Consider the following 576,716-nt stretch of genomic DNA (forward strand, 5'->3'; position numbering starts at 1 on the left):
CCCACATGCTGCGGAGCGGCTGGGCCCATGAGCCACAACTACTGAGCCTGCGCGTCTGGAGCCTGTGCTCCACAACAAGAGAGGCCGCGATAGTGAGAGGCCCGCGCACCGCGATGAAGAGTGGCCTCCGCTTGCCACAACTAGAGAAAGCCCGAGCACAGAAACGAAGACCCAACATAGCAAAAATAAATAAATAAATTAAAATGGTAAAATTGAAATAAAGACTGTGGTTTAGTTAAGGGTATTGTACCAGTGTTGAGCCCTTAGTTTTTTTTGGTGTTTTGGGGTTTTTTTTGCGGTATGCGGGCCTCCCACTGCTGTGGCCTCTCCCGTTGCGGAGCACAGGCTCTGGACGCACAGGCCCAGCGGCCATGGCTCACGGGCCCAGCCGCTCCGCGGCATGTGGGATCCTCCCGGACCGGGGCACGAACCCGTGTCCCCCGCATCGGCAGGCATACTCCCAACCACTGCGCTACCAGGGAAGCCCGAGTCCTTAGTTTTGATCATTGTACTGTGCTTATGCAGGATGTCAACATTAGAAGAAGCTGGTTAAGGGATATGGAGGTCTCTGGAATATTGTTACCGCTTTTCTGTAAAGTAAAAATTAAGGGGCTTCCCTGGTGGCACAGTGGTTAAGAATCCACCTGCCAATGCAGGGGACACGGTCCGGGAAGATCCCACATGCCGCGGAGCAACTAAGCCTGTGTGCCACAACTACTGAAGCCTGCGGACCTAGAGCCCATGCTCCGCAACAAGAGAAGCCCACGCACCACAACGAAGAGCAGCCCCCCCGCCTGCTCACCGCAACTAGAGAAAGCTCACACACAGCAACAAAGACCCAACGCAGCCATAAATTAATTAATTAATTAATTAATTTAAAAAATTAGTCCAAATAAAGTTTTTAAAATTATGGGAGAAAATTTGAATTTGAGAATATTATTTTTGTCAATTTTTTCTGCAAATTGGGAGAAGGCAGTTATTCCATTTAAGTTAAGAATGTTTTATCTTTTCTTGAAACTCACCAGAAGCAACATAGTTTGGAAAACACAGGCGGGGGTTGGGGGAAGCAACCTGAGATCTCAGCTTGCAAAACCCCTTAAGTGATTTTAATCCACAATTTTAATCCACACCCTCAGCAAGAACCACTGGAGAAGTACACTCTAAGGTATCTTTCCAATCCCTTTGTCTTGTCCACTTGGCAAATTCCTGTTCATCCTTAAAGGTCTAAGTCAGAAATCACCTCCTCCATGAAACCCTCCTTGCCAGGAAGACAACCAACTAGAATTCTGGAGACGCTGTTCCCAGATGAGGTGAATTTACACTGTAACCCAAAAGAAGCCAACTGTCTCAATGGTAGACCATAGTGGATGTCATGAGTCATGACCCAAATGCCCCCTGCAGGTCCAAGGCAGGCACCCGCCCCCAGCTAATGGGAGTGTCAGCTGCTGAGGATTCATAGCTGAGTCTCCCTGGGTTTGCTCTTGGCTTAAGGGAATTGCCTGGCCAAAGTCACTCTCCCTTCCCCCAAGGCAGCTGGTATATAATGTCTAGTCAACTGTGGAGTAGAAAGGCCAGGTTCCCTTTGCCCCAGTTCAACACAGCTTTGCAGGACTGACTGTGAGATCTCTGTAGCATCACAGTTCAACTCCTCCCTCTGCCCTCTTGTGCTGTCCTGGACCCCTCAAAGGTAAGATCCCAAGAGCACTTCCCTAATCAGCCACCTGCACAAAAAATTCTGTTTCAAAGTTCATTATCTGGGGAATCCATCCTAAGACAATCACAGCTGCCAATACCTTGGAATTATCCAATTTATTTAAAGAAATGTATCCTTCATTTTGCTGTGCAAATACATATACCCACAGGATAATTTATTGCAGCATGTTTGCAATAGCAACATATTATAAACAAAGTCCATCAACAGCGAACTGTAAATCATGGCTGTGGTGGAATAATATACAGCTGTACAAAAGAATAAGGAAGCACTTTATGTCATGATATGACCAATCTTCAATTTATAAATTGAAGTAAAAAAGCAAGGTATAGAAGAATGTGTAGAGTATGCCATCATTTTGTTTAAAAAACAAAAAGAAAATATATATGTACATGTTTATACATTCATAGAATATTTCTGGAAGGATTTAGAAGAAACTAGAAACATTAGTTGACTCTGGGAAGGACATTTGAGTGGCTGGAGGAAAGGGTGGAAATAACGTTTTGAGGTTTTTTTTTTTTAATCCCATAGCTTTTTTGAACCTTTTGAATTTTGAACCACATGAACACCTTATTCAAAACTAAATAGATGAGGAACTTCCCTGGCGGCGCAGGGTTCAGAATCCACCTGCCAGTGCAGGGAACACAGGTTCAAGCCCTGGTCCAGGAGGATCCCACATGCCGCGGAGTAACAAAGCCCATGTGCCACAACAAATGAATCTGTGCTCTAGAGCCCACGAACCATAACTACTGAGCCCGCATGCCACAACTACTGAAGCCCAAGCGCCAAGAGGCTGTGCTCCGCAACAAGAGAAACCACCACAATGAGAAGCCCGTGAACTGCAACAAAGAGTATCCCCCGATTGCCGCAACTAGAGAAAGCCCGCGCACAGCAATGAAGACCCAACACAGCTGAAAATAAATAAATAAATTTGTTTAAAAAAAAAAAAACTAAATAGATGAAAGTAAAGCAAAAGAAAATAAATGTTGAGGACTGAAAAGAGACCTTGGGCTTGGAGAACAGTAACTATGGAGGGTCCTCAGGAAAGAGGTTTCAACATAGTCATGGAAATAGAGTCTTCCTCAGTGCTCTGATCCCACCTTCACAAGTGGATCTTAGGCAAAGAAAGCCCCTTCACCGGCTGGCAGCGGCAACCTAGAACCTTAATCAGATTTCTCTCCTTTCAGCATCTGATCTGAGAAATACTAAAGAATCAAGTAGGAGCGGAAGAGGGAAGCCAAAAAGATGCACAGAATGGCACAGGGGGCTTGTTAGGATCCAAGTGAGCCAAAACCAGCTATGGGAGATAAAGAAAAGATGCACAGGGAATTCCCAGGCTGTCCAGTGGTTAGGGATCCACGCTTCCACTGCAGGGGTACAGGTTCAATCCCTGGTCCGGGAACTAAGATCCCACAAGCCGAGCAGCGTGGCAAAAAAAAAAAAAAAAAAAAAAAAAAAAGATGCACAAAGCAGCAGGGGATTGTGAGGAACAATTCCTGAAGGATGAAAACATCAAAAACAGAGAAAGTAGCTGAATCACAATAATGGTGATTACACGAGGCTAAGGGCCGAGGTCCATGAACTGTGCTCTTAAGGTTGCCAGACCTTGGAATTCCCTGGTGGTCCAGTGGTTAGGACTCCACCCTTTCCCTGCCAAGGGCCTGGATTCAATCCCTGGTCGGGGAGCTAAGACCCCACTAGTCCTGGGGTGTGGCAAAAAAAAACCAATAAAAGGTTGCCAGAACTGTCTTAGACAGGAGGGTGACAAAGTGCGGTCTTCAGACCAGCAGCCTCAGCGTCACCTGAGAACTTGTTACAAATGCACGTTCTCTGACCCTGCTCCAGTCCGACTGAATCAAAAACTCTGGAGGTGGGGCCCAGCAATCTGTGTTTTCACGAGCCTTCCAGATGATTCTGATGTACCTTAGAACCACTGCCGTAGACCTTAGAACCTCAGGTCCAGCTGTACTAGGTCTCCTCTGTGTGGATGATTCCTGCCTGTGTGTGTCTTTACAACAAACCCCACTGCTAAAGCTAGCATAAGCTCTCTAGCAGAAGATATTGTTTCCTGCACCAAAAGTGCCTAATACAACCTTACCCCACTGGGCAAGCTAACTCCTACTCTTATTTGGAGACTCTGCTCAAGGGCCACCTCCTCCAAGAAGCCTTCCTTGCAGATCTCTCCCAGCCTAAGTTAAGTGTCGCTCCGCTATGCTCCCGTAGCCACCCCCTAACCTGTGGCATGACACTTATCACCATGTCCTGTACTCAAGGACCTATTTGTACATTTCCCATTAGGGTGGGACTATGTCTTCATTGTATCTCCAGCCTGGATACTCAATTAATATTAGTTCTTAATAGCTATAATTATTAAGCACTCAATAAATAAATGTATATATGGAATGATTGTTATTTTCCATGGATTACAGCAGCTTCCTTAAACAGTGCCTGACTCCTCACTTGTGAGGTTTACCAGAAGGGCAAGCTTGCTGAGCCAAGTGATAATTGTTACTAATGGGCTGTGACAACCCAAGCTGAATTAACCCTTTGTTTCTATGCAGGAAATTCCAAGTAGTTGGCAGATAATCACTGGGCAGAAGCAACAGAACAGGCCAGGAGGTGTGCCCTGCTGACTGGGTCTGTGTTTGAGGTGCAGATAAAAGGTCCCTTCTTTCAAGGATCCTGTCTAACAGGGAGGCAGACACATAACAGATCATTTTAACACGAACTATCAGTTCTACAAAGATGATACAACAATAAGATAATCAAGGGAAAGGAAGAGGAAAGAAAATAAGAAAGTACTCAGAATATATGCATGACATATATGAGTGAGCTAACACTATGAGTGGATAAATGAGGGAAAATAGGCATAGCTGTTTCTGTCCTCATTTCTATAACTGGTCACAAGGCTATAGTGGGTATTTATGACTTTCTTCTCCCACTACCCCGTTCCACGTTCCTTCTGTCCTCAGCCATTATCTTAACCGCTTCCATTCTTTACTTGGTGAGGCGGCCCAAACCTTCATTCCTGAAAAGTCTGAATCTTCACTGGGCTTGCCTTTCTTAGTGGCTGTATTTTTACATTAGCTTCTATTACTGGAAGTCCTAAGAGACACCCCAGAGAACGCCCAGAGTCCCAGACATAGTCCTCTTTGCCCCAACTGAGTGGCAGTAACCGAATTTCCCCAGGTAATTGGGGTCAGTCACGCCTGCAGTACTTCACAAGCAAGTGGCACTCTCATCTTCCAATTCAATGGAACCATTATGGAGTTTCCCATTGGAACCATTCCTCTCTTAGGAACTAAGACCTCCAAACCATCAGATCCCAAAGGTGCAAGAACCACAGACAAAAATTCCGTGAATGGGTCAAGTATAATAATTAGGGGAGCCACTGATTCCTAGACCCTATGTTCCATATGTGGGAAAAGCAGCACCATGTTTTGGTCACTGATTCAAAGCATATTCTACATCCTGTAAGCCAAAACCTCAGCATTTCAGGTTGTTAAGCCCAATCAGCGCTGTATCTAAGTCTTCTATTCTATCACTCAGGCCAAAAGGGGCCACAGGGTAAGAACTGATTTCCATGGGCTTGAGCCCATTGTTAGTTGTTGAAATCAGTTTCTTGGTCAGAAGTAATGTTGTTTGGATACATTATGTGTATAAAGCATTCTATAAATTCATAGATGGTGACAGTGCTACGTATCAAGACTGGAGAAGGCAAATCCATATTCAGAATACTATCTATTCCAGTGGGAACGAAACATTATCCCCTTCCGAATGAAAGAGACCCATTGTAATCAATCTGCCACCATGTGGCTGGCTGACCTGACCTCCCCAGGGAAAACTGCTCCATTGGGGGCTTAGCTGATCTCGGGTGGCCTTGGCCTGCAACAGCTTGAAGTAGGGTTTCAGTTCCCAGCCAGCGATTGAGGTCGGGTGGTGGCAGTGAGAGCACCAAATCCTAGCCACTAGACCAGTGGTCAGTGACAAGGCCCTGGCCCTACAGCTTTGCAGAAAAAGAATTCCCACAAAGATGGAAAGTAGTGAAACAAGTAAAGTATTTATTAGGAGAAAAATAGAGTACAGTGCGTGTGGATAAACACACAGGTGGACTCAGAGAGAGAGTCGCGCCCTCATGGTAGTTTGAATCACTTTTACGGGACATTTCTTCCGGGTTTCCTTTGGCCAGTCATTTTGATTTGCCGGGTTCAAAGCCTGTACTTGGTATATCTCAGACCTTCCCATGTGTGTGCACAAATCTCTTAGCCAAGATGGATTCTACTGAAGAGGGCTATGGGTAGTTAGCATCGCTTAGCATCACTCCCCGACCCTTTTTTAAAAATTTATTTATTTGTTTGCGCCAGGTCTTAGTTGTGGCTCGATGGCTCCTTAGTTGCAGCTCGTGAACTCTTAGTTGTGGCATGCATGTGAGATCTAGTTCCCTGACGAGGAATTGAACCCGGGGCCCCTGCATTGGGAGCGCGGAGTCTTTTTTTTTTTTTTAATTTTTGAATTTTATTTTATTTATTTTTTATACAGCGGGTTCTTATTAGTCATCAATTTTATACACATCAGTGTATACATGTCAATCCCAATTGCCCAATTCATCACACCACCATCCCCACCTCCCTGCGGCGTCCCCCACTTGGTGTCCATACGTTTGCTCTCTACATCTGTGTCTCAACTTCTGCCCTGCAAACTGGTTCATCTGTACCATTTTTCTAGGTTCCACATACATGCATTAATATACGGTATTTGTTTTTCTCTTTCTGACTTCACTCTGCATGACAGTCTCTAGATCCATCCACATCTCAACAGATGACTCAATTTCTTTCCTTTTTATGGCTGAGTAATATTCCATGGTATATATGTACCACCACTTCTTTATCCATTCGTCTGTCAATGGGCATTTAGGTTGGGGAGCATGGAGTCTTAACCACTGCGCCACCAGGGAAGTCCCAGCATTACTCCCCTTTTGACCTCCAAGGAGCCTTTCTGCACCTATGTAGTCAGGGAGGTCTCCTGACTTCGAGAATGGGAAATATGTGGTCTCTTGTCTTCTATCTGGGCAGGGCCCAGCCTCTGCTATTCATCTCGGAGTATCTGTCCACAGGAGCGAATTCCAATCATTTGCCCCGGGGGCCCATCTACCTCCTGCCTCATAGCAATGGCCCCTGCTGTTGGCAGGTTAGGCTCTCAGTAAGAGCAGTATCCATATTAGTTTTGGTGAAGGGAAGACCTTCTCAGGAGTCTGAGCACCAACTTAGCAGAGTCTGTTCTCCAATCATGAGGTCCCAGAAGGATCTGGGAAACGCCCCTTTCTCAGAAGCCTCCATGGGGCCCCTCCTCCGATATTCTAATCCCGATACCTCAACCTCTTCTGCTTGTCTCCCATCCCCACCTGCTTTCTGTGGTTACAATCTCTGTATTACTTCCGTGTTCCATTTTTGCTCTTTCAGCCAATGGCCAGTGAACCATGGAAAAAAGGAAGAAGCCAGGGTGCTCATCCCCCTCCCTCTCTGTCTCTGGCAGCTTCTCCAGGGGAGGCATGTGTCCACCATGGCTCCAACTGCTATCTGTCAGAGCCCCTGTCGTTCCAGTCTCCCTTGGGAGATCCTGGCCCCCGGCTGTGATAATACTACTTCCTCCCTTCGACCGTCTGACCTCTGTTGTCAGGATGCGCTTCCTCCTTCCGTTGCTTCTCTGGATGCCTCATCAGCCCTTATTTGGCACCTCAGCTCCTCCATCACCTGTGTAACCAAGACCCAGCATTAAATTCCTCCTGTTTCACAGACTCAAGTGGTTTCTCTTAAGCCCTAATTAATATAGTTATATTTGATTGATTTGAATTTTGAAGGCACATTCATAAATTCATTACACCGCCACCTTTGTTTGCCTGGAAAAATCTTATTTCATACCTCAAGTTTCAGCTTGAAAATTCTTTCCTTTCTAAAGACTTTCTTGTCTCCCACTTCCTCCCACCTCATCTCACCCTTGCCCCCGAATTCATTGCTCTGCCCCTGGACTCTCTCAGCACTTGGATTCTATCACTGGTTCCCTATTACTGTTCCCGTGTCTGTCTTTGACTAGGTTGGGGATTTCTTGATGGCAGAAACTAAATTTTATGCACCTATTTATACGTTTGAAAGATGATAGGTATGTAATAAACGTTTACAGAATGAACAAGGAAGTAACAGTAACCTCCTCTACTTAAAACAAGAGCAAGGGGCTTGGGGGAGGGATGAAAGAGGAGCTTTCATTTGATGAGGTCAGAGTTTCCTTTTGGGAAGATGAAAAAGTTCTCGAGACGGAAGGTGGTGATGATTGTACAACAATGTGAACGTACTTAATGCCACTGAACTGCACACTGAAAAATGGTTAAAATCATAAATTTTATACCGTGTCTATTTTATCACAATTTTAAAAACTAAACTAACAACTAAAATACCCTTTATTCTCACCTATAAGATAAAGTGCTGGGCTTCCCTGGTGGCGCAGTGGTTGGGAGTCCGCCTGCCGATGCAGGGGACACGGGTTCGTGTCCCGGTCCGGGAAGATCCCACATGCCGTGGAGCGGCTGGGCCCGTGAGCCATGGCTGCTGAGCCTGCGTGTCCGGAGCCTGTGCTCCGCAACGGGAGAGGCCGCAACAGTGAGAGGCCCGCGTATTGCAAAAAAAAAACAGATAAAGTGCTGCACCCTATTTTTGAGATCAACCTCGAGGATCAGCACCTTGGGAATATTCCCACAAGGAAGGAAGCAAGTCCATGGAATTTCACTGCAGCCTTACTTACAACAGTGACAGCAAGGGGGAAAGAGGGACAACTCAAATGTCCAGTAGGAAAATGGGTAAATACATTGTACCATACTATGAAATACTGTATAACATTGAAAATGAATCAATGAGAACTTTATTGATCAACACAGATCAATCTTAAGTGAAAAACAAAGGCTGCAAATTTTATCTACAGTATGATTTAGTAAATCTTAAAAAGAAACAAAACAATATAACTTATTGTTTTTGGCCACATTCATATACGTAGGAAAAATATAAAAACATGCCACTTCAGGTGAGTGATTAACCTGAAAGGAGAGAGCAAGAAGGGATGAGAGTCTCAGCCTTTAATATTTTATTTCCTGCAAAAGGAGAGAATTCTGAAGCAAGTAGGCAAAATACCACATGTTTGTTCAAGTGAGCGGGATATATGGAGGTCAATTCAATTTCTCTGTACTTTGCTGTATTCTTGAAATATGTCATAATTTAAGAATCTAAAATTAAATTAAGTTGATAAAATAAAAGTCAGATTCCTTTGTGATACATCCTTTGACTAACCGAATCCCTAATACACAACAATTTGCAAACCCAGGCATGTGTCTACTTACTGAAGCACCAGGCAGTGCCAGAAGATTTCAGTAAGAGGAAATAATTGCAATAGGATGATTTTGGCAACAAAAACCTCACACGACACCGCATGAGGTGCACATGCATGGGGGGGCACACACACACACACACACACAGACAAAACAACCAGCTGTAGAGCGCTAAATGAAAAATCTAGAGTGCCCACAGTAGGACAACAACAGAGTAGAAATGGAATGTCCTCTCTTTTTTATTAAGAAAAGAGCCAATTAGGTCACTGCTTAAAAGCAAAATTTCTGCTAATGACAGCCAGTGCAAGTAAGCCTGTTACCCAGAGGCTGGTAACAATGCAGGAAGAGCAGTGAAGAATGCTGATTTCTCATCATCTGGCCTAAGAGGGAGAGCCAGGCTCTCAAGGAGGGTGAGCCAGGAAGCGGGGGAGCCGGTGGCCACCTGCCCAAGATTCCAGCAACTCACAGAGGGAATTTTGCCAAGGCCTCTAGTGCACGGAATCCTTAAAAAGCTTCCAGACCAACTGCTCACCTACTGCAGAAATCTCTTTTACAGCACCCCGTCAAACCTCTGCTTAAACACTTCCAGAGTTGGGGCCCCACTCTTTTTTGAGGCAGCCGATTCCATTATTGGACCATTTTGGTTGTTGGAAGAGTCTTATAGTTTTGAACAGAAATAATCAGAACTAAAGCAGGAGGAATGATGGTACAATCACAGTGTGTAGAGTGTGTATGGGTTATCTGTGTGTGTGTGTGGTGGGGCGTGGTTCGGGAGCTCACACACCAAAATATTAAATGTTAACACTCTTGGGGAATTCCCTGGTGGTCCAGTGGTTAGGACTCCACGCTTTCATTGCTATGGCCTGGGTTCAATCCCTGGTCGGGGAACTAAGATCCCACAAGCCATGCCACGTGGCCAAAATAAAATATTACAAAATATTAACACTCTGATTAAACTCTCCAAGCATTGGAATTACTTGGTGATTTTTATTTTATTTATTTATTTGTCTGTATTTTCTAAAATGAACAAGTTTCAGTTTGGTAAAGTGGGAAGAGATAATATTTTCAGTTTGGTGGGGAGCTCCAGTTCTCACCGAGGTGAAATAAGCCCTTTCCTGTCTTGTGTCCATTGGTCCCAGTTCTCTTGGATCTACTCTCGGGGAGGAAAATGGATCCAGGCTGGGCCAGCTGGAAAGAGGTCAGGTCAAAACTTGCAGTGTGGCTGGTTCACACTGGACCCATGCCACCCAGTCTGAAGAGAATGAAGCTTTCCGGAAGCACCTTCCAGAAATGCAATGATTTTAAAGTTAGTCCAGCTAAAGACAGGTTAATGGAGGAACGTTTTGGTCTGAGCACTCCTGGAGAAGAAGATAATAATGCCTGGCCTGGGCTTCCCTGGTGGCCCAGTGGTTGAGAGTCCGCCTGCCGATGCAGGGGACACGGGTTCGTGCCCCGGTCCGGGAAGATCCCACATGCTGCGGAGCGGCTGGGCCCGTGAGCCATGGCCGCTGAGCCTGTGCGTCCGGAGCCTGTGCTCCGCAACGGGAGAGGCCGCAACAGTGAGAGGCCCGCGTACTGCAAAAAAATAAAATAAAATAAAAAAATAAATAAAAAAAATAATGCCTGGCCTTCGTACAGCACGTTGAGAGAAAACGTTTCTCCAGCATCGTCTTAATTGACCCTAACCTGGAATACCCTCCTCTCCTACCACCGCAACCAACACATATTGTATCCAAAATATTGTGTGTCTATGCATATGTCCACTTTCCCGGGATGAAGGGCCCAAGCTTTCGTCAGATTCTCCAAGGAGTTTGTTTACCCCAGAAGATTTAGGACCACGGGGATGATGGATGGAACCCAGAGCTAGTTTTCCAGAGGACCAGCTCTGATTCCTCATCCTTTATAAGAAGAGTTGGGCTCACGATTTCTGCAACCTTTTCCAGCTCCGACTTCACACCGTCCGGTCCCTTGGGAGCCGGAACTTATTCCCAGAGCCTGGAGGTAACCCCATCTTCACTGTCTATCAGGGCCTCCCACGGGACCGCTTTGGAGCAACAAGGACGTCTGCCTGCCTGGTGACAGGATCTGCAGCCAACAAAACCCTCTGTCAGGCAGGAGGATTGTGCAGCCTGTCTGGCTGCAATTTATTCTGCTCTGTCACTTTGACTTCAGCCAAGTGCCAGGAGAAATTTGAATCTGAATGCTGCTGCCTCTGAAATAAGCTTAGAAAAATATCCAGGCTCTCTTCAACAGAGAGCAAGCCTGGCTGAATCCGAAGAGCCCCGTTTGGGGTGGGATAAAGACACACAGGCAGACACTGTCCAATTGAGCCGAGTCTCAGGAAACCAGACGGAAATTAACTTCTTACTGGAGGGAGAGCTTGAGCCTGCAGGAGAGGCAGTGGCTTTACTTAGAAAGGTTGATGAAAGCAGGATGTGACCTGGAGGGATGGGTTTATGTCAGAAAACCTTTACTGAGCTCACCTGAAGGATGCACTGGAGAAATCACGGGGGTTAGTAGGGAAAGGGCTACTTCAAATGTAAGGACATGTAAGGGTATTTGTTGCAACATGGTTTGCAATAGCAGCAGATGGAGACAACCTACATGTGCATCTCTAGGAGACCAGGTAAATGCACTGTGGAATACTATCTGGCCATTAAAAAGAATGCTGTAGGTCAATGCAGGCTGGTATAGAAAAACTACTACTTTTCTTGTTAAGTGAAGAAAAAAAAACAAGGGATAGCCTGTGAGGTGTGTACAGAACGTAACTCTTTATGGGAATATGCTTCTATACTTATATAATATCTCTGAAAGAATTTCCAAGAAACAGGTTAAGAGTGGAAAGCAGACTCACTCTTTACTAGATACTTTTCTAGACCTTTCAAATTGTTTACCACGTGCCTGTATCCCTGCTTGAAAATATAAATAAATAAATAAATTTTAAAAGGATAAAAAAAGAAGCAGCAGCAGCCACTTCCCTTCAAAATCAGCTCTGCCGTGGAATTATCATCCCTTCCCAGGAGTAGTGGTTAATTTTGTGTGTCAGCTGGCTGGGCCAAGGTACCCAGAGACTTGGTTATTCTAGATGTTTCTGTGAAGGTATTTTTTAGATGAGATTAGCATTTAAATCAGTAGACTTTGGGACTTCTCCAGTCGTCCAGTGGCTAAGACTCTGTGCTCCCAATGCAGGGGGCCCGGGTTTGATCCCTGGTCAGGGAACTAGATTCTACGTGCCACAACTGAAGATCCTGCATGCCACAACTAAGACCCAGTGCGGCCAAATAAATAAATAAATATTTTTAAAATAAATAAACAAATCAGTAGACTTTGAGTAAAACAGGTGACCTTCCATAATGTGGGTGGGCCTCATCCAAACAGGTGAAGACCCTAAGAGGAAAAAAAAGACTGAGGTCCCTGGAAGAAGAGTCAATTCTGCCAACAGATTGCCTTTGGACTCAAACTGCAACTTTTCCCTAGGTCACCAGGCTGTCGGTCCATGCAGCAGATTTTGAACTTGTCAGCTTTCACAATCACGTGAGCCAATTCTTTAAAATAAACCTCTCTCTCTCTCCCCATATACATATATATATATATATATATATACACATTCATATACATGTATATATATATACACATATATGTGTGTGTATATATATATATATCTGCAGGCTCCGTATCCATGGATTCAACTAACCACAGATCAAAAATATTTGAGGGACTTCCCTGGCAGTTCAGTGGTTAAGACTCTGCGGTTCTGATGCAGGGGCCACAGATTCAATCCCTGGTTGGGGAATAAGATCCCACATGCCGAACGGCACAGTCAAAAGATTAAAAAAAAAATTTTTTTTGAAAAAGAAAAATCCAAAAGAGTTCCAAAAAGCAAAAACTGAAATTTGCCATGTGTCAGCAACTACTTACATAACATTTATATTTAATTTACCACTATTTACATAGAATTTATTTTGGGTTTTTTGAAAATTTTTATTGGAGTATAATTGATCTACAATGTTGTGTTAGTTTCAGGTGTACAGCATATACTTTGTATTAGGTGTTATAAGTAATCTAGAGATGACTTAAAGTATACAGGAGGATATGTGTAGGTTGTATGCAAATACCACATCATTTTGTATAAGGGACCTGAGCATCCTCCAATTTTGGTATCCACAGGGTTCCTGGAACCAATCCCATGTGGATACTGAGGGACCACTGTATGGTAGGTTCTGTTTCTCTGGAGGACCCTGACTTGAGGGTCTGAGGGGATCTCTGAGCCCAGACTCCTGGAAAGGCAGAGGTGAGGGGACCTTTGTTGCCTGCTGGGGAAAGGGCCAGTGTGAGAATCACTTGGTGGGGGATGGCCACTGACCTCACTCTAGGAGGAAGGTAGCCTAGCCCGTCCTCCACCAGCATGTGGGGCAAACCCTGCTGTGATCCTCCCACGGACACTTTGGATACTCCCTGAGTATTAGCTGATTGGTTCCTTTGTGTCCTCCTGGGCCTTCCTCACGATGTGGTTTTCTTTTCTTTTTCCCGCCCCACTTGCCAAGTCTTTTCTCTTCCACTTCTTCTTTGTGAGCAAGGTTACACCAACAAGGCAATAATAAAGATGTTGCCAGGTTGCCGTTTCCTCCCCACTGTGATCCGATTTGCCTCAGTTCAGTTTCTGGTTTTGGCCTCTGAGGCCAGCAAATTCTGCTGAGCGGAAAAGACAGTCAATCAGCCAGTTACTTTGTCTCAGAAGAACCAAGAAATAAGTTTAACCATTTCCCCCCAGCTTTTGTTGTTTGACCAAATAAGACAAGGCCATTCAAGTCAAGATGATTGAAAATGACATGTATAGATATTCTCTTTTTTTCTCCTTTCCCAACTCATGACACGCTGCGTTATTCATTCCAACTGTGTTATTCAGTCTTCATTCCACCATGAAAGGGGGCATAAAATGATCTCAAACTTAAGGTCCTTGCATTGGGTGGTCCCTTTAAAATAAGTCTCCTTCCATGGATCCCAGCTTCAATTAGGCAGTCAATCCACAAAGACTAAACCAGTTATGATTAAGGCATCACATTAGGCATTGAAAGGATTCAGAGGAGCAGAAAAAGAGCTTATGTACCAGAGGAGTAGATAAAGCACACACATAAATAGATCATAAATTAGCTAAGCAGTATAGGGCTAAATAAATGACAAACAAGATCAGTCACTGTGGGCGAGAAGGCTCTGAAGGCTCTGGCCTGGGCACCGATGATGGACAGAAGTCAAGAAGTAATCCTGTTCTAACTTCCATGATGTCATTTAATCCCTACAGCTGCCCAGCAGGGGAGGTGGTTCCAGCAGGCCTTCCCACCGTCCAGGTGGGTTCAGTTTGAGTAAATAAATATTTCCTGCCACATATCAGGAATGAATGTTCAAAGAAGCCAAGAGCTTTGAGCAATATTGCCCCACACATCAGTGGTAGAATCAGGGCTGGAGCAAGATTCCCCAGCACCCTCCTTGGTGCTCTGTTGACCAAATAAGAAAAATAGACAAGGCTGTCCAAGCAAGAGAGGGCATCAACAGACACAAAGGCCCAGAGACAAGGGGAGCGTGAACAAGCCAGGCTGGCTGGCACAGGGGGAGGGAAGCAGAGAAAGTGGGGGTCCATTGCCATTCCGCCTGGGGCACACACACACGCACACTCCCTGTTTTCCTCAAATTATACTTCTGCCTGAGAGAGTATGAACAAGCAAAGAATTAATCATGCACCAGCTGAATCAGGATTCAAAAGGATAGCTTCGACCGATAGGCCCTTGCCTGCCCTAGGAATCCAGCTACAAATCCTTTCAGCAGGATTAACATGATATAAAGGCTTCCACACCTGGGTCTTTCCGACTTTCTGTCAGAAACTCACAGAGGAAGTAGTAGCAATTCTATTCAACAAAATAAATAAATAAACTAAAAGAGCTTTATTATCTATGCAAGATTATGCATATTGTCCCCAAACTGATAAACTTTGGCACAATTACAGTTACACACAAAAGAATTATCAGCGAGACAAGGAAGTTGCACAAGGGGCAGTAAATAGTGGGGTGAGGTGTTTACTTCAGCTCATTGGTCTGGAGCTTCCAAATGGACAAGACTCTGCCATCAGGTGACCAGCTTGGATACACTGTAACTGGAAACTGTTACAACCCCAGCTGATGTGGGCAGGAAAGTACTGAGTGTGACCCACCAAGAGACATGGACGGTGGCCTCCACTTTCTCTCCCCTGGTGGGTTCGTCTCCTTATCTGCACAGTCAGGATAATAAAACTCAAAGAAAAGTTTCCATGAAGCACTCAGAGGGCACTTCCACGTGGGAACAACCACTGACATCATCCTGACTTTTACTCCCAGGCAGACTGTCAGTGCAGACGGGGGACCCATCTGGGGGCCTCTTCAGCAGAACTTCAGTCCTGGATGGGTTCACAAGCAGAGTGAAGCTTAACTTCCTCCAGGATATGTCCTCCACCTGGCTGCTGGACTCTGCAGCTTCCACCTTTGATAACCTCTGAGAAATACAGACTCTCTACTTCTGAGATCTTAAACCCTCCCCAGCAGATCCCCATCCAGTGGTGGAATCCCCTCCGGTGCCCTGGACAGGGTTCATCCTGCCACGGATGCTGGCTGGACCCAGGTGATGAAGGGAACAGGCCACTTCAGAAGGTAGCCTGCTCATTCTATTTAGGTCACTGTAAATGTTAGAAGTCCTTTATTAGAGGTTAAATCTATCCCTGATAATGCCCAGTATTGATTTTAGTTCTATCTATGCCCTCATCCATGTGGTGACCCAAGTTCCAGAAGACTGTCAGTATGAATCTCACCTCTGAGTCTTCTCTGATCCGGGCCAAACACCCCCAAGTTACCTTAGTGTAAAACAATGAGTATGAGCTTTAAATCTGACAGGACATGTTTGGAATCCCTTCTCTCCTACTTTTTACCTGAGCGCCCTTGGGCAAGTTACCTAATATGCTAATCTTCCTTTTCCTCACTTGTATAATGAGAATAGAAATGTCCTCTTCAGAGATGGTAGAGCAGACAGACTCTAAGATGGTCCCTATGATACCCACCCCCGGTCTCGAGCCCTTGTGTAATCTCCTCTTCCAAGTATGGGCAAGACTTGTGACAAGCTTTCAACCCATAGAATACAGCAAAGGTGACAGGATATCACTGCCATCATTATGTTACATAAGATTCTAACATCCATTTTGCTAACAGACACGATCCTTGTTGGCTTTGGTGAAGTAAGCAACCATGTTGGTTAGGTCCACATGGCAAGGACCTGGCAGCCTCTGGCCAACAACTAACTAGGACGTGATGATGGCCTCTGGCTAATAGCCAAGGGGAAGTTGAGGCCCTCAGTCTGACAGCCAATAAAGACCTGAATCTTGGACTGATCTTGGACCATGTGTCTTGGAAGCAGATCCTTTCCCAGTCAAGCCTTCAGATGAGAACCAAACCGTTGAGTGCAATCTTGCAGAGAATATAACCTTGCCCGGACTGCTGACAAACAGAAACTGTAAGATAACACATATGTGTTGTTTTAAGTCACTAAGTCTGTGGTTATGCAGCACTAGAAAATGAGTATGCTGAGATAATGCAAGCAAAATTCTCAGCCAATGCTTGGCAAATGATAAGTAACTTCAGTCGTTGGTAGTTTTTTTTTTTTCATCTTACTGCTCCTCATATGACATTTCAGCAGCACCTTGATCCACTGGTCTACTCTCCTCAGAGCTTTTCCGGTTTGTCACTAATCTTCAAAACCTATTTGTGACTGAGAACCCTTCTGTTAAAGAACTGCTTTTCCAGATCACTATTAAAATGCACCTGTGTTACTACCTGGCATGGGCCCTTTAGGAAAACAGTATTATCTTCACATGCGTGAGCTGCCGCCCTGGGAAGCAAACACAGGGCTCCAAGGGAAAGGTCACAGGTTTGCTTTTGATGGGCAAAGGTGGTTTGGAGCAGGGAGCAGTACCTGAGAAAGTTAAGTATGGAAACAGCCCTGACTTGGAGGCCTTCAGAGAAGAATGGCATCTAAATAGGTAGCAGAAGGCAGAGGACTAAAGAAAGGGAGGCCAACTTACCCCATGGACCCTGTTTAAGGAAGCAGCATCAGGACCTTAACATCCCAAGCTACAGCACCTGGAGGGCTCAGTAATGGTGACATCATCATCATCCCCAGAACTCATGGCTCCTGCGCTGTGCTCAGCCTACTTAGACCCTGGCTGTATTACTGCTTGTATCCCAGGGTGTTTCCCTTAATTAGGTCTGAGCCAGCCGAAGGGGTTTAGAGACAGGGACCACATCGTTTTTATCTTCAAATCTTCCTCATCTAGCACGTTACTCACACACTGTAGGTGCTAATTCAATTTTAATGAACTGAACTAAGTGGGGAAGAAAGCTGGTAACTAGTGTTTGCAGAACTTTGCTGGGAAAAGGGGGAAGAAAAGGGCAGTAAAAAGGAGTTGAGGGAGGAGAAAGAGGAGTTGGAGGTGTCTAAAGGCAGAGTGGGAGCCCCAGGGATGCTGAGAGTGGGAGCCCTGGGAAGGAATGGGGGAGGTGGAGGGACTGTGAATCAAGGAAGCAGGCGGAGGGTCTCCTGGAGGGCTCGTGGAGTAGGAGACAAAGCCATCCTCCACGAAACAGAAACAAATGCACGGACATAGAGAACAGACTTGTGGTTGCCAAGTGGCGGGGTTGGGGGTGTGCGGGGGGCGGGCATCTGGCTGTGGACTGGGAGTTTGGGATGAGCAGATGCAAACGATTGTATATAGAATAGGTGAACAACAAGGTCCTGTTGTATAGCACAGGGAACTACATTCCATATCCTGTGATAAACCATAATGGACAAGAAAAAAAAAATAAAGTAGAAATGAACGATTGAAAAAAAAAAAAAAGGAAGCCTTCCTCCAGGAGTGAGGGGGCATCTGGGGCCCAGGAGCGATGGACTCGCTGCAGTGACAATGGCTTCCACGGTTCCCAGAACAGCAGCACCATCTAGGCACAGCCACTGATGTTTGTCAGAACTATGTCTCAATTTTTTTTATCCCCCCCAAAAATGTGGCCACTAGAGAAATCACCCCCTGAAGGCAGGTGGGAATGAAAGGGCATTCGGCAGCCAGGGGCCAACAGCCCCTTTTCCCCAAAAGAAATAAATAAAAACCTTTCCATGTTGATTGTATTTGCACTTAATTGTATTTGCATTAAGAAATTCAAGAAGAATACCCAAGAAGTAATAAACTGATGGTTACTCATGGGTTGAGGTGTAGGAGGATGAGACAGATGGGGAAAGGGAGAGAAGTGACACTTCTTATTGATTGCCTTTTAATATTGTTTTGATTTTTGAACCAGATGAACGTATTCCGTTGTTTTTTTTTTAATTTAAAAAAGACAAAACTTGAAAATTTTGTCTAGAGAATTTCAAATGGACAAAAGAAAAGAAGTTCCTTCAGAAACAAAGAGAGGGGAGCAATAGTTGCAACCTTTATCTAGTTGCCTTACAAAACTGGGAGGGTCACAAGGCAAAAGATGGTAGGCCAGGGGCTTCCCTGGTGGCACAGTGGTTGAGAGCCCGCCTGCCGATGCAGGGGACACGGGTTCGTGCCCCGTTCCGGGAAGATCCCACATGCCGCGGAGCGGCTGGGCCCGTGAGCCATGGCCGCTGAGCCTGTGCGTCTGGAGCCTGTGCTCCGCAACGGGAGAGGCCACAACAGTGAGAGGCCCGTGTACTGCAAAAAAAAAAAAAAAAAAAAAAAAAGGGAAAAGATGGTAGGCCAATATTTTTTTATTAGAGCAATCGGGTAAGTTGGGGATCACTTGCACAGAAAGCAACAGAGGAATGCCTCTTCGTCTGTGTAATGAGAAGGTTGGACTAAAAGACCTCCAGACGCCTCCAGCTCTCATGCTCTCCTGGCCTTTGATTCACTGTCTTACTTGGTTTGGTGTCAAAGGTAGGGCACTGCTTCTCCCCACTACAAGCCAACATTTGTGGGGCTGAGTTTGAATCATTCTCAGTCTCCTAGCCTCCCCCTCCTGCCCTATTCACAATCTCACCTTTGAAAAGCTTGAGAGTCAGCCCAGGTTGGAGGAAATACATAGTTCATTACATCAAAGTAGTATTTACACTTCAAGGTAAACAGAACTTTCTGTGCACACCCTTTGCCCACAAAAAGTGTTACGGGAAAAAGCTTTAACTCAACGCTGAACTGGCGCCATCTAGTGGCCCATGGTGTCACTCAGCTACAACAGAACCGTGGCCTTCAACAGACGATTCTGTGAGCAGTATTAGAGTTTCTTTCCAGGCTAGCCCTTGGCAAAATTGTGAAATCCAAGGCAAATTTTCCCATACTTCCAGCTTCCCCTTTCCGAACTCTCCCCCATGACAGGCAGGTGTAATGGAGAGAGAGCAAACGTGGGGGTCAGGACAACCTAACTCTATGCTCAATTTGTCCTGTGCTGCCTGCTGATTAGCTGTAAGATCCGGGGCAAGTGACCGAACTCCCCCGAGCCTCCGGTCCCATCCTCTGTGAAATGCGGGTAGTTCAATCTTCCTTACAAAGTCGCTGTGGGGAATAAATGTGACAAAGCGTACGTAGCACTCAACATACAGTAGATGTACCCTAGTTCCATCAGTTCCATTAGTTAGTTCCATTCTCAAATACATCATTATTTTTTTTTTATTTTTGGGGGCACTACGAAGCATGCAGGACCCTAGTTCCCCAGCCAGAGATCGAACCCGTGCCCCCTGCAGTGGAAGCACAGAGTCTTAACCACTGGACCGCCAGCAAAGTCCTGAGTACATCGTTATTTTAAAAATAGGAGTGGGGCTTCCCTGGTGGTGCAGTGGTTGAGAATCTGCCTGCTAATGCGGGGAACACAGGTTCGAGCCCTGGTCTGGGAGGATCCCACATGCCGCGGAGCAACTAGGCCTAGGAGCCACAACTACTGAGCCTGCGCGTCTGGAGCCTGTGCTCCGCAACAAGAGAGGCCGCGATAGTGAGAGGCCCACGCACCACAATGAAGAGTGGCCCCCGCTTGCCACAACTAGAGAAAGCCCTCGCACAGAAACGAAGACACAACACAGCAAAAATAAATTAATTAATTAATAAACTCCTACCCCCAACATCTTCTTTAAAAAAAAAAAAAAAAAAAAAGGAGTGAAAGGGGAATTCCCTGGCGGTCCAGTGATGATTAGGACTCGGCGCTTTTACTGCCAAGCCAGGTTCGACCCCTGGTCAGGAAACTAAGATCCTACAAGCCATGCAGCATGGCCAAAAAAGAAAGAAAAATAAAATAAGAATGAAGAGATAAATATTGAGCTCTGGTCCCTGGAAGTATTCAAATAGACGGTGGATAATTTTCTGTTTGGATGTCAGCAGGAAACAATTCCATGCAGAGTTCACCAGAAGAGGCCTTAAAGGAACTCAAGGGATGGGGACAAAGTTAAGGGAACTTACAAGAGACACTGAGGCACCCAGAGAGTAGCAACCACAGAAGGATGTTTCCATACTCTGGACTGACTGGACAAAGAGGTGTTGAAATGGAGCTCAGAGAGATCTGAGCTCGGGAGGACGGGCAATCTGACAGGGGCTGCAGACTTAAAGGGATGCAGCCACCCCAGAACCTGGTGCTAAGGCAGCAAGGGAGGTAGGAAGAAATAGTCTAGCGTTTCTCCCTGACCTTCCAGCTCCTACCTATGCTCACCATGGGCCACTCTCAACCAGAAGTCAGCTGGCAGGGAGGCCTGGGTCATAGTCGTCGGGCTCAGCTTCACGGGACACAGACATTAGAGAATGGTTCTGGAGGAGGCACCCAGAGGATGACCAGTGCAGGATGTCATAGAGGAAATCCCTGCCTGGGGACAAGAATCAGATTAGGTGATGTCCAAGAATAAATTCTAAGGACAAGTGTTAGGGGAACCACTTACCGAAACCGCCCTCCCTGGCCAGGCAAGATAGTAACCCCTTGCATGACTTACCTCTTACAACAGAAGGAACTAACGAGAACTAACAGAACGCGGGACTAACAAGCTACCACCAACTGGAAGAATTCAGGAAAGGTCGAAAGGAGAGAGGAGATGCCAGTCCATATGTCCTACCAACCTCCCAGAATCCTCCTCGTTGAAATCCATCTTGGCTGAGAGATGCGTGCGCCACCAGGAAGGACCCTGAGTCAGAATGACTGGCCAGAGACAACCTGGAAATTAACCCCATCAACATAAAACCCAAGACTGCGAGCCACGTGGCAGAGCAGTTCTCCTGGGTTCCCTTACACTGCTGCTCTCCACCCGGGCTCCCTTTCCCAATAAAGTCTCTTGCTTCGTCTGCACATGTGTTACCTTGGACACTTCATTTCCGAGTGTTAGACAAGAGCCCTGGAAGGTGTCCCCCTTCCTGCAACAGAAGGAGAGAGAATGTAGGAATTAGCCAGTATTACTGAATATCTAACCTTGTGCTATTCACTGTGTCTTTTATCTTTCTCTTATAACTTTCCTAGCAACCCAGTACAACTGGTTTGTTATCTCTTTATTTTTTTTTTTACAAATGAAAGAGCAAAGCTCAGCAAAACCAAGTAACTTGCATTGAGACACCGACTGGGAAGAAGTGGAATTCCATTCCAGTTACTGGATGTCAGTATCCCTCTACACGATCCCCCTCCCCCCAGTGCTAGCTCTGGGTGGTTGGGGAAAGACCAACCAGGAGGTAGGGAGGAGCTGGCAGTAGCACGCCATCCTAAGAGGCAAAGAAAAGGACTCCACCCTCGGTGTAAGGGATTACATTTTCCTTATTGTCATGTAAAGACTCCCCCTTTCCTGGCAAAGAAGGCCAATTTCTAAGGGAAGCTCAAACAGCATTGTATGGGAGGCTCAGACTGAGGAGAGCCAGTAAATCCTGCCAAGGGATTAAGGCTTTCTTCCCCTGGCGCTCCTGGAGGCCCAGGAGCCAACTATCTGAAGAATATTCTACGAAGGGGCAGGGAGGTGGATGGTAAAGCTAAAAGACAGAATATTGAATATTCACTCATCTGAAAATCCCCAAAGACATTCTTTTCTGAGAAGATGGTCAGACTAATTCATATTGGCCAACTGACTGAACGGCCAGGCAGATAAACCTTTTCCTAAGAGATTTATAGCCTCAACTGAAAACAGTTATTTGGACAAACTGTCAAATTCCTGCAGGGCCCACTTGACATCTGTGTTTGTCAGGTCAGCTAGGAGAACGGCTATGACTTTGAGAGGCTAAGGATTTGTTGTTTCCTGCTGCTCCCTGGAGATCTACACAGCAAATGAAGCCCCAGGGGTTGCCATCAAAGAGAATCCAATAGAAGAAGGTCCCAGGGGAGCCGTGTTTCAGTCGTGTTTGAGGAGTCCAAAGGCGTTTGCTATTGCATTCCCACTTTCTTCGCCCTTGCCAAACTTGTATTACCTCATCAGCTACAGCTTTTCTGGTATTTCCTAGAATTTTCCAGAATTTAATCCGAGGTTGTTGGCCTCACCAATCCACCTAGTGCCTCAGAGCCAGAATAATCCTCCTCAACATTGCTTTCATTAGGTTCATCTTGATGAATGCAGGCAGCAGTGGGCTGAGAAAATGGGACTGTGAACCAGGCACCAGAGAGCATTGCAAAAGCTGGAGGAAAGCTTGATAGCCAACCAAGAGACGGATGGTCCAGAGGCAGGATGGGGAAGCCAGGCCAGCCACAGTGAGCTGAGGGTCACCAGGAAAGGTGGAGGTCCCTGGTAAGCAGTCAGGGAGGCAGGGATGTGCAGAACTGGCAGACAGGATTCTAGAAAAAAACACAGGCATTGTTACCAAGGCTGTTGACCCAAAATCATACCCCTGTCCCTTCCTCGAATGGAAACCAATTACTCTTATCTAAGTTGCAGGAGGATGCTGCAAAGAGAAAAAACAGGAACTGGTTAGAACCAACTAGACCCAAGATGGAGGAAGGTTTTGACTTCCAGTGGACATTGAGCCTCACTATACGCTCACTGTAATCCATTAACATGCTAAATGACACACCCACCAGCACCAAGACAGTTGATGATTGCCATGACAACAACTGGAAAAGCCCATACAAGGACTGAAAAGGAGGGTTACATCGGTTCCAGGTCCAAACCACACACCTGTTCTCAGATAACTCATGAATATTCCTCCCACTCTTTCCAATTCCCTGCCTTTTACCTCGATCTTCCTATGTATTTGGTGTTACCTCCCGAATTGGGTTGAGAAATTGATTTGCGAACTGGGTTCCCGCTTCTCCATTCTTTGGCCATTGAATAAAGCTTGTGCTGTTCAGTCTCAGCATCGGTTCATTATCGGCTGCATGAATTCAACTGGAAAAAGAACCTGGCTGAAGAAAACTGCCTCCCCCAAGGTCACACCCCCTTCCTGGGCAGCCTACATCAGTGACTGACCAGTGGACTTACAGAGGCCCAGCCCCTTCAGCCAACTTGGGACAACATCCAGCTCCAGAGCTCCTCTGGTTGGGAGTGGGGTGCTGGTTGAATCTTTCACTGGAGACCGCATCAGAGCCTGATTTGGCCCTCAGGACCAATCCTGCTTCTTAACCCTCCTTTCCATATTATTAAATCCATGAGCACTTGTTCATCTCTGTCTCAGACGCTGCTTCCTGGGGAGCCCAGCCTGCATATCCTCCTCCACCCATCACGAAGTTCCAAGCACTAGCGAACGTAGAGCATCCAGCCACAATGCCGGTGTGATAAATGCCAGACCCTTCTCCCAGCCCAGCTCAGTTGACCCAGTATATAGTCAGCCAAATTCTTAAAGGCTACTGTAAGCATTTATTCAACCAGTATGTGCGTGATGTCCCTTCTATGCCGCCAAACGTCCACTATGCAATAGAAAGCGGTCGCCAACGTTACTTAAGACCTGCACAGCTCTTCCGGGTGCGAATCCTGTGTTGTTTTGTGACATTGCTTGCATTGCCTTTACTTCTTTATAAAATGTATCTGTGTCTTGCTCTCTACCTAAGTAGAATACCGCTTAGCATTTACTATGCATGGACAGTGCATAGCCCACCCTGTACATGTAATGGCTTCTTAGTTGAATGCATTAGTGACTGAGTGACAAAAGAAGAAAGAAATTGTATGAGTTTTGTTGTTTAAGCCACCCAGTCTGTGGTATTTTGTTATGGCAGCCCTAGCAAACTAATACACCCATGGTTACTTAAGAGAATTGAAACATCATACAAATGAAGAATAATACTGAATATATTACATATATAATATATAGAGAGACACATATCATATGTGTATAACTATGGATTTTCATAAACTGCACCAGCTTGCAGGCAAGAAACTGTGAAACCAGTACCCAGGTTAAGAAATAGGACATCGTCAGCTCCCAGAAGCCACGTTTTACCTACTATCCAGTTATCCTGTTCCCCTCCGAGGGCAACCACTATCCTGACTTCATACAGAAAAGATTAGTTTTTGTCTTTTATATAAATGAAATCTTAGAAATATGATCAGTCTTCAAGGTGTGACTGCTTTCACCCAACTCTGTTTGTGAGCACATAAGTGATCTTAGCGACTATTGTGCTGTTTACTGTTATAACTTAAAAAGTATTTTCTGTATCCTAAAACAGTGTCCTCCACTAAGATGGGGTGCTAACACTACTGCTGGAAAAGTATGCCAAAATACCAGTAGCTTTACAGCAGAATTTAGATGTGATGAAATGTTAGGGAAAAGCTTTTATTTAAAAAGCAGTCCATAATATGCCATGCTATTAATTTAAGAAATCCTTCTCTGAAACATAGTAATTTTTTATTTAACAAGTACTTAATAGCACTTCCTGTGTACCACGCACCATTCTAAGTGCTCTATAAATATTAACTCAATCCTCATAACAACCCTATGTGGTAGCTTCTATTATCATTGTTCCCATTTTACAGTTATCTGTAAACATATCTTTCCAGATATCTTTCCAGTTATCTGGAAAGATAAGATAAGGAAACTGAGACACAGGTAACTTAAGTAACGTTTTCCAGGTCAGGCAGCTAGTGAATGGCAGTCCTCGAAAAAGAGAGAGAAGATGGGATTTGAAACTAAGAAGTCTGGCTCCAGTGTCTATGCTCTTAAGCACTATGCTATAAAATATTAGAGATAATGCTGAAAAAAATAAGTAGACTGTTATGACAGTTGCATATTTAGATGTATTAGGAATACATTCCTTCTTATTTTATGTTCATTGCTATGGAAAATTAGTCTTGCATTATGAGATGCCTTCAGGAATTCATCTGTTGCAAAAAAAAAAAAAAATTCTACCACCTTCTACAGCCAGATTCTCCTCATAGAGGCTCTACTCACTCCCGTTGCTGAAACTGTGCACCTCAGATTGGAACTTGAACCCATGTGCTGGGACTCGAACCTGGCCAAAACCCAGTCTTCCAACTGAGATCACACACCTGGTTTCAGGACTTAATGAAGCTCAGGTTCTTGACATCTTATCGCAGAAAGAATTCAGTGAGAGACAAAGTGATAGGTAAGAAGTGGATTTATTTAGAGAGAAATACACTCCACAGAGAGCGTGGGCCATCTCAGAAGGTGAGAAAGGCACCAGGGTATGGCATTGTCAGTTTTTATAGGAGCGGGTAATTTCATAGGCTAATGAGTGGGAGGAGTATTCCAGCTATTTGGGGAAGGGGCGGGGATTACCAGGAATTGGGCCACCGCCCACTTTTTGATCCTTGTGGTCAGCCTTGGAACTATGGTGGCACCTTAGGGTTTGTCATTTAGCTTGCTGATGTGTTACAGTGAGTGTATACTGAGGCTCAAGGTCTAGTGGAAGTCAACTTGTCTGCCATCTTGGACCCATTTGGTTCTAATCAGTTTGTGTCATGTCCTCAGGCTATGTCATTCTTTCAAAGGTTGTGCCCTGCCCCCTTCCCTCCTGTTTCATTCCCACCATCATTGCCGTATCCCTCTCCAGATTTTATTATTATCCACTTTCTAGGAAGACCCTTGAACCCCTCCAGGGTCTGACTCTGGAACCCACATAAGTAGGGCACATGCTCGCTGAGATCTCCAAAACCATTGAGAGAATGGTTTAAGGACACCTACTTCACAAGGTTTGTGAGAAGACCCTCAAGATTTTCTCAATGAGAAAACCTACGAGAAATGCTTCAAACTGTGCCTGGCTCATAGTAAGTGCTGCTTAACTTCAAACATGTTTCTTCCTATTACCTTCCCCCACCATATCTACCAAACTATCTGCATCTACTCCACAAGCAATTCAATAAAGACATTTTTTTTTCAACAAATGGTGCTAGGAATTGGATACCCATGTGTAAAAAGGTGAATGTATTTTTTTTTAATTAATTTATTTATTTTTGGCTGCACTGGGTCTTCGTTGCTGTGCACAGGCTTTCTCTGGTTGCATTGAGCAGGGGCTACTCTTTGTTGCAGTGCATGGGCTTCTCACTGCAATGGTTTCTCTCGCTGCGGAGCACGAGCTCTAGGCGTGGGGGCTTCGGTAGTTGTGGCTCATGGGCTCTAGAGCATAGGCTCAGTAGTTGTGGCGCACTGGCTTAGTTGCTCCACATCATGTGGAATCTTCCTGGACCAGAGATTGAACTCATGTCCCCTGCATTGGCAGGCAGATTCTTAACCACTGTGCCACCAGGGAAGTCCCTAAAAAGGTGAATTTAGACCCTCACCTCAAACAAAATTGAGTTACCAAAACTAAATCAACGTAAATTTAAGAAGTACAAATATAAAACTTCTAGAAGAAAAACAGGAAAAAAATCATTACTTTGGGATGAGAAAAGATTTCTTAACTACAATACCAAAATCACAATTCATAAAAGAAAGAAAGAATACATTGGACTTCATCCAAAGTTAAAACTTTTTTTTTTGGCCATGCCCTGCGGCATGTGGGATCGTAGTTCCCCAGCCAGGGATCGAACCTGTGCCCCCTGCAGTGGAAGCATGGGGTCCTAACCACTGGACCACCAGGGAATTTCCCAAATTTAAAACTTTTGCACTTTATTAAACATTATTAAGAAAATAAAAGACAAGTCAGAACCTGGGAGAAAATATTTGCAAAGCTGATAAAGAACTTGTATCCAAGGGAATTCCCTGGCAGTCCAGTGGTTAGGACACCAGGTTAGGACACATTAGCCTATGAAATTACGCACCCCTATAGAAACTGACAACCCCATACCTTAGGGCTGCTCTTGCTTTCTGAGATGACCCACACTATGTCTGTGGAGTGTGTTTCTCTCTAAATAAATCCACTTCTTACCTATCACCTTGTCTCTCACTGAACTCTTTCTGTGATGACACATCAAGAACTTGAGCTTCATTAAGTCCTGAAACCAGGTGTGTGATCTCAGTTGTAAGGCTGTGGGGTTTGGCCAGATTCGAGCTCTGCACGTGAGTTCAAGTCCCAATCTGAGGTGCACAGTTTCACAAGGAACATCGCACCTGTTGCAACTAAGACCTGACTCAGCCAAATAAATAAACAAATAAACACTTTGAAAATGAATAAATAAATTTAAACGGCTGAAAGATTTAAACAGATACTTCAGAGAGTTGTATGGTACATGAAAAGATGTTCAACTTCATTAGACTCTACAGAAATACAAATTAAAACCACATGAAGATACTACTACACAGCCATTACAATGACTATAATTAAAAATACAGACAACACCAAGTTTGGGCAAAGATGTGGAGAAACTGGGATCGTCATACATTGCTGGCGGGAATGCCAAAAGGTACAGCCACCCTGGAAAATAGTTTGTCAGTTTCTTAAAAAGTTAAACATAGAGACAGCCGCATCCACCAGAGGGCAGACAGCCAAAGCAAAAAGAACCACAATTCTGCAGACTGTGGAAGGAAAACCACATTCACAGAAAGATAGACAAAATGAAAAGGCAAAGGACTTTGTACCAGATGAAGAAGCAAGAAAAAAACCCAGAAAAACAACTAAATGAAGTGGAGGTAGGCAACCTTCCAGAAAAAGAATTCAAAATAATGAGAGTGAAGATAATCCAGGACCTCGGAAAAAATGGAGGCAAAGACAGAGAAGATGCAAGAAATGTTTAACAAAGACCTAGAAGAATTAAAGAACAAACACCTAGAAGAATTAAAGAACAAACGGAGATGAACAACACAATAACAGAAATGAAAAATACACTAGAAGGAATCAATAGCAGAATAACAGAGGCAGAAGAAGGGATAAGTGACCTGGAAGACAGAATGGTGGAATTCACTGATGCAGAACAGAATAAAGAAAAAAGAATGAAAAGAAATGAAGGCAGCCTAAGAGACCTCTGGGACAACATTAAACACAAAAACATTCACATTATAGGGGTCCCAGAAGGAGAAGAGAGAGAGAAATGACCCAAGAAAATATTTGAAGAGATTATAGTCAAAAACTTCCCTAACATGGGAAAGGAAACAGCCACCCAAATCCAGGAAGAGCAGAGTCCGGGGCAGGATAAACCCAAGAGACACAAGCCAAGACACATAGTAATCAAATTGACAAAAATTAAAGACAAAGAAAAATTATTGAAAGCAAAAAGGGAAAAATGACAAATAACATACAAGGGAACTCCCATAAGGTTAACAGTTGATTTCTCAGCAGAAACTCTACAAGCCAGAAGGGAGTGACATGATATATTTAAAGTGATGAAAGGGAGAAACCTACAACAAATATTACTCTACCTGGCAAGGATCTCATTCAGATTCAACAGAGAAGTCGAAAGCTTTACAGACAAGCAAAAGCTAAGAGAATTCAGTACCACCAAACCAGCTCTACAACAAATGCTAAAGGAACTTCTCTAGGTGGGAAACACAAGAAAAGAAAAAGACCTACAAAAACAAACCCAAAATAATTAAGAAAATGGTAATAGGAACATACATATCAATAATTACCTTAAACATGAATGGATTAAATGCTCCAATCAAAAGACACAGGCTCACTGAAAGGATACAAAAACAAGACTCATATATATGCTGTCTACAAGAAACCCACTTCAGACCTAGGTACACATACAGACTGAAAGTGAGGGGATGGAGAAAGATATTCCATGCAAATGGAAATCAAAAGAAAGCTGGAGTGGCAATTCTCATATCAGACAAGATAGACTTTAAAATAAAGAATATTATAAGAGACAAGGAAGGACACTACATAATGATCAAGGGATCAATCCAAGAAGATATAACAATTATAAATATATATGCACCCAACATACGAGCACCTCAATACATAAGGGAACTGCTACCAGCTATAAAAGAGGAAATCGACAATAACACAATAATAGTGGGGGACTTTAACACCTCACTTACACCAATGGACAGATCACCCACACAGAAAATTAATAAGGAAACAGAAGCTTTAAATGACACAAAAGACCAGATAGATTTAATTGATATTTGTAGGACATTCCAACCGAAAGCAGCAGATTACACTTTCTTCTCAAGTGCACATGGAACACTCTCCAGGATAGATCACATACTGAGTCACAAACCAAGTGTCAGTGAACTTAAGAAAATTAAAATCATATCAAGCATCTTTTCCAACCACAACGCTATGAAATTAGAAATCAATTACAGGGGAAAAAAATGTAAAAAGCACAAACACCTGGAGGCTAAACAATACATTACTAAATAACCAAGAGATCACTGAAGAAATCAAAGAGGAAATCAAAAAATACCTAGAGACAAATTACAATGAAAACACAACGATCCAAAACCTATGGGTTGCAACAAAAGCAGTTCTAACAGGGAAGTTTATAGCAATACAAGCCTACCTCAAGAAACAAGAAACATCTCAAATAAACAACCTAACATTACACCTAAAGGAATGAGAGAAAGAAGAACAAACAAAACCCAAAGTTAGTAGAAGGAAAGAAATCATAAAGATGAAAGCAGAAATAAATGAAGTAGAAATAAAGAAAACAGTAGCAAAGATCAATAAAACTAAAAGCTGGTTCTTTGAGAAGATAAACAAAATTGATAAACCTTTAGCCAGACTCATCAAGAAAAAGAGGGAGAGGACTCAAATCAATAAAATTAGAAATGAAAAAGAAGAAGTTACAACAGACACCACAGAAATACAAAACATCATAAGAGACTACTGCAGGCAGCTCTGTGCCAATAAAATGGACAACCTGGAAAAATGGACAAATTCTTAGAAAGGTATAACTTCCAAGACTGAACCAGGAAGAAATAGAAAATATGAACAGACGAATCACAAATAATGAAATTGAAACTGTGATTAAAAATCTACCAAGAAACAGAAGTCCAGGACCAGATGGCTTCACAGGTGAATTCTTTCAAACATTTAAAGAAGAGCTAACACTCATCCTTCTCAAACTCTTCCAAAAAATTGCAGAGGAAGGAACACTCTCAAACTCATTCTATGAGGTCACCATCACCCTAATACCAAAACCAAAGGTACTACAAGAAAAGAAAATTACAGACTAATATCACTGATGAATATAGATGCAAAAATCCTCAACAGAATACTAGCAAACAGAATCCAACAGCACATTAAAAGGATCATACACCATGATCAAGTGGGATTTATTGGAGGGATGTAAGGATTCTTCAATATACGCAAATCAATCAATGTGATACACCACATTAACAAACTGAAGAATAAAAACCATATGATCGTCTCAATAGATGCAGAAAAAGCTTTTGACAAAATTCAACACCAATTTATGAAAAAAAACCCTCCAGAAAACAAGCATAGAGGGAACCTACCTCAACATAATAAAGGCTATATATGACAAACCCACAGCCAACATCATTCTCAATGGTGGAAAACTGAAAGCATTTCCTCTAAGATCGGGAACAAGACATGAAGTCCACTCTCACCACTATTATTCAACATAGTTTAGGAAGTCCTAGCCACAGCAGAGAAGAAAAAGAAATAAAAGGAATACAATTGGAAAAGAAGAAGTAAAAGTGTCACTGTTTGCTGATGACATGATACTATACATAGAAAATCCTAAAGATGCCACCAGAAAACTACTAGAGCTAAGCAATGAATTTGGTAAAGTTGCAGGATACAAAATTAATGCACAGAAATCTCTTGCATTCCTATACACTAACAACAAAAATCAGAAAGAGAAATTGAGGAAACAGTCCCATTTACCATTGCAACAAAAAGAATAAAATATCTAGGAATAAACCTACCTAAGGAGGTAAAAGACCTCTACTCAGAAAACTATAAGACACTGATGAAAGAAATCAAAGATGATACAAACAGATGGAGAGATATACCATGTTCTTGGATTGGAAGAATCAATATTGTGAAAATGACTATACTACCCAAAGCAATCTACAGATTCAGCGCAATCCCTATCAAATTACCAGAGGCATTTTTTACAGAACTAGAACAAAAAAATCTTAAAATTTGTTTGGAGACACAAAAGACCCCAAATAGCCAAAGCAGTCTTGAGGGAAAAAAACGGAGCTGGGGGAATCAGACTCCCTGACCTCAGACTATAATACAAAGCTACAGTAAAATATGGTACTGGCACAAAAACAGAAATATAGATCAATGGAACAGGATAGAAAGCCCAGGGATAAACTCACACACCTATGGTCAACTAATCTATGACAAAGGAGGCAAGAATACACAATGGAGAAAAGACAGTCTCTTCAATAAGTGGTGCTGGGAAACTGGACAGCTACATGTAAAAGGATGAAATTAGAAGACTCCCTAACACCATACAGAAAAATAAACTCAAAATGGATTCGAGACCTAAATGTAAGACCAGACACTAAAACTTTAGAGGAGAACATAGGAAGGACACTCTGACATAAATCACAGCAAGATCTTTTTTGACCCACCTCCTAGAGTAATGGAAATAAAACCAAAAATAAACAAATGGAACCTAATGAAACTTAAAAGCCTTTTGCAAAGCAAAGGAAACTACAAACAAGACAAAAAGACAAACCCCAGAATGGGAGAAAATATTTGCAGATGAAGCAACGGACAAAGGATTAATCTCCAAAATATACAGGTAGCTCATGCAGCTCAATATTAAAAAAAAAAAACCCAATCAAAAACTGGGCAGAAGACCTAAATATACATTTCTCCAAAGAAGACATACAGATGGCCAAGAGGCACATGACAAGTTGCTCAACATCACTAATTATTAGAGAAATGCAAATCAAAACTGCAGTGAGGTATCACCTCACATCAGTCAGAATGGGCATCATCAGAAAATCTACAAACAACAAATGTTGGAGAGGGTGTGGAGAAAAGGGAACCCTCTTGCACTGTTAGTGGGAATGTAAATGGATACAGCCACTATGGAGAACAGTATGGAGGTTCCTTAAAAAACTAAAAATAGATTTACCATATGACCCAGCAATCCCACTACTGGGCATATACTCAAAGAAAACCATAATTCAAAAAGACACATGCACCTCATTGTTCATTGCAGCCTATTTACAATAGCCAGGACATGGAAGCAACCTAAATGCCCATCGACAGACGAATGGATAAAGATGTGGTACATATATACCGTGGAATCTTAGCCATAAAAAGGAACGAAATTGGGTCATTTGTAGAGACATGGATGGATCTAGAGAGTGTCATACAGAGTGAAGTAAGTCAGAAAGAGAAAAACAAATATCATATATTAACGTATATATGTGGAACCTAGAAAAATGGTACAGTTGAACCAGTTTGCAGGGCAGAAATGGAGACACAGATGTAGAGAACAAACATATGGACACCAAGGGGGAAAGTGTCAGGGGGGAGGGGATGAATTGGGAGATTGGGATTGACATGTATACACTAATACGTATAAAATGGATAACTAATAAGAACCTGCTTTATAGGGCTTCCCTGGTGGCGCAGTGGTTGAGAGTCCGCCTGCCGATGCAGGGGACGCGGGTTTGTGCCCCGGTCCGGGAAGATCCCACATGCCGCGGAGCAGCTAGGCCCGTGACCCATGGCCGCTGAGCCTGTGCGTCCGGAGCCGGTGCTCCGCAACGGGAGAGGCCACAACAGTGAGAGGTCCGCGTACCGCAAAAAAAAAAAAAAAAAAAAAAGAAAAGTCTGTGTGTTTGAAAAAAAAAAAGATAAATTTAACATGTAACCAGGCAATTCCACTCCTAGGTAACTATCCAAGACAAGAGAAAACATATGTCCATACAAAAACCTGTACTCAAAAGTTTGCAACAGGTTCATTCATCAGAGCCAAAAACATGAAACAACAGAAATGTCCATCTACTGCTGAACTGGTAAACAAATTGTGAGATAGCTGTACAATGGAATTCTATTCAACAATAAAGGAATGACTTACTGATACATGCAATAATCTAAATGAATCTCAAAAGCATCGTGCTAAATGAAAGAAGCCAGACATAAAATACTACATACTGTAGGATTCACATGGCATTCTGGAAAAGGCAAAACTACAGCGACAGAAAGTAGAGCAGTAGTCGTTAGGTTGCATGGGTGGGAGAAGGAGATTGGTTCCAAAGAAATGTTAAAAAACAAAGCCTAACCGAGTAAATTTGAAGAGTTCATTGGCTTTATTAAGTGATTCATTTAATAAATCATTTAATTAGTTGTCAGCATCCCAACTAGCAAGTAGAAAGGTGCTCTGAGGAGCTGTACAAAGTGGAAGGTTTTTCAAGGCAGAGAGGGTGGGACAAGGAAGTAAAAAACAAAAGAAAGGATTATTTCAGGCAAGATCACCTGCCATTGGGGGAAGGGCAGGGTTCTATCTTGTAGATTACCTCACTAGTGTTAATCAGGAAATTCCAGACTGGAATTTTATATTCCACTCCTGGAAGAATCTGAAACTACAATTAGGTTACAGACTAAGCTTTGGTGTGCTGACCTGGGAGTCACTTAGCACGAGTGACTCCATTTTGGGCCTACTACCTTTTTTTTAAACAGAGACATAAGGGAATTTTCAGGGGTGATGGAAGTGTTCTAGATCATGATTGTGGTGGTAGTTATATGACCACGTATATCTGTCAAAACTTAATAAATTGTATGCTTAAAATTGGGGGAATTTTATTGTATATAAAGTATACCTCAATAAAGCTGATTTGTAAAAATCTAAATCAGCCATTTCTGGTAGTTGCTTTGGGAACGAGCTCAATTTTCTAAAAGTCAATAAATAAAGGAGAAAATTAAGTTTTATCCTGCCTATCCTGTGTGAAATATATTTCAAATAGTGGAAACAGGGAAAATTCTTTTTTTACACAAGTCCAATTAAAAAATGCTAATGGGGATTCCCTGGCAGTCCAGTGGTTAGGACTCCACACTTTCACTGCCCAGATCAGGGTTCATTCCCTGTCAGGGAACTACTAAGATCTCTCAAGCCGCGAGGCACAGCCGAAAAAAAAAAGCTAATTAGGGGGAAAAATCACCACTTTTTAACATCTGATTAAATAATGCATCTAGGCAATGAATTTCAAGAGCTGCTAAAGCCATTAGGTAAAGAGCTGATGTGGGGGACTTCCCAGGGACTTCCCTGGCGGCACAGTGGTTAAGAATCTGCCTGCCAATGCAGGGGACACAGGTTCGAGCCCTGGTCCAGGAAGATCCCACATGCCGCGGAGCAATTGAGCCCACGCGCCACACCTGCTGAGCCTGCGCTCTAGAGCTCTAGAGCCTGCGAGCCACAACTACTGAAGCCCGCGCGCCTAGAGCTGGTGCTCCACAAGAGAAACCACCGAAACCACCACAATAAGAAGTCCGCACACCGCAAGGAAGAGTAGCGCCTGCTCGCTACAGCTAGAGAAAGCCTGCGTGCAGCAACGAAGACCCAAGGCAGCCAAAAATTAATTAATTAATTAATTTAAAATGCTGATGTGGGATTTTCTAATGAAGGGATCAGACTGACATCTCCTGAACTCACTTACCCATCTTAATACGGGTAAAAATGAGACAATCATGACATTTTGTCTATCCTGATGTGATGTAATGATAAATACATAGTACCACTTATGAAGTTTTCTTGCCCCCCAAATGGAACGGAATCTGATCAAGCTTCAAGGTATAATTCCAGGAAAATTGAAAGACAGAGGAAAATGTTCAATGATACCATGAGGATGTAATTAGCCAAAATCTAAAGTGTGGGAAATTCTATAAGGCAAGTGATCTAGTCTTTGCAACAAGTAAGTGGAATGGGGTGGAGAGTGGGGAGATTACAAAGAGAATATGAAAAAGAGAAATAGTTATAGATTAAAAGTGATTTGGGAGATATATCTCACAACCATAATATTTGGATCTTGTCTGGGTCCTGATCTGAACGAACTGTAAAAGCCTTTCTGAGACAGAGGAAGTTGATCACAAAGTAGGGTCTGAGGTGTATTAAGAAATTATTGTTGTTGTTTTAGGTATGATAATGGTATAACGGTTATAAGAAGAGGAAGAAGATGAAGAAGAAGGAGAAGGAGGAGAAGAGGGGGAAGAGGAGAGAGGAAGGGGGAAGGGGGAGGGAAGGGGGAGAGAAGGGGCAGGGGAGGGGAAGGAGATTCTTAACCACTAGAGATACATACTGATGTACATACAAATGAAAGAATATATTTGGGATTTAAATACTGTAAGAAAAGGGAGAGGAAGTGGTGAAAGTTGGGTAGGGAGGAAGAAATACATAAAACAAGAAAGACAAAATATTGATTACCATTGAAGTTTTTTTTTTTTTGCAGTATACGGGCCTCTCACTGTTGTGGCCTCTCCCATTGTGGAGCACAGGCTCCGGACACACAGGCTCAGGGGCCACGGCTCACGGGCCCAGCTGCTCCGCAGCATGTGGGATCCTCCCGGACCGGGGCACGAACCCGTGTCCCCTGCATCGGCAGGCAGACCCTCAACCACTGCGCCACCAGGGGAGCCCAGCCATTGAAGTTTAATGTGAGTACCTGCAGGCTCGCTCTATTGCTCTCCCTCTACCTTTGTGTGTTTTGAAATTTTATAAATTAAAACTTCTTTAAGCTTTTAATCGGACCAAATAGAATACTTACTTTATTATTCCTTGCTCCTCCGCCAGGCACAGCATTTTGTACCTCCTGCAGCTCAGGCCAAAATCTAGGAGCCGTCCTTGATGACTAGCTTTCCCTCACTTGCCACATCCAATCCATTAGCAACTTCCATTGACTCAGCTTCCAAAAGATCCCCTGAATCTGATTCCTCTTCACCATCTCCACTGTGGCCAGCCTAGTCTAAGCTGTCATTAGCTCTTGCGAGAACCTCTGCCTCCCTCTCCGTGATCTCACCATTGCCCTTCACACTCTACTCTCCACAGAGCTCTCAGAGTCATTTATTTAAAGCATAAATCTTATCACGTCCCTTCCCTGCTGAAAGCCCTTCAGTGGTTTTCTGTGACAATTAAAACAGATTCCAAGTACCAAGTCAGGACCCATGTACCCTGACCAGCCCCCCTGAAGTGGCCCCTGCCAACCTCTTGTTCTCTGAGAGGATTAGGGGTATCCTGCCACTACTCAAATGGCATTATTCTGCTCCAGACTGTGGTGTCCTCTGAGGTTGGCAGGAAGGATCCTCTTCTGGCCCATCTCCAAACTCTACTGCTCCTCAGAAACACTGCCCCACCTGCTTATGAATGAAATACTTCCTTTAGCTATTCATGTTCCTCCATTCAATCCAATACACAATACCTCTGGGAGGTGTCATTCATAAAGCTAGTTTTCCTTTGTTATACAGACATACCTGTTTTATTGTGCTTCACTTTATTGCCCTTCCCAGATTTTAAGGTTTTTACAAATTGAAGGTTTGTGGCAACCGTGCCTGGAGCAGACCTCAGCGCCATTTTTCCAATAGCATTTGCTCACTTTGTGTCTCGTTTTGGTAATTCTGTCAATAATTCCAACTTTTTCATGATTATTATATGTGTTATGGTGATCTGTGCTCTTCAATGTTACTATTGTAATTATTTTGGGGTGCCATGAGCTACGCCCATATAAGACAGCAAAATTAATCAATAAATGTGTGGGCTCTGACGGCTCCACTGCCCAGCCATTCTCCCACCTCTCTCCCTCTTCTGGGACCTCTCTATTCCCTGAGACACAACAATATTGAGATGAGGCCAACTAATAACTCAACAAAGGCCTCCAGGGAATTCCCTGATGGTCCAGTGGTTAGGATGCCACGCTTTCACTGCCAAGGGCACAGGTTCAATTCCTCATTGGGGAACTAAGATCCCACAAGCTGCAAGGCACAGCCAAAAATTAAAAAATAAAAAAAAAAATTTTAATTAAAAAAATAGCAAAGTCCTATAAGTATTCAAGTGAAAGGAAGAGTCACACATTCCTCACTTTAAATCAAAAGCTAGAAATGATGAAGCTTTGTGAGGAAAGTATGCCGAAAACCAAGACAAGTCAAAAGCTAAGCCTCTTGCCTCAAGCAGTTGGCCAAGTTATGGGGTGGAGGGGGGTTGCGGCGCAGGTTCTTGAAGGAAATTAGAAGTGCTACTCAGTAAGCACACAATAATAAGAAAGTGAAACAGCCTTATTGCTGGTATGGAGAAAGTTTCAGTGCTCTGGATAGTTGACAGAAGACCAAACCAGCCACAATATCACATAAGTCAAAACTTAATCCAGAACAAAGCTCTAACTCTCTTCAATTCTGTGAAGGCTGAGAGAGGTGAGGAAGCAGAAGAAAAGTTATCCAGAGGATCTAGCTAAGATAACAAATGAATGTGGCTATACTAAACAACAGACTTTCAGGGTAGATGAAACAGGCTTCTGTTGGAAGTAGATGTCATCTTGGAATATCATAGCTAGAGAGGAGAAGTCAATGCCTGGCTTCAAAGCTTCAAAGGACAGAATGACACTTGTTAGGGGCTAATGGAGCTGGTGATATGAAGTTAAGCCAATGTTCATTTGCCATTCTGAAAATCCTAGGACCCTTAGGAATTATGCTAAATCTACTCAGCCTGTGCTCTATAAATGGAACAACAAAGCCTGGATGACAGCACATCTGTTTACAACATGGTTTACTGAGTATTTTAAGCCCACTGTTGAGACATACTGCTCAGAAAAAAAGATTTCTTTTGAAATATTACTGCTCATTGGCAATGTACCTGGTCACCCAAGAGCTCTGATGAAAATGTACAAGAAAATTGATGTTGTTTTCATGCCTGCTAACACAACATCCATTCTGCAGCCCGTGGATCAAGGGGTAATTTTGGCTTTGAAGTCTCATCATTTGAGAAATACATTTCGTAAGGCTATAGCTGCCATAGATAGTGATTCCTCTGATGATCTGGGCAAAGCCAATTGAAAACCTTCTGTAAAGAATTCACCATTCTAGTTGCCATTGAGAACATTCACAGGAGTTTGGAAGAAGTTGATTCCAGGCAAGGTACAAAAGTACCAACTTTTACAGCTTACAATCAGGAAATCACGTGAGTTTTACCAAAATCTCTTGAATTCATCCACCACTCTCTATTCTCTTTGTAAAAATATTAAACTGAACCTGATCAGTTCAAGCCACCACCGTCTTTTGCCAGCCTCTGATCTTGCCCCTGAGGCATCCCAAATGTCTCCCTGTGGAGTGATTTTTTCAAAAGTGAATCTGATCAAGTCGCCTCACCCATTCCCCCAAGGGTCTAAACACTTTGAAAATTCCCTCATTGACCTTAAGGTAAACTTCAAACTCCTTGGCAAACAAATAGGTTCCTTCCAGATCAGGTTTGCCACTCCACCTTACCTCGCCCCACCCACACCCAAAAAGAATCCAAACAATTGCCGTTCCCATAGCAGAATTTTCTTGCTGGTAATAATAGTTATTTTTCTCTTTCTGTATTGCCATGGCCAGCTAGCTCCTCCTGGTCATTCATGGTGCAGCTGCCATGTCATCTACTCAGGGGAGGCTTTCCTACTCCAAGTGCTCACCCTACTTTAGCAAGTTCACACTGTATTCTAATTGGCTGTTCACCTCCTAGTTCCCTATCTCTCTGTCCTTACCCTCATTCTAAGACTGTGGGTTCCTTGATGGCCGAGACTCTCCTAGTACCTCTTAGAGCATAGCATCTAGCACAGCGGCAGGCACATAAGTGTTTGATGAATATTCACTGAATGGATGAATGAACAAATCAATTGATTGCTAAGGATTACCCCTGTCTGCAGTACACTATTGTTTTAATAATTAAAATTTCTGCACAATACATATAATAAGATTAAAATAAAGAATTAAAAACAGATTGAAGGAAATATATGTATATCAAATACAATTTAAAGAGTTCATTTAAGTTTTCTAGGAAAATCACAGAGGCCGTAAAAGGAAGACCTAAATCTAACAGCAGTCACACCACCAGTGACTGTAAAGGAATAACCAGACAGATGACCTTGGTGAGGAAGAAAATGTCCCTTGGCATTTTTGTTTTCAAGGAACAGATATCCTTTCCCATATGAAGATCTACAAGTTGCAGTGGGGAAACCAGACCCCATTCTTGAACAAGACCCTTCTGATATTACATCCTTCACAAGGGTTGCTTTACAATTGATTGGGTGATGGTCTTAAACTGAGAATTTTCTGATTAGCATAATTACATCCCATCCTTTGCATCTTCCTAATTGTCCCTTTACAAATCATTTTCATATAATCACATAACCAAACCTAACAAATGTTGACGAATAAATGTCTTGTCTATACCTAATAATAGGTGGTCTTGTCCTAGAACTACAAACCTTTTCTTTAAAACTTTTTATTTTATATTGGAATATAGCTGATTAACAATATTGTGTTAGTTTCAGGTGTATAGCAAAGTGATTCAGTTATATATATACATGTATCTATTCTTTTTCAAGTTATTTTCCCATTTAGGTTGCTACATAATATTGAGCAGAGCCCCCTGTGCTATACAGTAAGTAGGTCCTTGTTGGTTATCCCTTTTTTTTTTTCAATATTTATTTTATTTTGGTTGAGCTGGGTCTTAGTTGCGGCATGCGGGATCTTCACTGCAGCTTATGGACTTCTTAGTTGCGGCAAGCGTGTGGGATCCAGCTCCCCAACCAGGGATCGAACCCGGGCCCCCGGCATTGGGAGCGTGGAGTCTTAACCACTGTGCCACCAGGGAAGTCGTGGTTATCCATTTTAAATAGAGCAGTGTGTACATGTCAATCCCAAACTCCCTAACTATCCTTCCCCCCACCCCGCACCTTTCTCCCTGGTAACCATAAGTTCGTTCTCTAAGTCTCTGAGTCTGTTTCTGAACAACCTGTTTTTAATTGATTGATATTTAGAATCCATAACTTTATTTCTGGAAGCAAAAAAGAAGAATTTTGAGACGGTCCCTAAAGGGGTAATTCGTTTTCAGATCTTGTCAAACATATTCCACACTCCCTTTCTCCTCCGCCCTCCCCCACCTCTCCAAATCTCGTTCCTTTGGCTGGGAATCTCGCGAGATGTTGAGTTCTCATGAATTCTCCCGTGAACCACCGCTCTTCCTTTTCCGGTCAGCGGCCTGAGGTAAGTGTTTCTTTGGCGAGTCTTCCGAGTGGGGAATCCTCTGGTTATCGCTGCCATCCTGGCCTTGGCGGGGCCAATTTCGAGACCCTCGGGAGGAGGACTCTCGCGGCTACTGATTTCTCTCTGGGAGCGGCGTTCTGTGCGGGGAGACGTGTCGGAGTACCCCGCTTGGCGCCCCGGTGCTCTCAGGCCTCAGCGGGGCGCGATGGTTGGGAAGGGGGTTGTCCGGGCGTACAGGCAGGCTGTGGTGGTTCCCGACTCCGGAGGCCCAGTGTTTTCGCGCTGAGTGGTGGCTGCTAACGCAGCGCATTTGTGGCCGCATCGAGAGAAATTTGGGGGGGGATAAAGTCAAGTAGGGTCGAGGCTTTTATTCAGTGGCTGAACGTTAAATGTTTCGAGTTCAGCGGCGCTTAAAGCGGGTAATTGAAAGTGTGGAAAAAAGACTGGATTACGTGTGAAGTTGCGTGAGTAAAGGAGGTTTCTGTAGGGGGAGCCTGTAGAGAGTTGTAGTGGGTCGAGTTAACTCGTCTGAAGGATCCAGGCTTGGATTGAAACAGGCTGTGTTTTCTTCCAGAGGGTAAAAGGAATGATGTCCTTGTCACTAGTGTCAGCACTGCTGTAGTCACTGGTAGTTCCACACGGGAAGAAACAGTGGATAGAAGGATGGCTGCGATGATGGCATTTCTTAGGACACCTTTGGATTAATCATGAAAACAGCTACTCTCTGAGCAGCTGCGGGCAGCGTTTAGTACATAAACCGTGTAAGTTACTGTAAATAATGTTGACAGAATTATACTTGCTCGTTTCCAGGTGACCTCTAAAAATGGTTCGCTATTCACTTGACCCAGAAAATCCCACAAAATGTAAGTGAACACGAAACATTTTTTATTTTGGAGTAAGAGGCAACAAGATGCCCAGAATTAACCAAAACTTTTCTTTCTGGTATTTTTTTAGCATGCAAGTCGAGAGGTTCAAATCTTCGTGTTCACTTTAAGGTATGTGAATCATAGTTATGCTCTAAAAGAGTTGTTTCACGAGTTCTAGTGAGTATTTTTTAACCATTCTAAAAAGGTAGCTGCGGTGATGCATTTCTTAGGACACCTTTGGATTTACCGTGAAAATCAATAGATTTTGAGCAGCCACCTTTTGGTCCGTGATCATCAGTATATAATGAGTACTTTGATTTAGGATTTGTGGAATTGGGTAAAACTACCAGAGAACTGCTTGAGAACCTAGTGTGCATATCAAGATATGGGACACGTAATTGTAGTTCATAAGATGATGGAGAACGTATTAAAGTGAGTAAACATGCTTAGGGTTCACTTGTTTCCACCTTCAAACCAAACCTCCTTCGGCTCATAATCACAGATTTTTATTCTTCATTGTATCAGCTCACGTCCTAATAAATGGAAAGGTTTTGGCTGTTGATAAATGTTGACGTGTTGAAAATGTTAGAATTTAATGTTTAAAATTTGTGATTTTTAAAAAAATACATGGTTAACTCACAGCTTATATTATTTATACTTAGAACACTCGTGAAACAGCCCAGGCCATTAAGGGTATGCATATCCGAAAAGCCACTAAGTATCTGAAGGATGTCACTTTAAAGAAGCAGTGTGTGCCATTCCGTCGCTACAATGGTGGAGTTGGTAGGTGTGCCCAGGTGAGAATTCATAGTTGTCATTTAAAAAGACAAACTGTTAGAGAAGGTGATTGGAGGGAGTAAGAATGGCCATGATCTGCCTTTAATCAGGCTCTTTCTGGTTGCTGTGATGACAATCTTAGGACACCTTTGGATTAACCATGAAAAAAACCATTTTCTGAGCAACCTTGGTGTTGGTTAAAATAAACTCATCTTGTAACATTGATTTAAATTGGGGGAAGTGACGAATGGGCTCTATGGTTTTGTTTGTTTTTTAGGCCAAACAGTGGGGCTGGACGCAGGGTCGGTGGCCCAAAAAGAGTGCTGAATTTTTACTGCACATGCTCAAAAATGCAGAGAGTAATGCTGAACTTAAGGTACCCAAACCATAAATATCTTTATACATGTAACTTGGATTGTTATTCAGTTAAAGTTGCTGTTGTCCAGATTTATTTCCTTGATTGTCTTGCTTTCTCAAGTAGCTAAATTCTCCATTAAAAGAATTCTCTTAAATCTCTACCTCCAGTTTCCAACAGACCAAAATTTTTGTCTGTAAAGCATTTCAGGAGCATGGTCTGCAGTTACTTCAAGCTTAAGTCTATAGAATTTCCCCCCCTATAATCCCAGTACATGCAAAAGAAACGCTTTTTTTCCCTTGAGTATTTTACCAAGGGTTTGTAAACTTTCTTGTGCCATGGACCTTTTTTACGCTATGGTTTGTGAATCCCTTCACAGGATATTTTAAAATATAATAAAATATGTACTATTCCAAAGGAACTGTGATTGCCGTAGTAATGATTAATGTGGTTTGTTGCCTACATTCATAGTTGAGAGGCATTAAATTTCAGTTAGAAGTTAAAACAACTATGTTTAACTGAACAAAACCTGTGTCAACAAAACAGGTTTATCCATTTGAGGAATTATCCATTACCCTTTTGCATTTTGAAAATTGGGTCAGAACTGGAATTAATGTGGGTCTGTTCAGCTGTAGCCCTTCTAGCTGCTAAGCCTTGCTGTCAAAATCCTGTTTATCATCAAGGCTTAGAAATAGACATAGACGCTACCAGATCCTGTAACTCCACTCCTTTATGAATGCCACTTACAAACTTGGTGCATTTAGCACGGAGTTTTGGTAGTTAGATTTAAGGAAGGACACTTAGAATAAAGGTTAAAAAAAACTGCTTGAACAAATATGCTATTTAAAGTCCTAAGGATTGCCTTTCAAATTATTTTTTTTCAGGCAGGAACTTGAATGATGCAGTTTGTGGTATTAAGATAAAGATGTTACCTGATTTTGTTCCAGGGCTTAGATGTAGATTCTCTGGTCATTGAGCACATCCAGGTGAACAAAGCCCCCAAGATGCGGCGCAGGACTTATAGAGCTCATGGTCGGATCAACCCATACATGAGCTCTCCGTGCCACATTGAGATGATCCTTACTGAAAAAGAACAGATTGTTCCTAAACCAGAAGAGGAGGTTGCCCAGAAGAAAAAGGTCAATTACTTAGTCTCTGTTTATTTGGTGTGTTAGATTTGTGGTTGCTGTGATGACTAACTTAGGACACCTTTGGAATAACCATGAAAGAAGACTATTCTGAGCAACCAGCAACCTCTTCTAACCATTTTATTTTGGCTTTCATGGGTCTCATTAGTTTCTTGATTAACAGTGAATAGTAACTTTGTATTGTTCAGTATGTTAAAACCATGTGATTATCTGCTTATGTCCCCACCTAGATGTCCATAGCCAGTTCAAATGCAACATGTCCAAAACTGGGCTCTCCTCCCTACCCCCCAATAAGCTTGTTTTCAGTATGTTTAAGCCTGAAACCTGGGAGTGATTCTTCACACCTAATGGTGTGATCCACCTAATGGATTTGTCTTCTATTGATTTTATCATTAAATATTATCCTCCATCCTTGCTGCCACTTAGTTCTAACCAGCTGGGCACCCTGGCTGCCGTCTTGATTATCTCCTGCTTACTACTGTGATGTCCTCCTGGCTGCCCTTCTCCCCATACCACTTCTCTACGCCAAAGGACTCATGTTTTTCCCTTTATGTTGAAATTTCCAATTACTCTTTCATTGAGATACAATCTTCTGGAATCTTAATAGTGCATTTTTCTTTTCCCCAGATATCCCAGAAGAAATTGAAGAAACAAAAACTTATGGCCCGGGAATAAATGTTGCAAAAAATAAATGCAAATGAAAGTAAAAGCAGAGTGTTGGTTGTCTTAATTAGTAAATCTGTTTCAAGTGTCATCACAAAATGGATCAAATGAGTTTTCATAAAACATGCTGTTTTGCATCTTTTGGTGCTTTGCGTAAAATGGAATTAGAACATGGGGAAATTTCTGAATCTCTTTTCCACCCACTTTATTGAGGTTTAACACACTGTACAGTCTTCAGTAGCATTTAGTATATTCATTTATGCATCCGTCAGCACAGTGAGTTTTAGAGTTTTTCATGATCCCAAAGAGGAACCTTGGTAGTGGTTGTCTGTCACCTCCCCCCAATCCAGTGCTGGGTGACTACTTGCCTATTTCTGACTGTAGATTTGCCTATTCTGGACAATTCATATAAATGAAATCACAGTGTGACCTTCCTCACTGGCTTTGACTTGCTTGACTTAGCATGATTTTTTCAGGGTTGTAGCATGTACCTGTGGTTCATCATATCATTTGGGGCTTTTTTTCTTTTAGCTGTTAGTGTTGCTGTGAACTATAAAAGTTCCTGTGTGGGCATATTTTCCTTTCACTTGGGTGTATACCAAGAGTGGAATTCCAGGGTCATAAGGTAATTTTAATGAACACTGGCGGAACTGCAGGACTCCTAAAGCAGTTCCGTTTACAGTGCGACCGGCAGTGGTTCGAATTTCTTCATCGCTTAGATTTCGCCGATTATAGCTGTCCTAGTGGGAGGAAAGTTGTATGCCCATTTCTTGTAAAAATACCCGCTCAAAGGTGACGATGTTAATTTTCCCTGCTCTTCAATTTAAGACCCTTGTAGCAGGGTGAGTAGCTTAGCCTCAACTGCGTTCGAAAACATCCTAGCCATCACCGCAAGCTTCCCTGTTGGTGGTGAGTCACCGGTACAGGCGCTTATCCTCTCCTGGGTCCGCGTCGTACATCTTGTTCCAGTGACCGGGCAACTGGGGAGCAACAGCGCTTCCGCCTCGCCCGCAAGCTCTAAGCTGATTGCCGGGGCTGCGCCGGAAGCTGCCGCCGTCCCCTCAGGGCGTCACCGTTACGTCGGGTGCGTCATCAGGCTGACGCAGGCGCTCCTTTGTCGGTCCCTCTTGCCGTGCCCTTAGGGTTGGCTGCGGCACGTCACCCCGCGAGCCTCCCTCCGGAAGCCTGGACACCGTCACTGGGGCTTGGTGGCCGCGGGTGAGCGGGGCTGGGTGGGTCCGGGCAGCGGCCGGGGCTTCGGGGTTCTCCTGCCCTCAAGGTACACCAGCACCCCTGCCCTGTGCCTCCCCCTGCGTCGGTCTCCACCCCTTCCTGCCTCCGTCCGCCTCTCTTTGCTTCAGGATCCGCTCTCTGGCCTGCCTTGTCGGTATCACTTTTTTATCGTCGTCGCCACCATTCGCTCGTACTCTCCCCTGTCTTTCAGTCCTTGCCTTTGACTTAGCCTCTCCCGGTCTCTTTTGTCTCCAGTGAAGTGATCCGCCGACCGGTCACTTAGAGGAAGTGGCGTAACCCCGCCACAGCTGCTCTTGTTCTCATAGAGCCTCCGCCTTTTTCTGTTCCATTGTATTGGACTAAGTCGAATGCAAGAAATTCCTCTCCTCCACGTTTCAATCCATCTTTCTCGCTGTGTTGTATATTCGAGAATTGGCTTGGAGAGAGTAAATAAAATCATGATTTTATCAATTTATCATAGTCACCTTCTAGACCTTTCTAAGCCATAATTATAACAAAAGTAATTAGTACTAATTGTTCTTGAGAATTCATTTAAAGCACAATTTCAAGTAGGTAAAAACCTGAATCTTTATGATGGAGGGATTGCCTGTCATCGTATTAGCTTAGTGCTCGGTAGCATTGCCAGTTGTTTTGAAGGGTTTTAGTTGCGTTTGAAAGTTTGGTAGAAAGGGGAATAACATGATGATCGTGTTTGGGGGAGAGAAAATGCAAGAGCACTGAGCTAGGAAACCAGAATTAGGAATTCTGGTTTTAGCCAGTTCTAGTTACTTGTTACCTGCAGTGTGGACTTTGGACAGGTTGCAACTTTTGGATGTGTTTGGGATTTGTTTTGTTTTGTTTCTTATGGTAGCAACATTTACGTAGTACTTAATATATGCAGACACTGTTCTGAGCTTTGTATTCCTATTAATGTATCTCATCCACACTACATCCCTGTGAGATCGGTACTATTATTGTCCTCTTTTTACGCATGGGAGAATTAAGGCACCGTCTGGTTAAATAATTTGCCCAGGAACGCTATCTAGAAAATGGTGAAAGCAGGGCTCAAATCCAGGCAGCTGCCAGCCATCCTGTTTGATTATCATGCTATGGTACCTAAACCAGTAAGAAGTCTTTTCAGTTCAGATTCTAAATGTCTAGTAGCCAAAAATTATGATTTCTTGAAAAATGCTGAAAAAGACTCTTGCTCGTTTGGCTTATTTTGATTGATTCTTTAAAATTTTGGAACAAAATATTTTGGCAAATTCTAAAATTATTTTAATTTGTCTAGGGGACTGTTTTAAAGACTCCAGTTATGAATCCCTTATAAAAGAGTTGGTCATTCCCTGATACACATTTACTTTTTTATTTGTTTACAGCTCTTGTAATTCATTTCAAAGCCACATTCAGATTGGATTATGTATACCACTCTTCACTTGTGTTGTGAATCATTTTAAATTGCCTGAGCGTAGCAGTACTTACTCATTTACCACTAAATACTACTTAGCTTACAATATTTTGAAAACAAGTTTAACATGCTGAATTATTAGCCTTATGCACTGTTCTGAAGTTTCTTAGTTTTTAAAGCCTTTGCTAAGGGATTAAAAATTCTTGTAAATTTAAGAGGTCTTCGGTTTAATTGTGTATTATGGAAGTAGTATTGGCTCTTTCAAGAAATTGCTGATCTTGAGAAATTCCAAGTTGACTTCTAATTATCAAGGAAATTTAGGTGTTAATTTTTGGAAATGGACAATTGACTTATACCAATAATACTAAATAAAACTTTTATTACTCAATACCCCTTTATTGCCATTAAAAAGAAAAAGCAAATCTGTCAAGGGAGAGTTGTTGGCTGGGAAAGGCCAGCCAGTATGCAGCCTAGAGGTCTTCCAAAGTGATATCTTAGTGAGTTCCATATTACAAGATTTGCCCTTAGCATTGTTCAGTCCCTGGAGATGATTAGGCCCTGGGAGTTAATTCACACTAAACTGGCGTATGTCAAAATTACCAAATTCCTTAATGTTTTTGTGCCTCCTTTTCTTTATCCGTAAATGGAAATGCCAGGGTACCCAACCTCACTGGGTGTTTTGAAGATTAAATGAGTTGATACATGTAAAGGGCTTAACTGCCTAGCACCCTGCAAATGATGGTGTCATTCCTTTATCATCAAATCTGTGGTTGTGGAGCAGTGATTGGAGAGGTTTGGAGGCAGGTACCTCACTATTATTTTCAGGTCTACCATCTGTTATTCTTTTACCTTGTAGATAGCAGCATTTTTATTTAATAGACTTGCTTTAAGCTAATACCTGTAGTGTGATTTAAGTTTTTCCTTCAGTGTAGAAATAGTCTTTTCATATATCTTAATCTAGGTAAATTCCTTCAGTCATTACTCTATGATGATCTAATTTGTTCGTCCTTCTTGTTTATCAGCAGTTCAGGATCTCAAGCCTGGGACAATGGTGTGCATTCCCTGCATTGTCATTCCAGTTCTGCTCTGGGTCTACAAAAAGTTCCTGGAACCATATATATACCCTCTGATTTCCCCCTTTGTTAGTCGTGTGTGGCCTAGGAAAGCTATACAAGAATCCAATGATAAAAACAAAGGCAAAATAGACTGTAAGGTAAGAACATTAAAATGCCTTGAATAAGGGGGCGTGGGGATGCAGGATGAAATACTTGGCTTTTGGAAAGGCAAGTTCTTCCAACCAGAAGCTTCATTAATGTGTCTAAATTCCCTTCTTTTTTAAAATAGGGGTTTTGGATTTTTATTTGTAATTAACGTTTGCTTTAAACTAAGGTTCTAAACTAGTCCTCTGATTGATACATTTGCTTCTTGCTTTATGGCCAAGATAATAACCAGTATTTCCTGAGTGGTAAGAGTAATGGTAAATAGTTAATAAATAACAAGAGATGATTCTAAAATAAGCCAAGTTTCACTGACTGATAACTTTGATAAGAGATTTAATTGGTAGGATCATAGAGGGTTTTTTTTTTAACAAAATGGAGTTTTTTTTTAAATGAGTATTTAGACAACTCTGTTGTCTTTAGTGTTGGTGATTATTAAATACAACTTTGTGTTCAATTGCACAAATTTAGCCATCCTGCACATTTCTAGAAGTAGTTTTTTCATTCTGAAGTTGTCTGTTTTTAAAGAGAATATGTCTTAAAATGTATGTCTGTTTGTTGTAATAATATCTAAAGTGGTTTTTCATTTTAGGGTGCAGATATAAATGGATCACCAACAAGAGGACCAACAGAAATCTCGGATAAAAAGAAAGACTAATGTGATGGTCCCAAAGGATCTCATTGTTTTAACAATGGATCTGATAGTATGAAGCACCTTCTTTGTACTTGTCTCTGATCTTTTTCCCTGAAACCAGAATTTGGGTTAGATAGTTTAGATATTTACCTGACACTAATCAGGAAATACCTGGTATTTGTATTTCAAATGTAGCTAGTTATATTTAATGACCTCATTCCTGAGTTCCTTTTTCATTAAAGTAGCTTTCATTTCTTTTATTGCATTTTTAAAAATATGAATAAAGAAAAGGTTCGTGCCAGTAGACACTGTTACTAAATCAGTCCCTAAAAATCCTTGGGCCTCTAGCTTTTATTCAGGCTCTTCAAATTTGAGGAGTATAATTTTACTGTGAAAGAGTGCAGTGAGACTGTGCAGTGAATTGAAAGGTAGTTTTTGGAGATGATAATGACTTGAAACATAAAGATGTAATTACTGTCTCACTCAATGGAGCAGCTTATCTATGAGAGTAGTAATTACTGTTTATTGCTCTGAGGAAGATAGGAAAGACAGGGAAATGGGGTAACCTCTCTGAAAAATGGAACATCTTTTACGTAAATGGCTAATGTATATTATAAAATTCTAATTCTTGTCGCATTCCTTCTGTTCCTACAAATGTATTAAATATTCAGTTTAGCTTGTTGTTCTTTTTTCTTTTAAAATATAAATACTTAAAAGTAAGATTTTTTAACCACATCAGAAGTCAGGATTGTAATAATGTGATGGCATCCGGATAGTTATGGGGCAGCGATATTTTTTTTGTTCTTCTTTTTTTTTTTAAAGTTTAGATTGTATCAGTTATTTTGTTCCATAATAAGACACCAAAATTCGTGGTTTTCAGCAACAGTGACGTGACTGCACAGTTGTTTGCTGGTCTGGGCCTCTCCACATGATCTTTCATCCCCAGGCCTCTTCATTTTAGTGTAAGGATCTATAAATATTCAAAGACGATGAGACATATCTTCATAGAATATTTATTTTCACTGAAGCAAGGAGAAGTTAGAAAGGACTCCCTGCCTTGGGTCCCCAGGGAAGTGCTGGGTCCTAACTGAGGCTCTGTTAAGCTGTGTCTGGTCAAGTCATTGATCCACCTTGGACTTCCTTTGATATAAATGTGTTTCATCTTTTCTGCCCCAGCCTACCTGAAGGATAAGATAAATTCTCACTAGCAACTAAATCCAGTTGATTAGTTTGTTTTTTAAGGTATTAAAAACTATATTATGAAAATAGCAGATGTTCATAGTAGAACAATGCAAGGGCAGGTTAAATGAAAAGTTAATGTTCTTTCTCTACTCTCATTCCTTTGTTCTAACTCCACAGATGTAACCACTATTAGCTTTTTGTATAGTCTTCTAGCAACTTCCTTAAAATATATCATTTTTTAAAAATCAAATAAGGTCTATAATGTCCTTACTCCCATAGTCCCCAAGGGCTTTACTCATTTAGCTGTTGCTTTTGTTTAGGATTTATCTTCATATTTTAAGTGATACATGTGTGCTGCAGTTTTTGGAGCTATCAACTTTAAACATTATTGACTTCCTGCCATGGTTGAGATACAGCTGTTTTACACTGTAGTCCCTCTGCTTCTCCCACACATCCTCCAGATATGTTCTGTAAATTTTGGTTAAGTCATTGATCAGTGTGTATATCATTATGCATACTCCAGACGTTTTCCATTTGCCCCTCCAAATCTCTGCTCCCTCACCCTACTCTTCTGCTCAAGAAAGCTGTATGGACTACATCAACAGGCTTCCTATGACCTCTGGGATCTGTTGGTTTGGCCAGTGGTATCTGCAGCAGGAGATGGGAGGGAGGGAAGGAAAGAGTGAGGTCAGGGTATTTATTCCCTTGGCTCCTTCCCTTCAAGGTCTCTTCAGGTCAGATGTGTTCCTCAGCGAGAAGTCACTGTACCTCATGGTGACCAACTCCACATGACCCCTTTCAGTTTCCACTAATGTCTCCCTTTCCTTGTCTTTTTGGGCCTAGGGTTGATGGCATCTGTTACTACTGGCTTTGGGTCACTGCTTTATCTTGAGCGTACCATCTGCTTCTTGCTGGACACTGATAGGATGAGCAGGTGACTGCTGCTCACTGCATAGATTGTGCGTGTAGTGCGATTGAGTTTCCCTTCACTTAGAGCATCGCTTGCCTGCAGTTACTCATTACCTTTTTCTCCCTGTACACTTCCCCTATTGACTAGTTGTTGCCCAGGCCCGAGGCACAGTGGCAGTCCTTGGGACTTTTCTTCACCACTCCTGTGTTGGATCTCTTGTTCCCTGGATCCCATATCTTCCTCTGTTGGTTTACTCCTTCATTTTTCCTGTAGCATACCAGTTTTTCTAATTCAGTACTCTTAAAAAGTTGAGATGGATAATTTTGAAAAGTGATCCCCCAGATCACTCCAGTTCATTTAAGCCTACCTTCCTGAGAATCACCGGTCTAAGGCCTTTTCTGCTTCTAGCAGTCTCCCACTAGAGCACTGGTTCCCAATCTTGTATTTTCACATACTAGTAAAAATATATTTTTTAAAAAGTTGAGGGGGCTGCTACACCGTTACCAACTTTTTATTTTGCCAAGCGGGAATATATTAAAAGGCTGTGACTTATTATCACCATTATTTCATAAAGGAAGATATTTTGACACCAAAAGAGTGAAGAGGAACATGGGAATAAAGGATAATAGTAGCCCATTAGTGTGAATACGTTTATAAAAGATATATTTGTTTTCGTGAGAAATTCACAATTTTCTCCATATTTTTTTTTTTGTCAAAAGCTTTTTCTGCATCTCTTGAGATGATCATATGGTTTTTATTCTTCAATTTGTTAATATGGTATATCACATTGATTGTGTATATTGAAGAATCCTTGCATCCCTGGGATAAATCCCACTTGATCATGGTGTATGATCCTTTTAATGTGTTGTTAGATTCTGTTTGCTAGTATTTTGTTGAGGATTTTTGCATCTATATTCATCAGTGATATTGTTCTTTAATTTTCTTTTTTTGTAGTATCTTTGGTTTTGGTATCAGGGTGATGGTGGCCTCATAGAATGAGTTTGGGAGTGTTCCTTCCTCTGCAATTTTTGGGAAGAGTTTGAAAAGGATGGCTGTTAGCTCTTCTCTAAATGTTTGGAAAGAATTCACCTGTGAAGCCATGTGGTCCTGGACTTTTGTTTGTTGGGAGATTTTTAATCACAGTTTCAATTTCATTGCTTGTGATTGGTCTGTTCATATTTTCTATTTCTTCCTGGTTCAGTCTTGGACGATTATACCTTTCTAAGAATTTGTCCATTTCTTCCAGGTTATCCATTTTATTGGCATAGAGTTGCTTACAGTATTCGCTTAGGATGCTTTGTATTTCTGCAGTGTCTGTTGTAACTTCTCCTTTTTCATTTCTAGTTTTACTGATTTGAGTCCTCTCCGTCTTTTTCTTGATGAGTCTGGCTAATGGTTTATCAATTTTGTTTCTCTTCTGAAAGAACCAGCTTTTAGTTTTATTGATCTTTGCTATTGTTTTCTTTCTTTCTATTTCATTTATTTTTGCTCTGATCTTTATGACTTCTTTCCTTCTGCTAACTTTGGGTTTTGTTTGTACTTTCTCTGGTTCCTTTAGGTGTAAGGTTAGATTGTTTATTTGAGATGTTTCTTGTTTCTTGAGGTAGGCTTGTATAGCTATAAACTGCCCTCTTAGAACTGCTTTTGCTGCATTGCATAGGTTTTGGATCATCATGTTTTCATTGTCATTTGTCTCTAGGTATTTTTTGATTTCCTCTTTGATTTCTTCAATGATCTCTTGGTTATTTAGTAACGTATTGTTCAGCCTCCGTGTGTTTGTATTTTTTATATTTTTCTACCTGTAATTCACTTCTAGTCTCATAGCGTTGTGGTCAGAAAAGATGCTTGATATGATTTCAATTTTCTTAAATTTACTGAGGCTTGATTTGTGACCCAAGATGTGATCTGTCCTGGAGAATGTTCCATGCGCACTTGAGAAGAAAGTGTAATCTGCTGTTTTTGGATGGAATGTCCTATAAATATCACTTTATCGGGTCTCTTGTGTCATTTAAAGCTTCTGTTTCCTTATTTATTTTCATTTTGGATGATCTGTCCATTGGTGTAAGTGAGGTGTTAAAGTCTCCCACTATTGTGTTACTGTCCATTTCCTCTTTTATAGCTGTTAGCAGTTGCCTTATGTATTGAGGTGCTCCTGTGTTGGGTGCATATATATTTATAATTGTTACATCTTCTTCTTGGATTGATCCCTTGATCATTATGTAGTGTCCTTCCTTGTCTCTTGTAACATTCTTTATTTTAAAGTCTGTTTGATGTGAGTATTGCTACTCCAGCTTTCTTTTGATTTCCATTTGCATGGAATATCTTTTTCTATCCCCTCACTTCCAGTCTGAATGTGTCCCTAGGTCTGAAGTGGGTCTCTTGTAGACAGCATATAGATGGGTCTTGTTTTTGTATCCATTCAGCAAGCCTGTGTGTTTTGGTTGGAGCATTTAAACCATTCACATTTAAGGTAATTATGTATAGGTATGTTCCTATGACCATTTTCTTAATTGTTTTGGGTTTGTTTTTATAGGTCCTTTTCTTCTCTTATGTTTCCCACTTAGAGAAGTTCCTTTAGCATTTGTTGTAGAGCTGGTTTGGTGGTGCTGAATTCTCTTAGCTTTTGCTTGTCTGTAAAGCTTTTGATTTCTCCATCGAATCTGAATGAGATCCTTGCCAGGTAGAGTCATCTTGGTTGTAGTTTCTTCTCCTTCATCACTTTAAGTATAGCATGCCACTCCCTTCTGGCTTGTAGAGTTTCTGCTGAGAAATCAGCTGTTAACCTTATGGGAGTTCCCCTGTGTGCTATTTGTCGTTTTTCCCTTGCTGCTTTTAATAATTTTTCTTTGTCTTTAATTTTTGCTGATTTGATTACTATGTGTGTTTCTCCTTGGGTTTATCCTGTATGGGACTCTCTCTGCTTCCTGGACTTGGGTGGCTCTTCCCTTTCCCATGTTAGGGAAGTTTTCGACTATAATCTCTTCAGATATTTTCTCGGGTCCTTTCTCTCTCTCTTCTCCTTCTGGGATCCCTATAATGTGAATGTTGTTGTGTTTAATGTTGTCCCAGAGGTCTCTTTGGCTGTCTTCATTTCTTTTCATTCTTTTTTCTTTATTCTGTTCTGCAGCAGTGAATTCCACCATTCTGTCTTCCAGGTCACTTATCCTTTCTTCTGCCTCATTTATTCTATTGATTCCTTCTAGTGTAGTTTTCATTTCAGTTATTGTATTGTTCATCTCTGTTTGTTCTTTAATTCTTCTAGGTCTTTGTTAAACATTTCTTGCATCTTCTCGATCTTTGCCTCCATTCTTTTTCTGAGGTCCTGGATCATCTTCACTATCATTATTCTGAATTCTTTTCTGGAAGGTTGCCAATCTCTACTTCATTTAGTTGTTTTTCTGGGGTTTTATCTTGTTCCTTCATCTGGTACATAGCCCTCTGCCTTTTCATCTTGTCTCTCTTTCTGTGAATGTGGTTTTTGTTCCACAGGCTGCAGGATTGTAGTTCTTGCTTCTCCATATTTTTCTTTTTATGGTTGGTGAAAACTTTTTTTTTAATAAATTTATTTATTTATTTTTGGCTGCATTGGGTCTTCTTTGCTGTGCGTCGAGCTTTCTCTAGTAGCGGTGAGCGGGGGCTACTCTTTGTTGCAGTGCGTGGGCTTCAGTAGTTGTGGCACATGGGCTCAGTAGTTGTGACTCACGGGCTTAGTTGCTCTGTGGCATGTGGGATCTTCCCGGATCCGGGATCAAACCCGTGTCTCCTGCACTGGCAGGCGGATTCTTAACCACTGTGCCACTAGGGAAGCCTGGTGGGTGAAAGCTTATCACCTATCCTTGGTCTGGACTTGGTAGCCACTGTTCCATACCACACAACTATTCTCTTGCCCCCAACCCCAAAAATCAATTCTGACATGTCAATCTATATTATGTATATGTTAAGAGTAGAGTCTAGGATTCCAAAGCTATACTCTTAAATTGTCTTAAAATATTGATCCCCTACAGAGCCATCACAGCTGCTGATACCTTGTAAGACCTTAGTGGGAATAACTGGGAAGAAATGGAGAGGAAGAGTGTGGACTAATCAGTGTGGACTTGTTTTCAGTGTTTGATTTTGATCACCTTTAGCATGAGTTTTTAACTTACCTAGTTTTCAGTAGCTTATTTTGCCCTAGTTAACTTTAACTGCATTTCCTGTCTCTGTGAGACGGGCTCATTTTCTCAGATAGTTCTCTGAGGCTCACCTGAAAGACTTGGGTTTTGTCTCATCTTTTTCATTACTAAGTGGCCTTCCTAGGAAACAGGTGAGTCAGCACTTCCCCAAAATGACCACGTCTGATGTGTTGATCTACTCAACAGGCTGATGGGATTGAAAAGAACTTTCACCCACTGATCCTAAGCCTCTTGAACTCTCTGAAGCTAAATGTCCTAGGTTCACTCATAATCAAAAGGAAAAAGACGAGGGAAGTTCCCTTGTGGTTTCCTCTCCATATAGCTACTGGCTAGTTCTTTCTGCAAAGCCATATTCATTAATATGGTAACAGTTCCTTAAGAAAGAAACAAAGTCTGTGGGTAGATGTATTTAAATGAAGTAAGAGGTTAAATTGAGAAGGTATGACTGTGAAGGGCAGTGTGTGGTGGAGTAGTTGCAGAGTATACTTAAAAACTCTAAATGTTGAGCTGGTACGGACCTTCAGATACACATAACCCCATCCTCTCATTTCTACTAAAATGGCTCAATGGCCAAAAAAAAAAAGTTAAAAGAGGTAGCCTAGATGCTGGAACAGGGCAGGTCTGCAGGACTGCCATGTACAGTTGTGCTATGTGCATTGCCCAGTTTCAGAGAGCACCATTCACACGGACGACAGTGTAAATGATGTCCCTAGATCTACACATTGCACATCCACAATCCTGCTCAGAGGTCCTGCTCCTGACATGTAAATCAGCAGATGAAGTTTCACACTTCCTTGGTGTATTCATTTTCTATTGTTGCATAAAAAATTACCACAAACTTAGTGGCTTAAAACAACACAAATTTATTATCCCACATTTTCTGTAGGTCAGCCATCCGGGTATGACATGGCTGGATTCTCCACTCAGGGTTTCACCAGGCTGAAACTAGGATGTTGAGGTTCTTGTCTGGGCTTCCGAGTTCACTGGTTGCCAGCAGAATTCATTCCCTTATGGCTGTAGGACTGAGGTTCCTACTTTCCTCTAGTCAGCCAGGGACTGCACTTAGCTCCTAGAAGCTAACTGTGGTTCCTGGGCATCTGGCCCCTATAGGCAGCTCACAACATGGATGTTCACTTTCTTCCAGGGCAGGCAGAGCACCTCTTTGACTTCTAAACTTCTGGGACCAGCAGAGAAAAGTCTCTGCTTTTAAAGGGCTCATGTGATTAAATCAGGTCCAAATAATTTCCCCAACTTAAGGTCAACTAATTTGGGATTAATTACATCTGCAAAATATCTTTACAGCAGCACCTAGTTTAGTATTTGATTGTTGTTTGGGAGAAGGTGTGCGTACATCAGGGGCCGGGAAGCAAGGGGGACCATCTGAGAAGTCTGCCTGCTGCACTTAGCCTCTTTCTTGACTGATGATTCTAGTCCTTCTATTCCTAGAGTCCACTTTGGATTTAAATCTCATGGTTTCCACCTATCAGTGTCCCCAGGATACACTGATTTTAAACTCTTCGGCATTTATAATTGTGAAATTTAAAGAGCTACTCGGCATAGTCTCATCTAATTTGATGATCAGAAATCATTTCAGAAGAGGGTAAGAGGAAAGCAGTTAGTGTATTTTACAGAAGAAGAAAGGCTCATAAACATATGGAGACACATGTTTCAGCAGGGAAATGCAAATTAAAACCACAATGAAACAACATAGGAATGGTTAAAATTAAACATCAAGAGTTGGGAGGATGAAGAACAGAAAGTGTTTGTATATACTGCTGGTGGGAGTGTCAACTGGTACAACTGCTTTGGAAAACAACTTGGCATTCTCCAGTAAAGTAGAACATGCACTTACACTATGCCATTCCATTCCTAGGGTCTAGATACCAGAGAAAACCCTGTATCTGTGTACCAGGAGATGTACAAGAATATCCTTAGAAGTGTTGTTTATGTAACAGCCCAAACCAAACAAAAAACCCACAAAAGTTCATGTAAAGTAGGAAGGATAAATAAATTGGTATATTAAAACCTTGTTATAATGCTTTAAGGAGAGTTCAAAGAATTCCATTATGTAAACTTTGGGGTAATATCATTTTGGGTTAATGAAATAATGGGGGCAAGCTTTTTTAGCTCACCTGATCAAGGGATCCAAAAGCCAGTCAGCAATTATTTTATGTCTAAATTCACAAAATATGTGTATACTGGAATACTATGTAGCAGTGAAAAATGAAAGAACCCACAAGTAATTACATTGCATGATGTATGAAGAGTGGTTACTTCTGGGGAATTGGAAAGAAGAACAAGTGAGCTTTCTAGGGTGCTGGAAATGTTGTCTATCTCCCTGTGATTGGTGGTTACACAGATATATATTGAGAAGATATACATAAGAGAAGATTTAGATACAAGCTTAACATTTGTCAGTTTGCTATAGGCAAGTGAATAAAAAAGTAAACATAAAAGTGAATTCTTCGATGTATGCATCCACATGGGTGAATCTCGAAAAAAAAATTTGAGAGGAAAAAAAGCCACAAAATAATATATGCTGAATGATTTTTATATAATTCAAAGATAGGCAAAATAAGCAGTATTACCAAAGTGGTAAAACAATTTCTAACAATCTAGAGAATAATTAGCATAGAAGTTAGGATGGTGGTTACCTCAGGGGAGAGAGATGCAGTTAAGGAGAAGCAGAGAGGGCTTTCTGGGATATTGCTACTGTGAATGAAAAATGTTGCCTGCCATATCAGTAAACAAGGGATGCTGCAGCCGTCAAGCCATCACATTACAGCAGCAACCCCCCCCACCCCCCCAACACTGAGCCCTAAAGGAACTCAGGGTGGAGACAGGATGCCTGCCACCAAGCCCTCAGCCACTGCAATCACACCCCAATGGTGCACTCTGAGGAGACTCAGGATGGAAAACACAGGATACTGGCCCCAGATAGCTGAGGTGCGTATCAAAGGAATGATTTCAATGAGCCCATACTTTTGCATCTCCCCATACAGAGAAAAGCGCTAAATTCATTAACTTGAGATGACTGGTTTTCTTTAATTAACAATAATCTTTTGACTACCTGTTTTTTGTTGCAAAAACTCCCATATATCCTGGCTCCTCCCTTCCCTCTTCGGAGCAGTCCCTCTGAGCTATCTGAGAGGCTTTCTTCTGGGTTTGGGTCCTCAGAGAGTCCACTGAATAAAACATAATTCTCTACTCTTAGGTTGTGCAATCTTTTTTAGTCGACACTACAATTTCTTAGTTGGGTAGTGGGTTTAACAATATTGTTCTTTAAGCTGTGTCCATTAAATATTTCCTCTCGTGGCATGTTTCACAATTTAAAAAACAGCAGCATGGATCACCTCCCCAAACCCTTTACTTACCAATGCATCTTTCCTAGAGTTTACTATTATTCTACAACTAATACATTGATGTATTCTTATTGTAAAATATTTTAAAAATACAGATAGTGGGACTTCCCTGGTGGTGCAGTGGTTAAGAATCCATCTGCCAATGCAGGGGACACGGGTTTGAGCCCTGGTCCAGGAAGATCCCACATGCTGTGGAGCAACTAAGCCCATGCACCACAACTACTGAGCCTGTGCTCTAGAGCCCGCGAGCCACAACTACTGAGCCCACGTCCTGTAACTACTGAAGCCTGCACACCTAGAGCCCGTGCTCCGCAACAAGAGAAGCCACCACAATGAGAAGCCTGCGCACCACAACGAAGAGTAACCCCACTCGCTGCAACTAGAGAAAGCCCGCACGCAGCAACGAAGACTCAATGCAGCCCCAAAAATATATATAGATAGATAGTATAAAAATCCCTCCTGACACCCCTCCTAGATTTTTTTTATGGTGCCTTATTTTTTTTTTCTTATTGTTGACTTTGAAGATAGACTTTAAACAATCTGAAGGAAAAGAAATTAACACGTGAACAATCTGGTTTTTTCTTCAGTTTTTAGTTGCACAGTTATTCACCTTAATTCATTAAAAATGTACTTGTTTTAAAGACCCTATAAATAGAGTGACCACCCACTAATGTGGGATATGAGTAAGTCGCCCCTCTCAGCGTGGTATATTTTCTTTAAAAAGCAGAATTTCTTATAGAAATTTTATTGATCACACAGTAGTTACAAGAATGTCAGATATAATGATGTATACAATCTAAACGTCAGGCTAATTAAGAACTTACATAATGTAAAAATATACATATTAAATGTTAGCCATGTGGACAGATGCATGCATCAGGAAGAGTAGTTGACTGGGGTTGAGGGCCCATATGCAGTAATATTGCTTTTTCTTCCTCAGTTACGATAAATAAGTGCCACTCGCAGATACAAGTTTTCCACACACATCTGAATGCACAAGGGTTAGTGGTGACCTGCTAATGTACAGTCTCGAGGGGGTCTGTGATCCTTCAGTGACAGCTCTCACAAAAACAGTACATAGTGAACCCCATGCGGGTAGTAGGAAGCACTGGTTATTTATTCTAGTTGGACTTTGAGAATGTTTCACGTTTGATATTAATATCTGTGAAGAACATGTTTCCTTCTGCTATTTTCAAAACTGACATGCACATGGAGTGGGGGAATTTTGATGACTGCTTGACCTAACAGTGATAACTGAAATACTCTTAAAAATGCTTTTTAATAACATATTTTAGTCACACACTTAACATAAAACGTGGATCATCTATAGCTTTAAGCCAAAAGGTAGAGAAAGTGTATGTCAATTTTAATGCTTTTAGTTTAGTGGTAGTTGTGACGTATGGGCTTAGGTGCTCCGCGGCATGTGGGATCTTCCCGGAACAGGGCTTGAACCCGTGTCCCCTGCATTGGCAGGCGGCTTCTTAACCACTGCGCCACCAGGGAAGTCCCTGTGCTGTTCTTATAATAAAAATTAAAATAATATATAAACATTGAGAATAGACGACAGACGACTAGGCTTAAAACAGATTGTTCAGACACAAGAGCAGTCACTGTCGCCACAGTCGGAGCCGTGGCAGCCACCGCCTGGAGCCGCCGGGACCCTCCACCTCGCCGCCCCCGCCCAGCCTGCCGCGCCATGCCGTCAGAGAAAACCTTCAAACAGCGCGGAACCTTCGAACAGAGAGTAGAAGATGTCCGACTTATCCGAGAGCAGCATCCTACCAAAATCCCGGTTGAATGATACGAAGGTAAGAAGCAACTTACGGTCCTGGATAAAACAAAGTTCCTGGTGCCTGATCACGTCAACATGAGTGAGCTCAAGATAATTAGAAGGCGCTTACAGCTCAACGCTAATACACCCAGGTATAACAACCCATTTTACTTAGCAAGATGATTTAACTCTATGGAAGTCATCATAGAGCTTCACACACTGGTGGTGTTGGCATAAAGACCTCTGAGATGACCTTTTCTAGTAAGCGTGGGCTCTGCAGCCAGACTGCCTGGATTCGAATCATTACTTGCTAGCTTTGTGTTGTTGGGAAGTTTAACTTCTTGGGACTGTAAAACCAGGACGATAAATAAGTACCTATTCTGGAGGGTCATAATGACCATTAAGTGAGTTATTATACCTGAAACTTTTACCACAGTGCCTGGTATGGGTAGGTGTCTTCAAAACATCATTAGCTAATATTAGTTTGTGACTCATCCTAGTTTGGCCCCAGCAGGAAGGAGACACTGACAACTGCACAGTAACCCCTCTAAGTCCTCCAGCAGTGAGGCAGTGGACAGCTCCTCTCAGGAACTGTGGTGGTCTGGCTGTCCAAACAGCTTTCTCGCAAGGCTTAGCCTCAGGGCTCCGGGTAAGGAAAGATGAACAGGGACTCTGTAGACTTAGTTGTATAGCTGGGCTCTCCTGCAGGCAGGAGGGATTTGAGAACTAACTGGGTAGCCTCTCACTCGGCCCGGCAGGCAACACTCTGGACCTGAGGAGTCACGGCCTCTGAGTATTCAACACTGTCTGCAGCAGTGTCTTACCTGACTGCTAAGGGCTGGCATTGCAGGGGATTCGTCATCACTGCATACAGTGAGGCCTTGGGGACTGCTCAGTCCAGTCATCTGCACAGCTTACTGGCTGTGTGTCCTTGTCTGAGTCCTCTCATGTCCCTAAGGCTCAGTTCCTCACCTCTAATATAAAGAAACTTGGATAATTGCCAATGTCCCTTCCCAGGTGCAATTTTATTCGACTATCTGTTCATCCAGCCTATGCTTGAACACGTAGTGATCAGAATCTCATTTTTCTTCCAGGTAGGCCATTTCATTAATAGTAAGCTTAATTTCACTTCACAACCTATTGTGAAATGTTTTCCAGGCCATTAGATAAATTTCTACATCAACTCTTTCTCACAGGATTGTTTGCAGATTTAAATAAAATAACAGTGCATAGGTCATAGCAAGCAATCCACAATGTGAATTGTTAATTATTAGTACTGATCTTATTGTCAAAAAGTTCTTGTATGGAGTGGAAATCTGCAACCTGTAACTTCAGATCTGTGGTCCTAATTTGGTTCCCTGGCACACACAAAATAAGTGGTCATGCCCCCTGCTCCATATTTATCTCAAGTCTTCTCTTTACCTAGCTGTGCATCCTCAGTTCTGTCAGCCATTCCACATCGAACATGAGACCTCTCACCATCCTGATTGCCCTTAATCTAGTTCTGGTTAATGTACAGTATATCCCTGTTAGGAGGGGCACCCAGGAGCTGGCAACTACATGTGAGTTGAGTACCATCTGGATTATGCAGGTGAATTAACATTTACAGAAAAAGGCACACTACATGCATTACTTAATTTAACTCTCACAGCAACTGTGAGATATGAGTGGGGTATTACTGTCTCCAGGAATAGAAAACTAGTCTCACAGAGGTTAAGTAGCTGCTATGGGCTGCATGTTTGTGTTCCCCCTAAGTTTATATATTGAAACCCTAACCCCAATGGGACAGTATTAGGAGGTGGGCCTTTTGGAGGTAATTAGGTTTAGGTAAGGTCATGAGGGTGGAGCCCCCAGGACAGGATTAGTGTCTTTTTTTCTTTTTCTTTTGGCCTCACCGTGCAGCATGCGGGATCTTTGTTTCCTGACCAGGGATCAAACCCGTGCCCCCTGCAGTGGAAACACAGAGTCTTAACCACTAGACCACCAGGGAAGTCCCAGGACTGGTGTCTTTACTAGGAGAGAAAGAGACTAGACCTCTCTCTCTCCACCATGTGAGGCTACAGTGACAAGAGCCATTGACAAACCAGGAAGCGTGTTCTCACCAGATACCAGATCTGCCAGTGCCTTAATCAACAGAGGTTGGACTTCCCAACCTCCAGAATTGTGAGAAATAAATGTCTGTTGTTTAAGCTACCCAGTGTATGGTATTCAGTTATAGGAGCTAACTAAGAACAGACTAGGATAGTCTCTTTCTCAAATCATTCAGCTCATAATTATGGAACCGGAATTCAAAGTCAAGTCTGACTCCAAAGTCTGCTCTTCTTTCTCAGAAAAGTTGGAAACATGAGCACTGTTCTTGGACAGGCTTGAAACAATAATCTAGAGATAGTTTTCATCCTGCTTGTGGAGAGGCCTTCTAATAGGCATAGGTCCTTTTTGGCCCTTTAGGTTCTAAGAAGAGTCAGCACCCTGTAGATGAAGACTTATTCACACACGAAGTCTGTATTCAACTTGCAACAGAGAAAAGCTGCATGCCAGACATTGTAAACCAGCAGTTATAAAAAAACTCAACTTAGAGGTTTAGAAAGACACCTGGCCTACCCATTTGGCTCCAGTTTATGCCCTGACCCTTCTTTTCCTCCTGTTTTGCTGGTTTCTTTTTTTTCTTTTCTTTCCTTTTTGGCTGCACCATGCAGCTTGCAGGATCTTAGTTCCCTGATCAGGGATTGAACCTGGGCCCACGGCAGTGAAAGCACCAAGTCCTAACCACTGTACCGCCAGGGAATTCCCTCCTCCTATTTTTAATGTTCCAATTTTTGTATTTCATGTGTTTTCAAGTCATTTTAAATATTTGGGGAAAGAAGAGTATAAACGAACTAACAAATGAATAATTAGCTCCAGCTCTTTCCCTTTTACTACATGATATCTGAACTGAGCTTTCTGGAATACAAGCAAGCTCGTTTAGCAGCCTGCCCTACTTACTGAACTTACAGTTATCTAATACCTTCTAGGATCCTTTTAATTTGAACCATAACTCACCCATTTTTTAAAAAGTTTTCAGTCTACAGCATTTAAAAATCTTTAATCATACTTTTTTTGAATAGGTGATATGTTTACGAGGTACAAAATTCACAAGGTACAAGAGTGCATACAGAGAAAGATTTCGTCCTCCCACCCTGGTTCCCAAGAACCCAGTTGCCCTCCTAAGAGGCAGTCAGATTTACCAATTTCTTCTTTATCCTTCCAGAGTTATTCTCTGAAGGCATAAGCAAATACACACATATGTATGTATTTACTTTCTCTTTTTTTAGACAAAAGTAACACACAATATGCTCTGCTTGGTTTTCTTTTTTCAATTAAAAGTATATCTTAGGACTTTCCTGGTGGCTCAGTGGTTAAGAATCTGCCTACCAATGCAGGGGACACGGGTTCAATCCCTGGTCCGGAAAGATCCCACATGCCGTGGAGCAACTAAGCCCGTGCGCCACAACTACTGAGCCTGTGTGCCACAACTACTGAGCCTGTGTGCTGCAACTATTGAAGCCCAAGCACCTACAGCCCATGCTCCACAACAAGAGAAGCCACCACAATGAGAAGCTCGCGCGCCACGGCAAAGAGTAGAGCCCACTCACTGCAACTAGAGAGAGCCCACGAACAGCAAGAGACTCAATGCAGCCAAAAAAAAAAAAAGTATATCTTAGAAAGAATAAGTGTATCTTGGGACTTCCCTGGCGGTCCAGTGGTTAAGACTCTGTGCTTCCAATGCAGGGGACATGGGTTTGATCCCTGGTCGGGATTAAGATCCCACATGCTGCACCGTGTGGCCAAAAAATGAAAAAAAAAAAAAAAAAGAATAAGTGTATCTTGAAGATCAATGGATATTAGGTTGTTTTCTGTCTTTCAACATTACAAAAAATACTGTATCAAAATACAGGAAGGAAAAATGGGCAAAATTGAAAGGAGAAATAGTTTACAATTATAGTTGGAGACTTTAATACACCTCTCTCAATAATAGAACCATCAGACAGAAGGTAAGTAAAGAGAGGACTTGAACAACACAGTAAGCCAACTGGCTCCAACAGACACACGCAGAAAACTTTACTCAACAACAGCAGAGTACACATTCTTCTCAAGTACACGTAGGTCATTCTCAAAAATAGAGCATATGTTAAGCCACAGATTAAGTCTCAAAAGATTTAAATGATAGATATCATATAAAGTGTCCTCTCTGACTACAATGGAAGTTAGAAATCAGTAGAAGAAGGAAAACTGGAAAATTCACAGATTTGTGGAAATTAAACAATAAACAAACAACCCAGTGGATCAAAGAAGAAATCACAAAGGAAATTAGGAAATATCTTGAGACAAATGAAAATAAAAACACAAAATAGCAAAACATATGGATTCAACTATACTTCAGTAAAAAATAAATTAAAAAAAACTTACAGGACACAGTGAAAGCAGTGCTAAAGGGGAAATTTATAGCTATAAATGTTTACATTAAAAAAGAAGAAAGATCTCAAATTAACAACTTAACTTTACAACTTAAGAAACTAAGGGATAAAAAAAAAAAAGAACAAACTAAACCCAAAACTAGCAGAGGGAAGGAAATAGTTAAGATTAAAGCAGAGATAAATGAGATAGAGTAGGAAAATGATAGAGAAAATCAACAAAACCAAAAGATGATTTTTTGAAAAGATCAACAAAATTGACAAATCTTTAGCTAGACTAAGAAAATGAGAGAGAAGAGTCAAATTACTAAAATCATAAATGAAAGTGGGGACATTACAACCTATGCTACAGAAATAAAAAAGATTATGAGAGAGTACTGTGAACAACTGTACACCAACAAAATGAATATCCTAGATGAAGTGGACAAATTCTTAGAAACACAAGACCTACAAAGACTGAATCATGAAGAGATAGATATCCTGAATAGACGTGTAACTAGTAAAGAGATTGAATCAGGAATCCAAAATCTCCCAACAAAGAAAAGCCCTGGACCTAATGGCTGCTTCACAGGTGAATTCTAGGGACTTCCCTGGTGGTCCAGTGGTTAAGACTCCACACTTCCAACGCAGGGGACACAAGTTCGATCCCTGGTCAGGGAACTAAGATCCCACATGCCACACTGCCAAAAAAAAAAAAAAAAAAAGAGAGAGGGAGAGAGACCTGAAACCTACAGATCAGTATCTCTAATGTATATAGATTCGAAAATTCTCAACAAAATACTAGCAAACCAAATTCAACAGCATATTAAAAGGACCAAGTGGGCTTTATTCCTGGAATGAAAGAATGGTTCAGCATACAGAAATTGCTCGATGTAATATACCACATTAACAGAATGAAGGGGAAAAAACTCCACGTGTTCATCTCGATCGATGCAGAGAAAGCATTTGACAAAATTCAATACCTTTTCATGATAAAACACTCAACAAACCAGAAATAGAAGGAAACTACCTTAACATAATAATACTATTCAGCCTTAAAAAGAAAAGAAATTCTGATATGTGCTGTAACATGGATGACCCTTGAGGACATCAAGCTAAGTGAAAAAGCCAGTCACCAAAAAGACAAGTACTCTATGTTTATAAATGAGGTATCTAAAGTAGTCAGAGTCATAGAGACAGAAAGTAGAATGGTGGTTGCATTGGTGGGGTTAGGGGCAGTGAGGAAAGGGGAGGTAGTGTTTAATGGGTGCAGAGTTTCAGTTGGGGAAGATGAAAAATTTCTGGAGATAGACGGTGGGGACAGTTAAACAACAGTGTAAATATACTTAGTACTACAAAAATGTACATTAAAAAACGGTTAAGATAGTAAATTTTGTTTGTATCTTACCACAATAAAAATGTTTTTTAAATTACCAAAAAAATTACTGTAGTAAATATCTTTGTATGTAAATTATTTCACTTGTGTGCTTTTTTTTTTTTTGGCCGCACTGCAGGGCATGCAGGATCTTAGGTCCCCGACTAGGGGATCAAACCTGTGCCCTCTGCAGTGGAAGCTCGGAGTCCTAATCACTGGACCGCCAAGGAATTCCCTTGTGTGTGAACTCATATTTGTAAAATAGATTTCTACAAGTGTATGTTGCAGTGTCAAAGGGTATGTGTTTTATAATTTTGAAAATATTGTCAAACTGTTGGTGATGCTGATGTACATGCCCTCCAGCAGTGTATGGGGCCTGGTCCCTACACCTTTGCCAACAGTGTCTCATCAAACTTTTTGATGTTCGCCAATCTGATTTGAGAAAATATTTCAGGGTAGCTTTCATTTGACTTTCTCCTGTTATGAGTTTTGGTGAGGTTTAAGAGCCATTAGTATTTGCTCTTTCTTTTTTTTTTTAATTTATTTTTTGGCCACACCATGAGGCATGTCCCAGACCAGGGATCGAACCTGCGCCCCCTGCAGTAGAAGTGCGGAGTCTTAACCACTGGACTGCCAGGGAAGTCGCAAGTACTTCCTTTTCAATTAACTGTTCCTATGTTGGGCAGTGGTATTTTGAACCCAAATGCAGAAACTTAGAGTTCATTTAAATGCCATTCAGCTCTTTTTTTGTTCACTATTATAGTTAATTGAAAGAATTTTGAATTCTAATTTTCCTACCCAGGCAACTGGCTCTCTTTATATTTTTGCCAGTCTGTGGATCTGGTCTCTGGCCACAATGCCTGATCTTCCAACTGGGATTTCCTGAATTCCAGGGACATCCGGAGACTCTTTTTGGCTGTAGAGTCTTAAAGTTCAATTCTAACCTATAGTCTCTCCTTCCACCATCACCTCTCTTTTACCATAAAAATTCAAGTTCACAACTAAATCACCATAAAACAACCATAAAAATCCATTCTCTTTGGACTTTCCTGTTTACGTTGTTTACATTAGAAGGTGAACTCTTGGAGGTCTGAGTAACCTAGGTGTATAACGGTCAGTAACTTAAAAAAAAACACAAACTGTTTTGTATTTTCTCAGGGGTAAAATGGAGACAATAATACTTTACTCACAGCATTGTGAAAATTAGGTCCAATTATGTATATATTTTGATATATTACATATATACACTTGTATATGTTTGAATACATGCACATATATTAGTTTTGTATATATATTGGATATATTCATGTATGCAAACTGTACAAATGCATAAAAATTGAAAAATAAAAGTTACATTTCCAGCCCAGTTCTTCAGACTTTTAAATAAATTGGAATTATGTTTTACATATTGTTTGTTAAACTTAATTTCATTTAACAACCTGTTGTGAAGGACTTTCCAAGTCATTAAATAACTTTCTATATCCTCTTTTTAAAGGCGCAGTATTCTGTTGGATGGATGTGCCATAATGCATTCAGCCAATCCCCTGTCATTGAACATTTAGTACTTTGGTGATAGTTTTTAGTCAAATACACATTTTGGCATACATGGGCAAAGTAGGGGAAGCAAGTGGTGGACTGCTTGGTGTATTAGTTTGCTAGCACAGCAGTAATATAAAAGCATAAATTGGGTGTCTTAAACAACAGAAATTTATTGTCTCACAGTTCAGGAGGCTAGAAGTCAGAGGTCAAGGTGTCTGCAGTGTTGCTTTCTTCTGAGGGCTGTGAGAGAGAATCCGTTACATGCCTCTCCCTTAGCGTCTGAGGGTTTACTGGCAATCTTTCGTGTTCCTTGGCTTGTAGATGCATAACTCTGATGTCTGCCCTCATCTTCACATGGCATTCTCCCTGTATATGTCTGTTTGTAAATTTCCCTCTTTTATAAGGGCACGTGTCATGTTGGATTAGGACCCATTCTAATGACTTCATTTTAATTTGATCGCCTCTATAAAGACCGTATCTCCAAATAAGGTCACATTCTAAGGTACTGGGAGTTAGAACTTCACTACATGCATTTTTTTTTTGATGGGGGAGAATAATTCAATCCATAATACCTGGTGAAATGGTTTATTATTTATTCAAAAAATGTTTACTACGTGCCTATGGGAGCCTTGGGCTATGCCAATAAACAAAATATCCCTTCTTTAGGGAATTCACATTCCACTAGCAAGGAGACAAATAAACAGATGACTATACAATGTGTGGAGGGGTGATTAAAAGCCCTGTAGGAAGATGAAGGAGGGGAAAGGATGGAGAGTGCTGGAGTCTGGGGACAGGAGGTGAGGGTGGGGAGGTGTTGCTATTTTATGCAGGGCGAACAAGGAAAGGCTTGATAATATCACATTTGACCAGAGTCTTGGAGGAGATAAGGAGAAGTGGTCTAAGTTAATTATAATTTGTTTTACTTATTTAATTGTCTTCTTCCACCAGAATGTAAGCTCCTTGAAAGCAATAAATGATACAGTTGATCTATAACATGCCAGTGCCTAGATCCACGTGCGGCATTTACAGGGCACGCAATAAAATATTCACTACTAAAAATAGGGAAAAGAGTGGTCCAAGCAGAGGGAACAGTAGGTACCTAAGGCCCTGAGCTGGGAGCGTGCTTGGAGCAGCTGCAAGGAGGACATTCCAATTAGGTCTGACAGTGAAATAGCCACAAGTGGAGATGAGATTATAGTGGTGGGATGGCTTTGGGATTGAGGCATATTGTAGGGCTTTGCAGGCCATTTTAATACCATTGGCGTTAATACTGAATGAAGTGAGAAGCCACTGGAAGTCTTTAAGCAGATGGGGGACATGGTCTGATTTATGGAGATGGAGGGAGGGAATTATGTTTAGAACCTCAGAGAAAATCAGAAACAATAATCTCATTCAGAGACTTGCAGTGTATTTCATTCTCTGGGTAAACCTAGTAAAATTTCCATTATTCCATAGCCGAGGCCATTTGATCGCATTGGGAACCATTTATTACTGAGGGGCCATGGTGGCATTTAGCACCTCTGGAATAATTTTTTGTTGATTTAGTTCAGTTCTACTTGTTTCTTTGTTTTAACCCTAAAGGAAATTTCAATTTTGCAGGTATAAATTTTATTATTAAGATGTTGAAAATACTGGCCCTGCTCATCCAGAAAATGGTTAATTTTTCACCATTTATTTCTTGAAAAGCTGTTTCCTTGGGGCTGGATACCAGGTTGTGCTGACTGTTCTTGTTCTTCGTGGCAATTTAACCCAGTTTTTAATTGTATAATGCCTGTTTCCTCTTCTAGACCTTCAGCTTCTTGAGGTCAGGCCCAGCTCTGAGGCACAGTGCACACAAAATTGCTAAGTAAATATTAGTGGAATAAGTGAATGAATGAACCAAATGGACATCCTAAATCAGAAGCACCAGTCCTTGTTTTAAGTACCTTGCTGGAAAGTCACTGAGCAGTGAGGAGGATGAGGCTACGCAGGACTGCAATTTCAGATACCAGACTGTTTCCAATGACTCACTTGACACTTCATTGCTTGAATGACTTTCCTATGGAACTCAACATGTTTCCAGATACAGCTGGTTTTTATAATAGTCTAACCAAAATGAGCTGGGAAGTGAAGTATAATTTTTTGTGCATTTTCTGGTTTACAGTTTCTTTCTAAGTAGCATGGATATTTGTACAGTCCCAGATTGGGAATGTGTTGGCAAGACAGGTAGCCATTTGGAAGTTTTGTTTTTAATTATACCTTTTTTTTGTTTTTTTGGCTGCGTTGGGTCTTCATTGCTGCGTGTGGGCTTTCTCTAGTTGTGAGTGGGGGCTACTCTTCATTGCGGTGCGCAGGTTTCTCATTGCGGTGGCTTCTCTTACTGTGGAGCACAGGCTCTAGGCACGCGGGTTTCAGTAGTTGCAGCACGCAGGCTCAGTGGTTGTGGCATGCAGGCCCTAGAGTGCGTGTGCTTCAGTAGTTGCGGAGTGTGGGCTCAGTAGTTATAGCTCGTGGGCTCCAGAGCACAGGCTCAGTAGTTGTGGCGCATGGGCTTAGTTGCTCTGCGGCATGTGGGATCTTCCTGGACCAGGGCTCAAACCCGTATCCCCTGCATTGGCAGACAGATTCTTAACCACTGAGCCACCAGGGAGGTCCCTACACATTTTAATTTTTGAATGTATTCGTTTTCCATTACTACTACAAAAAATTACCACATATTTAGTGGCTTAAAACAACACAAATTTATTGTCTTATAGCTCTGTGGGTGAGAGTCTGACTCAGTCTCACTGAGCTAAAATGAGGGTATCAGCAAGACTGTGTTCCTTTCTGAAGGCTCTAGCAGATAATGTTTCCAAAGCCAGTAATGCCTGGTTCTCACATTGAATCACTTGATCTTCTGCTAGAGCCATATTTATGACTGATGTTTTCTGCCTCCCTCTCACTTTTTACTTTTGTGGTTACATCGGGCCCACCCAGATAACTGGGGATAATCTCCCCATTTTAAGGTCATCTGATTAGTGACCTTAATGCCATCTGCAACCTTAATTCCCCTTTGCCATGTAAACTAATATATTCATAGGTCTTGGGGGATTAGGGTGTGGACATCTTCAGGGTGGCCATTATTCGGCCTGCCAGAGGGAATAATTTTAAATTTACAGAAGAGTTGCAAGGTACAGACAGTTCCCGAATATCCTCCTCCTAGTTTCCTTAAATGTTAATATCTTATATAACCATACACAATTGTCAAAACTAGGAAATTAACATTGGTACAATATCTTTAACTAAAGTCCAGACTTTATCTGGCTTTCATCAGTTTTCCCACTATTGCCTTTTGTGGTTCCAGGATCCAATCCAAGATACCCCATTGCATTTAGTGGGAGGGTGTTTATGGCCTTCTTGTTAGTGTTTCTGCAATAACCAGACACTGAAGTAGTCAAGTCAAAGTTGTCATGATACTTGTGCAGGCAGTATTGAAAGTTGCTGACCAAGGATAATACTTTTCACATTACATGTACAATAAGTAGTTTTCAAAGGACTGCTACTTCAACTAATGCATTACATATTGTTAAAACCATTCCTATTATTATTTTCTGATTTATGATGTTTTCTTAGCAACATTATGATATTTGCCTAGGAACACTGGTTTCTAGTGAAACTTTTTATTTCAAGCCATGCAAAAAATACAAAAGGTAGGGAATATTAAATTTCACAAATAGGATTGCCTCAAGGTAGAATAAGTTGCTTCTTGGTCTATCAAGAAAGTTCTGAAGAGATGCTCACAGTTTTTGCTAGGTCACTTTGGGGTAGGTAGACTGTGTGATTTTTGTATAGGCAAAATTAAAAAGTACTTTGAGGTTGATTTGGTGCCTGACTCTCTTTTCGCTATAGTAATTTAAAAATAAAATTATACATGTAATTCATATTTATTGCAGAAAAATTAGAAAACATGTAGGAAAAAACTATTTTTAATCATGCATGGGGACTTCCCTAGTGGCACAGTGGTTAAGAATCCACCTGCCAGTGCAGGGGACAAGGGTTCGAGCCCTGGTCCAGGAAGATCTCACATGCCACAGAGCAACTAAGCCTGTGTGCCACAGCTACTGAGCCTGCGCTCCAGAGCCCTCGAGCCACAACTACTGAGCCCGCGTGCTGCAACTACTGAAGCCCGTGTGCCTGGAGCCTGTGCTCCGCAACAAGAGAAGCCACCAAAATGAGAAGGCTGCGCTTTGCAACGAAGAGTGGCTCCGCTCACCACAGCTAGAGGAAGCCTGTGTGCAGCAACGAAGACCCAATGCAGACAAATATAAATAAATAAATTTATTTTAAAAACATGCATGACCTCATTTCCCAAAGATAATAATTGCTAATATTCCTTTAGCCTTTTTCCCCTTGGGCCATATATACATAAGTATTATAAATATAATTTATTTTTGAAAATGGGTAATACTGTACATACCATTTCCTCTCAATATATCATGAACACATATTCATAGCATTGTTTACAATGGCTGCATAGCCATAAACTATCTAATTTCAGAACATTTTTATCACCTCATTTTTAGCTAGGCTTCTCAGGTATCTTGTGTTTTAGTATATTTTCCTGTAATTATTCTGCAAGTTCAGGGAACTCGTTGGCAATAAAAGTTGGAAAAGTATATGTAAGACCTCTATAGTCCTTTTCAGAGTGTACTGGCACATACTGTTCATATTAAGGAAATAACAGTGATATCTATCTCATAGCGTTATTTGAAGAAATAAAGTAACAGTGAATAGCACATAGAAAACAACCCATAATGTGAGTTATTATTACTGACGTCGTTAATAGTCCTGTATGGTTAGTATCATCATGATTCCGTATATGTATTTTAGATGAGGAAACTGGCTGGAGAGGTGAAATAAGGACCCAAGGACGTCAATCTGGTAACCTCAGCTCATTTGACTTTAAATTCCATACTTTTGCCACTGCACCATATTGACACTCTTTCCTGTTGGACCTGTCCTTTCTGACAGTATTGCAGGCAATTCGAGATCTGCTATTCTGCCTCCATCAAACTTTATTTTCCTATTTCCCAATTCTTTAGAGTCCTACAAGGAACTGCCTGACTTTGGGGTGATTATTGTGCTGGAATGAACAGGAGCCTTAATGAAGTTAAGTTACCAGAACAAGTGCTGTAGGGTAAGCCAGGACTGCAGCACGAAGGTAAGATTTATCAGCTTCTCAGTTTTGCCACGCGGCTTTGCGGTTGCCCTGGAAGCGCAGGAGAGTGGAGAAACGCTGAACGCCGGAAGCACTTCATTTCCCAGAAGTCCGCGCGCCGCACGCCACGTGACCGCCGGCTAGAGCGCGCCGGGGCTTTCGGTACCCCGGGCGTTCTCCGTAGCTTCCCTCTTCTCTCCCCGCCCCTGGGCCTCCTCACTGACGCTGTCCGGGCGGGAGCCGAGCCGGAGTCGGAGTCGGAGCCGGAGCCGCAGAGACGTGGAAACATGGACGCCTGAGCCGGTGTGCGCCAACCCGGCTGCGGCGGCGACCGCGGTTTGTTCTGTCCCCTCTGCCACCCGTTCGTCCGTCCGTGAGCTGGAAGCGGATCTCTCCGCCGGCTGAGACAGGTGGGCTGTGGCGTCGCCCCTGGCAGCGCGGCCCTGGGAGCCGGGCGGGGCCCCCGCCCCTTGTCAGAGCGGGTTTGGGGACACCCTCCCCTCCCCCGGGCAGATGGGTCCCTTCTGCCAGCGGGGGACGGGGCCACGAGAGCTGCCCCCCACTTCCAGGATTCAGTGGCACTTAGAGCCGGGAAGTGAGGGGATGTGCTAATCAAGAGAGTGAGAGGGGCCTCAGTCCGAGTCTGGTGTTGGGAGTTGGTCGTGGCGGGGGGGATACCGAAGAGCAAGTCGATGCTTCGGAAGATGGGGTTGATGTGACAAGTGGGCGTGTGATGGGCAAGGTGAGCAATAATGTTGATTGTTTTTTTGACATACAAATTTTCATTGAGATGTAATTGACATACCACAAAATTCACCCTTTAAAAGTACAATTAAAGTATAACGCAGTGGTTTTTTGTTCTTTTTTTTAACTCAGTGTTTTTTAAAAGCATTTTCACAGGGTTGTGCAACTGTCTAATTTAAGAACATCTTTATCACCCAAAAAAGAAAACTATACCCATTAGAAGTCACTCCTTATTCTCCACTTCCTGGCAAGTAGCGATTGTGTTTTAACTGAAAGGCGAGAGGGTGGGAAGTTAGATCGGGTGTTTGTGAACAGTAGTGAGTTAATAAAGCTGATAGGATGAAAGTACTGAAATAGAAGGGATGGGATGATTGTAATAGGGCCAGCAAAGGGGTACACAGGATAGACTCGCTAGGGGGGCAGACTGAGCAGGATCCTTGAAAGCTGGAGGGAGAGATGTGTAGAGAGAAGGTGCTGAAAGATATGAAAACACCGGTGTGTGTGTGGAGGCAGTGGAGAGGAGTGTACCCTTTCAGAGGGACCCTGGCTTTGGGATGATGAATTGAGGGCTCGAGAGAGGAACTGGAGGTGGAAGGGAAGGGGATCTATAGTAATAGGTGAATGGTGGCTGCTGAGCATGGAAGTTATGAATAATGTAGATTTCTTGAATGGTTATCCTGCTTTGTATTGTTTATCTTAGATAATTTTCTCTGCAACTCAGAGACAGACTGGGCAAGTATAACTATTCCCATTCTGCAGGTGAAGAATCAACCTTTTAGCTGTTAGGTGACTTCCTGAAGCTCATTAGGTTAGTAAACAGGGCAGAATGAGTGGGAATGAAAGAATGGATGCACGTGGATTAAGTGGCAGAAAATTGAGATGGGTCAATGTTACAGGAAGGAGTTTCAACTATTAAATATATTAAGAAATCTATTTTATTATAAGTAGGTCGAGAACTTTGTTTTTGTAACTTTTAAATTTGGAAAAGCTCAACCCGGGATAATGTAATATACCCCCACGTACCCATTACGCGGCTCTAACAATCAGTAACTCAGGCTAATTTAGTTTCATCTATGGCCCTGAATTCCTATTCCCAACTCCATTTCATTTGTAAATATTTGAGTATATGTCTCTGGAAGATTGAGTCACTCTCTTTTTAATATACCCACAATATGATTGTCACACCTAAAAAATTAATAATAAGCTCTTTATATCTAGAAGGACTTATTTTTTAAAATGTGGTATCCATTTGATACTGAAGAAGCAGTGCAAACATTTTGATGTTTGACTTCCTGAAAAATACAGTTTGTTTCCTGATTTTTCCAGTTAATCCTGTTGTCCTGACTGTTCCATTTTCTTGGTTAATATGGTTCATCCTTCTGCAGAATGCTTGAAGAATTGTCACTTTGGCTATCTCTTTAATGGATGGAGTTTTGTGAGGGCAGGAGAAAAATAGAAGTGAAATATACCACAAAATGCACAAATAACTTATATCTCATACTGCTCTAAGTATTTGGGCAATTTGATTATGTTTCTCTCCAGATGATTTCACATATTGTTAGTTGTTTAATGTGTGTGTATTAGTTTTCTATGACTACTGCAACAAATCACCACAAATTTAATGGCTTAAAACAATACAGACTTATTCTTTAAAAGTTCTGTATTTTAGAAGTCCGAAATGGGTCTCACTGGGCTAAAATCAGTGTGTCAAGCCTGTGTTCCTTTTGGGAAGTTTCCAGGGGAGAATCTGTTTCCTTGCCTCTTCCAGCTTTTAGGGGCCGCCACATTCCTTGGCTTGTGACCCCCTTCCTCCATCTTCAAAACCAGCAGCATTGCATCTCTCTGGCTGTTCTGTAGTCCATCTGACCACAGCTGGAAAAGGTTCTCCACTTTTAAGGACCCATGTGATTAGATCAGGCACACCTGGGTAATTCAGGGTAATTTCCCTCAACTTAAGGTCCTTAACTTAATTACATCTGCAAAGTCCCTTTTGCCATGTAAAATAACCGAATCACAGGTTCCATAGATTAGGATGTGGACATCTTTGGGAATTGTTATTCTGCCTATCACAGTATGTTTTGGGATATTTTGTTGAGACTTAAGAAAATCAGTGATTTTGTTTGCTGCTGCAAATGCAGTGTGTCCTCTTTCACTTTGTAGATAATGGGAATAGTTAGTGCTGGAGAGGACTGTTCCATTTTCCTTTTAGTGACTGTAAACAAATATGTGGGAAATACCTGTGACATTTGTAGTATAGGCTTTGGAAAATGAGACCTTTAAAAGTGATTAAATATAAAAACAATGTAATAACGTGTAAAGTTTTTCTGTATTTTGTTTCGGTCTTTTTCATATTCATATTTATTTATTTATTTCATATCCATGTTTTTTAAGTATTGTTTACTTGTAATCAGAGTGTATGTAATGCTCAACTGCTACTTGAAGTCGCAGGACACTCTGGCAATGACGGTTTCCACGCCCAGAGTGAGAGGGCAGGGGCTCTGTGTCCCAGTGGGTGATGGAGGTACCTCCAATTCAACAGGAAGACTCAAAGGGAGAAAAAATTTTCAGGAAGAATGAGCTACTGTGAGAGTTGGGCTTGAATTCCCATCTAGAATTTTAGGTATGTGACTCAGCTGGGCGAGGTTGAGTGCTGTGGGCCTGCAAAGCAGAGCGGCAAGATGGCTGTTACTGCTCTTCCTCTCCCAGGATGGGGGAGAAGACTCTGAATCTTACAGGTGGATTTCAGGAAGTCCTGTAGTTGGTATCCTGCTTCCTGAGGGGGTTCCACTTTCCAGCTTAGCTCTCAAGGTCTTGACTGCCTTGGAGCGTGAAGGTCTGGTCTCTCTGATGGTGGTGTGTTTTAGCTTACGGCTTCCAGTAAACATAATGGGAATTGTTATATATCTGTGCCTATTTTTAAGCTTATTTTCCCTACTAAGATTCTTAGTTGAGCTTAATGCTTTGAACTTCTTAAAAACTGCTTGCAGTTTTAAATTATACTCATGTTTGTCTATTTGTAGACAAAGCAATCTAATAGGGCTGAAAACAACTTTACAGATAGCTCTTATTTACTGAAAAATGTTTTTTTTTTATTATTAAGAAAGTTTGGTCAGTACTTTTTGATGTCTTGTCTAGTTTTTGTTACATTCTTTAAAAATGCAGACACCAGGTGAGGGGTCGGGGGTCGGTGAAATGGGTGAAGGTGGTCAAAAGGTGCAAACTTCCAGTTATAAAATAAATAAGTCCTGGAATGTAATGTGCAACTTGGTGACTGTAGTTAATAATACTGTATTATATGTTTGAAAGTTGCTAAGAGTAGATCTTAAATGTTCCCATCACAAGAAAAAAAAATAACTGTGTGTGGTGCTGGATGTTAACTAGACTGTGGCAATCATTTTGCAATACAGTATATACATATATTGAATCATTGTGTTGTACACCTGAAATTAATATGTTACATGTGAATTATATCTCAATTAAAAAATGCAGACACCAAAAGTGGCTGTAACTCTCCAATAAGAATATTGGAAGAATTAACAACAATTTTTTTGTATGTCATATGACAGATAATAAGTTTTCTTTTTTAGATTGAGTCAATCACTGAATCTTTTTTTAAAAATATTTATTTATTTATTTATTTGACTGTGCCAGGTCTTAGTTGTGGTACTCGGGATCTTTGTTGTGGCATGCAGGCTCTTAGTTGCGGCATGCATGTGGGATCTAGCTCCCTGACAAGGGATCGAACCCAGGCGCCCTGCATTGGGAGCACGGAGTTTTAACCACTGGACCACCAGGGAAGTCCTGAAGTCAATCACTGAATCTTGACAATTATTCCTTCAAAATACCTTTTGCAACCCTCCACCTTACAATACTTTCAAAGCCTCCTGTGTCAGTTAAGATTAGGTTTGTCTTTGAGTAACATACCGTTGCTAGCTTGAACATGTTGTTAGTTTGTTTCTCATGTAAGAGAAGTCCAGAGGTAGACAATTCAGGGCTGGTATGGTGGCTCTGCTGTCATGAGGGACCCAGCCTCTTTTCCAGCTTCTTACTCTGTCATCTCTAGGATATGGCCCTTGATTTCTGGGTCCAGATAGTAATGTATGGCATGTAGTCAGATAAATGGTCTGGCACCCATAGGATAGTTCTGGACTAAGGTATTTTGAAATCATCAGTGTATTGGGGAAGAGTTCACTGGTCTAGAAGGCTGAGGGATGTATGCAATTTTATAGTTACAGTGGGCAAAGTAGAAGACATGCCCTTTAGTAAGTCTCCCTATCAGGCATCAGCTTGCTTTCTGGCTTTTTTTGCTTCCCTCCCTACTCTAGCCATGTTGAGCTTTTTTCAGTTCCTTGAAAGGACCCTGCCTGTTTTTCCTAATCCTAGGCCTACACACATGCTTTTCTCTTACTTTGAAAAGTTTCTTAACTCCACACCCAACCAGGCCAGTCCTTCAGGTCTTAGCTTTTTTTTTTTTTTTTTAATATTTATTTATTTGTTTGTGCCGGGTCTTAGTTGCAGCAGGAGGCCTCCTTAGTTGCAGCTCGCTGGCTCCTTAGTTGCAGTACGCAGGCTCCTTAGTTGCAGCACGCAGGCTCCTTAGTTGTGGCATGTGAACTCTTGGTTGCAGCATGCATGTGGGATCTAGTTCCCTGACCAGGGATCGAACCCGGGCCCCCTGCATTGGGAGGACGGAGTCTTACCCACTGCACCACCAGGGAAGTCCTAGGTCTTAGCTTTTATGGCATGACCTCTGGGAAGCTTTCACTGAGTCTTGAATAGTTGTCATATTATAACTTCATGTTGCTTTATTTGTGTCTCTTACTCAACTGTAAATAAATTCTATCCTTCACAGTTTTAACCCTGGCTCTTGGTATTGTGCTGGCCACATAGTGGGCCCTCAGGAAATATTGACGGAGTCGTTGTGCTTACATAACCAGTGTGATGGAGCTTGGGTATTGCTAGTTTGCTTTTTCAGCCTTGTACTATTCTTTGATATTAGCACATTGAGTTATATGAATCAATGATTGTGAAATAGTAAAGCACATTCTCTCCAATGTATTTAAAAGTTAATATTTCTACTTAAAGTAATACTTGCAAATTGTTAGAAAAGATAATAATTTATAATAATGTTATAGAAGATCAGCAGTACCCTGCCTTACCTGTCCTTTTTAGTCTGGTTCCCAGAGATAACTGCTTTTAACTGTGTTTATAAGTAATATGTCTAAATGGCTATTTTGTGATTTATCAATTTTAGGTAATACCTGTTGATGCCTGTTGTGGTAGATGAGCCTCTTCCTCCTCCTCCCCCTCTTCCAGCCCTTGTAGTATAGATACTTAAGAATTCTTGATTAATTCAGTGTTTACATTATCCTGACTGCATAAATATCAGTGCTGAGCTGAGTTTATCTTGCTTCCCCGCCCCCCCTCCCTATTTGCTTTATTTTTCTGTGAACATATTACTGATTTTTACCAAATACTTTGGAAGACCTGTGGGGATTGGGACCCAGGAAACCCATGCAAGATGTTACTCTGGCTGCTGCTGTTGCCGTGACAGTGAATTGTTTTTCATCCCCTCCCAGAGGCTTCATTGTCTTTGTTAATGAAGGTAAAGTACAGTCTCACACCTTCACAGTTCCCGACTTGACAGTGTCTTAACTTAATGCTCCTCTGTTTTGTTCGTGCTTTCTGTTTGGAACTCCTGTTACTAATCTATTAAGACCTTCTAAATGAATTTTTTTTTTTAACAGTACACAAAATGGCTTTTATTTCACATCCACTCATCTTTCAAGTAATTACACAGCTTCTATATTATCACACAAGACTGCCTATTGAATTTTTAAATCAGTTTTTAGTAGTTTCAAGTATCTTTTCTTGTTCTTTTTTTATTTTTTGCGGTACGTGGGCCTCTCACTGTTGTGGCCTCTCCTGTTGCGGAGCACAGGCTCCGGACGCGCAGGCTCAGCACTCATGGCTCACGGGCCCAGCTGCTCCATGGCATGTGGGATCCTCCCGGACCGGGGCACGAACCTGTGTCCCCTGCATCGGCAGGCGGACTCTCAACCACTGCACCACCGGGGAAGCCCTCTTTTCTTGTTCTTTGATTATTTCCTTGACATCTTGTTCTTGGTTCATGGGAACAATGTGGTATAGTGGTTAAGAGCATGGTTTCTGCACCCAGACTGCCTTAGCCTGAAACCTGGTCTGTCTCTTTCTAACTCTGTAGTCTTGGTCTTGGGCAAGTCGCTTAACCTTTCTTTGTCTCAGTTTATTCTTCTAGGCCAAGGGTTGGCAGACATTTTGTGTAAAGGCCAGATCATAAGAATTAGGCTTTGTGGGCCCAGAGGCAAAATGAAGAATATTTTGTAGGTACTTGCAAAACAAGGGAGAAAAAATTTCCTCAAGTTTTTTAATCGATGAAATTAAAAATACAATACTAATAATGGTTGAGAACTCTTTTTTTGGTAATAAAGGTTTGCTGATGAGAAGAATGAAATCTCTTTTGGGGGAGAAGGGATAACATTTTACTTAATTGGAGTTTAAAGTTACTGTTTCCTATCATCAAAATTGATCATAAATGTTCCTATTTAATGCTGATTTGTAATGAGATTTAATGTATTTCACCTTTGAATATATCTTTTTACATAGATAAGTATTGCCAAATACTGATATCAATCTATGAACATATGTTTTTTTTTTTTTTTTTGGCTGAACTGCACGGTTTGTGGGATCTTAGTTCCCTGACCAGGTATTGAACCCGGGTCCACGGCAGTGAAAGCCCGAGTCTTAACCACTGGACCACCAGGAAATTCCCCCAGTGGTTTTAATAGAGCGTATTTATTGCTTGGAAGACATCTGTAGAATTATGTTAGATTCATTTCTCATATTTACCCTTTAGCAAATCATTGCGTTACCAACTAATCACTTCCAATTGAGGACTACGTGGAACTCCTTGTTGCACAGTTAAATGGGTTTTGAAATGTGGAAAGTACTTTTGTACTTGTACTGACATCTGAAAAATGCTGTTGGAACTGTAGTTTGACTTTGGAAAATGTATCTACTGCATACTTGTGTGGGAGTGGAGGTCTTGAGTCTTATTTTGATTTTTGACAGCATCAAAAGTGTATAAAGGGGCTTCCCTGGTGGTGCAGTGGTTGAGAGTCTGCCTGCCGATGCAGGGGACATGGGTTCGTGCCCCGGTCCGGGAAGATCCCACATGCCGCGGTGCGGCTAGGCCCTTGAGCCATGGCCGCTGAGCCCGCGTGTCCGGAGCCTGTGCTCTGCAACGGGAGAGGCCACAACAGTGAGAGGCCCGTGTACCGCAAAAAAAAAAAAAGTGTATAAAGCAGCTTGACATTACCTGTGATTCAAATAATGTCAGTTGTCCTTGAAATGACTTTACTTCAGTATAGGTTTTACAGATTTTTAAGTGCTGTTGGCCTTCTAATTTTAGGTTGAATTCATTGAGAAATATTATCAAATGTGCAGGAAAAACTAATTTCCAAAGCCATTCAGTGTCCAGTAACAGTGGTTGAGGGGGTTCTTCTTGTTCAGGACAATTTCAGTCTCAACCCTGAGCTTGAAAAATTTAAATAAAACTATACCATTGCTGAGCCATTGTACTGTTGTGTGGTAGAACATATCAGGATATTCAGTTTTTATTTCTGAGAAAAATTTTATGGAACTGATAGTTAAGTTCATGAGAGTGGATGAAGTTGGCTGTTGACACTGCTGGTTCAATAACACATCATAGATTCAAATATTTTTATGCAGAGTACCTGCTGATAGATAGCATAATGAACACTGTAGGCTATAAGCACCTTGCATTTAAGTAATATTTATGTAATTTACTTAAAAATAGAAATAATAAATCCACATGTTAACATAAGTAACATATTTTTGTAAAAAAAGTATATTTTGCAAAGTAAAATAAAATTTTGTAAACACCTTGCATTTTCATAAGATTTGTAAACTTGTCCAGCTAAGCTTTTTTCTGCTCCACACATGTTTACCGCCATCTGTCATTATTCATCTTAGCAGATGCCACTTCAGGTTGTACTGAATTAGTATTTTCTCAACCAATTTGGAAAACATTCATGGCTGTAATTGTTCCTTACAGGCTGTTCTTGGAGCAGTTATTTTCACTGAGAGACAAGTCTTAAAGATGTTTTATTTTCTCTGGACACATTTCTTTGTCTGCTGTAATCAAACACAATTTAAATCATGATTGGTAAATGACTTTCCTTGCTTGGTTAACAAATGAGCCATTCAGAATCTTCCTCTGGTTGTAGCCTCATTTTCATTTTTTATTTTTGGGAAGACATTTGCTTGTGATGAAATGCCTTGTTTTAAATTTTCTAATTTTCTTGATTGTTGCTCTGATGAGTTGGGAGTGAGTGCTGTGTGGTAGCGCATGTCATGTTATTACCTTAGTTGGTAATGTCTACCTATCTTGTATTCTTCTGACATAGCTATGATGATATTACATGATAAACATAATACTTCGATATCTAAGTAGATAAAAAAAATCTACACTCCACTGTGACTTAAAAGTGTGACATCAGAGTCTACTTCGTTCTTTTTTTTTTTTTGGGCCACGCCTTGGGGCTTGCGGGATCTTAGTTCCCCGACCAGGTATCGAACCCAGGCCCCAGCAGTGGAAGCACAGAGTCCTAACCACTGGACCACCAGGGAAATTGCCCTTTGTTCTTGCTTTGATATGAGAGATATTTACTGGTAATTAAAAATGTCAAAGTATGGCAATATGCCTGACACTTGAAATGCTGTCATTGTCACATGTGTCCCTGAGATTTGTAGTGCACTGAGCAGCAGTATAAGGGGATGAACGCACCACATATAGTCTCTGTAGTAACTACTCAGCTCTGCTGTTGTATCACGAAAGCAGCTTTAGTGTGTAAACAAATGACCATGGCTGTGTTCTAATAAAACTTCACTTGTAGACACTGAAGTTTTAATTTCATAGGATTTCCACGTGTCACAAAATACTGATTTTTCTTGACCACTTAAAAATGTAAAAATCATTCTTCATGCAGCAGGCTGGATTTAGCCCTCGGGTCATAATTGCTAACCCAGTGCGGATTAAAAGACTCAATATGTGTCAAGCACTTTGAATAGGACCCAGGGACATAGTAGGCTGTATAAATGTTTGCAGTTGTTATTATTAGTTTTATTATCTCCCTGAGGATATTAGTTAAAATTTTTTCTTAGAATCACCTGTTTTCTGATTAATTTTTTTGGTTTCTTTATTTCACATTGGAGGCTTTCCTCACAAGTCTGATCATTTTTGGTGGACCACTCTTAATTTAAGATTGAGACTCCCAAAAAAAAAAAAAAAAAAAAAAAAAAGATTGAGACTCCCAGTATTGATTGAAAGCTCTGCATGTGAGTGGATTTTGCTGAGTGGTGAGCATTGCTGTAGATGGCAAGCCAGCTTTTTAAATGGGGGGAATCCCAAATGTCTGTATCTTTTCCATGGTTCCCCCTTCATTTTCTCTTGGGAAGAACCCTCCAGTCTCCTGCTTTGGAGGCTGGGAAACCCACTGTGTATCTGTGCAGCAGGCCAACTTCAACTTCATTCCCCTGTTTTTATCCTCTGCCTCATTACTCTCTGCAACCTTGGCTTCAGAGTCCAGAGTCTCTTCATTCAGATTTCTTCAGAGTGCACATACATGGTTTCCTACTCGGGGGGAAAGACTCGCAGACTTGAGCCCCCTGCCTTGCCCAGTCGTTCATGGTGCTTTTCTCCAGTTCTTTCACCTTCCCAGGGTTCCATGGGATGGATTGGCTGGCTTCTTGTTAGGGTCTCCTTTGGCAGGCAGATATGTTGCGGGCATCCTCAGCTCCGCCAGTTCAGTTACTAGCACTCTGTCACCTTTCCATCTTTCACACCTCCTTTGATCTTATACTTGTGGGCTTACATCTTTTTATTTTCATTGCTTTCATTTCACTGCCATGGAATACCCAACTGTACTTAATATAGCACTTGGAACATAGTAACCTTTTAGAGAATGTTCCATTACTTGGACTAATGGCACCTGTGGTGTTTTAACATGTCCTTTGGCCAGTGATCACTGCCCACTATTTCTCTGGACTCCTGTTTCAATGATGAGGTTTCACTTTAAAGTTTGTTGAGTACAAATGTGTGTGTGTGTATGTTTGTGTGTGTACACACACATATATACATTCAGGCGATTCTGGGATATAGTTTATGATTTATGGAGTCTCAACTTAAGTCAGGACAAAGTGCACTAGGGTGTTATTTGTATATTTTGAGGGTGTTAAGACAGAATTTGGTTATTATGGATTTTCAGATCCACTAATATTTACTTTCCAGCTAAGATACATTAAATCAGGAGACAGTGAATCAGTACATATAGAAGAGGAAGGAGATTTATTTTATGTATACATCAGATATTTCACAAATTAAATACAAAATATTGAGCATATCATTTCTTGTTCATAGTGTTCTTTTCACTCATGATAGTAAAATTGACTTGGAATAATTGATCTGAAGTGTTAAATAGCAGTATAAGTCAGACAGCAAAACAAGGCATTATTTGAAGGGTAGTTAAATTATAAATGAATGGTGAAGATAATGAGTGCTCTAGGACTGTAGAGAAAAAAGAGCGCTCACACTATGCTTAGTGAGTAGGGTTTCAGGTTCTGTGGGACAGGTGTGTGGCGGGGGAGGCAGGTGTGAACAGGAGCAGAGGAATGCTAGAGCATGCTAGGTGTTGAGAACGTGGCTTGCCTTACTTTGTTCTGGTACTTTTTTGCAAATTGAGGTTCACACACAATTTGTATCAAAATCGCTGAGAATGCTTTTTAGAAAATGCAGATGCCTGGGCTCTGGCCTGACATTCTGAATCTTTGAGGCGTAAGCATTTGCATTTTTATCCACATGCTCCACAGGTGTTTTTTATGTACCTTGAAGTTTGAGAACTACTGGTTTGGAGGACAGCTGGAAATAAAGTTGGAAAGCGAGCTTTCAGACTGTGGAGGGTCTTGAATGTCAATATATTTGGCTTTTCATGTAATGAAGAATCATTGAATATTTTTGAGCTGGTTAAGTAAAATGATGGAAGTGGTAACTTCACAAATATTAAAAATAGATTGTACTTGACCTTTTATTTGGCTAAACATGCCCTGTGCCAGGTCCTTTACTGAGTGCTTTGCATGTGTCATCTTGCTTCATCCTCAGAAAATATGAGTTGTAAGTAGTGTTGTTTTTCTCATTATGCAGTAGGGTTTGATAAGTGGTAAATGGAGATTCAGGCTGAGTTTACAGACTTAGCAGGGTCTGTCTCATACTAGAACCTTTGGTCTTTTTTTGTTTTAAATTTATTTAATTTATTTATTTTTGGCTGCACTGGGTCTTTGTTGCTGCACGCGGGCTTTATCTAGTTGCGGCAGACGGGGGCTACTCTTCGTTGAGGTGCGCGGTCTTCTCATTGTGGTGGCTTCTCTTGTTGTGGAGCTCGGGCTCTAGGCACGTGGGCTTCAGTAGTTGTGGCACGCAGGCTCAGTAGTTGTGGCTCGTGGACTCTAGAGCGCAGGCTCAGTAGTTGTGGCGCACGGGCTTAGTTGCTCCGCGGCATGTGGGATCTTCCCGGACCGGGCTCGAACCCGTGTCCCCTGCATTGGCAGGCGGATTCTTAACCACTGTGCCACCAAGGAAGCCCAGAACCTTTGGTCTTAATTTTGATGCTGGACTGAATTTCCTTTTTTTTTTTTTTAAGGATTAATGTAGTAGTGGAATGTGCAGGGTGAATCGAAGTGGAGAGATTAGGAGCAAAGAAATCAGGATACTGTTGCACTGAATCATGTGAGATTGTAGAAGCCTGGTCCAGCATGGAAGCAGTGGGAAGATAAAGAGATGGGCTTAAAAGTTGATATGTAGAATTGTGGGTATTGTAGAAGAACCCACAGGACTTGTTGATGTCATTGGGGAGTCACCCTAGTAAACTGGTAAAGACCAGGGACTCTGGAATTAGATTGCCTGGGTTCAAATCCTGGCTTTTCTACTTATTATCTCTGGGACCTCATGAATTTGGTAAGTTACTTAACCTGTCTGTGCCTTAGTTTCCTCATCTGTAAAATGAGAAAACTGTGCCTGCCTCTCAGAGTTGTTAAGGGGGACTAAATGAATCAGTGAGTTTAAAGCCTTTAGACCATGTAAATAAATCTGATAGCACTGTTGCATATGTGCTTCTTCTGCCTCAGATGCTCCTGGGTATTTCCATGGATGCTTGTAATAACTCCATTGTAATACTTACCAAATGTGTTATAATAATTTATTGACATGTTTGTCTCTCCAGGATTTGAGTCCATTAATGGCAGGGACCTGGTTTTATTCATTTTTGCATTTTCGGTAGCCATCATAACACCTACATTTACAGTAAGTGTGTAATAGGCATGTGTGGAATGTATGCTTGGGTATGTGAGTGAGGTAACTTGAGCCAAGAATGCTGATGACATTGATAGGAATAGTGACTTTTGGAAGGGTTGCTTGTTTTGGGGGACAAATGTTAAAATTCTATTTTAAAGTTTATGATGATAGTACGACATCAGTTGATATGTTCAATATGTAGAGATTTATGCTTGGATTTTGACTGAGAAGTCAAGGCAAAATATTAATTCTGGGGTCACTCACATAGAGTTTAAAGCACAAGCCAGAAGCACATTCAGAGCCTTCCTGAAGGAGAGCAGATAAAGAGAACATCCATTTATTTAAGTTTTTTTTTTTTTTTTTTTTTTTACTGTAAGTTACAACATGTTTCTGGTTTAAAAAAAAGTCAAGCAGTACAGAAGGACATAAAGTGAAAAGTCTCTTCCCTCCAGATTTCCATTCCCATTCTTCAGAGGTAACCAGTCTTGGATCATTGCTTATGTTTCCTTCCAGAAATTATCTAGGCGTATATAAGAATTTACATGTTTATTTAAACTGATGGGATTTTACTATATGAGCTGTTCTGTGTCTTTGTGTTTGTTTTCACTTGCAGTATTTGGGATATCTTTACATATTAACACATAAGATCTACCTCATTCTTTTCAGTGGCTACGTTGTATTCCATTATGTGCTTATTCCATACTGTAGTTAATCTCCAGATGATGATCATTTAGGTTATTTTGTGTATTTGCTATTCCAAATAGTGATTAACATCTGTATGTATAGAACTTGTCAACTTGTATGAGTTTACCTGTGAGATGAATTTCTAAAACCAAAATTGTTGGCACACTTAACATTTTGACAGGTGTTGCCAAATACCTACACACTAATGGTGGGGATGCCTGTCTCCTTATTACTCTCACAACTGCTATTAAGGTTTTTCTTAACCTTTGCTAATCAGATTGGTAAAAATGATACCTCACTGTTTTAATTAGCATATTTTATTCCTCATTTATACTGAAGATCTTTTCATATATTTATTAGTTATGGGACCTTGGCTATTTCAAAGTATTTTTTTTGAGTAATATCTCTTCAGCAGTGTGCTGTAGGTTACTTAGGGATAAGGAGGAATAATCTACCTTGGGAGATATGTCATATATATGACAAAACCATGACATTTAAAGGTAGTTTTCACATAATGGAAACTTTAGGTGAGTGGTGGGAAGGTGAGAGGGAAGACTGGTTTTGGGAGGGAGGGTGGAATCAGTTTTACACACATTAAGATTGAATTATTCACTACGTTGCCTTAAAGATAGGTCTTTTGAAAGGTACTGCTAAAAGCATCAGCAGTTGCACGCTGCTTATTTCTAGTATAGATTTATGTAAGGAACATTGTTATCCATGAAATTACTGGATATATATGTATAAATTTTTGCATGTTGCATATTATAATTAATATATATAATTATTTATGTTATATATATTATATTACCCTTAAGTTAAAAAAAAATTCCTGTTTTAGGCATATCGATAGTACTGGCATTCCAGTCAGAGGTTGGGACTAGGAGAGGTTTGAAAGTAATAATAATATCGTGGAAGGCACTGGTGAAACCAGGAGAGAGCCTCAGTTATTGAAACATTGAGAGAAAGCAGAGCTGAAAGCCAGGAAGTCTTCTGATGCACAGTGAGAGGGAAGAGCATTAGGACTATTAGGAGGTGGGGTGATTGGACACTGGGTTTTTCAAGTTCCATTTTATTGTGGTTTTCATTGGTAAGGGTCTTGGGAGTTCCAAATACATTGAGTGCAAGTAGTGTGTGTGTGTGTGTGTGTGTGTGTGTGTGTGTGTGTTTGAAATCCTTGGCATGAATTAGATGCAGAAGAGGTGCCATTGGGCCTCAGTTTTCTACTTTGCTTTCTGCGAGGGTGGGGAGCAGATGGAACTTTCTGGCAAGAGCACCTCAGTGGCTAGTTGTCTTTGCTTGGCTGAACTTGTTCCTCCTTGTCATTGCAGCTGCCGTGGGTGCTGCTTTCACCCTCTGTTCTCAGCAGATAGTACCCTGTTGTTGCTGCCTAATGGAGTGAGGGCAGGGGTGACTGGGCAGGGTGTCCTAGCCAGGTCTGTTGCCCCTGGGCTCTGGCCCTTTTCTGGCCAGCTGCCTCTGGACTGGGGTTGCTGTTCCACCCTTGGTGCCCTTAATGGAAGACTCTTGAGCCTGCCCTGTATGTCACTTTCCTTTTCAGTCCATCTCCAGCTGTTTTACATTTTATGGGGATTTCTGACAGCTTCGGGTTTCCTGTGAATTTTTCAGCATGGCTGTGTAATAATTGACAAAAATTTTTTGCATTATTTTAGGGTTAGGTGAGGAAAAGAGGGGAAGGAGGCATTGCATTTTGTGCTCAGTTGGCTGTCTTGGTTTTCCTTGTTAATATTCTGTTCAGTGTCTTCTTATAGCTGACAGACTTTATTCATATTGTTTTAGAAAGGTTTCATATTGGTCCTGGATTGAGCAGTTACTTTAGTACTTTGTGGTCTGTCCTAGCAGTTTTGAAAATAAAATTTATTTCCTATAAATCAATAGAAAATAGGCAAAGGATATGAAGAGGTGATGGCCTCATTCACAGTAATAGAAATGAAATGCAAATTAAAACCATATTGTAAACTATTTTCATGTGTCAATTGGCAAAGATCAAAAAGTTTGATTAAACAGTGGTGGCTGTGGTGTGGAGAAACAGGCATTGCTGAAGGGAGTGGAAGCTGGCAACCTCTAAAGAAGGCAGCTAGGCAGTGTAGGGGAGGAAAAATAATTTTCCGTCTACCCTTCTGAGCTCTTAACTGTGATAAAAGATCAACAGGAGAAAAATAGAAGTTTATTCACGTGTACCTCATGTATACATGGGAGATACCTAGGGAAAAATGAGTGGCTTAGAATTCAGTTTAATACCATCTTAAAAGGGAAAGGGGAAGGGGAACGTAGGCCTCTTAAGGGAGAGTAAATGGTTTTTAGAAAAGATGAATGGGCCTTAGAAGAATAGATGAGAGGTATGATAGTTTGTGACAAAGTTAGTCTCAGTGTTGTGTCAACTTCTAGGTGCTCTTGTGATAAGAGTCAGTATTCCCTGGTTGATGAAACTGCTTAATTTATAATTTATGATAATGGAGTTCCTTTTGGAGAATCTGTCTTTACGCAGATAAGGAGAGTTCAGAGAAGGCCTCACCCTGCATTTGGTATTTTTCAAGTGCCTACAGCTCAAAATAAAGTGGCAAAGTGGCAGATTTTGAGGTGACATATTCTGCTACTCTTCAGCAGTATCTACCAAAGTTAGAAATGCACATAATCTTTGATCCACCAATTCTGTTTCCCTGGATTCATTGTACCTATATACTGATACACGTGTGAAATATGTACTGGATACTTACTGGAGAACGATTTGTAATAGTGAAAGATCATAAGCTACTTAAATGTCCATCGATACGGGATTTATGGAATTAAAAACTGGAATGTTAGAGTTGTAAAAATAAATGAAGTGCTTTATATACATATATGTAATGATTTCTAGTATATATTAACTGGGAAATGCAAAGTAAAGAGGCATATATAGGGTGTTATGGTTTGTGTAAAAAGGAGAAAATATGTGTTTGTATATACATAGAAAATCTGTGGAATGATATCCAAGCAACTAGTAATATTTTCTCTGAGTTGAGAAACCAGATGGTTAGGAGTAGGGATGGGAGAGAGACTTTTTACTCTATACCCTTTGAACCCTTTGTATTTTGTACCAGGTGCATTACTGATTAAAAAAATAAAGTATAAATAAATCAAGTCTGACTTAAATTTTCATTAATAGACTCTGTGATGATAGTCTCATTGTTGCCTTATTTAGGAGAGGTGGGATGGAATTCTGTTCTTTTGAAAATTCAGCATTTATGGACCTTATTAAACTCCCAAAGTAAATTTTTCATTGATTGCTTTTAAGGCACCACAAGAAAAGTAAAATACTCGTTTGTTTAATTGAAAACAATTTGCTCTGGTTCTCATTTCTTTTTATCTGGTGCCATTTTTATTCTGTTAATTTTAATGAAGCAAAGAGAAAGGAAATTGAGTCCATGGCAGAGCCAAGGGAAACCATAATTAAAGTGCTTATTGCCAGTAAACTGGCACTCTCTTACCTAACGATTTTGATCCACACACTTAGGTGTTTATCCAATATACTGTTGTTAGGCCCACAATGCTAACCGCTAATTAGCATGGGTTCCCCCCGATAAACAGAGGACTTATAAACAAGTTGTGGCTGTCTTCTTTGTTCTTAAAAAATTTCTTTGAGGCATATCCAAGAATTGCAGGGATTATTAGACAAATAAAATAATTTGGAAGGTTCGATAAAAAGGAAATAGTTCTTTTAAGTAGGTCGTAGAGGGCAAAATCTGTTGTATCCTCCCAAGTTATGAAGTTAGTGTGGAATCCCCAAAGGACCATGACTTATTTTGCTTTTATTGAAAAAGTTCAGTTTTAAATAAGATTTATTTAGGGAAACTAAGTGAAAGAGCATTCCAGGACACCAAGTAAAATAAATGTGAGATCCTAATCATCTCATGTGATAATATAGGTGATGCATTAATTTCATATGTAAAAATAAACTTAGTGGTTGTGATAGAAAACAGCTGTTAGTCTGATTTGTTGGCACCTTTCTTGGACATATAGATTCGATTTTTGGGTTTGATTTTGTTTTTATTTTAAAAAACTTTATTTTGAAATAATTGTAGACTCATAAAAAGTTGCAAAAACAGTGTGGAGAAATTCCATGTACCTTTCACCCAGCTTTCCCTAAGGTTAATATAACTATAGTACATTATCAAAACCAGGAAACTGATATTGACAGCACAGAATGGACTGCAGACTATACTAGGATTTCTCCACTTTTTTCATGGACTCTTTTTTTTTTCTTTTGTGCATATAGTTCTGTGCAATTTTATCACATGTATAGATTCAGGTAACCACCACCACAATGAGGATTCAGAACTTTTCCAGTCCCACAAATGAACTTGCTCATCACCTGTATTCTGCATTTGTCCGAATCGTTCCTCATGGGGTCCTCTGATTTGCTTCTCTATCCCCAGCTTATTGGTTTTGGGCACTAAAAGCATTTTATAATTTCTCTTCTTTAAATTTAAGATGTGTATTATGGCCCAGAATGTGGTCTATCTTGGTGAATATTTAATGTGAGCTTGAGAAGAACGTATGTTCTGCTGTTGTTGGATGAAGCAGCTAAAGATGTCAGTTATATCCAGTTGATTGATGGTGGTGTTGACATCAGCTTTATCCTTACTGATTTTCTGCCTATTGGATCTGACCATTTGTGATAGTGGAGCGTGAAAGTCTCCAGCTATCATAGTGGATTCATTGTTTTCTCCTTGCAGTTCTATTGGTTTTTGCCTCACATATTTTGATGGTCTGTTGTTAGGTGGATACACAGTAAGTACTGTTATGTCTTCTTGGAGAACTGACTCCTTTATCATTATATAATGGCCTTTATCCCTGATAAGTTTCCTTGCTCTGAAGTTGACTGTGTCTAAAATTAATAAAACTCTTCCTGCTTTCTTTCTTTCTTTTTTTTTTTTTTTTTGGTACGCAGTCCTCTCAGTGTTGTGGCATCCCTCGTTGCGGAGCACAGGGTCCGGACGCGCAGGCTCAGCGGCCATGGCTCATGGGCCCAGCCGCTCCGTGGCAGGTGGGATCTTCCCAGACCGGGGCACGAACCCATATCCCCTGCATTGGCAGGCGGACTCTCAACCACTGCGCCACCAGGGAAGCCCCCTGCTTTCTTTTGATTAGTGTTAGCATGGTATATCTTTATCCACCTCTTTACTTTTTAAAAAAAAGATTTATTTATTATTTATTTATTTTTGGCTGTGTCGGGTCTTAGTTGCGGCATGCAGGATCTTCGTTGAGGCATGCGGGATCTTTGTGGTGTGCGGGTTCATCGTTGTGGCGAGCAGGGTTCTCTCCAGTTCTGGTGTGTGGGTTTTTCTCTCCTCTTGTTGTGGTGCGCAGGCTGCAGGGCACGTGGGCTCTGTAGTTTGCGGCACGCAGGCTCTAGTTGAGGTGTGTGAGCTCGGTAGTCGTGGCACACGGGCTTAGTTGCCCCGCAGCATGTGGTATCCTAGTTCCCTGACCAGGGATCGAACCCTCGTCCCCTGCATTGGAAGGCGGATTCTTAACCACTGGACCACCAGAGAAGTCCCTCTATCGCTTTCTTTAAAAAATAATTTGTTTTTGAGATGTGTCCATGTTGGTAATTGTAGCTCTAGTTAATTAATTTTCACTAGTGTATTATATCTCATTGCTAAGATATTAAAATTTTTAATTTTAAATAACTTAAAAGGTATAAAGTAGCTTTGGAATAGGGTATGACAAGTAAGGACTTTATATATTTCAGAATATTTCTTTATAGCATTTTCTAATTGGGCTCAATAATTACTTGAGACATTAAACTGAAATCTAGAGTTATGATTGACTGTTGGCTTGATATGAAGTCTGAGTTGGAGTCAGCTAGTGTTGGGGTCCCTGTCCCCATGATTAAGGAGGAGGAAAGTAGTGTGTGGCCTTGAGTTCAGGGGCAGGTGATAAGAAGCCAGATCAGTATTTCCCTCTCATATTCAGAAGGCCCAGCTGTCCATGTGCATTGGGGAAGCCTCATGTCCTTAGATAAGCAGCTCAAGCCAGTCCCAGAGTTCCAAAGGGAATGTGGAAGACGTGCTTCCAAATTCTGATCTTGGCTTCGATGTCTTTGTGGAATGAGGAGGGACGTAGGTGAGAAAGTAAGTCACTACTAATGTAAATTCTCTTGTAACCTGAGCTTCCTTTAGCCACCGAACCCATGTAGTTTCCTTTCATTGTGATGGTAATCTTTTTTTTTAAAAAAATTAATTAATTAATTTTTGGCTGCGTTGGGTCTTCGTTGCTGTGTGCGGGCATTCTCTAGTCGTGGTGAGCGGGGGCTATTCTTTGTTGTGGTGTGCAGTCTTCTCATTGCAGTGGCTTCTCTTGTTGCGAAGCACAGGCTCTAGGCGCGCGGGCTTCAGTAGTTGTGGCTCTCGGGCTCTAGAATGCAGGTTCAGTAGTTGTGGCGCATGGGCTTAGTTGCTCCGTGGCATGTGGGATCTTCCCGGACCAGGGCTTGAACCCGTGTCCCCTACATTGGCAGGTGGATTCTTAACCACTGCGCTACCAGGAAAGTCCCTGTGATGGTAATTTTAATTTAGTTTAATTTATTCTTCATTATTTTATTGTCAGTGAGAGACTTTTTCTGAACAAGTTGAGGTAAAACATGATCTTGAACTATGTTACGTGCAATTTGATGAAGACTGTGATTCATTTTGTAACTGATCTCTTAGTTTTCCCCTTCGTGACCAAGCACAACAAATAATGAAGACAGTAATAATTTATTTACACTCATTCCTTCCTTCAACATAATGCTGTTTAGAGAATGCCTGTTATATGCTAATGTAGACATCTAGAAAGATGAATAAGATAGTTCTTATTTAAAAAAAAAAAAACCCCAGCAAAACACAACAGCTCATGATTTAGGAGACTAAGAATGCCAGCAAGAAGTATATGTGCAATTACGGCAGGATGAGAGAGGCACTGTGTGTGGCTCCTTCGGAATTGGGAGCCCTTTCACTTTAATAAGTGTAGGTAGCACATGGTAACTACTTGAACAATTTTCTGCCCTTAGCACATTCAAGCCATCCAGTCTCTATTTCTTTAGCACCATTGTTTTAGACTATTTTTAAATAAGTTATCATTGTTATGAATTTGCTTTGAGACATTTTCTTGGGCAAAGGTATGCCCATTCTAAGATCTACAAGTATAGATTGGGATTTTGTGTTATGTTGGCTAAGACAGATTTTAGCCTCATTTTTCGCCTTGTATAACTTTGTATCTGATGTCTAATATATTTAAAAATAAAGAGAGGTATGATTTCTTTTACTAGGTTTAGAGTTTCTTACATTTAGGTCAAGGGTAAGAAAAGTATGATGATTACTTTGAACACGTTTGAAATTTCTTTTCATTCTTTATAGGTTGTCTTGTGGAAATGAAGGTTTAAGGACAAGTTATCTACCAGATTAAAAGATGGGATCGAATAGCAGCAGAATTGGTGATCTTCCTAAAAATGAGTACTTAAAAAAGTTATCAGGCACAGAATCTGTCTCTGAGAATGACCCGTTCTGGAATCAGCTACTGTCATTTTCTTTCCCTGCACCGACTAGCAGGTAAGAGTGTACTTGGAGATTGAAAATTTGTATCAAGGGCCACATAAGCTTGTGTGGTATGCTGATTTAAAAAAATTTTTTTTTATTTTAATGATCTGTCTGTCCCTCCATTTGTGGTATATGTACCAGTAGAAAATTCAAAAAGTATGAAAAGGAGGAAATAAGTTTTTCTTTTTCCTTTCCCCCACTCAGCCACCTCCCTTGCCCAGAGATAATTCCTGGTAGCAGTTTCTTTTGAATGCTTCCAGAGGTAGTAAAACCATATTATTTCATGTAGTTTTACAAAACTGTTTAAACACAAATGGTAGCATACTACACATACCTTTCTTTTTTGTTTTTGCTTGCTGTCCCTTGCTTTTTCCCCCCACAGTTAAGTAAAACATATGTATATGCGTATATGCAACTGCCTTATTCTTTTAAATGACTGCAGAGTGTGCATAGATTATATGAAATCGGTTTTTCATATATGGACATTTAGATTGTTTCTAATTTCTTGTTATAACAGATAATGCTGCATACATAATTTTTCAAGCATACAAATAAATCTCCAGTATAAATTCCTCAAAGTAGCATTTGCTGGGTCAAAGTATATGTGCATTTGTAATTTGCCAAACTGCTCCATGGAAGTTGTACCAATTAACACTCCTACGAGCAATGTATGAGAAGGTCTGCTTCCCCACCCCTTTGTCAGTTTAATGCATTTTTAGATTCTTTGGCCTTTGTCAATTTGGTAGGTGAAAACCAATATCTCATTTATTATAAAAACTGACAGACACATAATTATGTAGAGTGACTAGAATATTGAATTCCCATTACTCAGTATCTAGATTTTAAACATTTTTATTTATTTGTTTTTAACAGCTTTATTATGTAGACTGAATAATGGCCCCCTAAAGATACCTGTGTCCTAGTCCCTGGAATCTTTGAGTGTGATATGTTACAACATGTATCAATATTTCATTCCTTTTTATTTCTGAGTGAGATTCCTTTGTATGAATATACCATCTTTTCTTTACCCATTCATCAGTTAATAGCCATTTGGATTATTTCCATATTTACTTCATCTATTTTTTAGGGTTTTTTAAAGTAAATTAAAATGTGGACATTTTCTTCTATAACTGTAATGCCGTTATCACACCTTACAAAGTTAACAATAATTCCTCTTACCCAGTCCATTTTCAAATTTCCCTAGTCGTTTTGTAGTTCATTTGTTACAATTAGGAAATAAATAAGGTGTATACATTGCATTGCAATACATTGCAATAAGGTAGTTACATTTCTTCTGTCTTTAATCTCGAATGGAGGTATGTACTCCCCAACTCCTGCCACTGTTTTTTCCCCTATGCCGTTACTTTTTTTTTTTCTTTTAACAAACTGGGTCAGTTTTTCTGTAGAATGTTCCACCTTCTAGACCTACCTGATTGCTTCTCATATTTTGTTTTTTTATTTACTGTATTTTCTATAAATTGGACATCAGATTTAAAGGCTTGATAAAATTTGGGTTAAACATTTTTGGTAAGAGTATTTCATAAGTGATGCTAGGTACCTTATATTGTATTTCATTAGGTTACAGAAAATGTGTGGGTTTATATCAGTTATCATGCTAAGGCTGATCAGAGGTTTGAGTGTGTTTTAGCATCCATTGATGATTTTGGTCTGAATCACCTGTTTCATAAGAGATTCCAAAATGGTAGTATTTTTAATTTGGTCATTTCTTGTACATTTATTAACTGGAATTCTCCTGTGAAGGAGTGCTTTCATGAATTAGGATATATAAAACATTGTTTTTACTACATTATTAATAAGGGTAAACACTTAATTCTTTTCCTCTACTGATTTTCAGTAACGAAAATGGTGTAATAGTGATAACTAAGTCTGTATTTCCCCTTTCCCCTGACCCCAGGGTTGGAAGGGCTATCTCTCTTGAGTATGAATTTTAAAAATATATAAATATTGATATATGTAAATAAAATATATGTGTATGTATGTGTGTTGTGGTCCTTTAACAATCAAGGTTATGTTTATTTTTATATGTTTAAGGATTAAGGATTATTGGTATTTCCTTTTTGTGAATTGTTTATATATTTTGGCAATACATTTTAATTTCTGACTTTTGGATATAGTTGGATTGGACTTTACAAGGTTGGCTTAGTTTGCAGTTTTTGTGATAATGTGGATTAGTTGTATATTATGGGAAGTGGATACATACTACTGCTTCTGAGATCCTTGGAAAATTAAAGGTGGTTGTGGATTGGTGGGAGAGGTCAAACTGGAGATGAGCTGTAGCGTCAGCAAGTTTTGAAACCATTTCGTTAATCCTGAAGGAATTGTCATTGAGTATCACTGCTCATGTAGTAATAAGACTTAGAGAAAAAAGGGCATATAAAGAGAACATTATTTATTATCCAAAATAAATTTTCTTTTCACTTACGTAAACTGTAGTAAAATCTATATATGCTCTTCCAAAAGACATTAAAGAAGACTTAACTAAATGGTGATGTATACCATGTTTAAGGATTAAGAATTGTAAAAGTGTCAGTTGTTTCCAAATTGACCTGTAGATTGAAGGCAATTCCAATTAAAATTCCAACAGCTTTTTTGAGGGGGTGGGTGAGGAGATCTTGATAAGCGCATTCTAAAATTTGCATGGGAAAGAAAAAAAAACATAATAGCTAAAGTACTCTGAAGAAGGGAAGGAAGATGTGAGTGTGTGTGTGTGTACGTGTACTTGATTTATGCAGAGCTGGCAATTCAGAGCATTGGGGAAGGGATGAACTTCTCAAGAAATAGTGATGGGAATAATTTGTTAGCCATTTTTGTCTATTTCTTTCTAAGTTTTACATACTTGTGCTGGTGCCTTGCAGTTTGAATTATTATGACTTTATAGTTTGTTTTGCTAATTACTGCTTTTTCTCAAAGATCCTTTGCTGTTCTCATGTGTTTATTCTTTTTGATGTCATTTCTTTTTCTTAATTCATCCTAGTTTATAGAGAAAAGTATAAAGGAATCTTAGAAAGTATAAAAAGCTGTAAAGTGAGTAAACTGCACATTGTGGGGGCATGGGTGGCTATTCAGAATATCCAGAGAAGCTTTGTTTGTGGTGGTGCATATGCTTTTGGCACTTTTGTCACTTTTTTTGAGGCCCCCACCCCCCACCCCAGCTCCTCAGTCTGGTATTTGATGTGTGAACCTTGACATTGAGCAGGCCTTGAGGTAGAAGGTGCCACCACCTCATTGACAGTCAGGGATGGAATTACCTAGTTTATGAATTATTCAAGACTAAGAGGAATATCTTTAGGGAAGACTCTGAATCCAGACATTTCTGAGATTGCTCACTCCTGGAATTCCTTGGATCCTGTATGTGCTGTCTTCAAGTGCAGCCAAAAATTGATGGCTGCCAGTTTTTTTAGAAGCACTAAGTCCTTCAGGACTAATCTAATCCTTCCTTACTATAAACTGTTTTTTGGCAGTAGAATAACCAGATTTTGTTATAGTTTCCAAGCATGGTTGAAAAATCTTTAGATTCTTCAATAGTTTTTAACTTTTCACCTTACTAAAATTCCTTGTGAAGCAAAGGTCTGAAATAAAATCAAGGTTAATTCAAGAGTAGGGACTTCCCTGGTGGCTCAGTGGTTAAGAATCTGCCTGCCAGTGCAGGGCACATGGGTTCAAGCCCTGGTCCGGGAAGATCCACATGGTGTGGAGCAACTAAGCCTGTGTGCTACAGCTACTGAGCCTGCACTCGAGAGCCCGCGAGCCACAACTACTGAATCCTGCGTGCCTAGAGCCCGTGCTCCACAACAAGAGAAGCCCCCACTGGCTGCAGTTATAGAAAGCCTGTGCACAGCAACAAAGACCCAGCGCAGCCATAAATAAATAAATAGATAGATAAATAAATATTAATTCAAGAGTAAAGTTTAAGTAATATACTGTTTGTCTTAATAAAATGTTTAAAAATTACTTATATGACTGATTTCATACTAAATATAGCAGCAAAACCAAAAAACAAAACTGTGCTAAAGACAAAGATAGTAGAATCATCTATATCCACAATAAGTAGTTAAGGGATACATGAAACAAAAAGGTGTTAAATATGATGTCAAAACACTAAACTATGTATATATAGTTTATATGTATAGTTATATATAAATCTCATGGTAGCCACAAACCAAAAATCTATAATAGATGCACACGAAAAAAGAGAAAGGAATCCAAACATAACACTAAAGGTAGAAGAAAGGAACAAAAACTACAAAAACAACCAGAAAATGATTAACAAAATAGCAATAAGTACATACCTATCAATAATTACTTTAAATGTAAATAGACTAAATGATCCAGTCAAAAGACATAGAGTGGCTGAAGGGATACAAAAGCAAGACCCATCTATATGCTGCCTACAAGAGACTCATTTCAGATCTAAAGACACAGACTGAAAGTGAGAGGATGGAAAAGTTATCCCATGCAAATGGAAACAAAAAGAAAAGGGTAGCAGTACTTATATCAGACAAAATAGACTTTAAAACAAAGACTGTAACAAGAGACAAGGACGTTACGTAATGATCAAAGGATCAATACAACAAGAAGATATACAATTGTAAATATATATATGTGCCCAATATAGGAACACCTAAATACATAAAGCAGTTAAGAAACATAAAGGGAAAAATTGACAGGAACACAGCAATAGTGGGGGACTTTAACACCCCACTCACATCAATGGACAGATCATCCAGACAGAAAATCAGTAAGGGAACTCTGGTCCAAATGACATATTAGACCAGATGATATATGTTTATTATATATATTCCATCCCAAAGCATGAGAATACACCTTCAGGTCCACATGGGACATTCTCTAGGATAGATCCCATGCTAGGGCACAAAACAAGCCTCAGTAAATTTAAGAAAATTGAAATCATATCAAGCATATTTTCTAACCATGGCAATATGAGATTAGAGATCAGTTACAAGAAAAAAAAAAAACTGCAGAAAACCCCAAACGTGTGGAGGGTAAACAATATGCTACTAAACAACTGTTGGGTCACTGAAGATTTCAAAGAGGAAAGAAAAAACCTGGAGACAAATGAAAACAGAAACACGATCATCCAAAATCTATGGGGTGTAGCAAAAGCAGTTCTAAGAGGGAAGTTTATAGAGAGATACAGGCCTACCCCAGGAAACAAGAAAAATCTCAAACAATCTAACCTTATGCCTAAAGGAACTATAAAAAGAAGCAAAACCCAAGGTTAGTAGAAGGAAAGAAATAACAAAGACCAGAGCAGAAATAAATGAAGTAGAGGCTAGAAAAACAATAGAAAAGATCAATGAAACTAAGAGCTGATTCTTTGAAAAGATAAATAAAATGGATAAACCTTTAGCCAGAGTCATCAAGATAAAGAGAGGACCCATATAAATTAGAAATGAAAGGGCCGTTACAACTGACAGCACAGAAATACAAAGGATCATAAGAGATTACTATGAACAATTATATGCCAGTATAATGGACAACCTAGAAGAAACAGATTAATTCCTAGGGTGTACAGTCTTCCAAGACTGAATTAAGAGTAAATAGAAAATACGAGTAGACTAGTTACCAGTAATGAAATTGAATCAGTAATCCAAAACCTGCCAACAAACAAAAGTCCAGGACCAGATTGCGTCACAGGTGAATTCTACCAAACATTTAAGGAAGAAATAACACCTATCCTTCTCAAGCTATTCCAGAAAATTGCAGAGAAATGCTCCTGAACTCATTCTGTGAGACCAGTGTCACCCAGATACCAAAACCAGAAAAGACCACAAGAAAAAGGAAATTACAGGTCAATATCACTGATGCAAAAATTCTCAACAAAATATTAGCAAACTGAATTCAACAGTACATTAAAAGGATCATACACCATGATCAATTGGAATTCATCCCAGGGATGCAAGGATGATGGTTCAGTATCTGCAAATCAATATGATATACCACATTAACATATTGAAGACTAAATCATATGATCATCTCAGTAGATGCAGAAAAATTGACAAAATTCAACATCCATTTATGATAAAAACTCTCAACAAAGTGTAGGTATAGAGGGAACATAACTCAGCTTAATATATGACAAGCCCACATCTAACATCATACTCAATGGTGAAAAATTGAAAGCGTTTGCTATAAGATCAGGAACAAGAAAAGGATGTGCACTCTTGCCACTTTTATTCAACAGAGTATTGGAAGTCCTAGCCAGAGAAGTCATACAAGAAAAAGAAATAAAAGGAATCCAGATTGGAAAGGAAGAAGTAGAACTGTCACTGTTTGCAGACGACATGATACTATGTATAGAAAATTCTAAAGATACCACCAAAAAACTATTAGAACTAATAAATGAGTTCAGTAAAGCTGCAGGTTACAAAACTAATATACAGAAATCTGTTGTGTTTGAACTAACAATGAACTATCACATAGAATTTAAGAAAATAATCCTATTTACAATTGCATAAAAAAAAATACTTGGGAATAAATCTAAACAAGGAGGTAAAAGACCTATACTCAGAAAACTGTAAGACATTGATGAAAGAAATGGAAGACAACACAAACAAATGGAAAGGTATATCCTACTTACGGATTGGAAGAATTAATATTGTTAAAATGGCCATACTCCCAAAGGCAATCTATAGATTTAGTGCAATCCTTATCAAAATACCAATGGTGTTTTTCACGTAACTAGAGCAAATAATTCTAAAATTTGTATGGAAACACACAAGATCCTGAATAGCCAAAAAGATCTTGAGAAAGAAGAACAAAGCTGGAGATAACACACTCCCTGATTTCAAACTATACTACAAAGCTGCAGTCATCAAAATAGCATGGTACTGGCACAAAAACAGACACAGATCAATGGAACAGAATTGAGAGCCTAGAAATAAACCCACACACTTATGATCAATTAGTCTACAACAAAGAAGGCAAGAATATACAATGGAGAAAAGACAATCTCTTCAGTAAGTGGTGCTGGGAAAACTGGACAACTCCATGTAAAAGAATGAAATTAGAACATTCTTTAACACCATATACAAAAATAAACTCAAAATGGATTAAAGATTTAATGTAAGGCCTGAAACTATAAAACTCCTAGAAGATAACATGGGTAGCATATACTCTTTGACATTGCTCCTAGCAATATTTTTTGGATATGTCTCCTCAGTCGGGAAACAAAAGCACAAATAAACAAATGGGACTACATCAAACTAAAAAGCTTTTGCATAGCAATGGAAACTGTTGAAAAATGAAAAGGCAGTCAGTCTACTGAATGGAAGAAGATGTTTGCAAATGATATTATCAGATAAGGGTTTAATATCCAAAATGAACAAACAACTCATACAACTCAACATCAAAAAACAAATAACTGGATTAAAAAATGGGTAGAGAACCTGAATACACATTTTTCCAAAGAAGACATATAGATAGCCATCAGACACATGAAAGGATATTCAATACCACTAATCATCAGGGAAATGCAAATTAAAAGCACAACGCAAATTAAAACCACAATGAGATACCCCCTCACATCTGTCAGAATGGCTATCATCAAAAAGACAACAAATACGTGTTGGTGAGGATGTGGAGAAAAGGAAACCCTTGTGCCCCGTTGGCAGGAATGTATGTTGGTACGGTCACTATGGAAAACAGTATGGAGGTTCCTCAAAAAGTAAAAATAGAACTACCCATTTTCCTTCTGGGTATTTTTCCAAAGAAAGTGAAAACACTAGTTAGAAGAGATACATGCACCCCTATGTTCATTGCAGCATATTTACAACAGCCAAGGTATGGAAGAAACCAAAGTGTCTGTTGATTGCTGAACATACCAGAATTCATGTAGCCATTTACTTTTACCATTTGGATTGCTTCCAGTGTTTTCCTGTTACATATATTGAATAATACAGCAATAGCCTTATACGTAACCCATTACATATAATATGGCAGTAGCCTTATACGTATGGTAGAATTGACTTCTGTCCTGTGAGTAAAGTATGGCCAAATGACTTCCATTAATTTTTCCAGTTTGTGTTGGTAGAGCATGAGAAACAAGTATAATAGGTCAGGAACAGATTTTATGGAACACTGAAAGTGCTTCCCAACATATTTCTTGTTTTTTTTTGGTTTTTTGTTTGTTTGGAAACTGATAAGGCTGGTCAGATGTATGTGGTGGCCTGGAGGCTCTGAGGGTGCAGGGGTTCTGACCATGGGGGACTGAATGGGAAGATCACAGTCTGTCCACTTGCCCATTTTTGGCACACTGGTTAGAAAGCTGAGGATTAGAATTGATTCCTTGTGGGTTCTTGTTAAGTGGATTTGGTGAAAGCATTGTTTTAAGGAGTTTACTTTTGGGGTGGAGTGAGTGGTAGATTGGAAAGAGGAGGAAAGAGGAGAAACTCAGGAAAGGAAACCAGATGGGAGGCAGCTGCAGTGACATAACCACCATGTAATGAAGGTCTGAATTTCTTTGCCTGTACAGGAAATGGGAAGTCCTCCAGCCACTATTCGTTAAAAGCTCTTTTATTTTAAATTGATATTTGACTTGAGCATTAATACTTAATGAGCTTAGAATTCTAGATTTGAGAGCAGTGATGAGCAATGTAGTGACAGCTTGTGTGCTTACCAAGAATGAGAATCAGTTTGCCAAAAGGTGTGGTGATTTTGGGCAAAGTGTAGAGACTGGAGACAGTGGAACATGGTAGGAGGAGCATAGATTTTGGAGCCAGACTGACTTTGTCTTGCATCTCAGCTCTACTGCTTATTACCTCTGTGAGTTTAGTCAAGCTACTTAATTCTCACCGAGCCTGTTGATGCTTCTGTAAAACGGAAATAATATTACCTACCATGTATATAGATTTGTGGGGAGGATAAAACACCATAATGCACGTAAAGTGTCTGACTTTCCTCTTCTTTCAAGGAATAAATACCCATTAATTTAAAAAAGTGCAAGGGCTCTCTGTCTTGAGAGTTAGTCTAAAATATTTGAGGGTTGAAAATAAATAGCAGAAATTTAACCAATTTTCTGATGACTGCTTTATCCTCTGATTGAAAATTCTATGACTCTTTTGAATTAATTGTTCAGCTGTTTTAAAAATTAGGCCAAACACTGACTATAGTAATATTTGTCTCTGTGCAGACTCCATGTCCTTTATATAAAGGCTACTTTTTAGAAGCCTTTACTGCATAATGAGAATTGTATTATGTGTACTGAGCACTAGATGGTGCTCGAATAAGGCAAGAGGCAGCTTTTGGTACAGTCACACAATCACTAAACTCATTTTTCTCAGTTGCAACGTCATGTGTGTTCATCTTTAGTACCTTTAAATACAGAAAAGCTCAAGGAAGGTAAAAATGATAAACATAACACTAATCAGAAGTAACCTTTGTTAACTTTTTGGTGTATATCTTGTCAGTTCTGTCTCTCATTTAAAAACATTTGCATCATATTCCGCACATTTTTTCTTTAACTCACATATTCCTCATGTCATTGTGTTCATACAACATAATTTTAAATGGTTGTAGAATGTTCTGTCTTATAGATGTCCATAATTCATATCGTTGAACATTTTGCTTGTTTCTTATTTTTCCCGATTGTATATAAAAAACTATGCTGAAATTCCTTGTAGCCAAGTCTTTGTGCATATCCTTAACTATACAACTGGAGTGAGTTCTTGGTAGTTGATTTGCTGGTAAAATAGTCTTTTTTTTTTTCTTTTTAAATCACACAAATCTTTCATTGTATATAAGTTAGAAAATACAGAAACAAAAGGGAAAATTGGCCTGTATTATCATCGTATAGAGATAACCACTGTTGATATTTTGGTATATGTTTTTCCATACTTTTTTTTTAATGGACATTCCTAATAATAGACATGTGTATTTATGTCTCCCTCCCCCCATAAATATGTGATTGTACTGTATTACTGTTATGTAACTTATAAAAATTAATGTATTTGATATATTTCCTTTTTTGTAAATGTGAATATTTTAAGATGTATTTACCAAAAAATAGTTATTGAATGCCTCGCATTTGTTAGGCACTGTTTTTAAGGGCTGGAAACATTGTAGTGAACATGAGGGGCAAGATCCCTGCTCTTAAGCAGCTTATATTTTAGTGGAGGAATGGGCAATAAACAAGTAGAGAAATAAATACATAAAGTCATTTTTGAAAAATAAAGCAGAGCAAGGTCATGAAGAGTGATAGAATGGGAACAAATACCAGCGGGAAATTTCTTTAGCTAGAGGGTCTCTGGGGTAGCGGCATTTAAGCAGACATTAGTGAAATCAGGGAGTCCTGCGTGTCCTGGGGAAAGAGTATTCCACCAGGTAGAGGAAACAGGAAATGTAAAGGATTTGAAGCAGGAACAAGTTCTGCAAGTTAGAGAAATAGCAAAAAGGCCAGGGTGGCAGAACAGTGAGCAAGGAAACAAATTACATAGGGACTTTTGGCCATGGTAAAGATTTTTTATGATGTGCGGTGTTGCAGAGACGAGCATGCTTTAATGTTGGTATTTGGGGAATTTAGTCTGCTGTAATTTACTTACTCTCCTATAATATGGAAAGATTTTACTCAGTTTGTTTTATTGTGGTATAATTTACATAACATAAAATTATATCATTTTAACCACTTTTAAGTGTATAGTTCAGTGGCATTAAGTACGTTCCCAGTGTTTTACAGTTATCACGACTCTCATTTCCAGAAGTTTTTCATTATCTCAAACTGAAACTCTGTACCCATTAAACAGTAACTCCCTATTCCCTCCACTTTCCAGCCCATGGTAACCTCTACTCTACTTTCCGTCTCTATGAATTTGCCTATTCTAGGTACCCCATATAAATGGAATCGTTTAATATTTATCTTTTTGTGTCTGACCTGTTTCACTTAGCATAGTATTTTCAAGGTTCATCCATGTTGTAGCACATGTCAGAATTTCCTTCCTTTTTAGGCTGAAAAATATCCACTGTATGTATTTCCCACATCACATAATGTTTTTTAAACTTCAGTTTGTTGTACTTTCTTATAAATTCTTTTAAATAAATGCCTTTCATTTCTCTTCAGCATTGTTAGGTTCCAGTTACCACTCTGATTTTGTTTTCAGGGATCCTCCTTGCATTCTAAAGAATATGTTCGTTCTGCTAAGAGGCTTGGCTAATGTAAACAGCAGCGTTAATTTAGCAGCTATTTATTGAGCACTTACTGTGTGCCAGGTGCTGGGCTCATTCCTTAGACGCATTTCCTCATTTAGTTCTCACATCAAGTCTGTGGGGTTGGTACTGTTATTATTCCTGTATGTGAGAAAACAGGCCTGGGGAGGTATTCCAAGGTTACGTGGCTAGTAGCTGCCATGGACCAGATTCAGACCAGGTTTATGTAGCTCCAGAGATGAATTCTGTTGGTCATTATGCTACACAGTCTCCATTCGGAAGCATAGACCAATCAATGACTAAGTATCAAATAATGGCTAAAGAGATGCAACATTAAATTATACATGCTAATCTTTGAGAAAAGAATCACCAGATCTATATAGTCACATTTTAAAGCACTTTCAAAGTGAGGGCGATAATAACACATACTTTATGTTTGAGTGCCATTATTTACAATGTAAATGTAATAAATATATTATTTACAATTAACATAGGCAAGTTGATGGATAATCTGTCCTATGTTTTAACCTTGCTTTGTGTCTTCTATGTTTAAGGGGAGCTGCCAGAATAATCCTTCCTCAGAGTTTCTTTTTGTTTTTAAACATCTTTATTAGAGTATAATTGCTTTACAATGGTGTGTTAGTTTCTGCTTTACAACAAAGTGAATCAGCTCTACATATATATATATATATATATATATATATATATATATATATATATGTATATAATCTCCCCATATCTCCTCCCTCTTATGTCTCCCTCCCATCCTCCTAGAGGGGTGAACCCCTCTAGGTGGTCACAGAGCACCGAGCTGATCTCCCTGTGCTATGTGGCTGCTTCCCACTAGCTAGCTATTTTACATTTGGTAGTGTATATATGTCCAAGCCACTCTCTCACTTCATACCAGCTAACCCTTCTGCCTCCCTGTGTCCTCAAGTCCATTCTCTATGTCTGTGTCTTTATTCCTGTCCTGCCCCTAGGTTCTTCAGAACCACTTTTTTTTTAGATTGCATATATATGTGTTAGCATATGGTATTTGTTTTTCTCTTTCTGACTTACTCCATTCTGTATGACAGACGCTAGGTCCATCCACCTCACTACAAGTAACTCAATTTCATTTCTTTTTATGGCTGAGTAATATTCCATTGTATATATGTGCCACATCTTCTTTATCCATTCATCTATCGATGGACAGTTAGGTTGATTCCATGTCCTGGCTATTGTAAATACTGCTGTGATGAACACTGTGGTACATGACTGTTTTTGAATTATGGTTTTCTTAGGGTATATGCCCAGCAGTGGCATTGCTGGGTCATATGGTAGTTCTATTTTTAGTTTTTTAAGGAACCTCCATACTGTTCTCCATAGTGGCTGTACCAATTTACATTCCCACCAGCAGTGCAAGAGTGTTCCCTTTTCTCCACACCCTCTCCAGCATTTATTTTTTGTAGATTTTTTGATGATGGCCATTCTTGCAGAATCCTATTGCAGGATTCTTAACCACTGCACCACCAGGGAAGTCCTGTTGGAAGCTTTTTAATCACAGTCTCATTTTCAGTGTTTGTGATTGGTCTGTTTATATTTTCTATTTCTTCCTGGTTCAGGCTCAGAAGTTTGTGCTTTTCTAAGAATTTGTCCATTTCTTGCAGTTTGTCCATTTTATTGGCACATAGTTGCTTGTAGTAATCTCTTATGATCCTTTGTATTTCTGCAGTGGCATTTGTTACTTTCTCTTTTTCATTTCTAATTCTATTGATTTGAGTCTTCTCCCTTTTTTTCTTGATGAGTCTGGCTAATGGTTTATCAGTTTTGTTCATCTCAAAGAACCAGCTTTTAGTTTTATTGATCTTTGCTATTGTTTCCTTCATTTCTTTTTCATTTATTTCTCATCTGATCTTTATTGATTTCTTTCCTTCTGCTAACTTTGGGGTTTTTTTTTCTTCTTTCTCTAATTGCTTTAGGCGTAAGGTTAGGTTGTTTATTTGAGATGTTTCTTGTTTCTTGAGGTAGGATTGTATTGCTATAAACTCCCCTCTTAGAACTGCTTTTGCTGCATCCCATAGGTTTTGGGTCATTGTGTTTTCATTGTATTTGTTTTGAGGTACTTTTTGATTTCCTCTTTGATTTCTTCATTGATCTCTTGGTTATTTAGTAGTGTATTTAGCCTCCATGTGTTTGTATTTCTTACAAATTTTTTTCCTGTAATTGATATCTAGTCTCATAGCGTTGTGGTTGGAAAAGATACTTGATACAATTTCTATTTTCTTAAATTCACCAAAGCTTGATTTGTCACCCAAGGTATGATCTATCCTGGTGAGTGTTCCATGAACACTTGAGAAGAAAGTGTATTTTGTTGTCTTTGCATGGAGTGTCCTGTAAATATCAATTAAGTCCATCTTGTTTAATGTATCATTTAAAGCTTTTGTTTCCTTATTTATTTTAATTTTGGATGATCTGTCCATTGGTGAAAGTGGGGTGTTAAAGTCCCCTACTATGAATGTGTTACTGTCGATTTCCCCTTTTATGGCTGTTAGTATTTGCCTTATGTATTGAGGTGCTCCTGTGTTGGGTCCATAAATATTTACAGTTGTTATATCTTCTTCTTGGATTGATACCGTGATCATTATGTAGTGTGCTTCTTTGTCTCTTGTAATTGTCTTTATTTTAAAGTCTATTTTGTCTGATATGAGAATTGCTACTCCAGCTTTCTTTTGATTTCCATTTGCATGGAATATCTTTTTCCATTCCCTCACTTCCAGTCTGTATGTGTCCCTAGGTCTGAAGTGGGTCTCTTGTAGACAGCATATATACTGGTTTTTTTGTATCCATTCAGCCAGTCTGTGTCTTTTGGTTGGAGCATTTAATCCATTTACATTTAAGGTAGTTATCGATATGTATGTACCTATTACCATTTTCTTAATTGTTTTGGGTTTGTTATTGTAGGTCTTTTCCTTCTCTTGTGTTTCCTGCCTAGAGAAGTTCCTTTAGCATTTGTTGTAAAGCTGGTTTGGTGGTGCTGGATTCTCTTAGATTTTGCTTGTGTGTAAAGGTTTTAATTTCTCCATTGAATCTGAATGAGATCCTTGCTGGGTAGAGTAATCTTGGTTGTAGGTTTTTCCCTTTCATCACTTTAAATATGTCCTGCCACTCCCTTCTGGCTTGCAGAATTTCTGCTGAAAGATCAGCTGTTAAGCTTATGGGGATTGCCTTGTATTTTTCTTTTTTTTAAAAGAAATTTATTTAATTTATTTACTTTTGGCGGTGTTGTTTCTCTGTTGCTGTGCGTGGACTTTCTTTAGTTGCTGTGAGTGGGGGCCTCTTCATTGCAGTGTGCAGGCTTCTTATTGCAGTGGCTTCTCTTGTTGCAGAGCACGGGCTCTAGGCACACGGGCTTCAGTAGTTGTGGCTTGCAGGCTCTAGAGCGCAGGCTCAGTAGTTGTGGCACATGGGCTTAGTTGCTCTGTGGCATGTAGAATCTTCACGGACCAGGGCTCAAACCCGTGTCACCTGCATTGGCAGGCAGATTCTTAACCTCTCTGCCACCAGGGAGGCCCCACTTGTATGTTATTTGATGTTTTTCCCTTGCTGCTTTTAATATTTTTTCTTTGTATTTAGTTTTTGATAGTTTGATTAATATGTATCTTGGCTTGTTTCTCCTTGGATGTATCCTGTGTGGGACTCTGTGCTTTCTGGACTTGATTGACTATTTCCTTTTCCATATTAGGGAAGTTTTCAACTATAATCTCTTCAAATATTTTCTCAGTCCCTTTCTTTTTGTCTTCTTCTTCTGGGACCCGTATAATTCGAGTGTCGGTGCATTTAATGTTGTCCTAGAGGTCTCTGAGACTGTCCTCAATTCTTTTCATTCTTTTTTCTTTATTCTGCTCTGCAGTAGTTATTTCCTGTTTTAATTTAGTTATTTGGTTATTTCCATTTTAATAACTTTATTTTTTTTTCTGTCTTTTCTTTTTTTCTCCCTTTCTGCAGTAGTTATTTCCTATTTTATTTTAGTTATTTCCTATTTTACTATTTTATCTTCCAGGTTACTTATCTGTTCTTCTGCCTCAGTTATTCTGCTATTGATTCCTTTTAGAGAATTTTTAATTTCATTTATTGTGTTGTTCATCATTGCTTGTTTGCTCTTTAGTTCTTCTAGTTTCTTGTTAAATGTTTCTTGTATTTTCTCCATTCTATTTCCAAGATTTTGGATCAGCTTTACTATCATTATTCTGAATTCTTTTTCAGGTAGACTGCTTACTTCCTCTTCATTTGTTTGGTCTGGTGGGTTTTTACCTTGCTCCTTCATCTGCTGTGTGTTTCTTTATCTTCTCATTTTGCTTAATTTACTGTGTTTGGCATCTCCTTTTCACAGGCTGCAGGTTCATAGTTCCCTTTGTTTTTGGTGTCTGTCCCCAGTGGCTAAGGTTGGTTCAGTGGCTTGTGTAGGCTTCCTGGTGAAGGGGACTGGTGCCTGTGTTCTGATGGATGAGGCTGGATCTTGTCTTTCTGGTGGGTAGGACCATGTCTGGTGGTGTGTTTTGGGGTGTCTGTGACCTTATTATGATTTTAGGCAGCCTCTCTGCTAGTGGGTGGGGTTGTGTTCCTGTCTTGCTAGTTGTTTGGCATAGGGTGTCCAGCATTGTAGCTTGCTGGTTGTTGAGTGGCGCTGGGTCTTAGCATTGAGATGGAGATCTCTGGGATAGCTTTTGCTGTTTGATATTACATGGAGCTGTGAGGTCTCTTGTAGACCAGTGTCCTGAACTCAGCTCTCCCACCTCAGAGGCACAGGCCTGACACCCGGCCGGAGCATGAAGACACTGTCAGCCACATGGCTCAGCAGAAAAGGGAGAAAAAAAGAAAGAAAGACAGAAAAATAAAATAAAGTTATTAAAATGGAAAATTAAAAATTATTAAAAATAGAAAAATTAAAAAGTAATTAAAAAACAAAGAAGAGAGCGATGAAACCAAAAAACAATGATAACAAGTGCTAAAAAGTATATCAAAAAAATGGACAAACAGAACCCTAAGACAGATGGTAAAAGCAAAGGTATACAGACACAGTCACACAAAGAAGCATACACATACACACTCACAAAAAGCAAAAAGGAAAAAAATATATCTATCTACATATTAAAAAAAAAGTAAGAGAGCAACCAAATCAATGAACAAATCTACTAGTAATAATAAGCTCTAATTACTAAACTAAGATAAACATAAAACCAGAAACAAATTAGATGCAGAAAGCAAACCCCAAGTCTACAGTTGCTCCCAAAGTCCACCGTCTCAATTTTGGGATGATTCGTTGTCTATTCAGGTGTTCCACAGATGCAGGGTACATCACGTTGATTGTGGAGATTTAATCCACTGCTTCTGAGGTTGCTGGGAGGGATTTCCCTTTCTCTTCTTTATTTGCACAGCTCCCAGGGGCTCAGCTTTGCATTTGGCCCCACCTCTGCGCTTAGGTCGCCTGAGGGCGTCTGTTCTTCACCCGTACAGGACAGGGTTAAAGGAGCAGCTGATTAGGGGGCTCTTGCTCACTCAGGCTGGGGGGAGGGAGGGGTACGGAATGAGGGGTGAGCCTGTGGCGGCAGAGGCCAGCATGATGTTGCAACAGCCTGAGGTGCGCTGTGTGTTCTCCCGGGGAGGTTGTCCCTGGGTCACGCTCTCTTCCGTGGCTCCAAAGCTCCCCCCACCCAGCACCCCTGTCTCCGCCCGCGAAGGGGCTTTCCTAGTGTGTGGAAGCTTTTCCTCTTTCACAGCTCCCTCCCAGGGGTGCAGGTCCCGTCCCTATTCTTTGTCTCGGTTTTTTCTTTTGCCCTACCCAGGTACGTGGGGAGTTTCTTGCCTTTTGGGAGGTCTGAGGTCTTCTGCCAGCGTTCGGTATGTGTTCTGTAGGAGTTGTTCCACATGTGGTTGTATTTCTGATGTATTTGTGGGGAGGAAGGTGATCTCCACGTCTTACTCCTCTGCCATCTTGAAGGTCTCCCTCAGAGTTTCTTGATCTGTTTCCTGCTAAGAAACAGGAAAAGAAACTTTGATTGAATTAGGTCAGAAGTTTTTAACTGACAGAAAGAAGTGATTGTAAAATTTTTTTTTTGAATTTTTGATGCTTGTCTCTGCTGTTATATTTTTATTCTCTTTGGCACACTTTATATACAATTTTATTAGAACTTTTCAAGTTGAAACAACCTGCTCTGTCATTGAGGTGGGCCTGGGATAACTCCTAAACAGTTTTCTAAACTGTCTCTAATTCTTTCATCATATGCTTACTTGAATGGTGACCAAAATAGTGTACTAGGCCATTTTATTAAGGGAATAAATAATTTGAGACTTTTTTGGGCATCTTATTTTCTCAGATTGCGGGACCAAAAGAAGTTCAGCTTTTACATCTTGAGTAAAAACCTTTATTTCCCTATGTCTTATTTATACCTTTCTACGCAAAATTATTTTAGAAGGTGCTTGAGTTTGCCCAGGGTTGATTGTTCCCTTAAACTAAAAGCTTAAGTGGGGGAAAACATAACTAACATTGTTTAAAGCATTAAAATAAGGGAGAAAGTAAGTTTTGCTCCAAGTATACCTTTCTTTCCTTTTCTCACTGTGTTGGTTGGAATCTGAATTTTTAAGTCATTTTTTCTGTTGCTTTCTTGAGAAAATAAATGCAGTATGATCTTGCATGATAGTTGCTGAAATTTTTACGTTTTAATAGTTACAGTTTCTTCCATTTTGGAAGTTGAATGACAGCCTATAGGATTGTCTGTGAATCACATGAATATAAATACTTTTTGGTTCTACTTGGTGCATTAAAAATTGCTATAATAAATTTATATGCAATTTTTATCCTTTAACTTCTTCCTTTGAATAGCCTCTTTTAAAACATAAACGTTTCCACAGTTTAACCACCGAATGGGCTGATTCTTGTTGGTTTTGTGAATGATTTCCATAATTCTCTCTTTGCTAAGTAAGGGGGGAAATGTCTTTAGAAGTGCTTCTGTGCTTTTCTGCATGGTTACGTGTTGATTTTACTCATGTTGTGTCTTAAACTGACAAACATAATTTGTTAGAGAATGTATGTTGTGGGCTGAAAATGACACTATTAATATAAAACGTCAATTTTGAAATCATTTTATGGTGGAATTTTCAGTGAAAAAGACTTAAGAATTGGGCTTACCTGGTGGTGCAGTGGTTAAGAATCTGCCCGCCAATGCAGGGGACACGGGTTCGAGCCCTGGTCTGGGAAGATCCCACATGCTGCGGAGCAACTAAGCCCGTGCACCACAACTACTGAGCCTGTGCTCTAGAGCCCATGAGCCACAACTGCTGAGCCCATGCGCCACAACAGCTGAAGCCCGTGTGCCTAGAACCTGTGCTTTGCAACAAGAGAAGCCACTGCAATGAGAAGCCCGCGCACCACAATGAAGAGTAGCCCCCGCTCGCCGCAACTAAAAGAAAGCCCGCGCACAGCAATGAAGACCCAATGCAGCCAAAAATAAATAAATAAATAAATTAAAAAACAAAGTAGAATAAAACCAATCTAAATTACTGAAAGCTGTGAATTCGGCAATATGTAATTAAAAAATTTAGCTTTCTTACCAAACTATAGTTTATGATTTCATAGCAGTTACAAAAAAGTCATCTGTCACCTTACCACTTTCCTTATTAGACTTAATTTTTTCTGTTTTCTTCTAGTTCTTTATCATTCACATAATTTTTAAATGATTTAAATCGTAACAGATGTAATTTTTATAATAATACATCTATGATAACTTCTGTTAGGTATATATAGAAATTCCAGTTAGTGGTAATGTTCTAGATTGATATTATGTGGGTTTGCCTTAATAAAAAAGTAGCTAAATATTATTCATATTGTAAGAGTATTAAACTAGAAGTTTGACATATTTATTTTTCTATTGTGACCTGGGACAAATTACTTAGCTTCTCCATTTCTGTCACTTGTAGATTGAGGATACTCTTATTTCGTTAGTCAACTTCTCAGGGTTTTTAAAAGAAATCAAATGAAATAATCAAGGTGAGAGAACATTGAATAGTATATAGGCCTCTACAGATTACAAGTTATAGCTAATCAGCAAATTTATTTGCATATCAACAATTAATATGCTGAAGTCTTTGAATATATTTCTTCTGTAGAAGGTTAAACAGTTCTTTTCCTTAGTCTTCTCCCATGTTGAAATACTTTCTTTAAAGTATAACATAAAAGTTAGTTTCAACTCAATTTAGCCAAACAACCCCAAATTCTATGTTAGTGGAGTTCAAATTACTGAAAATCTGCTAAATGTTTACAATACTTAGTTGCAGTTTTGACTTTTGTTAAATAAATTATTTTTCTCTGTAGTGTAAACATTTTTTTAAAAATCTGAGTTTATGTGGGAACTTAAATTACTTCTACATTTGAGGATATGATAAGATTTTTTTTTTTTTTTAGGTTGCTCTACAACCATTTGGTAAGCTTCTTTTCTAAGATTATGTATTATTCAACCTCTTTTTTCTTTCTTTAATCCCGGAGGGCCAACACCATGGCCTGGCAGTTTCCATTGGTACCTCTTACGTTACTTAAAAATTTGTAGTGCAGACACATGAAGAAGAATGAGACAGATGGGTTGACAGAAAAGAAAAGAGAAAGTTGAAAAAGAAAATGTTGGATGGTAGAAACTGCCTAAAGGACCACAAATAATTCCTTCTGGGGCTGTATGTTGGCTCCATGGTTTAGGTCATGGGTCATCAATTAAGTTATCAGCCTAAGTATGCTGCTTCTGTGAACTCCCATGGTGAGTATTTTACTTGCCAACTGTAGCCTGTCTGACTCGTTACACCAGCTGACTAAAATACTGTAAATAACTCTTACATATATTTTTATGTGTGACAGTTACCAGGAATAGGTGTTAAGTTCATTAGATGACCCATTTTATATATTTATTTTGGTTGTGGACCCTTGTATTCTTGAACTACAGGCTTCATATGAAATTAGCTTTTTCCCCTACCAACAAATGTTCTTTCTTGTTTATTTGTCAGTTTTGGAAAACCACTTGCCATCTGACAGTGGTACTCTGTTGATGAATGAAGGGATGCGTGCTGTAACAGTGAGCTCTGGTCTTTTTATTTTCATACACGAACTAATGGCAGGGTCTCCCTGAGGTTGTGGTGGAGAGCAGATCTAACCATCAAGGCCAGGGTTGTTTTTCTTCTCTTCTGTCACCTCATGAATCATGGCTCATGACATCTGGACACATTTTCTGCATAAATGGGTGATATAGTTGATCATCTCTTTTTATAATGAAAAATATCCACAGTTTTTTACTTCATATTTGCTAATTTTTTTCTTTTTCTATCACAATTGAACATTTCTGTATCCTCTTCACTATACCATTCTTCAAGTTAAGGCCAGAGTTGTTTGTCATGTAAGAGGATTGTAACACAGAGTTTAAATCCAAAGAAGTTGTAAACTGTACAGTGGTTTCTTGATATGCCCCACCATCCATGTTAGTTGATACAAAAATTGTCTGCCTGGTACAGTGAAAGAATTTAGGTGGTGTTGAATAGAATTTGTTTTAAATTTACAGTGACATGATAATTTACCAGTTAGATGTCACATCCTTTATGAATTCCTCTCTATAAGCAATTTTAAAGGGAAAAAAAAATCTGTATTTGTCATGAAGGTTCTTATGCTTGCTTACTGTCAACACATGCTTATCTGAATATAAAAATCATTGGATTTGGTGTCAAAAGATCTGGGTTTGTAATTTTGCAGATTTAGGAATATGTATGGGTTAAGCCACAGTTATGCATTTTGGTTTATACATTTTGGTGGGAATGGTAATTGGTTAAATCTTTCTGGAATGTAATTTGCAGTATTCATCAGAACAGAAGTGTCACTGACCTAGCAATTCCACTTCTAGAGTTTATGTTAAGGAGATGATTGGACAAGTTCAGAGATGTATGTATGAAGACATTGATAGCAATGTTTATAACAGAAAATTGCTAACAATCCTAAGTGTCCAGATGAATGAACAAATAAAAATGGTGCATCTGCACACTGGAACAATATATAGTCATTAATAATGATTATGTGTTTATAGATATGGAAAAATCCACAGCATATTAAGTAGTTAAAGCCAGTTATAAAATCGTTCATATGGCATAATCTCGTTGAAGCAAAATTGTGTTATATAATATTAATTTTAAAAATGTGTGTATTTATATAATTCTCCTGTGTAAGTTTTTATACCTTTATTTTTATGTTTCTTTTTTTTAACTTGTTATTTTGAAATAATTATAGATTCACAGGACGTTGCACACACACACATGCACACACACACACACACACACACACACACACACACAAAGTAGTACAGGGGAGGTTCTTTGCATCCTTCCCTGTTTTCCCCAATGGTAACATGTTGCGTAACTCTAGTTCAGTACCAAAACCAGGAAATTGACACACAAAATTTATTGAGATTTCAGCAATTAGTTATACATGCACTCATTTGTGTGTACATGTATAGCTCTGTACAGTTTTATCACATGTGTAACCACCACCACAATCAAGATGCGTAACTGTTTCATACCAGCAAGGCTCCCTTGTGCTTTCCCTTCATAGCCACACCCATTCTTTCTATCTTCCGCATCTCTAAACCCTGGCAGCCAGTAATCAGTTTTCCATCTCTATAATTTTTTTATTTCAAGAAGGTTGTGTAAGTGGAATTATACAATATGTAACGTTTTGAGATTGGCTCTTTCATTCAGCATAGTGTCTTTGAGATCTATTCAGGTTGTTCTGTGTATCATAGTTCGTTCCTTTTTTTTTTGTTGAGTAGTATTCTGTGTTGTGTGTATACTATAGTTTGTTTCTGTTTAAAGACTTACTGAAGGACATTTGGATTGTTTCCAGTTTTGGGCTGTTATGAATAAAGCTGCTATGAACATTTGTGTACAGGTTTTTGTGTGAATATAAGTTTTCATTTCTTTGAGATAAATGCTCAAGAGTTCAATGACTGGGTTATATGGTAAATGCTTAGTTTTATACAAAACTGCCCAAACTGTTTTCCAGAGTGGCTGTATCACTTTACATTCTCACCAGTAATGTATGTGATAACCAGTTTCTCTGCATCCTTGCCAGCACTTGATGTCACTGTTTTTTATTTTAACAGTTCTGATTGGTGTGTAGTGTTTCCTCCTGGTGGTTTTTAGTACGGTTCATTTTTACAATAATAAATACAAATTATTTTCTTTTTTAAAAAAGAAAAATTACTTAGATATAAGTTTCTTTTCTGCCAGTTATTAAACGTTACTTAATACTGAGAAGTTTTGCTAGGTGAATAAGGAATATTGATTTCCTTTGTAATCCACTAGTGTTATACTTCTACTGTAGTAACATATTAATGGAAATAAAATCAAAGCAGATCATCTGCAGTTGTTTGACACAGCTGTTTTGATACTATTTCAAAATGTAAAACTACTTCAAAAATTACTAAATTATGCCTTATACCTCCCCTCTGCCCCATGGAGGGAAGAAAGGTGAAGACTGGCAAATTACTTATAAGATGTATTAAGGAATAAATATATGGAAAGTTTGACAGTTTAACACTTGTAGATTCATTTCATTTTGTTGTTGAGGGGTTAGGGAGCTCACATTTATTGAGCAGAGTGTTGAGCACTTTCCACATGTTGCTACGTAGTCCTTACAACTATCCTATCAGATGGTGGCATCCTTACACCATTTACATATGAGGAAACTGAGCCGCTCAAATTAAGTATCTTGGCTAAGTCATACCAATAGGAATGAGGAAGCTGGAACTTAAATATGTGGCTTTGGAATCTTTCCATTGTATGGGAGCATATGTTGTCTTCAGTAACGGGAATGGTTGGAAATCCACGCGAGCAGTACGCAGGAATGAGTTTGTTAATTGATGGTAATGGTTAAATCGAGAGGGTAGTACACTTGGAGTATAAGAATTGAAAGTGACCAGTCTGTGAATCTAGTGGGAACAGAATCATCTATATTATTTCTGTTACTGTTTCTTACTAGTGTTCCAATTTGGTATATTATTTTAGTGGAATTAAACTAGAATTTTTTTTTTCTTTTTTGACCACGCCATGCACCATGTGGCATCTTAGTTCCCTGACCAGGGATCACACCTGTGCTCCCTAAATTGGGAGGGCAGAGTCTTAACCACTGGACTGCCAGGGAAGTCCCTAAACTAGAATTTTTAAAGATTATGTAGTTGACTGTGTTCTGCTTTAGTAATAGTAGTTTATCCAAGTTTGCTGGCCCAACGGTTGGCAGCAGTGGTTAATTATTGTGGTGGTTGTATCTGGTTAGGCTTTATTATATGTACTACTAGAGGCATTATTATTGTTGTTGCTGTTCACATTGTCCTTTTGTTTTTTGCTAAAAATTTGAAGATGATTGAAGACATTTAACCATTGTACACCTGGGGCACCTCGCTGCTCTGTGAAGAGTTCTGTTAGTGTGTCTATATATATTATAATATTCCAGCTGGGTTGTTTTTTTTTTAAATATTTATTCATTTGGTTGCATTGGGTCTTAGTTGTGGCAGGCGGGCTCCTTAGTTGCAGCACGTGGGCTCCTTTGTTGCAGCAGGCTGTCTCCTTAGTTGTGGCTCCAGGGCTCCTTAGTTGCAGCATGCATGTGGGTTCTAGTTTCCTAACCAGGGATCACACCCGGGCCCTCTGCACTGGGAACGTGGAGTCTTATCCATTGCATCACCAGGGAAGTCCAGTTAGTGTATATTTTTGATTTTTTTTTAAATTTATTTTTGGCTGCATTGGGTCTTCGTTGCTGTGTGCGGACTTTCTCTAGTTCGGTGAGTGGGGGCTACTCTTCGTTGTAGTGTGCAGGCTTCTCATTGCGGTGGCTTCTCTTGTTGCAGAGCACAGGCTCTAGGCGTGTGGGCTTCAGTAGTTGCAGCAGTTGGGCTCAGTAGTTGTGGTGCACGGGCTTAGTTGCTCCGTGGCATGTGGGATCTTCCCGGACCAGGGATCAAACCCGTGTCCTCTGCATTGGCAGGTGGATTCTTATCCACTGTGCCACCAGGGATGTCCAGTTAGTGTATATTTTTGATTCTATGCTTATTGGCTTCCTATTTTATGTAGGATAAAATCCAAATTCCTTTAGATGGCATTAAGATTCTTCTCTCTTTTGCTCTATTTTACCTTGCAAGTCTTCTCTGCTACCTACACGTCCCAGTTACTTAACCTTGTCATGATGTATGTTGGCACACTCAGCAGAGGTGGCAGAGATGACATTGATTATTTGAGACATAACTTAGAAGTAATCCAGCTGTGTTATTGGTATTCATTGGGGAATTTTGTTGTGGAAACTGTCACTGGAGCATGTGGAGAGTGAGAGGTTGACGTTGATGTTCTCTCCCGAGGGAGAGTCTTTTCATGAAATCTAAATAAGGAAGGGAATAGACTTAGGATATAGCCCAGAAATGGCCACATAATGTTTAAGAACTTCCCTATAGTTGTGAAAATCTTGATAACCACTTCCTTGCCGAATTATCTTCAGGGAAGCCCAATGAAGGTTCTTAAAACTGGAAAAATCCCTTAGACCAGTTTCAAATTTTCCAGTGTGTGTGTGAGAGCTTCTTGGGCATGGCTCTCCAGTCCCATAGGTCTCATTGTCCATCGGGGTGTCACCCGCAAAACTGAGATTCCTGTTCTGTGAATCCATCTGTTTATGTTGTTGCTGGAATGATAGCAGCTCTGAGGAGGAGGAGCCTGGTCTGCTGTCACATATAAGGATTGCTTCAGACAGAGTCACACCGGGCCATTGGAGCAATATGATTGTTTATCTAGAGTTTAGTTCCTTTAGCAAATGTTTGATTAAGAGATGAGTTGTTTTAAGTATTTATCCCTAATCTCTCATTAATGACATTTTCCATATTGACCTGGTTGTGGAGTTTATGTATACAGGAAGTTTGAAGACCTCTGTGTGATATTAATTTATTTAATCTGTATTGGTATGAATATTTGCTGCCTTTTTGCCCCCCTTTTGTATGCCTCCAGTGCCCCAAATCTGCCTTCAGAAACAGCATTTGGTTTCTAATTGTAATTGTCTTGGAAACATTGTCATATTTTGCATTTCAGTTTTACTTTTATTTACTGCAAATGATGATTTGTAAGTTGCCTGCTACCAGAACATCTGAGTTCATTTGTTTAACTAAACAGTACTGTGCAAAAATGCCTATAAACACGCGGCAACAGTTACCAACCACCCCGGTTGCTTACCACCTCATTTTAGCTCTACATCAAGCACATGGGAAAGATTATTCTTAAAATGTTCCGAAAAGTTTAGAAAATTGGAGGATGGAGGGTTGGGAGGAAAGGAATTCTATTATAACAGTCAGTGTGTTGCTTTTGGCAGGGGTGTGCTTGGCTGATTTCCGTTGTAGAAATAACACTGCAACAAACAGAGCTTTATGAATCCTTCATTTAATAGGTAATTGCCATGTGTTCTTCTTTTGACTGAGCCACTGTACCAGGCGTGGTGGGGGAAGGCACGGATGAATGAGACATTTTCTCTGTTCTCACGGAGGTTATAATCTGGATACTCAAGATGCTTCTGATCGGCAGTGGTGATTGTTGAGGAAGTGTGGTAGCTGTGGTGCTGTTTCAGATCACGGCCATGTGTAGGGGACGCAGGCTTGAGGGGCCTCATTACAGAATGGTAGGTGCTGGCTGGCTAACCACAAGCCAGAGCTTCTAGCAGAGGTGGGATAGTTCCCAGCTTTTCCTGTCTCTTCATCCTTGAGTGACAAAGAAACCAGCCTGCTTCAAAAAGTTATATTATTTTACATTTAGAAACAAATAAGTGTCTTTAAAAATATTTTAATAAAAATTTAAACTTGGGGGCAGATGTTGCCTTGAAATCTGGGGAGTGTGAAGTGTTTCTTGAGGGACGGGGAAGGAATTTTGTCCTCTGGTAATGAAGTGTCTGACAAAGGCTTTCATTGATTCAGTGCATTTTTATTAAGTGCCTGATTTGTACCAGGCTGAGAATGCTGTGATGAGCAAGGAGCACACAGTCTAGGGGGGCCACAGACATAACTTGGCAGTCTTGCTACCGGCTGCTCAGTTTCATGATTGGGTGCTGTTGGGACAGAAAGCAGGCTTCTTACCTGGTCTTTGGTGATCAGAGGTGGTTTTCTAGAGGAAATGGTGTCCAAACCAACCTCACTAATACATGTTGGGATTAATTCTTTTTTTCAGACTAATATTGTATTCAAAAGAAATCAGAACCTGGTTTTTGTTTTTGTTTTGGGAACACTCAATACCTTTCTGTTGAGAATGAGTTGAGAAACTGAACTCCATACCCCAGCCATCTGGTATATTTTTCCAGGCTTGTAACTGATCGTTCTCCAGTGTTGATTAACTCTGCTTCCCAGAACCTTCCAGGCTCTCTGTGACTGCCACACCTTTGCGTACGCATTCCTTGTGTCTGGAAAGCCGTCCCTTTTTGTCTGCCCAACTGCCTTCTCTTCCTCCTTCAGGACAGACAGTCACTTCCTCCAGGATGTCTTCCTTGAGTGCTAAGAGGGTAGGTTGGGACAGGGCTGGGCTTGATCTGCGTACTTCCCCTGCACCAAATAGTCTGTCTGATTCTTCATTCCTCTGTGTAGCCTGGAGGCAGAGGCAGCATCTTTCACAGAGCCCAGCATGTCCTGGGCACCCAGGCAGTGTTTGTTGAACAAGCAAATTCCGAAGCTTTTGAAGATTGTAGCCACATGTATATAATTGAAGCTCTTGGTTCCAACTGGTTTTAAGAGAGTGTTATTGACTCAAAGTAGAAGCACCAGTGAAACAGACTTTATGCATGTGGTCTAGTTATTAGCCTCATAAAACTCTTTACAGTCTTTTGCATTTTATACGTCTTTACTTTTATTTTTTGCCCGAGTAACCCATAAACTGAGTAATTCATAGTTTTCACTTCTTGCCAACTACTGATGTATATTATTAAATCTGACCACAGTGATTTATTATAATAGAAGTCTTTTGGTTATTAACAAAAATCAGTTTGATTTAGCATATGTCAGGAAGAGGGGCTTATGTGATGAAGAGAAAGGGCTGTCTCATAGAATCCCAGATGAGAAACACAGCTAGGCTTCAGGAAGAACTGGTCCGAAGAATTACAAGGCCAGCAGGAATCCTGACCGTCCTTTTTGTTTATCTCTGCTGCTCAGTGGATAGAGGATGGCTTCCTATAACCCTCAGCATGGCAGGCCAGTTCAGCCATACGGAGAACCTGTCTTTACATCTCAATTCCAAATTCCCCAAGACTCTGGCATAGCTTTTGTTAGATGCCTATCTCTGAGCCATCAGCTATGGCCAGGGAGTGGGGGTCAGGCTGAACAAGCCCTGTCTGCTTCTGCTCACCCCTGAGGAGTAGGTGGGAAGGTAGAAGAAAGGGAGGGGGAGGACAGTAGACAGATCATATGAGGTGGGCAGACTCTCCAAAAATATCTAATACAGGGATAAAGACCAGGGACATGCAAACAGTTGACTATAGAATCATTTCTAGGTACTTTTGGCTAAAAATTTTTCAATCTTAGGAGAAACTTAAAGATTACTTTGGAAAGATATTTATCTTTTTGAATATGAATATAATTTGAGATTCTTAAGGTAATGGCATATTCACTGAAGTAATTAGTTTTAGCTTTGTGTATATGTACAGTACTTCTTATACATGATACTGTCTTCAATTGCTGGGAGACAAGTTCTAGAGTAGCTCTAATAGAAATAAAAGGTTAGATTGGAATGTATTTGAAGTTTTCTAGTAGCCATGTTAAAAATGTAAAATAAAAGAGGTGAAATTAATTTTAACAGTATGTTTTATTTAGCTCAGTATATCCCAAATATTATAATTTCATGAACATAAAGATTAATAATGAAGTATTTTCTATTTTTAAAAAAATCTTTGAAATCTGGTATGTATTTTGTATTACAGTTCATCTCAGTTGGGACTGGCCACTTTTCAGGTGGTCAGCCACTACATGTAAGCTAGTGGTTACCATATTGGACAGCATAGTTCTAGAAATAGCTAAAGTAATCCATTTTCTTTCATAGTTTCTCTAAAATTTTCTTGTCAAAAGCATTGGTGCTCATGGATTGTTTTTTTTAAAAAGTATGCTTCAGCAGCAACAGCAGAGAACCCTGGGAGGTAGGGGTTTTTAAACTAGCCCTTGAAAGAGTTGCCCATTTGGAGGATTTGCTATGTGCCATGTGTGTTGGCAGAAAACAACAAAATTTTTAAGCCAGTCACCAGGCTGTAAAGCTGGTTCTTGTTCTTCCGCTGATTCCTGGAATGTTACTTAAACTCCTTGGAAGCCTCAGTTTGCTTATCTATTGAAATAGGGTTTATAATTGTCCTGCTCATTAGAAGAGGTTCTCATGTGCTAATAAATTTGAAAGTGCTTTGAAAAACTTTTAAAGGGTTACATAGATGTAAAGCATTATTTTAATTTATTAACTGGGAAAAAAGCAATGCATTTTGGAATCAATAGTAGCTCATTTATTGAGGTTTTACTTTGTGCCAGGCACTGTTCTAAGTGCCTTATACATATTACATAACTTAATAACCACACCTTTTGAAACAGGTACTGTTTTTATCATCTCTGTTTTATGTATGAGAAAACTAAAAGAAGGTTAAACGATCCCTAGGTTATATAGCTAGTAACTAGTTGAATTGGAATTGGAATGCACTTTTTTCTCTAAATTGTGGCAAAACGCACACAACATAAGATTTATCATTTTAGCCATTTCTAAATGTTTACTTCTGTAGTATTAAGTAAATACATTCACATTGTTTTTTTTTTTAATTAATTAATTAATTTATTTTTGGCTGTGTTGGGTCTTCGCTGCTGCACGTGGGCTTTTCTCTAGTTGGGGCGAGCCGGGGCCACTCTTCACTGCGGTGCGCGGGCTTATCATTGCAGTGGCTTCTCTTGTTGCGGAGCACAGGCTCTAGGTGTGTGGGCTTCAGTAGTTGTGGGGTACAGGCTTAGTTGCTCCGCAGCATGTGGGATCTTCCTGGACCAGGGCTCGAACCCGTGTCCCCTGCATTGGCAGGTGAATTCTTAACCACTGCGCCACCAGGGAAGTCCTACATTCACATTGCTGTTTAACTATCTCCATCGTCCATCTCCAGAACTTTTTCATCTTCCCTAACTGAAACTCCATACTCATCACATACTAACTTGCTATCCCTGCCCCATCCCCCCACCTCCCTGTTCCCAACCACACCAATAGCAACCACTGTTCTACTTTGTCTCTTTGGATTTGACGTGGACTCATACAGTATTTGTCTTTTTGCAACTGGCTTATTTCACTTAGCATAATGTCTTCAAGGTTCATCCACGTTGTAGCGTGTGTCAGAACTTTTCGTTTTTAAGGCTGAGTAATATTCCATTGTATGTATGTACCACAATTTGTGCCATCATTCATCTGTTGATGGACACTGGTTGCTTCCACCTTTTGGCTATTGCGAGTAATGCTGCCATGAATGTGGGTGTACAAATATCAGTCCTTTTGGGTATATGTATACCCAGAAGTGGAATTGCTGGATCATATGATAATTCTCTTTTTGATATTTTGAAAAGTTGCCATACTGTTTTTCATAGCACTTGCTCCATTTTACACACCCATCAGCAATGCACGAGGGTCCCAGTTTCTCTACATCCCCTCCAACACTTTTTTCCCTTTTCCCTTCCCTCCCCTCCTCTCCCGTCCCCTCCTGTTCTTTTTTTTTAATAATACCATCCTAATGGTGTGAAGTAGTAGTCACTGTGGTTTTAATTCACATTTCCCTAATGACTAGTGATGTTGAACATCTTTTCATATACCTGTTGGCCGTTTTTATGTCTTTGGAGAAATGTCTATCTGAATCCTTTGCAGATTTTTTTTTTTTTTTTTTCTTTGCAGATTTTTAAACTGGGTTGTTTGGGGTTTTTTGTTGTTGTTGAATCAGAGTTTTTAAAAAATATATCCTGGATATTAGTGCCTTATCAGGTATGTGATTTGCAAACATTTTCTCCCATTCTGTTGGGTTGACTTTTCACTCTCTTGGTGGTATCCCTTGATGTGCAAAAGTTTTTAATTTTGGTTAAGTCCAATTTATTTATGTTTTCTTTTGATGCCTGTGTTTTTGGTGTCATATGTAAGAAATTACTGCTGGATCCACTGTCCTGTAGCTTCCCCAGTTTTTAAATCTAAGAGTTTTATGTCTTTCTCTCCTGTCTCTGTGTCAGTTTGCATTGGCTTCTGTTTTTCTGTATATTTATAAATTATTGAAGCTTATGTCTGTGTTTTCTCTCTTTTCTTGCCTTGTTTCTTTTTTGTTGTTGTTGAACTATTTGAAAGTATTATAGAAAAATAATGGCATTTTTCTAAATAACTGTAATCCTGTGATCAGTACTTCCTTGGAAATGGGCACATGAGGCCCCTGCCTTGTGCTCTGTGTTTGAGAATACCTTTCTCGAATTTTTCTAAGTCCCATCAGCCCCACCTCTCCTCCCTGCCTCAATACCTAAAAGGCAAGGCGCCCCAAGTGCTTTTCTTTAGGAGTCTCATGTTGAGAATTATAGTAAATTTTCTAATTACATTGAGAATAGAAGCTTTATTTAGCTGATATTATTGTTTACCACTGTACACCTTATTTTCCTTCTAAATTGTCTTTCTTGTCTTTATTTTTATGTATTCCTTTAACTGGTTAGTATGTACATAGTTAATGTTATAGTTATTAATTACCTTTTTTCTCATTTTCCAGTACCGAGTTGAAGCTCTTGGAGGAGGCAACCATTTCAGTCTGCAGGTCTTTAGGTAAGGAGGAAAAATGAATGTGTGTGTGTGTGTGTGTGTGTGTGTATGTGTGTGTGTGTAATGTGTATATATATGTATGTGTGTGGAGACAGTTATTTCAAAATTTCTGTTACAGATTTTGCTGGTGCAATGTGAATTGAATTAATGAAGTGATATATTTTTGTTGATGATGATAATTATAATTGTACTAATAATTATATTCTTGGTGCTTATTGATGCCTCTAGAGGTTCTCATTCAGTTAACAGCAGTGAGACACATGCTTGGTTTATTTGCAGTAGTGGTAATGGACTCCACTAAGCCATAGAGCTTATTCTTTTTACAAATTTTGAAATACTGAGAAAAACCCAAAATATTCTTTGTTTTGTAGTTGCATGTATAGTTCCTAGAGAATATGGATCATTCATCCTTTGTTTTGCCAACTGCACGTACTAAATATGCTGTTGCTGGCTGTGTTAACTAGAATAATTATCACTCATTAATAGGAAAATATATTAGGAATCTTCTCAAATTAGTAATAACAACTTGATATTATGGTAAAGTGCATGGGCTCTGGAATTATTTTATGGTCTTAATTATAGCTCTCTTATTACTAGCTGAGCTTTAATTTCCTCATCTAAATTGCAGGATTCTCATGGGAAGAAGTCAGATAACATATGAAACATCCAGTATAGTTCCTAGCATCTCGTCATTATTCATTATTTATGTCAACAAATGTTACCTTTTTTTGGACCTCATTTCTCAAATACTTTGCTTTCAAATTGGTAGCAATTGGAAAGAAATGTATGCTTTAAAAAATGTGAATGGTGATACTTACATTTCATTGTTGCTTTGAAAATTAGAGATAACGTATCTGTGAAACGACTGGTGGACAGGAGCTTAATAAGTGATGACGAGCTTGTTTTTAAATCAAGCTTATGGATGTGCTCCATGTAAGCTCTGTGGCTAACTCCCATATAAGTTACTCTGCCAAAAACAGTCTTTGATGAAATATTTTTGCTTTTAAAAACAAATTATGTTGGTAATGATAGAGGTGGTATTATAATAGTTGCCTTGAATTTTGTCTGCAGTTATAACCATAGATTTGAGGATTTTGCGCTAAACAGAGCTGACTATCAAAAACCTATATGACAGTTTGCTGAAAATTAATTTTATGTAACAGTGATATTAATGCAGTTATTATGATGATGGTTTTTAATGTGACCTTGGGGTTTTACAAAAATAACATTTTAAAATTGGGAGTAATAGTTACTTATTAATACAATGTGGAAAGCATACTAAAATGTAAAAAAGGCAGTAATTGCTCATATTCCACAACCCTGACATAGCTATTGGTAATATTTTGCCTTCTGTTATTTATTCTTTGGATATACATTTACATGCATATTAAATACACATACTCAATTATTTTAATCTGTGTTTTTCACTTGATATTATGTATCTAAGTGTGTCATTCTATATTTAAAACTACTTTGGAGAATAGCAAATATATATATATATATATATATATATATATACACACACACACACATTTAATTCCCCAAATTCTAACAATATAGTGGTATAGTTAAAATTAAAGTCTTCCCATATTAAACAGTGCAGGAAATCATTGCTAGTCTTTTGTGATAAGATCAAAATTTTATCAGTAATTCTGTGTGTATTGACTTATATGCACAATTTTATGTAAGTGCTATTATTTCTATGTTTTCATTTAGCAGTATTCAGGAACTTCTTTCCACGTTAATAGATATAAATGTAAATCAATTTTAAGGGCTATGTGGGTATGTAGCAATTCTCTCTTATTTTTCTTTTTTGGGTCTGAAAATGTTTTCATTTTTCCTTTGCTTTTGGAGGATATATTTGCTGGGTGTAGAATTCTAGGTTGGCATTAATTTCTTTCCATACTTTAAATATACCATTCTGTTATTTTTCTGGTTACTCTCATTTTTGTTGAGATTAAAACTGTCAAAAAAAAAAAGCTGTCAATGTTAGTGTTGTTCCTTTGAAAACAATGGAATTTTTTTCTTCTGGATGCTTTTAATTTTTTCTTTTTTTTTTAAAGAAGATGTTGGGGGTAGGAGTTTATTTATTTATTTATTTTTGCTGTGTTGGGTCTTCGTTTCTGTGCAAGGGCTTTCTCTAGTTGTGGCAAGCGGGGGCCACTCTTCATCGCGGTACGCGGGCCTCTCACTATCGCGGCCTCTCCTGTTGCGGAGCACAGGCTCCAGATGCGCAGGCTCAGTAGTTGTGGCTCACGGGCCCAGCCGCTCCGCGGCATGTGGGATCTTCCCAGACCAGGGCTCGAACCCGTGTCCCCTGCATTAGCAGGCAGATTCTCAACCACTGCGCCACCAGGGAAACCCTAAGTTTTTCTTTTTTGTCCTTTGGTTTTCAACATCTTAGAATATGCTGAGGAGTATTTTTCCTTCCTTCTCTCCTTCCTTCCTTTTTTCTCTCCTTCCTCCCTCCCTCCCTGCTTGAAGTTTGTAGAGCTTGTTAAATCTGTGGGTTGATGTCTTTCATCTGTTTTGGAAAATTCTCAGCCATTATCGATTTATACATTGTTACTGTCCTATTCTGTCTCTCCTCTCCTTCTAGGGTCTCTGTTATATTTGTGTTAAAATTTTCATTGTGTTGCATAGGCTTGTCAGGCTCTCTCTCTCTCTCTTTTTTTTTTTTGTATTTTATTTTCTTCTTTACTTTCTCTCTGACCTTCTGTAGGATATTTTTTTTATTAATGTCTTTAGTTTACTAATCTTTTTTCTGGTAAACACATCTATTGAGATTTTTAAAATAAAATTTTAATTTTAGAATAGCTTTAGATTTATAGAAAAGTTGCAAAGCTATGTGGAGAGTTACCATATAACCCTCTTCAGTTTCCTCTGTTGTCAACATCTTACATTAATATGGTACATTTGTTACACTAAGGAATCAACAGTGGTACATTACTATTAACTAAACTTGACCCTTTATTCAGATTTCACTAGTTTCCCCAAATGTCCTCTTGGAGTTTTTTCTGTTCCAGGATACTACATTACGTTTAGTCATTAAGTCTCCTTAACCTCCTCTTGTCTCAGATTTTCCTCAATTTTAATGACTTTAAGAGTTTTGAGGAATACTGGTAGAGTATTTCTAGAATGTCCCTCAGTTCGTTTGATGTTATTCTCATGGCTAGGTGGGGTTATGGGTTTGTAGGTGGAAGATCACAGAGGTGACATGCTGTTCTCAACACATCATATCAGGGATACATGCTATTAACATGAGTTTCACTGATGATGTTGACCTTGATTATGTGGCCAGGGTTGTTTTTGTCCATTTTCTCCACTGTAAAGTTGTGCCCCTGCCCTGCTGTTGCCTTCATTTTGAAGGAGAGTTTTTCTGGATACAGAATTCTTGGTTGGCATTTATTTTCTCATATCCCTTTGACTATATCATTCTGTTGCCTTCTGATAAGTCATTTTTTTGTTACTGCTGTCAAGATTTTGTCCTTGCCTTTACAAAATTTTAAAATTTATTCTTTATTCTGCTTGGGGTTTGTTGATGTTCTTGGATACGTAGATTGATGTTTTTCATCATTTTGGGGATGTTTGTGGCCATTATTTTTGTTGGGCTTTTTATATTATCTGTATTACTTTTTTCTATGAATCTGCACATGGGGTTCTCTGGGTCCAAACAGATTTCTTATTAAATATCTCACAGTGAATTTTAAGTGCATTTCCCCCACTTTTTCCTAGTTCTTACCTGCTAGAATAGTGCTATGAGAGCCAGGTCAGTTGTTTTATGTGAGGAGATGAGGTTTGCTCTTTGTTTGGCTTGTTTAAGTCTTACAAGTTGTTTTTTGGGACTTGTTGCCTCTGAATCTGTATAGCAAGGTATTGGGTGGGATGATTAACGTAAGTTTTCTGGTTGGAGTAGACAAAAGTACTTTCAGGCAGTTAGGCTTGCGAATGATCCATTGATTACCAAATAAAATTTTAGTCCAGTTGTATAAAATTTGTAGTTAGTTAAAGTGTTTCCTGTTTTTAGGGGAAAAGGACTATCCTTACTCAGCCTTTTCATGAGCTTGTATCTTTTTGTATTTTTTCATGGGTATTTTATTTTTAATTCTTTAAAAAATTTCCCACTCATACAGAGGCAGACAGAATAATATAATGACCTCCTATATGCTCATCTCCCAGTTTCAATCATTTTCAACTCATGGCCAGTCTTGTTTCATCTGTATCTCTCACCTATTTATTGAAATATGGATATGTACAGAAAAGTGCACAAGTAGAAAGTGTATACAAAACAAAAAGCGTATCCTCACATAAGTAATTTGACACAAACCTCAGGCATTATATTATTTCATTCATAGATATTGTGATACATATCTCATAATAACAATTTTTTAATGGAAAAATACCATTATCTACTAAAAACAATTTTTAATATCACAAAACATCCACTGACTGTTCAAATTTCTAATTGTCTCAGTTTGTTTGAATCAGGAGCCAAATAAGGGCCATACATTATTATTGGTTAATATGTCTTTACATTCTTTTCAGAGCTAGGTTCCTCCTGAATTTGTCTTGCCTTTTTTCCCCTCTCAATTTTCTTATTGAAGAAAGTGGGTAGTAGAGTTTCCCACAACGTCGATTTTGTCGATTGCATCCTTATGGATTGTTAGCATGTCTCTGTCTTTTATATTTATGGTATGTTGGTTATTGGATCTTGGAGATCGTGGGTATTTTAGTGAGATACTGGGAAAGGTTGTTTCAGGGGCTGGAAGCAAGGTCAACCTCTCACCCCAGGTGGAAATCCTCTTTGTAATACCCTTGTCTGAGTATTACCTGGAATTTGCTTGAACTCCTGTGGAGATGGAGAATCCCTTTTTCACAAAACCAGTTCAGTTAACAGATTGCTGCAAGTTCAAGCTCTAGAGTTAAATGAGTTAGTTTTCCATTACTGAAGTATTATCATTACTTGAATTTTTACAGATGAAGAAACTGAGGCATGGGGAGGTTAAGTAAGTTGCCAGGTGTCACACAGCTAGTCAGTGCTGGAGCTGGACTTTGAAAGTAGTCACGTTCTGTAGTCCAGTTCCATGTGCTTTTCTGCCTTCCTGTCAGACATCCCCTGTTCCTACTCTGGTCCTGAAGCGCCTTCAACTTCAATGTAGCGTTTGATTTTTGCCAATTAAGTTTGATCCTGTTAAATTCCACTGAGGTATTTTGGAATATTGAGTCTACCATTGAGTATTGTTTTTGAAACATCATTAAGTGTACTTAATTTTATAAATTTATTACCCCATCTACGTCTTGTCCAAAAGAGTACTTTGGAAACTTAGAATGTCATCCACATTAAGAGAGGGAGTTCCGTTTGTAAGTATCTTCTTAGTACCTGACACAGAGCTGGGCAGTAGCTCCATGAAGACATGCTGAATGAATGAAAAGGGTACACAAAACTTTAATTACATCAGTCTAGTGGTCTTGGTTGTTCTTTCTAACAACACAGGGTTTTTTGTTTGTTATTTTAATGGCTAACCATAAAATTCAAATGATTACTTATAAAGCCATTCAATAATGAAGGGGCTGTTGAATGAACACAAGATTGTGAAGTTGAGATTCGGAAATATGGTTGAAGTCCTGTCAGCCTCAGCATTTTGTTTCAGTATTTTGTTTTGATTAACAATAGCTATGAAATATTAATTCATACGGAGACACACTTGCACACATTAACTGGGGTTTTTTTTGTTTAGTTTGGTTTTTTTTTTTGGCTGTGTCGCGTCTTAGTTGTGGCACACGGGACCTTTGTTGAGGCATGCGGGATCTGTCGTTGCAGTGTGCGGGCTTCTCTCTAGTTGTGGCCTGCGGGTTTTCTCTCTCTAGTTGTGGCACGTGGGCATGGTTGCCCCACGGCATGTTGGATCTTAGTTCCCCGACCCGGGGTTGAATCCATGTCCCCTGCATTGGAAGGAGGATTCTTTACCACTGGACCACCAGGGAAGTCCCCTACATTAACTGGTTTTTAAAAAATCCGTTTGTCTTGAAATCTCAGGATAGTCTTTCATTAAGCTAAACCCAAAGCTTAAAAGTAGGCAATTTTTGATTCAGAGTGAAACTCTAACAATATCTAATCACGTGTCTATTCTGAATTATGGAATCTGGACAAAAACCTGCCCTAACTTAAAACACAGTTTGCCCCTTGCTACTCACAGTGGGGCTCTCCACCCAGCAGCAATGGACATCACCTGGGAGACTGTCACAGCTGCAGAATCTCAGGACTCAACTTCACACATGCAGAATCAGAATTTAAACTTTAATGAGAATGCCAAGTGATTTAAATGCACATTAAACGTTGAGAAGCGCTGTCAACTTCAGTAGTGTAGGGTGGCCGTGGGATTCTCTACTTCCAGCAAGCTCCCAGGTAATGCTATTGCTGCTGAACCACACTTGGATTAGCAAGGTGCTATACATTTTATCACAATGAGAAGATTATACAGTTACTTGCATCTACTCTCAAGCTGTGACAAGAACACATACCCAGCAGATAGACCTGGGTTAATTGGACAGTTACTGAGCGCTAAGCAGGTGGGCTGTAATGGTGTACTTATTCCTCTGTATATCTTTTCTTTACAGTTTTGGATTCTGAGATGAGGTGGCTGTTTTCTCCTACAGTTTCTATTATTTCCATTTGTAAATCATTTTTCGTTGTTTAGAATTAAGACCAAACAGCAATCTCTCTCTTTGCTAATTTCCCCAATTAGATTTGAAATTGACAATAAGGTTCATCCCTGAACAACTTCAGTCTGACATTTGGCTTTATAAATGTTATGATATGCTCATTTTGATTTCGGTTCTTAACTTTTAAAAACCTTTTCTTCTCTTGCAGTTGAAAACAATCCTCGAACAGGAAACCTTGGTGCACTAATTAAGGTCTTCCTGTCTAGAACCAAAGAACTAAAACTTTCAGCAGAATGTCAGAAGTAAGCTGGATGATTAAATCACACTCTCTCTATATTTAATTTATATTTAACAGTATGATTTTTCATTTATTGGTAGAAATAGGTTATGGTCTTGGAATTGTTCTCATTATTAAGGCAAAAAGTAAAAGAGGTTTTAATTTACTGTCCAGGTCATTGTAGTGAGATTATAAATTTTGGAATCTGATTTCAGCATTTTAGACAATCTTTAGAAATATATTCTTTAAGAAGATTAATTGTGTAATTATTATTAAAAAAAGGTAATTTTCTCCCATTTCCACTGCTGGTTGTATCTAATTTAAATACAATAAGTCCCCTACATACGAACCTTTAAATTGCAAACTTTCAAAGATGCGAAAGTGTGTTTGCATGTCCAATCACGTAAGTTAGTTCACGTATCTGGCGTACATTGTCACATGTGTGCGTGCTCTACAAGTGGTCGTGCTTTTGTGTACTTTACAGTACTGTATAGAGTACCGTAGTACAGTATCTTTATTTCAAGCCCAGGATGTCTGGAAGCAAGCGTAAAAGCAGCGGTGATGTAGCTGGTACTGCTAAGAAGTGCCAAGTGATAACGATGGAAACAAAAGTGAAAACAATTTTGAGAGTGGAGCAAGGCGTGTGAAAAGTATTATAAACCTATTACAGTACAGTACTATTTAGCCAAGTTTGTTAGTTGGGTACCTAGCCTAGCTTTGGTTGGACTTAGACAAACAAATTGGACTTATGAACATGCAGTCAGAATGGAACTCGTTTGTATGCAGGGGACTTACTGTAATGACTTAGTGTATTAATTCATTCCACATTTGTTTCCTTTATTTCTTTCATATTAGGTGAACGAAGGTTCAGATTAGATATTATGGTTTTATATTTATATAGTGGAAGATTCACCTTTTATCAACCCGAGCATTTTTTGAAACCATTTTTGGAGGGTAGTCTCTTAAAAGATTGCTCATTGCCCTGTTTCCAAATAATTTATATTGAATCCAATTAAAATTGTTGTGAGTCCATGATTATTAATACAAATAGCAGGTATTGTACTGTGCAGCTGGTGATGCCTCATTTAAAATTTTGGTTGTGGGGACTTCCCTGGCGATCCAGTGGTTAAGACTCCGAGCTTCCACTGCAGGGGGCATGGGTTCAATCTCTGGTCCGGGAATTAAGATCCCACATGCTGCAGGACGCAGCCAAAAAAAAAAAAAAAATTTTTTTTGGTTGTGTATTTGCATATATTCTCTTTATGTTACTATAGTTTTTATGTTTTCTATTTTTAGTTTTCTTTTCTTTGAATTGCCTGTGTATGGGGCAGCTATAAAGTTAAGAACAAAGAGCAGTCATGCCTAAAGGAAAAAAATTTTAAAGTTGACTCACTGTAAAATACACAGAATGAAATATGAGGTAAATTATAGTAGATATCGTTGGTCCAGTGTCATAAATCATGAGCCATAAAAAAAAAGGTATGGACATTGTTCTAATATTACAAACAAAATGGGCAACATGATTGAGAAATCAGTGGACTAGAATAAAGTGATTGTGCTCATGATTAAATACTGATTCTTGTGTAATTTTGCTCTTTCCTTTCTAGCCACATCTTCATTTGGCAGACACACAATGCTTTGTTTATTATTTGCTGTTTGCTGAAAGTGTTCATTTATGAGATGTCAGAAGAAGAGTTACAACTTCATTTTACTTATGAAGAAAAATCTCCTGGCAGTTACAGTAAGTATTGCCTTTGAAGATGTTCTGGGATAACGTGTGTAACATGTAAGGATAGAATTTGAAGAATTAGAAGTATAATTTTGAAAATTCTACTTTTCCTCATAATTTTTTTTTGGCCGCGCCATGTGGCACGTGGGATCTTAGCTCCCCGACCATGGATCGAACCCGTGAACCCGGCAGTGGAAGCATGGAGTCTTAACCGGTGGACCACCAAGGAAGTCCCAATTTTCATTTTTAAGTGACCTGACACCATCAGTCTTTCTTCCCCTATATTAATTTAAATGAGCCGAGGGCTTCCCTGGTGGCGCAGTGGTTGAGAGTCCACCTGCCGATGCAGGGGACATGGGTTCGTGCCCCGGTCCGGGAAGATCCCACATGCCGCGGAGCAGCTGGGCCCGTGAGCCATGGCCACTGAGCCTGTGCGTCTGGAGCCTGTGCTCCACAATGGGAGAGGCCACGACAGTGAGAGGCCCGCGTACCGCCAAAAAAAAAAAAAAAAAAAAAAATGAGCCGAGACACTTATAATTTTTTCTTTTTTCTCTTTTTTTAAATAAGGGTGCCGGTAAGATTGAGACTTTTCTTTATTTTGACTTCTATGTATATGGGAAATAAAAATAAAAATCACAAATATTCCTTTCAGGAAACAAATGTCAATTTAAATACCATTACTAGGCCAACACATTATTAAGGGAGACAACCAATCAGAATTACAGATTTTATAAATGTTAAAGGTTACTTTCATAGGACATAACAGTCTCTGAGTCTGGGTATCTCTGGGACTGTTTGATCAGAAATAATGTTTTTAAGTATAGTTTTATGATGCCAAAGTATATTGTCTTTTTCTGAAGATACAGGAAAAGTTTACTTTTTTCTCCTGATATTGCCGAAATTTTTTTTTTCCCCAGTAGTTAGGAGAGCCTATAGTTTTCAAGATCAACTGCTGGTGTTTCATTTCTTAGCATTAAAAGTTACAACTTGGAAAATAAAAGGGCGTAATGGGATTATTAACAATTCAAATACGGGGAATGCGGTTTTGCACCTACCCTTCCCCATTGCTTCTCTCTTCCTCAAGGCAAAGGCACTGTTGCTTCTGAGTTTCCTGGGTTCATTTTTCAAAACACACCTCTGCCTTCATCAGGCTTTCTCGCCCGCCTAGAGCTTTATACATTGAATATGTTTAATTTACTACCTTGATAATCAGCCTTCTATATTTGTTAAATATATACTGATGTTTAAATGGTTAGAGCTTTTAATCAGGACTGTATCTTGTATGTGTTAGTTTTGTTAATGCTAGGCTTTGTTTTTGTGGTACCAATAGTGCCAAAACATAGTTCTGTTTAGTGAGTTGCATTCCTTTCCAGGAAGTTCTGTCAGCAAGAATGGAGTGAATGTTTATCCCCGTTGGGCCTGAGAGCATAGTCCAACCAGCATCTGCAAACCCAATACTTTGTTTTGCATTATGTCACAAAAATTAAGCAAATATTGTGCTTTATTTAACACAATATCTTTTTTATTTTAATATAAAATCATTTTTTTTCCATTACTTACCGTTGAGCAAATTGATGCACTTGAGAGATACACTGTGCTTATTTGGGGGCCAAACGTCTTGCCACAGTACCCTCTCTGTACCTGCACTCCCCGCTCACATCCAGGCTTGAGAAGCATGGTTTTGTTGTACATCCCAGGTAGCCTCATGTAGAGGCAGGACAAAAACGACACTCTTCAACCATGGCCACTTTATCAAGATGGTCATCTCACTGAAAGAGCTGCCTGTGAGGTTTGGTAATTGGTGATTTTGTGTGCTGACAGACTGTCCTGTTCCTTTATCCGGTTGGCAATTCAGGATTTTATACATGCTCTTTTGTTCTTTTCATTTGCAGCTGAGCTGCTGTTTGTCCACCAGCTTAAGTCCAGTGAACATCTCCTTAAGGTTAAAGACTGCTGTTTTTGGCATGTGTAATTATTTTCATCGTAGCCTTAGGTTGTTAGTTTGAGATTTCTACTTCTTATCACTAGTATAAGTCCTTTTTTATATTTTCTGTCAACGTCTTTTTACAGTTTGTAAAAGTGTGATAAAATTAAATGATTGCACAGATACTGTTGAATGGTAAAAAATGGAACCTCACTCTGAAAACATCCATTTGTTAGCCAGTATATGAATATCTGACTTAGGTGTGTAAAAGACTGTTCAGGGATAGGTAAGATACAGTGGTAAGGGTTGTTTGAAGGTTGAATTGACAAAAGTAGAGGGCCATCTGCAAACAATTGAGCAAATCAACCAAGGCATTTTAGGATTGTTGGGTTACTACAGCATACTGAATTTTTTGTTTATCCCAACTCACTGTAATACTGCCATGATCAGATAGATATTGCTGCCATATTCAGTGAAGCCATCTTTACGAGGGTAGTATGACTCTTAGTCTGCTCTCAGTTTGTAATTGAAATTTGTGAGGATTTCATATTTGAACATTTTCCTGTAGGCTATGTATGATGTGGTAGTAGATTGTTTGCTAGAGAGAATTTGTATCGTTATGCAAACATAGCTCTTTCCACTATTCCATGCCTTCGAGAATAGTCGAGGGGACAAAGCCAGCCCTAGGCAAAACTGTGAAGTACTACAAAATTGTTTGCATTCCCTTTGCCTTCAATGCAAGTTTTCCTTTCCTCTGTCTTGGTATTATGTCCTATTTTTGCTGATATAATAACTGATACTTATTTTACATTTTTTATGCATAAAGCCAATCTTTTAAGTCCTTAGGGGCCTAAATCTGTTGCTGGCTTCTGCAGACACTTATGGTAGCTTGTTTCCTTATGTCTTTGATGGTGCTGACTGTGAGCTTTTATTTGTTTGATCTTAACCTGAGGCCCCAAATAAGGGTAGGATTTGCATTTGCTTCTAAAGGGATCCAGGGGCTGCGCCGTAGGCCACTTCAGTCTCCTTCAGCAGTTCTTGGCTTGATGTGGCTCTCAGGTTCAGCTTCCCAGTGGCAAGTCTGAAGACTTAGTCTCCCAGTAGCTGGCTTCATCCTCAGGGACACCCTGCCCTTAGAGTTTGCTTATTGTTCAGTGTTCTACTCTGGATTCAAGCCATGGTTTGTTTGCTTGTAGCGGCGGTTCTTTTTGGTTATGGTGCTGGGGTCCTTGTAGATTTCCTTTACTTCGTGGAAGCCCATCAGTGCACTAAAGAGTGTATTTTAACCAAGAACTCGTTGTTTTGTACAGGAGGGTCCTTTGGAGTAACTGCTCCACAATACTGCTGCCAGTTATAGTTTCTTTACAGATATTTTTAATTTTTTAAATGAGGGAAGATACCTTAGGAGATTGAGAGACTGAAGATAAAAGCAAAAAAAAAAAAAAAAAAAAAAAAAGATGGGCGAGAAGCAGTAAAAAGGTCCAGGGAAGTAAGAGGCACTAGGATCTGGAGCACAGAGAGGGAACACAGGTTTGCTCTGGAAGAACGTGCTGCCTGTGTCCCAGAAGGGGCAGGTGAGGAGGAGGGGGAGGAGGAAGGGCACCTGCCGAGAGCTGGGCGGAGCAAGACGTGTGGGCCTGAGGAGCTTGGGAACCAGTTAGCACAGCTTTGTGCAGAGTAGAAAGAGACTAGGCACGGGCTTCCCTGGTGGCGCAGTGGTTGAGAGTCCGCCTGCCGGTGCAGGGGACGCGGGTTCGTGCCCCAGTCCGGGAAGATCCCACATGCCACGGAGCGGCTGGGCCCATGAGCCATGGCCGCTGAGCCTGCGCGTCCGGAGCCTGTGCTCCGCAACGGGAGAGGTCACAACAGTGAGAGGCTTGCCTACTGCAAAAAGAAAAAAAAAGAGACTAGGCACTTGTCAAGTCCAGGTAAAAGGCTTGCTTGACTACGTTAATAGTTCAATATATATTTATTTTTAAAAATCATTGATTTTGTAGGACTTGCTCTCAAGCATAGTAGATTAAACATACATGATCATCTTTGCTTTCTTCTGAAACCCCGATGAAAGATCAGTAAAGGGATTTTTAATAAGTTATGAATTTATTAGGTTAAAGAGAAAGAGAGGGGGACACAATTTTTTTTTTTTTAAGTCTATTGAATTTGTTACAATACTGCTTCTGTTTTATGTTTTGTTTTTTTGGCCGTGAGGCATGTGGGATCTTAGCTCCCCAATCAGGGATCAAACCCGAACCCCTTGCGTTGGAAGGCAAAGTCTGAACCACTGGACCGCCAGGGAAGTCTCCACAATATTAGTAACATTTTGCAAGTTGGAAAACTGAGTAATGCTGAATTAAACTGACCAGTGAAAGCTGGGAGCTAAGTGCCTTCAGGGTTGGAGAACTTAGAGAAAAGCCAGTTCTTGCTGCAGAATCCTGGAGATGCTTAGGAATTGGAAGTGCCAGGTGTCTCTGAAGGCAGACAACCAGGGGGATTGATGGAAAGATATCTCCGCTGTCATGTACAGTCATGGGACCACCCCTTCCCCGGTTTAGTACTAAAATCTGCTCTCTGTAGAGGCTGGACCAATGGGGCCTCCCTTAGTGAGCTCTTGGGCACAGTGGAGGCAGTGGTGTACCGAGAATAGGGTTAAGAGAAAAGGCTGCAAAATGGAAGAGTGAGGCATCTTGACTTGGCTTCTGGAATGCTGGCACTGGGGTTTTACCCACCCCACTTTCTTTCCTGCCAGAAGACGAGCGGATACTCTTCTGGAGAAAATGAACCCAAAACAGGGAAAGACTTATAGAAACGGACATTTAGATGCCCCTCGATGAAGCAGCTCACAACCCACCTGTGGGAACCACCGCGTGGCAGGCTGTGCCATTTGTCTCCCTCTAGCTGGTAGATGGGGAGTCAGGGATCCCATACAGGTGAGAAAACTTATAATTTGTGAGAGACCAAAACAAACAGAAGAAAAAAATTACATGAGATGGAAATTTATGGGAAAAAAAATCCTTAATCACACCTCTTCAACACAACCAATTTCCTTTTTATTCCCCTCTGGCTTAAAACCTTTTCGAAACTGTTTGGAATTACCTTCCCAGTCCGTGGTGTATTTGTTTTACTAAATGCAGTGGAGGTAAATCTCTCTCCTTTGAAAGTAGCTTTGATTTTTTCTGACGGCCGAGGTGCTTTGGCTCCCATGATGGCAGGGCTTTACTGCTCTTTCCTCCGCCTGAGCTGGTCCCTAGGGCCTGGGGCCGCTGTCGCTCAACAGGTGAACCAGAAATTGTATTGTGGGGGGAGGTGAGTGATTTTGGTTTTATTTTTGTCTTAATATAAAACTTAATAGTTTAATCTCATTAGTTATAGATAAATAATGCAAAACCCCCCCAAAAAACTCCACGATAGTTGAACAATGTGACTCAGAGAAAAAAGAAAGTGCAGATTTATTCTTTTAAAATATTTAGCATATAAGATTTGTGATCTGACTTTGCAGAAGAATAAAGTGCTTCTAGGGACTCCTGACTTGTTCTTTGGTTATTTAATAGGTGATAGTGTGATTCGCGATATTTCTTTCTCTCCCCTTCTTTCTTTTATGTAATCAGTGGAACAAAATGAATTAAACTTTACTAATTGGCACATTTTATAATGAAACCTCATAGAGTATATTATCCTTGAGGGTAATTAGAAACATTTCTGTTCGACTGCAGTAATAGCAGTTGACCAAAATTATTGCAGATTTTATTGGAATGGTTGTGCGACACAGGTTTATAAATATTGTAATGCATGGAAATGTAGACCAGTTTTATTTTTAGAGAAGACTGAATCCATTTGCTTTTCCTTAATTAATTAATGGAGGCATATTTGATTTTGCTAATTAGAAGTTTAAATATGATTTTTAATATGTTAGAATAATCCCAGTATTAGCTTCACAGTTAAAATAGACAGTAACCTACACTCTGTCATGTTTTTTCTGAGTAGAAGTTTATAGTAAGTATAATCCAGCTATGTGTCTTCATCTTAAGGAAGTCTTTTGCTCTGAAATTTCAGGCACTCTTTGCAGTGTAGCTCTGTTAATTCTTAAGTTTTAAGTACCTGTATTAGCACTGTATTGGGCAGCATTGAGAAACTGACAGTTTGACTTTCTGAATGCAAGGAAAACAATGATTAGCTCTCTGTCTTTTAATATTCCTTTTAATAACTACGTGTAACCTGATTTAATTGACCCGTATGTTTCTTTTTTCTGGCTGCTGCTTTGTTTTCCGTCAGTGCTGTTTTTTCCCCTTCCTCGAATGAGTGCTTAAAAAATTTTTCTTTTCTCTCTCTCTTCCCCACCCCTCCTCCCCCCAACTCTGATGGAAGGCGTTTGGTTAAGACAGTATTTTATTATCTCTGGTTGTCTCCCTAAGGCCAAAATAAGAGAGTTGAATCTTAGTCCGTGATTCTGAATGGGTGCCGAGCAGAAAGCACTAACAGGGACTGGCCACAGCTTAGTTTCAGGTGTAGATTTATTAGAGCTGTGAGGGACCATAAATCTTGTCTTTCTTTCTCTTTCTTTGCAACTTTCTCTGCTGACGCTCATAGGGACCCGGGAAGTAGCATTTGGGCTTTAAAATGGGAGAACCTCAGGGATAGGGGTGGGATTTCAGTGACGTTGATCGGCAAACTATTCGTAATAAGAGTCTGTATTTATTAGTTGTTTGAGATTATTTGTAAATTGGATATTTAAGTCAAGAACTTGAGTATGTGTTGATGAATGTGTAGGCGAATGTGTAGGCTGTCAGCTTGACGTGTAAAGTAATATGTGGTATGTCCAATCTGTCCCCTAACGTGGCTCAGAGTACTCACTTCCCAGGGATTTGTATTTAGGGTCTTCAGTGAAACATGGATTGGTTGACTGGATTTTTTTCCGAGCTTGTAGAAACAGGTCTTTATAGAAGTAATTTGTAAGGTTTTTTTTTTTTTTTTTCTCCTTTGGAAGTCTGAATTTGGGTTAAATCTGAATTCTGCCACTTACTCTAAGTAAGCTAACCTCTCTGAGCCTTGATTTCCCATCTGTAAAGTGATGATGATCATACCTGCTCCTTAAGGGTTGTTGTTAAGATTAATGTGAGCTAGAGAGAATGGAATGCTCATGATTTAAAATATTAAAATGTTTAACTGGAGATATAGAGGCAATTTAAAACCCTTTAAGAGATTAAAAAAACAGCTCTAGGTTATAAAAGTTCACAACACAGTAAACACGCTGAATCTCTGCAAATTTCTTTACTCAAAGAACATCAATTTACTTTGTCATGAACCTGCAAATTTCAAGGACTTTTAAGATTCTCTTTCCTGTGAGAAATGCATGAATAATTTTTGGCAGGTGAGTTTTATATTTACTTGTTTTTATTGAAACTAAGGAAGATATTTGGCCTCACATGAAAGCTAAGTGTTATAAATGCCGCTTGGAAACTAATGCAATATGAGTGACTTGCTTAATGTAAAACCTGCTAAGCAGTCACTCTTCACTTGCTGTGAAATTATTTGCTTCTAGATTAGCCCCAGAAATAAGAATATAGTATTATGCAAGAATGTTTTTGCTTTAGTAAATGGAAGTTGTCAGAGATTTCACCTGGAATTTGCTTATTCTTGCCTTTAGTTTTGTTAGAACTTTGGCCTTGAAATGCTACTCTTTACTTGTATGGAATGGATTTATCATTATTTTCATTAGTATTGTATTACATTGATAACGAAGCTGTGTATGTACTCCTTAATTAACCAGCTGTAAACTTGGCTGAGGTCATGATGTGAATGGCACATGGAACCAAAGAGAGGATCCTTGTCGCCATTTTAAGATTTGAAAATTAGATGTGTTTACACCCCGGAAGGAAAAAAATCCAATCAAGCACCATCTGTGTGTCCTGAGTACTTGTTCCCTCACCTTCTGTAATTAAAACACTTGTGCTGGGGACTTCCCTGGTGGTCCAGTGGTTAAGAATCCGTCTTGCAATGCAGGGGACGCTGGTTCGATCCTTGATCAGGAACTAAAATTCCACATACTGCGGGATCTACTGAGTATGTAGAGCCCGCGTGCCGCAACTACTGAGCCTGCGCACCACAACTAGAGAGCCCATGTGCCACAACTACAGAGCCCTTGTGCTCTGGAGCCCGCGTGCCACAACTAGAGAGAAGCCCATGTGCCACAACTAGAGAAAAGCCTGCGCATCGCAACGAAAGATCCCACGTGCCACAGCTAAGACCTGACGCAGCCAAATAAATAAGTATTAAAAAAAACCCTTGTGCTGGCTGCTTGGCTGAACCAGGGGTATATTATTAAACTGGCTAATTTATTTGGTCTAAAATGTTCTTTAGGGAATCAGTGAGTGACTTTAAATGTTCTTGCTGGGTCTGGGTCACCACATTCTCTGGGGTAAGCCAAGGAATGACAGTTCAGCAAATAAGTATTATGTATTATATGCCAACAAACCAACTTGTTGGAACCGGTTGTTAACTCGTTTGGGTTATGTTGGACAGCTTTTTTTTTTTTTTTAAGATGTATTTATTATTTATTTATTTATTTTAGGCTGCGTCGGGTCTTAGTTGTGGCACGTGGGATCTTTTGTTGTTGCGGTGCGCGGGCTCTTTGTTGTGGTGTGCGGGCGTCTCTCTAGGGGTGGTGTGTGGGTTTTCTCTTCTCTAGTTGTGGCGCACACGTTCCAGAGCGTGAGGGCTCTGTAGTTTGCGGCACGTGGGCTCTAGTTGAGGTGTGAGAGCTCGGTAGTTGTGGCACACGGGCTTTAGTTGCCCGGCGGCATGTGGGATCTTAATTCCCTGACCAGGGATCAAACCCGTGTCCCCTGCATTGTAAGGTGATCCTGTTGGACAGCTTTGGCAGAGAGAGATTTAGTTATATCTTGTCCTGACTTTCTTCACTAGTTGAGCTGTAAGCCTACCACTTCTAGAATGAGATTTAATGTGGTTATTGAACTTGATTCTTGCTGTGTATTCTTTTGAGCATTGATTCGTGTCTTCAGCGTGAAAGAGTAATCTCTTCGAGCTTTGCACTGACCTCTCAGAGGGCTACTGTGCCAGTTCTATTTTTGGCGAGGCAGGAAGGAATTTCTTCATACTTTCTAATGATACCAGGTGAAACTGTGGTCTAGAAAAACAGAATTGCTAAACTTCGTTTTGAGATTCCAAGTGCTTTGATGTTTTGGAAGTAACCACTAGATTTGGACTTAGACGCCTGTGTTCACTTCGGTGAACACGTATTGAGTGTGTATCATGTGCCAAGTTCTTTGTCAGTCATCACCCTGAAGAAGGACAAAGTCTAATAGGGGCCAACTTTACATGTAGTCAGAAACTAAGTGCAACCAACATTTATAATAACAGACAGATGCACAAGGCATAGATGCTGTGTAGATGATTATTTTTATTCAGGGTGAGGCAAGAGAGTTGGATTTTATGGAGGAGATGAAGACTGAGGATGGTTCAGGTAGATAAAGTTGGGCTTTAAAAAAAAAAAACAAAATCAGGGTTTTTGGGCATTCCAGGAAGAGAGAATGTAATTGTAGGAGGCATGATACGGCAAGTATTAGGCAGCTTGGCACTGCAGGAATATAAATCACGAAGGGAGTAATGGTGGGAGATAAAGATAGAAAGGGATTCAGGGCTTGTATCTTGCAGGGTCTGACATACTGTAGTTTGGGGCTTTGAGTTTTTTCTGATGTGTAGTAATCAGCTTAAAGCAATTGACAAGATCTAAGCCAGGAGAATGAAAGGATGGAATTTAGTTAGCTCCCTCTGATAGCGATCTGGGGTTTGGATTGGAGAGGAGTAAAATTAGAGGTAGGAATACTAGTTAAGAAGGTTTAAAGAAGTTCCAGAGTGAGTTTTAATTTAGTAAATTTGTTTAAAATGATGACATAATGAACGAAAGAATGACAAGGAGTTAAGGAAAGAGGAAATATCAGAGGGGCAGACTGTGTAATTGAGAGGACCTAGAGACTGATTGGTTATAAAAAGATGAGTAGGAGAGAATCATCTGGGTTTGGGGCTTGGGTTACTGATGTAGTCACCAAAAAGGACAATAAAGAATAAAGAACTGGATTTGAAGTGTTGGGAAAGAGGAGTTCAGTTTTGAGTGTGTTGAGGCTGAGGTACCAGTGAAGTATCTAGGTGGAGGTGGCCGGGAGGTAAGTAGATATAAAAATATGACGTGCAGTGGAGAGGCTGAGAGGAAAACCATAGACTTAGGAATCACCAGCGTGTAAGTGATGGTTGATGAAGGGAGAACACAGGGAGTGAGACATGAAGAGAAGAAACCCGGTGGTGGAATTCTGGGGGAACATGTCAATGTTGAAAGGCATTCTGAGGTAGCAGATACTGGGAATGAATAGGAAAAGTAGTAGGTTAGAAAGAAGGCATAGGGACTGAGAGAAGAAAGAACTTCATGAAGGAGTAGGTGTCAGTAATGTCCAAAGCCAGGAGCCACATGAGATCCTGATTGGCTTTGGATGTTAGAAGGTCACTTGGCTTAGAGACGTTTGGGACAGAGGAGCATTTCTTTTTTTTTTTTTTTTTTTGCGGTACACGAGCCTCTCACTGTTGTGGCCTCTCCCGTTGCGGAGCACAGGCTCCGGACGCGCCGGCTCAGCGGCCATGACTCACGGGCCCAGCCGCTCCGCGGCATGTGGGATCTTCCCAGACCGGGGGCACGAACCCGCGTCCCCTGCATTGGCAGGCGGACTCTGAACCACTGCGCCACCAGGGAAGCCCCAGAGGAGCATTTCTATTGGAACAGTAATTTGTAACCTACCTTCGCTGCTTGCTTATTCTGTGACTTGGGAAAGCCATTTTGTCTTTGGCTCTTTGTAAAGAGGTGGTTGGCCTCTTAGCGGGTTTCATTCTGTGATTGGTGGGGCTCCATGGGTTCAGAGAAGGCACTTTGAGGCTCATCAAGGAGATCAAGGGTCAGGTCAGATATTCGTTGGGGGAGAAGGTGCAGATAGTCTAGTCCTGATTCAAACAGAGCGGCTGGAGCAGCTTGAATTTGTATCTGTTTTATCTATTTGACTTTAGTATCAGATTTTATTTGAAAAAACATAGTGCAGTATAAGAAACTTGAAAACTGCTTGCCTACAGAAGCCATAGTTAACCTTCAAGCATTAAAAGAGAGAGAATAAATAGCTGGTGATCAAAATTCCTCTACTAGGGCTTCCCTGGTGGCGCAATGGTTGAGAGTCCGCCTGCTGATGCAGGGGACACGGGTTCGTGCCCTGGTCCAGGAAGATCCCACATGCCGTGGAGCGGCTGGGCCCGTGAGCCATGGCCGCTGGGCCTGTGCGTCCGGAGCCTGTGCTCCGCAACGGGAGAGGCCACAGCAGTGAGAGGCCCGCGTACCACAAAAAAAAAAAAAAAAAAAAAAAAAAAATTCCTCTACTAGATGAAGATTATAATAGATGCTGACTTGCTTCATGACATAGATTTTATTCAGAGGTCAACATTAGTGTTCGAGTTTCTGTAATAATAATTATTCTTATTTTCATTAGGAATGAAAACTAAACTTCTAAATAACTGAATTCTAGGGACTTCCCTGGTGGTCTACTGGTTAAGACTCTGTGCTTCCACTGCAGGGGGCCCGGGTTCGATCCTGGGTTGGGGAGCTGCATGCCACATGGCGTGGCCAAAAAAAAAAAAAAACAAATTATGAGCTGAACAACCGAATTCTGTTTTACACTTTGTTCAAAAACGTTTTATGTATCTTACCAGGTTCTGACTCAGAAGATCTTTTGGAAGAATTGCTGTGCTGTTTGATGCAGTTAATCACTGATATTCCACTCTTGTAAGTTCTGGCTAAGCCAGGATTAGTTTTATCTTCTTTGTATATTGAAGATGGTAATTGATCATGTTGAAGAGTTTGTGGGTTGTGGTGTAGTACTTTCATGTATGCTTTTTATGTATGCCTCCGTGTACATCCATGGGCTTCTTCTGTCTCTCTTGCCTAATATTTAGACTCTGATGACCTGTCATCAACACAAGAATTTTATGTTGTTGAGGGGAAAATAAGCTCTTTAGCAATACTGAGCGTATGATAGGCACAGAATTAATCTCTGTAAACAAGGGTTTGAGAGGGAAACAGTTAAATCTAGTATATATGTGGTAGATGCAGGTAGTTTTCCACCCGTTATTTGTTCTCCCCTTCTTCCTTGCTTCCTGTTTTTATTGCTATATCTGGCCTTTTTTGGAGAGGTCAGATTTCCATTTCTAGCCTTTCTTGAAGCTATGTGTGGTCAGTGAGATGTGGGGGGGAAGTCCTCAAGTGAAACTTATGGGTGCAGCTCTTTAAGGGGACCTGACTCATCTAGGAGGCATACGTATATTTTTGTTTGTGAGAGCCCACTTTCCTGCTTTCTGGAATGTGGACAGGGTCTCTTTAGAGTTGTGTTGAACATCTTGGCACCAAGAGCTAAGAGACTCAGAGAAAATTCTGCTTTGATGTCATTGAGCTGCTGAACCAAAGTCATCAACTACTACACCTCCTCCCCCTACCCCATACCCCACCCTTGGAATTCTCATGTGAGAAAACTAGACCCTTATTTGTTTACACTGTTAGAACTAGATTTCTGTCACTACAGCTGAATGCAGTCTCTGTGTGATTCAAAATGTCTGTTACTTTTAAAGCAGTTACTCTCAACCTTTTTTTCTTAATTGCCTCTCTGAAGTCCTAATGAGATTTGAATACTCCAGATACACTGAATATCTGTGTATTGTGCTATGGCCTTTTTGAGGGCCACACATCATTATAATATCTATGAAGTTTTTCACCTCTTAAGAACCAATTTTCACCCTCTTGAGGGTGATCTCGACCCCCCCATCGAGAATGCATATTTTATTTTATTTATTTTTTAATTTTTGGCCACACTGCACAGCATGTGGGATCTGAGTTCCCCGACCAGGGATCAAACCCATGCCCCTTGCAGTGGAAGCTTGGAGTCCTAACCACTGGACCATCAGGGAATTCCCGAGAATGCATATTTTAAAGGAATTATTTTTTGAAATAAAAAAGTAGATTTTTAAGATTTATCATCACAGAATCTCAGTCTGTGTGGGGATATCGTTGGAAATGTGCCACTTGCCTGTGGCCCAAAAAGGAAAGACAGGTATTTGTGAGAAAACAGGCTCCTGGCCTCTGTTGTGCACAAGTGCAGCATCCAAAATTGTAATATAGATTTAGGAATGAGAGCCACCAAAGCCTGTTGTGACTTGGTCTGGTGACGTGCAGCCTGGAAGGTAGGGCTGAGACAACTGAGGAATCACTGACAGGGACGGGCACGGGAAAAGTGTCCCAGGCAAGTTGAACTCTTGTGACAGACACAGCTCTTTGCATGCCTGGTATCCTTTCTCCCCTTCCTCTCCGATATTTTTGGGGGCAGGGTGTGCCCAGCTTAGTTTTCAGGCACTTTGGGAACTAAATATGGCTCTGTGACACAGTTTGAGCCAATTACACGTAAGCAGAAGTCATGAACTTGCAGAGCATGTACCTTCAGCCCGTTGCCCTTGGCCCTTCTCTTCCTTCCTGGATGTGGAGGCAGTGTTTGGGACATGTTGAAACTATGAAGATGGGCGCCACACACGAAGAACAGTGTCCCAGCAGTGTGGGATACTGATAAAGTTATAGAACCATTACACCAACCCTAGATGGCTTATCTTTGGATTTCTCCTTATGTGAAAAGAGCAAACAGTTATTTTGGTTAAGCCACTGTGGCTATTAGCTTTCTGTTACTTATGGTCAGATGTGGGAAGGGGAACACGTATATTGCCTGCTATTTGCATATCACAGTATGTGTGGTGCTTCATGTGTTCCTGATTTAATTTTAAAAGTAGCACTACCTCTATTACATTTGTTGTTACCAAATACCAGCAATTTTGTATATATCCTGAATGAGTGCCTTTTGTTGTTGTTGTTGATAAAATGTCATGGTAAAGTTAAGGGGGATGGAAATGATAAATCCCTTTAGATAGTAAATAAGCTGTGAATACAGTAAATAGACCAGCCACTTAAACACTCTTGGGGAGGAAGCAGTGTTGTAATAAATCAAACATTTTAGTGTTTTATGTGTTTATACTTTTTAAATGAACTGAAAATGCACAGACAACCAGATGTCTTGTATTATGTACACTCAGCTTTAACCAGCTGCTGAAACAATTCTTATGATTTAATGTTCTTGGAACTCCATCCTACAAAAAGGTTTGTCTTGGTAACAGTTTCCATGTGAAACCAACCTACTCTTTAAATGTTTCATCTACTATAACCATAGTGCAGTGTTACCAATCAGCTTATAATTTAAGGAGGAATGTTAACCTGTGAAAACTGAGGATGGTCTAGACACACCTGACTATCATCAGTCTGGCTATAAACGTTGAAGTTTAACGTTGGCATGCCAGTGCTACATTAGCGGGTGAACAGCAAGAGGAAACTAATTTTAATCGCCATCGTGGGTAATGCAAAACTAGCTTAAACGTTTTGTTTGAGACTATGAAATCACTCTATTAATATTGAAAGCAAATGATTACCAAGAACAGAGGTAGATAGACATTTAGAAATCTATACATTTTAACTGATACTTCATCATTAAGAGAACAGGATCAACTGTGGGAGCTTAAACTCCCAGAATTTGTAGGAATTCATTTGTAATGAAAATGGACCTTTAAATAGTAAGTGGATACTGCTTCTCAGTTTGGATTTCTTGATAAAATATTAATTCTCTGAGGTGTTAGTCTTCAAAGACAGATTCAAATTACACACCTTCCAGGAATCCTTCCTTAACACCACACCTCTCAGCGTTTATATATGTATTTAAAAGAAAGATTAAGTCAGGCACCGTCTTGTGACTTGACATTTTGTAGTGTATATTGGGTTGATCCAGTAGAATTGAAATGTCTTCCAAAAGTAAAACCTTGTCTTTAATTGTTATACCTTCTTGATCTCAAGGAGTTGAATGAGAGAGGAATAAGGTACGATAAAGGTATGTCCCTCAAGACACTAATGGAGAGTGTAATGGAACATGGTCGGCAGGCCAGGGTTGAAAGCACACACTTAGAATTTGTGACACTGGTTTGCTTCTTTCAGTGTTACCGTGAGGGTTGAATGAGACCCCGTGATTCTTCCCAGTGATGGAGTTTAGGTGGGGCCCTAGCAGCATAAGCAGTTACCTTGTATGGGCCTAATACTTACATTTTGAGGACTGCTTATGATGCTTTTTTATTATGAAATAGAGTTTGAGAACTTGAACTGGATGTCTTTCCTTGTCTTTTTGTCTCTGTTCGTTGCTATTGTTTTTGTCAAAGCTATCACTCTTAGCTGTTTACAATGATGCCGTTGTCAAGAACAGGCCCTACTCCTTGCCTCTGTGCCCTCACTCTGGACACGTCCTGAGAGGTCTGCTTAGAGTGGGCCTTTCTGTGGGCTCCAGCCCCTTCCTCTGAGATCCATTTATGTGTCTTCTCCTTTATCAACCTGTGAACTCAGTAAGGAGGATTGGGACGGCTTAATTCTCAGCCTGGCCCTGGTGGGCAGATTTTTTAATTCTATAATTTAAGAAACTTTAGTTTTTTCATGTTATATATTGATAAAGATACCATATTCAAACTGGATTGCCTTCACCGCCTTTTCCAGGAGTGTGTGTATGTCTGTGTAGTGGGACTTTGCTGCTTCAGTGCAGGGGTATCTGATGTCATCTGCTGACCTTGTCCATGTTACTCATTCTGCTTCAATAACGCTGGTGTCCTTGCTAATTTGGAACATGCCAACCCACTGCTGTCTTCAAGGCCTTCGACCTTCCTTCTGCTGCCTTGCATATCTCTCTTCAGACATCTGCATGGCTCTTGTCCTGACCTCCTTCAAGCTTCCTTCTGCTCAAAGTTCTGCTTCTTAGAAACAGCCGCTCTGACTACCCTAAAATAGCACGCTTCTCATTTTCTGTCCATTTAAAAATATATATATTTATTTATTTATTTGGCTGTGCCTGGTCTTAGTTGCAGCATGCAGGATCCTTAGTTGCAGCATGTGGGATCTAGTTCCCTGACCAGGGAATGAACCTGGGCCCCTGCATTGGGAGTGTGGAGTCCTAGCCTTTGGACCAACAGGGAAGTCCCTTTCTGTTCTTTTATCATGCTTTATTTTTTTGTCCTAATACTTAATCACTGCTTTTAATTAATTAATTTATTCATTTTTGGCTGCATTGGGTCTTCGTTGCTGTGCGCGGGCTTTCTCTAGTTGCAGCGAGCAGGGGCTGCTCTTCGTTGCGGTGCGCGGACTTCTCATTGCAGTGGCTTCTCTTGTTGCAGAGCGGGCTCTAGGCGCGTGGGCTTCAGTAGTTGCAGTAGTTGGGCTCAGTAGTTGTGGCTTGTGGGCTCTAGAGTGCAGGTTCAGTAGTTGTGGCGCATGGGCTTAGTTGCTCTGTGGCATGTGGGATCTTCCCGGACCAGGGCTCGAACCCGTGTCCCCTGCACTGGCAGGCAGATTCTTAACCACTGTGCCACAAGGGAAGCTCGTATCACTCCTTTTCATATTACCTGTTATTTCTCAACGAAATTGGAATGAAAGCTACATGAAAACAAGGGCTCTTCCTGCGTTAACATTTGTTTTGCTCACTGCTGTCCCCTTAGTACTCAGGTTAGCCTGGCAAGTGGAAGACTCAAAAAATATTTGTTGAATGAGTAAATCCGTGGGAGCACAACCTATTCAATGTGCTTAAATATTTTGTTTGTTTCTCATCATCTGGTCTATATGGAAACACAGTAGTGTGCTAAGGCGTATTCCATTGCAGATATAGTGGCTCAAAGCCCCTTGCAGTTGGAACATTATATTATAAACACTAGGTATCTTATAGACCTTAGCAGTGGAAAGAGGCTACTAGAAACCGAAACACTGAGAAATTACATCTGACAATATTTAAGGAAATGGTATATTAATTAGCTATAAATGCTGACTAGTCTGGAGCCATTTAGTTTAGGGATGGACAGTCAGCATTGTATCTCAGTAGTCCCCCAGATGATCCCTTCACAATATAATAATTTCCTTTTCATTAAGTTCATCCACGAAAACATATGTTATGAATATACTAAACTATGTGTATTTACAGTACTGGGCCCTGGGCAAAGAAAGGCATGACTTTGGAAGAGCTTAGAGATGGATAGATGTGTAGAAAGATAGCCCAGTAAGAGGAACAACTGATACATGCTGCAGTCATTGGGAGCTGTAGTGATGAGCAGTGGCTAGGTCTTCAAGGAGGCAGAAAGGAGCTGCATAGGGACCTCTTGGATGCTTCTAATGTGTTTGGAGAATCACAAGTGTATTCGTTTGATTAGAGTGGAGGGTTTGTGGGAGACTAGGGATGGAGAAGCTATGTGGTTTGATGGAGTAAAGACTTGAATGTTAAAAGGACTAAATGTTTGATTAGGTTTAGGGTTCTCTTTATTAAGATATTAAAGAACATAATATATATATTTTAGAGCTAGTTCTCTGAAATCCATTTTGGATGTATTTGGGGAGGGATGAAACTGATTAAGAATCTTATTGGTAAAATTAACTTTACTGGATTTATGAAATGTAATAAAATACACATTTATTCGACCCATAGTTGTTGGTATTGGCTTAGATGTTATACTTTGGAAAATCTGAATATTGAAAACTTTTGGTGGCAATGGTGAAGTAGGTGGTTCAAGAACCTGAAGAGCCATAAACAGTTTCTTTATGAAGTCTGCAAGTTTTTGAGAGTGAAGGAACTGGAGAGACCCACGTTGGCAGTGAACGGCCTAACTGTTGGGAAAATGTCTTTGTATGGCCCTGCATGTTGATACCCAGACTCTTCTCAAATCCAGCCTCAGCAGAGTGGGTAGCTAAAACAAGTCAGCATTTAAGTTTTAGGTGCTGTAAAGTAAATACCTGGTGTAGCTTTCTGATTGAATTAGAAGTTTAAGACATTACAAGCACTGAATTAAAGATGATAGCATTTTCAAATACCAAAACAGAATTAAGTTCACAATAGCTTATTAGTTTGAAAATTGATTTCTGGTGCCTCTGGGAAAAAAATCCCGGTTAAAAAATTTTAATATGTAAGCCTTTACCAGGTTTATTGAAGAAATCTGACTGAGATATATCCAGTACCACAAATGTTGATATTATAAACTATGTGCTCAGATTGTTCATAATTGCATTATTGAGTGTTGCCAAGAAGTGTAGGAGACATTATGTATTAGGAAAAAACACCACTAATTCTGCATCCGGAAGGTAGTGTTTGAATCCTAGCATTACCACTCATCAGCATTGTCACTCCAGGCCTCAGTTTTCTCATTTTAAAATTGGGGTTCGTAGATCATAGACTGTCACTTGGAAAAGACATTTGAACACATCTGGTTCAGTTGTTTAATAGTTTAGGTGTGGAGATTGAAGTGCTTGGGTTTGGAGATCAACTCATGTAGCCATTGAAGGAACAGCCAGGCAAGTTGTTAGTTTAATACACCATGTCCTGAGCTGCAGTAGAGGGGCCTGCAGCTGAGAGGGAGCATCTCATCCTGGGATGAGGTGTGTCTAGCGCTCGCACTGCCTACTCTGTTGCTTAGGATTGCGTTGAAGACCAAAGTAATGCACTCGAAAATGCTTTTATAAATTTTAAAATGCTTTATGATTATAAAACTGTGTTGCTTTACACATACTAAGTACTTAAGAAAAACAATATGTTTGCTTCTGAGTCAATTTTCCTATTTTAAACTTCTCAGTAAAAAGTAATAGCACTTGGTCATTAACAAGTATAGTGGTCATAGGACGCAGCATGTCTGAGATTCAAAAGAACAAGGCTGAATAGTTTGTGTGGGAACCGAAGTAAGTTCCTGTTGGGTCAGGCTGCTTGGAGGAGCTTCTCTGACTGCTTTGGAGGACTGGTTCTAGGCTGGCATTAGGTGTGAGAGATTAGCAGCAGCTAAAGCAGAGTCCTGAATCCTGACTTTCATTTTGCCTGTGTTTGCATGTTTCCTTGTAAGTTGTGGACTATTTAGAGGCGTATAATCATTGAATTTTTTAGAACTAGAATTAAGCTTATTTTATACATTTTCATTTTATGTATAATGGCACTGAAGTAGAGAGAAAGGAAGTGACTTTCCTAAGGTCAGTTTGCAAGATTCTTAGGTAGCTCAGCCCTGAAAATGTTGAATCTCTGCCTTCAAAGAATTTCTGCTCTTAGGAAAGCAAGACTGGTACAGGATGCTTTTGTTAATTTCTTTTGCTGTTATTAATACACGTATAGCAAAATATGAATGAGGTGGTTTGATATTAATAACTACAACTTTTAATTCTACCAACAGTCAAACAATTGATTTTCTTTTCCTTTTTAATTTTTTGTGTTACTTATATAAGTTAATTCTTTACAGAGTGATTTCTTTTTTGGGCACAGTCCAGATTGCATTACCTTTGGATATTTCATGCTAGTCATTAATGCTGATGCAATTATTTTAAATTGTAACGTATGTATGCACATGGTTTGGGAAGACAATCAAATAGCACAAAGGGCTTATGATGAGAACAAATCTCCTCGTCCTATATCTCTTTGCTCTCCAGAGACAGTCATTTTTCGTTTTTGACTATTCTGGTGGTTTATATAAATCTTTACCCTTATCTTACCTTTATATGTATTTCTAAATAATATGACACTATTTCTTTTTTTTTTTTAATTAAAGGCTTTATTTTTCAGAGCAATTTTAGATTCACAGCAAAATTGGGCAGGAAGTACAGAGTATTCCCATACCCTTCCTCCCACACATAGCCTCCCCTGTTATCAACATTTCTCACCACAGTGGTACATTTGTTACAGTGGATGAACCTACATTGGTACATCATTATCGCCCAAGTCATAGTGTACATTAGGGTTCACTCTTGGTGTGTTGTACAGTCAGTGGGTTTTGACAAATGCATAATGACATGTATCCACCATTACAATATCATAAGTGTACTTTCACTGCCCTAAAAATCCTGTGTGTTCTGCCTGTTCATCCCTCCCACGCCCTTAACCCTTGGTCACCCCACTGATACTTTTACTGTTTCCATATTTTCACCTTCTCTAGAGTGTCATATAGTTGGAATCCTACAGTTTGTAGCTTTTTTAGATTGGCTTCGTTCACTTAGCAACATGCATTTAAGGTTCCTCTGTGTTCGTGGCTTAGTAGTTCATTTCTTTTTAGCACTGAATAATACTCCATTGTCTGGATGTAGTACATATACATACATTCACTTAATGCATATATACAGATATAGTCCTCATTTAAGTCTTAGAATTGGAGTTAAGTGTGACCATTTTAAAATTTGATAAAAATATAATAAATTTGGTAAAAACTTGTTCCCTAAAGGGAGTATATCATTTATAGTCCCACCAAAAACATTTAACAGAGCCTTGCCAATATTGTGTATTATAAAATTTTTCGTGTGCTAAAATGGAAATCATATTGTGATCTTTATATGCATTCACTCATTACAAATGAGGCTGAACATCTCTTCATATATTTAAAAGCCATTCATAACTTTCGATGAAAGTTTAGCAATCATTTCTAGTTCTTGAGAGCTCTTTCTCTCTGATTGTTCTTTATGAATGTTCTTTGTTTAAGCTGGCATAATTGCAGTTTGGACACCCACATAACAATTTTGGTATATTTGCTTTATTATTATGTATCCACCTTATCAATCCATCTTAACTTTTGATTTTTTAGAATGTTTTTAAAACCTCTTTTTGGTTGAGCTTTATTTCAAGAAGGTATGTGGCTATATTTTATACATTTGATGCACTGTTACATATATAGCATTAGTTCTTTGAGAAGCCGTAAAAACATGGAATGGATATTTGAATTTATTTGATCCACTCCATTAATTTTTATGTATGATGAAGCTGACAGATAAGGTGACTGATAAAGGTAACGAATGACAGTTCTGATACTAGAATGCAGATTTCTTGGTGCCTAACCTTCAGGCACTTTCTGTTCCATTGTTAATACTTTTATAAATGAGGAGTATTACCATGTCTTCGATTTTGTTGACTTTTAAAACTAGCCATTACTGCTGTTGACCGTATCTGTAATACACGGTACCACTTTGTAGTCTTTCCTCACATTTTACTTTTGGAATCTCCCTGTTGGCATGACATTGATATTTCTAATTTTTGGTCTTAATCCTTTGAACTTGTCAGTTGTTTTTGTTAAACTTACGTTCCATTTACAGTACTGTCAGTTTCTTATCCAATAGCAAGTCAAAGGAGGATGGTTTTTTTCTCCTGCATATTCGTTGACTTTGACCTTAGCCAACACTAACACCCATTTCATGAAGGCTTTTGTCTTTATCCAAGTGTTCCACTCTGCCCTAGCAGAGCACTGCAAGGTCATGGCGCCTTTGTTTTCTTCACATGAAATTAATAACTTGCTCCAACAGTAGTTTGTTCTAGGACATTTCCAGCCCAGATGGTGGAAAGTTCTTGTGATAATATGGCAGCCGAAGCAACATTTTGGCTTTTTAAAGTTGACTTTGTTTTGGCGATTGTGTGATGAAAATCTTCTGAAGATTATGCAAGGACATTAAACAAGAAAGATCTGTTGGCTTAAAACATTTTTCATCTTTTAAAAACCACCACACTCAGCATGGTAGAATTTTGGTTTCTTTCAAGTATTGGCCTGTCTTGGCTCTTTTCCTTGATTATTTGGCACTTAAGATAGCCCAATTAATGGATTTAAAATTTTGTTTCCACAGGAATAAAACGTTGCTTTGAATTCCTTTTTTTGAGCATCATAGAAAGTTACAGCAAGAATTGACATTAGAGGTCATCTTGCCCAATGTACTTATTTACAAATAAGAAAACTGAGACCCAGAGGAGTTATTTTTTGAAGTTAATAGAGTGAGTTTAATAGAGAACTTAGAAACGGATCCTAGGTTTTCTCACTTGGGGTCAGTGACTCTTTCAGCGTACCACAATATGATTTAGTTTTTGTTTATTCTTATTTCAGTGTCATCAGATTTTAATCAGTAAGTTTTGATTTTATAATTTATGATAATCCTCTGTTTTTAGTTCTTGATTAATTTCATTTTCAAACAGGTGATACATTTATGTTGTTCAGATACCAAACACGTAAAAGTGTACATGAACAATCTCCTGGCTGTCCTTGTTCCCCATCTCTCCAGCCTTCTCATTTGTCTCCCTAGTAGCCACTGTTCATTCTTAGTTTCATATGTATCCTTCCTGAAATTTTTCATGCATATATATTCAATTACGAATTTAGATTTTTATTTCCCCCTGTATTCATATAGAAGGTTGGAAATTATACATAGTGTTTTGAATTTTCCTCTTTTTCCACTTAGCAGTCTATCCTGGCAGTTCCTGTATACAAGCATTCAGAGAGCTTTCTCATTTTTGTCTTTTAAGTAACAACTTTATTGAGATATAATTCAAATACCCCAAAATTTACCCTTTCAAAGTATATATTTAAGTGGTTTTTAGTATATTCACAAAAGTTGTGAAACTATCACTGCTCTCTAATTCCAGAATTTCATTACCTCAAAGAGAACCCCTATACCCATTAGCAGTCATTTCCCATTTCCCCCTCCCTCCTGTCCCAGTAACCACTAATCTGCTTCCTGTCTCTATAGGTTTGCCCTTTACGGACATTTCATATAAATAGAATCATATGATGTGTGGCCTTTTGTATCTGGCTTCTTTTATTTAGTGTAATGTGTTCAAGGTTCATCCATGTTATAGCATGCCCCAGTACTTCATTCCTTTTTATTGCTGAAAACTATTCCATAGTATGTATATACCACATTTTGTTTATCCATTCATTCAGTTGATAAATATTGGGGTTGTTTCTACTTTCTGAATAGTGCTGCTGTGAGCATTCATGTACAAGATTTTGTGTGGACGTAGTTTTCAGTTCTCGGGTATGTGTCTAGGAGTAAAATTGCTAGGTCATATGATAACCCTGTATTTAACTTTTTGAGTAACTGCCAAACTTTTCCTCAGTGGTTCCCTCATTTTACATTCCCACCAGCCGTGTATGTGAGTTTTGATTTCTCTACATCCTTTCTCATTTGTTTCTAAAAGTTGCATTATATTCTGTTGTAGGTCAATATCAGTTTATATTTAATCATCCCCCTATTGAAAGACATTAGAATTGTGAACATTTTTTGCTAATATCCTGTGCTCATTCTCATTTTGGCACCTTTATTGTATCTATTTCTAGGACAAGTTTTACATTAGAAAGGTTAGTCCTTTGTGACATAAATTTAAAGTACATTTTTTTTCTAAGTTTGCTTTTTGACTTATTTGCTTTTAGTATATGTTTGTTTTTGCCATGATACATTTTTAAAAACTATTTTTGAGAATTTGAATTTATTGGGGCTTCCCTGGTGGCGCAGTGGTTGAGAATCTGCCTGCTAATGCAGGGGACACGGGTTCGAGCCCTGGTCTGGGAAGATCCCACATGCCGTGGAGCAACTAGGCCTGTGAGCCACAACTACTGAGCCTGCGCGTCTGGAGCCTATGCTCCGCAACAAGAGAGGCCGCAACAGTGAGAGGCCTGTGCACCGCGATGAAGAGTGGCCCCCGCTCGCCGCAACTAGAGAAAGCCCTTGCACAGAAACGAAGACCCAACACAGCCAAAAATAAATAAATAAATAAATAATAATTAAAAAAAGAAAGAATTTGAGTTTATCAATTTGTTACAGCTTTTAGGCCTTTCAGGCTTGTTGTTGTCTTTTTGGGCTCATCTCTTACTACTCTCTCCTTCTTGCAGATTTCATTCTAACCCCACTGACCTCTTTGCTGTTCTTTAAGTATGCTAGGTGTGTTCCTACCTCAGGGCCTTTGTGTGTGCTGGTCCCTCTCCCTGGAAGACTTTTCCCTTGCTTCCTTATTTCTTTCAAGTCTTTGTTCAAATGTGAACTTCTTGTTGAGTCTTCCTATTCAAAATTGTAACACACCCGTGATAGATGTCAAATTTTGGGGTACTGAAATATGAATTCACTTTTTAATGATTATAACAAATTAGGTGAGTGTTAGAATGCTGTTTGTTTTTTATGATGGAACAAAAATTTCTAGGTGTAAAACCTTTCAAATAGTGCTTAAATGCTTTTAATGCTAAATGCTTTTAATGAGACTGAATCTGTGACTCTGTGCCCTTTGCCAGTATTTAAACACTTAACTTATGTTTTTGGCAAGTGTGATGGTTAATTTTGTGTGACAGGTTGAGCTGAGGGATGTCCAGATGTCAAACATTATTTCATTTTTTCTGGATGTGGCTGTGAGTGTGTTTCTGGAAACAATTAGCGTTTGAATAGGTAGACTTTGTAAAAAAGATCATACTCACCAGTGTAGGTGAGCATCATCCAGTCCATTGAGGGCATGAATAGAACAAAAAGGTGGGGGAGGGGTGAATTTTTTCTCTTGCTTAATCTGAGACATCCATCTCCTCCTTCTGTCTTCCGGTATTGGCACTCCTGTTTCTTGGGCTTTCGCCCTCGGACCAGGGCTTTTCTGCTTCTCAGCACTTGGGTTTGGAACTACACCGCTGGCTTTCCTGGGCCTCCAGCTTGCAGATGGCAGATAATGCCACCTTGAGCCTCTGTAATTGTGGGAGCCAATCTCTTATAATAAATTACTTTCTATGTATATATTTCTTTATATCCTGTTGGTTCTCTTTCTCTGGAGAGCCCTAAATAATGCAGCAAGTGTGTCTAATTCATTGCTACAGTCTGAATGTTCATGTCCTCCCAAAACTCATATTTTAAAACCTAACCTCTAAGATGATGATGTTAGAAGGTATGGGGTCTTTGGGGGATGATTAGATCATAAGGGCAGAGCCCTAGTGAGTGGAATTAATGCACTTATAAAAGATACCCAAGAAAACTTCCTTGCTGCCTTCCATCATAGGATAGCATAGCAAAAAGGTGCTTAATCTCTGTGACCCAGAAGCCAGCTCTCATCAAATACTGAATTTGCAGGTATCTTGATCTGGCCTCTCAGCCTCCAGAACTGTGAGAAATAAATTTCTGTTGTTTATAAGTTACCCAGTCTGTATTAGTTTGTTATTACAGTCCAAAAGGAATGAGGCACTTAGATTGTTTTTCCTAGTTGCAAATCCTCTTTACTTTGATTGTTTACAGTGAAGTGAGAGAGAGAGGAATAATTAAGAAAACCTGGGACTTCCCTGGTGGCACAGTGGTTAAGAATCCGCCTGCGAAATGCAGGGGACACGGGTTCGAGCCCTGGTCTGGGAAGATCCCACAGGCTGCGGAGCAACTAAGCCCATGTGCCACAACTACTGCCTGTGCTCTAGAGCCCGTGAGCCACGACTACTGAGCCCATGTACTGCAACTGCTGAAGCCTGCGTGCCTAGAGCCTGTGCTGTGCAATAAGAGAAGCCCGCACACCGCAACGAAGAGTAACCCCTGCTCGCTGAAGCTAGAGAAAGCCCGCGCACAGCAGCAAAGACCCAATGCAGCCAAAAATAAATAAATAAACTTATTTAAAAAAAAAAAAACAGAAAAAGAAAACCTATGATCAGGATGGGATTAGAGATTATCCTCAGGCCATCTCTCCTGATTTTTTTTTTTTTTCAGGAAATTTCCTGGTGGAGACAGCCAATTTGAAGTAAATATTTCTCCCATTCATTTTCTTTATGCCCTTCCCATTTTGAAAATTTAAATTAAAAATAATAAAAATATTCAGCTATAATCTCATCTTCCAGGATTGCTTTTTATTTTTTGCATATTAACATCTGTATGTGTATTCACTCATATGATGCATACTATTCTGCTATCTTTGCTCAACATCACATCATGAAGCAAATATTTTTTCAATAAAGTGTATTTCAAAAGCAGATGGGATGACTTGTTTTATGAGGCCAGCATAACCCTGATACTAAAACCTAACAGTGGCGTTCCATAAAAAAAAATTACATACTGATATTTCTCATGAATACAGGAGAAAAAGCTTAAAAAAATTAGCAGATTTCATCCAGCAATATAAGAACAGGATAATACATTATAACCAAGTGGGGCATATCTTAGGAATACAATATTGTTAACACTTGAAAATCAGTATAATATGCCACATTGACAAAATAAATTAGAAAAGCCATATGATTGTCTCAGTAAATGTCAAAGAAGCATTTGACCAAATTCAACATCTATTCGTGGAAAAAAAAAAAACTCTCAGCAAACTAGGAATAGAAGGAAACATCTTCAACTAGGTTAAGGGCATCCATGAAGAACCTGTAGCTAACATTACACTTAATGATGAGAGACTAAAGGTTTACCTCATCTGTGATCAGGAACAAGCCAAGGATGTTTGGTCTTAGCATTTCTGTTTGCTACTGTATGAGGCCCTAGCCAGTTCAGTAAAGCAAAACAAAGAATAAAAGGCATAGAGATTAGAAAAGAAAAAGTAAAACTATATTTGCCAGCAACATGATTGTTTATGTAGGAGACCCTAAGGAATATACAAAAGCTACTTGAACTAAAAAGTGTGTTTAGCAAGGTTGCACATTGCAAGATGATTATACAGGAATCATATACTAGTAGCAAACAATTGGAAACTAAAACCTTAAAAATTCCAATTTAAAAATAATATGAAATACTTAGTAAATTCAACAAATATGTGTACAGCTTCTATATTAATAACTAGAAAACATTGCTCAGTGAAGTCAAAGAAGACCTAAATGTAGACATACATCATATCCATGAATTGGAAGAGTCAATATTGTTAAGATGTCAGTATTACCCAGATTGATCTACAGAGTCAATTCATCACATTTGTACCAGAGTATTTTTTGTTTGTTTTTTTTTTTCGTAGACATTGACAAGCTGATTCTAAAATATATATGGAAATGCAAAGAACCTAGAATACCTGAAGAAATAATTGAAAAGGAAGAACAAATGGAATACTTACACTATATCACTTCACAGTGTGCTGTAAAGCTACAGCTTTGAAGATAACATGGTACTGACCTAAGTATAGACAAATAAATCAGTGGATCAGTATAGGGGGCCAAGAAATAGATCTGTACTTCTCTGGTCAATTGTTTTTTGTTTGTTTGTTTGTTTTGTTTTGAGAAAAGAAGCAAAACAATTCAGTTGGGAAGGGAAAACTGTTTAAACTAATGGTGCTGGAAAAGCTGATTATATGGGAAAACAAAGCAAAACAAAAAAACTTTGACTCCTACTTTCACATATAACATAAAAATTAGAAAAATACACACAATCTTGTTTTCGGCAAAGATAACTTAGAAAACATACAGAAAGCAATAGCCAAAAAAACACAAACTGGATAAGTTAGACTACTTCAAAAGTAAGAATCTTGCCTCTTCAAGAGAGACGGTTCAGAAAAAGAATAGTCAAGCCACAGATGGGAGAAAATGTCTCCAAAACGTATAGCTGACAAAAGACTTTATTCTTGAATATATAAAGATGTTTTACAATTTAAAAATAATTAGGCAAATATCCCAATTAAAAATGGAAAAAAGATTTAAATTGATACTTCACTAAAAAGATATATGAATGGCCAATAAGCACATTGAGTTTTAGTGTGATTAGTCATCAGAAAATGCAAACTAAATGCTATAGTGAGCTATTACTACACACAACTAGAATAGCTAAAATTAAGAAGACTGATAGTACTGAATGTTGGTGAGAATGTGGAGCAACTGGTACTTTCAGAAACTGCTGTGGGTAAAGAAGCCAATCTGAAAAGGCTGCATACTGTATTATTCCCACTATACATTTTGGAAAAGGTAAAACTATGGAAACAGTAAAAAGATCAGTGGTTGCCAGGGTTTGGCAGGAGGAAGGGATGTATGGACAGAGCACAGAGGATTTTTAGGGCCATGAAACTGTTCTGTATGATACTATAATCAAGGATACATGTTACTACATTTGTCAAAATTTATAGCAATTATAGAAATTACACAGCAGTAGTGAACTCTAACGTATATTATGGGGTCTTTAGGTGATAATGATGTGTCAGTGTTGGTTCATTGTTTTTAACATATATGCTACTCTGGGGCAGGATATTGATGGTGGAGAAGGGTATACATATGTGGGGGCAAGGGTTATATGGAAATTCTCTATACCTTCAGTTTTGCTGAGAACCAGAAACTGCTTTGAAAAATAAAATCTATGTAAAAAATTGCTGTGGTGTATAAAATGGTACAAACAGTTTGGGAAAAGTTTTGACAGGTTCTTATGAAGTCAGATATCCACCTCTCTTCTCATCTAGCAATTTTACTTTCAGGTATTTACTGAAGAGGAATGAAAATATATGTTTGCAAATGACTTGTATGCAAATGTTTATAAATCTTTCTTCATAAACCTTCTCATAATAACCCCAATCTGAAAACAAATGCCTCTCAACATCATCATGTTGTCTCTCTATACTTTATTCTTGGTTATTTCTTATGACTTTATTTCCAAGTCACTAAATCTCTCTTCAGCTGAGTCTAATCTGCTGTTAAACCCATTCATTGAGGTTTTCTTTCTTTCTTTCTTATTTACTTATTTTTTTTAAATCAAGTTTTAAAATTTGGCTATTGCACTTTTCAGTTCCAGAATTTTTTTCTAGAACTTTTTAAAAAGAAATATCTGCTATATTTATATAGTTTACAGGTCCTTGAGAAATTTTTGATTTGAAAAATTTGGCTTTTATGCCATAGGTAGAGTAGGCGTAGTTGTATTTGGTAATTAATATTATTTTTGGGAGAGTTTTGTTTGTTTTAGGGGTGTATGGTGGTTCTTGTTCATGTAGTTTTATCTCTTTATGTGCCTATTTTTGATTGTTTGCTAGTTTTTGTATTTGTAAAGTTGTAGAAATAGTTTGATAGGATGATTTTATCTTTCTTCAGAGGGGATTGTCTGTTTCTGTTGGGTGCCTTGGATTCTTCTTAATTCCATTTCAGAATTTTTCTGGCCACCCAGGGAACTTAAAGCTGGGTTGTAGTCCATGAGATTGTTGATTTACTTCCTGCTCCCCCTTACTTCCAAGGTAAGGATCCCCTTGAGGATCTCTAGCCTGTGTGTGGAGTGGAGTACTAGGGCTTACTCCCTTGGCAGGCTTGGACTCCAGTTTTTGTGCCCTAGATTGTCAACCCTGTCAAAAGCACTGCTTGGATTCCCAGCCACCGCTTATGGATCAGGAAGCGTCCCAAGGCCAAAGCAATTCCAGATGTCAGGCTGACCTCTCTAGGTTTTCTTAGTGCCTTGAATCTTGGCCTTGTAATTCTTCAGTGTTTTACTAGCTCTTTGGTCCTTTTAGAAAGTGCCCTTCCAGACCCTCTGTCAGTGATTTTTGTTGACCTCATTGGGAATATTCTTCTGAATTTTCTGTCTGTCATTGCTGGAAATGGAAGTAGCCTCAATTCCTGTGATCTCTTTAAAAATTATGTGGTTGTGTAAGTTAATATATAAGCTGTGCTTTATTACATTTTTCATTTTCTAATATTGGTTGATTTTTTTTTTTGGTTCAGCAAATATTTTCTTGTGTGATGTAGACTATAGACTATGAAAAGCATAGTCCACAGTCTTGAGTGATGAATATGAGTCAGCCAAGCAGTTTGGGGGCAAGGGTAGAGGGAGCTGAAGCCCTCACACAGACTTGGGAGATGTGCGGGAAGAAGGTAACTAGGAAGATAATTGATGGATAGTTGCATTTTATCCATGTGTGTCTTTAAAACATATTTCTTAAATGGCTATTTCAGAGGTTTTCCTGTTTAGATCAGTTTTTTCCCCATAGGCAGAACCCAAATTTATATTCACAACTTATTTTGAAACTGACTTTAAAAATATCAGTCATTTTCTTTCTTTTTTTTTTTTAACTTTTATTTTTTAAAAAAATTTTATTAATTTACTTTTGCTGCGTTGGGTCTCCGTTGCTGCACATGGGCTTTCTCTAGCTACGGTGAGTGGGGTCTACTCTTCGTTGCAGTGCGCGGGCTTCTCATTGCAGTGGCTTCTCGTTGCGGAGCACGGGCTCTAGACGTGCGGGCTTCAGTAGCTGTAGCTTGCGGGCTCTAGAGCGCAGGCTCAGTAGCAGTGGTGCTCCAGCTTAGTTGCTCTGCAGCTTGTGGGATCTTCCCGGGCCAGGGCTTGAACCCATGTCCCCTGCATTGGCAGGCAGATTCTTAACCACTGCGCCACCAGGGAAGTCCAGTCATTTTCAATACCATTTATAATAGAAAATATTATAAGGGCATGTTGAGTAATTACATGTTGAGGGCATGTTGAGTAATTACTTTTGCTGTTGCTACTAGTTCTGTAACTGTAGCCCCAGGAGTCTAGTGAATTTTCTTTTACTTCTTTTCTTTTCTTTTTTGGCCACGCTGCACTGCGTGTGGGATCTTAGTTCCCGAACCAGGGATGGAACCTGTGTGCGGCCCTACCACTGGACTGCCAGGGAATTCCATTTTTGTGTGTGTGTGAATTTTTATGCAGAGCACTAAATCATGAATTAGTTTCTGGAAGCTGGGAGTTTCAGATATACTTTGTCATGTAAAATTTGTGCATGAATGAATATATTTTTCTTGGTTTTGGTAAACCCCAAATAATATTAATTCTCACTGTGCCCAAGAGCACAAAGAGACTATTCAACAAATATGTGTGTACTTGTGGCCAGCCACAGTTTTAGGTGTCAGGGATACAATAGTGAATAAGACATAGATTCTAGTTGTGCATAGGGTAAGACAGACAATAAACAAATTAATATATTACTTAATGTTAGAATGTGACAAGTACAATGGAAAAAAGTAATGTCGTGGTATTTTAGTCAAGATTGTAAGGGAAGGCTCCTTGTGAAGTGGACCTTTTAATAGAAAAGGAAGTCAGAGAGGGAGTCCTGTCACTCTCTGGTGGAAGAGCATTCTAAGCAGAGGGAACAGCAGATGCAAGGCCCTGAGGTGGGTGCATGCTTGGTGTGTCCAGGGACCAGTAACTAGTCCAGTAGAGCTAGAGCCAAATGAGCAAGGATGGGTGAGTGATAGACAAGGTTGGATGGTTAGTCAAAAGTCATGTAGGGTCTTAGAGGCTAGGTTAAGGACTTTGCATTTTATTCTGAGCAGGATGGGCAGCTAGTGGATGGTTATTGCCCTTGTTTGAATATTTGTTACTCTGATCATTTAAATTTTCTTCTGCTTTGTGGCTATAAGCACTATCTTCATACAATGAAAATTGGGTTCTTGACATCTTTGCCAAAAAAAAGGAAAAGGTTCTGTTTTAGCCATTTCTAGTATCTGTATCTTTGCTATGTCATTTGAAGCTGTGCTTCATTGTGTTCTTAAATTATCTTCTACCCTGTCAGTTTGTTGGAGCCTGCTTTACTCCATTTATTTGAACATTATATTCTCCCCAGCCCCCAAATCTGGTAGATTAGTATAACTTTGAGTAATATTTTCATGTTGGCTGGTAGGGAGGTTTTTGGTTCTTATTGAAATTAGCGTCTAATTCTTACTAGCTGCTAGTGGTAGGCAGAATAATGTCCTCTCCAGCCCAAGGATGTCCACTTCCTAATCCCTGGAAAGCTGGTGAATAGATACCCTCACGTGTCAAAAGGATTCTGTAGATGTGGTTAAAGTTAAGGACTTTTTGAGGGGAGATTGGGCCTACTAGGATAAAAGAGGACAGTCTAATCACATGAGTCCTTAAAGGTAGAAGAGGAAACCAGAAGGGTGGGTCAGAGAGATGCAGCATGAGTCATTCAAAGCCACTAATGGCTTTGAAGATGGAGGAAAAGGATCCTTGAGTCAAAGAATGAGGCGACCTGTAGAGCCTCGGAAGTGCCCTCATCTTACCGCCAGCAAGAAAATGGGGACTTAGGGCTTCCCTGGTGGCGCAGTGGTTGAGAGTCCACCTGCTGATGCAGGGCACACGGGTTCGTGCCCTGGTCCGGGAAGATCCCACATGCCGCAGAGTGGCTGGGCCCGTGAGCCATGGCCGCTGAGCCTGCGTGTCCGGAGCCTGTGCTCCGCAACGGGAGAGGCCACAGCAGTGAGAGGCCCACGTACCGCAAAAAAAAAAAAGAAAATGGGGACTTGGATCCTAGAGTCATGAGAAACTAAATCCTGCCAACAACCCAAGTGAGCAGGAAATGGATTCTTCCCCAGAGCCTCCGGAGTGGAAAGCAGCTTGCTGACACCTTGATTTTAACACCGTGAAACCTGTACTGCAGCTACAGAACTGCATGATAATAAATTTGTGCTGTTTTAGGCCACTAAGTTTGTGGTGATTTGCTAATGACAACAATATAAAAACTATTGAAACATACCCAACTTCTGAAAGCAGATAACTTTAGCAAATTAAATTTGTTAAATATAGAATTTTGGATGATTCATTCACTCCAAATAATATCTGTTAAGTGCTTGCTATTTGCCAGGAAATGTGGTGGGAGCTAGGAATAAGAGAGGTCCCTATCTTCACCAAACTCTGGTCTACAGTTGTGCAGTCAATTTTTAATTTTTAATCTTATATAAAATTTTAAGCATATAAATGTAGAGAGACTAATGAACTCCCATATGCTTATCACTTAGCTTTAGTAATTAACAACTCATGGCCACTTTTATTTCAATTATACCCCATCCACAGCTACCCTCCCCTACTTCTCAGATTATATTTAAGAAAATTCCAGACGTCATATCATATCTGGATAGTCAGTTTTATATGAAGCTTTGCTATGTAGTTATTTCCCGTTCCCCGCTGACATTAGAAAAGTGCAGACTTTAATTTTATCATCTTTAACAAAGTAACTTTATCATCTGTGAGTTCATTTGCAATCGTTAGCTATTTTTTTGTCATGAAATTTTGCCTAGGATTCCTTTGGTGCGAGTTAGAAAATTACTTAGATCATTTCAACTTGCAAAAGTGCTGCAGAAAATTGTTTTGGGGTTATAAGTAAATTTTAGTGAGTAGGTAAATTCACAAACATGGAATCTGTGAATAAAGAACATCGATAGATTATACATGTAAAGTGATTTTTCCATTTCCTGTGTTCTTGATTTAGGTTGATAACGTCACCTTCTCTGAGTTCTAAATCTAGAAACCTTGGTCTTTCTTGATTAGTCTTAGTCTTTCTCGCCCACTTTAAGCATCCAGTCTGTCACTGAGTGCTATTAGTTTTATTTTGTTAAGCGTCATTTAAGTCTTACTGCTCTTTTCCATTGCCATTGCCATTATTTTAATGGTGGTCCTTATAATGTCCTAACTGGATAATTTATTGCTGGTATTTTTTGTTTCTGGGATTAATCTGAGCATTCTCCCACTTCAATATGTCCTCCAACCTCTTATGCCTCCCTTCATTCCACAATCCCTGATTTTGGACACATCAGGCATAGGGTTGAGTCAGTCAGATTCTTCAGTTCAAGCGTCACTATCATCGTTGGTTTGTGTAAGGCCCATCTCCCCCTCCATTTAATATTAATCCATTTACTTATTCCCATTTATCCCCATTCATTACTCCTTTTCTTTCCCATAAACAGCCATTTTACTATGTTTAATGCATGCATTTTTTATGTATATGTCTGAGTACAAGATGTTATACTTATGTGTACATGTATTTTTCTCTTTTTTTAACATCTTTATTGGAGTATATTTGCTTTACAATGGTGTGTTAGTTTCTGCTTTATAACAAAGTGAATCAGCTATAGTGTACATGTATTTTTAATATATATAAATAGAATTGTGTTATAGAACTCATTGTTTTTTGCTCTTTCCTCTCAGAATTGTTTTTTTGTTTGTTTTGTTTATTTTTGGCTGTATTGGGTCTTCGATGCTGCACACGCGCTTTTCTCTAGTTGTGGCGAGTGGGGGCTACTCTTCGTTGCGGTGCATGGGCTTCTCATTGCGGTGGCTTCTCTTGTTGCGGAGCATGGGCTCTAGGTGCACGGGCTTCAGTAGTTGTGGCTCGCAGGCTCAGTAGTTGTGGCTCGTGGGCTCTAGAGCGCAGGCTCAGTAGCTGTGGTGCATGGAGTTAGTTGCTCCGCGGCATGTGGGATCTTCCCAGGCCAGGGCTTGAACCCGTGTCCCCTGCATTGGCAGGCGGATTCTTAACCACTGTGCCACCAGGGAAGCCCTCAGAATTGTTTTTAAGAGTTACCTGTGATGCTAAATGAACACCTAGTCTATTGCTGTTAAAACTGCTCCATTGTGTACATCCACAACATTTTACTTATCCAGTTCCTCAGTGCTGGACACCTGGGGTGCCTCCAACTTTGCAGCACCACGAATAATGAATGTCTTTATATTATTTATCTATTAATGAACAATAAGCTACTCTAAAATTTAGAAGTTTAAAACAACATTGTTTCAATACCATATGATATCACTTATATGCAGAATCTAAAATAGGACACAAATGAACTTATCTATAAGACAGAAACAGACTCACAGACATAAAGAACAGACATGTGGTTCCTAAGGGCATGGGGTTTGGGGGAGGGATGGAGTTGGAGTTTGGGGTTAGCAGATGCAAACTACTATATATAGAATGGATAAACGACAAGGTCCTACTGGATAGCACAGGGAACTCTATTCAGTATCCTGTGATAAACCATAATGGAAAAGGATATAAAAAAGAATATATATGTATAACTGAATCACTTTGCTGTACAGCAGAAATTAACACAACATTGTAAATCAACTATACTTCAATAAAAACAAAACAAAACGTTGTTTCACAGTTGTTTAGTATCAGGAATCAGGGTACTGTGTAGCTTGGTGCCTCTGACTCAAGTATCTCATGAGGTTGTAGTTGATCTTATGGCTGGGGCTGTGGTCTCATCTGAAGGCTCAACTAGGAAGGACCTGCTTCCTGGACTTCTCACTTGGCTGTTGGCAGGATTCAATTTCTCTAGGGCTGTTGGACTCAGTTCCTTACTGGCTGTTGACTGGAGGCCTTCCATAGTCCTTTGCAAGGTGTACTTCTCTGTATGTCAGCTCACAACAAGGCAGCTGGCTTCCCTTGGAGAAAGCAAACAGAAGAGCAAGAGCAGGTGCCCAACACAAGCCACGGTTGTTTTGTAAGCCAGTCTCCTCTCAGAAGTGGCATGCTTTCACTTTTACTGTATTCTCTTCTAAGCAAGTCTCTAGGTCCATCCTACACTCAAGGGGAGGCAATTACACAAGGACATGAATAGCAGGAAGCAGGGATTATTGAGGGTCATTTTGGAGGTTTGCTTACCACAGTCCTCAGACATATTTCTGTGAATTTTTCTTTGGCATATACATATACTGGGTTATAAATTGTTCTCTAAAATAGCTGTGTTGGTTAATATTACTATCAGCAGTACATGAGGGTTTATATATCATTATGTACCTGCCAATACTTTACATTTTCTAGGACATCAAGGGATATTACACTGTTTTAAACAGACTGTTTTTTATCTTTTGCTCTTTTTTTTCCTAGTGAAGTTCTTGGCTTTTTCTTGGCTTTTTGCGGGAGTTGCTTGTAATATTCTAGATATTAGTTCTTTGTTCTTCTTCCATTTTATCATCTGCCAGTTAACTTTGTTCAGGGTTTCATTTGTTGAGCAATAATCTTTAATTTCGATGTAATTAAATGCTTTTATTTATTTACTTTATGCTTTGTACTCTTAGGCTCTTATTTAAGAAGTCCCTTCTTGTGCTTATGTTACAAACTTATCATTGTACATTTTCTTCTATTAATTTTAGTGTTGCCATTCACATCCAAGTGAATGTAGGTCTTTAATTCTTCTGTAGTCGGTCTTTGAATATGTTGTAAGATAGGGAGCCATCATTATTTTTCTTTATGAAATAAGCCAGTTTTTCCCAGCACCATCTTCTGTACAATCTGTTCTCCATTGATTTATAGATCCGTTTTATTGTATGTTTCCATAGAAACACAGGTTTGACCTGTGTTTCAGTTCTCAGTTGAGTTCCATTGGTTTGTCTAATTTTTTTGTGTGTGCTTGCAAATACCATACTGTTTTTATTGCCACAGCTGTGTAACATGGCTTGATATCTGGTAAAGGAAGTCCCTCTCTTCACTTTTCAGTTTCAAGATTGACTTGGCTATATGTTTATTCTTTCATAAAAATGTCAATTTATGAAGTTTCTGAAAAAAACTCAATGAGAATTTTGGTTGTGATTAAGATTAATTTGTGTAGAATTATCTTCTTGGTATTTAGTCATTCCATTCAGATCATCCTGTTTGCCCTTTATTAATGTTTTAATACTAATAAGTGGATGCTGGCCAGCAAAATGAATAGAAGATATCCTCTAAGTCAGTCAACAGCATCCTGGATCCTTTTTTCATGAAATTCCCTTTACATTTTTGTTGCAAAGAGTATTCCTTTTGTATTATGATCGTGTATTATATGGCCTCAACATATTTCTTCCTTTTTGCTGTTCTGAGTTATGTATGCCTGGTACACTATGCTGATGACTGTTCAGGAAGTCCTAGTTAGTTCCAGTCAAAATCAGAGCAATAAAGATCCCTCCCATTTGTGATGTTCTCCCATTTGTGATGTTGTTTGGTCCAATTTATTTTGAAGGAGAACAGCCCTCTGTTCTAAATCTACATTCTTTCATTAAAGTTGTCAGACATAGTATTTATTAATAGTCATAGTTTTAAGGTTTTTTTTGCGGTACGCGGGCCTCTCACTGTTGTGGCCTCTCCCGTTGCGGAGCACAGGCTCCGGACGCGCAGGCTCAGTGGCCATGGCTCATGGGCCCAGCCACTCCGCGGCATGTGGGATCTTCCCGGACCGGGGCACAAACCCGTGTCCCCTGCATCGGCAGGCAGACTTTCAACCACTGCGCCACCAGGGAAGCCCCATAGTTTTTAGTTTAAACAAATTAAAGCAGTTTCTTCCTGGATCAGAAACCTAGTGTAAGATGTTAAATTGTAAACCACTGCTGTTTTTTTTAATTATTATTGATGCAATGACTAAATGCATTAACAAGTGTACTGGAGGTAGTCACCTACCTAGATAGCGTGTACTGTGGCAAGATACTTGTTCTTCAGGATTTGGCTTTAAGCCCTGACCCAACTGAAAAGCCTAGCAAATTGACTACAGAGTATGGATTCCTGACAGGCATAGGCTGTATGAATAAATGATGATTGTGATTCAAAATCCTTTGGGTTTTGAGCACCCAAATCATCATTATTGAAGAATTAATGAATCCTGATACAACACATCAGGGTTGTTTTTCATTCAATTCAAGAAATAAGTACAAATGTAAGATATGCCTTTTATGTGGTTAATATTTTACAATAATTATGGAAATTTCAGGAAAGAGAATTGTTCTACAGTATTAGTCAGATTTCTGAGTAGAAATGAGATTTATTCGTTACATAATAAGATCATTTGCACGGGTCTCTTGTGTTTTGTTTTGTATACTTTGCTTTTAAAAGATATTTCATCAGCAAAATCACTCTGTAAATATCTGGTAGAATTAGAACTTTAAAATCTGGTAAGCGTCTCCATTTCTAGAATCAAGTCCTCTTTAATTTGTTTGATGAGCTTCATTTAAGTAGGTGTTCAGTATTTTTCTTTGGGCTTTCCATGAATATTTCAGATCTGTAAAAATAGCTGATATTCTTTTGGAGCTGTTACTCTTTTTGTTGTGCTGTTGAGATTTTCACTTTCCTGGGCTAACATGTTACTGTTCCCCATGATAATTGTGTTTAAACTTTTGCAATAATTGAAGATTTCTTCATGCATTTGTTCCTGTTCGTGCTCAGCCAAAATTTTGTTTCCTTTTTATTTGTTCTAAGATTTGTTTCTAAAAGGGATTAATGATCTTCGGAGGACAATGGTAGTCCTTCATAAAAGAAATACGCTTAATAAAACAGGAACAATTTGTTTACTGTTCATATTTTGCTGAACAGGCAGAGTTGGCCTTGAGAAAGTAGACACTTAGAGATAGAAGATCTAGGGTGTACCATAGTTCTCACTGTAAAGTTATTATCAACTCAAAAAGACACTTGTCTTCCCTACACTGTGACTTCTTTTCAGTTTTACAATCTGAATATTTGTTTCTGTGTTATAACTAAACAGGGAATGAACATAAGGGCTTTAGAGTGGACCTTTGAAGTAGAACACTGCTGGTAACTGTTTCCATTATACACTAATGTATTGATACTTGTCATTCATTAGTAGATGGGACTTGGAAAATAGGAAAGTAATGGGATATTTGACCCAAGTACAAGAACTAATGACAAGGAAGGGTTTCATATTTTTGTTTGACTTAATTTTTATTTTAAACATACTAGTATTTTTTAATAATCCGGAAGCATATTGAATATTTTGATTTGAGTTTTTAAATGTATAGTTTATTTAGAAAAGAGCAATATCTTAATCTTCCAAAGTGATCATTATTCTGATTTGTTTCCTATTTTTCCAGAGATATTACATATGAAATATCAGTAGAAGCTGTGTCAACAATGGTGGTCTTCCTTTCCTGCCAACTCTTCCACAAGGAAGTTTTGCGACAGAGCATCAGTCACAAGTACTTGATGCGAGGTCGATGGTATGTTTCTATTTTAAATTTGTCAAGTTTTTTATTGAATTAATCTATAGTTCTCGTCTTGTCCTCTTTCCTTAGTGTTGTTCCATATCTCCAACCAGACATTTCCTCTGGTTGTTCTGTCAGAACTTCAAACCCAACACATAAGGATCTGCTTTCCTGTCTAAACTATCCATCCTCCCTGCCCCTTTCATCCCCTAGCTTCATTACCTTCTCTAGTGGTTTCTTTGTAGAGTTGAAACTTTGAAGCCATGTTTTCTTCCTTCTGCATCATTCTCTATGTCTAAGCATTCATCCAGTCATATTTGTTCATTGAAATTATTTGCATCTTCCCCTTCCCACCAGTCCCATTGAAACGACTGCTGCAGTGGATGCCCCATCACCATGTGTTTGGACTTCCCCAGCAGCCACTTAACCGACTGTTCCTACTTTCATGTAGTCAACAAATGGTTATTGTGTGCTAACCATGTGCCAGGCATGTGTTAGGATGTGGAGCTGTGCTCCTGAGCAGAGCAGAAGCTTACAGTCTCCTGGTGGGTAGGGACGGGAGTAGATAAATATTAAACACACACACACACACACACACACACACACACACACACACACACAGAGAGAGAGAGAGAGAGAGAGAGAGAGAGAGAGGGAGAGAAGCACCTTTGTCTTTTCACATCCCTCTTGCTACCTTGATTATACTTGTGGCACATCCACAGAATCCTTTAGAGCTCTTTTAGAACATATTTGAAAATCACTGATAATAGGGATAAAAGGCCTTAAGCGTTGGCTGAAGAGTCTATTCAAAAGTTTTCTCCAGATTGCAGGAATTGATTTATCACCAATTTGTGGACACATATCCCTTTTAACTTGTTTTCTCTGCCTTCTCCTCTCATTCTGTTACTTAAAAGCAAAGGGTATTAACATTAAAAGAAATCTGTATATATATGGATATGTTTTTTATATGTATGCATAGATTGAATAACTTCATACTTTTATTTTAAACAATGTAAGATATTTAACAATTATTATATTGATTATATGTTGAATATTTTGGATATATTGGGTTAAGTCAATATATCAAATTGACTTGATATACTATTCAAGTCAATTTCCATACTTTTAAATTCTTGCGTTTTCCTACTGACTCTGTTACTACCTCCCTTCAAGTGTCAAGTACTGTATTATACACTGAATTTATAATATTTCACCTGTTATGCAGATTACAAATAAGGTAACTGAAGCTTAGGAGTTGAAGCGATTTGATGAATGACATACAGCATAGTAAGAGGAAAGCCAGATTTAAGCCTCAAGTCTGATCTCAAAGCCCATGGTCTTCACTGTTGTGACAGTGCCAGATTTCTTTGAATTGTGCTAATCCCTTTTATGTCGGTAGATTATATAGGTTATATTTATCACGATACAAAGTCAGTTGACTTCCCCAAATCTGAGTTTATTTTCTTCTTTTTGTGTAGCCTCCCATATACCAGCAAACTTGTAAAGACCTTGTTGTATAACTTCATCAGGCAAGAAAAGCCGCCTCCTCCAGGAGCACACGTTTTCCCTCAGCAGTCAGATGCGGGAGGGCTGCTGTATGGACTGGCATCAGGAGTAGCAAGTAAGTCTTACCAGATTTTGTCAGGTCTTTGTTATACGTAGGTTTTGTCCAGTTAGTCATAAGAAACTCTGTTCAGTTGGCTGCCGCTACTAACTGTTATATTGCATCTGTGCAGCTGGTTAAATGTGAAATATTGGAAACAATTTAAAATATTTTTTCCATTTGGTGCACTGATTTATACAAGGAAATATATGCAAATCATGAATAGATTGTTTACCTATAAGAGGACATTTTTCAAGAAGAATATTTATAAATATGCATATTGCATGCATTCTAGCTGTACAATATAAATACAGTCATGCTCTTGGGAACTTTTTACCGCTTGTGTTTTTGTGAGGAAATTTTGTGAGGAAATTATTCTATTTTAGGGGCTTTCTTGGTTAGGATTTTATGTGACTAATTAGGTATAGTTTTCTTATTATACTCAGTGTTTCATTTGTTCAGTGACAAATTAGCACATTTTCAAGAGTCTTGTAATAAATTCTGAAGTGGCACAAATGTGAGTTTTATCAGATTGGAAGCAAATTTCATTAACTGAACAAAGTCCTTTCCCACCATCCAGTAAAGCCTCATTTCTACTTCACAGCGTTTAGACCTAAAGAGACCAGAAATACAAGAGGACCTGGGTCATGTGAGGTTACGTCAACTGAACTTGTGCTTTGTTCTGAAGGAGAAACAAAAACTAGACTGGCACTTTGGCAGTTGTAAGGTCTGCCTGGGTGCTCTTACTAAAGAAACAGTATACGGTCTGCTTAATTACATAGTGCAGAGTTCAGCTGTCTGAAGGAATTTTAAATGGAGCTGAGTTCCACAGCTGAATTAGGCTGGGACGTGCTCTCCACACTCAGGCAGGGGCGTCAGTTTGTTAGGAAAATGGAGTACTGTGTGATAATTTATGGGGTGAGGAGTCTCAGGAACCTCTTTGGATGAGAAGACCTCTGTTCTAGGTTTGCCTTCCTTTGATTTCTTTCAATATTATGAGTTGAATTACATTTGTAATCACTCATGGCTCTGTCTTTGGTGCTGAGTATGCTCCCTAGACCACCAGACCTGCAGAGGTTCATTCTCCGAGTCACCCCTCCCATTGCCCTCATTGTTTCCGATGAGGGGGCTGTACAAGGCTTGCTCATGTTCGGCCTCTGAAGGCAGCACAGGAATCCTGTGTGCCTGTGGGAATCGGGTGTCCTGTGGGAAGGCTTGATTAATCCATTAGTGTTTCCTTTTTTCAGTCATTAAACTGGTGTAAGTATTCAAAAGCTGAGTATTTTCCCGTTCTCCAATACGGTTGGACATTTTTTTTGGAGGAGGCAGTAGAAGTTCATTACCTGCTTTCTTCAAAACAGTGGCAGTGCTTCAGTTTTTAAAAATACAGACTTGGGTGTAGTTCTTGATTTTTCTTGCAGTTACGTGTCATCATAAAGAAGTCCAGTATGGTGTGTGGTGTCATCAGTACCGGGTGCCAGAAATCTTGACTTGCTAACTTTAGATCTACTCTGCGTATCGGAAGGAAGTTCCTTTTCTTAGCTCCCAGTTTCTTTGTCTACCAGATGTCGATCACGGTTGGAATACATGATCTCTGACACTATTTCCACATAATTTTTTTTTTTTGGCGGTACGCGGGCCTCTCACCGCTGTGGCCTCTCCCGTTGCGGAGCACAGGCTCCGGACACGCAGGCTCAGCGGCCATGGCTCACGGGCCCAGCCGCTCCGTGGCATGTGGGATCTTCCTGGACCGGGGCCCGAACCCGGGTCCCTTGCATTGGCAGGCGGACTCTCAACCACTGTGCCACCAGGGAAGCCCCTCTCCTCCTCTTTTGAAAGAGCTTTTTATTTGGAAATAAGTTCACACGTACATAAAAATACCAAAACTAAAAAAATCCCCCAAATTATATACCTTTAACGAGGCTGATTTATTGTTAACATTTTATCCCATTTGTATTGTATTTGTATTCCTCCCCCCCAAATCTACACACACACACACACACACACACACACACATTTTTTTTAACCATTTTTGAGAATAAGTTATATACATCATGGCCCTTTACCCCTAAATACTTGAACGTGTATTTCCTAAAAGGGGATATCTCTTTTTTTTTTAACTTTTGTTAAAAACATTGAAGTATAGTTATTTAATTTACAATGTTGTGTTAGTTTGAGACATACAGCAGGGTGATTCTGTTATTCATATATATATATTCTTTTTTAGAATATATTACAAGATAATTGAGTATAGTTCCCTGTGCTACACAGTAGGTCCTTGTTTACGCATTTATATAGTGTGTATATGTTAATCCTAAACTCCTAATTTATCTCCCCCCCATCCCCTTTGCTAACTATAAGCTTGTTTTCTATGTCTGTGAGTCTCTTTCTGTTTTGTAAATAAGTTCATTTGTATCATTTTTTTAGATTCCACATATAAATGATATCATATGATATTTGTCCTTTTCTGTCTGACTTCACTTAGTATGATAATCTCTACATCCATCCATGTTGCTGGAAATGGTATTTTCATTCTTTTTTTAAAATCAATTAATGTATTTTCTTTTTTCTTTTTTCTTTCTGGCTGCATTGGGTCTTCGTTGCTGCGCACGGGCTATCTCTAGTTGCAGCGAGCGGGGGCTACTCTTCATCGCGGTGTGGGGGCTACTCTTCATTGCGGTGCACGGGCTTCTCATTGTGGTGGCTTCTCTTGTTGGGGAGCACAGGCTCTAGGAGCGTGGGCTTCAGTAGTTGTGGCACACAGGCTCAGTAGCTGTGGCTCACGGGCTTTAGAATGCAGGCTCAGTAGTTGTGGCACATGAGCTTAGTTGCTCTGTGGCACGTAGGATCTTCCTGGACAAGAGCTTGAACCCGTGTCCCTGCACTGGCAGGCAGATTCCTAACCACTGCGCCACTAGGGAAGTCCTATTTCATTCTTTTTATGGCTGAGTAATATTCCATTGTCTGTGTATATTTGTGTGTGTATGTATGTATATATTTATATGTGTATATGTGTGTGTGTGTGTGTACACACACACACACACACACACACATATATATATATATATCACATCTTCTTTATCCATTCATCTGTTGATGGACACTAAGGTTGCTTCCATGTCTTGGCTTTTGTAAATGGTGCTGCTTTGAACATTGGTGTGCGTGTATCTTATGGTATTATGAATTAGAGCTTTCATCTTTTCTGGATATATGCCCAGTAGTGGGATTGCAAAATCATATGGTAGCTCTATTTTTAGTTCTCTAAGGAACCTCCGTACTGTTCTCCATAGTGGCTGTAGCAATTTACATTCCCACCAACATGTGCTTGTGCTTACACCTTGGAATTTCTAAGCCGTTAGATATGAAGTGCGGCCTGGTCATACATAATTTCAGTAAGCATTCTAGATGGTTCTGAAAAAGCTGGTCCATTTCTGCACCACTTTGTGGTGCGGGTCCCTTTCCTGTGCTTGCATCTGTTCTGCTGTGGGCCCATCATGGCAGATAGTTGAGCCAATTCTATTAACTGTTGGGGATTACATTGTTTTGAGGCAGCTCTAATGGGTTTAACTGACACTCTCCTTCAGTATTATCTTGCTTTCTCTTCTTATTACTCTCTTACTGATGAGGTCCAGTTTATCAGAATTGTTTTTTTTTTAATTTATTTTTTTATACAGCAGGTTCTTATTAGTTATCCGTTTTATACATATTAGTGTATGCATGTCAATCCCAATCGCCCAATTCATCCCACCACCCGCACCCCCGCCACTTTCCCCCATTTGAGTGCATACTTTTGTTCTCTACATCTGTGTCCCTATTTCTGCCTGGCAAACTAGTTCATCTGTACCATTTTTCTAGATTCCACATATATGTGTTAATATAAGATATTTGTTTTTCTCTTTCTGATTTACTTCACTCTGTATGGCAGTCTCTAGGTCCATTCATGTCTCTACAAATGGCCCAATTTCGTTCATTTTTATGGCTGAGTAATATTCCATTGTATATATGTACCGCGTCTTCTTTATCCATTTGTCTGTCGATGGGCATTTAAGTTGCTTCCATGACCGGGCTATTGTAAATAGTGCTGCAGTGAACATTGGGGTGCATGTATCTTTTTGAATTATAGTTTTCTCTGTGTATATGCCCAGTAGTGGGATTGCTGGGTCGTATGATAGTTTTATTTTTAGTTTTTTAAGGAATCGCCATGCTGTTCTCCATAGTGGCTGTATCAATTTACATTCCCACCAACAGTGCAAGAGGGTTCCCTTTTTTCCACACCCTCTCCAGCGTTTGTTGTTTGTAGATTTTCTGATGATGCCCGTTCTGGCTGGTGTGAGGTGATACCTCACTGTAGTTTTGATTTGCATTTCTCTAATAATTAGTGATGTTGAGCAGCTTTTCATGTGCCTCTTGGACATCTGTATGTCTTCTTTGGAGAAATGTCTATTTAGGTTTTCTACCCATTTTTGGATTGGGTTGTTTTTTTTAATATTGAGCTGCATGAGCTGTTTATATATTTTGGAGATTAATCCTTTGTCTGTTGATTCGTTTGCAAATATTTTCTCCCATTCTGAGGGTTGTCTTTTCATCTTGTTTATAGTTCCCTTTGCTATGCAAAAGCTTTTAAGTTTCTTTAGGTACCATTTGTTTATTTTTGTATTTTTTTCTCTTACTCTAGGAGGTGGGTCAAAAAAGATCTTGCTGTGATTTATGTCAAAGGGTGTTCTTCCTATGTTTTCCTCTAAGAGTTTTATAATGTCCGGTCTTACATTTAGGTCTTTAATCCATTCTGAGTTTATTTTTGTGTATGGTGTTAGGGAGTGTTCTAATTTCATTTTTTTCCATGTAACTGTTCAGTTTTCCCAGCACCACTTATTGAAGAGGCTGTCTTTTCTCCATTGTATATCCTTGCCTCCTTTGTCATAGATTAGTTGACCATAGGTGCATGGGTTTATCTCTGGGGTTTCTCTTCTGTTCCATTGATCCATATTTCTGTTTCTGTTCCAGTACCATGTTATCTTGACCACTGTAGCTTTGTAGTATAATCTGAAGTCAGGGAGTCTGATTCCTCCAGCTCCGCTTTTTTCCCTCGAGATTGCTTTGGTTATTCTGGGTCTTTTGTGTTTCCATACAAATTTTAAGATTTTTTTGTTCTATTTCTGTAAAAAATGTCATTTGTAATTTGATAGGGATTGCATTGAATCTGTAGATTGCTTTGGGTAGTATAGTCATTTTCACAGTGTTGATTCTTCCAATCCAAGAACATGGTGCATCTCTCCATCTGTTGGTGACATCTTTGGTTTCTTTCATCAGTGTCTCATAGTTTTCTGAGTACAGGTCTTCTACCTCTTTAGGTAGGTTTATTCCTAGGTATTTTATTCTTTTTGGTGCAGTGGTGAATGGGATTGTTTCCTTAATTTCTCTTTCTGATCTTTCGTTGTTAGTGTATAGGAATGCACGAGACTTCTGTACATTAATTTTGTATCCTACAACTGTACCAAATTCATTGATTAGCTCTAGTAGTTTTCTGGTGGTGTCTTTAGGATTATCTATGTATAGTATCATGTCATCCACAAACAATGACAGCTTTACTTCTTCTTTTCCAATTTGTATTCCTTTTATTTCTTTTTCTTCTTTGATTGCCGTGGCTAGGACTTCCAAAACTATGTTGAGTAAGAGTGGCGAGAGTGGACATCCTTGTCTTGTTCCTGATCTTAGAGGAAATGCTTTCAGTTTTTCACCATTGAGAATGATGTTGGCTGTGGGTTTGTCGTATATGGCCTTTATTATGTTGAGGTAGCTTCCCTCTATGCCCACTTTCTGGAGAGTTTTTATCATAAATAGGTGTTGAATTTTGTCAGCTTTTTCTGCATCTATTGAGTTGATCATACGGTTTTTCTCCTTCAGTATGTTAATATGGTGTATCACATTGATTGATTTGCGTATATTGAAGAATCCTTGCATCCCTGGGATAAATCCCACTTGATCGTGGTGTATGATCCTTTTAATGTGCTCTTGGATTCTGTTTGCTAGTATTTTGTTGAGGATTTTTGCATCTATATTTATCAGTGATATGGGTCTGTAATTTTCTTTTTTTGTAGTATCTTTGTCTGGTTCTGGTATCAGGGTGATGGTGGCCTCATAGAATGAGTTTGGGAGTGTTCCTTCCTCTGCAATTTTTGGAAGAGTTTGAGAAGAATCGGTATTAGCTCTCCTCTAAATGTTTGATAGAACTCACCTGTGAAGCCATCTGGTCCTGGACTTTTGTTTGTTGGAAGATTTTTAATCACAGTGTCAATTTCATTACTGTGATTGGTCTGTTCATATTTTCTATTTCTTCCTGGTTCAGTCTTGGAAGGTTATACCTTTCTGAGAATTTGTGCATTTCTTCCAGGTTGTCCATTTTATTGGCATAGAGTTGCTTGTAGTCACTTATGATGCTTTGGATTTCTGCAGTGTCCGTTGTAACTTCTCCTTTTTTATTTCTAATTTTATTGATTTGAGTGCTCTCCCTCTTTTTCTTTTTTTAAAATGTATTTATTTTTGGCTGCACTGGGTCTTCGTTGCTGCGTGCAGGCTTTCTCTAGTTGCGGCGAGCGGGGGCTTCTCTTCGTTGCGGTGTGCGGGCTTCTCATTGCAGTGGCTTCTCTTGTTGCAGAGCACAGGCTCTAGGCACGTGGGCTTCAGTAGTTGTGGCACGAAGGCTTCAGTAGTTGTGGCTCACAGGCTCTAGAGCGCAGGCTCAGTCGTTGTGGTGCTCGGGCTTAGTTTCTCCATGGCATGTGGGATCTTCCCAGACCGGGTCTCGAACCCGTGTCTCCTGCACTGGCAGGCAGATTCTTAACCACTGGGCTACCAGGGAAGTCCTCCCTTTTTTTCTTGATGTGTCTGGCCAAAGGTTTATCAATTTTGTTTATCTTCTCAAAGAACCAGCTTTTACTTTTATTGATGTTTGCTATTATTTTCTTTGTTTCTGTTTCATTTATTTCTGCTGTGATCTTTATGATTTCTTTCCTTCTAGTAACTTTGGGTTTTGTTTGTTCTTCTTTCTCTAGTTCCTTTAGGTGTAAGGTTAGATTGTTTATTTGAGATGTTTCTTGTTTCTTGAGGTAGGCTTGTATAGCTATAAACTGCCCTCTTAGAACTGCTTTTGCTGCATCCCATAAGTTTTGGATCGCTGTGTTTTCGTTTTCGTTTGTTTCTAGGTATTTTTTGATTTCCTCTTCGATTTCTTCAGTGATCTCTTGGTTATTTAGTAACGTATTGTTTAGCCTACACGTCTTTGTGTTTTTTACGTTTTTTGTTCCCTGTAATTGATTTCTAATCTCATAGCATTGTGGTCGGAAAAGATGCTTGATATGATTTTAATTTTCTTTAATTTACCAAGGCTTGATTAGTGACTCAAGATGTGATCTGTCCTGGAGAATGTGCTGTGTGCACTTGAGAAGAAAGTGTAATCTGCTGTTTTCGGATGGAATGTCCTAAAAATATCAGTTAAATCTATCTGGTCTATTGTGTCTTTTAAAGCTTGTGTTTCCCCAATAATTTTCTGTCTGGATGATCTGTCCATTGATATAAGTGAGGTGTTAAAGTCCCCCACTAAATTGTGTTACTCTCGATTTCCTCTTTTATAGCTGTTAGAATTTGCCTTATGTTGACTGGTGGCTCGAACAGCAGATGTTTATTTCTCCCAGTTTTAGAGGCTGGGAAGTCTAAGATTAAGGTGCTGGCAGATTTGGTTCTTAGTGAGGGCTCTCTTCTTGGCTTGCAGATGGTTGCACAGTATCTTTACATGGTGTCTCTTTTTCCTCATATAAGGGCACAAATATCATCATGGGGGCTCCGCCCTCATGACTACATCTAAACCTAATGACTTTACAAAAGGCCCTACCTCCTATTACTACCACATTGGGGGTAGGGCTTAATATATGAATTTGGGGTTGGGGGACACAAACATTCAGTCAGTAATAGGTATTAAATAGGTCATGCTGGAATTCCCCTCACTGAAATTCTCAGTTTGGGAGGCCATTGGTCTCTTTTTTATGTCCACAGCTAAGGCACCTTTTAGCCCCAGTCATTCTTTATTTTAAATCACAACCTGTTTAGTGGTGGAGGTGAGGGTTTTGCCCAAAGTAGATCACTCACAGCCCATTCCAACCTCACTAATATGTTTTTTTTAAAAATAAAGAAGGAAAAGCATTCCAGAATGCATAAGGATTCTACCACCACCACCACCAAATAATCCTGTGATTGAAACAAGTTATTTTCTATTCTGATTTTGGAGGCCACTCCTTATATTGTCCTTTGGGAGGGACTAGCTTTAGATCTTGATAACTTGGTATTATGGAAGAGGCATAAGTATCAGACTCTGGCTGTTGGTATTAGACCTAGAATTGAAAGCCAGTCCTGCCATTTACTAACTAGATGTTCTTTGGCTATTTAACCTCTTAGTGACTCAAATTCTTCAAGGCAAAATGAGGGTAATACCTTCCTTTATAGGACTACTGAGGGCATGAAATGAGCAAAAGTGTAAGAAGGAGCCTCGTACCCAGTAGGTGCATAATAAATGGTCACTGTTAGTCACAAATATTACATAGTTGTATTTGAAAGATAACTTTTCTTTAAAATAAATACCAAAAAGGCAGTGACCTTATAATGATTTACAAGTTTACTCAGATTTTTTATGTAAATAAATTAACGAAAATATCTGATATTTGGTATACACATTTATAATAGAGACTTCAGATAGTCACTACAAGAGTTATGTTGAAAATTTATATTGTGAGAAGGAAAAACAGTTATAACATTTATTGTTTTTCTTTTGATTCTATCCTTACTTCTTTGACCCTGTCTTTTAATATATTTTAAATCTTCTAAATTGCCTCTAATACCTAAAAAAAAGGGTGAAGCAAAGGAAGCATTGACCTTGAAATTTCTTGTGTGTTTTTTCATTGTAAGACAGAGCTGTAATGTGATTATAACTGAGTATTTAACGTTTTAAAGAGCCAAGCCTAATTGAATGTGTTCTGCCAAGCTGGGCTTTCCATCGCAACTACTGAGGTTTCACACGATAATTTCTGATATATGGCTTTTCCATTTGAATGAGCCATCAAAAATGTTTTTTTTCCCTTTGCTTGCAGTGGTGGGTGTCCCAGCCAAATTATAAAGCCAAAGTAGTGATTATTTGTTTAGGTAAATGCTATAATAGAGAAATTAATAAAGTAGAATTTGAAGATTAAAACTCATTTCTCCCAATTGGTGTTATTGAGAAAGTTACTGAATTCATTATGATAGGTATGGTATGAAGTAGTTGTAATTTTTTTTTACGTGACGGTTGTTTTTCTCTTCAGTTTTGGCTTCTTCTGGGCTGACTCATTAAGAGAAAGAACAACTACAGTAAGCGAAAAAGTATGTGGCACTCAGAAACAGGCATAGTTGTGAAAGCATTTCTAATTAAAGCACTTTGAATTTTCAAAGAAAGAAAGTGCTTTATAAACAGTAATTACATTCTCAATTCATTTTTATTTGGAATGATCTGATAGATTTTTATATACCAGGTGAAAGAATGACTTTTTTCTCCCCTTTATTTTCAGGACTGAACTCATTTTGTGACTTTTAAAATATAGTTAATTTCAGTTTACTGTTTACTTGTAATGGTTCTTTGCAGGCATACAGTGAGCATTTATTTACTTTATTTTTGGCTGTGTTGGGTCTTCATTGCTACTCGTGGGCTTTCTTTAGTTGCGTCAAGTGGGGGCTACACTTTGTTGCGGTGCACGGGCTTCTCATTGCGGTGGCTTCTCTTGTTGCGGAGCACAGGCTTCAGTAGTTCTGTCTCGCAGGCTCTAGAGCGCAAGTTCAGTAGTTGTGGCCCACGGGCTTAGTTGCTCCATGGCATGTGGGATCTTCTGAGACCAGGGCTTGAACCCGTGTCCCTTGCATTGGCAGGCAGATTCTTAACCACTGTGCCACCAGGGAAGCCCCAGAGTGAGTGTTTAGATTAGTATCTACATTACAAACTGACCATATTTAGTTGTAGGGTCATAATATAAGTTATTTTACTTTTAATTGCTCTCTGAAACAAGCATTATTTCAGATTTTATACTTGTAAAAAATGTTTATTAAAAGATATTCATTGGAAGTGTCAAAATATAGTATTGACTTGTTTATCTTTTATCCTTGTAATTTGCTGGCAACCGCTCCTAAACCAGTTTCCAGAAATGGTTTGTGTTTTTTCTTTTTTCTTTTTTTTTTTTGTGGTACGCGGGCCTCCCACTGTTGTGGCCTCTCCCGTTACGGAGCACAGGCTCCGGACGCGCAGGCTCAGTGGCCATGGCTCACGGGCCCAGCCGCTCCGCGGCATGTGGTATCTTCCCGTACCGAGGCACGAACCCACGTCCCCTGCATTGGTAGGCGGATTCCCAACCACTGCGCCACCAGGGAAGCCCTCCAGAAATGGTTTTGAAAGTCAGTATGCCAGCCCTCTAGTCTCATTTTCTTCTTAACAGATTTGAGGGGAAGACTGAAGCTTTTTTTATGCCACAAATCGTTGGGCAATGAATTCATTCATATTCACCAGGAAGAAAATAGAATAATGCAGTTAATTTCAGATGAAATCCTAGGAATAAGTTTCTAAGACTGCTATAAATGTTGTTTATTTGGCATCGACAATTTAATGTTTCTGAGACTCCACTAACGTAATTTATTTTATTGTGGAATTTAAAATATTAAAGATATTTTAAACATAAGAATATTAAAATCATGGAATTCTAATTTTGGGGACTGAATCTTATTTGAAAAATGAAGCAATTAAAGTGGATTTGCTGGGGCTTCCCTGGTGGCGCAGTGGTTGAGAGTCCACCTGCCGATGCAGGGGACACGGATTCATGCCCCGGTCCGGGAGGATCCCACGTGCCGTGGAACGGCTGGGTCTGTGAGCCATGGCCGCTGAGCCTGCACGTCCGGAGCCTGTGCTCCGCAACGGGAGAGGCCACAACAGTGAGAGGCACGCGTATTGCAAAAAAAAAAAAATATATATATATATATATATATATATATATATATATGTATATGTATATGTATATAGTTCTGTTAGGTAAAAATACCCTTCAGTATTTTTTTGCATGGGAGTGTAGATTTATGGAGCCTAAAACTGTATGTCAACTGACTAAAGAAATAAACAATGTTAATAAACATTATTACGACACATAACAGGGGTTAGCCAAGCAGGAGAAGAGACTAGTAAGTTGCTTTGGGATGCTTGGGATACTTTCCAGAGATGTACAAAGGATAGGGTGCGAATATCTTAATTCACCCTGCTGGTCCTGTGTGGAGCTAGGTGCTGCTTATTAGACTGTAGATGTAGTTTTACCCTTATTTTGCATGAAGTGAAAGTGAATTAAATTTGTTTCAAAATCAGACATATATGAAAGTAGGTACAGTTGCAGCCAGTAACTTTTAGAGGTTTAACACTGGAGATGAATGTCATATTTTTAATTATGAAAGAAGGTGTTGGTACACCAGTGGGAACTCTTGACAACTCTGCTAAGAGTGTAATTAGGTATAGCTACTTTGGAAAATATTTGACCATTATTTAGTCAAATATTGACTGAATATGAACATACCCTGTACCCCAGCAGCTCCATTCTTAGGTATATGTCCTAAAGGAACCTGCACACCTGAGTGCAAGAAAACATGAAAAAAGGTTCGTAGCAACATTGTTTATAATCGTCTCCAACTGGAAACACATCAGATGACCATCAGGAGTGGAATGGATGAAGAGTATTATGTTCATTATATGCAGCTGAAGGGACTGCAGCTCCCCATGTAAACTGATGACTCTTAGAAAAGCACGTGGCGTGAAAGAAGCAAGCTAAAAGAAAGCATAGACGTATGAAAGTTCAAAAGTAGGCAAACTACAGCAAAGAAGCCGGCAACACTAAACTACATTGTTTAGAGTTTGGTCTGTAGGTGTTTGAAGCTATAAAGAAAAGCAAGGAAATGATTATCATAAATTTGTATAATAGTATTCGATAACGAGTAAACTACCTATCCTCCTCGATTTACCATGGATGATAGCAGTGTGTAAGAGCTTTATTCTTCAGATGCCTTTGGTTTGCAGTCTTATATTAATTTCTTACTTGCTCTTGTTCATTACTTTTATTTTTGTCCTTCCTGCCTTATAATCATATTATCCTTTCAATATATTAATCATTTGAAATGCCTACACAGAACACTTCCTCCTCTTGTATATTCAACTTAGTGGATCTCTGGTTCTTTGAAATGTTTTGACGTAATTTACAAACTTAGATTCTCTTATGTCTTGGTGTTGCATACATCCATGGTGGTTCTCCTGCTGTACACTGGACCATTTATATTGTCCCCCTGATACCTGGACACTGAAGGTCCACGCCCTTCAAATGGGGTTTTGTTTCAACCCTCTCCTGCATGCGTGCATTCAAGTTACACCAATATGTACTTTATTCTTCAGGGAGATTTCTGTTTGCAGGTGTTTCTTAACATGTTTCCCCATTTCTTCATCCTAAGGAGCCTTTTTATTTTTATTTTTAGTTTTTTTGTAATTTTTTTAAAAAAAATATTTATTTATTTGGCTGTGCTGGGTCTTAGTTGTAGCGTGTGGGATCTATAGTCACGGCGTGTGGGATCTTTAGTTGCGGCACGTGGGCTCTTTTAGTTGTGTCATGTGGGAGTGAACCTGGGCCCCCTGCATTGGGAGCACGGGGTCTTAACCACTGGACCACCAGGGAAGTCCCAGGAGCCTTGTTAGACTGTTTTTTCTTAATTACCGCTGCCACTCCCAAAGGAAAATTAAAACTACAAATATACTGTATATCTGTTTATGTACTGTATGTATCTGTGCTTCATACATAAAAAGAGGGTTTTTATTTTTTGCTGTCTTCCGAATCAAGTTTTCAAAGTTTGTCCCCTTGAGATGATATTGCCAACTTTGCAATGAGTAATGTAAGCAAAAGTCTGCAGCCCTCCACTTAGGCTGAGCCAAATTTCTCCCTATGTTTTTACTGCTGGAATACATTTTCTCTTCTTTCATGTTCTTTCTATCTGGCTGGGCCATAACTCTCAAAGATATTTAAATGATAATACAATTTGATCTGCATTTCCCTCATGCCCTTGTCATGCTCTGCAGTCACAACACTAACTGATGCTAATGGCAAGTATAGTTTTAAGAATCCTGTCTTGTTCATGTAACATTATGTTGTATTTTCCATGCCATTAATATTTCTTCATAAATACAATTTTAATCATGTATCATATGGATTCACCTTAATCAGTTAAAATGATTAGTCATTTTGGTGGTTTCCACTGTTTTGTTATTCCAGATAACACCCTAGTGAACATCTTTATACAATATGTTGCAAGAGAACCTGCTGGCTCCACCACAGTAGGAGCCTTACTACCTGAGCAGGAAGCCATTGGAATCCTGATTGAATCTGCTAGAGATCCCCCCAGAAGCTGAAGGAAAAATGGCTTCTCTGTTTTCACGCCCCACCCTACCCCCAACCCAGTGTCTCTGATTCTCTGCCCTAATCTGAAGCCAGCAGGCAAAGAAGTTTGGAAAATATAGTTTGCAGGTTTCTAGCCCCCTGCACTACAAGATCATAGATGGGAGGGGTGTGGAAATGGCTACTAGTACTGTGACCTTATTTTACAGAGGTTATGTAATTTTCGTAAAGTCACACAGCTAGTAGAAATCATATGTGGCTGTCTTTCTCCATACTGTATGCTGTATGTATACATATGAGTGTGAGTGTGTGTTTATAAAGTCTTAAATATTATCGCACAGGGGGCACTAGAAGTTATGAAAATTTTAAAAACTAAGATTAGCTATAGTTCTACCACTGTAACAAATCAACTGTCTCCATTTTTTCATTCTTTTTCCAGTGCTTGTCCCTATGTATAGGTATATACTTACAGCAAATTAAATAGTAAAGTAGGAAGCATTTAAAATGTGCAAATAATAATCGAGTTTTATCTTGTTATTAGGGTTATGAAAATAAAATAGTATATTGCTATGTATTTGAAAAGTTTGAGCCCTAATCAAGAAAGGTGTGGTTGAAATCCAAGCTGTTACTTTTGTTAATTTCATTTCCTGACTTGGTCAAATCAGGAGAGCAGGCAAATTTTTGCTGTAAAGCAGCTAAAATTACTTACCTCCTTCTTTTGGCTGTATGGTTAATAGCGCATGTTTTGAGGTGTCCGGTTGCTAGTATTCAAAGGGAAGACGTCATGGTAAGACTACCAATACTGCTGCCAGTTCTCATGTTGTTCATAAAGCTCACTGGTTTATCTGGGCACAGTTGTTTCCCTGAGCAAAGGTAAAGACAGGGCTCTAAAGACAGGGGACCTAAGGCCAAGTTCCATCATCTCAAGTAGAAAGGATATATTTTGGAGACATTGCAAAGGATTTATTCATATGTGTCATGATGATGACTGCTAGTTTGTCTCCTCCCCCATTTTAGCTGACTACATGGATGCAAAGAATAGGTTATATTTCTCAGTCCTCTTTTCAACCATATATGATCTATATTTTGGCCAAGGGAATGTAAGCAGAAGTGGTATGGGCAAACCTGCAGGTAGAGTTCTCAAAGGAAGTGCATGTCCTCATCTCTGTCTGCTGACTTGAATGAAAATGTGATGGCTGGAGCTGGATTAGCCATATTGTACCATGAGTAAATTTAGAAATGGAGACTGTGCACAGTGAAGCAACAAGAGAAAAGGAGCCTGGCTCTTGAATATCATGGAGTAATGGGCAAGCTCTGCTACACCTACTCTTGGACTTCTGTTGAAGCCATAATTAATACAGGTCTGTTACTTGTAACTCACCCTAATGCTGACTTATACTTGGTTGATAATGTATAGCGGATGAAGACGAGGCAGTAATATAATAAACTAGCTTTCTAGGGTAGGTTATTTGTACGAGTTATCAGCATAATCTCACAGAGACCAGAAGACGGTGGGATGAGGCAGAACCTAGTACTTCTCCCTCTCTGCATACCAGATTTTGTCCTCAGTCCCCCAGCATTTTTGTTATACTCTTCACAAAATACAACATTTAAGTTCAGAGTAAAAGAACAACAAAAACAGTGAATTACACAAATAATCTTTTGTTGTTGTTGAATTCTGCCAATCATAGTAATTTACACATTATTGAGAAAACCATTAGAGCCGTTAACAGTGCTTTTTCAGCCAGCCCATAACAGCTGAGGCAAATGAGTCATAACCTTAAAGATCTAGGAGTTTGTCAGAAGCCTCTTAGCAATGCTCAGGTTTCATATTTTATCTTATAAATTAATGCACATTTTAAGTTCTACTTCAATAATCATATCCACGTTTGTTTTATTACTATTAAGATGGCATTACCTGACAGTCCAGTGACTTAATTAACTTTCTAGAAATCTTAGTGTAAGATTAGTGATCCAGAAAAAAGTATCATGTTTGTTTTCTGACCTTGCTTGTTCCTGGCACATCATGGATTGTCTCCAAAAGTTCATGCATACCTGTTGGAGAAATAGCATATGTATCATTTGAGCCTAATGGAGTTTCTTAGCTAACTGGATTTTCCTTTCTTTCTTCTCTGAGTGTTGTGATATATTGCAAAAAGCCTGAAACCTGGATTTAAGGCTGCTAGTTTTGTGACCTTGGGGGTAGTGATTGGGATCATTAAATTTCTACTTTCTGGTAGCTTTTGTGATCTGCAGTTTTATTTTGTTGTTATATCTCTGCTATTCTTTTTTTTTTTTTTTAGCCATGCTGTGCGGCTTGTGGGATCTTAGTTCCCCAACCAGGGATCGAACCTGGGCCCTGGTAGTGAAAGCCCCAAGTCCTAACAACCGGACCACCAGGAAATCACCTCTGCTATTCTTTTTACTTCTGAAATTTCTGTCATATCTTCATAGTCTTCATATCTCTTCATCTCTCTTAGAATTTCATTTGTCTCTCTGAACTCTGAATAAGTTCTTCAGATTTATCTTCTAGTTCACTAATTCTCTTCCCAGTTGTATCTGATCCATGAAATTGTTTCACTGAAGTTTTCTAATGTTTGAATTATAACATAGGTGCAGTAAAGTACAAAATCTTAAATGTACAACTTTATGCAGATTTAAGTGAGAGGTTGATTAAGGAGAGGCCTTAGAAATGACTGTTGGAATCTGGTAAGATGGAAGTTGTTGGTTACTTTGTGAAGAATCATTTAGGTGGAATGGTGTTTAGGAAACTAATTAGGGTAGGTTGAGGGGAGAATGAGAGTCAGAGAACAGGCAGAAAAATAGGGCAGCCACTGGAAGGGGACATGGATTCTAGGGAGGTTTTATTTTTTTTATTTTTGGCTGGGAAATGGTGCAACATGTTTACATACTGTGGTAGGAACGATTCATTCCAATTCTGTAAATATTACTAAATGCCTGCATTCATAGAACTTACATTCTATTACAGATGGAGAAATTCTTATTCATAAAGATTGGAGAAGGGATATTTCATTCCTTTATAACAGGAGTGAAGGCAGAGTATGTACATGTTGATGCAGGTGGGTTTGTGGATTTTAAAGTGGAAAGACAGGGTAGTTATCTGATAGACTCTATTGAGAGTCAGCTGAGCATGAAGATTGGGGATTGGTGTTGGAAGTTTACCAAGAGAGAGAGCTGTAGGAGCCTAATTCCCCTGGGACACTAGAGAAGCATAATAGGATTGCTGGACAGAGCTGAGGGCCCACTTGAAATTTATGGGGATGAACTTAAAAGCAATCAGAATGGTTGTATGTTGTTCTTATGTATAGCTGCTTTGGAACATGGAGTAGTTAGAGAATTGGATTTAATCGAGGCTGGAGTTTTGCTAGGCAGTTATGATGGAGGAAAGCGGGAGTGTGAGGGAGTTGGGAAGGAGTAAGCAAGGGAGTGATCCTGTTGCTGATCCGCTGAATCCTAGCTGGGTTAGGAGGGGCTGGTGGTAGACAATGAAAAAGTGGTAGAAAGAGCCAACCAGGTCAAAAATTGTTTGAGTCGGGTACTAGAGGAAATGGTCTGGAAGGCTGGGCAGTGGTGGTATTCAGAGAGTGGAATATATGAATTCAAAATGGTGGTAGTGCAATTATTAGCAAAGAGAACGTGCAACCAGGGCATGACCATGGGAATGGGTAGCTGGGGTAGGTTAGAGGAAGTGAACAAGCAGATCAAGGCCTTAGAGACCATATTTTTGGGTGGCTTGAATATGAGTATGTTGATATTTTAAAAATGAGGCCTGGAGTAGTGTGGAGGGGCGGACAGTGAAGCAGGTGCTCAGATGATTAGAAAATGACCAAGAGTGACAGTGCTGTCTATAAATGACTGTAGCAAGCAGCATTGATGGGTAGTATAGTCTGATGGGATGTTTCAGGGCAACTGGGGTGTCAGGAGAAATAGTTTGGAAGCTGTACTGCTTCTCTGTGGTACAAGGGTTGTGGAGAGAGAAAAACAAGTTACCACTTATAAAGGCTCCAGAGAACTGTTCTCAGGGGACACCCAGGTTTCTGTTAGACCAGGGGCAAAGAGGTTAAGCTTGAAAATACTGAGGATTTTTTCTGATGAGATATGTGAGTTCCAGAGGGAATGGGGAGAGCTATGGGAGACTGTGTTAGTTTAGGGGCTGCACTGAATCGTACGGCACTGGGCCAGGGTGTGTAGCAGCTTTAGTTCTCTTTGCTGATCAAGGTAAACAGGGATATAAGGCATAATTATAATTAGCCCTGATGATCCTTTAGGGGAAGGTAGGTAGTAATTCTAATGATAGCTTTGGACAGTTTGTCATGGTGAGGCTTTTGGCCTCATGGCCTGAAAAGGAGGTGTCTTACTGAAGGATTCAGAGCTCCGTGAACCTCCCTCATATCCCGCTGGTTGGTTGTGTCCCAGTAGGGGAAAGGGTATCTTATTAGTAGTGTGGGCTTAATAGTTATGCAGCGTTGTATTGTGTAGGGTTAACTAGAGAATCTACAATCATCTTAACTGCTCATTTTGAAGCTAAATTTAACTGAAATTTATAACTTAAAAAGCTGAAATGCATCAGTGGAAGACCATGACCAATTCAGAACAAAATGGTTAACAGAACTTCCTTCTCCCAAGCTGCCGGAATTCCAGGCACCTGTGATATGTATGTCGGCATGCGTGTTTGTGCACAAGGAGCTTTGCAGCGCAAACAAGCATTGCACAGCAGTCAGACTTTTTGATAGGAGACTTAGTTATTAGGATCTCCTGTAAGCTCTAGTTTTTTCTAGGTTTATGAAAATACTATATCCCATAACTGATTTAGTGAGTTAATAGGTTAGTATTAATCCTAGGTAAAACTGGAAGTGAAGGTTGTATGTATGTATGAATTGTATGTTATTCATTTGTAAGATCACCAGAAAGGACTTGAATTCTTGGTCTGTTTGGGGTCCTTCAGAATTGGCAGTCGGAGTGACCTTCAGAAGCACCGTCATGTAGGCCCCTCACAATCTGCCCTCTCTTTCCAGCCTTACCTCACTCAGAGTCTCCAGCTGGAGCGCCAGGTGCACCGAAGGTTCACCCCTGCCCAGCTTTGTCTGATACCATCCCATGCACCGAAATGCCCTTCTCTTCTCCTCCTGCAGATCTGTCACTCACCTTCACACCCCAGGTTACAGGCAGCCGCCTTTGGGAAGCTCTCCTGGAATGCCCAAGCAAAGCTGGTCCTCTTTCTTTGCACAGGACTCTGTGAAACTCTCAGAACATTGTGTTATAAAGACATTCCTGCCTGTCTTAAGAAGATTATGGGCACCTTGAATGTATTGAAAACAATTTATTCATTGAAGAACCTGTGCATGCCTGCCAAAGAGATAATTTAGTAAATGTTTATTCACCATAAAAAAGGGGCAAAACACCTGGGAGAGATGGTTCCTTAGGGGCATGTAAAGAAATGCAGATGTGGTACCAAGATGAACAGAAGGCAGTAGAGCCAAAAACACAATCCAAGCAAAATTATATATATATATATATATATATATATATATATATATATATATATATATGTGTGTGGGGTTCCGTGGATGAGGCTGAAGAGCAGGAGAGACTTCTGTCTGGCAAGATAATTTGGGACCAGACTCACTGTAAACCACAGAATGCTATTCCTTATAGCAAACAGATTGAATTTAGGCCTGTTATATCCCAAGTGCTTGAAGATCTGACTTGCGGTAAATTTTAAACTTGTAATACCCAGTGGAGGCCAGGGGACCCCGTTTATTGTTTTGGAGCTGGAGGGGCAGTGAGGGTAGTGGGGGAGAGCATCTGCTATAGACTCAGCACTGTGGGTGCAGACCCGCTTAGCTCTATTATGTGCGTAAGGAACTTGGCCTCTTTGAGTGTAATTTCTTTATGTGTAAAATTAGGTAAATGATAATTCTTGGTGAGTTATAAATTTGATAATTTGTATAGATCACCGTTTAATGGCAGAAACTGCTCTTTTTCTTCCCCTCTTTCTTTCACTACCTCTCCCCACAACAGTCCCTTGTGTATAGTAGTCTTTACTTATTTATTTATTTAATAAATTTATTTATTTTATTTATTGATAAGCTGTGTTGGGTCTTCATTGCTGCACGCAGGCTTTCTCTAGTTGCGGTAAGCGGGAACTACTCTTCGTTGCGGTGCGTGGGCTTCTCATTGCTGTAGCTTCTCTTGTTGCGGAGCATGGTCTCTAGGCGCGTGGGCTTCAGTAGTTGTGGCTTGCGGGCTCTAGAACGCAGGCTCAGTATTTTTGGCGCACAGGCTTAGTTGCTCTATGGCATGTGGAATCTTCCCGAACCAGGGATTGAACCCGTGTCCCCTGCATTGGCAGGTGGATTCTTAACCACTGCGCCACCAGGGAATCCCTGGTTCCATTATTTTTAAAATAGATTTTTACGAGAGTCAGTTTAGTTAAACCTAGATAACGTAATCAAGCACGCTACACCACAGTATGTCTCCTTATGCTGCAAGAGAAGGAAGGAGCACGTGCCTCTTTCCCCCCTGTTGCGGGCAGGACCCCACTCAGGGTACCTGGATTACTGGCATGGCATGTGACTTCTGACAGGTGGGCTGAGTGTGAGCACCAGTGCCAGTCTGAGTAATGTGTACTGCTGAGGCTTAGGGTCTTCATATTTCTTAGATGAAACACAAAGTTCTGGTATTTTCTTTGCTCACCTACTTTGGAGACCGTTAGTGTTAGTGTGTGTTTATTAACTGCTGGTTGGATTGTATTGAATGCTCTGTGGATATTTCTTCAATCTCATGAGTACTTTCAGACCATTTGATCTAGTGTTCACTCTTATTTGCATTTACTACCTGTAGCTTTCATTTGGGGACCATTTGTATCTTGGGAACTCTCTGGATTCATTAATTTGGAATCGTCTTTTTCAAATATTTATGAATGTGCTCTCTTTTCATAGATTCTACTTTCCTAGTCCCTCCTAAGCTCTTATCTTACTCTTCTTATCCTTTGATGGTAGATGATGTTGCTGTTGCTGCCTTTAAGGCATTTAAAAATTCATTTCAAAGTGGTCCGAGTTTTGGAAGAAATTCTTCCCATCTTTCCTTGAATGTCACTTTCAACCAAAGAGTAATAGTTACTCACAGATTCTCAGTTTTTAATGCCCAGGAGAGTAACAGCTGGAAAGCTATATGGAAAAAATGACTGTTACTGAGGTGGGAATAAATCTATTCTGCATATTTTGTTATAGTCGTTTGATTTATATTTACTCTTTCACAAGTGGAAGTTGAATGCTAATGTAGGCACTCATTCTAAGATTGTACTGTTAGAAATCTATTTGTAGATTCCAAATGGATTCTTTTTGGTTATTGATACTGTTAAAGTTAATAAACTTATTAGTATAGGTAGTTTTTGACAAAATCTCTTGCATAATTCAGACTTCAATCCTGATTTTTATTTGGAGAAAGTAAAGAATTTTGTATGAATATTTTTACATAAAATATAAAAAATTCAGTTTGTAAAATTAAAAATTACTCATTTCCTATTTAATATAATATAAAAAATTACATTGTCAGGGTGCAAAGGAATCAATCCACAGTGAAGAAGGGAGACACCCATGTCAAGCAACCCACAGTCTAGCAGGGAAGACAGTCATGCAAGCCAAGTGTATGAAGTAGTACAGCCGTGTATAAGAGAGTAACAGTGCGCAGTACTGTTTGCAGTAACAGTGAGAGCTCTAGCCCTAATAAGGCCCTTTAATTTTCACAGGGGTGACATACTACACTGTTGGATTTCCTCAGCTGAAGGAGGGGTGAATGGTTGTATTTGGTTAAAGCTTGTTGAAAGGTACTTATGTTTCTCTTCCATCATTAACACATATACCTCTATTTTATGTTTTGTTGGGGATGCCTCATTGCCAGCAGATGGAAAGGTGGCCAGGGTATTGAGGGGTTAGAGATCATGTACCATGGGAAAATGTTGTGGGAACAGGGCTTTTTTGGTTTGAAGAGTGGGACTTCTGTGTAAGTATACACTGCCAGATGCTTAGAGCTGTGATGTGAGGACTTCTCTGTTTTCCTACAGGAATATTTCCCCAACTTCACCCACATCCATGCAACAACCATGATTTTGTCTTATATGAGTACAGCTTGAATTCCAGTTTACTTACCTCACTTTTTCAAAAATTTAAGCATATTGTTTACTCTATCCTTATATTACATGGTGAAGTCCTTGAAAATTGAGATTGATATCCTAGTTTATATATTTCTAATATACATATAACTCTTGAAGATTTTTAAGAAGTGCCACACTTAACCATCTCTCACTTCATCAGTGGTCTGTGCGCCATTTTGGGAAACACTGCTTTAGGGGACAACCTCAGGACAGATGGAATGAGGTTACTGGGGAACCAGATATGGACCTGTTCAAGGGAAGGGCTATCTGTCCTCTGAGTGTACAGGCACAGTGCCCCTTTCTTATTTCTTGCATCAGATTTAATTTATTTAATGTTTTTGCATGGGGGTATGAGATGGGATTTATCTCAGAGGACACTAGATTTTTTATTCATTTTGTTTCCCTTCATACTGTACACTTTACTATAGTACCTGGCTCATCTTAGGTTCTCATAAATGTTTATTTTAAGGATATGTGATTCTAGAGTTTTACTTAGACCAGTGAATTCTGTTACCTTTCATTGTTTCTCCTTTTTGAAAACAGGTGTTATCTTCATGAACACTGAATTATTTCAGTGGATGCTTTTTCAGTTTTTCTTTAATAGTTCTGTTCTAAAGGAGTAAGACTTTTAAAGTTTCATATGGCTTATATTATGCTGGATTATAAATCAGAGGTTCTGAAAGATTTCAGACTACAAAGGTGGATAAAATGTTTTAGTGTGCTATGAGTTTTTAAAACATTTTCCTCTGTTCTTTTTTTTTCCTCTGTTCTTTTGTGGTGTTTTTTTTTTCTCTTTTTTGAGATGGTCAAAGCATTCCTTTTGGGAGACAGGCTGGGGGTTTTAATATCATGTTGTTTTGTGTTAGGAAAATTGAATTTGACTCAGAACTGTTTTAGGAACTAGCAGTCACCAGATATTTTAAGAGTGCTTTAAATGTAAACACATGTAAAAAAGTGAAAATATTAGTGACCTTCCCACCACCCTTCCCCCTTTCCTCTAGCACTGTAGTATGATTGGCTGTAGTTCAAGATTGTGTATGTTGCTGTTTTATATTCATTTTCAAATGAAAAAAATAAATTGCTAAAGAATGTTTTTTTAACATATAGGCTGATTACATAGAGAGGTACTTGAGGACTGTGCCCTTTAATAAAGATATAATATCAAATAGGGTATGTTTTCCTCAATAAACTAACATTTTAATATATTTATTTTAAGAAATATTGTTCTAAAGATATGTAAATATTTTTCAAATTTTATGGTTTCTTTTACTACATTATCATTTTAGAAATCAAAGCATTCTAATGAGAAAAACAAATCACCTTTAGTTCCTGTAATCAAAGGTAACCACTGTGAGCATTCTGGTATATACTTATCATCTTACAAAAAGGAATGCATACTGGGTTTTCTTAGTGGTAAACATTTTAATGTAAGTTTAACATATAGAAAAGTGTACAATTAGTGTATAGCTCAATTCATTGTCATAAAGTGAATGAACATACATGTCATTACCAGTCAGGTCAAGTAATCCCAGCGTCCCAGAAACCCGCTCGTGCACTCTCCTAATCGCTGTCCTCTACCAACTGCATGGGAAACCACTGTTGTGACTTCTAGCCCCGCAGATTAGTTTTGAACTTTATATAGATGGAATCACATGCTATGTATTCTTTGGCATCTTCTTTGGTTCGTAAAGTTCTTTCATGTTTTTGCATGAAGCATATTTTGTTCATTTTGATTATTATATATTATTTCATCTTAAGACTATCCCATATTTTATTTATCCTTCATACTGTAATGTATATGATTATTACACATTTGATTATTTCTAACTTTTGCCTGTTAAAATAATGCTGCTATGTGTATTTTTGTACATGTCTTTGCACATAATGTAAGCATTTTATTAGGTATAATAATTAGGCAAATTGCTGGGTCCTAGCTGTACATCATTCAAGTATAGTGGTTACAGTTAAACAGTTTTCCAAATTATTTTCACCAATTTACTCTCTCACTATAGAGTATATGAGAGTTCAACTTGCTCCACATCCATGCCCAACATGTTTTTGGAGAGGGAAAGGATGGAGTCATGTTTATTGAGATATAATTTATACACAGTAAAATTTACCTTCTGTTAGTTTTAGCAAATATGTATAGTCATGTAATAACCACCATAACCATAAGATTTTGAACATTTCCATCATCTTAAAAAGTCTCCTTGTGTTCCTTTGTAGTCAGACCCTAACAACTGACCCTCCAAACTAGTTATGCAATGCAGGTATCTACCACTTAATATCAGTAATCACAAAAATCAGACATTATGCCAAAAATACTGATCTGGAACCTATTTAAATACCATTATTTTAAATTTTAAAAATTATAGTGTATATAATAACTCAACCAGTTTTTTAAACCACATTAAATGCCAGTGTTTAACAAACTAGTGTGTTTTTATATAAAATGCTTAAAACATGGCTTCCTGATGAAAGTGATGATTTAAATAGTAATCTCTTCTCTTCCATTTAGTCATTTTTTTCCTCACTCTTCTTTACAACTTTTACCTCTTATTGTATAACACTTAGAAAAATCAAGGGCTCAGTGTGAAAGGTCTTAGGAAACACATTTAGTATGTGTGCCCAGTGGTGGAGAATGGCTCACACAGGGCAGGGCACTAAGATGCCCTGTTAGTTATGAACAACATCTGAGACATGCATCTCGTTTTTTTTGTTTTTTTTTTTAAACACTCAGTTCAGTTTCAAAATGTCAACAATTCTGTCACACCGGTTATCTTTGTAATGAAATTTGATTCCCCCTCTCCCCCAGTACGTTATTTTGTTTAAAATGTTTTGAGTTTTGGAGATACAAATATAAAAGATTATTTTATGAACACTAGTTGAAAAGGATTAAACTGAGTGATATATTCTAGGAAGTTTAGATATTAAAAACTAGCTGACATTCTACTGGGAAAATGTTAACCTTGTTGACATTCTGGGTGATATGCCTGGATTTCTAACCATGGGCTTGGTTTTCTCTTGTGTTGATGAGTTATGTCACAATTAATTCAGCCAGTTTCTTCTTATTCAGTATTTAAGTGTATATGTTTCTCTTGAGTTTTAAGATGGATAGCTCTTTAATATGATCTTTGTATTCATTCTTTAGAATAAATTGTGGAATTGGACTTGTTAGGCCAAATAATCTGCGTATTGTTAATGTTTGTGATGCACGTTACTTGACTGCCTTTCCCAAAGATGGTGCGTACCCATTTACAGTCCTACCACTGGTGTCTGAAAACACCTGTCTCCTAGTATTCTCATCAGCATTAAAGTATTATAGTTTAAAATATAGGACTAAAGCCAACTTTTTTTTTTTTTTTTTTTTTTTCCGGTACGCGGGCCTCTCACTGTTGTGGCCTCTCCCGCTGCGGAGCCCAGGCTCCGGACGCGCAGGCTCAGCGGCCATGGCTCACGGGCCCAGCCGCTCCGCGGCATGTGGGATCCTCCCGGACCGGGGCACGAACCTGTGTCCCCTGCATCGGCAGGCGGACTCTCAACCACTGCGCCACCAGGGAAGCCCTAAAGCCAACTTTTGACACTTACATTTAGAACTTTAAAAACAGCATGCTTTTCCTTTAAATAGCAAATATAAAATCTATATTATTTATATACTTTTAAAATATCAAATATAAAATCAGTCTTATACATTGTAAAAATAACCTTTGGTAAGTAACTGAAGTAAGAAAGAAAGTAAAGTTGAAGTAAAGGAACAAATTAAGTTTGTAAGTTGGAACCCTCTAAGGAATATGAAACATGAAAAAGATGTAGCTATTTTCTATCAAGGAGTCCACAGGAAGATTTGTGCCTAAGTTACATACATAAGTATAATCAATTTCAGACTGTGGTAAGTACAATGCTGGAGAGAGCTATATAATCAAAGTGCTGTAAAAGCAGTCATGTTTTTGCTTCATTAGAATAGACGACTCTGATTTGGACCTTAAAGGATGCTCTAAGCAAGAAAGAAAGTAGGAAAAAGAAATGAAAGAAAATTTTTTGAAACTGGGGGGAAGTAGAATGGCTTCTCTGGTTAATTGTAAACTTGGAAAAAGTCTAAACCAATGGTCAGTTCTACACATTGATTTCTGAGTTATTTCTCAACTGTTTTTTCTTCCAGGGTCATCCTGACATTTAGGTAACATTCTTTTTCTCCCTGCAAACTCATTACCATTTATTTATTTGCTTGTCTTTTCCATGTCCATTTCTCCTTTAGACTATAAACTTCATGGATAGGGCCTCATTGTCTTTGGGTTCTTTAGTGTCTAATCCAGTTTCTTGCACTTTGCCTAATCCACGATGGTACATTTCCTCTGTGGCTGGTATGTGACCCTTAAAAGAAATTAACTTCAAAGAAGTTTAGTGATCATCAGATATTTTTTCCCATACAAATGTTCCTAACTGGTGATGGAATTGTTCTGTATTTTGATGGTGTCAGTGTTAAATCCTGATTGTGATACTGTACTATAGGTTTGTAAGATGTTACCCTTAGAGGAAATTGGATAAAAAGGTGTGCATTTTTTTACAAGAGCATATGAATCTATAATTATCTTAAAAACTTAAATAAATTTTTGATATGCAAAAAATTTTTTTTAACTATTGTTTGGGGAAAAAAAGGTCTCTAACCAAGCAATAATATTTTGGAACTTTATAACACATAATTGTGTTAGGATATTGGTTTGGCTTTTAATAGAAATCAGATACCAGTGGCTTAAAAAAGATAGAAGATTAATATTTCTCTCACGTAGAAGTCTACGCTAGTCCAGGGGTGTAGGTAGGTTTGCTTCCTGAGGTCATCCAGGGACCAGAGTTCCTTCTGTCTTGTTTTGCCATTCCCTTGGTGGTATCCTCGTGCACAAAGTCAAATCTGTCGGCCCACCACTCTACCTGGGTTCTAGCCCATGGGAAGGGTGAGGATTTGAAGAGAAAATAATTTCCTTTTAAGGATATAATCTAAAACTCGCATGGGCTGCTCCCAGTCACATCTCGTTGGCTGGAATTTAGTCATATGGCCATAGTTTCCTGTAAGAAAGATTGGGAAATGTAGTTCTGCCCAGCTAAAGCTCAGGGCTTTTATTAATAAAAGGAAAGAGAGCATGGTATTGGGATCAGATAGTTACTCTGCCCCAGTGTTTGCCCTGGGATGCATGTTCAGTAACTTTATTGGTGAAACTGCCTGCCCTTATTTCTCTGTACTTATATAGGAAAAGTATAGATGTTTGAAGAGTTAGGTATATTTGTTGGATCATTATGGCAATGAAAATTGGTATGAATATTTGCTTCCCCTTTCTCTAACCTCCTCAAAGACAAAGTATAATTTTTTTCTTCTTTGTATTTTTTATACCTGGCATAGAGCCTAACCCTAATTAGGCACTCACTACCTATTTATTGACTGATTACCCTTTTATCTGTGTTAATTAAAATGTCTCTAGCAGAATTTTCATACGTATTTGTAATAGCTGACCTGCTTTCTCCTTAATTTCTTCATGGTCTCTGTTTTGTTACAGTATTACAGTCTCAAAATATATGAATATGACCCTTTTAGCAGATGTTTATAACTATGGATGACAGTATAGTATGTTATCATGTATTTTTTTTGTATAGTTTTGCTTGAATAATTAGTGTTCTGTAATGTATTTTTTAGATACAAGAAATCAGTTATAGTGGCAAGTGGCATGTTTAGTAATATAAAAAACAGTAATTTACCTTAATTTCGTTGTCTTAATAGTTTACTTTTGAGTTCAAAATTTCTTAAAATGAGAGTTCTTTTTCCTTTGGTTATTATTTTATTGATGTTTCAGTTTGTCATACTTTATATTTTTCTCACATTTTTATTGTTAAGGATAAATAATCTTGAGTCACTACTTTTAAAAGGTGGAATCATCAACACTAGATTTTTTCTTTTAGTTAATTTCAGTACTTTTTTAGTTTTAGTTAGATGAATTTTATTTTAAGCATTTATTCGGAGGACCTGAGGGATACAATTAAAAAACTTTGGAGACCATCCTTAATTTGGTTTTTAGAACAGAAGGAAATACACTGTAACTTTCCCTTATTTTTTTGGTGGAGAGAAGCTTTTTTTTGCCAACAGGAAAATGCAGTTCCACTAAGATTCTTGGGTCATAGATCAGAGGCTTGGATCAGCAAAAAGAAACAAACTTTCGGAAGAATTCTGGTCCAGTATTATGGCCAGTTTAAACTACAATGTAGGCAGTGGCAGGCTGCCTCATTTCTCCCTGTAAGGAAAGGCCACATAGCAGTAATATTTATCAGAGAAAGGAAGGAAGGCTGTCTGTCCGGTGGGGGTGGAGTGGGATAGCTTCTCAATAAAATGTTCATTTGTTGACATTATAAGCAGCTTTGCAGCCCTGTTGAAAAAACTTGAAGGGGGGTGGGGGGGAAGAAGACTTCAAGTTCTGTTAAAAGCGAGTCAGAATTTTGTTTGTGAAATTTGTCCGGTGCTAGTCAACTTTTATTTCTCCTAGTAATGAAGATGCACAGCTGTGAAAGAGAATCCCCCCAAAAATAAAACACTTATATTTTACCTTGGAGAGCATTTTGTGGTTTTTTTTTTGTTTTTTTTTTGTTTGCAGATTGAACTTTCTAATTGTGTTTTTCTTTGCTTGCAATCCTTGAACACACAGTGGTGGATATAGGGGTAGGCAGTCATGGAGCATACTCTGAGTGGAAGGAAGTGACTGGAAATTTTTAAAGATGTTAAGATAAACAACAAATCAGTCCCAAAGCAAGTAATACTTGGCTACTGGTTTTACTTTCTTATATAATTTTGATTTTCTTATTAAATGCCTCAAGTTTCCCAACTATGTCATGAACATTGTTTTGAATAAATTTAAATTTGTGATGTGTAGTGATCACTTATTTTTTTGGTTTGTTTTTAACTGAAGTACAGTTGATTTATATATAATGTGTTAATTACTGCTGTACAGCAAAGTGATTCAGTTATACATATATATTCATTCTTTTTTTAAAATATTCTTTTCCATTATGGTTTATCATGTGACATTGAATATAGTTCTCTGTGCTACACAGTAGGACCTTGTTGTCTGTCCATTCCATATATAACAGCTTACATCTACTAGCCCCAACCTCCCACCCCATTCCTCCCCCGCACCCTCCCCCCTGGCAACCGCCAGTCTCTTCTCTGTGTCCGTGATTCTGTCTCTGTTTCATAGATAGGTTCATTTGTGTCATATGTTAGATTCCACATGTAAGCGATAGTCTTTCTCTTTCTGACTTGTTTCACTCAGTATGACAATCTCTAGGTCCATCCATGTTGCTGCAAATGGCATTATTTTGTTCTTTTTTATGGCTGAGTAGTATTCTGTTGTATATATGTACCACATCTTTATCCATTCATCTGTGCTTGGACATTTAGGTTGTTTCCGTGTCTTGGCTATTGTAAATACTGCCGCTGTGAACTTTGGGGTGCATGTATCCTTTCGAATTACGGTTTTCTCTGGGCATATGCCCAGGAGTGGGATTTCTGGATCATATGGTAATTCTAGTTTTAGTTTTCTGATGAACCTCCTTACATTTAAGTCTTTCACCTCCTTGGCTAGGTTTATTCCTAAGTTGTTTTTTAATGTGATTAAATGCATTTTTTAATCCAGTTTCTGTATCAAGGAGATTTTTCTGGCCTTGTCAAATGAGTATGTAGCTATGATTCTTGTTCTGTACTTTGGCACTGCATATATAGTATGAGAATTGTCTGTACTTTGAGGGTTTGGTAGACTTATTTGTAAAAAAAAAAAAAAAATCTGGACTTGGATGGTTTTTAAGGATTGGCTCTTTGACTCTGGTTTACACTCTTACAAGGTTATTTGTCCATTCAGGCTTTCATCTTCTTTGGACAATTTTGTTTTCTCCTAGATATTTTAATATTTTGCTTAGGTTTTCAAATATATTGGTATAAAGTTGTATGTGAAATTTTTTTATAATTATGTGTATGTTTTGATATGTAAAGAAGAATTTAGAAAGATACATAAGAAACTTAATATTATCTTGGTTATCTATGGGAAATGGAAGTGGAATTATGGGAATAGGGAATGACAGTCTTTAAAATTTGTATGTCCTTGGACAATATGAGAATTTCCAAACTATGGACTTGTTTTACTTTCATAATCAAAAAAGGGAGTGTTATTTCAAACTTTAAAATGTGAGAAAGTATGGAATATTGTACAGAAATAGATTCATCTTACAAGTCCCAGCACATTTCTTTTTTGTAGTTTTCCACCAGAGTTGTATTTTTATTTTTATTTATTTATTTATTTTAACATCTTTATTGGAGTGTAATTGCTTTACAATGGTACATTAGTTTCTGCTTTATAACAAAGTGAATCAGCTATACATATACATATATCCCCATACCTCCTCCCTCTTGCGTCTCCCTCCCACCCTCCCTATCCCACCCCTCTAGGTGGTCACAAAGCACCCAGCTGATCTCCCTGTGCTATGTGGCTGCTTCCCACTAGCTAGGTATTTTACATTTGGTCCATGCCACTCTCTCACTTCGTCCCAGCTTTCCCTTCCCCCTCCCTGTGTCCTCAAGTCCATTCTCTACATCTGCGTCTTTATTCCTGTCCTGCCCCTAGTCCCAGCACATTTTAATTGTGTGTTTTCTTCTCAAGCTGGACTCTGGACTGTTTTCACACTGGGCGGTGTGGGCAGCAAAGCGGCTGCTGCTCCAGAAGTTTCTTCCCCTCTGGCCAACCAGAGTCTCCTGCTTCTGCTGATTCTGGCCAACCTGACAGATGCTGCAGATGCACCAAACCCCTACAGACAGGCCATCATGTCCTTTAAGAATACACAAGGTTTGTGGTATTTTTTTTTCCTCTGAATAGTCTTTCTAATGAAGAAAGAGGGTATTGTTTACCCCATATTGTGTACTTTTACTTGTGGAGATGACTGTCAAGTTGTATATTTTCATGTTGGTTAAAGATGAGAAAAACTAAATTTTCTGTGTATGTTCTCAGGAAGGTCACGTAAATCTTAGATGAGGGCTGTGGTTCTTTATATCCATTTATATTTACATTTCTTTCAGAGATAACCAAGCCAGCATGTGCTTAATTTAGATCCACCTGTCCTACCTATTAGGGATAGGAATTAACCTAGAAAACTCCAAATGATACATTATTTGAAATTTTTAATTTAAAATCTATATTCCATTTAGGGTTTTATATAACTAAAGATAGGAGCAGAACTCAGCAGACTTTTTCTGCAAAGGGGCAGATGGCTTTTGTGGTCTCTGTCACCACCTCTTAACTGCCATTGTAGCATAAAAGCAGCATAGGTAATACATAAGCAAATGAGCATGACTGGGTTCCAGTAAAACTTTATTTCCAAAACAGGTGGTGGGGTGCCTGTAGGCTGTAATTTGCTAAAACCCTGAAGTAGAGCACGCGCAGATAGTTCCATGTTGAAGCAGTAATCACTCATCAAAAGGTTATACTCTAAAAGCAAGATTAATATGGTAGCTAGATTTTCAAAATCCATCCAACACTAATATAATTAAGTTGGGTAAGAAGTGCAGTTATTGGCTAGGAGGATTTTTAACACTTCTGGTGCTCTTTGTTTGTTCCTTTCCAGAGCTGTTCTAGTATATGTTTCTTACAGACAGTGTTTGTTGAGCCTTTGCCATTTCTGGCATTATTATTTGCAGGAGGATATGAGTCTCTAACAATTAGATAGATAAGAAATGAAAACTCATGTATCTAATAGTATTTTCTATTCTCATTGCTGTACTCTTCTTGGTGACAGTGTGACTTTAGGGTTAAAAAAGGAAGGTTTGGAGTCAAGCTGACCTGACTTCATGTCACACTCCTGTCACTTCAAAGCTGTGAGGCCTTTCACAGTTTGCTTAATCTCAATAAGCCTCAATGGCCTTTTCTGTAAAATGAAGATAGTATCACCTAATAGGATTTGTATAAGTACCAAACAAGGTAAGGTTTTGAAATGATTAGCTCAGATTTTGCAACATAGCAGGTGTTCAGTATATGGTATCTGCTATTATTACTTTTGCTGCTCTGGCCAAATGATACTGTTTAGGGTTGAACCTTCTTGGGAGAGTCATCTTTTGGGAGACTGTGGTACAGAACAGTGTGATTCAGAACATTGGCTTTAGGGTTAGACTGACCTGGGTTCATATCCCAGATTATATTCTTTATATACTAGTTTCCTTATTTGTGAAGCAGGGATTATAATCTCTACCTCATAAGGTTCTTAGAAGAATTAAATGAGCATTTATCATAGGACGGACTCACTAAATTATTGCTGCTGTTGTAAGAAACAGTATAATGTGGTGAAAACAACAGGAGCTGATCTGTGTTTACTCATGGATGATCTTGGAAAAGTTGCTTAATCTCTCTAAGCCTCTATTTCATCCTTTGTAAAACTGGTCAGAGTAATGACATGGTTGTCATATGGGTTAAATAAAGGATAATACACATAAAGCTGTCAGTATAATGGCTGGTTCATAGCGCTTCTAGCTAGTAACATATAGACACGCAACATATGTATTCCATTTGTAGTCAGGTATAATACAGGTTGATGAACCTGTGTTATTCTGCTTCCATTGTAAAGAGGTGTAGTGTGTCCAGCATCTTCCTCCACCAAGTCTTCTGTAAATCCTGTAATATTTGCATACTCACAATATATTCAACACTTCCTTTTTGCCATCCTTTGCAAAAATATAGGTCAGTCTTACAAAACAATTATTTTTGTAAGTGTCAAAAATACAGTGCTAGGATTGAAAAAATAACCTATGTTCTGAATGTGGAAGGAAAAGTGAGGGCACTTTGTAGTAAAGTTGAAGACATGTTTTAGATGCATTCTTCTCACAAATAAAAAGGTTAAAAAGGAAAATCTGAGAGACATAGGACTGTGCTGTTGTAAAGATTTTGTTGGCACACGTTTCTTTTCCATAAGAGCACAGCTTCTGGAAATGTTAAAGCAGTGGTTTTTTAAAATTTTGTTTTGTTTTGTTTTGCTAGTGGTTCTGGGTCTTTAAAAAAACAATTCTTTATGCGTACTTGTCAAAACACATTAAAATATCAGCTCTTTGTGCTGTTATGTTCCAGTGTTTTATCTGATGAGACTATAATTTTCTCTAAGTCAGTTGACCTAGCTTTACCTCCTTTTAAACTTCCTAACCTTGCTTGCTTCCGTTTTTAAACAAATCCAGTAAACTGTAGGAAAGGGGCTATGTCAGTTTTGGAATATCAAGAATTTTCCCTATGTGGGTTGTAATTTATGCTTTTCATCATTCCAGTAACTCTACTTTAAAAAAATTTTTCTTAGTGGTTGTAGTCAATTAGTTTTAAGTTTTCCTTTAAACAAAAATGTTTTATGTTTTCCAAGAGTTGTCTTAGGTTTGATATGTTCTATTATAGAAGCTAATATTGAACATACTGATTTTGATATCATTTTAAAATTATCTAAATTATATGTTATCCTAGCTATTTTCTTCATAAATGGATTGATGACATTGATGGTTACTTCAGCCATGATAATTCATTTGAAAAAAATTAACTTAGCTTCAAGGCAGTTTTTTTTTCTTTTAAACTCTTATCTTACAAGAGAATTTTCTGTTTGTCTCTAGATATTTTTATTTAGGACTGATGGCCCTTTAGTTTTGGTAACAAAACATTTCAATGTTGTGGTTAAATTGTATATATTAAAGGTTGGTTGTTGTTTTTTTGCCTACCCCCAGAGCTGTATTTATTTAAGCTCATATTTTTATTGACAATTTAATTCAGCTATGTTAATGCAAAAATAGTAGTGGAGTCAAACTGCGTGACTTAGTGTTTTTTTATACTTGGCTTTAAAAAAAAAGTCACTCTGTTACATGGTATTTGCTCATATATTTATAATCATTGGAAAGCTGTGGTTTAGATAGTACAGAGAAATAAATTGTCTGAGTTTAGGTTGGGTTGGGTTTTTGTGTTTTGTGTGTGTGTGGTTGTTTTTTTGTTTGTTTTTGTTTCTTTTGTTTTTGGTGAGAACATTTCAGTTCTACTCTCTTAGCAAATTTCAAATGTACAGTACTGTGTTATCAACTGTAGTCATGTTTTAGTGTAGTTGTTTTTTAGGTAGAATTTAGAATACAAATTGAAATTTTGAGCCTGAAATGTAGCAACTTACACAAAATTAATGGGAACTGAATTGTATACATTAGCAGTACTTTTATTATTTAATATCAGGCACAGTCTAGAAAATAGTGTAATATTTTAAAAAATTTTGTGTTTTCCATATTCCAGATAGCAGTCCTTTCCCCTCGTCAATTCCACATGCTTTCCAGATTAACTTTAACAGTTTGTATATGGCCCTATGTGAACAGCAGACATCTGATCAAGCAACTCTCCTTTTGTATACATTGCTCCATCAGAATAGTAATATTAGAACATACATGTTGGCTCGCACAGACATGGAAAATCTTGTAAGTATCATATTAAACATGGTTTTATATTTTATAATATTTTGAAGAGTAATTTCTTTTCCCAAGAGGATATGTATATTTGCCTGGTTGCAAAGGTGATAGTCAAGAGGTTGATAGGGAGATGCCACCAGGCAAAGGCAGAGGTATGAGTTTTACAGTGTAGGAGACAGTGTACGTAGAGATGGCGTCACAGTGCAGAGCAAGAGAGCACACAGCACAGCAAACTTCCCTGTCCTTCAGGTCCTTAACAGCCACCCACTGCCCATGATTCAGCCTGGAGAAGTCCTCCAAGAAGCACTGGCTGCCATTGTCAAGAAGATTTTTATACCCTTTTGGTTCCTTTCCACTACTAAGTGCCTGCTCACTAAATTCAAGTAGCTGGTCACAGTTGTCGCATATTCCTGATGAGTATGGCTAAAAGGAAGGGTGATTTTTCAACTCAGTTTCCCAAGTGTCCTATCCCTTCAACAGGCTTTGACACTAAGGCTGTCTGAACTCAGTTCCTGGAGTGTTATAGTTATTTTAAGGTACCGTTGCCAGATATCATATAAATGTACATTACCCTTTACTATGTGAGTGAAATTGGTTCCAACTCCTATGGGCAATTATTGATTTCCATTATAACTAATGTGTAAACAAAAATGTTTCTATGAAAAGTAAGCTGCCTCACTAAGGTGTTGATGTCATGTTTGAAATACATAATTATAGATAATGTTGGACTGTTCATGCATTAATAAAATTGTGAACATCTCTGAAATAGCTGGCAGCTTGCTGGTGGCAACAGGAATGTCCCCTCTGCACCAAGTTTTATAGAGTGATAGCAGGATTCACCAGGGATTTGGTGGCCACTTTTTTTCAGCATTAAACATGAAAATAATGAGTAAACATGGAATATTAGAATTTATTTGAAGAGCATATTCTATGTCAGAGTGACACTAAGGACAAAAAAATGTGATGAACGAACCCATCTGCGCACCAGCTATATGTGGAAAACATTGGCTTAAATAGCAAAATTGGGTGTGACAGTGTACTGCTCATGTGAGTAAAAACTTGTAAAGAAAAGGCTTATTTACTAATGGGTGAGTGAATATAAGCAGAGACAATTCTGAACATGATGTAGCCTGAGGAAAATGATGGGAATAAGCAGAAAGCCCATGACATCATCGGCTCTAGAAAGTTCCATGGTAAGGATGTTGGTACAAAAGATCATGCAGGGGAACAGTTGTCTGTATATGACGGCAACACCAGTGAAAAGTTAGAAGGTTTTGTTTGGGGATTTTTTGGGGGGCTGGGATGGGGTGAGGTGGGGCTTGTATATTAGTTTTTGTTTTTAATGTCTTGCATAGGTTACTTTTATAATGTTTTAACTGATGTCCTTCCCTTTCCTTTTTCTTCTATAATTTGTTGAGTCTGTGATTAGAAAATATGTTACTGGTAGGAAATTCACTATGCTGATCTGATTTTGTTGTTAACAGTTCCTTTATCCTACAATCTTTGCTGTTAAGAAGGTAATGCTTGATATATTGCATTGTTTGTAAGAATACCTTATTGTGTAAGTTCCTGCTAGGCTGGAGGCCAAATCGCCTCTATTGAGTGTCACGTGTTGACCATGAGCCTAAATGGTCTCTGTAAACCCAACCTTTACATGGCGGCAGACCTTTGCAGAAGAGGATGCTTTTCTCTGGTGGTCCTTTAGTTATACAAATGGAAAGTACTTTCAGTCACACGCTGGTTTATTAAATTAAAGCAAAGGGTACATGATAAAAGTATAGAGGTTTAAAACATTGGTTTTATAATAAAGTAATGGTAATAGTAAATTAAAATTTTTATTCACTAGGTTTTACCAATTCTCGAGATTCTGTATCATGTGGAAGAAAGAAATTCACACCATGTCTATATGGCCCTTATAGTATTGTTGATCCTTACAGAAGATGATGGCTTCAATAGATCCATTCATGAAGTGGTAAGTTACCTTCACTTCAGTCGGAGTTACAGAACAGATATGTCACTCCATAAAATTTACTACCCTTAGTACCCTACTTCCTTCTTTTCCTTCTGGTAGATATTTCTGCAAGTCCCTGACTTAGAAATGGTGTGCCTTTCTTTAGATTTATGAAGTGATGCTTTTTTTTTTTTTGAATGACCATTAGCTACTATTAAAAACTCTGTCAAAATAGTTTCTTTAGTAATTGATAGGAATGTTTTTGCTGCAGTGAGATCATTTTTCCTCTCCATTTCCACTTTTTAGTTGTGGCAGAAATTATCAAACAGGTTTGCTCCTTTTATATAGAATGAGTGAAAGAATAGGGAAGAAGAAGAGGACTGAAAATTGTTTTGTAAAACAATGTAAAATAGTGTAGTATACTTTAACTCTTTACATTTTAGTCCTGTTTGTGAGTTCCATTCCCAAACTGATTTTATCTTCCTCTTTGGTATTTTCTTTGTGTCAAAGGAATACATGTACATAGTTTTAAAACTTACACAGAAGTACTAGGTTTTAATGCAAACTAGCAGACCCCATGTCTACCCCACACCTGATTACCACTCTCCAAAGACAAATGCTGTGAGCTCTTTCCATGTTTCTAAATAACATGCTTATATTGTTATTTCTTGATTTTTCAGATTTAGAGATTAACTGCTCTCCCTCCTGCACATCTTGAGTGTTCCCTCTGGGTTCCTAGACCCCTTTCCAGCACAGAGACTTTTTCCTTCTTCCATCTTATTATCGTTTTTGGTTAACTCAGCTTTTACATTATCATGATTTTGTTAACTATTATTCTACCCTCAGATGGAGTGTATGATAATTGTATTTCCTTTCTTGTACATGTTTTAATTTTTCTGTAGCACATCATTGCCCTGTTTTATATTCATTTACCAGTCACTAATGCAACTCCCAACTTTAGCAGAACCGAGAACCCCCTCTAAAGCTATTAAAACATACTGCATATTTTCTCCGTTTCATTTTCATCTTTGGCTCCTGTCTTAGTCCTCGTTGGAGGCTTTCCTGAAATGTGTGGTGATTCTTGCTTATCTGTTTCTATCGAGGAGCATGCACTAAAATGTTGATTGCAAGTTCTGTGTGTGGGCAAGACTTCTTCAGCGTAATGAGCTCTACATATTCTATTTCTCTGGGTGTCCTACTCACTGTAGGCCTTTTCTTTTGGGGTAATTGATCAATTTCTGAGAAGGGATTCTTCCAGTCTAGTGTGGGAGTCGATTGGGAGAATGGGGCTGTAGGGGTCTCACTCTTCTTTGGGTACAGACACCTTCTTCTTCAGTAGAGCTTTCATGTCATCTTTACTCTTCTCTACTGTTCCTGTTGAAACTATTTTTGCCTCTTACGTAGCGTGACCATCATTTCAACTAAGGTTTAAGGGATCTTGACACTGTAGAAAGAGGATAAAACATACACATTTTTTTGATTCTTTTATTTAGTAAAGTACCATGAGAGAAAATATTTGCACTGACTTAGTTTTTTTTTAAACTAGCATTTATCTTTCTTTTGATAAGAAGTTGAAAAACCAGATGATTTTTAAAAAACATTTTAAAATTGAAGTATAAAACAGAAAGTACACAAATTTTAAAGGTACAACTTATGAGTTTCTATGTATATATATATACCTGTATTATTACCACCCAGATCAAGTTATTGAACATTTCTAGCATAGTAGAAGACTCCCTTTTGCCCTATTCTGGTCAATATCCCACACCAAACTACATTCTGAATTCCCTCCTAATAGATTAGTTTTTGCTTCTCCTTGAATTATAGTTGTCACTGGGGGAAAATGGGTAAAGGATACATGGGCTATCTCTGCATTTTTCTTAAAACTACAATTATTTCAAAATAAAAAAGTATAATTTAAAACATTGGGGAGAAATTTGGAAAAATACTTTTCAAAAGAAGATATGTAAGCAAATGCAAAGTACACGAAAAATGCTTTTACTATTACTGGGCATTAGGAAATGAAATTAGGGTGTTCTCTTTTATTTTGGCTTCTTTCACTGAAAATAGTGTTGCTGAAATTCACCCATGTTACTGTATCATTAGTTTGTTCTTTATTATTGCTGTGTACTATTCCATTGTATGAATATGCCACAGTATATATATTCATGCCCTTCTTGGTGGATATTGGGCTTTTTTTCCCCCACTTTGGGGCTATTTTTGCTAAAGCAGCTGTGCACATTTTTGAACATGTATTTTGATGGACATGTGCACTCATCCTTTTGGGCATATACCTAGGAGTAGAATTGCTGGGTCATAAGACAGGTGTGTGTTTAGTTTTAAGGGATACAGGCAAAATTGAAGCTGTGTATACTCCACAAGTCAGCATTTCACTCCAAGGTTATCTAGGAAGACTCTTGCACATTTGCAGAGAGGACATGCTTTTTAGTGGTCATCTAAAGCACTGTTTATAATATTGAAAATGTGTGGAACATGCAAAGTAAAACAGTCAGGGTACTGGCTATATCAGAGCAAGAAAGGGGAATGAAAATGGGGAAGGGTGCACAGTGGGGCTTCCCCTAGCTCTGTAATATTCTTTTCACTTCAACAGCAGCAAAAACAAAAGTAAAAGAAGTAACCACACAAAACTTTGAACCATATCTGACCAAAATATTAAGATTTGACATAATTTAACAGTGGATATACTTTTTATTATATTATTTTGTGTACTTTTTTGTATCTTCATTACATTTGGTAATTAAAACAATTTTAAGTTAGCACAGGATTTTGCATTAAAATTAAATTTTACTGACTGCCAAAACAGGGATGGTAAGATAGGGAAGGCATTAAATTCAGTCAACATTCAAGTCCATTCCATAAGGATTTCAGGATATTCTAGATGATATTCAGGTGTTTAAACAAATTGTTCTTTTTCTCTAGAGTCTAACTTTCTTGTTGATCTGTTTACTTTTATCCTTTTCCTTTTTATGTGTAATAGTAAAAATGAGTAAGTCAAGTGTTTTTGCAAAGTTCTCTACATGGAATCATCCACTGTGGACCTAGCTGTCTGTGAAATATATTCTGGTATCTTATTCTGGTTAGAATTATCATTTCTTAATACCCATTGTTACTGAGCATTTTTCATGTACTTTTCATGTGCTTATATATTTGCTTTTGTGAAGTATTTTCCAAGTTTTTCCCCATTGTTTTAAATTATACTTCTTATTTTTAAATTGTAGTTGTAAGAAAAATTCAGAGAGATCCCATGTACCTTTTACCTGTTTTCACTCAGTGACAGCTATAATTGCAAAACAGTAGTATAGTACCACAACCAAGACATGGACTTTGAAATAGTCATGATTCAGAGCAATTCCATCACCACAGGGATGTCCCTCACGTTGCCTTGTTTAGCCATACCTCCTTTTTTTTTTTTAAATTTATTTATCTGTTTATGGCTGTGTTGGGTCTTCGTTTCTGTGCGAGGGCTTTCTCCAGCTGTAGCAAGCGGGGGCCACTCTTCATCACGGTGCGCAGGCCTCTCACTATCGCGGCCTCTCTTGCTGCGGAGCACAGGCTCCAGACGTGCAGGCTCAGTAATTGTGGCTCACGGGCCCAGCCGCTCTGCGGCATGTGGGATCCTCCCAGACCAGGGCTTGAACCCGTGTCCCCTGCATTGGCAGGCAGACTCTCAACCACTGCGCCACCAGGGAAGCCCCCCATACCTCCTTTTTTAAAAATTGGATTTTTGTCTTAGTATTGACTTGTACGGCTTCTTTATATATTCTGAATCACGTGGATTTTTTTCCAGTCTGTAAATATAGTGAATTATATACTGATTAATTTTTGAATATTAAATCAACCTTGCATTCATGGGATAAACTGCACTTGGCCATGATGTAGTATCCTTTTATATATATTTTCATATACAATTTGGTTAAGTTTTGAGCTTTGGTACTTTGTGTATTTCAAGGTATTTGTACACTTCTAAGGTATTGCATTCATTGTCATTAGTTGTTCATAATACATTCTTATTACCTTTTTTTTAAACTTACTACCTTTTAATATCTGTAATGGCCATAGAGATGTTAACCTCTCTCAATCTTGGTATTGGAATGTGTGTCTTTTCTCTCTTATTCTTCATCTATCTGGCTAGAGGTTTTTCTTCTCTTCTCTTCTCTTCTCTTCTCTTCTCTTCTCTTCTCTTCTCTTCTCTCTCCTCTTCTCTTCTCCTTTCTTTTTTCCCTCTCCTTCTCCCTCCCTCCCATTCTACCTTTCTTCCTTCCCTCCGTTAAAATCTTTTCAAAGGACCAACTTTTGATTCCATTGAATTTTCTCAATTTTTAAAAATGTCATTAATGTCTCCGCTTTATTTCCTTTCTTCTGCTTGCTTAAGCTTTACTTGTTCTTTTTTTTTTCAATTCTTTAGGTAGAAGCTTAGATCTTTGATTTTATATCTTTCTGCTTTTCTATTACAAGCAAAATATATGAAACTAGTAAGATTGATAAATCCCTAGAAAGATGATCAAGAAAAAAAACTACAAACATTTATTATTGAGAGTGCAAGTGCATAAGAGGAGATCAGGAAAGGTTCCACAGATATTTAAAAATCCTCAGAGGATACTATTGATACAAGTAATTTTATACCATAAAATTTAAATGTTACATGAAATGGACACATCCCCTCCCCCTCTAGAAAAAACTTAAGCAAAGCTCACAGAAGGAACAGAAAATCAAAATAATTGTTTATATTAAAAAAATTGGCTTTGTAATGTAAAATCATCCTAAATAGAAAATTGTAGGCACAGATGATTTTTTACCTATGAATTCTTCTGAAAATTGAAGGAAGAAATAACAACAGTCTTATAGAAGCTCTCTAGTTGGTAGAAAAAAGGGAACTGTTTCCAACTCATTTTAGGAGGCCAACAAATCTTGATACCAAATTTAACAAAATTTAAGGAAAATTGCAGGCACGTGTCATTTATGCAAATAGACAGGAAAGAAGAAACAAAATATAAACAAACTGAACCAACAATATGTGAAATGATAACATGTCATAATCAAGGTGAATTTATTCAGGAATGAAAGGTTGGCTTAACATTTGGAAAACGATGAATGTAATTCATCATTTTAACAGAATAAAGGAGAACTGTCAAATGATAAATCTAAATAGATACCAAGAAAGTATTGTGTAAAATTCAGTCTCTTTATTCTTTAAAAACAAATAAGCAGGGGCTTCCCTGGTGGTGCAGTGGTTGAGAGGCCGCCTGCCGATACAGGGGACACGGGTTCATGCCCTGGTCTGGGAAGATCCCACATGCCGCGGAGCGGCTGGGCCCGTGAGCCATGGCCACTGAGCCTGCGCATCTGGAGCCTGTGCTCCGCAATGGGAGAGGCCACAACAGTGAGAGGCCCACGTACCGAAAAAAAAACAAAAAAAACCAAAGAAAACAAATAAGCAAACAAACAAAAAACAAAACTTAATGAATCAGGAGGAAAATTCTTAATCTGATGAAGGGTATCTACCAAAAAAAGAAATAACAACTGTGTTAAGCATCATATCTAATGATAAAATGTTAAAAGTCTTCATTCTGAGATCACGAACAAGTCAAGGGTATCTGCTAACAATACTCTATTGAACATGTGATTGGAGGTCTATTCAGTGTATTATGGAAAGAAAAATAACTAAAATATGTAATACTAGAAAGCAAATAAAACTTTTTTCAGATGATATGATTGTATAGATAGAAAATTCAAAGAAATCTATATATAAAATGTTAGAGTTAGTAAGTGAGTTTAGTAAAATTGGTGGATGTAAGATCAATCTTAAAAAAATTGTATTTCTCATACCAGCAATAAGTAGAATATGGATTTTTAAAAAGATACCTTTTACAATAGCATGATAGTAAGATATCAAACAATACAGTACCTTTTACAATAGCATGATAGTAAGATATCAAACACCTTAGAATAAATGTGGTGAAAGATGTGTATGATCTCTACTTAGAAAATTCTAAAACATTGAGAAAGATTAAAGAAAACTGAAATAAATGTAGACTTTTATGTTAATGCATTAGAAATATTACTATTGCAAGGATATCTTTACCCCTATATTGATATATATATTTAATGAAATTCCCCCCTTCGAAGTATTTTTCTTTTGAATGTGAGAGTGTAAATGTATGTGTAAATTCTACAATTAACTTAGAAGTGAAAAGGGCCAAGAATAGCTGAAACGCCCTTGTAGAAGAGGAACAAAGTAGGAGGACTTGATCTACTGGATATGAGAACTCTATATGTGAACACAGCTTGTTTCAAAGGTTGCCACAGAGAAAGGTCTTTTCATTAAATGGTTAGTTATCCATATGGGGAAAAAATGAACCTGATCCCCTACTCACTCCATACACAAAAACCAATTTCTGATGAATTCTAGATGTTAATATAAGGAACAAAACAGTAAAGCTTCTGGAAGATAATGGAGGAGAATATCTTCATGATTTGGGGACAAGGAAAGATTCTCAAACAGGCCTCTGCAAGCATTAGCAATAAAAGAAAAGATTAATAAACCAAACTAGATTAAAATTTAAAATTTATTTATCAAAAAATACTAGTAAGAGAATGAAAAATCAAGCCAGATAGTGGAAGAAGATATTGCTATATATATATTACTCACAAATGGCTTATATTTAACATATATAATGAACGCCTACAAACCAGTAAGAAAAAGACACAGTAATAAAATGAACAGCAGGCTTGAAGAAGCACTTCAAAAAGGACAGTATCTAAATGGTCAATAAACATATTAAAAAGTGTTTTAAAAACTTCATTTGTAATTAGGGAATTGCAAATTAAAGCCACAATGAGGTACCAGTATACACCTACCAGAATGACTAAAATTAAAAAGGATGATGATACCTAATATTGGGTAGGATGAGGAGCTGCTGGTGGGGTTTTAAATTGTTACAACTCCTTTGGTAAACTCATTGTCATTTTCTACCTAATTTGAACATGTTGAACAAACATCCAGCAATTCTACTAGGTATATATGCAAAGAAATGTATGTACATGTGTACCAAGAGACATGCAGAAGATTATATGTTACAGCAAAGTGTCATGATTATGCTGATGAGTCTTAAGATACTAGTTTCATTAAGAAATATAGAAAAATCCCATAGCGCATAAAGCTTTTGAGCACTTGGGTACCATGCAAGTGTAATTGCTGATCATATGTAATTAAAGTAGAATAACTATCCTTCAAACCAGGTTGAACATGAAAAATAAAGTAAAATAATAAACAAGCTGAGAAATTTGAAATTTCTTATGTACTAATACAATCGAAAGTATCTTTCATGTTGAATATATGTGTTCAACTTGTTCTAAATTGGTAAATTTTCATATTAAACCCAAATACTGTAATGTGCAAAATTACTACCTGCTTCACTTTCTATTTCTAATAAGAAAAAAAATCACTTCTTGCATATCACTATTCTACTGATCTACTACATTGCTGTGGTATTCATATCAAATTTTCAGTTGACAGATAGTGAATTATTGTAATTCATTCTTACCTGTCATCATTACCATCAGCACCAATAGACTATTGAAGGAATTCAGCAAAGTATGGCCAGCAGGCCAGCTGCTTGTTTTTTGTAAATAAAACTTTATTGTAGAACAGCCACAACTATTTGTTAATGTAGTCTCCACAGCTGCTCTCAAGTGACAACAGTAGAGTCGAGTCATGGGTGACAGAGACTATATGGCCTGCAAACCTAAAATATTTAGTATATTTAGTCTTTTAAGAAAGAAACTGCCAACTCTAAAGAGGATAGAAAAGACAAGTGCAAAAAGTAACTGTTATCATTAATCTGACAGAGGAGGAGGAAGGAATTTAGAAATTTAAAGGAAGCTTCCCCATATGCATCCAAAGCTGTGGGCCAGATATCTGAGGAAGAGGACCTGGTTGTCCCAGGAATATGCAGTTTGCCAGTAGTGAAGAAACATGTCAGAGGATGTGGGCCAAAGTGGAACTGTGAAGGTCACTTAGGTAAACGTTACAAGGTCCCCCATGCTGATCTGTTGTTGGCTACTGCATGGAAAACACTATACTGAAGAAGGGAAGAAAGAGCTTTCCTCTTGCTCTGATGTTGAGGTGTCCTTCCAAATGTCCTCTGTTGATGAAACTTAACATCAAGACAGCCAACAAAGGAGAAATGTCTACAGTGTTCAGCTTTGGTATCACAAAGCAGGGCAAAGAAGAGTGGATTTCGAATTGAGAAGCAATACTGACACAAATGTAGTCACAAAGCTTATAAATCTAATATGGTAAAATGGAATAAAGCAAGATAGGAAAAAGAGTATGTCTGTCAATACCAAGTATTGCAGGAATGCAAGGATGGTTTCATATTAGAAAATATCTTAATGTAATTTATTAATTTAAGAGTAAAAAAGACATATAATCACCTCAACGGATGCAGGAAAAGCATTTGATAAAAGTCAGTACTTATTTATGATTTTAAAAAACCTTAACAAAATAAGGGTAGAAAGGAAATTCCTTGTCTCAACAGAAGATATCTACCAAAACCTATAGTTAAGTATTATATTTGATTGGGGAATTTTAAAAGTCTTCCCTTGAAAGTCAGAACAAAGTGTGTATGCCCTTTATTACCACTTCTCAATGTTGTACCAGAATTCTAAGCAGGTCATTAAGACTAGAACAAGCTATAAATGATTTTAAAATTAAAAAGAAAGGAAATCTAAATGTCAGTATTTGCAGATGTTATGACTGACTACATAGAAAATTCAAGACTCTAATATTAGAACTGTTAGGAAAGTGGAACAAATTTTCTGGGTCAGAAATCAGTATACAAAATAAATACTATATCTGCATACTAATAACAAAGGACTTCAAAATGTGATATAGGGATACTACTTACAATGGCAGTAAAACTACAGTGAAACCCAGGAATTAATCTAAAAGAAGTACAATATTTTAATGGCATAAATTACCTAAATGAAAGATATTAAATATAGCTTAATAAATGGAGAAAGATACCATGTTCACAGATGGGAAGACTCAATGTCATAAAGTTGTTAATTTTGCCTCCAAATTAATTGCTATGTTCATCTGATCAGAATCTCAGCAGTTTTTTGTGAGACTTGAGAAGCTGATCCCAGAAATCGAAGGGAAAAGCAAAAAGCCTAGAAAGTTTTTGAAGCAGTTCATTGTGGAGTTACTCACCCTACCAGATCGACTAGTTATAAAACTTTAGTACTTAAGATTGTGTTTTATTAACAAGGGAATAGAAAACAAATAAATGGAAAAGAACTTAGTCCAGAAACTACACACTCAAACATGAACTGTGACAGAAGTAATAAATAAATTGTGCTGAGAGTGAGAACATGGCTCATCCAAATGGAAAAAGTAAAATTAGATTATCTTGCTCCACATACAAAGAAGAATTCCACTTGGATTAATAAGACCTAGATGTGAAAAGCTCCATTTTAAAATCTTCAAAGAGAAATTAAAGGGTAATATTACTATGAACTTGAGAAAGGAATTTCTTAAGCATAAAATGTATAAACCATGAATGAAAAGATTAATAAGTTTGACTACGTTAAAATGAATGAATTTCATGAAAATGAAAATTTTCACTGTTACAGCAAGTGAAAACAAGACGCAGACAGGAAGACAGGGTTAGCATTTTAATTTATTTGTTAAATAAATTTATTATTTATTTATTTATTTTTGTCTGCGTTGGGTCTTCGTTGCTGTGTGCAGGCTTTCTCTAGTTGCAGTGAGTGGGGGCTTCTCATTGCAGTGGCTTCTCTTGTTGCGGAGCACAGGCTCTAGGCGCGCAGACTTCAGTAGTTGTGGCATGCGGGCTCTAGAGCGCAGGCTCAGTAGTTGTGGCACATGGGCTTAGTTGCTGCGCGGCATGTGGGATCTTCCCAGACCAGGGCTCGAACCCATGTCCAGTGCATTGGCGGGCGGATTCTTAACCACTGCGCCACCAGGGAAGTCCCAGCATTTTTAATTTATAAAGAATCCTTATAATCAGTCACAAAAGAAAGTATTGCTAGAATAATGGGCAAAGTAATAGAAGAACAATAAAAAACCTGAATGACTGGTAAGCATTATTATTATTATTTTTTTTTTAAACAAGTTTTTTGTTTCGTTTTGGCTGTGCTGTGAGGCTTGTGGGATCCTAGTTCACTGACCAGGGATTGACCCCGGGCCCTCACCCCAGGCGACTGGCAGTGAAAGCGTGGAGTCCTAACCGCTGGAGTGCTGGGGAATTTCCCCCACTAAGCATTTTTAAAGGTTTAATTTGAGCATTTTTAATGCTCAACCTGATGATTTTTCGGGATCGTGCTAATTAAGATAACTGAAATATTCTGTACTCATCAGATTGGCAAAAATTATGAGATCTCATATATCAGGTGAGAATACAGAAAAAGAGAACTCTCATATACTGGTGGTGACAGTATAAACTGGTAGAACCACTTTTGTGAGGAATTTGGCCTTTCACATTCCTCTAATTACCTGCAGAAGTAAATACTCTGCCTCTGAGCAATTCCATTTCCTGGTTTGAGTCCTAGGAAAAACTTTTCCATAGATTCACAAGAGCACGTTTGAAGCAGTGTTCATTGTAGGATTGTTTGTAGTGTTCAAAACTTGCACACACCTGATAACATAAATGAAATACTGCAGAGGAGCTACAGTGAACGAAACAGAGCTATATGTATTGACAATAATAAATTCAAAAATATTCATGGTAATGAAGTACCAAATTTAGGAGAGTGTTGTCAGAGGTTAGAGGGTCAGTGAGGAGTAGCTGGGGGGCTTTAGGTGCTTCAAAAGCAAAAATATTAACATTTGCTAAAACTGGATGATGGATACAGTGGTGTTCTCTATACCAGGCTATTCAGTTGAACTTTCTGTGTTGATAGAAATCTGCTGCAACTGCACTGTCTGATAATGGCAGCACTTGAAATCTGACCAGTGTGACTGAGGGATTGAATTTTTAATTTTATTAAATTTGAATTTAAATCCCCACTTGTGGCTGGTGCTACTGTGTTGCTCTGTGGTTGTTAGTTAATACTGATCAAAACATACATTTTTTTTTTAACGTCTTTACTGGAGTATAATTGCTTTACAATAGTGTCTTAGTTTCTGTTGTATAACAAGGTGAGTCAGCTATACGTATACATATATCCCTATATCCCCTCCATCTAGTGTCTCTCCCCCACCATTCCATCCCTGTCTCACCCCTCTAGGTGGTCACAAAGCACCAAGCTGATCTCCCTGTGCTTATGTGGCTGCTTCCCACTAGCTATCTATTTTACATTTGGTAGTGTATGTATGTCCATGCCATTTTCTCACTTCGTCCCAGCTTACCCTTCCCCTTCCCTGTGTCCTCAAGTCCATTCTCTATGTCTGTGTCTTTATTCCTGTCCTGCCCCTAGGTTCTTCAGAACCTTTTTTTTTTTCTTTTTCTTTTTAGATTCCATATATATGTGTTAGCATACGGTATTTGTTTTTCTCTTTCTGACTTACTCTACTCTGTATGATAGACTCTAGGTCCATCCACCTCACTACGAATAACTCAATTTTGTTTCTTTTTATGGCAGAGTAATATTCCATTGTGTATATGTGCCAGATCTTCTTTATCCATTCATCTGTCAGTGGACACTTAGGTGGCTTCCAAGACCTGGCTATTGTAAATAGAGCTGCAATGAACATTGTGATCCATGACTCTCTTTGAATTATGGTTTCCTCAGGGTATATGCCCAGTAGTGGGATTGCTGGGTCATATGGTAGTTCGATTTTTAGTTTTTTTAAGGAACTTCCATGCTGTTCTCCATAGTGGCTGTATCAATTTACATTCCCATCAACAGTACAAAAGGGTTCCCTTTTCTCAACACCCTCTCCAGCATTTATTGTTTGTAGATTTTTTAATGATGGCCATTCTGACTGGTGTGAGGTGATACCACATTGTAGTTTTGATTTGCATTTCTCTAATGATTAGTGATGTTGAGCATCCTTTCATGTGTCTGTTGGCAATCTGTTTATTTTATCTGGATAATTGTTTAGGTCTTCTGCCCATTTTTGGATTCGGTTGTTTGTTTTTTTGATATTGAGCTGCATGAGCTGCTTGTAAATTTTGGAGATTAATCCTTTGTCAGTTGCTTCATTTGCAAATATTTTCTCCCATTCTGAGGGTCGTCTTTTGGTCTTGTTTATGGTTTCCTTTGCTGTGCAAAAGCTTTTAAGTTTCATTAGGTCCCATTTGTTTATTTTTTTTATTTTTTTTAATTTCCATTTCTCTAGGAAGTGGGTCAAAAAGGGTCTTGCTGTGATTTATGTTGTAGAGTGTCCTGCCTATGTTTTCCTCTAAGAGGTTGATAGTTTCTGGCCTTACATTTAGGTCTTTAATCCATTTTAAGGTTATTTTTGTATATGGTGTTAGGGCGTGTTCTAATTTCATTCTTTTACATGTAGCTGTCCAGTTTTCCCAGCACCACTTATTGAAGAGGCTGTCTTTTCTCCATTGTATATTCTTGCCTCCTTTATCAAGGATAAGGTGACCATATGTGCATGGGTTTATCTCTGGGCTTTCTATCCTGTTCCATTGATCTATATTTCTGTTTTTGTGCCAGTACCATACTGTCTTGATTACTGTAGCTTTGTAGTATAGTCTGAAATCTGGGAGCCTGATTCCTCCAGCTCCATTTTTCTTTCTCAAGATTGCTTTGGCTGTTCAGGGTCTTTTGTGTTTTCATACACTGTGAAATTTTTTGTTCTAGTTCTGTGAAAAATGCCATTGGTAGTTTGATACAGATTGCATTGCATCTGTAGATTGCTTTGGGTAGTTTAGTCATCTTCACAATGTTGATTCTTCCAATCCAAGAACATGGTATTTCTCTCCATCTGTTTGTATCATCTTTAATTTCCTTCACCAGTGTTTTATAGTTTTCTGCAACCAGATCTTTTATATCCTTAGGTAGGTTTATTCCTAGGTATTTTATTCTTTTTGTTGCAATGGTAAATGGGAGTGTTTCCTTAATTTCTCTTTCAGATTTTTCATCAGTAGTGTATAGGAATGCAAGCGATTTCATTGGCTAGCTCTAGTAGTTTTCTGGTAGCATCTTTAGGATTCTCTATGTTTAGTATCATGCCATCTGCAAACAGTGACAGTTTTACTTCTTCCTTTCCGATTTGGATTCCTTTTGTTTCTTTATCTTCTCTGATTGCTGTGGCTAAAACATCCAAAACTATGCTGAATAATAGTGGTGAGAGTGGGCAACCTTGTTGTGTTCCTGATCTTAGTGGAAATGGTTTCAGTTTTTCACCTTTGAGAACAATATTGGCTGTGGGTTTGTCATTTATGGCCTCTATTTTGTTGAGATAAGTTTCCTCTATGCCTACTTTCTGGAGTGTTTTTATCAAAAATGGTGTTGAATTTTGTCAAAAGCTTTTTATGCATCTATTGAGATGATCATATGGTTTTTATCCTTCAATTTGTTAATACGGTTTATCACACTGATTGATTTGCGTATATTGAAGAATCCTTGCATTCCTGGGATAAACCCCACTTGATCATGGTGTATGATCCTTTTAATGTGCTGTTGGATTCTGTTTGCTAGTATTTTGTTGAGGATTTTTGCATCTGTGTTCATCAGTGATATTGCCCTGTAGTTTTCTTTTTTGTGACATCTTTGTCTGCTTTCGGTATCAGAGTGATGGTGGCCTCGTAGAATGAGTTTGGGAGTGTTTCTCCCTCTGCTATATTTTGGAAGAGTTTGAGAAGGATAGGTGTTAGCTCTTCTCTAAATGTTTGGTAGAATTCGCCTGTGTACCCATCTGGTCCTGGGCTTTTGTTTGTTGGAAGATTTTTACTCACAGTTTCAATTTCAGTGCTTGTGATTGGTCTATTTATTTTTTCTGTTTCTTCCTGGTTCAATCTAGGAAGGTTGTGTTTTTCTAAGAATTTGTGCATTTCTTCCAGGTTTTCCATTTTATTGGCTTATAGTTGCTTCTAGTAATCTCTCATGATCCTTTGTATTTCTGCAGTGTCAGTCACTTCTCCTTTTTCATTTCTAATTCTGTTGATTTGAGTCCTCTCCCTTTTTTTCTTGTTGCGCCTGGCTAATGTTTTATCAATTTTGTTTATCTTCTCAATGAACCAGCTTTTAGTTTTATTGATCTTTGCTATTGTTTCCTTCATTTCTTTTTCATTTATTTGTGATCTGATCTTTATGATTTCTTTCCTTCTGCTAACTTTGAGGGTTTTTTGTTCTTCTTTCTCTAATTGCTTTAGGTGTAAGGTTAGGTTGTTTACTTGAGATGTTTCTTGAGGTAAGATTGTATTGCTATAAACTTCCCTCTTAGAACTGCTTTTGTTGCGTCCCATAGGTTTTGGGTCGTATTTTCATTGTCATTGTTTTTAGGTATTTTTTGATTTCCTCTTTGATTTCTTCAGTGATCTCTTGGTTATTTAGTAGTGTATTGTTTAGCCTCTATACATATCTTTTTAAAAGGAGGTGCTCAATGACTTAGTAATTCTGCTTCCTAACAAACTCTTTCCGAAGTGCTTGTGAAATCACTGAGTACCACACACTGGGTAACGTATAACAGGGATTTTACAGATATTTTTGTTTTCAAAATCTGTGTAATTCCTGACTTTAGGTAATTAATGGCCAGATACTACAAGTATGGAGAGTAAGGACTCCCTGGTTTCTGAGTTTAATGTCGTGAGATTTTGGATAATGAGGGTAAGGATCTATATTGTAACATTGATTTTAGTAGGGAAAAAACTGGAAATAACCTAAATTTCCATAATAGAAGAGTGGATCCAAAAATGTGACCTATTGGCACAAGACTGTACCGTGCTTGGCTGGAATGAAGTAGAGGTGGTTTTCAACTATTTAACTGTCATGGCATCAAAATCATCCAGTAAAAATGGCTGTTGTCCATATATCCTTTGTCCTCTGCTGTACATTAATTGCCAAACCATGAGGAAGTCCTGGAGGAGTGTCTTGGGGCAGCAGCTATTTACTAACTAGTAAAGAAGCAGTTCATTAAAAAAACAACTAGTACTATTAGACCTTGGCGTATGTGGTAAACATTATTCTTATATATATCTATCAATATAGAGGAGTTGCAAAGACCTATTGAGTGAAAAAATTTGGATGCAAACGAATACTTAAATGTATCAGTTTACTAGTGCTGCCATAACAAACTGGGTGGCTTAAAACAACAGAAATTGCTTGTTACTGTTGTGGAGACTAGAAGTCCAAAAGCAAGGTGTCGGCAGGACCATGCTGTCTCTGCAGGATCTAGGGGAGTGATTCCTTGCCTCTTTCTAGCCTCTGGTCGTCATTCCTTGGTGTTCTTTGGCTTGCAGCTGCATCCAGCCTCTGCGTTGGTCTCACATGGCCTTTTCTCATGTACCTGTCTGTCTCTCCTCCTTCTCTTATAAGGACACCAGTCATATAGGATTTAGGGCCCACCCTAATCCAGTATAATGTCATCTTAACTTGATTGTGTCTACAAAGACCTTATTTCCAAATAAGGTCACATTCACAGGTTTTGGGTGACATGAATCTGGAGGCCACTATTCAACCTGATACATTATGATACTGTTTATGTAAAGTAGAAAATATACAAAGGAATGCTGGTTTTTGGTTGTGTGTGTGTGTGTGTGTTTGTGTGTGTACATATAAAGTATTTGAAATGGACGGGAAAGATATATACTGAACTCAAGATAGTGGTTGTCCCTCTTTGGGGGAATAAAATGAGATTTTCATCTTAAAATACAAAACATTAACATTAACGTTAAATGTTCATGTTAATAAAATGTTAATGTCATTTGTGGGAGTATGGACGTTCATTATTCTTTGTGCTTTTCTATATATATTTAATTTTTTAAAGAGTTGACATTATATAATATGTTACTATATAATATTGTAGCCTTTGTAACATATGGAAGAGATATATTCAATAAAAACAAATCCTATGGGGGGAAGAAGCTGAAAAGAAGACCTAGAACCATAAACAATTCTCATATACTTTTTGAGAAGGAAGATATTTTCAGATCCTTGTACATGTTTGAGTTACATGTACATGTTCCTTCTACATGTTTGAGTTATTTTGGCATAAAATGTTAAATGTATGTAATGTGTAATCAAGATGATAACAGTCTACAGCTATTAAACTGTATGGATGTTGAATGCAAGAGATGAGGAATTTTTTTTATAAGAACCAAATAAATAGGTCAAGAACTACAGCCAGGTTACCAAGAAAATTTTCTGTATGCTGCCTAGTATGCATTAATGTCCCCTGGGAAGCTGTGTGAGCTCTATAGCTAGTTATTTTTAATTTTTCTTAAACACTACCAGAATTTACAGATAATGACTTATTTTTCACAGGAAGAAAAGACAGACCTTTATGTAAATGCCAAATTGGATTTCTGATTTTCATAGTAACATCATAAGTTTGCTATGTGGATACTCATTAAATATTTGTTGAATGTTAAATGAATAAGACTACTTTTATTCAAAACACTTCTTCCATCCAGTTACATAGTAGACACGCACAAGTAAACACTAAGAACCAATGACCTTGACTTCAAATAAGGTGGCTTATGATAATTTATTTCTAAACACAGGAGCCAAGAGAGAGGAGAAACCAAACTATGCTCAAATGTGTGTATGCTCAAGTGTGACCTTTTAAAAGACAGAGACTCCTCTCACTAGTAAAGTTGCCTAACGAGTGTCCTGGGTTAGTATTCCCTTGGAGACAGAACAGTGGTCTTAACCTTGTGGTCTTTACACTTAAAAGTAGTTTAGGACACGACATAATGTCTTTATGTGGATTATTGTTCGCTACATTTACTGTATTGGAAATTAAAACGGACATATTTTTAACATATTTGATTAGTTCATTTAGAAATAATTATTATGATAATAAACCCCATTACGTGTTAGCATCAGTAACATATTTTTATGAAAGTAACTATTTTCCATAAACAAAAGTTTAGCAAGAGAGTGGCATTGTTTTACATTTTTGCCTTAGATTCTCATGTCTCCCTCTGTATTAAATTTGTTGTGCTATTAGACATGTTATGTAGCCTCTGGAAAGCTGAACTATATACTCACGAGAGAATGAGAGTGGAAAGTAATGTCTTGGTATTATTGTGAAAATAGATTTGACCTTGAGAATGCTCCAGAAATGTCTCAGGACCACATTTTGAGAACTGCAGCCTTACAGAGTAAATCAGAGGGACTGAGCATTGCATCATTCCTTTATAAAGATTCAACTGGCAAATCTCATTGTTCTGAGTATTTTCAGCTACTATCATTTGTTTTACACATAGGCTGTCTCTTCTAGTTGATTAAGGTCATTATTAGTCATGAATAAATGGAAATGCTTAAAGTGTTACATTTTCTACTTCACAAACAGTACTCAGCTACCATGTAGTGGGCATTTGTACATGCCATCCTCTGAGTGGAGCCTCCAGCACAGGTCACTGTTGGGTTATTTGTAACCCAAATGGCGGACTCTAGGTGACATGGGTCTCTTGTCAAAGAGTTGAACTGAGTAAAAATCTGTTGTGGAGGCACTTGTGGGCACTTACATGAAGTTGAAGACAGTATTTCTTTACTTTTTAATGCTTATCTGCTTCCATGCCCCCTTTCTCATTTTTAATATTGTTTGGAATTTGCAGGGAGGCAGACTTAGCAGAGAAATATTTATTTTATCTTAGCAAAGAATTAAGGTCAACCGTATCATTTAGATTTAATTATATTTTCCTCATTTCATGAATTATAATTGTGGGTTTTTTGGGGGGCGGTTGTTGTTGTTTAGTAGTCCATATTTTCCTTCCTTGACTTTATCTGGCTGTTATGGTTTTGTTGTTGTCATTACAGTGGTGAGGAGGGGCAGCTAAGCACTTACATGTGTGGTGGTTTGTTTTTTCCCCGGAAATAGTGCATGGGTGGTTCATGCTGAGTCTTTGCATACTTAAAAGTCTTCACTTTTCTGTATCCTTGTGTGGTAGCTTCTCTAGATATAGAATTCTAGAATGATAATCTATTCCTCAAACATTTGTAGACATTGTTACTGTTGTCCTTCAGATATATAGTGTTCAAGATGAGAAATCTTATGTTAGTCTACCTTTCTTTCTTTTGGTGATAACACGTTTCTTCTGTCTAGAAGCCAATAGATTTTGGCATGTTTCTTCTGGCTAGAAGCCAATGGATTTTCTCATATACTGTTGATTCAGAAATCTTATCAGAATAAATTTTGATTTTTTTTCAATATTTTTGCTTAAAGTGTTACAAATTTCTCTTCCTCTCAAAGAAATTTTGTTACTAATTTTTCTTTTTTTTAAAAAAACTTTTAAATAAATTTATTTATTTATTATTTTTGGCTGTGTTGGGTCTTCGTTGCTGCACGCAGGCTTTCTCTAGTTGTGGTGAGTGGGGGTTACTCTTCGTTGCAGTGCACAGGCTTCTCATTGCGGTGGCTTCTCTTGTTGCGGAGCATGGGCTCTCGGTGCGTGGGCTTCAGTAGTTGTGGCTCGCGGGCTCTGGAGTGCAGGCTCAGTAGTTGTGGCGCACGGGCCTAGGTGCTCTGTGGCATGTGGAATCTTCCCGGACCAGGGCTCGAACCAGTGTCCCCTGCATTGGCAGGCGGATTCTTAACCACTGTGCCACCAGGGAAGCCCTATTACTAATTTTTCTCTTTTGCTTCTACAGTCCTCCCTTGGTATCGGCGGGAGATTGGTTCCAAGACCCGCCCTGGATACCCAAACCCACAGACGATCAAGTCCCATAGTTGGCCCTCAGTATCTGAGGATGCAACCTGTGGATATGGAGGGCTGACTATATACTTACTGAAAAAAATATCCACATATAAATGGACCCATGCAGTTCAAACCCATGTTGTTCAAGTGTCGATTTTAGTCTGTTCCTCCTGGAACTCTTATTAGGTATATACTGGATCTCCACTTTTCTCTAATATTTTGTCTTTTTGCCTTATACTGCTGTTGTCTGAGGGAACTTCTCAGTTTTGTCTTTCACATCCCAAGTTCTGTTTTCCATAGCACCCATTCTGCTAATTTCTTTCTCTTTTTTTTTTAAATTCAATTTTATTTATTTGGCTATGTTGGGTCTTCATTGCTGCATGCGGGCTTTCTCTAATTGTGGCGAGTGGGGGTTACTCTTCGTTGCGGTACACGGGCTTCTCATTGCAGTGGCTTCTCTTGTTGCGGAGCACGGGCTCTAGGCGCGTGGGCTTCAGTAGTTGCGGCACGCGGGCTTAGTTGCTCCACAGCTTGTGGGATCTTCCTGGACCAGGGCTCGAACCTGTGTCCCCCGCATTGGCAGGTGGATTCTTAACCACTGCGCCACCAGAGAAGCCCTCCTCTCTTTTAAGTCTCAGTCATCATATTTTTAATGTTCAGTAGCTTTTCTTCATTCTGTGATTCGCATTTTTCATAGTAGCCTGTTCTTATTTTATGGATACAGTATTCTGTCAACTCTCACCGAAGATACTAATTAGAATTTCAAAAACTTTTCCTCAGCCTCTTAAATTATCTTTGTTTAATTGGGGGTATGTTTGTTCTGCTTGTTTAGTTTCACATTTATTAATTTTCTTATTATTTATTTAATAAGCTTTTAATTATGAACACATTAAATGTAAGCATAATTGGAAAAAATAGTATAATGAATGCCCATGGATTCATCAATATTCTTCTGTTCTCATTTCATCTACCCACCCCACCCCCTCTGCTTTTTATATTTTGGCTAAACTATATTTTTTTAATCTTGTAAATCATATATATATAAAATTTCATTTGTAGATATTTAAGTATGTCACTTTGATAAATATAGGCATAAAAAAATAAACATAATACCATTATCACATCCAACAAAACCAACGATATTTTATTTTATTTATTTTTTTTAGTAAATTTATTTATTTTATTTATTTGTTTTTGGCTGCATTGAGTCTTCGTTGCTGTGCGGGCTTTCCCTAGTTTTGGCGAGCAGGGGCTACTCTTTGTTGCGGTGCCTGCAACCTTCTCATTACGATGGCTTCTTTTGTTGCGGAGCATGGGCTCTAGGCGCATGGGCTTCAGTAGTTGTGGCACGTGGGCTCAGCATTTGCTGCTCGCGGGCTCTAGAGCACAGGCCCAGTAGTTGTGGCTCACGGGCTCTAGAGTGCAGGCTCAGTAGTTGTGGCGCATGGGCTTAGTTGCTCCGCGGCATGTGGGATCTTCCCAGACCAGGGATTGAACCTGTGTCCCCTGCATTGGCAAGCAGATTCTTAACCACTGTGCCACCAGGGAAGCCCAACGATATTTTTAAAATTCCTGCTAATATTCAGTTTTCTCTCAATTATCTTTAAAATGTCTTCCTTGAGTTGGTTGGTTTGAATGAGTTTCCAAAGCATTTAGTTCTTGACTGTTATCTGTAACAGTCTCTCCCTCTCCCACCTTATTACACCATTCACTTTTTGTAGAAACGGCCTTATTTGTTTAGTAGAATTTCATACATTTGGCTTTGGATGATTATATCATTGTGTTATTTATCGTGTTTTTCTGTCCTCTGTATTTCGTATATGCTGGCAATTAGAACAGAGGCTTGATTAGATTCAGCATATCTTTTTCACTGTTGGATTTCTCTACGTTTTTGGTGGCTTCTTGTCCATTCATAATTACAAATGAAAGTCTAGATTCACTTATTTTGAAAGGTGGTGAGACCTCCTTTGGAAGGTATGAATGATGGAGGTCTCCTGTGCTCTACAGGGGGGCTTATCTTCTTAGTGGAGAGGGTGGGAATCAGCCAGAAGTCTTGTCCTTTTTCAGGCATGGATGGAAAGAATGTGGCACATTGGCTTCATGCGTCAAGGAGAAAAGAAGTAGGGTGACCTCAATGGAAGAGAACATTCGAGGAGTTCTGGTGCCAGATGAGCCTGTTGGTTTTTGTGCATTTTGCCTCCTTCATTGTGGCAACCCAGCATTGGCTGCTGTGCTGCCCAGTTTTTCTCTCTCTGATGCCCATGTTACAAGTCTGTGGAACTGCACCAACTGAAGCTAGACAGTTTTTGCTTACCAAGGCCTGGAGGTGAGCACCGGAGCTAGAGCAGAGCATGGGCGTGTCTCTTCTTGAAGATCTTGGCTAATTTGCATTCTTGGCCTCTCCTCGACCCAAGGGTAGAGATTTTCTGTGGTTGTTAACGATAGCTCCACTTTTTCAAGAGACTCCTCAGTTTTCTTATTTTTGCTTTCAAACTACTGACCTCTGATGGTTTTTCTGTCACACTTGTTCTATGTGCCATACCTTTTTAAATATAGCTCCTTTTTGTCTACTAATGATAGCATCGTCTGGTTTTTTTTCTTTTATATTTAAGAAGGAAGAAGAAGAAAATACATCAGCACAGTTTCACTATCTTGAACTGAAATTCTCACAGTTTACTTTTATATACTGTTTAACTCACCTTCAGAGCAAAGCCACAGCTTGTCAGAAATTGTAGACATGGATAATCCCTTTTTCCCTAAAGCAATCATATTTACTTAAACTTTTCTTCCCTATTACAGATGTTAAAAAATATTACTTGGTATTCAGAACGGGTTTTAACTGAAATTTCACTGGGGAGTCTCCTGATACTGGTTGTAATAAGAACTATTCAGTACAACATGACAAGGACAAGAGTAAGTATTCCATAGCTATTTTTCTACCTTTATACATACAGTACAATGAAGACTAGAGTTTAAAGCAATCTCAATATTTAGAGTGCAAACGTTCTCATGGAATATGGTGGAAAAATATAGACCAACATATAGTCACTGTATTATGATCCTAAGGTAATGTTTAAAGTGTCTGCTTCTTAATATTTCATAGGTGGTATGATCAGAGCTATTTTACATGTAATAGAAAATAAGCAGTGGAGCACATTTAGTTAAAAGATATTGTATGTCTTTGCTGGACTGAAAAAACTGGTTTACCTTTTAAAAGTAGCAACAACAAACTGTAAGAAGATGCAAGCACAAGAAAATATGAATTCAGATGGGAAAGAAATGGAGAAAAAGAGAATACTTTGAAGAGTAAAAGGAAAATTTCAACTAGATTGTATTTGCTATGCCTGGGAGCAAATTTCAGTTCCAGTCACTAGAGAAGCGATATACAGAATTCATAGCTTAGAGAAGTGGTCAAATTTACTGCACCGTTTTCAGTTACGCCCCTCTGGGAGGCTAACACAGGTTAGCCTTTCCACAGTCTTTTATCTGAAACTCTTGGAGCCACATGTGTTTTAGCACAGAGAATTTTTTGATTTTAGAAAGATAATTACAGTTTGTATGCTACACTGTATGTAACCATGAGGTTCTGGAGCCACGCACTGTAACTAAACATTAGTATTTTTGCAGCAAAATAGTTCAGTATTCTCCAGGGTGGGCTTAATGAAGACCATAAATAGCATCATTATCTTTTGTGCCAGATGTTGGCTCCAAACTAGCAGTGAAAAAACTTTGGATTTTCAGTGCTTTATGGATTTTGGAATTAGAGAAAACAGATTGTGGATCCGCACTTTCTAAAATCAGTGACAATTGAGTTTACATTTGCTTCTAGTTAACCTTGCTTAAAATGTCGAGAAGACTCGATGTATGTTTTAAACTTGCTGTTTTCTGACAGGACAAGTACCTTCACACAAATTGTTTGGCAGCTTTAGCAAATATGTCGGCACAGTTTCGTTCTCTCCATCAATATGCTGCCCAGAGGATCATCAGGTAAATATGAGCTTTAAAAGACATGCTGATTCTTGCCTTTTAGCTGGCCTATTGAAAAGGATACTATGGTGGTCGCTTTTAAAATGCTATCTGCAAGGAATATCACATTTTCCTACTTACTTTTTATCACCTTCTTGTCTGGCTGAAAATGCCTTGTTCTGCTTTGTTTTCTAACCCAAGGTTTTCTATCAAAGTTAATTATATGTACTTTCAACCCTTTTATAAAATCTAGTTTTAAAATTTGTGTGTTAGCCTTTTACAGCAGAGCAGGTCTATGTCTTAGTAATGCAAACTAAATCTTAATTCACATATTTGCTGAGCATTTTATAGAGGTCACTCTACCCTTTTCAAAAGCAGTTATCTGTTTTAGAGAATTCTTTCTGTGGCAGTTAACCATTGTATTAGTTTCCCAATGCTGCTGTAACAAATTACCACAAATTAATGGCTTAAAGCAACACAAATCTATTATACAATTCTGTAGGTTAGAAGTTCAGCAAGGGTCTTACCAGGCTAGAATCAAGATGTCAGTAGGGCTGCATTCCCTTCTGGAGGCTCTAGAGGAGAGTCTCTTTCCTTGCCTTTTCCAGCTGCTAGAAGCTGCCCGCATTCCTTGGCTCATGGCCCCTTCCTTTCTTTTCAAAGCCAGCAACAGTAGGTTGTTGAGTTCTCCTCACATCTTATCACTCTGACTTCCTGTTCTACTGTGAGGATCCTTGTGAATGCCTTGGCCCTACCTGAGTAATCCAGGATGATCTACCCATTTCAAGGTCCTTAGCTGAATCACAACCACGCAGAGTCCCGCTTGCCACGTAAGGTAACATATTCATAGGTTCGTGGAAGTTAGGATGTGGATATTTTGGGGGAGCCATTATTCTGGCTGTCAGAACATCACCAGAAACTCCCGTCCCTTACCTGTTCTTTGCCAAAGGCACAATCTTTAAGGTTAGGAAGCTAATTAATGAATGAATGACTGTCATTTGCAGGATTTAACGAGTATGGTTACTTTTTGGTCTTCAGGTAGGATGCTCAGTATTGCCCTAGCAGCTCTCAAGTAGAACATTTTTTATGTAGTCAGTGACATTAGATTCTTTCTTTTAATTCTTGCTTTTGGGGCAATGCAGCTCTGATAATTAGTTGTTGTGTTCCAGTCGTTGGTGGTTATCACAACCCCATATCACTTTTTAAACTCTGATCTCACTTTCCGCCCTTTGGTTAGAGACATTTATTGACCTGGGCTCATTTTTAACGATCAGTTAGAATTAACTTATGTTCTTAGTCTGTTTATTTATCCTCAGAATTTAGCACAGGATATTTTCCTTGGACTCACTGCTTACTTTAATCATACATTATTTTGGATTTGTTTGTTTATTTGTTTGTAGTTGAGAAATTGTCCAGTTGACCGACTCTGGACTAACGCCGACTTCGTGATTGAAAGTAAGCATGGTGTCTCCTCATACCTCAGGTTCTTCCAGGTGTTCTGAAGAGCCTTTAGTTTCTAAAAATTGACCTTTGTCACCATGCTTTATTTCAGCATGACAGATGTAATGATATCTGTGCTGCTTCGTGGTCTGTTTTTCTTTGTGTGTATGTGGAGTTTTATAACACTTTTAGGAAGATTTCATTACAAAATTTTCCTCAACTGATATATAAACATTTGGACTGTTCAATATGAAAATGCCAGATGAACTGGTTCAGAATTTAAGTTCTGATAAAATGATTCAAGTAAGATTAAATAAAAATTTTCTAGGTGTCAGAGTTGGAAAAAAATGCAAATAAAGCATTGTGCCCAATTTTCTGTGATGACTGAAGTAGAAAACCAATAGTATTTGGAGAAATAAGAAATGTAATTTAGATTTGTGATTTGAGACTATTTAGATCAAGTTTATCATCATTAAGGAATAATGCTTTACTTCAGTTTTATTGGAGCTTTATTTAGCATTTAGTGAGGAACTGTGTTATGCAATGCAGGGAATATCAAAATTAGTTATAAAATTTCCTACCCTTAAATAGCTTGTAATTCAATAGCCGAGATAAGGCAAAGACCAACATATGTCATATCTAGCAGAATGTAGTAAATATTATAATGAAAGAAAAATTCCTGTGGTGAGGGCGAGTGGGTGGTTCAGAGAATGGTGAGGTCACATCTCATTGAGAAATCAGGCAAGGTGAGTAGAGAGGGACGGCTCTGGAGACTGGCCTGATAGTGGAAAGCATCAACCAAACAAACCAAAACAAAACAAGAGGGGGTGTGGTGAGAGAGCATGGTTTATATTTAGAAAATAACCAGTCCATTCAGTTGGCATGTTGTGGACCAGTACAGGGATTATCAGCTTTTCTTTTTTTTTTTTTTTTTTTTTTTTTTTTTGCGGTATGCAGGCCTCTCACTGTTGTGGCCTCTCCCGAAGCGGAGCACAGGCTCCGGACACGCAGGCTCAGTGGCCATGGCTCACGGGCCCAGCCGCTCTGCGGCATGTGGGATCTTCCCAGACTGGGGCACGAACCCGTGTCCCCTGCGTCGGCAGGTGGACTCTCAACCACTGCACCACCAGGAAAGCCCCCAGTACAGGGATTATAAGAGAGAACCCTGAAAGAACCAGCTGGGGCCTCCTTGTGGAGGGGCTTAGCTATTAGATCCACAGTTTAGGATAATGGAAAGAATAGAAAGAAAAGAAGGTGTCACCTTTTCTACCGACAAAAAAGAAAATGTCAGTGAATGAGTTGTAAATGGATTTGAAAAGAAATACTTTAATGTAAATGCCTAGAGTTATCAGCTTCAGCAGATGATCTTGGTCTGTTGTTTGTCACACTGAGGGCCGTGCACTTCTCAAAGTCCCCCAGTAGTGCCAGTGCTTCTGGTCCAAGCGCCACAGCCGAGTAGCCAGTGTGGATCAGAGCATTGCATCATGCAGCAGGGAGCTTGTTAGAAATGCAGAGTGTTGGCCTGGTTTTCAGATCTGCTGAATCAGAATCTTCCATTTTAACAAGATCTCTGAAAGATTTGTACATGCATTAAAGTTGGGAAAGTACTTTGAGTTTGGGCAGGGAAATCAAGATTAATAAACACTTAGAAAACACTCGTGTTGAATTGGAAGTGGGGGCCAGCGTTTTTGTGTCTTGAGGAAACTCATTTTCTACTAAATGTTTGTGTTTAGGGTATAAAATTGTAAAGCATAATAAGGAATGCATAACCAAAAACTGTTTAGATACACAGAAGATTTATTATAGCAGCACAACTCAAGATTCACCAGATGCTCTAGTAACTCCTTCAAATGAGAAGTAATTAGTTTTCATATACACGGTTTCTAAATCCTTTTTTAGGAAGAGACTACACAATTTTGTAGCTGTCATTTGCAGAACTTAGAGGAGCCAATATTTCATGTGATCTTCAACAAAATGCAAAACAGAGTAACATGTTTCATTGCTGTGAAAGTAGGATGTGAATAAAGCTTTAAAAAGTCTTCTTAGTTGGGGCTTCCCTGGTGGTGCAGTGGTTGAGAGTCCGCCTGCTGATACAGGGGACACGGGTTCGTGCCCCGCTCCGGGAAGATCCCACCCGTGAGCCATGGCCGCTGAGCCTGCGCGTCCGGAGCCTGTGCTCCACAACGGGAGAGGCCACGACAGTGAGAGGCCAGCGTTACGTAAAAAAAAAAAAAGTCTTCTTAGTTGGACATAAATGTATGGAATGATTTCATATGGTGTCTAAGCTGTTGTTTCATATTAAATGACACTGTGTCTTCCACAAACTCTTGGTATTCTAGAAAAATCACAGACATACATAGGTTTTGCTCACCTATGAAATTTTTTGAATATGCTGTAAGCATGGATATTTGATAGGATCGTTATTTGGGTTTATAGGGCTATTAATTCAGTTAAAACATTTATGTGGAGTAGATTATATGCAAGGGATTGTTGTGAGTTACAAATATGTCATCACTTACTTCCTGCCCTTAAGACTTCCCCTATTGCCTGTCTTACCCTCCCCCCCCCACACCCCCCTCACTGGCTCCTTCCTCTGGCTCCCCCTTCACCTTTGGCTTAACAGGTACTTATACTTTTCTCCAGTATTTCATCCTAGATTGTTCTTCTCATCTTTGCTCATTTTCCTTGCGAGTTCAAATCTATGCCTGTGACTTCACCTACTCTACAAGAGCACAGACTCTGAGTTTGGGATCCCAGCTTCAAAACTGACTAGCTATGGAATTTTGGAGAAGTTACTTAACTTCTCTGTACAGCAGTTTCCCCATCTAGACAGTGGGGTGGCAGTAGTTGCTATCTCAATGAATAGGATGAAGATTAAGCGAATTAATATTTGAAAAGGGCCTGGCACATAACGTTAACGATATAAGTGTTGACCCCCTGAAACCTAACTGCTAACCTCCCTACCTGGATATCCCACACTTACCTCAAACTTTTATTACGTTTAAAACAGAACTCGTTTTTATTTTTAATATTTATTTATTTTCTTTTTATTATTTTTTTTTGGCTGCGTAGGGTCTTAGTTGTGGCACATAGGATCTTTGTTGAGGCATGCAGGATCTTTCATTGCTGCACTCGGGCTTCTCTCTAGTTGTGGCATGTGGGTTTTCTCTCTAGTTGTGGCACATGGGCTCCAGGGCATGTGGGCTCTGTAGTTTGTGGCACGTGGGCTCTAGTTGATGCGTGCGAGCTCAGTAGTTGGAGCATGCAGGCTTTGTTGCCCCATGGCATGTGGGATCTTAGTTCCCCGACCAGGGATCGAACCCCCGTCCCCTGCATTGGAAGGCGGATTCTTTACCACTGGACCACCAGGGAAGTCCCCGGAACTTGTTTTTATTTATTTATTTTAAAATACATTTACTTATTTATGGCTGCTCTGGGTCTTTGTTGCTGCCTGCGGGCTTTCTCTAGTTGAGGTGAGCGGGGGCTACACTTCGTTACAGTGCACAGGCTTCTCATTGTGGTGGCTTCTCTTGTTGCAGAGCTCGGGCTCTTGGTGCATGGGCTTCAGTAGTTGTGGCTCACGGGCTCTAGAGTGCAGTCTCAGTAGTTGTGGTGCACGGGCTTAGTTGCTCCGCAGCATGTGGGATCTTCCCGGACCAGGGCTCGAACCCGTGTCCCCTGCATTGGCAGGAGGACTCTTAACCACTGCGCCACCAGGGAAGTCCCCGGAACTCATTATTAAACGTGCTCTTCCTGTTAAATTCCCTATCCTAGGTAATGACTCTCACTACAGTGATCTAAATTGCCAAGTCAGAAACTTACAAGTAATTCTGTGCCATTTTTTTCCTTCCCCTCAAATGCTCTATCTGACTGGGCCCTGGTGTTCTAACTCTACCATTGTAACTTGCATTCATACCGTTTCTGTCTCCACTACTGCTGTGTTAGTTCACGTGTTCATCATTTTCACCCAAAACTATGTCTTTAGTCAGCCCAGTCCTTTTGCCTCCCTCCCTGCCCCTCTACAGTCGACCCCTGCACTGCGCCATTCATTCGAGAAGCAAATCTGATCCGTTTTGTATTGCTTCCTAGGCTTAAAATCATTAAATGCCTTCCTGTTGCCAGCAGGTTAAAATTCAACCTCCTTAAAGCTGTGGCTCTCAAACATGGGTGGTTTTGCCCCCAGGGGACAGGAGTCAAGGTGGTTTATTTGTGTTTTTTTTTATTTGGGGTTTTTTTTTTTTGCTGTTTTGTTTTTGTTTTTTCTGTTGGCGCAGCTGGGGAGGAGGTTGCTACTGACATCTAGTGGGTAGAGGCCAGAGATATTGCTAAATATCCTGTAATACACAGGACAGCAAAGAATTATCCAGTCCCAAGTGTCATCGTGCTGGGGCTGAGGAGCCTTGTCTTAGAGTGGGCCTTGTCTGCCCAGCTGGCTCTACTCAGCTCCTCCGTGGCGAGCCAGGAGTCACACAGCCAGTTTCTGGCCCAAGGGCTGGTTTCTGGGGTAGGAGCAGAGAGGAGACGGCAGGGAAAGGAAGAATATCACATGTTAGAAATATGGTTTCTCTCAGAGAAGGTGTCAGGGAGAGAGAACTTCAGAGTCTTGCCCTGGCCCGTGTAGTTGCTTGTGACACACTGGCCTTGCCTGAAGTTTTAAGTCTCGTTGCTCAAGCAGAGTAGTAATTACTGGAGATAAAAGATGTGTCTTAGACTTCTTTGCATCACTTTACAAGAGTAGCTGTTAGTAGGTACACAAGAGAATTTTAATAAATACCTAGCCACTGATTCTTAGAGATTGGGCGGGCATCTGGGATTTAAGCTTAGTTGTGGCACCCATCATTCTGAGACTTAACCTAAATTGATTCATCCCATTTTGAAGATATATGCTGCTGCTTGAAACTAGTGAAGTTGATGACAGTGCACATTACGGAAAGCTTTATGGTCTTTCAAACTTCCTGAGAATAAAATAATAAAAAACATAGATTAGATTTTAATTAAAGCTATTTAATTACAGTGCTGGTTTTGTTTTTTGGTTTTTTTGTTGTTGTTTTTTTGCTGCGGTACGCGGGCCTCTCCCGTTGCGGAGCACAGGCTCCGGACGCGCAGGCCCAGCGACCACGGCCCACGGGCCCAGCTGCTCCACGACATGTGGGATCCTCCCAGACCCGGGCACGAACCTGCATCCCGTGCATCGGCAGGCGGACTCTCAACCACTGCGCCACGAGGGAAGCCCTTGTTTTTTGTTTTTTTTGGTAAAATCTAATCATGTAATTTAAGAACTTTTAAATACTTCAATTCATAATTTATGCTTACACGTTTTCTGACTGTTAATAGCCACTAGTAGTGAATATATACTCTTCAGATTTTAACCAAGTTCACTGCTGCCCATCTTGTCTTTGTCTAGCCCCAGACTGGCAGTTTATGTAAGGCGCCTTGTTCTGCTCTACACATGAAATGGTACATATTGTAGTCACCCAGTCTTTTTCTGAAGACTACAAAAACACAGTTTGCCTTATTTAACTCTGGGTGGTTAATTCCTCTAATTTGGACAAATATAGATGTTTCAGAATGTCCCATGGAATCAAAGAAAGTTGGACAATTTGCTTTTAATTAATACCTCCTAGTATTAGCTTACCACATCAGGCTTCCTCACTTTTGTCCCCACTGAATGAAGTCTTCTGGAGTTGACTTTTTTCTAAACCAAATAATACGTTGAACCGAAAAATACAAGAGAATGTTAAGAAGCAAAATGGCCTGTTTGTTGTTGGGATACATTTATATTATACAATGTAAAATATTCAGATATAATAACATGTCTGGTTATTTCTCTTGTTTGAGAAATAACCAGTATTTGACAAACATTGGTTATTTCTTGGTTTTGATATTTTAGGAATACTGTCTTATTTTAAAAATAAGGTCCATTTAATGATAAATTCGTACCTATCACCTTTAGTGTTTCATCACTTCTCTCTTTTTTGTTACATTTAAGACTGGTAAAAGTCTGGAGGCTTATATAATTTAAGGTGTTGGTATTGCAAAGCTGACAAGTGGCTATGCAGACACTTGGCTGACAAGTTTGTCCAGATTAAAAGCCCGAGCCTATTCCACTTCATTGTCATGGAAAGACTGGCAGGACATTTTTTTTTTTTTTTTTTTTTTGCGGTACGCGGGCCTCTCACTGTTGTGGCCTCTCCCATTGCGGAGCACAGGCTCCGGACGCGCAGGCTCAGTGGCCATGGCTCACGGCCCCAGCCGCTCCGCGGCATGTGCGATCTTCCCGGACCGGGGCACGAACCCGTGTCCCCTGCATCGGCAGGTGGACTCAACCACTGCGCCACCAGGGAAGCCCTGGCAGGACATTATTAATGAGAGTAATTCACCTGCCATGGGACCATCAATCCAAGCTCTCTGGGGTTTTCTGAAACAGATGGTTCTCTGCAATCTAGGGTAGCTAAACCCTTGTTGATTATTCAGTTTGCTGCCCCCCACCCCTCATTCCAGCTTCCTTCCAGTATAGCTAAACCCCTAAAGTTATAGTAGCAAAGACTGGGTCTTTCTTTCTTTCCTCCTCCCTCCCTCCCTGCCTCCCTGCCTGTCTCCCTGCCTGCCTCCCTTCCTTCCTTCCTTCCTTCCTTCCTTCCTTCCTTCCTTCCTTCCTTCCTTCCTTCCTTCCTTCCTTTTATCTCTCTTTCTTTCTTGAACTGGCTAGTTGAGAAAGGTATGGATGTGTCAGGTATTGCAATACAAAGTATATGGGTATTTTCCTGGAAAATAAACATGGAAAAAAGAATAAGAACTGTATATATTTCAGCCTGAAACTTAATATTTTTCTTACATCTAATCCTTGATGTTACATTTTTTTAAACTTTTTGCCAGAATTTACTTATTTATTTATTTAATAAAAAAATTTATTTATTTTTGGCTGCGTTGGGTCTTCGTTGCTGCGCGCGGGGTTTTCTCTGGTTGCGGCGGGGGGGGGGGCTGCTCTTCATTGCAGTGCACGGGCTTCTCATTGCGGTGGCTTCTCTTGTTGCGGAGGACGGACTCTAGGCGCGCGGGCTTCAGTAGTTGTGGCTCATGGGCTCAGTAGTTGTGGCTTGTGGGCTCTAGAGCGCAGGCATTAGTTGTGGCTCACGGGCTTAGTTGCTCCACGGCATGTGGGATCTTCCTGGACCAGGGCTCGAACCCATGTCCCCTACATTGGCAGGTGGATTCTTAATCACTGCGCCACCAGGGAAGTCCCTGATGTTAGATTTTATTTTTAATTCAATAAGTACTTATTGAGCTTTTGCTGTAAGCATACAACTGCCAAAGTCACCTTTAGTTTCATATTTGTTTACATTTTAATTTCAGATAAATGCCATTCATTGTATCTAGAAATTAAGTGTTATAGTCATGTTGGTTTTATTTTTTAATACTTAATTCAATTTCAACCTCGTATCATTTTCTGATTTCATTGTAGTTAGGAAATTGGGGTTTTTTTAATGTTTTTATTGGAGTATAATTGCTTTACAATGGTGTGTTAGTTTCTGCTTTATAACAAAGTGAATCAGTTATACATATACATATATCCCCATATCTCTTCCCTCTTGCGTCTCCCTCCCTCCCACCCTCTGTATCCCACCCTTCTAGCTGGTCACAAAGCACCGAGCTGATCTCCCATGCTATGTGACTGCTTCCCACTAGCTATCTATTTTACATTTGGTAGTGTATATATGTCAATGCTACTCTCTCACTTCGTCCCAGCTTACCCTTCCCCCTCCCCGTGTCCTCAAGTCCATTCTCTAGTACGTCTGTGTCTTTATTCCTGTCTTGCCCCTAAGTTCTTCATGACCATTCTTTTGGTTTTTTTTTTAGATTCCATATATATGTGTTAGCCTACAGCATTTGTTTTCTCTTTCTGACTTCACTCTGTATGACAAACTGTAGGTCCATCCACCTCACTACAAATAACTTAATTTCATTCCTTTTTATGGCTGAGTAATATTCCATTGTATATATGTGCCACATCTTCTTTATCCATTCTTCTGTCGATGGACACTTAGGTTGCTTCCATCTCCTGGCTATTGTAAATAGAGCTGCAGTGAACATTGTGGTACATGACTCTTTTTGAATTATGATTTCCTCAGGATATATGCCCAGTAATGGGATTGCTGGCTCATATGGTAGTTCTATTTTTAGTTTTTTAAGGAACCTACATACTGTTCTCCATAGTGACTATATCAGTTTACATTCCCACCAACAGTGCAAGAGGGTTCCCTTTTCTCCACACCCTCTCCAGCATTTATTGTTTGTAGATTTTTTGATGATGGCTATTCTGACCGGTGTGAGATGATATCACATTGTAGTTTTGATTTGCATTTCTCTAATGATTAATGATGTTGAGCATTCTTTCATGTGTTTGTTGGCAATCTGTATACCTTCTTTGGAGAAATGTCTGTTTAGGTCTTCTGCCCATTTTTGGATTCGGTTGGTTTTTTTTTTTTTGATATTGAGCTGCATGAGCTGCTTGTAAATTTTGGAGATTAATCCTTTGTCAGTTGCTTCATTTGCAAATATTTTCTCCCATTCTGAGGGTCGTCTTTTGGTCTTGTTTATGGTTTCCTTTGCTGTGCAAAAGCTTTTAAGTTTCATTAGGTCCCATTTGTTTATTTTTGTTTTTATTTCCATTTCTCTAGGAAGTGGGTCAAAAAGGGTCTTGCTGTGATTTATGTTGTAGAGTGTCCTGCCTATGTTTTCCTCTAAGAGGTTGATAGTTTCTGGCCTTACATTTAGGTCTTTAATCCATTTTAAGGTTATTTTTGTGTATGGTGTTAGGGCGTGTTCTAATTTCATTCTTTTACATGTAGCTGTCCAGTTTTCCCAGCACCACTTATTGAAGAGGCTGTCTTTTCTCCATTGTATATTCTTGCCTCCTTTATCAAGGATAAGGTGACCATATGTGCATGGGTTTATCTCTGGGCTTTCTATCCTGTTCCATTGATCTATATTTCTGTTTTTGTGCCAGTACCATACTGTCTTGATTACTGTAGCTTTGTAGTATAGTCTGAAGTCTGGGAGCCTGATTCCTCCAGCTCCATTTTTCTTTCTCAAGATTGCTTTGGCTATTCAGGGTCTTTTGTGTTTTCATACAAACTGTGAAATTTTTTGTTCTAGTTCTGTGAAAAATTCCAGTGGTAGTTTGATAGGGATTGCATTGAATCTGTAGATTGCTTTGGGTAGTTTAGTCATTTTCACAATGTTGATTCTTCCAATCCAAGAACATGGTATATCTCTCCATCTGTTTGTATCATCTTTAATTTCTTTCATCAGTGTCTTATAATTTTCTGCATACAGGTCTTTTGTCTCCTTAGGTATGTTATTCCAAGGTATTTTATTCTTTTTGTTGCAATGGTAAGTGGGAGTGTTTTCTTGATTTCACTTTCAGATTTTTCATCATTAGTGTATAGGAATGCCAGAGATTTCTGTGCATTAATTATGTATCCTGCTACTTTACCAAATTCATTGATTAGCTCTAGTAGTTTTCTGGTAGCATCTTTAGGATTCTCTATGTATAGTATCACGTCATCTGCAAACAGTGGCAGCTTTACTTCTTCTTTTCCGATTTGGATTCCTTTTCTGATTTCTGTGGCTAAAACTTCCAAAACTAGGTTGAATAATAGGGGTGAGAGTGGGCAACCTTGTCTTGTTCCTGTTCTTAGTGGACATGGTTTCAGCTTTTCACCATTGAGGATGATGTTTGCTGTGTGTTTGTCATATATGGCCTTTATTATGTTAAGGTAAGTTCCTTTTCTGCCTACTTTCTGGAGGGTTTTTATCATAAATGGGTGTTGAATTTTTCGAAAGCTTTCTCTGCATCTATTGAGATGATCATATGGTTTTTCTCCTTCAGTTTGTTAATATGGTGTATCACATTGATTGATTTGCGTATACTGAAGAATCTTTGCCTTCCTGGGATAAACCCCACTTGATCATGGTGTATGATCCTTTTAATGTGCTATTGGATTCTGTCTGCTAGTATTTTGTTGAGGATTTTTGCATCTGTGTTCATCAGTGATATTGGTCTGTAGTTTTCTTTTTTTGTGACATCTTCGTCTGGTTTTGGTATCAGGGTGATGGTGGCCTCATAGAATGAGTCTGGGAGTGTTCCTCTCTCTGCTATATTTTGTAAGAGTTTGAGAAGGATAAGTGTTAGCTCTTGTCTAACTGTTTGATAGAATTCGCCTGTGAAGCCATCTGGTTCTGGGCTTTTCTTTGTTGGAAGTTTTTTTTTTTTTTTTTTTTTTTTTTTTTTTTTTGCGGTATGCGGGGCTCTCACTGTTGTGGCCTCTCCCGTTGCAGAGCACAGGCTCCGGATGCACAGGCTCAGCGGCCATGGCTCACGGGCCCAGCCGCTACGCGGCATGTGGGATCTTCCCGGACTGGAGCACGAACCCATGTCCCCTGCATCAGCAGGCAGACTCTCAACCACTGCGCCACCAGGGAAGCCCCTTTTGGAAGATTTTTAATCGCAGTTTCAGTATCAGTGCTTGTGATTGGTCTGTTCATATTGTAGCACTAGGAATTTGTTTCTTTAGGGAAGGAGTTATGTGATATTAAGAGTTATGGACTTCCCTGGTGGCACAGTGGTTGAGAGTCTGCCTGCCTATGCAGGGGACACGGGTTCGTGACCCGGTCTGGGAAGGTCCCACATGCCACAGAGCGACTGGGCCCGTGAGCCATGGCCGCTGAACCTGCGCGTCCGGAGCCTGTTCTCCACAACGGGAGAGGCCACAACAGTGAGAGGCCCGTGTACTGCAAAAAAAAAAAAAAAAAAAAAGAGTTATAACAAGTAGCTCAGTTTTGTTTCTAAAATCTTGTTAAGTTGTTTAACTTCTGTTTTCCATCTCTAAGATGATATATGATACCTACTTCATTGTAGTGTTGTGAGAGTTAATAATGGCTTATAACGTCTTTTGTAGCTGTATTACAACATTTTGAAGTAATTTTAATCTAAAAGTAAATCTAGATAACATCCTTACAAAAACTTTCCTGCTCTCTAGAAATTGGGCAAGGAATTGGGCAAAGAATCAGAGTATTCCTAGATTCCGATTCCTAGCCCAAAGGATCACCAAATTGCCTGTATTTCCCAAATATTTCCCTCAATGAAGACCTCATTGAATATAAATGGGGAGTTTTTGTTTTGTTTTTTAGATGGGGAGTTTTTAATGATAGTGTTTTATTTTGGATTGGTTGGAGGTCTGAGCAATGATTTTGCAGTTTAAGTATTTCTTTTATTATTTTTTGTTTGTTTGTTTTGATTTTTTGCGGTACGCGGGCCTCTCACCGCTGTGGCCTCTCCTGTTGTGGAGCATAGGCTCCGGACGTGCAGGCTCAGCGGCCATGGCTCACGAGCCCAGTTGCTCCGCGGCATGTGGGATCCTCCCGGACCAGGGCACGAACCCGCGTCCCCTGCATCAGCAGGCGGACTCTCAACCACTGTGCCACCAGGGAAGCCGTAACTATTTCTTTTAAACTTATGTGATTTATTTTTTAAAAGACAGAGTTAACTTTTTCTTGCCCAGTGCCTGGGCCATAAAGTAGTTCCAGTTTCTCCATTGCTTTTGGTCTTTGCTGATCCTTGTTTGCTCTTAACAAAGCAGTAGCCAAGAAAGGAAGGAGGAATGTTTTGCCTTAAAAATCCGGCTTCCTAAAAAAAAAAAAAAAAATCTGGCTTCCTACACTTCCTACAGCCAGTGATACTTTGAAGGTAGCTACATTTTTCAGGAAACCCTGTGACATGGTTTGCTTTTCAGCTTAGCCCTTTATTTAGAAGTTATATTGAGAGCACTTAGATAGCTCCCAGTTGAAAATTCGTAAGTGTTCAATAGAAAATTTCTAACTGTTCAGAGATTATTATTATACAACAAAGGGTCTTTGTAGACTTGATCGGACATGTGAAATGTTAATAATTGGAAGTTTAGTTTCAGTTTAGACTGCTGGCACATTCAAAATGTCAAGTTTTAAAGAAGCATCTTATACATTTATCTGAATTTTGATTTCTTGTAAGTAAAGACCTTTGTGGACAAAATTGTCACATGGGAAAGTAAACATTAAAATAATTGGCATAGAGCTTTATAAAGTGTTACATTCATATTATAGAGGTAGTGGGAGGGTTCATACCTTGTCCTCTTAGCCATGAATTATTAAGTCTCCATTTCTGTCTACTACTGTGAAGAATCTGAGACTTTTACTGTACTCTCAAGCTAACAGATAAGCCTGCCACAGTTTTGAGGATCCTCTTAGAGACTCAAGATTGCTGGGTCAGAGACAAAGGACAGTTTCTTGCTCACAGTAGTGTGAGGCAGAGTATCCTCATTTTCTTGTGTGGTTCCCCATGCCCACCGGGCGGTGTGACCAGGGTCAGGTGACGTCTGAACATGCAGTGGCTTGCATTACTGGAGAGAACCTTGAGCTTAGGAAACCCCATCTTTTATAATAGGCTTCAAGCAAACCTGCCCAAACTTTGCTTTGGATGGGGATACCTTTCATATATTTGATAGCAGCAAACTGCCCTCTGCTGTAGAGGGAGTCACTGTCTCTACTTTCCACATCTGTTCACTCTACAAAATTCATGAAAAGAGAATCCAGAGCACAAGGCTGCTAATGCCTCTGCTTTCAAGATGTACAGAAACACCAGAGACCCATGGGGAACTCTCCCTATAGTCTTAGTACCTAGTTATGCCTTTCTGTTGCCAATTGGAAAAACCTGTCACCAAGTCAATAAGGTAGGTAGTTGATACTGTTCTAGCTAATGCATGGGATTTATGTATCTTAGAAGGAGTAGTAAAGGACTGACTGGCCTCACTAACCTCTGCTTTGTCCACGTGTCATAATGAGTCTCCTGCTCAGGTGTCAATGTCATTAATGCAATCCTTAAAGCCTTGTTTCTGAGTGGCTTTGACATAACCCAAATATTTTTGTATTAAACACAAATCATAAAATTTTAGGTTTGGAAGGGCCTTTAAAGAACATTTAAGAGAAGTTTGCACATTTTACATATGGAAATATTGACACCTAGATTTATTATGTGACTTGTCTAAGTGAACACTATTGCAGAAGCAGATGTAGAAATCAAGCCTCCCAGCTCCTTGCCTAATATTCTTCCCAGAACAAAAGAGAAAAAAGGTGTGTGTTCACGCACACATATTCTCTCTCTCTCTCTCCCTTTTTCTTTTACGTAGTTGTGATACCTGATACGTTTAAAATGCTAAGCCAGGTAAGAGAAATAAAATGACTTAATAAAGCATTTTCTTTCTTGATGAATTGCACATGCTTCACGGACTTTGTAAAAAGCACCTTTTCCAAGACAAAAAAACAAGGATTGTGCTAACAGGAGAAATGAGAGTAAACAGAAGGATAAAGAGATTTTAAATGACTCACGTGTCCCATATAAACACATGCAGAATCGGATGTACCTGAGACGGGGACCCACAGGGAAGGGAGAATGCTTGCTTAGGAGAGGTAGGAGGATAGTTGGGAAAAGGTAGCTGCCGCAAAGGTAGGTAAATACTCCCTGTCAACAATACTGATGAGTATTCTGAGCACTTAACATTTGTTTATTCATTTAATGGGCCTCGATTTCCTCATTTACAAAATGGGAATATCCTCTTAGGACTGCCGTGAGGAATAAATGGGTTATTATACGTAAAGCACTTAGAATAGAGTCTTTTCAATAGCTATCACCTAGGAATTATCAGAGGAAAAAAAATCTTGCTTGTTAGAGGACAGAGAGCACCATGTCTTGCTTGTGGTGGCTCAGTAGGTATTGGAACAAATGATGAAATTCTGACACTCTAACTGGGTTAAAAGAAAAATAGTTAAAATCTACAGCTCTAGGTGAAGAGGAAACAACATGCCATATAGACCGCCTTTGTTATTTTTGGTTTTTTGTATGGCTGGTATCTGCCATGTGCTACATACTAGGCCCTATACGACATGTTACTTGTGTTATCTGATGATATGGGTATTATTATTTCCATTTTATAGTGAAGAAACTAGATTTCAAAGAAGTAATTTATTTAAGGTCACCTTGCTGGACAGTGACAATGCTGGGGTTTAAGCCTTCATCTGTCCTCCATCCACAATACTGTACTACCTTCCATTGTCAAATGCTTCTTGTAAATGAGGTTTTAAACTAAAAGCATGCAAATAATTTGTGTACAAGAATTTTAATATCGCATCCTGCCCTGGGTGAGTTGTTTCTGACCTTCCTAAGTATGTGATCCCCTTGTTGACATACTTCTATAAACTGTTGACTATCTTTTAGGAACTGAGAAGATTCCAGAGTGAATTGTGGGGTCTCACATACCTCGTGATACTGTAGCAGCTTTTCTCAATTGGGGTTCTGTGAGGGAGTCAAGCCCTGTGGAGAATGACATGAGTGACAGTTTTTTCAGTTCTTCCAAGGGTGGCACATAGACAACACTTTCCTAAACATGTAGCAGAGAATTTGATTGATTACCAGATTTACACCTTCTTAGGAACTCTGGTTGAAAAAAATCTGAAGGGCTTTTTGGGGTTGAAACCCGTAAGTTAAGAAAAACTACTATAGGAACCCAGTGTGACACTCCTGTTAGTGATGTTTTTCCATTCTAAAATGTGCCTGTTTTCTTACCTTCATTAGTCAAACATGAAGATCTCACTGAAGCCCAGGAGCATTTGTATATTATTTACTTGATGAATTTTCATGACCCCATTAGTCCTGGCAGTTCAGAAGTGTACACAACCCTGTCATTATTTACTGCTATAAACATCATCATGGTACCTTCATATCATTACACATTTCCCATTTAGAATCACTCAGTCTTAAATAAATCACTGGGATTCTACATATACCCTCTGAGAAACTAGAGTAACTGGGTTCTAATAATGTGTTCTTCATGGAGTGTTTTATAACACGATTGTGATTTTTTAAAACAAGGGTAGGTATTTTGGGGTCATTTAATTGTTTATCAAATATTTTGTACGTCTGCTTGTGTTAGACATTGCTGGTCATTGGAGGTTCGTGTCATATATTTGTGCTCTGCTTTCAAAGAGCTTCTCATCTGGCTGAGGCAGTGGGTTAACAGTCATCGGGCAGCGTGGGTAGTACGCTGATGACAGGGCAACAAGGGAGAGAGCAGACAGCTAACCTGAACACCACTGCACCCTTCACTGGTGAGGTGATGCTTGCGTTATCTGAAGAGGTGAGCAGTCTACCCTCTTTTATATTGGTGATAAGGGAGACAGTTCTTTTCTCCATCTGTCTTGCTCTCCCTAAACTTCCTTTAGAAACCCTAGGTAAGATTTCACTTATATAAATATAGCTCCCATTTAGCTACCTACAGAAAAACTCACAAAACTCAACTTCATCTAACTCGATTCCTATAGGAAGGTGATTAAACTTTTTTAAATATGTATTAAAACAAAAACTACTACTGCAAAAGCCATCTGGCAAGCTGACCTTAGAGCAACTTTATTTTCCTATTCAGAAAACTTTTCAACTTGTGTTACAGATGTCACGTTATTGGAATACTCATGTGACTTTAAAATTTGGTTTGACTAAAGATGCAGATTACATCAGTACTTCCCAGGTGGAATGGGATGGGAAGGGACAAAGAAAGAGTGTGGTGTGTGTTGTTGTGGGAAAAGTACTAGCATAGAAAGTGACTTGTTGAACCTGTGAATCTGTAAATTATCAAATTAGCTAGAGTCAGTGGACAAACTTACGTATCATTTAAAGACTTTTCAAATAAGTGACCAGTGTTTTCCTTTTTAATTTGGAAATTTCAAAACGTATTTAAAGAGCATACTATAATGAGCCTGTAGGTTCCCATCACTGAGCTTCAACAAATATATCAATTCATGACCAGCATTATTTTGTTTATACCTCTTCCTTTTCCTGCTTATTTTGAAGCAATTTCTGACATTTCATCTATCAAAATTGCATTATGTTAAAGGATGAGTTTTTATGACAATCTGTTATGATTTGGTCCCTCCACAAGTGGTAGAGAGAAAAAATCAGTGTTACCACTGTCATTCAAATATGGACATTAGCCATATTTCTGGTTCTTAGTCATTTAGAATCCTGTTCAGTTTAGGACTTACTCTTTGTCACACACAGTGCTTGCCATTGTTATTTGGAGACTGTGCAAGTGTGACTAGCCCTGTATGTGGTACATAATTCCTACTTTATAGATGAGGAAACTGAGGCTCAGAGAGGCTGGGAAACTCATTCAGGATCACACAGCTCATAGTGTGATGGAGCTGAAATCGGAATCCTTGAGTAACCCTAGCCTAGAAGTGTTCTTTCTTCTCTTTATGGCAGACCTGACATTGATAAATACTGAAAAGGAAAAACAGATGTCAGCCACTTTAAACTCAAGTTCTCAGTTATGAATGTGTGAAATGTCTACTGTACAGAGTTACTACAGTCTTTTTTCTTGAATCACACCTGTGCAGAGGTTCTCAAAGTGTACTTCACAGAGGTTCCATGGGGTCTAAACCATTTTTTATAATAGGACGTCGTAAGCCATTTCCAGTGTGCTGGCATTTGCACCAGGGTTGTGAAAGCTACGTTGGGGTAAAACTGCTGGTGCCTTAAGCATAAATTAAGGCAGTGGCAGCAAACTATACTGGGAATCACTATATTTCCCACAATCACACGCTTGCAGTGGGGGAAAAAAAAAAACCACTTTTGCTTAATGTCCTTGATGAAACAGTAAAAATGATTAGTTGTAATAAATCTTGATCCTTGAACCCATGTCTTTGTAATATTCTATGTGATGAAATGAAGTTCACATGAAAACAGTTCCACTGCATACTAAAGTACAGCGATTATGTGTGTGATTGAGTTGTGAGCTAAAGTAGCCCTTTTTTTGATAGGATACAATTTTTCCATGAAAGAACGAGTGACAGTCTGTGGTTATGTAGACTATGCAGACATTTTCTTGAAAATTAATAAAGTGCGCCTGTCACTTCAAGAAGACAGCTGCCGGTGTTGGTTGCCAATGATAAAATTGGAACTTACAAGCAAAAATTAGAATTTTAAAAAACTTGTTTTGGCACCATCAGTTTGACAGCTTCCCAATAATTAAAGACTTTTTTGATGACATTGATGATTATATTAATAAATGTGGGATTTTTTGGATACTGTATGATGCAATGTGTTGACATTTGGAAGATCTGTATAACTCAATGAAGTGGTATTTTCATAAGAGAATTTTGATTCTCAAAAAGTTGACTTCCACTCTTGGTCTGAATTGACTCCTTTTAACGTCTTTGCCTTAATTCCAACATCTTTGAAAGACGCTAATATAATTGAGACTATGGAAAGAAAGTTATTTCATTTTGTGAAGAAGTTTGAAGACAAATAGCATTACAATTATGACTCACCTCTAAAAGTTTAATGTTTCAACCTTTGCTTATTATTGTCTTTTTGTGCAGCATGATTAATGCAGTCTGTTTCTTGTGAGTGTCACAAGAGCCATGAGATTAGCAACTTTTCCTTGAATGCTTGTGTATATAAACTTACCATGTAAAAAAATTATACCACTCAAAAAAATAATGAAGTGGTATATTTCAAATGACCAGTGCATGAAGTTACAAATTATGCATGAGTGAAAAGATTAATTAAAAGTATACAAAATAGGGCTTCCCTGGTGGCGCAGTGGTTGAGAGTCCGCCTGCCGATGCAGGGGATACGGGTTCATGCCCCAGTCCGGGAAGATCCCACATGCCGCAGAGCGGCTGGGCCCGTGAGCCATGGCTGCTGAGCCTGCGCGTCGGGAGCCTGTGCTCTGCAGTGGGAGAGGCCACAGCGGTGAGAGACCCGCGTACCACAAAAAAAAAAAAAAAGTATACAAAATAGACTAATGAATCTTAATGCAACAGACTCAAAAAGCTTTTTGTTATGGTGTCTGATTCTACCTTTTTACCTATCTTTAAGAAACTACCACTTGTTTTGTTGTAGTATCAAAGAAGAGTATCTGCAATTTTCTGTAAAGGGCATTAAAAGACTGCTCCTTTTCCCAAGTCCATATCTTTTTGAGGCTGCATTTGCTTCATATGCTTCAGCCAAAACACATATAGCATGAGACTGACTTCAGAAGCAGGAATGAGCATCTGTTTTCTGTTAAGCCAGACAGTGAAAAGATCTGCAGAAATAGAAAATAATGCTTCTCTTCATCACATTTTCTTTTGGTTTGGAAAAGAGTTGTTTCTCATTAAATATTTATGTTAACGTGTAATGTGTTCATTATTATATTTAAGTGAATTAATAAGTATTTTAAATTTTTTTCAGTTTCATTTCTACTATAGTTAATGTTTGTAGGTATATTCCACATACAAAAAAGTTCTTTGGGGTCCTCAGTAATTTTTTAAGAGTCTAAAGGAGCCCTGACATAAGTTTAAGAACCACTGTTCTAATGCCCTTTCAGAGGAAGGGGTAGAGATAGAGAATGTGAGCGTGCCTGTATCACAAAGGTCACTGTACATACTTTTAAATATCTATTTCTGAATTAATTATACCCTTACTTCCATCAGTGTAATCAATAGTTAGCTATGTTTGTATTATTCATGCTTCCATTTAATAAATATCTGTTGAGAACTCAGTTATCAGAGGTTGGAAGAGAAAGGGGATATACAGAATATATAAATCATGTTTATTCCCTGTAAAAGGACATGGTTCCTAGCTCTAAAAGTCCTAAGATGGAGGGAGTTCCCTGGCGGTCCAATGGTTAGGATTCGGTGCTTTCACTGCCGAGGGCCCAGGATCAATCTCTGGTTGGGGAACTAAGCCATGCAGCGTGGCCCGCCCCTCCCAAAAGTGGTAAGATGGAGATGTTACTGTACTAAATTGTCTTAGAAGTTTATTGCTCATCTTGCCAGGGTGTGGCTATAAAATAAATTTGTTCTGGTTGTTTATTGCTATGTAACAAACCACCCCAATACTAAGTGGTTTAAAACAACAACGTATATAATTCTCTCTCCCAGTGCTGTGGATTGAGTGCTTAGCTGAGTGATACTCACTCCAAGTTTCTCACATGCTTGCAGTCAAACAGCCGCTGGGCTGGATATCCAGTGTGACACAGTCTCCTGGCTGGCAGGTGATGCCAGTTGTCAGCTGGGGGGGTCTGTTTAGATGGTGACTGGAGCACCTCATTTTTCCCATGTGACCTGTCCACAAAGTCTGGTCTTCTCACCGGTTCCCAAGAGGGATGCTCCCAAGAATGAACATCCCAAGAGTGACAGAAACTAAGGTTTCTTATGACCTAGCTCAGCTGTCTCCGAACCTTGCTTTCACCACATTATATTGGTCCAAAGCGGGTCACAGGACCAACACAGATTGGAGAGGAGGGGACCACAAATGACATAAACTCTGGGAGGCCTGGTTCATTTATGGCCATCTTTGGATACTAGCTGCCACAAGACTGTCATAAATTATTACGCAGTGTAGCTGAAGAAATGAATAAGTTTTTTGTTTTTTTTTTTTTGCGGTACGTGGGCCTCTCACTGTTGTGGCCTCTCCCGTTGTGGAGCACAGGCTCCGGACGCGCAGGCTCAGTGGCCATGGCTCACGGGCCCAGCTGCTCCACGGCATGTGGGATCTTCCCAGACCAGGGCACAAACCCGTGTCCCCTGCATCGGCAGGCAGACTCTCAACCACTGTGCCACCAGGGAAGCCCATGAACAAGTATTTTCATTCTCAAATTCTAGGCTTAAGATAAATGTCTAGATTTCTATTCAAAAGAGAAAATTAAGCTGAATCTGTTCATATGCTAAGAGTTCTCTCCCCTGACTTTTGCCTGTATTTGGTTTCTTTTGTTCAGAAGGAAATGCCCACTTTGCCTAATGGTGTCTTTACTTATACCAAGTGGGCGGAATTCCTGTCCTGTAAATGCTCGTGGGGCTGCACTTGCTGGTTACTGAGCGGCTGTCGCCAGCCAGCGCTTGGCTTTGGGCCGAGAAAATGTAGGGCTCTGTTACCCTGTGGCAGCGTGACTGGCCCGAGGGGCACTCCAATGATGGCAGCTGCAGAAGTCCTGTATAAGGGAGGTTGAGTGGCAGCATTAAATTTGGAGGGCGGAGCTTGGAGATTGTTTGGAGGTGGAATTTGTACAGCGATTGCACTGTCTCCAGCCGATTATGTGTTTGCTGTGGCTTTGAGACCTGGCTGGAGGACATCTGATGGGGGGGATGCTTCAGCCAAAGCTCCCCTTGGTGGTGCTGTTGCGCTATCAACTTCCAAAGAAAACATCTTTCGGTGCCAGTTTTTTTAGCAAACATTTTATTGTTCATCTAAGGTACACCAGGCCCTGTGCTAGGCTTAGGGGAACTAAGACGTGGCTATTGTCCTCATAGTCTAATCCTTGCCATTCACTTTCTTGACATTTTCTGGAAAGTGAAAAAATAATACCTAATTGAATTCAAGCCAGGCCCATAGCTACCTGTAGATGCTCTGAAGGTAGTAACCAATTTGCCTAAAGATGATGTATTCACGAAGTTTAAAAGTTTTTAAGTTAAAAACTTATCAGAGTTTTTAACTCTGATAAGGGTATCAGAGTCCTTAACTAAACTTTAAAATGCTTAATTTCACTCTAATAAGAAAAATGCAATTTAAAACTTCACTGAGATTGCCACTTTCCACCCATCAGATTAGAAAATCTGTTTGCATGGTTATGTGGAAACAGACACTGGAGTGTAAATTGGTACAAACTCCTATGAAGAACAATGTGGCAATATGTGAACAAATTCTAAATACATTACCCTGTGACCTAACAGTCATTTCTGCATTTGTGCAAAATGACAATGTACAAGTTTATTTTGGCAGTATTTTTTAATAATACGAAAAGTTTAGAAACAACTCAAGTGTCCATCAGTAGAGACTTATTTCAGTAATGGTACACCGATACAGTGGACAGCATGTAGCTTTAAAAAAAACAACAAAAAAACAGTAAGGGTACCGATAGGAGGCTTTCCAAGATACATCAAGTGAAAAAGCAAGTCATGGCTTCCTCGCTTTCCTCGGTTTCAGTTACCCGTGGTCAACTATGGGCCGAAAATATTAAATGGGAAATTCTAGAAATAAACAATTTATACGTTTTAAATTGTGTGCCATTCTTGTGCTGTCCCACCCAGGACATCCCTTTCTCCAGTGTATCACTTAGTAGCCACATTGTGTGTGTGTGCGTGTGTATGTGTGTGTCCACTATGTTGAGAGGGTATAGTTCCGTAGCATGACAGCTTCAAAATATCATTGAGTTTATCCAGTAAAATGAATAATGTCACGTATTGGATATTTAAGGTATTGGCACACATGCATATACATGCATACACATATATGTATGCATATACATGCACATACAGCGTGTGCCTGAGGGACAGTGCATGATAGTGGTTAGCAGTCACACTGGAGTGAGACCCACCTCTGCTGCTTGCTAGCTATGTGATCCTGGACAAGTTACCTAACCTTGCTGTGGGTTTATCTGTAAAATGTGGGTTAAAATAATTCCTATCTTATAGCATTGTTGTGAGGATTAAATCAATAAAAATATGAAAACCTTTTAGAACAACGTTTAGCACATTTAACTGTTAGCTAGCCTCTTCTCTCCAAATGTGGGGATAAAATGGCAGACTTGGTTCTCAGTGACTATTACTGTTCATTATTAATGACCCTCAAAACTCTTCACAAACATTTGTTTATAGCTGGTCCTTTAGGTACTCTCCCCTAAAGTGATCCCTGGGGTCACAAGTAGGAGGCCCTTATGGATAATTTGCATGAAGATACCCAGAATGAGCAGCTGCAGAGGAGTTCTTCACTTCAAGGAGGTGAATCTAGTTATGCTCCCAAATCTCAGGTGTGTCTTACGCATCATTACGTATCAGGGAAAGTTGTTCAGTGTCTTTCTGGGGAGAGCACGTTGAAAGTGGGTGATCCCGGATTCCTCATTCACCTTGCTAGATGATGTGAGCAAAGAGAAGACCTGGTTGGACTAACCTGACTCTGCTTGGTTATGTGCTGTGTTCTTCCACCACCTCAGAGGCTACGTAGTTGCCTTTTGGGGCAGTCAGTTCACATTTTCCCATCTCCTTAGATTACTATTTTTAAGTTTTTATGTTCTTTCTTATTTATTGTTAATTAGCTTCTAGAATTCATCCCTGCCTATTTTCCTTCCTGAGTCGCACCATTTATAAAGCAGTTTCTTCTTTCCACATATTGGTTCTCTTGAAGCGGGATATACTTGATCACATTGAAGTAGTTTTGAAATACAGATAACATGACTGAGAATGGCTGTTGATATATATTTTTTTCATTTATGTATTAATGGATATTTCACAGACCACCCTCATAGAAAGGAGAAACTGGAAGTCCTTTCTGATAGGTTTTAAAAGGTGGTTTTAATTTTTAGATTATCTAAAAGTGACAACTGAAATGTAAATAAGGCATTCCACAACCAAAAAATTTTTTAACCAAATTTCCAAGTCTTTTACACAGATTCTGTTTTCCTCATGTCTAGAATCAAACGTTTCATGTTAAGATTGAATTAACTTAAACAGATTTTGTTTGCAGAAGTCTTTGCTTCCTTATGAAGAAAAATAGTGTGAAGGTTTTATAGTAGTATGTGTTTTTTATATTACAGTTATGAAATGGAGTATTTTGTGATAATTAAAAGATTTAGGTATTTTTTTCAAGCCATAGATATTTTTTTTTTCTTTCACAGTGATATATAGTACTTACTTGAAATTGTGTTTTTCTTTCCTACCAAACTATTTGTATCTATTTTGCTCATGTATACTGTATCCATAAGTAGTTACTAATCCTGACTGGTCTAGACATTGATAGCAATGTAATTTTATGCCATTTTGTTCAGACTTTCTTAAAATTGGATCATATACTAAGTGTTATGAAGTTTGAAGTAATGATATATCTGTTACAAATAAAACAGTGAAAATAAACCTCACTGAGGACTGTCTAACTATTATCATTGCCCATATAAAGTGTTCACAGCTTGAAATAGTATTTCCCTTTAGCCTCTTCCACTTTGTAGCAGTTGATAATGATGCTGTGCCAGGTTGAAAGGATTTTGTCAAGTATATCAGTCAAATTCAGGTTCAACTGTGAGTAACTGAAAAACTGACAATCCTAGTAGTTTAAAGAAGAAAGAATTTTATTTTTCTCCAGGTAAAAGTCCAAAGCAGACCTTCAGGGCTGATAAGGAGGCTCTACTACAGGAAGTCTGTATGAGCTTCCTTTATCTGCTGTAACAAATCACCACAAACTTAACTCCCGAAGACAGCACAAATGTATTATCTCACAGTTCTGTAGGTCAGAAGTCTGGCTTGGCTCAGCTGGTAACTCTGCTCCAGATTTCACAAGGCCTAAGTCAAGTTGTTGGTCTGCTGGCCTGACCAGCAGCCTTCTCCTGAGAAGGAGGCTCTGGGAGAATCTGCTTCTAGATTCCAGGTTGTTGGCAAAACTGGTTCCTTATGATGGTAGAACTGAGGTTCCCATTTCCTTGTTGATACTCAGCTGGGAGCTGCGCTTAGCTCCAGTAGCTTCTCTCTGGTCCTTGTACATGGGCCCCTGCATCTCAGAGCCTAATGGCACATCAGATGGCTCACATGCTTGAGGTCTCTTTTATTCTTTTGCCACATCCCCCTGACTCTAGCCAGAGAAAGTTCATTGCTTTTAAGGGCTCATGTGATTAGATTGGGCATATCTGGATGGTCTGGGATAATCTCCCTATTTTAAGATCTGTAGTCTTAATTACATCTGCACATTCCCCTTTGACTTACAACATATACACAGGTCCCAGGGATTAGGGCATGGGCATCTTGGGTAAATTCCTTTCATTGTACCTCCACCATCCCTAGGGTCTGATCTTCCTTCTTATGGTCCCAGTCAGCATCTGAGTTTAAGCCACAGAACAGAGGAGACAAAGAATAAAAGGTGAGGCAAGGCACCAGGTGACTCTTAAGGAAGGTTCCCAGAAGCTGCCTCAATATCTAGTAAGCCAGAACTTAGTCACTTGACCACATGGCGCAGCAGTGGAAGCTGAGAAGTGTAGTTTTTATTCACTGCAGCCATGTGCTCTGCTAAAAGCTATAGAAGGGAAAAAGTGGACCACTGGGGAACAACCAACAGTTACATTTTTCCAATTACTGGAAAACAAGGAACTAGAGGGGATTATAGTAGCACAACTACCATATTTAAGAGTGGGGCAACAGTGGCTTCCTGGGTGAGTTAAAGGCCCTCAGGGGCAGATTGAAGCAAAATCCTTAAATAAGCAGTGTAACTTGACACCAGAGCACCAAGTTTCGATACCTAGAAGAGCATCTAGTCTGGATTTATTTGTCTGTTCTTGTGTACCAGGCACAGTGCTTTTACAGAGTGAGTTTTAGTAAGTACTTTTGGAATAAATAAAAAATGTTAGTACTCATGTGGCACTTGGAGTAAGATTGTTTCATAAAGCTACAGTGAATCCAGCTGTTCTGTGAAAATACATTCTAGAAATCCCCTCAGTATATCACCCATCCGTCCATTTTTGCATTATGTGAGTCCTTAATTCCTACGACATTTAAGTATCTTATCTACTGAAAAAAAATGTGAAAGTGTAGTTTAGGAATAAGAAATTCAGTTTCAATTCAGTAGAATTTCTATAAGGCCAACTGTAAAATAATACAGGAAGTGATAAGTTGCTCAGAGTGCTGTAGGAACATAGAAAGAAGGGGAGAGTAATTCTAACCTAGGATAAAATGGAAGACTCCATAAACTACCTGACAGTTAATTGCAAAAGTATGAATAATATTTCTACAGGTAAAGGCAGGGAAACAGGAAATTCATATGTGTAACTAAAAAATATCAATGGGCTGACAAGGAAGAAGAATTCCGGGAAGTATTTAGAACTGCCTGTTATTATAGAAGAATTACTTGTTTTTTTATTTTATATCAATGAATATTTACTTCGGAACTTTTCTGGTCTGCAACCTCTAGTCCTTTTCCTGTTAGCAGAAGTAAAATCAGATACAGACACTATTTTAGGAGCCATGTTGATGTGGCCCTCTTCAAAACTAGCCAGTACTGTAATCTGCATTTGGACTTTGACTAAGGTTCTTCTGGTAATTTTTCAGCTCTAGATGTGCTACTACAATATGAGGCTTTTTAATGGCTGTTTAATGTCATTATCTTTGGATCTAGACTGCCACTAATTCAAAGGAACTGGACACAAATAAATTCACCCCACCCTGCTCTGTTTTGCAAAGTGGGCATGCTGGTGCTAATAACTAAAAGGGGTGTGGTAGCTTTCATACATTTCAGTATCTTTCACATTGAACGGTGTAACAATGACCTACATTTCAGCTTGACCTGGGAAAAGGCTAAGATAACTTAAGCTATTCAACAGTGGCTACATACCTTTGGAGGCGGCATAGAAGAGATTGATGGAAAGTAAAGAACAGCAAGGTCCCTCTCAAATCCAAGATGCTATGGTTCTGCTTTCGTGTTTTATTCACCTGTAGATCTCATGTTTTCCTTGGTGGTGGCCACATGAGCCACCAGGGCTCTCATGCCGCCCTACTCATCCCAGAGCAGCAGTGCTCTACTAGTGTCTGTGTTCCTTGTTGCACTTTCACACCAGATTTTGTTTGAAGAAAGGGTTTCCATTGCTTTAAATATGTGCATGCATACATACCTCCATGAATAAATAACTAAGGTGAAAATGAGAAAACACTTCTTTAAATGAGGTAATGAGGTTGATCTTAAGGTTCCTCGAACTTCTCAGAAGGCAGTGTATTATTCTAACATATGATATCCATCCAAAAGATCTACAAAATGAATATCATACCATAGAACAATAGCATTTTTAAAGTACCATTAGTGAAGTCAATGTTTTTTTAAAATAAATAATGGGTTTATTTGGTAATTTAAACTCTGCATTTTCTTATATACTTATAATTTAGAAACATTCTGTTTTGTCTTTTATTTATTTCTACCTATAGGTTATTGAGTTTTTCTGCTTGGCTCTATCATTTACTCTCTCTTGTTCTCTGCCTTCCATAGAATTTTATCTATTAAAAGATAGAATGTAGATTCTTATGGAGAAAATCTGTTTTCTTAATTATAAGGCATATATCCCAGACTACCAAACCACATATACTGAGTGTTTTGAATTAAATATTTAGTGTTTTATTGACTGTTTCCTCTGACTTCCATTAAGACCTCCAGAAATAATTCTTCTCTAATAAGCCTTTTGTTTGTTTTGGACCAATATGCAGATTGGTATGGAATGAACCATTGCTGTAATACTTAGTGTGTGGTAAGCTTTTCTTGATAACATATCTAACTTCAGTATAGTTCATTTTTGGTGAGATGTTCAGTTTCTGTCACAGTAGGAAACACTTGGTTTTTGTTCTCAGGAGACAGTAGTACTTATTTGGGAATAGTAAGAAGTTTTTGATGATGCATGGAATAAGAACTTTAAAAGTGTGCAGAGATTAGAAAGGGCTTGACATTAAAGGTTTTTACCAAGACAAATGGTCTGTGCTTGAACAGGATATATAGAACTGAGCTTGGAATCTATAACCTAATATTCTTCTTCCCTTGAATACATTTGGTATGTCTGACTAGCAAAGGCTAATATTTCACCATAGATGATTGTTGTTTTTTAGGACAGTTTTAAAAATTGCTTTATTATTACAGAAAATTTCTCCTTTTTTGTGTATAGCTTTTTGAGTTGACAAACACATCTAGTCATGTATCTACCACCATGATCAAGATAAAGAAAAGCTTTATCTCCCTAAAGATTCCCCTGTATGAGTCTATAGTCATACCCTTCCCATCACCTAAGCCTTATCCTGTTCCCCTGTAAGTGAAATCATAGGATATGTAGTCTTTTGAGTCTGGCAGTTCATCCATGTTGTTGTATCATTCCTTTTTATTACTGAGTAGTATTTCATTGTATGGATACTACAGTTTATCCATTTTTCAGTTGAAGGACATTTGGATTGTTTTCATTTGGGGGCATTTATGCATGAAGCTGCTACAGATATTTGTGTGGAGAATTTTGTGGGAATGTGAGTTTTCATTTCTCTTGGGTAAGTGCCTAAGAATGGCGTCTTTGGGTTATATAGTAAGTGTATATTTAACTCTATGAGAAACTGCCAGACTCTTTTCCAAAGTGACTGTACCAGTTTGCATTCCTACTAGCAGTGTGTGAGTGTTCATTTTCACCAAATAGCTAATAATATCTTTTTGTAAAAGCCATTCTGATAAATACATAGTGGTATCTCATTGTGCTTTTAATTTGCATTTCCCTGATGATAATAACATTGAGCAGCTTTATGTTCATATAATTCATATAACTTCTTTATATTCATGTATTCCTATAACTCATATTCGTATATCTTCTTTGCTGAAATGTCTATTCATACCTTTTGTCCTTTTTATATTGGGTTGTTTGGCTTTTTAATTTTGACTTTAGAGAGTTCTTAATATATTTTAGATATAAAACTCACAGGTATATGTTTTGCAGATATTCATCTACAAGTCAGTGGGTTGTCTTTTCCCTTAATATATTTCAAATAGCAGAATTTTTTTATTTTGATGATGTGATGATGCATATTCTCGTTATTGCCAATTGAATGGACACATCTCACCCGCTGTATTAGTTTCCTAAGGCTGCTGTAACAAAGTACCAGAAATTGGGAGTTTAAGACAACAGAAGTGCATCATCTCACAGTGGTGGAGGCTAAAAATCTGAAACCAAGGTGTCAGCAAGGCCGTGTTTCCTCTGAAACTTGTAGGGTAGAATGCTTCCTTTTCTCTTCTAGCTTCTGCTGTTTGCTGGCATTCCTTGGTAGTATTGGGCTTATAGATGCATCACTTCAGTCTCTGCTTCTGTCATCAAATGGCCATCTTCTCCCTGTATGTTTCTGTCTCTCTTCTCTCTTCTCTTCTTATAAGGACACCAGTCATATTAGATTAAGTGCCCACCCTTCTTCAGTATAACCTCATCTTAACTAATTATGTCTGCAAAACTCGATATCCAAATAAGCGACATGTGGAAGTACCAGGAAGTACCAGGGATTAGGACTTAAACATGTATTTTGGGATGATACAATTCAATCCATGATACCTACGTTATAGTTTTCTCCTGATACTTAATTCTTTATAGTCTACGATCTTCTCTTTTGTCCTGTTCGTAACCTCTTATTGTCATAGATTTATTATTTTGTCAATTAGTAAATATATGGAATTGTGATACATCTTAGGTAATTTCTTTTTGTCATTTAATTTTTACGCTGTTTATACCTTGAATCTTCAGCTACACTATAAACTGCCTGATGGGTAACCATTGGTTAATTTTCTTATAGATTACATACCAAAGAGAGATGAGAAGAGTCAAAGAACTAATAACTATTTATGCAGATGCTAGATAAATAAGCACCTATGTCACTTCCATCATGATATAGATCTTTCTTGTACCCTGTTTTCTCCTTCTGTGATGTCATAAAAACAAAGTACTTTGGTCTGTCTTTCCATAGTAAGCTTTTTTTTTAATTGAAATATAGTCGATTTACATTCTTGTGTTACTTTCAGGTGTACAGCAAAGTGATTCAGTTATATATATATATTCTCTTTTTACATTCTCTTCCATTATAGGTTATTACCACATATTGAGTATAGGTCCCTGTGCTATATAGTAGGTCCTTGTTGTTTATCTATTTTATATATAGAAGTGCATATATTTTAATTGCGAACTCCTAATTTGTCCCTCCCTCCTCCACTCTCCCCTTTGGTAACCATAAGTTTGTTTTCTATGTCTGTGAGTCTATTTCTGTTTTGTAAATAAGTTCATTTGTATATATATATATATTTTTTAGATTCCACCTATAAGCAATGTACGATATTTGTCTTTGTCTGGCTTACTTCACTTACTATGATAATCTCTAGGTCCATCCATGTTGCTGCAAATCATAGTAAGCGTTTTCCCTCCTTTTTGGATCTCTTTCATCCCATCTTGGCCATTTCCTGTATCCAACAGTTACAACTTTTGTCTTAAAAAAAGCATATGAAGCCTTTTATAAGGCACCTAGCTCTAGAAGTTAGTAGATTGTTGCAAATTTTGATCCAAATTAATGTAAAGTAATTCATAGAATGAATAGAGTGATAGCTAGTAAGGTCTTCAGAACTATTTCAGGATGGCCAGCTTTCAACTTAATCATGTTGATCCAGTACTTTACTCCATGGAAAGAAAATTAAAAGTTTTTGTTTGTTTGGGGAGGGTGGAAGTGATTAAAACGGTTGAATCTTTTGCACTTCTGCCATGTGGACAAATCATGGGATTCTTTTAAAATTTAAAATACTTAGAAGCTAGGGCCTTAGAGAGAAATTATTGTGTAAGTTCCTGTTGCTAGTGATTTATAGACCTTTGCTCACTCCTAAGGAAGGAAGCAATTTTATATTTATGGTTATGACTCTGAATCCCAGCCCAGCATACAGCGTGATTGTCAGTGTAGTATAAAATGCACAGAGACCCTCATAAGCAGAGTGACTTGTGGATCATTGAATATGGAACATTAATTGTTGTCAGTTTTCCTCTAGTGAATCAGTAAATATTGTGCTTTCTTAACGCCAGGCATTGCGCTGGGTGCTAGGGAAACAGAAATTCACGATCTGCCCTCAAAGAGGTTAGGGTTGAGAGAGAAGATAGATATGAAGACAGTTACAAATGCATTTTGTTAAGTTGTGTATTGGCAGTAAGCACAAGGCAAAATGGGAACCTAGAACGGAAAGCACCAGAATGTGCCTGAGGCAGTCAGGGAAAGCCTCATGGGAGAGTCACACTTACAGAATGGAGGAAGAGGAGTTTGCCAAAAGGACAAGGAGATGGAATGAGCATCTCCAGATAGTTGGCAGCAGGTGCAAAGACCCAGAGGCAAAAGAACACATGCCTGTCTTTTCCCCCAGGAATAGGTGTCCTGGCATGTCTGTCAGGTACTGTGGCAGTAAGGCTAATACTTCATTTAGGCTGATGAGAGCATTGAGCTGGTGAGACCAAGATCAGGCTTTTCATCTCCACCCACCTACGCCAGTGAGCTTCTTCAATTTCATGATGACCACATTCCTGTAACAGACCACTCCCGTGATCCTTGCCTGCCAGCTCACAGATGTGGGTATGGTGTGTGTCACCACACCCACGTGGGTGAAAGGTTGAGGGAATGTGGTTCTTCCAGTGTATATCCATGAGCACACTGAAAAATGACTCCAAAATGGTCTTCTGATGATGGGTTATTAGCATAATTTCTATATGTGAAGATTTGTTCTTATTTTTAATGACCTCAATAGATTTCCAACTCTTGATTGTATAGCATTTTATCTTGTGTGTATTTTTCTAGCTCTGCTATAGAAAGGATGTGACATATTTAATCAGTCTTAACAGAATTGGCCTTTGTTTCATGGCTCCAGATGATCTAACTTCACTGATCTAATACTTACGGCATATATGTTGAGAATTAAGACTCAGAACTCAGATTTTTCAGAATAATTTTACAATAGCTGTAAATCTTTCTGTGCCTTTTTGACAAGAGAGTGTTTGTAAAATATAATGACCATAGAAGTGAACAAGCTTTTTGATGGTCATAAAATGTGCTGAATATGCTATTTTATACCTATTTCATTGTGAACCCAGTCTTTCTATTACATTCTTAGTGTTTATACCCCAGATTACTTAGTGTAGAGAGATGTGTGTGGACTGAGGGACACTTTTGAATCTAGTATATAGTCATTATGAATGTCCCCTGAAGACTAGATTTTTGAAAACAAGTCTTTTAATTTCTCAAGATGATATGTAAAGATAAATTTTTAAAATTTCAGACTAAGTTCTCTGTCTTTAATAGCTATTTCTGTAATGAGCATGTGCGTTAGGTCTTCCTTTCCTTCAATCAACTCCACCCCCACTGGAACCAATTTGGAATCTGTGGGCGTCATCGCTTTAACGTGTGCTCTGTCAATCTACCACTTCCCTCAACACAAGGAAGGAACATAATGACATATAGAAATGTTTCTTTCAAAATATAAATTGTAAAGAAATCCAATCAAGAAATTGTTTTCAAGTAAATTTTCTTTCCTTATGAAATTTCCATCAGTGTTCCCTTCCTCCTAACTCTTAAGTTCGTGAGAAGAAAGCGTTAGGAACTTGAAATGAATGTCTGCATTTGTAGATTTTTTTAGACCTTGTTATTAGACCACAAGTAGGGTAGAGAACAGCACACTATTAACACGTTGAAGTACAACTTCAGACCATATAGGATAACTGTGCATTGTTGGGAACAAGCCAGCTCCACATTGCTGCATGGCCATATTGGATACTTGTAGGAGCAAACGTCTATTATGGAGAGCCACGGCGACATTCTTTTTAAATGGTTGCCTTGTCCACAGTCAAAAGACTTTTTTAAAATACATATGCCATGTAAAAAGGAATGCCGGTAATAAATTGATTTGTTTATCCACACCTGTAAATATAGATTGTCACATCATCTTTAAAACAAGGGACGATGTTATACTTAATGAGTACCGTGTAAGTTTCCATCTGCTTAGTCTAATATTTTTAGATATTTGGTACATATGACACATAATGTTTACAAAACTTAAAAATATATATTTTCAAGTGCCTTATCCCCTTTGCTTTTATAGTATGTGAAAATCAGTGCTTTTAACTACTTTGTTTTCTATAAAAAGGAGAATGAGATTCTGTAAACTGTAATCAAAGGCAAAGTTGAGATTCTCAGAAACATTCTTGGAAATAAAGTTTGCCCCTAAAAGTTAGTATGATTAATCCTGTAGATACTACCAAATATGTATCTGATTATAACAAATATTTTAAAATCAGGAAGCAAGTACATTTACAAAGACATCATGAAATAGCCATCTAAAATGTTTGCCTATTTTTTTTTTTACTGCTTCCTCCTACCCTTTTTTAAATTGAAATGTACTTGATGTACAGTATTATATGTTACAGGTGTACAGTATAGTGACTCACAATTTTTAAAGGTTATACTCCATTTATAGTTATTATAAAATATTTGCTATATTCCCTGTGTTATACAATATATCCTTGTAGCTTATTTTATAGACAGTAGTTTTTACTCTTAATCCCTTACCTCTGTATTGCCCCTCCCCCCTTTCCTCTTCCCCCTAGTAACCACTAGTTTGTTCTCCATATCTGTGAGTCTGTTTCTTTTTTGGTTATATTCACTAGTTTGTTGTATTTTTTAGAGTCCACATATAAGTGATATCATGCAGTATTTGTCTTTCTCTGTCTGACTTATTTTGCTTAGCATAATACCCTCCAAGTCCATCCATGTTGATGCAAATGGCAAAACTTTTATTATTTTTTATGGCTGAGTAGTATTCCATTGCACACGTGTGTGTGTGTGTGTGTGTGTGTGTGTGTGTGTGTGTGTGTGTGTGTACCACATCTTATTTTATACATCTTTATTGGAGTATAATTGCTTTACAACGGTGTGTTAGTTTCTGCTGTAAAACGAAGTGAATCAGCTATACATATACGTATATCCCCATATTTCTTCGTTCTTGCATCTCCCTCCCACCCTCCCTGTCCCACCCCTCTAGGTGGACACGAAGCACCGAGCTGATCTCCCTGTGCTATGCGACTGCTTCCCACTAGCTATCTATTTTACATTTGGTAGTGTATATATGTCCATGCCACTCTCTCACTTCGTCCCAGCTTACCCTTCCCCCTCCCCGTGTCCTCAAGTCTATTCTCTACATCTGCATCTTTATTCTTGTCCTGCCCCTAGGTTATTCAGAACTTTTTTTTTTTTAGATTCCATTTATATGTGTTAGCATATGGTATTTTTCTCTTTCTGACTTAACTTCACTCTGTATGACAGTCTCTAGGTCCGTCCACCTCACTACAAATAACTCAATTTCATTTCTTTTTATGGCTGAGTAATATTCCATTGTATATATGTGCCACATCTTCTTTATCCATTCATCTGTTGATGGACACTTAGGTTGCTTCCATATCTTGGCAATTGTAAGTAATGCTGCTATGAACATTGGGATGCATGTATCTTTTTACGTTCGTGTTTTTGGGGTTTTTTCACATATATACTCAGGAATGGAATTGCTGGGTCATATGGTGGTTCTATTTTTAGTTTTTTGAGAAACCTCCATACTGTTTTCCACAGTGGCTGAACCAATCTACATACCACAAACAATGTAGGAGGGTTCCCTTTTCTCCACATCCTCACCAGCACTTGTTATTTGTGTTCTTTTTGATGATAGCCATTCTGACAGGTGTTAGATGATATCTCATTGTGGTTTTGATTTGCATTTCCCTGATGCTTAGCAATGTTGAGCATCTTTTCATGTGCCTGTTGGCCATCTGAATGTCCTCTGTTTTTTTGGATCTGTCTCCTAAAGCAAAGGAAATAAAAGCAAAAATAAACAAATGGGACCTAATTAAACTTAAAAGCTTTTGCACAGCAAAGGAAACCATCAACAAAATGAAAAGACAACCTACTGAATGGGAGAAAATATTTGCAAATGATATAACCGATAGGGGGTTAGTATTCAAAATATATAAACAGCTCAAATAACTCGACATAAAAAAAACAATCCAATTAAAAAATGGGTAGAAGACCTGAAATGTTTGCTTATTTTTAAAATTTCTAAAAATGTTCACGTTGTAGGTCTTTATTGATGCATTTATATCCCAAAATAAGTAGCTAATTTAGGATGAAAGTGCTTATTAGAAGATTTTTAAATCAGAGAATTTAATTAAATTTCAAGTATCAATGATAGTATAAATTCTAACTGATTAAAATGTTGTGTTACACTGCAAATCCAGGGGATTTTCTTATTTTGAATTTCTTCAGCAAATGAGAATAAAACAAGTCACAGAAAAGTTTATATCATAGTGTTATATTGTTGTTGAAGAGGTCCTTTTTTTATTATTATTACAATCTCTATTACTTTCTAGACCTGGCAGTGGGATATTAGGTCATTTCATCCCTTCTGAGCTAGTACTAGATTGTTCCTTTCAATGTATTTTCCAGTGTTTGGGCCAGTTTGTTAATCCTTCATACTAGAGATTCCCAGGATCTTCATTGCTGGCAATAGATTTCGCTCCAGGAAAAATGGCTTCTGCTGCCAGGGAGTTAAATGATTCAAGGGCTGTGCTTCCACCACTGCTGTGTAGTTTCCTGACACTTGTCCCAGATTTTATTTTGCTTAATTTTTTGGATATCCTTAGATATCCACACTGATTGTAAGTTTTATCCTATGTAAAATTATGTGTGTGAGAGCTATTTTTTAAATTTTTTGGTTTGCAAAAATCACCCCTGGCAACTTAATGGTATTTAATGCACTTAAATGAGCTAATCAGTGGTATTAAACAGAAGTCTTATATCCAGAGTTGTGTTTTAATGAATGGTGTTTTTTTATGTTGCTAACAAAAGGGACTGTTGGTCACCAATGACTTTCATATTGCTAAATCGAGGAGACATTTTCTGTCTTATTTGTCCTCTCAGTAGCATTTGACACTTTTAACTACTCTTTCCTTAAGATAGTCTCTTCTTGGTTTCCTCATATTCCTTCTGGGTTGATTGGTTTTTTGTTTTTGCCACTCCTCAAAATTCTGTGGAAGTTTGTCTTCCTCTAGTCTAGCTTTAACGTGATCTTATTACACTATTAAATGTTGGCATTTAATACAGAAATCCTAGATCCCGTACCCTCTACTCCTTTGGTAGGTGATCTCAGCCGCTGCCACTTATATGTGGATGACTCCCAAACGCATATCTCCTGGCTAGACCTGTCCTCAGACCGCTGAAACCTTTTGGTCCAATCAGATACGTGGTATCATCTTTCAAGTTTCTCAGAGTCATCTCAGACACAGCACGTCCAAAATGTAAATCTTGCCCTTTCCCAGCGCTCCCCAGTCCTCTTTCTTGTTCCCTGCCTCAGTGAATGACATCACCTTTTATGTGAGCCTGAAAGCTGGGAGTTATTTTTTGACACCCCCTTTCTCTTACCTGCCACATCCAATTGAGTAGCAAGTCTTGTTAGTAACTCTGTCTCAAATCCATTCGCTTCTCTCCTTTACTCCATTGCCTTAGTTCCCTACAGTAACTTCCGAACTGGTCTGTTACCAAATCTTCCCTCAACTGTCTGCAGCCAGACTGCTCCTTTCAAAATGCAAATCTTATCTTGTAACTCTTCTGCTTAATAGACTTCAGTTGCTTGCCATTGTTCTTAGGATAAAGACAAAACTCCTGGGTAATCTGGCCCCATTTACCTCTCTTCTCCCACAAGGTCAGCTCCTGCCACACTGTCTTTTACTTGCATAGGATACGTGTTGCCTTTGTTCTGACTTTCACCATTGTTCATATATGTGATGGCTTCATCTCTTGATGATTGACCAAATTAGTTGTTTCATTATAGGCTGCCAGAAGGAAAAATTTTAATTATAATAGTACATGCATATTTTTAGGTAGGATTCTTTTCCAGTTAGGTTTAGTTAGAAAGACAGGATTAATGCTTAATTAATTCTTTCCCTTTAAGTGCCCTTGTTACCTCCAGTCATAACTAATGCATCTTTGTTTCTTGTTTGTTTTATTTTATTATGATCTCCTTGATCTCTGTCTCTCTCTATATATACATATATAATATGTTTCAGTGTATATATATTGCGTGTGTGTGTGTGTGTGTGTGTGTAATGTGTTTCAATCACTTGCAGAGTAATTTTTCTGATATCTTATTGAGCTATCTTTGGCCAATGGCAGACCTCGTATGGTATTGTCTCTGTGTCCTTTTGATAGGACCCCATTTGTCTTTGATAGTTTTCTTGCTTCCTTGCTCTTAGGCCAATAAGATGTCTCAGGCCATCTTGCACATTTCCTGTCTCAGACGTAGAAACAGCCATTCTTCTAAGGACTCTGGTTTCTTTTACTGGGAATGATACTTAGAAACCACAATCTGGCTCGTAGGTGATAGGGGTGCTAATTGCTAAGGAGATTGTCATTTCTTATAGCTCTCTTTAGTGGACAAAGCTAGGAAAATATAAATTCTTGAAAAGGAAAAAGTTTATACTGTTAGTTCTGATTCAAATTTAAGATTATTTAACATAAATTCTGATTTGATTGTTTGAACAGCATTAATATATTTTTCCTCTTTATCCTACTAAATATGTCTCTATATGTCTGTGTGTCTTTCTCATGTCTGTCTGTCTCTCTCTGTGTATATATGTATGTATATTTGTTTCAAAATAATGTTAATATTGCTACTGTCAGTGAATGAAGTTTAGGATTTTTGGTGTCTCTTTGTCCTTAGAGTATATCCCACTGAGTATGTAGGATCAATTCTACATTTTAAAGTTATACAAAATAATTATTTGTGTAGTTTTATCATCACTTGATATACAGTTAAATTCATTTCAGTTCTCAGTTTGAGGGAGTTTTTTCTTTTTGATTTAATTTTAGTTTTTGAAATTATTTTGAGCTTTACTGTTAGAATATAATTTTCTCATCATTGCCCGAAACACAACACATCTAATATGATGAGTTCACTTATGTTGCCGTATTTTAAGAATAACCAGTGGTGTACTAAGCAGTGGATGATATCAGTGGTTTAGGCAATAAGGGAGTGTATTGTCTATGCCCGTAAAGAATTTTAAAACTACAGTAAGACCAACTAAAAGTTGGTCTCCATTTTATTATCAATTGTAAATACTATCAGTGAGAAAATACTCCTCTTTGCCTTTCTTACATTGCTGAGAAGGTTATTAATCAATGTGAATGTCCAAAGAAGAGTAATAAGACTGATGAAGAATTTAGAAACTGTAGTTCTTGAAAGATAGAAGAACAGATGCTTAGTATCAATGAGAGAAGAAAAAATTAAGGGGTTCACAATTTCTTTATACAGTCAAAAGCTATTATGTAGAGAAAAAAGTTAGACTTTGTGTATCTAATTCCAGATGTCATAACTAGGTAGAAATTTAACTTACTTTAAGGAACAATTTTCTAATTGTTACACTTATCTGTGGAATGGGGCTGTCTGTCAAATTAGAGAGTTCCCTTTTGCTTAAAGATGTATATAGTAAGAGCAATATGAAAAACTTGCAGGAGTCCTTAGAAGGACATTCTGTTGTGGGTAGAAGATTGGATAAAACGACCGCTCGGCTCTTCCCAGTCCTGTGACTATGAAATCACAGATCCGCATTATCAGGCGTCCTCATTTTTCCAGTCCCATCCACTGAAAAAACTCATTATCTTGTTCATGTCTGAGCCCTATTCAGATTTATTAATATCTCTTTCAGTTGAAATATCAAATGTTTTTATTCAGCTATGGAGTAAAGAATGTAAGTTAGCTCATAATATTATGAAATACTCGAGAAGTTGAAATTGTAGTTCTCTTAGGCATTCATTTCTCAGCTCAGATGTCATTCCGTTGGTGAAACCTTTCCGAACAACACAAGTTAGCCCCTCTGGCCCCTCTCCCACCACCCTTGTTCATATTTTCTTTATTTCATTAACTGAAATTTTCTTGTTATTTTTTTTTTTTACTCAATTGTTCTCAGTCTTCCTTCCTATTCAAATGTATGTTCTGTGAGATCAGAGCCCATGTGCATAAAGCGTCCATATTCCTGTATTCTTGCCATCCCCATCAGCTTTTTGTAAAAAACACGTCTTCCAGTTTGATAGCCAAAAATTGGTGCTTCATTCTTGAAATTTTGTTTTTTTAATCACTAGTGAGAGTAAATCGTTTTCAAATGTTTATTGCTTGTATATTTTATGAATTACCAGCATATGCACTTTGTTCATTTGTCAGTTGCGTTTTTCATCTTTCATTTATTGATTTTAAAGAGTTCTTTATAGACACAAGGAAAAATTGACTGTCTTATGTTATAAATATATGTTACCTTTTAATTTTAGTGATTGTTTTGACATCTTAAATGTTTATAAAGTAACATCAATAATCCTTTTTCTTATGGCCACATCTCCCACTTCCCTCTTTTATTCTTCTGGTCCTTTGGTGGATTTTGTTTGATTTGCTATGTAAGAAATATGTCTGTTTGGGGTTTTTTTGTTTTTTTTGTTTCAAATATGTTACTGGTTTTTCCAGACACATATCAAAAAAAAATCCCTCTTCCTTACAAAGTTTAAATGCAACCCTTAGCACACACTAGATTCCGTTTTTTGGTTTTCTTAGCTGTCATATTGATTCACATGTCTGTTTTTCTTCTAGCACTTTTCTTTCCACTTTTATTATTATAGACTTATGTATTTGAATAGCATAAGGTTAAATCCCTCCTAATTACTATTCTTTTTCAAAGTCTTCTTGGCTCTTTTACCTATTTCTTCTTCTACACAGGAGCTCAGTACTTGTAGTTCATAAATCTGGGACATAGGGATCATATGAATGGGCTTCAGGCATTCCATGAAGATCTTGAAATTTTATATAAAATTTTGTGTGTATGTGACTTGCTGCATTTTCCTGTAAGGGGATCCATATCTTTTATTGGCTTTTAAGATGAACACTTAAATAAAAGAAATTTAGGAATCACTGTAAGAGAGTTACACTGTCAAAAGTAAACATTCCTATTGCGATTTTTAATCTGTGGAGGATAATGGCATTCTTTGTATTTTGTTTTCCCATGCAGAAGCATACTGGTGTGTCTTCATTTATTGAAAACTTCTTTTATGCACAATAGTAAATTTTTATAATTTTCTTCATATTGGTCCTAAACATTTATTATTAATTTAGTTTTCTTGGTATTTTAAACCTACTGGTGAATCTGCTGACAAGCTTTTTCGAAAGAAAGGAAGGGAGGCAGGGAGAAACAAAAATGGAGATTGGAAAGGGATACACAGAATATTCTAGGTAGTCCATAACGTTTAACCTGGCCCTGGTAACCTCATTTTTATGTTGTAATTTTATTGTCAAAGTATTGTAAAATACATTATTAGAAAGCCTGACCCTGGGTTCTTTTTAGAGCATCACTCTTTTTGCTTGTGGTTTTGGGGATCTTTTACAGACTTAAATGTTGTTCTAGGACAGAAATTTTCCTATTTTACTTTGGTGAGGCATAACCGTATCAAGTAACATTTCAGAACTATACATTGCATAATCTTGGACATTTTCATGTAAGAAGGCACTAAAGAGAATTTATTTTTTATGAAAGTGCAGCTCTTAAGTAACAGTGACTGTTTTTTATGGGATAGCTCCAGACCACATTTGCTTACTTCCCACACTCTAGTTTTTCTGATGTCCTAAGCTTTAAGTATAGAGGTCAGGATGACATTTGAGGGCTCTAGGTTTGCGTTCCATAACCTTAAAATGGATGTTATTCACTACATCAAAAAGGCTAGTTTGGTTTTCTTTAAGTTTTTTGATGTTATAATATTGTATTTGTTTTTAAAAACCTTTTAAATTGCAGCCTTGGAAAGATCGTATAAAGATTTCTTATTTACCTTTAACTCAAATTCCCAAAATGTAAAACTTTCACATTTGCTGTATCATTGTGTGTCCTATTTCTTCTGAAACGTTTGAGAATAAGTGTATAAACAAGATGTACCTTTACCACCAAGAACTTCAGTGTGTATTTCTTAAAAATAAAAAGATATTTCTCAAAATTAGGAAATTAACATTGAGAAAATACTCTTGTCTAATCTACAGGCACTCAGATTTTGTCATTTGCCCCACTAATTTCCTTTCTAGGAAAAAAAAATGCCTTTTTATTACCCTAGTCTGGGATCCAATCCCAGAATCACATACTACATTTAGTTGTCTTCTTTACTCTTCTTTAATCCAGAACAGCCCCTTGCTTTTTCCTCATCTTTCAAAATTTGAAAAACACAGACCCTTTTTTTTTTTAAATAAAGAATGCCCCTCAGTTTGGATTTGCCTGATGATTCCGTGTGGTTAGACTTAATCTCTACTGTGATCATATCAGGAGACACATAAGGTTTACTTTACTGATGTTAATATTCACTGTGATCGCTTGTTAAAGGTGGTGGTGATTCGCGTTTTTAAAGAGCACAATTTTTATGTTTTCTTAAGTTTTTGCTTTCCTTTGGTGGATTGAGTCCTGGAGTCCTTTTTAGGACTCAGTAACAATATCTATTTAATTGTAAACCTGTTAAAAAAAATTTTTCTAACGCTACCATATCTTGGACATTATCAGCTTCTTTTTTTTTGGTTTTTTTTTTGCGGTACGCGGGCCTCTCACTGTTGTGGCCTCTCCCGTTGCGGAGCACAGGCTCCGGATGCGCAGGCTCAGCGGCCATGGCCCACGGGCCCAGCCGCTCCGCGGCATGTGGGATCCTCCCAGACCAGGGCACGAACCCGTGTCCCCTGCATCGGCAGGCGGACTCTCAACCACTGTGCCACCAGGGAAGCCCATCAGCTTCTTAATAATACTTTTATATGGGAGAAGTGAGCAGGAATAGGACTTGGAGAACTTCCAGAGCAGATGGGTCCTGGGCTTGGATATTCATTTATAGAGTTAGAAAGCCTCGGGCTGGAGCATGACAGCATTGTTGGTGGATTCCACTGGATAGAGTTCTTCCATTACTAATTGACAGGATGGTTAACATGTCACTTCTTTATTCTGCAGTTTTATCATTTGTTAAATGGGGATTCTGATACCTGTTTTTAATTACCGTGGTGGAATATGGGGACAAAAAACATAAGTAGGTCATAAATGTGAAAGTATTTTTTTTCACATTCCTCCTTCATATATTTATGGCTGAAAAACATGAAAATACTGTTGATTAGTGTTTCTCTATGTGCTGATGGCCAACACAGAGATCTCTAGTGAATTTTTCTAGGAGGTCTGTCCTTGACCTGTTTCTATTCAGTGCTTCTATTAATGATTTTCTTAGAAGAAATCGTGAGAGATATTCTCAGTTTAGTAGATGACAAAGTCACAGAGTTCATATTCAAAATTAGCTTGACATATTAGAATGAAACCAAGCACTGCAAGATGACATTTCCTAATTTAAGTTCCAAAGATCAGTTGTAAAATAAAGGATTGGAAAGATTGTCCTATAATGCGTTACATTTGGTCACCAGCTTAATATGAGCGACTGCTAAAAATCCTAATGTAAACCTCTGCTCATCAAAAAATATTATACTGTTCCATTCATGGAAGGTAAGTAATATTATCACTGTGTTCTAAGAATATTCAAAAATTAGAGCATCTAGAAAAAGGTAACCAAGATGCTGATCTTTTTGTCTCAGCAAGATTTCAATCAGACGCCATATAACTTTTTCAGTAATGATTAGAAGGTATTCTTTTGTGTAAAATGCTGAAGTAAATACAACATCATATCTTTTTATCCATTTTCATATTTGTACCTTTTGAAACATTTTATTAATTTTACGTAGACTGCATGCCTTTAAAATAATTTCATAACTGAAGTCTCGTTCAGCAACCAATAAATATTATTTATCCAGTGGATGCTCATAAAAATTAGTTAATAATGACAACTGAATATAATTAAAAGCCAATTTTCTGTGCCTTGATTTATATTTAAGGACTACAGATTGAGCTGAATTCAAAATAGCAATTTCAAAGTCTAGGGTCTACTGAATTTTGAATTCATTTTTTACCATTTTTACAATTGCTGTGAAAATATTCAGACAGACTTCATGATAGAGTTGTAAGTGGTTAAAAGGTAATTCCAAAAAGCTAGTTGTGTTGTTTTTTGTTCATTTCTTGGTTTTTTTTTTGTTGTTGTTGTTGTAAGCTAAAAGTATGAAGCTAAAGGATTTCTCACGCAATGAGAATACATCTGTCACATGGCTGCTGGTCACCTGGGCTATTTCCATTCACTCTCTATTAAAAATAATGAAGAATATTTCAAGATGATTAAATTAATAGGAAGGAGCTTCTCTAAATTGAACAGTAGCTCTGTTTATAAAAATATTTTTAACTATTTCAATCATATGGCTTGAAAAGTTTATTATTTATTTAGCATATTTGGAAATTATCTTAAAGGTGTATTATTACCAAGGCTACCTTGAAACACTCCTTTTCTTGATTTCTGACAACACTCTTAGATTTTCTTCCTGCCACTCTAGTTACCACTTAGTATTCATTATCATCTTCCCTACCTCTCTCTCCCTCTCTCTCTCTCTCTCTCTCTCCCCCCCTCCCCTCTCTCTCCCCCCTCCCCTCTCTCTCCCCCCATCTCTCTCTCCTCTCCCCCTCCCTCCCTCTCTCTCTCTCCCCCCTCCTCTCTCTCTCCCCGCCTTCTCTCTCTCCTCTTTCCACCCTACCCTCTCTCTCTTCTCTCCCTCCCTCTCTCTCTCTCTCCCCCCTCCCCTCTCTCTCCTCTCTCTCTCCCTCCCTCCCTCCCTCTCTTTCTCCCTCCCTCCCTCTCTCTCTCCCCCCTCCCTCTCCCCCCCCCTTCCCCTCTCTCTCTCTCCCTCCCTCTCCCTCTCTCCCTCCCTCTCCCTCTCCCTCTCCCTCTCCCTCTCCCTCTCCCTCGCTCACCTGGCAAGGCTGTAACTTCTGGGTCGTGCTTCTGTCTCATCACTTTGACTATAGGTGATCTCATACATGCTCTCAGAGTTTTGATTTCCATCTGTGTTTCTATGTCTCTATCTACCTGTATCTCTAGGTTAGTTAGTCCACACCTCTCCTAGCTTCAAACTTACCCATATACCAACTTTTACTGACATCTCACAACTACAGTATCTGATACCGTACATGTTCAAAACCAGACTCATGATCTTTTCCATAAAACCTGTCTCTCCTTCAGTTTCTCCTATCTCAGAAAGTTTACTTTCATTCAGTTCCTAATACAGAGATCAGGGAGTCATTCTTGATATCTTCCTACACTGGCACCGTCCCCCATTCCAATCAGTGTGCAGGTTTTACTGGTTTTACTCTGCTGTACCTGTCCTCTAAGCCATCAGCAGTATTTGCCTGAACTGTTGCAGTAGCTTCTTACTGTTCTTTGCTTTTCTACTCCTGCCCTTGTTTAGTTTTATCTTTCAACTTTTGCCCCTCTCCAATTTTATCTTTGCATTGCAGAAATGTATCTTAAAAAATGTAAATCAAAAAAAAAAAAAGTGTAAATCAGGGACTTCCCTGGTGGCACAGTGGTTAAGAATCTGCCTGCCAGTGCAGGGGACACGAGTTTGAGCCCTGGTCCAGGAAGATCCCACATGCCGTGGAGCAACTAAGCCCGTGTGCCACAACTACTGAGCCTGTGCTCTATAGCCTGCGAGCCACAACTACTGAGCCCGCGTGCCTAGAGCCCATGCTCTGCCACAAGAGAAGCCACCACAGTGAGAAGCCTGCACACCACAAAGGACAGTAGCCCCTGCTCTCCACAAGAGAAAGCCCGCGTGCAGCAATGAAGACCCAATGCAGCCAAAAATAAATAAATTTATTTAAAAAAATGTAAATCAGATATAGTGGCTCTCCGTTCAATCCCTTCATTAATTTTCCATGATAGGATAAATCTTTTAAAATAGCACATAGCCTGCATGCGCCTGCCTTACCTTTGACCATGTATTCACTGTTACAGCAGCTGTACTGAACTTCTTTCAGATCCATGAACTCGCCTAGATCTCCCTGCTTTAGAATATTCCCTCTGATTGAAAGTATCACTCCTGTGCCCCTTTAAATTTTTAAAAATTAATTAGTTATTAATTTATTTCTGTGATACATGAAAATGGCAAAAAGTGCAAACAGTACAAAAGGTAAAGAGTGAAAAGTGTCTCCTCCATTCATGTTTTCCTTTTTTTGTGTGGTCAAATTTATGTCTTTATTTTTAAATGACTCTCAGGTGTATGGTTTATTTTTGAGCTTTCTTGTAGTAGTGTTTTTCTTTCAAGGCTTTGATCAACTTGGAATTTATTTTAAGAGGTGAGGTAGAAAGTCAGCTGTATTTTTTTTCTAGTTATTTACCCAGTTAACTTAATATCATTTATTGAATAACTTATCTGGTTTTCTGTTTTAAAGTGCCACCTTTATCTTATACTAGGTTCCTGTCCTATTTGAGTCTATTCTGGTGTTCTGTCTGCTCATGCACTATACCAAACTGTTTCCGATAATGTCGCTTTAGAGTATTTTTTAATAGGTGGCAGAGCTAATCCCATCTTATAACTCTAGTTTTTCAGAATTTCCTGGCCATTTTTTTTAAATTAATTTATTTATTTTGGGCTGCGTTGGGTCTTGCTGCTGCGCACGGGCTTTCTCTGGTTGTGGTGAGCAGGGGCTACTCTTCATTGCGGAGCACGGGCTTCTCATTGTGGTGGCTTCTCTTGTTGCGGAGCATGGGCTCTAGGTGCACAGGCTTCAGTAGTTGTGGCACGCGGGCTCAGTGGTTGCGGCTTGCGGGCTCTAGAGCACAGGCTCAGTAGTTGTGGCGCACAGGCTTAGTTGCTCCGCGGCAAGTGGGATCTTCCCGGACCAGGGCTCGAACCCGTGTCCCCTGCATTGGCAGGCCAATTCTTAACCACTGCACCACCAGGGAAGTCCCCCCACCCTGGCTCTTCTTAAATGTTCAGTTTCCTATATGAACCTTAGAATTAACTTGTCTAGTTTCTAAAAAATCTTACTGATATTTGTGAGGATATAAATTTTTAGATTAACATATGAACATTTGGTGACTTTACAACCCTAGAGTTTCCTGTCTAAAAAATTTTTTTTCCATTTTATCGAGTCTAAAATTTTTCCTTATTACCATTTTAAAGCTTTCTTCATACATATTTGTGCATAACTTTTGATTTATTCTTGAATACTTCATCATTTTTTGGTGTCATTGTAATGGAATCATGGTATTTTTTAAAAAACTGATTGTTTTTTGAATAGAGGAAGGCTATTAATTTTGAGCCCACTCTTTTTGCCACATTCATATATTATTTGTAATAGATTTTTAATTTACTCCTCCTCCCAGCCCACACTCTTTATTTAGCTAACTTGCATTCTTCCTTAAGATGTCAGCTTAAAGTTCACTTTGTGAGAGCCCTTTCTCAACCTCCACATTTCAAGGAGATCCCCATTTTACTCCTCTTTTTACTCCTCTAAAGCATTCTGTACTTTTCCTTTAGAGTGCTTATTGCAGTTCGAAGTTTGAAATTCTACAGTTTATGGTGGAATTTTGTTACTTTCCCTCTATCTTGTAAGCTCTCTATGGGTAATAATTGTGTGTATTTTCTTCCTCATCCTGTCCTTAGTGTCGAGCACTGTCCTACATGCAGTAGATAGTAGGTACTGCTTGGCTTATTAGTTGATTGATTGGTTAGTTGGTTGGATGATTGGATTGTCCATTGTGGAAATTTCCCTGTTTCTAATCTTTCAGTCTCTTAGTTTTATTTTGAGTTCCACCACACTTTAAAAATCACCGTTGCCTCCTTAGGAACTTTGATAGACTTTTGGTATGGTTTTTCAGACATGGTTCTCAAAGACAAATAGTCTAGGCATATCAATTGATGTATTCACTATTTAGTTAATTGACCTTGATTGACTTGGCATTTTCCTCTTTCAAACTTGTTGTTTTTAAGTGGTCTGAAATGTGATACAAGTGAAATTGCTCTGGCAATAATAATAATAATAAAAAATTCTTACTATTTTACCTTTTTATAATATCACTTCAAAGTTTTGGAGTAATTTAAACTTTTTACTTTCATATTGCATTTGTGGAATTGAGACTTAGATCAAGTACCAGCTGTTATAAAGCTGCCAGTGGCTGGGCTGGATCTAGATTTCTAAGTTTTCTGACCCCTAGTATTCCCTCTACCATGGCATCTTCCACATTGCTGTAGTAGTATTACCTATCTTCCAGGAATGTATTTGTAATACTGCAAAGAGAAAATATCTCACGTCTCTTTGCTCTACCAAGGTAAATTTTATATGGTTATCTAATGACATGATAGTTTGAGACTTTTCCCTCTGTCAGTATATCTTTTTTTCCTTTTAAATAGACTTTTTCTTTAAGAACAGTTTTGGGTTCCCAGCACAATTGAGCAGATTGTGCAGAGAATTCCCATATACCCCTGCCTCGCCCCTACACTTAGCCTCCCCCACTATCAGCATTCTGTACCAGGGGTGATACATTTGTTATAATTGGTAAACCTACTTGGACACATCATCATCACCCAAACTCCATAGTTTACATTAGGTTTCACTCATGGCGCTGTACATTCTGTGGGTTTGGATAAGTGTATAATGTCATGTGTCCACCATTATGGTATCATACAGAAGAGTTTCACTGCCCTAAAACTCCACTGTGCACTGCCTTCCTCCCCACCAACTCCTGGCAACCACTGATCTTTTTACCGTCTCCATGGTTTTGCTTCTTCTAGAGTGTCATGGAGTTGAAATCATACATTATGTAGCCTTCTCAGATTGGCTTCCTTCACTCAGTAATATGCATGTAAGTTTCCTCCATGTCTTTTCATGACTTGATAGCTCATTTCTTTTTAGTGCTGAATAACATTCCGCTGTCTGGATGTACCACAGTTTATTTATCCTTTTACCTACTGAAGGACGTCTTAATGGTTTCCAAGTTTTGGCAATTATGAAAAAAGCTGGTATGAACATCCATGTGTAGGTTTTTGTGTGGACATAAGTTTTCATCTCATTTGGGTAAACACCAAGAAGCATAAATGCTGGATTATATGGTAAGAGTATGTTTAGTTTTGTAAGAAAACTAAAACTGTCTTCCAAAGTGGCTGTACCATTTTGCATTCCCATCAGCAATAAGTGAGAATTCCTGTTACTCCACATCCTTGGCAGCATTAGGTGTTGTCAGTATTCTGGATTTTGGCCATTCTCATAGGTATGTAGTGGTATCTCGTTTTAATTTGTATTTCCTTCATAACATATGATGTGGAGCATCTTTTCTTATGCTTATTTGCCATCGGTAAATCTTTGGTGAGGTGTCTGCTTAGGTCTTGTCCATTTTTTAAAAAAATCAGGTGGTTTTCTTGTTTTTAATCTTTTTAATATTCTCTTTTACAGTTGTTTTTTTCTTGGGCACCACCTAGTGAAAATACACAGAAAGCTTTGAGGTCATTGAGAATGATTTATTTTTTCAAAGGAAAACTCCTCTCTTTCTGTTTTTCTCCTTTTACCCTTGTCTTTCAGTTATACCTGCCGCCACTTGCGGAGATATGTTTATGTGTTGGACAAACTGTATTTTCCCCACTCTCACTGTTCTACGCTTCAACATTGCTTCTCGACCCTCAGTGACAATGGAGAGGAACTCTTGTCTTTAACTTGCTCTCACATTCTCAGATCCTATGCTTCCAGGTTATTAACCTATGCTGTCCATTTACTGCATGCTGCATGCTGTATAGTGACTGGTAATTGCATGCTTTAATGGGATACATGTCAATTAAATGATGAAGGAGGAAATTTATATTTGAAGTGATACTAAATAATTCTCTTAAAAAGTGGCTGGGATTTTTTTTTTTAAACAAATGTCTTAAGTACTTTGTTATGATTCATGGGAGAGAGAAAAGCTTTTAGCCACATAGTTGTCATATAAACTTGACAGAATTTTTCTCTACTTTGCTTCATTTGGAAATCTTTAGGCTTAACTTATAATAGTTGGGAGGGCTCTGTCTGGTTTATATATGAAATTACATATGAATTTTGAGGTCTCTCTCTTGCTCTGCTCGTATAGCTGAGAGCTGGCTGTGAGGCTGCACCCGTGTTTTGATAGAGGCACGTTCAGCTGAGCAGGTTTGATTTTATAAGAAGGTAGAAATTATTCATTGGGATTTTGTATTTCTCACTCATTTCATTTACATACAGAGGGGTTATAAAATCAGCAAGTTGCAACATGTCATAGATGAATCTAGATTAAACTTAATGGAGATGGGAGCAGTAAGAAAGAGACAAGCCATCAATCTCAAGTATCAGAAAATCAACTCCTGTTGTTCAGTAGAGGGGCAGTATGACATTACTGCTTTGTACTTGAAGTTGACATTTCTAACACAGATTTTCTGTAAGTCAGAGATGACGCACACCAGCACTATACTGTTAGCCAAGTATGATGCCTGAAGGCAGTGTCTTCGCTGCCAGTTGATTTAGAGGAAGACGGAAAAAACTCCATGACCACCTTCTAGAAAAGAGCAAGCATTTAGGATTAAAATAGATCTTTTCAGGTGAAGACGCATAGGAAAGCTTCAGACTACACAGTATATCTAAGTGAAAACACTTTGATTATTAGGAATTGAAGACAATGTGACAGCTAAGGTGACAGATCCTTTTCTTGGTAGCAGAAAAATTTTAGACTCTCATAATGATGTTGGTCAGACTCTTAGTAACGACACTTTCAAGAAATGAAAAAAAATCAGATAGAAAAGCAAGTGGGAATAATAGATCAACTCTTATGTGTATAATATAGGAGAATTTATCAAACTAAAGCCAGTGACTTTCAACTGGCTTATAAAGTGAGTGAATATCAGTTAAGTGAATACTCTTTGGACCTGGAGACAGAACTTGTCTGGTTTCAAAGAATGGAGAGAGCAGCTACTAATCATTGAACCTCTGAATTGTACACCATAATTGCCTTTGCCCTTGTTTACTAGTGTACTAGTCAGGGTTCTCCAGAGAAACAGAACCAATAGGGGTGTATGTGTGTGGAGAGAGAGAGAGAGAGAGAGAGAGAGAGAGAGAGAGAGAGAGAGAGAGAATAGTTGAGACTTATTTTAGGGTGAGTCTGAAATTAGGTGGAAATTCAGGTGTTGATGTTTCAGTCTTAAATCCTAAATCCATAGGGCAGGCCAGTGGTCTGGAGACTCAGGCAGGATTTTTATGTTACAGTCTTGAGACAGAATTCCTTCTTCCTCAGGAAACCTCAGTGTTTGCTGTTAAGGCCTTCAGCCACATTACAGAGGGTAATCTGCTTTCCTTAAAGTGAACTGATTATAAATGTTAATCACACACCCAAATACCTTCACAGCCACGTCTAGACAAGTGTTTGACCAAACAGCTGGACACCATAGCCTAGCCAAGTTGGCACATAAAGTTACCACCACACTGTGCTTCTGTTTTTCTGTGTGTCTTCATGTGCATCGTATCCGTCCTACCGGACTGTGAGCCTCCTGGAGTGGACACTGAACCTTATTCCTTATTATACATCTTATAGCACCTCATGCCTGGGGCATTGTTCATTAATACTAGTTGCAGCAGGTTTTAGCATCTGCCACGTGTGACCATGAGCCACTGTGCTCTGGAGTCACACCCCTCACCTCACAGGAGCAGACAGGAGACAGAAATACACAGTCGACTGGGAAGATGAAAGAAAACAGAAGGAAAAGGATGAGGAAGACAAAGTAGGAAGGAACAAAAGTGAAAAGTTGACAGGAGGAAGATGAAGGTTCCACATGGCTAATGAAAGCAGCGTGCGATTCCCAAGCCCCCTTCAGCCAATTCCTGGCAGAGTTAAGTCCACCCTCAGTTTCTGAGTTGCTGTAGCATTTCTCTCCCATTTTCCTCGTCCTCATTCACCACCTTTGCTCAAAGGGCCACCTCAGCCCATCCCTACTCCGGGTCCTTTCTCGTCTTCAGGAGGTTGCTCAGTGTTCTTAGCAGAGTTTTAAAGCATCAGTCCTCCAAAGGGACTGTTTTTCAATCCAACGTCCTCGTCAGCACTGAAAAGCCTTTAGGACACGTTGGTAAAGAAATGTCAGGCCCAGGTACCTGGGTAAGGAAACATTCTGATGCCAGGAATACTTGTAGCATTTTTGAAATGCTGCCCCCTTGCAAGCCTGTCTCCTCTCTGACATCTCCCGTCTTCTCTCATCTTGTAACAGGGCGTTTGCATCAGAGGTGTGTGCTGTCTTTTGGCATCCAGTTTCTGCCTGGCCCTGTCTACTTTTCCTCAAGTGCAGAGGTTAGGGCCTTGGGCCCCTCCTCCTCTCCCACTGGCTTAACATCCACCACTTGCAGGCTGAGACAGTGGACAGGAAATGCTTCCATTTGGGACAGACTTCAGAATGTGGGCGGGATTCGCATAAAAGGAGACGTCTGGTCACCTTTGTGTCATGTTCATCTGCAAGTGATGAACATCCTGCATACACAGTAACACGTGGTCAGTGTGATCTAGTCCCTGCAGTTGAAAGATTTTTCTTTCAACTGTGTTGTATGGAAGGATAAACCAAGCCAAATGTCTGAAAGGAGCAATCTCAGACTCAGTTCACAACCTCAAGTAGCTTTTGGTTATGCAGACTGTTTCAAATGTAATTCAATCCCTAGAGAGAAATATAAGCCTATTCCTTAGGAAGGAACTTTACCTTAGTCTAACACGAATCACTGCGATGGAAATTTCAGTCATTCTACTGTAAACTTCTTTCCAGTGTAAGAGTTCTTTTTATAGCATCCCTGAGAGAGAGCTTCTGGGTGCTTCCTACTTCGGGAGGTGGTAGGGTTCTTGCTGTTTCATTGTTAGAAAGGTTGTCATATGTGAAGTCTGCCTGCCAGTAACTTTCATGTATTGGTCTGGCTCTGCTTGAGAGAAACACATAAATGTATAAACTTTGCTGCTTTTCAGAGGCCTTCCGGTTTTTGAAAACATCTGTCATGACTCCCCTTAAAGCTTTTTCTTTAACTTAAATAGCCTGATTCCATCAACCATTACAGAGACAAATCAGCTTTCGGTTATTCAGCCCTCTTTTTCTCTTTCTGGATAATTATATTTGTCAGCACGTATCACAAAATTTGGAACCCAGAATTGGACGTAATATTCCAGTTGTACTTTATAATTTTGGCCTTTATAAATGAAAACTATATAAATTATAAACTGAATTATAGTTATAAATTCTACTCTGTTAATTTGTCCTAAGACAAACTACACATTTTAAAGCAGGCACACCTTAGTTCATGTAAAATTCCCAGATCTTTTTCACCTGAACACACAACTCCTTAGACCTGTTGCACATTTAATTTTTTTTTAGCCTAACTGCAGGGCTTTACATTTATTCTTAGTTTAATGTATTGATTTTGGCCCATCTTACTCTTAAGTCAAACCTTATGAAGCTAGAAGGCTTTTAGACCTGGTAGCTTCTCCTGTTTATCCACACAAGCCTTGAGAGCAACTCTCATTGCCATCTGTAGAAATCAAATTTAGAATTTTGAGTGAGCATTTGAGAATTTTAATTAATCACTAGTAACCACAAGTAAACGATATCCTATCAACTCAGTGGAATATTTTGCACCCATTAAAAATATTATAAGGAAAAACGAGTAGAAATACGGAAAACATCTGGTACAGTGTTAAGTGGAAAAAGTATATAAAGTTATGTACTGCTGTTAATACAACTGTAAAATTATATACACGTGGACAAAAACTAGATAATGTATAAAAATAGTTGTGGAACATTAGTAAAATATATATGACATTTCTTTTAAAAATAAATTTGCTTATTTTGCAAAATTAAGTTTGCAAAATTAATTAAAAAACAATTTTTTAATTATGCAAATTTAAATTGTAAGTTTCTTCTCTCCCTTTTCTGTGCCCTCTCTCCACTGCCCAAATAAAATCTATGTCTTTGGCTTTTCTTTTTTTTTCCCCCTACCAACATATTATAATGTCATTTTATTAATTGACAAAGATTTGCAGTGTGATTTATGGGAACAGATAGGAGTTCCCTGATCTGTGATCACAGAAAATTTCTCCCATGGCTTATGTTAGAATTTTTATTAATTCTTTATTTTTTCGTTTTGAGAATGGGTCTATAATTCTAAGCACAACATTAAGTCATTTCTCTGTCTAACTTTCACATTTAGGAGTGCTTTTACCCTATTTGGTATGTCTTTTATATCGTGGTTTAAAAAATCACATCCAGTGCCATTTTATTGCTTTGAAAGGATTGCCTCTTCAATCTAAATCTAAGATAATATTCTAATGAGTTTCCTCAAGAGAGGTTTTTTAAATTAGTAGAACAGTTTTGTCATAGTGTATGCTGTTCACTAAATTTGTAATGAATAAATATCTGAAGCCACAGTCATAATTTTTCATGCATATGATACTGTCTTAATAATTCCATTGTGGCTATGTGCTTTATTGATTTTTGTGCCACTTCTGTGGCATGAATGAAATGTATTATCCCACTTAAACCATTACGGTTTCCTTTTGAGTTACATATTCACTACTTGATCTTGTCATCAAGCTTATCCCATTTTCTGTAATGTGGTGTTCAGTCTTAAGATTTATTGCCTTAGTACTCAGTGCTGTATAAATCAAAATAGGACAGGTAAATTCCGATCAGAAAAGTTGGGAGGAATAAACAATAGGCAGCGAAATTTTTTTTAAATCACTATTCTAAATTAGTATGTGTTCTGATCCGGAGATTTGGGGGTTTCTTTTTTCTTCTCAAGATGTACAGGAATGAATCATCACCGTGCATTCTGGAGAAAAGAGGAGGGCAAAGCTTGACAAACCTAGCCACCATCTTTGCTTGGTCTCAGAGCTGAGGTGTAGAGAGCTTTGTCCCACACCCTTCTCTTTGCTTCTGTAACATTACACTCCTGGCTTTCTTCCCACCATTTTGCCATTTCTTTCTAGGTTCTTTTTAAAAATATTAGAATTCCTTAAAGCTTGATCCTAAGGTCTTCCTCTCCTTTCACTTAAACTCTTACCGTAGGCATTTTTGTCTATTTCTATGACTTTCCATGTCACGCAAGTGCTACTACTTCTCAAATGGATAACGCCAGCTGAAATTCTGAGCTCCAGTCCCATACTGTCAGCCGTCTTCCTGCTATAATCACCACTCACAGCTCTCACAGGCCCCATCTTTCAGGTGAACTCTTAACCTTTCTCCATTAACCTTTTCTTTTAGTCTCCTCCATCTCAGTAAATGGTGTCTCCATCCATCAAGTTACTTTTACCCATCCCATGAAAATCTTCAGCATTTTCATTCCCTCACCCCCTACATCCATCCTGACTCTATTCATTTCATTTCTGTATCCAAAATGTAAGTAGTATCTGCCTTCTTTTCTCTGTGCCCACTGCCAGCCACTCTAGCTCAAACTGTCTTCTCTTACACCTAGACTGAGAAAACCTATCTGGTTTTTCCTCCTCCAGTCTTATCACTCCCACTCCCACCCCTAATGCCTCACCTAGCAAGCATGTTCAGGTACTCCAAATCCAATTACTGCTCTTCCTTGCTCGAAACCCTTCAGTGGATTCCCTTTGCCCTGAGGATGGTACATCCTCTAGCCACACCAGTTCTTTTATTGTCTAGGATTTGCTGACCCTATTTCCATCTTTAGGCTTTTTACATGCTCTTCCCTGTCTAGAATGTTCTTTCCCCAACTCTGTATTTCTTACACTTGTTCCTTCCTCAGATTTTCCCTTATCCCCAAATCCATTGTTATACTTAATATTGTACTATGTTTTCTCTCTCACACATGTTCTTTCTCTCTCTGTCTCTCTCAGAGTAGACTCTAAGCTCCATGAGGGCAGAAAATATATGCTTTTTTATCCACTAATCCCTAGCACCTAATGTCATACTTAAGTATGCAACAGGTGCTTCATATTTGATGAGCACAGATGCTTTTAGTTTATTACAATTAACTTTTTTGCAGACTAGCCCAATCTAATAATGACCACTTCTTCAGCGATTACTTGACCAGAAGCAGTAAGATGACAATCCTGTTTTAATGCTACTATATCTTCAAAATGGCATTCAAGGTAGCATCATTAGATAATGAAGTATTCTTGTCATACTTTCTACAGATATGCAGTAAAACTGCCTGCCAAAGGAAGGCTCCTTAATTCTTGAATATGTGAAATTGCATTGCTTTTTTGCTCTCAGTTAAATATTTTACAAATTTTCCACTCACCTTTTGGATTTATATGGTAAACCATGACCATCAAAGCAATATCAACATGATTTGAAAGATGACTCATAAAAATGCAAAAATATTTTATCTGGTGGCTTTAGCTAAGCAGAAAAAACTCAGAGGAAGCAGCAAGCTTATTTTACGTTAAATTTTGTCTCTTGAAATTTAAACATAATACTATACACCATAATCATATACAGCATTTCAAATAATTTGAAGCTAGAATAGTTCTTACAAGCTTTACCACCCTCCCACCGAAAAGTTGTCCTTTGGCATAAATAAATTGTGGAGGCTAGTAGCTGTCATAGTAGTAACAGAATGAAGTTTCAGAAATATAGATAAGAAGTAAAAAAAATATATCACTGTGTGTATTAAAAATTCTATTTAACTTCCTTTTTAATTCAAAATTACCTAGTAGAAAAGCAAACATATTCATTACACTATACCTAATTGGAAACATTTAGGAAAATATTTTCAGTGTGTTATTTATAAGAATATTGGTAAGATTTATTGAAGATCAACAGTAACATTAAAACCCTTCTCAAAATAAATTGTTATACTAGCATGACATAGTGATCGGCACTAAAATGTCGCCAAGTCGCACTGTACAGTTTATTGTCCAGAGGGAAGAAATGTAGATTAAGTCAGTAAAATATAACAAAAGATACCTATTAACTAAGTAAAAAAAAATTTTTAACTGGTAAATTGGATTTAATGAAAATTAAAATTCTCTGCTCTTCCAAGGACACTGGTAAGAATAATGATTGCGAGAAAATATTCAATGTACATATATGTAAAAACACTTCCAAAAGAAGATATTAAAATGGTTAATAAAAAAAAGGAAAATTACACGTTACAGATAAGTAAAATTTTAGTCTAAGAAGGATATTATGAAGATTTTCCCATATGGAAACAAAATAAGAAAGAAAGGAAACAACAATATGAAAGTCATATTTGATCCCCCAGAGTGGTAATAGATCTTTTTTTCCACCAAATGCTCTTGGTATAGATTTCATTGGTAAAGGAGGCACTCAAGTCTTAGTTAATGTACCTGTGATGTGTAGCTGTAACAAAAGTTCCCGAAGATGAACACTCTAAACAACAAAATTAAAACTTCTCATGCAGTTTAGACAATGTATGGAGGATTTGGAATGGATACAAAATCCCCCAAGCTGGATGCTCTTTCCCTGGGGCTGCCATTTGCAGGGAATTTCATGTACATATTCAGACATGCAGACCTGCATAACTGCTTATTATAGAAATATTCTTGGTTACTGAATGTCTAACAGACTTAAATTTACAGGGTTTCCCATATATGGAAGAAAAGTGATTTCACCCATTCTCCATGCCTTGGCACGTCACGATTCCAGCCTTACATTTATTTGACTTCCAGAATTTAAATAGGCAGTGATGTAAATCAGAAGTTAGTGTTTCACCTACTGGCAGTAAGTAACTAAATCATTGTACTCATGATGAGAAAGGTAAATCCTTTTCAGTTTGGCCACAGAGTGGGAATGACATTTACTCTAATCCTATCCCTCTAAGTGAGATTGACAACAAATTTATTTCCATCTTACAAAAAATGAGGAATTGGAGGAGAATATGGAGAAGTTAAATGGTTTGGCAAAGATCACACAAGCTAGAAGTAGAATCCAAGTCTCTGGAGATCAGAGTTTCATCTTACTGAATGTCACAGCATTATAAAGTGAGAAATGCGTCTCGCTATATACATGCGCTTAATGAATTATTCTCAATAGATAGCTCCCCCAATTTTAAAAAAATGTTATGTTTTGAGATTTTGAAATTTCAGTTCAATCCTGTTATTTTTTTTTTAATTTTTAAATATTTATTGATTTTTGGCTGCATTGGGTCTTCATTGCTGCGTGCAGGCTTTCTCTAGTTGTGGTGAGCAGGGGCTACTCTTCGTTGCGGTGCGCGGGCTTCTCATTGCAGTGGCTTCTCTTGTTGCGGAGCACGGGCTCTAGGTGCAGGGGCTTCAGTAGTTGTGGCTCGCAGGCTCTAGAGCTCAGGCTCAGTAGTTGTGGCGCACGGGCTTAGTTGCTCCGCGGCATGTGGCATCTTCCCGGACCAGGGCTCGAACCCGTGTTCCCTGCATTGGCAGGCAGATTCTTAACCACTGCGCCACCAGGGAAGTCCCTATTAACTATTTTTGTTTTTATCCTCAGAGCAACTCTGTGAGGTAGATAATATTGTTATCTCAATTTTATAGATGAGGAAACTGATGCACAGAGGAGTTTAGTACCTTGCTAGAAGATGGTAAAGCCAGTATTGAAACTGAAATTATTCTAGCTGTAAAAGCTACACTTGTAACCTTATACTGCCTCCCAAGAAGCCTTTTAATAATAGTATGATTTTAAGTAACTTTGCCCTTGAAATCATTTCAGCCCATCTTAGAGCCCAATACAAATCCAATATTATTTGATGATTATACATTTTAAACTATTTATGTTTAAATTCTTGAACTTCTCTACCCACTCAAAATTTCACTTGGAGATAGTTTATAAAACTGGCTAAAATTCAAATTTGAACTGTGGACTGTAGAAACAGAAGAAACTCAAAACTGTATTTCTTGGTTCTCTAAATTCTGTAGGTACCATTTAGTCTGGTTTCTACTCTCTAAACATGCAGTGTCTCCTGTTTTTCAAAGCTACTAATCCTTATAAAAGTTTCATAATGTTGTATCCCAAATGTCTAAGTTAGGTTTTAATTTTTGCTATAGGTTTGATAATTTTTCCTTCTCAAAGTAAAAAAAAGATACAAGCTATTCTCAAAAGGTTTTTAACCAGATTTCACAAAGTAAGCATTTATAGGCATATTTTCAAGGTAACCCAAAGGATATGTTTTACATTTTAGTTACCACTGGGAAAAGAAAAAATAAGTGCAGTTAGCAGCTGAATATAATTTCCAATAGTGACTAAAAGTCTTATAGCTTCCATGTTACTCCTCTGTTTAGTGACTAACAATTGGGTCGTCCTTCTAACTTTGAATAAACAGATAAGCAGAAGCTTTCCTGGGGATTTAGAAGTATAGTTACCATCTATATATGTACTTTTTTTTTTTACAGGTAACATTTACATCAGCTTAAAAATGTTCGTTATTTTTAAGTTTATTCTTGGTGTATCTCATGTTGATACCAGTAGTTCCTTTTCCTATGTGCATTTATTCTTAGGTAGCGCATACTAGAAGCCAATAGGAAACTCAGGTCCCTGTCATGCATGGCAGTAGCAGTTTTACTATATGGGCTCTACATCCTGGCATGCAGTGCCTGTGGCAGCACTGGGAGTCTGGGCAAAGAGCAGTGTGTGTCTTGTTGCAGTGGGTCCACCTTTTAGGGTATACGTAATGTCCTTCGGTCCTAAACTTCCAAAATCACGTCTGAAGATAGGGATGCAAGTACATATAATAACATTTCAGTATCATTTCTATAAAATGTTAGAAAATAAAAGAAAGGTTAACAAATTAATCTAAAACCAGTAAATAAATAGCTACAGGTAAATTTACTTCTGAGTGCGCAGTGAAAAAAGTGCCTTTGGGGAATATTGTTCATAGTTCAGAAGATTGTGTAATAGCCTCAAGATTCCTCTTACTGTCCTTCAGTGGTCAGGTGGAGAGCATCACTATGAATCAAATACGGGTCAGTAAGACACAATGGGCAATCATCTGTTCTGTGGGCTTTTTAATTCTTGCTGTTTTCTTGTCTTGCATAACAACGTATTACTGTAGCCGGCAAGATATTGAGGCAATGTGTTGTGATAGGAAAGGAAAGGAAAGAGCTTTGATTTTCCTTCCTTTTTTTAATATTCTTTCTCAAGAAGTGCTGCCTTGATTTTTGTGCCTGACGCTAAGCAGCAAATGCAAGAGGTATCCAATCTACCAAATTTTGCATGACTCTTGGTGTGACTATGGTAATGTGGTATTTCCTGTTACCATGGTTTAGAGATTTTATTTTACTTTCACTGTCCGGTTTTCTATTCCCTCCCTTCCTCTTGTGAATATAATAATGATAATAGTAACCTGTTTATACAGTGAATCTATATACATTAATTACTTGTGGTTCCACTGAAAGATGATCCACTTGAGCTAGAATTGTGACTAAACTCAGAGGCATTGGTTGCAAACTTGTAAATGTAACTCACGTATATATCTTTTCTTTAAGTGAGACCAAAGTCAGTTTGGCTTCAATTTGCAATGCCTTTTACAGCCAAAATGGTGGTGGTTTTGTTCTGCTGTCATGGGAATATTAGCCCAAACAGTAAAATGAACTCTTAAAATTGTTGTTTTGTTAACTAACTCAGCTCTGGTGTATTTGTAGTCTTGGATTTGAATTTGTTGGCACATGGCTTGAATCACTGCTTTTTATGTATTGGGGAATGTACATACTTATATGAGTCAGTGTTCTTTAACTTGAAAAATTAGAAAGAATCAATAAGTAGCCTTTTCAGAAGGTGATGTGGCCTTACTTGTTTACAGCATGTGGAAATTTGACATACCTCCCCATAACCAAAACCATAGAACTCACTTTCCCATCACATGTACTACAGCATTCTTTAGCAGAATGAAGCTATGTATTATGCTGTATGTATTATCATGGTATTCCTAATCTGGTTCTGGAGGTGCCTTTTCTGATTTCGTGTATTTACAGAAGCTGATTTTCCCTCTTACACAATCAAATGACATTTCTTCCGATAACCTATACTTGTATAAATGCAGTAGTTATTTCCTTGCTTATTAATATTTGTTATTCAAATATTTTTCTGAGGAGAGTTCAGTTTTCATTTTCTTTTTAGATATGTTATCTCATTAAAAATATCTTTTTGGTGTTGTCGTTTCAGCCTTGAATTTTAATTCATTGTTGTTTTAGACAAACTGTGATGTTCAAAAGTTACAATATTACCTAGAACTAATTATCTTCCTCCTTGAATGTAAAATACCACTGAAAAAATAATATGAAAATGAGAGTTATTATACATTAATTCATTAGACTAATTCACTAAATACCACTAGTCTTTGGCCTAAAAGAGATGGTTTTTCGTGGGACATTTTGTTTTTCTGATTTTTCTCTGTAGCAGATATCTCTGTCCTTATTGTCAGTGTGGACGAACAGAGCTCTGGTGTTCAGAATTGGGCGAGTTGTAGGTGATAGCAGCAGGGTAAGACCAGTGTTCCAATTCACCAATTTTTTTTCCCACGAGGCCTAAGAGTAATTTTTTTTATTGTGTATTACCAGTGACTGTGGTCTTCTTTTTGACAATCATATTATCCACATATCACTTTTTGTCCCTGTATCCTCTAAAAGCAATGGTTCATTTATAATTTTTAGTAAGATCAGTCTGGATTGTGCATTCTTTTTGGTTAATAGATGTAGATATACCTAAAAGCCCTACTTTTAAGTTGTGAAGTCTGTCAGGATTCACATACTCTTTGATGTCAGTGAGTATGGTGAACCTTATAGTAGTGTAATAACAAAAACAATTCAAATTTGAATCGGATGGATTCAGTCCATAAATAGGACAGGTGGGTGCATGGGTGATCTCAGGTAGGCTTTACTGACTAAAGTGACTCTTAAAAAGTGATTTGAGTTAAGAGATTTGGCGGATTAGTAGGTTGTTCCAAGCGTAGGGGTTGGCATGAAAGAAGATATAGGCAAGAGTAGGCGAGAAAGACAAAAGGTTCATTTAGGAGAAAAGAATAGGGAATGGGACAGGGTGTGGGAGGAGATGAGATCAGACATATAAATTGGGAAAGAGTTGTGGAACCATTTGGAGACAAGAAAAAAGTTGTACTTTAAATGTTGAGAAAGCCAACACTCTGATTAGAAGAAAAGGTCTCATGAACTTACGCCCCCAAAAGAAAGAGTGGTGGCAATTTACTGTGTTTCATTGTTTAATAAGGAAGACAGTGAATGGGTGGAGCAAAAGTGAAGTGATTATGAAGTAGATGACCATATAATTTATCATTCAAACCAAGACACTTAATAGAGTGAAAGGGAACTCTGCCTGATAGTTCCAGTGGAACAAAATGTATAAACTGGGACTGTCCTGGGCAAATCAGGACATATGGTTCTCACATTATTATTGAATATTTACTTGGAGTTCATTCATAGATCACAAAGATAGGAAGCATTAAAATCCTGAGCTTTGAGAGCGCTACACCGTAATATTCCTTAACAAAATAAAGTGTCAGTAGTTGTATCAGATTCTGGCCCTGACTAGCAGGACCCATCACTGAGGTTGATTTATAGATATTGGCGTTTCCATGGCGTTTCCATAACATGATGCTTAGGTGTTGAGTCAGGCCTAGGCTTGACTGCTAGTTCTGCCACTGAGTAGCTGGTAATCTTGAGCAAGTAAGATGGGGATAATAGGGAAACCTGCCTCTCTAGGTTGAGGTCAGATTTAAATGAGATGATGTATGCAAAACACTTAGCACAATGCTAATATCACATACTAAGCAACCAAATTCTGCTATTATCGTTTTTCCCATGATTACTACAGCCACCACGACTATTTATATATTGATGGTTAGCATGTTTTCAATTTAAGCTAATTTAAAGTAACAAATACTGATGTTGCTGGTAGCTTTCTCCCTTTTATTTGTAACGACAATTCAGTAATTAAAGAAATAAGTTTGGAAAACTATTTTTCATTCCAGCTTTAATATAATGCAACTCACATCTCACCTTCTATCTATCTCTGCCAGAGGTAGACAGATTGTCACAGTCATATTATTGAATACAGTAACTCTCATTTTGTATTCAAGTAAGTCTTAAAAATGTTTTCAGTAGCATTGTGGTTTTCAAATCCAGTTCCTGTTCTGCAGCAGACTGCTGGCTGAAGAGTAATCATTTAATTTTCTGTTTTAGGTTAAAAAAAAAAAAAAAAAAAAAAAGTTAAACTTAGTTTTTGCTGGGGGTGGGGTGTGGTCTTGGCAACTAAAAATAATGATGTGTTTTAGATCTTTTATGCTTTAAATAATTCTTTAGAGAGGTTCTTGAGATTGTTACCAGTAATGCAACTTGAACATGCCCTTCTTTGGTCCACTTACATTTATTATTACTTTTTCCTAGAATGCTCTTTCCCCAGATATCTACTCAATTCACAACCTCACTTTCTTCAGGTCTTTACTTAAATATCACTTCCTCAGTGAAGCCTTCTCTGACTACCCTATCCAAAACCAGAGCCTCTCTCCACTTTATTTATTCTTTCTTTAGCTTTATTTTTGTAAAGGACTTATTTCAGAAGCACTGTGATCATCCCCATACCTCTGAGATATATATATTGCTGGAGTAATTATAAACTCTAACCTTATAAACCAGGTTATAGAATGTCTGATCTTTTTGGTTTGGAGTGAGTTGTGTGGTAGCAGTGGCTAAGGGTGAAATAGCAGCACTGTTTTCAAGTATAGCCCTCCAGAGGAAAGACAGAAGTAAATGTCTTTTTAAACAGAAGAGAGAGTTCCTACTGCTGGTCCTTGAGACTCAAGAACGCTAACCTGCCTTCTGGTTGGGAGAGAGGAACTGCCTCATCTTAACCACCTCCCTATGTGCATTAGTCAGCTCAGGCTGCCGTAACAAAATCTCATAGACTGGGTGGCTTATTTAGCAGAAATTTATTTTCTCACACTTCTGGAGACTGAAAGTTGAAGATCAAGGTACTAGCAGGATTGATGTCTGGTGAGGAGGGCTCTGCTCTTGAGTTGCAAATGGCTGCCTTCAGGCTGTGTGCTCATGTGAGCTCTTCTCTGTGCCCACCTGGAGGGAGAGGGAGCTCATGTCTCTTCTTTTGAGGACAATAATCCTCTCCGATCAGGGCCCCACCCTTATGACCTCATTTAGCCTTAGTTACTTCCTTACGCCACATACAGCCACACTGGGGGTCAGGGCTTCAACAGGACTTTTGGAGGGACACATACATTCAGTCCATGACATGCTGCCTCCCAAATTATTTCTGTTTCTGAGTTTAGTTAATTAAACAACCACTTTTTGAGAGTCTTTTAAATACATAGGCACTATGCTAGGTACCAGGGAGGCCAAAGTGAATTATTCCATGCTCAAGAACTTCATATTTTAGTGAGGGAAATAAACATGGATACAACTAACTAGAAAATGTGATTGATGTTTTTTCTAAGTTTGAAGGGTGAGTAGAAATTTGCCAGGCAGATTTTTGTAGGAAAGGGATGTAAAGGCAAAGAGGTTAGTGTGAACAAAGGCATAGTGTATTCAGGAAATGATGAGCAGAACAATGAACAGTGTATGGAATGAAGTAGGGGGTGATGGACTTGAACTAGAAATGTAAAACTGCTTTGTAGTGTTTGTCTTCCCTAATGGTGTCACAACATTATCTGAAAAAGTAGAGAGTACCTAGTATGTTGATTTCTACAATGAAGAATAATGAAAAAGACTAGGAATGACTGGCACTTATAATCTACAAAGGAGACTAGTAGTGCAAATAAAGTAGAGTTAGTACAAGGCATGTAATTAGTGGGATTATTTTGAGGGAGTACAGTTTCCACACAGATTGAACTAAGTGTGAACTTAGTGTCATATTTGAGAAATCAGGGTGAAATTTAAAATACCATGATTATTAGAGGTGGGAAAAATTGTACAATCACAGCTTAAGTAAGGAAAAATATTAGATTAAAATTCTTTGGTTTTCTCCAATGTTCCTTAAGTTTCTATATAAAATTTGTAAAACTATGTGTTTTTTTCCTAAAAATATTTAAAAATCACTATTCACTTCCCACCAAGATAGAGTAGCAAAGAGTGCATTTACCCTTCTACCTGAAACAACAACAAAACAGACAAAATATATGAAACAGTGGTTTTCAAGACATTGAGCATGAGGCAATAAAAGAACTAATCCCTGAGAGATGGGAAACAAAAGGAAGCGATCCCTGTGAAAATAGCAGCTTACTATTCTAAGAGAATTTCTTGACCACTGCTCAGAATTATAGCTAATAAATCAACAAGTGGACTCACCAAAAACCCTCAATTAATCCAAAAGAAGACAGAAAAAAAAGGAAAAGGGAAAGAAAAAAGAAGAGATGGGACAAATAGAAAACTAACAGCAACATGATAGACATAAACTTAACCCCATCAGTAGCACTGGTCAAAAGCAAGAGGGAGTGGCTTCAGAGCATAGACTCTCCAGGAATAAAGGAAGCCATTTCATAATGATAAAGGAGTCAATTCATCAAGAGGACTGTTAGAATCCTAAATGTTCGTACCCAATAGATAACAACTTCAAGATACATGAAGCAAAACACTGATAAAATTGCAAGGAGAAATAGACAAATCCACAGTTACTGTTGGAGATTTAAATATCTCTTTCTCAATAGTTGATAGAAGGAGTAGACTGAAAATGAGCACGAATATTGAAGACTCAGACGACACTATCAATCAACTTGACCTAATTGATATTTATAGAGTAGTCCAACCAATAACATCCCAATACACTTTCTTCTCATTTGCACACAGGAACATTTATCAAGAAAGACCATATTCCCAATCAGAACATGCCAGAGCTACGTTCCAGACCATCAGAGTCCTGCTATGACCCTGACTTGTTAACGTGATAAACTTGACTCATGCCACAATATCAGTGGGTGAAAATGGTTTAACGTGTTAGCTTGCAATGCTATTGGGGCCTAGACTGGACTTTCTAGGGCCTTATATAAATGCAAAAACTGAACAGAGATATCTTTTCTTTTCCCCCTCTGGCTTAGATACTAAACTTACACATAGATCTCTGAGAGAAAAAACAGGTTAAAAAATAATTCTTTTATCTGGTTTTAAAAATTAAGTTTTTGTTGTTGTTGTTATTGTTTGCTTGTTTTTGCTTTACATTCTCATTTACTAACACTCTAAACTGTAAACCATTTCTTTTTTTTTTTTTTTTTTTTTTTTTTTGCGGTATGCGGGCCTCTCACTGTCGCAGCCTCTCTCGTTGCGGAGCACAGGCTCCGGACGCGCAGGCTCAGCGGCCATGGCTCACGGGCCCAGCCGCTCCGCGGCATGTGGGATCTTCCCATACCGGGGCACGAACCCGTGTCCCCTGCATCAGCAGGAGGACTCTCAACCACTGCGCCACCAGGGAAGCCCTAAACCATTTCTTTTAAGTAGAACATGATTCATGCTGAAATTAATAGTATTTACCTGCTGAAGGCTTTATACTGAAAGGAAGAAAAGAGAAAATGTATTTCAAGTCTTACTAGGTATTTTTTCTGAATATTGTGCTTTTTCTTAAAGGTCTAATTTCTTATTATATTTCATTTAGGTGAGAGATAGAACTTACAGATTTTCCAAATTTAATATTAACTTAGAATAAAACTTATTCACAAATTTTCCCAATAAAAGACTGTATTCTGTGCCGTCAAGCAAGTCTCAGTGAGTTTAAATAAAAGGGTTCCAGTCATGGAAAGCATATCCTCTCACCATAAAGGAATCATAATAGAAAGCTCTCTGGGAAATCCCCCAATATTTGGGAATTTAAAAACATACTTTTGAACAACCCATGGATCAGGGGAAATTTAAAAAGTAGTTTAGACTAAATGAAAATACAACAAATCAAAATGTGTGGGATGCCACTAAATCAATATTGAGAGGGAAATTTATAACTTAAAATGCCTATGTTGGAAAAGAAGAGAGGTCTCAAATCAGTGACCCCAGTATTCACCTTAAGAAACTAGAAAAAGAAGAGCAGATTAAACCAAAATGAGGAAATGAAAGATAATAATAAAGGGCAGAAATCAATGATATAGAAAACAGAAAAGCAGAAGAGAAAGTCAGTAGAACCAGAAATCATTCCTTGAGAAGATCAATAAAATTGATATACCTCTAGCCAGGATTGTATGTTCAGTAATTTTATACTGTATCCTGGACATATGAATGTTATGTTGTAGAGACTTTGGATTCTACCATAAACCAACTGATCTATTTCTGATAGAACATATTCTCTTTACTGGAGAATCAGGGATTAAATGGTAATGCATTTATACAAAAATCAAAGATTTTAAATTGGAATGTAAGTATAGTACTGAGCTATCTCAAAACCATGGTTTGCCAGGAAAAGCACACTTTTTGCTTTGAGTTGTTCTCATAAAATCTTCTTAACCTCTACCCTTGACTTTTCCTGCCGGAGCACATCTCTTTCTTCTAGAACATCCATCTAACCCCAACACAGCCTTGACTCCCGATGCCTTGCTCAGTTTCATGACATGTGGCATTTCCAGTGATTCTCCAAAACAGAAACTACGGTCTGGATTCAGCCCAGAGAGGTACTGTGTTTGGTTTTGCACAGTATGTTTAAAAAGTTAGCATTTGTTGCTAAAATATAACAGATAAATGGAATAGCTGGTAACCCAGGGCCCACATTTCTCCATGCCAATAATCAATTGGAACTGACTGGTGGCTTTTTCCTTTGACTCCCTATTAAGTGTTTTTACACTAATTGAATTAATTTAATCATCACAGGAATTCTTGTTCAGTAGCTTTCACCATCATCACCACCACATGTAAGGAAATTGAGTCTCAGAAAAGTTAAGTAACCAAGTTCACATAGCTAGAAAGTGGAGGACTGGTGTTTAAACAGAAGTGTATCTGAATTATTCTAAATGCCTTTCTTTATAACATCAAAAACAAGGTAATTTTTATCTGGCATTTCAGTTGAAAAATCAATATCCATAAATATATGATGATAGCTATAGAGCCCTGGGTAACAGGTTTATCACATTATTTAAATTGTGCAAGGTTAAAATTTACATTCATCTGTCAGTTTTCCCTAAATTCCTTAAAGCTGGATTTAACCCAGGCTACTTTCTCATTTCTAAAATGTTGACATTTGTTGTTTGTACTGTCCAAATTGGTTACCAGTAGGTAATTGAGAAATATATTCATTTCAACACTATTTTCCTATTTATTTAAATACTTTAACATGATTCCCTTCCATGAAAATAACAACTAATCACTGCCAGAGAACAAGGATGGGCGCTGATGCCTTTAGTTTTCTGTTTTCAAAAGGAGCACAGAATTTAAACTTTACTTTGAATGAAAATTGTTCTTGATTTAGATAACAACTTATATCTTTCATCAAGAAACAAATGTCTCTTCCCTGCAAAGATAGACTTGTATATTCTAGCTTAATAAATATTTACTTTTTGTCTGAATAGATTAGATTCTTTAATCCCAGACTGTTTGTGTCTATCTAAATAGTATTGTTATCAGACTAGAGCTAGTATTTCCAGTTTTCCACACACAGACTACTTGACAAATAATTATGTTACATCTATTCTACAAAAGTCAATTGGAATTAAATACTAACTTATTCTTTGGGAACATTTATGGCATAGGTCATATACCTTATTCAACTAAAAGTAAGGAAAGTATTAACCTCCCCACTTTAGATTAAATTTTAAAAGAAATTAAACAGGTTCTTGTTTTTAATAAACTATCTTTTCCCTAAAGCTTTCATTTTTAATTGGGCACTGTCCAAGAAAATTAAAATCAGGGGCACTCTTCGTATGTCTGCAGTGAATATTGGTCAGATGCTCTTACCAGTTGTAATTACAGCTCAGTGAAAAATCTGTGTGTGGCCCAAAGATATCAAGCTTCAGATTTTAGGTACTTGTAGCAAAATATAGTCTTGTACATGAAGACATTGACATTGTTACGGAATAGAAGGAACACTGGATTAGGAGTCAGACCAGAATAATTCTGTCTCTCAGTACGCTGTGTGACCTTGGTCAAGTTATGTTTTTCTTCTTTTATTTTTCCTCAAAGCCCAAAGGAGGGATCTGTATTATATCTTTAAGAGCCCACATATAACGTACCATTGCCTTTCAGTGTGTTGTTAATAGGATTGCATTGTACAAAATATCTCCCAAGAATGGGATTAACTATAGCTATATAGCCAGCAGAGGGAGCACAAGGCATGAATTTATGTCTGGATTTTAGGAAAATTGGGGGATGGGGGGGGTGAGGGTCATATGGTTAAACATTAACCACAGTTCTTAAAACAGAAGATTATTTTTTATCAGGTTATGTTCGACTTGATTTGAGCTATGATTGTGTCTTGAAATGGTGACATTTTTATAACTACTGATAGAATTCTACCTCTGTAATTATTGGTAGTTATAATAAAGAGCTGTTTTCTAAAATGACATTTAATAATGGTTATTCGTGAAGATTACTGTGGTTTATATTCTGTATTGTTAAATATATTTAACAAAAAAATCATAATTTTTATCATATCAGAAATATTCTGGTTGATACTGTAATAACTCTGCTGTTTGAACTTAACCCAGAGTTAAAAGGGACTGTGGCTTCAAATATTACAGCCTTTTAAAAGTCCTGTTTAAGTAATACCTCATTTATCTACCATCCCTGGAATTATGGATTTCCAAATATTTTCCAGATAACAAAAGCATGTTTCATAAAAGTACTACCTTAAAATGGTTTAAAAGTATTTCAGATAAGAGATGTTGCTATTGCAGACTTTCTCGAGTTTTTAAGTACAGGACCTTGTGCACATTTGAGTCTTTTTCTTGATACTTTTGTTGCTGTGAACATGGACTGTTGTACTGAAAAGTAATGGAATTCTGAGTTTGCTCCTACTTTGATGTCAAAACTCTCTTCTCTTTTTTGGTTACGCTATTAACCATTTTGGGAAACCATCCTGGTTTTCCCTTCTTCATTAATTTTATTATTTAGAAGTTTTAGCTGAGGAAGCTAATAATTTAGCTTGTTGATAGTTGTGTTAAATCAGACAAATAAGACCTTGAGTTAAGTTCATAGCTTTTGTTTGGGCATTGATAACCACTTCTTGCATGGAAATCTTTTTTTTGGCTGTTTGGGTTTTTGTGTTTTTTTAATCTTTATTGGAGTATAAATTGCTTCACAATACTGTGTTAGTTTCTGTTGCACAACAGAGGGAATCGGCCATACACACACACATGTCCCCATATCCCCACCCTCTTGAGCCTCCCTTCCATCTTCCCTATCCCACCCCTCTAGGTCATCGCAAAGTACCGAACCCATCTCCCTGCGCTATGCTGCTGCTTCCCACCAGCCAACTATTTTACATTCAGTAGTGTATACACGTCAATGCTACTCTCACTTCGCCCCAGCTTCCCCGTCCCACCCCATGTCCTGAAGTCCATTCTCTACGTCTACATCTTTATTGGCTTGGGTTTGTCTCGGCAGGTAGGAAAGGGGGCTGCTCCTCTATCTGAGGATGAGTCACGGTAGAGGAGGGTTTCTTATGAAGTTACTATGAATACATACTTGGTTTCTTGGTTATTCTAAAAAAGTATTTCTAAACTTTAACTCAAAGTATATTTTATCCACCACCAATCAGTCAGTGGATATTTTTCTTAAAAGGAAAGTGGAGAAGGAAATAACTAGTCACTGTGTATACATGAGAGGCATTGCAAAGGAGTTGAAAGAAAAGAAGAGGAATGGACATCTGTGCCCTTGAAACTGTGTTCACAAAAGAAATGGAATAAATATACAAGCAAAAGATAAAGGAAGATGTATGTTAAAATGTGTAGAACAAGTATAAATTAGTAATTAAGTACACAAAGGTTGAAAGGAAGTTGAAATAAGAGGATAGAGTTTTTACAAATCTTAAGATTTTTAATAGTAATGAGGCTGACAGATGTTGAGAAAAGGCACTTACTAGTAAAGACCTGTAATTCCAATTAAGACTTCCTGTTCCTATAGCCCTCCCAAAGACTAATTGTATTTGCTAAATTAAGATTACGGGCTAAGCAAAAAGAAATCTTGAAGTTCTAGCTGGGATCCTCAAATTAAGGGTCTACCACCATCTTCCTGATAAATTGTTTACAAGAGTAGGTATCCTGGGACTTCTCTGGTGGCGCAGTGGTTAAGAATCCGCCTGCCAATTCAGGGGACACAGGTTCAATCCCTGGTCTGGGAAGATCCCACATGCCATGGGCAACTAAGCCCGTGGGCCACAACTACTGAAGCCCACGCGCCTAGAGCCCATGCTCCACAACAAGAGAAGCCACCACAATGAGAAGCCCGCGCAGTGCAACGAAAAGTAGCCCCCGCTCGCCGCAACTAGAGAAAGCCCATGTGCAGCAACACAGACCCAACACAGGCAAAAAAATAAAATAAATAAAAATTTAAAAAAATAATAAGAGTAGGTATTCTGCATCATTTTCTAAATACAGTTATTAGTGTCATGTTTCCTTTGACTATCTTTGTAAAATCTGACATAGAGTAAACATACTTCATTTGGTAGGTTTCCCCTGGGAGGAAATTTCTTTACACTTAGGAAGTGCCTTACAATTTGTGATAATAACTTATAAACTGTTCACTCTGGCTCCTCTTGTGTTCACTATGAGATAATCCCACTTTTCAAATGAATATTCTCATTAGATATCATTTCAGTCCTAGTTGTTGCCATAAATTAGTGACATTTTGCTACAGAATTTTTGTCTTTAAGTGGATAGGTTTGCTGTCTGCTCAGTGTGCAGTTTTTTTCAAGGGACTAAGAAAGGGTGTCAGAAAAAAGGCAACCTAATTTCTTTCAAGTCAGAAGATGCATTTCTGTTCTTTATAGAATATATTTTCTAACAGAGAAAATACCATAAAACTTCTAATAAACTTGATATCTTTAGAATTACATACTAATTACAAAATACTTTCTGTCTTGTGCTGTTCTTGAGTTTATATACGGATATACATTTTTAAGTATGTTAGCCATGAAAGAAGTATAAAGTGAAGTGAAGACTAGGGATAAAGTTTTTCTTTTGAGATAAATTACCAATTTTCAAATTTAGTTAGGTCATTCTTATTCGGTAGCATTTCTGACCAAATTTAGTTAAAATTGAAAAAAAATCTGCTTAAGAAAACAACCCTTTTGCATTATGTCCACTTATTAGCAGTTTTCCACTGAATTACTTCAAAGGTTAAAAACATGCAAGAAGTTTTGCATGCATGCCTTTGTAAAAAATAAAAGTAACTGTTTTTAAGTTAATGATAGATTATTTTATTTCATGCACTTATATTTTTGTTAATATAGTTACCAGATCATGTATTTTATCCATTATTTTCAAAATATTTTTACTTATAAGTCATGTAACATTATTTTTAAGGTTGTTAATGATCTTTCAGTTTTCCTTCTGTGTCTTCCTTATGTTGTTGCTATAACCAGGGGAAATTCAGTTCTTGAGTTTTAAGCTTTTTTGTTTTTTTTTAAAGAAACTGTTTAGTTACATTGTTGGTCATGTTGCATGACATGCATACAGTGCAGATTATACTGGACATTGTAACCATAATTTCACATTCTTTCCAAGATACCTTTTGTGTTTTTATGGCAAAGAGATTGGATTCTCCAGTTGCAATTCAGGATGTGCCCTGGCTTACTAGATTTTATAAATGGGTGTCTGTATCTTTTGCTTGTACTTCAGAGTTTTTGAAGATGAGTTACTGCCTTTTCCTTAGAGTGCTGAAACATGGAATAATGTAGACCTGATGGAACATGTTGCACTCAGTGTGGATGGACACAGCTTCCCGTGCATTGTGCTCTGTACTGCTAGTCCACTAAACATCTGCATTGTAACAAGCCTTACTTGAAAATCAACAAGCTGGTGGTGCTGAGGTTTCTTATTTTATGCTCTACCTTATATACCACAAAAATCAATGCCATTTTAGCACTTGTCCTGGATGGAAATGAATTTTAAACTAGTTATTATATATCTAAAATAATGTTTATGGTTATTAAGTCAGTTACATGTGAATGAATGGGCGGTTTGCTCTAACCTTGCTTCTTTTTGTAAATGTCAGTGTTTTTAGCAAAGATAATTATGTAGTTGGTTGTCTCCTTCATCTTAATTTTAGATCCTTAAAAATAAGATTTTTGTGTTCTAAAAATAAACAAAGACCTCTCATTTCCAATTTTGTAAGGCAGGATTATGGATATCTTTGAAGTTTCTTTTACTGGAGTAAGAAAGATGGAAGAGAAATAGAAAGACATTAGTAGCAAGCGTATTTTCAACCCTGTTATATGTAGAGCACTGTAAAAAGATCTACAATCAAGGCTGTACGTGAACTTAGCATTTGGAGGGAAACCATATTTGCTATACATGTATATATTTTACATATGTATGTGTGTAGGTGCATAGCAATTCAATAGCATAAAACAAACAAATAATTAGGAGTACGTAATTTGATAGAGAGGAAAAGCCTGGGAAGTTATTTTTTTTTTCTGTTTCTGTTATATTCTACAAATATAAAGGGACACATTTTATGAAATGAATTTGTTCTAGTCTTCATAGACTTTGAGTTTTTAATCACTCAGAAGTGTTTTAATCCTCAGATTTCCCCCGTGTTTATTAGAGCCATCCACTTCTCTCTCGGCCTTTCCCCCGGCCTCTGATTTGATCTGTCTTTGACAAAGACTACGGGGAATCTTGTCTTTGCTCTGCTCGACTCTCTCTGAATAGATGGAGGGATTTTTCACGAGAAGCAGACATATATATAAACAGACCGATATTTCAAAAGTAGTAGTCATCATCTTCAACTCCCCTACAGCTACACACATCTACATGCACACACTCCAAGGTGCCTCTTCCCCACTCTCCCAGTACAGGTCAACAGTCATTTCATGCTGCATCAATAGAATGTTTACATGGTTATAACCAGATATTATTCACAGATGATCCATATAGTATAGATGATCCATATAGTTTACTTTCTTAGACAATTTGTCTAAAAATGTCTTCAATCTTTAGCATAAAAATTTGGCAGGGTTTAGAATTCTATGTTCAGAGTCATTTTCACTCTGCATATGGAAGGCATTGCTCATTGTTTTGTAGCTGTTAAGATGTCTAATGCCCTACTAATTCTTGACAGTTTGTATGTGGCCCTCCCTCCTTCTTTCTCTCTCTCTCTCAGTTTTTATGATCTTTTGTCTCCAGTGTTTTAAAATTCCAGTCATATGCTATTATGCTTTGTTTTTAACTGTTTTCTGGATTCATGGAGGGCTCTTTCAGTTTGGAAATTCATGTTTTTCATTTTTGAGAACTTTCCTTGGAATAATTCTTTAATAATTTCCTTCTTTTCCCCTTCCATTTTCTTTGCTCTTTTAAAACATTCTGTGTTAAACTCTGTGGACCAGTTCTCTGATTGCCATTTTCCCACTATTTTCCATCTCTTTGTCTTTTCTGGTCCACTTCCTGGGAAAGTTCTTCAAATTTATTCTTTAACTCTTCCGTTGAATTTTTCACATTTACATTTTCCAAGAGCTCTTTTTTGTTCTCTGATATTTCTTTTTATACGACCTCCTTCTTGTTTCATAGTTGCAGTGTATTTACTTTTTCCTTTAGCTTAGTAATTGTAACATTTTGGGAATTTCATCTCCTCCCTGCCTTTTCTCTGCTTCATCCAGGTTCCTTTTTTCTTTTTTCACTTGTTTGTCATTTTTGTGGCTTTTTCTGGTGATCTTTGGCAGAGTTGATATTTAAAGTGAGCCACTAAAGAACGAATTGGAAGTTCTCTGTGCTTGGGTTGGGCTTTTTTTTTTTTTTTAATAAATTTATTTATTTTATTTATTTTTATTTTTGGCTGTGTTGTGTCTTCATTGCCGTGTGCAGGCTTTCTCTGGTTACGGCGAGCAGGAGCTACTCTTCGTTGCAGTGTGCGGGCTTCTCATTGCGGTGGCTTCTTTTGTTGTGGAGCACGGGCTCTAGGCGTGTGGGCTTCCGCAGTTGTGGCATGAGGGCACAATAGTTGTGGCTCGCGGGCTCTAGAGCGCAGGCTCAGTAGTTGTGGCCCACGGGTTTAGTTGCTCTGCGGCATGTGGGATCTTCCCGGACCAGGGCTCAAACCCATGTCCCCTGCATTGGCAGGCAGATTCTTAACCACTGCACCACCAGGAAAACCCCTTGGGTTGGGCTTTGTTGGCTGGTGGCTTCATCTCAGAGTGCTCCAGCTGGACTGAGTTTTTGGAGAATCCCCAAATGTTGGTATCTTTGGGTTCGTCTTACACTTTTTTTTTTAATTTTTTAGTTTTAATTTTTATTTTTGAGCAGCACTGTGTAGCGTGTGAGATCTTAGTTCCCCGACTATGGATTGAACCTGGGCCCACGGCAGTGAAAGCGCTGAGTCTCAACCACTGCACCGCCAGGGAATTCCCCACTTTTTATTTTCTCCTGAGAGTAATCCTCCAGTATTTTTCTTGAGTATACACACCTCACTGATGGCATTCTCTGAGCTTATCGGGGGATGAAGCCAGAGGTTTCAGTGTTCAGCATCTAGGCTTTTACTTAGTCGCTTTCAGTGTAGCGCTCCCATCCTCACTTGGGTGTTATATCCGTAAGTCTAGAGTCTGCCTGCTTCATCCTCTGGAGAGTGAACACCTCTATTCTTCTGCCAGGATGGAGGGAGGCATTCATTGGACTGAGTGGGAGAGGGGAGGGGACTGAAAGTCTGACTTTGTAATACGGACTTTCAGTCAGTCTTCCTGTTTTGGGCCTCATCTGCATCCTACTTTCTAATACCTGGTACTTTTAAGATCTGTACCTTGCTGGAGTTCTAGAGTATAAACTCATTAGCGTCTGGTCTTCCTTCACTTCCAGCTTAGGTTTCAGCTTTTTCTAGTCTCTCTTCTGCTCTCTATCTATACTAGTCACTGAATTTTCTCAACCATTGCCATGGCTTTCATTCCTGGTTGTATGTTTACAGTTCCCAAATGCATCTCTCTAACCTAAATCTCTTTCCTGAAGCCAGATGCACACATCCAAATGTCTAGTCGAAACTTTCGCTTGGATAGTGAGTAGGCATCTCAAACGGAGCATATCTAAGAGGGGACACCTGATGATCTCCCTGGAACTACCCCCACCCCAGTGGATAATCTCCCATATCAGTAAATGGTATACCTACCCTTCCATTTGCTTACGCTAAAAACCCTGATCATATCCTTGACTCTTCTCTTTTACCTCAAATCCAGGCTGGCAACAAATCCTTTTGGTTTTGGCATCAGCTAGGTGTGTATACCCAGGAAAGATATTGGAGGATAGCTCTCAGGAGAAACTGAAAAGTGTAAGACAATTGTATTTCCAGGTAAATGGGAGAGAATGCTTTTTTTTTTAAGTGCAGTAAAGATATGGAAAGGAGATATTTGCCTAACTATAAAAATCTCAGGTATTTGTGTAAAGCATCAGAAGCCAGACAAACTTTGAAATTTTAAGCTTAGCAAAAGTACTTTTCAGGGAATTTCTATTTTGTATTTTATTCAGTGAACCAATATTGAGTACCTGCTATGCACCAGGCGTTGTTCTAGGTTCCAGGAATATAGCAGTGAGCAAAACAGGTGAAAATCTCTGCCATGGTGGAGCTTACATACTAGTGCAGGGTCAGAAAACTTTTTCTGTAAAGGACTGGATAGTAAATGTTATAGGCGTGGCACATCAGATTGTCTCTATCACAACTACTCAGCTCTGCCATTGTAGCATGAAAACAGCCATAGACAGTACAGGAATGAATGAATGTGGCTGAGACCCAATAAAACTTTATTTACAAGAACAGGTGGTGGACCAGATTTGGTCTGTGAGCTGTAGTTGGCCACCCTCTGTTCTAGTGGATGGAAGCAGTAAAAACGTATCAGTAAAGCATATAGTATTTTATAAATTGATAAGTAGTATGGGGGAAAAAATAGAGCAGGAAGGAAAATAAGGCATTCCAGGGTTGGATTATGATCGGCTTCAAAGAGTAGGTGACGTTTGGGCAAAAACTTCAGGATGAGGGAGTAAGCCATACCAGACTCTAGCAGGTGTGAAAAAGGAAAGGTTTGTCTTAAGGATACTTAGTGGAGAATAGCTCACAAAAGAAATGCTGGAGATGTTGGGAACCTCAGAGACTTGAACTGGGGAGTCAGCACCTCCAGGGCATATTCTCTGCCCACCTCCCCCCTCTCCCTTTCTTCCTGTGTGTCTGTGTCTATATGCCTGTTTGTGTGTTGTGTCTATGGTCTGTCTTTCTCTTTCACTCTCTTAGCTTAGGTTCATTCTCTCCTTTTATAAGTGGATTTTCTCCACAAAACTAAACCATGACCTTACATCTCTACAGTCGTCTAACCAAAGAGGAGAAACAGTCTTTCTCACCATTCCTAGTTAGAAAAATCTTAGGCAAAGTTTTCAACTGGTTCAACTTAAAACACGTATCCATTGACCAATCTTTGTGACCCAGGGGATGGGGTATTATAACTGACTCACCGTGTGCCATGAACTCACTTTTTTTGGGAGAGTCAGTTCTTTTCCTAAAAGAAGTAAGTGGGAGTGAATCATGCTGGGCAGGAAAAAAAAAAAAAAACAGACCACCCCAGATAAGAGATAATAAAATAAGGTAGTTATGAGTACCGGCTCTGAAGTCAGATTACCAAGGTCTGAATTCTAGCTGTTCCACTTAAAAGCAGCATAATCTTTGGCAAGCTAATTTACCTCTCTAATGCCCTAGTTTCCTCTTGTATGTTGTGATGATAGCATTAATACCCTTTTTATTAAGCATGTTGTATGTTAATTTAGTTAAAAATATGAAAGGTTAGAAAGGTGCATGGCATAGAGTACATTCTAAGTAAGTGACAACTACTGTCATTCTTATTATTTATCCTCAGCATATAAAAGGATAACCAGTGGGATCGGCCCTAGGAATGTAAGGCTGCGCTAACATACCATCCTCAATTAGTACAGTCTACTGTATTAGTAGACTTAAAACTGTATGGTCATCTTTATAGGTATAGGAAAAGCATTTGATGAAATTCAACACCTATTCATGATGATAAGAAAATTCAGTTAGCAAGGAATAGCAAGGAATAGAGGGGAATTTCCTCAACTGAGGAAATTCTATGAGAAAACTTACAGCTAAAATCTTACTTAATGGTAAAAGACTGAATGCATCTTCCCTAGGATCAGGAAAATAACAAGGATCTTCACTCTCACATTTATTCATTATTGTGCTAGAGATCCTAGCCAGTGCAGTGAGTCAAGAAAAAGAAATGTTAATAATCCAGATTAGAAAAGAAGATCTAAAGGTGTTTTTATTCACATGAAACATGGTCATATGTTTAAAAATCCTAATGAATCTACAAAAAATCTACTAGAGTTAATAAATGAGTTTAGCATGGTCGTAGGATAAAAGATCAGTATATGATAATAATTGTATTTTGATATTCTTGTGATCAACAGCCAGAAATTGAAATTTTAAAACAATACTATTTACAGTAGCATAAAAAATACGAAATAACTTAGGAACGAACATAGTAAGATACAGGCAAGATCTGTACAATAAAAGCTAAAGCACTGCTAAAAGAAATTAAAGAAGACGTAAATAAACAGGGTGATCCCATGCTCGTGCATCAGAGACTTAGTATTGTTAAGATCCTGAAATTGATCTATACATTCAAGTAATCCTAATCAAAATCCCACCAGACTTTTTGGTAGAAATTGATAAAGTTGATTCTAACATTTGTATGGATATAAAAAGGACCTAGAATACCCAAAAGCAATTTTGACAAAGAAAGCTTAAGTTGGAGGACTAAGAATACCTGATTTCAGGATTTACCCTCAATTACAGCTAGAGTAACCAAGATAGTATGTGATAGCTTTTTAGACCAATGGAATAGAATAGAGTCCAGAAATAGACCCATTCACATATGGTCAATGCAATTTTGACAAGGCTGCCAAGGTGATTCAAGGGGTGAAAGGGATAGCCTTGTCAACAAATGGTTCTACAACAATTAAATATTTACATGCCAAAAAGCCCAATAACAACAAAGTGAACCTTGACTCTTACCGCATGCCATACATACGTATGAAGTCCAAATAGAACACAGACCTAATTATAAGAGTTAAAACTATAAAACTTCCAGAAGAAATTACAGGAGAAAATCTTTGGAATCTTGGGTTAGGCAAAGATTTATGATGCAAAAACTACAAATAATTTCTTTTTAATTTCATGAATTGGACTTCATCAAATTTTAAAACTTTCTTCCACTTCCCACCCCTCCCCCCAGTATGGGAGAGGTTGTTTACAAAAATAAATAATACCTGATAATGAGATACAAAGTAAGGAAATGTAGGTCCTTTTCTCAGGGTAGTTAAGATCTTTGTTTAATCTTCATCAATATGTTAAATTCTTCCTTTAGTTTTATAACCCACCCTACTCTGTGTTGTACTTAGGGTATATTTTCATATTTATAGTTTATAGGTCATAAGAGACAGCTGCCTCTGAGTAGACTGTAATTTTATCTCAATGACAGTACCCAGATGTTTAAAAAATGGTACTACAACCAATTTGATGTTTAGCTGATAGCAAGGTCAGAGAGCACACACTTCCAGTTTTATGATAAATAAGTTCTGGAGATATAATGTACAGCATGGTGATTACAGTTAATAGTACTCTAGCACATCCTTGAAAGTAGTTCGGAAAGTAGGTCTTTAATGTTCTAGCCACAAGAAAGAGATGGTAGTTACGGGATGGGATGGAGGTGTGAGCTAAAGCTGTGGTGGTCATCATTTTGCAATATTGTATGTATCAAATCAGCATGCTGCACACCTTAAACTTTCCCAGTGTCATGTATCAATTACATCTCAATAAAGCTGACCAAAAAAAATACCTGATAAAGGACTTGTGTCTAGAATATATAAAGAACTCTCACAACTCACGAAGAACAAAAACAACCCAGTTTTTTAATAAATGGACAAAAGATTTGAATAGACACTTCAACAAAGAAAACATGAGCACAGGGAAATTCACTAGGGGAATGCAAACTGAAACCACAGTGAGATCCACTTCACACCTGCTAGAATGGCTAAACTTAAAGACTGAAATATCAAGTGCTAGCCAGAATGTAGAACAGACAGCTTGGCAGTTCTTATAGAGTTAAAACAAAGAGCATACAACACAGCAATCCCACTTCTAGGTATTTATTCAAGAGAAATGAAAACATATGTTCACGTAAAAACTTGTACGAGAGTGTTTATAGCCTCTTTATTCATAATGGCTCAAAACTGGAAGCAACCCAAATGTCCACCAACTGATAAATCAACAAATTGAGGTTCATTCATACAATAGAAAACTACTCAGCAATAAAAAGGAAAGAATTACTGACACACAAAACAATGTGGATGAATTTGAAAAACATTATGCTGAGTGATAGAAGCCAGACACAAAAGAGTACATATGGTATGATTCTATTTACATGAAAGCTAGAAAAGGCAGAACCATAGTGACGGAAAACAGACCAGTGGTTACCTGGAGTGAGGTCTCGGGGTGGGCATGTTGGAGGAGGGACTTGACTTCAGAGGGGCACAGGGGAGCTTCTTGGGGCAATGGGAATAGTCTCTATCACGATTATGGTGATGAGTCACATGAATGCTCGTATTTTCCAAAACTCATTGAATTGTCTACTTAAAATTGGCCAATTTTATCATATGGAGATCATTCCTCAATAAAGCTGATTAAAAATAAAGTAACCAGGGCTTCCCTGGTGGCGCAGTAGTTGAGAGTCCGCCTGCCGATGCAGGGGACGCGGGTTCGTGCCCCGATCCGGGAGGATCCCACATGCCGCGGAGCGGCTGGGCCCGTGAGCCATGGCCGCTGGGCCTGCGCGTCTGGAGCCTGTGCTCCGCGGCGGGAGAGGCCACAGTGGTGAGAGGCCCGCGTATCGCAAAAAAAATAAATAAATAAAAAATAAATAAAAATAAAGTAACCAGCAGTGTAAGACCGTATTTAAATATCAACCGAGTGGTAGAGAAGTTAGTATGGTTCAGAGGCAGGGTGGGCGCAGGTTAGAGAAATCTTTCACAGAGGGTAGGGAGTTGTGCCTTGAAAGAGAGGCAGCACTTAGATGGGTGGAGGGGGCAAGAAGGGCTTCCTGCATGTAGAAAGAGTCCGTGTCTGCAGAGGCGAGAGCCCGAAGCTTGGCGGAAGGAGATTTGGTGTCTAGCTGGAGCTCTGCCTTCAATAACCTTAATAATATTTTGTGTTTCTCTGCATTTAAATAGCTCTTTAGGGTTTGTAAAGAACTTTTGTATTCACTACTCTATGGAACTTTGACCTTGGATGAAGTACCAGCTCTGTAGCTGAGCTTCTTCATCTGCTGCCATTGTAGTGTGGAGTTGAGGTGCTTCTCATTTCTCTGGTGACTACTGTTTGAGTGTGTCAGCGGGAAGGACTGGGGCATGGAGAGGAAGTGACTGCAAGTTGTGAGGAATGTCTGCAGTTTTCAAGGAGGGAACCCCATGCCACCCCGCAGTAACTGACCTCTGTCTGCGTTGCCTTCCCCGTCAGGCGGTTACTCTTAACTCTCCTCGCCCCAGCGCCACCTGTTTCCTCACATCCCGCTTGTCTCTCAACCACCAAGCGCCAGCTTCTGCCTCTTCCTCCCCACTGAAAACAGTTTTGAGTACAGTAACCGTTGATTTCTTTCCTTGTGTCACATCCAGTGACTTCGTTTCTTTTTTTCAATCCTTCTTTACCTTTTAACAGTGGTGAGTGCTCCCTCCTTACGATTATTTTCCTGACTTAGAGAAGAATGTCTTTCTCTTCTTGTTCTTCTGCTGCTAGCTCTTTGAGTACCCTTTACTGTGTTTACCCTTTTAGTCTTGGTGTTTCCCAGATTTCTGTCTTTATCTCTCTTGTTTTATATTACATGTTTTCCTTGGGTGATCAGATCACCTGTACTTTTATGATTTCGACTGATGCTAATAGCCCTTAAATTTCTTACCTCTCTCCTGAGCACCAGATTAGTATGTCCCGAATCTGGATATTTCTTTTTTTCTTTTTTTTTTAAATAAATCTCTTCCAGGGCTTACCTGGTGGCGCAGTGGTTGAGGGTACGCCTGCCGATGCAGGGGACATGGGTTCGTGCTCCGGTCCGGGAAGATCCCACATGCCACGGAGCGGCTAGGCCCGTGAGCCATGGCTGCTGAGCCTGTGCGTCCGGAGCCTGTGCTCCGCAACGGGAGAGGCCACAACAGTGAGAGGCCTGCGTACCGCAAAAAAAAAAGAAAGAAATCTCTTCCAAATGCAACTTTTTTAAAATTAATTAATTTGGTTGTGCTGGGTCTTAGTTGTGGCTAGCAGGCTCCTCAGTTGCGGCACATGGGATCCTTAGTTGTGGCTTGAGGGCTCCTTAGGTGCAGCTCACCAGCTCCTTAGTTGTGGCACGCAGGCTCCTTAATTTTGGCATGTGAACTCTTAGTTGTGGCATGCAGGATCTAGTTCCCTGACCGGGGATCGAACCCGGGCCCCCTGCATTGGGAGCACGGAGGTTTACCCACTGTGCCACCAGGGAAGCCCCTGAATCTGGATATTTCTAACCACCTTCATCTGGATATTGCCGAGCACCTCTGCGTTTCGTGGCAGAATTGTTAAGAGCACAGCTCTTGGAGCTCTTGAATTTGTCTCCTGACTCCACCACTTAGTAGCTATGAGCCTTAACCATAGCCTCAATTTCATCATCCCTTCAAAATAAAAAAAGCATGGAGAATAATAGCACATCTGTCAGATGATGATCTGATGAACAGTGTCTGATGTGCAGGAAGCACCCTGCCGCTGAGCTGCTGCTGCTCTTGTTTTCTTTGAGGCACAGCTCTTTGTCTTCCTGGGTCTTCTCCCTACTCTTTGGCTCTTCTTCTGTATATCCCTGGCATGTTCAGTCACATTCTCAGGCAGCCACTAAGTTTCCCAAACCTGAGAGTCACCCATGATCCCCTTTTTTCACTCTGTGTTGCCTCCTTTGCTTTCCAAATAGCTCATATTTGCTTCAGTTCACGCCCTCCTCACCTGTCACTTTTAGCGGTGTAAAAGTTACCCAGAGTATCTTTCTGTCTCCACTCCTGTTCCCTTGCCAGCCCCTGTCCATCCTTCCCATCCTCTTGAGGAGCCAAGGAATCTTTCTAAAACGAACGTAATTGTTATATACTTATACCTCTCTGCACAGGAATGTGGTTTTCAGGTTCCGTGACAGGGCCTCTGCGGCCACCACTAGATGAGAGCGCGTCAGGGAGAGATAGAGGACAGAGATGAGCAAGGTTGCTCCATCACCCCTCCTGCCCATCCCTGCCCCCCACCTCCCACCTGGACACCGAACATAGCAGCTTTGCTTCTGTCCCTCTTACTTATCATTATAGTCCTGCTGTCAGAAAACACCTCTGGCTTTCAGGATGAAGTCCAGGGTCTAAGTAAGACACAAGAGGCACTTTATGAACTATTCCCGCTACTGCCCTGACCATATCGTGGTGCTCCAGATACTTTATGAGTGTGCGTGCTGTGATGTTTACTGCACCCACAGTGTGCAGATTTCTCTGCCTACCCTCATGCTCTTTTCTCTGCCCACATTACCTTTACCGTTGCCTGATTTGCTTGGCTAACTCCGGATTGTTCCTTAAGATTCAGCTCAGGCATCACCTCCGGAAATGATTTCCTGTCCTTACTTCAGGTACAGTCAGGCAGCCCTCATCTTTGTCCCCAGTGCAAGCCATACTTGTCTCCATCACCACAGTGACAGTAGAACTTCTGTGTAGGCATAGCCTCCTTGACCTGACTGCACCCTCCAGGAGCACAGAACAAAGATCGTGCGGCTTTTGCTTGTTGCTGTATCCCAGGCAGACAACTCTCTCATTCCCTGGCATGTACTAGGTTCTTGGTAACTGTTTGAGTTACTGTCTGTCTCAGTGACTTAGTGCAGACCTCTTTGCATGGTCTTTAACAGGCCCATGCTGACCTTGCTAGCTTCATCTCTCGCCATCTCGAACCCTCTGCCGCAGTGGACTTGCACTTTTCTGGCCTTATAAGCTATTGGTACTTCCCTGAAGTCTCTCTGTGCCTTTCTATACACTTTTCCCCCTTTCAGAATGGCTCTCCCTCCCCCTTTACTTTTCCCAACAAGCAAAGCCCCTAACCTTCAAGGCCACCATCAAGGTAGATTTCCTCTGTGAAACGTACCTAACCTTCAACTGTACTCCCATGGCACTCTCTTCAGACCCATGGAGTTCTCTGATTTCAGTATTGTAGATGCTTTTTTCCCCTTATTCCATTAGACTTGATTTCCTTGGGGGCAAGGAATCATGTCTCTTTAACTCATTTTGTAAGACTGTAACATTAGCTTCTTACTCCATACAGAAAGGTCCAGGACTTTTGATGTGCCACAAGCGGCCCTTCACAGTCTGTCTTAAACTGTCCTCATCTCCTGCCACCAGCTGGGCGCCCTAAAGGACAGCCCTTGGCAGCAGCCAGTGGTTTTCTGAGCACATTCCAGGTTGGACTCATCATGCGTATTTATATGCTTCTTTCTTTTGTGAAACGCTGGCTTTTGGCCGGGGCTCTGTTTTCTTCAGGAGAGTGTGTTCTTTTTATTCCAGTTTTTAAAATGTGTAATATTTCAGGTATACACCAAAAAAAACCCAGTAATATAGCAGTCACCTATGTATATATGCAGTATTACTGAAAGAACATTTTAGAGAGAGAGAGCTGAACCTCTTATTTCTTCCTCCCTGATCCTATTTCCTCTCTTCTTTCTCAGAGAATAATGACTATCCTAAATGTAGTGTTTATCATTTCCGTATATGTTTTATTACTTCAGATGTTTTATCTGTAGAAGATATGTAATGTTTTGCATGTTAAAAACACTATATAAATAATACCTCATTCACATTCTCTACCAGGGTCCTTGCTTGTAGAACAACATTGTTTTTGAGGATTATCCCTATTGTTACACATAGTTTTAGATAACCTTAAATTGCTACATAGTATGCCATTGTATGACCCTTCCACAGTTTATTTACCCATTCCATTCCTGAGAGTTTTTGTTGTTTTTAAATTTTCACTGTTAAACCAATTTACAGTGAACATTCTTGTACAAAAAGGAAAATCTAGTCTTTTTCTAATTTAAATAAAAAAAGTATCCTGAGTGAAGATCAATACACTTGGAATCAGTTTCACTTATGTCCAGAATCGGAATTACCCCTTCCATACAAACATCATGTGTGTCACTCACTCTAGCATTTAGCTGGGGCTGGTACTTTGAATGCAAAAGCTTTAAGCGAAAGTTACTTTTCTCAGCAATTTGAAAGTCATGTCTCATATAAATTTAGGTCATTTTGCCCTACAAATGCTAAACAGGAGACAAAATTAGAATGTTTTTTAAAAGTTAAAAAAAAAAAAAACAACTTTGAGAGCTCTGGCTAGCAGACCTGAGGAAAAAAGCATATTAGATTGTAGAAGAATAACAGCCTGAGTAAGTGTGAATTCTGTTTTTAATTCATGATAGAAAACTGGGAGTGACCTCAAATCATCTGTTCTTACACCAACTTTCTTAAAAACAGCTGGGAGCAGTAGCCACAGCTTCTTGAGGTGGACCATGTCAACATTTTATGCCCATAACAGTCAAATTTTCTGTTATGTCCAACTGAAAGAGCTTATGTTTGAATTGCAGCTCTCTTCCTTGTTTTGTCTTTTACCAACAAGGAAAAAGGATTGTTAGTATTCTCTTTTAAAATAAACAAACTAGGCTTTCTTCTCCAAAGGAAACAATATCCAATCCTTTTTGCTTTGATTCCTAGGACTCGTTCCATAAATTTCTGAAAGTGATGATAAAAGTTACCATAGATTACCTCTGTTGTCCTTCTCTGAAGGGTACACTCTTAGAACACTGACAGAGAAAATCCCAGGTTTATTGAACCCATAAAACAGCTCCTGAGTTCTGGTATTTTGTAAACTTAAAGTGCACTGCTGTACTTCACTTGTCCCCTTTCCTCTTACTAACACCAAAAAGCTCACTTCCTCCAGGTATATTTATTGCTTTTGCTTTTTGTTTGGGCATCCAATTGATGCCTCTGAGTCTTGCCATGCCCTATACTAAAATCAACCACCAAAGTCCATTCAGTCTCAAAAAACTTCTGAAACTCCATTTATTCCAGAAAATACACTACAACCAATTAAAAGAATCTTACTAATTGCCCTCTTTTATGGATTTCCATGTGAATATGCTTTATGCACTATCCCAACATATTTTTATCTTCTATTTTTCATTGCCTGCAAAATAATTTGCATATTTAAGAATATATACCCCCATTGCAGTTTAGTACTATGTTCAGTTGTTCTTTTACTCAGCAGTTTTACTTTATCTATAGTCAGTCTCACCTCAGATATACTAAAAATTATGTACAAGGGTGTTCATTGCAGTGCTATTTATAATACAAAAAACTGGAAACATTGCAGTGATTCATTTCTAATGGACTAGGTAAACTAAGGTATATCCATATGCTTGGATATCAGTTAACTGGCACTCAATATGTGTTTATTGAACGAATCAAGGATTATATTGTTAAGTGGAAAAAGTGCAAGGTACAGAGCAGTACCTATTTTGTGGGAAGAAAACATGGATGTATATGTACAGTATTCATTCATTTACATGCCTTGATGCATATAATATTGTTGGAATCATAGATAATAAACTGCTAACATTTGTTACCAGTGGGTCATGGGTATGGATGTGAGGAAAAAGTGTGATGTTTACTTTTAACCTTAAAAAAGAAAAAACAAGCAAAACTAAACCTCAAATAGAGAGGACCCAGAAAAGTAAAATGATTGAAAAGAATGTACATACCCTTACAGATTGAGTCTTTTTCCCTACTTCTTTACATCACTTCCACTTCGCTCTTCTCACTGTCCCCTGTTTTGCCTCTGTGCTTTGCCTTCTGTTTGGAAATGCCTCTCTCTTCTCTTGCACAAATCTTTTTCCTTCTTCATAAAGTCTAACCCTTCATGAAACTTGGCTGAACTATTCCATTTCAAAGAAGTCTCTCTTATCAACATATGCTTGATCAGTATCATATGATTTCACACTTATTTACTTAGTAATTATTTCACTTATTTTCCTGCTGTATTTGAGTATAGATTTAGAGAATATTCTTGGCTTTGTTACATTTGCTTTGTACACATCCAGCATTACCAATAAGTGTTAAGGAATTTTTTTAATTCATTTTTTAACATTTTAATGTTAAAACTCAATCTAGAAAGAATACTTAGTAGTCTTGTTTTCAGTAATTATCCCATTTAAACCATTTGAAATAAGTAGAGATTTTCATAAATTGGTATTCAAATCAATATTCGGTTTAGAAAGATACCACTAAGAAATACTAGAGTAATGTTTTGGGCATTAAAGAAGATACTACAGGTCATACTTATATAGAAAAGTACATGGAATCAGAATTGTCTGTACTTTTAACTTGTCATCTAGCCCAAGGAAGAATTCTTTATTCACTAGATACAGTAGCTTTAACATTAGGATCATATAATTATGTGTATTTGAAGCTCTATTATTAGGTACATACACATTTAGGATTGTTATAGCTTCTTGATAAATTTGCCATTTCATCACTATAAAATTTCTCTCTTTATCTCAGGTAATAATATTCTTATCCTTAAGCCTACTTTGTCTAATATTAATATAGCCGCTCCAGCTTTCTTATGTATAGTGTTTATACAATATCTCTCTTGTATCGTTTTACTGTTCACTTATCTGTATCTTTAAATTTACAAGCATGCCTCTTATAAATAGCATGTTACTGGGTTTTGCTTTTTTATCCAGTCTGACAATCTCTGTCATTTAACGAGAGTGTTTAATCCATTTACATTTAATGTAAATTTGTTTTATACTTTGAAAATTGCTCATTTAGGTCTGTTGGGATGCATCTTAGAATCATCTTTACTCTGGGCTAGAATAGCCCTACTTCTAAAGCGTGGCCTTTCTGAGAATTCAACTGAGTGTTCATGTTCAGTGAGTTTTATCCACTCTGGCTGGTTGGAACTTCAGCATACCTCCAGCCTTTTGTGATCTCCAAAATCTCTGTTCAGTTTGTGGCTCCTGGATGGTGGTTTACTGCCACACCTTATGGGGTCTTTTCTTTGCATTTAGCCAAACGTTCAAGAAGACACTGGGGCAGGTTTTGAACATTTCAGATGTTCAACATCTGAAAACAGTTATTTTATGTATTTTGTTCAGTTTTTTTTAGTTGTTTACACAGGGGAGTTATTCAGTACCAGTAAAGTAAAACTCTTATAATACATATGTTTAAAGCCATTCTTTTTGAGAATAAGAATATAAAGCTATAATATAGAATCATAGGCTCTGTATTATGCTAGAGAAATAACCCAGTGTACTTATTTGAAAGATGAGATACTCCAATAAAGATGTTAAAAAAATAAAATAAAATAAATAAACCCATGCAGTAAGATACAAAAAAAAGATGAGAAAATTGGGATACAGCAAGCTCAAGTAACTTGTAACAGATTGCACTATGAGTTACTCATAAAGTCAGTCCATATCTCAGGTTTTCTTAATATCTGTCCACTGTCCTGTCCATGATAGTAGTCTTCTGAAAATTCCTCCTCTGTTTGAAATATAATTTGAAACTGGCAAACTTTTATTTTAGAACCTTTATAATTTAAACATTCTTTTCACTTTATTATTTGTTATATCAATAGTATTGTTAATCCTGCTGTTAACACAGGCACCAAAAAAAGAATCTTTTAGAATAATCGACATTCTGTGGAATGTCAATATAAACCTAGAAAAGGAGACACTTAGTTCTTTTAATATAATTGGGGTTTTGGTTTTTTTTTCCAGCTTGTTTTCCTTGCTGTCTAAAAAACACAACAAAGTTCTGGAACAAGCCACACAGTCCTTGAGAGGTTCGCTGAGTTCCAATGATGTTCCTCTACCAGATTATGTAAGTAGTTACCTTACTTTGTCAATAAAAAAATTTTCCTTTCATTGCTAAATTTAAAAATAACAATACCCCTCTCTTCCCAAGATCTGGCTGTGATCTTGTTCCCTGAGAAACCTATGATAGGTAAATAAAGGATTGACATCTCAAATCAAGGGAAAAAATTTTGATGATTATTAACAAGTAGTTGAAGAAAGTCAACCCTAAATCAATGATTGTTAATAATTAGAAATCTTATTAGTCAAGAAAACCACTCAAACTAATTACAGAGAAACAAAAGGAGGGATTTTATAAGAAGTGTGCAGACTTTTCTCACGGAACTCAAGGGGAAGATGTACACCTAGATTTCAGAGAATGAGAACCTGAAATGGAAAAGCCATTGGATTCATTCAGAATAGCCTATCTTGGGACTTCCCTGGTAGTCCAGTGGTCAAGAATCCGCCTGCCAATGCAGGGGACATGGGTTCGAGCCCTGGTCCAGGAAGATCCCACATGCCATGGAGCAACTAAGCCCACGCACTACAACTACTGAGCCCATGCTCCTAGAGCCTGTGCTCTGTAACAGGAGAAGCCACTGCAATGAGAAGCCCGTGCCCCGCAAGGAACAGTAGCCCCCGCTCTCCGCAACTAGAGAAAGCCCATGCATAGCAATGAAGACCCAGCACAGCCATACATACATACATACATACATACATACATACATACATACATACATAAGGAATGATAATTCTTAAAATTAGAAAAAAAAAAAAAAGCCTCTCTTTCTGGGGCATTTAGTTTCTGTTATCTGCTTCTTTTTGCTTCAGTTTTATTCTGCTGCTGCTTTCCGTAGGCCCGTTTTCCCTATTTGCTGACTGAAATAGCAACCCCTCCCCCTCCCCCACCCCCTTTCCCTCCCAACCCTTAACATGTCCTTGGGAGTGTCATGCCTTTTGCTGACTTATCAGAGTCCTAATTCTCAGATCCTGGGAGAGAGAATCTAATTGTCTCTGCTTGGGTCAGTATGCTGCTCCAATTCGTCAGTCATGGTCAGCAGAGAATAGCATAACATGTTGAATTTGTTCCCTCCTCTTTAAAGATGAAGAGCTTATTACCACCTGACCTCAGGGGATGATGATGGAATAGAACACAGCACAGGGATGAGCATTATATAATAGGAGGGGGAACTCGTTATGAGTTCCTTTAGGACTGTGCCACTGTCTGTGACACCTCTTTGTTTTGGAACATACCTTAGATGAGGATGGTAAAAACTTTCATGTCACGGACCACAGAGGTAGTTCATCCAGTTCTAGTAAGGACCTCCCTGTTTGTTTGTCTGGGGACAAGTTAATGAGTTGATATTTAGTAACTTTAGGAGAGAATTTTTATATCCTAAGTTTGAGGTGGTGATGTGTACCAGACAGCCGGAGAATTGTTTTGCTTGTTTCCTGCTGTCATTTGTTTCATTTCTAAATGGTTGTGCTGATATGAGACTGTGGGAACAGCACCCAGTCCAGATATCAGACGCTGATAAACAGAGATAGCTGTGTGCAGCGACAACCTGACTGGTGCTATTTTTCATCTCTTTTATTTATTTATTTAGTGTGGGTGTGAGAGAGATGTTATGATCTGTCTTCCCATTATGAAGTTTAAAATTCCAAAGTACTTCTCTCCTACCAAAAAAATTAGTATCTTTTAAGATTTTCCTGCTAGTTGAATATTCTCAATTTCTTGAATAAAATGAGCATTATAGTTGACTTAATTCTATCCTTGTCATGACTTGTTCTAAGAAAAATAATTCTTTCTAATTGCTCCTTGGAAACCTCAGTTGGGGCCAGAGTGGCAATGGGGATTATGTTTATTAAGAACTTAAATTTTGGTCATCTGTAAGTGTTTTGTCATTTTTATACACATATTATTTGATTTATATAGTATTCCTGTTAATTCCACAAAAATGTGTTGAATGTATGTAGTACTGAGGTTGCCCTAGCAGTATTCTCCTTTAATCAGAGGCCAGAAAATTGATATTTCTTTGAGAAAACAGGTCATGTTTAACAGTATTTGCCAATCATGGAGGTGATTATGCAGTGAAAGGGCAAGTTGAACTCGTAATGGACATATGAATTCTGTTGAACTTTACAGGTCATTGACTGTTTTCCTCTTGCATGAAGGTTTCACTGAGTAAAACTGAATTTCTTGAGGCATCCGCTTCCTAGAAATACAAAGAAAATTCCATTTGGAATCTGCCATTGACAGTCCTTATTATAACATTTGTGGGTATGAGACTTTGCAAATCACAGCATTTTCCAAATGGGTTTATGAACTTGAATTTTGCTGCCTTTCCTCGGAGCTAAGTGCAGAGGGTGGGTAACACTGATTCAGTAGTAGTGTTGATAACTATGAATCATTCCTCCTGCCACTGACCTGAAAGGTGATTAAAAAAAACAATAGCAACCTTAAAAGTAAGTACTACACTATGTTCTTCTTTGGTGATAACTCATGTTTTATTGGTCATTCCCATTGCTCAAAATACTACGTATAAGTGAGAGAACATTTGAAACCATATTCTCATTATCATTCTCTTTTAATTTGGTCATTAACTGGGCAAATACAGTATGTTCCCTTTTTCTTCCCCAGAAATTTTACTTGTTAAGTGTCTCTGCCAACAACCATATAAAATCCTGTGTCCTTGACTAATGCTTTAGAAAAATTGTTTGTAAAAGATGGAACAGGAAAACAAAAGGGTCTTAATGCAGCAGTGGATTCCTGAATGTATACTTTCTACAGCAGGATTGAGAGAACTATAGTAGCAGAGTTTGAATAACTGTGTAAAAATAAGGATATGTTTTTCTTCTCACTGTAGTACATAAAGTACTTTCAGTCTACCTAGAGAATTTTGAGTTTATTAAGAAAATGTTTATTCTCATTATACTGTATAGTTCACCAGTCAATTGACTAACAACATAGAAAGCAAATAGCACGTTACAAAAACATTAGTATTAGTACTTTAGTACAGCCATGTTTGTCTGAACATCTCAGGGGAAACCTGAAGCCTTCAGCCAGCTTCTAGAGAATGAGAAAATTCCCTGACTGCTTAAGGGAAAATAAAACAAAAAATTATACTCAGGTTCTCCATGGGGAGAGAGAATGCTCACTACGGAGAGTGATGAAGTTGTCTAGGAAAGCTAGTGAAGTTCAGTTGACTTGGCTGAGTTTTGGTGTCTTTATATCAGGGTTTCATAAAGTTTAATTCAATGACTAAAGAGACATGAGAGAATTGTTAAAGAAGAATCTTTCAACACTTTTTTTTAATAGATTTATTTATTTTTATTTATCTTTGGCTGCATTGGGTCTTCGTTGCTGCTCGTGGGCTTTCTTTAGTTGTGGTGAGCGGGGGCTACTCTTCGTTGTGGTGTGTGAGCTTCTCATTGTGGTGGCTTCTCTTGTTGTGGAGCACGGGCTCTAGGTGCGTGGGCTTCAGCAGTTGTGGCTCACGGGCTCAGTAGCTGCAGCGCACAGGCTTAGTTGCTCCGCAGCATGTGGGATCTTCCCGGACCAGGGCTTGAACACGTGTCCCCTGCATTGGCAGGCAGATTCTTAACCACTGCGCCACCAGGGAAGTCCCAACATTTTTTTTTAATAAGAATAAACCTCTAAAACAACTTTGGTCATATAAAACAGAACCTGAATATCGACAATGAAGCAAAAATAAGTGAGTTATAGTTGCTTTTTAAATATAAACATGGCTTTTAATTATGACTGTTGTCACATGTCATGTAACCATTGTTTCCCTAATTTCTAACAATTATCGTAGCAACTAGTTGAGATGAGAGGAATCTAACTTTTATTCTAGGTGGAATCATAAGGAACCAAAATTTATTGCCCCATGATCATCAAAGAATTTTTGAACCTTTTCATAGGACCAACTTTCCCATCTCATTCCAAACGTAAATGCAAAGGCACAAGCGAAAAAGACCCTGGCCAAAGGGTAAGGAGCCAAATCAGAAAAATCAGCAGAAGTATAAACAGTAACTAAGAGTTTATCATCAACTTGCTAAAAGCAAGTACAGTCAACTCCCCCCTTAGCCACGATTTTGCTTTCTGAGATTTCATTTACCTACGGTCAACAGCGGTCCAAAAATATTAAATGGAGAATTCCAGAAATAAACAATTCATAGTTTGAAATTTCACACCATTCTAAGTAGTGTGATGAAATCTCTCGACATCCAGTTCTGTCCTGCCTGGGACATGAATCATCCCTTTGTCCAGCATATCCCGACCATTAGTCACATAGTAGCCATCTGGGTTATCAGATGACTGTTGCAGTATTGCAGCGCTTGTGTTCAAGTAACCCTTATTTTACTTAATGACCCCAAAGCCTAAGAGTAGTGGTGCTAGCAATTTGGATATTCTCTTACTGTACATAATTCATGAATTAAACTTTATCATAAGTATGCATGTATAGGAAAAAACGTAGTATACAGTTGTCCCTTGGTATCTGAGGGGGATTGATTCTAGGAGCCCCCGCATATACCAAAATCCAAGGATGCTCATGTCCCTTATATAAAGTGGTATAGTACAATCGGCCCTCCATATCTTCAGATTCTGAATCTGAGGATTCACCCAACCACAGATAGAAATTTCCATCCAAGGTTGGTTAAATCCACAGAAGTAAAACCTGACAATGTGGAGGTCCAACTGTATATTTATTGGAAAAAAATCCACGATGTGGTGTAGGATGGTGAGTGATTGCTGACGGTACATGGTCTCTTTCGGGGATGATAAAAGTGTTTGAAAATTAGATTGTGGTGATGGTTGCACAATTCTGAATGTACAGAAAACCGTTGAATTGTACATTTTAAATTGACAAAGTACGTGTGGTGTGTGAATGTTGTCTCAGTGAAGCCATTAAAAAAAAGTAGTACTTGGAGCACTAGGAAAAAGAAAAAAGAACTATTTGTTGAATGTAATAGCATATAGATACCAGCTTTGCTGGCATTATGGCATGAGGGTGAATGTTAGAAAAATAAATTTTATACTTTGAGAAAGTTAATATTTTCAATTAGGGAAAATGATTCTTGAGTAGTGTCTTGACTTTAGAAACTGCTAAAGTCAATTAGATATGCAGTTACAAAAAGATATGTGTATTTTTCAGCCTGGCTTAAGAGCAAAATCTATCAATAGGGGACTGATTAAAGTTTAAATCTATCCAATGCAGTTATTCTGCAGACATTTTTTTTTAACAAATTCAGTCCATATAGGTTTATCTGAAAAGATATCCATAACACTTAAATCAGTAGAAACAAACAGAAAACCATACTTTATAGTATGTAGGTTATATGTACATGTATGTTTGAAAATATGCATTTAATTTTTCTGGAATAATTCATAAACTATTAAATAGTGGTTACCTGTAGGGAGTCAGACTGAAGGGAAGGGAAAATAGAACTTACACTTTTTGCCTTATACTCTTCTATATAGGTATAGATCTTTACATTTTTGTCAAGTATATGACTTATTTTCCCCTCCTTCCCTCCCTCCCTCCCTCCCTCCCTCCCTCCCTTCCCTTTTTTTATTCCCTCCCTCAGTCCTTCCTTCTCTTCTTTATTATTTTTAGATAATTTTAGACTTAGAAAGAGTATTCAAGAATTTCCATATATCCTTCACCAGCTTTCCCTTTTGTAAATATCTTACATAACCATTGAACATTTTTCAAAACTATTAACCTTGGTACAATACTGTTAACTAAAACACAAATCTCATTTGAATTTTACCAGTTTTGACACTAATGCCCTTACTCTTTTCTAGTATCCAATGCAGGATGATCCCACATTGCATTTTGTTGTCACGTCTCCTTAGTCTTTCCTTGGATTTCATGACCTTGACACCTTGGAAGAGTACTAATCAGTTATTTTGTAGGATGTCCCTCAATTTGGGTTTGTCTGGCATTTTCTCATGATTAGAATGATGTTATGCATTATTGGGAAGGATACTACAGAAGTGATATGCCCTTCTCAGTACATCATTTCAGAGAATACATGGTGTTGGTGTGTATTACTGGTATTGATCACTTCACTGGGATGATGTCTGTCCAGATTCTTCACCATAAACTTGCCGATTTTCCCATTGAAATTCCTGTATGTTTTTTTGTTGTTGTTTTTTTGTTTTGTTTGCGGTATGCGGGCCTCTCACTTTTGTGGCCTCTCCCGTTGCGGAGCACAGGCTCCGGACGCCCAGGCTCAGCGGCCATGGCTCACGGGCCCAGCCACTCCGCGGCATGTGGGATCTTCCCAGACCGGGGCACGAACCCGTGTTCCCTGCATCAACAGGCGGACTCTCAACCACTGCGCCGCCAGGGAAGCCCCCTGTATGTTTTATATAGTAGCTATTTCCACTATATTGGAAATACTTTATTAGATTATTAAATATTTCCACTATATTGGAACAGTATATGGGGGAGATACTTTGAGATGATGCCGATATCCTGTTTCTTCCTATACATTTTCCCACAAATTTTAGCATCCATTGATTGATCTGGCCTCAGCATTATTTTACTGATTTATTAGTGATTTTCTGTTTGTCTCATTCCCTCTAAATTTATTATTAGAATTCTTCTGCAAGGACGAGTTGTCACCTCTCCCTGATGTATTTATCTATGCAGTTGTATATTTCTATCACTATGGACTCCTGGATACGAATTTTCTTCTTATCATCCAGAAGTGTTGTTATTTTGTTACTCAGGTTGTTCCAACTTTAGGCACTGGGAGCTCTTTCAGGTGTATCCTCTGCCCTTTGACTATGCGTCAACCTTTTTTTTTTTTTTTTTTTTTTTTTTTTTTGCGGCCTTCAAGATGCTCCAACTCATCTTGTATTTCCCCTGCTCCAGCCCTAAAATCAACCATTTCTCCAAGGAGAATCATGAAATTTGAATCAAGATCTTTATATTGATAGTTACTTTCCTAATGTCAAAACCAATGTAAAAAACAGAGCCTGATCTTGTGGATAGGGTTGCAAATCTTGTGAACATCCCTAGAAACAACTGCTTTGAACTTAAGTATTAACAGATTCCAAGCCCCACACTGATTAGGTCCCAGAAGGTTTCTTCTTTAGAACAATTGATTTTAAAAATCAAATAAATGAGGCCTCTAACAAGTGAGCAAGCTCCACACCCTACCCCTGCCACTTTTCTTCCTAATTAAAAACCAGGCCCGACTTTAACATAATCAGACTGATTTTCTTGGTTGTGTTATAACTTGGCTTTGGATGCATTTCTGAACTAGGAGTTCCAGAAATGTGCTGAGTATGCTTCTAAGGGCAGTTTTAGTTGGAGGGATCCCCTCTTGTTTAAAAAAGAAAAATTTCTTCACTCTTAAAAAGCACACCTGAATTGAGGTAAAGAATATTGCCCTTTCTTTATTCCTACAGAGGAAATTTGTCCTGTCCCTTCTTATGGAATATGGTAGAATATTCTTTCTAAGGATTTTTTAAAATTATCTTTAAAAATACTTAAATAACTTCTATGTTCCTTCTAAAAGGAAATAGGATGTGTTTGCATTGAAATCTGGCAATGATTAATTAACCTTCTAAGAGAACTTTAAAGAATACAGAAAACCCATGCATATTAAATTCAGTAGCAGTGTGTGATAAGTTAAGAAATCATAGTGATTTCTTAAATAACAAAGAAAGTTTGAAGAATCTTAGGAAAAGCTGTTTTTATATTAGCTCTGTAGAGCAGCAGATAAGAATATTTTCACTACAATGGGAAGGGGGGAAAAATGAAAAAATGAAAAAAATCACTGGTTTTTACAAATTTATCACACATTGCTACTGAATTTAATATGCATGGGTTTTCTGTATTATTTAAACTTCTCTTAGAAGGTTAATTAATCATTGCCAGATTTCAGTGCAAACACATCGTATACACTACGAAATGTAAAATAGATAGCTAGTGGGAATCAGCCCATATAGCACAGGGAGATCAGCTGGGTGCTTTGTGTCCACATAGAGGGGTGGGATAGGGAGGGTGGGAGGGAGACGCAAGAGGGAGGAGGTATGGGGATATATGTATATGTATAGCTGATTCACTTTGTTGTAAAGCAGAAACTAACACCATTATAAAGCAATTATACTCCAATAAAGATGTTAAAAACATCATTATTTTAATTTTCTGTTTGCTCGAATTTTTATTGGTTTTCTCTCTCTTTCTCCCTTTCTGCCTGAGTTCATAGTTCCTAATAGGAAGAAAAGAAGTCTACTATTTGGAATTTTCTTTGATATATCCTTGATTTACATGGCAAATAGAAAGCAGCTGTCTATTTAAGCATCTAATTCTTGAAACCATAGTCCCCTCAAGCGTCATCTGGAAATAATGTAGCTTGTAAAACAAAGCTAAGAAGAAAAGGCAATGTTTGTTTTATGTGGGATGAATGATTTCTGTTGGGGTCCTTTAATTCGGCTATTATGAGGGTTATTAAAAAGCAGTATTACAAAAGAGGTTTAAATGAAAAGAATTTTTTTGAGCTGGTATCTTATTATTACAGTTGATTATAGTCAAAGCTGCAAATATTTTATAAATGGCACTTTATTGTAGTTTCTCCAAACAAGACCCCAAAAAACTAGTAATCTTACTCATCGTATGAGTGGAAATTCAACTCTTTCCATAGTGGATTTAGTTTCTGAAAACAAATTGTATTTGAGAATTCAGCTTTGCCTGTTTTCCTGGAAATTTCATGGCTTTCTGAAAAGTTCTTAAGAAATCTTACAAGTGTATTTGGGGATTACCTTATAAATGCAAAAATGAACATGAAAGCAGCAGAGTTTATCTAGGCTTCAGGTTTTATTGGAAGACTCAATTAACACCAGATAAAGTTAAGCCTAAATTGTTGCTTAACTTATTTATAAATTACTTGAGTTTCTGAGATGTGAATTTGGAGATCTCAGTCCTGAGAAGCAGTATGCTTTGGGAAACAGAAGTCAAGTTAATTTGTGCTTTGACAGTTGTTAGAGGCTATTCCATGATTGGAGTGTATTGGTTTTCTTAATTTGTTAACACAACATAGTATTTGTTTTTGATAGTTGACACATAAGAACTAAGTTTCAGTTCTTAAGTGTACTTGGTACCACAGAAATGAAGTTACTTAGCATGTTTGATTATAAATAGGGCAGGCATGGTTAATTATTTTTATGCATTTGAGTCTTATCTCTCACCTGGTATCTTCTGTGATCTCAAATTTGTATTTTGACTGAGGTCATAAGGAGAATATTGTGTTACTCTGAAACATATCTTTTTTTCTTGAACGTACAATGTTAATTGATCAACCTAGCAAATGAATTAATGACTTATCCTTTTTAGGGTCAAATTCTAAGCCTAAAACATACTGAGCCTTTAATAATCAGTATTAACTCTCTTATGAAGTTATCTCTTATGTATCATACTGGTCAGTGAATTCCAATTAGAGTAACTTTTGTTTCATTATTAGTAGTGCTTTAGCTCATTAACCGATTCCAAGTCCTAAATTCCCCGTACCCATTGTGAATTCTCATATAATTACTAATATCATCCAGGTTAACAGTAATATCAGTTACAAAAGAGTAGTACATGCATTAAAGAAAACTCCATATGGTACTTGAAATTCCCCCTTCTTGCATCCAGCACGTAGTGAGCAACTGCTGTCTTCTCAGGCACTTTTCTCTGCCCTTTAAGACATCAGTGGAGATAAAAATCTCTGCCCTCATGAAGCCTACATTCTAATGAAGAGAGAGGTATAATGATTGTATTCATGGGCAAATGAATGAACAAGTGAATGAAATGTAAGAAGTTCCCATGGGAAAATAAAGCAGAATAAAGGGGTGGGAGCACAGGCCATGGGAAGGTAGCAGTGTAATGGGTGGTTAGTGGAGGGTATGCCTCACTGAGAAGGTGACATTTGAGTAAAACCTAAGGAAGGAGAAGCAATGAGTCATGCAGAGGTCAGTGTGTTCTAGGAGGATGGAACAGGGAGTGCACAGGGCTTGAGACAGGAGCCTCCATGAGCCATGACAGGGTATAGTGGCTGGGAAGGAGATTATCTGGACCGCATTTATAATCATCCTGAATAAATGCATACCGACGAGTGATCCAGAAAAGTTTTGGATAGAGCAACAGCCTGAAAATAAGAAGACCTGTTTCTGGGGTTTTGTTTTGTTTTGTTTACCTTTAATTTGCTGTGGGCTTGGGCAACTTTTTTGGCCATTCTGACCCTTGATTTCCTTGCCTTTAAAGTGTATCTTAAAGTAGATTTTTTGTGTGTGATTTCCTTTTCCAATGTGATTGGCATTCTCTGGTTATATAGAAAGGGATTTGTATTGCTGCAATGCACAGCAATTATAGGGGACTCCACTCTCTTTGTATTCTGTGTGAACCGTGTCCCCTGAAACATATCCTAGAATACAGTATTTAAGAATTTGAGACAGCCACTTGTAGATGTCACAGAGTGATGTACATATTTATAGACGAGATAAATATCAGCTTATGTTTTACAGAATGCTACAAATAAAAGGCTCCTCTGAGAAGATATCATAAAAAGTTTTGAGTGGTTTTATTCTGAGTCTTACAAAATGGAAGGGCCTTTAATTAAGAGTCAGTATATATGATGGTTAGGCATATAAGCTTTGTGAGGAGAATTCTTGGAACATAAACCCAGCTTCATAGTTTTTTAGTTTTCTTGAAATTTCCCCATGAAAACAAAGAGAATGCATCAACAAACACAACATTTACAACAAAACTAGGTGACAGGGTGGCCACATGAAACCCAAAATACCAGAGGGTAGGTGCAAACTACCAAGAGCTACAAGATCCTTGCAGTATCTGTGTGAGAGCAACTAGAAGGAATGAGACCTCCCAGGGATCTGAGAAGTAGCCAAAAGGTATTCACTGGAAAGTCCACAGGCCAGTTTGAGAAAAGCACCTGAAACTGGTAGGGGTTTTGCATACCCTAACTCAGAGTCGATTGTCAGGGGTCTGCTGTAAGATCCGAAGGGGTTCCAGCATCTGGGCCCTATCGACTCTTAAAACTAAATAGCTGAGGGGCTTCCCCCGTGGTGCAGTGGTTAAGAATCCACCTGTCAACAATGCAAGGGACACGGGTTTGATCCCTGGTCCGGGAAGATCCCACATGCCGCAGAGCAACTAAGCCCGTGTGCTACAACTACTGAGCTTGCGCTCTAGAGCCCACGAGCCACAACTACTGAAGCCTGTGTGCCTAGAGCCCGTGCTCTGCAACAAGAGAAGCCTGCACACCGCAATGAAGAGTAGCCCCCGCTTGCCATAAGTAGAGAAAGCCCACACACACCAACAAAGACCCAGTGCAGCCAAAAATAAATAAAAAATTAAATCTTAAAAAAAAAAAATTAAGCTAAATAGCTGAAGCTCTCTCCTAGGACCAAGCCCCATACTGAAGTGAAGCTGCTAGAATTGGAGCCCCCAGAGAAGGTCAGGGACAATAAGCAAAGAAAAAAGAAAGTTTCAGATAAATGTAGGGTTGGAGAAGAGAGCCAGGAGATTCCAGAAAGTGCATGACCATGTTTATGAGCACTTCACATAAACAAAGAAAAGGTGGTCTTGGAACTAGAGAGTGCTACCTTGACCTACCCTCCATGAGAAAAAAAGTTGGGAAAACTAACTTCATTAAAAATGAGCAAAAGAGGGACTTCCCTGGCCGTCCAGTGTTGAGACTCCACGCTTCCAATGCAGGGGGCATGGGTTCAATCCCTGGTCGCAGAACTAAGATCCCACATGCCACACGGCCAAAAAAAAAAAAAAAAAGTGAGCGAAGAGAAAAAGCTCAGTCAAATTCAGTGCAAAGAGAGAAGAAAAAAGAGAATAAGGAGAATAATATGTCTTGTAAATAAAAGCATGATATATACCCATGCTTTTAAAATAGATAAGTGTCCATCAACAGATGAATGGATAAAGAAGATGTGGCACATATATACAATGGAATATTACTCAGCCATAAAAGGAAACAAAATTGAGTTACTTGTAGTGAGGTGGATGGGCCTAGAGTCTGTCATACAGAGTGAAGTCAGAAAGAGAAAAACAAATACCATATGCTAACACATATATATGGAATCTAAAACAAAAAAAGGGTCATGAAGAACCTAGGGGCAGGATGGGAATAAAGACGCAGACCTACTAGAGAATGGATTTGAGGATACAGGGAGGGGGAAGGGTAAGCTGGGACAAAGTGAGAGAGTGCCATGGACATATATACACTACCAAATGTAAAACCGATAGCTAGTGGGAGCAGCCGCATAGCACAGGGAGATCAGCTCGGTGGTTTGTGACCACCTAGAGAGGTGGGATAGGGAGGGTGGGAGGGAGGGAGACGCAAGAGGGAAGAGATATGGGGATATATGTATATGTATAGCTGATTTACTTTGTTATAAAGCAGAAACTAACACACCATTGTAAAGCAATTACACTCCAGTAAAGATGTTAAAAAAAATTTTTTTTAATCATTTAAAGTAACAATGGTTCAGAGAATGTAACTAAATTGTCTAGAATTGCATAGCTAACAACTAGTTGTCTGTCTTGATATTAACGTGACTAAAAGAAAACTTTTTTTTTTTAAACAAATATATCAGTGCTTGTTCATTGCCAAAAATAAAATAAATAAATTAGATGAGAACTGTTAAATAACTTTTCAAAACAACTAAAAGAAACTAAGAAAATGATACAGGATATAACAGAACAACAAATCAGAATTACAAATACTCAAATGGACAAATTTTATTTCTAAATAAAATTAGAAATAAAGAGAAAGAGAAAGTATTTAGTAAAGAGAAAGTATTTAGTAAATAAATAGATATAATGCCTTAAGAAAAATAGAAAGTAAAAAGGAGGAAAAGCTTAAAAGCAAAAAGAAATGAAAGAAAAAGGATTTGAGAGAAAGTGACTAAATACCATAGACAGAAATCCTATAGTACTTATAAAATACATATATAAAATAGGAATCCGCCCAAGAGAAAAAAAATACTTCAAGGAAACTTTCCTAAAATTATGAAGGAAAAAGATTTGAAACTACATGCTGAAAGAGCATACACTCTATGCCTTGGAAAATCAACCTAGGACAACACATACCAACACATACTCCAGTGAAACTACAGAGTTACAAAGCTAGAGAGAAAAAAATTTGAGGGGTACTCAGGCAAAAAGACCAGGTCACTTTTAAGGGAAGAAAATAAAATTGTCAACAGACTTTTGGGCAGTGTTTTATGCCACAATAAAATGGAATAACATTTTTAAGATACTCAAGGAAAGCAAATGTGAGCCAAGGATTTTATATCCCACCAAACTGACTTGCAAGTATAAGAAACACAATCTTATGAAATCTAGGAACTCCGAGAATATGGTTCCCTTCCTGAGGGCTCTACTAGAGTAGAGGTGGTCAGCAAAGTGGTCAGCAAAGTGGTCAGCAAAGGTTTTCTATAAAGCGCCAGACAGTAAATATTTTAGACTTTGTAGGCTACATTGCTATCTTTGTCACATATCTTTGTGTGGGGTGTTTTGTTTTGTTTACAACCCTTTAAAAATACAAAAACCATTCTTAGCTCAAAGGCCATATTGGGACAGGCCACAAATCTCATTTGGCCCGTGGTTCGTAGTTTGCCAACCCCTGTACTAGAGAAAGAACTTTAGACAACCACAGTGACTGGAGAGATACAAACATAAAGACTGGTGATAAGCATTATCTATATTTTTACTTGTAGAACTAGCATGAAACAATATTCACGAAGGAGAGAGTGTGGTATAGTATGAAAAGACTGTGTCTCTGGCAATGCAGATACATCACAACTATTAAAATATGGAGAAGGGAAATGGTGAGAACATGTAAAAAGTAGAATAAACTGCTGATTGCCTGATGGTTAACTGGGAGTTAAAGGATATTGTATCAGGTCAGATGCTGGGAGAGAAGTGGGAGAAAGAAGAGGTAATTAGCTGATTTGATATTGTTTACAGCAGCAAACCAATAGAAAATGACAAAAAAATAAGAAGACAGGAATTATATAGTTATTCACCTAGAGGTAACCATTAGAAGAAAAATACAAATTTCCTGAATACCAAAAAATAAAATATAAAAAGAAAGCAAATAAAATATACCGCATATGGAAAGGCTAGTTATATAAAAGACCTATATATATATATAAATATAAATATAACATAAAATTATATGTGAGAGCGTTGAAACCAAACAAATTGACCTTCAGTCTAAAACTCCATTGATAAGAACTGGTTGAATGAATTTTGGTACATTCATACAGTAGAGTACTATCCATCTATAAAAATGAATGAAAAGTATTTCTATATGAAGTTCTATAAGTTGCCACATAATCATCCTCCTCAGGGTAGGTTGGTGATACCCATTTGTATCTATTTTTATTTGAAAACAAAAACAATGGAAGGACAAACTATAAAAAAAATTTTTTTAATTGTTACCTATAAAGAGAGTAAAAGAATAGGATAAAAGTGACTGAGAAGGATAAAGCTAGATTTTGAGTAATTCTTGATTTTAGATTTAACTTATGAACTACATAAATAGTTCCTAAGAAAAAGTTCCTTCAGTAGAGTTAGATTGAATATTAGTGATTATACATATAACATGATTATAAAACAGTTTAAAAGAACAGTCTCTAAAATTTAAATAAATTGAAATAAATAAACCTAAATATATATCCAGTAGGTGGTATAACCAAACATCCAAGTGACTCTTTATCCCTAGGAGGCTGTACCTTAAGACACAACTGAAAAAAAAAAATTAAACTGTTTTTACTATCACGTTTGTGTAGCAACCTTGGTATTGTTATTTCATGACATGGGCTTTTAATGTAAGATAAAGCAAATGAGTAATTGTACAATATTCTAATTTTGTTTTCCCCATTGCCTTGGGAACCTGGATTCTTGGCGTGGGAGCAGTATATGCAGATATAAAATAGAAGAGATTGAATAAAAACTCTTTGATCTTAGTTTGAATAGGAAGATTCTGTATGGACTCTGGTTTTTGTTTTTGAATATCTGTAGCTATGTCTAGTCATTCTACTTCTGTCCTTTGAACTCACAGAAACAGTGACCAGCCCAGTAGCACAGCATTGAACATCGCTAGCAACCAGATTTCCACTAAAAGGAACAAGGAATTTATCCTGCCTTTCATATAGGATGGTAACAAAACAGTAGTTATGAGAAAGTTCCTCTTTAGAGAAATGTTATAGCTGATAACTGAAAAGGGAATGATATAATTAGAATATCACCATTTAATTAACCTTAATAAATTAGTAGAGCCAAGCAGTGGACATGAATAGCCTCTCACTTACAAAAAGAGAACCAGACATTATGTGCCTCCTGATGTAGAACACACCACCATTCGTGAAGGAGTCTTGTTTTAAAAACAAAAACAACAACAAAAATCTAGTCTGATCAGGCCTTTAGATTAATCTACCAATTTACCGGAAATATCTAGGACAGAGAAACATGAAACACCACCACCAAAATCCAGATTGCACGAAATTATATAGGACAAATAACCTGGTTTATTCAACTAATAAATTGCAGTGAAAAAGGAGAGAGAGAGAAACACCCTTTAATAAAGTCCAGTTGCACCGTAACGACTTGATTTGGATCCTCATTCTCACAAGCTGTCTTAAAAATAAGAACAAAAACCATTTTTTTGCCTTATTAGAAAGTTGAGGACTGACTGGATATTTGATAATTTTCACAGATTACCATTAACTTTTTATGTGTGAGAATGGCATTATGGTTACAGTTTTAAAAGAAGAATCTTTATCTTTTGGAGATACTTACCAATATATTAATAAAGGTATATCTGGGGTTTGCTTCAAAATGACACTTGAGGGGAGGAAGTGAGTGAGTATAAGGAAACAAGGTTGGTCCTGAGTTGATAACTGTTGGAGCTGGGTAAAAGGTAAATGGAGGTTCATTATACTGTCCTGTCTCTGTGCTGTATATATTTGAATTTTTCCAATTAAAGAAGTTAAAGAGGTTGCACAACAGTGTGAGTATACTTAACACTACTGACATGGTAGAAAAATGGTTAGGATGGTAAATTTTATATTATGTGTATTTTACCACAGTTTTTTTAAGTTAAAGAATATGAGCTTTGGATTCTGAAAAAAACTACACTTAACCTGCCTATGACCTTGACCTAAACCCCTCTGATCTTCAGAATAAAGATACAGACGTAGAGGATGGACTTGAGGACACGGGGGGAAGGGGAAGCTGGGACAAAGTGAGAGAGTAGCACTGACATATATAGACTACCAAATGTAAAATAGATAGCTAGTGGGAAGCAGCCGCATAGCACAGGCAGATCAGCTCCATGCTTTGTGATGACCTAGAGGGGTGGGATAGGGAGGGTGGGAGGGAGGTTCAAGAGGGAGGGGATATGGGGATATATGTATACATATAGCTGATTCACTTTGTTGTACAGCAGAAACTAACACAACATTGTAAAGCAATTAAACTCCAATAAAGATGGGGAAAATTTTTTTTAATTAGAAAATAAGTTAAAAAATATGAACTTTGGAATCTGAAAAAACTACATTTAACCTTCATGTGACCTTGACCTAAACCCCTCTGACCTTTGGTTTCCTCATTTGTTAAATAAAAACAATAATACCTTGCCCATGGGATTGTTGTACCAATTAAATGAGATAATGCATAGAAAGCACTTAGCTCAATATGTGGCATATAACTTTAACTATATAAATACGTATTATGTAAATATTAGTGGCCATTATTACCACCACTACAGCTTCTACCACCTACAGTAGGAAAATATATCTTTTATTCTCCCATCACTGAAAACTTTAGCTTATTACCGAGGAAGCCTGTTAAAAATTCTCTTTCCAGTGTGCTGTGGTGTAATGGAATAAGCTTACTGTGCAAGTTAGACAGACTTGAGTTAACTTAAGTTTTAGCGCTTACTTGATATGCTACTTTGGTTAGTAAATATTTACTTAATGACCTTAGGGGAGTTATTGTAGCTGTCTGAGCTTTGATTATCTCATCTACAAAATGAGGATGCTAATACCTACTTTTTAAGTTGGATTGAATATTAGTGATTATACATATAGTGTTCTTGACTGAATGCATTGATCATAGTAGGTTTTCAGTAAATGATGGATATTATCATCCATGATTGTATTCATTCATATATGATTATCATTGTTCAGGAATGGAAGGTAAGACGGACTTTTCCATATATCCTTCCTGGCCAAAATTTATCTGAACATAAGAATATTCTATTTCTGATTTAATTATGGCCTTAGATTTAATATGGATTTAATAGAACATACTATTAAATCGTATCTATTTTTCTCAACTTTTGAAATTTCAGTATGTATTTTTTCTTTTTTTCACTGGGTTTTGTTTATCAATAGAGCCTTATCACCGTTCTGTTTAGAGGAATGAATGTTCCGAGGGAGGAGTGCTCTGTTGCTGGTGACTGTGGCAGATTAAAGATAACTGGAATAGTGATGCCCAGTGTTAACTTGCTTTTTTTTCTAGTAACATATGAGAATCCTACACCAAAAAGGACTTCTTGTTAGATACCAGCTGTAATAGAAAAGTACTCCTTTTTCCCACTAGAGATTCAAATACAACAGAGGTGAGGTCTGCATCTAACAGAAATGCTCTAGAACTGATCCCAGAAATATAACGGAGGTGACTACTCAGATCTCTTCCTAACTCTGGACCCTGTGATTCTTTTTGTCTCTATTTATTGCCATCCTCACTGCTTTATTTCTTCTCATTGAGTAACTCAGCATGACATTCCTTTCATTGTAGCATCATCATTATTGCTTACAGAGCACTCACAAGAGATAAAGCAATATAGAAAGCTTCATGGAACTTGCCTGATGCTGGGAGACCTGGCCATTGTCCTTAAGGAACTTATCAGTCAGTAGCATCACAAAGGGAAGCCACAGAGATTTTTTTTTAATGAACTGATTGTGGAAAATGTATATTCTCAATGCGTAAGTAATAATATGCATCTATTTTCTTTCCCAGAAAAAAAAGAAAACATTCAAGTTCTTATTACATAAGTCTGATAAATCATATGTCTGAGCTTCAGTTTCTCCATCCAACAACAAAGACTCTAGAATCAGACATACCTGGATTTGAATCCTGCTTCTCTCTCTTAGTAGCTGTGTAATAGTAAGGAAATGACAATCTTTTGAGTTTTAATTTCCACTTCTGAAAATAATCATAACAGTCCTACTATTAAGTTACGTGTTAGTTTCTAAATAGTATTAAATACAGTGAATACAAAAGTAAAACAGCATAAATTCAAGAAGGGCATCATCCATTCAAAACATATGATTTTATTCATGTCATATTTTGCCCCAGGCTTTGAGTATACAGTCATGAAGAACAGACATGGACCCTGCCCCACCTCAGGGAGCTAGTAGAGGGAAGAGCCCAATCAATTAGCAAGCAAGTGAATGCAAAATTATAAATAGGGTTAAGGAAGATAACTGCAACATAATGCAAGAGGATCGTGAGAATCTTAATTTAGATTTGGGCATATGGGGGAGATCGGGTATTTGCTCTCTGAGAAAGTAATGTTTGACTGAGACCTGATAGATGAGTAATAGCCAGAAGAAGAGTGGGAGTAGTGTTTTGAACAGCAAATGTGAAGGCACTGAAGCAGGACAGGGCTCTGTTTATTCAGGAAAATGTAAGCAGACCAGAATGTCTTAGAGTGTGGATGTGAGAGGTAGAGAGGGAGTAGCATTAAATGAGATTGGAGGTACAGGTCAGCGTCAGCCCGTGCCAGGCCTGACGGACTCCTCATTTTAAGGAGTTCGGATGTTATCCATCGTTTGGCATAAAGTCATTAAAGGGTTTTGAACCATGGAGCAGTTGGCCCAATCTGCCTTTGAAAAGAATATTGTGGAGAAGTGATGGAAATGCAGAATGAGATATTCAAAGTCATGAGATAGATGAGAGCACAATGAGAGAGAAGGTGGCATGAGAAGGAAAGAGGGATCAGTCCGGAGCCCTGAAGGGCCCCCAACCTTCAGAAGTTGGATAGATGAGGAAATGCATGATGTCAAGTTGGCACGTCTTAAAGAGGAAGAAATGGTGAACCAACCGTGGGTTGAAGATTGAGGATGAGATGAGGATTAAAACATATGCACTGGACTTGGCAAAACACAGATGGTATCTGGGCGTGTAAAAATGGGAATTATTTTGAATAGTATAAGTTGACAGACAGGTAGCTCGATTAATCATGAGAAGATGTTTTTATGGGTTGGATTTTTTAAATCGAGGTCTAAGAAAGAAAGAGTACCACACTGTTTATTCTCAGTCTCCTGGTTAACCTTTCTTACCTTAGAATATGTGTCTACCCCTGTTCCTGCTTCTTAGCATACCCAACTTTATGCATTTTTTTGTGTGGACTAATGATAATAGTTAAGCTTGTTTAAAATGCAGGTTAGGCAATATTTAGGAATAAATTAACAACAAATACCTAGGAATTATATTAAGGTTATGTTAAAAAAAATTTTTTAATTTATTTATGGCTGCATTGGGTCTTTGTGCTGCACTGCTTTCTCTAGTTGCGGCGAGCAGGGGCTACTCTTCATTGCAGTGCGTGGGCTTCTCATTGTGGTGGCTTCTCTTGCTGCGGAGCACAGGCTCTAGGCATGCAGGCTTCAGTAGTTGCAACACGCAGGCTCAGTAGCTGTGGCACACAGGCCCTAGAGTCACGGGCTTCAGTAGTTGTGGCACATGAGCTCAGTAGTTGTGGCACACAGGCTTAGTAGTTGTGGCTCGCGGGCTCTAGAGCACAGGCTCAGTAGTTGTGGTGCAGGGGCTTAACTGCTCCACAGCATGTGGAATCTTCCCGGACCAGGGCTTAGACTCATGTCCCCTGCATTGGCAGGCGGATTCTTAACCACTGCGCCACCAGGGATGTCCCAGGTAATGTTAAAATATTAATGAAGAGATAAAATAAGGCCTAAGTCAATGGAGAAATAATGTATCTTTCTAAACTTTAAGCTCTGAAATTCTGAAGATTTCATCCTTAACAAATTAATATGTCAAAGTTAATGTAATTTTTCAATGTAAATTGATAAAGTGATAATAAAATTCATTTGGGTGAATAGACACACTCTCTCTCTCTCTCTGCAGGTTAGGGAATTCCCTGGCAGTCCAATGATTAGAACTCAGCACTTTCACTGCTGGGGCCTGGGTTGGAACTGATCAGGAAACTAAGATCCCACAAGCCACGCGGTGAGGCCAAAAAAAAAGAAAAAAAAATGCAGGTTATACATAAGGAGTGTAATTAATAACAACTCATCATAATAAACTTATAGCTAAATATCCTGATTACTTTTCTTTAAACGTACACATTATCAGATTTTAAATTAAGTTATGCTTAATAAACCAAGTGAAAAGTACTAAAGTCAAAATGTACAGTATTCCCACAACTCAGGTTATAGGAAGCTCCAAATGGTTTCCTCATAGCACTGATATTATTTCCATGGGATTGCAGGATGTTTTTAAGTATCTCTTACCTTATATAATAAACGGTGCATTCACCATCCCATCCGTGGTTCAGAGGAAATACTCTTTGAAAGCATGTATAAATGTATTTTTGCTTTACAAATGTTTGTCATTTTCCCCTCAAAAAACTTGAGGAAGAGGTTTTGAGAACCGAGTACAAATGAGGAAAACGTGTGCTATGTAACAAAGAATGACAATTAGAGAGGGAGAGGGAGTGTGTGTGTCTGAAAAAGCTTTAGATTGTTTTTTTCTTTTCAATCTTTCATCCTAGTGTCCTTACTATTATATTACTTATGTAAAGCCTTCTGTCCATTGAGTTCAAAGCACTTACAATCATTAAGTCATTTATTTCTTGGATTTATTGAATGGGTGCCCATTGTTCAAAAGCCCGTGGGCGTAAGTACAAAGTTATAAAAGCACACAAATTAAATGTAATAGCACAGGAGCAAGAGAGAATGCCAGCAGGATCACTGCTGTGACTATTGAGAACGCCAGACTCTTATAAAGAAAGAAAAGAGAAAAAGAAAAGGAATAAAACAGCCACCTAGGATTCATTATATTCTGAGAGTTACAAAATAAATTTGTCAGGTCAAAAGCAGTGCCACAGGGTACAGTTAAGAGGCCTAATTGAATTTAGAGGGTGCTCTGGAAAATGGTCCAACTCTTAAACAGACTCAGATTCTACTCTAGTAATGAAGCAAGAGAAATTATTATTCTCTCTCCCTCATTTTACAGATAAGATATTCAGATACATGGGGAGTCGGTTAACTGCCATTGTCTCAAAGCAGTGTCATAAAATTTGAAGCATGATCTTATTCTGAGATTCCCAGTTAAATCTTGTTTCATTTCTTTCAGCATTTTAGCTTGGATATACATGTTTCTTTTTAGTTGTCTCCTTCATATGGTGATTTAAAAATGGATATTTTCAGTTCAGTAAATCAGAAAGCCTCAAGCTGATTCTAAAATGAATTTAGAAGAGGAAAAGCCTCTCATTTTTCAAGAAGTCAATAGATATTTGAAAATTCTAAAATTAAGAAATACCAGCACACATTATTATTTCCAAATAAGAAGACAGATGTTGGAGGAAGTAGCTAAAATGGTTCAAAATACTCACCTCTGGGGAGTGGGAGTTAGGAGAAGGGAAAGGAGGATGGGTCCTGGGATTGCTCTTGTTTTGTTTCAAATCTAGTAGTAGTCTTAACCTTCACACTATGTTCATTTGTTACTTTGATAAAAATTAAAACAGAAGTTTAGGGGAAAGAAATAAAGAACAGGAAACCAAACACATGTACAATAAATATTTGAGATTATCTTCAAAACTGAGTTTAACATATTATTCTCTAAGTCTTAAAGTAATAACAAGCTTGTCAGCACCCTCGCTTTATAACGCCGAGTCTGATTTTTGGTAATTCAAGAGAGATTGGCTAAAACTGCCAGTAAATTATGCATTCCACAATTAGGTATTTTCTCCTACTTCTGGTATTTTTCTTTATTTAATTGGAAATCTCTAATGACATTGACTGAAACTCTTGAAAGCATTATAATGTGGTCTTAAATGGGACACTTCCTGTGCTTTTGTGTTCAAGCCTTGGACTAAATTGTATTTTTTTTATCCTCCCGTTTCCCCCTTTTTCTTTGCCTTGAAGGATTTCCCACAATTCACAGTAATCTCCCACTGGAGTCTAAGCTCCATATAGGCAGGGATTACATCCATTGGTCACTGCTTGAATCCAGGGCCTGGTCCAGTGCCTTTTCACAGTGCCAGTCATTCAGTATTTTTAAGTAAATGACAGATTTCATCTGGGAATGTTGAGTTAACTAATAAATAGCTATTGGGAGAATTGATTAAATTGTACCAGTTAGCCTGGTAACCTGAAGGAGTTAATAAAATTTCCCCAGCTGCCAAGGCTACATTGAACCAGACCTTCCAAGGCCACTAAATTACAGGGGAGCACAGAATACTGGGCAGGTGTTCAGTATCCGTGCTGTTATCAAAGCTCTTAGGAGGCATAAGGAATATTCAAATAGCAACTGTTTTTGAGATCTTTTGTAAAAGGCAGTTTGTAACTGTTTTTTGTGTGTGTGCAGCTAATGAGATTTTAATTTCTCCCTCTGTGTCTTTATATGTCTGTCTTGCAGTTTCTGTATTCTTTTTGCTCAACACGACCAATTCCTCTCCCAATTTACTCAAATTTTGAATGACATAAAGTTGAAGCCATTAAGAAGGTTCTAATCATTCTTTTATTTAGTTTGTTGGCACCCCAAAGAATTAGAGTTAGCAGTGACTGTTGGATAATAGCCAGTAAATTAGTTGAAATAATGTCACCACATGTTTCTTAAATATAAATCAAACACACATACAAGGAGAAAAACGGCTTCCTAAACACTTTGGTTGGAGAGGCATTTTTATTAAGAAAGCAACTAAATTGCTAAAATTGATTTTATACTGCCGTTTTCTTGTTCTTTGGATATTTGAGAGTTCTTGTTCACCTAGCTCGCAGTATGATCTTGCGGTAAAACCAAGTGATGATCAGAAAAGTTTGAACTGATCATTGACTTTATTGATGCAGTGAGGCAGAGGTTTCTCTGTAATCATAGCTGTGCACATGTAGGTCCTTGCCAGAGCTAAGTGAATGGCATCAATCACAAAAGACTTTCTCTTGCACTCACATCTGTGACTGTTGCTCACATGCAACAGCATGTTCAGTCTTTTCCACTTGAGCTGGTGCACATCTAACAACATTTCTGACTTTGGACCTTAAGGAAACCATGGTTTTCCTTTAACTAAAGAAAAACTAAAATTGTCTGTCTCTTATTTACAAACCTACAGGACAGCTGACCAAAGAGAATTACCATTAAATTGCCACTTAATGGTCTACACATTGTAGAAGAAGCTGCATCTTCATTACATTACTTCCTTGTACTGTCACTGTGGGGTTTTTTTAAGTGAGAAATGCTACCAAGCAAATTTTAGCTTTGTTGCCAATGATACTAGCGTTAGTACTAGAAAGTTTTCTTGTTACAAGGTACTCATTACCCTAAAATGTCTTTTGCTTGCATTTTGTATCTTCTGCCTAACAAAAAGTTTTCCTTATTCCCAAATTGATAAAGACGTGCAATAGAGAAAAGGAAAGGGGGAATCACATTCCTTGTTGTCAAGTAAATTTTGACTGAAGGGACTCCTTTAATAGCCTTTTTCTCTATGTTCAAATCACTTTTCATTTGCCTCTCAAAGAAGGATTTCCTTCATGTTACATTCCCCCCCCCCATTTTGATTTTATCTTTTACATACTGATAGTTGTTTCTACAAACTTTTGTCCAGGAAAAATGTCCAGAAAATAAAATTAAGCATCTCTTACCAAGAAATCAGCACCAAATAGCAAAATGACAGGCAGCCCCAACTCATGACTTGATTGCTAAACTGTGATCCTAAGGTGGGCCGTTTTAAGTCAGATCCTTATAAATGTTACACATGTTAAGTTCCTTTCCCCCAAATCAATTTCATGTTATAGAAACAGAAAAACAGATTTCAGTGAGTGAAAAATTTGTATTTTATAACCCTATATCACAAACAACAGCAAGATAAAAATTGGGTTCTGTATAAGCTTTTGGGTGCCTTTGAGGCTTTTGAAAATATAAGTCCAATAACATTTAGACTGTTTTAGTAACTCTTGTTTTAGTAACTCTTCCTGTAGTAAGCATTGTTCATTACTCTAAGGACCTTCAAACTGCTTCTAAAATTAATTTCTGCCACAAGAAATAACTTGCAAGTTTAATACAGGATTGCCTTCCAAAGTATTTGAATGGTAATTGCTGGGCGATAGGTAGTTGCCATGGCAACTCTTCAGTGGTTCCCTTACTCTAATTGTAGCAGCAGACTGAGTCACCTTCACTGCCACTGACCTTGACTGAATCGTGAGCATTGGCAGTGTGTTTTTACAAAATGTAGGCATTGGTCCCAGCCAGTAAGCAACCATAAATACAACCTTTGGCCATATGTGGAATATGGTTATAATGCAATGGGTTTCAAATCAAGCTGTCTTCAATCAGGGGTCACCTATATTTCAGCAGTAGACTTGGAATTTTTTTTTTTTAATTTTATTTATTTTTGGCTGCGTTGGGTCTTCACTGCTGCGCGCAGGCTCTCTCTAGTTGAGGCAAGCAGGGGCTACTCTTCGTTGCGTTGCACGGGCTTCTCATTACAGTGGCTTTTCTTGTTACGGAGCACGGGCTCTAGGCACGCGGGCTTCAGTAGTTGTAGCTCACGGGCTCTAGAGCGCAGGCTCAGGCTCAGTAGTCGTGGCACATGGGCTCAGTTGCTCCATGTGGGATCTTTCCGGACTGGGGCTCGAACCCGCGTCTCCTGCATTGGGAGGTGGATTCTTAACAACTGCGCCACCAGGGAAGCCCAACTTGGAATATTTTTGAACATACTATTTCCTAAAAGGATTAACCATTTAGTATAACAATAGCATTTAGGTTCTTAAAGAGCTCAGATTCACAGTTAGCTCAGAGCGTTTCATTGTAATGCACACAAATGTTCTAAAATTCAAATTTCAGTGTCATGGAAGCACTTCTCTGTAAATAGACATAAAAGTGCAAGTCAGAAAACAATACAGTTATATGACTTAGTGCCCGTTAGAGTTAACATACATCCCAATTACATCTGTATGTAATAGGAAACTTTGATTTATTATTACTATTGCTTCTGTTAGTAAAAGCAACAAATAAAGGGCAAGGACTGCATTTTATTTTATAGCGTTAGAATCTGTTCTCAGTGCTTAAGACGATGCTACATGTCATGACATTGGCCTTCAGTTACTGTTTGTGAAATCATTGTCTTCTGTGGTTATTTTATGTTCATTTCACTGTCTATTTCAATCAGTTGAGAATCTGTTTTGTCAAATTTTGTTAAACCGTGGGATAGATTTGTTTATTCCCAACTAGAAGTAATTAATAGAGAGAGCATTAGTTTTACATGTTAGAGGGAGCTTCCATTTTAAAAATAAAAATGCCTCAAGTGTAAGATATAATTTGGGGGGCTTCCCTGTGGCGCAAAAAAAGAAAAAAACAGATAGGGCTTCCCTGGTGGCACAGTGGTTGAGAGTCCGCCTGCCGATGCAGGGGACACGGGTTCGTGCCCCGGTCCGGGAGGATCCCACATGCCGCAGAGCGGCTGGGCCCGTGAACCATGGCCGCTGAGCCTGTGCATCCGGAGCCTGTGCTCCGCAACGGGAGAGGCCACAACAGTGAGAGGCCCGCGTACCGCAAAAAAAAAAAAAAAAAGATATTCTTTGGTTTTTACATTAACAATTCAAAAAATGCATCCTATATTATTGCTTTTTTATTTTAATTTGCTAATTATCTGAAAAGTAAAGTGGAGTGCTATTTAATGCTATTTGAGACTTAGTCTCTGTACAAACCTTACACAAAAGCTTATTTGCTGCTGCTTTGCTAGAAATCTCACAGACACCTAGATTTTCACCCAGTACAGTCTGAAGACCATTGACTGAGTGGGGAGGAGGGCCTGCAAGATCACTGGGTTAATTGTTTTTTGAAATTTTTCAAATATACAAAAAAGTTGAAAAATTTTACAGTGAACACCCGTATACCTACCACCTAAATTCTACAGTGAACATTTTACTAAACTTGCTTTATTACTTACCTATTCATCTCTGACCTTCTATCAGTCCATTGCCATCTTTTATACATGTCATAGTGAGTTGCCCAGTACCCATCATTTTAATAACTATATGGTATTCCATTATCCAGATGGACTATAATTTATTTAACCAGTCATTGACTGTTGGACATTTGGGATTGTGGTAGGCGTAATGACCCTTAGGAATTGTGGTAGAGAAAAGTGTCCATGTCCTAATCCCCAGAACCCGTGGATATGTTAAGTTACACAGCAAAAGGGACTTTGCAGATGTGAGTAAGTTTATGAACCTTAAGATAGAGAGATTAGTTTCGCTTATTCAGGTGGACCAAATCGAAACACGGAAACCCTTAAAAGCAGAGAACTTTCTCCATCTGGAGCAGAAGACAAATGCCAAAAGGGGAAGTCAGAGAGATTCAAAGCTGAGAAGGATTTGACACACCGTTGCTGGTTTGAGACGGAGGGGACAATGTGATGCAGGCAACATAAGTTACTAACAGAGATTCCCAGCTGACAACCAGCAAGAAAATAGGAAACTCAGCTCTGCAGCCATGAGGAACTGAGTTCTGCCAACAACCTGAATGAACTTGGAAGGGGATTCTCCTTCAGATCCTCCAGATAAGTGCCTCGCCCAGCTGACAGCTTGATTTTGGTCTCCTGAGACCAGGGCAGAGGAACCAACCAAACCTACCTGAATGTCTGCAGAACTATGAGATAATAAATTTGTGTTGTTTTACACTGCTAAATTTGTGATAATTTGTTATGGCAGCAATAGAAAACTAATTCAGGGATGATGAGCATTTTTTTCTCTCGTACAATAAACATCCACAGGGCTGAATCCTTGAGCACAGTCTTACTTATTTCCTTAGGATAAATTTCTAACATTAGAATTGCAGGGACCATAGGGTCATCGAATTTAATCCGATTTTTGACCTTATAAGAAACATCCTTGTGAAAAAAACATTTAATTGGCACTGACAGAAAAAAAAAAGAATTGCAGGGACCCCAAAAAAAAAAAAAGTCTTATTTTTTTAAGACTTTTAGTACATATTTATAAATTCATCCCTGGAAAAGTTGTTTCAGATTACACTTCCATCAGTACTCTGTTGAGAATGTCCATTTCCTGTCTTCTTGACAATATTGGGAATTTACTTTATTTGTTATTTTTAATCATTGTGATAGGTGTAAAAAAAAGATACAGCGTTATAATTTTATTGCGCATTTTTTAACTACTAGAAAGTTGAACATATTTTAATGATTTTATCTTTTGTGAATTATGTGTTTGTGTCCATTGTGCATTTTTCAGTTGAAGCCCCTTTTTCCTACTTTACCAAAAAACTTTTCAAATGAGAAATGATAATTAATTTTTCTCAAGTTCCTTTTAAAAATCGATTAGGGTGATCATAACTTTTTTCTTCTTTGAGTATTTACATGATTACATCAATAGATTTCCTAATATTGCATCATTCTAGAATTTTTGAAACTATTTGGGTTGTAGAATTTTTTGTATGATGTTGACTTTGATAAGTATATGTTTCATTGAGTATTTTGGTGACACTGGTTTTTATTTTCATTTTTGAGCTAACTTTACCATATTTAAAAATCAGTTATTGTTACTCTCCTTTAAGGAAAAAAATGAGAAACTATCTTTTTCTTCTGATTTAAAAGCTTAACTGGCGTAGTAATTGTATATTCCCTAAAGATGTAAAGGAGTTACTTATAAAATTATATAAGCACAATCCTTTTTAACAGCATTACCTCTGACACATTTTTCCCTTTTTCTTCATGTTATTCTCTTCACATTTTTTATTTAATTATAGGTCAAGTTGAACAATTTGTATTTACGAAGATAACTTTTTTCATTCAAATTGTCAACTTAAAAAAATATTCTATTATGAAAAAATTCAAACATATTACAGAAGTTGTTTAATGAACCCCTATATGCCTATTATCTAGATTTGACGATTAGATTTTGTCATACGTCCTTCATCTGAACCTTTGATTTTTTTCCCTTGCTGAACTATTTCAAAGTACATCTTGGAATTTTACTCCTTCATATTTTGGTATGCATCCCTAAAAATAACAGCTTCTTTCATAATCACATATCATTATCATACCTAACAAAAGTAACAATATTTCCCATTTGTAATCTAATATACAGCGTAATCAGAGTTCTCCAGTAGTCTCAAATAGGGCTATTGGCAATGTGCTAAAATCAGAATCCAAATAAAATTCACACATTTAGCTGTTGTATCTATTAAATCTCTTTTAATCTAGAGCAGTTCCTTCTCCATTTCTTTTTTCCTATACCATTCTCAAGTTGCAAAAACAGCCATTTGTCCTGTAGACTCTTCCATATTCTGAATATGTCCTTTTGCTTTCTTTGGTATTATTTAACTTGTTCTGTGTCCCTCATATTTACTGTACATTGAAGTTAGCTCTAAAGGCTTGAATAGATTCAGATTCATCTTTCTTGGCAAGAATACTTCATAGGTGGAACTGTTTGCCCCATACATCAGGAGACATTGTCTTACTTTCAGTGATGCTAAGATCAGTGATTTCAGGTGGGGACAGCCTGGTTTCTCCATTGTGAAGATTCACTTCAGATTTTTATCTAATAGTTTACAGTTCATTGAATATTATTGCCAAAATTAGTTGATTAAGAATTGTAATATTTTGATTTTTCAAAATTGTTTCTTTTTATAGTTACTAGCTGTAATTCTTCTATAAAGAAGTATGTTCCTCCATCAGATGGGGCTAGGTGAAATACAGTTCATAAAGGAAAGGCTTAATTACTCCCTTTTAATCTTTAATTTTCAGAGTAAGAAGCTGGTGGTCTAGTTATAATGTTTTCCAATGAATTGGTGGATTTTAGGGGTGAGAGGTTTCTCTCATCTTTTAAAGGATTATTAGTAAACTTATGGAGGTTTTTAAAATTGAAATATGGTTAATTTACAATATTGTGTTAGTTTCAGGTGTACAGTATAGTGATTTGGAGGGTTTTTTGCAGATTATATTTCATTATAGGTTATTATAAGATATTGGGTATAGTTCCCTGTGTTATACAGTCAGTCTTTGTTGCTTGTCTAACTCATGGAGTTTTACATATTGAATATGTTTACACCCACTGCATTCTTATTCTTAAAAAAAACTTTTAAATGAAGTATTGCACACATACAGAAAAGTGCATAAATCATAAGTACATAGTTAGAAGAATTTATCACAGATTGTCCCCCTTTGGCTGCTTTTAAGATACTCTTTGTCGTTGGTTTTTTTAGCAGTTTTACTTAGAGTGGTTTTGGTCAAATTCATCCTGCTAGTGTTTATACTGCTTCTTGAATTTGTTGCTTGAAGTATTTCCTCAGTTATAGAAAATTCTCAGCTAGTACCTCTGAAATATTGTTTCTGTTCCTTTGTCTTTATTCTGGATGTTTTATTATCAACTATTTTCTATTTCACTAATTTTCTCTACAGTTGTGTCTTATCTGCTGTTTAACCCAACCATTAAGTTCTTAATTTCAGTTATTGTATTTTTAATGTCCAGATTTTTCATGCAGTTCTTTTATGTAGTTTCCAATTCTCTGCCAGAATTCTCAGTCTTGTCCTCAAATCTGCTAAGCACAGTTATTTTAAAGTACATGTCTGATGTTTCCCTGTGGGTCTGTTTCTACTGTCTATTGTTTCTCTTGTCTTTTGGTTATGTGCTTCTCTTTAGAAGTGCCTAGTTATTTTTATTAAGTGGGAGACACTGTATATGAAAAATTCTGGAGATAATTAGAGGCCCTGGGTAAGGTTTTCTTCCTCCAGAGAAGATTTTTGCTTGTGGCAACTGTCTAGGCTAGGAATGCTTTACACCCAGATTGGCCTAATCCTATCTGATTAAGATGCTTCAAAGCTGGATTTGAGTCTCTGTGAGGGGTGATCTTTTTCTTTTTACTCTTGACAATTCATGTGTAGCTCTTGGACTTTCAGATGAAAGCCTGAGGGAATTTACCTGGGCCCCTCTTCGACAGACCCTGAATTCCAATCTTTGTCCTTGCCTTCTTCAAGTCCTTTGACCCTGTCGAACTTTACACTAAGCTTCTTAGCTACTCCGCTACTCAGGCTCTCAGCTATACTTCAGCATACACCTTTATGGGAAAAGTTGTTCTAAATGCCAGATTTATCCTCTGGGCCTTCCTTTTTTCCTAAATCTTGCACTAATAATTTCTTACTGCCTTGATAGTTTTCTGAGGCCATTAAATGTGTATGATGACTTTCTGAGGACATTAAACAGTGTGTATGGATATGTACATGCACATATCCAGCTTTTATAGCAGTTCTCGGGTGAGAGAGTCGGTCTAAAACATCTATTCCACCTTCCAGAAGTCTCATATTTGAAGCTCAGCTCTTTGAAGTTTTATCTTTGGTTACTTGTTATCACATCATGTTGACTTCTGGGTCCCTTTAACACAGTCCACTAGTCATTAAAAGCTTCCTTGATTTCCAGCACAAGATGTCCCAGCTAATATTCTGTACTTTCTGCTACGGACCTAGTATCAGTCATCTTTTCAAGAAGACTTGGGTTGGGTGGGGTTTTTTTTCTTTTGGGTTTGTTTGGGTTTTTTTGGTGGTGAATAGTGTTTAGAGAATATAATCTGACAGTTGATGTTCCCATTGCTATTTGGTTGTCATTACTACTAGACCTTTTCAGTGGACTATTAATAAAGATACATACATTTTTCCAAAGAAAAAGTCATTTGTTTATGATTTTAAATTCACATTTAACATTATGAACTTTTAGCTTTATTTCTTCAGTTTTATGTTTGTATCTCCTCTCTTACACTGAAAACCTTGATTCCCAAAAGCATTAACATAATTATTTACTTGCATTAAGTAATCTATAGCTTCAAAATAATGCCACCAGTGTGACTGTTAACAGTGAGACTATTGAATAAAGTTTGATATTTCAGTTCTATTTGTCCTTAGAATATATTCTACTTAATATTCTACTAAGATTATACTCACATACAGTCAAACTACTATGTTCCAAAGCCACATGAAGTAATTCTTATGTCTGTATCCTTGTGTCATCCTTCTGATACATCATTCAAGTTTGTTGTCAGGTTTTAGAGAATTCTTTTTAATTCTTGATTTAATTTTATTTTGGGTTATGTAAGGTATGTGTTTCCAAAGTCAAAACTGTGTAACAAGGTGTACCTAGGAAGGTCTTGCTTTCATCCCTATTCCCTCTTCTTGTTTCTTCCCTTCTTTTAAAGGTAACTTTTTATTTGTATTATTTTTAGTTTATTCTTCCAGAGGTTTTGTTTTGTTTTGTTTTTTGTTTTGTTCTGTTTGCATACACACACTCTCTCTCTTCCCTAAGTTCTTTGTTACTCAGGAGATAACATACCATGTGTACTGTTCTACACCTTGCTATTTAAACAGTAAGTCCCAGAGGTCACTTCATCTTAGTGTAAAGCCATCTTCATTGCTTTTCCCAACTGCATAGTATTCCACTATGTGGACATACCATAGTTTATTGATGGACATTTTGTTTTCTTTCACTATTGCAAATGATGCCATAATGAATAGCCTTGTGCATATGCTGTTGCATAGATGTGCAGATGTACCTTTGTAATCACTTCCTAAAGGTGGGATTTCTGAGTCAAAGTGCAAATGCCCATTTAGTTTTTCTGTATATTGTCAAATGTTCCTCCAATGAGGCTGTACCATTTTGCATTCCCACTAACATAACATGAGAGTTCCAGTTTTCCTACAATCTCGCTAATAGTATATCATTAGTTTTTCTAATTTTGCATTTTTGTCACAGATTGTCTATTTTCTTAGAGAATTGTACGAAGAATTTTAATTGAAATGTCCTCCATATCTGTAGTTACGGTCCTTTTATCTTCCCTAATGTTTTATATTTGTGTTTTTCCTCTTTTTCCTGATAAGCATTTTGTCTATCTTTTGTTTGCTTTTAAAAGGAGCAAATTTATTTGCTTATTCTCTTGTGGTGTTTTTTCTGTTTTTTATTTATTCATTTAGATTTTTATTTTATTTTATTTTATTTTTATTTTATTTATTTATTTATTTTTTTTTGCGGTATGCAGGCCTCTCACTGTTGTGGCCTCTCCCGTTGCGGAGCACAGGCTCCGGACGCGCAGGCTCAGTGGCCATGGCTCACGGGCCCAGCTGCTCCGCGGCATGTGGGATCTTCCCAGACTGGGACGTGAACCCGTGGCCCCTGCATTGGCAGGCGGACTCTCAACCACTGCGCCACCAGGGAAGCCTAGGTTTTTATTTTTTATTATTTTTTTCTGTCCTGCTTTCTATGGGTTTATAATGTTTACTATTTAAATTTTACTTATTTACTTATGGATGACTGAGGCTGTGCCTTTTCTGTAAGTACGCCATTGGTAGCATCTCTGTTATTGATTAGCATTTTTCAATTTAAGAGATTTACATTTTCCTGTATTCAAAGCTGTGTGTTTTTTCTTTTCGGAACTCTGGATTTTTTTCCCCAAACTTTGAAAAGCCTCCCTGTCTTCACTATCTCATCCCTGGGTCAAGATTATGAAAATATTTACCTGTATATTTTCTACCGCCTTAAGATTTATTTTTCACCTTTCAGTGTTCTAGCATTCTTTTTGTTGAGAGGAATGAATTAGAGATCTTGCCTTTACTTTTTTTCTACTTAATTATTACTCAGTTAATCCAGTAGCAATGATTCAATTATTTATCCCCTCTGATATGAAATTCCATATAATTTATTGAATTCCCACGTACACTTGGATATGTTTCTGGATTCTTTTTCTTCCGATGTTCTTTTGAAAGGAGCAAATATATTTCTATGGTACCATTTCTAATACATTAATTAGTAAAGCTTTGTGTACTATGTCTCGTTCTGTTAGAAAATGTCTTCCCTTTGCTGTTTTTCAAAATGTTAAATAGTAGTTCCAAAGTACACCCTTAACTTTCAGTCTCTGCTATCTCCTTTCTGTTTCTCATGCCCTTGGCACTATGACTAGCAAGTAACACGCCTGAATCTCTACCTCAGTAGGTTTTCAGAATGTGCTCCCTGGACCTCTCTGGGTATTTTTCAGTGTCTCTTCTCTGAGAGCTGCTTGAAGTTCTCCAGTGCTGTTCTTTAGCCAGAAGTGTTTTTCCTTCTCTCTTTGGGTACTTCTCAGCTGGAAGGAGCCCTAAAGGTCCTCTTTGTACTAAGGGAAGTCCTGAACGCATCTGCCTTGACCTGTGAGGCCTACTTGATCTAGTTTCACCTATTGTTATTCCTTTCTTATATTTGACACTCTAGCCAAACTGGATGTCCCTACTGTTCCATGGTCCACTTCACTATTAGGCCTTTTGTACATGCAGTTCCTTCTGCCTATCCACCTCTCCCACCAACTTGTACATGTATCTGCCTATTAATAATAAGTAATCATAGTAACTACCAGGTAATGAGCACTTTCCATCTGCTAGGCAAGACAGCAAATGTTGTTAAGTACATTGTACTATTTAATCACATCCTATAGAACAGGTAATATTCTAATTTCTCAGATGAGAAAGCTGAGGCTCAAAGAAATTCAGTAAATTGCCCAAGGACACACAGCTAGTAAATGCTAAAGCTGGGGTTCAAACTTAGGCCTGACTCCAGAGCTTATGTTCCTAACCACTCTGCTGTACTTCCTCTGGGAAGCCTCTTTCTCCTGCCTGCCCCCGCACCAACCCCCAAGTTTCCCACAGCACCAAATACTTCTCAGGGTGTATCTCCTCTAAATGATAACCTGTGTAAAGGTATGGACATGTCTGGAGTACTACTCTGTCCCCAGCACTTACCAAATCATATATTCTGTTTTACTTATGGACCATATAACTTATTTTATGTGTCTCATAATTTGCTGTTCCATGCCAGTCATTGTGTAGAGGACAGCAGAGTCTAAAGCAAAAAGTATTTGTGACTGTAAATGGTCACACCTCTGCTGCTAGGCTGCTAATAGGGAGTTGGATCATTCTAGTTGGGACTGGAGTTGGGTTTGGGTTTTGTATCTTCATTGTACCACCAACTTCAAATTTCCCCAGCCGTTGTTACCTATGCTTAAAGAGTGGGCCTGGGTTTGTTTGTTGTTGTTTTTTTTTTCAGTGTTCCTTTATCATACTCTGCTTTCAGCAGTCCTTGCAGTGGAGTTAGAGAAGAGAAGAAATATTTGTATTGTCCTGGTCCAGCCTCAATCTTGAGGAGTCCTTGGGTGCATCCAGGTCTTAGAGATAGGGCTTTCTCAGCATCTCTGCTCCTCCTCCCCTTGGCAACCAAACTGCCTCGTATCTGTGGTGGGCCTTGAGTGGGAGTTTTCTGCCCCTTCCCCAGTGATAGCAGACCTCTGCTTGCTATTGGTATAGGTATGGGATCCTGGCCCCAACCCCAGTGTTAGAAGGTTTTTGCTTCTATCCCTCCACCAGCAAGAATGGATCTTTATGGTCTCCTTATCTTTGATAAAGGAGGCAGGAATGTACAGTGGAGAAAGGACAGCCTCTTCAGTAAGTGGTGCTGGGAAAACTGGACAGGTACATGTAAAAGTATGAGATTACAACACTCCCTAACACCATACACAAAAATAAGCTCAAAATGGATTAAAGACCTAAATGTAAGGCCAGACACTATCAAACTCTTAGAGGAAAACATAGGCAGAACCCTCTATGACATAAATCACAGCAAGATCCTTTTTGACCCACCTCCTAGAGAAATGGAAATAAAAACAAAAATAAACAAATGGGACCTAATGAAACTTAAAAGCTTTTGCACAGCAAAGGAAACCATAAACAAGACCAAAAGACAACCCTCAGTATGGGAGAAAATATTTGCAAATGAAGCAACTGACAAAGGATTAATCTCCAAAATTTACAAGCAGCTCATGCAGCTCAATACAAAAAAAACAAACAACCCAATCCAAAAATGGGCAGAAGACCTAAATAGACATTTCTCCAAAGAAGATATACAGATTGCCAACAAACACATAAAAGAATGCTCAACATCATTAATCATTAGAGAAATGCAAATCAAAACTACAATGAGATATCATCTCACACCGGTCAGAATGGCCATCATCAAAAAATCTAGAAACAATAAATGCTGGAGAGGGTGTGGAGAAAGGGAACACTCTTGCACTGCTGGTAAGAATGTGAATTGGTACAGCCACTATGGAGAACAGTATGGAGGTTCCTTGAAAAACTAAAAATCGAACTACCATATGACCCAGCAATCCCACTACTGGGCATATACCCTGGGAAAGCCATAATTCAAAAAGAGTCATGTACCAAAATGTTCATTGCAGCTCCATTTACAATAGCCTGGAGATGGAAGCAACCTAAGTGTCCATCATCGGATGAATGGATAAAAAAGATGTGGCACATATATACAATGGAATATTACTCAGCCATAAAAAGAAACGAAATTGAGTTATTTGTAGTGAGGTGGATGGACCTAGAGTCTGTCATACAGAGTGAAGTAAGTCAGAAAGAGAAAGACAAATACTGTATGCTAACACATATATATGGAATCTAAGAAAAAGAAATGTCATGAAGAACCTAGGGGTAAGACGGGAATAAAGACACAGACCTACTAGAGAATGGACTTGAGGATATGGGGAGGGGGAAGGGTAAGCTGGGACAAAGTGAGAAAGTGGCATGGACATATATACACTACCAAACGTAAAATAGATAGCTAGTGGGAAGCAGCCGCATAGCACAGGGAGATCAGCTCGGTGCTTTGTGACCACCTAGAGGGGTGGGATAGGGAGGGTGGGAGGGAGGGAGACGCAAGAGGGAAGAGATATGGGAACATATGTATATGTATAACTGATTCACTTTGTTATAAAGCAGAAACTAACACACCATTGTAAAGCAATTATACTCCAATAAAGATGTTAAAAAAAAAAAGGATCTTTGCCTGTGTCTTGGGTGAGAGGGTTTCTTGCTTCTCTTCAGAGGCAGGTGGGTTATGTTCCTACTTCTCCCCTAGAAACAGTGGAAGTTTGCCTGTGCTCTAGGCCGAAAGGGTTTGCTGTCCCAGTAGCTTAAGGCTTTTGCTCAGCATGAGAAGAATGCCTGGGAAGTAGCAGTCTTGGTGCCTGCCCCCAGCTGCAGCTGGTCACCTTCTCTGCAAGCTTGAGCCAAGTAGAGGGGCTCATGAGCGCTCGGTGGAGTCCAGTGGAAAAGAACTTTGGGGTGAGTGCAAACTCCACTGCATCTGAGTTTCTCGCTTTCCAGACTGACACATTAGACCACACTTAGCTTTTAAGAATTCATTAAAATTTTAGCCGATTTCTTCTTCCCCTTTCTGTGGAGACCACCTCTTCTGCCTGCACTCTGCCAAAAGCGAGGGAGTGCTTGTGTTCCTTCCTTCCTTAGAGGGACTCGTCCCTCTTGGGAATTCATTTCACTTCATTACCTTGCAGAACTGTTCTCTGATGGCCTTAAGAAGACTTTTGACTTATTAAATTATCTGTCTGTTCCTCCTTGTTAGGGTAGGAGATGACATTCTTTGCAGCTTTCCACATCCTAAGCAGAAGTCAGTCTGAGTCCCTTAATGCTTCCCTGCATTGCCCAAAGAGCCCATTTGTTTTACATTTGAGGCACAGAAAGGGACTTGTCCGGTCTAGGGCAAAACTGAGACTAGAACTCATTCTAGAGCTTCTCTCTACTAACTTGTAGCTACCTCTCTTTTTCCTTTTTCCTTTTTTTAAATATCAGCACTACAGCTCTTTCATTTTTTTTTTTTTTTTTGTGGTACGCGGGCCTTTCACCGCTGTGGCCTCTCCCGTTGCGGAGCACAGGCTCCGGACGCGCAGGCTCAGCGGCCATGGCTCACGGGCTCAGCCGCTCCGCGGCCTGTGGGATCTCCCTGGACCAGGGCACGAATCCGCATCCCCTGCATCGGCAGGCGGACTCTCAACCACTGCGCCACCAGGGAAGCCCTCTTTTTATTTTATTTTTTATAATTTTTCTTGGAGTATAGTTTCCTTACAATGTTGTGTTACTTTCTACAGTACAGCAAAGTGAATCAGCTATACGTATACATATATCCCCTCTTTTTTGGATTTCCTTCCCATTTAGGTCACCACAGAGCACTGAGTAGAGTTCCCTATGCTATATACAGTAGGTTCTCATTAGTTATCTGTTTTATACATAGTATCAATAGTGTTTATATGTCAATCCCAATCTCCCAATTCATCCCACCCCCTCTTTCCCCCTTGGAATCCATACGTTTCTTCTCTACGTGTGTGTCTCTATTTCTGCTTTGTAAATAGCTCTCTTATATGTGATTCTTTACTGCCCTTCTTAGCACCACCTACCCTTCTTCCCAAGAATGAATGAAAAAAGGGCACCAAGCATCATTAGGTCTCTGACATTCATGTGAAATCCCTGACATACAATTTAGAGATTATTTCCCTTCTGTGCCTTAACAATATCAAAGATAATTAACAAACACTGAAAAAAATGAGATACAGAAGAATCAGTAGGTTCCTTGGTTTAGAGACTGATTATTTTCGAGCTTCGCCTTATACATTTTTATTCTCAAAGTTTGTTGGGACTTTTTTTTCCATTCTAAACGAATGGTGACACTATTTTAGGTGCTGCGATAATCTAAAGTAAATTCTGAATTTTACTGAAGTTTGAGGTCACCCTAAGATTTTTCTACATTAATTACATTTTTGGTTAGTCTAATAAAATGTGCTTTCTAAATTCAGTATTTTCTACATTCTTTAAGGAAGCCAGGACTAGGAAGGGATTTTTTAAAGCACTTATTTTTGCAAATAAAAACAAGCACTTATTTTTTTTTTTTTTTTTTTATATCAAGCACTTATTTTTGCAAACAAAAAACTTCAACTCAGGTTGAGTGGTTACCTAAAGTCACACAGCTAGTTACTGTTAGAATTGCCACTGGAACCGGAACTCTTGTATCTCAGAGTGGGGTGATGGGAGGCACTCAGTACAATGTCAAAGCCATTTTTAAAAAGGCAATACATCTTCATAGACAATTATTTCACTTAGATATTACTTTTTATAGGATCTGGAAGGACATTGGTTTTATAATAAAACACCAGTGTATTTTGGTTTTGTTTTTGTATTTTTAAGATTTTTTTCATGTGGACCATTTTTAAAGGCTTTATTGAATTTGTTACAATATTGCTTCTATTTTTATGTCTTGGTTTTTTTGGCCACAAGGCACGTGGGATCTTAGCTCTCCAACCAGGGATTGAACCCACATCCCCTGCATTGGAAGGTGAAGTCCTAACCACTGGACTGCCAGGGAAGTCCCAACACCAATGTATTTTGGAGAATGGAAGTGAACACTAATTCTTGATGCAAAGCCTTGCATTTTTAAAAACAATATGAAAAACTCCAAGCTCGAGTGTGTGCTTCCTCTCTTCTGCCAGTGGGAGGGCCTGGGGAGGGGTAAGAAGCACTGTTAGGCACCCCACTTGCTGCCCAGTATGAGTAGCCTGCTAAGGGTAGCTGCTTGTTGGGGGCTGCAGCCTAGCTGGATTTCAATCAGAATGTTCCTTTTTTGTGTGTTCTCTGGCTGTTTTCCAGGTATGGGAAAACATGTGAAGTTAGCCCATGGCCCCTGGCAGCCACCATTATCTTGCCTTTCTGCCACCAGTAAGCATGTTTTAAATAACAGCCTTCCCAGGGTTCTAGTTTAGGCTTGTGGGCCACATTCAGACCCTGTCCAAGGAATGGAGAAAATGACCACATCGTTTTACCCAAGTTGGTGGTGCTAGAGCACAGCCTTCTGCCCTCCCCCTTCCTCCCCCCCGCCCCCCCTCCCCGCATTATCTCCTCTGGTCACAGGATTGATTCTTCAGCTGTGATTTTGCATGTAATAGAAAGCTAGTTCTCGCTATCAGAAGCTCGATATTCTGGGAAAAATCCAATACTGGCTGGAAATAACATGGTGGACACAAAGCTTTTCACCGTGTGTGCCAGTGAATTTTAACAACATAGAGATAACAAGACTCCATCACTGAATGATTGGCTTTGAAGGCCATTTGCACGTTAACTTTAAAAAGAGTCTTGCTTGTGCGCTTCCTCCCCCCTCTTCCCCACTTCGGCAAAGTCCCATTAATTTTGTTGAAGGTTTTATTTTCTGCTGAAAATGCAGGAAATTTAGACAACTCTCTTGGAATCCCCCCAAAACTAATACAAACAAGATACATATGCTTCTCTTAAGGAAACTAAAAATAAATTATTTGAAACTATTTAACTGTATAAATTCCCTCTTGAAAGGAAAAGGAAGTTTATATAATGAAGCAGCCATGACTGCTGTTGACAGGGTAAGATACTCCCACAACTGCCAACTTGTCCGTTTGACGTAAATTCACTACTTAGCACAGATCATGTTCAGTGTTCATTACCAACGTGTACAAAACCATCAGAAATATCTGAAAATGGAGCCATTTTCTCAGGGCCCTTGTTTTTACATTTGAGATTTTCTACAATAAAATAAGTTTGCCTTTTTTTTTTTTTTTTTTTTTGAGAAGAGAGTCTGTTTGACGAGGAGTCCATTCCTGGAACGGAAGCTGTATGTACTAAAAAGAAAATACCATGAATGAAAAAGGCACAATATTCTCCACGTATTTTGCTTCTCTATCAATGAGCCATCTGATATTATCTCTGACAAAGCTAATTTTTGTTAGTATTTTAAAACCTGTCTTTTTTTAAAAAAAACTTATCCCATAAATGTAAGTCCATTTTTTTATACACTTCCCTAAAGGACCAGTTTTGTAAATTAATAAAAGTGTAATTTAGCGTTATATCTAAAACTAAGAGATGTGATTCTTTGCAGTTATAGTAATTGCATTAATTTATCCACTTTGCAAAGGCAGTTATTTTTTGTTCTTTTTGTAATAATGTCTAAAATCTAAATGATTTACAGTGTTACATGTTAAAATAGATATTGTCAGAAAATTATAATCAACCACTCCCTAATTTAAACTTATTTTTAATTTCTAAATTATGTTTAATTTCTCATTTTTGTTTTATAATTGTTTTATAACATTAAAATATACAGGATGCTTTCTAGTATGATGACAATATGACAAAATATGATAGCGTATAAAATGTCTTTGCTGTAGCTTCTTACATTATATTTTCAGTTGATTTGAGTAATGTCAGAGAAGCTTTATGTCCTTGTCATTTAATTTGTAAATCTGCAGCTGAAAATAATCTTTAAAAGATAGCATTAGAATTAGGACTTGTCACAGAAACAATAAAAAAGAAGTAAAATACCTAGTAACTCCTATAAGTGTAAGAGGGTTAGTATAACCCTTAAGGAACCTCAGTCAGATTGGTTAATGCAAAGTGAAAACTAAGGGCTTCCCTGGTGGCGCAGTGGTTGAGAGTCCGCCTGCCGATGCAGAGGACACGCATTCGTGTCCTGGTCCAGGAAGATCCCACATGCCGCGGAGCGGCTGGGCCCGTGAGCCATGGCCGCTGAGCCTGCACGTCCGGAAAAAAAACCAAAAAACAAAAAGTGAAAACTAACGTGGAGGATCTTCCCTGGTGGGCCAGTGGTAAAGAATCTGCCTTCCAATGCAGGGGACACGGGTTCAATCCCAGGTCGGGTAACTAAGATCCCACATGCTGCAGAGCAACTAAGCCCGCGCACCACAACTGTTGAGCTCAGGCGCCTCAACAAGAGAGCCTGCGTGCCGCAAACTACAGAGCCCACGCGCTTTGGAGCCCACACGCCATGAAAACCCCCTGCATGCCACAACTAGAGAGAAGCCTGAGTGCCACAATGAAGAGACCGCACTCCACAACGAAAGATCCTGCATGCCTCAACAAAGATCCTGTGTGCTGCAACTAAGACCCGAAGCAGCCAAAAAAATAAGGAAAATAAATAAATAAAAAAGAAATATTAAAAAAAAAAAAGAAAGAAAACTACCGTGGAGTATGCTTATTGATGTAAAGTTTCCAGTTTGTACTTCACCTGACTTGGGAATAAAATAAATGGTCAGTAGTTTGGTTTGGGTTTAAATGAGCAGGTGCCTATTTGGGAGTTGAGTATATTACCCTGCTTGTTGCAGCAAATTACTTATTAAAACATTGAGAATAAACTGTCAATATGTTTGAAAGCAGAAATTGTAAGCTATCGAGGTAGTTCATTTTTTTTTTTTAATTTTTTTATTTATGTATTTATTTATTATTTTTGGCTGTGTTGGGTCTTCGTTTCTGTGTGAGGGCTTTCTCTAGTTGCGGCGAGTGGGGGCCACTCTTCATTGCGGTGCGCAGGCCTCTCACTGTCGCGGCCTCTCTTGTTGCAGAGCACAGGCTCCAGACGCGCAGGCTCAGTAGTTGTGGCTCACGGGTCTAGTTGCTCCGCGGCATGTGGGATCTTCCCAGACCAGGGCTCGAACCCGTGTCCCCTGCATTGGCAGGCAGATTTTCAACCACTGCGCCACCAGGGAAGCCCGAGGTAGTTCATTTTTGATATTTAAGTTTAATATATTAGGACTTAACATAAATGGATGTGAATACTTGTGAACATAAAATTCTGCAGAAGTTAATATTCTGACTTGTATTACTACAGTAGTCATAGCATCGCACTGGGTTGCTCTTGGATGACTTTGAGAGAGAATTCTGAAACTCAAAGTTCCTTCTTCCTCTTCTACTAATTCAAATACCAATGTGAGATGAAAATATAATTGAGAGAGCTATAGTCAAGATTATTTTGATAGTTCCCTTTGTTCCAAAAACATAAAAGTAATAGATGAACTATAACAAGAGAACCTTTAAAACATATAGCCTTACCCCAAAATGAGATAGATACTTCAGGATCAACCAGAAATAGAAAAAGCCGTCAATGCAGATAGCAAGGTCTGAAGCAGTGAGGCTGCCAAGCTTCAGGCCTGGAAGGAGGCGGGAGTGGCTGGGAGCTCAACTGCTGCAGGGCAGGCGTAGCACTATGGGGCCCAGTGAGAGGCAGCATGCTAGTGCCAGGTTCCCTGCTAGAAACTGAGAGCTGGAATAGACCACTTACTGTAAAGAGCCTGAATAGAAGTACTAATAATGATGATTAAGTTCTATGCCTAGGGAGGTGGGAGGACACAGAACCAGCTTCACGATGGGATCTTGAGCCCGTTGTGAGGGATGTGGCTTGGTGACGGACCCTGCCTATACTGCCTTCAATGTGACTGCAGGGCAGCAGCCCTGAGATACCAACAGTGAGACCTAGTTTCAGACTGGGGGCTCTAGGAAGCTGCTGCATGACCTGTAGATTTGGGGGGATTAAGCTACATCAGATGAGCCTACACAACCAAAGTTCCAAATACATGCCAAAATCTAACTTAATGCTAAGAAAGACAGTCATGAACATAGTCATGATCATAAGTAAGGTAAATTTATCCAAAGAGAATTAAAATTTAATAGGATAATTTTGAAAGCACCCTAAGTATTTTTAATACCCTCAAAGATAAATGAAGGATATAATATTCATTGAGATGAATAAATAATTATGAAATAAAAACAGGGAGAAATGAAATAAGAACATGACTCAGAGAACTATTCAATTAGAAAGCTTAGAATGAAAACTATAGTCATTAAAATTGAAAGCTCGGTAGACAAAATAAGTTCTAAAGTGGGTACTATCAAAAAGGGTTAGTAAATTGGAAGGTAATGAGAAAAAATTATCCAAATTATCTTTATGGAAGAGACTAGGTTGTCAGATGAAAAGTATGCTCTGTATACTGAGCAGGATACATAAAGACAAATCAACACCTAAACACATGGTCGTGAAACTCAAGAGTGTTGAAGGATAAAAAGTAAATCTTAAAAGCTATCAAAAAGATTTTCTACAGGGGAACAGTAGTTAGGTTTGCAGTAAACTTCTCCATGACAGAAATAGATGCCAGAATAAAGTGAACGGATATCTTTAAAGTGCAGAAGAAAGTAACTGTAATTCTAACTATAATTCTTATTTATATATAGTTAAAATATAATGTAAGAGTGAATGCAAAATCAAGACATATTTCAACCACACAAGGACTAAAAGAGTTTATTAGCCATAGACTTCACTGAAAGCACTACTAAAGGATGTACTTCAAATAGAAGAAGAATAGATCTGTAAAGAAGTGGAATGCAAGAAAGAGTGGTGTACACTGAAATTCATATGTAAATTTAGTTAACCATTGACTTTTTAAAAACCAATTTATGGGGTTTTTTAAAAGATGAAATTAAAAATCTAAGCTACTGTAACAAAACAAGGAAGAATGGGGTCAGGGGCTTGCTGTTCAAGGAGCAGCGAAAGTATGTTAACCTCCTTAGATCTTGTTCAGGAGGTAGACAGCAGTATTTTTAAAGTTGGATGTGTATGTTAAAATTTTAAGGGCTACCTCTATAAGAATAGAAATGCTATCTTTAGCCTGTAAACCAGCAGAGAGGAAAAGGAGGGGCCAGGATAACAAAAAGCTTTATTAATTCAACAGAAGCTGGAAAGGGAAGACAGGTTTGGAAGAGGTACACTTATAAAGGATGGCAAAAAAATATGGCAGGTTATACATTCCAGAGATGACGGCCACAACATCTTCTGCTTCACGTGCTCTTCTAGAACTTTGCCACTCCTCAGTAAATTGTGTGTGGCACCATTTGGTAGTAACACTAAATGGCAGTGACAGTAAGTGATTTCCAACATTGAATCTCCTGGAACCTTCAACCTGTGAGGAAGCTCATGCAGCCCAGAAGAGACCATGCAAAGAAGAATCAAAGGCTCTGGTCCCCACTCACAGCTGTGCCCCCAGCTCACAGCCAGCACCAACTTGCCAGCCATATTACGATAGAGAGCTGTCATAGAAGTAGACTCTCCAACCGCCACTCAAGCAGCCCCATGTGAAGCGTATGGAGCAGAGACAAACTGTTCCCACCAAGGCCAGCCCAAATTGTTAGCAAAACAAATGATTATTGCTATTCTAAGCTGCTAAGCTTCGAAGAGCAGGCATACCTTGGAGATAATTTCAGGTTCGGTTCTAAACCACTGCAATAAAGCGAATATCACAATACAGTGTGTCACAAATCTTTTGGTTTCCAGTGCATATAAAAGTTATGTTTACACTAAGTCTATTATGTATGCAATAACACACTGTCTAAAAAAACAAATGAGCATATCTTAATTAAAAATTACTTTATCGCTAAAAGCTGCTAACCATCATCTGATAATGCAGGGTTGCCACAAACCTTCAATTTGTAAAAAAACACAGTTATCTGTGAAGTGCAGTAAAATGAGGTATGCCTGTAGTTAGTTATACAGCAATAGATTACTGATATAAAGTCACAAAACAAGATGGTAGGAATAAATTCCAAAGATATCAGTAATAACAATGTAAGTGAATTAAACTCAAAAGTCAGACTATTAGATTAGATTTAAAAATTATAAAGCCTACCAGCATAGTTGTTTTTAACCGTATTTGTTTTCAGTAACACAGAAAGTTTGAAAATTAAAGATATACCTAGCAAATGCTAAACAAAATAAAGATGGTATATATATATATATTATATATATATTATATTTATATATATATATATTTCTTTTGGGGGGGTGCTGCATTGGGTCTTCATTGCTGTACGCAGCCTTCCTCTAGTTGTAGCGAGCAGGGGCTACTCTTCGTTGCGGTACACAGGCTTCTCATTGCGGTGGCTTCTCTCGTTGCAGAACATGGGCTTCAGTAGTTGCAGCACGTGGGCTCAGTAGTTGTGACACGCGGGCCCTAGAGCACACGGGCTTCAGTAGTTGTGGCACGTGGGCTCAGTAGTTGCAGCACATAGGCTCTAGGGCCCACGGGCTTCAGTAGTTGTGGCTCGAGGGTTCTAGAGTGCAGGCTCAGCAGTTGCGGTGCACAGGCTTAGTAGGTCCATGGCATGTGGGGTCTTCCCGGACCAGGGATCGAACCCGTGTCCCCTGCATTGGCGGGTGGATTCTCAAGCACTGCGCCACCAGAGAAGTCCCAGCAATATTAATATCAGTAAAACATACACTTATGAATAAAGAGAAGCAATACATGATGATAACGTTTTTAAAAAGAGGCCAATCATGAACCTACAGTCATTTTGAATACAAGAATCACTCAGAGGAATTGATAAATACTTAATCACTACGGGAAATTGTGATATAATGTTATTAAAAACTGATGACTCTTTCAGGCAATGAATATTAAAAAGAACAATTACACTTGTTCATGAGAAAATGAGAGCAGGAGCTTTCCTACATTGTCATTGTAAATGGGTTGTTATAGCTCCTTATGCAATGTCTGGCAACATCTATTAACATTACAAACACAACCTTTTCAGCCATCCCTCTCCTGGAATCTCCCAGAGAAACAAGAGTGCCCATATATAAGAACAGAGCTACCAGGATGCTTATTGCAGCCTTGTTTATGGAAACAAGGAAACAAAATAAATTGGATGCCCATTAGTAGAAGGACATTTTGATAAATTTTACATGTTTTACACATATAAACCTATAATACATTGTTACTGTTTTGTTTCTGGAATCAGTTTTCCTTTAGAATGATTTAAAATAAAAATGTCTTTATTTCCTTGTGTAGATCTACAGTTCTGTCTAGTTTCATATTCCGCCTGTCTGAAGAAATTCCTTTAACATTTCTTATAGTGTGGGTGTACAAGTAATACATTATCTCAACTTTTTTTAGTCTGAGAAAGTATTTATCTTACCTTCCTATTTGAAAGATATTTTTGCTAGTGATAGCATTCTTGCTTGACTCTTATTTCAACACTTTATTGATGCTGCTTCATTTAGATTGGCTTGCATAATTTCTCATGAGGGGTCTACTGTAATTCTTAGCTTTGTGCCTCTGTATTTAATCTGTTTTTTCCTTGGGCTGCCTTCAAGATTTTCTCTTTCTCTTTGGTCTTCAGTAGTTTGAATATGATGCATCTAGTTGTGTGGTTTTTTGTTGTATGGGTGGGGGGGTTGTTTAGGGAATACTTTGGAGTTATTCTGAGCTTCTTGTATCTGTTGTTTGATTCTTTTGTTATTTTAAAAAAATGCTCAGCCATTATCTCTAAAAGATTCTTTCAAGTCTACTGTTGAACCTATCTAGATATTCTTTACTGCTATTACCTTTTTTTTTTTAATTCTAACATTTCCACGTGTTACTTTCTTATAGTTGTTTTTTTTTTTGTAATTTTTAAATTTTATTTTTGGCCACATGGGGTCTTCGTTGCTGCATGTGAGCTTTCTCTAGTTGTCGTGAGTGGGGGGATACTCTTCGTTGCGGTGCGCAGGCTTCTCATTGTGGTGGCTTCTCTTGTTGTGGAGTATGGGCTGTAGGTGCATGGGCTTCAGTAGTTGCAGCAAGTGGGCTCAGTAGTTGTAGCACATGAGCCCTAGAGCACACAGGCTTCAGTAGTTGTGGCACACAAGCTTAGTTGCTCTGTGGCATGTGAGATCTTCCCAGACCAGGGCTCGAACCCGTGTCTCCTGCATTGGCAGGCAGATTCTTAACCACTGCACCACCAGAGAAGTTCCCTCTTATAGTTTTCAACTCTGCTAAAATTCCCCATCAATGCAAGCATATTATAGACTCATAGTAGATTTTGTATATCATAATTCTTTTAAATTCCCTATTCGATATTTTCAGTATCTGTGTATCTCTGGGTCTGCTGATTACTTTTGTCTCTTGGACATGGATTGTTTTTACTTGCTTTTTGTTTATCTCATAAATTTTGATTGAATGCTGGACATTATGGTTAAAACAATATAGGTGGAGGTAAATTGTATGGAAACAAGTATACCTTTTTGTCTGCTAGACCAGGGGTGGTAAACTTTTCTGTAAGGCACCAGCTAGTATTTTTTATTTTGTAGGCCATACAGTCTTTGAAGTGAAGTGTACTTTATCAGATATTAATATAGCCATCCCTACTTTCTTTAGATTAATATTTGCATGTTATATCTTTTTCCATTCTTTTACTTTCTATCTAACTTTATTTAAAGTGAGTTTTATATTTGAAGTTTCTTATAGATTGCATATAGTTGGGTCATGTGTTTTTTATCCACTCTGCCATTCTTTGGGTTTTAATTATTGTATTTATACTGTATACAATTAATGTAATAATTGATATGTTAGAACTTAAGTCTGCCTATTTTACTTTCTGCTTTCTGTTTGTTCCTTGTTTCTTACCTGTCTTATTTGACTGCCTTCCTGTGGATACTTGAACATTTTTTTAGAATCCCATTTTGACATATCAGTAGTATTTTTGTGTATACTATCTCCTTGTATAAATTCACTCCAGGCATTTACATACATAACTTACCACAGTCTAGTCGTGTTGACATTTTACCAGTTCAAGTGAGATGTAGAAACCTTCCCCTCTTTAAATCCCTTTGCTCTCCCTGGTTTATAATGTAATTGTCTTAGGTGTTCCTTTACATCCATTGAGAACCACATCAGACAGTGTTATAATTTCTGCTTCAGCTGTCAAACATAATTTAGAAAACTCAAGAGGAGAAGGAAAGTGTTGTATTCACCTGTGTTTTTGCTTTCCATTGTTCTTTCTTTCAAGGGAGATATTGATTGCTTACTTTGAGTTTTGCTCTTATAACTATTTCACATTCAGATTCCCAAAGGCTATTGACTCTGAGGAAGCAGAAACAAAACAGTAGGCTCTTTATCTGTAAATATGGACGTTGAAATGACAGTGCAGAAAAATGAGGTCATATTCTGAATTAGACACTTTTCTTGGAATTGGTAAGACCCTACCACCACTTTGTACTGTGCAAGTCTAATGATTTAGGGTGATACAGTGATAAGAGTACAAGTTAGGATCTATTAATCCTTCTAGATTGGCAAGTCTATAATTTATTATGTGAAATTTATAATTATCACCATACTAAGTTCAAAAGATTTTAAATCCTTTAGTAACTGATAAACTTAATTGTAAAAACTCTTGACAGAAGTAATCTTGAAGAGCTCTTTTGCATGGTCTTTCCAATGCTGTTTGAATTGCAAAGCAGTTGCCCTCATTCTAATTAATTCTGTGTCAAGGAAAAAAACACAGACTCTATATGGGGATTTTCTTTCTTTATCAGGCACAAGACCTAAATGTCATCGAAGAAGTGATTCGAATGATGTTAGAGATCATCAACTCCTGCCTGACAAACTCTCTTCATCACAATCCAAATTTGGTGTATGCACTTCTTTACAAACGAGATCTCTTTGAACAATTTCGAACACATCCTTCATTTCAGGATATCATGCAAAATATTGATCTGGTAAGTGTAAATGGAGATATTTATTATGATTCTTTTTTAAATATTAAAGTAGAGAAAGTTTAACAAACCTTGATAAAAAAACTGCAATAATTAGTCTCTTGAACATTAACTCTATCTGCTGTCTATTCTGCTATAACAATTGTCACCTTCCCTATGTGTATGTATTATATACAGACATATATGTACACGCACGCATATATATTTAGTAGAATTGAGATCGTACTTTATATAGTTCTGTATTCTGCCATTTTTACTTAACATTATTAACATTTTTCTGTGATATCATCAATTCTTTGAAAATCTCACATTTTAGTATTTGTATAACCTGTATTATGGAGGTCCTAAAATATATTAACTCTTATCCCGTTATTGCTCATTTAGTTATTTCTCATATTTTGTATTAATTTATAATTATCAGTTTGTAAATACATCATATCTCACCTTTTTTAGTTCTATTTTTGAAGTAGTCTTAAAACTGGAATTGTACTAGTTTTTGCTGTCAGAGGGATCAGTATTTTCAAGATGCAACCCATGTCAAATTGCTTTCCAGAAATATTGTACAATTAATGCATCTGTGTGTCATCTTATACTTCTACAAGTGATGTATGAGAGGATGTATCTCACTATACTTTTACAGCTTTATTATAATTATTTTAATTTTGTCCTTTTATATCAAAAATGGTATTTCATTATTGTTTTTAATTTTTATTTCTTTCATTATTAGTGTGATTGAACATTTTTCACAGGTCTATGAACTTTCACCTCCTGTCCTTTTTAAAAAGGTTTTTCTGCTAAACTTTCTATTGTTGTATTAGTGTTTCCCAGTTCAGTTTGATTCCACAAAAATTTCTTGCATAGCTAATGAGATTCATAGTGCACAAGAGGAAACAGAAGAGCCACTATCCCTGTCCTTGTGTTACTTACATTTAGGAAGATTTTTAATAATTTAATTATTGCACAAGTATGAATGTAAATTTCCATCATAAGTAAGCACATGTACATGCCTTCCTCCAGGGTGTACACCTCATAGTGGATTCGCTGCATAACATGTATCGTACCAAACCGTTTCCCTTGGAGTGCTGTCATTTTACTCTTCAGCTGGTGGTGTATAAGATTCCTGTTGCTTCACATCCTCATGAACACTTAGTTTGGTCAGTTTTGTAGTAACATCTCATTATAGTTTTAATTTGGATTTCCTCTTTTCTGAAGCTAATTCAAGTCTTTTGCCAGTTTTTTCTACTGAGTTATTTATCTGTGTGTAGCTTCTTTGTATGTTCTGGATTCTAGGCCTTTCTTGGTTATGTTTTGCAAATATCCAGTCACTAACACAAATACAGACTTTCTGATGTAACTCTAAAACTCCTCTCAAAATAGTCGAACATCAAATTCTCAGTTCCATTCTTTTCTTGGAGAGCTGCTTCCAGCTCCAACCAGGTTGTACGCTGGTTCTCCTGCCCAGCTGCAGCATCTTCCTGGGAATTTCCTTCACCTGTTTCCATTGGTTGACCTTGGCTCCTGTGAATTCTTCTTTCTTGGTTTACTGCTTCATGTTGGTGGAGCATATACTACGGTAGCTTTCTGGGGAAAGGGTGTATGTGAGGTAGGTTTTTTATTTTTTAGTTTCTCATGTCTGAAAATGTTTTTCTTCTCTTTTTACATATGACCTGCTGTCTTGGGAAGCTTTTGGGATCTCCCTATTATTGTGTCCTGAAATTTCATGGTTTGCTGGGCCTTGGTCAGTTGTACTTGGCGCTTGGAGGGTCCTTTGAGTCTAGAGGCTCAAGCTCGGAACTTTCAAATGTTCATTTTAATTATTTCTTCCCGGTTGTCTCTCTCTCTCTCTGTCTCCTGCTATTTCCTCTCTATGAAACTCCTATTAGATGGCCATTTCCTTTTGAGCCCCCTCCTGTCAATATCACTAAGTCTTATTTTTGGCCTGATCAGTGTCATCGTATTAAGAGTCCTCCAGGCTCCTGCCTGGGGTCCGTAAGCCCATCTGTGAGGGTTTTAAAAGCTGAGGTAGAGACAGGCTGGGTAAAATTGGAGGTGGGGAAGAGAGGGTGAGAGTGACCTCTGAAGTGAAAATTCCCAGTCTTCTTTCAGGATAACAGCAATACATAAATGGACACATGGACTCTGATCAAATTTAAGATACTTCAGAACATCTCTATCCATTCTCATTAAGCCAGTTTACCCAAGTAGGTTAATTTTTGCTCATCCCAATAGAGTCCTGTGTACTTGTTCAGTACTTAATTGAAATCAGCTTTGAACTATAACCAGGCTCCCATTCCAGACTCTTAACACATAGTTCTGTAAACTGCTGAATACTCTGGAACCCACACAATTACATGAGTTTAACTACAAGTATGTATACTATTGCAGATCTATTCATTGATTTGCTCCATATCACTGCTGTGTAATGATTGCAGGTAAACAGAAATAAAAATTAAAACTCTTTGCTGTCAGCATGAAAGGATGCTCAACATCACTAATCATTAGAGAAATGCAAATCAAAACTACAGTGAGGTATCACCTCACACCACTCAGAATGGCCATCATCAAAAAATCTACAAACAGTAAATGCTGGAGAGGGTGTGGAGAAAAGGGAACCCTCCTGCACTGTTGGTGGGAATGTAAATTGATACAGCCGCTATGGAGAACAGCATGGAGGTTCCTTAAAAAACTAAAAATCGAACTACCATATGACCCAGCAATCCCACTACTGTGCATATACCCTGAGAAAACCATAATTCCAAAACAGTCGTGTACCACAATGTTCATTGCAGCTCTATTTACAATAGCCAGGACATGGAAGCAACCTAAGTGTCCATCGACAGATGAATGGATAAAGATGTGGCACATATATACAATGGAATATTACTCAGCAATAAAAAGAAACGAAATTGAGTTATTTGTAGTGAGGTGGATGGACCTAGAGTCTGCCATACAGAGTGAAGTAAGTCAGAAAGAGAAAATACCGTATGCTAACTCATATATATGGAATCTTAAAAAAAAAAAAAATGGTTCTGAAGAACCTAGGGGCAGGACAGGAATAAAGATGCAGTTGTAGAGAATGGACTTGAGGACATTGGAGGGGGAAGGGTAAGCTGGGACGAAGTGAGAGAGAGAGTGGCATGGACATATGTACACTACCAAATGTAAAACAGATAGCTAGTGGGAAGCAGCCACATGGCACAGGGAGATCAGCTAGGTGCTTTGTGACTACCTAGAGGAGTGGGATAGGGAGGGTGGGAGGGAGACACAAGAGGGAGGGCTATGGGAGTATATGTATACGTATAGCTGATTCACTTTGTTATATAGCAGAAACTAACACAACCATGTAAAGCCATTATACTCCAATAAATATGTTGAAAACAAAACAAAAAACCCTCTTTGCTGTCAGTTTAATTAGTGTTTTCATGAGCTTTCCTTAAGTCGCCTCAACTATATACCTAATGGTTGCAGCTATAGCAAATTACTTTGCCACACACACTCTTGTCATTTTCCTAAACCACTATCAGTATTATTTAAATTTCATTAACAGAACTGGGGCAGCTGGGTACTATTGTCATCTTTGCAGTTAGGATAAAGCAGAAACATCATTTCAAATGAGCATGTTTATATCTTAGAGTTAGACTTGACATTTATATTCTTTAATTAAATTCTCACCATTATGAACCAGTACTCCCATGTAGATTTGTTGATATTTAGGATATGTGAGAGCATCCTCAAGCTGCTTCTCAAATATTTCTTCTCTGGCCCCATGTCCTTCTTGTTTAATGGGAAAAGCGCCTCCTTTTAAAATTGGTAAGTAGTGGTAACAAGATTATGAAATAAATGAATGCCCAAGGGACATCCATCAGAGCTTATTTCTACCTTTTTCTGTTGGCTAGATGCTTTTTGACAACGAGGTAGTCAACTAAGACCCTGCAAGCCGTGCAGTGCGGCCAAAAATTTTTTTAAAATAAAAAATAAAATAAGCCATTTCTAGCCAGCCTGTTCATGGATTTGTCCACATTCATTTCTAGTTTCTTGCTTGTACCATTTTGGGGAGTAGGATACTGAGATTAAGATTCACTGTGCATGTGAGGAAAGGTTCAACAAAACCCTTTTCTCTTTTACATGGGAAATTGGCCTTGGGTTAAGCTGCTTTTAGCTCTGTTCCTTGGAAATCTGATGAAGGTGGAATGTCAGCCATGTTACTAGGTAACACTGCTGTAATAAAATGAGAATATGATAGAATGACATTTGAATGGTAAGTTGAGTCTGGACTGAAAGGACTATAGCTTTGGGCTTCCCTGAGTGAAAAAATTCATAACCAAGCATGTCCTTTTCAGGGACCTAGAAGCTGAGACTATCACAAGGGGTATTGGTTTCTGTTTGGGACATGGCTTCTAAGCTAGGGTGGCTATTGGATCTGTCCATGGTAGTCTCATTCTCTCACATTGGAGCTATCAGTTGAGGGTCCAAAGAGCAGCCCCGATACTGCTGTGAGTATTCCCAGGGAAAACAAAAGCCTGGGGCTGTGCTGTTGGCATGCTCTTTTTCCTGGCCTTCTGTCCTTTTAAATTAATCTTATGCCCAGTGTGGCCTATTACACTCTTTTTTTTTATTTATTTATTTTTTTTTGCGGTACGCGGGCCTCTCACTGTTGTGGCCTCTCCCGTTGCAGAGCACAGGCTCCGGACGCGCAGGCTCAGCAGCCATGGCTCACAGGCCCAGCCGCACCGCGGCATGTGGGATCTTCCCGGACCGGGGCACGAACCCGCGTCCCCTGCATCGGCAGGCAGACTCTCAACCACTGCACCACCGGGGAAACGCTTTTTTTTAATTTTTAAAACTTTTTATTATGAAAAATTTCAAGTGTATACAAAGTAAACAGAACCGCTATTATATTCTTGAGCCTCTCGATGTCTAATTCGGTCTAAGAATACCACTCAGGAAAGAGCACTGAAGTGCTAAAATAATATCTTCTTATAATACTTATAAATGTATCTCTTTCACATTCCAGGGTGGAGGATATCCTGGTTTTTCCAAGGTTTATCCAGATGTTTGAATTATAGAACTAATCCAATACATCCTTTTTTAGCTTTCATATTTCTAACCTGCGTCATCCTAATCGTTTTAGTCTGCCCTTATGGCAAACCCCTACCCCTTGTCTCTTTTGCCTTTCTCTGGACCTCTCTGATTTCAGTTTCTTTCTTCATTCCTTCCTGTCTTTTTTCTCCTTTTACCCTTTCCTTCCTTCCTTCCTCCCTCCCTCCCTCCATTCGTCCTCCTCCCCCTTCTCTCTCACTCACTCATTCTACCTTTCTTTCTCTGGATAGTCACCTGAACTGTGCACAATATATGTCAGATAATCTGTACCTGCAGTGTATTGGAAATGTTTTCTCTTTAATTACCAATACCTCTTTTCATAATAGTGCATTTTTTTCTTTTTGTTTCTGATAAAAGACTAACCAAAGTTTCTTTTTTCCGTGGTCATAACTGTAATAGATGATAAATTATCATGTTGTAATACATTGTTTGGATTATTTAGTTTTAAATGTTTAAACCACATCAAAAACCATTTGCTCCTTTTCTATTCATCTCATCATTAGCGTTGCTAGCTTTTATTGCATACTTGCTAAGCATTTACGTGCATGATCTCTCTTAATCTTCATTAAAAAACAAACTTTGAGGTATATTTCATTTTTATTTTCAATTACAGTTAAAGAAACCAACTTAGAAAGATTTAATTTGCTTGTGATCACATATTCAGACAGTGATAGAGCCAGAACTCAAACCGAGGCAGTTTGATAATAAAACCCTTGTTTGTAGTCATCATGCCTGACTACTATCCGCATTCACTAAACGTTCCTACAGTTTCTCATTGGTTTGCGTATTCACTGCCTGAAAACATCTGAAAACAAACCTGGAAATTTACTTTCTCCTTCAAGTTCACTTCTAATAATGTCAAATCAGTCTTTACTCCACCCGTGGTGAAAGTGATGTTCTTTTCTTAGTAACCAGGCTGTTGACATCCTTAAAAATAACCCTGAAGGACCATATTATTTTTTGAAAGGACACACAAGAACCATGCAAAGGATTTAAACTACGTCCATTTGAAACTTAGTCTCCTTTGGAAGAGGTGAAAATTAGAGTAAAGATGAGGAAATAGAAAGGACCTCACTTGTTTTTCTCACAGTATATCACCACATGGAAATAAAAGCAGGGTGTTAAACTGGATTTATATCCAGTGCTCACTTTCCTGTCCTTGTCAGTAATTGGCCACTTACTGACACTCCAACTGTATTCGTGAAAAATGCAGTCTCTGGGTAAACATTTGACTGTGTGCTGTTGTGTAGTTCTTAAAGCTAGATAAATATATGCCTAAACAAGTTTGAGTCCCTACTAAGTGCTGGGAATGAGGCTAAGTACCTTTACATAATATTACTCATTTATTCTTCTTAAAGCAGTAAATTAGTTATTGTTATCCCACTTTACAGATAAGGAAACCAGCAGGCTGAGAGAAGCCTTCCCAGGTGATTTTAACACAGATCCCCACCTAAGCATCATTCCTCTTAGGGAATTCCCTGGCCATCCAGTGGTTAGGACTTGGCACTTTCACTGCCGGAGCCTGGGTTCGATTCCTGGTCAGGGAACTAAGATCCCATAAGCCATGCAGCAAGACCAAAAAAAAAAAAAAATCCTCTTAAATAGTGATCACATGTTTGCGTAGGGCTTTATCATTGAGGGCAATTTGCATACGCCCTATGTCATTTGACCCTTAAATTATCCTTGTGAAGGAGGCAGAGCAAGTCTTCAGAGGTGAAATGGTTGGCTCAAGGTCACTTAGCTAGTAAATCACTCAGCCTTGAATCCAGATCTTCTCATTATAAACTCCATATTTTCAGCATTCACTTGGCTAAACCTAAATAAGATTCCAAATGAGCAGATTTTCCAACAACTTTTTGTTGAATACTATCATCTAAAATAGTGTTGGACACACTGGAGATTCATTCAAAATCATTTTAAACTCTTTTTTACATATTTTGAAAAGAATACCGTGAGAAAGATATAAATAACATCTCTACTTTTGCCTCTTTCAGCACTTTACCTTCTCCTTCCCTCCCCTAAATGCTTCTGAAATCTTGGCTTAAGCAAACCTTTGCTATTTCTTCTTTCAGGGAGTTAACCTTGAAAAATGTTGGTAGAGGAGACTATGAATCTACTGTTATTTTTAGCTGACAGGGAGTTGAGAGTTGATGTTTTTCATTAAGACATTAAGCAATGTTGAATGTCTGAGACAGGAGTGACTAACCTTGGAGTACTTTTAACTTCTGCCGAAGGAGTTAGACATGTGCTTTTCAGGTAGCGAAATTACTGTTAGCCACTTGTACATAACCCTCCATTCTAACTCATAAGATGATATGATCTGGCTGAATTAAGCAACAGGACAAAATAGAAATACCACACCAAACAAGAGAGGGCGTGAAAGAAATTTCATGGCTGAATATAAGTATAGGACAGAGACATTGAACAACAATAGTTTTGTGGTATGGTAAAGGCAAGAACTATTTTTATCTCTTGACAGTGTAAAATTTACACTAGGTTTTCTGTAGTTCCAGACCTGAGCGTTCTTAATTGAGCTCCAAACTAGCTCATTCAGTTGCCTATACAACGGTCCCACAAATGTTGAACAAGGTTAAATGAGAATTCATTATTTTCTTCAAAAAAAAATCGAACACAAAATGAATCTGTTTTTTCTTCTGCAGTCTTCCTTAGCTCTGTAAATGACATCAGTATCTACCTAGTTGCTTATGCCAAAATGCCAAAAAAGAAGAAAGAGGAATAATGAGCGCTATTTGGAATAGGGTTGGGATATTGCAAATTTAAAGAGTGCAGTCAGAGAAGACCTCTCTGAGAAGGTACATTTGAGCTCAAACTTGAAGGAGGTAGAAAATGAGTTGTGCAGATACCTGGGATCAGATGGGGTAAAGATGGGAGCATGTCTTTGTCTCCCTCGGGAGCAAAAGGTAGACACTTTTACTGACCATTATAAGAGATTTGGGTTCTCTAAGCTCAGAGTTCTGTTGCTATAATATAACCCACGGCATTTGCAGGGGTCATCTGTTCACCTTCAGATCACCTTGTGCAGCCCCACTTACATCAATGGACATATCATCCAGATACAAAATCATTAAGGAAACACTGGCCTTAAGCGGCACATTAGATCAAATAAACTTAATAGATATATAGAGAATATTTCATCCAAAAGCAGCAGAATACACATTCTTTTCAAGTGCACGTTGAACATTCTCCAGGGTAGACCACACACTAGGCCACAGAACGACTGTCAGTAAATTTAAGAAAATTGAAACCATATCAAGCATCTTTTCCAACCACAGTGCTGTGAGACTTGAAATCAACTACAAGAAGAAAAAAAAATGCAAAAAACCCAGACACGTGGAGGCTAAACAATATGCTACTGAACAACCAAAGGGTCACTGAAGAAATCAAAGAGGAAATTTTTTTTAATCCTGGAGACAAATGAAAATGGAAACACAATGATCCAAAATCTATGGAACAGCAAATGCAGTTCTAAGAGGGAAGTTTATAGCAATACAAGCCTACTTCAGAAAACAAGAAAAATCTCAAACAACCAACCTCACCTTACACCTAAAGGAATTAGAGAATGAAGAACAAACAAAACCCAAAGTTAGTAGAAGGAAAGAAATCATAAAGATCAGAGTGGAAATAAATGAGATAGAGACTGAAAAAAATAGAAAAGATCAGTGAAACTGAAAGTTGATTCCTTGAAAAGATAAACAAAATTGATAAACCTTTAGCCAGACTCACCAAGAAAAAAAGAGAGAGGGCCCAAATCAATAAAATCAGAAACAAAAAAGGAGAAGTTACAACTGATACCACAAAAATACAAAGGATCGTAAGAGATTACTGCAAACAACTGTATGCCAATAAAATGGACAACCTAGAAGAAATGGGCAAATTTCTAGAAGTGCACAGTGTCCCAAAACTGAACCGGGAAGAAATAGAAAATATGAACAGACCAATTACAAGTAATGAAATTGAATCGGTCATTTTAAAGCTCTCAACAAACAAAAATCCAGGACCAGATGGCTTCACAGGTGAATTCTACCAAACATTTAGAGAAGAATTAGCACCTGTCTTTCACAAACTATTCCCAAAAATTGCAGAAGAAGGAACACTTCTGAACTCATTCTGTGAGGCATCATCACCCTGATACCAAAACCAAAGGCATCACAAAAAAAGAAAATTACAGCCAATATCACTGATGACCATAGATGCAAAAATCCTCAATAAGATATTAGCAAACTGAATTCAACAATATATTAAAAGAATCATACACCATGATCAAGTGGGATTATCCCAGGGCTGCAAGGATAGTTCAATATCTGCAGTATGGAGTTTCCTCAAAAAAATGAAAAATAGAACTACCATATGACCCAGCAATTCCACTCCTGCATATGTGTCTGAAAAAAACAAAAACACTAATTCAAAAAGATACATGCACGCCAGTGTACAGAGCAGCATTATTTATGACTGCCAAGATATGGAAGCAACCTATGCAACCTAAGCAAACTATGAAAACTTCCTCAATCTGGTACTAAGTTTAATTTTTCTGAAAATAATAAAATTAATATAAATTTCTTGGGAAAAGTTGTACATAAATTCATCAAGTAAAAAGAGAAGAGTTGTTAGTTGACACTCAGTTATGTATTAAACTAATGGTGATCATGTAGGTTTTAACCTGCAGGCTTTCCTAAAATTTACTTTCAGTAGATTTCACTTGATAATCCTGACTGGTTTGGGTGAGATGACCTGTGCCACCAAACTCAGTTCTTACAAACTTTTCGCCTATATCAGGCATAAAATCAGGAATATAGACATATAACTACAAAGAAATGTTATTGATTGGATACATTGGTGGGGTACTAACATTCATGGGTTTCATCCTTAACAGACTACTTTTACATGTATTATGATTGTTTCCTATGCAGTAGATGGGGCAACTTTTTCATTTTATAAACAAAGATACTGAGATACACCTAATGACAATCATAGTTACTGACATTTTGTGAGCACTTACCATGTGCCAGGCATCGTTCTTTGTGCTCTGCAAGTATTAACTTAATTCTAAGAACAACCCCATGAGGCAGGCATTTTATTTTTCTTCATTTATAGATCAGGAAGCTCAGGCATGGAGATGTTAAATAACTTGCCTAAGTTTATAAGGAGAGCTGGGATTTAAATGCAAGCAATCTGACACCTGATAAGTGCTCCAAACCACTGCACAATTCTACATCTGGAAGAAGTTGAGCATCTTACAAGTCACATGGTTAGTAAGTGTCACAGGCAGGACCCAAACTAGGCCTCTGACTGAGTATTTTGTAATGTACACTACCATGATGTCTTAAATCCATTTAATTATACGTTTGATCAGTGTCTTGTCCCCCAGTTATTACCTTGCATCTTTCTCTTTTATTTCCCTTTTATTGAATTTCAGTTGCTGTACACATTGCATCTTTCTTGCAGACAAAAAGTATCATCTATTTCCTTTGTAAATTCTCTAATTATTCCTTCCACTGAATAGGTTGTCAAGGGTATCATCGGTATCTTAAGTAAAACACAAAAACTTCAGGTACAGCCAAAATTCAAAAAATATTTTCACAGAATTTACTTATTTTACACGTATAAAATGTCCATTTAAAAATAAAAAGAGGGACTTCCCTGGTGGTGCAGTGGTTAAGAATCCACCTGCCAATGCAAGGTACATGGGTTCGATCCCTGGTCCGGGAAGATCCCACATGCCACGGAGCAACTAAGCCTGTGTGCCACAACTACTGAGCCTGAGCTCTAGAGCCCAGCCCGCGAGCCAGATGATCCCATGTGCCACAACTATGAAGCCCACGTGCCTAGAGCCCGTGTTCCGCAACAAGAAGCCACTGCAATGATAAGCCCGTGCACCACAACAAAGAGTAGCTCCTGCTCGCCGCAAGTAGAGAAAGTCTGCGCGCAGCAACGAAGACCCAGTGCAGCCAAAAATAAATAAATAAAAAGAGACTTAATTACAATTTATGAAAATCAGTTATAGTACCTGCTGTGTCTAAACTCTTGTGAACAAAATTTTATCCCAGAGAGCTTAAAATCTGACTTGGAAAAAACAAGACCCATAGGCACATGTTGAAAACCAACCTGTCATGGACAAAATAAGCAACTTGCAAAGGAGCTGGTGCCAGCCAGCAAACTGCCTGAGATAAAGAAATGATTTATTTGGAATCAACAGCAGTGTAACCAGGCATTGGCTGCCTTTGTTTTTGCTCGTTGCCACAGTCCTTCAAGGCACAAGCTTGTTAGGGTTCTGGCTCCAGCTGGGTCTCTACTTTCCAGAATAAATCTATTTCAGTGGCATTTATGTCATATCATGCACCTTCCACTAGAATGGTTAGGAGAAAAGTTATTGTGCATTTGAACAATTAATATTTAGGAGAGTAATCTTGAAAGAAAATCTAGAAAACTGTTTGGAAATAACTCTTAGTTAACTTAAAATAATTTACCTATAAAATAGAAAACATGTAAATGGAAATACTCAACTTTTTAAGAAACAAATTTTTATATTTTTGCAGGCATCTCTGACTATAAACACTTGTCTATAGTGTATAGTCTCTTGAATAAAAAGTGACTTATGGTCTTCTTGATTTATTGACATTGTGGTTTTTAAGTGATTTCCTAAAAAATGATGACAGTCTTTTAGTTTTTAATGACAAGTGTTAAGAGACAGTGTTATTTCCAAATGTTACTGTGTTAGCACCTTGCTACATAGTTCAGGCTGTGCTGTGACATGAAACCAAAAAATTACAGCTTGCTGTTGATTATCCCCGGTGCTCAGAGGTAAGAGTGTTGTGGATAAATTAAATTGATAAGTAATCCCCAAAACATCATTTTAGCCATTAGCTTCAAATTTCTTTCTTATTAAGACTTTTTCTGGACAACTACTATTAAGCCTCAATATTAACAGATATTAAGCTTTAGCTTTCTCTTCCTACCTTCTGATGGGTGCTGCTCTCTAAATGAAATATGAATGCAAGGTGAGGCAGCACAAGGAAGTGCAGAATTCAGGAGCCTGCTTAATTCACAGAATGCATCATCAACCCTGAATATTCAGGGGTTGGCTCTGATTCAGCCATCAAACCGTTTATACAGAGGACTTATTTAGGAGAGCTAGTGAATTGAAAGCCAGGTCACTCGAAGAAATGGAACGATGATCCTTTGACTACCATGTGAGAAGGGCATCTACTGAAAATACCTCTCATACATCTACTTGTTTAAAAAAATAACACTTTACATTCCAGGTGATCACCTTCTTTAGCTCGAGGTTGCTACAAGCTGGAGCTGAGCTGTCAGTGGAACGGGTTCTGGAAATCATCAAGCAAGGGGTCGTCGCACTGCCCAAGGACAGGCTGAAGGTAAGACTGGGGGAAGAAACATACTGTTGTATCACTTGATGTAAATATTAGTGTCTGAGTGGGCTCTATTCAGAATCATACCACTTACCCAGCACTTGCACTGGAAAAGGCTCTCTAAACTTGCGCTGCCTACTCTACTGTATATTGACACACAGAACTGTGGTGAAGGATTCTGACAGTCTCCTAGAAGAAATAGCAAGAGGACTGTCTTCACACCACTGCATAGCCTATGAGTAACCACTGTATATACTATGAGTAATTCATATATATACTATGAATAAAGGAGCACCTTACTTTTTTAACCCAGTGAAATAAATACAGGCTTGTAAGTATCATCAAGGGTTGATGGGAAGATGGTGGTGGTGGTGATGGCGATGATGATCACTACAACAGTAGCTAATATTTACATAGTGTTTTCTCAGTGCTTTTGGGAGGTTCTAAGTGTCTTACGTATATTAACCTGACCAATCCTTACAACAGCCCTTTGACGGTAAGTAGTGTTATCATCCTAATTTTCAGATGAGGAATCTGGTGCACAGAGAGGTTAAGTAATTAACCCAAAGCCATATAATTAGAAAATTAGGAAACTAGGAGATTCATACCCAGGCCATCTGGCTCCAAAGTCCACACTCGTAATCACCACGCTATTTACTGTGTGCCTGGGAGTAGCTGTAGAAAAGGATCCCTTCATGGAGGAGGTAGGGGAAATATTGTATTTTGAGGAGGCATTTACATTTGTGTGTTAGATATGTTTCTAAGTGATCTCATGATGTAAAACTCATACTTCAAGACTAATTTTCCCATAGGAAAATATGTAAGGGGGATATTTGGGGGAAGATGCGTGAATGTACAGCATTGTCGCCTATTTTTACCTTAATACTTCTTTTAATTTTTTCCTTCATTACCTCTCATGTTTTTAGAGTGCTCATTCCTAAATGAACAGCACACAGGGTGTCATAGTGACTGTTTGGCCTTCTTCATAATGTTTTATCAGAACTAGCTTCTGTTCCAAAGTTACTATTTGGGGGCTGTGTTTTTCAGCACTATCACTAGAACCGCTGCTTAATGAACATTGTAGGATATGAAAATATTTTCAGTTATAATAACAGTTTATAAAGCAACAGCACATTAGTCATAATCACTTGCAGAAGTTCCACTGTCCGTAAACAGCCGTGCAGTTCACGCAGTGCTGAGCAAAGGAGGGGTTTCTGCTTATCAGCTAAAATGGCACCACCATGTGGCTATAGCATAAAACCTGATTACGGTTCACCAGACCCTCCAGCTTTGACTTTACTCTCTTTTCCTGACAATTCCTGAAGTGTAGAGAATTCATATTATTTCCTTTCTTACCTAAAGTAAGACATCTGAGGTCTTTCGGGTTTTTTCTCACTGTTTCAAATTTATTTGAACTCTACCATGTTAACCAGTACAAAAATCCATGATGATTAGACTGGCAACTCATAGGAACTGATGGATCGTGGTGTTTAAGCTAGTCAAGAAAGAAGTGGAACTATCAAGAAACCATAAGGAAAGGATAATGCAGAGGAGTCAAGGGAAGGGGGATTTTGATGAGATCAAAGAGCCAGCATAGGGCTTCCCTGGTGGCGCAGTGGTTGAGAGTCCGCCTGCCGATGCAGGAGACACGGGTTCGTGCCCCAGTCCGGGAAGATCCCACATGCCACGGAGCGGCTGGGCCCGTGAGCCATGGCCACTGAGCCTGCGCGTCCGGAGCCTGTGCTCCGCAACGGGAGAGCCCACAGCAGTGAGAGGGCTGCGTACCGCAAAAAAAAAAAACAAAACTGAAACCCCATCGTGTCTCTCCTTTTGCACTGGTTTCGCATTTCACTGTACCTCCCCACCCCCAGCATCCTGTTTACCTCCTGTTCCTCTCCCCTTGTTCACACAGCTCTAGCTGCTTTGTTCTTTTCATTATTTCTTCAACATGCTTGGCATCCTCCTGGCTTTGGACCTTTTTAGTAGTTGTTCCTACTGCTTAGGACTCTGCTCTGAATAAGCATGCCTAATTCTCTCGCCTCTTTTTTTTTTTTTTTTTTTTTTTTTGCTAAAGGTTTGCCCGGACCATTCTCTGTAAGACTTTCTCCCCCCACATCCTCACGGATACTCCCAGACCCCCTCAAGCTGCTCTACCTTTTCTGTATTTTCCAGAGCATTTATCACATCCTAGTACCCTAGATCATTTTGTTATTTATTATATTACGCTGATTGTTCACTGTCTGTTTCCTCCTGCTAGACTGTGAGCCCTGAAAGGGCAGGGACCTTTGCTTACTATGTGCCCAAGCACTTACAGCAACACTGTCACAGAGCAGATGCTTGAGAAAGACTTGCTCAGTGTTGATGGAACCTTGTGGCAAGCTTAAACCTAATGTCGTATGTTCTCATCATTGGTCATTGCCATGTTCTTTTGTGCTTTCATCCCCATTCCTCTTTGTGCTTTCTCTCCCCAGATGCAGCCTCCTATTACTTCCCTGCCTCCCATACCCTACACTGCCTTTTTAAACCCCAATTTCATGGTCAGGATGTATCCCCACACTCTCAGTCCCTGCACTGAATCTTCTCTCTTCACCACCTCTTTAACTGAAACCTGGTTCTCCCCTCAGGACTCCCAAACCCCTGCAGCATTTGGAAGTAAAAGCTGCTTGTTCTTTCATACTCCCCACCCTTCGGGGTCTGGAGATGCAGTTGGTGTCTTCTTTGTTTTCACTGTTGTTGCTTAGCTATTATCCTTCTACCCTTAAGTACAAGGCTCTGTTCATATGAGGCTGGTACCAGCTTCTTCTCCTCCTTATAGCTGCCACCTACTGACTCCTAGGCCTCTCTCTCATTTACTGTAGCATCTGGCTCAGTCTTTCTTTCCGTCCATGGCTTATCATCCTGGGTGCCTATGATGCCCATGTGTATGGCCCATCCTTGGCATCCAATTCATTAACTGGCTCAGTCACACTGACTTTCATTCACATCTGTGTTATTTCAGTCCCCCACTCATGGCCGAATCCAGATCATGTTGTCATGGAGATCTGCTCCTTTTGAACATCTTTGGTCTAAATATACTGCTCTCCAATCACAACTTCCATTTCTTCTACTATGCTGTTTTTTTTTTTTGGTTTTGGTTTTTTTTTTTGCAGTACGCAGGCCTCTCACTCTTGTGGCCTCTCCCGTTGCGGAGCACAGGCTCCGGACGCGCAGGCTCAGCGGCCGTGGCTCACGGGCCCAGCCTCTCCGTGGCATGTGGGATCTTCCCGGACCGGGGCACGAACCTGTGTCCCCCGCATCGGCAGGCAGACTCTCAACCACTGCACCACCAGGGAAGCCCAGGGTTTCAGTTTTTAATAGGACCACTCTGGCTGATGTGTTGAGGGTAGACTATAGAGCAACAATGAAAGCAGAGAGATCAGTTAGACTATTGCTTGACTTGGACCATGGTGGAAAGGTGGAAGTGCTAACAGAATTCGTCCAAGAAATTGTCTGGTGGGCAGAGGAGTGCACTTAGGCCTTTTAGGAGACAGCTATAGTCTGCATTGATTACAGAAGCTCCAGGGAGTGGTGGCTGAACGTAGGTTCTGATGGACTGTTTAGAGAACTGGTCTGCAAGTACTGGAAGAACTGTTTATGGAAGTGGATTTGGACTTGGACTAGGCGGTCTCAAGGACAGCTTTCAGATGTTGGCTAGCTGAGTCTTTCATCGTTAGATGCCTGGCTCTGCTTTGCTAAATGTTGTGCGGCTCAACAGTATACGCGAGCCGCTCTGCTGCTAGTTCCTAGAGGCTGTCTGTACGAGGCCATTCAGAGCAAACTTTGGAGGCCACGCACCATAAGACAATTTGGAGAACCATCAGAGGATCACCAAAATTGTGAAAGGACACAGGGAGTGATTAGGGGAATTCACCGGATCCAAGCAGAAGAGACTTGTCTTCAAGTACTGGAAGAATTGTTTACAAAAGCAGATTTGGACTTATGTGTGGTCTCAGGAGTAGGACTAATGGGTAGAAGGAACTTGCATTTCAGTCCCATAGAAGGGAGAACTTTCTAAGAAATGGAACTACAGTTGACCCTTGAACAATGTAGGGGTCCAGGGTGCAGACCCTCCACACAGTCGAAAACCCAGATATAATTTATCATCAGCCCTCTGTATCCACAGTTCCTCTGAACTCACAGATTCAACCAACCGTGGATTGTGTAGTACTGTAGTATTTACTGTTGGAAAAAAATCTGTGCATAAGTGGATCCACCCAGTTCAAATCCTTGTTGTTCAAGGGTCAACTGTATTTAGAGATGGAATAGGTAACTTCTGGGAAGTGGTGCATTCACTGTCACTGGAGGTGTTAAGAGTAATAGGACGATGGCCACTTGACAGGGATGCAAATAGGTTCCATCTTGCATGAAGCTCTTATCTGTTGGTCCTAGCTGGCCAGCACGGTAAATGGAGAAGGATTCTAAGGCTGAGTTCAGATGCAGCAGGAAAAGTGCTGAGATCCATTAGCAACGCCTGCCATTGGCAACAGGAGCACATGTACAGTTATTTGCCATTCCAATTGTAAGGACTCAAATATTGGTGGGGAAAACCAACTGTGTGACTTCTAAGAACGTTTCCATTCCTAAGAGTATAATTTTGTCTGTGTATATACTAAAATTATCATTCTCCACAAAGCAGGAAACTGCATAAACTTTTGATAACAGTTTTTACTCTCAGAAGATGCAAGAAACAATAAGGAAATATTATTAATCTGGGGATTTTTTATGACAGAGATCACCTTTCAGTTCATAATAGCAGAGGGCATACTCAGGTTTGTATGCGAAAGAACATAAATTGCTAAAAGTTGTATATGGTTCATAACAAGAAAAAATGTAGTTCAAGTGGGATGGAAAACAAATAAAATTAAAAATATGAACTATCCAGTCACTGATTGTTCTGTGTAAACAAATATGAGAACTACGTTTGTACTGAAGTATCTGTTTGCAACTCTGTGTCACATTCGCCTCCTTCTCCAGTCTCCTCTGCGTCACAGAGAAGCATTCAGAGTACACTTCCCAGAATCCTCCCGTCTGTGTAGTTCCAAACTGCAGTCGGCCAAGGAGAGGCACACTTGCATGCAATTTGGAAAGCAGAAGAGAAGAAGCCATTATTCTCCAGAGGCAGCTCCTGCCTGGCCTGGTGCTGTAGGCAGCCAGGGTCGTCGATGTCTCCCCAGAGATACTGAGGTTTGCAGCAGCTTGCAGTGAGCTCTTGAGAACCTCCTACTCCAGTGCTGAAGACAGTCTTCTGTTGCAGCTTCCCTGATCTTGCCTTTCCAATGGTTGCATAAGCCTCTATTTTCCTTACAAAATCCTTTATACTCGAGTTATAGAGAGGACCTTCTGTTTTCCCTACCAAACCTGTCAGAGAAATAAAACCCCTGATTGCGAACAGAAAGCAATTTAATATAGGAAATTTGAAAGTCACTGAAAGGACTAAGGAAGCCAACTTCAGCAAAAAACAGTGCTGGCTTTCAGGAAATCAGAAGTGGCAAGAATGTCGTCACTGATGGTCTGGCCTGCCTGCAGACATCCATGTGGAGATCTGCAGGAAGATTGTAGAAACCACTGTCAAAACGTTTGCTAAAGCCCACAGTCTGCCCACCACTGTTACCAGAGCACCAGTGGCTTCTGTTTCTCTTTTGCCTTCTGAAATACAAGTTCCTCTTCTTGCCACAGTCTAACCCAAAGCCCTTCTGGAGAGATGCTAGGACATGTAGTTTCCAGGCTTTCAGCATGAAAGGGGAAGAAAGGTGCTTGAGTTGCCAGCAGCGTGGCATACGATCAAAAGAAACTAAAGAAGCAGAATGAGAAGTTCCTTGATGAGCATGGATTTTTTTTTAAAGGATACCTGCAAAAGATAGAAAGAATGGTATGTACAGAGGCCAAAAGTAATGGAGTGGCATGAACTTACACAAACGTTGTCAAAGACTCGAATTGGAAGGGGCCTTTGATCCTCTGAGAGGAGAAAGCAAAGAAAATAAGAAATTGTGGGCCTTCAGCATTGGAACAGTAGACAAGATTACATGATTGATTGACTGATTTATGCATTCTCCCATTTTCAAATGCTAGTTTATCTCCTTTAGTGAGAATAATCTCCAACTGGAAAAGAGTATATCCTCTAAATAAAATTGAAGCCTAAGGAGGCAAAAGAGTTGTACTCAGAAAACTATAAAACACTGATGAAAGAAATCAAAGATGACATAGGGCTTCCCTGGTGGCACAGTGGTTGAGAGTCCGCCTGCCGATGCAGAGGACACAGCTTCGTGCCCCGGTCCGGGAAGATCCCATATGCCGCGTAGTGGCTGGGCCCGTGAGCCATGGCCACTGAGCCTGTGCATCCGGAGCCTGTGCTCCGCAATGGGAGAGGCCACAACAGTGACAGGCCCGCGTACCACAAAAAAAAAAAAAAAAGATGACATAAACAGATGGAGAAATATACCACGTTTTTGGATTGGAAGAATCAATATTGTGAAAATGACTCTACTACCCAAAGCAATCTACAGATTCAATGCAATCCCTATCAAACTACCAATGGCATTCTTCACAGAATTAGAACAAAAATTTTTACAATTTGTATGGAAACACAAAAGACCCCGAATAGCCAAAGCAATCTTGAGAAAGAAAAACAGAACTGGAGGAATCAGGCTCCCTGACTTCAAAGTATACTACAAAGCTACGGTAACCAAGACAGTATGGTACTGGCACAAAAACAGAAATATAGATCAATGGTACAGGATAGAAAGCCCAGAGGTAAACCCACGCACGTATGGTCACCTAATTTATGACAAAGTAGCCAAGAATGTACAATGGAGAAAAGACAGCCTCTTCAATAAGTGGTGCTGGGAAAACTGGACAGCTACATGTAAAAGAATGAAATTAGGACTTCCCTGGTGACACAGTGGTTAAGAATCCACCTGCCAATGCAGGGGACATGGGTTCGATCCCTGGTCCGGTAAGATCCCACATGCCGCAGAGCAGCTAAGCCCGTGCGCCACAACTACTGAGCCTGCGCTCTAGAGCCTGCAAGCCACAACTGCTGAGCCTGCACACCTAGAGCCCGTGTTGTGCAAGAAGAAAAGCCACCACAGTGAGAAGCCCATGCACCGCAACAGAGTAGCCCCCGCTCACCACAACTAGAGAAAGCCCGTACACAGCAACGAAGACCCCACACAGCCATAAATAAATAAATAAATAAAGTTATTTGTTTATTTTTTAAAAAGAGAATGAAATTAGAACACTACCTAATTCCATACACAAAAATAAATTCAAAATGGATTAAAGACCTCAATGTAAGACCAGACACTATAAAACTCTTAGAGGAAAACATAGGAAAAACACTCTCTGACATAAACTACAGCACGATCTTTTTTTGACCCACCTCCTAGAGTAATGAAAATAAAAACAAAAGTAATTAAATGGGACCTAATTAAACTTAAAAGCTTCTACACAGCAAAGGAAACCATAAACACGACGAAAAGACAACCCTCAGAATGGGAGAAAATATTTGCAAATGAAGCAATGGGCAAAGAATTAATCTCCAAAATATACAAACAGCTCATGGAGCTCAATATCAAAAAAACAAACAACCCAATTAAAAAGTGGGCAGAAGACCTAAACAGACATTTCACCAAAGAAGACATACAGATGGCCAAGAGGCACATGAAAAGGTGTTCAACATCACTAATTATTAGAGAAATGCAAATCAAAACTACAATGAGGTATCACCTCACACCAGTCAGAATGGCCATCATCAAAAAATCTACAAGCAATAAATGCCGGAGAGGGTATGGAGAAAAGGGAACCCTCTTGCACTGTTGGTGGGAATGTAAATTGATACAGCCACTATGGAGAACAGTATGGAAGTTCCTTAAAAAAACTAAAAATCGAACTACCATATGATCCAGCAATCCCACTACTGTGCATATACTCTGAGAAAACCATAATTCAAAAGGACTCATGTACCCCATTGTTCATTGCAGCACTATTTACAATAGCCAGAACATGGAAACAACCTAAATGTCCAGCGACAGATGAATGGACAAAGGAGATGTGGTACATATATACAATGGAATATTACTCAGCCATAAAAAGGAATGAAATTGGGTCATTTGTAGAGATGTGGATGCACCTAGAGTCTGTCATACAGAGTGAAGTAAGCCAGAAAGAGAAAAACATGTCATATATTGACGCATATTTGTGGAATATAGAAAAATGGTACAGATGAATTTATTTGCAGGGGGAATAGAGACGTAGACGTAGAAAATGGACATGTGGACATGGGGTGGGCGGGGAAGGGGAGGGTGGGACGAATTGGGAGATTAGGTTTGACATAAATACGCTACCATGTGTAAAATAGATAGCTAGTGGGAACCTGCTGTATGGCACACGGAGCTCAGCTCAGTGCTCTGTGACGACCCAGATGGATAAGATGGGGTGGGGGAGAGGGAGGTCCAAGCGGGAGGGGATATAGATATACATATAGCTGATTCACTTCATTGTACAGCAGAAACTAACACAACATTGTAAAGCAATTATACTCCAATAAAAACAATAAAATAAAACTTAAAAAAAAAAAAGAATGGTATAAGCATAATGGTATAAGCGCTGCCAGCCTTTTTCATCTTAAGGCTCAGATGCACAGTTTCTGTGCATGAAACGATGCTGGCAGATATAACCTGTGAGTAAAATTTGAGAACTCAAGCTCAACAATAATACTAATCATGCTACAAGACACTTTTCTAAGAGCGTTGTAGCACTATGAGTTGATGCTATTATCCTGATTTTCTAGACGAGGCAACTAAGGCTCAGAGAGGTTAAATTACTGCCCAGATGCAAAGCTGGGCTTCAAACCAAGGCAGTCTTTCTCCAGCGTCCATTTTGTTTACCACTGTCCTGTACTGTCCCCTTCCGTGCCGGTAAGACCGCACTAGGATCGTTAGGTTCCATCTGAGCATCACATTGGTAAACCAAGATGTGTGCACAAGCAGGTGAAGTTATAGTAAAGAGCCTGTAGGTCACTTAAGGTGAGGAGTAGGGGATACATAACCTGGAAAAGAGAGAAAAATATAAAAACTGTGTTCAGCTACTTTAAGGACTAATACTGTGAAAGAGGAATTAAGCTTCTCATTTTATGCCAAGGGCAATGGGTAGTAACTGAACAAAGACAGGTATTAGTTCCACCTAAGGAAGTGTTTTCTGATGGGTAAAGTTGTTTAGCAGTCCATATGAGGCTTCATGAAGTGGTGAAGTGTCGTATTCACAATAAAGTCTGGATGGTAAATGTAAAAAGAGCACCAGATGACAAAGGAACTCAAATCTATAACATAGGGGGAAAAGATTGAAAGAGTTCATGTTAATAAAAAGGTACACAGGGGCTTCCCTGATGGCGCAGCGGTTGAGAGTCCGCCTGCCGATGCAGGGGACACAGGTTCGTGCCCCGGTCCAGGAGGATCCCACGTGCCGCGGAGTGGCTGGGCCTGTGAGCCATGGCCGCTGAGCCTGCGCATCCGGGGCCTGTGCTCCGCAATGGGAGAGGCCACAGCGGTGAGAGGCCCACGTACCGCAAAAAAAAAAAAAAAAAAAAAAAGTTACACAGGATGATCCGAAAGATTTCTTGCAATTCTTATGAGTCTAGAATTCTGTCTTCTAAAATTACATGAAGAATTTTTGTAGAGCAGTGCTCTAGTAACGTCCTTCTACTATTTAGAGGTCAAGCCCTGTTGCTCCCTGACAAGGTCTGGAGCCCTTAGGCTGCAATTCTAGACCATTCACAGTCTAACCCCAGCCTGCCATTGCAGTCCTTTGCCTCCCTACTTCCCATTACCCCACCCCCACCCAGTGCTCCAGCCGAGCGGAACTATCTCTGTGCCTTCTTCCTTCCTGCCGTTTTGGATTTACTGACACAAGTTTCTTTTCCCAATATACCCTTCTCCCACCTTTGCTTTTTGCTTATTCAAATTCTAAGCATTCATTGAAGCCCTTGATCAATTTAACAACATTTAGGAAGCCTTTCCTTTTACTCCTCAACCGACCTGTGCCTCCCTCCTCTGAATATCCATTGCATTTTATATTTACACTTTTGGGGACTCCTCTCCTCTTCTACCTTGTGTGTAGTTATTTAAATGTTTTCTCTCTCCCGCTCACCTGTAACTTCCTTGAGAATAGGGGTCATGTCTTAGTCATCTGCATCCCTTTGATGTCTGGTACATAGGAGTTGCTCAGTAAATGTAATAAGTAGATGAATGAAAAGCTCACTTTATATATGCTAAAGAGGAAATGGGGACTTGTTAGAATTCAAGAGTTCTGGAGTAAAATTTTCAATCTCCAGACCTGCTTTTCTAATTTTTATTTTACCATCCTCTTTGCAATTTTAATTCACTTAACTGTCTCTCCCTATATGTGTCAGGCACTGTTCTAAACTCTGGATACAGCAATGGACAAAGTAGACAAAAATCCCTGCCTCTTCATAGAGCTTGGTTTTTTGGGGTTTTTTTGGTTTTTTTGTGGAGGAGATAGACAATGAGAAGTAAGTAAAATATGTGCTTTTTTTGGTACACTAATATTTTTTTATTTTTTGTTTTCTTTTTTCTTCTTTTTTTTAATTGACGTATAGTTGATGTGCAATATTATATAATTTACAGGTGTACAATATAGTGATTCACAATTTTCAAAGCGTATACTCCATTTATAATTATTATAAAATATTGGCTATATTTGCTGTGTTGTACAATATATCCTTGTAGCTTATTTTATAATATGTGCTATTTTAGGTAGCAGTAAATAAGAAAAATAGAGGAGGATAGATAACATTGGGAAGGGAGCAGTTTTAGATAGGTTGTCCAGAAGAGAAGATATTTGAATCAATGCCACCTTGATTTTTTTTTTACATTTTATTTTAAAATAATTTTAGACTTACAGAAAAGTTGCAAAAATAGTAGACAGTTCATGTAAACCCTTCATCCAGGATCCGCTGATGCAAACAACACATATAACTACATATAACTATAGTACAATTATCAAAACCAGAAAATTAACATAAGTACAATACTCTTAACTAAATTACAGGCCTTATTTGAATTATACCAGTTTTTTTTTTTTTTTTCTCCCAGTATTCTTATTTCTGTTTCAGAATCCTTTCCGGGCCCCACACTGCATTTATTTCTTGTATCTCCTTAGTCTCCTCCAACCTGAGACTGTTCCTCAGGCTTTCCTTATCATTCATGACCTTGACACTGTGGATGCGTGCTGGTCACTTATTTTGTAGAATGTCTCTCAACTTGGGTTTTTCTAATGTTTCCTCATGATTATATTGAAGTTATACATATTTGGCAAAAATATCACAGAAGTGGCATTGTGCCCCTCTCAGTTCATCATATCAGGAGGTACCTGGTGTCAGCCTCTCTCATTGCTGTTGATGTTATCCTTGATCACTCGGTTAATGTGGTGGCTACCAGATTTCTCCAGTGGAAAGTCACTATTTCTCCCTTTGTTATTGATTACTATCTTGGGAGTGGGACTTTGCTAGTATCCTGTTTCTCCTCAAACTTTTGCCTTGATTATATCATTCATCAGTGGAGCTGCCCTACAGTTATTACTGTGGTGTTTACCTAATGAATGATAATTTTATATTTTATTCTGTAGATGATAATTCAACATTATCATTTATTTATTTTGTTGCTCAAATTGTTCTAGCCTTGGCCAGTGGGAGCTCCTCCAGGTTGGCTCCTGTATCTTCCCCAGCCCCGGAATCAACCATTTCTTCAATAAGCCCTGGTCCCTTTTTTTTTTTTTAAATGGTATTTAGGAAACAAGACCTGGGCACTAGGCCCCCCTTTTTTTTTGAACTAGCTGCTTTTTTTTTTTAATTTATTTATTTTATTTATTTTTGGCTGCATTGGGTCTTCGTTGCTGCGCTCAGACTTTCTCTAGTTGCAGCGAGCGGGGGCTGCTCTTCATTGCGATGCACGGGCTTCTCATAGCCATGGCTTCTCTTGTTGCAGAGCATGGGCTCTAGGCATGCATGCTTCAGTAGTTGTGGCACACAGGCTCCAGTAGTTGTGGCACTCAGGCTCAGTAGTTGTGGTGCATGGGCTTAGTTGCTCCACAGCATGTGGGATCTTCCCAGACCAGGGCTCGAACCCATGTCCCCTGCATTGGCAGGCGGATTCTTAACCACTGCGCCACCAGGGGAGCCCTAGGCCACCTTCTTCTTAGAACTTTCTGGACCCTTCCACTCGCCTGTCCTTTCCCACCTCCTTCTCTTCTGAGGACAGTTACTGCTTCCTCACTCTGCTGTTATACCCAGGTATTCTTCTTTTGTATCTCTCCCTCCCCTATGATGAACCTTAGCTCCTCTCTTTTGGATTGTCTCTCACTAGTTTCGTCTTTAGTCCATTTTTTTCCTACTGAATTCTGGTCCCAAATTTTATTTCCTAATTCCTTTAGTGAACACTCCTGGCACTCCATGGGCCATAGCAGATACTGAAAGTTAATTTTGTAGTTCACTATAATACTTACCTTAAAGCAAAATGAATTACAGTGTACAGGCTATATGTTTGAATGTTACTGTGTTGTTCATTTATTATGCTATGTTCGGAAAGAAAATGCCCGTTATATTTGAGACAGTAAAATATAAATGAGAAATATAACTCTTGTTTTTTCAGGATTATGGCTAAATAAATGCAGAAATTAATTGATCTGTGGGAGGTCCCAGGCCAGTTAACTGTAATTTAGAGCAAGATCCCATTGAAGCCAAGGTCATGGGTAAATTCTTTAGGTAGGCTGGTTAATTTTGTTCAGGAACATAGCAAGAAATTGAATTCCTGACTGCAGCTTACCATCTCACTCTGTGGTTGCGAGAGGGACAGATGATGGAGGATGGATGGTTCCGTTTAAAAAAAGAGAGAGAGAGAAAGAAATCCGTCCCCAGTACTGGAACAGAAACCAAAATTACATTTACTCACAGATGGTGAGTTATCCTCAGTTGGTTTAAATGATAGCACATTATTACCACAGATGTTTCTAGAAGAAAAGACTGTTTATCTTTATAATCAAGCCTTATCTCAATTATTTTAATCATCTTTTTGGATTGTTTATAATAAAATGAATCACTTAAAACCTCTAGAGTTTAATTCACAGAATTCTGCTGTATCTAAAGTTGATTGAAAATTCAAGCTGTGTGTTGAATAATATTTGTACTATACCACATTACAGCACATTATAGTCTTTTGGGTGGTTCACTAATATATCCTGATAAAATAATTGTCGGGTATGTAATAATAGCTTTGTGCATGAGATTGATGTAAAAGAGGTTGTTTCAAATTGGAAATGCTTTTTAGTAAGGTCTTTATGAAAGTGTAGAATAGTGTGCGTACTTACTGGTTTGTTCTTTCTTAAAATATAAATTAAACATTTAGAAATTTTAGAACAACCTTTTGGGTTGTTAAGAGAAGCACAGCGCCTCTTACTCCTGAGACATTAGCCAGCTAATGTCAACTGAAGAAGATGAGCCAAAAGTTTTTGAAGTTTCCTTTGAGTTGCAGCACTGAAGCCAAATTTGTAGAAGACTTATTCTTCCAATTTTGGGCAAGTAAACATTAAGATCTGGAAGCCCATGACATAGTAATTGACTTTCAACCAAATAAAATATTTTTCAATCGAATGTTATTTGACATAGCCTTGTAAAATATTTGTGTAATATCCTGTGTGGGAATATATACTCTTTGGATAAATCTGTCTATACAGTTAAACAAGTTGGCTATTCAGAGTAAATAGTATTAATATCATTCTAAACATCCTCTTCTTACGGGTATTGCGTGAAGTCTGGGAAAGGCAATACCAGGTAATTAGTTTTGGGGGGACCCTCCTGCATAAACAGAGACATAAAGAACAGGCTCTGAAACCCTCAGATGCTTATTTCTCCTTTCGAGTTTGGAAGGAAATAAATAAAGTTAGTGTGTCCTCCAGGAGCTCAGTTAGAAGATGCAGCTCAAAGTTCTCACTGTCTGCGTCCACAGCAGGGCCTGCCCCTGGCTCCTGTTTGGCCTACTAGTGAGCACTTGGAACGTCATGATGATGGGTCAGCATTCATCCACATCTGTGCAGGTTCTCAGCCACCATCACACCACCTCGTACGTAATGATGTAAGGGTTCCTGGGCCCCTCTTTTCTTCGGTTTAGTGAATTATCCATGTCATTTGAGGATTAAGAACTTTGCCATATCTAGTGTTTGGAACTCAGGTCATGCTTTTCGGGGGAATGAGCCAGAAGATAACTTCTCTTTTAGTGTAAATAGGAAACTAGGGAAAATAGAAGTTACTGGCACTAACTGGACTTTTCATTTCATTCACTTAAGACACTTGACAAATCATAGGATTCGAGTGGCTAGGTGGTTTCACGCTGAGTGATTTTTAAAGCCTCTATTTTATATCCACCTTTTAGAATACTTTCATGGTTGTTGTTAGTTGCGTATAGAAAGTTGACTGAAATTTCAAGTTTTTTCATAGCCTCTTAATATTGACTCGCTTAAAATCTTCCCCCATCTCGTATTAGGAGTCTCTCTCTGTTCCCAGCCCAAGTGTCTTTTGCTTCCCTGTCAGTTCTCTGTCTCCAGAGCAGAATACTGAGTGCCACTGTGGTGTGCCCACCTCCCCTTGGACGGCCTCTCCTCAGGGTCCCCCAATAACGAATGCTCATGTCCACAGACACACTTTTCTGCGTCCTTACGTGTGAGTTTCCACCCATGGGAATACGACTAGCCAGCCTCCTCCCCTGGGGCTGGGACCCGGCAGTAGCCCTCCAAGTGTCTTCTGATGTCGGCTCAAGTTTAAGAAACACAGCAGTAGATAATCCCCCAGACACACCAGCACTCTCCACCCTTAAGGCCTCTGCTCGGGCTTCTCCTGGCCTCAACTGCTTTCCCCCAGATCCCTGCACACCTCACCCCTGCACCTCCTTCAGGTCTTTACTCACATGAGCAAATGAAGCCTCTCTCAGTGAGGCCTGCCTGACCTCCCTGTTTAAATTTCAGCACTTCCAATCCCCCTAATCCTGCTCTAGGTTTTCCTTTTCCACAGCATTTATCACCTAGCATGCTGTGTAATTATTATTATTCTTTCAGGTAATATAAGCGCCAGGAAGGCAGAGCTCTGCATATTTTGTGCACTGATGTATCTTAGGTCATATCTGAAACATAGTGGGTTAATATTTGCTGAATGGAAGAGAGAGAGGAGGGGAGCTGTTGACCACTGAGTGATGGTTCCAGATGCTGCTTCAAGTAAACATTGTTTTTTGGAGAACAGCTCTCCACAGACTCTTGCAAGGTCAACTTTCTTGCCAAAATATTATTAGAGAAGCTAAGTTAAGAGTGGAGGCCCTGGTCACTTTGCTGAAATAGTTACATTTTTTAAGCGTATAATAATTGTTCCATGCTCATGCATTCTTATAGCTGCAAAACCCTGGTCTAAAGACCTCCACTTTAGTACTCCTCATCAGTAAGTAAATTACTATGTAAATTGGCCTCACTGAATTTTTAATAGTTTCTCAGGGGTTCTCTTCTTGGCTCTCACCTGCCAGGATTTCATTACAGTTCAAGCAGAGTAAAATATTCTGATTTATGTTATTAGAATAAAGTTTCTCAGGTGACGTTATTTTATTCTATTTCTGAGTCTTTCTCGGAGGGTGAAGAACATGCTGGAATTATCAGGCTCATATGAAGCCTTTTTTTCTCCTGTTTTAAAACTCATTTTGGACTTTTTTCCCCTGGCTGTTTTCTCTCTGTCTCTTTGAAATATTGTTATCTTAATTACTTTTTACTTTTAGGTGGCGACTAGGAAGCACTAAAGCATAAAAGGGACAGCTCTGTGCTGGGCTTCTCTCCTTAAAAGGGGAGACGAGCACACTCCTGCCATTTCCTTCAAACCCCAAATGATCTGTGCAGAAGTTTGACCAGTAGAGTGGTTCTCTCTCTCGTTCTAACCCTCCTTGAGTTTCTTGTCCACTAAAGACAGAGATCAAGTCCTACTCATGAGTTACCAGTGCCTCTCATGGAACAATAAACACAATCATAAATGGTTTCAGAAACTGCGGGAATAATGCTGGCACCTTATTTTTAGGACCATTCAATCCCATATGAGGAATATAGTATGAAATACATGACCTCACATGCACAAATGCATGCGCGCTCACACACCCCCGCACACGTGCAGGGTGCCGTTCTAGCTTTCCAAGTCACCGATTTTTTTTTTTTTTTTTTGCGGTACGTGGGCCTCTCACTGCTGTGGCCTCTCCGTTGCGGAGCACAGGCTCTGGACACGCAGGCTCAGCGGCCATGGCTTACGGGCCCAGCCGCTCCGCGGCATGCGGGATCCTCCCGGACCAGGGCACGAACCCGTGTCCCCTGCATCGGCAGGCGGACTCTCAACCACTGCGCCACTAGGGAAGCCCCAAGTCACTGATTTTATACATTGAGAGGGAAGCAAATAGGAAAGTTTGAATATAGTCATGAAAACTAAAACTCTTAACCAAGGACAGGACAAGACAAGGACTGTAGGAAGCACAGAAATTTTTAAATGTTGTTATTAGAATTCCTTCTGTACTGGTCTTACGTAAGAACGAATCTGCTTACACTGATTCTCCTTCCATCAAGGCAAGGATTCCAAAAGAATGAACACAGTCGCCTGGAGCATTGTTTTCAAATGCAGGTTTCTGGATCCCACCTCAGATTCTGATTCAGTGGTCTGGTGATGAACTCAGGAATCTGGCTTTTGAAACAGTTCTCTGAGTGATCCCGATAGTCTGCCAGATTGGAGAACCATATTGTATGGCCCAGTTTTCTCTAGTTCCCTGCCCTAGATGCAAGAGGGAGGGGATACGGAGATATATGTATACGTATAGCTGATTCACTTTGTTATACAGCAAAAACTAACCATTGGAAAGCAATTATACTCCAATAAAGTTGTTAAAAAAATTTTTTTTTAAACCAAGGAAGTGATGGCTAGGGTTAACAGTAGCCTTGATAGGATTGGAACTGTTTTATCTTCCTTTCCTACAAAAGACAAGAGAACTTTCACTTCATGAACCTTAAAATAGAAGATTCCTTTTAAGTAGATTTTTGACATGTAACCCAAATATAAGAATTATCAAAATTATTTTGTAAATTAAACAAATAGTAGCAAAAAATATTAAAGGCTATGGTCTTTTAAAATGTCGCATCTGCTCTTTTTTTTTTTAATATATATTTATTTATTTGGTTGTGCTGGGTCTTAGTTGCAGTTCCAGGGCTCCTTAGTTGTGGCACATGAACTCTTAGTTGCAGCATGCGTGTGGGATCTAGTTCCCTGACCAGAGATCAAACCCAGGTCCTCTGCATTGGGAGCGTGGAGTCCTGTCCACTGAGCCACCAGGGAAGTCCCAGCATCTGCTCTTTAGTCTGACTTAAGTATCCCTCTTTTGACTCAACTCCTTTTTCTTTGTTGTTTATCATCTAGTTACATTTATTGAGCACTTGCTCTGTGCCAGGCCCTCTGCTAGGTATTTTTTTTACAGGTGTTCTCATTTAGTCTTCCCAACAGCCATATGAACTGTAAGGATAATTTACCTTTTGCAAGTGAGGAAACAGGCTAAAGAGATTTTAGAGATAAGAGAATGGCTTGTCCAAGATTATTTCAGTCCCTCTTATCTTTGAGCCATAAAAAAGCTATTCTTTCTTTGAAATCTTAAATTTTTGTCTCCTCCTGCCTCACAAACCCATTTGCCTATTAGATCAATTTGTTTAACCTAAAGCATTCATAATATAACTAAGTTCTTGGTTTTGACAGTATCTGTATAGAGTGTTGTAATCTTTGGAATGTTTGAACAGTTATACCCATTGCTACTTCAGGGAGTATTAGAACACTCAGGCTTTTCTCATACATAATAATGAAACTGCACTGCACATGCAGTGGCTTCATGTCATATTTACTTTTAGGATAGCCATTCTTGATAAGCAAACTAACTCTAACTAACTTTGTTATAATGTCTTTCATTATTTCTGTTTAATTAAACATACAGTAGATTTGTAAGCAGTTTACAGGGTATTTTCTCTTCCTTTCAATGGGTAAGAATTAGATTAAACTTAGTTTTTACTTTGTGATCTCAAAGAGTATAAAAATTTGGTCTTTATTACAAATCATTACTTCTTGAATATAGTCATGAAAACTAAAACTCTTAACTGAAAAATGATGAATATCTGATTTTTCTATAGCAAAAAAATGTTTGCCCAGTTCTCCAAACCGTGGTTTCCGATGACCGAAGGACACAAGTTCACAATGCAAGGTTTTCTCTTCTCTAGTTGTGGTGCGCGGGCTCCAGAGTGCGTGAGCTCTGTAGTTTGCGACACATAGGCTGTCTTGTTCAGGCTCAGTAGTTGCCCCGCGACATGTGGGATCTTAGTTCCCCAACTAAGGATCGAACCCGCGTCCCCTGCATCGGAAGGCAGATTCTTTACCACTGAACGACCAGGGAAGTCCCTGTCTCTGCTATTAATTTTGATAGAATTATTTTCTTTGGTATAATCAGAAATTTGTGATTCACAAACTAAAATTTCCTAAAAGAGACTCTACTATGTAGGTTGAAAAATAGAACCATTTACCATTCTTCATCTGTCCCAATCTTGACTCTTCTGTTAGGCTGACCATATGAAAGTTACTGAGATTGTTTCATTGCCTCTACAATTACTGTTCAAGTCATTTATTGCAGTCCTTACAAAGTATTTTGTAATCTGATTTATGCCAAGAAATAATGGCTCCCGGATAGTTATAGAACTGTTTATCTTTAATGGATGATAAGTGAAGACTGAATTATTTCTGATAAAAAGAGTGAATAACAAATTATGTATAATAATTTGTTCTGTGGGTTCTGCTTATTTTATTAGTATTCTGAAATCAGCTTTTCTACATAGTTGGGTTTTTTTTAAGTAAAAGAATAAAAAAACTAAATAATTGTATTGATATTTGGTTCTTATGATTTTCGAAGGGATGTTCTTTTTTTTTTTTTTTTTGGCGGTACGCGGGCCTCTCGCTGTTGTGGCCTCTCCCGTTGCGGAGCACAGGCTCCGGACGTGCAGGCTCAGCAGCCATGGCTCACGGGCCCAGCCACTCCACGGCATGTGGGATCTTCCCGGACTGGGGCACGAACCTTTGTCCTCTGCATCGGCAGGCGGGCTCTCAACCACTGTGCCACCAGGGAAGCCCTCAAAGGGATGTTCTTAATTGAGCATATATCCCAAAAGTTTCTGAAAACTTTTAAGGTGATATAAGGCTTTTTAAAGAAACCAAAGTCTTATTAAACACTAATATAATTCATTACACACAGCAAAATTGGTCATTTGAGGGAACAAAACTGCTTTTGTTATGATGGCTTTCATTTCTGGGGCAAGTTGGAAGGGGCAGTGATTGGCATATAACTAATCACATCGAGGTAGCTGGTAAGCATCTGGCCATACAGTTAGAGCTTTTTTTGTACAGGGTTTGTTGGTTTTAGAGGATTCGAGGCCCTAAAACCCTAACATAGTTCTATGAAGACTGAATATGATTGATACTTAACGTGAGTTTGAGACAGTTAATTAACTAATGTAACAATTTTTGTTTTCCGGTCAATTCAGCACACCCAGTTTCTTTAGAGCAGCGGTCCCCAACCTTTTCGGCACCAGGTACTGGTTTCGTGGAAGACAGTTTTTCCACGGACCAGGGGTGTTGAGGGGAATGGTTTCAGGATGACTCAAGCACATCACATTTATTGTGCACTTTATTTCTATTATTATTACTTTGCACTACATAATGAAATAATTATACAGCTCACCATAATGCTGACAGGAGGCGGAGCTCGGGCGGTAATGAGAGGATGTGGAACGGCTGTAAGTACAGATGAAGCTTCGCTCGCTAGCCCGCCGCTCACCTCCTGCTGTGCGGCCCAGTTCCTAACAGGCCACACAGATGGGTACCAGTCTGTGGCCCAGCGGTTGGGGACCCCTGCTTTATAGGATTCTTGCCTGGGAGCTCTGAGGGCAGTAGGAAGTACCTCGGGCAGTGAACACTAATTGGTAGAAATCTAATCCATTTTGAAGCTTGGAAATATTGATATAGTCTTCAGCTCAAGCACAACTTAAAATATGAATTTGGACAAATAGTTGAGGGGATTTCCTAATCTCTGACTAATATAGTGCCAATTATTAGATTGTCAAGATCACTACCCGTATGCCGCTCTTGAAGAAAACCTAATATACAAAATCCCCAACCTTTAAAAATGATAAGGTATAGACTAATTAGTTGTGTTCAGGAAGGATCTTGGCTCACCAAAAAGATTTCTCACATGATCTTTCAAATAGAACTGACTCTGTTACATTTAAATAGGAAAGAGTTTTTTTTAAAGCACTTAAAGTCAGCTTTTCTCTGGTGCGAGGTAAGTTAAGCCAGACCTGTGTTTAGTATCAAATTATATTTTTACTCAGTGAGATTGGAAGGAATATATTTTATACCCATTTTCAGAAGTATGTTGAGTCACAAGAATAGTAACTAACTTGTTCATAGTCATACATCATACCTAGAATGTAGCCAAGTTTCCATCTACCGATAAATCCACCACCCCCCTCTTTTTTGACTTTTTTAAATTGTGAGAAAGTGAATATCCATGTAATCACTCTTCAGAACAAGAAATGGAACATTGCCAACAGCCCAGAAGTCTCAATATATGTACCCTGTCCCCCTATAAATATACACTATCTTGACTTTGAAGATGATTGTCTTCTTTTTCTTTATAACTTTACCATCTGTGTGTGTATAGTGCCAAACAATATGATTTCCTGTTTTTGAACTTTCTGTGAATGGAATCTTGCAGTTTATTTTCTTTTGCACCTTTCTTCTTTCACTCAATGTTGTTGATGAAAGATGTTTATGTTGTTACACAAAGTTTCTTCCTTTCCACTGATGTATTAGTATTACATTGTGTAAATAGTCCACGATTTATGCATTTTACTAATGGTACACGTTTAGATTATTTCCAATTTTAAGCTACTAAAAAAAAAGTTGTCATGCTATCTTTATATATAAATACGTATGTATATATTTTAATCTCATTTGATTTTAAGTTTCTTGCTGTATTTTCTATATTTATATCTCCTCCATAGTGTTTAACATAATACACTGCCTTGCACAGAATAACTACTTATTAAATATTATTGAATGAATTTATTAATTCATTCAGCATGGTTGAAAATCAGCTTGAGAATACTTCCAGGTATCATAGACTAAGACCCTACCAGATGACACCCACTGCAGAAAACAACCATAAAGCCTGGACAAATAATACAAAACACAGCTGCCTGTAGGTACTGGAGAGCAAATAGAAGCAGACTCTGGCAGGGAGTTCATGCTCATTTAGAAGAGGGAGATAGGAAGCTATATAAGTAAGTTTCCATGTCCGTGGCCTTTAGCCCAGGACTAAGCACAGTCCTTGTGGTTTACTTTGTAGTGGCGAGGGACTCACATGGAAAAACTGTTAGTTTTTCTGAGCTGGGGAACCCCAGAAGTGAGGCTGGAAAAGCATGAGGACTGAAGACAGTAGAGGAATCCCAGAAGGGGAAAGAACCAGAGGAGGAGCCCCCAGACTGTATCTGTCCACACCTCTGACTGATCTCTGAACCATATGTGGAAAACAGACTCAGAGCAGCTCAGTCAAAGACGAGAATTCTAAACTAAGACCAGACTTGCCACCCTGAAGATACAGAAGAATGAACAGATGCAAGAAAACTCTGGTGAAGAGTATACTTTCACTTGGAGGATGGGAAATAGCAAACTCCATATCTCTGAGGTCTTTTAGCCTGAGGCTAATTGCAGTCCATGGCATATACAGCAGAGATGGGACACATGGGGAAAGTTGTAGCCTTTCTGGGCTGAAGAACAAAAAAAAAAAAAAAAAAATGCTGAGAATCTATGAACTCTGAAAATAGTGGAGGAATCCCAGAAGAGAAGGAATCAGAGAAGAGGATCCCTAAATTCTGTCTACCCGCACCTCTGACTAAATCGTGAACCACCTATCTGTAGACCAAACTTTAAGCAGCCTAGATAAAGACAAAAGATCTGAACAGAGATTGGTGCTGCTATAAAAATATAGAGTTTGCAGTTTAAGCCCAGACAAGAATCTCCACAACTTAATATTATTCAGGATGCAATCCAAAATTTCCCAGCATCCACAGAACCAAGAAAATGGAACATGTTCTCTACATAAAAGAAAATCAATTGACTTCAACCTCAAAACAAACCAGATGTTGGAACTAACAGACAAGGATTTAAAAGCAGTTACTATAACTCTGCTCAATGTTTTCATTGCATGAAACATGTTTTCAGTGCATGAAAATCTCAGCAGAGACATGAGAAGACTCAGCTGAGAAATAACAACAATTAAAAAGTCAGTAGTTTGCAGAGATGAGATGCTAATACCAAGCAGAATAAACACAAATATAATCCCACATCAAGGCACATTATTGTCAAAACTGTTGAAAGCCAGCGATAAAGACCAGGAGAAAAATGGTATAGTACATACAGAGGGACAACAATCCAATTAACATCACTTCTTATTAGAAACTGTATAGTGTTGAAGAGAATGGAACAGCGTCTTTAAAGTGCAAAAGAAAAACAACAGTCAACCCAGAATTCTGTATCCAGTGAAAAGATCATTCAAGAATTAAAACAAAACATGATCAGTAAACGAAAACTAAGAGAACTTGTTGCCAGCACATTTGCATTATAAAAAATGCTAAGAAAGTCCTTTGGGCTGAATGGAAATGATATCAGATGGAAACTCAGATTTTCAGAAAGAATGAATATTTACCAAAAATGGCAAATATCTAGATAAATGCAAAATGTTCATATCTATTCTGTCTCTATTTCTCTTCCTTCCACCCCCCATTTTTTGCTTAGCTTTTTTTGTCTTAATTTTTAAATAAACCACATAAATTCCTTTTTTAAAAAAAATTTTATTGGAGTATAATTGAGTATACAATGTTGTGTTCATTTCTGCTGTACAGCAAAGTGAATCAGTTATACATATACATATGTCTACTTTTTTTTAGATTCTTTTCGCATAGAGGTCATTACAGAGTATTGTGTAGAGTTCCCTGTGCTATACAGTAGGTCCTTATTAGTTGTCTTAAATAAACTTATTCTTAAAACCAAAGTTATCACATTGTCTTGTAGGATTTATAATGCATGTAGATGTATCATATATACACACAACTGTAACATAAAGGATAAAAGAGGATGAATATGGTCCTGTGTGCTGTGGTCCTGTATGACGTTCTGTATTTTACATGAAGTACTAAATTGTTATCTGTAATTTTACCGTGAAAAGTTAAGGGTTTACATTGCAAACCTAGGGTAGCCACTATTTAAAAAATATGAAAATCAACAGCTAAAAAACCAACAGAAAAATTAAAATAGAAATCTAAAAAATATTCAAATAATTACCTCTCCCCCTCCCTAGGTAGGAAAGATGGAACAAAGGAACAAAACAGAGGATTCAAATAGAAACAAAAAATAAGATGATAAACCAACCTAAACATATCAATAATTACATTAAATGTTAATGCAGGGCTTCCCTGGTGGCGCAGTGGTTGAGAGTCCGCCTGCCGATGCAGGGGACGTGGGTTCGTGCCCCAGTCTGGGAGGATCCCACATGCCACGGAGCGGTTGGGCCCATGAGCCATGGCCGCTGGGCCTGTGCGTCCGGAGCCTGTACTCCGCAACGGGAGAGGCCACAGCAGTGAGAGGCCCGCGTACCGCAAAAAAAAAAAAAAAAAAAAAAAAAAGTTAATGCACTAAATACTCATTAAAAGGCAGGGATTGTCAGAATGGATAAAATAAGACCCAACTATATACTGTTTGCAAATGATGTGAAGGAAGTGCCATGCAAACAGTAAAAGCATAAGGTTAAAATGGCTATGTTAACATCAGCCATCACAAAACAAAACCGAAGGGGAAGGAGATAGTTCAAAATGATCAAAAGGTTAGTTCAACAAAAGAAGACATGATAATTGTAAATGTATATGCACCAATGACAGAGCTTCAAAATCATGAAGCAAAAAATTGGCAGAATTAAAGGGATAAATAGACAATTCTATTATTTTGAAGATTTTAACAGCCTCCTCTCAGCAGCTGGTAGAACAACTAGACAAAAAAGAATCAGCAAAAACATAGGAGATCACTTTGACTTGATTGATATTCATAGAACATCTCACCCAACAATGGCAGGATTCATCTTTTGGAATGCACGTGGCACATATTCTGAGCCATAGAACAAATCTCAGTAATTTTTAAAACATTAAAATCATTAAAGCTAAATTAGATAATTAGAAATCAATAAAATGCTAGAAAAGGCAAAATTGTCACCAAAAACAGGTCAGCGCCTGCCTTGGGCCAAGGGGGATAGGGCATGGAATCAAGTGCAAAGGGGCAGGAGGGGCTTCTCATCTATATCTTGATGGTAGTGAAGTTACATGGTTATATACAAACAGCAAAATTCATCAAATTAAACATTAAAATTAGTGACTTTTAATTGTATGGTGTTAATCTCAAGCAAAAAAGAAGGAAACGATCGGTTTGGTCATTTTCACCTAACGAATACCAGAGTTCAATTCAAAAATATAATTGGAAACTAGAAGAACATTGCCAAAAGGAAAAAGAAAAAAAGTCCTTTCGTGAAGCTCCCCTGTTGTGCAGGGTACCATATGTTTTCACCACTTGAGCAAAGAGCTAATTTATGGTTAGATCATTTAAAGAGCTCAGACTTGAAGTTCAGAGTTCTCAAGAGCATTTTTTCTCCATGTCCCTTCTCACACAGCCCAGACCCAGTCCTTGCAACAACAAAAGCTACATAATGCCATCCTCAAAAACCAAGCTTCCTTCGGTGGAACAAAAAAAAAAGATTTTCCATCTAAGCATATTATCTGTCAAAAAGTTCTCAGTACCGGCAGCAGTGGTGTGCACTGTGACATCCATAGCCTGTCTGTGGCTCTCTCGGGGAGGATTCTGGGAGTAACCAGTGCCATATTCATGCAGTACCTCCAAAGGTTTTTTAAAAGCAGAACAGACAACTCACTTCTTCCCAGGTGTCTTCAGGATATGAACATTCTGCACTTTGTATTGTTACTACATTTTTATGTAACTCTTCATACAAAAAGTAAAATGATTCCAGAAAAATCATTTTGTGTGGCCTATAGCCTCAAAACCTAGACAACACAGCACTTGTTATTACATTGGAGTTGTGAATTACTTGAACAATTACAATAGTATGTTTTACCAAAACATATTTCAGCCATTTACTTCTGGCATGATCTCTGTCACATGGAGAGTAAATGAAAAGTAGGAAATAATTTATAGTGCCATCTAGAAGTAGGAAGGCATGGCTGTTTTTCTTAATGTGTCTCCCAGACTTCAAAATATCATAATACTTTTCATATGGCTGTAACTATGTTCATATTTATATTTATACATACACACTTACTGTGTGTGTGTATTCACCCATCCAAATGTAGACACACAAATACAGACAGAAAGATTATTTCCCAAAACGAAAATATTTACTTCCTTTGAGTGGTAAGATTAAGGGTGGGTTGGGTTGGGTTGCTTGCTTCCTTGCTTTGCTTTGCTTTCTTAAAATTCCCTTTCATGTTCTGCTGCTACAGTAACAGGGAGCTCCTGCTAACACATTTCTGACATTGCTCTATCTAAATGGAGGATAAACATTACCACAGCCTCTACAGGAAAATATGTGTGAGCAAGCTTTTAAGTGTATAGGGTTTAAACTCTTCCCATGTTATATCAGATCCTTACTGTAAACTAGCCAGAATGTTTCCCAGCAGAAAATAATAATTATGTCTTCCACTGGAAAGAGCACTTCATAAAACTTTTTTTTTTCTAGAAAACAGAGTAAACATTCTTTTGATCCCTCTGCTTCCCTACCCCAAAACTTAAACTACCATTCCTTGTTTCCAAGACTCACAGCACTAAGTGTTTTGAATTCCCAGTGTTGGAAAAATTCTGATATTTTCTAGCATTACCCACTACCCCCGTCGTCAAAATGTGGATAAAATTTCACGTCTGTAGTTTAGCTTATCATGCCCGTTGCCAGTTTCCCAAGTAAGGATCCAGAAATGTGTGTTTTCCTCTTGATCCTGTCATTGCCTCCCTGTTCATCCTTCACTAAATCTCTCAGTACCTGCATTTACTCAGCTGTGTATTGGTCCTGTTTTTCTCACTTTAAAACATTTCTGGGTGACTCTGATCCGTGGAGGGAAGTCTGAGGAGAGGCGTGAGGAGTAGTGGGCATCGGGAAGGATCCCCCATTCAGGCCAAGCCAAGCCAGTAAACCTCCCTCCTAGAAGCTGCACACTCAGCTCTCAGACGGGAAGGTATTGTGACTCATGTTGATGGAAAAAAAAACTGGAAGGAAGGAAAAGCATACTGAAAGAGGGAATTTCCCTGGCTCCTCCTCAGAATAAGGACCTCAGATTCGTTCATACCCTAGGATCACGGGTCCTCATCCATTGTCCAGCAGTAAAGGTCATGCTGTCCATCCTTCTCCGGCAAGGAGGCAGCGTTGAAGCTGGGTCCCTGACCTCCTGGACTCTGAGCTGATGCTCATCTGAAGGAAACCCTGTCCTGCCTGCCTCCCCAGGCTCATCGACGGCCTCTCTTATCAGGACTCCGTGCGTCAGTCAGGCCTTTTCCACAGCAGTTTCAACGTTATCGCTCTCTAAACCTTCCCCTCCCCTCTCCCTGACTCCCACCCCATCCAGCTTCTGAACTTGAGACCGTCTGGAAGCAGCCACGTCCAGAAGAAAACAGAAAAATGTTTTAGTTCTCTTGGAACTTACTGTATAAGAAACTCACGTGCTTTGCAGAATATTTACAAGAAACAGTTCTTGAGATTAATTAAAGGCTTCAGATGTGATTTTGGCCATTAAACTCAGTCATTTGTAGCTCTGTCCACAAAGCACTGACGATTACCCTTTAAATAACTCAGTTTTCATGTAATGAACCAGACTAATTGTCTCCTACCACAGGTAATGAGCTCTGTTTTTAAATTAAACCTTTCAGTTGTGCTTGTTTTCTGAATTTGAAAGCGCCATGCACAGTTACTGTAGATGAGATAATTAAAATTTGAAGCGGTTCATAAACGTAATATTTAGAAATTTGTTCTTTGCCCTTGATTTATAAACTGTCACGTGACTGATCAGAGTCACAACTCAGATGGTTTTAAAATAACCTAGGAGGCTCCCTTTCCCTTCAGTCTTTCTGTTACCGAATGATTTGACCTAAACAAAGCAAACTTTACTGACTCCCTGTAAGTGAATGCACAGACTTCTCTCCCTACTCTGACCCTGGAGACAGCCCAACTCAATGTCACCAGGAATCTAACATTGAAGTCCAAGGAAGAATACATCTTATGGTCCTAAAACCATGAGGGAAAGAAAAAATTGGATTGAATGCTTAAGGAAGCTAAAGGGCTCGTTGGCTTTCCCTCTCTCCTTGTTTTATGAGTTATTCTTGGTGGATGAAATTAACATTCTCCATCTCTATAAACCTGGAGCATTGCTGCTGTGACGCGCATTTGTAAGGGTGAGCCTAATTGGGTCCAGGTTCCTTACTGCCAGTCCCAGCCTGCAAGCCTCTTGAAAGCTCACTAGTTTCAGATTTTGTTTTCTTTATGTTTTATGATTAAGGGCCTGAAACCATTAGTTAGAACTTTCTCCCTTCTTTCGCCTTCAAGTGTTCATTCGACTATTTTATGTAGGGTAATTGTGTGTGTTTTCTAAGCAAGCCCAAATTAGAGATTGTAAATCTGTCAAGTTAACCTTTGATGAAAATTTACTTGAAGTCAACAAATTTTTAAGTATATGCTTTGACCAATTCTGAATTAATGTGAAAAATGTTTTTTAAGATTTTTTTTACATTTTAAGCATAAATACAGCATCTATGGTTATATTTATGAGAATTGCCTTTTCGTTTACTTAAGCATATAGATATTTATTTCATTTCAAGCTTAAAATGTAAATGATCTTGAGATTAATTATGCTATTTACATTTCCGGTGAACTTGTTTCAGTACTTTGAGGTACTTTCTATGTAACTCCCCTCAGATGGACTTTCTGCATTTTACTCTTATTTATTTGAGGATTTGTTGGTTTTAGACGTTGCATTGCCCCAGTTCTAAATCTAAATTGAATGCTGAGGCTGTTTTGGTTTTGGTTGGACAAGGGGGAATAAGTTTAAATGATGAAGACTATTGAACCTGCTGTTCTAAAACAATTTTAATAGGCCTGTGTTTGCAGTCGTACAGGTTAAAAAGCCCAGTATAATGGAAAGCATCTCTGATGGCAGCATCACTCCTTAAAGGGACACCACATGTTTGTGAAGAGCTCTTACTGGCACTTCAGTGAGCTGTGAATGGAGTCTGGCAGCCGCCCTGTTTGCACGGGGCTGGCTGGCGCAGCAGCGATAAGCAATAGACAGGCTGGCTCCTTCAAGGAGTCTCACAGTAAAGTCTGAACTCCCAGCAGTTCCGAAACTCACTGGCCGACTTTCCCCTGTGGACCATTCATTTATCAGGAAATGAAATTGGTTACAGGGTTTCTCACGTTGCCAAACCTCACTGACGAAATCTGGTTTCTTCCAAAGTTCAGGAGGAGCCTTAACTCTTTATTGTTGTCCAGCATTTCATGTCTTGATCTATGGGAACCCCTGTCAATACTAGGGTGTGAGGAGCGCCCCCGCCCCAAGGAAAGGGCTGGAGCAGGGAGCAGGCCGTGGAGTGGGTCTGGGGGCTGCTTCCATAGGTATAAAAGATGACCCTTTGGGATAGGATTTTCTTTTTCAATGTTGATACCTTCATCTTTGCAACTGAAGCGTCAGTTTCAGAGAACTGATTTTTTTTTTCATTTTGAAAAAATGAAAGCTTTTAAACATGACACGAGCCACCTTACTGGCAGCATAACCCTGTGACTGAGACCAGAGATCATTGTTTAAACTTTGTGAACTAGAAGAAACAAAAATAAAGAGAAGCATGTAGTTGTATGCCATAGAGAACATTTGGGTAAGTGAAGGTTAAATTATTACAAAGTACGTAATCTAGTTCACATGTTTAAGGAGCGGAACTAGGCTAAATTATCTAAAATATTCTGAGGTACTGAATCATTTCATTTTGTAAAACAAAATCTGACTAGCAGGGCATTCGGCTGTAGGCTCATCTGTTCCGTGCAGCCTCGACCTCCTGTGTTTGGAATTAGCAGGCCCAGAGGTAATACACAGCGGGCATGTGGCGGTTATTATGGCTGTGGAATTGGCTGCTGGCTAATTGATAGCAGTAGCAGCTAGAAACAGCCTTATTTAATTTTCAGTAGTCCCTATGACAAGACGCTATACATGAGAACCTTTGTAGTCTTACCATTGTTGTCCTTTCTCTGACATTAAATATCTGATACTTAGTGTATGCACTTGATAATATTTAGGATTGAATTCCTTAGACTCTGACTTTCCCCCTCTTTGGAGATACTTTTCTTTCAGCTTTTAGCCCTGATTATTTTAAGCCCCCAAGTTAGTAAAGAACTACTAGCAGTGGGCACTAGTTCCCTTGACTGGTGTGGCTCCTGTTTGCTAAAAATATACGTGAAGTCACAAAGCCAACCCTTAGCCTGTGCAGACTGATGACTTTGCTCATAATCTGAACCCCAAAGAGACACACTGGTTCCATAAAGGGTAAATGAATGACTCATTCTTTCTATTCATCACTCGGAGTTAAGCTTTTGTGAACTTGAATTGCACGTAGAGCATTGTGTCCATGGTTTCCATTGTATCACAGAGTGTTACACAGACTGAAGTGGGTGGTTACTTGTAGTCAAGAGGGATCTTATTTTTCTCCATTCAGTTTCAATATGTTTGTAGCAAAAGACCATATTTGGGGCACTGAAAACACAGTCTGTCTTTAAAAATGTGCATTAGAGGAATTTCACAAGGAAAGTATTCAAATAGTATGTCTAGTTTTTTTTCTTGTTTCTAACAACCTCTGCCATTAAATAAATATCAGTCTTATCAAATTTGTGCGTTCAGCCTTCTTCCTGTTGATACAGAGATGAGAAATAATAGCAGGTAGGCTCTATAAAAGATTTTCCTTCCTCTCTGACCATCTGTATCTCTGCTCTAACCTACAGGATCTGAAAATGAAAAATCAGGGAGTATTTTAGTCCTTTGTACACGTTCTCCATATTCTGTCATAGAGCTTCTCGTGGTTAACAGTCCCTGTTGAAGGAGAACACTGAGGCAATATTGAGGTTTTTTCAGGTCAGGGTACAGTGGGGTACAAGGAACCATGTGGGCTCTTGATCATTATATTTATTTGTGTTGTTCCTGCAAATCCTTACACCTCTGAGTCCTTGAATAAATATCTCCAGCATCCAGTGGCTAACGTTCCTCTTCTTACAAAGCCACTATTTGCAATTGGCATTTTCTAGCCTGTCATTTATTTGTTCAACTAGCATTGATTGAGCAACTCCAGCCTGCACAGCAGACCTCGAGAGGTTGTCCCTGAAAGAGCCTTCCCGTATAGGAGGGCACAGTTTGTAAAGTAGCAGTCCAAGAAACAGCTGCTCGGGGTGAGGTGGATGGACCTAGAGTCTGTCATACAGAGTGAAGTAAGTCAGAAAGAGAAAAACACTGCTAACACATATATATGGAATCAAAAAAAAAAGAATGGTTCTGATGAACCTAGGGTCAGGACAGGAATAAAGTCACAGATGTAGAGAATGGACTTGAGGACTCGGGGAGGGAGAAGGGGAAGCTGGGACGGAGTGAGAGAGTGGCATGGAAATATATGCACTACCAAACGTAAAATAGATAGCTAGTGGGAAGCAGCCACATAGCACAGGGAGATCAGCTTGGTGCTTTGTGACCACCTTAGAGGGGTGGGATAGGGAGGGTGGAAGGGAGATGCAAGAGGGAGGGTATATGGGGATATATGTATACGTAGAGCTGATTCACTTTGTTGTACAGCAGAAACTAACACAACATTGTAAAGCAATTATACTCCAGTAAAAATGATTAAAAGAAAAAAAGCTGCTCAACTCTTCTTTCTCAAATGAGGAATCTTAAGTAAATTAGGCGATGCAAACGGCAAAGGAAAGAGACAGCTCGAACCCTGAAGGGCTTTGAGATACCTTGATCTCCCTGACTGGCAATGAGAAGCGGCTACAAACAGAATACGGACCCCACCCCAGCACCCTGAAGCATATAAATGGAGAGGCAGGCAGGATGCTGTAGGGCTTAAGAGTGAATCACGTCTCCACAGCTGCGTCTTGGGCAAGTTACTTAACCCTCACCGTGCATCAGTTTCTCACTTCCAGGGTAGGTCTGTCTCTTAGCCTTGCTTACCTCCTGAGGTGGCTGGGGAAATTAAAAGAGACAGTGAATGCAAAGTTCCTAACACAAAGTAAGCTCTCAGTAATTGTTAGCCGATATCATTTTCCCATTTATCTATCAACCTCGCTTTTCTAGAACAAAACCAAGAACTCGAGCTGTAAGTTCTAAACAGTCAAATTCTGTGCACTTTATTACTAGGAAAGGGCCACAAGCCCTTTGCTCACAACCTGATCCACGATCTTAACAAGCTTGGCCATCTGGTTCTCAAGTCTATGACAGATTAGAAGACACAACTTAAAAGAACTTCCACAAGTTAGTACGTTAACAGTAGTGAAAATCAAGGGCCACTTGTCCTGGTATAACAAGGGAAGGAACAGAAGAACAACACACGTGAATCTTACTTTTCTTTTTTTTTTCTTTTTTTTTTTTTTTTTCGGTACGCGGGCCTCTCACTGTTGTGGCCTCTGACGTTGCGGAGCACAGGCTCCGGACACGCAGGCTGAGCGGCCATGGCTCACGGGCCCAGCCACTCCGCGGCATGTGGGATCTTCCCGGACCGGGGCACAAACCCGCGTCCCCTGCATCGGCAGGCGGACTCTCAACCACTGCGCCACCAGGGAAGCCCTTACTTTTCTTTATGTTATATGAACTTTTATGTACTATTCGTTGGAGAAGTTGCAAGTCCGTAGAGGTCATGACCCTGAGGAAAAGGTGGGGCAGTTATAGGATATCAAGTTGAGATCATCTCTGTCTTTGAGAAATGTAAGGGCTCATCTTTCAGAACAGCACATCACTGACCTAAGCCCAAAGAAGCCTCAAGTCACTAGTCTGAACTCTCAAAACAGATAAATTCCTGAGTGATTTTATTTAACTGGCTGGTTGTTCTGATATTTTAGTTTGGAAGGAATCATAGCCAGATCCTCTTAAATAGTAACTTTAAAATTCTTTTAAATAGTTAAGTGATTTGATTTATAATAATTTACAGGTTAGACACCATTTTTTGTGATCACACCAATAGCTCTGTCAGGATTAAGTTATCTCATTTAACTCACAGATCACTCCATCTAGAAAGTTCCGTGTTATAAAGTGAAGCTGAGCCAGGTTATCTAACTCTAAAGCTCTGTTCTTTCCATAGCCAACTTATTGTACTACTATTTTGTTTTGCCCATGTTTCCTCGGTATACATGGTATTCTCAGTATAAAAAAACTAAAAACCCGGTATTACATATGTTTTCCCTGATTCCAGTACTTTTGAAAGACACTTTAGGGACTTCCCTGGCTGTCCAATGGTTAAGACTACAAGCAGGGGGTGCGGGTTCGATCCCTGGTCGGGGAACAAAGATCCTGCATGCCGTGCGGCGCAGCCAATAAAAAAAAAAGACACTTTAGTGGAAGTATTTATGAAAAGACCTCAATCCATGCAGCTGTATTCACATTTACTGTTAGAGTTGGCCCTGACTCTATCTCACAGTGTACCACTTTCCAGTTGAATAAAAAAGATGGTTTGGGATGGAATCACTCCCGGAGAAGAAACAGGAGAAGCCACTTCCTTGTTTTAAATTTCCACTCTTATCCTCGGCCTATGAGAGCTGCACGTGATGTTTAAGTTGTAACAAAAGCAGCCAAGTGCCAGAGTTCATTTCTCTGGTTGTTTTGATTTGTCTTACACTTCTCACTTCCAGCAGCCCAGGGTAACAAAAGCTGTGTTCAAATGATTTAAAGAACAATATTCTCTGCAGTTACTTCATTACTCAGGAACAGCATCAGACTGTGCCCTTTCTCTATTGTAAGCCTTAGGGTTTGTGGGAAAGATACGCAGGAGCCAGGGGTGAGTTTTTCTCATTCTTAAGGAAGTGGACAAAAAAATATGCCTTCTCTCAGCATTTAGCTGTTAGAATGGAGAGATAAGAGATAATTTAGAAACCCTGTTTCAACCCCCTTATTTTTTATGAATAGAGAAAATGAGGAGAATTGACTCATGGCCCAAGGTCACAAGGCTGCAGGGGCAGATGCAGGCCCAGAGCCAGGTTTCCTGATCCATTTGTGCTACGTGACACTTCCCTGCATTCAAGGGGCGCTGGAACTCCTAACATCAGCTAAATCATCCATCAAAGCAGCCTCAAAATTTTTGAAGATCCAGCTATTGCAGTACTAGTAATTGGCTCCTTGCTGTTCTTTATATAGAAAGATGACACCATGAGTTTGTGCTTGCTGTTGATGGTGTGTTTGTGTTAATTCAAATGCTCTTTCCCTGACCTGTCTTCCTTATGACCCACAGAATGTCTTTACTACAGGACCACTTTCAGAGTACTGCGTGGCCTGTGACAGTGACATCGCAGATCTGTCTCAGCCTTAAGGGATCACATTCTCAGGCTAGGCATCAGGGGCTCCATGTTCTAGTACCATAAGTATTTTTTAGTACTGCATTTTGCAATTGTTTTTGAATGCACATTTGTGACTAAATGTAATGTTTTTAACTGGCAGACTTTAATTTTCTTATTATGTTACATATCTTATTTAGCTGCAAGTTTACTCTTCAATGGGCCATTTAAGAGACAGATTCTACCCCTGTGTACCTGAATGTGGTATGGATCATTGTTTCAGGAAAGCACTCATCCTTCCCTGTTCTCTAAACATAACATTCCCAACCATGGCCTTTGCTCGTTTCAGTCCTGCGTTTCCCTCAAGACCCAGCCAAGATCAGGTCTCCTCCCCAAGATTTTCACACGTCACTGTACTCCTTCCTCTACTTCTGTAGCTCTCATCATCTACACCAATTATTTGCTGTTTAGTGCAGGCCACCTCTGTTAAGACTTCCCTTCTTATCTCTCTGCCTTTTTTCCCAACTCGATTGTAACATCTAATGTCCAGGACCTGTCATCTGCCTTTTATTTCCCCAACACTCAGCCTGCGGCCCTGCATACAGTATGCACTCACCGCGTGTGTCTTCACCGCAATGTGATGGGAAGGGATGAGTGTGTTCCAGGAGGCCATGTTGGCCAAGATGGAAGCGTGATGGCCACTGACAAGCTTTGACAGTTTCCACTGAGGGTTTGATAAAGGAGCAGGATCAGGAATAAGAAAAACAGTAGACGAGGGTGATGTGGTTATTGAAGATCTTCAATAGAAGTTTGGCCTGTGTGCAAATGTACACTGTTGAACAAATGTACACTCTGTTTCACTCCTAGGTGTACACCTAATGTGAATGTGTGCCCTTGCATGCCAGGAGACACATATGAGAACGGCCATAGCATCATTGTTCATAATAGTCAAACCCTGGACACAACCCAGTGTCCATCAGCAGTAGAATTAATTTAAAAATTGTGGTGTATTTAAACCATAGAGTACTGGATATCAGTGCAAATGAGTGAACCACAGCAAGTCCACTGTGTATGAACCTCACGAGCATAACACTAAATGAAAGACGCCAGACACAAAAGGGTATATACTGTGTAATTTCATTAATATGAAGTTAAAGTGAAGGCAGACCTCAACGATAGTGATAAGGAATGCTGGTGTAGGTGGTAAAAGTATAAGAGCAAGGAAGTGATTGCCATCAGTCAGGAGAGTGGTAACAAGCGATCCCGTGGGAGTGTCTTCTGCAGATCGAACGGTGGAAACAGGAGTGTTTGCCTTGTACTAACTTAGTTGTCATGTATTTGTGTCTGTGGACTTTTCTGTATGTGTGTTATATTTCATAATAGAAAAGGCATAAAAAGTGAGACAGTCCCCGAAGACTCCTTTATTTTAAAAATGAGTAAAGTATGGTAAGTCATAGAAATGTTAAACAAGGGGATTTCAATGAAGGTAAAAATATTTTTATCAATATGTAAGATTCTTCTCCATTTCCATTTGCATATAGAAGTCAAATTGTCTACCTCTTCTAAAATATGATCTCTGCCCCCCCTGCCCCACAAAAAAAAGAGGGGGGCTAGAGGAATAGATATCAAAATGTTTAACAGTTATTGTATTTGGATTGTGGAGCTAATGATAATTTTTTAAATCCCTGTTTTAAAATTTTTCTTCAGTGAATATTTTACTATGAAACATGTAGTAGAAATTTTTTTAAATTTTTAATTTAAAAAAACACCATTATGATTGCTACTATTAAAAAAAAAACAACAGTTGTTTGTGAGGATGTGGAGAAATTGGAACCTTTGTGCACTGTTGGTAGGATTGTAAAATGGTGCAAGCACTATGGAAAACAGTTTGGAGTTTCCTCAAAAAATTTAAAATAGAACTATCGATGCTCCAGCAAATCCACTCCTGGGTATATAGCCCAAAGAATTGAAAGTAGGATCTCAAAGGGATATTTGCACACCCTTGTTCCTAACAGCACTATTCATGATAGCCAAAAGGTGGACAAATGGGTAAACAAAATGTGGCCTGTACTTACAATGGAATATTATTCAGCCTTTAAAAGGAGAGAAATCATCTCATACGCTACAGCATGGATGAACCTTGAGGTCATTATGCTAAGTGAAATAAGCCAGTCACAAAAAGACAAATGATTCCATTTCCATGCGGTAGTTAAAGAGAGTCAGATTCATAGAAACAGAGAACAGTAATTGCCAAGCACTGGGGGGAGAGGAAAAGGGGAGTTGTTCACTAGTGTGGAGTTTCAGTTTTGCAAGATGAAAAAATTCTTGAGATCTTTTTCACAACAATGTGAATATAGTTAACAGTATTGAATTGTACACTTAAAATTGGTCAACGTGGTAAATTTTACGTTGTTTACCACAAAAAAAAAAAAAAGAAAGAAAGAAAAAGAGGAAGATGGCCTTGCCAGTATGAGTTAGAGGAGAGTGTTATGATGAATGTATGGACTTGGGAGTTAATGGTTTTAAAGCAAATGGGAATGGGAAAATAGATTCTATCCCTTCTTTCTCTAAAACAAAGGCACAAGTCTTCTGTGGGTATTTTAGTGATGTGCTGTACATGGAACCCCAGGCCACGGCTTGTGAGTAGCCTGTGAGCACTTTCAGACAATTTGTATTTTTAAGTTAGTCTCTCTGATCTAGCAGTGAATTAAACAAGTAACTTTAAGTATACTTTAAACAGTTAGGTACTTTCAGAAATAAGAGTGCAGCTAATTTCAATCCTACAAGTAAGTTAAAAGTTGAGAAAATAATTTTTATAGTTTAGCAACCCATAGAAATTGGGCATCTGTGTTGTTAAGAGTCAATACTTGGTTATGACTACAGATTAATACCAGATAGATAAAAAGCAACCAAGGGTTGAATTACAAAACAGCATTTGAAAGTAAAGAGAAAATAAAACTGTTAAATAAAATTGGGATTAGCACGTACCACATCGCCTAATGCTTATCAGGTGGTTAATAAATACTTGAAAGAATGAAAATGAAAAAAATTTAATGTGTAGACATTGTTTGGGTCCTGATTCAAATAAGCCAACTGTGAAAAGGCCTTTTTGACATTTGGGGACCTATACACACTGATAGGTATTATATAATAGTAATTATTTTAACTATTTCAATTCTGACACATTACTGTGGTTATATTTTTAAATATGGTGGATAAGAATTTGGGCAAGCTGTTGATAATTTTGAAGCTAGCCGGTAGATACATTGGGTTCATTATACTATTCTACGTGTGTGTGTGTGTGTGTGTGTGTGTGTGTGTGTGTGTGAAATTTTCCATAATAAAAGTTGTTGCTTTTTTTTTTTAAGAGAGAAACTACAGTTTTGAACATGGGAAAAATTAAAACTAAATTTATTTCAATTGCAGATTTAGAAGTCTAAAAAGGAAAAATGTATATTTAGAACACGGTGTCCCAGAAGATTTATTAGTAGAACTTAATACACTCTTGCTGGAGATCTCAAATACATGTTAGCCTCTCTACATATGAGTGCAAAGCCTAAAAATTCCCTTGCATCAATCAGCCTACTATAGTTTTTTTTATTATTTTTAACTTTCGAGTAGTATTTCATGAAACAGATCATAGCTAAAAATTCAGAGTGGCCCTCAAAAAGTGAATGTAAAATTTCTTACTGTTAACAATTTCTTTAGGGAATGTGAAGTCATAGAGCTTGTTATGGAGGACTTCACAAAAATTAATCTATTTTCAGAATTATATATTTGATATAAATTTTTGCATGTTTATTTTCAAAGACATTTTCTTTGTAAATGATAAATGGCTTTTGGGAGAATAGATAAAAAGAGTAATTTAAAATAATTGATATCTCAGAAGTTAATTTTTATTGACCAGGTTTATTAAACATCCCATTTTGAAATCAGAGAATTTATATATTTCCAAGCTGGGCTCTCCCTTAAAAGGCTGCTTTTCTAGGCACTGCAATTCTGATAATTTTTTAATAAAGTATACCATTTTATGATAAGAGTCTATAAAAGGTTTATAAATTCTAAACTGTTAGTTTATAAGACATATGAAACAAAATTTTGTAAAAACCTAGTCCTAGGGGCTTCCCTGGTCGCTCAGTGGTTGAGAGTCCACCTGCTGATGCAGGGGACACGGGTTCGTGCCCCGGTCCGGGAGGATACCACATGCTGTGGAGCAACTAAGTCCATGCGCCATGGCCACTGAGCCTGCGTGTCCGGAGCCTGTGCTCCACAACGGGAGAGGCCACAACAGTGAGAGGCCCGCGTACCGCAAAAAAAAAAAAAAAAAAAAAAACTAGTCCTTTGGGGAGTGACCAGTTTTACTATATCCCCTCTAAAGATAAAGTTTCTGCTGTTTTTGCATGTATGATCCTATTTGTATTTTTTCCCAATGTCTAAAGTGCTTCCTCCCTGTCAAAACTCACTCCTTTCTCTCAGAATGTAGAAATTATCACCTCCTCAGCAAAGCCTTTCCCCACCACTTTGTTAGCCCAGCCATTAGAGCCCTTCCCACTTGAATTATCACTGTGTCATGGCTGTCCCCTAGACCGGAGGCTCCTCTGGGTCAGGAACTGTCCTAAACCACAACACTCAGCTTCTTGGCTCTGTGATATAGTGTCTTTCATTTACATACTGTTTCTTTAGTTTTCATTTACTTACAAACTACACCCTCGATACAACTTACATCCTAAAGCTTTTTATAGTTCAGAGGGAAGTTCTTTAGGCTTAGATGAGGAACGTGTTGCTTTTTATCTCTTGTGGATAATTCAGAATCTTATTGTGTTTACATCACCCTTGTAATATGAGTTCTCCGTGTATAGTCCTGTGTAAGGTGTGAGAAATCGTACAGAGTATATCATAGTCTTAGTGGGAGTGTTCCTTGGAAGTATGTTGTGTTTTGTCTTAACTTACTATGTGCTCATTCTCTTGTTTCTTTGTCCTAAAACTAAGTGTGCTGTCATGAAAGTTCCAATTAGTCGGGGTCTAGTTCAGTCTAGAATTTGTCACACTGGGGAAAGGGGAAATGAGAGATGAGTAAAAACTGATGATGACAGAATATTCCAGATACAGAAAGCACCTACGAGGGAATTTTGTTACCTTTTGCCCTTAGATGAAGTCAGGTTACCTTACTGGCTTTCCAAGTTTATTCTAATCTCCTCCTTCCTGTCACCCACTCCATTCCCATCCCTGATTTCCAGAAGTAAAAAAGGAAACGCAATGGGGCAGAATCCTGGGAATGAAATTTGCATGCACATTTTCCTAAACTTTGTATAGAGGATGAACCTGTCATTGGAATTGGTTTTTCTAAGCTGGAACCCTTGACACTAGTGTGTCCTAAGGACTCCTGTTTTCTTTTCAAATAATTCAAGGACAGAGTTGGGGGAGAACACATGTCAAGCAACGTGACCATCCACGTGTGTTCCGAGCATGGGAAACAGGGTCCCATGAAGCACCTTGAGTCCAATCCAGTTTAACTCTTGTCCCTGGAACCTTCAGGGCTTGCTGTTTTTCCCCAAATGTGGGAGGTAGTTTCCTGGCTCAGGCTTCCGGCAGGAGGACTGTCCATCAGTCACTGTGCATCTGCAGGCCTTGGAAATGTTAGAGTCAAGGCCTGGGGACTGACCAGGACATTTGTCAGCAGGTCCTGAAACCTGAGCTGGATATGGGTGAATTTTCCTGAACTGGAATCAGAAAGTTAGTCGTTCACAGCCAGGCTCTCCTTGTTCCTAAACCGTCGTTACTGCTCTCAATATTCACAGGCTGATGATCAAAGGTTGAAATGGACAAAATTAAGGAAAACATCTCCCTTCAGAAATAGGTACTGCGACTTCCTTCTAGGCTCTGTTTCCCTTTTCTAACTTTCAAAGATAGAGGCCAGAGAATCAGAATGGTGATAAACCCTTCCAGACAGCGTACTTAATCTGTGAAGCTTTCGGGACTGGGGGCTGGTGTCAGCAGCTACTGCTGACCTAAATATAAAGGCTTTGTGAAGTCAGCTGCGCAGACTGTTTCCCAGAGGCAAACTGGGCTCGGGCTCGAAGAAACCATATCACAAAGATAAAGACTCATTAGAATGGAGCCAGACGGAGGATGGAACCGGATTTTATTTGTCTGCTCCTTTGTTTCTAGTGAAAAACAAAAGTAACAAAGGTCATTGGACTCAACATAGGATCATCAACAGAGGAGACGCTTGGATTTACTTCTGGATCTGTCGCTTCTGAGCGCTCATCTCCCTTTCTGGGGAGGGGCAGCCATGAAGAGTGGCGAAGCCTCCCTCCCTCCCTCACCCAGGTGGCGTCCCCCCCGCCCATCCTCTATTCATCCCTTCCGCTGTTCCCACCATCATCTCAGGTTCACGCCCTCATCCCGTAGCCTCGACCCCTGCTCTGGTCGCCCAGCTTCTTCTCTCCTGGGGCTTGCTTCACCACCCCCCTCAATCAAATGGGTCACGTTGCTTCCCAAGTAATCCTCCACAGCGGCATTAAGTCCTGGTCACTGCTCTGCTCACATACACGCAGTGGCTCCTTTTGCACAGACTAAAGTCTAGAATCAGGCTCCGTAAGGATCCATAAACCTGCCTTTCAGCTTTCTTTCACATCACTCCCACTCTTATTCCCCATTTGCCAAACAGCCTGAACACTGGCTGGCCGTTGGGCACCCTTGTGCTTTTCTGCCTCCATGCCTTTTCTTCTGTTATCCCCTCTGCCCTGAGTGCCCTTCTTCCTACCTTCACATGCCCGGCTTCTACCCATTGTGTACAGACCACTCAATTGCCACCTCCTCCTTGAAGTCTTTCTTGATGCCCCCATTTAAAGTAACTTCTCCCTTCCCTGGACTCCCATAATTTGCTTGTCTGTATACTTCACATGATACTTACCGCTTCTGCCTTGTCTTATAGTTATTTCTATAGATGTTTTATCTCCAGGTGTAGGTTATGAACACCTTGGTGCAGAGTCTCTGTCTTTTCTTTTTGGTGTCTTCTATGGCAGTAGTTTTCATTGAGAAGCCATCAAGGATCTTCTTTAAGCCACAGAGAACCATGATCAGATTTTTTTTTTTTTTTTTTTGGCCGCGTGGCACGCGGGATCTTAGTTCCCTGATCAGGGATCGAACCCGAGCCCCCTGCAGTGGAAGTGCGGAGTCCTAACCACTGGACCGCCAGGGAAGTCCCCCACGATCAGAATTCATCACTGCTGATGCAGCCCTCACGTGCACCCAGGAGCTCCTCGAGGGGTCAGTATATGGGAGGGTTCGAGCCATTTTCTTGTTTGGCCAGGCTTCTGAATAATTCTTCTGCCTGGAATACTTTCCCACCTCTCCCCTCTCCTTCAGGACTGCTCAGATACACCGTTGCATCAGCCTCATGCGCAGAGTCTGTGTCTCTCCTAAGCCTCCATAGCTCCTGACGGGTGGATACGTTCCTCACTCAGCAAAGCCTGCCTTCAAAACATTTATATCCGGTAGCGAGTGAAAACCATATACAAACCCATATCCAGTCCAGGCATCTTGTGGGAAATATACAGACAGATGCCTGTGGGTGGGCAGGCAAACACCGAGCACTGGAGGGGACCATGAAGAACTTTGAGGAGGAGGGGGAACATTTGAGCCAGCTCTGTAGGAAATGATAATGTGGTGGGAAGGACATCTTAGCTGTAAAGAGCAGTCTCAGAAATGGAGCAGCATGGAGAGGGGTATTGCCTGGAGTTTGCAGAGGGCCTCAGGGAGTTCATCTTGGCAGAGGCTGATGGTTTGTGTAAAGGAGAGGAAGCAGATGAACCTAGGAGGTCACTTGGATTGTTCGTGCACATCCTAAAATCCATCTAAGTCAGGACTGACAATTAGTACATTGCTTAGTCTAACAATACGTTATATTGGAGAATTGCTTTTTAGTGCTTCTTTTTTTCATTTGCATTCATCTTAACTGTCCAAGTAATTGTTAAGATTACTTGAGCCCAGGGACTATATGACATATTTTTGATCAAATACTTTTATGATACTAAGGAACACCGTGTAACTTAATTTTGAGTTATCTTAAAAGTAGAGCAAAAAGTTCTTACCAGTTTGATAATATACAGGTTAATATTTAAGGATAAAGGGACTTCCCTGGTGGTGCAGTGGTTAAGAATCCACCTGCCAATGCGGGTTCAAGCCCTGGTCCGGGAAGATCCCACATGCTGTGGAGCAACTAAGCCCGTGCGCCACAACTACTGAGCCTGCGCTCTAGAGCCCGCGTGCCACAGCCACTGAAGCCCGCGCGCCTAGAGCCCGTGCTCCGCCACAAGAGAAGCCACCGCAATGAGAAGCCAGCGCACCGCAACGAAGAGTAGCCCCCGCTCGCCGCAACTAGAGAACGCCCTTGCGCAGCAACGAAGACCCAACGCGGCCAAAAATAAATAAATAATTTTTTAAAAAAAGAAAAAACATTTAGAGATAAAATTGTAAGACTGGCGTCAAAATAACCCAGAGGAGGGAAGTTTGAGGTAGCTGAAGCAAGAATGACCGTAAGTTGACCGTGATGCCCAGGGCACACTGTTCTCTCCACTGCTGTGTATGTGGGCGTCTCTAATAAAATGCTGGGGGAGGGGCTTCGCTGGTGGCGTAGTGGTTGAGAGTCCGCCTGCCGATGCAGGGGACACGGGTTAGTGCCCCAGTCTGGGAAGATCCCACATTGCCGCAGAGCGGCTGGGCCCGTGAGCCATGGCCACTGGGCCTGCGCGTCTGGAGCCTGTGCTCCGCAACGGCAGAGGCCACAACAGTGAGAGGCCCGCGTACCGCAAAAAAAAAAAAAAATGCTGGGGGAGACGCTGGACCCTGGCTGGGACTGAGGAAGCCTTCAGCTTGGCCTCCCAGCTGAGCGTCCTCACGGCAGCACTATGTGGCCGCCATCTGTGCCTCACATTGCATTGCTGCAGCTCTGACCACCGGAACAACCAGGAAAACAGCCAGGAGTCAACCATTTGGTTGGGCTCTTGGTATAGTCACAACAGATGATGCAGACCCATCAGCCAGATGGCAAAGGAGACCATTATTTTTGTATGCACCATTGTGTTAAAATACCGTATTTGTTAAATCATCGGTGGTTATGATTAAAATGTAAATATTAACACAAAGGAAGGAAGGATGCATGGGTGAACAGGTCACCTTACAAGAGGGATTTAATCAGAAGTTTTATCTTAACATCCTTCATCAGAAAGTGTTTTGTATGTTCACTGGGATGGAGAAACGGTGCAAGATGTATCAACAGTGTAAATTACTCGCAATAAAACACAACATTCTCTCTTCCTTAAGAAAGTAAAGCAGTAGTTTAAAAGCCCGGAACTCAGATGTCATCCCTTTCATGCTGAGCATACAATAGTTCTCTTTAGGGGAAATTTATAGTTCCACCTTGTTTTCTTATTTATCCCAAATTTTGATTTTCTTAAGAAAATGAAACATATGTTCTACATTCCTTTCTCTAAGTAAACCCCAAGTATAAAAGTGTTTTATTATTTAAGTGTTCCCTACATCCAAGTTCTAAAATATAGTATGTTGATTATTTAAATTTAGAATTTCCCTTAGAAATATCCTTTAAAATGTTCTGGGGGCTTCCCTGGTGGCGCAGTGGTTGAGAGTCCGCCTGCCGATGCAGGGGACGCGGGTTCATGCCCCGGTCTGGGAGGATCCCACATGCCGCGGAGCAGCTGGGCCCGTGAGCCATGGCTGCTGAGCCTGCACGTCCGGAGCCTGTGCTCCACAACGGGAGAGGCCACAACAGTGAGAGGCCCGCGTACCGCAAAAAAAAAAAAAAAAAAAAAAATGTTTTGGAATGTTTTCAAGGTAAATTCTAATTTTAGTTAATGTTCATGCTTGCAGTGTATAACACACTGAGTTATCCGTGGTTAGTCCCTGAAAGTAAATTAAGAGATAAGCAATGCATGTTTCTTTATTTTTTTAATATTTATTTTATTTATTATTTATTTTTATTTATTTATTTTGGCTGTGCCGGGTCTTAGTTGCAGCATGCGGGATCTTCCTTGCGGCATGCGGGATCTTTAGTTGCAGCATGTGGACTTCTTAGTTGTGGCATGCAGACTTCTTAGTTGCAGCATGCGGACCTCTCTTAGTTGCTGCATGCATGCGGGATCTAGTTCCCCAACCAAGGATCGAACCTGGGCCCCCTGCATTGGGAGTGAGGAGTCTTACCCACCGGACCACCAGGGAAGTCCCAACAATGCATGTTTCTTTATTGAAATATGTAAATTTGGAATAATTAGAGCCTGTGTTATAAAGCATAAGACTCCTTCTCGTAAACCATTGTCATGTTTTGGAAATGACTACAGATCTTCAAATGCTTCACCTACAGATGTTTTACTTGCCTTCTGAGGCATTGCTTTGAAAAATAGATAGATAGACCAAGCAACCAACCAAAATGGAGAAGGGAGGGGTCCCTCTATTCCCAGTTTTCCTTTGTCTGTGTGACCTTTGTCACAGGGCAGGAGACGGGCTCTTTTATGGCCCTTCTGTGGCATTGCTTCTGTGGACAAGGCAAGGATCGGCCCAGCAGCCCCGCCTGGCCCTTTTTGGGCCCCCAGCCCCGCGTGAGTCACTTCAACATCAGCTCCCTGCCACTGGCAGAGCAGGCCTCATCAGCAGTAATGGTTTACAGATGAGGTAACTAAGTGTCAAAGGGGTGACGTTATTTGTCCAAGTTTGTTAGTGTCAGAGCCAAGTCTAAAATTCAGACATCCTGAATTTTCCCTCCATTATACCTGTCAGAGCCTAGATGGGAGAGAGACATATTAGTCTGAAAGGTTTATGCTTCCTTAACATAGTGTTTATTTCAGTTTCAAATAATTGGTAGGTATGACCACTGCCATGAGGAGCATTAAGTACCAACTGCCTGCCTTTTACAACCTCCAGTCTGCCTGAGCTGGGGAATTAAAAGGGACCGGAGTCCAAATGACCTGCCTGGCCCAGTCTAGGCTTTCAGAGTGTGAATGACAGGGCCGGCCCCCTCAGTTGGTATTTGCATTTGTCCCACCTCTGCCTGTCCCCACTGCACACAGAGCCACTGCCGCGGAGGAAACGGGAACAAGCACAGCTCCCAGCCTCCTTGCCTTGCTCTTTCTGACCACCGTTCTCCCCAGGTCTTTGGCCCTCTGGGTACCTGTCCTGCTGTTTAAGACTTGCAGATAATTTAGCTCTTTTTCCTCAATTTTAGAATTTCCATTCAGCCCAAAACACATTTGAATCTTTTACTCAGGTTGCTTTGCACCTAATGGGGCTTAAATATAGCTGCAGCATCTTTAGCACAGTTCTTCTGACTAATAAACAATTTATGATTCTTCTTTTGTCCTCGGTTGCTATACCTGCCTTTCAGGAACTGCCCTCATTTTCAAGAACTTGAGAGTGAAACTTTGAAATTGGAGGAATTCCAGAAGAGGCTGCATCCTTACAGGGTTTTAAAAAAATAGTGTCATTTAGTGGGGGACAGAAGTGTGAGGGCCCAGACGAAGGATGAAGTTCCAGCTTCTTGAAAGTGTGGAGGAAGGGGTCTGGGGGCAGCTGAGAAAGCCGTGGGTTAGAATGTTTCATGACAGTCGCTTGTCACTACCTGGTCCCCCTCCCTGTTCTGGGGCCACAAGCCAGTAAAGAAACCAGTCCCTTTTGAATCCTATGCCCGTGTTCCTGAGAGGAACCAGGTGAAGGTGTGTGGCTAGATCAGAGAAAAATGCACACCTAAAAGGATCTGCGTTAACGAGGCTGAGGGCCAGGACTACTGCCTCCATATACAAAGGACATTCCTTTTTATTCTTTTCTTTTTTCTTTCTTTCTTTTCTTTCTTTCATTTTTGGCTGCGTTTGGTCTTCATTGCTGTGCTCGGACTTTCTCTAGTTATGGTGAGCGAGGGCTACTCTTCGTTGCCGTGCCTGGGCTTCTCATTGCAGTGGCTTCTCGTTGTGGAGCACGGGCTCTAGGCGAGCGGGCTTCAGTAATTGTGGCACATGAGCTCAGTAGTTGTGGCTCGCGGGCTCTAGAGCGCAGGCTTAGTAGTTGTGGCGCATGGGCTTAGTTGCTCCACGGCTTGTGGGATCTTCCCCAACCAGGGATCGAACCCATGTCCCCTGTATTGGCAGGCGGATTCTTAACCACTGCGCCACCGGGGAAGCCCCAGGACAGTCCTTTTTATTTTACATTTCCAGTTTGCGAAATACCCCTTTTCAAGACTGTACAGAGGTGAAAGGGTAGATGTGATGCTTTGACCCAGTACATGAGCCGTGTCAGCGGAAAGCCTGGGGCTCCGGGAGCAGCCCTCTTCACAGCGTGTAGAGTCACTCTTTTCTGGGCCTCCTGGTCCTGGTGGTTATTACCACAGCTTTGCCACCTCTGAGCACTTTTTTTTTTTAATCTGCCTGCAGTATTATTGCTTATTCATAAAGTTGTAAAACATTCCCTTTATAAGAAAATTATGGGAAAAAAATTGAAGTCACGTGCATTTATACCAGTGCAGTTAAATTTCCAGCCTGCCCTGAAGCCTGCACAATACTCCATTTTAGATATGGGGGCCAGTTTTTAAACTTCTAACAACACACTAAGACATGAAACTTAAAACCTGTGTTTTTTGGTATAGGAAAGGGTAAAAGCAGGATTCATGAATGGCAAAGAATAGGCTTTTGCAAATGGAAGATTTGATCTGTGTTTCAGCGTCCAAGTGGTAACGTCTTCACGTTCATTCCGTGAATGTCTTTCCGTGAGTGTCTTCCGTGAGCTTTCCGTGAGTGTCCTCCTCAGTGGCATGTGATCTGAGATCCAGGTCATATTTGATTTGTGATCACATCACCTGTGCCTTGTTTAGTATCCTCTCTCTGTGTTGGTTTTGGAAAGCAGAGAATTTGAAGTATTTTTCTTTTCTGCCATAATATTGACAATAAAAATACCTTCTCTTTAGTGGGCTGTTTAGTTGTTCTGTTTCATTATGGTGCTAGAATTAAGAAGGACCCTGAGCCTGTTGCGTGGCTGTCAGGTCTCTGAATTGTCTTAAAGGTCCTGCCTCTATTTCAGGGAAGTGGGAACAGAGAGTGATAGCTGAAGAAATGGGAATGTGACTGGAACGACTTGGGAAACTCTGACGTCTTCTTCAGCCCCCTCCCTCCCTCCGCATTTCTCATTTGCTGGCTGGGCTGGGAGTCCCTCTCTACCCTCACAGCAGGGCCAGCACCAGCGCAATCACTGGCTGGCAGGGAGTGCGGAGGGGCTGAGGGGGGCGGGGCAGGGGTGCTTGTTACTTAGTAGTCAGCCACTGGCCGCTGGTTCATTCATTCTGTATAAGCCCTCCCAGGGTATTTCTTGGAACCCTAGAGGGAAACATGTCTGTGTCTAGCCTTTTCCATTCTTCAGCTCGTCATAATCTTTGCCTTCCCGTTCTCACTGCAGGGAGACCTTTGTCCAAGTAATGGGATTAAAATTATCGAGCCAAAGCCCATGAGCAACTTGCCTGTTTGGCCACTCTGCACTTTGGGGGAGTTGTGCACATGGCCCTGAGCTATTAAGAAGATGGGCCACGAGTAGGATCCTACATGACCCATTCAGAACTTCAAGCCAAAGAGAATGTTACTACTGTGGATTAGAAAGAGCTCTTGACACTTCGTGTTCTGAATCTGTCTCCCATTAACGTCAGCATCATTGAAGACAGCAGTAACCTAAGAGTCATTAGTTATTTGTGAAATGATTGCATACTAGTGGAACTAGGAAGCTCCTAGCAAAATTTGCACTTACTAGATCGTCTTGAAGCCCCATTTTTTTAAATCATCCTTTCCCTTTTTTTCCTCCCTAATTACCTTTACTTTGTTTTCAGGCTCCACACAGATGGTTCCCAGCTTCTGTCTGTGTCTTAGGACCAGCATAACCAGTGGCCCAAAATACTGATTTCTTGTTAGGTCTCCGCCACGTTTTAGTCTTGCCACCTGAAATAAATGGTTGTTACTGTAAGCCTCAGTTTCCCCACATGCCAGTTGAGGGAGCTGTCAAGACGGTGTCTGAGTCCTTCCAACCCCACTGTGCTGGGATGCCTTTGCCATTCTGCAGTCTCCACCCTTCCCGATTCGTGAGAACTTTACTCCCACACATGGCTCCTCCAGAATTGAAATTCTTTTTCTCTCAGGTCCTTCTTTCCCTTCTTCCTTCCTGAATCACAGAATATTTGGGGCCCAAGAATTTGCATTTCTAACAAGTGCCTACCCGGGTGATGGTGATGCTACTGGTCTGTGGATCTCATTTCTCTAACGCGAATTTGGGTGGTGAGAAGGAATGGGTGTAGTTTGTTGGGGGAAATGTCACACACACACACAAAACGTATATATCACCGTTATCACTGCCACCTCTACCCCCAGTCATTTGAATAAACTTCACCACTTTTCTTACGTTCTTTACAGCCTGATACCCTGATACCTGAAGGGTCCAGGAAGAATAAAGTACAATTCAAACTCTGAGCCCAGTCCACCTTAAGAACCTCAGCCCTCACTGCCTACCCCCATGTTCCTTTGCCTACTGTCTGCCCCCCAGCCCCTGAACCCACTCTTCCTTCTTGCCTTGCTTGTCCCTGCCTGAAGTGGCTTCCTTGCCCCTTCTCTACATGCCTGTACAGCCTAGGTCCCCCTGCCTCCATGAAGACTGTCCCAGACGTGACAGATGTATTGATCTCTTCCTGCTGAAAACTGTTCAGTAGTTCACTCTCTATATCACTCTTCTCGGTATTTAACAATGAGATTGATGTTTAAATGTTTAGTTTGTACATTTACATTTTGTCTCCTTACTAGATTTTCAGCCCGTTGAGAGTCTGAACTTTGCATTATACTTGCCATAGCCCACAGTGTTTTCCACATAACAAATTGGTTAACTGATTAAGATGGAGTGAGAAGAGAGGAGGAAGAAGTTTGATGAATGTGGGAGCCTCTGGCCTTTCATGTACTTGTGCATATTTTGAAATTTCTAGATCTTAAAACTTTCAAAATCAAAACTTTTGGAAGTTTAAATCGCAACCACTTTTTTTTAAACTATAAAATAAAATGTATCCTGTATTCCATAGATGAGATATTTTATACAGTTCTTTTAGTTAGTTCTTCTGTGATTATAACACAGCAGGTATAAATTCTAAATTATATACATCTGTGATGGTCCAAGTTAGAGGGAGGAGTATTACACCATTTCAGTTATTTTAGCTTTACAGTTTAATGTATAGTCAGGTAGGTGCCCCTCCGTTTTCTATTTTGGTCCTAGTTCTCAAATCACATAACTGTAGTGTGCTAGTGTTTCTCTCATTCCACCTCCTGCCCTTCAGTGATGTACCCCACCACCCACTTTGCTCTGTCTTTGCTTCTTCCTGTTCATGTTTTCCCTGAGAAAAATTAGACAAACTGCTTTGATTGGTTCTTTCTGATGCATTCATTGCTTATCTCCTGTCTTGAGGTTTTCAACCAATTGAGTGTTTCACAATTGATAGCTATTTTACAAATAGAACACAGTGAGGACTTCCCTGGTGGCTCAGCGGTTAAGAATCCGCCTGCCGATGCAGGGGACACAGGTGCGAGCCCTGGTCCGGGAAGATCCCACATGCCACGGAGCAGCTAAGCCCGTGCGCCACAACTACTGGGCCTGCACTCTAGAGCCTGCGAGCCACTACTACTGAGCCCACACATCTAGAGCCCGTGCTCCGCAACAAGAGAAGCCACCGCAATGAGAAGCCCGCACACCGCAACGAAGAGTAGCCCCCTCTCACCGCAACTAGAGAAAGCCCTCATGCAGCAACAAAGACCCAACACAGCCAAAAATAAAAAATATATATAAATATATAAATAAATTTATATTAAAAAGAAAAAAGAACAACACGGTGAGACGATATCTTACAATGTGATGCATGACACCAAATCAAGCTTTTGGGGCTTCCCTGGTGGCGCAGTGGTTGAGAGTCCGCCTGCCGATGCAGGGGACACGGGTTCGTGCCCCGGTCCGGGAAGATCCCACATGCCGTGGAGCGGCTGGGCCCGTGAGCCATGGCCGCTGAGCCTGCGCGTCCGGAGCCTGTGCTCCACAACAGGAGAGGCCACAACAGTGAGAGGCCCGCGTACCGCAAAAAAAAAGAAAAAAAAAACAAATCAAGCTTTTGAGTCATTTAATAATATGTTTACTGGCTTCAAGGGGATAAAAAACACAACTATTTTATCAATGGCATTTTTTTTTTTAATTTTTGGAAAGTGTCAGCTGTTGCCCGAAAAGGAACGAGCCTGAGTCTGAGGGGCGTTTTGGGCTGAGGTAATGAATGTGTTCCCTATCTTAGAACAATTTCTTGAAGAAATCAACTTATACACTAGTCATTTAATATGAATTCCAGTTAACTTGGTGGACTTATGACTGTTAAGGATTTTTGTGGTTTTATTTGTACATTTTTGTACCTTCTTTTCAAAATTGGGAGCCTCTTCTAGTGCTGATATTCTGTGATTCCAGGATCTCTTAGTGTCAAGGCTCAGGAAAGTAATATGAATTTTTCTAGCTTACCTAGACCTGTCTAGTTGAAGCTGGGGGAGCCCATCTTCTAGATTGCTCTGCCTGACATGACATAACCATCCCTGAGTGAAATCTAAGGTGGACTCACTTCGTAACAGCAAATAGGATTATCAGGAATCATCTGGAGCATTCCGCTTCTGTTCCTTTTCCTCTAGATTCCTCATTCCCTTTGTTAGTCCTCATGACTGTAGAGAAGGAAACAAACCTAATTTTGTGCTTTTGATTCATTGATCACACATGTTGGAGTAACCACGGGGCCAGGACTGTTGCATCTGACAGGAAGTCACAGGTCCGGCTCTTCCACTCACGGATCATGCTTGCATCACTGGGAGATACAGCCACAGGAAGCACTGAGACTGAACTTTATGTTGTAAAATGCTTACCTTTAGAATCATGGGATTTAAGTGGGATTTTCTCCAAGGAGATTGACGAAAACGTCATTGGTTTAGCAACCACAAGGCTTTCTTATAACACTGGGAATAGATTTTTCTTTCCATAAGCAGAGGAAAAAATCCTCTTATATAGTAGATGCATGGGACGTTGATTCTCAGAGCCTCATTTCAACTTCTTGCTAAGGAATAATTAAGGCATGACTTTTCTAAGAATGGGTGATGCCCCTTGAAGGCTTGAAAAACTGTCACATTTGCTGATAACGTAAATCCTAAGAATGTTCAAAGGAGATAACTCTTAAGAAATCAAAGACAACTTCCTATCTGTGCATTTGTCTTAGTAGGAATTCTGTTTCCCGGATATCTCTTTGACGTACTGTGGCACAGGCTGTCTTCTTGCCTGATATAATCACCCAAACTCTCCTTCACTCAGAGACACATCAGTCTGGGCAGGAGCCTGCCAGCAAAGCCTCTCATGTACCCTTGCCCCCATACCCGCCACATGTCGCCCACATGTAACTCCCAGCATGGACATTACATACATGGCAGAGATCCTTGCTTTGCCAGAATTGGCCTAAACATGATTCAGAATCTTTCTCCAAATCTGCATCTCCCACTCCCACTTAATTCACATATTAATCTGAAAAAAAATTAGTGTAAAGAAATATTGTCACAGACACGGTAGTTAGGACTTACGTGTTACATTTTGAGGCCATATCCTCCCCTTTTTAAAAAAAAAACCTATTACAGTCTTGACAAGAGTAAAAAGTAAAGGGCTCATTAAAAATGGAACTTGTCTCCGTTTACATATTATACATCAGTTCGTGACTAGTGCATGAGCTCATAATTAGATATATTGAAATATAAAATATGACCATCACCATCTAGATTAATGTCATCCATTATTCGGGATCTGATTTTCCTAGGTAAGTGACAATATGACGGTGGTAGGATAGTGGTAAGCGAGGAGAACAGGCAGTTTGAGAAGTAAATTAATCCATTAGGTTTGAAGTATTGCCCCCAAATCCCAGTTAAGTCAGTTCATTTGCTTCTCAAAGTGACATGGGCTTAGTTTGGCTCATTTTATCCCAGATAAATTTGGGCAGTTATTCCACTAACTCACCCAGTGCAGGACTCAATTTTCCCAACTCATTTCCCCCCCACCATAACTCTGTGTTTTTCTACAAACAGCAGTTTTTACCTCTTTGTTCATTCATTCCTTTATTCACTCAACAAATATCTGTTAAGCCCCTGGCCATATTCTAAGCACTGGTAGATGCATCAGTGGGGAAGAAAAAAAAAATCTCTGCCCTCATGGAGCTTATATTCTACTTAGACTTTTATTTCATAGTAATGCATTTATTTTTCTGACATCTCACTCTCTTGGCCAGGTATCTGAGCCCTGTCCAAAATAATGAGCCCACTGCAGGAAGGGCAAGCAATTCCAATTATCTGTGGCTCCCCCTCTGGGCTCGCTTTCAGCACAAAAAGTTCTGCCAGTAAATTCTCTACTTTTGCCCTTCATCTGCCACCGTGGAATCAAAACGTTCTCCTCTTCCCAGGCTTCTGAATTGGAATTGATTTGCCTTCAAAACAGGGGCTTTGACTCAATACTGCAGCTCAGTCTTCTTGAGGAGTTTACACACTTGGCAACTTCCACTGCCATCTCAGCTCTAATGACTTTTTTTTTTTTTTAATTTATTTTACTTTTGGCTGCTTTGTTTCTTTCTTGCTGTGCGTGGCTTTCTCTAGTTGCGGTGAGCGGGGGCCACTATTCGGTGCAGTGCGCGGGCTTCTCATTGCAGTGGCTTCTCTTATTGCAGAGCACAGGCTCTAGGCACACGGGCTTCAGTAGTTGTGGCTCGCAGACTCTAGAGCACAGGCTCAGTAGTTGTGGCTCGCGGGCTCTAGAGCGCAGGCTCAGTAGTGGCTCGCGGGCTCTAGAGCACAGGCTCAGTAGTTGTGGTACACGGGCCTAGTTGCTCCACGGCATGTGGGATCTTCCCGGACCAGGGCTTGAACCCGTGTCCCCTGCACTGGCAGGTGGATTCTTAACCACTGCGCCACCAGGGAAGCCTGAACTAATGACTTTTAAATTAGTCACTTCTAACTGCAGCATACCTATTCTCTCAACTCTAAGCTCACCGAATGGACACTTGTTGTCCCAGCCTTCAAGGCCCCTCCCTGTCTGTGCACTGTCCTTCCAGCAGCGTCCCCGGCTGCTGGCCTTCGAGCCTGGGCGCTGGTCCCACACGACTCGCCAGGCCCACGGGTGAGCCATCGGCCTCGCTGTTTGCTCACAGGGGTCTCTCTCCATGCAATGCCAGCTTCCTCTCTGCCCCCCAGTCCCTCCCCCACAGGTCATAACCCATCTGTCAAAGCCTTTCTCAAACTTCCCCTGCGGCGGGAGAACCTGCCCTTACTTCCTTCTCCTTTGGGCCGCCCCAGCAGCCCCCAGAAAAGAGAGAAATTTCAAACTGAAGACATCCTCCTTTTCATGACCCACCTCAATCTGGACCTGTGAGAGAAGGGTCTAACAGGGACATTTGCTCAGGCTTCAGATTCCAGTGGGCTTCCGATTCTGGCTGATGGCATGATGGTGGACAGCTCATCACAAGTGTGGGTTCAACCTTCTGTTGTATCCTCTGTTTTCCTAAGAGTTTTTTTATTTTTTGCCACTGGTCACAGACATCATTAGTGTCATTTGTAATACTCAGAGGTGGTCGCTTGGCCTGAGCTTTCAGGACAGGTGTCCGCTCACCTTGTAGCTCTCTTCTTGGTGGTAACTTACTTCCCAGGGAGCCCCTGAGGTCCCCGCTGCCCAGCCAGCCATCGTGCTCTTAGATATGCAAAGTATTATAACTGTGTTCTGAGCCACCTCATGGTGGGCTTCTTAACTTTAGCTTTGTACTTCTTCATTTGTAACTTGTAATCAATGGCCCTTTATAATTTTCTGTATTTTGAATTTAATTTTGAAACTGATTTGCATAAAATGGGACTGCTCCACCTTCAGTGTTGCTGTTATTCATAGACCAGTGCTTATCTCCTTTTTGTCAAGCAATAATATTTGTCCATTTGCAGCTCATTCCATCACACATAGAAAAGCCTGCAGATCAGGCCTGTTCAGACCATAATTTCGCTGAATTATTATTTTTATTTTATTTATTTTTTGCTGTGTTGGGTCTTTGTTGCTGCGCGCAGGCTTTTCTCTGGTTGCGGCGAGCGGGGGCGACTCTTCTTGCGGTGTGTGGGCTTCTCATTGCGGTGGCTTCTCGTTGCAGAGCACAGGCTCTAGGCATGCAGACTTCAGTAGTTGTGGCATGCAGGCTCAGTAGTTGTGGCGCACGGGCTTAGTTGCTCCGCGGCATGTGGGATCTTCCCGGAACAGGGATCAAACCCGTGTCCCCTGCATTGGCAGGCAGATTCTTAACCACTGCACCACCAGGGAAGCTCAGTTTAGCTGAACTGATCATATAGATAGATGCTTCTCCTAGAGTTTGCTGTTCAAAGCCACCTACAGTCTTCCAACCCCGGTGTTGGCCAGTCTGCCTGGGAGAGCAGCCTTCCGGGGCAGTGCGCTTCCATGTTGTGTCATGCTCCCACTGTTCTCATTCGTTCTGCTAAATTATACCCCCTGTCAGAGGAGCAGCAGTTATTCCTCTTTCTTTCCTCTATGGCCTCAAGCACAATGCTTCGTATACAGTTGGCTCTTACCAGTGTTTAAGGACCCATCACTGAAGGACCAGCGTTTACACAATGAGAGTAAATGAGGGAAGGAATGGTAGGGAAACTGGCTCATCCCAAATTCACCTGTGAATAAAATAACTGCATGTAAATGCCTACCTGGATATCTTATGACAAAAGCTTGAAACAGGGTACTTTCCATCTGCATGGAACCTGCCCACCACAGCCCACGTGTGTGCTGCCAGCAGTAACTCACCTCGTCCATCCTGTCCCACGCCCTCTCCCAGCAGTACTGGCCTGCCTCACTACTGACCATCACCCATCACTTGTCTGTTCAGAGGCTTGAAACAGTCTTTGAAAGAATTTTTTGTCATGTGCTATATAGCTATTTGATTTTAAATTGCACTAAACTTTCTGGAAACATGCCAGGGGCTTGCTAGAGTTTCTGATGCTATCTATATAATGGTGGAAGGGGGAAAACTCCATTGAACTTTTGTGGTAATAAAATTATTGCAGTTGAGCCCTACATCTGTTCACTGAACTTCCTGTGGGTTTTCACCAGATCACATGACTGAAGCAGAGACAGTCTTTAAAGCTTTTGGTCTGCTTATTATACCCGAACCTCAACCACCAAATCAGACCTTTGCTTCGTCTCTGGGCTGGGCGTCCGGATGTCCCACTGCGGTGGGTTGATTCACTGGAGCTGATAAAAACATTCCGGCCAAACTTGAGAGTCTAGCATTACCTCTGGCTCCAAAAGTCAAAACAACAAGATTGCTGTAAGTAGCTTTGGATTGAGACCAAGCTCCAAGCTTGAGAGATGGTTTTTCCCTCCTTGTTGAGCTGAGTCACAAGACAACTGTCTCAGAAAGAGAGGGGTGAAAGCCTGGGCCTGTGGTGACCAGCACCCCGCCCTCTGCTAGCCCCTTCCAGATGAATGCTTGCCGTAACTGTCAAGTCAAAGCCCCTGTCCCCCCAGACCTCCCTCCTCCTGTCTCCCAGAGCCTTAATGGGTCCTCAAGCACATGCACCCAGCAGTCACTGGCTGGAGCCCACAGGGCCCTGAGAAGGGGAGAGGGGAGATGAGGTAGCGGTGGGGGAAGGCCCAGGTGGCCTGAGCCCTGCTGGCCGGGTCAGGAGTGAAGACACTCTCAAGTGAGGAAGCTGGGCTTCCCCCAGCCATCACAGGATGGCATTAGCGTTCTCCACAGGCTTGAAAAGAACATCAAGGAACGAGTGATTTTTTTCTAGGTTGTTGATCTGGCATTCAGACTATGACATTTCTTGGGCTGAATTCTGACAAAATGTGTCCCCAGTGTCATTAGTGCTAAATAAAACCCTTTGCCTTTCTTTTCCTTAGCTCTCAGACTTCTAAGAGGATTAAAGGAGCACTTTTTTTCTTTTTCTTTTTTTTTTGACCACACGGCTTGTGGGATCTTAGTTCCCTGATCAGGGATAGAACCCAGGCCGCGGCAGTGAAAGCGCTGGGTCCTAACCACTGGAGTGCCAGGGAAGTCCCGAGGAGCACATGTTTTTAAGAAAGTCTGTTTCACTCTCAGCCCATGTGGGCTCTCTGTCTGGCTAGACAGACGGGGAGACTTGGGGGGGGGTCAAACTTGGTGCAGCTTGGACACAGCTAGTTACGCCGAGGCTGCATTCCCATTCGGTCAGGTCGACTGAACAGTGTTTTCCAAACTCTTTTGCGATTTATGCCTATTATTCACCCTTTTAAATTGTTCCCAGTACACTGTCTTAAAAACAACTCATTGCAGGAAAAAGGAATCTTTTTACCTTGTGCTTTGTTATGTTCACTTTGTTATAGCCCGTCCTAGAGAACATGCTCTGTTTTTCTTGCTAATTATGCTTTATCCCCCTTTATGAACCTTTTAAGTGCTGGTGAAAAGTTTCAAGCAGGTAACTTAAGAAATAATACCAGAAACTAACATACCATTGTAAAGCAATTATACTCCAATAAAGATGTTAAAAAAATTGTATAAAGAATAAAAAAAATAGAGTTACAGGAAAGTTGCAAACATATATATATATATATATATATATATATATATATATATATATCTCACAGCTCACTTGTAGCCTTGAGGCGAGAGGAACTGGTGCTGGAGCTCAAGGGGCGTGCGAGCGTGCTGTCTGCAGTGTTTGAGTTTTGCTCGTAATAGAAGTGTGTCCCTGCTGCTCTGTTTGTGCTTGCTCTTTGGGTTCCCGCATGTCCAGTGGTGCACGCTCCATGGAAGGGGCCGGGCCTTCATTCTCTAGCACAGACGGGGCCACGCCTGGGACCTCAGCCCACTTAGCCACGAGCTCTCAGGCCACAGCAGCTCAACCATGGTCTCCCGTTTGTCTTGATTTTAAGCAATTGGGAGTCTTAGTCTTTAAAACCAACTGCTGTCAACCCACAGGACAGCTCAGGAACCTTCAGATATTGACCGTCTCCGCTGAGACTGCCCCCAGGTGAAGCCTGGCTAAGTGCAAACCAGCAAGTGCCTGACTTGGGGGTTCCCGCTGAACCCAACTCATTCAGCCCTTTCTCCAGGTGGGCCCAGCAGAGCCCGGGAGGCATGCAGAGAATGCCAGTGTGTAGACCTTACTGGGGTCATCTCGTAAAACCACACCCAAAGGAATCAGAAGGAGCTTAAAGGTCCTTCATTTTACACAAGGTGAGACACCTGAGTCCTGGAGAAATGCTGTGACTGGCCCCAAACTCTTCAGCCTGCCAGTAGCTGAGCCAAGACAGAGCCAAGGCCTCCTGACCCCCAGCCTGGGGTCACCTGGACTCCAGAGCCGGAGATCAGTTCCATCCCTTCCCCGTGAGGACACTCAGGCACAAAAGGCTAGCAACTTGGTGGCCGGGGGACATGGAAGAAGTGTTTGAGGCACACTATCATTACTGGAAAGACATGGAAGCCTCCCGTCCATGCAGGATATAGACATTTTCAAGAAGCACGCAGCTGAGCACCTGTTGACTCTGGAGAGGCTGCAGAGGAGAGGTGTAGTTTCATTCAGCCTCTGGCTCTACCGCTTCCTAGCTCTGTCCTCTTTGGCGTGTTATTTATCCTTTTGAACCTTGGTTTTCTTAGTCATTCAGTAGAGTTAATATGTGTCACAGGATTATGTGCACATTTGAAGTCATGCGCTTGTTCATTTAACTCATCATTCAACAAGCATCTCCTAAGTGTCAGTAGTATGCCAGGTGCTCGCAAGGTCCCTGCCCTCCTGGGGCTTGTATTCTAGTAGGGAAACAGATGGTACCTGAGTAAACAAACACATGCACAAGCTAATCCCCAATTGCCATGAAGGAGATACGCCGATGAGCTGAGAGGTGCCGCTTTTGCTACCCGGGTGGTCGTGGGCGAAGTGAAAAGCACCGGCACGTGGGCACTGTCAGCGCGTCACTTCCCCTGAGCGGGGTGGGCCCTGTGAGCTAGCAGAAGGCCCGGCGTCGGCCTCCTCGCTCTTGGTCACCTCAGCCGCTTCAGCCAGGGCCCCTCGGGGTTAGATGCCACACCGCTGTCGGAGGTTGTTGAACATGCCACATAATCAGCCAGGGAGACGGTGAGCCTGGTGTCAAATACGGCTTAGAGGTGACCCTTCTCTTCTCATCACACGGCCGCACGCTCCCCTCAGTTGAGTTGAGTTAAACAGCTACGTCACAGGATTGTGGGCAGACGTGAAGCCACGCGTTCGTTCACTTAACTCACCGTTCACCAAGTGAGGACTCTGAGACGGACAGAAGGCAGGTCTTCAGAACCTAGCTTCTTGCAGTGACAGAACTTTGTTCTTTAAAAATGTTAATGGGGGGCTTCCCTGGTGGCGCAGTGGTTGGGAGTCCGCCTGCCGATGCAGGGGACACGGGTTCGTGCCCCGGTCCGGGAGGATCCCATATGCCGCGGAGCGGCTGGGCCCGTGAGCCATGGCCGCTGAGCCTGCGCGTCCGGAGCCTGTGCTCCGCAAAAAAAAAAATGTTAATGCAGATGAGTCTGTCGCTTTTAAGCCATTTGTCAGCACTTGTTCCTGGGTTTTCACGTGGGGAGGCCCAGGTTCTTTATGTTTCTTTTTTTTAATAAATTTATTTATTTTATTATTTTATCTTATTTATTTATGGGTTTTGGTTGTGTTGGGTCTTCGTTGCTGTGTGCGGGCTTTTCTCTGGTTGAGGCGAGCGGGGGGCTACTCTTCGTTGCGGTGTGCGGGCTTCTCATTGCGGTGGCTTCTCTTGTTGCGGAGCACGGGCCCTAGGCGTGTGGGCTTCAGTAGTTATGGCTCGCGGGCTCTAGAGCACAGGCTCAGTAGTTGTGGTGCGTGGGCTTAGCTGCTCCGCGGCATGTGGAATATTCCTGGACCAGGGCTCAAACCTGTGTCCCTTGCATTGGCAGGCGGATTCTTAACCACTGTGCCACCAGGGAAATCCTATGTTTCTGTTATTAATAACAGAGTCAGGAAACAGGGTTGCCAAGTGAGAAGTGTCCAGTTGGGTAGAATAAGAGACACGGGCTTAGGACCAGGCCAGGGGGTATTTCTAGTCTTTAGATTTGATCACTGAAAGTTCTAAAATAAGAGCATACCTTACATTTGCATATCACTTCAATGTCAGTCATAATAGCAACATTTACTGAGTGCTTCGTCAAAAGTGTGTGAGGCGCTTTTCCATGGCTCATCTCATTTCTGTGAAATAGAACGGTTAAATTCAAAGTCTCAGAGTAGAGTAAACTCCACCTTTTAAGAGCCTGAGTCTGAGTGAGGGTACAAGACTTGTCCCAAGTCACCTGGCTAATACGGACTGGACTTCCTTTCAGCTCTTAAATGCTGAGAGTGTATACATCTTATTCACAGCTATGTTTTTAGTACTGTGCTTGCTACACAGTAGGCCCTCAGTACGTATTTGCTGAATGAATGAATGAATGAATGAATGAGGAAAGGTGGGGCTAGGGCTCGGATCATATGCCTGCTTTTCAGGTACTTTTTCTAGTTACTTCGAAGATTAAATGAGTAACTATATGTCAAGTGTTTGAACATTCCTGCTATGTAATACGTAATCAGTTATGGTAGCTATAAACGTTACCCATAATCTCAGAATTAATTAAGTTTTTATGGAGAACTTCCATAGAAATAATCATTGATCAGCTTGAAAAACTTCATAATGAAATACATTGCTGTTGTCAGGTAAAGTTGATGCTTTTTTATAGTATTTTTTATGTACTATTTTATATTAGATATGGATATTCTTGCCACTCTGGATATCACCCTACATTGAGATTTTGTTTACGACACTTACTCCAGAGTAAGATGGATTATTGTTTTGACTTAAACTCGAGCCAAGACTAAAAACGAGGCATTGTCAGCTCCGTTTTTACCAGGTGGTGGGAAGGGTAACCACGGGGGTTCCAGGTACTTCTCCTGGTGGCCTTTTCCTAGATCTGCCTGTGTGTGATCTAAAGGCAGTCTTTGATTCATTACTCTTCCTAACTGGAAAGTCATCAGAATTTCCCCAAACCCATGAGGACGGGTAGACTTAGTGCCAGCACATGAACATAGTGCCACCCCACTGAGCAGGTTTTGCCTAAGTTTCTTTAATTCAGTTGGAGGGAATTCTTAGGAAAGCAGCTTGCTCGTTTTACTTCCCATCCCACCCTCCCTGGAGGTGCAGAGAGCAGTCTCGGGTAAGTTGCCTCACACCCTTTCCTAAGGCCTGTCTTCCTAGGAACACCCCTAAATACATCACTCGCTGGAGAAAAGGTTTCACATCTTTTAGTCATTTTTATCACTATGAGCAAGAAGCCTTATTGGTGACGTTACCACTTAGAAATGTAGGAGGTTATTATTCCAGCTGAAAGAGGCAATGCGGGGGACTCTGGCCTTTTCAGACCACCACCTCTGCTCCCCCAGCCCCTCACTTCTCTCCAAGACAGCATGAGAAGTTTTCTAAAGTTGAGGCCATTCCAAGAACTAGGACTTGCGTCCTCATTATTAGGGGGTAAAGTTCTTTTCTTCTTCACACACAGTCCCCCATACTTTCTTGATTCTTGACATCATTGTGGGTTCGGTCATTTCTATCAGGACCAGTAGTGTGTGTGCTGCATTCTGTCCATACGGTGAAAGGGCACAGGACTGACCCCGAAGGGCCCCATGGAGCCTTGGAGAATTGGATTTTAGGACAAAGCACTAGGGTGGCTATGACCGTGGTATCTTTTCAAACTGACCTTCCCACCCATTCAGACCCAGGCTTCAATCTTTTTTTTTTTTTTTTTTAGATGTTGGGGGTAGGAGTTTATTAATTAATTTATTTATTTTTGCTGTGTTGGATCTTCGTTTCTGTGTGAGGGCTTTCTCTAGTGGCAAGCGGGGGCCACTCTTCATAGCGGTGCACGGGCCTCTCACTATCGCAGCCTCTCATTGCGGAGCAGAGGCTCCAGACGTGCAGTCTCAGTAGTGGTGGCTCACGGGCCTAGTTGCTCCGCGGCATGTGGGATCCTCCCAGACCAGGGCTCGAACCCGTGTCCCCTGCATTAGCAGGCAGATTCTCAGCCGCTGCGCCACCAGGGAGGCCCAGGCTTCAATCTTGACTCCAGCCCACAGGCTGTGTGACCTAGCTGCTCCAGGCCCCGCTTCACCTTCCATTGGTGGGGTTGGCCACGTGGGCCTCAGCAGGACAGCGTCGTGACTGACTGCGACACGAGTGGGGAGCCTCCAGAGCGACCTGGTGCCCAGGGAGTGCTCGGTTGGTGGCGGCTGCTTGCCGCACCCTACCGCTGCAAAGGCAGACTTTTCATGGAAAAGAATATCATTGCGTGGCTACCTATAAGACACCTGATTCCATGACAGAGGCCTATTGCCACCTCCAGGAACCCTGTCCCCACACCTGAGAACCCCATGCCAGGCCGGAAGCAGCACAGAACATGTGAGGAGGCTCATCAAGGATGCCCCAGGCCCCCAGAGACCACCCAGCTGCTGAGCGGCTATGGTGCACCCAGAGAGTGGGGGAGATTCGGCCCAGGGTGGGAGGGATTCAAGGAGACTTACTGAGTGGATGACAAGGGAATGGAAAGCTGGGGGACCTAGCTGAATTCCAGTCAGATCAGTACGTGCTGGAAGTAGTGTCATATCCCTGAGCTGATCACACCTTGTCAGCCAGACTGACCCCACGAGCGCAGTGGGGGAAGTTGTCCTCTGCACTGTAAACATTATGGCCCTCAGCACACGGAGACGTTCAGCCTTACACTGATGATAATAAAGAACTGATTTGAAACACTGGTGGTCTGAAAAGGCTGAGTAGTTTTGCAAAGTATGGGGTAAAAAGTGTATGAGGGAGGATATAGGGGTAGGTAGTGCTGGAGTCCGGGCCACTTATAAAACCCATTTGTGTATATTCTATATTTACTGATGCCCTGGGAGCTGTGGAATAGAATTGGTTTTCGTTAAAGCCATAACAGATGGGGGCTGTGCCGTCTGTGGTATGCTGAAGTAACATCCATGACCAGAGGACCCTCCTTTGCACGAATTCCTATACAGTTCTTTAAGATTTAGCTCAAAACTCACCTTGCCACAAAGCATTTCCTGCTTAACGCCACCCCTCTGGCATCATTCTGGAACTCTGAGGATCCAGCACTTAGATGTTTAGTCTTAATCATTGCAAATGTTGTCTTAAAAATCTCTAACTCTGGGGCTTCCCTGGTGGCGCAGTGGTTGAGAGTCCACCTGCCGATGCAGGGGACATGGGTTCGTGCCCCGGTCCGGGAAGATCCCACATGCCGCGGAGCGGCTGGGCCCGTGAGCCATGGCCGCTGAGCCTGCGCGTCCGGAGCCTGTGCTCCGCAACGGGAGAGGCCACAACAGTGAGAGGCCCGCGTACTGCAAAAAAAAAAAAAAACTCTAACTCTGGGTGTGTGTGTGGCTCCCCTACTCCCTCCACCCCCTTTTCTCTTTAAAATCTTTTAAATCCACCCAACTAGGGTCATTTTAGTTCAGGCCCATTTGCCCTTCACCTGGACCAGGCCCTGTCCCAGCCGGATGCCCTCCATTTCTCCACTCTGTGATCAGAGTGGTCCCTGCACAGAGTCACTCTCATCTGGTCCCCTTCTGAGACCCTTCAAAGGCTTCCGGGCCCTTCACGTGGAGGCCAGGATTCTTCACGTGGCGGCGTCCTCCCCTCCGGGCCCTGCTCGCCAGGGCTTACTCTCCCTCCGCCCCTCCTCTTCCCTCCAGCGTCAAGCACCTCATGCCTTCCCTCCGTGCTGCTCCCTCAGAAAGAACACGCTTCCCTCTTCCCTCCCTGGCTGCCCCTCCCCACCTCCCTCAGGCCTCGAGCCCCTAGTCCTTCCCTTCTTCCTACTCTGTTATCATTGTTTTGTTGCTGCTGCTGCTTCTGTTTGTCCCTCTGCTCCACGAGAAGGCACCTTCTGTGAGGACAGGGACTGTGTATCTCCAGGCCCTGGTGCACACGTGGCCTGGTGCAGAGAAGCAGACGTTCAACCAGTATGATAATCAATGAATGACTGACATAAGAGGGATTGAACAAGATAATACACCTAAAGTATTTATCATTGTGCCTGGGACATGTTGGTCCTTATATGGGTGATTGATTCATTGATTCATTCATCAAATTGTTTATTAAGTGTCTGGCCACCCTTTAAGGGGACACAGCGGCAAACACAACGGGCATAGAAATCTCTGCCCTCGTGGGCCACACGTTCTGTGCGTGTGTTTCCCCTCTTGTCCCTTTCAGCCCCCTCCCACGACCTTCCGCCATGCCCCTCGTCTTAGGACACTGTTGCCTTCTCCCCGCCCCACCTGGGACACAGGTCACCAAACTGCAGCCACTCCTGTCAGAATCACCTTCGCCTGGGAGGCAGCCCGGGGGCTTTTAGTAGATGCCAGCAGCCCCTCAGGCTGCTGAAGGAGGAATTACTTCCTCTGCCCTGGCTGGAATAAATAGGTCAGGAGTAAAATTAGAAAATCAAAAGCCCCGAATCCTGGTGAAACGCTGCAGTGGAAGTGCTACTTACAGGACCTCAAAACTGCACGTGTTCTCACTTATCAGCCGGGACTGCAGAGAGCGGCCCGGTCGCCTGGAAGCCTTTGTAGAGCCAGGAATCACCTCCACTGCACCCGCCGCAAAGCCAGAGCATCCCCACCGCCCCCTCCGCCAGGAGGAGGAAGAGGGGGCTTGAGCTGCTGCCCCCAGCCCTGACCGAGGCCCGCCGTGGGCGCTGCCTGCCCGCACAGTCAAGGCTGAGGAGCTGTGAAGGGAAGTCTTCACCTCCACGGTGACGCAGCCCTGAGAGGGAAGCGTCTCAAGGAGGCCCAGCCATCAGTATCCCAGTGGTGAGGTAGATAGTCTTTGTTGAACGCTGTCTGTACCTGGGCGGGGCCTGTTTCCCTCCCTGAGGTTTCTCACCCCACCTCATCCCCTCCAGGTCCCTGCTCCTCTCAGCACACTGACGTCCCTGACCAGGGCCGGTGGGGTTGTGCCCTTCCTACAGGTGATTCACGTGTCCTCCAGAGTCATCTGGAAGCTGGATCTGTGGCCCCGGGGCTCACAGGCCCTCCGACCAGTCAGGGAAGGTGGGCTCCCTGCACCCTGCACACACGCCGCGTATAAACTGCTGCTGCTTTCCAATGGGGCTGTGAGATTGATTACATCATCCTGTTTTCGTTGCAGAAATTTCCAGAACTGAAATTCAAATATGTGGAAGAGGAGCAGCCCGAGGAGTTTTTTATCCCCTATGTCTGGTCCCTGGTGTACAACTCAGCGGTAGGCCTGTACTGGAACCCTCAGGACATCCAGCTGTTCACGATGGATTCCGACTGAGGACGGGACGCCGTCTCCCACCCTGACCCCCTCCAGCCAAGCAGCCCTTCTAGTTATTTTCTTTCTGGGGAACAGAGGTAGACAGATTCCCTGGTGCGTCTTCTGTTAAGGAGGGTCACACAGTCGTGTTTTCCTTGCACGCTTGGGTTTGGAGCATTGGTGCCAGTTGGCAGTAGGTCACTCAGTTTAGATGATAGTGCAAAAAGGGGGGGGGGCACACAACACTAATAAATGTAAAAAGCTGCTATTTCTCATGCATTTTATTTCGAAACCAAAAATCTAGAGCTTTTCCAGGAAGCTGATGCCTTAGGCGCATAACACTGTACCAGTACATACTTCTTTTTCTTTTCTTTTCTTTTCTTTCCTTTTCTTTTTTTTCTTTTCCCCCCCTGCATGTTCAGGATTTTTGTTTTGGTCATGTGTGTGTGTGTTTCAACATTGAGAAACACCAACCTGAAAAGATGACAAGACAGGAATTAATAAGGAAATGAGGCCGTGTATGCATGCAGTTACCTTTCAGAAGGCCCATGATATAAGCCTGGGCGGTTGGATATGAGCCTTTAGATCCTGGAATCTTTCCCTCAAAGAAAGAAGTGGCTCCTTCTCATGCAGCCCGGATTAGCTTTTTTGTGGATTTGGCCTCTGAGCTGTAGCTGAATTAAGTTGGAGTCTAGACTAATAGGAGAAAAAGGAGACCAATTTGATTAATACAGTATTCCACATGAGAGTAAACACGTTTTTCTCTCCACTTCTGACTTTGTTTAAACTCTTTGGGGCCTGTGTGATCGCAGTTGTCTCCCTGAGCTTCTCTGAGGGAAACAGCCGCTGGGGTCGCCCTGAGCAGAGCAGTGGGCACTGAGGACAGAGGGGACAGGCCTTTCGAGTCACGCTCTAGGTCCATGGCCACCCCTTCACGGCCTAGTTTCACTCTCAAAGACACAAGAAGTATTTGCTTTTCTGCATAGGAAGCACATAATCCCAGATGAGACCGACCGAGCACCCGTTTCAGCCTGCCGTTGCCTAATCTGTATCGGAGGCAGCTTCTCTCCCCTGTCCCTGTGTCCCCGGCCTGGAGGCTGGAGTCATTTTGGTTCATCACCATCTTCTGAGGGTCCGGGAGGAGACAGCTTCTGTCACACCGAGCTCTGGGAAAGGCTGAAAGCATGACGTGTCAGTGCACGTCCGTGTGGTTTCCACTCATGAAAAGCCTGGCCGCTCCATCGCCTCAGCAGCCTCTGAGGTCGGCCAGGCGGTTTCACCTTCATCAGGACAGGGGCTGAGACCGAAGCTCCCTGCGGCTGACTGACTGAGGAAGGGCCGTCACTGGCGGGTGGACCCAGGAGGCGTGTGCGGCCTGCCCGCTGCTTCCTCGGCCTCAGGCCTCTGACGTGTCTGCACGAGTGGCTGGGGACTCTGGTTCTTGCCTGAGGTCGCACGGACAGGGCCTCAGACCCGCAGACGAGTCATGTGAAGCGCTTCTGCGTAGTCTGGCTCGTGGGGAGAGGCAGTTGGAAGGTGGAAGGAGGAATCCTCCAGTCAGAAAGGGGACATGATCGGATTATCATTTCAGGTAGCAATTATTTTTATTTCCTATATGGGAACGTGATATATAGCTTTAATTTGTTTCCAAAGCACTTTGATCTGCTTTCCTTCATTTAAACCAAAACACAATTTTTAAAGGGTCACATGGAGCAGCTGAGCCCCTGGTAGGACCCCAGAACTAAGAGTCACTGGGCTGCAGGACCGTCAGTTCTTGTGACAGGAGGAGATATGGTCCCCCAGAACTTGGTCATCGAGCGCAAACTACCAAGAAAGCCTTGATCGAGGGAGTCCTGCAGTCTCTTGCCCAGGCCACCTGGCTCACCAGGTGACCCCAAAGCCCCATTCTCTGGCAGTGTCCTCTCCCTCCCTCCCCGCCACTTTTAATTAATCACACAGTAGAAGTGCTTGCTGGCCTAAAAGCTCAGCTGGGGCTACAACCTCGGAGGAAGTGTGTGAGTACACACTCCCAGACACCACTGCATCACTGCTTCCACTCTGCAAATCCGCCAGGAGTCTCCTCTTTATTTTTATGGAAGATTTATTACATGACAATAAATTTAAATGATAAACTTGAATTATGCTTGCATTAATTTGCTTAGAAATTGTTTGGTTTTCCACAGAGTAAAAATGTGTAGAATGAGGCAATACAGGACCATCATGTGTTTGAATGTAAATTAACATCTGATTTTACCCAAGATACAGAGCTGTTATTGCAACGTGTCATCTCTTCAACAAAGGGTTCTGTCATAATATTTATTTTTAAAAGAATGTGCCCCTTTCAATAGCACCTTTCCTATCGAGAGTTCAAGGCACTGTGCAAAAAAGCTTCAGAATTATAACTCTGGTTCCCACATCACCCACTGAGGCTGGTGTCACAGGATCTGTAAACAACAGCCTCACAAGGTTGGCATCACAGGATGGCCACCATTCAACAGTGCAGATGGAAGCAAGGCTGTGGAGCAGCTCAAGGACAAAGACAGAGAAAGGAAAGAAAAGAAGATCCCCGGAGCACAGAAAGTACACTGCACACACAGTCCTCTCCTTCGGAAGGAAATCGCAGGAACTGTAGAAGATGGAGAGAGGAAAGAACATAGGACCAGTGTCAATCAGAACACTCAGTAGCTTCCTCCAGCTTGTTTAGGGTACCCCCAAGAGGAACGTTTAGTGGGGGGTGCTTTTAGGCCCTAAATTTCTTAATATATCATTCTTTAGGCAACATACTGCCCTGTAGGTTCTGTGGAGCCAGGGTTTTGCATTAGACGTTGTAGCTCTCTGCATAACTGAGTCACTGCTTTCCAGAGCCATAAATTAGAGGTGTGGTACTTTCTGATACTTTATAAGCTTGAGTTTGCAAGGTCAACCCTTGGTCTCTTAATCTCCTCCTAAGCACTGTGCCTGCAGTTTCTGTAGCTGCCATTTGATATTGGGGGCTGATCCCTGGGCATACTGACACCAAATTCAGGGCTATTCCAGTGTCCTACGTCGCTTCCAGGAGTCAGGGAGCTTCTAGTCTCTGACAAAGAGCCATGCTTCCTATGAATATGACACAGCTGAGGAATGGATTATAGCACAAGCCACAGCAAATAATGCATTTTTATTTTTTAAGAATTCAAAGCATAAAATTCGATCTCATTAGGGTACGTCCGTTTGGGATCTCCCACCCAAAGCCAGGGAGATTCATCGGGAGCTCCCCACCCGCTTGATCAGGTCATGTGTGGCAACCCCTACCGTCCTGACTTCACAAAGCTATCAAAAGTGCCAGCTACTCAGACACAGCCTCTGGAAGTAGCAGAAGCTCCCCTCCAGAAGGAAAGCAGTCTCATATGACTAACCAGGTAATGCTTCACGATTCTGTTGGCTCTGAGCTGACTGCAACAAAATTTTAAAATATTTCGTCCAGATTTCCAAGTTCCCCTTAGCTGGAGGGTTGGTTTGGATTACCTGGTGCTCCATTACTATCAGCAGACCATCTTTCATGGGTACTGTGACCCAGCTTCTAAATCACCTCAGTCACCGAATGTGGATTGAGGTGAAACCAGATTACTAGTGCCCCCAGTGCTTAGCAAATGTATGTTCTCTCTGGAGGACACGAACTGTTACAGACTGAATGTATCCTCCAAATTTCATGTATTGAGCCCTAACCCCCAGTGTGATGGTATGAGTAGGTAGAGCCTTTGGGAAGTAATTAGGTTTAGATGAGGCCATGATGGTGGAGCCCCATGATGAGATTAGTGCCCTTATAAGAAGAGACATGAGAGAAATCTTTCTCTCCAACATGTGGAGACACAGCGAAGAGACCACTGTTTATAAGCCAGGAGGAAAGCCCTCACCAGGAATGTAATCAACCAGCACCTTAATCTTGGACTTTCCAACCTTTTCATACTTTTCAGAACTGAGAAATCAATGTCTCTTGTTTAAGCCACCCAGTCTATGGTATTTTGTTATAACAGCCCAAGCTGACTTAAGACAGGAGCACAACGCAAGGCCTCAAATTATTTCTGTTACAATCAAATATCCAGGTATATGAGAAGACCAAATAATATAAATGACATGAATTAAAACCAGAGGGAAGGGCTCCCCTGGTGGCACAGTGGTTGAGAGTCCGCCTGCCGATGCAGGGGACACGGGTTCATGCCCCGGTCCAGGAAGATCCTACATGCCGTGGAGCGGCTGGGCCCGTGAGCCATGGCCACTGAGCCTGCGCGTCCAGAGCCTGTGTTCCGCAACGGGAGAGGCCACAACAGTGAGAGGCCCGCGTACCGCAAAAAAAAAAATAAAAAAATAAAATACCAGAGGGGGAAAATGGGCATTTTCCAGATGCCCATGCTCCAGATGTCTCACAGAATTTGAAACACCTGTGCTTTCTGTGTTAAAGGAAAAAAAAGCACGTGCCCAAGAATTTCAGAGAATTAGAAACAATAAAAGGGACCAAATGGAAATTCTAGAACTGAAAAATATAACAAAAATGCAGAATAATTCAGTGGATGGGCTCAAGAAGAGGTGAAAAGTCAAAGTTATAGAAAATCAAGTTACAGAAAATTTCAACAACGCAATTAGAAAACTTGCAATTCTATAACTTGAGTAAGGTGAAAAGTCAGAGCAAAACCAGAATCAAAAAGATAGGGCTTCCCTGGTGGTGCAGTGGTTAAGAATCCATCTGCCGATGCAGGGGACACGGGTTTAAGCCCAGGTCTGGGAAGATCCCACATGCCCCAGAGCAACTAAGCCCATGCACCACAACTACTGACCCTGTGCTCTAGAGCCCATGAGCCACAACTACTGAGCCTGTGAGCCACAATTGCTGAGCCCACGTGCCACAACTACTGAAGCCTGCACATGTAGAGCCCGTGGTCCACAGCAAGAGAAGCCACCGCTTGCCGCAACTAGAGAAAGCCCACATGCAGCAACAAAGACCCACTGCAGCCAAAAGTAAATAAATTTTTAAAAGATAGCAAATAGAGGGTTAAGAGACATGAAGGATACAGTGAGGATATCAAAAGCGTAAAGAGTGGGATAGTTAAATAAATATTGGCTGAGAACTTTTCCAAAACTCATGAAATATTTCAAACCATAAATTCAAGAAGCCCCAACAAATCGCAAATGGGATAAATAAAACACAATCCACACCTAGACACATCACAGTAAAACTGTTGAAAACCAAAGAAAAGGAAAAGTTTTAAAGCTACTGAGGGGTGAGGCATGGGTAGGAGAGGGATTACCATCAAAGGAGCAACAATTAAACTGACAGCTAACTTCTCAGCAGAAGCAGCCTTTGAAGTGCTGAAAGAAAATGACTGCCAACCTAGAATTTTCTAATTGGGGAAAATATCCTGCAGGGATGCAGAAGAAATAAAGACATTTTTACATAAAGAGCTGGAAGAATTCATCAGCACACATGCCCTAAAGGAAAATTAAAAGTATTCTAAAGGCAGAAGGAAAATGATCCCAAATGTAAGGATAGAGCTTCAGGAAAGATTGAAGAGCAATGAAAATGAGAAATGTACAGGTCAACATAAATACTAACTACATAAAAATAATTATGTCTTGTGAAGTTTAAATACATATCGAAATGTGCTCAAGTAAAGGTATATAGGTGGGGAGGGCTTTAATAGGGTTTAAGTGTTCTAAGCCCCTTGCATCATCCAAGAAGAGAGTTTTTAAAAATCCAGTTTAATGTTAGACTTTGATAAGTCTAGAATGTGTATTGTAATAAATATTAGTTAAAAGGTGTATAACTTTCAAGCCAGTGAGGGAATATGGAATAATTCAATGAACAGGTTTAAGAACTGCAAAAGGAGGGAATAAAAAAAGAATAGGTGGTACAAATAGAAAGCAATTTGTAAGATATACATGATAAACCCATTATTACATTAAATGTAAATGGGCTAACTAACACTCAAGTGTTGACAAAGATTGTCAGGCTTGATTTAAAAAGAATTACCATAGTAGTTGTAAGATCTAGGGATGTAATGTACAACATGATAAATATAATTTAATACTGCTGTAAGTTATATATGACCATTGTTAAAAGAATACATCCTAAGAGTTCTTATCACAAGGAAAAATTTTTTTTTCTATTCCTTTAATTTTGTATCTATATGAGATGATGGGTGATCACTAAACTTACTGTGGTAATCATTTCATGATATATGTAAGTCAAATCATTATTCTGTACACTTCAAACTTGTACAGTGCTGTATGTCAATTACATCTCAATAAAACTTAGAAGAAAAGAATTTAACAGTAAAAAATGAAAATTAAAACAACTATATGCTGTTTACAAGAGACACTTTTAAAACATACGAATTTTGAGGACTACCCTGGTGACGCAGTGGTTAAGAGTCTGCCTGCCAATGCAGGGGACACCGGTTTGAGCCCTGGTCCGGGGAGATCCCACATGCTGTGGAGCAACTCAGCCTGTGCGCCCAACTACTGAGCCTGCGCTCTAGAGCCCGCGAGCCACAACTACTGAGCCCACATGCCACACTACTGAAGCCCACGCGCCTAGAGCCTATGCCCCACAACAAGAGAAGCCACTGCAATGAGAAGCCCACACACCACAACAAAGAGTAGCCCCTGCTCGCTGCAACTAGAGAAAGCCCATGTGCAGCAACGAAGACCCAACACAGCCAAAAATAAATAATAAAATTTAAAAATTTTTTTAATGAAATCTATAAAAAATTTAATAAAAAAATACGAATTTTGAAAGAAAAGGATGGAGAAATATACACCCAGCAAACAGCAACTATAAGAAACTGGTGTAGATATATTAATATTACAGCAAACTTTAAGGCAAAAACTTTATTAGAAATAAAAACAGTCAATTCAATTACCAGAAAGAGGTAGTAATTCTAAATTTTATGCACTTAGTGATACAATCTCAAAATTAAAAGTTGATAGAACTAGGAAATTTTGGCAAATATGCAATCATAGTGAGATTTTAACACATCTATTTCAGTAATAGTAAAAACAAGCATACAAAAATCAAGTTATAGAAAATTTAAACAATGCAGTTAGAAAACTTGGCCAAAGAGATACATGTAGAACACTACATTCAACAGCTTCCTTTTCAAACACAAATGGCACATGTGCCAAAATTTGTATGCTGAGCTATAAAACAAGTCTCAACAAACTTCAAGAGAGTTAATTCCAATGAAATATGTTCTTTGACCACAATGCAGTTAAGGTGGAAATCAGTTACAAAAAGATAATGTAATAATCCTCATATATTTGGAAGTTAAATAGATTTCTAAATAACCCACCTGTCAAAGAAGAAATCATAAAGATAATTTGAATTATTTCAAACTGAATAATGAAAATACTACATATTGAAACTTAGGGAGAAGAAAAATTGTGAGTTGCAACTGAAACTATGCTTATAAATTTATACCTTTAACTGCATATGTTCGAATAAAAGAAAGGCTGAAAATCAATTATCTGAGCAACCACCTAGAAATTAAATTTAAAAAAACAAATGAAACCCATAAATGAAAGCCAAAATATAGAACAAAAATATACGATAAAGGGAATCAAGAAAGTGAAAAGTTGGTTCTTTAAAACGATTGACAACCCCGTAACAACACTGATCGACAAGGAAGGGGAACGAGTGGGAGAGTGGGAGTGGGACAGAGGAATAGCCGGTATCAGAAGTGAAAATGGACGAACTCATTCAGATTAGGCAGACGTTAAAAATATTTAAGAGGATGTTATAGATACTAGTAAATTCTAAATCTAGATGGAGTGATGTTTCAGGAGTGTATACATATGTCATAACTAATCAAATTGTGCACTTTACATATATGCAGTTTTTGTATGTCAATTATGCCTCAATAAAGCTTTGGATTAAATGAACAAATTTCTGTTTTTAAAAAAATAGCTTTCTAAAACTGACATCAGAAGGTCTTGAAAATTGGAATCATCCTATATCTATTGCCTAAATTGAATACATAATTTAAAATCTCCTCACAAGAAATCGACAGGCCCAGATGGCTTCACTAGTGAATTTAGCCAAACATCTAAGAAAGAAATAATGCCAATCTTACACAAACCCTTCCAGAAAATAGAAAACCTCCAAATTGATTTTATGAGACCAGCATAAACTTAGATGTCAAAAATCTGACAGGAACAGTATAAGAAACTAAAATTGCAGGCCAGTCTTTCTCGTTATTGTAGTTACGAAAGGTCTAAACAGAACATTAGCAAATGGAAACTAGCAATATATAAAAGATTAAATTGGACTTATCATTCAAAAATCAATGAGTCATTCACATTTCCAGAATAAAGAAAGAGGGCTTACCTGGTGGCGCAGTGGTTGAGAGTCCGCCTGCCGATGCAGGGGACATGGGTTCGTGCCCCGGTACGGGAAGATCCCACATGCCGCGGAGCGGCTGGGCCTGTGAGCCATGGCCACTGAGCCTGCGCGTCCAGAGCCTGTGCTCCGCAACGGGGAGTCCACAACAGTGAGAGGCCGCATACCGCAAAAAAAGAAAAGTAAATGATAATAGGTGTGGACAAAATTTTTTGATAAAATTCAAAAATCATTGGATGATGTGTTTAAGCAAACTAGAAAAATAAGGAAATGTCCATTTGATAAAGATAGCTACAAAAAACCTACAGCAAACACATCATACTTAAAATATCAAAAACTTTCCTCCTAAGATTGGGAGCAAGAAAATGATGTCCATTAATACTTCTATTCAAAATGGTACTAGGTAATGATATACATGCCAAAGTACTAGGGGAAAGTATACTGATGTCTGCAACTACTTTGAAATGCATCACAAAAAGGGGAAAAGAATGGATTGATGGACGAATAGAAGGATGGAGAGATGTGTGATAAAACTAGTTTGGTAAGCTTCGTAAAATCTAGAATGGTAGAATCTAGGTGGTGGGTATACAGGTGTCCACTGTACAATTCTTTCAATTTCACTGTGTGTTGGGGGGAAATAGTACCTGAGGTCTTAGCCTAGTGTTTTTTTAAAAAAGAAAAAAGTTAAGATTGGATTAGACGGAAAGAAAAACTGTCATCCTGTGCAGATGACATGGTTACTTCAGATAATCTAAAAGAATCTACCAATAAACTAGCAGAATGAGCAAGGTTTCTGGATGCCAGGTCACATACAAAAACCACTTGTATTTCTATATGCCAGCAACAATTAGAAAATGAAAATTTTTAAGTGTACCATTTACAGTAGGATTTAAAAAATCCATTAAGTTCCCAGAGATCAATCTAAAAAATAAAAAAAAAAAAGAGTGAAATTAAAGCCCTAAGTAAGTGGAAGCGTATTAGATTCAGGGGCTGGAAGGCTCAACATTGCTATTGCAGCTGCAGAGGGAGCAAAGGAGGGTTCCGCCTGCTGGTCTCTACCTTCCCTCATCCAACATCTGCATACAGTCTCGTTTCCCCACAAAGAGCACCACACACGCCCCTCGAAGAACATAAGCCCAAAGTCACCCTGTCCCTGCCCCAAACTCCGTGCCTGGCCGTAGCCCTCCTTCCTAAGCACGGGAGGAAGCAGCTTGGCCTAATACTTTCCCACCGCCTAACAGGGGACACTGGATTTTCAGCCACAATGGGTGGATTCTTAACCATCTACCGCCCAACCACCTCCTCAAGCTCAATGGCACATTTTAGGTGATGTTATTTGCAGCAATCATGTAGTCTACGCGAGCTAATTTAGACAGAAAAAGATTTATTTCTGGATATTAGGTAGCTACGAAATTCCGGGCTGGGCTGGGGAACTAAGCTTACATGCTACACAGCCAGGAGAAATGGCCAGTTGCTCCCCAGGACTGAGAGGCAGCTTGGCTGCGGCCCCACCCAGCGCTCAGCATCCGTCCACACAGCTAAGAGACCAGCCACTAAACTCTGCCCACAGCTGCCCAGGAGGAACCAAGCCCAAATGCCCATGCACCTGCCACCGCCCGACGCTCTCTCTCACTTTCCAAGTCTCAGCCGGAGCGCTTCGGGAAAGCTGGGTGCAGGCAGAACCCCAGCTGCAGGGGAGCCTAGAAAGTGAAGCATTTTTGCTCTCCAGCCTGTGTCAGGAAAGCCCAGTCCACAGGGGTGGGAGTGTGCTGCCTGAGCCACACTGTGGCATCTGTCACTTTACCTCACGCTGTCGTTTGAGTCTTAAGTGAGACAATACTTAAAGCATGGAGAATGTAAATTCTCTAGGTCAGGGGTTTATGTCTGATTTCTGTGTGTCTGTACCCCACCCATAACAGTACCTGACCTCAAGGAATATTTGTTGAATACGCCAGCATTTAGCACAATTTCTAGAACATGATAAGCACTCAATAAATAAGAGCTAGGGGACTTCCCTGGTGGCGCAGTGGTTGAGAGTCCGCCTGCCAGTGCAGGGGACATGGGTTCCATCCCTGGTCCGGGAAGATCCCACATGCCGCGGAGCAACTAAGCCCGTGCGCCACAACTAATGAGCCTGCGCTCTAGAGCCCGTGAGCCACAACTACTGAAGCCCGCACGCCTAGAGCCCGTGCTCTGCAACAAGAGAAGCCACCACAATGAGAAGCCTGTGCACCGCAAGGAAGAGTAGCCCCCACTGGCGGCAACTAGAGAAAGCCCCGCATGAAGCAACGAAGACCCAACTCGGCCAAAAACTAATTAATTATTTTTTTTTTAAAGTCAAGGAAACAGAACAAATGCTAAAAACTATAGTTTAGGGGGGAAAAATAATAACCAGTATAATTTCACATAATAGGAAGTCCCAGAGAGGGCTAATGTAGCACCCAATGCCATCTTAAGGACCCAAACTCTGCCCATCTGTAGCTTTGACACCCTCTGGCTGGCTCAGCTCATAGTCACAAGAGGGCTGCAGCAGTTCCTGGTGTTGCATCAAGGCCTGATCTCATCTAGGGCACAGCTTTGGAGCGGGGCTCCTCTCCCAGAGGTCCCCTCACATTTCCATGCCCAGGACTGCTTCCCACACCCATTCCTAAAGCAGCATTGGCAAGGAGAGAGTTCCACCATCACGGCAAACGAATCAGGATCTGGAACCTGGATGGATCCGCTGTATGAAGGAGAGAGAATACCAGAATGTAAATCAGGCTCTTTTAGGAAGAAGGAAGAGGAAAGCAAGGGTGGACAGTTACCCAACAGTGTAGGCTATGATCAGGGACAGAGGGGAAAGGCAGAGAACCCCCTCCGGAAGTCTCCTGTGTCCCAGCTCTCGGATCCTACAGTTGCATGAGGCTGCCCTAGAGCCAGGGGACAGTTCCCAGGGCAAGGGCTCGTGGAAGGCCAGGAGGTGTGCAGGGTGGATGGACACACAGCCACTTCCTCACCAGGGCTCCCACACACAGGCCACGTGGACGAACGGCGGTTCCTCCATCCCCCAGAGTCGGCTTAATAGGAAACAGGGTTTGGTGGGGAACAAACAATTTATGACAACCGAGCCCTCAAACTGGAAACATCTGTCCTCACCACAGCACAGCCCCTCCAGCCCAGCCCAGCCTGGCTCCTGAGGGGGCCCAACCCGGCCAGGCTGGGGAACTCAAGATCCTTCTGAGGATCCACATAGAGGAGCCCCCAGCCTGGGAGGGGTCTCCAGGCTCCCGACTTGAACCCCGGAGCCTCACAGTCTCCCAACCTCATCATGCAGACCTCGGCACCGCCCACACCCCAAGCCATGGGGGGATTCAGAGCCGGTGACCCCAAAGGAGCCCCGGCTTTACTTTATTAACCCCCTGGGGGCCAGGGCTGGGCAGGGAGATGTTCTAGCTTCAATCCCACTGCCTCCGCCCACACCGTCTCCCTGGACCCCCTTCCTCTCCTGGTCTCCCTGTCTCCCTTTAAGGCCAGGCTCAAAGCTGTCTTTGCCAGGCAGCCCCGCCCAGTGGCCAGACGACACCCATCCCCCATTGCCCACGGAGTCCTGGTTGGCGCCCCTTACTATGAAGCTCTTCAGGGCAGCACTGTAGGAGCACCCCGTCGCCCTGCTGGCATCTGTAAGGCCCCCAGGGAGCATCTGGGGGCAGGAGCAGTGACTAAACACACCTGGGACCAAGGGGGCGTGGCAGGAGGCTGGGGCCCACGGCCTCCAAAAGGCGAAGTTGACTGCAACACACACACGGCCCCACCTCAGGGCCACTATTTCTGGGGCAGAGACCAGGGCGGTCCCCCGGCTCCACTTGAAATCACCTGGCTTCAGAGCAGCTGGCCTGGCTACCTGGTGGGCATCTGTGCAGCCTGTTTGCCCAGTCTGTGTCGAGGATGACAAGCCTGCCGAGGGTGGGGCTGCAGGAACACTAGCGATGAGAGGCCTGGGCAGTGGGAGCTCAGCGGGTGGCCCCGGGCAGGCTGCCAGCCATGTTGGTTGGGAACTGAATTCACCTGGATGACAGCCCCATAGGAGGAGTTTCCCCAAGTTTGTGTTGAAGAGATGGGGTGGGGAGGGAGGAGAACCTAAGCCCCAGAAAGCTCTGCCCAGAGCCTGGCACAGTGGGCCTTGGGGGGACCGTGGGTAGGGGTGGAGGGAGCAGAAGTAGCTCTGAACGTGGCCAGGGCAGAGCATATGTCCTGGCTGCCTCTGCGGAGGCCTCACCCCACTGGCCCCGTTTGAATCCAGCCCCCTCCAGGAAGTCACCCTGGACTAGACCAAGCTGTATCCCTCCCTTCCTGGGCTCCCATAGCCCCACCACAGCCCTGCCACCCCAGGAGGTGTTCCGGGGGGCCGTGCCCCTGCCAGGTGGCAGCTTCCTCCGAGCCTCGGTGAGCCAACCTCCCCTCTGGGCCACCATAGCCCCCAGTCCCTCCTCAGAGCAGACCTCCTGATGTTGTCCCCATTCTACAGAGGGGAGACTGAGGTACAGAGAATGAACAGACCCCTTGTTCCTGACTCTGCCTCCCTGTCCGTTCCCTGCCCCTCTTCTGCCCAGTGGACTGTGGGGAGAACTGGCCCCAGAGGAGAGGCAGCACGCTGGGGAGGGGTTGATGGCAGGGGGCTGTGGAGTGAGGGACGCTGGGTGACTGGGGCTGGAGAAGGCTGAAGGGCCTGCTGTCTACTGGGAAAGTGTTTGTCTGCCAAGGCCGGCCAACCAGCAGGGCTCCGAGTGTGTGGGGCAGGGACACCCTTGGAAGGAGAGTCCTGTGCGGGGACGTTTCACCCAGTCCCTGGCTGCGCTGGCCCCCCGGCCCTCCCAGGACTGGGCCTCAGTACCCCCTGCACCCTGCCAGCCTGAGGCCTGCGCAACCGCCCACGCAGGGTGGCACTGGCAGAGTAGGGGGTGTCCAGGGGGTGAAAACACCCCCTAGACCAGCTCACTCTCAGTCCAGATGGGAGAGCAGGGGGCCCAGACCCAGCCGCGCCCCTCAGTCCAGAGACCAGGAAACCAGACGCCGGCTGGGACGGCCGTTCCAAAATGCACACATCTTCAAAGCAGGGCTATTTTCCATGTCCTCTGGGCAATTTTAAAACAAGTTTGTAAAACTGGAATCTTAATAGATGACAGATTGACATGCGTGTAAGCATGTGGGCACGTGTGTGTGTGTCTGTCTTGCACACGCGTGTTTGGGCACCTTTGGAAGCTACTGCAGCCACAGCATCTTGGGAGATGGGTGGGCTGGGGGTGTTTTCTAAAGAATGTCCAGGTTCACTTCCACGTTCACTGTGTGTTTCGAAGGAGCTGAGCCTTCAGGAACTGGGGAGAGAAGGGTGGTACTTCAGAGCCAGCAGAGGGGGCTATGGGCAGCCCCGGAGGCCTCCCGCGCAGGGTCAGGGTGTGAAGCACAGCCTGATCTGAAGTCACTGCCGTGCCCCCCAACACTCATACGCCCCTTCTCCTGTCTCGATTTGGAACCCAGATGTCTTCGTCTGCTCGGCCGAGCTGCTTACTAAGTATCACAGACTGGGGGGCTTAAACCACAGACATGTATTTCTCCCAGTTCTGGAAGCTCGAAGAACAGGATCGAGGTGTCGGCCAGGTCGATTTCTCCTGAGGCTTCTCTCCTTGGCTTGCAGATGGCAGGCTTCTCGCTGTGTCCTCACACGCTCTTCCCTCTGTGTGTCTGTGTCCTAATCTCTTCCTTTAAGGACACCTGTCTTATTGGGTGAGGGCCCACACTAATGACCTCATTTTACCTTAATCACCTCTTTTAAAGATCCTATCTCCAGATGCAGTCCCATTCTAAGGTTAGGGCTTCAGCATATGAACTGGGGCGGAGGTGGGGAAGGGGACACAATGCAGCCCGTGACCCTGGATCCGTGAGTTGGCTCCCCGTGTGGTCCCACAAGCAACCCCCTCATTTTCAACTCCATTTCCTTGCTTCCCTCTTCTGTTGGGCACAGCAGACAGTTGCCCCCCCCACACACACACAGACACCCAGGGCAGGGCCCCGCCATCCTCTGGCTCTGGCTTGGGAAGATGGACCCCTCTCTCCCTGGAACCACCCTCAGTCAGTTCCTCATCAGCTTGCTTCTTCCATCCCTTCCCGCATCCTGTGCGTTGCTGGCTCATCGATTGTTAACCTTGAACTTTCTGCCCGTCCACTGGGGCACTCAGTAAGGGCAGCACCAGACCCCAGGCACGTGCTCAGGGACACTCCCAGCCTTTGCTGCCCAGTGCCTCACTCCGCTGTCTACACACTCAGGCAGAATCAGAGCTGACGAGGGTGAGGGGAGAGAGAATAACTGGAAACAGCAGGCTCTGTTTGTACACTTTGGGGGGGAACTGACTTGCAGATGGTGAGCAAAAACTCCATCTGGGCAAGTGCACCCTTGAGTAGGCAGATGGGCATCAAAGGGAAAACTGCAGTTACACTTGGATTCTCCCGAAAGCCATGAGCTGGTTACTGGGGAGCACTGCCACAGCCCACACCGCGCGGGCAAGTCTGCGTATCCTTCCCAGCACCTCCGCCCTCAGCCCGATTTGCACCGTTTCCCACTGCATCCCTAGAGGCCAGCTCCACACCTGTAACCATGATGCTCAGACAATGCCTGGATAATGACCAGATGGATAGGACTGGGTGGGGGGCCTCCAGACCAGGCCACAGGGGAGATAAGCAGAAAACTAAGGTGGGTTCCTGGAGAACACCCACCTTCAAGGGGTGACTGACAGAGGGAAGCCCAGCAGGGAAACTTAGGCCCAGCAATGAGGGAGAAGGCGGAGACCGGGAGGGAGGGAGGCGTCAGAAGCCAAGGGTCAGGGTATTTTCTAGAAAGCCTGAATGGTGGCCGAGAGGTGAAGAAAGGCCAGGCAGAAATAAGCCCATTAACTTTATCCACCCAGAGATCCTAGGGGACGCTGGTGATAGGGGTTTCTGTGCAAGGGTGGGAGCAGGAAAGAGATGGCAGCGCTTTCGTTTATCTATTGCTGCGTAACAAATAACCCCCAAGCTTAGCAGCTCAGAACAACCATTTTATCATGTTCACAGATTCTGTGGGTCAGCAGTTTGGACAGAGCACAGAGGAGAAGGCTTGTTTGTATTCCATGAGGTCTGAAGCTCAGCGGGTAAGACTCCACAGCTGGGGGACACTCAACAGCAGGGGGCCAAAGTGACCTGGGGGTGTCTGCACTCTCACTGGTGGCAAGTGCCAACTGCTGGCTGGGACCTCGGCTGGAGCTGAGAATACCTACACGTGGCCGCCCTGTGGCCTGGGCTTCTCACAGCTTGGCAGCCTCAGGTAGCTGGGCTTGGACATGGCGGCCAGAGCGCCACCACAGGCGTCCAGCAAACAAAGCAGGAGGGCATCACCTTTTCAGACCTGAGGTCACACAGCATCACTTTGACGTCCTTCTACTGGTCACATGACCACCTGGATCGAAGACTGTCAAGATCACAGGGTGGCATGAGGGCTTCCAGGGATCGCGGGAGCCTCGGGACAAGGTCACTTTTCCTCTGGACCTCAGAGTCTGCGTGGGGGACACCATGAGGAAGGGCCCGGCCAACACGAAAGCAAGAGGCAGGTCCTGAGAACGGAAAGTGGCTCACACTCCACCGAGGCCCGGGCTGAAAGAAGGGTGGAGGCCCCAGGCCTGGCCCCTGGGGCCTCAGTTAGGGGATGGTAATTCTGACTTTGGGGAACATGGAGCAGGCTTAGAAAAGGGGTTTCAGAAGAAAGGCAATTCAGCTCTTCCATTTTAAACCCATTCCCCCAGTTACTGGAGCCCCAGGCCACACTCACCGTTATTGTGCTGCTGCCATCTTTAAACAGGGCAAAAAGAAATGTGCACGCATCAGGACATCGATGTGAAATCCCTCAACAAAGTGTGCGTGTGTGTGTGTGTGCGTGTGTGAGAGAGAGAGAGAGAGAGAGAGAATGGAGCCATCACACATTGGCCAGTCGTCATATCAACGTCAGCGTCTGTGTGTGGGGTGCTTCCTAGAGTTAAGCAGTGCACAACCCAGGCAGCCGTACCTGGCTGCCCTGAGTGTAACCTCCTGTATGCTAAAGGAAGCCCTTGAGGCCCAGGCCTGGCCCCCAGCCCGCTAGCCCTGCCTGCAAGGGCTGCTCCCTAAGTTCCCCACCCTGCAGGCTGAACCAGGTAGGAGCTTCCAGCTTCCAACTCCCCACCCCCGCAGATCACCCAAACTCCCCTCTGGGCCCCATCACTTCCCCTCATTGCCTCCTGGTGAGGCTGGTCCCTTGGCTAAGCGGGGAAGGCAGTGCCCTCTGGTCCTGGCGGCGCACCTCTATAGACACAGCAGAGGTGGCCGGGTGGCAGGGCGGCGTTCCCTTGGCTCTGAGACTTTGGCAGGGCCCCGCCCCTCTTGCCTGAGTCATGGAATTCTCCAGAGGTGGGCAGGGCTGCTGCCGGGAGCCAGGAGAGGTGAGGTCATGGGTCGTGTCCTGCAGGGGCCCGCCCCTCCCTGGGGCAGGGCAGCTGAGCTCTTGTTTCTGGGAGCTCATTCACCCGACCTGGAGACTCAGACAGGTGGGAGGCTCCCTGTTGGTGCTGCATCTCCTGGGCTTCAAGCCCCCTTCACCTCTCCAGACCTTCCCACCTGACAGAGAAGCCAGGGGCCTGGGGACACCCATGAGAGGATGGGAGAGAACAGCGAGGGTCCTTCAGGCAAGTGGGACTGCGTGCACTAAGACAGGGGGTGGGGAAAGACTAAGGCTGTCCCCCTGGGGGGAGTGGGATGTTGTAGGGAAACGCTGGGGTCAGGATGGAAGGATGACTGGTGTGGGCAGTACTGGACACCGGGGTAGGTTCTGAGCCGGGCGTGGCTTAGCAAAGTTCAGGGTTGCCCTACCCAAGGGCCACGTTGGAGGCAGGGCTGAAGGGTTGGAGGCATCCTTGTGAAGGCAGTTAGACCCACGCGCTGATGGCCACAGGGGCACAGATGGAAAATGGACGGTGGATGGCAGTGCAGGACACCCAGCTACTCGGCACCGTGCACCTCGTATCACGTCATCCATCCTCCCACCTGCCTGAAACAGGCCACAGCTCACAGGGGAAGCGGAGGCTCCAAGATGTAGCCCTACGTCCCGGGTCATAGGGGACCCCAGGGGCTTGACCAAGCCCCCCCTCCCCAGAGCAGTTCTCCCCTTGCCCGCCATGCTCCCCCTTCTCTGAGAGGTGGTGAGATTCGGCCTCAGGTGACTGGACCAGGAAGGTGAGCAGCGGGCTGCTTACGGGGCGAGCAAAGATGAAGAGACTGCTTTCAGAGCTGTGAGTTTCTGGTGGGGATGACACATCCACTGACACGTGTAGAAACTACTGGAAACACAGGTCTGGAATGGAGAGAGGCCAGGACTGGGGCTTCTGATGCCACCTGCCCAGAAGCAGGAAGTATGACCCCAGACCAGCTGAGCCCTCACAAATTTAGGGGGTTTGGAGAGCAGAGCTGCCCAGGGTGAGGTGTCATCCTGGGGGGACTGTGGGTCATCAGACTTCACGCCAAACCATAGCAAGTCACCCCAGAGCCCTGGATTTGGAGCTGGGATGATCTACGGCCATGGTCAAAGAGGAGGCACGGGGTTGGGGGGAGAGGGGCTTCTTCTCCCCCAAGGCACCCCAGCCCTAAGCCTGCGCAGGACTCCTCCCTCCCCCAAGCTGCTCGGGGGCTGTGGAGGGGCTGAGGGTGAGGATTCAGTGCCAGAGCTGCCCGGCGGGCTCCCTGGGCGGTGAGATCTGCTGGGTTCTGGCCCTCCTCCTGTCTGCCAGGCCCCCTCACGGGTCGTGCTGGTCACTCTGGGGTGCAGCCTGGGAACCAGCCCTTTACCCTCAGCACTTACAGCAAGTGGGGAGGTTGGCAAGGCCAAAGGGGCGGCTTGGTTTGGGGAGGATGCAGGGCAGCCGTCTTAACTCACTTCAGAGCTCGCAGGCATACTCCACACACACGCACACACACACACGCACACGCACATGCACTCTCACACTCACACCCAGACACTTCACACATGCTTACACACTCTCACACGTGCTCACACACACATGCACACCTGCAGCCAAGACATGGGCTTACGTCCTGGGACCAGGGGGGCAACCCAGGGGGCAGGTGGGGGTGACCGTGGCTGGTCACACTTCACAGCCGTGGGCTGTGGCCCTGAGAGGGCAGCTCGTCCAAGGTCACCCAGCCCGTCAGGCTCGGCCAGGGCTAGGTGGCAGACGCCCCCAGCGTCTGCCCAGGACTCCCAGCACACTTCCCCTGCTGGCCCCTGGGGCCCCTGCTCCCCTCCGGGCCAGGCTGGGCCCTCCGCAGGTACACGCCTGATGCCAGGGGCCAGGGGCCCCTTCCCGAGGACCCCAACCCAGGGCTGGCTGCCCCAACTTTCGCCCTGAGCATCAGATCCTGGGCAGACAGGGTCTCCCTCCCACTCGCCCCCCTACACACATGGCCTGAGCTGTGCTCCACCCTTGTGACCTGAGCAGTGAGGAAGAGATGGAACAGACAGTGAGGCCACAACAGGAATGTCAGCTCCCTCTGCAGGAGCCCCCCGACAAAGCTCACCGCCGGACCACAGCCCATCAGCTACCCCTCCGCAGGGCCCGGAGAAGCGGGGAGGGCGCTGGCGGAGCCCAGGAACACAGCAGCATGGTGGTGAGGGAGCAGTTCCTGCTCTGTCATTTACCACGTCTGCGAGCTTTGTGGCCTTGGGTAAGGAGGTCTCGCCCTCTCCTCGTGACATGGGTTTAATGAAAGTGCGCACCTCGGAAGGCGCTGTGGAGGTTAGATGTGATGACGCATAGAGAGGGCAGTGGAGGCTCCGCAGGCAGAACCATCTTTCCAAGGCCCAGGAGATGGCGGCCAGCCCGGGAGCCCCCAGAGCCCTGCCTCCTGGCTGTGCAAGCTGAGCTCAGGAGGAAGAGCCAAGTCAGGGCCGCAGGGAGGGGGAAACCTCGCTGCCAGAGCCAGCCCAGCTGGCAGGTACCCGGGCCCCAGCTATACACGTGTGCAGGGTTTGAGGGGCGGGGCCTGCCCGGGATGCCCAGAGGCCCAGAGAGAGGCCAACAGAGCACTGCCAAGGAGACACAGGGGATTCCCAGGCGCTACCATCCCCCAACTGCAAAGCCACCCAGAGCTGGGTGGACGGTGGCCCTAGAAATAAAGGGGGACTGTCTGTGTCTGTCACCCTCACCCTGAACAGGGCCGTTGGCAGGGGGCGGCAAGCAACAGCGCAAAGGCCTCTTGCCCCATCGAGGCCTGCTGAGAGGGCACCAGGAGTCCAGGGGTGCAAAAGGCCCACCCCTCCTTCAAAGCCCCAGGCCCAGGCCCCTTCGGGGTTCCGATCAGCGGCTGCCACGGGCCCTGTGCACAGCCGCTTGCCCCCGTCCCCTCTCTTGGCCTTGCTGGTTCACCCCCCCTCTCAGACTCCCCACGGGTGAGGGCAAAGCCTCTGCCTCGGTTTCCCCAATAGTGTCTGGCATGTAGCAGCGGCTGCACCCTGGGAGTGCTCCACAGAGGGTGGCTACCAGCACGTGCCTGACGATGGGGACAGGGTGCAGGCAGGGGAGGGTGGAGACCAGGGTGGGCTCGCACCCAGATTCGCCCTAGGAATGGACAGGCCCTAACTAGGCCTTTTTGTTCAAACTGCCCTAATTCCCACGGGTCTGGCAAAAGGGGAGGAAGGAGGCTTCCGTTTCCCGAAACCCTCTGGCCCTCAGGGAGGCATCTTCAGGTGAACCCTCTCCCTCCCGGGCCTCAGTTTTCCTTCCTGCGAGTTGGTACCTGCCTGGCGCGCCCGAGGCTGTTCCCGTGAGCAGTGCCATCATTGCTGGGAAGCCACAGGCTCTTCCAGGACAACGCGCCATAAATACCTCCTCCATCTCATCATCTTCATCAGGGCCTGGGAGCCCAGGCGGAACAGAGGTGCGAGGGCGGGGCACGTGAGTCGTCCCAGAAGAATGGGGCCTCTCCCGGGGACTGAGGAAGTGGGAGAACAGGGTCCCAGCTCCAGAGCAGCCTTCCCCTAGCCCCTCCACCCCTCTCACCCATCCTCCACCACCTCTGTCTGTACACCCAGAGAGAGGAGCACTTATTGACCACATAATGCTGCTCATGGGTGCTAAGGGGCCCGGGGTGGCCCTGAAGGACAGGAGGGGGGCGCCCTGTTGCAGGGGAGTCCTGAGGAAGGACTAGGAGAGAGGGAGGGAGGCTAAGAAGGTAAGAAGCAGTGGGCCTTATAGCTGGAGAGGAAAGGTAGAGGTGGGCTGAGGAAGAGAGTCGGCTGAGATACCCCTGGGCCAGGGATGGGCCTGGAGTCCAAGCCTCCTCTGAGGGCAGAGCTGGCGTGTGTGTACATGTGCGTCCCGTGGTCCTGGGTGCAAGATCATCAAGGGAGGCGCCACCCCTTGTTCCCCGCTGCTCCCCATCTGGGAGGGGCAAGGCCCATCAGCACGTCCTGAGCTGGTGACCCACAGTCCCCAAGTTCAACCCCAGGTCTTCCCCTGCCAGCCCCTCTTCCGTCCTCTGGTCAAAGTCACCCCAGAGCAGGCCAGGCATCCAGGGGCAGTGAGCTGACTGTTATTATAACTAGTAAACAAGTTCAGCAAGTTGGCGGGGTACAGCATCAATATGCAAAAACCAACTTATTTCTATACACTAGCAGTGAGCAATTTGAAATGGAATTAAGGGGGAAAAATCCATTTACGACCGCAAACAAATAATAAAATACTTAGGAATAAATTTAACAGAAGAAATGCAGGTCTTATCTTCTGAAAACTATCAATACAAAACATTGAAAGAAATTTTAAAAGATTTAAATAAATGGAAAACATCCCACATTCATGGATTGGAAAGCCTAATAGGCTTAATATGGTTAAGATGACAATATTCCCCGAAATGATCTAGAGAGTCGATGGAATCCCCATCTCTTAAGGCTCTGAAATGTCTACTTCTGTAAAACGGGAATTTTTTATAATAAGGGGTATCATCTTAGTCATTCCCTCAGAACCACACCAGAAGGCTGCCCACCTTAGGACAGTAAGTTAGTTGCAGAAGGAAAGCCCAGACTCTGGAGCCAGATAGGCCTGAAATAAATCCCAGTGCTGTGTGACCTTGGGCATGTTCCTTAACCTCTCTGAGCCTCTTTTTCACAAGATGGGGGTTGATACCACCTATCTCACCAGGTGGTGAAAAACAAATGAAATCAATGTTTGCAAAGCACCTCACATATGGTCCAGCACACACCAGGATTAGTTTCCTACACGTTCCTTCTTTCCTCTCTCTATGCTCCTGGGTCAAATGGGTACACCTGCCTTGGGGTAGGTCCAGGCCTAGGGAAGTCTTGGGACCCAGGGGGATGTATACTCATGGATGTTGCCCAGTGGCGCAATATCCTATGGAATAGCTAGGACCCACTGGGGCCTCCCAGAGCCCTCAGGATCCTTGGTCGTTGGTTGAAGGGTAAGCACTCCACACACACAAACCCACACAGTGCTGAGCAGGTGTAAACTCCTTTAATCCTTATGACAACCCTTATGAGGTAGGTAGCGTCTTTAATCACAATTCTATAGAGGTGGTAAGTACGATCTTTAATCCCAATTTGACAGATTAGAAAACTGAAGCATCGAGAAGTAACTTGTTCGAGGTAGCACAGGCAGACCATGACTGAGCTGGGACTTGGATCCAGACTGTCTGGCTCTGGGGCCCTTGGCCACTTCTTTACACAGTCCCTCGAGGTCAAGGGGTAAATGCAGCTGCCTTTAAAATGGCCACAGCTACCACAAACTGAGGAATAAGATCCCCAGGGGGACTTGCCTGGTGGTCCAGTGGGTAAGACTCCACGCTCCCAAGGCAGGGGGCCCAGGTTCCATCCCTGGTTGAGGAACTAGATCCCACATGCCACAACTAAGAGTCCGCATGCCGTAACTAAGAATCCACAGGCCGCAACAAAGATCCCGCGTGTCTCAGCTAAGACACGGCACAGCCAAACTAAGTTAATTAATTAATAAAAAAAAAAAAAGACACCACCCCCCCCCCCCCCCACCAGGGTCTTGCCTACGCTAAAAGCTCAGAAGACACAAAAGCTTCATCGAAGGTTCTGGGCCCTCCAGGGTAGATTCTGGGGCCTCTGAGCGGGCATTCCACAGGGCCCTCCCCTCTTCCCCAGGCGCGGCCAGGCCAGCTCTGGGGCATAGGGCACCTGCCATTCCTAGGGATCCCTCCTGTCTGTGTCTTATCAAAGTGTGCCAGGGGTCGGTGGGACCCACATCTCCCCATACCCCATCTCATGACTTTCACCACTTTGGGGTCTGGGTGTGCCCCGAGGAAAAGCCGCCTTTGCTAAAATGCCCAAAGGCACCACAAGGGCTGGCAGGGGCACTAGGTGACTTCTGCGCACCTTGATGTGATTCCCTCCTAGATTTGTTTCCCCGCATCATCTCTTAGAAAGCCTGTGACCTTGGGCGAAACCCCTTAACCTCTGTGAGCCTCAATTTGCTCATCTATAAAGCAGAGCTATAATTGACTTTTCCTGGATGATGCAAGGATGACAGATAACATGCAGAAAGCGTCTGCGTGAAGTAGTTGCCCAATAAATGACAGAGATTTATATTAGCCTTTTAGAACGTAGGAATGCAGGGTGAGAAAGAAATGCCGGAGGAGCAAGTAACTGGCCAGCGTGTTTCATAAAAGCTGAGGCGTTTGAATTGGGCTGTGATGTAGAAGAAAGAGATTCCCATGCAAAGAGAAGGGAAAAGCAATACCAGGCGCTGGGAATAGGAGTAGCCATGGCAGTGAGGTGGGAAGGTTCGAGAGTAAAAGCCAACACTTGTGTCCTGCTTACTATCAAAAAATGGCAGAAACTGGGCCAAACTCTTTCAGGGGACCAACACATCCAGTGCTCCCAATAGCTCGCTTTATAGAGAAGATACTGAAGCTTACAGCGCTTAATAACCTGCCCGAGTTTGTGCAGTGGTGAGGGGTGGGGAAGGAGCCCCACCTGTGGATGGCGAGCCTGGAGGCCAGGGCGGCCCTCTCCGCAGGTGAAGTGTGGGCACTGGCAGAGCCTGGGGAGGCGGGAAGGGGGATGCGGGAAGGGGGTCTGGAACTGGCCCGGTGGACCCTCCCTGAAAAAACACGGCCATTGACCTTGCCCAGCAGGCCTGACCGAGCAAATAAAGAGAGACGCAAAGAGCAAAGCCAGACAACCAACGGTGGGACGAATACAAAGGCAAGCAAGGAAGTGATGAGGAGAAGTCAGGATGGTGGGGCGAAGAGGACGCTGTAGCTGGGAGGGCCCCTGGGAGGCCAGGTGTGGAACATGCCCAGGATCCGTGTAGTGGTGGGCATTTCCTTTCTAACCCTTTATTCAGCTGTACATTTGTCTTCAATACACATTTATCTATGCCTGTTTCATGATAAGAAAGGTTTTTAAAAAGTGGGGGGGAACCCACAACAGTAAGACCAGGGGAAAGGAGCACGACCTCAGAAAAGCATGAGACTTTTAGACCATTAGGGAGTGTTGTGTGCAGCCTTCTGCCAAAACAGCTAACATCAAGATCACATGGATGCTTTTTCGGAACTGCTGGGGAAGGAGACTCAACAAGGAAGAGAAACTCCGATCAGCTCTGGACAGACTCCAGGCCTGGCGGGGGGGGCGGTCCCCCAAGTGGCTGGCACGTTCCACGTGGTTCACTTCCAGGATGGTTGTGATTTTTGTATGGAGTGTGTAGTACTTTCATAACAGGGAAAAAACCCAATGTTTAACAGCTAAAGGGCAGCTGTGGTCATTACTACTGAGTGCGGTGGCCTGGGTGGCGGGAGTGTGGGTGCGTGGAGCCCTGTGCTCCAGAGGCCGCCTCCGCTGACCCATTTTCCTGAGGCGCCCTCCAGAGGCCCCAGCCATAAGGCCGGCGTCTCCACTGGACTTGTGCTAGGGTCAGTCGGTCTGGCCACTGGAGCCCGAGCCCCACTCTTTCCGGAAGAGCCCATTAACATATCTCCCCTCTCTGGGCTCTGGAGCCAATGCTTCCCTGCCCTCCCCTCTCCCAGCAGGATGGCGTCTGGGGTCAGAGGTCGTGGGGTGGGGGGGGAACTGTCTCCTGCTCGCCTTCCCTCCTGGGCCAGTGGCGGGCTGAGGAGTGAGTCTGCAGCCCTGGAGGAGGCTCCTGAGGGCCGGAGGGACTGTTCCAGGGGCAGCCAGAGGCCTCCATCCCAGGCTTCTGCCAGATAAAATACGTCTCCCAGGGTAACGCCTCCAGGCTAGGCTCTTGTGCCAACAAGGTCTCAGTCCCCATCATTTTACCCTGAAGTGTAGTATTTAGGGGATGTGGGGACACCCAGAAAACAGAAAGGAATCCTTTGGCTACTTAGAAACCGAAAGAGGGAAAAAAGGCCTCATTAACAAAGTTCAAAGACAAATGACACACCAGGAGAAAATCTATATTTGCATCAGACGTAAAATATAAAGGATTTGTGTCCTGAATCTATACTCAAGCAAAAGGTAACCCAACGGGCAAAAGATGGGGAGAAGAAATTCCCCAAAGAAAATAAAATGGTCCATTTTTCTTCTATCCGCTTGGAAAAAATTTTTAAAAATTAATACTAGGCAGTGCTGGGAGGGATATGAGAACAGTTACCAGGCACTGTCAATTTGTAGGTAAACCAGGCCGTCTTTGAGGGGAGTTAATTTAGCAACAGCGATACAATGCTTAAATACACCTCACTTTCAACCCAGCAATTCCACGTGTGGGAAAATATTGCACAAAATCACTGGTAAGCTCGCAAGGATGGTTTTGGAAAGATGTTTATACAGCTTTGTCTGAATTAGCAAAAAATTAGAGACAACCTGAATGCCCATCAATAACAGGTTGTTCCAGGAACGTATAGACCCTCACACTCTGCACCTCAGGCACCACACTCGTTCCGAGGAATTTCCATGATATTGCGCTGTTGGGTGAAAAAGCGAATTGCAGAGAAATATGTGAAAGGCCAGCCCGCATCTGTGGGAGCAAAACAAGTCAAAACCGGACAATAATACAGAATAAAACCACTGAGTACGAGAGAGAGGAGGAAGGAGAAGGAACGGTCAGCTCCAGGGAGTGGGATTGAAAGAAGGAAGTGGCTGGGGATGGAGTGGATATTCATTTCTTATTTCAATACTTTTGTGCTTTTTAATGATTTTTCAGCAAACACGTATAATTTGATATTCTGAAAACTAATAGAGAAAACTTTCAAGTAAAAAGATATCTTGAGAGAGCCGGCAAACGCAGTCAGCTGCAGGTGATTTTGTTGGTGGCAAAGGGTGGGAATTCAGGGTGAGGTGGCGGGTCACTGGCAGGAATGGGGCAACGCCTGAGTCTTTCCGTGCCTTGAAGCCCCTTCTGCAGGACAGCGGCACAGCCGCTTTTCTCAACACTCCCACAGGTCCCGGGGTGTAGTCCTCCCTGGGAAAGCGGGCCGCTTGCCCTCCTCGGCAGGCCGCCTCCATGTGGCACCTTTCTGAAACGCCCCAGCGCCCTCTGGATGAAGCCCTTGGGCGGTTCCCAGCTCTCCAGCCAGGCTCCCTGAAGCCCGCCGTCCCCACCCTGCCTAAACCTCTTGCCAAGACCCACTGCTTGAGCAGGACTTGTCCTCGGCCTCTGGGTTCCCCTTCCCAGAATGGCTCGGCCCTCTCTGCCAGGTGAACCCCACTCACCTGGAAGGTGCCCCGATGCACCTGCCCTTGGCCCTGCCTGCCTCTGACGGTTCCCCCAGCCCACCATTCTGTCATGGCCTTGCAAGGCTGGAACCATGCCTTTTCCCCTACAAGGAACGTACAGAGAAGCACTGTTTTATACACATACCCGTTGTAACCAAATGTGTCCCATTTCCCACCGCCTCCAAAGTCAACTCCTGGGCCTTTGGGATCCTGCGTGGTGGGTCTCGCCTGGCACACCTCATCTTTTTCCTTTCTTCGTTCAATAACTATCTACTGCTCTGGGCAGGCCGTAGGAGGACTGGGAACCAGACAGACAGACTCCAGTCCGCAAGGAGCCTGAATTCTGATGAGGGAGAAGCAAAGTAAGGGAAGGGGATACGCTTGCATGTTGCTAAGTGCTTATCTCTCCTTCTAGTCAGAACCGCCGCCCTGCCTCCCCGCCCGTCCCTCTGACTTTGCAAATCCTCTGCATCCTTCCAGGCCAGCTCTTCCTAATTATCTCAGCCCACCCGACCTCTCTCCTCTTCCAAGGTTCTTCCCTGCTTACTAAGTGGTGCTTTGTATTTTATCTTTCATTGTTAAGTCGCATTTGTCCTAAAGCGTGTCAAGCATCTATATGAAACCCTTACGATGTGCCAGGACACAGAGTCAGGCCCATCGGTTAAATGTCTTTTAATTACCACAACCCTACAAAGTTGTTACGGCCGTGTTATGTATGAGGAAATTGAGGTACAGAGCGGTCAAATGCCTGGCTCAAGGTCACACAGGGATTGAAACCTGGGTCTGCCAGAGCACTAAGCCCCCTGATGATTCCACAAACCCCACTGCAGGAGTCAGGATGGGGGCCGGCAGCTGCAATGACATCCGTCCCGGGTTCCCAGGGTGGCCCTGATTCCAAACCTTCTGTAAGCATGACGTCCATCCTCTGAGCCTTGTGACAGCTAAAGAGTGTGGTTTATGAAAGAGAGGGGGTGTGGGTTTTGTGGGTGCCCCCCACTTTGCCAATCTCAAGAAGAAGAGGTTCTGTGAGCAGAAGACGTGCCAGGTTGAGAAGAGCGAGGGGGAGGAAGGGGGCTGGACGGAGGGGGCTGGCCTCCGGGCTGTGCCTGCACTAACTACCCTCCAACGTGTTTTGACACGTTGCTCAGAGGAGGGTGTAATTATTTTCAGTAAGGGTTTCCTAACGTATCATTAATGGATCGTTTCCCGCCCACTGCAGAAGGCGGTTGCTTAGAGACTGGGTGAAGGGGTACATTCTCTAAAGGACTGCATGAGAACCCAGGGAAAGCTGGATGGCGGCCCTGCCGCCACACCAGCCCACTGGCTCCCCAGCCCCCTCCTTGCCACCAGCAGACTTGGAGGAGCCAGGCATTCCCTTCTTTGCGCTCTGATCCACAGATGGACGGGTCCCAGTCAGCCAGGTCCTGTGTTACCTTTTACTGTATGTTTCCCAGACAGAGCGGGTTTACCCATGCTGCAGCATTGCAAGCCTGTGTCATCTCCTGCTGGGGGGCTGCATCAGCCTTTGGGGGGCACGGGGGGAGGGTGTTTGGGAATAGCTGCCTGTTATCAGGGAAAGAGCAGAGGCTTCAAAATCAGAAAGACACCAACACCAGCCCCTCTAGCTAGGCAAATTTTGGCAAACTGCTTAACCTCTCTGAGTCAAGTTCTTTTTTTTAAGTCAACCTTTTTTGTTTCGTTTTTTAATAAATTTATTTATTTATTTATTTTTGGCTGCAGTGGGTTGTCGTTGCTGCGCAGGGGCTTTCTCTAGTTGTGGTGAGCAAGGGCTACTCTTCGTTGGGGTGCACGGGCCTCTCGTTGCGGTGTCTTCTCTTGCTGTGTAGCACGGGCTCTAGGGACGCAGGCTTCAGTAGTCGTGGCACGGAGGCTCAGTAGTTGTGGCTTGTGGGTTCTAGAGTGCAGGCTCAGTAGTTGTGGCGCATGGGCTTAGTTGCTCCACGGCGTGTGGGATCTTCCCGGACCAGGGCTCGAACCCTTGTTCCCTGCATTGGCAGGCGGATTCTTAACCACTGCGCCACCAGGGAAATCCTCTGAGGAGAGCTCTGGATCCATAAAATGAAGATTGTTCTACATACCTTGCAGGGATTTTGAGAGAATTAAAGCTGATGTTTGAAAAAAGATCAGAACAAAATATGTGCTCAATAAATGGTAGTTTTTGCTCTTTGGGGTTATGTGGATTCTCTTTCATTCACTCATTCATTCAACAAACACACCCTGAGCTAGGCACCGTTATTGGTACTCAAGATGCCTCTGTAGGGCTTCCCTGGTGGCGCAGTGGTTGAGAGTCCGCCTGCCGATGCAGGGGACGCGGGTTCGTGCCCCGGTCTGGAAGGATCCCACATGCTGTGGAGCGGCTGGGCCCGTGAGCCATGGCCGCTGAGCCTGCGCGTCCGGAGCCTGTGCTCCGCAATGGGAGAGGCCACAACAGTGAGAGGCCCACGTACCGCAAAAAAAAAAAAAAAAAAAAAAAAGATGCCTCTGTGAACAAACAGGCAAATCCCTGCCCAAGCGGAGTTGACATTCTAGTGGGAGAGGTTACCCTTTACGCAAGAAACATCATAAATAAGTAAATTATACAAAACATTAGAAGGTAATCAATACTATAATGAAAAATAGAGTTGACGTTTTAAATATGGGGGGAAGGGAAGGCCCAGCTGAGAAAGTGACTTTGAACGGAGACTTGAAGGAAGTTGAGGAGCAGAGTAGGCGGCCAGGACAAAGGTCCTGGGGCAGAGGTGTGTCTGCACTGTTTGGGGGTCAACAAGGTGCCTGTTTGGCTGGAATGGAGTAACCGATCGAGTGGGGAGGGAGGTGGTAGGACCAGATGAAGTAGGTCCTTATTAGACCAGTAGTTCTCAAACTTGAGTGTGCATCCGAATCACCTGGTGGGGCTTGTGAAACAGATCGCTGCTCCCACACCCCTGGAGGCTTGGATTCAACAGGTCGGGGGCAGACCTGGGAATTTCTAACAAGCCTGGATGCAGCTGGTGTGGGGACCCTGCTTTGAGAATCACCGTAACAGACGACTGTCGGGGCTTTGAGTTTTACTCTGGTGCAGTGGGGAGCCATTGGGGGGTTGGGGTTTTGAGCAGAGGCTTGCGCTTTAAAAGGCTACTCCATCTGCTGTGTTGAGATTAGACTGCAGGGGGACAAGGCAGACACAGGGACACCAGTGCGTAATGGACACTTTCAGATGAGATTACCACAGTAATGGAGGGGATGAGAAGTGGTTGGATTCTGACTCCACTCTGAAAGCAGAGTCCGTGGGATTTTCTGACAGATTGGAGGTGAGATCTGATAAAGGAGACCTCACGATGACAGCAAGGGGTTAGTGAGTCGCAGAAGGACGGGGCTGCCGTTGGCCAAGCTGCGGAACCCTCTCAGGGAGCAGCCTCGGGGGAGCTCAGGAGCTGCGGTTCATCCTGTTCTGTTGAGTTTGATAAGGTCGTTGGATGTCCACATGGAGAGGTCAAAGAAGCTGTTGGATATTTCAGTCTGGAGTTTAGGGGAGACGGCTGGGCTGGAGGATGAACAGAGGAGCTGTCAGCAGACAGCTGAGATTGGCTGAGGCCACCAGGTCTCCTTCCTGTAGCCGACAGAGAGCAGAGCCCAAGGATGGGGTTTTGAGCACCTGAGTGTTTTGTTTTGTTTATTTTTGGCTGTGTTGGGTCATCGTTGCTGTGCGCAGGCTTCCTCTAGCTGCAGCGAGCAGGGGCTACTCTTCGTTGTGGTGCGCGGGCTTCTCATTGTCGTGGCTTCTCTTGTTGCGGAGCACGGGCTCTAGAGCGCAGGCTCAGTAGTTGTGTTGCACAGGCTCAGTTGCTCCGCGGCATGTGGGATCTTCCCGAACCAGGGCTTGAACCCGTGTTCCCTGCATTGGCAGACGGATTCTTATCCACTGCGCCACCAGGGAAGCCCAGATCCATATTTTTTAAAGCTCCCCAGGTGATTCCAGTGTGGGCCCAAGGTTGAGAACCACTACTCGAGAGAATGGACTGATGTGTGGTCCTTTGGGGTCAAGATCTGGGCCTGTCCTCAGTGGGAGCTCTGGCCCAGGGCCTGGGACATCCTCCCCAGCCCCACCAGTAGGCTCGAGAGCCCAGCTCTCAGCCACACCTGACATTGGGCAAGAACTGGCAGGCTGGCACTAAGGGTCCCATCTGGAATTCCAAGGCTGTGACACGTTCCCCATCACCCTGCCCGGGGGCCAGAGGTGTTACATCATGTTCAGGGCCCTGAGTCACTGCGAGGGGATGGCCACGGAGAGGAAAACACCCGGCGGGAGGGAGGAAGCTGTGAGCACAGACAGCCTCCCACGTCGGCACTCTCACAGTGGCCCCATAAACGGGACCAGGCTATTTTCAGGGAGTAAGATCAAATGCGGTATCAGTTCCCCCAGCTACTTTTGACTGAGTGCTTCAGGTTATTTCTGTGAGGCCGCAGACTGTTGACACCCCACGTCACTGAGCACTCTGGGTCTGAAATTAAATGTGCGTCTGCCTGGAAGAGCGAGTGTGAATTCCTATAGGATAGACAGTTGCCCGGCAACTGCAGTGTCAAGGTCAAAACACAGGCCAGGACATGGTGGGCACAAATGCAGACTCAAGCGCGTGATGATCTCAAGGGTCTCCGCTACTCTGCACCCTGATATTCGCCCAGGACAACAGTGGGCGTTTAACCACAGGGAGCGGGGATTCCCTGGAACTATGAAGCTGGAGCCTCAGGGCGCCTCACAGCCGGGGCCCCTGCCTAATTTTGTTTAGTAAATCTGTATTATTTTTCTTAGGGAGATGCCCTCACAAATTATGGAAGCTTCAGGGTCCCCCCAAACCTGGAGCAACCTCTGACCCCTTACCATAACAAAAGAAAAAAATTTACTACGTATCCAGGTAGAATTCATTTACAACAAACACCACTGCAGTGAAAACTCCATTGAACAAAGCTTTGGTTAAACGCCCAGTGTATAAGTGGGAACGAGCAGGGACCTTAAAAGCCACCTAAGCTCGGCCCATTTTTAAGATGGGGAAACTGAGGGTCTGGGAGGTAAGGTGGTTGGCTCCCAGCCCCTCAGAGAGCTGTCAGCAGAGCCACTGTCTTTCGGCGGGCACCCCTTCCCTGCTTCCACCCCAGCCCCTGGAGCTGCTCAGAAGGGGAATGGACCTGTGATTATTTTGAAGAACACATCTCAGAGGTGAAAGACACGGAGTGCAAAGTGGCATTTTTTATTACTCTTGTGATGTCATCACTTTGAGAAGCTTATCTGCGCACACATCACACCACTCCAACAACAAAGTCAGCTTCAAAACAGAAAGCCCTGGAGCAAACTGTTTGTTTCATAAGTTGCTTAGCAAGGAAAGGCATCTGCTCTCCAGATTCTAAAACCGTAGGTGTCGTGGGCAGTGGCGGCTCCCAGGTCTCAATGGCCCCAGCCAGACCACGGCAGTGTCTGGGGCCTGGGGGTGGGGGATGCCCAGGAGGAGGCCGCTGAAGCCAAGACAAGCTGGGGAGGCCGAGGAAGGCCCAGAGTCTCCTCTCCTCCAACCCCAGCGGGTTCCAGCATCTTATGCCCCACCTCCCCACCCTTGCTCACAAGCCCACTTCCCCCTCTCTCGCTGATCGCCCGTCCTCCAGAAAACGAGACCCAGAAAGAACCTTGGAGCTCATCGAGCCCAGCGGCTTTTCGGCTGAAATCTCAAGGCCCTGACGTGCCGAAGCCTGCGGGCCACGCGCTGCTGGCTTCTCAGCCACCCTTTTGTTTTTCTGGACCACCAGTCTTTATGCCTTAAAAATCACTGCCCTGGGGAGTTCCCCTGGTGGCCTAGTAGTAAGGATTCAGTGCGGTCACTGCCGTGGCCCGGGTTCAATCCCTGGTCAGGGAACTGAGATCCCGCAAGCCGCGTGACGCATGCAAAATTAAAAAAAAAAAAAAAAAAAAGGCAAAAATCAACAAATGGGGAAAAAAATCAACAAATGAAAAAACAAATCACTGCCCTGGGTCCTGTTCCTCTGGGGATCTGCCAGACCAGTGGTTTTCAGAGTGTGGTTCTTGGACCATCAGCGTGGCCTGGGAACTTTCTAGATAAGCAAATTCTCAGGGTCCACCCCAGACACCTATTGAATCTGGAACTCCGGGGTTGGCGCCCAACATTCTGTGTTTTAACAAGTCCCCCAGGTGATTCTGATGCTCCTAAAATCCGGGAACCCCTCTGCTAGGCTGTAAACTCCGCGAAAGCAGCGATCCACTTGCTTTGTTTACTGACGCGTAAGCAGACCTCCTGGAATACAGTGGAGGCTCAATCAGTGCTTGTTGGAATTATACTCATTCAAGCTGGAGTTTAGCCGCTGGAAACGGTTTGGTGGCTCTCTCTATTAACATTTGCATTTTAGCTGACCTTTAGGGAAAGCGGGTGATAAAGGGGCTGTGCACACCATGGAGGCGCAAGGCCCAGAGCTGGCTGGCGTGGCTAGCGGGCTGCGCAGGGTGTCCCGGGGGCGGCGGAGCCCACACGCGGAGCCCCGTCAGCTGTGTCTGCGGACAGCTAGCTTTAGGAATAGGGGAGGTCCTGGCTTCTCACGCTGCCTTTATTTGTCTAATCTCTTTTATAGAAATGGTGGTCTTGGGAGTTCCTTGGTGGCCTAGTGGTTAGGATCCCGGGCTTTCACTGCTGTGGCCTGGGTTCAGTCTCTGGTCGGGGAACTGAGATTCCACAAGCCGCCCAGCAGGATACAAAAAAAAAAAAAAAAGAAGAAGAAAGAAACGGTCCTCTTGATTTTCTGGGAAGCAAGGCCATGGAAAGAGCAGGAAGTAAAAGGTGGATCACCACAAACTACAGACTAGCCTGGGGCTCGGGACACCTTGTCAACAGTTTTTGGAACAAAAGAGCGACGGAGGATGTGTCACGCATTACTCTGCTGATGCGCAGTCCGTACCGGGCAGGCGTTGCGTCTGGCCAGGCTCTCTCAGTTCTGCTTGCTGGCTTTTGAGGTGAAGCTGCGGCTGACCCCAGTCTGGGCCCAGCAGAAAGGACGTTTCCAAGAAGGGCCCTTGGTCGACAGCAGACATCTCTCGGGCTCCTGAGCTGTGCCTTGTAAGGCCACAAGCACGTGCTGTCCCCACCGACACCATGCCGGTCCCCAATCTGTGTGCCAGGTGATATGGGGACACTGCAGGGGCTCAAGGCACAGGCCCCATCCCCCTCCAAGGGGCAGTCTCACTGCAGAGGGAAAGGCAGCCCCACAAATCTCTCTGCAGAGCACTTAGGGAAAGGCGGGCAGAGGAGGCCTCGGAAGGCTGCCCCAAGCCCGAGGGGTCAGCTCAAGGCTGCTGGAGGGGAGATACCGGGCAGGAGATAGGATGTCCCCCAAGAAGGCTGGTCTTGGGGGGTTTGTGGTGGGACGGTCCTGGAGGGCTCATGGGAAGCGAGGGGTGGCCCCGGGGTGGGTTAGGTTGGTCGGGTCACTTTTGGGAGGCATGACAATTGTCCCTGCTGCCTGCATGCTTTGAACTCACTGGGATTCACTGGAGAGGACAAGGCACAATGCTCCCCCCGAGATCCCCCCAGTTGCCAACCATCTCTGAGCCCCAGCTCCTGGCCAAAGTTTGACGCATGACATTCAGCCCACTCTTCCCTCTGGGTTGCTGTAGCAGGAAGGTCATTGCGTGGCGGAGTGCGGTGGAAGGGGTGAGGGAGAGGAGAGGGAAGCGCCTTGGGAATCATTTCTACATAAACAACTTACTATTTTAGTTCCACTACTGGGCTAAAAGCCAATATCAATTAAATTTTTTTTGAAGAAAAAATAGATGTATTAATCCCTGCTTCATCCCTTTGTTGGCATGTCTGCCCTTTGCTGTTTGTGACGCTGTGTGTGGGTGTGAATGTCTGTGTCTGTACATGAGAAGTGTTTATAGCGTGTGCGCTGAGCACACACTGCGTACCCATACATATTCATGTCCAGATGATACGGGGGCCTTTCAAAAATTATAAAACTTCTTCTTCATTGATCCAACCTCAGAAATGACTGGGTTTAGCATTTCCATGGGATGAGGCGGTGAGGCATCTCACGTCCCCTCCGCATGCCATCTCCCATGAGGACAGAAAAGGACATCATACTTTATTTTATGACCAGCGGGTCATTCGTCTATATCTGCTCTTTAAAGCCACTGAGGACATTTTGCCAATCACTAGGAGAAACTAAATAAACACAGCCAAACAGTGTCAGCTCTCTGCGGCTGAGTAATTATGAGGAATTCCTCTTTAAATAGAAGTTTAAGTAAATATAGAAAGATCACTTTACAGAAGGCGGCTCGGGAAGAGATGGCGGAGCGGGCTGATGTGAGACCCCTTTGAGGCCGAGGAGGAGATGGAGATGAAGCTCTGGAGAGAGGAGAGCCAGGAGCCTTGGCTCCCACCGTCCACTCCTCTCTGTCTGGGCACCGTCGCTCTGTCTTCATGTTGGCACGTTTCAATCTCAGGTGCCTCATTCATAAAAATGGCTTCTGTTCTGGGCCTGGGACTGAAACCTGGCCCTGAAGATTCCCTCTCTGGCAACCAGGCTCGCTGGGGTGTCTTCTATCCCTCTCGGGCACGGTGCTAAGCCCTAGGGGAGGGATAGGGGTGTGGATACAGGTAGACCTTGGGAGATCAATGGGACACCTGGAAAGAAGTCACCGGTCATGCTGCATAACTAATTAATAATGCTGTTTGATTGGAGCTAGGCCAGCAGAAAGGCCAGTGGGCGATGGACAAGTTAAAGGAAACAATCATTGCCCCGGCCTGTGGAGGCAGAGGGCTGAGGAGGCTGTTCCGACAGGAGGGAGAGGTGGAGAAGGCATTCCAGGCAGGGCACACTGGGCGAGTGAAGGCGCCGAGGTAGAGGGCAGGACTAGAGCTGTGCCGCTGGGGCAGAAGGAGCTTGTTGGGAGCCGCAGGAATCGTGCCAGAGAGGCGAGGGCAGGCTCTGAGTCACTCAGTGCCAGACTGGATCGCTCCATCCTGACGTAGGACAGAGGGACTCTGAGCTCTAACACGCCCCTCCCTCCACCCAGGAAGCAATTTTAGGGTAGCGCAGCTGGCAGCTACTGGGGGCTGGCATCACCTTTAGCTTCACGTACCGTCAGAGCACCCAGGCCGGCCGAATTCAGTGGGTGACGTGAAACAACTGAGAGCATTCCCTCACCCAGCAAACAGTTCCGAGCCCCACCACATGCCAGCACTGTGCCAAGCTCTGGGGATGCAAAGAAAAATCAGCCATGGCCCCTGCCCCCTGGAGCTCACCATGCAGTGGGGGGACTCAAGGACATGGAGAATCCTGATGGGTAACCGTCACCCCTGGAGGAGAAAGAAGCCACATTAAAAGAGCCTCTGGGAACTTCCCTGGTGACGCAGTGGTTGGGAATCCGCCTTCCAATGCAGGGGATACGGGTTCGATCTCTGGCCCGGGAAGATCCCACATGCCGTGGAGCAACTAAACCCGGGTGCCACAACTACTGAGCCTGCGCTCTAGAGCCCACGAGCCACAACTACTGAGCCTGCATGCTACAACTACTGAAGCCCGTTCGCCGCAACTACTGAGCCCATGTGCTGCAGCCATAAATAAATAAATAAAGAGCCTCTGCTGGGTGCTGGGCGTGGCATGGGGCATCACTCCCCTGGCTTTGACTGCACTGTCGGGTAGAGTCCCCCCAGTGCTTTACATGGGAGTTTGTGGGGAACACTAAGGGATCTGTTGAAAGTGGCAGGGCTCACACTCTGGGATAAAGCAGATTCACTTTAGGGCATTAGTGTAAATGCAAACTATAAACCCCAAGAGTCTCCAGGACCCTCAGGGAGGCGCTGGGATGATTTCCACCCGGGAGCCTGGGCTGCCTCTTCTGGAAGAAGGCAGAGTGGCTCTTCCTGCCCTGCACCATCTCCAGCCCTGGACCGCCGCTTTCTTGAGCCAACATTTTATTAGAAACTGTTTTTTAAATGTCAATCATACTGCAAAGTGCAAGAGTTTTACAGGGAATACCTGTTTACCAGCCACCCGCGCTCTACCGCTAACGCACTACTGTTCTCACTCTGTCACCCCTCTCTCCGTCCCTTGTGATCTTCAGGACACATTGTGAAATAAATTGCAGGCATCAATCACTTCCCCCTAAATACTTCAGCGTGCATATCGTTCACTAGATTTCAGTTTGTTTAAAGTGTGTTTTCTTTTGATATAAAATATAGAGAGAGCGCAACATGCACCAATCATAAGTGTATACTCACTGAGTTTAGACAAATGAACACAACACGTAACCCAAACCTCAGCAAGATACAGAACATGTACATCACCCCAGAAAGCTCCTTGGTGGGTGGGCCTCTGCTTTTTACTTGAGACGACCCCTTACCAACTTCTCTCCTGAGATGTGTGGGCAAAGCTCACTGCAGGCTCTGCCTGCTGTGTCCCACAAAAGTCTGAAAAGTCCCCCGGATAAGCCTCACTCAGTGCAGGCTGCCCACCACAAGGGCTGTGTGATGATCTCTCTCCCCTCATCTGAACACTCTGTGGTTCCCTCTCAGGGCTCCGAATTTCCCATGGGCTGTGGCAACAGGAAGAGTTGCCATCTTGAAAGCCAGAGCAGATGTGCTCCATCACAGTCCAAGTCACTCTTGCACGCAGACAGGATGTCCTGGAAGGTTTTCCAGGGGAAGTGGCACTCGAGTGAGGTTTTGAGGACTGAATAGGAGTTCGCCGGATAAAGTGGGGAAGGGCATTCCAGAGCAAGTGCGATGTTTCCAAAGTGTCGATCACTCCCCGACTCTAAGGAGACAGAATGACTGGAATGTGAATGGAAGGGTACAGGGGAAGGAGTTGGGAGGCGGAGATGAGGCAGAAGAGGGCTGGGATGAAGGAAGGGTCAGCCTCCTTAAAGAGGACTTTGTCTAAGGGCACTGGGGAGCCCCGGGGAGGTGTTAGGCAGAGAAGTGCAGATCCAGGCTCCTGTGCTTCAGACTTCCCAAGGGTTGCCATGTGGAGAAACGTTTGAAGGGGGACAAGAAGGGAAGCAGGAAATGCAATGAAGAGATTATTTCAGGGTCTGGGTGAGAACTGATGGTGGCCTGGACCAGGCTGGTGGAGGGAGGTGGAAAGAAGTAGATGGGTAGCGACCTGCAGGGTGAAATGAGGTAGGGGCTTGGTTGGGGTGTGGGGCAGGAAGGAGGCCAGGGCAAGGAGGAGACAATTTGCTGGATAAAGCCAGGTTTTCTGAGACAGGGAAACTAGAGGGACAGCTTGGGTGTGGAAGGGTTGGATGTGTCTGTGGGACACCAGGGGAGAGGTCCAGTAAGCCGCTGGCTGCGGAGGTCTGGAACTCAGAAGAGAGGTCCAGGCTAGAGATGGAGTCTGGGTGCCCACAGCATTTGAAGCTATGCCACTCCTGGGAGAGTTGGAGCCAGGACAGGGCCGAGGACAGTCCCCAGGGGACCCTGCCTTTGGGGAAAGTGGCAGGAGAGACAGAGGAGCTCATCAAGAGAATTGTGGGAGGGAGCATTTTGGAAGCCAAGGCAGGAGCCAGAGGAGGGGATGGTGACGGAGAGGTCCTCAGTGGGAGGTCCTGAGAAGTAGCCACTGAATGATGTCACGGCGAGGCTGGAGGCCGTCCAGGAGAAAAGTGGACCCCCCCAGGCCGGCCTGGCTGCAGAACTGGCCCTGCCTAGTAGCCGCCACCCATCACCACACACACTTCTTCCTACCAGGCAGGTGCTTGTCCGGAGAGTGGGGGACAGCGGTACTATCCAAGCAGTGCTAGATGGGGGAGCAGAGGGGGCACAGACCCATGACTCTGCCAACGTGTCTGACTTGAACTTGAGGCTGAGGGGCAGATGTGTGAGGGGCCTTTACTCCCACCTGAGCAGAAGATGCCACTTCCCTTACCTGGTTGAGGTGGCCAGGTCCTCACCTGCAGGAGAGACCAGCTGTGTCAACACTCATCCCAGGTGAGCAAGGTGTCCTCCTGGCAGGAGCTGGGGGCAGGAAGAACCCTCAGGTACTGGGGGAGGGGAGGAGTGATGGAGAAGGTACCCTTCACTTGGAGACAAGTAAGGGTCTAAAGCAGAGGTTCTCAACAGATGAAATCAGAGTCTCTACCACGAGTCCTGGGCACCAGGTGATCCAACCCCTCCAGGGCTGCAAACCACCAGCTAGGGTGAGCAGAAGCTCTCATGTACAATTTTTTTTTTTTTTGCGGTACGCGGGCCTCTCACCGCTGCAGGCTCCGGACGCGCAGGCTCAGCGGCCATGGCTCACAGGCCCAGCCTCTCCACGGCATGTGGGATCTTCCCGGACTGGGGCACAAACCCCTGTCCCCTGCATAGACAGGCGGACTCTCAACCACTGCGCCACCGGGGAAGCCACTTTTTTTTTTTTTTTAATAGATTTATTTATTTATTTATTTTTGGCTGCTCCGGGTCTCCATTGCTGCGCGCGGGCTCCCTCCAGCTGCGGCGAGCGGGGGCCACTCTTTCATTGCAGTGCGCAGGCTCCCCACGGCGGCAGCCTGCCCCGCTGCAGAGCACGGGCTGTAGGCACGCGGGCTTCAGCAGTCGCAGCACACGGGCTCCGTAGTCGTGGCTCACGGGCTCCAGAGCGCAGGCTCAGCAGCCGTGGCGCACGGGTCCAGCCGCTCCGCGGCATGTTGGATCCACCCGGACCAGGGCCCGAACCCGTGTCCCTGCACTGACAGGCGGATTCTCAACCACTGCGCCACCAGGGAAGCCCTCTCATGTACATTTTAGTAACTGGAACAATGGAACCCCAAGAAGAGGCAGGACTTTGAGGGGCTGAAATGGCTGTATCGCAAGGTCAGCCTTTCCTTCTCCCTCTAACCCTCAGAAGCCCAGGTGTTGTCTACTCCAGGAAGGGCACCCCGTCCCACCACCAGCCCCGGGTCCTGACCCAGCAAAATCCACTCAGGCCCTTCCCTCCCTTGCTACTCGGGAGGCCTCCAGGCAATCCCAGCACGTCTAGAAAACCTCCCTGGATGGGCTTTTGTGCGGGCCAGTGTCACCGCCGTGGCTGGCCCACAAATCAACCCCAGTGCCCCTCTCCAGTGTCAGGAAAATAGAAGATCGTCTGAAGGCTCCTCAGCCTACATCTGTCCTTGGATTAAATCGGAGCACAGAGAGGGGGCTGGGAAGCCAGCAGGCTTGGCAGGTAGGGGCTCGAGAGAGAGGGGAAGGGTCCAAGTCGTGGTTGCCCTCCTTCCTGGAGGAGAGCTTCTGGGAGGTCAGGAGAGACTTGTCTGCTGGAATCCGGAGATTGCAGGCAGAACCAGGATCCCACCCTGCCCTGGGCGGGGTGGCCAGAGCACTCCTCCCTTGCCCGGAGGAATCTGGGAATGACCTGACTCTGCTGTAACCTGTGACCTCCTCCTGGCCTCCTTCTTAACAGGTTCTGCAGAGACAGACTAATCTCATCTCCTCCCGGAGTAGGAAATGAGAACTCTACATAGAGGTTAGGTGACTTTCCCAAGGTCACACAGCACGAGGTAGGGAGGTCGGTTCTAGAATCCAGGCTCCTGACGTGCATTCTCAGGGAATTTAAAACCACCACATGAATCATTTCACAGTCAAGGAATACTGAGCCCCGCATCCCTCCTAGAAGCTCACTGAGGGGAGGGGCATGTCTGTCTGTGTGTGTGCAGCCCGGGAGCCAGCAGCTGGGTGTTGGAGACCCCTCTTGCACACGCACAAATCAACCTAAAGCCTCCAGGCAGGGCCTCGTGTAGCACGGAGGTGCTCTGCTGGACAGCCCCCCGTGAGCTCACAGAGGTGGGGATGGGGGTCGGGGGGACCCTTGCACAGACAAGGTGAGCAGCGGAGCGGGCAGAGGGTAGATGAGCGGTCACTGGGGGCACCAGCTACAGGCTCCACCACACTAGAGAAAGAGCAGCTGTCGGGACATGGGGGCAGAGGGAGAGGGAAAGGACCCAGGGTCCAGGACAGGCAGGACCTCTCAGGCTGTATGCAGGCCTAGCTTCCCTGCCCCTTTGTCCCTCCTGCCCATTGCTGGGCGGGCACCCAGCTTTGCACCTTTAGAATTGTCTTTAGGGTAGTGACTATAGAGAGTAACAGGGGTCTGGAAGCGAGGAGGGGGGTGAAGGCTCTGCAGAGCAGCACCAAGGATTCGGGACTCAAGCCACCTCTGAACGCGGGCTTCTCCCCTGCCTGACCGGCCCCTCTCTGGGGCCTTTGAGCATCCAGCCCTCGCAGGCTGGCTCCCCTTCCACCTGAGTTAAGGGAGACTGGAGCTGGATAAGAATTCGAGGCCTGGGCCTTTGGGAAGTAGAAACCGCTGATCTAATTCACTGGGCTCTGAGGAATCTGGCAGGGCAAGAGGAAGGGGCTCCAGGGACCTGGCTGGCTGGCCCTGAGCTGTCTCCCCTACCCTGGAGCAGGGGTACACTCATTGTTAAAGCCCCGCAGTACACGCCAGCCATAACCGGCCTCTCCCGGAGCAGCACAGATAGTCCTTCCAGTTTGGAGCAAGGAGCCAGATGAAGAAACTGCCGGACCCAACACAGCCGGGCTCTGTCCGTGTAACAGATCCTTGGCTTGATGCCACAGCCCGTGTCCAAAGAGGCCTCATGTTCGCGGGTCCACCCAACACGCCAGGAAAATCTCTCTGCTCTTCAGTTGCAGTGTTCATGCAGCCTCCGTGCTTTCTCCAGTGATGCTGTCCTGTCTCTTGCGGCCGGCAGAGAGCCAACCTGGGCCTGGAGGCTCCCTGTGCCCCCCAGTCAGAGGCCTGCCTTCGGGTGGTGGTCTACAGCTCTCCCCAGAGTGTCTCAGGGTGCAAGCGCCTGAAGGAGCAGAAGCCAGGCCGCTTCCCTTTAGGGGTCCAAAGCACTACCTTCCCAGAGCTATTTTGTTTGCAGTTGTTTGTTGAGTGAATAAACGAATGAATGAGTCACAGAAGTTAACCCACCTGATTGCTAGATGGCGCCTTAAGAGTGATCATACTGGGCTTCCCTGGTGGCGCAGTGGTTAAGAATCTGCCTGCCAGTGCAGGGGACACGGGTTTGAGCCGTGGTCCGGGAAGATCCCACATGCCGCGGAGCAACTAAGCCCGTGCGTCACAACTACTGAGCCTGTGCTCTAGAGCCCACAAGCCACAACTACTGAGCCCGCGTGCCGCATTTACTGAAGCCCCCGCATTCTAGAGCCCGTGCTCTGCAACAAGAGAAGCCACCGCAATGATAAGCCCACGCACCGCAACGAAGAGTAGCCCCCGCTCGCCGCAACTAGAGAAAGCCCGTGCACAACAATGAAGATCTGACGCAGCCAAAATTAATTAATTAATTAATTTAAAAAAAAAAGAGAGAGATCCTATCACATGCAGACAAGTTCGTGAGAGAAGAGCGAATGGGTGTGAAGCACAGACGGGGCTAGGGTGCCACCTGCCCTAGCACCTCACTGCCTCCATCAGGGCCTGGGGCCGGGCAGAGGTTCCTAGATGGAATCCATCCCCTCTCGTGGCCCCAGAGGGGCCATGAGAGGCCTCCTCAGGACACTGAGATCTGGGCCAAGCCAGAGAGCCTGTTTTGGGGTGTCAGATCATGAGCCCCCTGAAACACTCAGTAGCCTACTTTCTAGGTTCTAACAGAAATGCCCAGAACCCCTGCTGCGGAGCTCAGCTCTGCCTGATTCTGATCTTGGCCTTGCCAGGCAAGGGCCCAGGACCTTGGGAAGGCCTGCCACCTGCGTGGGACCCTCAGCATCCTCCCTTAGCTGTCACCTCAAGGGAGGCTGCATTCGCTATGACTGAGGCTCCCCGGAGGCCTGGGGACTGCTCCAAGCTCTGAGCTGTAAGGGAAGGCCTGGGAACGACCCTGCTGCCTGCCTTGCGGGGCCTCCAAACCAGGCAGGCCGCAGTGAGGCCAGGCCTTCCTGCGGACGCAGTGAGTGCAAGACAGGCCCTCCTCCTGGCGCTGGGCAGCAGGGAGCTCCTGAGACTGAGGCCAACCACGGGTCCAGAGGAGCCGTGCTGGGCTTTCAGAAAAACATGACTCTCTTCCTCAGTACGAGCAAATTTTGGAAAACTTTTAAACAAAGAAACCACGTGGGGAGAGTGGAAAAGGAAAAGAAGGGGAGGGCAGGAGAGGGCAACTTTTTTTCTGAGAACACTTACTTCTCTCTGAGTAGCCAAGCAAGGCCTAATCCCAGCAGTTTTGAGGCCAGATTCAATAAAAACTCTGTCTGCAGAGGCCTGAGCAAAGCCACAGAAAATAAATACTTCGTGGCTTGTCCGGTCTCCTGCCGCCTGGAGCCCCGTGGGCCGTTCTATTGACTCTCAGCCCAGTGGGATATGGACGAGTGTGGAATTCTCTCCCCAGCCAATCAACTTCCTCTCCCCAGTTAGGACCATTTAAAAATCATAAGTAGAGTTTCCGGTGTGGAAGGGGAAAAACAGAAGAGAGCATATTTTGGTTGAAGAAAGAAAAAAAGAATTGCAGAAAGACCAATATTTTCGAACAGAGCCCAGAGCCATTGGACAGTCTTGTTTGTGTGAAACAATACTGGGGCGAGAGCCCTCCCTCAGCTCTCACACTCCCACCTCGCAGTCTGCTTGAGCAAATTCTCATCTCTGTGGGGTGGAGGCTGGGAGGAGCCCAGTGCCCTGGGGCCCCGGCCAGGGCCGTGGGCTTTGCGGGCTGAAGGGGCAACGGCAGCTCTGCAGGCCCCTCTGAGTGACAGTTAAGAAAGTCAAGGGCAAAAGAGAGTGCTGGGAAACCGAGACAGAAAAATACTCAGGGCCACGGCGAAGAGTTGAACCGAGGCTCGCCGGTCAAACTGGAACAGATTTTTATAAACGGAGGAAATACAGAGTCTGATGCTGTGGGTCTTTTCCAGGGAGGGTAAGGTGTGCCTGATGGGTGGGTGGATGGTCCGAACAAACGGGAGGATGGCAGGAGAGCAGAGTTAAACCCCACCCCGGGGCCTGGGGACAAAAATCCCCAACTTTTTACCAGGTTACAGGTCAAAGGGTGTGGACAGTCATCTTGGAGTGTGAAAAGTCCTAACTAACCCCAAAGTCAGGCCGCAAGAATGTGACCTCTTTCCACTTCCTGCATTTCTTAGACCTTCCCTCAAAAGTGGGTGCCTGATAGGCTCCAGGGGGTCTGTGGGGTGGGGAGTGAATTCGCACCCTTCCCCTGCACCCCAAACTCTAGGAAGAAACAATGACGGGTTCTTGTCTTCCGAGGGAAGGACAAAGTAGAGGGCTGGAGGGCTCTGGGTCTGGGTTTTGTCTGGGGCAGCCTGAGCCTGAAGCGCCAGGTCCCCCTCTTTTATTTTTTTATTATTATTTTTTTTGCGGTACGCGGGCCTCTCACTGTTGTGGCCTCTCCCATTGCGGACCACAGGCTCCGGACGTGCAGGCCCAGCGGCCATGGCTCACGGGCCCAGCCGCTCCGTGGCATGTGGGATCTTCCCGGACCGGGTCACGAACCCGTGTCCCCTGCATCGGCAGGCGGACTCTCTACCACTGCGCCACCAGGGAAGCCCCCCCTCTTTTAGTGCTTCCACCTCTGAAGGTCTGGCGGGCCTGCTGGAGGGCCGTGGACTCAGCCTACAAATATATCTATCCCCTGACATGACATTCCACCCTCTGAGAGTGACTCTACTGAGAAACACCGTTCTCTCCAAGTTCTTATTTGAAAATGCAGGTAGTCTGGAGAAGGCTGATTCCGAGAATGTGCCTCTGACTGAGCTCCTTGGGGACAGGAGGATGGGACGGTCCTGGCCCAACTCCCAGGGGACTTTGGGTCGGCTGTTCCCCTTTCCGGTAGAGCCAACTCTTCCCCAAAACTCTCCCCGATGGAACTCAAAGTCAGCATTTGGTGGCTCATCATACGGAAGGAAACTCTGAAAGCCCATGGTTTGGGGAAGGGAGGAAGGAAGGAAGAAAAGGATGAGTAGAAGGTGCTGAGGCCAGTCTTAGGCCTGGTCCCCACTTTCAGAGGGTAGTTGTGGGTAGTTTAAGATAAGCTTTGCAAGCAGGAGCTACTACACCTCTTCAGTATCTGTATTTATGATGAGTGGCAACATCAACTAGTCAAATCCGAGTATCTAAAATACCCCATAGGAACAGGATTTAAATAGAAAAGACTTCCGAGCAGCCCAACAGATGTCAAAAACCCATGTTCCAAAACACTAGATCTTTACTAGTTGGTGAGACCTTAGTCAAAACCTTTGAACCTTTACATACAATTGTTAACTGCCTGCGTGAGCTACTGTCCAAACCAGTGGATGAGTAAAAGGTGAAAGGAGAGAAAAGTACTGTTAGAAGAAAAAAAGTGATGCAAACTCAGCTGTCTGGATTGTCTGGTACAGGACGAGGGGCTCGCCTTCATAGCTGCTCTGAAGTCATGGCCCAAGGAAATAACAAGATTCACATAGGGGACCACAGTCACCAAGAAAAGAAAGCATTCCATTCTGCTCAGGGGAGGATGTGACCGATTTAAGAAAGATTTCTATTAAAAATTGAACACAGCTTTTTACAATGAACATAGCTCTAAATTTTAAAGGGATAACACTCACTGAGCATCAGGTTTCTCCTCCAGCCGAGCTGGGAGTAGAAATTTCACTGCACGAAGCTCTGATTCCAGCAAGCTCCCCGGAAGCACCCCTGGAAGCAAGAATAGGAAGGGGCTTCCTGCCCCTCAAGCCTACATCAGTGACCCATCAACACTCAGGCCCAGGCCCTGGGGCCTCTCTGCTCTCCCAACGTGGCTGGCGCAACAGTGGAAGTTCATCTTTCATTTAAATTTAAATAGCTACATGAGGCTAGCGGCTACCCTTTCTGGAAAGCACAGTTACCCTTAAGGGGCTCCACAGGGTCCCCTCAGGCTGCGCAGAGAAGCTGCTCACTGCCTTGTCGGCCTGGATTACCGCAGGCATTCATTCATTACACGTGCCACGGTTATTAAGCACCTGTTTTGTGCCCAGCAGAAAAAGCTTACCTGGTGAAATACTTAGGTGAGCTATCAGACCCTCCCTTCTTCTTTATTTTTCCTTCTTTTCATAAGCAAAGCCTGATTGCCTACTAAGTGTTCCGTGCTGCATAGCAATTGTTCTTCAATTACTGTGAGCACCAGAATCACAAGACTTGTTAAAAATGCAGAACTCCCCTCCGGACCCATTAGATCAACTGAATCTGAACCTCTGGGGGGCCGGGTCCTACATCTGAAGCTCCTTGTGAAGAATAAAAAACAATGGCAGGTGCTTTTCCGCCAAGAGTTTAGAATTTAGAAGGTGCAGTGAAAACAAAACAAACACCAGGAAAAAACCAGGCCTGTAAACAGTGAGCTCTTTTTACAAACAGCTATTTCTCAAGGACTGTCTGCAAATAACCCAGAGAGGACTAATACCATAAGCCTTTTTTTTTTTTTTTTTTTTTTTACCATAAGCCTTTTTGTGGTGATCTCTTAAAGGAATTTGTTGGGCAGATGTTTTTCCTACCCAGAAGGTGAATAACTGCCGGGGAAGATCTGGCCTTCAGTCCTGCCTGTGTGACCTTGACAGGAGCCTTACCCTCTCCCTGTCTGTCCCCTGTCACCAAGCTTCATGGAAATGTTGCAGGAGAGTGGGCTGTTGCCTAACACTCGGAAATGAATTGTCCGAGGAGACACACGTGCTGGCAAAGCAAGAGATTTTATTGGGGAGGGGCGCCTGGGTGGAGAGCAGCAGGGTAACGGAACCCAGAGGACTGCTTTGCCACGTGGCTCGCAGTCTCCGGTTTTATGGGAATGGGGTTAGTTTCCAGGTTGTCTCTGGCCAATCGTTCTGACTCAGGGTCCTTCCTGGTGGCACACGCATCACTCAGCCAAGATGGATTCCAGCGACAAGGATTCTGGGAGGTTGGAAGGACACATGGATGGGCGCCTCCTCTCTCCTTTTGACCTTTCTCGAATTCTTCCGGTTGGCGGTAGCTTGTTAGTTCTGTGGTCCTTAAACAGGACCTCCTGTTTAAGAGAACTCATGCAAGTGGTTACCATGTTGCCTGGCCAGGGAGGGCGGTTTCAGTCAGTGTTTCCCCTAACAGAAACTTGAAGAACCTTGAGCCAGGAGGGGCTCTGACCTGCAGCGGGGGTGAGAAACCAGAGTCTCTCCACCCCGCCCCCAGAAAAGGACAGGTAGACCTTTCTGCACGTTGGGAAATTTTCAACTTCAGCTTGGAAAACATTATGTTCTTATTGTATTCTGGTTCAACTGGAACGAATTCAGAAAATGCATAGATGGGGTTCCAACTCAAACTGGTTCATTGGGTACTTTCTGAGTTAAAAAAAAAATGGATTTAAGTAATGAGTCAGTAAAAGAAAAAATCTGAGCTCAGGATTGAACATTTCAGGTGGAAGGCTTTCATTCATTGGTTCAGTTTAAGTCTCTTGTTGTTCAGATCAACTCAACAGCATTTATTTAGCACTTAGTTTCTTCCAGGAATGGGTGTGGGATAGTCTCATGGAAATTCTGCTCAGCTGGGGAAAGAGACAAGTAAACAGTCTCACTCCCCAGGAGCAAAACACCCAGGAACCCCAACAGGGAGTGACAAGTTCTGGGTGAGGCTGGCAGCGGAGGGGTGATGTTGTTTTGGGCACCGAACAGTGAGTGAGGAGGGGTTTCCCAGGCTGTGGTGATGAGAAAAGGAAACAGGAAGGTCACAGAAGCTGTGGGGTGCACGCAGCCACAGAAGAGGGGAAGGGGGCACTTTGGTCTGCAGGGGGGCCATGGGCTTGGAGAGGTACCCAGAGCACACCACGGGGACTCCGTGCTGGGCCTCTGCACCTGACACTGTCCCCACCTGTGGTGTGGGAGCTCTGTCAGTGCCATAAATCCCCTGTGTGGAAAGAACATGTTGCATTTATCCAGTACTTATTTAACAGATTTCTTGAGATATAACTGACATACCATACAATTTGCTCAAAGTGTACAATCGGATGGGTTTTAGACTATTCACAGGTATGTGCAACCATCCCCACTGTCAGTTTTAGAACATTTTCATCACCTCAGGAAGACCCTCCATATCCTTTAGCTATCACCCTCCAATCCCCCGACCCCAGACCCCCATCCCACCCCGGCCTAAGGAACCAAAACTGAGTCCCCTTGAAACCAAGTTCCCCTGCCAAGGTTATGATCCACCTCTCTTCCCGAAACGTTATTCCTTTTTTTGTCCAACACCTGTTCCCCTCAAGATTGAGGAGTATCAAAGAAAAGGGGGGCATTGAAACCAAGTAGGACACTGGGGTGCCCTCCCGTGTACAAAAGCCTTTCCGTGTCCCCCATTTCTTGTTTGGAGGAAAAATGTTTCAGCCGCCGAGACCTTCCCAGAGTTCCAAAGGGCAGATTCAAACAGTTACTAATTAAGGGAGTGAGGGAATGCAGAAAGAAACAATAGTGCAGCATGGGGCCTGGTCTTGGTTCCTCCTGCGGGGATGTGCATAACAATGTGATAAAGATCTCTAAGATATTCTGCAGGAACTGAGGCCCCCACCCAGGTGGAGGTTGGTAACTTCAGGCTAAGCATAAGCACGTGGACCCCAGACTGGTTGGAACCAGAAGGCTGATGACTGAGATTCCTGGAACACTGCCCCGTTACCTCACCACCAACCAGTCAGAGGAAGGTCACACACCCTGCAGCCCTCCCCGCAAATCTTGCCTATTAAAACTCTTCCTCGAAAACCATCAGGGACTTTGGGCCCTTTGAGCCTGAGCCACCACGCTCTCCTTGCTTGTCCCTTGCAATAAACCTTTCTCCACTCCAAACTCTGGCGTTTCCGTTTGTTTGGCCTCACTGTGCGTCAGGCACATGCACTTGGGTTCAACAACATAGCCACTAACCTACTTTGTTTGTATAGATTTCCTTACTCCGAACATTTCAAATAAATGGAATCATACATGACTTTTTGCATCTGGCTTCTTTCATTTAGCATAATGTTTTCCAGGCCCATCCACGCTCTAGCATGCATTAGTGCTTTACTCCTTTTCATGGCCAAATAATATTCCGTTGTATGGATATACCATATATTACTTATCCACTGGTCCTTTGATGGACATTCGGGTTGTTTCCACCCTTTGGCTGTAGTGAATAATGCTGCTGTAAACATTCCTTGTAGGAGTTGTAAACAAACTTGTAGGAGTTTCCATACAAGTCCTTCCTGTTATGACTCCCATGTTACAGATGAGGACATATGTTTTCATTTCTCATATACCTAGGAGTAGGATTGCTGGGTTGTAAGGTAGCTCTAATTGTTTGAGGAATGGCCAGAATGTTTGGTATTTATACATTTATTTTGAGGAGAAGGAAACGAACGAGGAGACGGCAGTGATCATGGAAATCTGCTCAGAGCCAACGTGAGCCCATGTTTGGGAAAAGGAGGCGTTCGGAAAGCAATCAGATCACCGTGAGTGCCACTGCCGTCTTCCAAGTGACAGTGCCAATGGGAGGAGACGGGCACAGGGCCAGCACATGTGGCCATCACCTAGTGACCGAGGGAACCTCCTTGTCACCGCCACACCCTCCAAAAACCAAGGCCCAGGCTGACTCTCCAAGAAAGTAGCACAGCAAACACATCTTCACCCAGCCGGGCATCTCTCCCTTCAGACACAGTTAAAGATAAAGATAAAGGTCTTTGAGGGCCTGTCCATGCTGGCACATTGGTTGAGCTCCTAACTATGTACCAGGGGCTGCTAAGCAAGTACACGTACTCTGTACACGCAGGGCTCACCATGTGTCAATCACTGCTCTAAACCCTTGCGTGACTGAAATGCTTTAAATCCATCCAACAACCCTGTTCTGGCTTCCTGTTCTGGCTCCCATGTTTCAGATGACACTGAGTCACGGGGGAGCTAGTTTTCCCAAGGTCGAACAGCGTAGTTCATGGTGATGAGGCTGGGATGTGAAGGCAGCCTGTGTGGCTCCAGTGCCCACCTCACCACATCGCCTCAACAGTTCTCTCACAAGGACAAGGTTGACACCCTCATTTCACAGAAAAGGACACTGAGGCTGAGCTGGATACCCTTTCCCAAGGCTGAAGACTCTAGCCCAGTCTCCAGCCCACGCCAAGGCCTCCCTTTATGGTGACCGGGGACAGAGCTCAGCATGCAGTGAGTCACAGTGATTGGAGTTACGGGCGTGCATCTCCTCTAAGAAGTTCTCCATGACAGCTCCCCCAGTTGGGGTTACAGGTGCCCCCTCTGGGTTCCCGCAGCTCCCACGAAGGCCTCTACCATGGCCCAGCTCGCTGTGTGTGACCATTGGCCTGCAGGTGGCCGACGCCCACTGACTGTGAGCTTGACCTCGTCCGCTCTGCACCTGCAGCACCGAGCCCAGGGCCTGGCCCAAACAGGCGCCAAACACGCATGTGGGTGCTAAACAGGTGAACCATGACAGCGAGGTCCGGGTAATGAGTGACAGAGGGGCTTGGGGAGGGAAGAGCTGAGGTGCACCTTGAGCCAGGTCCTGGAGGGGGGCACCCAGAGCAGCGGAGGGGTGGGGACCCCACATGGGACAGGGACTTCCAGTGGGGAGGGCTGGGGGGTCCTAGGGCCCTGCGGTCTAACAGTCCAGAGAGCCTGCAGCTGGGGCGACTGCTGTGCTGCAAGGTGGGGGTGGAGGCCAGAGGCACAGCGAGCACAGACCGGGCCTTTGTGCAAAAGAGAAGGTGCCCTTCCTCCCTCGGGGGTGCCCAGCCCTGCCCAGGACCTTGGGAGCTGTCCGGACCCCTCATCTGGGCCCCTCGGGTAGGACACAAGCTGTGCACTGCATGTGAGGTTCTCTGGGGCTGCCTGGGCTGTATGCACAGGGTGGTGTGTGTGGTGTGCGTGTGTGTGTGTTTCTGATGTGTGTGAATTTGCACTGCAGTTTCTAAATCTCCTCGGCTGGTTGGCCTCTGAACAATGAGGGGTGTGAGGGTCCTGCTTCCCAGAACCAGAGACGCGGGGTGTCTTTCAGAGGAGGTCACGGTGGCTTTCACCCTGTTCCCTGGGAACGGGGCTGACACGGATCCCGCAAGGTGCCGAGAACAGGCTGCTGGTCCCCGGTGGGCAGGCCACAAGCCCACCTTCCTTCCCTTGGCTTATTCCTTAGTTGGTGAGGGGAAAGGTGTGGACAAAGAGAAAGGAGGAAAATGTTCCCAACGGGGTCACGGGGCCTGGTCACCAAAGCTGTGGCTTAAAAGGAGACCCAGGAGGACAGACTGGGGGTCCACATAAGGAAGAAGAACGTTTTGGAAACCAGAGATGCCCAATAGTGGAGGAGGCGGCCTCATAAGGGACTGAGCCTTCTACCCCAGGACTGTTCCAGCAGAAGCTGAGGACCCCGTGGTGTCAGAGGATTCTCTCCTGTCTGGGGCAGGGTGTGAATAAGGAAAAACCCACAGATCCCTTCCATCCTGAGGTTCTGAAAAGGCACCAGGGCCTCTCGGGATGCCTCCCAGGAACTGCTTTTGCTCTCAATCCCTGGAAATTACTTAATACTTCCTCACTCCCACCCTCCTCCCTGCAAATACTCCAGGCTGTCAGGGTGTGGAGGGGAATTTAGAGCCCACCCTCCCATTTCACAGGTGAGGACACTGAGGCCCTGACAGAAAAGGGACTTGCCGAGGTCACGGTGGTGCCAACATTCATGGGCGCGTGTTGAACCAGGCACCCAGCTGAGCACTTCCCGGCTTCTCATTACAACTCCTGAGGGAGCTGTCTCCATTCTACCCAGACTGAGAGAGGGTCATTTGCCCCAGGTCCCACCACTAGAAAGAGGAGGGGCCGCATTCTAACAGGGTCCCCTCTGCTTCCAAAGCCCTTGCAGGTGACCCTGAACCTCAAACCTCGGTGTCCCACACACAGCTATAAAATCAGGTGAGTCCGCTGAGAAATGTAGATGGTCTCTCTCAGTGATGTCTGCCGGGATTAGTCTAGTGAGGCTGGGTGAATCATTTTATCTCTTTGAGCTTGTTTCCTTCATTGTAAAATGGGGGTAGTAACAGTAACACTAATATTCAGGACTTCTACAATTTCAGTAAATAACATAAGCAAAGGCTTCTTTTTGGAGCCCTCAACAAATAACATTACTCCTTCCTCAATCCCTTTCCATAGCCAAAGTCTTATGGGTATAATGTTTTAAGTTATTTCTTTCAATGCATTTTCAAATGTTAAGAATGATGCCAAAGGCTGATTAGCCATAAGGCTGACAAAGCTCCCAGACTCCTGAGACTAACGGCCTCAATTCATTGAGGTACAATCTACATACAATAATATGCACCCATTTTAGAGCTTGGTGAGTTTTGATAGCTATATACACTCATGTAACCGCTTTGATCAAGATACGGGACATTTCCGTCATCCCAGAGTTGCCCTCTCCCCATCCCAGTCACCTCCCTCTGTCCCAGCCCCTGACAGCCAACGGTGGTCTATGGCTTAGATTTGCCTTTTCCAGCCTTTGTACAAGGGGGTCATACAGTATGTACTCTTTTGTGTCTGGCTTAGATTCATCCACTGTTTCTTGCGTCAGTAATTCGATCCATTTTATTCCTACACAAGGATCTAACAAGTAAGCCGGTTGCTTCAAGGTGGCTCCTCTGATAGGCTGCGCTCAAGAACTGGCCAGTCTCCTGCTCAACTGTATCTTCGGTGTGAACCACGGCAGGGCCTGGCCCTTAGTAGGCGCTGAAGTTCGTAGCGAGGAGATTAATTAAACATGCAACGTTTGTGAGAAGCCTAATCCGCCAGGACCGAGGTGGTGAGTCACTTCATTGCTTTTCAGGCAGCTCCACCAGAGTGGAGAAGAAGTGAGAAGGTAAACTCTAATATGATGAAGTGGAAAGGAAGGTTTCAAATAAAGAGCTGAAGCCGGCCTGGGAATAGTCCCTGTGTCCAATTACCCAGCCCAGCTCGGCCTTCCCCGCCCCCGACCCCACCAGGGATAATTAAAACCTCGTCGCCTCTGTCGCTTCCCCAGGGAGGCGGCGATGCTCCCGGAGTGAATGCGCTCTGAGGAATGAATAACGACACAGTGGCCTTCTTGTTCGGCGGCCGGGGAAACTGAGGCCAGAGGGCGGGAGGGAGGCCGCCGGGTGACTGGAGTCTGGGTCACCGCGTGAGTCAGCGGCGCAGACAGGCAAGACTGCTGTCATTAAGGTTTACAGGTCCACCGCCGCCACCGCGGCTGTACGGCCCGCGCCCCGCCCGCCCGAGTCCCCGCCGCGGGAACGCCTTCCCGCGCCCCACTCAGGCCACCACGCCTCGGCGCCTGGCGAGGGCGCCCCAACTTCCCCCAGCGGCGCACAGAGCGCAGCCGCGGGAGCTCGGCCGCCCGCGGGGGTGGGAGGGGGGGGCGCGAGCCCTGCCGGCCCCGCCCCGCGCCGCTGCGCCTCCGCCTCCGCCTCCGCCTCTTCTCCGGCTCCCCCCGGGCCCGCCCGTCCGCCCGCTGGCAGCACGCTGCTTCGGGTCGAGCCCGGCGGCTGCAACCTGAGCCCTGGGGTGGCCCCCGCCCCCGCCCCGGCTTCTACCTGCGCCACCCGCGCGGCGCCCCGGGAGGCGGCGCGGGCGCTCGGAGCGCGGCGCCGGGCTGACGGCGCACGGCCGGGCCCCGGTCTCCGCCCGGCGCCTTCGCTGCAGGCGCGTTCTCGCCGCCCCGCTCCCCCTCCCCCTTCCCCAGCCGCCTCCCCTTCACCAGCCTCCTCCCTCCCCTCCCCAGCCGCCCCCATCCCCCTTCCCAGCCGCCGGCCCCCCTCCTCAGCCGCCCCCCAACTCAGTCTCTCGGGCGCTCGCCGAGCTAGTCCTCCCGGATCCCCAGGCCTCGCGCCGCCGCCGCCTCCGCCTCCACCACCACCACCACCACCACTCGGCTGAGTCACGGGTGACTCGGGCCTTGGACCCTCGCAGCCCGGAAGGGGAATGGAAGTCCCCGGGATGTTCCCTGCAGCTATTTTAGAGGTGCAGCGAACATCTCCCCCAGTCCTACAAGAGAATCCCCCCTCACCCCAGCCTTGGTGGCTCCGCCTCCTTTGAACCCCGCTGTGAATGATGTTCCCCCTCCTTATATTCTCCCCCTACCCTGGGCACCGTCTTTTTTTATTTTTCTATTCTTTTTCTGGGGGGCCCGTCTTTTAACCCGGCTTCCTTGCCAGCCACGGCAACGGCGGCACCCCGGTGCCACTGACCCGTTCCTTAACTGCTCCCCAGATGCCTGGTCTCTTGTGGGAGCTGGGGGAGGTGGGGAGAGGGGAGGATGCAGTTACGGAAGGGACCCGGCCATGGGCCTGTGTCCAGCGGGTGGGAACCGCGAGCATGGTGGGGCCGGGGTCAGGCGGAACCAGCACCCTGCTTAACCTGAGGGGTGTGGACCTGAATGCGTCCTTAAGTGTTTAAAAATTGTCTGGCCGTATAGAGAAGAACACTGGAACCTTTAAGTCCTCATCCTCTCGTCTGAGTCCAGAGTGAAACTCTAAACATACTTATTAAGAAACTGTTGCTGTATTTTGACTGGTTTACATAAATTTTCCGTTAAGGGGCGGGGTGGGGGGAGATGATGGTGGGCTTGTGGAATCCTGAAAATAACTTTTAATGGAGCGAAGCCTTCCATTATGGGAAGCGCCTGGACGCGAGAGGCGTCTGGAGGCCTAGGTTCCTGTCACAGCCCTGCCACCAACTGGCTGAGTGACTGGGTCACCTCGCTGCCCCTCCCGGCCAGTGTTAGGAAATTGGACTCGGTGTGTAAGGCCAACGCCCCTCACCCGGATTGGAGCGATTGGAGGAGCTGTCTATACCGTTAAGAGACAGAGCAGGTGGGTTTTCCTTTCTTAAAATGCTCTGCTACTATAGAGAGGCAAAGTGGAGATGAGGTTAAGAATAAAAAAGGTGAAAGTTTGCTTTCTGAATGGTGCGATCTTTTCCTAACTCCAGTTATATTTATCACTCAGTCAAGGTCAAGGTAACCTTCAAGGGTCTGTGCAGTTCCATTAATTATATACTACCCTGCCTCTATGGGGAAACCTCCCCTGAGAACTATTTCCCACATGGCTTCAGAACCTTCAGACATTTGTACAAAGTCCCCCAAAGGGGCATTCTGGGAGGGGCACCAAGGTCCTGAAAGGAGGGACTTTTGCTAGATGGAGAGAAGAATGAAGGTGGACAGGTGATGTCACCTTGATGTGTCACATTTCGGGTGAAGCTTTAGTGCCACGAAGCTTTACTACCTGGTCATGTGCTCTGGGAACCTGTCTGACTCCTTTTCCCCTCCCCTCTGCTCTGCTCTGCGGGGGTGGGAGGTGGTGGTGAGAGTGGGAGAGAGCCCGTGTTCATTCTGTGCTAAGGCAAGCAAGTGTCAGGGACGCCTTCCACAGCGCCCCCCCCCCCCCCCCCCGCCAGCTGCAAACATGCGCAGTATCACTTTTGTGATGGGCCAGATGCGGCATTGGGAGAAAAGCAAAGGGTTTAATTTTAAATGATGGAATGGTGAGAAGAATGAAAGAGAAGGTGATTAGTGCTCAACCTTGAAAAAAGGTACGGGAACGCTTACTTTAAAAGGTTTTCATTGGTCCTGTTCTGAAGAACTCCTCCCGTTGCTAAAATCCCGGGCCAGCTCAGACCTGCAGTTCTGGGTTGCCCAAGCGCCTCCCGGTTTTTTCCCTTTGAACACCAGCTCTCTGAGCAAAGGCCTCTTTTGCCCTCCCTGTGGTGCCCTCTCCCTTTTCTTTTGTGTGTGTGTGTGTGTGTGTGTGTGTGTGTGTGTGTGTGTGTGGTGCATGTGTGTATGTCTAGCTGGCTCCTATCTTTACATAGCAGTTTTCCAGGCTGGCAGTTCGGAGGCCTTGCAGGAGGAGAACCTCTCTAATTTATGCTCCTAGCTCTGCATCCTGACTTACTTGGGGCAGGTCTACATCACAGTCTCAGTCAAGTGAGTGAGGAAAGTGGCTTCAAGCAAACTGAAAACCATTTGGGAGAAGAGATGGTAGGCATACAGGTTGAGCACATACTCGAACCATAGCAACAAACCAAAATCAGGGGAAAACCCCGCAAAACATCAAACTAGATTTAAAGTTGTTTGCAAATGGCTGGTTTGTGCCACATAATAAGGCTGGGCTATTTCCCACCATGAGGACTGCTTGCATCTTGAGGGGAAAAGATGGGTCAAAACTGGCCAATCTGCTCTTTGAACATACAACTGATTCTAAGGCTGGGGCAGGAAATACTCAAATAAGTCTAGAGAATCCTGTAGTGCCAGAAAGCAGGAAAGTACCGAAAGATCAAAAGGATGGTGCGTGCAGAAGGGACGCAGGAGCCCCAACCTGAAAGAGCTCCTGATGGCCAAGGCTGAAACAGTTCAAACAAAAGAATAGATACATCATATTGGATTTTAATCCCCAGTGTAAAATAAATACACTTTATGAATGAATCCATACTGATGAATGAATGAATGAATCCATACTGTGAATGAATCCATACTGATACAAGAAATGATGGATTGATTGATTGACTGAATGAATAAATAAATAAATGAGAGAGAAGAGTCAAATCTCCCACACAGATAACTCCAAATAATTTATGTAGATATTCTTCCCTCCAAGAAGTGGAGTTAATCCCCTTCCCCTTGAGTGTGAGCTGCACTTAGTGACTCACTGCTAAGGTTACAGTGTGGAAAGGTAGGAGAGAGTTACTTTGCAGTGCAGAAACCTGGCAGACACAACCTCAGCCGGGTGATCAAGGTCAGCATCATCAGGGATAAGTTATGTCAATAGCGTGTACTCCTGATTTGATGTGAGAACAGCACTTCACCTCTGTAGTCTTCCTCTCCAAAACCCATAACCATGAGAAAAACATCAGACACATCCAACTGAGGGGCATTCTACAAAATACCTGACTGGTACTCCTCAAAACTGTCAAGGACATCAAAAACAAGGAAAAGCTGAGAAATTGTCACAGTCCAGAAGAGCCTAGGGAGACGAGGATTAAATGTAATGTGGTATCCTGGATGGTTCCCCGGAGGGAAAAAGGGCATTAGGGAAAAACTGTGGAATCAGAATAAAGTATGAGATTGAGTTGATAGTAATATACAAATGCAGTTTCTGACTTGTGACAAAATGGTACCATAGTAATGTAAGATATTAACAATAGGGGAAATTGAGTGCAGGATATATGGGAACTGTCTGCACTGTCTTTGCAACTTCTCTATAATGTAAAACTATTCTAAAAGGAAAAGATTTTTTTTCTTTTGTCTAAAGCTAGTCTGGGGACTTCCCTGGTGACACAGTAGTTAAGAATCCGCCTGCTAATGCAGGGGACACGGGTTCGAGCCCTGGTCCAGGAAGATCCCACATGCCGTGGAGGAGCTAAGCCCGTGCGCCACAACTACTGAGCCTGCGCTCTAGACCCACGAGCCACAACTACTGAAGCCTGCGCGCCTAGAGCCCGTGCTCCGCAATAAGAGAAGCCACCGTACTGAGAAGCCCGCGCACTGCAACGAAGAGTAGCCCACGCTCGCCACAACTAGAGAAAGCCTGCACACAGCAACGAAGACCCAAAGCAGCCAAAATAAAAAATAAAAAAAAAATAAAGCTAGTCTGGCTTGGGTCTTAGAATCACAGGATTTAGGTGATTCTAAGAAGGGGAAAGGACTAGCAAAGGAGCCCCAGGGACCCTGAGAGAGACTGCTGAGACTCATTTGGTGAGTTGATCAGGCAGAGTAAAATACTTTGGTTTTTAAATCGCTTCATGGTCCATATAGAGTGAATTTAAAGCCGCTTGCAGGTTGCCCAAATCAAAAACAATGCCATCTCCAAATTCCTCTACATGTGAACTTAAAGTTTCAGTTGCTTATAAAGAAAGTGCTTTTAAAAATGTGGTGATCCCTTTTATAGAAAGTTCAAAAGCCGGCAAAAATAATCCCAGGTGTGAGGAGTCAGGAAAATGGTTAGTTACCCTTGTTGGGGGCGGCAACTGGGAGGGAATGAGGAGGGGAGTTTCTAGGTACCAGTGATGTTCTTGTTTTTGACCCGGGAGCTGGTTATATGGGTGTGTTCAGTTTGTGAAAATTCATCAAGCTGTATGTTTATGATCTGTGCACTTTTCCGTACGTAAGTTATATGTCAAGAAAAAGTTTATAAATCATAAAATAAGTTGATTTTAAGCATTAAGCTTTAATGCTGGGAGAAACCAACATCCCTCTCTCCTCCTTCCAGGAAGCACAATCTAGAAAGTCAAATAGTTTGCCTAAGGGCAGATGCAGCAGGCCCTCCCAGAGCCCTGATGTGTGGGTCCCTGCTAACCAGGGCTTTCGTGCTGGATGGCTCTGTGGAGCAGCAAGAACTCTTTAACCAGAGCACAGGGCTGGGTACAAGCACATCTTCGGGGAGGGCACTGCAATGAGGGGCAGCACCAGCACCAACCTGGGTGACTTTGATCAAACTTTTATTCATCTGTGCCTCAGTTTACCCACTGTTAAAGAGGATCTTGACTACTGCATGTGTAGATCAGCCAAAATTGTTGCCCCGTCATTAAGTTAGACTAGTCGTGGTCTGTCAGCATCCTCAGATCCCACTGCATGCTTAGATCCCTGGAATTTTGTGCCTGGAAAATAGGGGCGTGGCAGAAATGCTGGTGACAGTAGCTCTGGCTCAGGGTGACTAAGGGGAGAGAAGCTGACCAGAGCTGGAAGGATGGAGTCTTCCCAGGACTCTGTCTTGAACTAGAATGACCTCAAAGGGTCATTCAGAGAATGGACGAGTAGTCCAGCATAGAGGTCGCTGAGCCCCATAGGGGTAAAATGACTTGCCCAAGGTCACCTGGCTGATGGGCTCCCTGAAAGTTCCTCGCTCAGTACTGTCCATGAACTATCTGGACTAAACAGGCTGCTGCTGTGACCATGAATTTTGTTTCCTTAAATAAAGTTTTTGTCCACAATTTCTTTCATTAAATAAAATATAGAAAACATAGAAAAGTGAAAAGCATAAGACAACCAGAATTTACTTGTTCCAGCATTTTAAAATGCAACTGTCTGGAAGTTTTTTTTTTTTTTGGATTCTGTGTTCTTTTTTTTTTTTTTTTAACATCTTTATTGGAGTATAATTGCTTTACAATGATGTGTTAAGTTTCTGCTTTATAACAAAGTGAATCAGCTATACATATACATATATCCCCATATCTCCTCCCTCTTGCGTCTCCCTCCCTGGAACGTTTTACATTGCAAAAGAACACCTATTGTGACATAACGTTTTTGTAGTTTATTGATTGATTGATTTTTGGCTGCATTGGGTCTTCGATGCTGCACATGCGCTTTTCTCTAGCTGCGGTGAGCCGGGGCTACTCTTCGTTTCTGTGCATGGGCTCCTCATTGCATTGGCTTCTCTTGTTGCAGACCATGGGCTCTAGGCGCGCGGACTTCAGTAGTTGTGGCACGTGGGCTCAGTGGTTGTGGCTGGCAGGCTCTAGAGCACAGACTCAGTAGTTGCGGCGCTCGGGCTTACTTGCTCAGCTGCATGTGGGATCTTCCTGGACCCGGAAGGGCTCGAACCCGTGTCCCCTGCATTGGCAGGCGGATTCTTAACCACTGCGCCACCAGGGAAGTCCCTGTAGTTTTTTAATATTTAATTTTTGTGGCTAAGTTAAGCAGGAGAATGGGAGCTCTTGGTTTACACTGTTGGGAGTTAAATGCGTCTTCTGAAAGAGGAGGAATGGAGGACATGGCCAACCTGCCTTATGCCCAGGAAATCCCATGGAGGCCTTTGGAGGGGTTTCTCCGGAAGAATTATACCAGCAAACATCAAACTCACTAGTGCTTTAAGAACTGGGTTCAGGCTATATTTAAAACAGATAACCAACAAGGACTTACTGTATAGCACAGGGAACTCTGCTCAATATTCTGAAATAACGTAAATGGGAAAAGAACTTGAAAAAGAATTGGTACATGTATATGTGTAACTGTATCACTTTGCCTTACACCTGAAATGAACACAACATTGTTAGATTGTTAATCAACTATACTCCAATATAAAATAAAAATTAAAAAAAGAGAACTGGGTTCAGCTTTAAGGTTGTCTTTTTTTTTTTTTCACTTTTCTGTTTTTTTGTTGTTTTTTTTTTTTGGCCACAGGGCACCACTTGCAAGATCTTAGTTCCCTGACCAGGGATGGAACCCGGGCCCCCAGCAGTGGAAGCACGGAGTCCTAACGAGTGGCCCACCAGGGAATTCCCTGCGTTTTATTTTAGAGCGTTGTGGATTCATCTGCAGTTGCAAGAAATACTACGGAGAGATCTTGTATGTATACCTTTTGTCCAATCTCCCCCAGTGTTGACATCTTGCACTAAGATTGTCTTTTGATGTGATCTGAAGGAGTTTAGGAGGCTTAGTGGAAGATCATCTAGAGAAATCCTCCTCTTTTAGTGATAAGAAAACTGAGGTCTGGGGTGGCCAAGTGACTTACCCAGGCTCACACCTGGGAATGGCAGGGTCTGGACCTTCCTTCTCTGGGCCTCCATGGCTCCATCCACAAGGGGTTTCATTTTTTGTTTCCCAAGATACCTGGGATTAGGTTGGTTTGGCAGGTAGAGGTAGACTCCCTCTTGATCTCCCCTCCCGACCCCCACCCCAACTGGTGAAGCAGCAAAGGCCTATTTCTCACTCAGGTTCCACGCCTACTGTGCGTTGTCTCAGGCTCCGCTCCCCGAGGTCCCCACTGGGGGCGGTTCCACGTCTGTGTGCGCATGATCACCAAAGGCAGGAAAAAGGAACACGGTGATTGCACCCGTCTCTTCCACTCACATTTCATTGTCACGTCATGTGGCTACACCTAACTTTAGCAGGCCGGGAAGTGCGTTTCTGTCTTTTGCCTGTAAATGGAACCAGAAATTATTGTTGAGCAGCATTAAGGAACACCCCAGTCACCCTCACTCCAACAGGAGAGATAGGACCTTCTGCGTCGGGCACTGGCAAGCTTCTTTCTTTGTATGATTAGAGTGCTGGTTTTCGGATTTCACCTTTCCCATGGTGTTGCCTTCTTCTTTAGCAGATTCCCAGAGCAGGTAGGCTCCCGACAGTGGGTCCTACAGCCTTATCTCTCCAGGCAGGGAAGAGATCTTGGGAAGCATGCCTGCACCCCCAAGTCAACGAGCTCTGGAAGCTCCTTTGGGAAAAGCTAATGTAATCCGAGGTTGTGATAATAAAAGGGAGATGATAGTTCTGGTGTATTACGGTGCTAATTGGAGAACTTCATTCATTCATTCATTCATTCACTCAACATTCATGAGTAGGACATTCCAGACCCAAAATGCTGTGATCGCAGTACCAAGTTTAAACAGGAATGTTGACCAGTTGAGGGCCCCCAGAGCAGGGTGACCACGATGGTGAGGAAATCCTGTTCTGGGCCAGAAGAGGGCATGTTTAGTTCCTAGGAAAGGAGGTAAAGGAAGACATAGTAAAAATCTTCAAGGAGAGGCTGGTTGGTAGAAGTAGGTTACATTTGTTACGTGGCTGCTGAAGGTAGGAGTTGGATCGATGGGAGGAAGTTATAAGCAGGCAAACCAGTTCAGTTTGGAGTCAACCTTTTAACTAGAAATTTCAGTAACAGAAGAACAGGTTTCCTTGAAAGCAGGGAATTCACAGTCACTGAAAGCCTTCAAACAGCCTGGATGATCTGATCTCCTATTGATCATTTCTAATGTTCTTCCTAATCCTGAGTCTATAGTTCCTGAGAAATTATAGGAAAGAGACTTTCCAGTATCTCTTATTTCAGGATCTAAAGTTTCATCTTTAACTACAAATGAAGTCATCTACCTCTTAGATAAGGGCTCTTTTTCATATATGAGTCAATTTAAATACTAGTAACAATGATGATTGTTATTTTACAGGTAACACAGAGCCATGTGTCAGGAATTTTTCTAACTGCCTTACATATACTAATAAAAGTATTAATTTATTTAATTCTCAGAACAATCCTACAGCCAATTATCCTCCCCATTTCACAGATGTGAATACTGAGGCACCTTGCTAGTAAAGGGCAGAGCCAAGATTTGAATCCAGGTAGTTTGGCTCCAGAGTTTGTGCTTCTAACCACTACCTCTCATGCCACCCTTTTTGACAGCTGAGGAAATGGTACCCGATGGGATTTAGTGATGTGTTCACAGTCACAGGGCTAGGTGAGTGGTGCCATGTAGATCCGGCTGGAACCCCAATGTGCTCAGTGTGGAAAGTTTTTATCACCTATGACCCACACATCTGATTAGGGTCCTGGACAATGTATTGCATTGAATGAGACGACTCTTCCTTGAAGACTGAAGCTCATGCCCCAGATCTCCTAGCAAGTTGAAAACAAAGCTGTGGTAATCCGAATGCTTTGCTAACATGGTGAGGTGCTTGTCTGTCTTCATTTCCCAGGATCTGAAATACTTCCCCCACTTCCTCCCTGTCTATATATATCCTACGGTCGAAGACCCAGTTATTGGCCATGAAACTTCCTGAGTCCCAAACTCTGCCAGTGCTTAACTTCTCCTCACCTTCCTCTCAGGACATGCCCTCTCACCTAACCTGTAAGAGCAAATTCATGGTAGTTTGGGCCAGCAAAGATTTGAGTATTTCTATGTTGGCTAAATTTATCAATCTTTTAAGGTTGGATTTAGAAAAACTTTCCCTACTGTGAAATTTTAAAAGAATTTCCTCTTGTGTTCCTCTAATATTATTATGGCTTTAGTTTTTATGTTGAAATTTTTGATCCATCTGGAATTTCCTTTACTGTATGAAATGAATAACCGGTATTTTTTTTCCCCAAGTCCCCACTGAGTTGTCCCAATGTTATTTATTGGATATCCATTTTCTTTCAGCTGATTTGAAGAACCATTTTTATATTTAACTAAATTCCGTATTTATATTTGAAATCATTCAGAGTATGTTCTCTGAAATTAAGATGCAAAAAGAGAGCTAGAAAATCCCCCAAATGTTTGGAAACTAGGCAACACACTTCTAAAATAACCTATGGGTCAAATGGAAAGTAGAAAATATTTTTAACTGAACGATAATTAAAATATATCAAAACTTATGGGCTATAGCTAAAATTATACTGAAAGAAATGTATAGTTTTATGCATATGTTATAAAAGAAGGAAGGCTGAAAAAAATCAATGATCTAAGTATCTATTTCAATTAGTTAGGGGAAAAAAGCACATGTTAAGCCCAAAGGAAAAAGGCTAACGGAACCCAGAACCCAGAAATGAACAAAATAGAAAATAGACATATAATATACAAAATTTTCAAAGCCATAAGTTGATTCTTTGAAAAAAAAAAAAGTATTTAAACCTATGTCTGACCTCTCCGTTCTGTTGCATGGATCTCTCTATGCATGCATAGATCAGTAAAAACTCTCTCTATGCATGCATGCATCAGTAAAAACTATTTTAATAACTAAAGCTTTAGAGTGTCTCCTTTTTTTTTTTTTTTTTTGCGGTACGCGGGCCACTCACTGTTGTGGCCTCTCCCGTTGCGGAGCACAGGCTCCCGACGTGCAGGCTCAGCGGCCATAGCTCACAGGCCCAGCTGCTTCGCGGCATGTGGGATCTTCCCGGACCGGGGCACAAACCCGTGTCCCCTAGCATCGGCAGGCGGACTCTCAACCACTGCGCCACCAGGGAAGCCCAAGGGTATGTCTTTTCATTCATTCAAGTCTTCCTTAGTGTTTGAAAAATGCCTTCATTTAGATCATGCATTATTTTTGGAATAATTTCCCTAAGTATTTTATTTTTTTGGTTTGCATTGAAAATGGGAGCTTTTCTTTCTTTTTTTTTTTTAACATCTTTATTGGAATATAATTGCTTTACAATTTTTTGTAAGTTTCTGATGTATAACAAAGTGAATCAGCGATATGTATACATATATCTCCATATCCCCTCCCTCTTGCAACTCCCTCCCACCCTCCCTATCCCACCCCTCTAGGTGGTCACACAGCACTGAGCTGATCATGGGAGCTTTTCTTCAATTATATTTTGTCCTTTCAGTTGGGCAACTTCTAATACCTCTGTTTAACATATAACGAAGATTGTATTTTGGACATTTCAGCTAAACCCATGTGAATCATATCCTCTTCAAACATGACATACACATCTGACCTTATGTTTCTTTCGTACTTCTGACATATAATCTTTAGGCAACTGCTGTGTATATCCCCAAAGTTTCAAGAAAACTGCTACAGACACCCCAAAGCACTGTAAAGTATTTTGGACCACAGTTACCTAGTCACAAATATTTATCACAGGTGTCTCCATTGTGCCCTAGGTATTTTGCAGACAATGTACATTACAGGTCTGATTCATCCTCAGGAGAGCTTATTGGAAGCATACCCCATGGAACACTGCCTGTGCCACCCACTTCCTGAGGGTACCCAGATCCATAGGGGATCTGGAGACACATCTGCAAGCTCTACAGTCTTTTTAATAATGATTTATCATTTTTCTGATATAAAATTAATACATACTCATCATAGAACACTAGGAAACATGAAGGAGAACATAAAAATCATAAAAATATAATATATCCCTATATATAATCTCTAATCCCTACCGCCCAGAGATAACCAATGGTTTGTTTCCTTATGACCTTTCTTCCTTATGCATATACTGGTATACATATGCCAAGATTGAGATCACTCTGGGCAGACGGTTTTGAATCCTGTTTCTCATGAATGTTTTGCCATGTCATTATATATTCTTCAAAAGCAAGCTTTTTATTGGTGGCATGGTGTTTCCTAGCACAGATATTTTATAATCTATTTACTCATTCTACTATTATTTCACCTTTGGATTGCTTCCAGTTTTTCCAAAATAAGACTTAAGTCAAAGATGATACAAACATCTTTGCCCTCTTCTCTGATTATGTCCTTTGAATACATTCCTAGATGAATTACTGGGTCAGAAATGGAAACATTTTTTAAAACTTGTGGTAAAACATACATAACATAAAATTTACAATTTAAACCATTTTTAAATACTCTTCAGTGGCCTTAAGTACATTCACATTGTTGTGCAACCATCACCACAGTCCATCTCCAGAACTTTTTTCATGTTGCAAAATTGAAACTCCATACACATTAAACACTAGCTCCACATGCCCCCCTCCCCCAGCCCCTGGTAATCTCTATTTTACTTTCAGTCTCTATGAATCTGACTGCTCTAGATACCTCATGTAAGTGAAATCATACAGTATTTGTCCTTTTGTGACGATTTTATCTCACTTAGCATGTCTTCGAGATTCATCCATGTTGTAGCATGTGTCAGAACTTCCTTTTCAAGGCTGATAATATTCCATTGTATATACCACATTTTGTTTATCCAGAGGAACTTTTTTTTTTTTTTTTTTTTGCTGTATGCGGGCCTCTCACTGTTGTGGCCTCTCCCACTGCGGAGCACAGGCTCCGGATGCACAGGCTCAGTGGCCATGGCTCACGGGCCTAACTGCTCCACGGCATGTGGGATCTTCCCGGGCCGGGGCACGAACCCGTGTCCCCTGCATCGGCAGGCAGACTCTCAACCACTGCGCCACCAGGGAAGCCCCAGAGGGACATTTTGTCTTGATCAAATTGTCTGCTACTTTCCAGAAAGATCACACCAATTTATGCTAGGAATGCACGAAATTATAATTCTAAAGTTTACGCACTTAACACTGTATTGTAGTAACCATGGTCTAATTTACTCACATCATGCCTGCATAGGGTTTTCCCCATTTGCCAATATGCAACCCCAAGTTATTGCAAAGGGACCCCCAAAGGACTCCCTTCCTTCCTAGTGTTTGTGTGTGTGTGCATGTGTGTGTGTGATACACGTATACATACATATAGCTGGAGATGAATGTATTTAGCATTTATCAAAGGGTAAAGGAGCTCGTCTACAGTTTGGATCAGAGCCTCGGAATCTAAACTCATGCCATATGGCATTTGTCAGATTTTGACCTCCCAGAGTTCCATTCTTTTAAATCTCATTCACTTTTTGTGCCTTCCAAGAAAGGCACCAAAGATTTTATTTGGGAGGAAACATCTGGCGTTCGTATGGCATATTAAACTTTTCAAAGGGCGTCACATACGGGATCTCACCTGGTTTCTACAACATCCTCAGCCCCAGGAGGCAAGCAGGGTGATATTGTTAATCACATTTGTGTAGACACAGGTTCAGAAAAGTGATGCTATCTGCTGGAACTTACACAGCCAGTTTGGAACTCAAGTTCCCATCTCCAGATTCCTGTACTGCCTCTGTCCTCTCACTAATTCCCAGCTCACTCTTGGTGTTGCTAGAGTGTGCTGTTCCTTTACTTGGCATGTCAACGTTCCTAGGTTGTCCAGGAATGTACTTTCTTGGAGAGGAAAGGGAATAGATATTTTAGCCACACACAACACAGCGTGCTTGCCAGGTACCTAATAGGGACACTCAATAAATATTAATTAAAGAATACAGCCACATTGGCTTTCATGCCGGCCAGATCCTTTAAAGTGTCAAGAATATTCCATGAGGGATTGAGTGTTGGGCTGGAAGGCTGTGTGGAGGCAGAGAGGATAGTGATACCCTGGACAAAGGGAACATATTCTCTTGGAAGAGGAAAATACACACTGGGGGCCCCTGTCCATCACCTGGAGAGAAGGAGGAAGGGAACTCACATTTGTTCAGAGCCTTCTGGGACCTGTATTTTCCTAGCTGGGTGGGATTTACTCTGTTCCTCCTCTACCTCTATGTCTGTCGCAAGCCAGTGTGAGATGCTGGGAGACAGCTGGCTGGGGTTAAGGACGAATGTAACTTGTGGGGTGTGGAGGGGGATGGATAGGTGAGAAATGGAATGGGTGTGCCTCCCTCCTCTGGCATCCTGAGGGATGTGGGTGCCCGCTAAGTGTCTCTGGCTTGACAGGGAACCAGCAGAAGTCTATTTAGATCAGCAGTTCTGGGCACAGAGGTAATTGTTGGAGCCTCTCCCCTGGTCTGAGCCCACGGTGGCTTCCAGAAGGCAGAGCTGGTGTTCCCTGAAGCCCAGGGTCTGGGAGAGGGAACAGCTGGGCTGGGAATGAGTGAGGCAGAGGCCTGGGTAGGGAACCCTTGGGGAGCCACTCGGAGGAAGGGCTGTTGCCCAGATGGCTGATGTGCCAGGAGAAGGCCTCCTTCCTCATCCCAGGGAAGACCATAAGGGGAGGTGGGGACCTCTAACCCCGCCTGGTGCCTGCGACCACCCTCTCTTTGCTCAGGATCTGTTAGATGCAAAAGCACATGCAAGGAACATGGGGCTCTCCTGGAAAGACCAGAACCCGGCTCATAGTTTAGGACCCTAAACATGGGGTGTTTACGAGTGAGCTTCTATCTGCTTTCCTAGGCCTCTCTGGGCAGTTTTTCTTTTGTTTTCTTAAAAGTAAAATTTGTGAGTTTGTGCAATTTTAAGCAAATGGTCAATTTCAGATGGTTTTGGTGTCAGAGAGTTTCCTCACCATCTTCATCAACAAATTGTACTTAATATACTCCTGTTAATCAAGAAGAAAAAGAGGAATGGACACGAGCTATATATTTGTGTGTGTGTGTGTGTGTGAGTATGTGTGTGTGTGTATATATATATATATATATATATATATATATATATTGCTATGACTTGATAACAAATTTACTATATACAAATGCCTTCAGCAGTGATTCCACAAACGGAACATTTACTGGTCCATCAACCTGTATAAGTGGACCCTCTTAAGGCCTAGATACCACAAAATTATTCTATGCTAGGTTCAGAAATGCCTAAATGGTGAAGTTACATGATTCTGTAGCTTCATCTCTACAATATTCTCTGAGATACATCATCTTATTTTTTATTTTTATTTTACGTTGGAGTATAGTTGGTTTACAATGTTGTGTTAGTTTCAGGTATACAGAAAAGTGATTCAGTCATATATATATATATATATATATATATATATATATATTCTTTTTCAGATTCTTTTCCCTTATAGGTTATTACAGAGTATTGGCTAGAGTTCTCTGTGCTATACAGTAGGTCCTTGTTGATTATCTATTTTATATATAGTAGTGTGCATATGTTAATCCCAACCACCTAATTTAGTCCTCCCCCCTGCCCACACCTCTCCCCTTTGGTAACCAAAAGTCTGTTCTCTAAGTCTGCAAGTCTGTTTCTGTTTTGTAAATACGTTCATTTGTATCATTTTTTAGAGTCCACGTATAAGTGATATCATATGGTATTTGTCTTTGTCTGACTTACTTCACTTAGAATGATCATCTTTAGGTCCATCCATGTTGCTGCAAATGGCATTATTTTATTCTTTTTTATGGCTGAGTAATATTCCATTGTATGTTACATCATCTCATTTAATCTCGAGATAGCTCTGCATTGGTAAGTATTATTATCCCCATTTATCAATGGGGAAATCAAGGTCTTAGGTGACACAGCTAATGGTGATAGTTGATATTTGAACACAGTATTTCTGGCTCCAGTGCTGGCTCCAGTATTTCTGGGGGGTGCTTTGTGCTTCCTCTGATACCATAATTGTCTCCGTTATCTTGGGTTTGTCGGCACATTCATTCAACAAACATGAACACCTGGGGGCCTCTGCATGATCTAGCCCCCCCCCCAGTAGTTCTCTTTCCACAATTCCGATCCCTCTCGCCATGCTGTCACCATGCCAGCCACGCTGGCCTCCCAGCTATTCCTCTAACTTGCTAGCTCACCTGTCTCAGGGTCCAGGCCCTGGCTGTCTCTCTTTCCTGAAAGGGTCTTACCTGATCTTTGCTCCTCCCCAGACAGGCCTTCCCTGATCACAGACCTGAAACAGCCATTCTCAGCACACACCAACCCTCGTCCCTCACTCTACTTCATGTTGTGGAGCACAGGCTCCGGAAGTGCAGGCTCAGCGGCCATGGCTCACGGGCCCAGCCGCTCCACGGCACGTGGGATCTTCCCAGACCGGGGCACGAACCCGTGTCCCCTGCATCGGCAGGCAGACTCTCAACCACTGCGCCACCAGGGAAGCCCCTGGACTGCTTTTTTTCTGTTTCTTTTTTACCTGTGCATTTGCTATGCTGCCTTTTAGACATTTGGGACCACTGCACACTGCTGGGTGTCGAGACATGTTGATGGAGTGATAGGCAAGTGCTGGACCTGAAAGTGCCGCTAACCAGGTGGGCGACTTTAGGGAATCTTCTCTCCATCTTCATGGAGCTCTGGCTGAGGGAATGCAGGTGATGATCCTCAGACAGGAGAGACGGGCACAGAATCGGAAGTAATTGAGAGTGTTAACTACGCCCCCTTAACTTTGGCACAACTTATTCCTCAGGAAGGTATTTAGATTCCTCCAGGGTCTCTCGATCTGAGATTCTATCCTTGGGCTTTAAGCAGTAATTTGTCGGTTTTGAGTTGAGGTACCCTGAGTTCAATTGCCAACATTTAATTTTCCTAAGTAAATCTTTAAGTAAACACGGTCTATTATCACCACCATTTTATAAAAGATAGGGCACACTGATTCCTCAAACTAAGAAGGACATCATCTCAAAAGAAATGATTTATTCTTTCGTTATCGGTCAAACAGTCACTTGTTCAGCCAGTATTGGTTGAGTGCTTGCTTTATGTCAGTCACAGTGCTTGATGGGCTGTAATATGGGGTTCCTGCCCTCAAGGAGTTTACACTTGGCTAGGTGGGGGGGAGACATTAATCAAGGAATCAGAATTCAAGGTAAAATTTCCAGTGTAGTAAATGCTGCACCAGGAGATGCCTGAGGCTGTGAGGGTGCATAAAGATGGGGGCGGGGTGACATAACTCAGAGCTTAGGAGCCTGGAGAGGAGAGAGGGGCATTTCAGGCTGAGAGACAGCACTTGCCCAGGCCCTGGAGTGGGAGGAAGGTCCTGAGGTGACATCAAGGGGAAGGAGGGGGTGCCAGGCCACTCAGGGCTTGTAGGTCAAGGAAGGGACTTAGTTCCAAGGGCTATAGGAAGACTGTTGGGTGGTGGTGCAGTCAGGCCAGCACCAAGACCAACCTCAGCAGAGGGGGGTTGGTGGGTCCGAGTGAGGCCAGAGCGGAAGGGAGATGCTGGTGGCTTGTGTCCAGCTGGCTGCAGTGGGGGGACCTGGAGAAGAGTGGATGGGCTGAGAGGCATCTCAAAGGTGAAACTGACAGGATGTTAAGGCTGGTTTGGATGCGGGATGAAGAAGAGTTTGCTGTCTGGGCTGGTCCTCTGTTTCGATTCCCACCACTGGGTGGAGGCGGTTGAGTTTTCTGAGGGCCGAGGTCTGGAGGAGAAGCAGATTCTCGGAGGAAGATGCCCTATTTGGGACATAATCAGCTCAAGGTGCCTTTGAGACATCCAAAGGGAGGAGTCAAAAAGGCAGGTGGCTACATGGGACTGGAGTTCAAAGCAGAGATGGGCCTTTTCACATGACTCACTTTGTCTGTTTGGCTGTGATGGGGCTGCCTCCTGAGAGAGAAACGTGCGGCTGGGGGCCTGGGTGAAAGGAAGCCTTACTTTTCCCTTCACGCCCTTCTGTCCTCTTTGAGTTACGTACGACTGTGCATGTATTACCCATTCAAAAATCAATAAGATAGAAAAAGCAAACTAAGTACACCCAATAATTTAGCATTTGAGAAAACATATATTATGCAAACTTGACCATGGATGACAGGTTCTGGGGTTTGGACTGGAGAGGAAGACTCTGAGCCATGTAACCTTTAAAATGCCTTCTGGCTCTCACCACATTTTACCGCAGTTTTCCTTGTCTTCTCTTATGGGTCTACCAGACATGAGCAATGCTAGGTAACATCATATTCCACACACCTTGAAAGGCTTCAAAATTAACGTTTATGGAGAAAGGTGGGATCGAGACTGCACTGGGTATATCCTTCCCCAAAAAAGTGGACCCCGTCCCACTCCCTCCTTGTTTGTCATAATTACCAGAAAGTTATTTCTAGGACATAGGAAAATATTCATGACTCACAGTAATGCCAGCAAAGAATGAGAAACACTTTTTATTGTGTTCTCACTTACCCCTCTCTCAACCTAAGAAAAAGATTTCCCAGGCTTATTAGTTTGTTTTTCAACTCTGATCCTGGACTTGCTTCCTTGACACCATCCCAACTGGTCCTAGTAAAACCCACACGAAGTCCCAGACACTAGAACGAGTGGCTTCCTTCTTCATTACCCTATCACTTGGACATTTATCTCTGTAAAAATTCATTTCCTAGGCTTGGAATGTTAGGCAAAATTAGTTTATTGGGTGGCTCCTACCTCCAAATCCATGATAATCATGATGATTAGCATCTGTATACCAGTTCGTTTACATAGCACTTGTGCTGGTGATGTGTCCGGTGTGCCCCCGAGCCGCGTCCCAGCAACCCCGTGGTGAAGGCTTTGTTCCTTGAGCCTCACACCGGGTCTGGCACACACACGACGTTGTTAATTCAGTGTTTGTTGTATGAGGAAGGCAGACAGACTACGGAAACAGCTCTCCTAAAGCCTTGCAGCTAGGAATGGCAGAAAAGTATTTTCGGTCTGAAAACTGGGCTAGGGGTCCTGTCTGCTCTCACAGGTCCTCACAGTGGAAATGCCTTGGCCATCACTCATGGGGCCGGGCTGCTTTGGCGGGTCCCAGGATGTGTCAGGAGCAGCGTGTGTGGTCACCTATGACTCTTTGCTCTCCTACAGACAAAACATTACCCCTTCTGCAGGCTGCCCAGTTCTGATTCACCATTAACAGGATGTCTCGTCACTAAGATGCTAACTGGCACTTACCATGCAGAATTCAGTACCAAAGTCATCCTTTAAAGGCTTTTGACAGAGGAATGGGAAAGGTAAAACTAGGGGGGAAAAAATAGGGGGAAAAATCAGAAAACAGTGAAGGCTAATTTGGTAGCTTCAAGGCCATTTCATTGTGTCTTGAAGTTCAAATGAAGACCCTGTCTGCAGCATGGAGAGTGAGGAATAACAGCGGGGCTCATCGGGGTGCCTCTGAATCAGGCTCAACGTTTATTTTCTTGCTTTGCCGTCTTTAAAATCAGTGTTTTTAGTGCCCGTGGAAATCAGCTAAACTGTATGTCTCTCTGTCTCTACTGCAATGGCGAATCCTAGTTTTTCATTGTTGGAATTTGAGGCCATTACCTAAGCACCCCCATTGCTGAGCCATCACAGGCCAGCTTCACGCTGGAGGCTCTTCCCTTCCCTTGTGTTAAAACTGGCATCGCCTCCTGACATGAAGCAGTTTGCCCCAAGTGAGGCCTGACTGTTGATTTGAGGAGTGGAGATCATGAGATTTTCCCAGCTGTTCGAGAAGAAAGTTCTCTGCGGTTACAGATGATGTCGTGTTGTGCCTGCAATTTCTCTCTACAAAGAAAACTTCACGCTGAGGGAGGTGATCTCCCTGAACATCCACTGCAGGGGCCTCACGTCCATCCCTAAACCCCTTGAGGCTTGAGAGTGTTTATAAAGTTATAGTCTCAAAGCGACAAGTGTGGCTTGAGTTTTGAAGACTTAGCTCGAAGTGGACAGAAAACTACCCATTGTTTCTTTCCGTCGTGCTTTCCTTTTGAATAGGGTCATTCACCTCATGAGCACCTCAGCCTGGTTGTCAACTCAGCCAGTCTAGTTCCAGATATTTCTTCCTTTGGGAAACTTTCTGAGACCCCCTCCCAGACAGAATAAATCCCTTGACTTTCTGTTCTCTTGAGCAGGGGCCTCCGTTCTCGAGGGCTGGCTGTTTTTATATTTCTAGCCCTCTCCTAGATTGTGCATTTCTTGAGAGCAGAGGCTGTTTAATACACCTTTATATGTGTCAGATGGGGCAGGCTCCTTCCTGTGCCTCTGTGGTCGAGAGACGCCAGTGTGTATGAGGCTGTCCTCCCCGGGTTAGGACTTGCACCTGACTGATATCTAGAATGACTTTTGATTAGGACTGGCGTGTTTCCTCACTGACTCTTGCCAGGGTCATGAAAAGGCGGCCTCCACCCTTGCCGTCTGGGATGACACATTGGCCTCTGTTGTCATCAGCCTTCCTGTAGTAACTGCCCCACAGAGAGAGAAGCTGTCTGCAGCCTCACTTCCACATGGGACCTCGCCAACTCATCCTTTTCTACAAGGACATCAGGACAGCCAATTTCAGGAAATAAGAAAAGCAGGCAGGGATTGAAAAAAACCCCTTAAATCTGTATATTTTTGAATAAGTAACAAATTCACATGGTACAAAGTTGAAAAGGTACAAAAAGTTATGTACAGTGAAGTTTCCCTCCCAGCCATTTTCATCAGCCATCCAGTGTCCCTCCCTGGAGGAAACTGTATCTACATGACTATATATTTGAATGTCTCTGTTGTCCTAGATCTTTACTTTTTCTGGGTGTTTCTCTTGTCTCCTTCATAAGAACATTCATTTTATCCTGCCCCTCCCCCTCTAGCCCCCAGTACCGAGGTGAGTGTCCTGGAGAGCCACCTGGCAAACGTTACAGACCAGTTGACAGCCTGTCTGTAATACAAGAATATTTGATGAGTCAGTGCTTATAGCATCTTTATTTGATTGTGAATTAGATGCACTTCATTCACCTAACGTTCTCCTTCTTCTAACATACGCCAAGAAGTGCTGATTGTCACATCAGCCTCACTCATGCCGTCTTCCTTTCATGAACCATCACTTCCATTTGTATCGCTGCCAGTTCAGGATGGTTGAGGGCTCACTCACACATTTTTCAAGGGACGGTTGTGCAAGAAATGTCGATATTTTCCAACACTTTTTTTTGCCTCTTCGATTGTTTCTTCTTTGGCTTCTGCAAGGAAAAATCCTCACCCCTGCCTCGCTTCGGCCCTTGGCCCCCAGCATCAACACACCCACATGTCCTTTGGGGCCTCTTTCTGCCCTTCTCTTCTAAGAACCACTGGAAATGAGAAAAGTACTGAAAGGAAGAATCCTGTCTTGCCCAGACAGGAGGTATTTATTTATTTATTTAAGCTTTTGCTTAGAGTTGCTTATCGTCCTCGAGAGGTTTTCAGGTTCTCTTTTTCTGTCCTCCTCATTCTCTTTCATGTCAATTTCCCCCCAGCAGTTGTGGACGGTTTACCTGCTTCTCCTCCATTTCCTGTGCACTCTGCTGCCCTCCTTCCTCATGCACCCTGGGGCCCTGACTGCTCAAGACCAGGGGGCCTTGGAGCAATTTCCCTCCAGCTTCCTCTCTCCTCTAGCTGCTTAGCCAGCGGTCAGTCAAATGGCGGCCCCCGCAGTCCTTCGGGTGCCAGGGGCCAGTGATTAAGTAGCCAGGTCTTTCGCTGCCTCCATCCTTGTTTGTCATAACTCTGTTGCAGGTTATTTTGGTCTCCGTGACTTGTGGCTGCACCATGATTAGGGTTTGATTACTATCACCAAAGTGACTAAAAGATGAAAATAGAAGCCACAACAGGAAATAAACAACTGCAAATGAGATATTTTATTCCATATTCCCTGCCAGCAAATGATTAGAATCAAACTCATTCACAATAGTTTGGTGAACTCCTAAACTTTTTTTTCCAAGGATCAGAATAGTTTGAAATGGGGTGCCCGTCAGTCTCATTTGTGCCTGTGGAAAGGAAAGGAACTCCTTTTCTAGGCACGCCAGCCAGCCAGGAGTTCCTCTACTGTTCAGCTTCTTTCTTGGAAAGGAAAGGAATAAGAATATGAATGGGGTGGGACTGGCTCTCAGGAAGGCTTGGGATGTTAACTGATTCAGGGGATGCCAGGGAGCTATAAAGCAGCACCAACTACTGCAGGTACTTGCCCAGCAACCCACCCCTTGTCTACCTAGGGCAGTAAAATGGAGGAGGAAAGCCACGTAGAGAGGGCAAGACAGGGGTGACACCTGAAGTAAAAGCACCCACAGTTACACTGTATGGTAACGTATCTTTGCAAGAATATGCATGCTCCACCCAGACAAGCTGTGACGTCAGATTCCACTCCTGAAACCCCCGCTAAATCTACCTGCCCTGTGTGTGCTCCGGCCTCGCATGCCATAGTGTTAGCACCATTGGCCAGATTTCCCAGTCTTCAGGTTCTCCATTTAGCCAAGAAGCTTAATTAGAATTGTGCCTTTCGTTTTCACTGCTTATTTAAGTCCTTCCTGTCACTTTGCAGTCTGGCCTAGCCTCGACAGGAAAGCGAACATCTTCTAGCTAGGCCCAGAGCAGAGAGAGGGAATGAGACCCCGGAGAGGGCAGGAAACTTGCCCAGAAAGCTGTTGAAACCCTGCCAAGTGCTCATCTAATATCACCACTAGTGTGTTATTTAACCAGTGAGTGGCAGAGTCTCAGCCAGGAATCAGGTATTCTTTCTAAGCCTTTCTGAGGTGAGTGTATTATACATTTCCCAGATACCTCAAAAATCCCATCTCTGCCTGTTTTGTCTTTCCCTGCCAATGATGATGGGATCACCCAAATCCATTTTCTCCTGGGCTTTCTCTCCTGCTGTCTTTGCAGCTTGCTTGTTCAGAAAATTTCACACACACATACACACACACACAGAGGTTTCAATGCCCTTTTCAATAAGCAATATTTTTATTTGTAACAAAATTATGATCTTATACAATTGCAGCCTATGTGGCTTACAAGGTTTAGAATGCCAGCTGCTGCCCTGTCCTACACGTTTCTGCACTGCTTGGCATTTCTGGGTCTTCTAGGTCAGTGAGCTTCAGGGTCCCTTGCCTAGAGATGATCATGATTTTCTCTCACTTTTATATCTCCAAAGGTGCTCTTGGTGGGTTTGGAGGAAATGGTCCAAATGAGTCTATTCAAGTCTGTTGATTCCTAAATATATATTAAGCACCTATGGCATACAGACACCTTTTAAGTTGCTGGAAGGGAAGGGGCTGAGCTATAAAGCTGAGATTCATCTGTGCTTTTTCCTTTTATTTTATTACTTTTATTGCCTTCTTTGTTTTTCTTTATTATTATTATTTTATTATTATTTTTGTGCCTTTGCCTTTTAAAGGAGCATAACTTAGCTGGGAAAATGAAAATAGTTTCTTTCACCTTTTCTAAAGATTCGTTAAAATCCCCAGTGAGTTTCATAGTCGTTCTGATCTCACAATTCTAAATGGCTTTTTAAAAAAATCTTATTTCACTGAATAAGATGCGAGGTTAGACCACCATGCCAACTAGTGGCCTCCTCAATAATGATGCGTATATATTTAAATCATTACGTTTCTACTATCAACAGTTTTCACGAAGTAAACGTAATCTGGTCCTTTGCTCCACCAATGCTTTACCCATTTCCATGCAATAGTCTGCCTGCTGGGTCTACGCTTCTCTAAAGCCTCGGGTAAGGGGATAAACTCTCTGACTCTAAGCGCCTTGAAAGCTACGGGGCCGAGGAGGGCGAAGAAACAGGCCCTGCATGCATATGCATGCCCTAGGCAGGTCTGCTCGGAAGGTAACCTTCCTGCGCTGGGAGGCGGGGTGGCGGAGGTCTTCCGGGCTCCGGAGGAAACCTGCACGCGGCGGGGCGGGCGAGCCCCCCCCCCCCCCGCCAGGATGCTGCCCCTCGCAACTCGTCAGCCAGCCAAATGCATTCCAGAGCTTTGCACAAGACACACTTCTCCAGGCAGTCCTAGAAACCCGAGCCCGGAGCGGGAGAGGGCGGGAGGGAGCGCGCGGCCGCCGCTGAGGTCACATTCGCGCCGCCTCCCCGCCCTCGGCGGCCCGGCTGTTCCCTCCAGCGCACACTTCCTAGGGCCTTGGTCCAGTCCGGTGTAAATGTCTTTTAAACGGAGACAGCGCTCTCCTCCCCCTTCCCTCCCGCGCGGCGGCCAGGGGATCCGTCGCCAGGGCCTTTAAAACAAAACGAATGAATGAAGCGTTAGGGCGAGCGCGCGCGGGACAGCCACTGAGAAGCTCCGCGGTCCGGGTCTAAATCCGCCACCGACCCGCTCGCTTCGCTCCATAACTCGCCGGCGAAGCCTGTTCGGTGCTCTTGGGTCTTTCCATTTCTCCTCTGATTCCGCCAGGTCTCAGTCGATTCTGGGAGCTTCTGTGCTCCCCACCTTTATTCGCCCCCCCCTTTCGTCCCCCCCCACCCCTGCAGACCCGGGAGGGGGTGGCGGTGGCGGGGGGCGGGGTGGAGAAATAGCTTTTAGAAACCCGATCTGTTGTTTGCGAAACACAATCGCTTTTTTTTTTTTTTAAAGCGACAGGGTGTCTAGACGGCCACGTGACGAGGCCGGAGCCGGGCGCGCCACTGCGCAGTGGAACCAGCAGAGCAGAGGGCTGGGGGGGGCGGGGGGGGAGGCGGGGAGGAGGCGGCGGCGGCGGCGGCGGCGGCGGCGGCGGCGGCTGGGGGCGGGGGAGGGAAGGGGGAGGAAGGGGGAGGGAAGGGGGCGGGGGCGGGAGGCCTTGCCGGAGGCTGTGAGCCCTGAGCACACTCGCTCGCCTGCTCGGCGCACGGAGGAACCTGTCCTCGAGCCGCGCCAGCCGAGCCAGCCGGGCGCCGTGCTCGGTCCGCTCGCCGCGCCGGAGAGAGCTGCCCGAGACAGAGCCAGCCCGCCGGCGCCGAGCTGCCGAGCGCACGGCCCAGGAGCCCCTGAGTGCGGCGCGGCGAGCCCCCGGCGGCGGCAGAAGGACCCGAGCGCCAGGAGAGGGCGGACGGGGGACAAGGAGGCTCCCGACCGCGACGAGGAGAGTCTCGGAGGAGAAGGCGGCGTGAGGGACACCGGGGCCTCCAGCGGCCGCAGCCGAGTCGGGGCGAGCAGCCCACACGGGGAGCCCCAGCGGCCGGCCGCGGCCAGGGGAGGGGGCGCCGGCGGTTCCCGCACTAGAGAGCAGAGGGCGAGAGCGCGCGACCCGCCAGCGGCCCGCCGCGGCCGCCGCGCCGCCCTCCCCCGCGCTGTCAGCCCCGCGGGGCGCAGCCGCCGCCGCAGCATCTTCTGCCCCTGCGCCCCCGCCAGCTCCGAGGAAGTCCCCGCTGAGGACTGGGGCCCCCGGGAGCGCAAGAGGAAAGACCAGAGACTACCCTAAATCACCCAGATGCGAAGGATTGAAGCAGCCTAGCCAAAGCTTTCTGTGGATTAAAAAAATACGATTTTTTTTTTGTTGTTGTTGGCAGAAGAAAAGGAGAGGAAGACCAGCGGGGCTCTGCAAGGAAAAAAGGGGGATGTAACTCGTGGATACGTTTTTTCCACCCCTCAAACGTCTAGTTCTACTTTGTAAACATTTTCTTTTTTTAAACCCCAGGTCCAGCCGGACGCCCCCAGGCCTCCGGGGTGCGAGGAGGTGGTGTTTTTCATTTTGGGCTTTGCATGTTTGGTTCTTAGATTTTGAGAGAGCTTCCTTATTTCGCCAGACATCTCATGCGGGGTGAAGTCCACTCAGCCCCCTCCCCCGAGTCTTCGTGTGTACGGAATTCAAGGCGATCCGGTTACTAAGGATATAGAGGAAAAAAATAAATCGCGTGCCTGCTTTTTTTTTTTTAATTGCCAGTTTCTCCCCACCCCCAAATTAAGTTGCTTAGCAAGGGGGAAAGAGGCTTTTTCCTCCCTCCAGCAGCCCAGCCGAACGCCTTTCGTTTTTTGCCCTCGCGGATCTTCCATGTAGGCAGCCGAGGCTGGCGAGCCCGACACTCGGGAGCCGCTGCGGGGGGGCCTCTTTTTGGGGAGGCGCCGACCGGGGTAGGCTTCGCCGCCCCCAGGGAAGCGGCGGCCGCGTTCCTCCGGGGTGCGCCGGGGCCCGAGAGCGGCGCACGGCGCGGGCCGCGAGGGGTGGGGCAGCCGGAGCGCAGGCCCCCGAGCCCCGGCGGGCGCCCCCGGGCCCCCGCGCGCGCCCCGGCCTCCGGGAGACTGGCGCATGCCACGGAGCGCCCCTCGGGCCGCCGCCGCTCCTGCCAGGGCCCCTGCTGCTGCTGCTGTCGCCTGCGCCTGCTGCCCCAACTCGGCACCCGACTTCTTCATGGTGTGCGGAGGTCATGTTCGCTCCTTAGCCGGCAAACGACTTTTCTCCTCGCCTCCTCGCCCCGCATGTTCAGGACCAAACGATCTGCGCTCGTCCGGCGTCTCTGGAGGAGCCGTGCGCCCGGCGGCGAGGACGAGGAGGAGGGCGCGGGGGGAGGCGGAGGAGGAGGCGACCTGCGGGGAGAAGGGGCGACGGACGGCCGGGCGCATGGGGCCGGTGGCGGCGGCGCAGGCCGGGCTGGCTGCTGCCTGGGCAAGGCGGTGCGAGGTGCCAAAGGTCACCACCATCCTCACCCCCCAGCCGCGGGCTCCGGCGCGGCCGGGGGCGCCGAGGCGGATCTGAAGGCGCTCACGCACTCGGTGCTGAAGAAACTGAAGGAACGGCAGCTGGAGCTGCTGCTCCAGGCTGTGGAGTCCCGCGGCGGTACGCGCACCGCGTGCCTCTTGCTGCCTGGCCGCCTGGACTGCAGGCTGGGCCTGGGGGCGCCCTCCGGCTCGCAGCCCGCGCAGCCGCCCTCGTCCTATTCGCTCCCCCTCCTGCTGTGCAAAGTGTTCAGGTGGCCGGATCTCAGGCATTCCTCGGAAGTCAAGAGGCTGTGTTGCTGTGAATCTTACGGGAAGATCAACCCCGAGCTGGTGTGCTGCAACCCCCATCACCTTAGCCGACTCTGCGAACTAGGTAGGAAGTTGTTCTGCGCCCACCCTCCCCTCCTTCTGGCGCTCAGGTGGTGCAAGAAAAGCCCCGTTGGGCAGTGTGTTTGTGCAGCTACCTCGCTGGAGGGGAGTGTACATCTCCTCCTGGGAAGAGACTTGGGGGACAAGGGTCGAGAAGGGATTAGGGGAAACTGGAAAGGTATTCCCTGGGGGTTCCCTTCCAGTTTTTTTCTTCTCTTGCCCCGGGGCGCAGGGGAGGCTTTGGGCATTGCTCACGCACACACTCTACACACAGGGGGTTACAGATTAGATGCCCTCATTTCCGGATTAGCCAAGGGGTGCAGAGAGAAGTGGGGGTCACGCCTCCCCCGCTCTGGGAAAGGCGTTGAGGTGTGTGGCCGAGTTGGATTCGGTCCAAGGCCGCCAAGGAAGGCTGGGAGAAGCAGTTGTAAAGGCTAGAGAGTAAGGCTCTCCTTTAGTAAATAAAGAGGGTCACGTCGGGCACAAGGGGCCGGGAGACTGCCCTGGCCGGCGCAGCTTTGGGTTTTGAGGCAAGGAGAGTTAGGATGGAAGGTCGCGCTGGATATCTGCTCCAAACTGTGCCACCCCAGGGTGAAAGAGAACAAGCAGTCAGGAGAAGTTGGGTGCCCCCTGCTTTTTCCATTCTTCCAGCACAGGAAAGCAGTTACTGACTGTAGAATGGTCTGCCCCCAGCGCCTCCGTGAGGATGCTGCCCCTGGGGCCTGGGCTGCTTCTCATTTGAGACCCCAGCCTCCTCCTCTTTATCCTCCCGGCCTCCATTGATTCCCTTTTCAATACGTCTTTGTGCGGGGGCGGGGTGCACATCGGGCGCCCACAAATCCAAGTTCACCAGCGCTCTTAGGGTGCACCTCCCAGGTGGGCTGGCAAAGGGGAAGCCCGTGTTCCCCGCGCGGGTGCGGAGCGGAGCAGCGGTGGCGGAGGTGAATTGCACCCCTGGGGGACGGGGCGGGGGTGGGGCGGTGGGAGTGGGGTGTGAAGTTCTGGGACGGGGAGGGGGCTTTGTGGCCCTGGTGCCCTGTGAAGTGAGCGGCCGCGGCCGAGCCGCGGCCGAGCCGGTGGTTTCCAGCCCGGCCGGCCGAGCGCGGCGGCGGCGGCGGCGGCGGCGGCGGCCGCAGACGTGGAGGAGCGGAGCGCCGAGGCTGGCGCCAGGCGGCCTCTTTTGTTTATCTGACAGCTAAATATCAAGGCAATCACCGCCCCGCGGCCCTGCCTCCAACCCCCACAGCTAAGACAAACAGTTGGGCTAAAAGAATGCCTCTGTTATCATAAGTTTCTATCTCTTTCTCATGGCTCGGCCTTTATTTTCTCTTTCTTTTTTAATTCCAGAGTCTCCCCCTCCTCCTTACTCCAGATACCCGATGGATTTTCTCAAACCAACTGGTGAGTAGATGCTTTTAAAAATATCCTTCCTATCTTAAGTTAGAAATGGAGTCTCTAGAACGCGGATGTGTATGCCTAGGCAGCGGCGTGGGGAGACGCTGGACTTTCCCCGCGGTTGTTATAGGTTGCCGATGTTGAAAGTTTGGTGGGTTTTTTTCTGTTTTTGTTGTGACTGGAGCTGGCGATAATGTGTGTGTGTGTGTGTGTGTGTGTGTGTGTGTGTGTGTGTGTGTGTATACATATATATCTTTTTGCAAAGGTGTTTGTTTCCTAGATATTTCCATTTTGTTCCTTTTTTCATGTATTTGCACTCCATAACCCAAGTCGGCTCAGCTTTTAACACGTGGAATTTGATCCACGCCGAAGCATCTCGGGAGCCAAATAGGACAGGTTGATGGGCAACGTCGGAGACGTTGTGAGTGCCAGAAGTATCTCAGTGGGAAGAATGGATAACCCGATGGGGGAGGGAAGACAGTTTTAAAAAGTGCAGAGACGGACCTTGGTTTGGAGCAAGAGATTAGAAAAGTTAAGAAGTAAAGTCCACAGCCCTCTCCTGGTTTTCCCGGAGTTCCTGGTGAGGGCTAGAATAGTTTCTAGCAGAGCCCTGCCTGCCTGGTGCTTTGTCACAGGCTGGCACGGGGCCGGGGCAGAAGCCCCACTTGAGACTGACACCACCTCAGTTGCGCTCGTCTGCATTCAGTTTCTGGCAGGCAGTGCAGAGGTTGACAGTGCCAGGGGAGGAGGGTCTGAAAAACGGGGACTCGAGGGTGACAACTTCGATGGGCGCTTGTTTCCTGGAGCCCCTTCTTACAGCGGGAGGTTCGTTTGCTTGAAAGTAGGGATTGTGACTTTTGTCTACACTGGTGCCTGACAAATGCAGCGCTTTCGACATTTTTATTTTGCCAAGGTTCTGGGAGAAGGAAAAGTGAAGGGTTGGGCCCCATTTCCCTCTTGGAATTCTACAAGTCCTTCCGCCTCATGAGTTTTGGCTGTTGGGCCTTTCCCCCACTAATTAAAAGTCTTGCTGGGGCGTTGTCCAGAATTAAATACTTTAATGAACGGTGTAAGAGAAGCCCGTGCTCTCCAGCCAGCCCTCCCCAACTACACGATCCCTCCAGTCTCGGAAGGCGTTGCTGCTTGCCTGGTGCCTGTCTAGTAAGTGGCCTGCAAAGCATGTGATATTTTGCTTTCGATTTACAAAACACCAGATAAATAGTCATTAATGAGGAGATAAGCAGCTCTGTATTTGTAACAAATGTTAACTGGAATTACCAAGCTCTGTTTTCTCCAAGAATGTAAGTTGACTGGGTTTTTGGCATCAATACTCAAGAATTCTTTTATGAGCTTAGTTCTCCAAGGGGCTCTCTCCGTCCTGTTTTTGTTTTCCCTTCCATAGTCTTCAAATTTGGAGGTTTTCCTTAAAAGTGAGAAAGAGGGAGGCCAGTTACCTTGGCCCCAGGGGTAAAGAAGACTAGGGCGAAGTGTTCTGAGAAATTTCCTAAAGTCATAGGAAAGAAGGACTACATTCTCTTGGGTTTCCTGCAGAGATACCTGGACAGATCTGTTCACCGGATTCAAGCAGTCACCCTCTCAGGCCAGGACCTCATTTTCAGCGAGTGGAGTGATATATTTATTCATTAGCAAGTGTTGACATTAGCTAGCAAAATGTGTGCAAACAGAGAAGCCACAAAGACAGGAATGTGCCATTTCCAAGGGGGAGAAAAGTTCTCCACATCAGCCAATAGGAAGTGATTAACCTGCCAATCGGAAACTCACAGCTTGGTTACTCACCCAAAACGTTTCTGTAAAACAAAACCAAAAAAAAAAAACCCCAAAACACTCCAAAGCAAAAATCTAACCCTCCTCTCCCCCACCAAACCAGAAAACCCCAAAACAAAAAAAAAAAGGAGTGAAAAACATCACCTTTGTGTAAGGATGTGAGGGTGCTAACCGGCGAAGCCCCTGTGGTGGGAATCTCCTGGCACACTGGAGGGCTGCCAGGGCTGGGCCTGGTTTTGTTGGCTGCTGTAGCCAGAGATGTTGAGGTCAGACACACAGACGGGATGCTGCCCCAGGTTTTTCTCTCTGCCTTGCACATGGGGGAGAGTATTTGGCTGGGGAACTTAGATCAGCTGCTTACATTCTTAAGTTTCTAAGTTGTAGGTTGCATTTTTAGTCTTGGGTTACTAGGTGAGAACCAGCCGTAAGGTTTACAGTGGACAGCTATTAAAATCCTAACCAGTTGCACAACTAAGGGAATCTCTTCTGTGAAGTCTCCAGCTTGGGCAGAGGCGGTGGGAAGAGGCTGGGGCCTGGTCCCCCTGCAGCCTTGGAGGAATGCTCTGGCTGAAAGTTGGGAGCTCCATTTTGCTATGGTTCAAGCCGTTCCGCTGCAGCCTCTGGCATGGCCTGACTAGGGAGGCCTGGGTACTCTGTGGTTCGGAGTCAGCAGGATCTTATGGGAAGGAGTGTTAGACATGGCTGGGTGTAGGAGTAGGGTGGCTGTGACTTGAGGCTCTCAGAAGTCAGGACACCCGCACCCCCCCCCAGCCCCATCACACCAGGGGTAAGAGCAGGCTGTTAGAATGAGATCTCAGTTTATGGAGCGGGGATGCTGGGAGGGATTGCTCTGTAGGCTCTGCTTCCTGTGTCCTCTGTATCTGAAGGTCTGAAAGATTTGAAGAATGGCTTGGCGGGGAGGGGATGTTGCTGGGAACATCTACTTGCTTGGGCTGGGGATCCAGGTGACCATTGGCAGATAGATCGACCCTCCAAAGCCTAGTTGAGAAGTCTGGGACCTAGTCCTGCATTTACCTTTTAACTCGGGCCACTCTTAACTTTTTCAGGCCTGGTTTTAAACCCACGTGATCAAGGAGTTAGGTTAGATGATGCATTCATTCGCTCATTTATTGGTTCACTCATTCAGTCATTCTACATACCTGATGTGCCTGCCTAAAATGCATTGAAGATTCCAATGCATTGGTTAGTGCTTCTGTAACCTGGGTTGTGGATTGGGGCGGAGCTGGGGTATAGTGGTGGTGGTGGAGGCTCCTCTGTCCCAGACGGTAGGTACTTAGGTAGCTCAGAACTAAGTTGACAAGAATATCTTGGCTGTCTGGAAACCATTCTCTGAATGAGAGAGGTGGGGTCCCCAGCTCTGTCGCCTTGTACCCTCCGCAGCAGCTCCTTCCTTGGCTGTTCCCAGGCATGCGTCTTTGAAAGCTCTCTTACTGCTGGGAGAGGGGAACGAGGCTCCCACAAAACCCAGCGCTCACTGGGTGCTTGGTAGTGTTCAGCGGTGGAGAAGAGCCAGGAGTAGCCTAGCGTTTCTGAGTGTACCAGCCTGGGCTCTGGGGAGCAGACGACAAGGCAGTGGCTGAGAACCCTGCCTTCGGAGAGCTACCTCAGCAGAGCTTTTCTGTGGGTGAGAGACGGAGCTGTGGCCTCTTTGACCTATACTAACTTGTCAGGAGCTTGAGGCCCGTCTGGGTACTGAAGACTGTCTCAGCCCAGCTACCTTCAGGGAAGAGAGTGAGGACATGGCCTACCCTGGGACGGAGAGGGCTGAACCCTTGGGTATGGTCCAGCTCACTGGGTGGCCCCTTGGGCTACTCTGTGATGCCTCAGTTTACCTGGGTACGTGTCAAACAGGTATACCTTGCTACTTCACAGGGGTGGTAAGGAGACCTAATTAATGTTTGTAAATCCCTTCTGAGATCAAAGGGCAGAGCACCATTTCATAGAAATGCTTGTGGTTGCCAGTGTGGAGCTGGCTTAACCTTTGATCTGAGACAGGCTGACAACCCCGAATGTGGTCCCAGCTCTGCCCCGAGATGTGGGCTCTTCCTTTGAAACACACCTTGTCCCTGGGATTCAGCCCGCCAGAGCTGGTGGGGGAGGGAGGGAGTGGCCGCGGATAAGTCACCATGGGGGTGTCTTCCCTTTGCGGGGTAGGTAGAAGCCAATCTCCAACATAGTGAAGGCCATCGAAGTAGTTTAGAAAGTGCAGGCTCTACACTCTTTAACCAGCAACTCCATTTCCTGCCTGCCCCTATTGTTTTCCATTTGATTAAGTGTATCCTGTAAAACTGTATATTCCTGTTAGGAATCAAGCTTTACCCTGATACAGTGAAATTACCCACACAGTCTTTTCTCTCTCCCCTGCCCGCCGCTGCCACTCCTTTGCTTCCTCCTTCGCAGTTTAGAAGAATTCTTGAAAAGTTGTTCTTCCAGCCTGAGAGAGAATGCAAGAGAGGGATTAGAGAGAGGACCTCAGAGTTGAGTGGCCCAGCCCCTCCCCCCTTTTACCAGGCACTGGAGACAGCTGCTGGGCCCCTAGAGAGCTCTGTGGCTACCTGCCCCTGGACTACTCTTTCACTTGGCTCCTATTCGCCCTCTCGGCCAAGTATTTCCAGGGGGAAACTGGTAACGCGCCCCCCAGGGACATCCTGCTAGTGGCCTGGGGTGGAGGGACTGGTGTTTTTGCTTTGGAGCTGGGACGCTCCTTTCCTGAGCCGGCCTTTCTCTATGGATTTCAGTAAGTTTGGCATGGCCAATGGTGCGTGATATGCTTGTGGGGTCTTGTGTATTTTTGTTTCGAGGGACTAATTCGTTGTGGCTCGTGGCCATTATATTTTGTTTTAATTGCTTGGAGGGAGGTTGAGAAGTCTGTATATTTCTCATCTGGAATTGGCATTATCCTCATGACCATTTAGGTCATTGTGCTGAGCACCTGAGGGTGACAGAGACGTTGAAGAGAAGGTTCTAGTCTAGTTCAGGCAGACAGGATCTGAAGGTAGAAAATCAATAAAGACAGCAGAAGGAAGTTACAAGTACTGGGTGCCAGAAAGATTTTATAGGAACCGAGGCAGGGAGCCTTGCAGGCCTGGGGTTGCCTGGGCGGGTTTCCAGAGATGGGGAGTTTGGATTAGGGAGCCTTGCTGAAAATGTTCTCTGTTGTCCTGATGTGGCGTGAGGGGTTGTTCACACAGGTGTGTACATGAGTAAAATTCATTTCATCGAGTTGCACTTGAGATTTGTATTTTTTTATACTTATACCTCAGTTAAAAAGGAAGAAGTCCTTTCAGCCCAGCACCAGTTCTTCCTAAAGAACTGGGAAGTCTGTCTTTAAAAAGATGAGAGTGGCAGCGAGGCCACTGGATCCAAGCAGAGAGGCCATGCTTTGGGAAAAGATGGGAAAGGTGGTGGAGAGACAAGAACCGGGCGTCCTTTGACCTTGGGAACTACCTGGTTTCCTCAATGGGGGACTTGCAATAAAAGAGAAATTCCAGCCAGTCTGTCTTGACTAATGATTAACTGGCCGCCCGGAGCCCAGACGGGTGACAAGGTGCTGTGGTCTGTCTTATGATGGGGGGCGAAGCCTGAGCAGCCCATTAATAATCAGCATCGCGGCCGGGAGTCACCCGTTTGGAATGTGTGGTTTCTCTTTAATGCTGTTTAGAATGTGCTTAAAAATTAATCTTGGTGTTTTTATTTATTTATTTCTCTCTTCATATCCACAGCAGACTGTCCAGATGCTGTGCCTTCCTCCGCTGAAACAGGGGGAACGAATTATCTGGCCCCTGGGGGGCTTTCAGGTGAGCTGCTTTCTCTTACTTTCTTGGCAATTCGAAGACCTCCTGAAATGACTGGAGACTGGAGGAATGGAGGTGGCCTTCTGCCACCCCAGCTGGTCTGGAATTAATTCTCACTTTTATGTGCATGAAACTGAATGTATCCGTGATGACTCTGTTGCCCTTCAGCTCATCCTTCTGGGCCATAGATCTGGAAGTGTGGGGGCCAGCCGGAGGGCTGGTGTTGGGCCACGTTTCGTGGTTATTGTTAAGCAGCTCCCGACTTGAGGGGCTTCCACTTGGTGACTTTGGTGTCGTTAGTTCACGGGTTTAAGCCCTTTTTTGCTCTCACTCTCAGTGCATCGGGTGCCTTGAAGGGAATGGATCCACCTTTGGGGAACTTGTAGAAGACAGACCCCAAGTGTAGGATGGGAGTTTAGAGTAGATGGCCTCGATGCTTCTTTGCAAATCCTGCTTCCCATCCAGCTTTGTGCAGAAGTCTGCAGTGCATGGTGGGGACACTGCAGACAGTAGGTGCTAATACTGTTACCCAGCAGGGAAGGTGTCCCTCAGGGCCCACAGGTGTGAGCAGGGGCCTGGACTCCCAGGCTGGAGAGTTATGGAATTGGGTGAGGGGCACTGGAGAGCCTAAACATCATTGTCCCTGAGAGACAGGAGAAGAGAGTGATAAACTTGGAGAAACTCATTAGCAATGTAAGTGGGAGACATTTCCATTCTGTTCTAAATATGTCCTGTTTTCCACCTGTTTTTCCCACCCCAGTATGCCATCACTGGATTTTCTAAGAACTAGCTAAAACAAGAGGGAAAGTGATCCAGGAAAAAAAAAAAAGAAAAGAAAAGAAAATCCAGCAGAGTTCTGGGCATTGGCCCTTGGGACATTGGTGTAGGATCATGGCAGCTCCGATGGAAGCTATAAAACTGTCTTTGGGGCTTCCCTGGTGGCGCAGTGGTTGAGAGTCCGCCTGCCGATGCAGGGGACACGGGTTCGTGACCCGGTCCGGGAAGATCCCACATGCCGCGGAGCGGCTGGGCCCGTGAGCCATGGCCGCTGAGCCTGCGCGTCCGGAGCCTGTGCTCCGCAACGGCAGAGGCCCCAGCAGTGAGACACCCGCGTACCGCAAAAAAAAAACAAAAAACAAAAAACTGTCTTTGGGGGGACCACGGTGCACCGTCTTTTAACTGGTCAGGTGTCGCTCAGCCTCGGCTCGGTTCATGCTAGCCAGATCCCTCTGCAGGAATTGAGCTTGCTGAGAATGTCTTCAGGGAGACCCTTGTTTGTTTTGATTTCAGTGCAGTATATACTCTGGCTGTTATCTGAGACAGAGGGTATTGTTTACTCAAAGCTCCTAATGAGAGCTGAACAGGAAAAAAGAGGGACCCAGAAAGGGCAGGGGCTTGGGGTGAGAATGGGAGTGGACCATGGCGGTGGAGGAGGGAAGAACATACCGGGACATGAGAGCTGTGTCTTTTCTGCTTTCTAAGGCTGAGAGAGTTCCGGAAAGAAAGAAAGCCAAGGAGAGGAAAGGGTCTGGGCAAAATAGCACACTCAGGATGTTGTTAGAGGGTTTTATTTTTTAAATTCTGAATGTGCAGGGAGGAGTCCCAGCCCCTCTGAACCACATGAAACAAGCAGGGGAAGTGGTAGCTTTTGAAAGGGGGCTTTTCGGAAGGTTTGTCTTATTGATAACATCTTGTCTGTCTCCTCTGCTGGAGGAAGTAACGATACCCGCCTGAGCCATCAGCCTCCTTACCTGGCCCCCAGAGCCAAAAGTGTGACAGTGCAGCCCTTTCTGAGACCGGTGGGCTTCCAAGAGTTTTTCTAGTCCTAGAAAGAAACTGGGGGTAAAGCAATGATGAACTCCTCCCCTACCCCCAAAGTAACTGCAGCCATTTCGATGAATGAGGAGCTGCTAGGAAGGAGTGCTTGTCTCTGAAGGGATAGCGTCGTTCAACAAAACTGCCAGAAGAAAAAAACGTGACGGGGGGCTCCACATGAAAGAGCATTTGTTTTGAATTTTAGCTCTTGATTTACTAATTCCCAAGGCTTCAAAGTTTCAACTCTTTCTTCTTTCCGTTCAGAGTTGGAGTAGTTTATTAATAATGTGCCGTGGGGGGAAGTTGAAGAAACTGTTTCTTGGGTTGGTGCCAGTGGTTTGGGGGTGTCTGGAGGGGAGGCAATAGGCCCTGAGAAAACCCAGGGCTCCACCCTCTGCCGCAAGAAGGCCCCCCCAAAAGATGGTGGTAGTGGCTCGAGTCCAGGGCGGAGGGTTTTGCAAATGGAGAAAGCCCAAACCTCCTTTCCAAGAAGTTGATCTTTCCATGGGGGGGGGTGGTGGAGGTGGCCGAGGCCGGGGTGTGTCTGCCTGGCGGAGGATGAGGCCGGTGGGGGGCTGTGGTGGCTGAAGGGGGCTGGGCCAGGGAGGGGAGGGAGGCTGGAGCGGGGAGCCTGCTGTGGCGAGCGCCAGGCCAAGTGGGCATCACGGCGGGGAACGGGGAAGGTGCCCACAGGGCTCTGCCCCCGCCTCCCCCCTGGAAATCACCTCTCTGAGTGTCTCTTTCACGGGCCCTGTGTGCTGTTTTCCTTCCTGTCCTGGCCGAGATCGGGCTTAATGAATGGGGCTCAGTTTAGGGTGGGAGGAAGGTCGGCAGCGGGAGCCAGGGCTTGATTCTCTTGGCAAGGGAAGAAGGGAAAGAAAAAAACAGCCGAATGTGAAAATGTGGTGCCTCGGGGGTGGGGGTGAGGGTGTGCTTGAAGGCACGCCCCTCGCCCCTCCCGAGATGCCGGGGTGACTCCAAGGCTGGCCCTTCCCTTTCCTGCGAGGAAGGGGAGTGGGTGGGTAGGAGCACTGGGAGCCAGCCCGCTGGCTGCAGGTTGGAATTCCAGCCTTGCAGCTTGGGGCTGGCCGGGGAGACGACAGGCCAGGCCTCTGGGACTCGCAGTGAAACAGACCCCACCCCTGCAAGTTTCCTCAGTCTGGGAAAACGGCACATTTTTAGAAGGCTGGGACTCGGTTCCAGGAGATTGTACTTTCATTTCTGACAGCCGGCTCGGAGACAGATGGATTGCTTGCTGCCTGGTTGTGTGTGTGTGTGTGCGCGCGCGCGCATGTATGCGTGCTACAGACCTACAGATAGACACGTGCACAGACACATGAGCGGGCAGGCGCTGGGATAGGCCTGGGTCCCTCTCACGCGGGGTAGGTGGACCTCAGAGACGGTTTCTCCACAAGGATATGTGCTCTGGGCCCGGGGCGTGTTTGGATTGGTTCTGAATTGGGATCTGGGTATGGTGCTTTTGGAAAGGCGTGTAGGACAAACCCTTGTTGCTGGCACGTATCCTGGCTCAAGAATACCCACCTGGGAGAGGTCTTACGTAGATGGGAAGCTTCTAGGTTCAGCTCGGTGGTGGAAGTGGAAAGGATTTGCTCCCAGAGCTTTCACTGTGTCACTGGTAATTAAAAGCATGTGTTCGAAGCTGTCATCTTTGCAGCCTCCATCTGGAGTTTCTAGGGGGGAGCTTTCATTTAGCTTGTCTGCTGTCCTGATTCGGGGTAGTGGGGTAGGGTGGGAGGGGTTTGAAGAAATACCACCTCACTTGTGAATTCCAGGTTATTCAGCTGCAGACCCAGCCTCCTCCTTTGTATATTGGTGTCTAAAGCTGGTTGGGCCTCAGACATATGGGCCTCGCTGATTAAGGCAGGGGTTAGAGGCCAGCGTCATTTGTAGTCATTTTTAAAAAATTATTTATTTTTGGCTATGTTGGGTCTTCGTTGCTGCACGCAGGCTTTCTCTAGTTGTGGTGAGTGGGGGGCTGCTCTTTTTTTTTTTTTTTTTTTTTTGCGGTACGGAGGCCTCTCACTGTTGTGGCCTCTCCCGTTGCGGAGCACAGGCTCCGGATGCACAGGCTCAGCGGCCATGGCTCACGGGCCTAGCTGCTTCCACGGCATGTGGAATCTTCCCGGACCGGGGCACGAACCTGTGTCCCCCGCATCGGCAGGTGGACTCTCAACCACTGCGCCACCAGGGAAGCCCGGGGGGCTACTCTTTGTTTGGGTGCGTGGGCTTCTCATTGCAGTGGCTTCTCTTGTTGCAGAGCACGGGCTCTAGGCATGCAGGCTTCAGTAGTTGTGGCACGCGGGCTCAGTAGTTGTGGCTCACAGGCTCTAGAGCACAGGCTCAGTAGTTGTGGCGCACGGGCTTAGTTGCTTCGCGGCATGTGGGATCTTCCCAGACCAGGGATCGAACCTGTGTCCTCTGCATTGGCAGGCAGATTCTTCTCCACTGCACCGCCAGGGAAGCCCCCATTTGTAGTCATTTAAACTTCAAAAGAGGTGCCACCCTGGATTTCAGGGAGGGAGGTGCGAGGCAGTGGAGGTGCAGTACCAATGTGTCTGGGGGAGGGTGTTGAGGAACCCATCTCTTGGCTGGACAAAATCATGCTTATCGGAGAGACACCGTCCCACCAACCCAAGGGAGGCCAGCTCCTTTGCTAAGGTCTTCAGATCCGTGTCTCGCTTCTAGTTCCTGGGTGATGGGAATGTCCTTAGGTCAGCATCCATTCCAGGAAAGGTTCTTTCCTCTTCTTTAGTCTCTGCTGGCGTCTATGAGAGCCTCGGAGGAGAGTCTTCAAAAGCACCTACATAATCTGAAAAGGTGGTCCTGGCTCAGTCCACAGTCAACTTGGGCTCAAACCAAGTAGCTTAGGAAAGAGTGCCCCATCCTGTTTTTAAGGGAAGTTATTCAGCTGCATTTGTTGTCTGGTTGGGAATGGTGATGGCAAGCTGGGAATCTCCTCGGGTGCCTATTGCTGTGTTTTTATATCTCTCCTTCCCGTGCCTGGGAACAAGCAGATTGTGGTTTCGCTGGAGTCTCTAATGCCATGGGGGGTGGGGTGGGGGTGGATTGAGTTCATCCAAGTGGCCTTGAGCATGGGCTTGGGGGGAGGCAGAAGCACCAGCACATGTAACCATGAGCGAGCTCCTTACCTATCCTCTCCCCTTCCTCTCCCCAGCCATGTTGGTGAGGAGTGACAGTCTGAATCTCTAGGGACCCATATGTCCCTAAATGCCAGGCTGACGACTCAGTCCCCGGCCGGCTCACCTGGTGCACACCCACTCCCCAGTGAAGACCAGTCAGGGACAGCAGCTCAGGCCGTTTGCCTCTTCTGCAAGGCTTGAGGTCATGCACTCAACCCTGGAGAAGGGCTCACTGTTAAAACCCCTTTTATCCTGGAAAGAATGGGGCAGTCAGGCAGGGGTTAAATGCAGGGTGACAGCATTTAAAGTCTCTGGAGCAAATTGGGGTGCTCTGCCAGCCGGACTACATGGGCCACTGCCTCATGCACCCCGTCCCTGAAGCAGAGCAGGGCTGTCCCGCGAAGGGGCAGGGGCCGGGGCCAGGTGAGGGCCAGGTTCCGGTGCAGCTCTTGGCCGCTGTCTTGGGGCACTAACACCCTCTCCCCAGGGAGGCTTTTTCTTAGCAGAGCCCAGCAGTGGCTGCGTGGACTTCTGGACCTGTGGCCCAGAGCTAGGGGGGCAGTGAAAAGGGAGGGAATGCCAAAGGATTCATGATCAAGTTTGGCTCCCTTTGCTTTCTTTATTGCTGCTGTTAACTATCCCGTGATACTGCACCTACAGTGCTGTGATCGCCAGGCCACTTCACAGCAGGTGTCTTAACCTGGTGGGAGAAAAAAAGGCGCAGGGTGGTGGTCCCCAGACTTGTCTGCACATCAGGACCCCTGGGAGCTTCCAAATCACAGTCTGTTGGCAGGATCCCAGCATCAGTATTTTTTGAGGCTTCCCAGGTGATTTCAAGGTGCAGACAAGTTGGGGAGCCCCTGGTGTAAGGGGGAAAAGGGTCTGTGTTCCTGTGGGGGGTATCTTGTGTGTGTGTGTGTGTGTGGAGAATATCTTTGGTGGCTGTGCAGGTTCTGTGATTCTGCCTGTGCTCCTATAGGGAAGAATTCGAGTACCTTGCTTGTTGAGCCTCTTCTCAACTAAGACTTTCACTTGATTGTAGAAACTTGACAAGGTGTGTTAACTCTGCCTCTTCCTCCCATTGGCTTTGTTGTAGTGGATGACATGGTAAAAGTGACCCACGGGACAGGGTCTCCTTTCAGGGCGATGAAGATGTTCTGGAACTAGGTAGTGGTGATGGTTGCTCAGCTCTGCGAGTGCTCTCGGTGTCACTAACGGTAAATGTTGTGTTACACCTGCCTTGCCACAGTTTTAAAAAGTAGTGACCTGGGGTAGCTTTTAAATGCATGCAGGTATTTAGATATTCAATAAAGAACACTGGCTCTGGAGAATGAAAATGGAGACTTCAGTTAGGTGCCTGAGATCTGTAGATAGACGCTTGTTTCCAGAGCACCTCTGAGGTCTCCAGGGATGGGCCCACAGTCACGGGCCTGTCTGTCTCCGTGATTTTTCAACCTTTTCTTTTCCATCCTGGTTGCAGAAAGGAGAGACAGGAAAGTTCCCTGTGGCTCATTTTCCGAGGCTGACCTTTCTGCAGGGGAAGTGAGCGCCCTTGCTCCTTCTCTGCCCCAGATGCTGTTTTCCTCTGGGCAGCCCGGGGACTGGTAACCAGCCATGTAGGGGCGGGTCTCCCAAAGCCTGGAGTCGTCCTGACCCACCCTGCTGAGTGATCGGCCCCCTCCTCTGGTCCTGCTGCCTAAGACCCTAGTTGATGTGACAGCTTCACCAAGGTTATAGGGCTGCAGGGTAGAGGAGGCTGGTGACTCGCCCGGGAGCCCTCCCTTTGCAGGAGCCTTGTGAAAGGATACTGTACAGCGTGGCCACTGGGAGGTCACCACTGGCCCTACCATCTCTCTCGCTCAGTACTGAATGGCTAGCCCCGTCTGGCTGTGTGCCTACTGTCACAGACAGGCTTCCTCTCCGGGCTATTTTCAGCGGGAAGATATTATTAACTGCTGAGGCACAGTTCTCAATTTAGTGGCTAACACACCAAGAAAGGAACATTCCCTTGGTGGCGGCAACTCTACCTAAACACGGTGGCTCGTTGGGGGTGATGCCCCCAGCCCCCTTCGCTTCTCCCCACGAGGGTCTGTGCCCCTAGCCCACTTTCTGGGGCGGCTGCGACTGAAGATTCAGTGTCTACCATAGAGAGAATTGAGGCTTTTTCTTAAAGCCAACTCATTAAAGGTGTAGACCACGATAGCGTTTATATTCTAAAATGGGGAGATTTTGTGACCGGGATGGGGCACTGGATGGAAAAAGGAACTTTCTGTGGAGTTTAGGACAGCTGTTTAAAACAGGGTGATAACTTTCACCTTGTAAGTGAACAGGAAGTATTGGGACAAGACAGGAAATGGCATCATTCCTTTTATGAGAAGAACTCCAGAAAAAAAGTTGTTCGTGAAAGGTAGTGGCTGAGAGGAGGCCGGCCCGGTTTCGTTTTGTTTTTTTTCCCCCTTCTTTCCTTCCACTCCCATGAGAATTTCTGGGCCATTTTCTTTAAGAAAGAGGCTGTTTGAGAACTTTATGTTATTTTTATTATTTAAAAAAATATTTTACCAGAAGGGTCACATTCAGTTGAAATGCTAACTGCAGCCTTCTTGCCCAGTGTACTAAGAATCTTTCATGAGCGTTGCAGCTTCCTTCCCCAAATGGGGAGGCCGAGCAGCTCTTGGCTGGAAGTGAATTTTGGTTTGGCTGCACAGTCTTCGACACTGAGCCCCACCCAGTGTCATTAGCTCAGTTTTAACTTGCAAAAAAAAAAAAAAAAAAAATCTCTTTTTTGGGGGGAGGGGTGGGTGGGAATTTACGGATACCCTTAGCTGGTTCACCCCAGCATGACCTTGCCCTCACCAAGGTGCCTGGCATTTGGCAGGCTGGGGCTGCCTTTATTTACTAGCAGTGGGCCTCATTTTGCCCAAGGAGTTCCTCCTTTAGCTTCCTGACTGCCTATCGCTAGGACTCTGGTGAGCGGTAAAGAGGTGACAGAAGACAGCTCCCCTGGTACAGCTGTGCTTAGCCCTGGGGGATGGGGGTAACTCAGTCCTCAGTCACCAAGAAGCTTCCCCCTTTAGAAAAAGGGCTTGTGCAGCCCCACAGTGATGTGCAGAAGGTGGTATTGTGCTGGGTGTGAAAACACTTTTCATTTATTCATCTCTGGGTTTCTAAGGCCCCTCTTGGGACAATGTCATTGTTCTCGTAACATGGGACAGTGCCCCGACCCGGGCTGTCAAGGATCCATCTTTAGGATGGAGACCAGAAAGAAAGAGATCTGTGTGTGGCTGGCTTGCTCCCCATTTCCCCCCAACCCCCAGCTTTTTTCCTTAGTGGGCTTTGTTTTGTTTTCATAACACAACAAGAGCCCTGGGGTGTGTAAAAGCATTGTTGAACGTTCGGTGAGGCTAACTTGTCCAAACAGAGCAGGACGCCAAGGCAGAATGCTGTGGGCAGGTGGTGAGCCCACAGAGGTTGCCTGGCCGGCGCCTGGCTTGGAAACACCTCCCGGGATCAGCCGCAGCTGGCAGGGAAATAGCTGAGGACAGGGGCTCTTTTCCCGCCTCCACGGGGAGCCTGGGGCCAGACCTAGGCCTTTCTGGCTGACCCCTGCCTGGAAGGCACGCTCCGCTCCCAGGTGGGTTCTCACGGGCCTCGCTCTGCCAGGTGTAAAGCTGGGGCCTGGGGGGGTGGTGATGGTGCAGCTGCTTTGGGAGAAGCCAGCGTGTCCCTGTGGTCCAATCATTTAGCAATTATTTACTGAGCACCTACTATGTGCCACGCTTTGCGAGGCATGGAGGATGTAGTTCTTGGACTCTGCAGATGTAATGGTCTGTCTGAAGGTGCTCTGGGGTCAGTGAGATGGAGGGTTCTTGAACAGGATGTGGCTCTGTCTGGAGGCAGGCACAGGGCAGCTTCTCAGCCATGGGGTGAGGTGTTGTAAGACACGGGGGAGGTGCAGGGATGGTACCCTGGGGAGATTGTTTGAGCACGCAGGGCCAGCACAGCTTCTCTGCTTAGGTTGTGTGGTCTGTTGAGAGTTGAGATAAAGCAAAGCTTGTGGATAAACAGAGGTCTGCCTCCTCTGGTTCTGTTTCTATTCCCGCCCCCCCCCCGCCCCCCCACTTGATGATTGTGAGATAAGAGCTGCAACAGCAGGAGGTAGGGGTATAATCCAGACCCTGGTGGTACTTGGGAGCCCAGCAGAGTGGAGGTGACCAGCCAAGGGGCAGGGCGGGGGTGGCATGGGCACCTGGAATGTTAGCATTTATGTCTTTACACACAGGGGAGGTGGGACATTTTCAAAGCCCAGGACTTGGACTTTTTTTTATAATTCCGGTGGGCTTGATTCCCATGAGGACCATCTGGGGATGCAACATTGCTTTTTAATTTAAAATCTGATGGTCAAGTTCATTTCTGAGGTCCCAGCCAGTGTGTGAAGCTCTGGCTGGCCCGCCTGTGGGTGGGTTTACGTGAGGTAATCTAATACCCAGTTACCAAGGGGTTTCATTTTCACTGCGCATCCTGCCCCTGGCCGTTCCCCTGAGGCCTGCTGGAGCTCACTGATTTAATTAATCATCCTTGCTCCTCTGTGGAGTTGGGAGCGATCTTTTGGCCTTTGGTTAGATCCAGGGTAGTAAGGGAAGAACTGAGTTCAACTCCAGTTTTCCTCTTGCAAAATGGGGAGTTTCTGTCATTCAGACGTGAGCACTCAGATCACCCAGGCCAGGGACTGTTGGTGTCTCTCGTGTTTGCTCATTTCTGTGTTGCCTTTTTACTTTTTAACTTGGGGTGGACGTTCAACAGGAACAAAAAAAGACAATGCCAAGGGCTTCCCTGGTGGCGCAGTGGTTGGGAGTCCACCTGCCGATGCAGGGGACACGGGTTCGTGCCCCGGTCCGGGAGGATCCCACATGCCGCGGAGCAGCTGGGCCCGCGAGCCATGGCCGCTGAGCCTGCGCGTCTGGAGCCTGTGCTCCGCAACGGGGGAGGCCACAACAGTGAGAGGCCCTTGGACAGCAAAAAAAAAAAAAAAAAAAAAAAAAAAAGACAACGCCAAGAAAAGACTGTACTGTCAGTAAACTCACCTTTCTGCATCTGCCACTTGGAGGGTTAAATTACCATCTCCAGTCACCCTTTCCCACCTTGCGGTCACCTTCCCCAGTGAGCTTCTGAGGCTAGAGAGGGCCAGGAAGAGCCGCTCAGCTCAGAAAGCGCCTGGGGACCTTGCCAGCCCCAGGGCAGCCTCGTAGCCAGCACGGCCCCTCCCCCTCATTAATCAGTAACCAAGAGGGAAAAGCAGGAGTTGAGTTCTTTCTGTGATCTGGGTGCACAGTATACAGTTCTTAAAAACAGTTGGGCCTCAGCTCAGTGGGATCACAGTTAAAGGCCCACTGTGGATGGGGGGCGGTGTTTCCTGGGAAAAGGCCTGGATTTGGGGGGGGCTTGCAAAGATTCAGAAGCCGACCCCCATTTCAAGTGTTTGTTGGATGCCCCAGGAGGGGGCTTGGAGAGAATTACAATGGGAGGGAAAGCGCCCACCCTCCAAATTTCAGTCCCCTGGGGCTGGCCTGCCTTCCTGGGCTGAGGACGGGGGCACAGTCGTCAGCTGGCTGCATGGCCTTCACTGAGCCACTTTTGTGTCCTGGACCTCAGTTTTTTCATCTACAAAATAAGCAGTTGGACCTGGTCTCCAAGTCCCTTGCAGTACTGAATGAAATCCTGTGATCTTCGGTTCTTGGATTTGAAGGTGTGTGAGAATAAGACCCCTTTCGCGGAGGTGGTGGGTAGCTAATGGCCTCTTCCACCAGCGAAGGAAAAGGCTGTAGTTCTTCACGTTTTGAGGTTTGCATACTTTTCCAAGAATGAATGAAAGTTGAAGGAACTTTCCCCAGAAGAATGCATGTGCATACATTTCCAGGGGTCCTTTAGCCCCATCCCATGGAATCCCTTGTACTCAAGAAGGCAGGGTGTACACGAGAGCATTAGGAGAGGCAGGGCCTTTTTCTTTTCGTGGTAAAATATACATACCATTTACCATTCTAGCCCTTGTTAAGTGTACAGTTCAATGGCATTAAGTCCATCCCGTGGTTGTGCAAACATCACCGGTATCCACCCCCAGAACTTTTTCACCTTTCGAAACTGAAACTGTGCCCATTAGACACTAATATCGCAGCCCCCCCTCCTCCCAGCTCCTGACATGAATTTGACTGTTCCAGGTTCCTCATATGAGTGGGTTCATACAGTATTTGTCCTTTTGTATTTGGTTTATTTCACTCAGTGTAAGGCCTTCAAGATTCATCCATGTTGTAGTAGGTGTCAGACTTGCTTTTCTTTTTAAATGCGTATAGATATCCGTTCATCCTTCAGTGAACACTTGGGTTGCTTCCACCTTTTGGCTATCGTGAATAATGCTGCTGTGAACATGGGTGAACAGGTATCTCTTCAAGACCCTGCTTCAGTTCTCCTGGGCGTATACCCAGAAGTGGAATTGCTGGGTCATGTGGTAATTCTGTGTTGAGTTTTTTGAGGCAGGGCCATCCTGACTTGAGTGTCTGCATAGACGGATCACAGATCCCATGGGGCAACTGGGTGGACTCGAGGGTGAGCCCTGGGGCAGGGGGAGTGAGAGGAGAGTGGCATGGGGTGGGGGGAGGAGGACAGCGGAGGAGGGGTGGCCTGGCTCTCTGCAGGAATACAGGCCAGATTGGAGCCCGCGTTCATGTGAGGTCCAGAGTCCTCCAAAATGTGGAGCACACAGCACTGAGCAGCGGTGGCCTTGTGACGGTGGTCCAGGGTAGGGGGGCTTTCATACCCCTGGCCTCCTCACTGGAGGCTAAGGGGTGGGAGGGCCCGTGAGGGGGGGGGCTCACGCCTAGGAGGTCCTGGGTGCTTTGGGGGTGAAAGGGCTGGGATGGCTGAGCAGTGAGTGTGTCAAAGCCAGGGAGATTAGATTACGGAGGCAGACAGAAGTAATGATTAACTTTTCCAGTCTGCACACTGTCTCCACTCTGTCGTACTTTGTTTTTCCCTGTAAGTACAGTGCGGCCCTGGCCAGGCCCTGGTGTTGGGTTGTAAAGAAAGAAGGAATGAGGGCTGGGAGTGAGCAGGGGGCGGGGAGCCAGGGAGCTGGCCGGAGAGGGAAGGCTTTTCCATCAGATCCAGTGCTGGAATTTATTGGCCGGAATGCAGTAAGTGTTCAAAATGCCATCCCATCCAACAGTTTTCATAATTGTTATGGAACAAGGGGAGCTGGGGGAGGGGAGGGATGAAAAGGACTTTTGTTTCTCACTGGATTTTTCCTCTTCTTCAGAAGGTTTCTCTACCCTCCAGAAAAACGAGAGTTGAGCTGGAGCTGTGTGAAGGACGGGGTGGGGCAGGGCCCGCGTCTGGGGCTGGAATACCTTGCAGGGAGCCTGGAGGGTCCGTGCAGCTCGGGGGCTTTATTCAATTGAGACCCACAGCAAAAGCTGCTTCCGCAGAGCCCCCAGACCTGCAGAACCAGGAAAAAACTGTCCTGCACCTCTGGGGGTCGTGTCCTTTCGGAAAGCTGGCTGATTGTGCATCTGTGTTTATTAAGCTTCTTTAACGCGTAGCCAGCGTACTTACAAGTGGTCAGTAAAAAGGAGAAAATGAGGGACTTCCTGGTGGTTTAAGAGTAGTTTCCTTTGTTGGATCTGTGTTTGCGAGGGGAGGCGCATCACCAGTTGGGAATCCATGCGTGGAATTTGGGGGGGTTTCTGGACTCTCCCCGGGTTGGGGGTGGGTGGGTTAGAGATGTGACGTGCATACCCTTCTGTTGTGTGCACGTCCTCCTTGCTTTGTCTTCCGGGGAGTGGCCAGGATCCTCCCCAGGGGGCAGGCAGGTGAGCAGATAATGCCCCCGTGCAGGCAGGTCTGGGGGCTCTGTATGCAAGTGTGTGACCCCTCTTTCTGAAGGGAGCTGCTGAGTTAAGTTGGTGGGGGGGACGACGGTGGGAACTTGGTGATGCACCCTGGGGTGGAAGAGACTTGAAATTCAGACTTGAAAAGGACGAGGCTGGATGCACGCTAACCACCAGCCAGGGAGGCCCATTTACTGTAAATATTATGAATGGAGTTGGCCGGGCTGGGAGTCCCCACCCTTCCTCTGAGGCCTCTCAGAGCTGGGCAGAGCTGGCCTCCTCAGAAGGCAGGCAGCCGGGTACACGCTATAATTTGCATGGCTGAAGGCTGGGGCACAGGAAGCCGCGTCAGCCCGGCTGGCGAGACAGATGGGAGCTTTTGATCTGTGTGGCTTCCCCCCTTCCCCGGCGCTACCCTTAATTATATTCTCTGATGGCAAAACACTGCTCTCAGGAGGGACCCCTGGGCTGGGGGCCTCCGACTTGGGCCGTTTGAGGGGCTTTAGGAGGTGGGGCTGTGGCCCGTTGGGGGAGTAGGGAAGTACTTTTTCAGCTCTAGTAACTGATTACTCATCACAGTTTGTAAGGCACAGTCACGAATCAGTCTTCTAGACGAGCAGGACCTGCCAAATATGTCAGCCCAGGGGAGTTTGCAAGAGGAAGGAGGGTGATGATGGCTGAGAAGCTTCAGGGCGCCGAGCATGGGTGGGCATTGGAAATAAGATGGTGATATAGGAGACCCTTCCCCGGACACTCACCTTTTCCTGGGGGCCATGAATGATGACACAGAAAGAACACGAGTTTGTAACTCTTTGCAATGAAAAAAAAAGTTGGTTTATAGATGGACACGGCCAAATCTGACTCAAATCTCCTTTCCCTTTTGATTTTGTTTTGTTTTATTGTTGCAAATGAAATGTAAAAATGTGCCCTGCTCCCCGAAGTGATTTTCTTACTCTCCAGAAGGTAGTAGAAATAAATGGAACCTGTGTTGTTGAATACTGAAACCCACAGTGTAGCCAGAGACCATCAGAGCCAGAAGGGGGCCCATGGGGCTGTTTTGCCCCAGCCGCCTTTGCCCCAGCTGTGGGCTGGTCAGACTGAGACTCTGAGGGGGCAAAGCCGCTTGGCCAAGGTCACAGAGCAGCAGCTTGCTGGCAAAGAAGCCGTTTCACTCCTGGCTGCCTGGTGCAAAGGAGCTGGACCCCATCCTCGGGGGCCACGGTAGGCATAGCATTTCCACAGTGGGCTGGAAGGACACTTGTTTTCCCCTCTAGTGTTTGGAGAGGACTGGTGGCTTTTGAGGCCTGAGGTGGCCGCCCACACACAGCTCACACCAGCCAATGTTCTGGCCTTGAACCCAGCTCTGCTTTGCAGCAGGTGATGTGTGTCTCATTGCCCCTCCTTTAACATAGGAATGGTAATACCGTGCAGCCTCTCAGGGTCCCCTTTCTGCGAGCCCCTTTCAACAGAACTATACATAGTAAATGCTCGTTAGGTGAAGGCATCAGCCCAGAACTGTTGTCCCACCTGGGGGTGGGGGCGGGGCGAAGAGTTGTCAGCATTTTCCGAGCATCTGGAGAACCTAAGAGATAATGTGCCCCTAAGAGCTGAGACCCTCCGCGGTGGCTGCTGGCCGGGCCCTGACCTCTAGCTGCTTTTTATCAAATTGTCACAATGCCAGTGTGGCCAGTACTGGGAGCTCCATTTTAGAGATGAGCTCAAGTCACCACCAAGGTGACATGGGAGGCAGATTGAAGCGGGGAGTGTCTGACTCCACAGCTGGTCAGCTCGTGGCGGGTAGAACTCGCTGAGGAGTGAGGTTGGGCCCAGGGACCTGAAGAAGCACCCTGGCCTTAGAAGGAGAGCTTGTGGCACCCCCTGCCCACCCCCCAGCCCAGCCGCCTCAGCGGAGAACCTTGTTGCAGAGCTCTGAAAAAAAAATCCAACTTTTCCGTCCTGCCTTCTACCAGCCAGAGTTCATTCTCTGATGCATTTGGTTGTAGGAGCTTGGGGGTAGCGGTGATGGGTTGGGTCTGAGCATTTTCTGGGTAACTGAGAGTTAACCTGAAACGTTTTGAGTTAGTTTCAACCACCATGGTAGCTTGCTTTCAACCCCAGAGCTGTCTTTGCTGCCCCAAGAATCCAAGGGGGCAGCTCTGGCGTCATCTTTTGTGTCCCGGGTGAGGTTGTAAGCATGGCTGGTTAGAGCTGACCCCAGAACCCAGACTGAGCCCAGACACCGAAGCAAGTTTTTATGTGTTTGCTTCCTCCTGAAAACTAGAGACCAGCGAGAGCCTTGGTTAATTGTGTTTGGGATGAGAGTGGATGGGACGGGTTGGCACCAAGTCCCCTTTTATCTCAGTCCTTGTCCCTGAAATGAGCTGGTTGCTCTCTGAACAGTTTCCTGACCAGGGTGGGGAGCCGGGCCGATGAAGCTGTTAACCTTTGGGACGACTGATGTAGGGGGAAGGACAGGATGAGGCAACCCTTGGTGGCGCCGGAGTCCCGAGGAGGGAGGGCCCTGGACCTGAGAGGGCGAGGCGTGGCCACGTTTGCGTTCCAGGGTTGCCGGGTTTACTTCTGGGTCTGCATGCGTGCCCTTCGTTTGCCCTCATCAGCCCCGCGTGAGGCAGCCATTTCTGCCCAGGTTCCATCCCCAGCCGGGTGCTCTGCTGGACCACTGGGGAGGGGGCTCGCAGACCCATCCCACCGTGGGATAACCAGAATATTGAATAAGAGAAATAATCCCTTTATAATCCAAGTGCCTTGCGGAGATGAGAGTGGGTTGAGACCCCCCCCACACACCCGCCGCCTTTTATTCCAGCCCCCGGTTGCCCTGGCAGTGGGCACATTGGACTCAGCGGGTGCCTGCTTCTGTGGCTTTCTCTGTGCTGCTTCGTTTCCCAAGTATGTCCCTGTCCTGAAAAGTCAGAAACTTGGGGACACCCCACCCCTGTCCCATCAGCACCGCCTCTGTGTGTGGACACAGCTAGGGTGAGATGGCCTCACTTCAAGCGTTCTCAGAATCCCACTGGGACTGGGTGTTTTGGAACAGTTCTGCCTCTCTGGCCTCATGGTCAGCTTCCTAAATTGGAGACCGGACATGGTACCATCGAGGCACTGAACTTGGCCTTTCCTCCCTCCCTCTTTTTTTTTTTTTTTTTGTGGTCCGCGGGCCTCTCACTGTTGTGGCCTCTCCCATTGCGGAGCACAGGCTCAGGACGCGCAGGCTCAGCGGCCATGGCTCATGGGCCCAGCCGCTCCGTGGCAGGTGGGATCTTCCCAGACCGGGGCACGAACCCATGTCCCCGTCCCGCATCGGCAGGCGGACTCTCAACCACTGCGCCACCAGGGGAGCCCCTCCCTCCAGTTTTTTTCTTTTTCATCTCCTACACCATCAAATCAAAAATTTTAAAAGGGGGAAGTTCCTCTCTTACCTAGGCCTTGAGGGTCTGGTCACCCTGTGCCATTGCGATCCCAGGCATGAGATTCATTCATGAGCCTCTGGTCTTCTGGGAGGGTCTGGTCTGTTCATTCACGACCAGGGTAATTAAATAACTCTTTGTATGAGGCATGGAGCTCCTTGTTAAGTGGTCTTCCCTAATGCAAGTGCAAACACGAGGCACAATCCTTCTTCTCCACAAGGCCTCCCATTTTGCTTTTAAAGGGTAGATTTTATGCTTTAAGGGAAATTGGGAAGGGGAGGGGGAAAAACAAGCTTAAAGGAATTTTAGGCTGATTCAGCACTTTTCTGGGGGTGGTCCACAAATTCCCTGAACTGTAATAGAAAGAAAAACTTGTGAGCAGGCATCTGATTAGGTAGCTTTTGACAACACAGCTTTTCTTTTGGATGCTTTAGAATGCACAAATACAGTTTTAAAACAGGCCCCTGGTACAGTTTTCTGAGGAGGGAGAAGCTGAAAATACCGGAAAAGGTTATAAAAGCTGAGGGAAATTAACAAGGGACTGCGAGTTTTGCCTTCAGAGGTTAAGTATCGGCAACCAGGATACTAAGACCCTTCCTCAGTCCTTGTAACGAGGGGGCCTTTTTTTTTTCTGTGCAGGGTCCTCCCAGCTCCTCCCTCGGAGGCCTGGGAAGCCCCCAGGAGCTAAGCGTCTGCCCTGACCTTTGTGGGGAGATGCTTGTGGGCTGTGGGCCCAATTCCAGGAACTGTGCTTCTCTGAAGATGATGCTGAGCGCTTCCTAGAAATGAGCCCAGACGGCGGGTACTTCAGGGCTAAGGAGCGGAGTCTGAACTGGCCATTTGGGGCGTTGTACTGGGCCCCCAGAAGCGTGCTGTGTAAAAGGGGCCTTCGCTCCAGTGATGGGTTTGTCTGACAGCCTATTTCTGTGCTCAGAGCTGTGGAGTTCAGGAGCAGCAAGAAGAGGTATCAGGGCACTAGGGGACTGCAGGGTGACATGGTGGGGCGACACGTGGGGGCCCTGCTGCCCCAGATTAGGGCACCTAGTGGGCTTTCAGGGGCCTTGTTCACATCCAGGGACACCTACACGCTGCCGTTTATCTGGGCCGGGCCATTAACCTCAACAGAAAAAGGCTTTTTCTTTTTCCAGGGGATGTCTGGCAGCAAATTGCTGGATGCATTGTCGGGCCGCACAGATGAAAGAGAAACCCGCCAGAATGCCCCCTCACCCCGCCCCATTCCCCCTCCTCTCTACTGGCCAACCTCAGTCTCCCCACCACCCCCCGCCCAGCTTCCTCTGCCCCCAGGCAGACAAGGCGGCCCCCCCCCCCCCCCGCCCCTAGCCGGTGGGCCTGGCACAGGGGCAACTCAATCTTCAGGCTTCCTCCCACTCCCCCAACCCCCATACTCTGCCGGGTGCCAGGTTTCAGGGGAGCCGGGCTCCATGAAACAAAGTATTGTGAGGCTCCGCTGAGGGTCTCCTGAACTTCCCTCCCAGCGACTCCTGAGCCTTCCTTTCCAGGCCGGTTTGTTGTCCTGAGTTGGGATAATAAGTGAGAACTTCTTATATTTGGAAACGCTCTCCCGCCTCAAACAAGCAGGCAGGTGGGCGCCCTGTGCCTTCCAGAAGAGGGCTTTCTCCGACCCGGCGAACTTGGACGTCAGAGCATTTTTATTTATGCGGGTGTTATGGGTCTTTGGTATAGCCTTCAGAGCTGAACTCCCTCGGCAAGAGGGTTCAGAAGATTGCTAGCGCTCGCGAGTTTATTAGCAGTTGATGGATACTTTGCAGAAACAAGTTAAGGCCTGATGACTCACCTTCTGCTTGGAGCTCTTGTACCTCTCTTGTTTTTCCATATGTTCCTGTGTATGCGCATGCAAACACACGTTCACATAACACACACTCGAAGTGTGCTCGTATCCATGCACACAGCCTCCTTCACACTTGTGCTTCAGAGATGAATGTCGGGGTCGGGGTCGGGGGTGATGGGCCAGGTTTCTGGTGTTGATTTTCGGTGGGGTGGTGGTTGAGGGGAGGAGGGAGCCCTCAGCGTCCCCGTCTTGTGTAGCTGGCGGGGCAGGCATTTGAAGGCCAGGTGGGGGCGTCCAGGCAACTGGTGCTCAGGGTGGGTGTTTGTGGCTGCCTCAGTGGGTCACCGAGCGCCTTTGTACAGACTTATTCACGGGACACCTCCATGTAAAGTTAATGCAGCTGACTGGTTCCCAGGTCCTTACATGCCTGTTAACGTTGGAAGGAGTTGGTGTGCTGAGCTGCACTGGTTACCCAGCCTGCTGGGGCAGCAGGACAGTCGAGACCCGAGCCCTCCTTTACCCCCCCTGCTGTGCTGTATAACCCATCGTCATCCAGGCTCTAAACTCAGTGGTTCCAAAATCAAAAAGGCCAATCAAACCCAAAGACCTCACACACCACCCCCAACTTCATGCCCCAAGCCCCCCACCCCAGTAAGTGAGAAGCAGGGACCTACAGGGAGGGCAGGAGGCCGCCTCTGCTGCCTGCCAGGCCTTCCCCCTGTCTCTCCCCATTTTCGTTAACAAATACAAGACTTCCGGTCTCCGCCCTGCCACCACAAACCACAGTGTTCCTGCAGCCCGGCTGGGCTGGGGAGACTTACAGTTCCCAGTCTGAGTCCTGCCCTGCCGGCTCTAGCTTAAAGGAGTTGTTAGAGGAGTCGGAATGCCAGCCTCCAGGGCCCCCTTTCCTTTCATATGCTCCCCCCTTTTAAAGGTCTCTGAGCGCCTGTTTGGGAGTCACCTTACCAGAATCACCCCAGTCTCCCCTGCTGCCCATGGGAAGAAGCATGTCTAGGAAAGCCGGGGTGGGCCCTCCAGGGGAGGAAGGGGGCAGGGCATCGACTTTAGATGCTTCTAGGGAGGGAAGGGGAAGAAAGGAAGATGCAGCAAGCAGGACCCTGCAAGCATGGCGGTACCCACTTTAAACACATAGTCTTCTGTCTGGGCTGGAGAAAGTTAAGGTAGTCTGGGCTGACACCAACTTGCAGGTTGTGATTTGGCATTTTTACCTGAACTCACGTGTACAGAGCTGCCGCTGACAGACACATTGAGAGTTATTTTTCTATTAGGAAGATAGATATTTTTAACCCAAACCACGTCCTTTAAAATTTTTCCTGGATATGGGACTTCCCTGGTGGTCCAGTGGCTAAGACTCCACACTCCCAATGCAGGGGGCCAGGGTTCGATCCCTGGTCAGGGAACTAGATTGCACGTGTCACAACTAAGAGTTCACACACAGCAACAAAGACCCTGCATGTGGCAACGAAGATCCCACATGCTGCAGCTAAGACCCAGCACAGCCAAAGAAATAAATAAGTAAATAAATATTTGTGGTGGGGAATAAACTCTGCAGTGGCTCCTCCTTTTTAAAAAAAAAAAAAAAGTGTTTTTTCCTCCCGGATAGCGCCTCCTATGACCAAGGCACTGATCTGAGAACTGGGAGACAACAAGCACAAAGACTGCTTAGCAGGTGGTCCTGGGGTCTAGGTCTGGTTCCATCATCCCTGGGGCCTGAGCAACAAGCTTTCTGAGTCCAGGTTTTCTCGTGAGGATGACAAGGGACTGGAGCAGTTGGCCTTCAAGGTTCCATCCAGTTTAAAGAACTGTAATCCTAGACCATCCAACTGTAAGGCCTTTTCTAGCCCTAAAACTAGGACCAGCCAAGTTACTAAGTGGTCTTGGCTTCTGAGCTCTGCAGCGATGGGGCTTTCCTTTGGCCAGGTGGGCACACGTGCTGGTATCCTGGGTCTCTGGCAGGGTGTGGGGAGTGGAGGGAAGAGGCTCCCCAGCCCCATGCTTAGAGGCAAGGCTCTTCCGTCACTGGGTCACGATTTCCAGGCCCCAGTAGGAGGACTGTTCGGCCTGCAGCACATCCAGCACCCCATTCCCTCCTTCTGTCTTGCCCTGAGAGACAAGCTGATCTTGGGGGTTGTGTGTGATCTTGATTTCGGGAGGAAGAGGAAAAAGGAGGGGCTCCCTCACCCAACCATGTCCGCCATTTTGTTTTCTAGATTCCCAACTTCTTCTGGAGCCTGGGGATCGGTCACACTGGTGCGTGGTGGCATACTGGGAGGAGAAGACGAGAGTGGGGAGGCTCTACTGTGTCCAGGAGCCCTCCCTGGATATCTTTTATGATCTACCTCAGGGGAATGGCTTTTGCCTCGGACAGCTCAATTCGGACAACAAGAGTCAGCTGGTGCAGAAAGTGCGGAGCAAGATCGGCTGTGGCATCCAGCTCACGCGGGAAGTGGATGGCGTGTGGGTGTATAACCGCAGCAGTTATCCCATCTTCATCAAGTCAGCCACACTGGACAACCCGGACTCCAGGACGCTGTTGGTACACAAAGTGTTCCCCGGTTTCTCCATCAAGGCTTTTGACTACGAGAAAGCGTACAGCCTGCAGCGGCCCAACGACCACGAGTTCATGCAGCAGCCGTGGACTGGCTTCACCGTGCAGATCAGCTTCGTGAAGGGCTGGGGCCAGTGCTACACCCGCCAGTTCATCAGCAGCTGCCCGTGCTGGCTGGAGGTCATCTTCAACAGCCGGTAGCCACGTGGGGAGAGGACAGCGGGAGCCTAGCGGGCCCGGTCCAAACTACTTTGCTGCTAATAGTTTCCTCCTGAGTGCTTGCTTTTCATGCAAACTCTTTGGTCGTTTTTTTTTTTTTTTCTTTCTTTTTTCTCCCCTCCTTCCCCTCGTTCTTGTTTATGTTCTGTTTTGTTCTTTGAGAAATAGCTTATGAAAAGAATTGTCGGGGTTTTGGCAGGGGCGGGTGGTATGGTTGGCAGAACACCGAGGCGTGAAAAGGGGAAGCAAAAATCAGTACCACCGAACACACTGTAAATGGGGGGGCAGGCCTCGACTTCGGGGTCCTCGTTGCCCTCGTCAGGGTGTACGAGAGAGAGAGAGAGTGTGTGTGTGTGTACGCAGATGGGGGAAGCGGTGTGCTCTGTTGTGTTTCCTACGGATGTTGACCGCTGAGAGGTTTGCACTCCCAAGCTGTGTCCCTCGTGCTCCTTGGACTTGCACAGTGGGGCAGCGGGTGTCCCAGCAGTGGCCAGCAGCAAGGCTCTGTCCCCCAGCCTGGGGAAGCCCCCATCCCACCTCTCCCCTTCTAGGACATTGGCCTGTCCGCAGGCTTCTTAGAAGCCACCCTGCCAGTTTTTCCATGCTGTCTCACTCCCTTCCGGCCACCCTGCTGCCGTTGTCGTGTCTTTCCTTTTTGGCCATCTGCTCCTGGATACCTCTGAGATGGGCTTCCCGAGGGCTGCCGGGGCAGCCCCGTCACAGTATTGCTCACCCAGTGCCCTCTCAGGCCCCTCCGCCTCTCCCCTGCCCTGGTTACATCAGGTTTTTCCTGGACTCAGAAAACCAGCTCAGCACTTTCCTCCCCTCTGCAGCCTGTGTGTTGAGCTCTGCTGTTAGACCAGCGAGGGGAGCCGCCCCACTCCCCACCAAGAAGGATTCGGTCCATCTTAACCCAAGGTACCATCCTGAGCTGACACCTAACTCTTCCGTTTCTTCTACAACTCATACACTCGTATGATACGTTGACACTGCTCTTAGCTCAATGAGCATGTTTAGACTTTAACATAAGCTATTTTTCTAACTACAAAGGTTTAAATGAACAAGAGAAGCATTCTCATTGGAAATTTAGCATTGTAGTGCTTTGAGAGAAAAAGGACTCCTGAAAAAAAAACCCTGAGATTTATTAAAGAAAAAATGTATTTTATGTTATATATAAATATATTATTACTTGTAAATATAAAGACGTTTTATAAGCATCATTATTTATGTATTGTGCAATGTGTATAAACAAAAATAAAGAAAAGATGCACTTTGCTTTAATATAAATGCAAATAACAAATGCCAAATTAAAAAAAAGATAAACACAAGATTGGTGTTTTTTTCTATGGGTGTTATCACCTAGCTGAATGTTTTTCTAAAGGAGTTTATGTTCCATTAAACAATTTTTAAAATGTATACTTGATTCCATGTTGTCCTCCAGCTCCTTTTTCTTCTGGTGGGTGGGCAGCGGGATGTAGCCATCAGAATCCGGTACAGTTGGGGTCGCCCAGAGCTTGGTTGGGGAGGAAGCTTGGTTGGTGGGACCACAAAAGGGAGAGACGATCCGGAACACCTTGCTCTTCCTTGCATCCTAGAAAGACCCGTACCTACACAGATACCACCTTTCTTGTTAGGCAGGAACCTTAGGGTGCAGCTGGTGGGTGTCCTGAATTTGTAATGGGTCAACCTCGGGGAGCCCTGAGTTACAAAGGCAGCTGATTTTTCAAAGCCTGAAAAGTTGAAATATCATTTTGAATGATTGGGAAGGAGGTTGCACTGGGAGATAGGATGGGAAGGTAAAGTCCCAAGAACTTGGGGTCCATCCAGTTCCTGCTTGCTGACTCCTTTGCTTTACATTAAGTCCTGAGACGACTGCACCTTTCCCAGAGGAAGGTCACTGCCACACTGGGTTCCAGGAGAGATTCCCTGAGGGCTGAAGCCCTGGAGTAGAGATGAGGCTGGGGCTGAGTGTTGATGGTGGGAGGGAGGGATCTGGGTCCCCTAAGTTCTGTACTGGGCACTCCGGGAGGTGGAGTAGGCTGAAAGGAGTCTGGGCAGACCCTACTCTGCATCTGCTTAACACTCTTCCAGTTCTCTATTCCCTTGGCCCAGCCCAGCTTAGCCCCAGTGGCACTTGCTGGTATTGCCCCTGGGATTTTCACTGATCTGAGCCATGTTTTATTATTTTTCAATTAATTAATTTTGGGCTATGTTGGGTCTTCGTTGCTGCGCACGGGCTTTGCCTAGTTGCTGGCAGCGGGGGCTTCTCTTGCTGCGGAGCACGGGCTCTAGGGCGCACAGGCTTCAGTAGTTGCAGCACGTGGGCTCTAGGCTCAGTACTTGCGGTGCACAGGCTTAGTTGCTCCGCAGCATGTGGGATCTTCCCAGACCAGGGATCGAACCCCTGTCCTCTGCATTGGTAGGCGGATTCTTAACCACTGCGCCACCAGGGAAGTCCCTGAGCCACGTTTTGGATTCGAGGCCTCTTGCACAAGAAATAGGTTCAAATCAGGCACCAAATGGGGCTGTTTAGGTGTCTATGTCAGGGGGTCTTAAACCTTAGACCCAGGAAGGGGCTCTTTGAAGTGGGAGTTAAGATTTTAGATATCACAAACTGGTACAATTTCAGAAAAAAATTTTTGGAGGGCCAAAGTAGGATTGCCAATTTTTCATTTTGCCAAATGACACAAAGCATTACAGCTTACTGGCACCACTGTTTAATGCGAGGGAATTCTAATACAATTGTATAGCGAGGAATGTTAACTTAGAGCTTTAGTGCCAAATGGTCATCTGGGCCAGCTTGTTCACATGAGGTGACGGGGAGCTCACTACCACTTGAGGCAGCTTTTTATCAGTTGAACTGAAACCTGCCTCCATTTATTCTAGTTCTGCAACCTAGAATAAGTGTAAAATGCACGTCTGGAAGACACCCAAGGAGGGCTATAATTAATTCCCAGGTGGTAGTGGTGGAGGAGGGGTGGGGTGGAAGGTGTTGCATTAGGGAGCTGTCAAAGGCATTTTCGTTTGCTCTAACTTGCATCAGCATGCCAGGAAGCTCTTTAATAATAATAATAGCTACCATTTATTGAATGCTTAGCTAGTTGCCAGGCATGATGTTAAGCGTTTAAGGGAATTATTTAATCCTCCTTAGGACCCCCTGCAAAACTGGAAGCTTTGAGAGGTTAAAAGACTTGCCCAAGGTCACTCGGCGAGGAAGTGCTGGGAGTGGTGGTGTTCACGGGCTGACTCTGGCCTTACTCCTTGGTCCAAAGCCTGTAGAGATGTTATTTGGTGGAGTCTGTTGGGACTCCAGTCCCACCACCTCAAATCAGCGGGAAGGCGGGCCCCGAGCTGCTTGCCCGGCGAGCTACGTGGGCAGGGCCTCCGGGTCCAGGAGGCAGGGGCTGTGGCAGCAGCACCTTCACGCCCTCCTCTGTCACCTGGACTTGACTCTCAGCCCCACAAGGTTGGAGCTGGGCTGTGGGCGTGTGGACCCCCGTGGGGTGGCTGACCCTGGGTCAGGGAAAGAAGGACATTTAGGGGAAACCCCATGTTTGCAGTACACGGCACTAAGCTGCCGTCACCGCAGACATCCCTTGGGCACCTCTGATGTGCTAGGACTGCTGCAGGGGACACGTGTCGTCCGTGGTGCTGGAGGACAAGACGCCCGCGCCTGAGGGTGGCCAGCAGCCCAGGCAGAATGTGTTGAGTGAGGAGCGAGGACCTCCAGCCAAGGAGTTTGGATTCGTGGAGAGGAGAAGATGCCTCCTTGGAGGGAAGTTTTCCTGTCACCTGGTTCTCCTTCCTCTCTCAGCTCACCAGTCAGATTTTGCGGTGTGTCACAGGGTTCTGTCCTCCCCTCTCTTCTTGGGCCACACCTTGTCCCCGGGTGGCAACGTCACTCCGGTACCTTCATCTCTCCTCACCTGCAATGCCTCAGCTGCCCCAGCCAGAAACCTGGGTTCTCCCATCTCCCCTGCCCTGTCCCCCGACATGAAGTAAACAGCAAGATCCTGTCCTCCCTGCCTCGTTCCATCCATAGGTAAAAAGTGCCAACAGTTCTCACGTATGTTCCCTTGCTCCATCCCCACTAGTACGATTTAGTTTGGGACCTTCTAGAGCCTCCTTCCTCTACTCCAGATGCCTTTCAGCATCTGCCTCCGTCAACCTCATGCCTTAACCCCCCACCCCCCACCCCCTCAACACATACACACACACACACACCCCACCCCCCACCTCCTCAACACATACACACCCACCCACCCCCCGCCCCCCACCCCCTCAACACATACACACACACACCCCCCACCCCCTCAACACATACACACACACACACACCCCACCCCCCACCCCCTCAACACATACACACACACACACCACCCCCCACCCCCTCAACACATACACCCACCCCCACCCCCACCCCCACCCCCTCAACACATACACACCCCCCACACACACCCCACCCCCTCAACACATACACACAAACCCACCCCCCACCCCCCACCCCATCTTGGTCCCCAGCATGCAGGGTAACTTGCAATTCGTCAAACACGCCTTGCTTATGTGTTTCCAAGCAAGCGCTTTCCAGCTCCTTCTTCAATTGGCTGTCTTCTTCTCATCCTTCAGGATGCAACTCAGACCACACCTCCTCCAGGAAGCCTCTCAAAAATTTCTGCTCTAAAGAGACAGCAGTGGTATAGGATTCTCTCTTCCCTACTGAACAGTAAGCTTTCGGCACTCTGGGATCCCTCTTAGGATCCCTACCTTAAAAATTTCCGGTACAGTGTTCAGACAGGGCTTGTCCTGATGAGGGAGGGAGAGGCAGAACTGTGCTTGGGATGGAAATAGTAATAATAATAATGGCGAGCACTGATTGCATTCTGACTCTGCGGTAGCAGTGTTCCAAGCATTTTACACTGGGATTGTGCCGTGTGATCCTTACAACTATCCTAAAAGTAGACGCATTGTCATGAGCCCCATTCTACAGATGAAGAAACTGAGGTTAGAGAGTTGCCCAAGGTCCCCCAGGGTAAGTGATAGCGTCAGACTTCATCACCTCTGTGCTATCTCACCTCTATGGGCAGGCCTGGGTCAAGGGTGACTGAGTCGGGCGTATGTTCTTTCTAAAACCAGTTCTGGTTTGAAAGGACCAGGCTGATCTGACTGCTGAACAGTAGAAACAGCGCCTGAGGTTTGTACAGATTTGTGTGCACCAAGGGTCTTCCCAGCGCATGTCCTCCACAGGCCCACGCTGCGGCACCACACAGGCAGGCCTTGGCCAGCTCCGGAAGAGGAGACCCTCCCACAGGTGAGTGATTTGCCCAGGACACCCACATACAGCCTGGGGGAGGGAAGGATGGAGTTGCACCCAAGCCCACAGCAAACAGACTTCCTGACGGTGAGGCCTGCACACTCACCCTCCCCAGGAGCTTTCTGTCCGTCCGCGTGTTGTCAACGCAACCACGTGGAAGCACAGCTCTAGACACTCGAGAGCCGAGTGCCAGGGCAGGTGGGTGACTCAGGGGATATGACTCAGCGTGCTGGGTTTTGGAGTCAAAGAGATACCAAGGTTGGAGTGCTCACTTGGGTAAGTCACTTAACCTCTCTGAACCTCAATTTCTGAAACATCAAATGCGCATTATACCTGCCCCATGGGGCCAAAAGGGGGATTAGTGAGGAAATGCATCGAAGAGCCAGGCATAGCATGGTGAGGCTGAACCACGTGGGGTTGCTACTATCTGACTGTTTAGACCTACAAAAATGGCAATTTCATGCCATTTAATCTACTAGATGTTCAATTCAAGGCGGTGGTGATTAGGGGTCCCCAACCTTCTTTTTCCCCTGGGGCCACAGACGGGGGCTGTGTGGCAACGGGGCCGAGAGAAGGCAGTGGGCGGGTGGTCAATATCGGGGTGATTCCCTGCTGCTCGGAACGCCAGCGAACCGCCGAGTCCAGGCCAGAGCAGAAGCGAAGGCCGGTGGGAGCCAGGGCAGGACGGCTGGGATGCCCGGCCTCGGGAGGAGGGGGCATGGGCCCCGGACGGTGCCCACCAAGTGGAGCAGCGTGCACAGCGCCAGGTTGCCTGGCGCTGAAGCAGCAGGCCCGAGTTGCCAGCTCAGCGGTTTTCCCCAACCAGAAGCGCCCCCCTCTCTTTCTGAAACTAATGATTTTCTAAAAATGGATTCCCTCCCCTCCCCCAGCTGCAATTAATCTAGCGAACACGAAGTGGCCGCTGCAGGAGGCCCTTGGTGAGCTCGGACCAATGCAAGTTCTTTGACTAATCAGGAACGATTCATGGCTGGGGGTGAGGGGTGGGCGAGGGTGCCTGGCCTGGGTGCCAGGCTGGGCTCACTCTGGGGTCTATTTAGTGCCCACTAGAGCCACAGAGACGAGGAGAGCTGGGGCCGTCTTTCTAGGGAGCCTGTAGGATGGGACTTCCTTGGGATTTGAGAGCCGCAGGATCTCAGACCCCCGCTCCGAGGTCATCCCATAGACACACGTACCCCAGGCCGGACATTTCATTCTCAGACATTTCATCCATAGCTATGTGGCCCCCATTTCCCAGCCTCCCTTGCAGTTTGTTTGGGGCCATGTGACTAGCTCCGGCCGATGGGCTGCAAGTGGAGGGACCTCGTAAAGAACTGGTGAGAGGTGATCCAGCTCTCCCTCTCTCCCTCTGCCGCAGGGAGCTGGAAGATGGAGGCATGAGATGAGAACAGCCTGGATCCCTGAATCGCTGCCCTGGAAAGCCGCTGGGCTTGCAGCAGGCTGTGTGAATGTACAGCTTTATGGTGCCACGGACGGAGATTGGGTGATTTGCCATCCTGATGAACCCATGACCTGTTCCACCCACCCAGACACTCGACCCAATCTGTCTTGCTTTCTTCTTTTTGTGGAGATTGGTCTTGTATCTCCAGCGGGACTGGAGCTCCTTGAGGTCAGGCACCAGCTCGCCTACTTAACTTTTCTGTTTGTTTTGTTTTGGTGTTTTCGCATACTTACTTGAATCACATCTGTCATCACACCAAGCCCAGCTCTGGGCTCCTAGTAGGTGCTTAGTAATTACCTGCTGTGGTTGACACGAACTGAGGGGCCTCCCCGTGGCGTCCCTGGAGGGACTGCCAGTCGCCCTCTAAGGGCACAGTCTCCCCATGTGGCCCAAGGCTACATGGAAATACCCCCTTGCTGGAGCTTCACCTCCTAAAAGCCACTGGCAGCCCCTCTCACCTTCCTCCTCAAACCCCACCCAACTCCCCAGGCACAAGAGACAGTTTCAGCCCAGGCCAGTGCCAGTGGAGAGCCGGCCAAGACCAGTGCCTCCTGGGCTTCCTCACTCAGCCAAGGAGAGAGAAATTTCCAGAGCAGAGCCCTGGCTCAGCTGAACACCTCAGGTAGCATTCCCAGCACATAGCTCCTCTTTTTTTTTTTTTTTTAATTATTTTTAAAATTTATTTATTTATTTTATTTCTGGCTGCATTGGGTCTTCGTTGCTGTGTGCGGGTTTTCTCTAGTTGCGGCGAGCGGGGGCCACTCCTTGTGGTGGTGCATGGGCCTCTCATTACAGTGGCTTCTCTTGTTGTGGAGCACAGGCTCTAGGTGCCTTGCAGGCTCAGTAGTTGTGGCTCATGGGCTCTAGAGCGCAGGCTCAGTAGTTGTGGTGCACGGGCCCAGTTGCTCCACGGCATGTGGGATCCTCCCAGACCGGGGCTCGAACCCATGTCCCCTGCATTGGCAGGCGGATTCTTAACCACTGAGCCACCAGGGGAGCCCCATAGCTCCTTTTATCCTGCTTTACTTTTCTCCATAGCACTGGTCGGCATTATTTGTACTGTATTATATACATGTTTAGCATTTTATTATAACCTGTTTATTGATTTGGTTATTGTCTGACTCCCCTAGTAGATGGGAAGTGCTGGTCACTGCCATATCCCCAGTATCTAGGACAGTGCCTGGGACATAGTAGGCTCTTGACAAATATTCCTTGGATGAATCAGTGTTGAATGACTACTCAACTTTCCAACTGAAATAAATGCATTCAAGTTTCAGATGAATTTAGTTTTCCCCCAAGAAAAGTAGGTTTGTACTTGTTTTATAATATTTGTGAAAAGAAAGAGTGCATTCTTATATTTTTTCCCCCAAAAGGTATGTGCAAAACTTTGCCTCTTGGGGTGATGGTAAGAGCTGCCACCGCAATCATAATAATAACAGCAGCCTGTGTTTATTGACGGCAAAGTTTGTGCCAGGCACTCTCAGCAAGGCACTTGGTGTTGTCTCTAAGGTAAGGGTTGTCATTAGCCCATTTTACAGGTGAGGAAATGGAGGCCCAGGGAGGAGTAGAGCAGGAGCCCAGGTCTGCCTAATTCCACAGCTCTTGTTCTGAGTCCTGAGCCCCCATGGGAGGCTGCAGCTGCGAAAGAGCAGTTTTTCTGGTCTCTTTCTTCGAGGTTAAGATACATCCTGAGGTCCAGGTTCTGTTGAGGCAGCTCAGGACTCCAGGGGTATCTCTGCCAGGAGACTTGCCCTGTGGTTGGGCTGTCCTGTCCCATCAGGGTCTGGAATCTTTGCTGCGTCCAGGCCTCATGTCACCAGCACCAGATCTTCTACTGGCACACTGCAGCCTGAGAAATTACAGTGCCCAGGAGACTTGTCCCAGAGACCCTGCCCAGGGTAATTCCAGAGCAGGAGAGAATGCTGGGAATAACAAGAAAGACAAGGTCAGGCTGCCAGTCTTAGGTAATGGAATGGTGTGTCATGGGCATGGGGCATGGGGGATGGAGAATTTTATTTTATTTATGCAGGTTTTTCCCCAAACTTCAAAAAATACTGAAAAACACAAAAGTAAAAATTATCCTCAATCTCAACGTTTAAAATTATGCCTTCCAATGCCACTCCCCAGAAATGATCATGATCACAGAGGCTTTGATTCATCCCCTTCTGAACCTGGTCTCTGCTTCTGCCTATGCACATACACAATTTTCATGAATGGAATCAAGTTATGCATATTGACCTGCAACCTGCTTCTGTCACTTACCGATACATCACAGACATTTCTGTAGATCATTCATTTTCATGCTGGTCTAGTACTGGAGCTGAACTTAAAGGATGCTCGTATTCATTTAAAAGATATACCACTTGATACTGAACAGGAGCGAAGGTGTGGAGCAACTGGAACTCTCTCGTGAGGATGGTGGGCGTATCAATTAGTTTAACCATTTTTGGAAAACTGCTTGTCAGTATCTACTGAAGCTAATCATACTCACATCGGAAATGCAGATGTACATTCACCAAAACGCCTGAGCCTTCTGAATATTAGCATATTCATTGCAGCACTGTTCGAATAGCCACAAACTGGAAACAACTCAAATGTCCATCAAAAGTAGAATGGATTTTTTTTAAATGTGGTTTATTTATATAGTGGATGTCGTACAGCATGGGAAGGAAAGAACTACAACTGCACACAACGAGAGAGTGAAAGTCACAGGCGCAGTGCTGAACTGAGGAAGCCAGACACACAAAACCCAGACAAGTATGATTCCATTTGTATAAAGTTCCATGTCAGGCAAAATGGGTCTACGGTGTTAGATGTCAGGAAAGGGCATGAGAGGAACTTCTGGGGGCTGACGATGCTGTTTCTTAATCAACTGGCTCTCTACATGGAAATTCATTGAGCTGTACACTTACGATTTGTGCACTTTTCTGTATGTATTATACTTCAGTTAGAGTCTATTTTCTAAAAAGAGGATCAATGGCATGCAATCCCTTCCCCCTGAATCAGTCCTGTTTCCCCTAGGTTTGTCCCTTTCTCTCTCTCTTCCAGGACCTAAGGAGCGCACACAGCAGGTGTGGCATGTCTTCATTGGTCCTGTAGGGCAGGGAGAGAATGAGCCGGACATTCTAGCTGTGGGATCCCTGGGACCCGGTGGCCAGCCTTGGGGGGGCACTCAGGCTGCACTGCCCCCCAGGCTTGCTCCGGTGGGTGGTGGGCAGGAGTTGGAGGAGAAGGAGGAGGAGGGAGAGTGGTGGGAGGAGGTAAAGGGGGTTCCTGTCCTCATGACTGTTTAGTGCTCCGACAAAGAGCCTTGTGGCTGGGCAGCTGCATGAGTGGTGGAATTTCTGGAGTCCTAGGTACTATCAGAACAATGATAACCACTACTACAACTATTATTACAAATAGTAACTAATATTTCTTGAGCACTTACAAAGCGCCAGGCGCTATGCTAAGTGTTTTATATACATCCCTCCTCTTAATCCTTTTAGCATGTAGTTATTTGTGTTCCACATACGTATTGGAGGCTCACATATGTACAGTAAGCCCCCTGCCTACAATATCCCACCAGCCCCTGCTTAATTTTGATTGTCTAGTTGTTCGTTTAAGGACCTGCTATGTTCCAGACTCTGTTGAGCCCTGAGCTGTACAAATTGGCATGATACACTCTCTGCAGTGTCTGAGCGGGTTAGTAATTGGGTGCTTAACCAAACCAGTGTTCAGTGTTTTATTTCATATTCTAGGGTGCTCCAAATAGGTAAATGGATAAGTAAAATTTCATTTGTTTTGTTGTTCAGCAAAACTTAGCAAGCTAGGTTCACTAAAAATTAGACTAAATTAAGAAAAAGGGAAAATAACTTTAAAAATTATCTTTAGTTCCACAATCACATTGAACCTGCTGACATCTTAGCACATCCCTTTTAGACTTTTTAGAAAATACATTCTTATGTGCCTACCATAGTAGTAGGTGCTCGAAGAAAAGTTGTTAAATTGTTATAAAAATGACACTATAATATTGTTTTGTAAACTGTACCGTCCTCCAGACACTTAATAATCTAATGAGATCATGTTCCAGGTCCGTGAATGCACAGCTACTTCTGATGTTTTTTTTCATCATCAGGGAGTGGAATGGTGTGTGTGGATGTAATTTTTTTCCATGTATTTGGGGGACATTTGCATTTCTTTTGTGAATTTCTTTATATCTTTTGCCTGTTTTTTCTCTTGATTTGTTATTCTTTGTGACCATTTATTTTTAAGGAATTAAAAACTTTTTTCAAGTTCATGCACAAAGTCTTAAAAGTCAAAGGTAATTGAAAGCCTTACCATGAAATACAGCAGTCCCCTGCCCTTTCTTTCTTCCCCTGAGTTTCCCAGAAATAACCTTTTCAACTCTTCCAGCTGTTTCTTTTGGTGTTTATCACCATATCTCTTTTTTTCTTTAGTATTTAAACATATTTTATTGGTTTAAAATGTGGTAAAAGTAATATATATTCATTATCAAATATTCAAAAGCTACAAAAGTGTGTTAAGAAAAAATGTTAAACCCTTCTCAATTTCTTCAGTGCTACTGTTCAGGGGTAATTTACATTACAGCTGTGATTATATCACCATATTTCTAAATAATATTCTGATATTCCTTAATGCATTAATTTTAAATATTATCTGTTAACTTTCTATTAACTTTCTAGTTAGGGATCACTGTCTCAAATCTTCATACTACTTCCCTTCTCATCAATAGTCAATACTTACACTATTGGAACTATGCCAGTCTTGTTCACTGCAGAGCCATGGAGTGTACTATGATTGCATTTCTTTCCTTACACAACTCCGGTATTCCTGGAGTTAAGACTTGCGTAGGTTCTTTTCATTGCCTTAGAGTTCATTGTAGTTTGCTTTCCATACACTTCAGGCACTTCTCAATATACTTCAAGCACTTCTTGACTTTTCCTTAAGGTCAAACCTATCAGACAATTTGTCAGTTCAATGTTTTTCCTCCTCAAGTATCCACCCTTCTGCTCCTTCTGGACGGGTTGCCTCATGGACCTTATTGATGCACAGCAGTTACCCCGAAGCATCCCTCCACCCCTTTGTTGGCTTGGGTCTCTCGTTCCCTGGATCCCATGAGTTCATCTTCCTTGGTTTAGTCCATCATTTTGGTGCCAATTATCTTTTTTTTTTTTTTTTTTTTTTTTTGCGGTACACAGGCCTCTCACTGTTGTGGCCTCTCCCATTGCGGAGCACAGGCTCCGGATGCGCAGGCTCAGCGGCCATGACTCACGGGCCCAGCCACTCCGCTGCATGTGGGATCTTCCCAGACCGGGACACGAACCCGTGTCCCCTGCATCGGCAGGCAGACTCTCAACCACTGCGCCACCAGGGAAGCCCTGTTTGTTGGGTTTTTTGTTTGTTTTTGGCCGTACTGCACGGCTTGCGGGATCTTAGTTCCCTGACCAGGGATCGAACCCACGCCCTTGGCAGTGAAAGCGTGGGTTCCTAAACACTGGACCGCCAGGGAATTCCCTGGAAGTTTCTGGATATCAAATCGTTTTCTTTTCCCTGCCAGTACCTCAACTTAGGCATTCCTGGCCTCTGGCCTGAGTAATTCGGAGGCCTCCTAGCCATTCTCCCTGTACCCATGCTTGTCGCCCTGCTGATTGATACTCCTGGTTATGGCAGAGGGCATTCTGTAAACCCAGATCTGAGTTTTGTTTGTAAAAGCCATGCACTTTCACGTTTCCACACTTTCCCACAGACTCTTGGCTGGGAATGTCTTTCCCCCCTTCTCTAGCTGATGAACTCTATTCTTTCAATGTCCAGCTCAAATATCTCCTCCTCCAAGAAGCCTTCCAGTCTCTTCTGTTGGCATGAGCCAGATTCTGCAGCACTTTATATGACAGTTTCTTATAACCCCCATCCTTATCTGCCTTGGGCCAGATCCTAACACCAGCTAGCTAAACCACAGGTCACCTTCCCTCAGCTCCTACATCTGCACACTCCCTGGGGAGAAAAGCCCTACTGTATTCAACACGGACTGTGTGCCACGCCCTCTGCTGAGAATTTTCCATACATGATACAATTACAAACTGAACTCAAAGCCCTTCAGCAACACCCTTCTGTGCCTGTGTGCACTTTTATTTTATTTATTTATTTATTTATTTTTTGCGGTACGAGGGCCTCTCACTGTTGTGGCCTCTCCCGTTGCGGAGCACAGGCTCCGGACGCGCAGACGGCCATGGCTCACGGGCCCAGCCGCTCCGTGGGATCTTCCCGGACCGGGGCACGAACCCGTGTCCCCTGCATCGGCAGGCGGGCTCTCAACCACTGCGCCACCAGGGAAGCCCGTGTGTTCACCTTTGACAGTCTGGGCGGGAGTGGGATAAGCCAAGACTGGGAGGTGGGGGAATGCGAGCAAGAGGACGTCTGTTATTGATTTGCCTGTATGCCACCTGAGCTCTCTACCTGGCTTGGGAAATTCTTTGAGAGACTAAAGAGCAAGACACTGGCTTTCCCAGCTTCCCTAGTGGCCAAGTATAGGCACGTGACCTGGGATTGGCCAATCAGATGCCCCTGCTCTGGTGTTGGAGTCAGAGTGAGGGAACAGAGGCGCAGGAGGCAGGAGAGTGATTCTAGGGGTGGGCAGTGGCCACATCCCATTTCTGGGGATCAGTAGCATTCGTGGGGCGAACAGCACAGTCCAGCGTTCGGTGTCCGGTGCAGACGTCAGTGGGGAGAGGAGAGTGATCTGGAGCTCCGGCGCTGGGGTGAGGGTGGCCAGTGGGATCTCAAGAGGCAGCTCTGTGGAGGGGTTTTGCCAGCCCTCCCTGCTATGGAGAAGTTCTCTGGCCCACTGTTGATTCTGTGGGACTCCTACCAGGATCCTGTCAAGACTTTTCTTTTGTGCTTAACTCAGCTAGAATGATCTTCTGTAGTTTGCAACTCCAAAGACTGACCATAGATAGAGGCCGGGAGGGGCATAGGACATGGTTGGCTGCAAAGCCGTCCCACTGGGACAGGAGAGCTGGGAATCTCTGCCCCTCCTGACACTGATGATGGCCGTGGCACGCTCCCCACCTGGGTGGTCACTAGGGTCCTAAGCCAGCAGAGGCCACTCAGCAGGGGCAGAGTCGTAAGGTTACGGAAGCCCTTAGGAAAGCCCCAGGAGGACCCAGCCTTGAAATAGAAATGTCCTAGGCAGTGTCCTTCCAATCATGACAGCCATGCAGTTTTAAAGCCAGGGCTGCCCTTCAGAGCAGCCAGGGGCTGGGCACCCATGGTCAGGAGGCCTGGGTTCTTATCTTGCTGTAATTAACTCCCTGTGTGGCTTGGGTAAGTCACTCCTGTTCTCTGGGCCTCACCCAGAAGCCTGGGATATGGACAGATAACCGAGGTCTCCCCTAGTACTCGTGCTTCCAGTATGAGCCCACAGCCTCTGGGGCCTCCTCTCCCCTCCTGCCCCCTGCCCCACCCGCTGAACTCCCATGAACTCCCTGACAGCAGGTCCCTGCCATACACACAGTAGGTGCTCTAAAAGTGTGGGTTGACAGCACCAGGGAAGGGCCAGCTCTGCTGGGGTGTGGGTGGGCTGCTGGGGTCCTTGGCGACACTCAAGGATCTTTTCCTGGGAACTCAAGCTCTGCCTCTCTGTGGTCTTTCTGGAGGAGGAAGGGGACGAGGGGGAGGGAGAAGGGGGTGTGTCAGGCCCAGCAGTGGCCCTGAGGCAGCCTCAGCAGACACTTTCTGGGAAGCCGCCCCCAGAGCCTAGCCCTGCGCAGGCCGAGGAGGCCCTGTCTCCAGCCCGTTTCCCTTGAACTGGAGCCAGGCAGTCCTCACGCATTACTCATTGGCGGGGCGGCCCTGGCCCAGGGCCAAGGCAAACAGGCCTCCAGCCTGCCTGGGGGCTGGTCAGCTCAGGCTTGGGTGGGGAGGCAGGCGCCCACGCCTGGCCCCTGCTGTGGCCAGCTCGCCTATGTCCCCCTGCCAGCCCAACCCTGGCTTGGTCCAGGGGTCAGGCTCTGGACCAGCCTCCACCTGGGTTGGGCCTGGCTGTCCCTGTGGAGCTGGTGCTGCTGAGGGCCTTCCTCCCTCCCTCCAGAGGGAGTCCTTGGCAAGTAACTCCCTCTCTACCAAGGGAGAAGCCATGACTCCTACCTGTGTGGCCAATGCAGAGGCTTTACCCAGTGCCTGCCACTGACCAGCCCCTGGGACAGCAGAGGAGGAGGGAGCCAAGGCCTCTCCCCTCCCCGAGTTCCAGGCCTGCATCTCAGGATAGGGACATCTACAGGGAATGACCAGGGATGAGAGGGCATGTCCGTCAAATATTATGCATTAGAAGGAGTGTAGGAAAGGGGCAGGCTAGGAAGACTTCCTGGAGGATGTAGGGCCTGAAAAGGCCTTGACAAATGGGGAAGGTTTGGATAACCTTGATGGAGGAAGAGAGGAGAGGCTATGCACTTGGTGGGGGTCTCTGGATGTGATGAGCCTGAAGATTGGGGCAGAGGTAGAGGGTCGGGGTAGGAGGAAAAGGGTAGCTATGTGAGAAGCATAAGGCCAGGAGCTAGTGGTCCTGGGCAGGCCCAGTCAGCCTTTGTCCAGAACCCACCTCTCCACCCATCTAGACACCCATCCATCCCCATCCATCCAACCAACCATCCATCCATCCATTCATTTACCCATTTACCCATCCACACACCCATCTACCCATCCAGCCACCCATCCATCCACCCTCCCATTTATCCATCCATCTATTCATCCATCCATCCTTCCATCCATCCAAACTACAAATATCTATTAAACACCCACAATGAGCCAAGACCTGTACTAAATATTTTCACTGACTCTTACACATACAGGCTTCACTTATAGTAAATAGGCTCCATAAATGTTTGTTTAAACCGATGGAGGGAATTCCCTGGCGGTCCAGTGGTTAGGACTCTGTGCTTCCAATGCTGGGGGCCTGGGTTCAATCCCTAGTCAGGGAACTAAGATCCGACAAGCCGCACGGCACGGCCACAAAAAAAAAAAAAAAAAAATGGAGAAGTGATGAACAGAAGAGACCTGTCTCCAGGGCTTCCCTGGTGGCACAGTGGTTGAGAGTCTGCCTGCTGATGCAGGGGACACGGGTTCGAGCCCTGGTCTGGGAGGATCCCACAAGCTGCAGAGCAACTAAGCCCGTGAGCCATGGCTACTGAGCCTGCACCTCTGGAGCCTGTGCTCTGCAGCGGGAGAGGCCGTGACAGTGAGAGGCCCGCGATGAGGAGTGGCCCCTGCTCGCCACAACTAGAGAAAGCCCTCGCACAGAAACGACCCAATGCAGCCAAAAATAAATAAATAAATTTATTAAAAAAAAAAAAAAAAAAGAAGAGACCTGTCTCTGCCCTTGGGGAGCTTATTGTCTGGTAGAACAAAAAATATAAAATTACAAATTGTGACAAGTGCTGTAAAGGATAAGATCAGGGTGCCAGGAGAAACAAGGAGAGGGTAAAGACTATGCGTTCTTAAACTGCTGTGTGATCCTTGGCAAGTAACTTGATGTCTCCATGCCTCAGCTTCTGCATCTGCAAAATGGGAATAATGATAGTGCCTACTTTACAGAGTTGTCCATCAATTTTTTTTTCAGTTATCCAAGTCAGAAAGCTTTAATATTGACCAATTTTCTAATCCACGGTCTATATTTAGTTTCAGTTGTCTAAAAAATGTCTTTTTCTTAACAGCTTTTTAAAATAACAACTATATTTTGAAATATAGCTCATATACCACACAATTCACCCATTTAAAGTGTACAGTTCAATGGTTTTTAGAATATTCAAAGATATGTTCAACCACCGCTGTCAACTTTAGAACATTTTCATCATCCTAAAGAGAAATCCAGTATGCTTTAGCTATCACCCACTTTCTTCCCCCAACTCCCTCCCTCCAACCAGCCCTAGGGAATCACTAATCTAGTTTCTGTCTTTATAGATTTCCTTTGTTCTGGATATTTCATATAAAGGGAATTATGTACTATGGTCTTTCTTTCACTTAAAATCATGTTTTTAAGTTTCATCCATGTTGTAGCACGTAACAACACTTTTATTTTCGAAATAATAGACCATTTTTAGAGCAATTTTAGGTTCACAGCAAAATTGAAAGTACAGAATTCCCACATACTCCTACCCTCAAAGCCAGCCTCCCCTACCATCCCACACGTCCCATGTGGTACAGTGTGACACCGAATTATTACAATCAATGAACCACCGTTGACACATCATCACCAACCAAAGTCCATAATTTCCATTAAGGTTCACTAATTTGGGCTGAAAAATATTCCAGTGTCTGGATATACCACATTTTGTTTATCCATTCACTTGTTGATGGGCACTTGGGTTGTTTCTACCTTTTCCCTCTTATGAATAATGCTGCTATAAACATGCATGTACAAGTTTCTGTGTGACCATATGTTTTCATTTCTCTTGGGCATAGGCTGATCTTGGAGATATTGAGGGTTCGGTTCCAGTGCATTGCACTAAAGTGAATATCGAAATAAAATGAATCACACAATTTTTTGTTTCCCAGTGCATACAAAAGTTATGTTTACGCTATGCTGTAGTCTATTACTTGTTTAATAGCCTCATGTCTAAAAACAATGTGCATACCTTAAATAAAAAACACTTTATTGCTAAAAAATGCTAACCATCACCTGAGCCTTCAGTGAGTTGTAATCTTTTTGCAGAAGTAAACATCAAAGGTCACTGATCACCATAACAAATATAATAGTAATGAAAAAGTTAAAAATACTTTGAGAATTACCAAAATGTGACACAGAGACACAAAATGAGCAAATGCAGTTGGAAAAACGGCGCTGATAGACTTGCTCGATGTATGGTTGCCACAAAACTTTGACTTCTAAAAACCACAATATCTGTGAAGCCCAGTGAGGCAAAGTGTGATAAAACAAGGTATGCCTGTATATACTTACTAGTGGAATTGCTGGGTCATATGGTAACTCTATCTTTGATATTTTGAAGAGCTCCCAGATTAATTTCCAAAGTGGCTGCACCATTTTACATTCCGACCAGCAAAGTATGAGGGTTCTGATTTCTCCACATTCTTGCCAATAATTGCTATTATCGGACTTTTTGAGTCTAGATGTCCTAGTGGGTATGAAGTGGTTTTGATCTACATTCCTCTGATGACTAATGATGTCAAATATCTTATGTGCTTATTGGCCATTTGCGTGTCTTGGAGAAATGTCTATTCATCTCCTTTGCCCATTTTTAAATTGGATTATTTGTCCTTTTTTTTTTTTTTTTTTGCAGTACGCGGGCCTCTCACTGTTGTGGCCTCTCCCGTTGAGGAGCACAGGCTGCGGACGCGCAGGCTCAGCGGCCATGGCTCACGGGCCCAGCCGCTCCGCGGCATGTGGGATCTTCCCAGACCGGGGCACAAACCCGTGTGCCCTGCATCGGCAGGCGGACTCTCAACCACTGTGCCACCAGGGAAGCCCATTTGTCCTTTTATTGTTGAGTTGTAAGAGTTTTTATATATTCTGGTTGCAAGTCTCTTATCAGATACACGGTTGGCAAATATTTTCTCTGATTCTGTGAGCTGTCTTTTCACTTTCTTGGTGGTGTCCTTTGATGCACAAAAGTTTTTTATTCTGTTGAAGTCCAACATATCTATTTTTTCTTTTGTTGCTCATGCTTTTGGTGTCATATATAAGAATTCTTTGCCAGATGCAAGGTCATGAAGGCTTATCCCTATGTTTCTCCTAAGAGTTTCATAGTTTTAACTCTTACATTAGGTCTTTGATCCATTTCGACTTAGTTTTTATATATGGTATGAGGTAAGGGTCCAACTTTATTCTTTTGTGTGTGGAAATCCAGTTGTCCCAGCACTATCTGTTGAAAAAACTATTTCCCCTGCTTGGATGGTCTTGGCACCCTTGTCGAAAATCAGTTGACTATAGATGTATGGGTTTATTTCTGGACTCTCAATTCTATTCCATTGATTTATAAGTTTATCTTTGTGCCAGTACCACACTGTCTTGATTACAGTTGTTTTGTAGTAAGTTTATAAATCAGGAAGAGTGAGTCCTCCTACTTTATTCTTCTTTTTCAGGATTATCTTGGCTATGGTAGGTCTCTTGCAATTCTATCTGAATTTTAGAATCAGCTTTCCAGTTTCTACAAAGACGTCAGCTGGGGTTGCACTGCATCTGTAGGTCAAGTGGGGGGTAGTGCCATCTTAACATTGTTAAGTCTCCTGATCCATAAACGTGGAATGTTTTTCCAATTATCTAGATCCTCTTTCACTTCTTTTAAAGTTTTGTAATTTTCAGGGTATAAGTTGTTGTGCTTCTTTTGTTAAATTTATTTCTAAGTATTTCATTCTTTTTGATGCTATTGTAAATGGCACTGTTTCCTTAATTTCACTTTTGGGTGGCCCACTCACTTTCAAACAAATGCTTACTGTGCTTAGCACTGTGAGAGGTGCTGGGGATATAGCAATGAGCATGTTATGAGGATGAATGAGATAATATCTTAAAGTACAATAAGGTACTTTTTATTTTTGCTTTTCCTGTCTCTCCCCTTTCCCTTAAGTGTGTCTTAAGAAGGTCTCCTGCAGAGGCAGGAGGGAGCTGTTGAACTGTAGGAAGAGAAGAGCTGATGTATCTGGGAGCAGCTGGAGGACCTGACCATTGACAAGGGGAGCAGACCTGCTCACTCTGGGTGGCTGTGAGGCCAGAGCAAGACTCCAGGGAGGCCAAGGGTGCTGCTCCCAGGAAATGGGCATTCTTGGGAGGTCTGGGAGCAGCCAGGGTGAGGGGCCCAGTGGAGACCCTTGCTGCCTGAAAGGGGTTCCTGCAGGAAGTGACTTACTCCCACCCCTGGGCTGGGCTTCCTCCTCTAGGGGTTTTCATCTTTCATCTTGTGGGCTTCTCATTCTCACATCCCCTTGAGGATCTTTTCCTGGTTTTGGCCTGAGTCTCTTCCGATGTTTCTCTAGCAGGCAGGGGATGGGCCGCAGGATCTGCTGGGAGCACTTGGATTGTGTAATGTCCTGCCCATCAGGTTGGGTGGGGAGAAGGAAGGGTGCCTCCCTCCCTGCCATCCCCCCCAGAAGCAATGGGCCAGCACGTGGGGAGATTTCCCACCGCACCTGCTGGCTCCTTCCTGTGTGCAGCTCCAGCCTGCACCCCTCACCCTGACCAACTGTCTCACAAGTGGGAGAGTAGCTGCAGGCCTGGCCAAACAGGGGCCTGCATCCTGAGACGAATGGTGTCAGTCCCGGCCTCTCCTTCCCTCTGCACAGGGCCTCTTCCTCCTGCCTGCTGTCTGGAAAGCCCTGGCAGGTTCCTCATTTCAACCGCCGCTTCCTCTCCAGCCCAGGCCCCATGGCGCCTGGAGGTGGTCTGATGGCTGCCCTCACGTCTGTTCACCAGTCATCCCTATCTTCGTCTGTGCTGGAACCTCCATACCCACACCCTCATGTCATATGTCAAACCACAGAGGGCTGAGTAAGGCCCAAGTGTGGGCGCAGGGCCTTGCACCTGGAGGCGTGGGGATGCAGGAGGAGGTGTGGCCTCTGCCCCCAGCATCTTTCTGCCCTCCGTAAGATCCCTGCACATAAGATGGCCAGGCATCATGCATGGGGCTGTGACCCAGTTCAGGGAAGGGAGGTCAGCGTGGGCTGCAGGGCTGGGGCTGGCTTGACACAGGACGTCCCAGGTTCTCAGGGGTCGTGGAATGTGGCTAAACACTCTGGGTCCCTCAGCCGGGCCCTGATGGGACCGTTCCTCCCTCTGACTGAGAGGTGATGTCAGTGGGTAAGCAGATAGGGCTGCCCACAAGGAAGGGGATCCTGGCCACAGGGCAGACGTGAGATGCCACAAAGTGAGGCCAAGACAGTGGCCCCAGACTGCTTGGGTTAAAACAACCTGCTGACTAGCTGAGTGACCTTGGGAAATTTACTTAACTTCTCCGGGCCTCAGTTTTCTCAGTGGGAAAATAAGATGATAATCACAGACAATATCTTAGACTCTAAGGATTAGAGCAAGGTTTCTCAGCCTCGACACTGTTGATATTTGGGCCAGGATGATTCTTTGTGAGAGGCTGTCCTGTGTGCACCGTTATCCCCCTAAGCACTGGATCCCGGTAGCACCTGCTACCCCCAGTCATGACAACTAAAAATGTCTCCAGACATTGCCACATGTCTCCTGGGGGCAAAATTGACCCCGATTGAGAACTACTGGCTTATACAGGACTTAAGTGAGTTAATATACACGATGCTCTTAGAACAGTGCCTGGCCCAGAGGAATCACTCAGTAATTCTTATCTACTGTTATTATTACAGGCAGGGAACAGAGGCAAAGACAAAATGGAAAACAGAAGTTAAGCCCAGAAGAACACATCTAATGCCCGTAGTGACTGGAGAGTCGTGCCTGTGATGAAGAGGGGAAGAGACTAAAGAGAATTTTAAAAATTCCGCCATTGGCTTGCCCAGCTCCTCCCATTATTGGGTCCATTCACCAGAATGTGGGTCTGGAGCGCCCCGTGGGTGTGCAGGGGTGTGCTGGGGCCCCGATGACGCAGGGAGCGGGAGACTCAGCCCGCCTGGCTTCCGGGGCTTAGCTCCACTCAGAGAAAAGCCCAGATACTTTATTATTATTTTTTATTTATTTACTTATTTTTTTTAAACATCTTTATTGGAGTATAATTGCTTTACAATGGTGTGTTAGTTTCTGCTTTATAACAAAGTGAATCAGTTATACATATACATATGTTCCCATATCTCTTCCCTCTTGCGTTTCCCTCCCTCCCACCCTCCTTATCCCACCCCTCTAGGTGGTCACAAAGCACCGAGCTGATCTCCCTGTGCTATGCGGCTGCTTCCCACTAGCTATCTATTTTATGTTCGGTAGTGTATATACGTCTATGCCACTCTCTCACTTCGTCCCAGCTTACCCTTCCCCCTCCCCATATCCTCAAGTCCATTCTCTAGTAGGTCTGTGTCTTTATTCCTGTCTTACCCCTAGGTTCTTCATGACATTTTTTTTTTCTTAGATTCCATATATATGTGTTAGCATACGGTATTTGTCTTTCTCTTTCTGACTTACTTCACTCTGTATGACAGACTCTAGGTCCATCCACCTCACTACAAATAACTCAATTTCGTTTCTTTTTATGGCCGAGTAATATTCCAGATACTTTACGTTTCTCTTCAAGGTTTCAGAGGACAGAGCAACCAGGTAACGCCAGGGCCGACTGGCCAGGCTCTTGTTCTCTGGCTACTCACTCATTGGTTCATTTGGGAAATGCTCATTGAGGCCCCTCCGAGCCAGACACTATGCTGGTACACTGGAAGGAGCGGGAATTTGAGCAGTGGTCTGCAAGTTGGCCAAGCTTCACACAGAAGGAGAGCAGGAGGAAGAATGCTATTGACCATGGACGGGGCGACGGTGGTGGTAGGAGCTGATCAGGCAAAGGCCCTGAGAAGGTGAATTTCTGGAAGCATCGTGTAGTCAGAGGGGTGGATGGGGGTCACTTTGTGAGGAGCCCTGAGTACCAGGGTAGCGACACACTAGCCCTTTATTCCGGAGTCCTTGAGGCAGAGGTCTGGGGAACCCCAGGTCTGCTCCTGGGAGAGAAGGGACTTGGTTATGTCCCAGCCCCACGGGCCTCCCCAGGCAGGGGCTCTGGGGTGGGCCCTTCAGGCAGGGCTTGGGCTTGGGTTCCCACTCTTGCCCCAGCCCCAGGGTAGGGCCCTGAACAGAGCCCCGTCCGGCTGCCCAGGCTGGGCCCTGGCCTGACTCATTTGCTGCCTCCGACGGATGGTCCACCTGTCTCTCCAGCTGAGAAATGGAAGTGTTCACCTACCTCCCTGGGCCCTCCCTCCACTTGAGCATAACTGAATGTTGCCTCCAAGTGCTTTGAACTCCATGGCAGTCCGACATTTGCTAGTGGAGCAGACAGCAGGCCTGACCTTCAGGGGTACACGGGAACTAGGGGCCCCAGGAAGAGCCACGGGCTCCTTGGGGAGTGGGCGGGGCCGGACAGCAGGAAGCCAAGCCTGTGTGAGTGCCTCCACTTCGGCCCCTGCCTCTTCTGGGGCGCTGTGCTCTCCCTAAGGCACCAGGCAGGCAGCCACCTGGGCGGGGCCACACCCACAGGGTTGTTAAAACCACCTGGGCCTGGCCTGGCCGTGGGGAATGAATGAGCTCACCATGTCGCTGTCCTATGAGGGGCCAGGTTCATGTGGCACAGCTGGGCTGGCCTGAGACTAAGCCAGGTACAGAGCCAGGCTCGCAGAGGCTGGTCCGAGGCCGGCCCAGGATTGTTCAGCTCTCGGGAGCCCAGTCTACAAAGTCATCCCCAGGGGCACAGCATCCCTTTGCCTCCAAAGAGAACTTGGCAAATGTGAATCGGGCTTCTGAACCTTGCCTGCCCCTTGGCCCGGGTCGCAAGCTGCCCTGGAGAGGGTGGAGGGCCTGGTGGAGGCCTGTGTGAGGCCCACACAGAGGGCCAGGATTCCAGCCCAGCACCCAGAACTGTCTGCAGCTCTGTCACCCGCCACCGTGTCACCCGGGCAGGCCTTCCTGCTTCTTGAGCCCATTTCTACTGGGGCCAGTGGGAGGCATGAGGTTCGTCCTCCTTCCCTTCAGGGTGGTCGTGAGGATCAAATGAGATCACAGAGATAACAGAAGAGAGAAGAAGAAAGCTGGGAACACACATAAGCGGTTGTTATTGTCACTGTTGTTATTATTAGCTCCTCGCCAACCCCTCTCAGAACAGAGCTATCCAGCAGCTTCTCAGCCCTACCTGGGAGCCCCACGGGCCCTGCCACACCCAAAGCTCTCTCCGGGGGGCTCCGGGGGGGTCCAGAGCCTCCTCTGTCCCTCCCAGTCCTCTGCACAGACCCGCTGTGGGTGGACAAGGGAGGCGAGAGGGGCCTCAGCCTGCCTGTGTGGGGACTGGTCTCTCTGGGCACTAAAGGTCACCTGGACACACACACTCCCAAATATACACACATGCTCACACGGACACATCAACAGACACAAACCAGCACCCATGAGCATTCACCCCCCAGCTCTTCACACACACACACACGCACACACACACGCACACAGGCAGATGCCTCTTCCAAAGCAAATTCCATTATCATCTCCTTCCATTCAGAGGCCAGCGGGCAGGCAGGGATATTATTACCTGGGTGGTTGTTGTTATTACGATCGCACTTAGAAAAGTCTCAGCTCGGCAGAAAACATCAAACAGCGGCCAGCAGCCTCAGATAGCAGAGGCGACAGGCCCTATGGGGCCCTTTCC

General features: G+C 42.0%; 4 protein-coding genes, 1 long non-coding RNA gene and 4 other non-coding genes across 17 annotated transcripts; all 9 read left to right on the top strand.

Moving 5' to 3' along the window:
- Window positions 1-40,566: 40,566 nt before the first annotated feature.
- RPL17 (ribosomal protein L17) lies at window positions 40,567-44,445 on the top strand. 4 transcript variants are annotated; one of them, XM_004266083.4, is made up of 6 exons: window positions 40,916-41,400; window positions 41,492-41,532; window positions 42,066-42,200; window positions 42,458-42,556; window positions 43,483-43,674; window positions 44,311-44,445. In XM_004266083.4, exons 1-6 carry the CDS (start codon window positions 41,361-41,363, stop codon window positions 44,356-44,358), a joined length of 555 nt encoding a protein of 184 aa, XP_004266131.1. In that variant the 5' UTR covers window positions 40,916-41,360; the 3' UTR covers window positions 44,359-44,445. The 4 variants fall into 4 exon arrangements, with proteins under 4 accessions (XP_033277273.1, XP_004266131.1, XP_033277276.1 ...); XM_033421383.2 differs by having other exon boundaries at window positions 40,925-41,298; XM_033421382.2 differs by lacking the exon at window positions 42,458-42,556 and having other exon boundaries at window positions 40,567-41,400.
- On the top strand, window positions 41,205-41,270 carry LOC117200047 (small nucleolar RNA SNORD58). Its single transcript, XR_004481477.1, has one exon. It is a non-coding gene; the product is annotated as a small nucleolar RNA SNORD58 (small nucleolar RNA).
- On the top strand, window positions 41,613-41,677 carry LOC117200046 (small nucleolar RNA SNORD58). Its single transcript, XR_004481476.1, has one exon. It is a non-coding gene; the product is annotated as a small nucleolar RNA SNORD58 (small nucleolar RNA).
- LOC117200044 (small nucleolar RNA SNORD58) lies at window positions 42,302-42,366 on the top strand. The gene has a single exon (XR_004481474.1). It is a non-coding gene; the product is annotated as a small nucleolar RNA SNORD58 (small nucleolar RNA).
- LOC117200045 (small nucleolar RNA SNORD58) lies at window positions 43,719-43,782 on the top strand. The gene has a single exon (XR_004481475.1). It is a non-coding gene; the product is annotated as a small nucleolar RNA SNORD58 (small nucleolar RNA).
- A 962-nt stretch (window positions 44,446-45,407) lies between the features above and the next one.
- On the top strand, window positions 45,408-49,513 carry C15H18orf32 (chromosome 15 C18orf32 homolog). 2 transcript variants are annotated; one of them, XM_004266084.4, is made up of 3 exons: window positions 45,408-45,564; window positions 48,013-48,200; window positions 48,797-49,513. In XM_004266084.4, the coding sequence occupies exons 2-3, from the start codon at window positions 48,036-48,038 to the stop codon at window positions 48,860-48,862; spliced, it is 231 nt and encodes a 76-aa protein (XP_004266132.1). In that variant the 5' UTR covers window positions 45,408-45,564; window positions 48,013-48,035; the 3' UTR covers window positions 48,863-49,513. The 2 variants fall into 2 exon arrangements, with proteins under 2 accessions (XP_004266132.1, XP_033277277.1); XM_033421386.2 differs by having other exon boundaries at window positions 45,409-45,564; window positions 48,010-48,200.
- A 23,368-nt stretch (window positions 49,514-72,881) lies between these two features.
- DYM (dymeclin) lies at window positions 72,882-448,201 on the top strand. 4 transcript variants are annotated; one of them, XM_049697847.1, is made up of 18 exons: window positions 72,884-73,165; window positions 93,987-94,178; window positions 125,149-125,201; window positions 132,070-132,163; window positions 133,746-133,879; window positions 145,545-145,617; window positions 172,204-172,329; window positions 173,793-173,935; window positions 204,259-204,441; window positions 207,886-208,064; window positions 209,902-210,027; window positions 231,612-231,725; window positions 232,705-232,799; window positions 281,372-281,536; window positions 320,752-320,854; window positions 369,143-369,325; window positions 381,703-381,816; window positions 445,935-446,333. In XM_049697847.1, exons 2-18 carry the CDS (start codon window positions 94,039-94,041, stop codon window positions 446,082-446,084), a joined length of 2,175 nt encoding a protein of 724 aa, XP_049553804.1. In that variant the 5' UTR covers window positions 72,884-73,165; window positions 93,987-94,038; the 3' UTR covers window positions 446,085-446,333. The 4 variants fall into 4 exon arrangements, with proteins under 4 accessions (XP_033277272.2, XP_049553804.1, XP_049553805.1 ...); XM_033421381.2 differs by lacking the exon at window positions 369,143-369,325 and having other exon boundaries at window positions 72,882-73,165; XM_004266082.4 differs by lacking the exon at window positions 281,372-281,536 and having other exon boundaries at window positions 72,886-73,165; window positions 445,935-448,201.
- LOC125961229 (uncharacterized) lies at window positions 135,416-145,211 on the top strand. Its single transcript, XR_007471658.1, has 2 exons — window positions 135,416-144,317; window positions 144,544-145,211. It is a non-coding gene; the product is annotated as an uncharacterized LOC125961229 (long non-coding RNA).
- A 74,350-nt stretch (window positions 448,202-522,551) lies between the features above and the next one.
- On the top strand, window positions 522,552-554,072 carry SMAD7 (SMAD family member 7). 2 transcript variants are annotated; one of them, XM_004266081.3, is made up of 4 exons: window positions 522,552-524,782; window positions 526,126-526,179; window positions 531,702-531,776; window positions 552,093-554,072. In XM_004266081.3, the coding sequence occupies exons 1-4, from the start codon at window positions 524,170-524,172 to the stop codon at window positions 552,629-552,631; spliced, it is 1,281 nt and encodes a 426-aa protein (XP_004266129.1). In that variant the 5' UTR covers window positions 522,552-524,169; the 3' UTR covers window positions 552,632-554,072. The 2 variants fall into 2 exon arrangements, with proteins under 2 accessions (XP_004266129.1, XP_012387146.1); XM_012531692.3 differs by having other exon boundaries at window positions 531,705-531,776.
- Window positions 554,073-576,716: the final 22,644 nt, after the last annotated feature.

The sequence above is a fragment of the Orcinus orca genome, chromosome 15, assembly GCF_937001465.1.
Source record: "Orcinus orca chromosome 15, mOrcOrc1.1, whole genome shotgun sequence".
NCBI classification, from domain to species: Eukaryota; Metazoa; Chordata; class Mammalia; order Artiodactyla; family Delphinidae; genus Orcinus; species Orcinus orca.

Coding starts and splice junctions, on each gene's coding strand:
- RPL17 (XM_004266083.4), top strand. CDS start 41,361: ATGGTTCGCTATTCACTTGACCCAGAAAATCCCACAAAAT. Junction 41,401..41,491: donor CCCAGAAAATCCCACAAAAT/GTAAGTGAACAC, acceptor GTATTTTTTTAG/CATGCAAGTCGAGAGGTTCA. Junction 42,557..43,482: donor AGAGTAATGCTGAACTTAAG/GTACCCAAACCA, acceptor ATTTTGTTCCAG/GGCTTAGATGTAGATTCTCT.
- C15H18orf32 (XM_004266084.4), top strand. CDS start 48,036: ATGGTGTGCATTCCCTGCATTGTCATTCCAGTTCTGCTCTGGGTCTAC. Junction 48,201..48,796: donor AAGGCAAAATAGACTGTAAG/GTAAGAACATTA, acceptor TTTTCATTTTAG/GGTGCAGATATAAATGGATC.
- DYM (XM_049697847.1), top strand. CDS start 94,039: ATGGGATCGAATAGCAGCAGAATTGGTGATCTTCCTAAAAATGAGTAC. Junction 94,179..125,148: donor TTCCCTGCACCGACTAGCAG/GTAAGAGTGTAC, acceptor CTCATTTTCCAG/TACCGAGTTGAAGCTCTTGG. Junction 145,618..172,203: donor ATCACTGATATTCCACTCTT/GTAAGTTCTGGC, acceptor CTATTTTTCCAG/AGATATTACATATGAAATAT.
- SMAD7 (XM_004266081.3), top strand. CDS start 524,170: ATGTTCAGGACCAAACGATCTGCGCTCGTCCGGCGTCTCTGGAGGAGC. Junction 526,180..531,701: donor GGATTTTCTCAAACCAACTG/GTGAGTAGATGC, acceptor TCATATCCACAG/CAGACTGTCCAGATGCTGTG. Junction 531,777..552,092: donor GGCCCCTGGGGGGCTTTCAG/GTGAGCTGCTTT, acceptor TTTGTTTTCTAG/ATTCCCAACTTCTTCTGGAG.